The 576,716-nt window shown below is 41.0% G+C and overlaps 2 protein-coding genes across 11 annotated transcripts in view; one reads left to right on the top strand and one right to left on the bottom strand.

Moving 5' to 3' along the window:
- Nucleotides 1–31,726, bottom strand: part of RYR3 (ryanodine receptor 3) — a gene marked incomplete at its 5' end in the record, with an annotated part of 572,808 nt that extends 541,082 nt beyond the window's left edge. For all 3 annotated transcript variants that reach the window (XM_081227519.1, XM_081227518.1, XM_081227520.1), the window contains one exon: nucleotides 31,676–31,726. In XM_081227519.1, the coding sequence (XP_081083645.1) occupies nucleotides 31,676–31,726 (51 nt within the window). The remainder of the gene's footprint in view (nucleotides 1–31,675) is intronic.
- A 126,536-nt stretch (nucleotides 31,727–158,262) lies between these two features.
- FMN1 (formin 1) lies at nucleotides 158,263–568,965 on the top strand (the record flags this gene model as incomplete). 8 transcript variants are annotated; one of them, XM_081226858.1, is made up of 19 exons in its annotated part: nucleotides 158,263–160,120; nucleotides 238,728–238,906; nucleotides 264,035–264,152; nucleotides 311,997–312,058; nucleotides 349,332–350,098; nucleotides 354,750–354,900; nucleotides 387,074–387,161; nucleotides 401,859–401,920; nucleotides 404,090–404,178; nucleotides 411,296–411,425; nucleotides 412,924–413,070; nucleotides 414,174–414,233; nucleotides 417,952–418,072; nucleotides 459,432–459,524; nucleotides 529,351–529,402; nucleotides 534,286–534,435; nucleotides 557,671–557,755; nucleotides 559,989–560,059; nucleotides 560,738–568,965. In XM_081226858.1, 18 exons carry the CDS (start codon nucleotides 158,263–158,265, stop codon nucleotides 560,031–560,033), a joined length of 4,257 nt encoding a protein of 1,418 aa, XP_081082984.1. In that variant the 3' UTR covers nucleotides 560,034–560,059; nucleotides 560,738–568,965. The 8 variants fall into 8 exon arrangements, with proteins under 8 accessions (XP_081082984.1, XP_081082983.1, XP_081082985.1 ...); XM_081226857.1 differs by having other exon boundaries at nucleotides 559,989–568,965; XM_081226860.1 differs by lacking the exons at nucleotides 158,263–160,120; nucleotides 238,728–238,906 and adding an exon at nucleotides 260,542–262,674 and having other exon boundaries at nucleotides 559,989–568,965.
- Between the last annotated feature and the right edge of the window lie 7,751 nt (nucleotides 568,966–576,716).

Raw genomic sequence — 576,716 nt, 5'->3', positions numbered from 1 at the left:
TATATTCAGAGAAAACTATCTGGAGAAATGCACTCCAAACTGCTCTATAGGAGGATGATGTGATAAAGGATTTTATGTAGGGATTTCTGTCATGTTTGAACTTTTATAAATAGAGCATATTAATTTTTTAATTTGAAATGTTTTCAATATTAAAAAAGGTCTATGTATTTCCTCTTGAATATTATGTGGCCTGATGCAAAGAGGTGCTGGCAATTCTGGAGAGATCTATGAACCCTTCGAGTTCTTCCAGGACCCAGGTTGGGCCCACGTTTGACAGAGAATGAAGTCTGAGACCTTCTTTAGTCCTATAACTGATGTAGGTTACACACTACCTTCTCCTCTGCTCAACTCATATCTAAAACCCTGTCATGAAAACATTTATAGAAGCTTTTTCAGGAACCTTAGGACTTTTAAGCTGTAAAGTCATTCATTGCAGAAATGCTCTACTGAATCTCCACCAGGTGGTTACCCAGCTCCTGGCTGGACACTGGGACCATGCTATCTCATGAGACAGCCATTTTGTTCTTAGGAGTTAGGGGATATTTTCAAAAAATTCTACATGTGACTCAAAATTACAGAATAGCTGTTCAATGACATCCTGAATAGCCATTTTTATGCTGTGTCTAGCATAACTCATGGCATATAGCAGCTACTCAATAAATATTTATTGAATGTATAAGTTGATTGTTGAGAAGAGATAGGCTTTCACTCTGCTCTAGTCTTCTTTTACCTGAGTTTGCACCATATATTTTAGCCACTACATCACACAGTTACTTAGTATTGAAAAAAATAATAATTGCAAAAAAAGCAATGAATTAGAAACCAAGAAACATGAGTTCTGTTTCTGGTTGTGCTATTTATCAACAGTGCAAATTTAGGGAAGTCATTTCACACCTTTGAACTCTTTTTTCATATCTGTAAAATATGGGGAGAGTTGGGAAGGTGGATTTCAACAATAAAACTCTGAAAATAAGCTACAGCAACAAGACTTTTGCCATCCTATATAAGTAGTCATGCCTAAGCCCAGGACTTTTCAATTATACTTATTAAAAATGACCTTTATGTCTTGGTCTCTTATTTTGTATATTAAGTCACATCTCCTACCCCTCTTCCCCACCCACTTCAGCTTTCTAGTGGCTGGAGATTTAATAACTCAACTGAAAGTAAAATTAATTGAAAATAGATCTTGGTGTCTAAAGAAACCATTTTCAAAATACTTGTACTATCATACTCATCAAGAGTCTTTCACCCAGAACCAGTCTTTAAAGTTAGAGTTGAGTTGAAACATTTGAGAAATGTTTTGAAGGCAGTGGTCTTAAGAACCACCCAGAAAAAACACTTGGCCTGGGAAAATAAACTTCTTTTTTTTTCTACATGAACTGGCTGATTCTAAAACTTCTTTTGGAAAAAAAAAAAATGTGTCCTCTAAGAATGAGTATGTTAAAAACAAGCAAATGGAGAACTGAGAGCTTTGTCAGGAAACACTTGCCAGTGGGGATACGGCCACAGTGAGGTCTAATTTTCCTAATGTTAACCTTCAATTGGCAAGTGGTCAGTACTGGGAAATACTTTCCAGGAAGAAATGACTTTTCATTACTCAACTCAATGTGACCAAGACACATCTGTTCAGCCATTTGGCAGATTTTGGTACTAGGTACATTGTTTAATGAAGTCAATGGAGTTTCCTTTTCCAGTGGACGTTTATGAGGATGGATTGAAACCTCACCTTCAATAAAGGCAAAGAGTTTTCTGTCTTTGGCTCATGGTAACTTTCCACTACTCAGCAGTAATACTGCTTTGTAAAAAGCAACAACAAAAATTCTAGCAAGTGAATGAACATTTTAAAATACAGGCTTGCAACAGCATTTCAGGACTTTTCCTCTGGCAGAGAATTTTCTGAATCTTAAAATAAGATTGTTAGAAGCGGCCATCTTTGGAAATCCCCTTAACCTTTCTCCATTTCACTAATCATGCTCCATAGGCAGAAGATACTATGAATTACTACTGCACAGGAAAAATGAAAATGACCAAGACAACTTTCTGAATAACTAAGTAGTCAAGCTGTCTGCAACTGGGCCAGATAATTAGAAACCAAGGCAAAAGCTTGCTTCTATTCCTGGGATGGGACACCTCCTGGTTACTTCATCTGAAAAATGAGATCAAAACAATGGGGACAGAAGATAATAATAAATGTCCAACTATTTTGAAAATATCAAAATGTGTGGACAGGAAATAATACTAAAGGGAAAAAATGTTTTTTCACTTATAGGAGCAATCTCTTTTCCTGAGACAGTGAAAAATTGGCAAGGATGATCACAAATCACTGTGAAGATGGAAAGGGCAGAAAAATTCAAAAGATAGTGAAATGAGAGCTTCTGGGAAGTCAAAGTAGGGGGTGGGGGAAAACAAAAAAACAGTGACAAAATAACCCAAAATAAATTCTCTTGCGTGATTCAGCAGGAGGTACCACAAAGAAGGCAGTACAAAGAAAAAACACAAAAGGAGGTGTTTGTTAGACTTCAAAAGAGAACGGGAATAAAAGATGAAGGCTATTTTTTATTTTTCATTTGACAACAAAGGGCAGGTTAGGGAAACTAGGAGCTTGTGGGGAAGCAGAGAGCCATCCCCTTGCTTTAAAGAACTCAGATCTTTCAGAGGACCTGTGGAAGCACATTTTACTTACACCATGATGATGCTATACAATACGGCACTCCTAGTAAAGACCGCTCCATGCATTACCTCAATGGCTGCTCTTTTATACATATATAGTGGGGAGATGGGAAAGTAAGAAAATCATGCTCCCTGACTCCAATTTCTCATTTCCATTAACAAAAAGAGCTTTGCTGTGGATGTTTTTTCTGTCTTAATTAACTGGAGCAAGACAGAACATTTAGAACAACCAACTCTCGTTTGTTCAAAACCTGATACTCTGCCCCTTTAGAATCCCCTGAGATGAGATATTGTATCTAGATACCTCATCACAGATCACAACTTGTCCTCTGACATTACCTAGGGGGAGGGACCTAGGGGCCAGAATTTGAACAGAACTTCTGAGCTGTGAGGTAATATCAGTAAGACATGTCTTTTTCCTTTGGAAATGGTTTTGAGGTTGAGTCTCAGAGTATGGCTGGGAAATTCATAGTTTGATTATAATTGTAATAAGAGCCAAAATCTGAGGCACAGATTCCGGTAACTGGAGAAAAACAATTTTAACAAAATCCTACAATTCTGAAGGGAAGCATCTTGCTTCTGATTTTGAATTTGGGAGATGGAAAAAGGAATCTGAAAGAGGAAACAAACCGGCTCTGTAACTACACTAAACAAGGTCATTGGATAATAGCAGGTACATCAACGAAAGACCCGCTTTCCTTGAAATGACTTTTTAAACTATTGCAGGCTATGGAAATTTCCCCTATTAATATATTTTCAATCCTTAGTCGATGGATAACAACGCATCAAGCAGAAAACTGGCATCAGGGCTGTGATTTTAGTACAAGAAATGAACACTACGTCCCAACTCAGCTGAGAAGAATGAACATCTCTCAACTTTCATCAGGTACAAATTTCTTTTACGCATGCAACTTTCATTATCCTGTATTTTATTCTTAATTTGTGAAAATTGAGCTTGAGGCAATGCAACAAATTATCAGCTTTCTAATCTCCACACTACGGAAATTTGCAGATGGCAGGGGCCAGAAGTCAGCGAAGGCTCCCCGCAGGAGCGTTTATGTAACATATGCCGCCCTTCCTAAATGCTGCAGTAACCCACCCCACCACATCTGTTGGGGCAGGACCTGCTGCTCCACTAGAAAGCAGAAATCCCGTCCATACACTCCCATATTGTTTCTTTCACTTGTCCTGATGAATCTTTTTTTTATCATGCTAAGTAGATATGGAGCACCTGGATTGGCCAGATGAATCATTAGACCTCAAATCTAGTTCCAGTCCTGCCACTAATTTGCCGTGTGGCTTTGGGTAGGTCATCCTCGAACCTCAGTTTCCTCTTCTAAAAAAACTAGAATTCTGGTCTAGAAATAATTTACAATCTCTTTGAGTTCTAACATCTTTTGATTGTTTAAGAATCCTTTTTGGCCAGAAGGCAGGGACAGGTAAGATAGGGTTTCTGCTCTCCTGCAGGCTGTGGACACCACCTTGGGAAAAGTAAAGTTCGCCACAGGAGTCCTCTGAGCATGCTTGGACCTCTAATATCAGTCCTTTTCAACAAAGTTTCCACAAGGGAATGAAGCTTTCATGTCCAAAGACGTCCCCTCTCTGTGATGAAAGAACTTCCCCCCTATGCATCTAGATTGGTACTAGTTATGTACCATCCTTGGGAGAACTGACAAAACAGCCACTCAGATTAAATTCCAGGTTATGTGATTCAGATGAGGAACTCCAGTTGAGAAAGGCTGCAAGATATTACCTTCCCGTAGAATCATCATAGAATGCAAAGCTAAAAGGACCATATGTATCGTTCTATCTCAATGGTTCTCAAAGTGTGGTCCCTGAACCAACAGCAGTACCTGAAAACTTGTTCAAATGCAAAGTCTCACTCACCTCAGCTCACTGAATCAGAAACTTTGGGGATGGGACCCAGCAATCTGTGTTTCACCAAGCCATACAGGTGATTCTAATGCATGCCAATGTTTGAGATCCACTGTTCTAGTCCTTGTACCCTCCTTTTCAGATGAGGAGGGCAGGAGTACAGGAAAAGTCACTTGCCCAAGCTGGCCCCTCTAGTGTGTGGTTAGGCCTTGATTAGAATCAGGTGTTATGGACGGAATTATGTCCTCCCTCCAAATTCATATGTTGAAGCCTTAACCCCCCATGTGGCTGAATTTGAAGACAGGGCCTTAAAGAGGTAATTAAGGTCAATGAGGTCAGAAGGGTAGGGCCCTAGTATTGTACAATAGGACTGTCATCCTTATAACAAGAGGAAGAGACTCCCAGAATGTCTCTGGAAGAGATGCCCAGACACCCAAAGAAAAGGCCATGTGGGGACTCAGAGAGAAGGCGGCTATCTGCAAGCCACTGAGAGAGACCACAAGAGAAACCAAACCTGCCAACATCTCGAACTTGGACTTCTAGCTTCTAGAACTGTGAGAAATAAATTTCTGTTGTTTAAGCCACCCAGTCTGTGGTATTTTATTGTGGCAGCTCTAGCAAATGAATATGCCAGGTCTTCTGATTCTCTGGACATGAATCTTTTATTTCAATTAAGTAACTTTGGAGTTCTGGAATAAGTCTCCAACACCTAAAGAAACAAATGAATCCCTAGGATGGCTGTTCTGTCAGCTTGACAAATGGCAAGAAAAGGACTTGCTGGAGCCCTGACCATGTGCACAGGCCAGACACTGCTCAGAGGGTAAGTTCTCCAAACCTGCAACTTGTGTAGCTGTTTTGCCACAGTCATATGAGAGCCGTGGTCCTTATAAGAGGGTTTAAAGGGGCCACTAAATTGGGAAAAGTTAAGGAAGATTGAGTAACATAAGGTATGAGGTCCCTGTCTTCCCAGAAGAAGCAGGCGGTAGTAGTAGGACAGGTTCTAGAAGGGCAGTGACCAAACCTGCCAATCCTGGATACACCTCAAGCTCAATCTGTCACCTTTCTCTCCCCTTCCCTTCCCTGTTGGGCCACAAAAACATGCCTCCTCTTGTTTCCATGGCTCAGGTTATGGCATTTTTACCCCTTGATGATGCCAGCTAGAATCCCTGAGGTCACCTTGACCTTTTGGTTCCCTCCTCTTTCATATCCACCAAGTACCACCTGATCCCGCTCATTCTGCCTCTGAGATATCTTTCAAATCCTTCCTCTCCTCTCTCTCCCAGCTGCCACTACTTTTTTTTTTTTGACAGATCTTTATTGGAGTATAATTGCTTCACAATACTGTGTTAGTTTCTGCTGTACAACAAAGTGAATCAGCCATATGCATACATATATCCCCATATCCCCTCCCTCTTGAGCCTCCCTCCCACCCTCCCTATCCCACCCCTCTAGGTGGTCACAAAGCACCGAGCTGATCTCCCTGTGCTATGCAGCTGCTTCCCACTAGCTATCTATTTTACATTTGGTAGTGTATATATGTCAATGCTACTCTCTCACTATGTCCCAGCTTCCCCTTCCCCCCACCCCCGTGTCCTCAAGTCCATTCTCTATGTCTATGTCTTTATTCCTGCCCTGCCACCAGGTTCATCAGTACCGCTTTTTAAATAAATTTATGTATTTTATTTATTTATTTTTGGCTGCACTGGGTCTTCGTTGCTGTGCGCAGGCTTTCTCTAGTTGCAGTGAGCGGGGCCTACTCTTCGTTGTGGTGCATGGGCTTCTCATGGCGGTGGCTTCTCTTGTTGCAGAGCACGGGCTCTAGGCAGGCAGGCTTCAGTAGTTGTGGCACATGGGCTCAGTAGTTGTGGCTCGCAGGCTCTAGAGAGCAGTCTCAGTAGTTATGGCGCACAGGCTTAGTTGCTCCATGGCATGCGGGATCTTCCCGGACCAGGGCTCGAACCCGTGTCCCCAGAACTGGCAGGCGGATTCTCAACCACTGCGCCACCAGGGAAGTCCCCATCAGTACCTTTTTTTTTTTTTTTTTTTTAGATTGCATATATGTGCCTTAGTATACAGTACTTGTTTTTCTCTTTCTGACTTCCTTCACTCTGTATGACAGACTCTAGGTGAGACGGCTGCCACTACTTTTGATGATACCTTCATCATCTCTTGCCTGAGCTAAACTCGAAGTCTTGTAACTGGTCCCCTGATCACTGACCTCACCCCTTCATATCCTCTCCAAAAAATGGTCAGAAGTCTTCCTCCCAAAACACAGATCTCAGACAAGGCTCTTCATGATGCTACCTGCCCTTCCAGTCTGTCCTTCGGCCCCATGCCCATCACCTCCGCAGGCACAGCAACCTCACAGCTCTCCAGTCCCTGAACCCAGCATGAGCCTCCCCTCTGCTGGGTCCGAGTAGGTACCTTAACTCTTTTTAGAAAATACTTATTTTTTTTTCCCCTGAGTGTGTGTGTGTGTGTGTGTGTGTGTGTGTGTGTGTGAAATGTCATCTACGATATAATAACAACAACCCTTGTGTTCCCATCACCGGTATAAGGAACAGAATATTACCTATTACCCGTCTTAGGAAGCCCTCTCCTCGCACCTACCCTCCTTCATCTGCCGGAGGTAGCAGCTCTCCTTGATTTGCAGGCTTTTCAGTCTCCTGATTTCCCTGGTAGTTTTATCACGTGTATAAGTACCCATGAATAATATTGTTTGGTTTTGCTTGTTTTTAAGAGAAAACAAATATTTGCTGTTTTCGAGGACTTGCTTCTTTACCATGATATTCATAAGATTTACCCACATTGTTGCAGGGAAAGAATTCATTTCACTGTTCTCTATAAATCTGCTTATTTATATGTATGCTATGCACACTCTTTGCCATTCTGTTGTTGATTGGTGTGGCGGTTGTTTGTACAATATTATGAACATGCTTATTAAACACATGTTCATATACATATGTATGAGTTTAGAGGCTGCATCCAAAACATACCACAGGGTGTGTGTATGCGATCTGGCAACACCAAGTTGTTTTCTAAAGCGGCTGTACCAATTGATAGTCATAACTTTTTCATCTATTGATAAATTCAATCGATGATATTTTGTTTAAGATTTTGCATCCATGTTCAAAAGTGAATTTGGTAACTTTCCTTTCTTAAATAATATTTGACTGATTTTGGTGTAAAGGTTATATTAACCTCATACATTAATTTGGGAGTCTCTCTTCTCTTTACACTCTTTTAAAAGGTTTTGCAAGATTGGAATTATCAGTTGCTTGAATTTTTTTTTTTTTTTTTTTTGCTGTTGTAGAATTTGCCTATAAAATTACCTGGTCCTGTGTTTTTGAAGGAAACTTTTTCTAATACAGTAATTCATTTCATTTAATAGCCTTTAGGAGCATTCCAATTTTCTTTTTCATTGTAAATCAGTTTTACTAATTTATACTCTTCTAGGAATTTGACCTAACATCTAAGTTTGCAAAATTATTGGCATAAAGTGGTTCATGATATTCTCTTATCATTTAAATCTCTGCTGAATCAGAGATTTAAAAATATTATTCCTAATACTGTTTACTCATGCCTTCTTCCTTTTTTTTTTTTTTTTTTTTTTGCGGTACGCGGGCCTCTCACTGTTGTGGCCTCTCCCGTTGCGGAGCACAGGCTCCGGACGCGCAGGCTCGGCGGCCATGGCCCACAGACCCAGCCGCTCCGCGGCATGTGGGATCCTCCCGGACCGGGGCACGAACCCGTGTCCCCTGCGCCACCAGGGAAGCCCCCCTTCTTTCTTTTTTACATTAGGCTTGTCAGACTTTGAGCAGCATTATTAGTCTTCATATTGCAACACAAATTGATGTGCATTCTTGGATTTTCTTGACCACATTCTTTCTCTCTCGTATGGAGCCCACCCACGCTGGATCACCCCTCCACTGTCACCAGGATACAAGATCACACTGCTGAGTGAATGTGCTGACGGGCCACACGCTGTGCCCTTTGATAGCTCCCTGTGTTTTCTGCTACTCTTTTTACCTCACTCTCATAACCCTGGGCTTCTACCGCTCAAGTACAAAAGTGCTAGTAACGTTAGTCTTGACCTAATGTTCTGCTTTCTGGAGCACCCAGGCTAAAGCAGTCTTTTAAAATAACCAGATTTTGGCTTTGGTTTAGGGAGTCTTTCTTTTTATTTATTTCTGCAAGTGTCTTGATCATTTCCTTCCCCCTCCTTTCTCTGGGTTTATTTTCTGTTTTGTTTTAAGAGTTCTTAAGTTAGATGATTAGTCATTTATTCCAACCATTCTCTTTTTCTAACATCCGCCTTTAAGGCAGAGGTCAGCAAACCAAGAGCCCACTGAATCTTGTTTTTGTAAATAAAGTTTTACTGGGACACAGGCACACCCATTTATTTTCCTGTTGTCCCTGGCTACTTCTGTGCTACAATAGCAAAGTAGAGTAGTTGTGACAGCGTTGTGACTGTAACTAGTAATATTTTACTATCTATTCCTTTACAGAAAAAGTTTGCTAACCTCTGCTTTAAGGATATAGATTTTTCTCTAAGTATTGCCTGAGTTACATCATGAATTTTGCTACATAGTGTTTTCATAACTCTCCTTAACTTAGTGTTTTCTCATATCTAGTATGATTTACTTGACTCATGGGTCATTTAGAAAGTGTGTTTCTTGGGCCTCCCTGGTGGTGCAGTGGTTAAGAGTCCGCCTGCCGATGCAGGGGATACGGGTTCGTGCCCCGTTCCGGGAGGATCCCATATGCCGCGGAGCGGCTGGGCCCGTGAGCCATGGCCGCTGAGCCTGCGCGTCCGGAGCCTGTGCTCCGCAACAGGAGAGGCCACAGCAGTGAGAGGCCCGCGTACCGCAAAAAAAAAAAAAAAAAAAAAAAAGAAAGTGTGTTTCTTGAATTTCCAAACGTTTTTTTTTTCAAGGCTATCTGTTGGTAATTCACTTCTAACTAATTTGTTCTGTGATGAGAGAGTAGATTTGTGTGAAACTGATTTTCTAAAAATTTTAGAAATTTTATTCCTGGCCAAGTATATGATCACTTTTGTAATTTCTTAATATATGTTTGAAAATAATGTGTATCCTCTATACATATGTATATGTAGTGTCTTATTAATCGTATCTTTGAAATCTTTTGTATCCTTACTGATTGCTTAACCAATGAATTATTGAGAAAAGTGTTAAAATTTCCCTCTAAAGGGTGGATTTATCAGTTTCACTTACAGCACTGTCCATTTTTGCTTTATTTTTTCAGATATATAACAATTAAACCTTTTATAATTTCAAGGTGAACTGATTCTCTTATGAAGATAAACATTGTCCCTATTCATTTCTAATCACATGTCTTAAGTGTGTTTCTTATAAACAGTAAATAGTTGAATTTTGTTTATGTATCTACTCTGAGAATCTTTAACTTTAATTGGATGGTAAGTCCATTTAGTTGATCGTAATTATTATTATTTTTTTTTATTATTTTTTTTTTCAGTATGCGGGCCTCTCACTGCTGTGGCCTCTCCCGTTGCAGAGCACAGGCTCCGGACACGCAGGCCCAGCGGCCACGGCCCACGGGCCCAGCCGCTCCACGGCATGTGGGATCCTCCCAGACCGAGGCACGAACCCATATCCCCTGCATCGGCAGGCGGACTCTCAACCACTGCGCCACCAGGGAAGCCCTAGTTGATCGTAATTATTGATGTACCTGGTTTACTTTGATCATCTGATTTCTTATCTCTCATTTTGTCTCCCTTTAGATTGATTGACATTTCCCCCACTATATTATTTTTCTTCTTTACTTGCTTTAAAGTTATATAATTTTTCTTTCTTTCTTTTTTTAAAGGCTAATTTAGAAATTTTAACTTGCATATTTAAGTCTTAAATTAATATCTTTACCTTCCCACAACAATAAAAAAGAATTGTTTATCATCAATAACCTCCTTCCTGATTTATAGGCTGTTATTGTCCAGAATTGTGGGTATACATTGATTTTTTAAACCCCACTCTTATTGTTATTGTTTCATATCAATTGTTTACCATTTTTATTTGTTTTGGTTTTATTTTGTTTTTCTTACTGCTTCCTCTTTCTTCTCAGACCCTCTTCCTGGGATCATTTTTATTCCACATAAAATACATCCTTTAGTTAAGTCTTGTTGGTGGCAAACTTCCTTGGATTAGTTTTGTCTATAAATGTTTTTATTTAGTCTTTACACTTGAAAGATCATTTCACTGGATATCTTAATTTTTCAGACCTTAATATATAAATATATATTTATGAGTACGTTTTTGTCACTCCAGAATTATTTAATTATCTATTTATTAAAATAATTATATAATTACTATATGTAATATATAAATATGTATTGTACGTGTATAGTTTTTGTCACTGCAGAATAGATAGAAGCATTATCACCAGGTGTATCGAGAAAACTAGAAGTCTAATTCTAGTTAAACTATTAAAAGTCTATTTTATTTTCTAGTGAAGAGTCTCTTTCTAATTTGCTACCAAAAATTAATTAAACCTGACTATGCTTCAGTATATCTTCCTAAATGTGGTATTAGCTAGTGATCTACTTTATAAGAACGTCAATAAATTAAACAGCTATGAGATAATGGATGGGATGAATTTAAGGACAGGTTACTTTGCCTTAACTATGTGAATGCACCCTAAGGTGCTTGGCATCAAGAATATTAAGTTAATACATATTTGAAAAAGAATGAATCAATTTTCAAAGATTATTCTTTCAAAAGATCCAAAGGATATTTGTCTAGAAAAAAAGTTGTTAACTCTAATGTATTAAAAAATATACAGGGCTTCCCTGGTGGCGCAGTGGTTGAGAGTCCGCCTACCGATGCAGGGGATGCGGGTTCGTGCCCTGGACCGGGAGGATCCCACGTGCCGCGGAGCGGCTGGGCCTGTGAGCCATGGCCGTTGAGCCTGTGCGTCTGGAGCTTGTGCTCCGCAGCGGGAGAGGCCACAACAGTGAGAGGCCCGCGTACTGCAAAAAAATATATATATATACAGTAGGATGAAGAGGCTGAAAACCCTGAACACCAACCTTTAAAATAGGCTCTCTCAACTCTGCTCATAAAACTGCAAAAAAGGCACCGTCACCTGAGTGCTCTGCTCTTGGGAGAGCAGCTACCTGGAAACGAGATGAAGTCCTCTGTATTTATAGAGGGCTGAGAAATCTGAATACATTAAACCATCACATGTACCCTCCTCCACCCACAATAGAGGCCAAACCAAACCAGACATACTGAGCACAAAGATGCCATAAAAATTTCTGAAAAGTCAAAGCAATCTTGAGAAAGAACAAAGCCGAAGGCATCACGCTCCATGATTTCAAACTCTTATTACCAAGTTATAGAAATTCAAATAGTATGGTACTGGCATAAAAACACATAGATCAATGGGACAGAATAGAGAGCCCAGAAATAAACCCACACATATGGTCAAATAATTTATGACAAAAGAGTTAAGAATATACAGTGAGGAAAGGACAGCTTCTTCAATAAATGGTGTTGGGAAAACTGGACAGTCACATGCAAAAAAATGAAACTGGACCACTATCTTAACACTATACACAAAAATTAACTCAAAATGGATTAAAGACTTGAACATAGACCTGAAACCAAAAGAATCCTAGAAGAAAACAAAGGCGGGAGGCTCCTTGACAGAGGTCATGGAAATGATTCTCTGAATCTGACACCAAAAGCAAAAGCAACAAAAGCAAAAATTAACAAGTGGGACTACATCAAACTAAAAAATTTCTGCACAGCAAAAGAAACCATCAATAAAATGAAAAGGGAAACCTACTGAATAGGAGAAAATACTTATAAATCATGTATCTGATAAGGAGCTAACATCCAAAATACCTAAAGAACTCATACAACTCAGTAGCAAAAAAGGAAATAATTCAATTTAAAAATGGGCAGAAGATCTGAATAGACATTTTTCCAAAGAAGACAGACAGGTATTACATGAAACAATGATCTACATCATTAGTCATCAGGGAAATGCCACAAATCAAAACTACAGTGAGATAGATATCACCCCTGTTGAATAGCTATTATCAAGGAAAAAAAAAAGAAAAACTGGAAATAACAAGTACTGGTGAGGATGTGGAGAAAAGGGAAACTTTGTGCACTGTTGGTAGAAATGTTAATCGATGGAGCCACTATGGAAAAGAGCATGGAGGTTCCTCAAAAAATTAAAAGTAGAACTATCATATGATCGAGCAATTCTACTTCTGGGTTTTTATTTGAAGAAGACAAAAACACTAACTCAAAAAGATATATGCACTCCCATGTTCATTGCAGCATTATTCACAATAGCCAAGACATGGAAACAACTTAAGTGTCCATTGATGGATGAATGGATAAAGAAATTGTGAGACAGATATAGATAGATAGATAGATTTTAGCCATAAAAATGAATGAAATCTTGCCTTTTGTGACAAACTCAAGGGCATTATGCTAAGTGAAATAAGTCAGAGAAAGAAAAATACATATGCTTTCTCTTAAATGTGGACTTTTAAAAATACATATATAGTGTGTGTGTGTGTATGTATGTGTATATCTATATATGTATATACAGATATATGCTTATAGATACAGAGAACAGATTAATGGTTGCCAGAGGCGGGGGGTGGTGGATAGAAGAAATGGGTGAACTGTTTTTGTTTTTTGGATTTTTTTTAGCTTAAGTGTTTATTTGAAAATAAAAGCAAGCACAAAGATGCACAAGTACCTAATCACATGGACTGGTCTTTGACATGGCTCAGTGTTCCAACAAACCTTGGTCTATCTAAGCCACTACCCCCTTACCTGGACCGTTGCAGTCACCTTCCAACTGGTCTCCCTGCTTCCACCTCTCTCCTACTACATGGAAGCCAGGGCTCTCAACCATGTCACTCCCTTCTGAAAACCTCCCAACCGCTTCTCATCAGAACACTGTCTCAACTCAATCTCATCTCAACTTCCTATTTAAAGACAGAACACAGTGGTCAAGGGTAGATTCCCTGGAGACAGACCACCTGGCTGTGGCATAGACAGGCCATGTGTGAATTTGAAGAAGTTGCTTGTCCTCTCTGAGCCTCAGTTATCTTATGAGTACAATGGAGATAATAATAATGCCTAACTACAATATAGGGTTGATGTGATTCCCACATACAATTAGCAAGGCTTACAAGACCCTGTTAGATCCAACCCCTGCCTACCTCTAACTCCATGTCCTGCAATCTTCCCCTTGTTCATTCCACAACAGCCTCTCCAGTCTTAGGGCCTCTGACCTGTCCTCTCTCTTTTCTTTGAGAGAGAAATGAATGTTCTCTGTGGCTTCTCTCTCATACCATTCAGAGCTCAACTCAAACGTAACCTTACAATAATTTCACCTTAAATAACCACCTAGACCTCTGCAAACTGTCACTCTCTATCCCCTGATCATGTATTACTTTTCCTCATAGCTTTCAGCCTTATATGAAATCACATTTACTCCTTGTTTATATGTTCTTTGTCTCCCTCACTGGAACGTAGGCTTCATGAGGGAAGGAGTTCCATATGTCATGTTTACTATCATATCCCTAGTGCCTATTGCAGTGCCTGGTACATAGTAGGCACTCAAAAATATTCATTGAATACTAGAATAAATGAAATGTTTACTAGGGCATATAGTTCTTTTTTCTTTTTCTTTTTTTTTTTAAACATCCTTATTGGAATATAATTGCTTTACAATGGTGTGTTCGTTGCTGCTGTATAACAAAGTGAATCAGCTATACAAATACATATATCCCCATCTCTCCTCCCTCTTGCGTCTCCCGCCCACCCTCCCTATCCCACCCCTCTAGGTGGTTACAAAGCACCAAGCTGATCTCCCTGTGCTATGTGGCTGCTTCCCACTTGCTATCTATCTTACATTTGGTAGTGTATATGGTAGTCCATGCCATATACACTTCGGCCCAGCTTACCCTTCCCCAGGGCGTATAGTTCTTCATAAATAAAATGTCAGTTACTGTTATTGTCAGAGAATATTAGACCTGGAACTGAACTTAAAAATTATCTAGCCCCATTCATTTTAGAGATGAATGAGCAATAGTCCAAATCTACAGAATTAGTGGCAGAGCTAAGACTATAACCCAAATGCTAAATGAGTGGGTACTTTCAAGAAACAATTCTGTGAAAACTAGTATTTCACTGCTCTTTAGTTCATTTTAATTCTGTGCAACAATATCCATAAGACTGATGAAGGGAATTGATAGCCATGGAAGTAGGGTAGCTCCGAGTAGCTATTCTTATTGTAGCTACAATTTATGCCATCCTGCTAGTAGTATGCCTACAATTCCAGTTACTATTTACTTATATGAATCAAAACATTGAAGACTGATTTTAAAATAAAACTATCTAGGTACAGCATTGGTCAATCTTTAATATCCTAGCTCAAATTAATTCATAGAAACAGTAACAAGATACCAAACAGAATCATGATGTAAAGGAACACTGGGAAGGCAGACTTTGGAGGGGAGGAAAAATAGGACAATTCGAGCACAGCATAGCTAGCCTGCTGGATGAGCTAGCTTATGAGCAGCACCCCAGAGTGTGTGTGTAGGAAGGTTCAGTCAGTTGGTGGGAGGAAAGCCGGGGAGCAAAAAATGACATGCTGGCAACTGTTCCCATGAGACTGTTTCAGAAAGGGGGATACCAGGACAAAGAAAACAAAAACCATGGCACTCTTCTTTTAGCTTTATTTAGTATAAGTTCTGGGAGTAAATAGGGGGCATGAGGAAGGAATACAAGTAGGTTTCGTTGGTGAATGGAAGACAAGGGAACCCATAAAATGGTGTACCCCCAATAATTTGGGGATGAAGAAAATGTTACCCAAAACTGAAGAACCACCACCTTCAGATTAGTTACTCTTGCTATTAATTGGTCAGAATGGTGCTGCCATAGAATGTAGCACAAGTAAAAACTGACCAGCCTGACTTAGGCCCAGAATGCCTCAAGCCTGTGTAAGAAGGTTGTCCTGAAGGACCCTCCGGGTCTTTGTGTTTAGATCCAGGATCGCTTCCTTTTGGCCCATCTGTACCGCCATCTTGATTTACCAATGGTTGTCTTCCTAACTCCCAACTCTTAGCTCCATTTCCTGGATTGAGTTTAGGTATCAGATTTCAAATAAACTTAAGTTTCCTCCTGTTTTCTCCATTTTGTTTTATTAGGTTGTTCTAGAAGTGTTTACTCAGCACATGCTATAGGCTGTGCTCTGTTTGCCACTGGGGATACATAAGAAACAACTACAAAAATGCCTTAATCACAGTCACACCACACACATACAAACACACACACACACACACACACACACACCCTTTTAAACTTTATGGGAAAACAGTCAGTCCTATTAGATGTTCACATTGTCTAATTCAGAATGGAACCTGTAATTTCTGAAGGTGGAGTCCCTTTTTATAAGTAACTAGATAAAAACATGTCATTTGCTCTAAGCAATGAGGTCTTGCAGAAACACTGAATTAAAAAATCATTCAAGAAATCACTGAGCCACTGTACACACACATATGAGCACTGAAAGAGATGTAAGAAATCAAACTAACTAATAAAAGAAGACCTTGCCCCCAGGGAGATATTCAATCTTGTGGAGAAAAGGAAATTTAGGTCCCATGAAACCAAGTTTGCACAATATGATCAAGTACCAGATTATTTAGTTCAGACAAAAATAATTAGCAAGTACTTTCCAGTCATATAAACTTTTAGCAAAATTTTAAACAAACCATCTGAATGTGTTGATTTGAATCTCCTATTTTTTTCTCACTATTATATGTAACCATATGGTAGGTCACCAAAGGCAAAAAAGAGCCAGGGTAGTAAAGCCTATAAAGTCTATTCAAGAAAGGGTTGCATTCCACTACTGCTGTGACTTTAGGGCTCAGGTGCCCCATGGCCTAGAAATGGCCTCTGGCAGGAGTACAGGAGCCAAAGTTTAACAGTTTGAGGTATGAGGGACACTGCTGATACTGAACTTTTAACACCCTGAGTCCTCCCTCAAGAAGGCCTGTAAGAGAGCTACAGCCCTTCAGTGCTAATCACTTTCTATTTTCTAGATGTTCTTGAAGTGCCTACTTCTTTTTCTGTTACTTTAAACCCCCTGCCCAAGCCAAGGTGAATCATCTTCTATAGCTATACAGTAGTTCTCACTCCATGAAGAAAAGTTTAGGTGCAGCATGAGACTCTTCTTTCATTTCCACTCCAGGGGCAAGGCCAGGTCCCTGTCAGTGGAGGTTCTCTCTGGTAATAGCCTCAGACCTCTAAGTTCCGTCTATACAGATGCCGTTGTTCAAGTGATCTATATCTGTCCTTAAAGGGCCAACTGGATTCTCAAAGTATTAGATATACAGTCGTGAACTGAAGAAACCAGTATAAAAGAGTACCCTTACAGAATCTGTATCTATATATTCTACTTTACCAAAGCCATACAGTAGTGAATCAACATGAGCATATATTTTGAAATCTTTAGGATCAATTATATTCATGTTAGCTAGTTCTCCATTATCTAAAGAATTAAGTCCAGTTCACCTTAATTTGCTTGCAGAATAGTTTTCCAGTCTTATCTCCCAATAGTCTTCCATGTACCCCCTATACTCTAGTCTTCATAGTTCCCTGAATGTGTCACATATTTTCACACCTCTGGGTTTTACTTGATGGTGACCCTTCTGTCTGAAATGTGCTTTTAACCCCATTTTCCATCTACCAACACCTTACAGAACCCACCCAGTTCAAATACTCCCTCTCTTTTCAAATTTTCCCTGACTCCCTGGTCAAAATTAAGTATTCCTTCTAGGCTGTGTAATTTCTATCTTTGTCCTAATCTACTGTTAGTTCTTTAGATGTCTAAGCTCTCCCACTAAACTTTAAGATGCTTGAGAATAGGATTATGTATTTTGCTCCCCTTTAAATCTTCTTCAGTTCCTAGCACATGTCTTTCATATAGTATGTACTCAACAAATATTTGTTGGATGGATGGATGGATAGATGGATAACATATAGTATCTCAGTTTCCTAACATAAAAATTAACAGATGATTGCCAAGGGTCATTACCTAGCTATAAATGTCTTAGGATGCTTTTAGAAAGCTATTAGCTCTGATTTAGCTCAGTAGACACTGGGGGAAAAAAAAAACACCTCAGTAGACTCACATAAGAAAGAGAAGCCTCACCGTAGTCTTCTTTAGGACCCTACAGGAGGAAATCTCAGGAGAAGGTCCAGAAGAACCTCTAGGCTCTAAAGAAGGGCTAGAGCTTGGAGGAAACAGAGATAGTATATAAGTAGAAGCAAGCTGAGCAACATGAAAGTATTAAAGTCCATTTCAAAGCCAAACAAAAATCAATCTTGAATTATCAATAATTTGAACTATTAATAAAATGGCTTCCTTTCATCTGTAAATATGAATGGTGGCTGAGTTTTACTCCAAATCTGTATGTTCATGTGCCAGTGGTGGATGGTGGTACATGCTGTTGCTGGCGCTCAACATGGAAATAAAGGGGCTAACAGAGTGGTTACTGGTTTCTATCTGGTATAGATTGGAGACTTTTAAAGCACATAGAAATCTTTTCCAAGGTAGACTGACATCAAAATAGCCTTCAGTTACTCAAATAAGCATCAGTTTGCAAATACCGAGAAACACAAAAAGTATAAAAATATCAATAGTCATCAAATTGGTATCAATGATATATACAGCAGACATATGTTCCATACATATGGAATTGTCCTATACCCATTTTCTATTTCCATAAGGACCTAGAAATGTCCCGTGTGTGTTTAGTCCTGAGAGTCAGGCAAACATATATGTGAAGTCAGAGCCATCCTCATTTCTCACTTTTTACAAGCTGACTTCATGTAAGTCATGGAGGTCAGAAACTGAGACATTAGTCCCCATATTCCCAAGCCTGGATTGGAAGATTCCATGATATGCTTGGGGTTTTAAATCTTCACTGTAACACATTTACATCAGTGTCACCAACTATAAGGGCACAGAGAGGGGAACTCAGGCAGTGAGAACACAGTGAGGTAGGGACGTGGGCTGGAAGACCAGCATGTGAGAATGTATTCATTCCTTCAACAATTTTCAGAGACCTACTATGTGCCAGGCACCATCCTTAGTACTGAGAATATAACAAAGAAAAAAAAAGGACAAAATTCTGATCCTTGAGTGGCAGGAGAGACACAAACAGAATAAGAAAATAAAATATGTAGTATGTTAGATGGTGATAAGTGTGAAAGGTGAAGAAAAATCAGCAGTACGAAAGAGACAGTTAATGTAAAAGTCACTCTTAATTGAAAACACTGAGGTCTAAGATATTAACATCTACACAATAATATTGGGGTGAAAATTATGAAGTTAGTGATGCTTGGCCTCTTTCCTCCTTATCCTTACCCTTTAGGTGCCATATTTTTTTTCCTTTTGTTAACGTACCCTCTCTTTCCCCTATTTCCCTAGGAGATCCAGCGTAACCAACTGTGGAATTGAACCTGCCAGTACTCTGGTGACCATTCCTTTTCTTTCAACCCCACATGCCATAATACCAGATCAAGGTTTTATTTCTAGGTAATCTGATAATCCAAGAGGAGGCACAGCAACATCCAAATCCACTCCCAGACCACTCCATTTACCATGGAGATAATGCCTTAATCTAAAGGAGTATCTTGAATGTCAGGAATTCCATGCACCTTGTCATATGGTGAGAGAGAAGTCTGGGGCAAAGGAGCATATCTTCCCCAACAGCATATTATACCTAACCTATGGGTGAGACAGAGGTTAACCTTAAATCTCTTGTACTCTAAAATCCCAGTAAACCTACTTTTAATTTTCATTTGATCTGGGGAGTTTAAACTAGATGCAGAGCCCTTTTGGGCTCTGTGAGTTATTTGCCTTCTTATGTGTATTCTGGAGGGTTCACCAGGACATGAACATGAGTGACATGCACTTAGCACAGCCAGAGACCAGAGCAAAGCCCAAGAATCAGTAAACGTATTTGTCATCACCTATAAAGCAGCTGGAAGTCAGGCCCAGGTTCCTGTTGTCCGTAAAAACACTATTTGGGACTGCAACCTTCATACATGCAGAAACCCAAGCAGGAACACGTGCACACCCACAGGATTTCATTTGGCAAAGGCTTCTAGGGAGCAGGTGGGAGAGCTATTTAGATTTTTTTTCCAGTTAACTGAGTTAGAAATTGTAGTAAATAAACAGTTTTAAAGTACACTGTCTACCCTCTAAACAGTTCCCGAATCATTGAAGAGCAGCTGCTTCAGGATCCCAGGTGGCTCGTAGAAGCACAGGCTGAGCATGGGTGCTGGGGACCTGGCAAAGGGAATGCCCATCCACTGGGGAGAAGGACCTACCATGAGAATATGTATTATATCACATCATATATTGTAGCGCAGAGGAGAAAATATGCATAGTATGAGATACTGTGCTCATTACAGCTCTACAAACATTACCACATTTAATGATCTCAAAAGCTACATGAAAAGTTATCAATATTCCCATTTTAGAGATGAGGAAACAGTCAGGGTCTTACAGCCTGCAAATGATCAATCGAGAATTCACACTCAGGTCTGTTTTACCTTGAGCTCTTAAACACTCTCTTATCAAAGACTACAAGTAACGATGGTGTTGACACTGATGACAAAGATGATAATGGGGATCTGAAAATGGCGGGGGTACCAGAGAGACCATCAACTTTAAGGCTGATAATAGGAGAGAACTAAGACATGCAATTTTAAAAAATTGGTCTAGCTAGGGAAAATTTATACTAATTATAGTCATTTATGTGAATCATGTACAATTATGCCTAATTATGAGTCACTACAATAATATTTATGTACAAAAATAAATATGTCAGAATAACTTTGATCTAAAATGTATTTGATTAGAATAGTGAGCTCCAGACATATGTAATCAGACTTCACTGTTGCCCAGGTTCTAATGTGCATGTGTGACATCTTTATAGCATTTTATATTTTATAAAGTATGCTTTCTGAGGTCATGCTCAAGCAGCAGACATTATCGGATGTTGAGGGGAAGGAGGCAGCCAATAGTAACAAAATAGGGCTTGGCTCTGGAGACACTCAGGGTGTGGTCATTGCATCCTGACCCCTTCCTGTGAATTAATTATGACAGTCACCATTCTATAGATTAGGAAGGAAACTGAGGCTAGATTCAATGAAATAGCTCATTCATAGAGTTTAGTTTTCTATTCAACACTAAAAAAGTGAAATTTATGGCTAGTGAAACATCCAGATTCAGTACTAAAAAAAAAATCTCCTCCTTTCTTTAAAGAAAGCAAAAGCCGCCCCCCCCACCCCATTCTCTATTAGCTGGGGGAAATCTCACTTTAATTTTTTTTTTTTTTTTTTTGCGGTATACGGGCCTCTCACTGTTGTGGCCTCTCCTGTTGCGGAGCACAGGCTCCAGACGCGCAGGCTCAGCGGCCATGGCTCACGGGCCCAACCGGCATGCAGGATCTTCCCGGACCGGGGCACGAACCCGTGTCCCCTGCATCGGCAGGCAGACCCCCAACCACTGCGCCACCAGGGAAGCCCTCACTTTAATTTTTTAAAATATAACTTCCCATCTACTTAGCCCAATTGTTTTGGTTGTTGGGACCAGCTTTATGAATGAAAATAAAGAGCCAGCTGGGGGCTACAACCTAATCAAAAACAAGGAACCACCAGCCAGCCCACACGCCTAGACTCCCATTACACCTGTCACTCCTCAAGGACCAGAGAATTTTAACTAGGTAAACATCTACCCTTATCCAGGGAAGGGAAAATTCTTGATAAAGATTTTTTTTTTTTTTTTTTTTTTTTTCTCTTTTTGCGGTATGCGGGCCTCTCACTGTTGTGGCCTCTCCCGTTGCGGAGCACAGGCTCCGGACGCGCAGGCCCAGCGGCCATGGCTCACGGGCCCAGCCGCTCCGCGGCATATGGGATCCTCCCAGACCGGGGCATGAACCCGTATCCCCTGCATCGGCAGGCGGACTCTCAACCACTGCGCCACCAGGGAGGCCCTTGATAAAGATTAAATAAGCAACATTATCCAAATTTAATTCCATGGAAAGCAGAGGAGAAATAATGGAAATAATGTTTGGTAGAGGAAGAGGGAGGTAAAAATCAGAAGCTTGGGCCACTGCCTGCAGCAGGACCCTTCAGAGGACAGGGCACTAAAGTACGTAACAAAAATCAAGCTTTACTTTAGGTTCAAGTTTTGCATCCACAGACATGAGAAGGGATCAGGTAAGGTGCACAGCCAGATCTTTACAGTGGGATGACCCTGAATTGCTAAAAATACAGCGAATTCCCTGAAAGGCAAATTTCCATACTTAAGACATCGGTTGAACAAACATCTCCCCAAACTAAGGACAATGTGTTGCTTGTGTTTAGGATTCTGCAAGCCACGTTGCCTACCCACTGATACAGGTAATCAAAAATTGCCAGAGGAAGAGTCAATCAACATTTGCATCAAGAGGCTGTGCACGGTAGACACTCTGAGAACTGACCTTTCAGTCTGTGCACTTGGGGCCGTGTCCATCCGAGGCTCATTTCCATTCACAAGGCCTGGTCATATTATACTTAAGCAGAATGTCAGCAATCCAGACCGTGGAATAATCCCAGGGCGTTGTCCCTTTGTACTTTCCAACTTTAAAATGGATGTGCAATGACATTTGGAGTAACTAGTGTGACTAATGTCGCTGTTTTACACTGGTTGTTGAGACAATATTAATAGCTAATATTTACCGAGGACTTAACTATATTTTGGGCACTCTTCCAAGCACCTTACATGGATTAACTCATTTAATCCTCACAACAATGCTTGGAGAGACGCACTATTACTACTCTCATTTAACCCATGAGAAAATAGGCGCAGAAGTTAAGAAACATCCACAAGGCCGTAGATGTTAATAAGAAAATTTTTGTACCGCAGAGGTATGGAAAAGTGAAATTAATTGTTAGAAATGCATCTGAAGTCATATCCTTGCTACCTCAAAACCAGACTGAGCTCCCTCGTGACCTCCAGCTGTTGGAGGCGTGGAACATTAAGATGTTTTATTCATCTATGTAACTTCCAGTCACTTGCCAAGGTCCAGGCTGGTCAATAAATGTTGAATGGATACCCTGCTTACTTTATATTTTGTGATATCTATATCTATATGACAATTTTAAAGGGTGTTTAAAGGCTGGCACAATCTGCATTCATTTTGATGATCCAGTCTATCATTTATTAACCCCACTAATCTGTCTGCCTGCCAATCTCTCTCTCTTATACACTGTAACAGATGATACATTGTCTTTTATGTTGACATTTTCATCCAAGGACCTTGAGGTGTATTGTGAGCCCGATCCTGCTCATAAAAATATTCATGCATTCCAGGGAGCGCATTCACTCAGAATCTGAGGGTTCATCCACGGCTGCAACCTGGCAGACAGCTCAGGATCCTGCTGCAGATGAGTTTTGCTTGGCTGGCCACGTTTAAGAATTTTTTTTATTTGAATGTGTAGATCAGGCCCATCTCTCTTTGCAAATAAAGCCTGATTCACACATTTAGTTACCTGCCTGGCCCCAAAAGTGTTTAAAAGTGAGCCCTCTAATCTACTGCTACCTAGGGATTTGGAGTAGACTGAATTTAAGACCTCTGTGTCCCTGGAGTTTATAATCTGTGGCCAACGCTTTAGGTGGATAGGAAACTTTTCAGGCAATGGGGCAACGAAACATTCTTTTATTCCAAGCTACTCCTTCCATATACACATATCTAATTCTCCTGGAGGAGACTCAGAATCTCTTCACTCCTATTTTCAAGGCATCCCAGAGATATACATTATTGCCATGTCTTCAGAAATGGATGAACTAAGACCTAGGGAAGGGCAGACAATCCTACAGGTATCTGGTGATGGAAATGCCACCAAATAAAGCGAATGCTTTTGCTCTGAGTTCACCCATTTGACTGGTATGTTCTGTTCTGTTTTTCATCTTAAAATCCCTCTTGCAAAGAAATGAGATTTACTCAAGACATCACTATGGTTTATTCTTGGACTCCTCTTTTCTAGGCAGCCTGGACAGAAGAGAGGCCGACTTGGAGGTGGACCACTGCTATAGTTGAGAGCAACATCTATGTGTCCTGGATGATAGAGATGAAGGGGCTCTTGAGGGACTCACACTTTTCCTGGATTGCCTGCCTTATTTTGATGAGACTGCTTGGATTCAGCTTTTGGTTCAATGTGAAGTTGTGGCCAACTAAATCCCACTTACTGCCCCAGTGTTATTTACAGTCTGGATCTGGTCCACAGCATACAGTACAGCAGTGCCAATCAATACTTCTTACACTGTGGAACATTTAGGTGCCATTGATGGAGAACTTTCCATTTCTTCCCGTAGTCCCACTGACTAGCTCTCTCTGCTCAGGCCCATTAGAGAACTCAACTGTGAAATTATCAGAGAGTAAATGCCAGTCCCTGTCACTGATGTGTTTGAGAAGCAGGTACCTTCCAGTAAGAGCCTTTTCTATTTGCTCTGTTGGAGGATAGGCAGCTCTCCTTGGCAGTCTCCTTTATTGCTGTAGGAATTGTTCTAATTGTCCCTGATCTGGTTTCAGGGACTCTGGAGCATTTGCCTGGGATAATGAAGAGCAACACATCACCAAATATGATAACTGACAATGGAGTGTTGTCACTTGAACATTCTTCTTCTTCAGGAAGGCGCTGCCTTAGTACTCTGTTTGAAGTAGAGCCACCCCATCTTATAGCAATCTGAGGCTTTCTTTTTCTAACTGTTGTCTCTGATTCTGAATTATCTAAAACAAAGTATTTATTAGCACCAGTCCTGGCTGCGAACAGCAATCTTCCCAATGCCTGAAATGAGGTTGGCCACTTTCTCCCATGTAGCTCAAGGATTCCTCTCCTGTGATCAAAGGTCGTAAGTAGATAAAGATGGAGTCTCTGTGCCACCACCCCCAGAACCCAGACTTCCGTGCCCTGGTGCTTCTTCTGCCTACTCAGGGTTCCCCAGGAACCAGTGCAGTGCTCACCCAGGCTTGCCCCTCTCAGGAATGCTCCCAAGTGCTCTCAGGTGTCACCACTCCAATTCCTATTTCTTCAGAAACTGGCTCTGCTAATGATGCTAATCATTAACGGCACCTGCTGAGCTAACAATTTTGCATTTCTGTATTTTGCTAGAGGGAATTTCTTGAGTCAATGCTTCATCCCAAAGGCAGACCAAGGAAAATATTAGCCTTCTGGGTCACACTGACACTGACGCCAACTCAGATTTGCATTCTTACACTTTCCTGAAAGTTGTGCTGCCTTGCTCGTCACATGGGTTGGTTCCTATGGCATAAAACCACACGTAAACTAAACTCAGTAGAAAACTGTTGATGGCCTGTAAGGTTCTGTCTCTAGAGCTCTCTCCTGCCTCCTTTGCACTCTGAAAAGTAAGCAGCAACAAGCAGCTGTCACCCCGGAGGGGATGGCTCCTGTGAAAATTTCTGAATCTCTCTGTGATCTGATTTTAGGATATAATGTTTGCTGTCCCTCTTCTTGGGCACCAGATCCAATAAAGTAAGACCTCTTCAAGTAGTCAAGCCTGAATGGGGGCTGGGAGACCTGTAATCAATGAGGAGTTCACTGTCTAAGGAGGTGGAAGGTGAAAGGAAAAGAAAAAACCAACAAAGAGAAAAACAGGGCCTCGTGCCTCAGTGTCTCCTACTGGTAAGGCCATGTCCGGCCTAAAAGGACAATAGCCCACAGCATTCCTGTAGAGTCAGCAATGTGCTCTGAGCTAGACAAGGGAAGAAGTGCATTTGAGGAGAAGAGACACAGCTCTTTGATTTTTGAATACTGCATCATCAGTCTCAGAGCTGATCTGAACTTTGTTTTCTAACAATCAGGAATCAGAAATGACATAAGGAGGGAAAAAAACAATCCTGGCACCTCACAAGGCCCATCCCTGTAGCAGGATCAGGACCAAGGTACCAGCACTTTTCATTCCCTCTCTCTGAGTTGAAGAGGTGCTATGATGGCAAAACTCACTGAAGCAAAGGAAGCTGCAGTGGCTGGAAATGTCTTTGTCCCTAAAATACCCCACCGGCTTCCAAACAGGAAGATGGCTGAGAGGATGCCAGCCTGAAGCCCGAGGACCCGCCGTGGCTCCCTGGGGAGAAGTGGTGCCCTGCAGCCTCAGCATTGGCTGGGATCCACCACAAAAGCATCTGCTTCATCCAGGTGCGGCCAGAAAGGAACTTTTCAAAGGCCCTGACTCTCCAAACAGACGTGACTGAAGCAGCAAAATCCCTGGGAGGAAAAGCAGGGTGGGCTTTATAAGAAAGCTGGTCCCGGCGCTCTGGGGGAAAGGACAATGGGGCTCATAAAAGAAATGGGAGGGAGGAAACGGGAGGGGTAGCTTTGAAGGGAAGAGATAAGGGATTCAATAAGAAAAGGTGGTCCAATGGGAAATCGTAGCTTTGGTAATTATCTAAGAAGACGAAAAGTAACTCTGAAGGTTCTGTTTGGTGGCTGGAATCCTGGGGACCTAACTAGGCTTTTGAAGGCCCTTGCACCAACTGACTTGTCTTCTCAATCAAGTTTTCTAGTCAAATAGCTTGAGGGAAGCTGGCGTTTGCTTTAGTCAAGTAATTTCCCAGATATGCTGGGGCTGGACCAACATCGGAGACCGTCTAACGACTCTGGGATGAAGGAGAGGCCCTGAGACAGAGAGCATTTTAGAGGAAGGGGAAATACGCTTTTCGACAAGATCCAGTCACAAGCAGGGCTGATTTCCTCGTGCAGGAGAAACACAATGATAATACCCGATGAAGCACACCCTCTTCTCCCTTTTGAGGTACTGTTGGAATGACCGTTGCCTCTCGTGACTCTTCTGTGAAGCTACTAAAGCAAGTTCTACCTCGATACAGTGTGGAAGATCTCCATTTTCTTAAGGGACTCATTCAAGGTCACAGTGAGCTAGGGCTAGAAATAAGAATTCCTGCCTCCGAGTTCAATTTTTTTATTCTATCATTCCACTGCTATTGGATAAATCTTGTATTAAGGGTAGCTTAAAGACAGAGCTAATAAAGAAGAGTTTATATGGATGCGGGGTAGTGGGAAATGAGCTGGAGTGTTGGTTTCTGAAGACATTTCAGGGCCTACACAAGAGATTGGGAAGAATCAGGCAGGAGGATGCAAGTCAATTAGAAAATGATGAAGCCAGTGGCTTCTAAACTAAACTCACTTTAAGTTGTAAGGTAAAGGAAGAGCCAAATGATGAAATAAAATTCCTTCCCAGCAAGTAGTGAAAACAGGTGATCACAAAAAAAGCAACAGAGGCAAGTGAACACAGATATTCATAATAAGATCTATTTCAATACAAATCCTTCAAAAATAATTACCAGGGTATTTTGCTCTCCAGATAAATTCCTCCCACCCTTTCTTTTTCAACATTTTTTCCCCTCAGATCAACCCTAAGGAACCCAGGAAATATATTTGTCTTCCTCTAATTCAGAATTGGAAAAGAAATAAAGAATTGTGAAAAAAATGTATTTCACTGAAGTGTCCTCATCCAGCTTGACAATCATATTCGCATCAGAAAAGATATTCAGACGTCAGACACACCTTATTCAACTGCAGACCTGTTCTTGGTCCCACTCCTCTTACAATGGGCTGCAACGCACGCCAAACATTTCCAGGTTCACAGTCACCATCCCCTCATTCCCTGGAGCTCGGCAGCTCCCAATCCCCCAGGACAACCCTGGTCACGGCAATTAGTGCCTCCAGGGAGAAGCTCCACCCCCACCCCCACCCCCACCCCCGTGCTGATGTGACCTTCTGACACAAGTTAATTTCTGTGAGAAGGAACTGGCTTCCTTCTACATCCACCCAGGGCATTTCCCTGGAAAGGAGGGGATATCAGGTGTCCAGCTATCCTGCTACAGCTCCTTAGTAAGATCAGCTTTCCAAAGCCAAAGGAAAAGGGACTGAGAAAGTGCGAAGCCATATTGGGAGACCCAGAGTGTGGGAATATTCTGCTTTTTTGCCATTTTAACCATTAGACCGGATTCGGCAGCACAGCACAGCCCTGCTGTCCAACCACACACACCTGGTACTGGGTCTGCATTCTGGCACTCCCTCCATCACCAAGCACCGTCGCCCCGAGAGCAGATGTGCTTGAAGGAAGAAGTCACTGCTGTCCACCTCCTCGCCCCGCCTCCCTGAGGAAAAGCTACCAAAAGCAAGACACTGGCAACAAGCCGCTGTTATGTAAATGGACTCAGCTGAGGGGAGAAGCAAGCAGGAATCTATAAACCACCAAAGGAAAGTTCAGTGTCATCCCAACCTGGCACGAGCACGTGCTCTGGACCGACGTGAGCTCACGCAGCTCAAATTCAGGGATTTGTCCTAGTCACCCTGTAGCAAGGAAGCCAAGACCACAGGAGCAGTCTCAGTTCTCAGCCCAAGTGCCTTCTCCCATCGCTTGAGAGCTGCAAATTTAGATGAAGGAGGACAACTTTCTACAAGGAGGGTTAAATGAGGCATCTATGACCTATCTTTAATGGAAACTAATAGAAAGGAACACCATCTCATTTTGAGTTCTGTCTCGGTTAACTTTGTGGTGGAGAGGGCGTTGGCAAAGAGAAGGCTGTGGCATTTTAAAACAGCAAGCTGAGGCTTGGAGGTTTTCCTTTCTCTCTTTTTTCACGGATGCTGTAGTCCAAGGGGAAAAAAATCGGGGGGAGAGACCATCTTCTTCCTGGCACTCTCAAAGCATGAAGCAGTGCCAGCCGCTCCACCAACCGTCTGGAGATAGGGTAATTGTCACTCTTCTCACCGTAACTTCTTGCTCTCAGATCGGCGGCTGGCAGGTTTATCTGCTTCTGAGCAGCTTCAGAGCCACTGACAGTGACAGTGACACTGGCTACGTCAGCAAGAGCAATCGGAAGGGAGGATGATGCCACTGCCAGCAGCAGTGGGAGAGAAAATTGTAGCCTTCGAGAAAATTCTTAGGTCTATTCGTCTGGCTGACGCGCTCTCATTGACTTAGATGACTGCCATGACGAATCACTTAGATGATTTCGGAAGGCCAGGAGAGAATCGGTAGCTTTACACAGCCATTTTCAAGTTTGGGGTATAGGAGCTTTTAGTTAACATGATGTGCTTACATTCCAAACCCCTTGTGTAGGACCTGCCCCCGACTTAGGAGAGGGTGGGCTTCAAATGTATCAGAGGAGGCCAACCAAGATGAACACTACCGCCCAGCTAGTGCCTGAAGCCCCAGTACACACGCCTACAGGGATTACTGCAGTAATTCTGGTCCATTTCAGGTCATCGATAGTTCTAGCTGCTTTCATTTTTGTCACTATCATGATAAATAGGACACGGTAACCATCAACAATTTGACAAGGGTCCTTGACACAGTACTAGTCTATGGTCTATTTTTTTTTAAGTAGGTTAGAAAGCCCCTGCTCTTGGAGTAGCAACCCTCTGAAGTTCACGGTTGCAAAGACAGAATTCTATTTCATCGTCAAAAATCAACCACCTTCTGGTCCAGGACAATGTTAAGGCGAAGAGGCATTACATGACTAACATATGGCCAAAATGCTTTCAAAGACACTGTTTTGGGAAAAGAAAGAAACTCTAAGGTAAAGGTAGGTGGGGGAGTTTAAACTGAAATATTACGTTCTCAAACCTAGTCTTGGTCAGAAGTGAAAATCTTCCACTGATAGCACAGCCCCATAATTCCTGACACCTCTAAAAGCAGCAAGATAAAACCAAAATCTCATGCAGATCAAAAGCTTACATCAATTAGGTTTGGAGAAATAATTTTGTCTAATTCATGGATACAGAGGGAGAGAGTCAGGGTTCAGAAAGCGGCAGTTCTCATCTCAGTATATTCTTAAGACTATAACCTCTGGAGTAATGCTCAATGTCAGGCTCTAGTGGGAATTTAATTTAACATTATGGAATGACAGTGATCAGTAACTTGCTGGGCAACCATGGCCAAGTCACTTGATTTCCTGTGCCTCAGTTTCATCATCTATTCTCTCCCCAATAAGCCAAAGCTGAAGAAGTTAAGCTGCTTCATAGGGTTACTGAAGAACACACCTAAAAATGCTTAAGGTGATTACTAGAAGGAAAAGGATCAAGGCCACACTTGGAATCACTAGCCCCCATGGTCACTTGCAGGTCTCAACAGAAGCCATAACTGACATGCAGTACCTCTGCAACAAAGGTTCTTAACCTGGATCCTTGAACCACACAGGGGGCCATGAATGGGCTTTAAAAGGAGCCTACCTCCTAAAGTGGGCTCTTTAAAAGAGCCCACTGCTCTACGGTAAGCCTTGGTTACAGGTGTACCAAAAAAACAGTGACACTGCCTGATGGAGAGGAAAAGTCAGGAAAGATGGCCACAGAAGCCAAGAGAAACACATAGGATCGGATCTCAAGAAAACCACTAGGACTTCACCTTGACCCTCTCGGTCATCTACCCAACACTGAGCCTGTCTGTCAGAATGGAGCTTCTTCCATCAACAATACCTAGAAGATCATTAATAATAAGCAGAAGAAATGACTGATTGAGGAAGGCACAAGGCAGGAAGCACCTGAGCTGCCATCCACGCAATACCAAGAACACCTGTTGGAAGGATAGCCTAAGGATCTCACAGGGCTTTGGTGGGAACAGGCAGATTTACAGCAAAAGGGCTGTAAGGAGTGGTATGTGTGGTTGTCCTGTGTGCAGTGTGAGAGATGAGGATGGGGTCTGGGTCTGCAGATCAGAGCCAGGATGAAGAGATGGATAATTCTGCAGTATCAGAAGGTAGTACCAGAAGGGTACTGGATCCCAAACGAGACCCAAGTCCCACCCCCAAAAGAGAAGCCATGTTTGGAAGAGAAACTAAAGGGAATTGTAAGGAAGCACTCCATGAAGGAGAGGGAATGGTGCAAAAGATGGACAAGAGCTCAGTTGTGATCTTCAGAGACCAGGTTTGAAGGCGGCACTTGAAGAGAAGGAGAGAAGGAAGGATTCCAATCCCTGACGGCTAGGCAGCGCATATAAAATGATCTAACACTTATAGAGCAATTTACGGTTTACAAAACATTATGACATTCACTATCTCATTTAATCCTTATCACCCTGAAATGTTGGTTGTATTTTTTTCACTTTACCCATGAGGAAACTGAGGCTTGGAAGGGCGGATTATGCGACTCGCTCAAGGTCACCTGGCGAAAATCAGAGCTGGGACGCACCCCAATGTCCCCACCCCTACTGGTTGTCGTCCACCCCGAAAACCTTCACATCAACTCCTAAGGGGCAAGGTGGATGTGGTTACGACAGACTCCACCCCAGCCCCCAACCCCGCCACTTCCCCTAAAATCTGGAGCGGAGCAGCGCCCTCCGGTGCCAGGGAGGGGACCTGAGTGACGCGGAGCCAGAGCCCGGGGTTTCCCTGTCCTGCGGGGCTCGGAAGAGCGGGCAGCAGAAGCCACGGCTCTTACACTCGGCGCAGTCAAGCAACGCTCCAGCAGCAGCTGCCGGCTTAGGGCTGAACGTGCGAGGGGCAGTGCCGGGCGATTTCCCTTCCGAGCGATCCCAGGACTGGGACCCAGCGCCTGCGCCCACTTCTCGGTGCCCCATGCTCGCCCCTGCCCCGCTGGTTCCTTCTGGCGGTTCCCCAGTGCGTGGAGGAGGCGACAGGGGGCTGGGGTGGAGTGTTGGGGTGAAAGAGCGGGGTCGACTCTGGGGCGAGAGCCTCCACTTCTGATCCTCCGGGTCAGAACAACAGCGAGCAAACCCTGGCTGGAAGTTTGGGCATCAAAGGTTTCGGATCAAGTAGCAAGTTGCCCGGAGAGCGGTGGAGGTGGAGGTGGAGGTCTGGGGTTAGGGGAAGAAGGGACAGGCGGGAGAAGGTGCCCCTTCCCGCGCAGCCCCCTCGCGGCCCCGCGGGTGCGGAGAACGCGCCGGGCTCCTGGCATCGGGCACCGCGCATCGGGCACCGCGGCGCAGCGCAGCCCCTCCTCGCCCGGCTCCGCGCTCCTCCCCACCTGCCCGCCGCCTCGCCCCCGCCGCGGAGACTTACAGTCCGCAGGAACTGGATCTCGTCCTCGCCTCCTTCTCCCCCTTCGGCCATGGTTCCCGAGGCGTCGGCGGTGCCCCAGCCTCCGGCGCCTCTGCTTCGCCCGGCAGCCGCTCGGCGTGCGCCCGCGGCTGCTGCGCTCTTTCTCCTCCTCCTCTTCCTCCTCCTCCTCCTCCGGCTCCTGGCTCAGCCTCAGCAGCGCCGAGCTAATCCCCGACCATATAGGGAGCTGGGCTAACACTGCACTGCAGAGCGCCAACGCCAGCCAGGCAGCCCGCCTACCCTCTCGCCTCTCGCCCCAGCCAAGTGTGCGGCGGCCGCGGGGCCCGCGTAGAGCGCAGCGCCGGGCGCACGGAGCGGGCGGGGGGCGGCGCAGGCACCCGGGCGGGGGCCGTGGGGCCTCCCCCGCACCGCGCCGCGCCGCGCCGCGCTGCTCTGCCAGCTCCGCGGAGACGCGCGCCCCGCGGCGACGGGAGGGTGCCCCTACCCCGCGCCGATTTGCAAACAAAGGCCAGGTGCTTAGCTCCAGCGTGCCCAGATTGGGCGCCAACCCCCTCGCTTTGCCCACTTTCCCCTCGTGTGTGTGTGGCGCGGTGGGGCCGGGGGCGACACGAATGTTTTGCTCCGACCCGAGCGCCTCCTTCGGAGCCCCAGCCGCGGAAGGCTGAGAGGCGTGTGCCTGTGCTCTTCTGAGCAGCAGGGAGAAAACGGTGCCGTGAGGGTGTCTGTCCATTCAAAACAAAGTTTGCAATTCCCTGAATAGCCTTTTCTGCACCTTAAGAGAGCCCCATCGCCTCTTCAAAATCCAAGCAGTCTGTTTTACCGCAGCCCTTGATTATCCATTGTTGCTGGACAGAGTAACATCTCGCGGGACCTCAGAGAGCTTCCAGGGATTCCATCCACAGTTCAGAGGTCAGGTGGCATGAAAACCCCTTCTCTCTGACTACCCCTCATCTCCTAAACTTACTCTGCATTTTAGGGTGCCAGCTCTGGGAACTCTAAAAAAGATAGAGAATAGTATATACAGTGGGACCGCTTCCAGGTCCTTGGACTGCTGACATCTCGCCCGGACTTAGGTCACTTTCCGGAAGTGGGAGGCTGTCAGACTGGTCCTTTCTAAAGCTGAGGGTACAGGATGCCCCCTTCTGTCTGCTGGCCAAGAAGTTCCAGGGTGAGAGAAGCTTTCAAGAGAAGGGGTGCCACGAAGAGCAGTGCACCTAGGATGAAGAGGAACCCGGAAGATGTATGTGTGACAGTTCTGGGCTACTGGCGGCAGAGGACACTGAAAACCCCAACCAATTTTGCAGCTTCTGTGTGGATGGCCTTTCTCTTGGCTCTACCTTCAGACCTCTTCCCTGGACTCCAGTCTCACATTTTCTACTGGACATCAGAGATGCTAAGAAAAATAGTGTGTTTTTTTCTTATATTTTACCCAAACTGCTTCCTTCCAGAGGCTGCACCTTGGCCCTAGTGCCTCTTCTGAAGCCTGCCTAGGGTAAAGCAAACCATCTGCACATCGTGGCCCTTCACATACTGGGAGGGCACCTGTCATGCTCACCTCTGTGACCCACCATCCACTTTTCCCATCTCCTGGCTAAACATTCCTCCTCCCCTGGCCATCCCCCGTAGCACAGTCTTCAGAGCCTCCATCACCTCTGATGGCCTAGTTATAAGCATTCCAGTTTGTCTTCTTCCTCCTAATTCGTAGTGCTCTCCTCCCTTGTTTTGGACAGTCTGTCCATGCAGCCTAATATTGGATTGGCTTTGGAGCAGCACCAATGACACCTTATGTCTGCATTTAACTAGAATTTCTGTAGTTTTTTTTTCTCTTTCCCACATGAGCCACTAAAGTCGACTTCCCCACTTTAGTCATGTCTAAGTATTTAAGTACCAGCTTTAAAAAATATTTCTTTCTCTTCTCATTCATTTTATTTATTTCTGTCTATATATGGTCCTTTAAGACATTTTTGAATCTAGGTTATGCCATCCAAAGTGCTAATTATCATTAAACTATGGTATGGCATAACTTTGCCATATCACTAGACACCTTCTTGGGTCAAGTTTCATACTTTTGTCTATGATTATTTGATAGGTAAAGAACCCACCTAAATATATTATTTTGCAGCCCACATTTTTTCTTGTCCATGAGACCACAAATGCCTTTTTCACACACTTTACTGAAATCAAGATACGTGGGGTAGGACAGGCACTACCTGCTTTATCGGTCAAATAACCCCACCACAAAAGGAAGTGGGAACGACACTCCTTGCTCTGACACTGAGTGCATCTGCTTGGATTCTGGGTGGTCCTTACATTGCTTTAGTGTGCACAAAAGCGATCTTTTTAATTACCCAGTCTAGGATTTTTTCCGGGGCTCAGCCTATAGTTTCAGCCTATATTTTGGGGAAAGTAGAACATTCACCTCCATGTGAAATCCTCTTCCATTCTCTAAGATTTCCCCAAAATTTACCAGTAATGATGGTGTAGTCAGGTGATCAAATTGTCTCACCACTTTAGGATTTAATTCATCCAGGTCTGCAGATATAACATTGAATATGACAGCTGAAGCCCTTGTCCGCAGGGTTAGTTGAAAGAATGGAAAGAAAGGAAACTAGTATGGGTAAGATAGATGGATAGATGATAGATAGATAGGTAGATAGGTAGATAGATAGATAGATAGATTGATTTCAGATATTGGGCTTTGTTAGTCCTTCCATGAAGTCTGGGGCAGAATAAACTAAGATTAAGTTACTTGTCAATTTATATATCTGGTAAGTGGCAAAGCTGTCATTCCGACTTGGATTGTCTGACTCCAAGCCTAATACTTTTCGGTACTTTTTATACTGTGCCACCTTGCTTCTAGAACAGCAAAATAGAAACCATCAGTTTGATACAACCCCTCCCCACCACCCTACATCCCCACATATCAGGTTTGCTCCTCCACGACCTGTATTTTAAACTGGGTATCTCCCAAAACCAGTTTCTCTTTGTAGAGAGCTTGGACTTCAGGTCTTAGAGGACATAGCAGCTACTATAGTCTCATTGGAAAAAGCCAAGCCTCTCAGGTTTCTAAACCCCTGAAAGCTCTCTGCCATTTATTAAAAGTCCAGTGAGGTGCCCACAGAGCAATAAAATACCATTGGGATGCTTGAGTTGTTCAGAGCCAGCCCTGGAAACCAGCAGCGTTTGAATGTGGGGCACCGTGCAGCCAATATCACCAGCAGCTGGAGAGCACGTAGTAACAGCCCCTAGGCCTGCAGGACCGAACAAGAAATTTCTAATTTTTATCCTTTCAACACTTCTGTACCTTTTACATATATACTTTTTAAAGGCCTGACAAAATCTGAAGCCTGATTATTGAAATAAAATTCATGTATTTTATTTTTCCCTCTGGCAAATTCTCCAATGAAGTATTGGTTCTGAGGATTTTCTCGCATAACAGGGCCTCTTATATGTGTTTTACCAGAAAGATTGATACAGCTTTAAAATAATGAAAAATGGCTATAGTCATAGAATTCAGTGTCTCATTTGCTAGGCTTTATTACTCATGGTGGTCAATTGCTCAAGTGGTGTTAATGAGGCCAGGGTTGTGGATTCAATTCCAGGAGGGCCAGTTAGTCTCACTCTATTTGCTAGTCAAAGACCCTGGCCCCTTTACTCTGGCCAGGAGCCTCATAAAACTTTGCCGGTTTAACCATAGGGAAGGCAGGCCCAAGCCTGGTGACTAACTAAGACCTACCATTCTTGGAGACACAGAAACTAAGAGGTCACACTTGGTAAAGATAGCCTTCACCCATATTATTGGAGATATATTAAACTCTACACAACATTGAATCTGTCTTCAATATCCATTTCAGCCTCACCTCCCAGCTATAGGGGTCATCCATCTGCTGAAAATACATTTCTCCAGTTAATTATGCTCATGACTTTGGCCTGCACTGACTCACGTTCCACCTGGGGAAAGTATAAAAGGCGATGATGGAATAACTGTAGAGGTGAGGAGGGGGCTGACCTCTGCTAGCTGCCATCTTTTTTGATCCAACACCATACACATGAGTACTATCTATATATTGACTGAAGATTTATTTATTTTTCCATTAGCAAAGAGAAAAAAAACATCTTTCTGTGCTTTTTTTTTCAAGTATTTAAACTGTGAAGGTCTTTTACTGGTGGGAGGGCAAGAAGGTATTGTTACCAATTAAGCCCATGAACAGAAATATTCCTAAAAAAGACACCTGCTTTTGATTCTGCACCGATAGGAATAATGGTGTACACACTTACATTAGTCTTTTTTTTTATGTTAAGTAATGATTATGATTTGTTTCCAAGATATTTGTGATAAGCTACTAAGTTGATGAATTCCTTTGGTCAAAGAATTGGAAGCCATACCAAAAAGCCTTGACTTGAATTCCTTTCTTCATTAGCAAGGGGACAGATGCAGGAAAATATTTGTCTTTTTCTGATGATATCTGTTCTATCTCTCTCATAAAAGTCACAGACGTCACAACTGCTGAACACAAGTAAGGATTCACAGTTAAGAAGACCTCCTGCAGTTAACACATGGAAAATGTCTTTATTTTATTCTTTTTCTGACACCTTAAGATTAGAAGATTACATAATAAGGTCAGAGTTAATATGCCACTCTAGTGAAAGTCTCCTAAAATTAAGAGGGGGCTCTGTTCCAGGGGGCATTTTGACTGAATCTCAGCAGAGATGGAGGCAAGCTGGGCACACCTGCAGAAGCCTGGGAGGCGGATCCTCGCACCCTATGCCATCCTTTGAGCTGATTCATCCTCAGGGCATCTCCAGCAGGAACCTTTTGTTAAAGCAATAGATTAAGCCACAATAGTATCATTGCTCATTTGCATTTGCCTCCAGGTCAATCACTGTTTAACCTCAAATTTACACTCTCCTGAGTATAGCACAAAGTTTACATTAGGCAGATGAGGGTTTGAGTCCTGGCTAAGACTCTACAATTTAAGGATTGTATGACTGAGCAAGTGATTTAAACTCTCAGAACCTATTTCATCTTCTGGAAAATGGGAATGAAAAGACCTGCTTCTCAAGGTTACTTTAAGGATTAAATGAGTTGGTGATTAGCAAATGTTTATCAAAGTGTCTTGTAAAAGTGCTCAGTAGAAAATCATGAGGGCCTTCCCTGGTGGTGCAGTGCTTAAGGCTCCATGCTTCCACGGCAAGAAGTGACAATTTGATCCCTGGTCGGGGAACAAAAATTCGCACGTCTGAAAAAAAAAAGAAAAAGAAAAGAAAATCCTGAGATCTCTCTTGCAGATCCATCCCCTTCCTTTTCCTCTGTATTGATTTCCAATGCCTGCCCTTCAGGTCTGTTTGTATGCCTGCCTCTCTTAAAGTTCCGTTCTCATTTGACTTTCAAGAGGCCTCTACTCACCAAAAAAGACACAACGCCTCTGATTTCAGGAAACAATTTCCTGCCCCAATAAGCAAAACATTCTGGGCAAATCTCACTCATTGCGAGTTCATGGGGAACACCAACACTGCTTTTCGTTGTTTGTTTCTTATGGAGTTTTGTTCTGAACTGTATTATGTCCGCATCTTTAATGAGAAATGTATTCTGTTGCTATGGTGTATTGAAATTCATGGCTTCCTTGGTAGGTAGAATCATCAGTGCCCACCTCAGGTTTTGCCTAGGGCTTTATGAGATTGAGATCTATGAAACTACACTTAGATAAGTCTCAGTTACAGTAAACTCAATGCCCTTGATTCCTAATTTCTGCATCTTAATTCTTCCTGCCTGCAGTTTAGTGGCACAAATATATTGAAGCTGCTGCCAGCGACAATTTGCTCTGACCTGCTACAGTTTTAAGAGTTCCTGCAGAAATAGGCAGATACACAGTGGGAAGGAGATGAATGGAGTTTTGTGTCATTTATTTCAGGTGCCAGGGTAAGACCCACATTTCAGGAGGTAAAAATGGACATAAATAACTTTTATTCTGGTTCTAAAGTAATGTTTCCGTAGTCAACTTCCGGGTTAATTTGTCTCTCCAGCCTGTGCTGAGCGGGTCTCATTTCCAATATCTTTGAGCTGGTGAAATTTCCTTTATAGTGATTAAGGAATTTATCAAAACACATCTTCTTTCTCTCTACTCTACAAGGATGCACATATTTTCATTGGCATTCAGAGCTCCAGTGTCCTGGGATGAGAGCTCTGCTTTTGAAATTTCTTCTCAATATGTCACTGCTGCTGACAAGTATGGCAGATAGCTCCCAGACTCTGATAAGAGTTCAGACACTGGCAGTGCTGCTGGGTGCCTCCTGTTGCTCTCATCTGAGATCCAAATAAAAGTCAGACAACCCTCAGAATGGGAGAAAATATTTGCAAATGAAGCAGCTAACAAAATATACAAGCAGCTCATGCAGCTCAATATCACAAAAACAATCAACCCAATCCAAAAATGGGCAGAAGACCTAAATAGACATTTCTCCAAAGAAGATATACAGATTGCCAACAAACACATGAAAGAATGCTCAACATCATTAATCATTAGAGAAATGCAAATCAAAACTACAATGAGGTATCACCTCACACCTGTCAGAATGCCTATCATCAGAAAATCTACAAACAATAAATGCTGGAGAGGGTGTGGAGAAAAGAGAACCCTCCTGAACTGTTGGTGGGAATGTAAATTGATACAGCCACTATGGAGAACATTATGGAGGTTCCTTAAAAAACTAAAAATAGAACTACCATAAGACCCAGCAATCCCACTACTGGGCAATACCCTGAGAAAACCATAATTCCAAAACAGTCATGTACCACAATGTTCACTGCAGCTCTATTTACAATAGCCAGGACATGGAAGCAACCTAAGTGTCCATTGACAGATGAATCGATAAAGATGATGTGGCACGTATATACAATGGAGTATTACCCAGCCATAAAAAGGAACAAAATTGAGTTATCTGTAGTGAGGTGGATGGACCTAGAGACTGTAATACAGAGTGAAGTTAGTCAGAAAGAGAAAAACAAATACCGTATGCTAACACATAAACATGGAAGTTAAGAAAGTGGTACTGATGAACCTAGTGACAGGGCAGGAATAAAGATGCAGGAGTAGAGAACGGACTTGAGGACCTGGTTGCGGGGGGAAAGGGGAAGCTGGGATGAAGTCAGAGAGTAACACTGATGTATATATACTACCAAATGTAAAATAGATAGCTAGTGGGAAGCAGCCGCATAGCACAGGGAGATCAGCTTGGTGCTTTGTGACCACCTAGAGGGGTGGGATAGGGAGGGTGGGAGGGAGGGAGGGGATATGGGGATATATGTATGCATGTAGCTGATTCACCTTGTTGCACAGCAGAAACTAACACAACATTGTAAAGCATTTATACTCCAATAAAGATGTGAAAAAAATAAATAAATAAAAGTCAGAGATTTTAAACTCTACTTGACACATTCAACCTAGAATTGAAGAGGAAATAAGCATTCTAGCCCAGTGGGTCCATAGACCAGTAAAAATCTCGAGAAATTTTTCAGCAGTACCATGAGGCTGCTAGCTTTTTATGTTGCTATGTAAACATATTTTAAAAATCTGTTAATGCCTAGCACATTGTTTTATAAAAGAACATTTTAGCATACAGTAGAAATGACAAATCTTATAATTAAAAATAAATAAATTTGACTTAATAAACAACTCAAGTTGCAATGTAACACTCACTACATAATTTTTCTTTCTTTCTTTCTTTTCTTTCTTTCTTCCTTCCTTCCTTCCTTCCTTTCTTTCTTTCTTTCTTTCTTTATTTCCTTCCTTCCTTCCTTCCTTCCTTCCTCTCTCTCTCTCTCTTTCTTTCTTTCTCTCCCCACCCCCTGCTTCCCTCCTTCCTTTGCTGCAAAGGAGAAGATGCAAACATCATCAGAGACCAGTACTGGTCTGGGACTCTCTGATAAAGTCAACCTCCTCATTCTAAGATAAGAAAACTGAGGCTCTCTAAGGTGAGCTGAATTGATGAAAGCTGGGACTAGGCCCAGACCTCCTGGCTCCTTGTCTAGCATTTGTTTTCCCAGCTGTCTTTGTAATGGAATTCAGGGTGATGTCCCAGAGGTACAGCCAGATCCTGGAATATCTTCTTAATCATCAAATAAAATTATTTTGCCTTCTATTAAGTTGTGATGTTAAGTAAATTGACTACAGTCTAATTCTTTAAAAATCAATAATACCTGTGTAGTAATTCTCTAGTGGCTAGCTAGAGTATTTGTTCCCTAAGGAATGATTTACTAGTCTTTAAAACCAACCAAACAAACAAATAAACAAAACAAACCCAGACAGTTAAGATTGAGGACGACCTTAAAGATTCCTCACTTAAACACTTATACATTAAAACAGTGTATTGAGAAGGTTTGGAGATTGGGTGGTTCTCGAATACCCTTCACAAAAGCAAAGGATTGATTTAGTAAATTGCATGACTTACACACCACTTTTCACATTTTCAAACCCTTCCTCTCATTAGTTTCTACCTCAACATTCTAGTCTCTGACCTCCAAGGTCAAGAGAGACATCCCAAGCATGACATTTTAATTTTGGCCCTTGATCTCCTTCTTGACCATTGTAGTATTTGGCCCTGTTGATTAGTTACTGTGTCTTGAAACTAATACTATTCCCCTTCCTCGTCCTTGGGAAGCACTACCTTGGCCCTCTTACCTCTCCGCCTCCTTTGATGACTTCTCTTCCTCATCAGGAATGGGCGTTCCCCAATATTCCATCCTTGAGCCTCCTTCATCCTCTATAAATGCAAGTCTTATCCTCTCCTATGACTTCATCCACCACCACCTCTAGGCCCAGATCTAAATTACCACCTCTTCCAAGTTCCAAGCTCACTTTTTCTAACCTCATGCTGAATGTTTCCAACTGTGTGTATCACCATTTCCTCAAACACAACGTGACTAAAACAGAATTCATCTCCTGAGGAAGAGCCTTCCCCACTAACTCTCGTTTTCCACACCAGCTAGCTTCTCCTTCCTCCCAACATCTACATCTGTGTTATCGGTACTACCATCCTTGGAGGAATGATTTCTAGAACCAAGGCCTTATTCCTCCAGTGACACGGGCAAGGGAACCAGCAGAAATAATAAACACCACTCAGTCAAGATATCAGGACACATTGCTTCTCCCTGTTGCATCGCCCCTGCTCTGACCTCCATAACAGAGTTTGGTATGTAAGAAACAAAATAAAAAGTGGGAGGAAGGATAAATTAGGAATTTAGGATTAGCAGATACACACTGCTATATATATAATAGATAATCAACCAGGACCTGCTGTATAGCACAGGGAACTTTACTCAATATTCTGTAATAACCTATATGGGAAAAGAATCTGAAAAAGAATAGGTATATGTATATGTATATCGGAATCACTGTGCTGTGCACCTGAAACTAACACAACATTGATAATCAACTCAACTCCAATTAAAAAAAACAATGCCTCCCATAGAGTCACCTTCAAACCACAGACCAAGATTATCTAGACTTAAAATATTTAAAAGCAAAGACAAGGGCTTCCCTGGTGGCGCAGTGGTTGAGAGTCCGCCTGCTGATGCAGGGGACAAGGGTTCATGCCCCGGTCCGGGAGGATCCCACATGCCACGGAGCGGCTGGGCCCGTGAGCCATGGCCGCTGAGCCTGCGCGTCCGGAGCCTGTGCTCCGCAACGGGAGAGGCCACAACAGTGAGAGGCCCGCGTACCAAAAAAAAAAAAAAAAGCAAAGACAAGATTCAGGAGTTAATGGGAGAAAATGAGCTTTGCCAAGGACTTCTGGAGGAAGCTGTGATTCTTCTCGAATGGGCAGGATATCAACGTGGATCAGCAAATTTCAAAGTCTCTTCATTATGGAACCCTATGCTTTGAATCCTGGCATCAGCATATATTAGCTTTATGAACTCAGGTGAGACACCTGACCTTTCCTTGCTTCAATTTCATATTTGCAAATGCAAATAAAATTTAAAGTTGCTAATAGGATGGTTGAAGAATTGAAGTGGTCAGTATCTGTAAAGCTTTTAGAACAGTGATTGGTAATGAACAGATGCTGAGTTAATGTCTGCTTTCCCAGAAGCAGACCCTGAGACAAGGGTTTGGGAGATGATCCCAGGAAATACCTATAAGTGAGGAAGTGAGATGGGGAAGGGAAGAAAGCCAGTAAGGGGGAGGTTATCAAGCCAGTTTCCACTGTGAGAAAGTGGAGCCTAATCGCATTGGGGAACTCTGGGAGTCAGTAAGGAACACCCACCTCAGAGTCACCCCCAGAAGGTCAAGGAACCTGAGGTATTTACATACTATCTCCAGTCAGTGTTGAAGGCTGTCCCAGGGGAGTGAATTCTCTGGCTGCCAGAGAAAGCCCTCAGGCAGCTGGAAACTGGGCCGGCAAATCCCCTACAATGGTAGGGTCTAAGGAGATACTTGGGGACATTGTCTACTGGCATGCTCAATAAATACGCCATCATCATCATCACTGTTGAAGTCCAAAAGCAAAACGGATGAAAGCCAGGGTCTTCTGGATAAAGCTGGTAGGAGACAGTGAGGGTGATGAGTCCAAGATTTGCACTGGGAGCCCAGTTCTCTCATCCCAGCTGACAGACCTGAGTCACCTCTACAGAATCTTAGAGATCCACAGAGCGGTTTGTGGAGCACAGTTCACGGTGCCTACTACTGGGACCCTTTCCATCCTCAAGGATCTGCAACTTAGTTTCTGAGACAAACTATAAACATAGTACAGTAAGGTAAGCAGCAATGGAAATTAGGACTTGCTCAGTGTCCAGTGAGTGAAGCAGAAGCTTTTTGGAAGGGTGAGATTGCCATGGGCTGGAGCAGTCAGAATGGGCTCCATTGAGTAAATAGGATTAGGCTCAGCCCTATACGATGATTGGTTTTCAGTTCTTCTAACAAACAAGGCAGAGTAGAATTTCCAGGAGGCAACAATACACTGTTGAAGGCCTGGGGGCTGGGACTGCTGCTTCACACCATCCCTCAGTTATCCTGGAATATGCAAAGTGCTTTATGCTAGCAGTGATGCCATTCTCCCTAAACCAGCATTCGCAGAGGCAGGTCCCGCTTTCAATCTCTCTCTCCACCCCTGCACCGATCTTCCATCTTAAACATTATCTCTCATATCATAATAATAGCTATCAACAACTCTGTGAGATAGGCAATTTTATCACCACTTTATAGATGAAGAGATTAAGATTGGGGGTTAAGGAATACCTTTTAAGCTAAATTTGGATTTACGTCTTAGTCTGTCTTATTTCAAAGCCAGACCAAATCACTATGCTTGGTGCCTCCAGTTCAAGCAAAGAGGAGACAAAGAACTCTTTTAATTACTTGAAATTTGGGATAGTCAAATTAGATCCTGCAGATTGATCCAAAGCACTTATATTGATAGGTTTTTTTCTTCTCTCTCAGAGTCAGCACAGCTATGGGCACCTCTTCTAAGTCTACTTCTCTCCCAGCAGCTGCTGCAAGCTTACAGAAAACAAATTGGGAAGGGACAAAAAAGAGTAGATTGATGTCCATTTGAGTGACAACTTCCTTGCCTTGGTTCTTGGATATCTAGGAGAAGAAGAATTCCTTGAGATCTGAGTTCAGCCCCATTTCTGCAAAAATTGCAAGGCTCATTCAGCTAGTACTTAACATTCCATCTGTTACCTTTTGGCAGTTTTTTTTTTTTTTTTTAAATCAAAGGTACTCATTACCTGAAGCCTCCTTTCGCTGTAACAGATGTGTTAAAGATATCATCATTCATTCATTCATTCATTTCTAATAAGACAGCTCAGAAAAGTAGAGAGAGTAAAATATTATTCTTCATTTACAGGTAAGGAAAGATAAATGACCAAGAATGATCCTTTAATATGGCCTTTCCCTCTTGTAGACACCCCTCCCCCACCTCCCTGTCATCATCCCCAGAGAAAATGTTCTGTAAGATTCCAGAGCAAATCTTAGGAAGGGCAGTTGTAAGCTCTTCTCAGAGTTCCAGTTAAGTGATGGCTTGCCAATCCCTGAGGCCAGAGGTCTTCTCCATTTTTTCATCAGATAAATCCATGCTTGTATGCTAAAAATCCTTGGGTAAAATCACACCATGATGAAAGGGTTCAGATACAAAAAGATGGCTGAAGAGGTCATTTCCCAAATACTTCAGAAATATTTTAGGATATCCTGGGCTCCTTGAGGCACTGGGCTCTCTGGGACCACCTGTGTATGTGGACATGCCATTCCAAATATAGAATCGCATGAAGCTAGCAGGAGCTTGGGAAGTTAATGCTGAAAATGTAAGAATAACTCCCTAAGGAGCAGCAATTAGTCTTAATTGCCTGGTGGTGACCTTGTGTGTTTCTCTAGAAGGATATACACAATGATCCTTCCCAAAACTTTTAATGATGATGATGATGATAATTGTAGTAATCGCAGTAGCCGTAGTAAGCTCACATTGACTGTGTGCCAGGCGCTATTTGGCTTTTATATGAATTAAATCATTTAGTCCTACAGTAGTCTTATACAGTCAGTATTATTATTATTGTCTACATTTTACAGTTGAGTTGGCTGAAGCATAGAATTCGAGTTACTTGCCCAAGGTTACATAGCTAATCAGTGATGGGATCTAAATACAGGCAGACTGTATGAGTTATCTATTGCTGTATTACAAATTACCCCAAAACTTAGGGACTTAAAACAACATTTACTGTCTCATACTTTATGTGGGTCAGGAATCCGAGTAGGGCTTAGCTGGGTCTTCTGACTCAGGGTGCCTCACAGGCTGCATTCAAGGTGTCAGCAAGGGCTGGTCATATCAAGGCTCAATGGGGGGAGGATTGACTTCCATCATCTCTCATGTGTTTATGGACAGAATTCAATTCCTCATGGCCTATTGGACTGAGGGCCTCAGCTCCTCTCTGAATGTTGGCCAAAGCCTGCCCATAGTTCCTTGCCACATGGGCCTCTCCATAAGGAAGTTTACAACATGGCAGCTCACTTCATTAGAACAAGCAAGCCAGAAGATTCAGAGGGAAAGAGAGGGAGAGAGAAAGTGCTAGCAAGATGGAAGTCACAATCTTTTGTAACCTAATCTCAGAAGTGACATCCCACCACTCTGCCACATTCTATTCATTAAAAATGATTTTCTAGGTCCAACCCACTCTCAAAAGGAGTGTATAATACAAAAGTTGTGTATAATCCAGAGGGCAGGATTAGTGGGGGCTTCTTCAAGGATGCCTTCCACATAGTCTGACTGCAGAGCCCAAGGCACTGATCAAGAGAGGAAAGGGACACATTTTCCTTAGAGTCAAATTCAAAAGAGCATAGAGATGGGAAATTTCTAGCCCAGGGACCAGCTCCAGGAAGGATCTAAAGTTAATAATTTTCAGATCACTTCAGGTTTGGGAGTTATGTGTCCCTACCTGGCAAACTCTGCCATTCAGCTCTAAGGGTAAAGAAAATGGAAATCTGGGAATAAAAATTATTTCTCCAATTCCTTCTTTAAAATTAGTGATGAGAGCAGTTTAACTCAGGAACAGTCACTCTTCCCTCTCTCTGTCTTCCTGTCCTTTGTCTTTCCCGCCCTGATTTTTTATGTCTCTCTGTGGCAATTTCTCTCTGTCCATACTGTGTCTCTTCTCCATTCCCCTCTCACCTGAACAGTTTGCTCTTCCTATTCTCTTATTTTCTTCTTGAGCTGTGTTTTTCTTATCCTTTGTCCTTCTTATTCCCTAGGTTGTTTTTATTTTTATTTTTCTGGCTACACTATGGGGCATATGGGATCTTTGTTCCCCCACCAGGGATCGAACCCAAGTCCCCTGCATTGGAAGGTGGGTTCTTTATCACTGGACCACTGGGGAAGTCCCCCTAGGTTGCTTTTACTATTTATTTATTTATTTATTTATTTTTAACCAGAAAAGGCAATATAAATTTTAATTTTAATTTAGATATTTCTATGCATTTCTAAAGAAAATTTTGCTCATAAAATGTGTATATAAATATATATATATATATATATTCACACACACTGTATTTTATTTTTACAGGAGATAATAGGTTGCTTTTAAATTTTAATTTATAAGAAGGTTTTAGGAAGGAAGAAGTTGAGATCAAACAAATTCATCATAATGTGGTAGAATGGTCAGTTCTGTGTCAACTTGGCTAGACTACAGTACCCAGTTATTTAATCAAACGCTAATCTGGTGGTGTTGTGAAGATATTTTGTCAATGTGATTATGATCCACAGTCCACTGACTTTATGTAAAGGAGATTATCCTGTATAATCTGAGTGGGATTGATCTAATCTGTTGAAACTGAGGTTTCCTGGAAGAAGAAATTTTGCCTGTGGATTGCAACATCACTCCTGCCCAGGAGTTTCCAGCTTTCTTGTCCTGATAGACTTGCCTAGTTCTCACAACCACATTAGTCAGTTTCTTTAGACACACACACACACACACACACACACACACACACACACACACACACACGTATATCCCAATAAACCCATTGTAAATTGAAAATATCTTAAGTCAAAAATGCATTTACGGGCTTCCCTGGTGGCGCAGTGGTTGGGAGTCCACCTCCCGATGCAGGGGACGCGGGTTCGTGCCCCGGTCCGGGAAGATCCCACATGCCACGGAGCGGCTGGGCCCGTGAGCCATGGCCGCTGAGCCTGCGCGTCCGGAGCCTGTGCTCCGCAACGGGACAGGCCACAACAGTGAAAGGACCGCGTACCGCGAAAAAAAAAAAAAAAAAAAAGCACTGGTTTCAAAGTGTGGTCTGAGGACCCCGAGAGGTCCCCAAAACACTCTCAGGGAGTCTACTAGATCCTCTGTTTCCACCTACATATCTGTGAGATGCTGTATTTTCTTCATACACTTCAATTGAAACAATATATTTAACATATTTAAAGTCATTATCAAAATGCGAGAATGGCTCTTGATGTTAAGAATGCAACACTCTGCTCTTGCAGGCATACTGTCCAGGCATTAACATACAAGTGAATGGGGCATTATGTGGCATACACGTCCCCGAGCAGCTGCTCTGGCACTGCTCAACTATATAATATAGATGCATATGGAACACCTGGAAACTAAGAGGAGTGTGAACCTTTGAGAAAAAGTTATGTTTCCTAAGCACTCCCAAGTGTGAAGGGTTTATTACTATCTTGTAAGTAAACCATACCCCAGGCTTCCATGGCCTGGGGATATACCTAACATAGTAACATTAGTCAAATAAATGCAAGCCTTGCTGTTTTATATTTGGTATTTATCCAATCCATCTCTCTGTCCATAATTGATGGAAAAGTCATTTTTGGAAACTACCTAAGATATTATTTTTAACTTCAATAACACTTTGCATTATGTGTGGGAAATAACATATCAATAAAGAAAATTAGGAAAATAGAGAAAAGCACACAGAAACCTAAATTACAAGGTAGTCCCAGCATCCAGATTATTAGTCGAGTAGCACGTAACACATGTATCATGGATATATATTTATACATTATTATGATGATGATTATATAAAAAGCCTTTGCATTTTAAAAAATAACAACTCCTTGAAAAAAAAGAAAAAGAAACAACATATTACAAGAGGTTATAAATAAAAAGCATATATAATAATGTTCTCTTTTATTAAGTCATCCATTAAAGAGATTTGGAAAAATGTATAATGATGGCATTTTTCTCACTAAATTTTTTTGGAAACAGTTATTTTGCATAAAATGTTATATGCAATGAGCTTATTATTGTTATTTTAAATCAGTTAATATGTACCTATTTTTAGAAATTTAATCTGTTTTAATTTCTAATATGAGAAATATCATTAGATATAACGCACATAAACAAAAGCTGTTTGTGTTCTCAATAATTTTTAAGAGAGTAAAGAATTCTAAAACCAAAATGCTTGAGACACTGCAGCTATAGATCACTGATGATGTTTCTGCTGGACCAAGAAGCACAGTGTGCCCCTGGGGGTAACTGGCCATCCCCAGGAATAGGGAGCAATTTAGAGTGACATGTAGCCTCAAGCCTGTCCCTTTCCTTTATGGTCAAATCCACATCAGAGGCCATGTTTCATATTCCTTCTTTATCTTCTACAGAGCCTAGCAGGACCGTGAGCACCCAATGCACACTCTATAAAATGCATTGATTGATGATTGTTGATCTTCAATTGTACAGAATGTATTAATTTGGAGTAAGGAGGTCTCTCATACAGCTCAAGAAGTTTAATGTCAACCTCAAGAGCTAAAACATGAGCAGTTTGGGAGCTCCACCCCCTCCCCCCAGTGTCCCCCTTCCCCACCCCAGCTTGGAGCCTGCAGCCTTTTCTCACTCCATGGAGTCACATGAAGTTTTCCTTTGGTTCAAGAAACTAGCAGGACAGGACACCAATATTTACAGCATGGATCTTAGATGAACTATAGATTAGAGATTGGTGATGTAGAACCCAGGGTGTATTGCCTGTGTACCTGTCCTATCTTGCACAGTTTTTAAGTCCAGACTAAAGTACAGTTACAAGTGCTGAATCAAAGCTCATCCTACTGATTGTGAGATCTTGAGCAAATTTCTTACACTCTACAGTTTCCCTATCTGTAAAATAGGAATACTAGTAATATGAATTGAAAAGGTTGTGGTGAAAATTAAATGATATAATGTATGCCAAGTGCTTAGCAGAGCGGCCTGGCACCACGAAAGACCTGGAAAAAATGGGAACTACTACTGCTCTTATACATTTAACACTTCTTTGTGTTAGGCAGAGTAGAGGGGAAGATGGAATTTCTGTTCCTACTTTGTGGTTAATATTTAATATGCTAAGCACGTAGAAGACCCATTGTTTCCCACAGTGCTTGCTGTGGATAGGAAAGGAAAACACAGATGTGTCTTGCTTCTTTTTTCATTCTTATCAAAAGCCCGAAGACGGAGGAGAAGGAAGCCAGCCACTGGTTCACTGAAGAAACTGTGCTTCTGATTTGACCTTCTGCTGTGTGTGGGTCTGGGACAATCCCCTTCAATACAACAAGATCCTCTTTGTGTTGGAACAGGCGCTTCTCTTGCGGGAGGGAAAGGGCACGGTGTTGACCGGGCAACATGTTTGCCGCAGGTCCTCGGACTGCTGGTTAACTGTCAGCATAGAGTTGGTTTTTATGTCTGGAGCCAGGAAAACATACTCCTTAATGCCCACATATTTGCAGGGTGACACACCTCTTGGAAGCCCGTTACACAGATTGCAGTGGTCAACTGATTTGTTAACCAGGAAAGATTGTCTTCATGAGATATTATTAGGGATGATTGCCGTGAGCCATGCGTGCCTTGGACAGGACGGCAGCCGCCTAACTTCAAAGGCTCCTCCCCGCCAGGCGGCCACAGGCTGAGCCCTGTCATCAGCCGGCCCAAAAAAGACCTTTCAGCAGCAAGGGGACTGTGACTTGCCTGGTGGCTGCATTTGAGAATCCAAGGGCTGATTTCAGGTAACGATGTGCTGTTTGTCTGGAGACGGGCTTGGGGACTGCCCTCCTGTTCTGCTGAAGGAGAAGAAAGCAGCATGATTTCACACCAAATGGCTGGCTCTGGTGTGTTTTTGAACTAAAACCAAAGTAAACAAGGAAACACCCACCCCTTGACCAATGATGCACTTGGCACCCTAAGAGGCAAACTAATGCAGGGGGTGGGGACTAGAGAGTGCTGAACCTGAAATCAACCAATTCGCTTGTTTCAGAAGAGGGCAAAGCTGGAAAGTGGCAATGCCAGGTAATGCCTGAAAAGAAGCTAAAAAGAATGCATATTATTTAACTAGAAGAGCAAAAAACCAAGGAAAGGCTATGACAAAACTTTCTGTGTGTTTAACAACCTGTTTCCATCACTACTGGACAGAGGAGGAGGATGTGGATTAGAATTAGGAATTTGGGCTAAGTCATGAGAACTCTGTTGCTGTAACAACACGGGAGGTACATGGGAGGTAATGGAACAAACATCTCAGTGCATCTTTAAGAAGGAGTAGTCCCCATGCATTAGGAGTGGCCCCAGGGCCACCCTTCAATTTTAGGCAGTGAGTTGCAGATATTATAGTGCGTTATTTTCTAAATAATCCTTTGACCTAAAGAAACACTTTTGTAGGGGCTTCCCTGGTGGCGCAGTGGTTGAGAGTCTGCCTGCCGAGGCAGGGGACACGGGTTCATGCCCTGGTCTGAGAAGATCCCACATGCCGTGGAGCGTCTGGGCCCGTGAGCCATGGCCGCTGAGCCTGCGTGTCTGGAGCCTGTGCTCCACAATGGGAGAGGCCACAACAGTGAGAGGCCCGCGTACTGCAAAAAAAAAAGAAACACTTTTGTTATTACCTCAGACAGCAATGAGGCATGGGCAGGGTTTAAAAATAACCAAGGCAAGACATAAAAACATCAAGTAGCAAACAATTAATGTGTCATTAATGAATGAACAAGTATTTAGAAACAAGGAAGTATGAATAGGGAAAAATGGAAGATTGTGGGCATGTGTATGCTTATTTTAATTTTCCAGATGTGTGTTCTTGTTTGTGATACTCCCTGTCAACAATCTGGGGCTCACTCCAGATCCTTCCTGAGACCAGGCATCCACATAATTAGGTTAGGTCTCCCTCTGGCGGCAAGGAGCTAATCCAACTTCCGATAAAGTTTGTGTATCCTCTGCCATTCCTCTGATTTGAGTTCAATGTTCTGGCAAATAGCGTTTTCACATGTAGCAAATACAAACTCACAATTTTTACAGAATAAAGAAATAATAAAATACAAACTAATTATGATTCCTGTTTAATTTCTTGTAAAGAATTCAGGAAGTAATTTGGGATCTTGAAGAACCTAAGTAATAATCATTGGACTATTATCTAAAAAGAGGTGTCATTAATAGGGATTCTGTTACTGAGATTGATACAGAGTCTGAATAAATAAGGTTTCACTGTTGATGGCAACTAAAACACTCTGGTTTAGAAAGAGTTGTTCTCAGCCGGGACAAACTTCAAAACCTACTTGAAGTGAACCTGAAAAGACACAAGGGCCAACAATTACTGAAAATAACCAGGAGATAAGAAAAATAATAATAATTGAATTTCTCATCCTGATACTGATAAGAAAAATAATAATAATTGAATTTCTCATCCTGATACTGTCGCTATCTGGTTCAGTGTTCTTGGATTTCGTTAGATACTCTGACAGTCTTAAGATAAATTTCCTCTTTTTTTCCTTAAAATATTTTCAATATTACTTGCAACCTAAATGTTAACCAAAGTAATGTTAACTCAATGTTAATACTCTCCAGAAGACTGCAATCAGCATTGACCCCATAATATGTGCACACACATTATAAAGATAATTAAAAACAATGAATACATGAGGAAGGTTTCCTCTGATTATTTAAAAGACAGTGGGAAATACGGCAGAAGTGAGCATCAAAGTGGATACATTATGGACACAGCTACAAGGAGAGGGCCCAACATTTCATCTCAAACTCAGATTTTGAAGGAAGAATCTGTAAATGAGCTTTGCTCAGGGGCCCATCCAGGTTTACATAACTGTGGCTGTAAATAGTGAGAATAGGATGAGTTTGGGGGCCGGGGCAGATAACTCAGTAGATGTCCACTGCAAGGGTAAACTCTTACCACTCTAAAATAAGTGAATGAGCTCTTGATTTGACCCCTGCTATGTACATATTTACGCTGCAGCTTCTGTTGTTGATAGTTAACAAGGAAGTGAATATTTTTTATTTATTTCATTGACTTTAGGTAGTAGAACTAAAGCCATGTTATTCAGTTAATGTATTCCGATCCATGCTACAAAAAGGTTTTATGTCTCAAGATTTCTTACAAGGAATATGGCATCCTAAAAACATTAATCTCTTAGATAAAAATGCATCTGAGCCTTAAATGTCTCCTATAAAATTCCATAATTTGAAAAAAAGTCAAAAACAATTTTTTAAATAAATTTATTTATTTTTATTTTTGGCTGTGTTGGGTCTTTGTTGCTGTGCACAGGCTTTCTCTAGTCGCAGAGAGCAGGGGCTACTCTTCGCTGCAGTGCACAGGCTTCTCATTGCGGTGGCTTCTCTTGTTGTGGAGCACGGGCTCTAGGTACGCAGGCTTCAGTAGTTGTAGCACGTGGGCTCAGTAGTTGTGGCTCGAGGGCTCTAGAACGCAGGCTTAGTAGTTGTGGCACACGGGCTTAGTTGCTCCATGGCATGTGGCATCTTCCTGGACCAGGGCTCAAATCCATGTCCCCTGCACTGGCAGCCGGATTCTTAACCACTGTGCCACCAGGGAAGCCCTGCATTTGAACAATTGGGTTTTTTTTTTTTTTTAGTATTTACTTTATTTATTTATTTATTTATTTATTTATTTATTTATTTATTTATTATTTTTGGCTGCCTTGGGTCTTCGTTGCTGTGTGTGGGCTTTCTCTAGTTGCAGCGAATGGGGGTTACTCTTCCTGCAATGCACAGGCTTCTCATTGTGGTAGCTTATCTTGTTGTGGAGCATGGGCTCTAGGCACGAGGGCTTCAGTAGTTGTGGCACCCGGGCTCAGTAGTTGTGGCTCACTGGCTCTGGAGTGCAGGCTCAGTAGTCGTGGCACACAGGCTTAGTTGCTCTGCGGCGTGTGGGATCTTCCCAGACCAGGGCTCGAACCCTCATCCCCTGCATGGGCAGGTAGATTCTTAACCACTGCGGCACCAGGGAAGCCCCTGAACAGTTTTAAGTGAGAAAAAAATCCTCCTGATATTAAGCAAAAAATTCTTCACTTAATTTAATCTTTACTTGGAAAGCTATACTATTTCTTAAAAAAATTTTTTCCATGGTAGATATTTTAACATTAAACACACCTCCTCGTAGGTTGTTTCTTTTCCACGACAGAGCCTGAAAATCTTTCTGCACTCTGATTTGCCTCTTTTGGAAGAACTAAATTTGTATTGTCTTTAAATGTGATGCCCATATAGGATCTGATCTATTCGAAATGTAATGGGGCCACTTCATCTCATGATATTTTTACACTTCTATTGATACTAATGAACTATATAAAAGTATGTGGTTTTGTAGCACCTGAAGTCAACTAAAGCCCCAGGTCTTGCTGCTCCAGCCACCATCCTGGCCAGGGGAATTATAGTGTGTGGTGGGAAGGGAGAGGGAGTGAGGGAGGGTTAGTTAAGGAAATGCGTCTTGCACTTGTTGGGTCTCTTGAACAGAACCTGAGCATGTGGACAGAGGAGTAAATCAGGCTGGCCCTGGTCCTGGGGTTGGAGGTCCAGGCTTAGGGGAAAATGGAAAAGGGAGTCCTGAATGAGGGCAGGCCAGAAAGCAAGGCAAAAAATAGAAATTGAACATCTAAGAAGCAAGTTGAAATGAAAATCAAGATCCATAGTGAAATGGCTTCAAGCAGGAACAGGCAAGGTTGCAAAGCAGGTTTCAGAGGTGGAATCCAGAATGGTAACTCGAAGCAATTTTAGGTCTTCCAGGAGTGAGCCCAGAGAATAAGAGAAAGCTATTAAAAAGACCAAGACTGTTCCAGCATCTTCACTTAATCAATATTTCCTGTTTGCCATGGCCTGGGCTAAGCACTAGGTATAAATGATAAAGGAGGTCTACACCCAAATCTCAGAGTTCTCACAGCCTCCTTTGGGAGATGGTCACAGGACATCTACCTGCTACATAATGTGATCAGTACAATGAGGGACCAACCACAAGAACCACAGAAGAGGAGCAAGACTTCTGAAAGAGGTGATTGTCTGAGTCGTATAGGATGAGAAGGAGTTGGGTAAATGAAAGGAATAGGGAAGGACTTTCTCGATGGAAGAAAAAGTCAGGTGAAGGCCCAGAGAATGAGAAACAGCATGATGTAAAGAGGAGCTACTTGTAGTTCTGTATTGCTGGATTGTCAGGAGTAAATCACTGGAAGTCAGATTTGTTCTTTCCTGTACTTGAGAAGTTACGTTTAGAACCTAAGAAAAAGTCGTTACAGTTATTCATTTTAATACTCATATTATTTGTTTTGCCCTTTCATAGTAGTCTTAGAATATTCTCAGAATATCAAAGGTCTATAATTACTATTTCCCCAGGCTACAGATCATCTGAAAATTTGATGAGTATTCTTCTTCTAGTTTCCTCTAGTCCTTGATTAAAAAATAAAAATAAAAAACGTCGAACAGTGCAGCACCAAGTCTAGAGCCCTTCAGTATTCTCTAGAGACCTCCTGCCAAACTGACATTGATCCAGCAATCAACAGCCTACACATATGGTTATTTAATTAGCTAACACGCTGTAGTAATGAGAGATAGTATGGTTACCTATTGCCAGGAAGGTCAGGCTAGGATAACTTGGAAAGGATCCAGATATAAAAGTGTACCTGCCAACGGGGAGACCAGGCATCAGAAGACAGATCCACACATCAATGCTGGAGGGAACCTGGTCCAACAGGCAGTATCTGGAAATCATGGTAACAGATGACAAGCAAGTAGTCAAGTAGGGAGGGGAGGCAGAGAATGAAAATTACATAATATAATGGGTTTATCTAAAAGGTGAGTGGGACAGAGTGTTAGGGAGGATATTTGGAAGTCCAGGGGAACATTTAACATCAGGAATACAGTTTATGATCTACTAGAACCCAAGCTACTAGTCAAGCTCATGGGCAGTACTCCAATTCCCAGGGGAAGATATAGTAAAATCAAAGCATGGTCCTGGAGGTAAAAGAGGACCAAGAATGTAGCAAAGATGAGTACTGGGGCATAGAAAGCCAGTAAGAACTGAATCTAGTTACTGGGACTTGGAGAAGTCAGGACTTAGTTTTAGAAGCAAGAGAGCCAACCTGAAATGCAACTCAGAGTCAGAGCTGGACGGATCACTAGTGTGACTTAATCTAGACCACCTAAGGCTGAACCTGCAGGTGGGGAATCAGTGGCACCAGGTTTAGGGAGAGGAGGGCTCCAGAGGCCAGGAATCTGTATGTCAATAGTAATAAGCAGGTCATATTTCTTCCCCTGATTCACACTGCAAGACTTGGTCACATGCATCGCCCAGTTGGAGATTCTCTATTGCTCCCCTGAGCCTTCATCTCACAACCTTATCACGAAAGGGAATGAGATTATGCTGATGCAGCTTGCCCTCACTGATGGGAGCTGGCTTCTAGCAGTACTGTTTCCTTCCTTTAAGTGTGCATAGACTTGTGTTTCATAACTCATCCTAATTTTGCTGGAGATCAACATAAAACTCTAATCAAAGCCTAGAGAATTTCAGTAAAGGGAGAAGATGATTCCATGACTGGGGAGAAAATATGAGTAGTTTTAGGTGGTATTTATATTCATCCTTGAAAGAGGAAGAGTAGGTATCAGTTGGTGGAATGGGAGTAGAGAGAATGATGTAGTGTCGTATAGTAGAGAGAAGGAACAGCTTAAGAACACAGATGACTGTAGACTGTATAGTCCAGTCTGGCTGGTTATAAAAAGTTAGACTGGAGAAAGGAGGAGAGTCAGATCCTTTGGGACAGAGGATACAAACTTTGCTGGGGATGTAACAGGTAGTAGCTGAGGGTTACTGAGCCTCAGTGAAGCTTTAAAAAGAATGATGTGAATAGTGAGAAAGCACCAGGAAAAATCCAAATAAAGGGTACTCTGTACAATAACTGACCAGTATGCTTTAAAGTATTAATACCATGAAAGGTGAAGAAAGACTATTATTACAGAATAAATGAAACTAAATAAACATGACAACTGAATGCAGCAGGTGACTTGCGCTTTTTTTTTTTAGCTATAAAGACATTATTGGCATAATTGGCAAAATCTGAATAAGGTTCATAGATTAGAAAATAGTACTGTGTCAGTATAATTCCTGATTTTGATAACTGTATTATGGTTATACATGAGAATATTTGTGTTTTTAGGAAATGTCCACTTCAGCATTTAGGGGTAAAAGGACATATATCTGCCAAATGCAACTGACAAATGGTTCAGAAATATATACACACATGCACATGTATATATCAACTACACATATGTGGGGTGTATGTGTATGTATGTATGTATTATATGTATGTATGTATCTATCTATCTGGAGGAGAGAGAAAGAATTTTAAAATGTGATAAAATATTAATATTTGGAGGATCTGGGTGAAAGGTATTCTTGAATTCTTTGTACTTTTCTTGAAACTTTTCTGTAGAACCAAAAATATGTCAAAATAAAAGTTAAAGGAAAAATAAAATCCATAATGTAATGACGGAGTACAGTGGATTGACTGATTAGGAGGCTCCCAAGGGGCTAGTGCAATTGTCCACATGAGACGTAATAAGTGCCAGGTGTTGGCAGGAATAGAAAGGAGAAAGAAGCAAGAAGCATCCTGCAGGTAAAGGTGCCCATATTGGCAACTCAATAGATAGGATACTGGAGCTCAGATGACTTGGAATTTTCACGTCAAGGTGCCAGAGAGAATGGTATCACCTTCACAGCTGGAAACATTTACTTGATGATCATGGTAGAGAGTTACCAACGAGATTGCAAAATAAAAACTACAGTTTTAGGAAAGAGGCATGAGGGGGAATACATAACTAGGACTGAGACTAGAATTCCTGAACACTTAATAGGTAAGCTGATCATTTTGTTGTTGTTGTTAAAGTATCCAATTAAATTTAATTGTGGCCCATCTGGTAAATTTGTATTTGTGCAACAAGCCAGAAAAGAACTGCATCCAACCCCAAGAAGATAAAGAGTACTGAATGCTGAAAGGTGAAAGAAGCAAACCGCTTAGTTGTGAGATAAGCTTTCATAAGAGCACACGTGCTGGGCTGGGCTGGCCATCCCTCTCGGACTCACGGCCATCTCATAGAGCCTGGCATCCCACCCATCTCCGTGTCGTTAACAGGCCGCTCAGGTGACCAGGCCCAATAAGAGAGGTCCCTGTCGACCAGAGCTTGCTGATGCCTTCTTGCTTGCCCTTCGATATCCTGAAATATTAAGCCTCCACCCTCTTAGCTTTTCCCCAAAAGTTTCTTCTCTTATCAACTATCGTAGTGAAATGTATTCTTTGCTCACAATTCTTCCTTCCCTTCTTTGTTCACCACGTGGACTTCCCCACCTGTTGACTCTGGACTGGGCCATCTGGTGGAAATGACAGGTGCAAATTCTGAGCAGAAGTATCATCTATTTCTGCTTCCCCTCTTGTCCTCCTGACCTCTGCCAGGACCAAATGCCCTGGTTAATGGCTGCTCCAGTGGGACTCAAAAACTTGCACCCAAGTCTAGAGAAGCCCAGCCAAGTCCAGCCAAGCCAAGCAAAGCCAAAAATGACCTAACAGATATATGACAAAGAAATGAAGGTTTATTGTTACAACCATTGAATTTAGGGGTTGTTTACCACACAGCATAATCACAACAAAAAGTGATGGGTAAATACCACTCTCTTGTCTATTTGGTTTCCAGCTTTTCACTCACCCCTTGGATTTGATGTTTTAGAAGCCCTCTTTAGAACTGAACTCTGGTTTTTCTGGCCTCTCTGGCCTCCTCTTATAAACCACCCTTAATCCGTGGATCATATGGTTTCTTGTCCCCACCCCCCTTACAACTCTGACCCACCATGGTAACTCCCTGGTACATGCATCCCCACTGGATGTTTACAGGCCCACAGATCAGGAAATAGACATGAGGTGGGCAGTATTCAGAACACAAAGGTCCTTGCCTATGGGAAATTCAGTTATTTAGAAAGCTTTCCTCTTTAGAACACAACTGAAAAGGAGGGAAAATGATTGGGAATAGTGAAAATTATAAATGTCCCCAAAGTTCATTTCTCCCAAGGGCAGAAATGTATTATTCAGAGAAGAATTCCTCACTCAAAAACTATATGTTTTTATATTGCATGCACTTTTAAAAGACATGGTCATATGGTTTTCAAGGCCACGTCTGACTGGAGGAGGGGAGGAGGGCTATAGGCAAGGCCACCGACATCTGGGAGGAGGGACAGCTGGCAATCTCATGGGAAGAGAGGAGATAAAAACCTATTAAAATGGGACATTAATAAAAACAAAAAGCCCAGTGGCAAGTGTCTCTATGTACAATGGGCCATCTCTGTGGCATAGTAGATCAAAGTAATTGCTGTGATTTTCTTTTTTAGTATTATTTATTTTTATTGAAGTATAGATGATGTACAACTGGGATTTTCCTTTAAACCAGCATTTAGCTATATGAATATAATTGTTTCATGGGGGGAATAAAAACTCTCAATTTAGTGGTGTCTAAGTATCAATGTACAGTTAAGTTTGTTAGGAATGCTATCAGTAAAACTTACCAGAAATAAAATTCTAGTCCGTTGAATGCCTACTAAGTGACAAGCACTACATGTTTTCTTTCTGGGTTTGAATGGGTGCGGGCAGGAGTGGGGTGCCATGAACATTTGTAAGCACAAAAGCAGCCCTCCATGGTCTCATTAAGGACAGGAAACTCTGAGTTGTTATCTCTGCTTGTGAGTTTCCATGCCTCATCCCCCTATTGTCATATCTCCCCCAACTCCTCACACCCTTGCTTTCTTCTCTGGCCAACTCCTGTTTGTCCTTCCATGCTCAACCCAGAAACTGTCCTCTGGGAGGCTTTCCCCGGCTGCCTCCTCCCCCCCAGTTTTGGTTAAGTGTCCCGCTGGTGCTGCCACAGCCCCCTCTACCCACTCCTGTCGTGCATGCATGGCCTTTATGACACCATGTTGTATTTACCTGTTCAGACGCGGGCATCCTCACCGGGCTCTAACTCCTTGAAGGCAGGCTCCATGTCTGTCTGATGCACCGCTTTCCTTCGTGACTGGCAACCAGCAAACTCCCAGTATGTATTCTTTAAATGAGTAGCACTCCACACAGGTGGCTATCCAACAGCAGGGAATCTGCATTACAACCATGATAACAAAATGAAAACACTCATTACGTATTATTTGGACAGGAAGGGCACTGAGCTGCATTATGTCAAATGGTTGGCAGTTCTTGACGGTGAGGTCAAGATTTTAGGCCAAATTCCGGGATGTATAGCCATAGGCTTCACCTTGGACTCTCTAAATGCATCTTTCCCATTCATGTCCCTGGTCCCTGTAGGACTATTTGCATATATGGTGGCACTTCCCATCTAGTGCTGGGGGCAGCAGGACAGGGCTGGGCAGGAAGAAAGAGGGGTGAAAGTGCGTCAGTCTGGTGGAAAGGGACCACTGTGCACGCAGAATTAACAATGACCTCAGGGGAATAGGAAACCATGTTGGGACAAGATGCTCCCCCAAAGAAAGGCTTATGAAGAGGAATGCTTCCTCAGACCCTGATCAAAAGACATTTTTCTGGGCCATCAAAGTAGCTTGCAACCTTAAGATTATTAGACTGATGTGCTGCTGGCAATTAAAAAAATATGGCTTGGGCTTCCCTGGTGGCGCAGTGGTTGAGAGTCCGCCTGCCGATGCAGGGGACACGGGTTCGTGCCCAGGTCTGGGAAGATCCCACGTGCCGCGGAGTGGTTGGGCCCGTGAGCCATGGTCGCTGAGCCTGCGCGTCCGGAGCCTGTGCTCCGCAACGGGAGAGGCAACAACAGTGAGAGACCCGCGTACCGCAAAAAAAAAAAAAAAATATATATATATATATATATATATATGGCTTACAACCATTGCTGATGGCAAGTGAGTGGTCCCAATTTTATATAAAAGGTCAGAAAATTTGAGAAGATGAAAGGCATCAGGTAGAACAGTTTGTTAGAATGAAATCTAGAAGTCTACACAGGTCTGGGCTCTTGTCCGTTTTTTTCACTAATTTCTCTGTGTACTTAAGTCATAGCATCTGCCTGGGTCACAATGTCCTCACTCATAAGCAAGGAAGATGAGCAAGGTGGTCTCTAACGTTCCCTCCAGCTCTTCCCCAAGTTCCCTAAACATAGTATGTTCATCATGATGACTAAGAGTTATTAAGAAAAAAAAACAAAATACATTTTTTAGCGAAATACTTAATGAAATGGAAAAGTGTTCATGATATACTTTTTGTGTGTGTGTGTGTGGTACGCGGGCCTCTCACTGTTGTGGCCTCTCCTGTTGCGGAGCACAGGCTCCGGACGTGAAGGCTCAGCGGCCATGGCTCACGGGCCCAGCCGCTCCGCGGCACGTGGGATCTTCCCAGACCGGGGCACGAACCCGTGTCCCCTGCATCGGCAGGCAGACTCTCAACCATTGTGCCACCAGGGAAGCCCCATGATATACTTTTAAGTAAAAAAAGCAATTTATAAAATGGCATGTAGTATGTTCCCAATGAATATAATGGACGTGTGTGTGTGTGTGTGTGTGTGTGTGTGTGCGCATGTGTGTCTGTGTGGGTATGTGTATAGAAAAATCTCACGCATATAGAAAAATTATCAGACTAAAACAAAGCAGATTATTACCAGTGATGGCATCGGAATTACTGCTGTTTTACTCTTGGTGTGTGGTTTGTTTTTTTTGTTTGTTTTTTGTTTGTTTGTTTTGTTTTGTTTTGTTTTATTTAATCCATCCTTTATTACTGTCCATACAGTTTACTACCAGTTTCTCACCGTACTAAAGATACATTGAATCCATGGGCATTAGTCTGTGTATGAGTCTGTGAGAGGTAATCATCTCCTTAAGATAAATTCATAAAAGTGATAGAGATTATTGGATCCCAGAAAATGAACATTTTAAAGGTTTTTGAAGCATAAGGCCAAATTTCCCCCCAGAAAGTTGTGCCAGTTTATAGTTCTCTCTCGGTGTGTTTTTGCATTTTATTCTTTTTCAGTAAGGTACAGGTTTTACATTATTAACTGGAAAAAATAAGTTTTTGTGAATGTTTTCTTCTGATCATTAAGTTAATATAGGTACCTTCTAATAGAGCTAATGTTTTGTAGCTATGTAATTGGAATTAAAATGATAGTTGACCATTAATGATTACAGCGGAGTTTGTAGCTATAAAGTGAGCTATACCCTGTGCAAATAAAGTGCAAGTCATTTCCTTTTTGGCTCCAAATTATTAGAGCTCAAGTACCAGAGAGAACTGAGGCAAGCTGCGTGGTCTGGAGCTTAGGAGCCTCACAGACTTCAGACATGGCATCGTGCTCTCTCTCCCCGCTTCTGAACTGATTTCTGTGGTCCCCAGTTGCTTACAGATCCCGCTTCTTCCTGCCTGTTTTTTGAGGCTTCGCATTTTCTACTCCAATAAATATTTAACAATTGGTGTGATGGTATGATGCTATCGCCAACCAGCTTCAGTCGAGCTGGTAAGGAGAAATCACAACCTGCAGCTAAATGGGCAAAGCAATGGAAGTTAGGCGGAGACAGCTGTGGGATGCAAGCCAGCACCCAGGAAGCAGAGGCTCACTCTCTTGGCACAATAAGCTTCAAATGTTAGGTGGAAGATTAGCTTCCACACTGAGAGATTCCTTTTTCTCTCTTTTTAAAAGAGTCATGGTACCAAGAGAAAGAGAGAAATAAGTAGGGTGAGCTCTTGGCTGGAGTCAGATCTCCTCAGTGGAGCTCCCACTCTGCTCCACCCTCAGGACCTAAAGCTCCTTCCTCTCAGCATCAGAAGCTTCAACACCATGGATGGTATGATGCTAACAGCCTGAAGTTTTCAGAAGAAATTAGGGGACACCCCCTCCAAAAAAGTATCCAAGACTTCAAGGGCTGGGAAGAAATTAATCATCCGTTGCTGAAGCTGGAAAAATGGGGAAGAGGGAGTGGGTATTTGTTGTTGATCCCACATTACCAATTTTATTGAAGATAGTTTAATTTCATCTTGTAATTCCATCACCCTTGCCAGCATTTGGCTAGGAACAGGTGGGTGACAAAATTCTGCTAATGAGACTTGAGAGAAGTCTGCTGAGGGCCTCTGGGAAGCACAGGAAGAAATGGTCTTGCTTCCTAAGGACATTGTTACGTCTGCATGTGACTCTTGGAGCTGCCTCAGTCACCTTCTCCCAGTCTGAGAGTTAAGACAACACTAATAATAATAGACGAGAGAGTGGACCAAAACCAGAGATTTCGTAGAACGGTTGGGCCACTGAGTCAAACAAGCCTGAACTCTCTGGACTTCCAGTTATGGAAGGTCATACATGCCTTACTGTTTAGTCACCAGCAGTTAGGGAAGAAGAAGAGGTCCAGGGAGTGATTCGCTGGGGGTGAGACAAATATCCACAGGGCATAACTTTAAAGGGTGGACAGTGACCTGAGCTCATGGATGGGGAGTTGGGTGACTTAGGTAAACTGGGTCCACCCAGCCTTTTGCCTCCCTGACTAAGTATAGTTTGCAATAAAGCAAAACTGAAGGAAAGAATTTTCTTGGGATTTTCATGTGTGTTTTTCTCAGCCAACGTAGCAGGGTTACAAGTAACTCAGACTTTATACTCATATGTACAAAGAAGATGTAGTTAATTTTCCAGAAGCCCCCACCCTCATAGGTATCAGATTATTCAAAGTTCAGTTTCCTAGTGGGTCTGGTATAAAGCATACATTTCGGATGACTTGGTCTCTCTGGGTAAATTCTCAGGTTCCAGAGTGCTGCTCTATACGTGTCCTCCTTCCTAAGAGATCTATAAGGAAATTTTACTGGGTTCCTGCTGTGGACATCCTCTGGGGGCTTGCTGGTCTTTACTATAGTATGGCTTGTCTAATGCGCACCCTTAACTGGTAATCACCGCAGTGTGGCTGGTCCCATATGGCCCTCTCAGGTCACTTCCTTGTACCCATCCCTGGAGTTCGCAGTCCCAGCCACCTGCTCCTACATGAAGACCCCTCTCATAGGAACCTCTTCATCCTGCTGCTTCCCTGGCTCCCCCAGCACTTTCCATCCCTTCAGCAGGGCATTGACATCTCCCCAGGCAAGATGATGCCAGTGGGGAGCCAGGAGCAGGGCCCCATGCTCACTGACCCAATCAGCTCACCCCATTCCATCACTCTCTCACTAAATGGGACATGGAGCCATGCAGCAGACCAGGGCTCCCCAAGAAGCCCTAGCTTCATCCAGGCTTCTCCCAGGAAGCAGCACTGAGTCTCAGGATCATGGAGGCCTCAATACCCACCTTAATGCGCCCACACACCCACTCGCTCAAGGCTTGGGCTCCAGAAGAGGAGACAATGCCCCCTTTCTTCTTTTCACAAACCTGGAGGTGTTGAAAAGTTCAGGCTCATCACTTCTCCATCTTATCTACTGGCTTCCCCTGCCCTAAGACTCAGAGATCAAGACCACCTGGCACGGAGCTGTTAAGCAAGCAAGGTTTGGGCCACAGACATCCCGTCTCTACCTCCATAAATCTTTGCTTTTAAGACTTTTGAACTTACTAAATGGCTTAAGTAAAACCCTTCAGATTTGAAATTCAAATGGCCTTCCTTTCTACACCGTATTAACTTTTTCCTCGTGTGGTAATAAGCCTCAAGATTGCTTAGAGATAGAAGGCCACAGAGTATTGGACTTATTGAAAAAAATAATATATATAATTAGCCATACTTGATAGTAGGGAATAAATGGAGACATGGGGCAGGGGGTGGGGTGCTTCTCCCACCAGCTACCCAGTAACACAGAGTGCACTGCTCATTCTCTGCTTCCTCTGAAGCTCCATTGCCAAGATAAGAAATGCAAGTTATCTGGGCTTTTTGATCACCTTTGAATCCTTCCTGAATGATTTGATAAACAGTTAAAATCAGTCTTACAGATTTCTATTCCTCTCCACTGTTACATTAAGGAATTAAATTGAAAATGTTACAAGATAATCTTTGAATAAATACTGCTTAAATGAAGAGGGGTCTGTAACCCTGTCTAATTAAATCTCAAATTAAGTGTAGAGAATAAGGAGGGCCATGTTTGTTAAGGAATTGCAAGGGGATAGAACCAGTATCAAAATCACCATAGCAATAGCAACCCACACGCTGTCAGAACTTGAGATACCATGGGCCCAGGAGAGTGTATGATCATAAGAAAGAGAGAAATCACTCACTTTTCCAGTATGGAAAGCAAAATCAGTGTTTGATGAGGAATTTTCATGTTAATGATTCATGAGTATCCTTTAAACCAAGGTTTTTCCTCTTTTATTTTTTAACTGTAACCCATAATAAGAAATATATTTTATTTTCTTGTAATAGGGAAGAACCTTCTATTCTATTACAAGTTAATCACTAAAGGGATGTTGCCTATAAGCTTAAATTATATGTGATGGCTCGTCTCTGGGAACCCTGCCTCCCAGGTAATGAGCCTTAAGCTAAAACACCTTTGCTTAGCTCACAGGAAATATCCTGACCAGCCCAGCTGTGAATGGCCGTAGGCAGAAAGAAATTAATACATCCCCTCTAGAGTCTGAGGAACCAGGACTTTACCTTCTCCCCTTTTAGTATAAAAGAAGCTAAAATTCTAACTCAAGGAAGATGAGTCTTTGTGAAATTAGTCCAGCATTTTCTTGGTCTGCTGGTTTTCCAGATAAAGTCATTACGCCTTGCCCCTACAACTCATCTCTCGATTTATTGGCCTGTTGTGCAGTGAGAAATATGAGCTTGGACTCAGTAACACATCTATTCTGTTTTGTCCTAGTCTATTCTTCTTTTTTTTTTTTTTTTTTTGCCACACTGCATGGCTTGTGGTATCTTAGTTCCCCAACCAGGGATTGAACCCAGGCCCTCAGCAGTGAGAGCACAGAGTCCTAACCACTGGACTGCCAGGGATTTCACTATTCATTATTTTATTTATTTAACAATTTTATTAGAGTATAATTGCTTTACAATGGTGTGTTAGTTTCTGCTTTATAACAAAGTGAATCAGCTATACATATACATATATCCCCATGTCTCTCCCCTCTTGAGTCTCCTTCCCTCCCATCCTCTCTATCCCACCTCTCTAGGTGGTCACAAAGCACCGAGCTGATCTCCCTGTGCTATGCGGCTGCTTCCCACTAGCTATCAGTTTTACATTTGGTAGTGTATATATGTCCATGCCACTCTCTCACTTTGTCCCACCTTACCCTTCCCCCTCCCCATGTCCTCAAGTCCATTCTCTAGTAGGTCTGCGTCTTTATTCCCATCCTGTCCCTAGGTTCTTCATGACCACTTTTTTTTTTTAGGTTCTATGTCTATGTTAGCATATGGTGTTTGTTTTTCTCTTTCTGACTTACTTCACTCTGTATGACAGACTCTAGGTCCATCTACCTCACTACAAATAACTCAGTTTTGTTTCTTTTATGGCTGAGTAATATTCCACTGTATATATGTGCCACACCTTCTTCATCCATTCATCTGTTGATGGACACTTAGGTCGCTTCCATGTCCTGGCTATTGCAAATAGAGCTGCAATGAACATTGTGGTACATGACTCTTTTTCAATTATGGTTTTCTCAGGGTATATGCCCAGTAGTGGGATTTCTGGGTGGTACAGTAGTTCTATTTTTAGTTTTCTAAGGAACCTCCATACTGTTCTCCATAGTGGCTGTATCAACTTACATTCCCACCAATAGTACAAGAGGGTTCCCTTTTCTCCACACCCTCTCCAGCATTTACTGTTTGTAGATTTTTTTATGATGGCCACTCTGACTGGTGTGAGGTGATATCTCATTGTAGTTTTGATTTGCATTTCTCTAATGATTAATGATGTTGAGCATTCTTTCATGTGTTTGTTGGCAATCTGTATATCTTCTTTGGAGAAATGTCTATTAAGGTCTTCTGCCCATTTTTGGATTGGGTTGTTTGTTTTTTTAAGATTGAGCTGCATGAGCTGCTTGTGAATTTTGGAGATTAATCCTTTGTCAGTTGCTTCATTTGAAAATATTTTCTCCCATTCTGAGGGTTGTCTTTTCATCCTGTTTATGGTTTCCTTTGCTGTGCAAAAGATTTTAAGTTTCATTAGGTCCAGTTTGTTTATTTTTGTTTTTATTTCCATTTCTCTAGGAGGTGGGTCAAAAAGGATCTTGCTGTGATTTATGTCATAGAGTGTTCTGCCTATGTTTTCCTCTAAGAGTTTTATAGTGTCTGGCCTTACATTTAGGTCATTAATCCATTTTCAGTTTACTTTTTTTGTGTGCTGTTAGGGAGTGATCTAATTTCATTCTTTTACATGTAGCTGTCCAGTTTTCCCAGCACCACTTATTGAAGCGGCTGTCTTTTCTCCACTGTATACTCCATCATGGGCCTAGGATTAGGGTTGGGATGATCTCAAACCATGGGTTCCGAGGAGTAAGGATGGACTAAAGATAGAAGCTAAGCTCAGTGCTGAAGAAGGCTTAACAGGCATCAGTCCTGAAGGCCGGGGGGAGAAGCTACAGGACAAACAGACCAGAGTTCAGGAGGTAAGAAGAGCAGAAGCAGACTGAGGAAAGCAGAACAAGGAGAGGAGGCTGAGCCTTGCTGGATTTGAAGTGCATAACTGAGTTGCCCTGAGTTAGGGCCACTCTCCGTTGTGCTGGCCAAAAGCAGAGTCTGAGAGTGGGGCCTGGGATTCCAAGTGAAATAACATCCCCAGGAGATCTTTATGCAAATAAAGTTGAAGAGACATCGTCAGTTGCCAGGCGTAAATAATGTTCACTCTCCAAGAAGGAGAAGATTAAAATGTGCAGCCGCAGGCATGAAATAAACGTTAGCCATCCACCAAAGTGAGGTTTAGTTACTTCCCCGTTATCATAAGGCACATTTGCTTCTTTCAGTGGAGTCTCCCTTCTCTTGCTCACCATAGTTTCAACAAAATATTTGATCTTTCACCAGGCACCCATCATTGGTTTCAGCTGTTACCTGAAATTCAGATCCACTTCTCATTACCAGGTGAGACACAGGGCTTGCCTCCAGCCAAGGACATATGAGGGCAAACGTGTTAACCAGACTGAAACAAGATTTCTGAATAAGATGGCTTTGAGGTTGTTCTCAGCAAAAAATTTCATCATCTTAAAAACCGAATCCAGAAAGCTAATACATTAATTTTTACTGAAGAAAATGTAACTCTCAGAAGACAAATGCTGTGTGCCTCTCCCGGTAGGCAATTTTCCTGGGATACTAAATTATCAGAATGCTGCTTGGTGATCATGGCATCACAGCAAGCAGAACTAGTCAGGCAAGCCTCCTGCCCATTGAGGTTGGAATGGATGCATTTCAGGCCCTCTCTAGGGGCACACTTGCCCTCAGGGCAGTAGCTTCCAATCCTGGGGCACTTGTCAATGTGGACATTTTAGAGACACAGTGCTGGCAGAAGAATCTCCAAATGTAACTTTTCTTTCTCATTTTCATAAAACAAAGTTTTCAAACGTTTTTCTTCTGTTTATTACAGAAAACTCAGACAAGCAAAATACATAACATAAAAGATACCCTCCCAGAGAAAACTGCCATTAACAGCCTGATGATTCTTCCAGACTCTTCTGTTTCCATCCATTGTTGTTCTGATCTTTTCTGAGCATGGTAACCCCCTGACCCCTCCCTTCTCCATACAGGGGTCGGTCCTAACTCTGGGTGAGGAACAGGGGACAGGGCAGCGGGGCAGGCAGAGCACACAGTTCACCAGCTTCTCAGGGTGGAACTCAGATGTGCTGAATGCCACGGCAGCAGTTTGAGCAGACAGCGGTGTGCGCCACAAAACACAGACATCCTGGGAGTTTGCTTAGCCTACGTTCTCTTGTAACTGAAATTTCCCCTTGAATTTCTCCCTGCTCAGGAAAGCAAAACTGATCAGTTGAGAGCAGGTGATAATTATCAATGACGTTCATGGACCATTTATCTTGTGCCAATCACTGTTTGAATATTCCTTCTTTTTTTTTTTTTTTTTTTTTTTTTTTTTTTTTGCGGTACGCAGGCCTCTCACTGTTGTGGCCTCTCCCTTTGCGGAGCACAGGCTCCGGACGCGCAGGCTCAGCGGCCATGGCTTACGGGCCCAGCTGCTCCGCGGCACGTGGGATCTTCCCGGACTGGGACACGAACCCGTGTCCCCTGCATTGACAGGCGGACTCTCAACCACTGCGCCACCAGGGAAGCCCCTGAATATTTCTTGAGGATCTACTTTGTTCCAAGCGCTTTCCCACACACTGAAAACGTAGAAACAAAACAAAACAAAACCCTGCTCTCGCGAAACTTCCATTCTCATGTGGAGGCAATTTTTCAAACAAGTGAGATAAGTAGAATATTAAATAGTGATAAATGCTATGGAGGATAATAAGTCAGGAAAGGGGGGTGGGCTGGAGGAGAGTAGGATTTTAAATGGTCAGGAAGACCTCTTGGAGAATGTGATATTTGAATAAGCTCCAGAGAGAGGTCAGGCAGTGAGCCACGTGGAAAAGCATTCTAGGCTGAGGGAACAGCCAGTGCCAAGGCCCTGGCAGCCAGAGTGGCTGGGTTGGAGTGTGGGAATAAGGAGAATAGAGGAGACGAGGTCAGAGGCTAATGGGTAGAGGGAAGGGCTAGTTTGTGTTGGGTTTTGTTTAGAGGCCACCGTAGTGACTTCAGCCTTTCCTCTCAAGTCAAATGTAGTGACTTGAGTCCTTGGGTGTGGGAAGTAGAAGAGTGACATACTCTGATTTCTTTTTTAGAAGCTCCCTCTGGCTGCTGTGCTGAGAGCAGAGTGTTGGGGCCGAGGATAGCCGGACAACAACTGTAACACCCCAGGGGGGCAGGCAATGGAAGCTGGGACTGAGGCAGTAGCAATGGAAATTGTTAGAATTTCCATTGACGGGTGGCAAGTTTTGGACACATTTTAAAGATGGATCTGTCAGGATTTGCTGACCAGTTAGAACTAGGGTTCAGAGAAGGAGGGGAACCAAGGCTGACAGAGCAACCAGAAGGATAGAGTTGCCATTTCCTGTGACAAGGGAAACCGTGGAGAAGCAGGTTGTAGGGGGGAAGATCAGGTGTTCAGTTGGATATAAGTTTGAGGTGCCTACTAGGCATAAAAGTGGAGAGAACTGTCCTTCAGGCATATATTTGAGAATGCCAGCATGTGACATACAAAGAGACCAACTAGGGAGAAGTAGGTAGAGAAGAAAAGGTCTAACGACTATCCCTGGATCACGCTGTTGCAGGACAGAAAGGATGGTCACATCTCAGGTCTCAAATGAGTCCCTGGGATGGCCACCAAGTGTGGGTTCTTGGATTTGCACAGGAAAGAATTCAAGAGTGAGCCATAGTTAAGTGAAAGAAGGTTTATTCAGGGAGATACACACTCCACAAACAGAGTGTGGGCCATCCCGGAAGGTTAGAGGCCCCAAGGTAAGGGATTGTCAGTTTTTATAGGGGTGGGTAATTTCATAGGCTAATGAGTGGGAAGAGTATTCCAGCTCTTTTGGGGAAGGATGGGGATTTCCAGGAATTGGGCCACCACCCACATTTTGACCTTTTATGGTTGGCCTTGGAACTGTCACGGCACCTGTGGGTGTGTCATTTAGCTTGTGCTGATGTGTTCCAATGAGCGTATACTGAGGCTCAAGGTCTACTGGAAGTCGACTCGACTGCCATCTTGGACTTGGTTGGTTCTAACCAGTTTATGTCGTGTCCTCAATGGTTGTGCTCTGCCCGCTTCCTGTCTCAACACCACTATTTAGAGATCTGGGAGGTGAAGAAACACCAGGATATGAAACTGAGGTTGAGAACCCAGTGAGATGGGGGGAAACTAGGAGTGGGAAGGCAAAGTGCAGGAGTAGGGGATGGTCGACCGTGACAGATACTGCTGATAGCCAGGGGAGACCAGCTGGGCTTGGAGGTGTGGGAATTGTTAAGAGCCTCAGCAGTAGTAGTTTTGGTGGAGGTGTGGGGAGATGAAAGCTCGGTGGGAGTGGTTTCAAGACAGTATGTGAGAAGACGAATTGAAAACAGAATAGAAAATTCTTTCTGCAAGTTCTGCTCTAAAGGGAAAGAGATAAATGGGGTGGTAGCCAGAGGCAGATGTGAGGGTCCAGAGAGGGCTTTTGATTTTGATTTTTTCATGGCAGGATCAGTTACACTTTGTTTGTATGCTGGTGGGCATGATCTACTAGAGAGGGGGAAATGATGATACAGGGAAGAGAGAGAAGCATCGCTGGGATGGTGTCCTTCTGTAGAAGAGAGGGAGGGGGCCTAATGTATGAGCAGAGGGATGCAGACAGACCTCCTCCGTGGTACCAGGATGGCAGGCAGAGTACCCAGGCACAGACACTTGTTAGCAGGTTGAGGTCGTGGTGGGGTTTATGGACATTCTCTTCTTATTGCTTTTGGATTCGCAGTGAAATATAAAGCAAGTAAGCCAGCAGCTGAGAATGAAGTTGGGGCAGGAAGCGTGGGAGGTTTAAAGAAGGAGAAACACTCTGAGGAGAGAGGAAGAATGAATGGATTAAAGAAATGAATGCTTGCTCTAAGTGCTTTTTAGTAATATTCATTAATCATTACAATAGCGTTAGGCAGAGGAACTAGTCTCCTCATCTAAAAATAAGGAAGCAGGATGATAAAACAGATACCCCCCAGTAAAGCAAGACCTCATGAGAGGCAGCCTTCACTAGCTAAGAGTAAAAGCAAGGCTTACGTGGTTAAAAGACCTGTCTCAGATCCTGACGACTTTCGGGGCTTGCTTCTTGTGTATCTGTAGGATTTGCCATTTTTTTAAAAAACTCAGTGACTGAGGCTCCATCCCATATAATAAAATGGGTCTAATTAGCACAGTATTATAAAATATGAAAATTGACCCAGCCCTTTCTGTCTGCCAGTCAGACCGTATGACACCAGACAGGGGTTCTATTTACCACTATTAGGTCATTTCTGAGCCCTCCTGCCTCTTGGTTTGAATTCAGTTAGGCTTCCCACAAGCTAGCATACTTCTGGTTCTAGCTTAAGAACTGTTCTATTACTTACAGTCACTGCACAAAAGCATTGCCTGAGAATGATAAATATAGTCTCTCAAAGACCAGATCTTTCCTAAGGACTAAAAGAGGGTATTTTAATCAAATTAAAGAGAGTTCAAATATTTATCATTTCAGTCCTTCAAGTTGATCATGTTTGCATGTGCCACCTCTCTGACTCTAATTTGAAAAGAGTTTTCTCTGTATTATTCAACTTACCAAATAATAAAAGACTTTACTGTCACTATTCATTACTTTTCCTCAATCCCAGAGTAACAATTTTACCTTGCTGTGTCAATACAAATGGTGACAACTACTGATTGTGTTGACATTCAGTCTAGTTCCAAATACTTTTTTTTTTAAACTTATTTTTATTTTTGGCTGCCTTGGGTCTTCATTGCTGTGCGCAGGCTTTCTCTAGTTGCAGTGAGCGGGGGCTACTCTTCATTGCGGTGCCCGGGCTTCTCATTGTGGTGGCTTCTCTTGTTGCGGAGCACCGGCTCTAGGCGCACGGGCTCAGTAGTTGTGGCTCGCGGGCTCTGGAGAGCAGGCTCAGTAGTTGTGGCACACGGGCTTAGTTGCTCCATGGCATGTGGGATCTTCCCGGACCAGGGCTCGAACCCATGTCTCCCTCATTGGCAGGCGGATTCTTAACCACTGTGCTACCAGGGAAGCCCCCAAATACTTTAATCAAAAATATGTGTAACGATGCATATCTGCCAAGTGTTAATTAAAATAAAATTTTTTCTGCCTTCTTCCCCATTTTAAGCAGCCATTATGACTTTGGCATATGTCTTTATCAGAAAAGGAAATATCTACTTTTCTGTTTTGGGAGGAATACATGAGGAAAGATAGTACATACTTTATGGCTTAAATAGCCTAACTAAAATCTGACACAAAGAGCCCTCATTCAGATTCTAGTTTTGATATATTGACCCAAATCAATCTGAATTTGATTGGGAAAAGTGTTCTTTGGCTCACTTTGGCCTAGAGATACAGCATTGCAAGTTTCCAATAAATAAGATATGCAAACTTGACCCGATGTGCCTTTGGAAAAGAATGCTCTTTTGCATGAACTGAAACCCCATACCTTTTCTCTTCATTACCACTATTTTCTGGATTCCAAGCTAAACCAGAAGTGAGAAAATAATATCTCAGAGTTCTCTTTGACTCCACTTAGATCCATCTGTTCTGCAAGAACACATTTTTTAAATGTGTTGTATCAATAATTTTATTGTATGACATTTATCATCAACAGCAAGATAGATTATGTACCCACCATTAAAACACTCAACTACTTCACTTTTAGGGTTTAGCTGAAAGGAGATATGGCACCCTTTTGACTCACTCACAGGACAGAATACTTATTGAATGCCTAACCTATGTTAGCCATTGTACTAGTACCTGGGAATACAAAATAAGGGAGAATGTGTGCTTGTAGTGTGTATAGCACACTCAGACAGAAATGAACCTGTTAAGGGAAAATTCTATATGGAAAAACGCTTATCTGGTGGGCTCATTCTGAGCACCAGGATATTGATTACCTTTGCAATTTTTAGAAAGGTGGAATCGATTGAGGTAGCTGTCTATAATATTTGAGAAATTATTTCTAATTTTTGTAAAGTTAATCAAAGGATTGAGAATGCCTGAACTCACACTGATAAACAATAACTTACCATTCCTTTAACTCAATAACTAAATGATAGATCGATAGAATAAGTAAAAATGCTATATTGTGGTGTTTGGGGCTTAACTTCAATCTATCTTTACTGCAAATTAGTGAATTGTTCCTCTTGGGCTCTGTACCCTTTTCTGCTTGTTCAGTTTCTCCTGGGAACTATTCCTGCTCCGTGCTGCTCTGGCCTTAAACAGCTGCTTCCTTGTATCAAGGCACTTGTTGCCAATTTCAGAGTTCTGTTTTTTGATGTGGAGATGTACAGGTTCAGATGTTATAAAACAGGGTCTCATCAATTTTATTTCTTAGGAGATTTGCTTTGTTAAGTAAGCTTGGCAAAATGCTTGCCAATATATACTCATTAACTGGGAATAGTTTCTCGATTTGCATATTGCTGATGCTTTCTGTCTCTATTCTGAATGTTCCTGAAGCCTCTGTAGGAAAAATAACATATGGGTTGCATTTGAATTGGAAAAGAATTCTCCTGCTGCACAGAAATTACAGGTGTCACAGTGCTTATTACATATCTTAACCTTTAGACCCTCTTCTGTTTAGGCACCATCAAAGTTCTAGGAGCTCATGTTTTAACAGGGGTTATACATTTATAATGGAGGTATACACAAAATTCTGTGAGATTAAATAAGATAGGGTAATTAATTGCTCTAGGGATTGGGGATTTCTAGAAGGCTTCACGAAGGAGCTAAACCTTGAGAAAACACTAGGCATTTGCCAGGGAAACAAGTGCAGAAGACTTTCAGCTAAAGAGAAAAGACATAGAGGGGTAAACTTTCGTTACGTTTAATTTCGTCATTATTTTTAAGTAATTAGAATCTAGTTTACTACAGTTCTGCTACCAAAGATGAGGGCCAACCCTGGAAGATGAGAAGACTTGCTCTTCGACTTTATGCATCGCACACAGACCAGCTCTCCTGAAAAGCTGTTAAACTCCTTTTCACATCCAAAGTATCTGTCCTGCGCGCTCATTCACTCAGGACGTTTGCTTTAGCTTTTTAAGGCAGTAATTCTTTATTTCAAAAGGTTCAGGATAAAACCTCAATAAGTGGTCATAACCGATATAGTACTCTTTCCAGGAATAGTAGTATTTTAACAGGTTGATTCTAAATGCAAAAAGGTTTACTGAAAATTAGTGAATCTTCATTTGTGGAATTTTTGTCATTTTGGTAGGTTGGTGGGGATATGGGGATGTGTCTTAGTACAGCAACTTTAATGTCTACTCTCACAGCATGGACAGAATTGTGTGAAATATTATCCCTCCCTTCAATAATCAGATGTTAACCTTGTCTCTTAGCCATGGTCATCTTTGTTTCATTTGCCCTTTATAACCAAGATTATATTTTTTTCATTTTTGTGAAAAGCCTCCCATCACTATTCTGGTTTCCCCACTAGTAAGTGAAAATGTAATGGGAATACATTAATTACATTTTCTAATAAGATTCTGTAGCTATTGGTCCTAAACTCTAGGGAAACCATAAGTCCCTAATTACAGCTTATCACTTGCAATGAAGTCTTTCAACTACTCCCTAGACGTACAGAAAAGGAAAACGAGTCACTAATAAATGTTAGAAAAGATTGAAAGCTCTTTCTATGGCTGTCAAGGGGCCCACTATTGACCTGTGGGAGAAAAATCCCACCCCGCATATGGGAAGTCTTTACCGTAGAGTAGCTCTTATTTTCCTGAGACAGCCTTAGGACTTGGGTTCTTGGGGCAATGGCTCTTGTGGCAGTGGGTTGGTCTTAGGCACAATGGCTCTGACTGCCTTTGCAGACTCGGCCTGCTCACCATTCACATTTTCAAGTGTCCCAGTTTCAAAAACCTGGAGTTAAGCACTCAGGGTGAGGCAGTTTGCTAGGGAAAAGCAACAAATACCATATAAGGGAATCCCCATAAGGTTAACAGTTGATTTTTCAGCAGAAACTCTGCAAGCCAGAGGGTGTGGCAGGACATATTTAAAGTGATGAAAGGGAAAAACCTACAGCCAAGATTATTCTACCCAGCAAGGGTCTCATTCAGATTCAATGGAGAAATTAAAATCATTAGAGACAAGCAAAAGCTAACAGAATTCAGCACCACCAAACCAGCTTTACAACAAATGCTAAAGGAACTTCTCTAGGCAGGAAACACAAGAGAAGGAAAACACCTACAAAAACAAACCCAAAACAGTTAAGGAAATGATAATAGGAACATATATATTGATAATTAGCCTAAATGTAAATGGATTAAATGCTCCAACCAAAAGACATAGACTGGCTGAATGGATACAAAAACAAGACCCATATGTATGCTGTCTATAAGAGACCCACTTCAGACCTAGGGACACATACAGACTGAAAGTGAGGGGATGGAAAAAGATATTCCATGCAAATAGAAATCAAAAGAAAGCTGGAGTAGCAATTTTTCTATCAGACAAAATAGGCTTTAAAATAAAGACTATTATGAGAGATATAGAAGGACACTACATAATGATCAAGGGATCAATCCAAGAAGAAGATATAACAATTATAAATATATATGCACCCAACATAGGAGCACCTCAATACATAAGGCAAATGCTAACAGTCATATAAGGGGAAATCAACAGTAACACAATAAGAGTAGGGGATTTTAACACCCAACTTTCATCAATGGACAGATCATCCAAAATGAAAATAAATAAGGAAACACAAGCTTTAAATAATACATTAAATAAGGTGGACTTAATTGATATTTATAGGACATTCCATCCAAAAACAACAGAATACACTTTCTTCTCAACTGCTCATGGAACATTATCTAGGACAGATGATGTCTTGGGTCACAGATCAACCCTTGGTAAATTTAAGAAAACTGAAATCATATCAAGTATCTTTTCAGACCACAATGCTATGAGACTAGATATCAATTACAGGAAAAAATCTGTAAAAAGTACAAATACATGGAAGCTAAACAATACACTACTTAATAACCAAGAGATCACTGAAGAAATCAAAGAGGAAATCAAAAAATACCTACAAACAAATGACAAAGAAAACACGAAAACCCAAAACATATGGGATGCAGCAAAAGCAGTTCTAAGAGGGAAGTTTATAGCAATACAGTCCTACCACAAGAAACAAGAAACATCTCAAATAAACAACCTAACCTTACACTTAATGCAATTAGAGAAAGAAGAACAAAACCCCCCAAAGTTAGCAGAAGGAAAGAAATCATAAAGATCAGATCAGAAATAAATGGAAAAAAATGAAGGAAACGATAGCAAAGATCAATAAAACTAAAAGCTGGTTCTTTGAGAATATAAACAAAATTGATAAACCACTAGCCAGACTCATCAAGAAAAAAAGGGAGAAGACTCAAATCAATAGAATTAGAAATGAAAAAGGAGAAGTAACAACTGACACTGCAGAAATACAAAGGATCATGAGAGATTACTACAAGCAACTCTATGCCAATAAAATGGACAACCTGGAAGAAATGGAAACATTCTTAGAAAAGCACAACATTCCGAGACTGGACCAAGAAGAAATAGAAAATATAAACAGATCAATCACAAGCACTGAAATTGAGACTGTGATTAAAAATCTTCCAAAAAACAAAAGTCCAGGACCAGATGGCTTCACAGGCGAATTCTATCAAACACTTAGAGAAGAACTAACACCTATCCTTCTCAAACTCTTCCAAAATACAGCAGAGGGAGGACCACTCCCAAACTCATTCTATGAGGCTACCATCTCCCCGATACCAAAACCAGACAAAGATGTCACAAAAAAAGAAAACAGCAAGCCAATATCTCTGATGAACATAGATGCAAAAATCCTCAACAAAATACTAGCAAACAGAATCCAAGAGCACATTAAAAGGATCATACACCATGATCAAATGGGGTTTTTCCCAGGAATGCAAGGTTTCATCAATATACGTAAATCAATCAATGTGGTACACCATATTAACCAATTGAAGGATAAAAACCATATGATAATCTCAATAGATGCAGAAAAACCTTTTGACAAAATTCAATACTCATTTATGATAAAAACTCTGCAGAAAGTAGGCATACAGGGAACTTACCTCAACATAATAAAGGACATATATGACAAACTCACAGCCAACATCGTTCTCAATGGTGAAAAACTGAAACCATTTCCCCTAAGATCAGGAACAAGACAGGGTTGCCCACTCTCACCACTATTATTCAACATAGTTTTGGAAGTTTTAGCCACAGCAATCAAAGAAGAAAAAGAAATAAAAGGAATCCAAATCGGAATAGAAGAAGTAAAACTGTCACTGTTTGCAGATGACATGATACTATACATAGAGAATACTAAAGATGCTACTAGAAAACTACTAGAGCTAATCAATGAATTTGGTGAAGTAGCAGGATACAAAATTAATGCACAGAAATCTCTTGCATTCCTACACACTAATGATGAAAAATCTGAAAGTGAAATTAAGGAAACATTCCCATTTACCATTGCAACAAAAAGAATAAAATACCTAGGAATAAACCTACCTAAGGAGAGAAAAGACCTGTATGCAGAAAAGTATAAGACACTGATGAAAGAAATTAATGATCATACAAACAGATGGAGAAATATACCATATTCTAGGATTGGAAGAATCAACATTGTGAAAATGACTATATTACCCAAAACAATCTACAGATTCAATGCAATCCCTATCAAACCACCAATGGCATTTTTCACAGAACTAGAACAAAAAATTGCACAATTTGTATGGAAACACAAAAGACCCTGAATAGCCAAAACAATCTTGATAAAGAAAAACAGAGATGGAGGACTCAGGCTCCTGAACTTCAGATTATACTACAAAGGTACAGTAATCAAGACAAGTATTGATTACTAAGTATTGTACTGGCACAAAAAACAGAAATATAGATCAATGGAACAGGATAGAAAGTGCAGAGATAAACCTATGCACTTATGGTCACCTTATCTTTAATAAAGGAGGCCAGAATATACAATGGAGAAAAGACAGCTTCTTTAATAGATGCTGCTGGAAGAACTGGAGAGCTACATGTAAAAGAATGAAATTAGAACACTCCCTAGCACCATACACAAAAATAAACGCAAAGTGGATTAAAGACCTAAATGTAAGGCCAGACACTATAAAACTCTTAGAGGAAAACATAGGAAGAACACTCTATGACATAAATCACATCAAGATCCTTTTGACCCACCTCCTAGAGAAATGGAAATAAAAACAAAAATAAACAAATGGGACCTAATGAAACTTCAAAGCTTTTCCACAGCAAAGGAAACCATAAAGAAGATGAAAAGACAACCCTCAGAATGGGAGAAAGTATTTGCAAATGAAGCAATTGAAAAGGGATTAATCTCCAAAGTATACAAACAACACATGCAGCTTAATATCAAAAGAACAAACAACCCAATCCAAAAATGGTCAGAAGACCTAAATAGACATTTCTCCAAAGAAGGTATACAGATTGCCAACAAACACATGAAAGGATGCTGAACATCACTAATCATTAGAATAATGTACATCAAAACTACAATGATGTATCACTTCACACCAGTCAGAATGGCCGTCATCAAAAAATCTACAAACAATAAATGCTGGAGAGGGTGTGGAGAAAAGGGAACCTTCTTGCAGTGTTGGCGGGAATGTAAATTGATACAGCCACTATGGAGAACAGTATGGAGGTTCCTTAAAAAGCTAATAATAGAACTACCATATGACCCAGCAATCCCACTACTGGGCATATACCCTGAGGAAACCGTACTTCAAAAAGAGTCATGTACCAAAATGTTCATTGCAGCACTATTTACAATAGCCTGGACATGGAAGTAGCTTAAGTGACCATTGACAGATGAATGGATAAAGAAGATGTGGCATACACACACACACACACACACACACACACACACACACACACACAAGAAATATTACTCAGCCATAAAAAGAAAGGAAATTGAGTTATTTGTAGTGAGGTGGATGGACCTAGAGTCTGTCACACAGCATGAAGTAAGTCAGAAAAAGAAAAACAAATACTGTATGCTAACAAATATATATGGAATCTAAAAGAAAAAAAAGGTTCTGATGAACCTGGGGGCAGGATAGGAATAAAGATGCAGACGTAGAGAATGGGATTGAGGACACGGGGAGGGGGAAGGGTAAGCTGGGAAGAAGTAAGAGAGTAGCACTGACATATATACACTACCAAATGTAAAATAGATAGCCAGTAGGAAGCAGCTGCACTGAACAGGGAGATCAGCTCAGTGCTTTGCACCACCTAGAGGGGTGGGATAAGGAGTGTGGGAGGGAGATGCAAGAGGGAGGGGATATGGAGATATACGTATGCATATAGCTGATTCACTTTGTTATACAGCAGAAACTAACACAACACTGTAAAGCAATTATACTCCAATAAAGATGTTAAAAAATAAATAAAAATAAAAGCCTCTGCAGGAAAAAAATTAACTCAAAATGGATTATAGATTTAAATGTAAAACTATAAAACTTTTAGAAGAAAACATAGTAAATAACTTGGGAACATAGGGCTTTTGAGTTCTAGATATGACAACAAAAGCATGATCCATAAAAGAAAAATCCATAAACTGACATTAACATTTTAAAATTTTGCTTTGCAAAAGCTCTGTTAAGAGGATGAAAAGAAAGCTACAGACTGGAAGAACATATTCACAAATCACCTACCTGACAAAGGATTTATATTTAAAATATATAAAGAATTCCCCAAACTCAACAATGAAAAACAACCCAAGTAGAAGATGGGCAAAGAACATGAAGAGACATTTCACCAATGAGAATATACAGATGGCAAATTATGCACATGAAAAACATTCAACATCATTAATCATAAGGGAAATGCAGGTTAAGAACATGATGAACTATTACTGAAGACCTATTCGAATAGCTAAAATAAAAATAATGACAACCCCATACCTATTCATGATAAAAACTCTCAGCAAACTAAGACTAGAGGAAAACTTTTTCAACTTGATAAGGACTATCTACAAAAACCCTACAGTTAGCATCCTACCTACTGGCAAGAAACTCAAAGCTTTCCCACTAAGATCAAGTACAGGCAAATATGTCCACTCTCATCACTTTTTTTCAGTATCATACTGTAATTCCTTGATGATGCAATAAGGTAAGAAAAAGAAATGAAATGTACACAGATTGGGAAGGAAGGCATAAAACTATCTTTGTTCACAGATGCCATGATCATCTGTGTATAAAATCTGAAAGAAATAGAAATAACAACAAAACAAAAGAAACTCCTAGAATTAATAACTAATTGACCATAGTAAGGTGGCAAGATACAAGGTTAATATACAAAAGTCAGTTGTTTTCCTATATAACAACAAAAACAAGTGGAATTTGACATTAAAAACATGATATCATTTACATTAGCACCTTCCAAGATGAAATGCTTAGGTATAAACCTAACAAAATATGTACAAGATCTATATGAGGAAAACTATAAAATTATGATGAACAAAATCAAGGAACTAAATAAATGGGGAGATATTTCATGTTCACAGATTTAATATTGTCAAGATGTCAGTTCTTCCCAACTTGATCTGTATATCTAATTCAATGCCAGTCAAAATCCCAGGAAGTTATTTTATGGATACTCAACTTCAAGACTTAATATAAAGCTCCAGTAATCAAGACAGTGTGGTATTAGGAAAAGAACAAATAGATCAATGGAATGGAATGGAGAGCCCAGAAATAGACTCCCACAATTATAGTCAACTAACCTCTAAGAAAGAAGCAGAGGCAATACAATGGATCAAAGTTAGTCTTTTCAACAAGTATGCTGAAATAACTGACATCCACGTGCAAAAATTGAATCTAGACACAGACCTCACACCCTTCACACAAATTAACGCCAAATGGATCAGACAAATGTAAAATGCAAAACTATAAAGTTACTGAAATACAACATAGGAGAAAACCTAGATGACCTTGGATATGGCAATGACTTTTTAGATACAACACCAAAGGCATGACCCATGAAAGAAATAATTGATCAGCAGAGCTTCATTAAAATTTTAAAATTCTGCTCTGTGAAAGACAACATCAACAGATTTAGAAGACAAGCCATGGACTGGGAGAAAAAATTTGCAAAAGACACATCTGATAAAGGACTGTTATCCAAAATATACAAAGAACTCTAAAAACTCAACAATAAAAAACCAAACAACCTGATTTAAAAATGGGCCAAAGACCTTAACAGATACCTCACCAAAGAAGATATAAAGATGGCAAATAACCATATGAAAAGATGCTCCACATCATATTCCATCAGGGAAATGCAAAATAAAAAAATGATGAAGTATTACTGCATACCTATTAAAATGGCCAAAATCTGGAACACTGACAACATTAAATTTTGGTGAGGATGTAGAGCAACAGGAACTCTCGTACATTGTTGATGGAGATGCAAAATGGTACAGCGACTTTGGAAGACAGTTAGGTGTTTTCTTAAAAAACTAAACATACTCATATCATACAATCCAGCAATTGCACACCCTGGTATTTCAAAGGTGTTAAAAACACATCCATAAAAAAACCTGGGCATAGGTGTTTGTCTATAGCAGCTTTATTCATAATTGCCAAAACTTGCAAGCAACCAAGATGTCCTTCACTAGGTGGAAGGATAAATAAACTGTGGTATGTCCAGATAATGGAATATTACTCAATGCAAAAAAGAAATGAGCTATCGAGCCGTTAAAAGACATGGAGGAATCTTGGATGCATATTGCAAGTGAAAGAAGCCAATCTGAAGAGACTGCATACAGTATGATATTCTGGAAAAGGCAAAACTATGGAGACAATAAAATAATCAGTGTTTTCCAGGGGTAAGGGAGGGATGAATAGGCAGAGCACAGAGGATATTTAGGGAAGTGAAAATACTCCATATAATATTGTAATGATTGACATGTGTCATTATGTTTGTCCAAACCCATAGAATGTACAACAAGAGTGAACCCTATGGTAAAGTAGAGACTGGGTGATTATGATATGTCAGTGTAGGTTCATACCTGTTTAAAAAAATAAAAAATACCATATGGTGAGTGATGTTGATAATGGGAGAGGTGATGGTTATAGGGCGGGAAGGAATAGATGGGTCCTGTACCTCTTCTTTAACTTTGTTGTAAACCTAAAACTGTTCTTAAAAATAAACCCTTTAAAAGATAACAATGGCAGGAATGGCCAAGATGACAGAGCAGGAAGACACTGGGCTCACCATGTTCCACAGGCACACCAAAATTACAACTATCTACAGAGCAACTACCAATGACACCAACATGAAAATTAGCAGAAAAGATCTTCTACAACTAAAGATATAAAGAAGGAACCCAATAAGATGACTAGGAGGGGTGGAGAGGAAGTATAGTCAAAACCCACACCCAGGGCGGGTGGCCTATGAAAAAGAAGACAATCATAATTGCAGAGATTTTCCCCAAGGGGCAAGGGGTCTGAGCCTAACATCTGGCTCCCCAGCCTGGGGTCCTGCACCAGGAAGATGAATGCCAGAACATTTGGTTTTGAAGACCAGTAGAACTTGTTTTGGGGAGACTCAGAATGTTGTAGGAAACAGAGACTCCACTCTTAAAGGGCATACACAAAATCTCACAACTCCAAGGCTCAGGGCAGGAATCGTAATATGAAAGGTCCCTAGATCAGACCTACTTGCTGATCTTGGAGAGCCTCCCAAAGAGGCAGGAGGAAATTGGGACTCAGCTGGGGACATAGACACTGAAAATTTTGGGGAGTTTAGTTTACCACAAGGACACTGGTGTGGGCAACTACTATTTTGGAGTCCTTTGTCTAGTTTATTAACACTGGGACCCAGCCCACCCACTAGCTGGTTGGCACCAGTTCTGGGATAACCCAGGCCAAGAAGCTAGCCACACAGGGACACAGCTCCACCCACCATCAGGCTGCCTGCTATAGCCTCCCTGAGCTCCCCAGCTGCCACAGACCCCAACCTCACCCACTGGAGACACAGGACTTGGCTCTACCTACAAGTGGGCTGGCACTACCTTGCTACCACCATGGCCCTGCAGCCAGCCATGTTGGAACCCAGCCCACTGACCAGCAGGCCAGTACCAGCCCTGAGATACCCAGGGCCCCAGCCTTACCCACTAGTGGGCCAATACCAGCCTCAGGACACCTTGGACCCCGAAAAGCTTCAATTTCTGCCATTTCAATATAGTTAAAGACTGAAAGCCTTAGGTTAGTTTTCCAGGTGGAATTTTCTTGGGTGTACACAAGAAGACACACACACAGGTACGCACACACACACAATCTATTATTATTTAAGTTGGTTTCTTTTGGCACTTGATGTTTAGAAAAAATCAACCTTAACCATTTTATGTGGATGTTAATATCAGAGATGGCCCAGACTTATTTCAAGTTCTAGAACTGCTTTCTATATTGGGCCTGAAGAGGGCCACTGATCATGAGACTCACAAGTGTGACAGTCCTGGATCTTTTCTGACAACCTCCACAAAGGCCTGCGTATAAAGTACCTGGAAGGTCTTATTCTTCTGCACCCTCAACTCTTCTATGTGGACATCTATTCTGTTGGAGGGCTTAAATGTCAGGAGGGCTGTATTCAATTCCTTACCACCACATCAATCTTTTTCTGTTATCACCTATCCCCTACCCTCACCCTTTGTGTCTCCATTCCCCACTTCCCCATCAGGTTGGCCTGAAGAAAGCAATTCATCAGTCATTTATAAGTGTGAAGTTCACCTCCTGCGGCTGGATCCTGGGCTATCTTTTTCCCCCATGCTAACGATGAATGTCTCTTTGCAGGCATTTCAGGTATCTTGTCTTCATGGTCATGATCTTCATTAGGCTGCTGGGTTATGTGCTTTTCTACCTGCAGTACATAAACCCAGACCTCTTTGTGGATGCGCTGCCCACGGTAATGAGCAGAGACACCTTGAAGAGGCTGAGGGACATCTTATTTCCCTTCCTCACTCTAGAGGTAGAAGAAGTTCTACCACATTAGTCTGGAGTGACCTGGGGCTTCACACTGCACCCAAGCGGAGAGGGGGCCATGGCTGTGGCCCCAATTGGGGGATGGGCCAGGAAGGAAGTGGAGCTTTGACTCAGAGCTGCTGCTTTGACATCTGACCTCTTCATTTCATTCTCTTCCCTCGTTTTTTCTCCAGAGTGTCTCTCTTTCAAATAAAAAATATGTTTGATCAGAGTTCACTGTGTTGGTCTGTGAATTTGGTCTGTGAGTCCTTTAGGGAAGATAACAACGCATTATCTTCCCTAAAGCTTTTATTTTATATTATGCTATGCCTTACAGGAGTGGGATATCCTGAAAAGCTGACCTTTTACATGTCCTTGGATGGTTACTCATTCTCAATTGAGAAGAAAATTACCCTAAAATTCAAGTGCTTTAATAAATTCAAATCGTAATTCAAATGCCATCCCTCCCATAATGCCTCCTCTGACCCCTCCCAACCCAAGACAGCCCCACTTGCCTTCTTCTGAATGCTGCTGGCACCTTCTCTGGGCTTCCCTTACCGCCCTGCCCACTTGTGCCTTGTAGTGTTGTTACTGTGTGTCCTGACGGCAGGGCTTCTGACCCCTTGATTCTGTATCATCCCTCATGGCCCCAAGAACAGTGTCTTTACAAAGATCCCTTGAAGAATTTGTAATTCCCTTCTGTGATATCTGGAGGGTAACAGCTGGAACCATGAGCCTAGACCTGTATTATGAGAGCTCTTTCTTTTGCTGGTACGGCCAACTGGGCATTGGCAGTAGACAGGGAAGGGAGGTAGAAGGATGTGGCACAAAACACGAGGTTGTGTGACCAGCTGGTGGTGTCTACTGGGTACCAGAGCTCAATGGTGGAGGCACCTTCATTTGGCAGCTCCTTCCTCCTGTGCATTCCTGAGGTTCTTGCTTTCTGCTGACTTTCCTCCTTCCAAGACCAATCCTGACAAAGGTTTTTTGTTTGTTTGTTTGTTTTTGCGGTACGCGGGCCTCTCACTGTCATGGCCTTTCCCGTTGCGGAGCACAGGCTCCTGACGCGCAGGCTCAGCGGCCATGGCTCACGGGCCCAGCCGCTCTGCGGCATTGGGATCTTCCCGGACTGGGGCACGAACCCGTGTCCCCTGCATCAGCAGGCGGACTCTCAACCATTGCGCCACTGTGGTGCGCCACTGTGGTGCGCCACTGTCAGGGAAGTCCCTGACAAAGGTTTTAACTGAATTTCACTTGCACAGCAATGTCAGGGTGGAAGAGACATACTGTATGTTTGCTTTGGCTGCCGACATAACACTATCCCACGTTTTCTTTTGGGGGTCTAAGGAGGAAAGGGTGAATGTTCTCAGAAGGCTCCTAAAAAAATGAAAAGCTGATCAACACTACCCTCTTGTGGCCGGATACAAGCTCTATTGCATTTCAGAGGCTTCCCTCCAAAGGGCAGGAGTGTGATCAGCAAGTTGAAGCAGAAAGATGGATCTTGGACAATTCTTTGAGCTCCAATAAGTACAGTTAGTATTCATTCATTCATTCAACCAAGATTCGTTGAACCTCTTCCTTGGGCCAGGCAGTATTCCAGGTGCTGGGATTATAGCAATGAATGCAACAGACAAAAATCTCTGCTCACATTGTAGTGGGTAGATACAGATAATAAATAATTAAAATATAAAAATATCAGATGATACTAGGATATATTAAAAAGTTAGATGGGGGAGGAGGGCGGGAATGATGATGAGCAGAAGTTACAATGCTCCCTTGAGAAGTAGTGTTATAACCAAGACCTGAAGGTGATGAAGGAGGCATATGGATACCAGGGGGGTAGTACGGCCAATAGGGAGAGAGCAAGTATGTGGCCTTGAACGTGGAGTGTGCCCCTTGGTGCGTTTGAGGTTCCTTTGCTGATTCCCTGCTCACACCTCTGTAATGGTCCCTTCTTTAAACTCTCTTCATTGGAATCCTCCGAGCTGAGTTCTGGTTCCTGCCAAGACCCTGGCTGATCCACTGTTCACTGTCAGAGGCATGCCTTAGGCTGGAGGATTTCAGCATTTGGGTGATTCTAAACTAAAGGTGTATGTGAAGAAAACGCCTGCAACTGGCCAAGAGATGTATCCACAGAGTATTATTTCCTGAGTCATTCCCATGTCTGGTCACAGTCCCTCATAAGGAAAAGGAAGACCTAGGCTCTCCTCCACTACCCAGCCCTTCCCACCAACACGTTCTAGACAAATGTGGGTCCGTCCCAACATTCAAGACTGGCTAGGAAATACTGGCTTAGGAAAATTGCGACTAGGTAGCCCCTCACTTGCAGTCAGCGTTTCATTGGGGATTTGAAACCTTAAAGTTGTATTGGAAATCCATGTTACAGAAGCACAGCAGGCTTTTCTGCCACCCGGAGAGCCTGCCTCCAAGTAGGAAGCTGGCTCCAGAAGGGCCTGGTTGGCACTCAAAAGTCTGGGAAGCAGAAGAGAGGTTACTGCTGCTTTAAATGAGCAGTGCTAAGCTGGACATCCCACTTCCGGCAACTGGGAGCTTATCACACCCAAACCCCACATGTCCATCAGTTTCTGAAAGATTTTAACAAAATAATTAACTCACCTAGCACAACAAAGGGCACATGCAGAGCATTCAACAGCACAAGTTTCCTTTCTTATATTAAAGTTTGCCTTCATCTAGCAGTTAATCTTATATAGCAACACAGCAAATTGACCGCCTTTCTATTTTAGTCACTAAAATGAACAGCCTTCTGTTCTCCAAATGAACATTCCCAAGTCCTCTAAGCTGTCACATGACATGGCCTCTAGATCTTGTATTATCTTATTTACCCTTCCCTGGCACCTACCGAGCTGAACAGAATACTACAGATGAGGTCTGACTGGCACAGTACAGTAGCCCTATTCTCCTTTTAGTTTAAACAGTATGACTTTACTAATGCTGCCTAAGATTTCATTAGCCATTTTGGCAAATGTATCACACAAAGATATGAGCTTGGAGTCAACTGAGATTCTTAATCTTCTTTGGACATGAGTTACTTTTATCCTATATCTTCTCTGTTTTGTATTTGTACAGATTAAACAAAAAATACTGATAAAACCATATTAAAAACCATGTAGGATTTAACCACTTGCCCTATTAAATTTCATCTGTTGGTTTGGATGCTTCCTTTCAGTCTGTTGCAATCATTCAAAACCCTGATTCTATGGAGGAATTAACTGGCCCATTTAATGACCAGAGACACCTGGTAGAAGAGAAACTGCTGAACTTTGGATGGAGAGAGGCTTGAGTGTCAAATCTCCTTTGGCCTTGTAGTAATTGTTGACCCCAGGCAGGTAGTTAACCCTTGCTTTAAAGTGGCTAATTATACTCTCCCCCAGGAAACTGTTACAGCAGCTGCCAAGTTTGTTTTTTTTTTTTTTTTTTTCTTTCAGTATTCTGAAACGGAATGTCTTTGGGTCTGAAGGCTTGAGGCACTTTCCTTATACCTTCTCACCTATCTTAAAATCTGATTACCTGTTAACTATTTTGGACTATCTTTTTTTAGCATGCTAAATATCAATTTCCTTGATAGAGAAGGCTGATGTGGAATAGGATTCTTACCTTTTAACATTACACCCCATACCCTAAGGAGTAGCCTACCCTTAGTCTCTCCTGTTCCAAACATAACATTAAACATGTCTTTTTTTGGGCTTCCCTGGTGGCGCAGTGGTTGAGAGTCCGCCTGCCGATGCAGGGGACACGGGTTCGTGCCCCGGTCCGGGAAGATTCCACATGCCGCGGAGCGGCTGGGCCCGTGAGCCATGGCCGTTGAGCCTGAGCGTCCGGAGCCTGTGCTCTGCAACGGGAGAGGCCACAACAGTGAGAGGCCCGCGTACCGCAAAAAAAAAAAAAAAAAAAAGTCTTTTTAAAAGAAAAATAATGCACTTTATAATATCTTTTTGCAAACCCCAGTGTTGTCTTGAAAGAAGCACCGAATAAGGAAGCAAGCCTTGGAACCTAGTCCCAGCCTTTCTGTTATGTAGCTGATTTTCTACAAGTCACCATACCCTCTCTGGGCCTGATTTCTGAGTGCCTTCCGAGACCATTGTGCTGACATTCTTTGGTTTTACGAACTAGTCCATTCAGGTCTTTGCATGAGTGAGAAACAACCCTCCTCCTAACCTTCTGTAAGCCTGTCAGGCTTCAGCTCTCCCAGTGATCTTAGCCCTTTCCTGGCCTTTCTTCTTCCCCAGGGAATCCCTCTGGAAGCCTCAAATTGCTTCCATCACTTTTCATCATCAGGAGTTTTCAGAGGGTGGTGCTTCTATAATTCTTCTTGAGAAGAAACAGTGTTTCTATTAACTCTAAGAAGGAGTTAAGAAGTTTGGTTTAGATTGGGATTGACATATATACACTATTGACACTATGTATAAAATAGATGACTAATGGTAACCTACTGTATAGCACAGGGAACTCTACTCAGTGCTCTGTGGTGGCCTAAATGGAAAGGAAATCCAAAAATGAGGGGATACATGTATATGTATAGCTGATTCACTTTGCTGTACAGCAGAAACTAACACAACATTGTAAAGCAAGTATACTCCAATAAAAATGAATTTAAAAAAAGAAGTTTGGTTTAAAGTTCTAGTTCAACAAACATTTCCTGAGTTCCTACTATGTGCCAGGCACTGCACAATCAGTGCACTGGGATGTGGAGACGGAAGTGGGAACAGTTGAAGAAATAAGCAATAAATCATGCTCTCAAAGACTCAACTGTGTGGTGGATCAACATCAAGTTTAGATGTAACTCTGAAGTTTTCTGAACTATAAACACTGACTTAATGGGGGCTCAGAACTATCAATAACCACAGTTACTGATCATCAACTGTACTGCAGATACTGCATTAGATACTTCCTATGGTCTCCATTTCACAGTTTGGTGAACTGCCTGAGATTATCCAGATAGTAAATGGTAGAGCCAGGGCTCACAGGCCACCTCTGGATTCCCCCAGGAAACACGAAAGGAAAGTAAGAAAGAGTGATCAAGACCCTTGAAGTCATCTTCAAATATAATATTGATCTGCCAAGTACTAGAACTGTTGAATCAGTAAGTGTAATCCGTTACTTTTCCATTACTTATTTTCCTCTCTCCTCTGTAGTCTGTTTAAAGTTACTATAGAGATCCGGTATCATCCCTTTCACGGTCTTAAATTTTCCTTTGGAGCTGAATTATCCCTCTAGTTTAATGATTCCCATTCAAATAAAAAAATGCCTTGGAAAAATGCTTTATCAAGGCCATTGAGGGCCATTCATACCTTAGTATAAATACAAAGTGGAAGAACTGAGTTTTACAGGGGGAGGAGAGGAGCTGAAAGAAATGTTAAGAGTGCTGTCACCTGAAGGTGGGTGAGGGTGTTGTATCGAGGGAGGAACAGGGAAGCTGTTCCTTAGTCATTATTAGTCATTATTCTAAGTAATCATTAGGATAATGACTCTACCAAGAGCAGCTTTGCCTGAAATACCCCTTGGGGAGCCCAAGTGAAAGCTTAGTTCTCACACATAGCCACACCACTCCCAGGTTACAGGTTTTAGTATAAAATAATTGAACCTGGAGGGAACCCAGCCCTGTCCAGGGGTGCCGTTGTCCCCTGCAGATTGCTCTCTTGCAAAGCCCAGTTGAATTGTTCCTGGTGGGTCTTTCTCCCACCTTCCGTATATACTCACCAGTTAGAACTGCACCAGATCTTTTGAAATCCTTGCCTTTACACCATTGTCATTCTCCCCCTGTGTGTGCGTGCCAACTTGAAAGCACAACGTTAGTTGCTTCCTCTGGGAGTTCAACGAGTTTGAAACTGAGGGCTCTATGGTCCCTGAGCTCAAGAGCCACCAGCTCTGTTGCAGGAACCACGAACGGGCAGGTGCTGCTCCCTCCACTTGCTCCGACAGGTAGAAGACTTCCCTGCTGCTGTCCTAAAGGCTCTCAGCTAGCAAAGCTGCCCTAACGTGCAGTTGTCTACCGTTTGCCATCAGTGTGTGGGAGACTGGCCCCCGCTTGGAGCTCAGAATTTACTTTTCTTCTGGGACATTTGTTGGCAGGTTTGTGAAGCCTGAGGCTATCCTCAGCCGCACTGAACTAATTCGCAGAGGAGTGAAATGAGCAAAGGCAGTGATTTTCAGCAGCTACTAAAAGTTACAATTCAGGGGGTGGTGAGCTGGGACGGAGGTGAAGGCTGGGGCATAGCAGAGAGAAACGTCCAAGAGGGTCTAATGAAAAGGGGAGTGGATTTCCTGTCTATTGATCCCTCCTTTTGCTAGAATTTTCCTGCTGCAAATGTAGGTGGTTAGGAGATTCTCTACCTTCCAGGCCAGTTTAACCTGGAACTACATTTGCAGTCAACTTTAAACAAAACCACATGACACTTTAAACTCTGTACAGTTCACAGTCAGTGCTTCAGTCTGGAAATAAATAAGAGGTAAATTTGAGATAAGGTGCTAGAAGATCCACCTGCTTCTCTAGGCAGGGTCTGAGTATCTCTGGTCTAGGAAATTGACAAGTCAACAAAAGCATGGAGCCCAGTGGATCCGTGACTTCCTATGTAATGAGAAACCTACCCTCTCCCCGGGGCTTTGTCCTGTTGGGAAGATCACCACTGACCAATCTTATAAGAAAAAATGTCAAGTCAACAAATTTTCATGTCCTTCCTACCTACACTACTGTGCTAGGAAAAATAGGCACAGCAGAATTGTGTATTTGATTATATAATTTCTACCTTGAAAGAGTTTATAATCTACTAGCAACTAATAAAAAGTCCTTAGTAACTGTAAGGCAAAGCAAAGTGAGGTGAGTACCATTAAGAGGATACAGAGTGTCAAAGAGGCTCAAAGGAGATAGTTATACCTAGAGCAGGAAGGAAGGATGGGAAGGTGTCATTTGATATAAGCTTTGACAGAGAGATAGGATTTCTACCCTCAGAGATAGAGGAGGAAGGGCTTTCTGAGGGAAGATGAGAAATGGTGATTCAAATACTCCCCAGGCTTTTTTTTTTTTTTTTTTTTCTTTGCGGTACGCTGGCCTCTCACTGCTGTGGCCTCTCACTGCTGTGGCCTCTCCCGTTGCGGAGCACAGGCTCCGGACGCGCAGGCTCAGCGGCCATGGCTCACGGGCCCAGCCGCTCCGCGGCATGTGGAATCTTCCCGGACCGGGGCACGAACCCGTGTCCCCTGCATCGGCAGGCGGACTCTCAACCACTGCGCCACCAGGGAAGCCCTCCCCAGGCTTTTAAATAAACTGATCTAAACTGCCCAGGGAGAGGGTGGAGTGCCACTAATCCTTTGAACATGGAAAGAAAATTCTCCCAGGAGAGAAAATATTAACAGCAGCTTACTTGATTACTAATTGTTTAAGAAATGTTATTAATTATTCACTTACATTTGGTTTGCAGGAAAGAGTTCCAAAGCGGATTCAGTAAACATTTGTCTTCAATGGATTAGATATTGACAAGATTGGAGGGAGAATTTCTCTGATAATCCTGCGCGTCCCCGTACGCGAAGGGCAAGGAGAGACCGAAGAGGCGAATCACTCCAGATTGGTAAATGGCAGTTTAATAAGCAAGAAATTTACATATGAGGCTTGTCTTAGGTGGTCACGAGATGAGTAGATCTCCACACCCACCCTCCAGAATCTTAAAGTTTATGTAGCGGCTTTAGCGGGGGTTCCGTCGTGTATACCGTCCAGATGGTCTCAACAACACCTTGCATTTTCAAGACTATGTCCTTGAGGTATCTTCTAGTTTTGGAGTGGGGGGCTGGGGAGCAGACGAAATACACATTCCAAGGACAGGGGAGGGGTGAGGAGCCTCTGATTGCCCAGGTCCAGCTCATGGGTCAATCAGTAGTCATCTCATTTCAATGATCTCATCCAACACTTAAATTCTTAAACCTTCAAGGCCAGCGATTCTAGAGATACTCAGACCAAAGTGAAACATTATTTAGTAAAGAGGAGAAAAAGGGAAAGAACATTCTGTGAGTCCGTGGAAGAGCAATTCAGTTACTTCCTTTACAACAGAGACTCCCATTAGAGACCATTAGAGAGGAATACATAAGAATCATCTGGGGATATTTTAAAATAGTAGTGCCTGGGCCCCAACCTCAGATATCTTGATTTCATTTAAGGTCATTGATAGTTTTGAAAAGCCCGCCACCCTCATCCCAGGTGATTCCAATATACAGCCAATGCTGAGAGCCACTGCTCTAAAAGCATTTAGAGTAACGTCCAGGCTCTTTATGCAAAGAGAAAGGTGGGGACAGCTATTTCCAAATTGGGAAAGTAAGTGAGAAGAAGCAGGTACATCTCTATGTGGGAAGAGAGAGTTCACCTCAATATGCAGCCACCCATCTGATCATTCTCTCTTCATATTTACAGCTGCTTTGGCATCTTCCAACTGGGTCTACATTTGCTGCCACCTACCTCAAATTGATAAGAATAGTTTCTTTACCATAGTGATTTTTTTTTCTATTGCATAGAGTATAGAGATCAGGGTAAAGCAAAACCTTACCCTTTCCAAATGTGGGAGCCAGAATCATGTCCCCCAGGATATCCACATCTTATTCACTGGAACCTATAAATGTGTGACTCACATGAGACTTTGCAGATATGAATAATGGATCATATCTGAGGATCTTGAGATGGGGAGATTATCCTCTATTTTCCAAGTGGGCCTGATGTAATCACAAGGGTTGTTTCAAGTGAAAGAGGAAAGGAGAGTCATAGTTGGAGGAGATATGATGACAGAAGCAAAGGTCAGAGCAAAGGCTTTGAATATGGGAGGGGCCATGAGCCAAGAAACAGAGGCAGCACCTAGAAGCTGCTAAATATTTTACTTACATTAACTTATTTAACCCTCATAACAATGCTATTCCACAGGTCCTCTTGTTGCCCTGTTTTATGGAGGAAAAGCCAGAGACTGTGAGGGTTGAGATTTGTATTTCTTAAAATCTGAAATGTCACGAATTAGAAGATGCACCATTATATCATGTGCCACTAGGAAAAGCCAGAGACTGTGAGGGTTGAGATTTGTATTTCTTAAAATCTGAAATGTCACGAATTAGAAGATGCACCATTATATCATGTGCCACTAGGAAAAAAAAAAAGATACTGCTAATTAAACTATGACATCAACAACACACAGCATTTTCAGTTCTAATTCAAAAATCACAAAATAAATGAGATACGATTTTCCATGTGGTAACTTTTACATTGCATTGTAGAAAGATCAAATATGAAATTCTTTAAAACGTGCTTTACTTTTAAAAGTTTCTGTTTGGAGCCCTTACATCTGCACTGTTCAGCATGGTAGCCACCAGCCACATATGCCTAGTCCAAAATGAGATGTGAGGGAGGGGTAAAATAAATAAGATTTCAAGGGCTTAGAATGGTTAAAAAAGAAAAAAAAATTGGGCTTCCCTGGTGGCACAGTGGTTGAGAGTCCGCCTGTCGAGGCAGGGGACACAGGTTCGTGCCCCGGTCCGGGAAGATCCCACATGCCACGGAGTGGCTGGGCCCGTGGGCCATGGCCGCTGAGTCTGCGCGTCCAGAGCCTGTGCTCCGCAACAAGAGAGGCCACAACAGTGAGAGGCCCGCGAACCGCGAAAAAGAAAAAAAATTGAATATCTCACTAGTAATTTTCTGTATTGATTACATACTGCAGTGATATAATATTGTGGATTTATTGGATTAGATAATATATAACACTAAAATTACTTTTACCTGTTTGTTTTTACCTTTTAATGTGGCCTCTAAAGTATTAAAATTTTCACATGTGCCTTGCATTCTATTGCTGTTAGATAGCACTGCCTTAAAGCATGTGAGTAATTCACCTATTGGGTAAAACAGCACAATACTGATGTTATGTGCCACGGACCAGCCGGACGAAGAACACCAAACCGACCAGAGCCAGAAGGGAAGGGGTAAGGAACTGAAACAGCACTGACGAATGGGGTCAGAAGGACCAAGACAACTGATGGTTGCAAGGCAAATTTTATTGTGCTACAGTTGCAGATTATATAGACTAGAAAAGGGAAGGTTGCCAGATGGTGGTTTACATTATCTGAAGACTGTCTTGGCTCAAGGTTAACTTCCCTGGGAGAAAACCCATAAACCCAGAATCATCCAAAATAACCTGCACATCTGACCATTTGGTCTTTAGATGTCCAGGGGGGAGACAGCTTTGCTTATCTCATTTTACATTCTCTCTGATCTCTGGGCCCTGGTGATTTATCTCCCATGGAATGGAACAAGGAGGGGAACAAGTAGGGACAGTCCCTTCGAGCAGCGGTGGCATGCCTGGCACATCCACAGCCTGCTGTCATGGCTGACTGCTTCCCACAGTTATGGAGCTATTTTGTGCCTTCTTCCAGAGGAAAAAGTATGATATCCACAAAATCAGGGTGAAGTGAGTGTGTGTGTGTGTGTGTGTGTGTTGTTGGAAGTAGAAGGTATCAGGGCAAGATGCCCTTTTAGGTTTTCATTTTGGAATTCACTTTAAATTTTTTTTATTTCATGAAGATGTACACAACATAAAATTTACTATTTTAACCATCTGTAAATATATGTCAGTCGCATTAAGTATATTCACAATATTGTGCAACCATCAACACTATCCATCTCCAGAACTGAAACTCTATACCCATTAAACAATAACTCCCCATTTTCTCTGCTCCCAGCCTCTGGCAACCATCATTCTACTTTTTGTCTTTATGAATTTGATTTTATACCTCATATAATTAGAATTATACTATTATGTCCTTTTGTATCTGGCTTATTTCACTTAGTATAGTGTCCTCAAGGTTCCATTTGTGTATATGTCACATTTTGTTTATCCATTCATCTGTTCATGGATGCAGTATGTCACTTTGCACTTGCTGTGTTACTTATAGTCGTTCCACTTCTTCTTTTTTTTTTTTTTTTTTGTGGTACGCGGGCCTCTCACTGTTGGGGCCTCTCCCGTTGCGGACCACAGGCTCCGGACGCGCAGGCTCAGCAGCCATGGCTCACGGGCCCAGCTGCTCTGTGGCATGTGGGATCTTACCGGACTGGGGCACGAACCCGTGTCCCCGGCATCGGCAGGCGGACTCTCAACCACTGCGCCACCAGGGAAGCCCTCTCATAGTCTTTTGTAGAGTCTATTGGACATCTTATGGCATAGCACCTCTTAATAGATTGGTTTTAATGATTTGCACTTTTCAGAGCTCTTTTCAAATTGGGCACTTTTTGGAGGAAGCAGGAGTACATATTCTTTGCCACACTGTCAATAGATTTCGTTAAGTTAGAAGAAACTTTGTTAACAAATGATTTGGCACCAGGCCATACAGACAAGACAGTTCTATTGAGATGCTGAATTCTCATGCTAGAACTTAAGATGAGGAACCCAGTGTTATTCTACTATATTTATTCAGTGCCTCCTGTCTACAGCCTTGGGAAACAGACATTCTACAAGGTTACTAGGTTCTGCTGAATCTGTGCCTAGCAAACCAGGAACCAGGAATCAAAACCTTTTCCTCCTGCAATGTCTCTCCGGTGTCATCTCTTGACAGGTTGACACTTGGTCAGTTGGTAAAGGAACAATGTTGGAGAAGCCAAGATCTATTTTCACAGAGCAGGCAAAAAGGATGAATTTGGAGCTCAGAGTCAATAATCTTTAACTGGCACAAAAACTTAGATGAGTGGTGGGAAAACACCTATACAAGCCATAGAGTGATAAACTGAGCAATCCTAGTCTCACAGACAGGGAGTGAAGGGAGTTTGTTAGGCATGAGGGAAGAAAGCTCTAGTGATATGTAAAAGAATATTTGTTTTTTGAAGACCCCAAAATGCCCTTGGTAACCTGAAATGAATTAACAGGAAAACCCTGGCTGCTATGAGCAAAAATGTTTAGTGGTCCATCTCTCCTGCCCAGTGGGTGAGACCATATATGTTCTTTCAGCAAATATTTAATGAACACCTACTAGGGGCAACTATTCCTCTAGTTACCAAGGAGACAGTGGTAAACAAGGTAGACATGGTACCCAACCTCTTGGCCCTTAAAATAAGACAATGAATAAGAAGCAATTAAAGCAACAGACTATTAACAAAACAATAAATAACAAGCAAATTGAATCAGATGAGAAAGATGATATATGCAGAAAACATTCTGGCTGATGTTATAAAAATAACTGGGGAAAAGGGCCAGCTGAATTGGATGGGGTACACTGGAAAGGTCCTCTACCTTAAATTCTCTGACATTCAAATTCAGAATTAAAGGATGAGCAAGAGCTAGGCAATTGAAAGCCAAGGGAAAAGCACTCCAAGAAGAAAGAAGAGCAAGGGCAAAGGCCTTGAGGCAGGAAACAACTGGCTTTACTCAGAGTGGAGCTGGGAGGAAAGACGAGATGCAGGGAGATGAAGTGGGAAGGAAGGGAAAGCATTTCTTATCAACACTGGGAATACACTAAGGCCAGCTCATATCCCTGCAGCAGACAGAAGTGTGATAGAAAGCAGAGCCTTAGGGTTCCATAAAGAGAAAGAAATCATCTGATAACTTCAGCATGGATGGTGTGATGTGTCTGTATCAGATTAGGTTAAGCTACAGCCCAGCTTTAGCTGCTGTTCCAGTCATAGTGCAGCTGGCCTTGAGCGTCAGCAAGCATCTAATGAGAAGGCCTACATTCTAAAGGCAACAACTCCATGCACTTCTCTTATCCATCACCCAATCAACACCAGAAGCTTGGGTAATGAAATAAATTTCAAAAATGAGTTTATCTATAAAATTAATAACTAGTTAATAGCTTAAATATTAGAAATTTGGCTTTTACTGTTGAAATTAAGGGTATGCAGTTTTGTGACTGGCCAAATTTTTTTTTTTTTGGATTTCCAAATGATTTCTGAAGTCCAAAGGGCAATATAATGCATAATAATATTTTACAAAGGTGACTGAAACCATATCTATTCTGTACAATGCATTTATAAAAGTGGGACATGCAAAGCAAGAAGAAATGTCATCTGGAAATATTGAAAGTTATAAAATAAAACTGCATTTTCTCAATTCCACCCCTTCATGATCCCCCCCTTTTTTAAAGTATCAATAAACATAAATTTTATTTTATTTATTTTTTTATACAGTAGATCCTTATAAGTTATCCATTTTATACATATAAGTGTATATATTGTCAATCCCAATCTCCCAATTCATCCCACCACCACCCCCAACACCCCACCACTTTCCCCCCTTGGTGTCCATACGTTTGTGCTCTACATCTGTGTCTCTATTTCTGCCCTGCAAACCAGTTCATCTGTACCATTTTTCTAGGTTCCACATACATGCGTTAATATATGATATTTGTTTTTCTCTTTCTGACTTACTTCACTCTGTATGACAATCTCTAGATCCATCCATGTCTCTACAAATGACCCAATATCGTTCCTTTTTATGGCTGAGTAATATCCCATTGTATATATGTACCACATCTTCTTTATCCATTCGTCTGTCAATGGGCATTTACGTTGCTTCCATGGAAGCAACGTTGTAAATCCTGGCTATTGTAAATAGTGCTGCAACATTAGGGTGCATGTGTCTTTTTCAATTACGGTTTTCTCTAGGTATATGCCCAGTAGTGGGATTGCTGGGTCATATGGTAATTCCATTTTTAGTTTTTTAAGGAAACTCCACAATGTTCTCCATACTGGCTGTAACAATGTACAGTCCCACCAACAGTGCAAGAGGATTCCCTTTTCTCCACACCCTCTCCAGCACTTGTTGTTTGTAGATTTTCTGATGATGCCCATTCTAACTGGTGTGAGGTGATACCTCATTGTACTTTTGATTTCCATTTGTCTATTAATTAGTGATGTTGAGCAGGTTTTCATGTGCTTCCTGATCATCTGTATGTCTTCTTTGGAGAAACGTCTATTTAGGTCTTCTGCCCATTTTTTGATTGGGTTGTTTATTTTTTTAATATTGAGCTGCATGAGCTGTTTATATATTTTGGAGATCAATCCTTTGTCCATTGATTCATTTGCAAATATTTTCTCCCATTCTGAGGGTTGTCTTTTTGTCTTGTTTATGGTTTCCTTTGCTGTGCAAAAGCTTTTAAGTTTCATTAAGTCCCATTTGTTTATTTTTGTTTTTATTTCCATTACTCTAGGAGGTGGATCAAAAAATATCTTGCTGTGATTTATGTCAAAGAGTGTTCTTCCTATGTTTTCCTCTAAGAGTTTTATAGTCTCCAGCCTTACATTTAGGTCTCTAATGCATTTTGTGTATATTTTTGTGTATGGTGTTAGGGAGTGTTCTAATTTCATTCTTTTACGTGTAGTTGTCCAGTTTTCCCAGCACCACTTATTGAAGAGACTGTCTTTTCTCCAGTGTATATACTTACCTCCTTTATCATAGATTAGTTGCCCATAGGTATGTGGGTTTATCTCTGGGCTTTCTATCCTGTTCCATTGATCTATATTTTTGTTTTTGTGCCAGTACCATATTGTCTTGATTACTGTAGCTTTGTAGTATAGTCTGAAGTCAGGGAGACTGATTCCTCCAGCTCCGTTTTTCTTTCTCAAGATTGCTTTGGCTATTCGGGGTATTTTGTGTTTCCTACAAATTGTGAAATTTTTTCTTCTAGTTCTGTGAAAAATGCCAGTGGTAGTTTGATAGGGATTGCATTGAATCTGTAGATTGCTCTGGATAGTACAGTCATTTTCACAATGTTGATTCTTCCAATACAAGAACATTGTATATCTCTCCATCTGTTTGTATCGTCTTTAATTTCTTTCATCAGTGTCTTAGAGCTTTCTGCATACAGGTCTTTTGTCTCCCTAGGTAGGTTTATTCCTAGGTATTTTATTCTTTTTGTTGCAATGGTAAATGAGAGGGTTTCCTTAATTTCTCTTTTAGATTTTTCATCATTAGTGTATAGGAATGCAAGAGATTTCTGTGCATTAATTTTGTATCATGCAACTTTACCAAATTCATTGATTAGCTCTAGTAGTTTTCTGGGGGCATCTTTAGGATTCTCTATGTGTAGTATCATGTCATCTGCAAACAGTGACAGTTTTACTTCTCCTTTTCCAATTTGGATTCATTTTATTTCTTTTTCTTCTCTGATTGCCGTGGCTAGGACTTCCAAAATTAAGTGTGTGTTTTTTTGGGTTTTTTTTGCGGTACATGGGCCTCTCAATGTTGTGGCCTCTCCTGTTGTGGAGCACAGGCTCCAGAGGCACAGGCTCAGCGGCCATAGCTTATGGGCCCAGCCTCTCCACGGCATGTGGGATCTTCCCGGACTGGGGCATGAACCTGTGTCCCCTGCATCAGCAGGCAGACTCTCAACCACTGCACCACCAGGGAAGCCCCAAAACTATGTTGAATAATAATGGTGAGAGTGGACATCCTTGTCTTGTTCATAATCTTAGAGGAAATGGTTTCAGTTTTTCACCATTGAGAATGATGTTTGCTGTGGGTTTGTCTTATATGGCCTTTATTATGTTGAAGCAGGTTCCCTCTATGCCCACTTTCTGCAGAGTTTTTATCATAAATGGGTGTTGACTTTTGTCAAAAGCTTTTTCTGCATCTATTGAGATGATCATATGGTTTTTCTTCTTCAATTTGTTAATATGGTGTATCATATTGATTGATTTGCATATATTGAAGAATCCTTGCATCCCTGGGATAAATCCCACTTGATCATGATGTATGATCCTTTTAATGTGTTGCTGGATTCTGTTTGCTAGGATTTTATTAAGGAGTTTTACATCAATATTCATCAGTGATATTGGCCTGTAATTTTCTTTTTTTGTAGTAGCTTAGTCTGGTTTTGGTATCAGGGTGATGGTGCCATCGTAGAATGAGTTTGGGAGTATTCCTTCATCTGCAACTTTTTGCAAGAGTTTGAGAAGGATGGGTGTTAGCTCTTCTCTAAATGTTTGATAGAATTCCCCTGTGAAGCCATCTGGTCCGAGACTTTTGTTTGTTGGAAGTTTTTTTTTTTTTTTTTTTACAGTACGGGGACCTCTCACTCTTGTGGTCTCTCCCATTGCAGAGCACAGGCTCTGGACCTGCAGGCTCAGCAGCCATGGCTCATGGACCCAGCTGCTCTGCGGCATGTAGGATCCTCCTGGCCCGGGGCATGAACCCGTGTCCCCTGCATTGGCAGGCCGACTCTCAACCACTGCGCCACCAGGGAAGCCCCTGCTGGAAGATTTTTAATCACAGTTTCAATTTCCTTACTTGTGATTGGTCTGTTCATATTTTCCATTTCTTTCTGGTTCAGTCTTGGAAGGTTATACCTTTGTAAGAATTTGTCCATTTCTTCCAGGTTGTCCATTTTATTGGCATAGAGTTGCTTGTAGTAGTCTCTTAGAATGCTTTGTATTTCTGTGGTGTCTGTTATAACTTCTCCATTTTCATTTCTAATTTTATTGATTTGAGTCCTCTTCCTCTTTTTCTTGATGAGTCCGGCTAATGGTTTATCAATTTTGTTTATCTTCTCAAAGAACCAGCTTTTAGTTTTATTGATCTTTGCTATTGTTTTCTTTGTTTCTATTTCATTTATTTCTGCTCTGATCTTTATGATTTCTTTCCTTCTACCTACTTTGGGTTTTGCTTGTTCTTCTTTCTCTAGTTTCCTTAGGTATAAGGTTAGATTGTTTATTTGAGATGTTTGTTGTTTCTTGAAGTAGGATTGTATTGCTATAAACTTCCCTCTTAGAACTGCTTTTGCTGCATCCCGTAGGTTTTGAATTGTCGTGTTTTCATTGTCATTTGTCTCTAGGTATTTTTTAATTTCCTCTTTGATTTCTTCAGTGATCTCTTAGTTATTTAGTAATGTATTGTTTAGCCTCCATGTGTTTGTGTTTTTTACATTTTTTTCCCTGTAATTGATTTCTAATCTCATAGAATTGTGGTCAGAAAAGTTGCTTGATATGATTTCAATTTTCTTAAATTTATTGAGGCTTGATTTGTGACCCAAGATGTGATCTATCCTGGAGAATGTTCCATGCACACTTGAGAAGAAATTGTATTCTGCCATTTTTGGCTGGAATGTCGTATAAGTATCAGTTAAATCTATCTGGTCTATTGTGTCATTTAAAGCTTGTGTTTCCTTATTAATTTTCTGTTTGGATGATCTGTCCATTGGTGTAAGTGAGGTGTTAAAGTCCCCCACTATTATTGTGTTACTGTTGATTTCCTCTTTTATAGCTGTTAGCAGTTGCCTTATGTATTGAGGTGCTCCTATGTTGGGTGCATATATATTTATAATTGCTTATCCTCTTCTTGGATTGATCCCTTGATCATTATGTAGTGTCCTTCTTTGTCTCTTGTAACATTCTTTATTTTAAAGTCTATTTTATCTGATATGAGTATTGCTACTCCAGCTTTCTTTTGATTTCCATTTGCATGGCATATCTTTTTCTATCCCCTCACTTTCAGTCTGTATGTGTCCCTAGGTCTGAAGTGGGTCTCTTGTAGACAGCATATATGTGGGTCTTGTTTTTGTATACATTCAGCAAACCTGTGTCTTTTGGTTGGAGCATTTAATCCATTCACATTTAAGGTTATTATCAATATGTATGTTCCTATGACGATTTTCTTAATTGTTTTGGGTTTGTTTTTGTAAGTCCTTTTCTTCTCTTGTGTTTCCCACTTAAAGAAGTTCCTTTAGCATTTGTTGTAGAGCTGGTTTGGTGGTGCTGAAGTCTTTTAGCATTTGCTTGTCTGTAAAGCTTTTGATTTCTCCACTGAATCTGAATGAGCTCCTTACCAGGTAGAGTAATCTTGCTTGTAGGTTCTTCCCTTTCATCACTTTAAATATGTCATGCCACTCCCTTCTGGCTTATAGAGTTTCTGCTGAGAAATCAGCTGTTAACCTTATGGGAGTTCCCTTTTATATTATTTGTCATTTTTCCCTTGCTGCTTTCAATAATTTTTCTTTGTCTTTAATTTTTTTTTTTTTAAAGAGACAATATTTTATTTATTTATTTATTTATGGCTGTGTTGGCTCTTCGTTTCTGTGCGAGGGCTTTCTCTAGTTGCGGCAAGACGGGGCCACTCCTCATCACGGTGCGTGGGCCTCTCAGTATTGCAGCCTTTCCCGTTGTGGAGCACAGGCTCCAGACACGCAGGCTCAGTAATTGTGGCTCACGGGGCTAGTTGCTTCACGGCATGTGGGACCTTCCCAGACCAGGGCTCGAACCCATGTCCCCTGCATTGGCAGGCAGATTCTCAACCACTGCGCCACCAGGGAAGCCCCTGTCTTTAATTTTTGCCAATTTGATTACTATGTGTCTCGGCACGTTTCTCCTTGGGTTTATCCTGTATGGGACTCGCTGCGCTTCCTGGACTTGGGTGGCTATTTCCTTTCCCATGTTAGGGAAGTTTTTGACTATAATTTCTTGAAGTATTTTCTCTAGTCCTTTCTCTCTCTCTTTGTCTTCTGAGGCCCCTATAATGTGAATGTTGTTGCATTTAATGTTGTCCCAGAGGTCTCTTAGGCTGTCTTCATTTCTTTTCATTCTTTTTTCTTTATTCTGTTCTGCAGCAGTGAATTCCACAATTCTGTCTTCTGGGTCACTTATCCATTCTTCTGCCTCAGTTATTCTGCTATTGATTCCTTCTAGTGTAGTTTTCATTTCAGTTATTGTATTGTTCATCTCTGTTTGTTTGTTGTTTAATTCTCCTACGTCTTTGTTAAACATTGTTGCATCTTCTTGATCTTTGCCTCCATTCTTTTTCTGAGAATGGATCATCTTCACTATCATTATTTTGAATTCTTTTTCTGGAAGGTTGCCTATCTCCATTTCATTTAGTTGTTTTTCTGGGGTTTTATCTGTTCCTTCATCTGGTACATAGCCCTTTGCCTTTTCATCTTGTCTATCTTTCTGTGAATGTGGTTTTTGTTCCACTGGCTGCAGGACTGTAGTTCTTGCTTCTGCTGCCTGCCCTCTGGTCCCCACCCCGTTATTTTTAATGAAAGAAAATCTGGCAAAATTTTTTAAATCACTCCCTATCCTCGCATGAACAGAGACTATAAGAATCCAGTGAGGCATGTAGTCTATACCTTGTGTATGGAACCACAAGCTTGATTCCAAATTGGTTGTTTCCAGCCACTGAGGATTGCTAATCCTTGGCCACCTCACACTTTTCAGTGACTACGTTTTCGGTTTGTGTTGTTGTTTTTTTGTTAGAAAAGAACCTAAGAGAGTTTGCACGACCAATTTGGCTTACATCCATTTGCAACACATTCCCATTTGACAAAAAACTGGCAGCAGGCATTTAAAAGAGAACAATTGGAGGAAAGCAATGTACTCTAAATACAGGTATGAATTCTAGATTTAAAATCTGACCCATGACTGATGGCCTGAGAGCATACACATTTCTTTCAATTAGCTATAAGTTCTCCAATATAAGGGAAACTCTATCCCAGAACAGGAGTGGCGTGGCACAAGAATAGTACAGATCTAAGTAAGAGGCCCTAACACCCTTTAGGCAAGGATTCCCACACACGTAGGTCGACATGTGGGAGGGCTAAGTGTGGATATGTGAAGATGCATCCTTTTTGATCCTTCTCATGAATCTTCTCCGTCTTCCCTCTGTGGTTCCTAGAATTTGGGGCTGTGAGCAAAGATCAGACCATGTCCAGCTCTTACGACCTGAAGGAAAATATTATCTTAGTACTCCAGTCCCTTCTAACCTACTAAATAAGTGAGAATATATTTGTGACAATTTCTGTAGCCCAAAGCATTCTTATAAATTTTTCTGCAAGATGCTTTCAATCATGTTGCAGAGTAATTTTTTAAAAGATAGATCTATAAGGAAAGCCAACATTATGTATGGAAAAAGTTAATTCCAGAGGGATTAAGTGGAAATTATGGAATTAGAATTCATATTCTTTTTATGGATTACCTATAGGAGGAAGCCAGTAAAATGATAACTGGTACCTGGAGCAAAGACTTCTAGGATATTAAAAAGTCAAAGGAATATAAATTTATGGAGGCCTTGAGCATGGGCTTCAAAGACCTTAATTAAGGGAACTTAATCAACAAAGGACCCCAACTCTGAATGGATTCCCATACTCTATCCTCCTTCCCTGAACACAGGAGGGAGACTGAGGCAAGTCTGTTCCTAAAGATAGAACTCTTCTGATGGCCAGCTTTGGTTCAAGGACCCCTGATGGCCTTGCAGAACCTTCCTGGGACTGTCTGAGAGTCCAGGATGCTTCCACCCAAATTTCCTCCCCCCTTTCCTTTAGTTGTGGTCAAACTGGTGTCATAGTCTGATTGTTCTTCTACCCTTTTCTGGCTCCCTCCCCATTTTCTCTCATAGGCATGTCACCTAATAACACCTTTGCCTGTTTAATCACATGTTAGTGTTTGCTGCTTGGAGGACCTGGACACACAATCCTGCCATTTTTTTCTTCAAATATTGCAAATGATGGAAATAGTCCTAATTAAATCAGAGCCAGTTCCTTCTCTCTTAGTCCTTAGTCCTCAGGGGTCACTAAAATCTTGGGTGAAAATGCATTTTGGAAGTGGATATATAGTAAGTTTGTTGATTCTAATCTGATGTTATTAAAGTTCAATGAGTGTCCTGTTTTTAGAAATAAGAGTACAATCCACTTAAATGATAAATTGTAATTCTTAGAAATCTCCTTGAATAACTGTAGAGAGATTTAAAATGCCTTGAGGATATAGTACACCTACATCTCTATTTTCAAAAAACAAATTTTCACAGTCGTAACTCGTTTTACTTTATGCATTTGTACAGAACGAGATTTGAATGAGATCTTAGGAGTCTTTTGTTCTAACTCCCCTACTTTCTTTTTTTACTGAAGGAGAAATTTAGGCCCAGTAGGGAAGGGTTTTGCCCAAGGGCACATATGCTGTTAGGTCAAAGTCAGGTTCTGACAACAGTGCCCAAATGCTCAGCACTATGCAGTGGGCACCTCTCCACACTGCTTCCAGCTGAAGGAGGCTCTAGGCAATGGAACAGCAGTTAAGAGAACATTTGCTCCACATTTTGAGTGGCCCCATGCAAAGCCAGGGAAGTAGAAATAAGAGCAGACTTATTGTTAAGTCTTAAAAGAAACTGAATTCTGGTTTAATCTCTCCTAATAACTGCTGCTTGGCCTTGGGTAATTCCTGTGGCATCCCTGGATCTTAGTTTCAACCATAAAATTTTGGTGTCAAACTCAGTAATCTTCAAGGTCCTTTCCACTCGTACATTTGATGTCTGTGCTTGGCAGACATCAAGGGGGAAGGTGTTGCCAAATGATTAAATACTGAGTACAGCCAAGGGATGTCATGGGGCCAAGGAATAGCTGACTCTTGCAGTTTAAGCTAAATATCTAAGTTTCTAAAGAAATTAAACAGCAGTGGTGGCTATGATACATACTACCCCAGGATACACAACAAGCACACAATAAAAATAGTCAAAAATGATGCAAATAAGTTAACCTCAAACTGAAAAAAATATTTTGCTCTTCTCTATGTAGCAAATGATCTGACATAACCTATTTGCAGGTCATTTGTTATAAATTACCTATTAGTTCACCAGCCTCTTCAAATGTCAACTCTTACCATAGTTAACACTTGGCATCTTATGGTTATTTAAGAATAACATTGCAGTCACATGGTTTGAACCCACCTTAGGAATTTAAGTGGTGTTAGAATGGGCATGATCAGAAAATCTACAAACAACAAATGCTGGAGAGGGTGTGGAGAAAAGGGAACCCTCTTGTACTGTTGGTGGGAATGTAAATTGATACAGCCACTATGTAAAACAGTACGGAGGTTTCTTAAAAAACTAAAAATAGATTACCATATGACCTGGCAATCCCACTCCTGGGCATATACCCAGAGAAAATCATAATTCAAAAAGACACATGTACCCCGATATTTGTTGCACCACTATTCACAATAGCCAGGTCATGGAAGCAACCTAAATGCCCATCAACAGACTTGTTTTGCAAAAGGCTTTGGTGCTAACATTTCTATTCTTTGAGTTCCATAGACTGAAGATTCTTGGTTCTGGGTCAAACTGGAGACAAGGATTTCCATCTTGCACATGTGCAGTGCTGTCTCTGTACAATAACTCACGGTTTGATTAACCAACAACCTACTTAAGGAGGCAAAACCAGTTTAAGCTTGTCAATGTTTCACGTGCTGTTTCAATGGGTGAGCAGAGACTAGATCAAAGGCATGGGTTAGAGGGAAGCATTTGACTTGAAAAGCTTGAGTTTTTAAGAATGGAAGCGGTGGGGACCATGTTCACAAACACACCTTTAATGGTCTTCGTGTACGGGAGTTGATGAAATTATTTCCCAGGAATATCTATGCTTTCTGTGAAATAGGACACTGAAGTTAAGGAATTAGAGGAAAAGATTTCAGGAAAGAGTGAAGTTTTAGCATCTGAGGAGAATGCGAGGCAGAAATGCTCCTTAGACAAGCAAAGAGAAGTCAGAGATGACTCAGCTGAGGCTGGATGTGTTGAATCTCCCTGTCTGCAGATGAAAGGACTGCTCTTAACAGCACAGGTGTAGAGAAGTTTACCTGGGATTGAATAGCTTTGTGGGTTTTACCTTGTGGTTGCAGGTGAAGCATATGGAGTTGAGGGTGCTGACAAGAGAATGACAATGGACTCTAGACTTAGTGATGAAGGAAAATGTGATCAGTAGAGTGTTGATAGTGATGAAATAAAGTGCATATTTCAAATCCAGATAAGAAAAACCCAAACAGATTTTTTTCTCTGCTCATTTGGGCCTCTTCCCTTCCCTCTAGCATGCATTGTGCATCTGCATTATACGTTAACCAGACCACCCCAGTGGCAGACATACCTGCTCAACCTTAAAGATCAATTTTTCTTCTTTTGGCTCCAGCGATGTAATGGCTTCGAAGATAATACTCCTTTCTCAATCCTGTAAGAGGTCATGATGACCAACAACTCACCTTGTATGTGCAAATATCTTTGTGAACTTTTTATGTACAATGCCGATATGTAAATTCCCTTAAAGATAGCAATTGGTATGGAACTTATTGGGTCAGACCATCTGGGGAGATACTGGGCTGCACCTAATGAAAGTTCTTAGTTTAAATACTTTACTGCCATGGGACAAATTGGTGACTACATGCCTCCCAAACCTTGGTTGAAATTAAGAACAAAAAGGAGGGGATCGTGAAATAAAGAAAGTTGCTCACCATCCAGTTCTATCAAGTCATTGAAGTCGCTGACCTATAATAAGTAAAACTTGAAAGGAATGCAGGGCAAAGTTCAGGATGAGGCACTTTGTGCTCTGGGAAAACTGGCGGAACCGGCCCTCAGATGGTTAGCTATTTTCGGGAGAACATTTTATGAACCAAGTTTCTTGCATACACAGAAAAGCGGTAAAACCATTAACTAACATATCTGTTCCTCACAAACAGCAGTAATCTTCTACCAAGATGTGTGCTTGATTACATGTACCCCTTCACCAAAATCTCATCTATACTGCCCTCCTCACCTTACTTCTTCAGAATGGTCCTCAGAGCTTTCTGAAAGACTGTCTCCCAGGTTATAATCCTCAGGTTGGTGTAAATAAAATTTTCCATTTCTTTCTTAGATTGACTATTGACTAATTTTTTTGTCAAGAATAACTTTAGGAAAGTGGGAGAAAAGAGTCTCATAGGGGCTTCATGAGAGTTAAATTTAACATACAAAACTTTGTCGGGAACTGTGCAGGCAGGGTCTGTAATTTTACCCTACTTATAAGCTACCAAGTCAGCATGCTGCAGGATGCTGGCAGAAGACACAAGACTCCTAAGTCAAAAACAAAGAACTTTATTACTCATAGTAGCCAGAGCTTCCTGCTCATTTGGACTGGTTCTCTATGTCCCCCAAGTCCCATCAGGGCAACTCAGGGCCTGTGATAGACACTCGCACACACAATGGGCTAAGTTGCAGGATTTACCACTTAGTGAAGTTAAGTTTGGGGATTTACCACTTTCTTAAAAGCAAAAGCAAACTTGCTCGTTGTCCAGGGGGAGACCCTACCTCAGACCTCAAGGTTATGTGCTACAAGCACAACTCTGAGAAATGGCCTGACTAAGGAGTGGTCAGAGCTTTGCATTCTTGGCACACCCAGAAGAACATGCAGGGATGCTCAGAGAACATTGTCAATTGCTTTTTCTATTAAATATAGTGTCTGGCTGATGGTAGGTTTTCAACAAATATTAGCCATAATTGATGACCATGCTGTTATTCGTGATTAAGTTGAATTCTAGTTAAAATTCAGGGGAGATAAATGGAGGAGCCAAAGATCCACAGTCACGGGTATACATATTCCACTAGCAGGGGCTTGATATTAAGCTCCAGGAAAATGAAAACTCTAGCGTGTTTGACTTATTTGTAGATGAAATGCAAAGAAAATAAAAACTAGAAGTCTGAATAAATTTGTTATAGAAAATTATTCTTCTTAATACAATGTAAGTATGAAATGTGAAAGCAGAACACATGATGAAATGGCTAAAGTAAATCATAATGGAATCACATTTCTGAAAACATAGTAGATACATGTGAGGTGCAGAGAAAAACTCTGCACAAAATGTGGCTGAGAAGGTTAATCTTCATGTGCCATTTACTTAAAAATTCAAAAGAAGACAAGTAGAGATACAAAATTGGAAAATTTTTTCCAGAATGCTTCCAAAGTCAAGGGAATGGACTCAGTGAGCTCCCCAGACAACTAAAATAAGATTTTTTACATAAGCTATGATCTAATTTGAAGGTTATATAAAAAAACACGTAACCCTTTTAAACCCAAACACCAGCTCCTTTTCCTTGGATCTCCAACTTCACAAGATGACAGGGATCCTCTCCACTCTGCTCTTATAAATTGGTCCAGCCTATACTTTTTTCTTGTCCCTTACTCTCTGATTCTTTTTCAAATTCTTTTCCCATTTAGGTTGTTACATAATATTAAGCAGAGTTCCCAGTGTTATACAGTAGGACCTTTTTGGGACTGACATGTACACACTGCTATATTTTAAATGGATAGCCAATATAACTTTTAATAAGTGACTCTTCTTTACTTAAATGAGCTGGAAGGGTCTTTGTAACTCCAACAAACTGATAAGACACCAATATATCACCCCATCTGATATATATATATTATATATATATATATATATAATATATAATATATATATATAATATATATATATAATATATAATATATATACACACACAGTGGAATATTAGCCATTAAAAAAAGAATGAAATATTGTCATTTGCAGCAACATGGATAGACCTAGAGAATATCATACTAAGTGAATATGAGAGAATATCATACTAAGTGAAGCAAGGCAGACAGAGAAAGAGGAATTATATATCACTTATATGTGGAATCTAAAAAAATAATACAAATGAATCTATATACAAAACAAAAACAGACTCACAGACATAGAAAACAAACTTATGGTTTCCAAAGGGGGAAGAGGGGAGGATAAATTTGGAGTATGGGATTAACAGTTACAAACTACTATACATAAAATATATAAGCAACAAGGATTTATTGTATAACATAGGGAACTATATTCAATATCTTGCAGTAACCTATAATGGAAAATGATCTGAAAAAAGATATATATATATATATATAATTGAATCACTTTGTTGTACACCTGAAACTAACACAATATTGTAAATCAACTATACTTCAATTTTTTTTTTTTTTTTTTTTTGCGGTACGCGGGCCTCTCACTATTGTGGCCTCTCCTGCTGCGGAGCACAGGCTCCGGACGCACAGGCCCGGACCGGGGCACGAACCTGTGTGCCCTGCATTGGCAGGCGGGCTCCCAACCACTGCGCCACCAGGGAAGCCCTTATGCTTCAACTTTAAAAAAAAGAGTTGATGCCACACAAAGAACTGCATTTTTGTTAATGATCACATTTAGTGAAACAGCTGGCATATCAGTATCACAGGAACAAACACATTCTCCTTTCACTATAGCAGAAAGCTAAGCCACCTGCTGGTTTAGAGGTGGCAATGCCCTAGAGCAAGCGTGGATGAAAGGAAAGATCTGATCCCCATTATGCGGGCCTTGCCCTCGCTCCTCTTTTCCGTTTTCCACAGGGAATCGTTAAGTTCCAGCTCACTAGTCAGCATTGTCTTCTTCCTGGGTAGGAGTATCCTCACACCTCACATGACTCAAGTGTCTAGGCATTAGATGCTTCTGTGTTAAATGAGAAAAACTAATTTGAACAGCTTATCCTAAAGAAGGTCTGCTGTGAAATCACAACAGACCAAAAATTTAATAAGTAGGAGTGATATCTGTTGGTGAATGAATTCGGTTACCAGAGGTGAAGCTGAGTTACTAAAGCAGTAAGCAAATCAAGAAGAGAGCAATCTGGAAGATTGGGAATGTGACTTCTGGTTCTTAAAAAGCAGGATTAGCACTGAACAGAAAAATCCAAGGAACCTTGGCCCATTTGCATTTTAGCACTCATTTGGGGTACAGGTGGGATGGTAGAGAGGACCCTGGTCATGGAAATGGAAGTTCTTTGCTCTAATCTCAGTTTGGAAATCTTATCCCAGATTTTCTCTCTGAGCTTTAAAGAGTTGGTGTGAGATTAAATGATAGAATTAATGTTAAAGCACTTGCGATTTTGCTTCTACAAGACATTTGATAATGTCTGGAGACATTTTTGGTTTTCACAGTTGGGTGGTGAGTGGTGCTCCTGGCATCTATTTAGTGGGTACAGGCCAGGGATGCTCCTAAAATTTCTTCAATGCACATGGCAGCCCTCGAGCAAAGACTTATCTGACCTCAAAGGTTAATAGTGCTGAGGTTGATAAATCCTATCTAGGTCCATCTTCTTGGTTCTGTTTGACCCAGAGAATCTGATAAATGAGAGCTTTACTAAGAATAGGTAGCTGATTTGGGGAGGGGTGGGTAGAGGATGTTGGGGAGTGCAGATTCAGGTGATAACCTGGGTCCCTTGTGGTTACATATGGATCTGGTTGTCAGTTTTCACTGGCCTCAGCTCCCCAGTTGATAGATGAATAGAGTGGGAGGGCACTGCTGTGGAATTTACAGAGATAGTTGGTACCTATGTCAAAAGGCCCCTCTGAGTGGCTGGGCTATAAACATAAGCTTTAGATGGGGTGATATATTGGTGTCTTATCAGTTTGTTGGATTTACAAAGACCCTTCCAGCTCATTTAAGTAAAGAAGAGTCACTTATTAAAAGTTATGTTGGTTATCCATTTAAAATATAGCAGTGTGTACATGTCAGTCCCAACAAGGACCTACTGTATAGCACTGGGAACTCTGCTTAATATTATGTAACAACCTAAATGGGAAAAGAATTTGAAAAAGAATAGATACATGTATATGTATAACTGAATCACTTTGCTATACGCCTGAAACCATCACAACATTGATAATCAACTATACTCCAATATAAAATAAAAAGTTAAAAAGTTATGTTTAAATTTATGATGTAAGTTCTTATCTTGGTCTGTCACTGGAAGAATTTTGGAAAAGTCAATATCCTTTTTTGGGAACTCATCTACATGTGATTCCAGACTCTGACTTTTATAGATGTGCTCAGATGCAATGAAGCTAGAATCCATGAGATGGAATTATTCAGAAGATTGTCAGTGACAGAATTGAAGAGCTTAATATACAAAAAAGTAGAAATGGAGAGAAGACAAGTATTAATGATTGATTGAGGGGTACCCAAAGGCGTAGAGAATTGTTTATATAAGAGATCTAAGTGTAAATGTGCCACAAATCCATTCCTCTATGAGAAGCTTCTCAAGTACAATACCTATAAGAATTTCTCTAGATTTCCATTTATGCTCCCCATCCATTGACTGATGACCGTTGACTGATGCCCCTACTAGACCTCTACTTGGCTCCAATGTTTTCTTTGCCCTGGATGCATCACTTGTGCCTTGCCTCCCCCTGTACCCACAGTCACCAAGCCTAGGATCCAGGAAACAGTCACAGCTGCCTGAACACCCCCTTGGCTGGGAAGGATGTTTGTGAGATCAAGTTCAGAGTGACCAACCCTGAAGAAAAAGGGACTAGGGAGAGTTCTGAAAGGCAAAACCTCAGGATAGTAAGACTAAATTTTGATAATCCATATAAGAACTCTCAGCAAGAAGCTATATATCAAATAGATATATAGTCTTAAGGACTTTTATGTCTGTAACTTATACAAAAAACAAGGCAATAGTGTTCATAGCAAATGTTCCTTGAATGTAGGGACTGAGTCATATTTGCTGTTAGTGCTAGAGACTAGCACATTACCTGAAATATGGTAGGCCCACAACACATGTTTTTTTGGATGAAATCCATTTCTAACTTGTGTTTGTGGTTTGTGTTCAGTCAGAATTATGGAAACATCAGGCAAGTTGATGGAAGAATCATTGAGTGTAAAAAGGAACTTTTTCTGCAACTGTCTCTTCTCACATTCTTGCAGAGAATGAGAGATGAGTGAGCAAGCAATGACTTAGAATAATAAACTATCACTGTCTATGCAAATCCAAGAAATCCTGGTGTCAAGTTTTGGAGGGGAAGCAAGGTACTGTTGGCTGTTCTTAGAAAAAGGACTTGAAGAGGAGAAGGAGAGAGTTTTAAAGTTGTTAATATCCAAGAAATGATTCACCAAATTAATTTGTTCTACTGGAACTATGTACACATAAGATGCAGAACTTCCTGGAGATCACCAGCCCTTAAGAATGCACATGAAGTAGACTTCAAATGCTGGGATCACAGTATTTTGGGACTCTTTATGTGCTGTCCTTCCTCTTCAATAAATCTCACCTTACCTCTAGACACTCATTCCCTCACTCCCTCACACACATACACACAGATCCCTGACCCATTCTGGTTCAGCAAGGGGTACACAGGTACTTTATTACCCAGGATAACAGGGGTCCCAAGGTAACAGTGTACCTGATTGGGTCTGTGTAGAAGGCATTTAAAAATTTGAATCATTTAAAATATACTAGTAGAACACCTTTGTAAATTCTTAATTATGTTTGAGTCATGAATCTCTTTGAGGACCTAATAAAAAGCTATGAACAATCTCTCCAGAAAAATGAATATAAGGATATAGGCACGCTATTTTTCAGACACATATAATTTCAGGAAATTTATAGATACTTCTAGGAGACCCTTAAAATCTTCATGTCAAAAATCTCGAGGAATTGTGGGAAGAACACTTTGATGAAGTGAATAATCCTTACATAATCAATCCACTGCTGTGTCTATTTGTGACAGGGATTGCTACTCAGCTACCTCTGAGGGTCAGGCAGGAAACCTAACTGAGTGACTCAGAGAGGACGCAAGGCAATGGAAATGGTAAGGGTGTGGAGACCTGGTGAGCTCACACCCCTGGAAAAGGCAGATGCTCCTCAGCCCACCACTTGGCAAGTAGGTTCAGTATTACCAGAATTTAGATTTGTTTACAGAAAGCTAAACATCTGGATTTTACTACATCCCCTGATTTTCAGCAGACTACGCATGCAAACAAAATATGACAAGTTACACTCCCCTTGACAACATTTTAGTTTAATTTTTTAATGTACAGAAAAGAAGAAAGAATTATGCAGTGAATACTCATACACTCATCACCCAGTTTCTACAGGAAACTTTTGGCTTTTTTGCTTTATCACATGTCTATCCAGCCACCATCCCTCTACCCACCCACCCACCCATCCATCTTAATTTTTATGCATTTTGGTACATTCCCACTGAAACACTTCTGGTTGCTCATTTTTGGTCCCTAGTTTGATCTATTTTTATTTATTTCTCTGTATGTGTGTGTGTATGTGTAGGTGTGTGTGAGTATGCACATGCCCATGTGTGTGTTTTAAATAAAGCATCTGTGTCTGAGCTTACACATTTGGAGTATGAAATAATTAACCAGTAATGCCGCTGCACTGCTGTGGCACAGGGCCAGTCCTGGGTGAGAGCATGACATTCAGATACTTGTTGCACCTGGAGCAACAGGCCAGAGTGAGAAGGTGAGAGGAGGGGACCTGCCAGGAAGGACCAGGTGTGCCAGGGCTCCCACTCTTACACTGCCTCATCCCCAGCCCCACTGGTGCCTCCCAGGAGCCTGGCTGGCACCTTTGCTTATTTCCTCTATCAGTTCTGAGCTCAGAGGGAGAGAGGCAGGATTATTTACCACTCCACCACCGCAGACACACACTCAAAAACAAGTAAAACCCCTCTGACATGGCATCAGACAGAATCCGAGCCCACCAGGAGCTCACCTGTTTAGCAAGCCAGGCGGCGCAGCTGAAAATATTAAAAAATAAAATAAATACAAAATAAAGGCAACTTCACTTACAAAAAATTTCAATTTCTCTTCTTATTGTTTCATAAAGTTCTTAAGTTAAACAACTATTCCAGTGTTGCTGTATTGGGCCCTCTGGATTGAGTCCCTCCTGACCAACAGCTATCAAGATTCTGGTGTCCCAGGGGGTGAAAATAAGTCAACTTCCCTGCCTCCCCCCTATACCTCCCTGGTCCTCTCCCACAGCTGTGGTTTTTGCCAGCCATACTGTGCGATTTCAGTCCCAGAAGATGCCACATATGTTACATCTGATTTAGGTATAAGCCCCTGCAGCCCTCACACACCCTCAATCACAGTCTTGATCTTCCCAGATCAAGACCTGTCTGTGCAGAAGGGACTTAGGGATAGAAGGGAGGCCAGTGGGTCTTTGCATGTGATGCATGCTAATGAATGTAATGATCCCCAGGCATAATGGCAAAGCTGTCAAAAGTGTGTTCAAATCGCTTCTCTCTGCTGCACCACTCTCCTACTGGCCATCCTTTTCTCCTTGGCATGCAGCCTCCTTGTGGGGCCCTTTATTCCCACTATTCCTTTCCCTCCTTCAGATTGGCTCATTCCCCGTCAAGCCCAGACCTGCCTCTTCTCTCCTCTCAACAGGTCTTAACTGACTTCCCTCTTTCCCTCAGGGCTGTCCTATGTGATTGGCCAGGAGGAAATTAATCTCATGCTTTCATTCGCTCTAAGACTAATGGGAAACACTAATTTGATGGATTGCTTTCACATTTTAATTCCTTAGCTCAAGGATGACTGATGAGGGTCCATTAGGTACCCAGGCTGAACCTTTGCAAAAGATATCTCCAACAGAGGGGCTATTCCTGCTGCCTTTGACTGACATTGACAATAGCATACTTATTTCACTGAGAGGAAAGTCTTGCTCTCTGTGAAGCAAGTGAAGAAAACAGCAGGCAATAAATATTTGTTCACTGTTAAAGGAAAACTTCAATGATATACTTTTTGCTTATCAAATGTTGAAGGTAAAAAAAAGATAGTGAATGTTGCTGAAGATGAAGTGAAATTGACACTCATATCCAGTGCAAGAGAATAAACTGGTGCATACGTTCTGGAAGGAACTTTGGCAGTTTGATGATGATGATTAAACCACACACACACGCGCGCGTGTGCACACACACATATACACATATGTCGTGTATATGTATATATACGTGTACACATATACATATATATATGCATAAATAAACTATTTGAAGAACTTAGATGAAGGTCAACAGTGCCCTGTGGGGTCTGACCCTGCCTGCCCCTCCAGTCTCGTGTCCCCCTCTCCTTGCAGCTCTGAGTCTATCCACACTGGCTTCTCTCAGTTCTGCAACACACCTCATGTTCCTTCCCACATGTTATTCTTTCTGCCTGCGTGGTTCTTCATCCTTCTTTTCACTAATCATTTCCTGCCATCCTGTGCACCTCAGTTTAAGAGTTACCTCTCCAGGAAGCCTTCTCAGACCACCACTCCTCTCCCCCAATCCCCCAAAGTCTGGACAGACTCTCTTATAATCTGCTTTTAAGGACTATATTCCTTTCCTTGTGCTACTTAGCCTAGTAAGTCCTGATAGTCTCCTTTGTGTGGTTATATTATTCATCTGTCTCCCTTCATGAACTATACACTCAAAGAGTGCAGGTTTGTGTTTACCTTTCCATCCCCAGTGCCTAGAAAAGGACCTGGTATTTAGAAGGGGCTCAAGAAATACTTGTGGATTAAATACATGAATAAATACTCACTGAATTAAATAAATGAATGATGAGATTATAATCCATTTTAATTTTCTCCTTTGGGCTTTCTTGTATTTTTCAAATTTCAACAATCATGTGATACTTTTATAATAAAAACAAAGTCACTTTTAAAAAGCTTTTCCTTTCCTTTGAGCCTACAGCTGCTCTCTGCAGAGCCTGCTGCCTTTGGCACTGATTTCTCTGAATGCTACTGTTCTAGGCTAGCCTGAGCAATGGAACAGGATTACGCTACATTGTCTGAAATTCTGCCCCAGCTTAGGACAGTCTTCCCAGCCCACCACCTTTGGGTTACTGGGCACAAAGCAGTGGATTTGGATTCCTGCTGTTATCTCTCTCCTGCCCTCAGAGGTACAGCTTGGTGGCTTCCATGACTCAGCAGATGACTCTTGGACAAAGCAGTGTAGTAAGCCTGTTTTGCCAGGTAACGATGAGACAGTGGGATTTTACTGAGTGCAAGTTCTGCTATAGTGTCTGAGGCTGTATCTCTTGGCATGAAACAATCACACATCACTCCACTTCCCTTTATTCAGAAGAACTACAGTCATTATGACTTGTCCTGTTGAGTCAAGCCTGAGTTTTTCCATGGAATTAATACAAGAGATTTAATGGTTTCAGCTTGAGACTCAAGCTCTTACTTTCTTCCTACCAGCTGACAGCATAAATGCAATAATGGTTGTATCTTAGTGAGAGTAATTTCTCCATATGGCACTTCAGGTGGCATTTGAGATATTTTTAATATTTCTGTAGGCAAGTTAAAAAAATCTTGCCAGTCTACAAACATCTTACCAGCCCCCACAATGCTCACCTACACATTGCAACATTCCAAGGATAATTTGTCATTTCAAATCCTTTTCGGAATGAGTTGGAGAATAAATAAATACGGATGATGCATCAGAAGGGACAGAACCCACTCAGTCTGAATAGCTATCATTCTGGTGGTCTGAACAGGTGTCTAAGTAACATTCAATTGTTATCTGAGTTCTGGGCTTTCCCATGCTCTGATTAATCTTTTCTCAGACTGTGAATCCATATTAAGTAACAAGGTTGCAGCACAAAGCCTTGTTTCTCTGTGTCTTAGATCCCTGGATATGCTAGGGAGACTGGCATCTTCGCAGCACTAAGTAGTTTCAGGAAATTTGGGGGTGATGAGTAATTACTGATTGACAAAATAGCATCTATATTAGGATGAATGTGGCAGAGGGCAAAATGCATTTATCCGGTGTTGAGTTGAAAAGCTGATTACACAGCCCAGGGCAAATGAGGTGGAAACATCTTGGAGATTAGGTTTGCTCCCTGTGTCCTACATTTCAGAGGGATGCGATCATTGGTTTAACGTTTCCTGTGGACAGCTTTGCCCGGGGTTGAAATAAACACAAAATCTATCCTGGAGAACGTTGCATGTAGAAATGTAGCTCAGTCAGGACAAAGAACAACATTAAAATTAGTGGTCCTATGGCAGGCACTCTGGGATGACTGTGCCATCTCCTGTCCGTGACAATGAGGTCCAGATTGGTTAACGTGATTTGGGCCACACAGTGTAAGGAAATATTGGATCCTTTCTAGAATTTTCTGTTATGCTGTCGTATCCTGGCAGAGCACAGTCCTTCTCTGTGGGAGGGCAAGTCCACCCCCCTGGGAGTGCTCACTGGGGGGCTCTTCCTATCCATGTTCTCATCACAGCTCCCAGAATTCACTTGTAGTGTCTAGTTCCCATGTTCGTTCCAGCTGGTCTCCCCTTGGCATATCCATACATGGGTTCTACAGATGTCCGTTCCCTGACATCAGCTCTTGGGTAGAAGAAACTCCTTGCTCCCGTCTGGTCACATAATGGGAAGGTGGGACTCTTGAGGCCACAGATGATGCCACCTACTACATCTCATCTCTTTGTTCCCTGCCTGGATTGGAGTCCTTCCAAAGGGAACCACCAAAATGTCTGTGTCCTTTTCTCTGTGTCTGGCTTCTTTGTTTCTTTTTCAAACACCTCTTCTGCTTTTTCTTTGACATTGAAATCACCTACTTCAGGGAAGGGCAGAGATGCAATTAAACACAGCAGATCACTTATTTTATGCAAGGCTTTATGGGGATAAAGTGGTAAACCACAGCCAATCCTCTCCCTCAAGTCGCTTTGAACCCAAAGGAGGAAACAAATATGTCTGCAGCCCTTTACGAGGGACAAGGGGATAAAAGAAGTACAAACAACATGCTACAGAAGCACAAAGCTGGAAATGAACTCTGACAGGGGAGGAGGGAAGGCTTCAGGGAGGAAGTGGCTTGTGAGCTGGAGCTTAATGGAGGAAGGACCTGTTTGTTTCATTCTTTGAAGGGAAGCAGTTAGTGGTTGAACCGATATCTGTGGTTTTCATTGGCTGTAGAAAGTCACAGCAGTAGGACTGAGAAGCTGCAGGTATATGGAGGATCCATCTAAGTCTAGAGCCTGGCTTAAGTTTCTCTTTCTCCCTTTCTTGTAGGAAAGGGATGGTTTAATCTTTTGAGAGGAGTTGAGAGTTAATGATCTGTGAGCACTAGTAATGTTTCTTGCTGCTGGAGGTCATGGTAGAAGCATAAGTGAACGTGTGCATTGCAGATGTTCCCCTCCCCAGTCCAAGGTCAGGAGCAGTCCTCTTCGGGCAGTAAGCTGATGGAGTTATTAAATGCATTTCACACAAGCTAAACAATACTTGAGTGCACAGGAATCACCTGGGATATTTTATTACAGTGCAGATTCTAATTCAGTATGTCTGGGGTGGTCCTGAGACTCTGCATTTTCAATAAGCTTTGAGGTGAGGTTGATCCTGTTGGTCTACTGACCACATATTGGAGTGAATGTCACTATCTCATTTCACTAGAAGTGAACTAAGAGGTAATGAAGAGAGTTTGGGAATAGATGGGGAGTTACATGAAAATCTTCTACATACCACTAAGGGCTTAAAAAGAGGACATGTAAACATTACATGGAGCCCAAGTAGGCAGGAATTGTCTTTTATATTTTCTTGGTTCCATTTAGAAAGTAGAGTGCTTTGATAAACAAACTGACCAAATTCAGTATTTAAAAATTCATACCACATATTTCAGAGAGGGGTGCATTCTATGGGGATTATTAGAGCTAGTTTCTTCCCTTAGGAAGGCAGAATGGTATACTGTAAAAATGTGTGCCTCTGAGTCAGAAGAATTTGCGATGAAGACTTTCTCAACTATGTAACCTCAAGTGAGTTATCATTCTCTCTAATCTCAGTTTCTCATTTTTGGAATGAGGGTAATACCTACCCTGCTGGGTGGCTGTGAAGACTAGTGATGATATTTACAAAGTGATCTCTTCAAGCCTGATCCAAATTGTGTGTCCTCAACTAAGTTGTGTTTCATCGAGGTCATGAAATGGGTTTTATTGAAATGAATATCCCCAGAGTCTAGTACAGCCACTAACACATATTAGGCACTTAGTAATTGTTTATTAAACCAGGGGAGCATGTACAACTCTAAATGTCTATACCAGTAACCTGTTAATTAGTATATACCTATCTATTATCTATGACCTTTAACTTACTTATATTTTGTCTTTATAAATAACCTTTTTGAAAAAAAATAACCTTTTTGGAAAAATATTTTTCTTCCCTTTCTCTTTAAGCCACTTCCTACACACCCCTCCCTCCCAGACTTAGAGCGATTACATATTTCCAAGTTTGATTAGAAGGTTAGAAGAGGAATAGAAATCTCTTCAGAAAGCTTTAGAAACAATGCTAAAATAAGACTTTGGGTTATACCCTCTTTTTTCTTTCTAGGACTAAACTCTTATGGCCATGATGTTATTTTATTGGTTTATTTTAAAAGATTCCTACTTCTGTTAAAATCTACTTAGACTCAAGCCCTGGAAAAATTTACTTCCTACCCATCAATATCAAATCACATCTCTTTTCTATGAGCAAAGCTGACTTGCAATTGCTCCTAACACATTTCAGAGGCGATGCTTCACTCTTGGAAGTGCTTCTGAAGTCGCAGTTTCAAGAAGTGTGAGAATTGGGTCCCTCCAGTATAGTTTTTCAGGTAAAAAAAACCAAACCAAAACAAAAGCTTCAAAGTAATTAGTTGTCTTAATGCTCTTTGTTCTTCTTCTAATTGATAATAACGGGTTTTAAACAGAAATATTGATCTAGTATTGACTCTATTCCTAACTAATTATATGAACCTGGAACAATTATTTGCCCTCTCTGAGCCTCAGTGTTCTCATCTAAAAGGTGGAATTTACATGAGATAGATGTGTGGCTTGAAGGAGACAACTATATATAAACTGCCTATTAGTGTTTGGCTAATATGAGTAAGAGTATATCAAAGTGTCCATAAACTATTATCTAGAAAAAAAATTGAGGAAAAAGTCACTTTAAAATGTCTACCCATTTTTTCACATTTATTTATGATTTGAACAGAATATTATTTGTACAGAATCTGTTCAGGATAGATTTCTCTTCTTACGTGCCAGAAGGGTGATAAATTTTGCATTTATCAGGAAGTAGATTGAAGGCAATGCCCTTTCTTGCCTACCTACTTGGAACAGACAGAAATGCCACCCAAATCACAGACCAAATCACTGTATCATTAAGGCCTCAAATCCTCTTATGAAACGTTTGAAGGTAGTTCATTCCAGTAACGATTACACACTTACTTAGGGGAAAAAGTTTACCCTGGCATCAAACTGTACACCGATTAACTGCACAGCAACAGTGGCAACCAGATCTTGAACGCCAAGGTTTTCCAGCAAGCAGGTAGCTTCCATTGTGAGGCCCAGGCCTCTTGACATCTGGACTCAAACCTCCTTTCCCGGTTCACCAAGGCCCTAGCTCACACTTTCGCTCAAACCTGTTTAGCTCTTAACTGCAAGTAGTCAAAGTAATTTACCTGCCATAGGTTCTGGCTAAAGAGCTATGTGGAGCGGAATTGGGAGCGTGAGGGAGACTAACATAAGAGTTTGTGTTTACGTGTGGTTACGTGCTTCTGTTTCCTGAGTTTTCCTCCTTGGCTCCTTTTAGCACTTATGATCGAAAATGGCTAGGCTGGGGGTGCAAGGGTAGAGGCTGTTGACCTGACCACGGGAGTGGCACAACCTTGCGGCGTCTCCGAGGCGTGGGAATCTCAGGAACCGTGGGTGCCACGGACCTGCTCCCTTTCCCCCCATCGCTTCGAAGCAGTCCAGGGCGTGTGCTCTGAGAGGCGCCCGGGAGCAGGCAAGCTCGGGGCCTGGGGCCGGGGATTGGCTGTTGCCTTGGCTGTCTACCTTAGACCTAGCCTTGCGACCACCACCTCCTAACCGGCTGCTTGGATTTGCGTTGCCCAATAACCTCACCCCGCCCTAGCCGCTCTGCTGACTGAGCGCGGTCGCCTCCCACCCCACTTTGCCATCCGCCCGCCCAGGAGCCGCTGTGCATTCCCATTGGTCGTCAGCCCTGCCGATCAGTCCACAGCTTGCCTCCCCTAAACAGCCCGTCTGGCCGGCGCGTGCTAGGGAGGCGGGGCCTCGTGGTTGTGGGTGGGGCTGGGGCGGGGCCTCGACGGAGGCCGGCGCGGCGGCGGCTTCAGGCTCAGGCTTTGGACTCGAGCGCAGCATCCTCGCTGCAGCCGCTACCGCTGCTGCACCTGGTCAGGTAAAGAGAACCTTGTCTGTCCTGCTGGCGGTGTGCCCCGCCTCTTCTCCTTCCCGACCAAAGGTTGCCTGCTCCGCCTCCTGGGGCTTCAGGGCTCTCGGAAAGAGGCGTCGAATCTGTTTTGCCCGGCTACCTTATCTTCCTCCCCTTCTGCGTCCCTTCCTCCAGCTCCACAACTAAGAGGTTCCGAAGTGCGTTGTTGGTCCCCCCAGCCGGGTCTTCCTAAAGCTCCTCACTGCAGAACTGTCTGTTAACTCCCAGCCCTCTTGACCCGCTGGGGCTGTCTCATTCGCAGCTTGGCACAGGGAGGGTGGAAGGGCGGGTGGGGGAGGGAGGGATGCAGTGCTTTATTTTGAAGCTGGATGTGTTTAGTTCTGAGGGGGAATACTTCAGTGGGCTTGGTTTGGGAACGGAAGCTGCTTCATGGTTATGACTGGCAGTGACCAGAAGGATATCTGTTGCTGCTTTGTGCTTATATTTATAGGTGGCATTCACCATCACTGTTTTCTTCTTTCATCATCATCATCATCAACAACACCACGACCATCACCATCAACATTTCTCTTCCTCCATCAGAGCTCTCCAAGTTCTGCAAAAGCAGTCTCTGTTCAGGCATGTAAGTGCTGACCCCCAAATAATAAGCAATGACCTTGCCCCCCTGAGGCCGGAGCCAAGTCCTTTACTCAAGCACAAGTAGCTGGGAGCAGGGTGTGAATGGGAGGAGTTTCCTTATCCCCCTTTGCTGTTGAGATTGCCACAGAAAACCCTTTGTTTTAATCATTCACACTGCTGCTAGCTGACTCCTGAAGCGTTTGACACCGGCATTCATACACTCCGGATGGGCAGAATGCAGAGTCCAGGAACAGTGGTACAGCCCTGTGCAGTATGGGTGCTTCAGTTATGGAGAGGTGAATGTCCAGACCCAAGCCTTTAAGAGGACCAGGTTAAGTAGTTTAACATCTGACTTTATTCCACAGTGGCTCTAGTTGTACTAAAGCGTGATCCATGTTTGCGTATGGGGTATGTGCCATCATGTGCTGTGTGCCTTCTTGGGGGAATCTAAGTTCCTGGAGAGAGAATTAGGTTGTGTTGTCTACAGCAAGTAGCATCTTATGGGCACACCGTTGGTATTCAACAGCCGTTGCTCAGCTGTTCTTAGGGCTTACTACAAGATCATTTGGATCACAGGCTTATTAACCCTTATTCAGGAGGGAAAACAGTAAGGTTGAGAGTTGCCTATCAGGTTGACTGTCATTATGCAAGGAAGTACCTTAAAAGTATATAAAAGTCCCAGGTCTTCTTGGTCAATGATATCTAGCCATTAGTCTCCTTTTTCTCAGTTGTGTTTATAGTGCAGTAGGATCCATGAATTAAATGCCTTTAGATATCTGCAGGAACAAAGGAGCAGTGGCTTCACTGGAGGGAAACAATGGATAAAAGTCAGAGGGCGATATATCATAATGGTTAAACTCATAAACCTGTCACATGGGTTCAAGTCCTGGATCAGCCACTTACTAGCTGAGTGGGTTTTGGCAAATCACTTACCCTTTTGAATTTTAACTTGTCTATAAATTGGGGATAATATTACGTGCCTCATAGGGGAGGTTGTTGCTGAAATGCTCAGTAGTTCCTGGCACATAGTAAGTGGAGAATGAATGGTAACTCTTATTAATAACACTTGCCAACAAGGATAATAAAGGCCAGTGTTCTGTCCTTAAAATGTACGTTTTTACCCCATTATCTTTCTCCCTCCTTTTTAAGTCTCAAAGGTGATCCCAGTGGGGGATGGTAGTCTTTGGGGTCCTCCTAAGACTCTATCTTAGAGAGGTGGCATGTGTTTGGACAGATATTTCTCTCACCAGCTTGAGCAAATGCTTAGCAAGCTCTATTAAAATACATTAAAGATGTAGCTTTAGAGAAGGTTTCTGGACCTCTGGGCCTGTCCTAGGCTGCTCCTTTCTCCGTGGGTGTTCAGTGCACTGACTTGGTAAATTGTGCTTCTTACAGAATCGCTAGTGAATGCATTGGCTTCTGCCCAGGAGAAGCAAAACTACATCAAAAATGCCCCTGGTAATTGAAGAAACTCTAGCTTGCCAGCATGGAAGAATTCGTGTTTTACAATATTTTTATTCTCTAAGAATAATATGTTTTTCTTTGCCCATGTAGAAAACAGCAAGCAGTCACTGAATATCAATGTGGTTCAGTTTTTTTATATAGAAGGAGAGGTTAACAGTCTTATCTGCTCTTTGGGATGCTTTGAAATTTAGAGTGTATTGTCAATTATATTAGCTATGGTATTTTTTGTTGTGCAGGATGGAAACCCAGCAGAAAGAATTCTAAGCAAAAATGAGCATTTTTGGCTAATATAACGGAGCCACAACCAGACTCTAAAGTCTTAGTGAGGAAGCTGGTCTGCCCCAGCTCCTGAGATTCAGAAGCTTTTCTGGTTGCTAGCTTGTTTTCTGTCTCTTTGTCTCTATCTCTTTCGATTCTTTAATTTCTGCTCTTCTTTCTCTGTCTTAGCCTTATTCCTTCCCATCACAGACCTTGTCCTCTCAGTGCCTTCATAAGCTCTAGATTCACATCCATCTAGCTCTGTAGCCTAAGGATAACCCCCTTCTTCTCTATTTCCAAAGTGAATCCCAGGGAAGAACTGTGATCCATCAGTCCTCGGTCACAGACTTGATTAACTCTGTTTAGAATGAAGGTTTTGGCTAAGGGGATGGGGTCCCTTGGGTCCTATGGTTGTCTGGGGGTGGACCTCCTATCCTAGCCTTCCTTCCTCTTTAGACATAAAATTGGTAGAGCTGTCTCCAAAGGAGGAATATGGGTGGAATGGGAGCAGACTGGAACTTGATGTGATGATGGTAAACATCCTTGACAGAAGATTCAGAAACACTCCTCTCCTACCTCACATACGGTGCTTCAGTCATTTTATGTTAAAGCTTTGGTCTCATGCGTGTCATCCCAGGCAGTGGTATTTTAGATGATCTTGCTTTAATGGTTTTCCTATTCAAACCTTACGTGTATGATTGTGAAAATTTATCAGGGATATTTGATAATATGCAGTGATTCCACTGTTGTTAGGTCATGTTTGGGGATTACTCATAACCTCTCGTTGGGACTTTGTTTAACAGGAGCCATTATTTTTAGAGTCACTGTGTTAAAAATCAGCTTTATTCTCAGCACGTCCCAGCCTGTGGGTTCTTAAAGTTATAGGCACTAATCTGATTTGCTTGATCTTGTAGAGATGCTAAACCATGGCAATTGTATCCTCATGGAGCAAATATGAGCTTGCACCAACAGGCTGGCCTTGGGAGGGAATTGAAACATCCCTGTGTTTAGTGTCTGCACAGAAGTGCTGACAAAGCAGTCATTTGTATGCCCTGTAATATAATTACTAAAGTGGGAAGATGGGAAGGAGGCTACGAACCACCTTACCTTGTCAACATATGAAATCAAGCCTCTGGGAAATGGACCATTCCCTCCCACTTAGGTTTCTCAAGATGTCTGGCTAGATGCATAACAAGTCCCTGAATTTCTGTATTTCTTTAGGCTTTGAATGTCTAATACCATAGTTACCTGTGGGGGTTGGGGAGGGGCGAGAGTTGGTCTCTCTTTAGGCCGCTTCAACTCACCACTTTCCTGAAATGCCCTCTGTAATTCACTGCTGCAAGAAGCGGGCTACTGGCTAGGTTTTCTGTTCTTGCTTTTTTTAAAAAAAAAAAAAAAAACAATTCATCTATTTCCTTACCTTAATTAAAACTGACCTGTATTGTATTCCATCTTGTTAGGGCTGTTATCTATTTCTCCTTTCTCAAGTGTCATAGACCATTGTTAAAGATGAACATTTTTCAAATTAAGCACTTTTTACCTTGGTCTTCTGAGTCACAGGCTATTGGGGGAAATATTTTGGAGGTAGACAGAACTTTTTTTTTTTTAACGAGAGAAAAACAAACAAGTTTATTAGCATGTGCGTGGAGCTTACATGTGGGAGCACCCCAGACATGAGTAGCTCCAAGCGGTGGTTAGAAACTGGGCTTAAAATCATTTTCGGCTAAAGGAAGAGGAGTTTGGGGCTTCTGGGTGTAGGAGGCACGTTATGGGAAAGTGACCCGGAAAGGTATGGTAAACAAGGGTTGTTTAGTAAGGTTTGTTATGTGGATTTCAGTCTGTGACTTCTCCATTGGTAACAGTTAAGAGTTCTCTTTAGGGCATGGGAGAAGGAGACGGCTTTTACAAATAGAAATTTCTTTTATAAATGTAAATTCCCTTTACAAAAGGAAAACTTGTGCACTGTTTTTAGAGCTTTTCTGCATCTGCTGCTACTCAGTGGTATTTAACTCAAAATAATCCATACGCCCAAGAGGCATATTTTGTAGTAGCATATTCTGGTACCCCTCATTCTGCCCTTTGAAACTTCCCTTTTTCCAGGAAGTTTTATATCTCAAAATCGAGCAGGTAGCTGTAGAGAGATTCTGGTTAGGGTTTGTAAGATAAGACATCTACAAAGGGAGAGAGAAAGCAAAAACAACACCATAGATTGGGACAATCTGCGAGAAAGCAGCAAAGGACAGATTTCAGCCATTGCCCTAGCTCACTGAATCAGCCTCTCAGTCTTGAAACAGGTCAGTCCAGTTAAGCAGCTGTGTCTCATTTCAGGGGTCGATGGTATAGATGGGAATAAGGTGCCCCCTAAGTTAGGCCTCCCTATGGTGTGAGAAATGAGGCACTTAGTAATGGGCATTTCACTGGGAACAAAAAGAAAACAAAGATTAATGGTGAGAACAAACTACAGACCCCGTTTTTGAGTCCAGCGGGCAGTTGGTCAAGATTTCTAGATGCTGCGCTCAAATCCTCCTTGATGGTGGAGTGAGGACAGGCAGTGGCAATTTGATGAATTTCCTAGTTTACAGTTTCAGTGTCTCTGGTGATGGCATTGGGTTTTCCAGTGAACATTCTGAGTGTCCTATCCAGCAACTGGAATGAAAGTTGCGTAGGCAGGACTTTTTAATATTCACGTGGGTCATCAGAATGTAGGCATTAAAGGATAAGTAGCAGATGCAGTCAGAAGGCTGACTGAGGGGCAGGGGGTAGATAAGTCTGTAAATGTAGGGCAGGAGACACCATTATGTTGCTACTGTCAAGGTATTAATACCAACATCCCAGTAGGAGCGCTGTAGTGCATGTTTTTGTGAAAGAAGCACAGAGAACACGAGATGACCTGCAGAGCAATAGTTAGCGATCCAACCAACAGAGCAGGGCGTGGCTGCTCTTCTTTTGCTGCGGTTGCCTTGTTTTTGCCCACAGGAGTGTCTGTCCACACTCATCCATGCTCAGATGCTTTCTTCAGTGATTTCTGTGAAACAGAAGGAAAAAGATGGATGTTTCAGAGAGAGGGAGAAACTGTCTACTTATGGGTAGAAGCTCACCCCAGGGATCCACTCAGCATGGTAATTTTGGTAAACCATCCAGTTCCCCGAGCTTTGACATTTGCACAAAAGAAGTTCCAGTGAAATTCTCTGAAAGAACGGCATCACCTGTGGCCAAGAGAAAACCCTTCTGAGCAGCACATAGATGATCATGGTGCCACCTCGTGCTCCCTGAGAGCTCTTTCCGGTGTTTCGGTTTCTCTGAGTATTACAGAGCTGCTTTTTTGCTCTTCATTGTTGTAGAGATTGCTGAGCTAGGATGCGGAAAGTATTTTGGAATGACAGTCGCTGTCTTAACGTTGAATGATCTTTTTCTTCTGTGAGAATTACAGTGGGGCAAATGTAATTACATGGAATGTGTTCAGTCCCTAGGATGCGGTAACTAAAATCTTTGTCAGTGTTTTCAACGGGTACATTGCAGCTCTGATCTGCTGACGGACTGAAAGCTCATCCCTATGGTCTGAGCCCCGTTGAGTATAAGGAAGTCAATGTCTCACCATTACCCCATGGAGCCATATAGCTGGTTGATGCTCTATTCTGAGAAAACTGTTCTCAAAGTCTGTTCGAAGAGCAGGCGGTGAATATGAATGTGCTTCTCTGTGTCCATCCTGTGCTTAATACAGGGGATTTAAGCTCCTTCCCTTGGTTACCTCTGTGCAGTAGGTATGTGGTACTATGCCTCTTGGCTAGATGAGTGAATCAGGGCTAGGAGAGGTTACCATGCTTGCTTACGGGTATGGCTGTAAATGGAACCTGGGTACTATTTACTCTACCTGCTGGACTTGCATTCCACCTTCTGTCTGTGCCCTCATAAGCCACAAAGAACATTCCTGGCTTTAGAATTTTTCAAACTTTCCAAGCAGAATACACCATAAGTATAGTGCAGTATTCTGGGTATGGATTTAGTAAAAAGTGAGGGTTGCTGTTTTTAGGCGTTAAAATGATTACCCTTTCTCTTTTTAGATAAAGGCAGCCACTTTAGAAAATTTTCTAAGCCTAGTTCATATTTGGAAAGCTTTGCACATAATTTTTTAAAAGCCCACAGGTCTGCAGAAAACAGAATTCATCTGCAGAATTGGCATCCATCCTGTCCCCATTTGCCAGTGTCCTCATATCCTTTTATCTCTGTTTCTGAGGTAGCATCTTCTACTACAGGAGATCAACTGGGCCTATGAATCCACTCTTTCCTACCGACCCAACCCCCAAATAAATATGAATAGAGTACATCACACGTAATAAGGGGCATTATCCTTGTGTTAAGGTCACTTTCTGATTTGTCTTAAGCTGGTCCTGATTTCTTTTAAGCTCTGAAAACATAGGTTAATTTGAATTTTCACGATGATTTGAAGAACCGAAACTCCATGATACCCTAATATCGTTAAGGAAATTGACAGATGGAAAAAAATAAACTTACTGTTTCCTCAAGCAGCATTCTCTTCTTTCTTACTCTACAAATCTTGTACCCAAGTTGTTCTCTAGGTGGTTGACAAGATATTTTTCTAGTTGTACAGTGGAGAAAACTGAGATAGGGAGATAAAAAGTGACGTGGCCAAGGTCACTTATGGTCAGTCACACAGCCAAGAATAGATCCAGGTCACCTGACTCTCTGGGCTTTGTTCATTACATCACTCCACCTCTCTTCAGGAAGAAATAGCCCTGCCAACCTCAAAAATGAAAGGATAGTCAACTCTCGGACTCAGTTTTGGGGGCTTGGTCTTTTTAAAAATATTATTTTGGGTTAAAACATACATCAATAACTGCTAACTTGCAGCACTGTTAGCAAGATTTAGGATCTTAACTAAGGCAGAATTAGTTAAGAAAAACAAAATTCTGTATCTGTGGTCAATAATACTGTATTGTACACTTAACAATTTAAGAGGGTAGATCTCACGTTGTATTCTTATCAAAATAAAGAAAATATTGTAAAAAGATAAACAAAGTTCTGGTATCATAGTCACAAATTGGGCAAATGGCAAAGCAAAAGGGGGAGGTAGCTGAAGACTCCAAAGTGGTTGCTAGGGAGCTTGTGCTCAAACCACATCTGAGAAGGAAGAAATATACAGAAGAGGAGAGAAGGGCTATGTTGTCTAAGACAACACATGTAGAGGTATGGCATGAACCCAGGAGAACGGCATCAGGAAAACCAAGGTCATGAACACGAGGATTGAAAAAAATTGCTACGACAATTTTTAGGAGAGAAGGTTTTTAACATTGCAGTCAGTGCATGATGTGTAGATCCTGCTGCTTGAATAAGATGAGGTCAGACTTCACAGAGAGGGAGGAAACAGAGCTACTCAATTCTCATTTTGCTCCTGTCTTTTCCATTCAAGTGTAGCGGATGGGAATCTCCATCTACAAAGACAGGTATAAAAAATATCTCATCTCTTTATTTTTTTTTACAAACCATATTCCTGTCTGTTTCATGCCTCTTCCTTCTGGGAAGGTGAAAGACTTATTCTCAGTCCTTCTTAGGGTCCTAGACACATATTCCCAGAGTTGTGTCAAGGCTCCTGGGAGATGACAGTGGGGCAGCATAGGGAGAGGGGACCCTCTGGTCACTGAGGCACCTGACCACACAGGTTACACTGTAGCACCCATTGTTTCTGCTCATGTGGTCCTCTCAGTTGCTGTTGCCCAGGTCATCTTTAGTCCGCAGAATTATTTTGGTGACAATCCTATGGTTCCTTCTGCCTAGGTGTACCACACACAACTCAGGGGCTTGTGACCTCCCTGGGGACACTGCCAGGAAGCAGGGCCTGGATCCCTCCTCCTTCAGGATGCATAAGCCTACCTCTCTCCTTTGCCAACAGCCATCAGGGCTAATCCTCCATGTTTCTTCCAGATTCTCCATATCCATAAGCCTCATTCCTTTTAACCTCCTTCAAGCAATTCCCTATGTTCTTCTAAGTGTTTGGGATTTTGGAAAACAAAATCCAGAAGTATTCTAAGGCTATTTCTCTTGTTCTCCTTGCCACATGCCTCTCCTGATGCAATGAACCCCAATTCTGATACCTGCCTTACTGGGGGAGGTCAAGCAAAAGGGGAAAATATAAGGAGAAAAGAAAAAGGAACATAGATTAATATCTCTGAATATTACTTTCCTTTAGAAGGACAGTAATTTGGGGTATCTGTCTTGTTCTCATTCATTTTCCTTTCTCTGAAAATGACCCCAATGAATATACAAGCATGGGCTCCGTATACACAAGACCATGTCCCTGGTCAGGACTGCTTAAATCAGGGATAGAAATCTGATCCAAGCTGGCCCAGTTGGAGTCTCTTCCCCAAGAATTAGAGTTTAGGATTGAAGGGTGGCACTGACTAGGAGTGGGTGGATTTAAGTCACAGAGAAATGCTCCAGGGATGGCCCTTGAGCGCTGTCCCAGTGGATGTTGGAAGGCTCTGCTTCCTGTTCTTCCTGCTCTTGGCTTTTCTACTCTTTCTCTTATTTCATGAAATTGCCCATGAATTTCATGAAATTGGATATGCTTCTCTTTTTGTTAAGGTAGCCAAAATCAGTTTCAGTTGCTTGCAACCAGGAGTAATTTAAGAGAGCTCTTCAAAATTGCAGAGGCAGAGAAACATGGTGAAGGGGAAACTGAAGCTCAAGATAGACAAAGAGATAAGATAGAATCTAGATATTTAAGATGTGTTCATCTAATGATTTAAAGTGACCGTTGCAAGAGTTAACGTTTGTAATCCCGGAACAACTTTGGGCATTTTTTGAGGAGCCGTTTTTAACTGCGTGCACGGCTTTGTAGTGGAACCTTTGGCACACTAAAGAACAGTCAGATGGTATGCAAGGTTTTCAAGGATGAAAGCGTTTCCTTTTGAGGGATTCTTTTTTTTTTTTTTTTTTTGCGGTACGCGGGCCTCTCACTGTTGTGGCCTCTCCCACGTTGCGGAGCACAGGCTCCGGACGCTCAGGCTCAGCGGCCACGGCTCACGGGCCCAGCCGCTCCGTGGCATGTGGGATCTTCCTGGACCAGGGCACGAACCTGTGCCCCCTGCATCGGCAGGTGGACTCTCAACTACTGCGCCACCAGGGAAGCCCTGAGGGCTTCTTGAAGAGACTAGGGTGGTTTAGTCAGGGTGAGATGTCTCAGGAAACAGGACTGCTTTTCAGGTGCTTAAAGGACTATTGGAAGAGAAGTTGAATTTACTCATTTCAGCTCTGGAAGTAAGAACAAGCATCCACAGAAGGGTATTAATGGAAATGGATTTTAACTCAGAATAAGGGGATTTTTTTTTTTTTTAACATTTAGAGCTGTCTGGCATGCTATGAGATTTCCTTGTAGGGTAGAGAACAATTTGCCATAGAAGAATTCAAGCTGAGATCAGATGGCCATTCACAAAGGTTACGATGAAAGAGAGAAACCAGAATTGGGATGGAATGGATAACTTCTAAATTTCCTTTAAATCCAAGATTGCATCATTTTCCATATAAATATTAACTCCTCGGCTTGAAAAATGCCAACCCACATTTTGACAGAATGCAATAGGATTTAAAGCACTTTGCAAATATAGTTTTTATGAAAAATTTCTTCCTTCCTTTATTAAAAAAAAACCCTATAGGCTACAAGCTGTCATTGAAGGAAGACATTTCCAAAAAGTAAGAGAAACGAGAATGTATTTTCTATTCTCTAAATTGGAATTGACAGTGATTAACGGTTTCACAGCCAGGTGCTTCACTGAATTGAAAAAACTCTCTGTGATATTAACATAATCATACAAAACCCAGGGAATACTGAATTGCATTGTCTCTAAATTTCTAAGCTATAAGAAACTGAGTAGATTCCTTGAGTTATTTTAGGGAATAAATCAGAATCCCAACTCTTCCCCCCCAACCTTTAGAAATGAAAAAAATGTTACCATAGCACATTCTGTTAAACCTAAACAGCTCAGATATTTTATCCACCACGCTCCACAAAACTCATATAATCTAGTCCCTTTCACAACTCTGTGACCCTTTGTGTATTTTAGATTATTATTCTTAACTAGAGGGTAAGAACTGGGTTATTCTAGTTTATCATTTACCATAGCCAGCAGATGTTGACATTCAGTAATCATGTCTTAAACAAGAAGGGACAAGGAAAGCCACTTAGTTTGAAATCCTGGTCTTACAGACTCCATCAGACATAGTCTGACATCATGAAGCTTTTCATAATCTCTTTCATAATCTCTTACTCTTCATATAAAAGCCTTTGAAAATGTAAACACACATATAACCATTCATTAGCACTGTACTCTTTTTATTTAAGTGGATTACATTTATAAAGAACATTCAAAAGAATCCAGTCTTTTCTCTTTGCAAATTGGATTCTCAAGTCATTTTAAAGACACCGTTTCCAACATAAATAAAAAACATGCTTTCTACCTATTTTAGAGTCTAACTTAAAATGAAAGAAACATAATCATGAACGCAGACTCTGTTGTGCAACTCTTTTAAAACTCATTTTTTGGAAATGTAAAAAATACAAAAGATACCAAGAAGAAGATAACAATGATCCATATTCCCACCAGGAAGAATTAACTACACTCGGTATATTCTCTCCCCCTGTTTTAGGAAACACACTAAAAAATATCATATATGTTGATTATTAAGATTTCAAATAAGGCAGAAAGTTACAAAGATGACAGTTTTAAAAACTCATCTCCAATATTACAATTCCCATCATTAACCTTAGTGAATATCATTTCAGATATCTATCTATCTATTGATCTATCTATTAGAATGGATGGATGTTTAGGTAGAAATACTTTTATAAAGATGAATAGAGATGCTATTTATAACAAAATGATTAATTAAAAAAATTTTTCAAGCAATTAAAAGAAACAATTAAAACTAAAGATGGTCAAGCTTCAAATAAGTTTACCCATTTTCAAAATACATTATTTCTTTTAAAAAATCTCTCTATGGCTAAAGTATCATGAAAACTATTAAGAAATTGGAGTCTTTGTTATTAATTATATTACTATTTAATGAGCTTTCTTCCTCAGACAGTATCAATTGACTTCCTTTTTGGAAAGGTTAACACTTCTGAAAGTTCCTCCCTTCCTCACCTCCAGAGTGTTATTATTATTTCTATATTGTTCAGGTTATAGATTCCATTTTGCTATGGGAATGTATTTTGAGAATTGTTTTGTGCTTAAATGATTGAATGCATACAGGCTCTGGGAGTGATATTTTTTTTTTTTCTTTTTAAAAATTATTTATTTATTTATTGGCTGCTTTGGGTCTTCATTGCTGCGCGCAGGCCTTCTTTAGTTGCGGCGAGCGGGGGCTACTCTTCATTGTGGTACATGGGCTTCCCATTGCGGTGGCTTCTCATGTAGCGGAACATGAGCTCTAGTAGTTGTGGCGCATGGGCTTAGTTGCTCCGCGGCATGTGGGATCTTCCTGGACCAGGGATCGAACCCGTGTCCCCTGCATTGGTGGACGGATTCTTAACCACTGCGCCACCAGGGAAGTCTTGGGAGTGATATCTTTATGCTTTACTTTCAGTTCAGTTATTTAATCTACTGTCTGATAAATGACACCCACTAACTAGACACAATCATTCATCATCCCCAATACTTAGGGTCTCCAAAGCTGTGTAAACCATTATCACTCATCACCAAAAAGTTGTTGAGTACCATTTGGTGGTAGGCATTGCTGAATGCTGAAAATTCAGGGTTGAAGGGCCCATATTCCCTGCCCTCAAGAATTGAGAGCAACCAAAGTATTTTAAAGTCCTAGTGTATTGGCTCCTTGAAAGTGCTTCTATTACTTCTTTAACCTCAGAGCCCAGCCTGGTATGCCATAGGCCCGCAATTAATACTTGTTCAGTTAAATGGGACTTTATGTGCCAGGAACTGTGGTGAGTTAAAAGTTATATCTAATTTTGTCTTGACAACAAATCTATTAGGTAGGAGTTTTTTGTCTCCATTTTATAGATGAGGAAGCAGAGTCACAGTCAGTAATATCCCAAAGTTATACAACAGGATTTAATTGTAAAACTCATTCTTTTTTCATGACACCTGGTCATTTATGTTGGAAGTCATAGAGGAAAGAGGCATATGAACTACTGATTATAATACAGTGGGATGAGTAATATAATAGTGTATATACAGTCCAGAGATTAAGATGCTGCTTGGTGGTGAATCTCCACTCTACCATCTATTTGCTGTATGACATCGAGCAAGCTCCTTCCCTTCTCTGAGCCTCTGTTTCCTATCTGTAAAATGGGATTAAGAGTGGGAATATTAAATGAAATGATTCAGGTAAAATGTATAGTGTAATACTTGCCACAAGTGCTTGAGAAAGAGTAGCCTTTCATATTATGTTTACAAAGTGCTCTGGAAGCTCAAAGGAATGAATCATTTTTTTTCCCCCCTGGATTTTCAGGGGAGGGGACACTTGTGCTTGGGTGTGCTGGCAGCATAGGAATTCATTGGGGGAGAGGTAGGCGGGGTCTTGGAAGAAAGAGAAACATTAAACATAGGACTGGAGATCCTGCCCAGTATTTGCATTACCCTATTCAATTCCTGAAACTTCCTTCCTTCACTTGTACGTCTCAGGAGTGTCCAAATAGGAGTATCTGTGTTTAGAAAGGCTGACTTACAAATAGTCCATTGTATCTTACTGGACCATCTTCCCATTGAGAAGGTGAATTAGTCAGTGTCTGTACAGCTCTGAGGAAATGTGAGGTGACAGGGAAGTTTTAGGGCTATTGGTCCAGGAGGCCAGGGGCCATTCCAGGCCAACTTAAGAGCACCTGTTGGTCCTCAGAAGAAGCCTGCCACCTGTCTGATATTCCAGAACAGTGTTCCTCAGCCTTGTTTTCATTGTCCTTCTCCTTTAGACTTTTCTCTAATTGCTCTCTTCACCCCTGCCATGACATGTTAATAGCACAGATAACTGCATATCTGGTTATATATTAGTATGTGTTTATCCCTACTTCATACATAAAAAGAGTAAGATCTCTGACCCTCTCCCCAAGAACCAACTTGTGTGAAACAGACTTCAGAGGGCCTTCTCAGGTAAGCTGCTGGTCTGGAGCTGACCCTGAACTTGAAGACTCTAACTGCTGTAATTTTCATTATGCTTTCAGTTGCACTTCCGCAGCGATCCCTACGGCACCAGCTTCCCAACTCGTCTCTCTCTCTGCTTCCTCGCCTGCCCTTTCACAGTCAATTTTCCATATTATAGCAGCCCGGGTGACCTTTTAAAAATGTAATCAGATCACGTCTGTCCCCTGCTTAAAATTCTCAAATACCTTCCCATTGGACTAAGAATAAAATTTGGACTCTATATCACAGCCCCCAAGGTCTACCTGATCTGTTCCTGCCTCGCACTCCAGTCTCCGAGTGCGGGGGAGGACGCTCACGGACAGACAAAAGCCAACAGGCAGAAAGTCACAGGGTTTTTCAGCAAGGAGCTCTTGGGGTGTGGTGATGACCGCTGAGAGGGTGTGGGTAAGGATATAGGTGAGCAGTGGCTACCACACTGGAGGGCACAGAGAAGGGGATTTGTGTGCTCATCAAAGTCAGGAAAGACTTCTCTGAACAAGGGACAGTGATGGAACCACGATATGAAAGATGATTATGTGTTAACTGGGTGAAAGAGGGATGGCATTCATGGTCTGAGCAGAGGGAACAGCATGTGCAGAGCCCACGCAATGGGAGGGAGTGCGCAGCACGTGAGCCACTGGAAGGGAACTGTGGCTGCAGCAGGATATGAAATGATGCTGTAGAAACAGGTGGGGTCCTCGTTGCACAGGGCCTGTCCAGCCATGTTAAGGGCTGCAGTCTGTCTTAAGAGCAAGATTGCCACTGAAGGGTTTTGACTGCGTGACTAGTTGAGGAGGAGACAAGGTCAGATTTTGTTTTCAAAAGATTGCTCTGGTTGCAGTGTGAGCATAGACCAGTTGGGAGGCACTGCAGTGGGAGGGTGGCCAACTGGTGCTGGTTTTCCTGGGTACCTGGCTGGGTTTAGCACTGAAAGGCTTGCATCCAAGAAACTCCCCCATTCGTGGGCAAGCCCACCCGGCTGGTCACGCAGTGCTGGGCAGTTGTTCAGGTGAGAGATAACGGGTGTCTCATGAAAGATGCAGGATCTTCTCTTCCCTAGACTCACATCAGAAGAGAAAAGGTCAGCACCATGAATCCCTATTTCTGAAAGCCCCTTAGAATTGGCCTCCCCAAATATACAGGCAACACAGCAATACACACACACACACACACACACACACACACACACTTCCCTAATGTGCAAATTGCTTTAGGTAAGCCTCGATTATTTTTCCTATACAGGCTGAGTGGCATCACGTTTTTGACATCTCAAAGCCTGGAGCCTGCCCAAGAGAAGGTCAATCCAGGTAAGAAGTGGGGCTAAGTCACTGCCACACCTGGAACCTCTGCTCACTGTCAAGCTGTACCCTTTCCCTGGGCTTCTACACCGTCTCTTCACCCCCAGTTTCCTGGTTCTAGCCTTGCTTTCCCACGCATGCTGTTAGCCCCCCAACCCCACTAAAGCTTGCTCTCTGACCATGCTGTACTGCAGAGCACTTTCGTGGTCCCCAGTTGCCCCCTAAAGAAAGTAAAGAGCTCCATGCTTAGATTTCAGAGCTGCTCCCCCCACCCCCTTATCTCACCCTTCCCACTTTCTTCTAGCCCCTGGAGGCAGAAGATGTTTGCTACTAAACCATCCAAAAGAATTGAGGGAGGAATGTTGCTACTCCTACTCCCACTATAAATAGCTAACTGGGCCCACTATGTGCCAGGCACTGTTCTTAAACACTCTATATATGTAGTTATTAATATTTGTATTAATAAATGGATCACTCATTGGACAGACCTTTATTGAATACCCATGATTTTCTAGTTAACCGCTCAAGGCTAGGACATAGCCGGGAACAAACTCCTCTTTCATGGTGGTTTTGTTCTACAGTATGTGGGGAGAGACTGAGTAATTGATGGATGTGTAATGTGGCAGATGGTAAGTTCCATGGGAGAGACGTATCTGGGTGAGGGCTGGAGAGTGACATTGGCCGTGGGTACTTTTTCGTGTCGAGTCACCTAGGAAGCCTTTTCATGAGTTGTCATTTGAGCAGATACCCGGAGGCAGCCAGAGACTGAGTCATAAAGATTCTGGAAAATTTCAGGCAAAGGGAACAACAACAACAACAACAAAAATATATATATATGTATACACACACACACACACACACATACATACACATACACATGCACACACACATGGTTTATGGTGGAATCCTGAAATCATACCTTTCATTCTTCTCTCAGGTACTAGTCAAGGTTTCATAAATTCATTTCCCCCCTTGTTTAAAATCTTGGAGCATCAAAAAAAAATCTCTTTTCTTCACTTTTTATATTTCCAACTGTCACTTTGATCTTTAATGGAAATTTTGGTATTAATCTAGTCTTTTACTCTCTAATCTGACTTTTTATATTTTTCATATTTTTCTCTCCTTGATACACATTTTAATGATGGAAAGCCAGTTTTTTCCTGATAATGATTTTTTTGTCCACTTTAATCGTGTTTTTGGAAAGCAAAGCTCAAGCCATCATTGATCATTATCTGGCTACAAATAATAATGTGCTTGAATTTCCAGGCAGAGACACAGGTTGGACCTATGTCTTCAGATAATGATACTTTAGTCCACTATTTACTGAATATCTGCCATCTTTAAGGCATGTGCTGTAAGAAATACAAAGATGGTGATGATGACAGTCCCTTCCCTTAGAGAGCTTTTGATCAAACAGGAAAAATAAGTCACAGAAGGTTAATCGGCCATTAGAGGCAGGGTGCGTTGGGAGTCTATTCCTGGATAACGTGGGTCTGAATCACAAAATAACAATAGCAATTACTTTTATAGTGCCTACCAAGTATCAGACACTAGGTTCTCAATGCCAGTAGGTCTACCAGGTGTCATTATTACCTGTACTTTAGGGATGAGATATGGAAGCACATAGAGATTACATAGCTAAGGTTACCATGCTGAGTGGAAGAGCTGGGATTTGAACCAAGGCAGTATCGGTCCTAAAGCTGTGCTAAGGGAGGGATGCCTTGAAACTTAGAGCTATGAGGCGAGGAACCTAAGGACATCTGAAGTCTGAGTTCACGGGCACCATTGTGATTAAGCCAAACATTCTAACAGAGAAGACCAAACAGATTTGAGCCCCAGTGCAGGACATGGATACATCATAGTCTGGTAAGAGCCCGAGAAGGGCCTCAAGTTGAAGACTTTTGCCTTTGTGCATGGGCCAGGAGAGAGCAATTAAAGCACCTCTTCAGGGCTTCCCTGGTGGCGCAGTGGTTGAGAGTCTGCCTGCCGGTGCAGGGGACACGGGTTCGTGCCCCGGTCCGGGAAGATCCCACATGCTGCGGAGCAGCTGGGCCTGTGAGCCATGGCCGCTGAGCCTGCGTGTCCGGAGCCTGTGCTCCGCAACGGGAGAGGCCCCAACAGTGAGAGGTCCGCGTACCGCAAAAAAAAAAAAAAAAAAAAAAAAAAGCACCTCTTCAGCTGGTACATGTTAAATGCCGAATAAAGGGTTTGGACCAAAGAGAAAAAGCTTTATAAGTGCTGGGTGGAGATATCACTGTGTCCTGGGTCTCACTCAAGCTAATAATGAATTTTCTTTTATAATAGAGGTGGAAATAATAAGCCTTGATTAATTTCTCTATTTTTCACCCATGTTAATTTTACATTCAGTCCTACTTGTTTCCCACCTTTCCCTTGCTTCCCTTCTGGTTCTTGCATGACTGACTGGAAGTTTGGTTTTCCCCCCCTACTTGTAAATTTCTTACGCTATTTCCTTTGCCTACTTCCACTCCTTACTGTCCTGTGGTATCTTTTGTCTCCAGAAGTCTAGGTTCTGATTCCACATGTGCCCTGAATTTATTCTACCTAGAAAAGTAATTTGGAGAGTGGGCTCCATTTCTCTGCAGGGGGATTATGAAATTGCACTGAAAATAGGGAGAATAAAAAGCTATTTTACAGATGAAGACCCTGAGGTGAAGAGAGGTTTAAGTGACTTACAGAAGATCATTCTGTTAGCAACTGGCAAAGCTGGATTTGAGCCCAAACCTTCTGACTGTGAATTCATTGTGTTTTCTTCGGTCTGCGCTGCCTGGGCGGAAACTCTCTCACATGAAGATTGATCAGTCCTGGACCCGTTGTACCATGGGGTGAGTGCTCCATATTCTATGACTAAAGGACGAGGAATTAGTGAATGAGTGGTCTTCTGAATGAGGCCTGGTGTCCCTGGTCAGCCCTGTAAGGGATTTTCAGAGCTAGGGCTCTGGGGCAAACCATCTGGGTTCAAATCCCAGCTCAGCCACTTACCAGCTGTGAGACCTTAAGCAAATTACCTACCTTCTCTGTGCCTCAGTTTCTTCATTACAAGAACAGGGATAAATAATAGTACCTACCTCATAGACTTTTTTGCCTGTGTGAAAATAAATGTATTAAAACAGATAAAGCCCTAAGAAGAGTGCCCAGCACATGGTGAGTGATCACTAAACAAGTAATTACCTATTTAATTAACTTTTTAATAGTAATTAGCTATTGAAAGAGCTAAAGCTATTTACCTTAGGTATCTAAAGCTTTTGCTTGAGAACCAAAGCTTACAAACACTCTTGGTACCCCTAAGTTGTGTCTTAGCTGCAGGCAGAAGCATTAGGATTTTGTCAGTGCTGGGAAGACCTCTGACCGAATCAATACCGCTTCTATTTAAGTGAAGCTGAATTCCCTAAATTGGCTCTACAGCCTGTCATTACCTTTGACAGGGCAAGCCTGCAAATGAAAATACTGTGTTGGCTAACTCATGTAGTCAAAAGCTGAATGATTTGTATCTGTTCATATTTTGAAAGTGACTTTTCTTAGGGACAAGAAAGAAAATATATTACGAGCAAGGAGAAGGGAAGCAGAAGGAGGCTGGTTAGAGGTGCCAAAGACAAAGTCTCCATCCAGAATAGTGTAGAGGAAAATGTCTGACATATAGTTGGCCTCCAAGGAATGATTTTTTAAATAGAAAATGTGCCATTTGTTTTGGGGACCCTCCAGCCAGGTAGTTCTCTCAAACCTCCCTCAGCGAAGCCCACTTATCTCTCACATCTGATCAGATAAGTTGCTTATTTAAATAAGATTTTGCATGTGAGATTCTTTGAAAAAGTATAAGGTGCTGTGGGATTTTAAGGCACTGTAGCCTCAGCTCAACTCTGACAATAATAAATAAACATTCCAATTGGGGCAGGACCTCTCATTTGAGGGGGATGCTATATGGGTAAGAATTTCTTGATGCTTTTGACATCTATGGGAGAATACGGCTGAGTATATGTGTTTGGGGTAGGCAGGTAGGTATTTCCAGGGCCTCTCTGCTTTGATGTGAACTAAATTTTGACCTCACTGGGGCCATACTTATCTTCTGGTTTCTAGTTCCCAGGCCATAGCAAGCACTATGTGAAGTGTTCTAAGCTTAGCTTTTGAGGACTCATTTCTTCATTTAAAAACAAAGGAAAGAGGAGAAGATATGGAAAAATAAGGGCTACCTGCCTTCTTGAATTTCTTATGAAAAGAAGTAATGAAAGAAGGAAATATAAAGCACTTAGAAGATTGAGGAATTTTCTTCTATAATGTCAATTCCCTCCCTAGAAATAACCTAGACAATCTCTATGATTGAGACTCTAGTTCTTAAAAAATAGTTCTTTCCTCTGAAAGGAATCTAGTTTTATTAATTAAAGCAAGTATGTGGTAGGAAAAATTCTCTCCATCTGAAAGATCTGCTCAGTTTCACAGGCTCCTGATCTAGCCCCATGGGTCCGTTCCTAGATTTTGAGACAGAAATCATGACACAGTCGAACCATTACAGTTTGCTTTTTGAAGCACTACAGTGTGGAATGTGGAAATGTTTCTGATTGCCCAACCATTCTGTAAGTCCAAATATGGGTCAGTTAGCCATACACAGGGTTATTGCCGTTGGTAACGTTCATATAGTATGAGAGTTGGGAACATGCAAAACTACATGATATTTGCTCATTTGATCTCATGCCTCACAGGAATCTAGATATACTAGATTGATCCCTCAAATACCAGTAGATCAAATTCTGGGTTTTATGGAATTCAGTGGTCTAATTAACTGAACCAAGAACATTTTAATGATTATTGGGATCTACTATTTCTGTTGGAAATGAAAATTTTATGATGTGGAATATTATGGAATATAGCTTAAAAGAGCAAAATCTCTTTGCTTTTCCAAGAAGAATATGTACCATAATATTCTTATGGTACATATACAAAAAAATAATACTAGCTCAGGATGGGAGTATTCTGAAGTCCAACTCATCCAAGTACCCAGTCGTCATGGAGGTAAAACCAAGAAGACCAGGTAATGGATTGAACTCTGAGAAGGGGTAGATATTAAGGAAGACTAATAGGTCTGTGGTACTGGATTTATAATGGTTTAATTTCCTCAGAATCTCTATCAAACAGTCATCAACATGCACTTAAAAATGTCCAATTATAGCAAGGCTTCCAAAGAAACCCACTCCATTTGGATGACTTTGATTTTCCCTTCTTTTGGGTGGGAGCCATATTTATCATTGAGTTTCTTCTCTTCCTTATCCTTTTCTGTATCATTTCCTTCTTCTTCACCCTATGTGGACTTAATAACCCAGCAATCACTTGTTTATGGGTTGAAGTGAGGCCACAATAATAACACCTTAATATGGTAAATCTTAGTTTTTCCTGTTTACATAGGACTTCTTCCACCTCTTAAAACATCCCCAGTTATTTCCTGGAGCCTCATATGTGCTCGGCCATCAGACTAGTCATACTGTCCCACAGCCTTGTCCTCGCTGCCCCTTGTCCTGGCCTCTTCTGCTGGTCCCCTCTGTTAAAAAGACACCCTGCTGAGCACAACAGGCTTCTGTGATGGCCTTCTGGAGTTCTCAGGGCACCGAAGGAGATGATGCATGGGAAAGAATGGCTCCTTTTCCAACCCTGGCCATGCTCTCTCACCTGGGCCCTGCAGCAGCACTGCTTGGTTTCATAGTCTTACGAAGTCTTTTATGAACACAAAGGATTTTCCTACCTCCTTTCCTCTGTGGGTCAGATATTGTCCCTTTCTGTCTGTTGTCCTCATCTTTCTCTCCCTCTCCTCCTGTCCCTTACCTACAATTTCCCCTCTCTCTCCAGATTCCTATAACTAAATATGTCCCCTTCATGCCTCTTGTCCCTCTGACCCCCGAAACCTCTTCTGTATATCCACTCATACAATAAACTCATGAGGGATTCCTGGTCTGTCAGTTTCACAAAAAGGTGGACTGGTTATCCCAGGCCAGCCACAGGTTGGTCACTCTGCTACACGACAGCTTTAGACTGATGTTTTTCAGCCGCTCCATCGTTTTCCTGTGGGATGTGTGGTGTTACTCTTTTATTGGAAAATCGCTGGGAAGGTCATCCTTGTACTAACTGCATTATTTCAGTGATATGGCTCCCCACGCCCACCCTATTCTCTTCCGCCTCAAAGTCACATTCTTTCATACTCCATCCTTTATGTTTTCCTCCAGCTTTATTGAAATGATTTGCTTTCTCTTTTCCATTTCCCAACGTTTAAAATCCTTTCTAATAAGCTAGAGTATTGAGAGACAGTCTTCAAGCCCCCCCTACTCGAATTTTCTGTACTGAAAGGACTGTGGACTTTGGGGTTACACTGACCTTGTGTTGAAGCCCAGCTCTACCACATCCTTCTGTGAACTTCATTTATTATGATGTATAAAATGAAAATAACAACCTTATGAGGCAGAAGGTAATCGCTAGAGTTAAATGAGATAACAAAGGCAGACGTTCTAACTCAGTGTCAAACCACATAACCAGAGTCAGTCTCCTCTCCTTCCCTTTTCCTTCCCATCGCTTGGTGACAAGTTGCATTTTGTTGTACACTGGCTGTGGTCCATCACTGCATGCTAATCCTCATAACACTCCCGCGATATGTAGTGTGCTTTCCTCATCTTGCCATCCTGCTTCCAGGCTACTAAGTATACAGTGGCCTCTGCACTAAGTTCGCCATGGAACCTCGAGTTAGTATGTGCACTGATCATTTAGTCATAAATCCATATGTTCCACCTCTTTGTACCTTGGCAGTGGTGTCAAATTTTCACTGATACTGTAAAACCTGTGAGCACCTTAGGTGCATCATACGCGTCTCCCATTTGAATCATTATGCTTTGCACACTATACATATCCATGCATTATGATGACAGCTAGTGATATAAACACACAATTGTATAAACGACCACCCTTCTAACTGCATTTGTGAATGTGTTCATGTACAGATTTTACTGAAACACCTTAGAATTGAAGAAGAACTAACTGTAATTATGGTTATAAGAGTGACATTTCGGGTCTGGGAATGCAGTTGCAACTGAAGAAAAGGAATGGGGAAATGTTGCATCCTGTCTCCCAACATCAAGATTTAAGAAAATCCCATAGTTCATTTCCCCTTCATTAATAATTAGATTCCAAGACCCGTTGGTGGAATTAAATTTACATGCCCAGAAGTTATTTATATTATAAAATGTTGGTATTTACTGAAATATTTCATGTTCCAAAACATACTTTTTAGAAGAATAACTCGAATGCTGTAAATCCGTTTGTCTCAAATAGGCCCCCAATGCAGCCAGCGGATGTTTCTCATGATGATGTCAGGCCCAAGAAGGATTTTCTTTTTTCTTTTTTTTTTTTTTGCGGTACGTGGGCCTCTCACTGTTGTGGCCTCTCGTGCTGCGGAGCACGGGCTCCGGACGCACAGGCTCAGCGGCCATGGCTCACGGGCCCAGCCGCCCTGCGGCATGTGGGATCTTCCCGGACTGGGGCACGAACCCGTGTCCCCTGCATCAGCAGGTGGACTCTCAACCACTGCACCACCAGCAAAGCCCAAGAAGGATTTTCTTGGTAAATGCTGATCTTCTTAATCCATACAGAATTCCCCCAACTGGAAAACTGATTTATCATGCAAGTACATGCCCACTTTAGAGAACATTTTTACTTAATCTGATGATAAAAGAGTATTTAATAGTGTGCTCCCTGGTGGCCTCATCTGATTCACAGATTTACTCTGCAATTTGTGAGATAGAAATTTGGGCTAATTGCAACTTTTTATAAAAGGCCACAAAAAAAAATTATGGAACTCCAGGCGTTTGTGTTCTTCTAATTCTACATTCTTATTGCCATCACAGACCTATTTGCCGTGCTTATTATATATTTGCTTTTATTTCAAATTGTTTTTGAAACTTGTCACAATGTAAACTCTTTCTGACATCAGAACGGTGCTCAGAGTCCTTCAGTTCCCAGGGGTTTCCTTGTGTGCTGGTAAGGCAGAGGGATCTATCACTCTTTCTGTTAGATAGAAAGCAGTGAAATTGAGAGATTTCTTGTTTTCTTCATGAAGACTATAATTTTATGATTTTCTATGTATTCCTACAATGTCACAATGTCAGAAGGAAAGCACTAAGCTAGTCTACACTGCAGAAGCAACATTTCTGCCTTTAAAACTCTGATTTGACTATGAAACCATAAACACTCCCATCAGAACGCTAGCCATTTGTCCCAACATTCAATTTCTGTTTTTTATGGCATACATTTATTTGTTCAGCCTTGAAGTTTTAGCCATCTCAAATTCAGAAATGGTCTTATTAAGTTGTTTTATGTTTTTCAAAGGATTTTTTTTTTTTGCATGTTACTTGAATTCCAGGAACACAGGAGATTTCTAGAAGCAGCATGAGACTGCTGTAACAAGTTATTTTGGGCAACCATCTATACCTCAAAACTTCAGCTTTCCATCAGTTTCATAAGTATATACTTATCTTCACCTTTATTCTCTCTAAGCCTGCCATTTGGATAGGTGCAGTCTTTGACTACTGATACAGTAATATGCTTTTTATGTTTCTGCCTTTCAGTTGAGGTCAGTTGACAGATTGTTGAGAATGAACTTGTGGAATCATCCTGAAATGCTTTTACAATTATATGCAAATGGTGTGAAAACTGTTAGATCCCTGTGTGACATCCAGCTGTAGGAACTGTGGCCATGAGATTTTTGCATAAAGTAGTGAAATTCTGAGTGGCAATCAAATGGGGAATTCTCAGAGCCACACAGTTTATTAAAGGAAGATATGTTTTGAGCCCAAGATGGTACTTTTCCCATTGCCAAACCTTTGGGTCCAACTGTAGCTGCTGTGATGTGGAAAATCTCTGTCTTAGGACCTGTTGAAATTAGGGATGACACTTTAATTCTTTTAAATTCAGGAGTCAGAAGATAGGGACTAGTTAGATATTGTTTAAATATTCCCATTAGAAGTTTCCAGCCTTCTGCCAAAGGTGGGATTGGTTTAAATGTTTGAGCAGACATAGTTCCAAGTGTCCATACCCACAGCTAAGCTCCTAATCACAAGGGGGACTGCTTCAAAGTCTGGGGGTGCTCTGACATTTTTTATTACACCTCCTGCAGTCAGAACTTACTGACATTCAATCACAATTCTCTTAACTTCACCTGAGGCAAATTTAACGGTGATGTCCAATTTTAACCTTCCTCACCTTCTCTGGGGCATTGTGGGATAAGTCTTTCTCTAGGCCCTAATAGAAGCATTAGACCATGAACACTAGCATACTTTTAGGACAAAGAAGAATTCTCAGTAGGAATTTTGCAAACATTACATGCTCTTTTTCCTTTCTGCCAGATGGATAATTAACATTCTGGCTGAGGGGCATGGCGTTAACTTGCATGATCGCCGTAATCTCTTAACCATCTTTTAACAAAGAGAAGAGAAATAATCCTTATGTAGAGGTGTTAGAGGTCTCCTGCGAGTGTCCCATAACAGATTCATCATCTCTCCATGAAGTTTTGGAAAATGCAGTATTTTGTAACTTCTACATGCAAACCTTTAAGACATTCAGGCTTGGATTCAATTTGCAGTTCTTGAGACTTTGGGTAAGTTACTTAAGCTTACGTGGTTCTCATGGGTATAGAGGGAGTATTGTTAGTACTCTCATAGATCTGTAGATCTCATAGATCTGTGAGAATTAAATGAATGAGGCATAGAAGCACTTAACTAGGGCCTAGCACTGGGTTAGAACTCATGAAATGTTGGCTTATCTCATCTTCCTCCTCCTTCCCTTCCTTTTCTTCCTCCTTCTCAACTGAGTATGAATCTACCTATCTTATTACCACACCTCTATTTTTTTTTTTTTTTGCCGTATGCGGGCCTCTCACTGTTGTGGCCTCTCCCGTTGCAGAGCACAGGTTCCAGACGCGCAGGCTCAGCGGCCATGGCTCACGGGCCCAGCCGCTCCGCGGCATGTGGGATCTTCCCGGACCGGGGCACGAACCCGTGTCCCCTGCATGGGCAGGCGGACTCTCAACCACTGCACCACCAGGGAAGCCCCACACCTCTATTTTTAATTTTTGTGGATTTTTACTGCTTGTCCGCAAAGTGTTATCTTCCTGCCTCTTCATTAGTCAACTAAGGAAAATGAGCTTGCCAGACAGCAGTGATGATGCCAGCTGTCTTTGCTGAAACAGACATAAACACTGGGTTGGAATGCCGTGCTGGGTTACCCTGTCCCTTTCTTGGGAGAGCCTTTTGTTTAAACATTGCTACATAGAGAATTACTGGTATGATGCAAAACTCATCTCAAAATAACTAACTCATATGGCAGATTTTATGAAATGATACCAGATTAAGATGAATAAGGGCCTTCCTTGATTCCCATGGTAAGCATTAGGATTTGTGAAACTTTGATACCAATATGTCTTCCTCAACGAAAGCAACAACACAGAAAGGAAGCAGATGCATCTTATGAAACCATTGCCTATAAATTATACTCCTCTGTAGGATTCTGAATATTTAATCAGACATAGAATTCTTCTAAAGATCATATTTACATGAGAAACCCTTACCAAAGAGTGGCTTTGAGCCCACTTGCTTCATTCTATGTAGTACTACAGTGCATTTAAAATTCTATCCAACAATAAATTTTTTATGGCATTTTGTTTCTTTAGTCTTTTTTTTTTTTTAATGGTTTTCAGCTGTAGTAGGGTAGTAGAAAGAGCACCAAACTAGGAATCCAGAAACCTGGATTTGAGTCCCACTTCTGTTGATCACTAGCTGTGTGACCAGGGGCAAGCCACTTGGAACTTTCTGGTCTCCTTTAGCCTCTCTGTATGTAAGTGACAATGACAACATCTGTCATACCGGCCTTAGAGAGTGTTTGTATGTCTCAAAAGGAAGTTGGAGCCACACAACTTCTCTTGCGGAAGTTTTATACAAATCTCGTATTATGGTGACGTATGAAAGTATTTGGGGCATTTTATAAAATTAGAACGCATAATGTGAGACAGTTAAGTTTTTTTTTTTTTTTTCCAACAGAGGGACTATAGGAGAAAGGGAGAGACAACAGAGTAGCTTCATCTCTGAGAGTCATCATGCTTCTCCCTTCTTTCATGAGGGCTGTGCTCTGTGATGGATCTTTAAACAAGAGAGTGCCCTCAAAGCACCCTGCCTGGGTCCTTACTCCTCTATAAAATGTAAAAGCCTATTTAAATCCCTTATTCTGCATAATTGGAAAGTCATTGTTCAAGAGCAGAGTCCTTAATTTGGAAATGCAGATTCAACTTAACATATGCGATGATTGTTCCTGATTTAAAGTTCTCATAAAAGGAAACTCCACAAATTGGGTTCACATATTTTAAAAGACACTCCTAATTTTTGAAAAGGAAGCTATCTGTCTTACCAAGAATGTACCAAGCCCATTTTTGAGGGATGCTGTGCAATCAAACACTGACCTTTGAACCTTAAGCGTTCAATGAGTAAGAATCTCATACGTACAGATTCTTTTTTATAATCATGAGGAAGGGGTTTATTCTCTCTGTATACTCCTATATCTCCCATAGATTATTATATAAACCAGATAGTGACATAAGCCCAGAGATGCATTGAGGATCTCAATATGTTATATTCTCATGGAGATCATGTGGTAAGCTGATATTTGTTTATGTAGTGAAGTTTGGAAGAGGTAAGGGAGAGGTGAAGAAAGGATTCTCTGAAGTCTTTGGGGAATCTTCAATGCTCATACCTTGTACTATATCTGGGTATATGAGTGGGTTGGTTTAGGGCTCAAAAAAAGAAACAAATGCAAAAAGGAGCCATTTTTCTTATTCTTTGATAACCAGCTGTGACTTTTGCTAGAAATTTATTGACCAAAATAATTCTATTGACCAATCTTTGGCCTCTATTTAATTATGTTAGTGATTCGCCAGTATGTTATAATAAGGCCCAGCTTGGCGTGCTTTTGACTCATAGTCAAATCAGAGTTTTAAAGGCAGAAATTTTGCTTCTGCAGTATTTTGCTTCCTTCTTGTGACATTGTAGGAATACAAAGAAAATCATAAAATAATAGTCTTTATGAAGAAAACAAAAATCATTGTGGTAATACGTAAACTCTCTCAATTTCACTACTTTCTGCTTATAATTGTCTTCGTCTCTTTATCTAACCCTAGTCTTTGACCATGCAACAACTCTCCTTTTCAAGGCTGACCCTCCTCATTTGATCTTGAGCCCATGTCTTCATCCTTTGGGGCCTTCCTTTATCTATTGTCCCATATTTTATCCCATCTTTCACTTGTATCATCAATATCTCCCTCTTCACTACTTCTTCTCAGCATAAAAACATGCTTAGGTTTCCTTTGTCTTGAAAAACAAGACAAAATTAATAGCAAAGTCAAAGCCTTGATACCAGTACAGGTTATTACTCATTACCTTCTCTTAACTGTCTGCCTTTTCTCTTGCTCTTTGCAATATATTTTAGTGTTCTATTACTTTGCTAAAATTCCTATCTAAAACTGTTCGTCTAATCTCCCCTTCTAATTTGTTTCTTTTTCAATCTCTTTGCAGAATTTGCTGTTTTCCTGAGTTCCTCACTGATGCTCTTTCTGATCTCTTTCTACTCCATTCTGTTCTGATATTATTGCTAAATTCATCTTCCTTAAGTTTAGTTGTGAACATATTACTTTCCTGATCAAAACCCATCAATGGGTTTTTTTTCTATGAAGTAAGCATGAATTTCCCACCAACCTGGATTCAAATTTTTTTTACAACGTGACATCACTTTATCTTATTTCGCAGTCTTGTATAATGCTCTTCCTCTTGGAATTCCCCCCCCCTTTTTTTTTGTGGTACGCGGGCCTCTCACTGTTGCAGCTTCTCCCGTTGCGGAGCACACGTTCCGGACATGCAGGCTCAGCGGCCATGGCTCACGGGCCCAGCTGCTCCACGGCACATGGGATCCTCCCGGACTGGGGCACGAACCCGTGTCCCCTGCATCGTCAGGCGGACTCTCAACCACTGCGCCACCAGGGAAGCCCTGGAATTCCCTTTTCTTAATCTCTACCTGTTGAAATCTTATCCTTTAGTGAGGGGCAATTTCAAATGCTTTTCCTGAAGGATTTCCTGATCCTACAAATATCATGTACTCTCTCCTTTCTTTAACGTTTTCTGATTTTTTGCTTGATGTCTATTGAATGGGTCTCTTTCTGCTTTGTACTGTAGTAATTTAGTTATTACTTCTGTACTCCTACTCCTGCAGTGTTTAGATTCTTTGGAGAAAAAATCCTTCAGAGGGGGAAGAGCTAGAAAGCTACTGCAGACCTATGTTTGTGTTTATATCTTCTATCTGAAGAACAGTAACACTGCACTCTATCCTAGGGTGGGTGGGAGGAAGACAGGCTGGCACTCATGTGTCCAAAATCACACGTAAGAGGCAGAATTCAAAGCTACCTAGGCCTGGATGAGCAATGGGAGGGAGCAGTAACTGGTACCCAGAAGAAGTAACTGTAGCTGGAGGAGGGCTCCCCAAGAGGAGCTGTGGTCTTCATTAGTAGAGGACACACCTATGGCAAAACCATAGCCGAGGAGGGAGGGGTCCAGGGAGTAAATATTCTGACCCTTTTCCCATTCTACCTTCTGATCTGCTGCTAGTGTTTTCCAGTGGCTAAACCCAGTAGAAGCCAGATTGCAGGGGAGCTTGTTGATCTTGACTGAGTCCAAAAAAGTCAGTATCCTAGTGCTTAGTGATGTGCAGAAGGGTAGAGTGTGAATCTGAATGGACAGATGGACAACTTCCCGTTAAATAATGGAAGTTATAGGGCTTCCCTGGTGGCGCAGTGGTTGAGAGTCTGCCTGCCGATGCAGGGGACACGGGTTCGTGCCCCGGTCTGGGAAGATCCCACATGCCACGGAGCGGCTGGGCCAGTGAACCATGGCTGCTGAGCCTGCACGTCCAGAGCCTGTGCTCCACAACGGTAGAGGCCACAGCAGTGAGAGGCCTGCGTACCACAAAAAAAAAAAAAAAAAAAAAGGAAGTTATAGATAATCTATCTTAGCAGTATTGGGCTCAGATGGAGTCACAGGGCATGGCCGTGCCAATGGCTGAGCAAAAAAAGCTTTTCATTGGCCTTTTAGGTCCAGAATCAATTAGGAAATCTGTAGTAAGCAGATAGAATGACTGCAGCTAATTCTTGGATCTTATTTTAGGCATTGGTGAAATATGTTATGAGTATTGAATAGCATCTGCTAAAGGCAATAATTTCCTATTATGGTGAGGCACAACAGATCTTTCCATTTGGGATAGAGCAAAATCATGTGCTTGCTTATTGGAAAAAGAGTCGGAGAAGAAATCACCCCAGCAGTGTTGTCTTGGAGAGAATGTCTGTCTGGAGTTTGCAAGAGGAAATGAAAGACCTGAAGACTTCCCAGGAAGCAAAGTGCTTTGACACTGAGCACAACCAGAGAAGGTCACTTGGTAGAGCAAATTAAGATGTATGTGGCACCTGCAGAGCTGCTGCATTTTAGTCAAAGCAGAGTGAGGCAGTGCTGCTTGAAATAGTCCTGTGAACTCAGCATAGAATTATATTTAACCCCACTCCATAGTGCTTTCCTTGTTATTTTGCTTTTTTTTTTTTCCTCCTAAGACTTACAATTCTTTTTCCTCTGGTTTCTTAGATGGAAAATATGTGCAATGATTCAGCACTGTACCGCCCTCTGACTTGCTAGTGGATTGTCACAGAGAAGTGTTTGCCCTTCTCTGAAGCCTTCTTTTGATGTGGAGCACACTGGAGTGCTGAGGTTGAAGTTCATTGCTCAGGGCAGACTTCTTCAAAGAGGAGGAGTTTTATAGTTCCTTGGCCATCTAGTAGGTATCAACAAGTAGTATTTTGAATTAGTGGATTGGAAACTTAGAGATTAAATTTCTCATGTCACAAAGGAGCTGAAATTTGAAGGACGAAAGTACATGAGGTGTGTTTATCCAGATACAGATACTGGCGGGGATGCTAGACTGATGGCTGAATTCTGACAATCTGTCTTTGGTTGAGAGAGGGAGATTTGGGAAGAACCATGGATAGTTATTGCGTGCTCCAGAGGCAGTGCTATAATTATTCATTGATGATAGTGGAGGATGTACACAATGAGTTATTTTGATAAAAATAATTTCAAACTGTGGAAGAGAATGGGGAAGTAAGTTTGAAAATGTTTGTATTTCTTTGCAGTAATCTGTCTTAAATTTGTTGGTCAAATGATTAAAACCCATCCTAGGACCAGAAAACATGAAATTATCTTTTCTTTTCCATAAGTTTCCTATAAGATGCACTGTGGTTGCCAAATTCGAGCCAGTTGGATTGTCTTTGTGTCACTTGTGTATCAAAACCTGTATTCTTGTGCATTCAAAGGAGAAACTTGTTCTTTTCAACCGACACTACCTTATAATTAAACTACAATTCTCAATTCCTACCTTCCACTGCAGATAATGTTTTTGCTTGAAATTTTTTGTTAAATGATAAAGCCCAGTGAAAGAGATACTAGGAGTACCTTCTTTATTTGTTTATATGATCATTGGAAACTCAGAAATTATGAACACATGGCATGAACATTTGCATCTGGATTTGGACCCCCAGAATCTGGTAGAATAGTATTTCATCTTGGAAGCAGAGAAACCTCTGTGACATTTAAAAAAATTTTTCAGGATTCTAAGAATGGGGACTTATTTTTGCCAAGTATCCTGCCACAAACCACATGGCCGATGTTGATATCTATGACCCCAAAGTCACACTTTTCATCTTTTATACCCTATGGTTTGATCCCTAGTTGACATGGTCTTCATCATGGTATGATACCATGGTTGTGACTTTCACTATTTTTTCAGTATTTCTCTGACAAAGAAAATGTAGCAAAGAAAATCATAGAAGGAAAATGTAACAGGTCTTTAAGAAGGGTTGATGGATAAAGCTGAAGCTAAGACTTTAAGGATATAACTGGGTATGTGACTCCTGTTACTCTCAGGGGAGGGAGGAAGAAAGGCCTGATAGTATTATGGAAGACCTATTTTTTAATCTAACATGAACTGCTGAACCATGGCCTCAGTTTGACTACACTGAAAGATTTTAGATCTAGGGTTTACAGACTTATAATAAAAACATAATAAGAAATTGAACTATTTAACCTTAATTTATTTTGATACAAAATATGGGGAATTATCTTACTACCTTTTTCTTTCTCAGTTTCTTTTGAAGTCTCTCTTCCCTCCATTTATTCCTTGAATATCTGTACTATATCCTTGAATATCCAGTACTATACTCTGTAACCTTTGATTTCCTCAGGCTGCATACTCTTCTTGAGTAACTTCACCCAACTCAGTGACTTTAACTCTGTATTGTTTGCATTCTGATAATCTGTCTTTTAATGTTGTGTTTAGACCATCCTCATTTAATGTAATTGTTGACATGTTTAGATTTAGGTTTACCAATTTTTTCCATTTGTTTTTACTTTTGTTTGTTGCCTTTTTTGTTCCTCTCTTTCATTTCCTTTTTCTCATTTTTAGTTATTTAATATTATTCTGTTTTAATATACCAGTTGTATTTTTGATTATATCTTTGTATATTTTTAAAAATGTTTTCTCTAGGGATTACAATATACATGCTGAACTCTTTACAGTGTACTTAGAATTAAAATACTCTTTTACTTCATACCATGGAGGTTCTGTTAACCACTCTCTTATGTTGTAGTTGTCTTGTATATTATATGTACATACATTGCAACCCCACTGAACGATATCATATTTTTTTGCTTTCAACTGTCAAACATCTTTTAAAGAACTCAAGAGAAAAACAATATTATATTTACACAGATGTTTACCATTTCTATTATTCTTTCTTCATTCTTGATGTTACAAGTTTCTTTCTGGTAACATTTTTCTTCTGTCTGAAGAGCTTCCTTTAGCAATTCTTTTAGAACAGGTCTGTCGGCAACTTATTCTCTTACTTCTCCTTCATCTTTATTTCATCTTCATTCTTGAAGAATTTTTCCCTGGGTATAAAATTCTGGGTTGACAGGTCTTTTTTTCCTCAGCACTTTAAAAATGTTCCACTTCCTTTTGGCCCTGATGGTTTCTGATGAGAAATCTGCAGTCACTTAAGTCATTTCTCTATAAGCAATGCATCATTTTTCTCTGGCTGTTTCAAGATTTTTTTTCTTTGTCTTTAGGTTCCAGCAGTTTGAATGTCGGGTCTGGGGATAAACTGATTTGGGTATATTCTGCTTGGGGCTCACTGAGCTTCTTAAATCTGTAGGTTTATGTGTTTCACCAATATTTTTTCAAATATATTTTCTGTCCTAGGCTCTTTCTCTTCTCCTTCTAGGACTCTGGTGAGATAAATGGTGGTCATTTTTTTTGTAGCATGGGTCCTTGAGGCTCTGATTATTCACTTTTTCAGTCTTCTCTGTCCCTGTTGTTCAGATTGGGTAATTTCTATTGATCTATCTTCAGGTTTACTGACTCCTTCCTCTACATCTCCATTCTGCTATTGAGCCTACCTAATAAGTTTTTTCATTTCATTACTGTATTTTTAAGTTCTAAAATTTCCATTTGATTCTCTTTTATATCTTCAGTTTCTTTGCTGAGAATTTCTCTCTTTCCACTCATTTCAAGAGTGTTAACTCTTACTTGCTGGAGCACTTCTGTTACAGCTGCTCTAAGTCTTCGTCAGATAATTCTCATTTTCCCTTTTTTTCAGGCAGCCAACTTGGTTTAGTTCAGGCTGAAAGTTCCGATGAGCCTTCTGTTTGTTGTGGTTTTAATATCAGTTCCATTTTCAAAGCTTTTGCTGGGTTCTTTGGAGCTGTCGCATTCATGTGCCACCCAGTTGCCACTGTAGGAGGTCTATCTCTTAGTCCTAAGGTCCGTCTGTTAGTTTTTTTTCAAAGTCTTTTGAATGCTGCTTAGGATCAGGTCCACACATACACAGCTTGGGGGTGAATTCAGGAGTTTATAAACAACTGATTGGGTCACTTACTAAGCTTTGCATATTTTGGGGCTCTCTGGGGCTCTTCAGTCCTCTAGCCATAAATCTGAGACTTTATTTATCCACCTCTGCTTCAAACTTCCTGCAACTGTGCCGACATCTGGGGCTAAGGAGGGGCAGAACAAAGAGAGGAAAAAAGGAACAGGGTTTGCCCCACTGTATTGGGACTACAGTTCCTCTGATCAAAGAGGAACATTCTCATCTCTTAGAGTTTTAGTTGCCAACAGGCTCCTACTTCTGCTGTCACTGGCAGGAGATGTCTTTTCTACTTCTGATTCTGAACTAGAAGGTTTCCCCTAGAACTTTCTCTGTTTGTGCTGATACTCACTTCCATCTTTCAGGATGATTTGAGTCCAGGCTAGGGGACTACTGGAGAGAAAATGGGCAAATTTAACTGCTTTACTGTTGGGTGACACTTCAAAGTTTGGTCCTCTTTTCCAATTGGCTTGCTACTATTTACTTTTCAGAGTACTCAAATAACTGCTCCATGCATTCTGTACAGGTGTTTAAGCTGTATTCAGTGATTGAGACAGGATGGAGTGTGTTTACTTTATCTTACTTAGAACTGGAACTCCTTATATATTATATGGTTACTCCTAAATCTGTAACCCTAGTCTATGTCTCCTTCCTAAGCCCTACCATGTTGCATCTAGCAGTTTCATGCACATGTGCTTGAATGTTAAAATTCAAAATTTCCAAAACTGAATTAATCATCTTCCCCCAAAGCCATCTTGCATTTCTTATCTTTGGGAATGGCACCATATTTCTACCCAATCACCTATCTAAAATCATGGAAATAAACTCTTTTCTACTACACATATCCAATTAATCACTAGGTTCTATCAATTCTATCTTCTTTTTTTTTTTTTTGCGGTACACAGGCCTCCCACTGCCGCGGCCTCTCCCGCCGTGGAGCACAGGCTCTGGACGCGCAGGCTCAGCGGCCACAGCCCACGGGCCCAGCCGCTCCGCGGCATGCGGAATCCTCCCGGACCGGGGCACAAACCCGAGTACCCTGCATCGGCAGGCAGACTCCCAACCACTGTGCCACCAGGGAAGCCCTCAATTCTATCTTCTTAAATTGATTTTCTCTTCTCCATCCACATTACCAATGCCCTGGTTCTGACTATTAACAATTCTTTCTGAAATACTGAAAGGGTCTTTTAGTGACCTATAACCTAGTCTTATCCCCTATTGGTCTAGTCTCTACATTGCTTCTGGAGTGATCTTTCTATAATACAAATCGAAATAAACAGCATGCCTTGCCTAGGATTCTTCAGTGATTCCCCATGGCTCCTGGGATGTTCAAGCTCCTTAGCCTGTGTTCAGTACAGTCTCTTACCATACTTCTGGTCCCCGGTGCCCTGATCAGAGAAAATTTAGTCCTAAGAGCATGGAGCAAACCCCTGTTTCTTTTTTTATCTCTCTCTCTCACTTCTGCCCCTCCCTGGTCCCAGACATGGCACCAGAAAGAGCATTTTGTATTAAAGTTTATGTGTGGAAGACGCAATACAGTGAAGTGGTTTTTTCTTAATAGTAGTTTCATGCCTTGAATTGTGGCTTTATTGCTGTAAAATCCAATCTCATAATTTCCTAAACTTTGGCTTTAGTTTCCCAACCATGACTAACATACCTAATACTAACCATGACATTTTCTCCATGTATATAATCAAGACTTATAAAGACAAGGAGAAAAAAGTAGTTAACCCTATAGTAGAGCACTATATGTCTATAATCTTCACAAAAGGTATAGCCTTCATATGAGTCTCCTTCTTTTTATTTTCTGTATTAGAATTTTCATTGAGTTCTGCTTGACAGGTACAGATGTAATGAATTTCTGGTTCCCTGACCCTAGATTATGTTGTTTAAGGGACAGCCTTAGAGAAAAGCATTTTGTCTGATCAGAGGTGCTGAAACTAACCAATGAGTGGTAAAAATAGCAAGATGTGAGACATATTTGAAGAAACAGTGTAACACCAAACTAGCAAGATAAAAGAACTCTTCTATTCAGATTTCTTGGAAAACTAGTTCATCAGTAGAAGGCAGTAGATGAGGAGCCACTTTGCGTACAAAGCCATGAAATGAGACAGACCTGGGTTTTTATCCTTGCTTCTTCTGAGCCATATGACCTTAGACCAGATCCTTGATGTTTCTGAATTTAGATCTCTTCATCTGTAAAAGGGAGATGTGTTTATTAAATGAGATAACAAAATAAAAGTGTGCACATGTATGTGTTCAATACATTAAAAATTCCCTCTCTTAGGGAATAAGCTTTTTTTTTTTTTTTTTTTTTTTTGCGGTACGCGGGCGTCTCACTGTTGTGGCCTCTCCCGCTGCGGAGCACAGGCTCCGGACGCGCAGGCCCAGCGGCCATGGCTCACGGGCCCAGCCGCTCCGCGGAACGTGGGATCCTCCCAGACCGGGGCACGAACCCGCGTCCCCTGCATCGGCAGGCGGACTCCCATCCACTGCACCACCAGGGAAGCCCGGGAATAAGCTTTTAGAATAAGCAATCATGTTTTCAGCTGAAATCATGGCATCAACTTCGTGCTGCTACTTTGGACAGATTATAAAAAACGTTAACTCTTCCCCTTCTCCCACATCATGCACTTCTCCTAATCCAGGGAAATTGAGAAGATAAGAAAAACTACAGGAGAATGATGCTTGAAGGCAAAACTAGGCCTCTCCCATCTTTCTGCAACTTAAAATAGCACTTCTGCAGCTTCACTTCAGCTTTTTTGACAATCCCTAAATTGAACTGGTGATGCTTGGCTTCATGAACAGTGGATATTGGCAGCTGTGCAATTGCTTTTATAACTGGTTGTGATAAAACCACCCCCAATAAAAAACCACCTCCAAAGTGAGTTCTTGGATATATTCAGAGAGTTTGTACCAGTAAGTATTAGGTATCTATATACATGTGTGTCTTTAGGAAAGGCAAGGAATGAGCGTTTTAGAAAGGTTTTAGAGATAGGCTAGTTGAATGAGAACAATCCCACAGAAAATTGTGAGAGAGGCAAGGCCTCTGCTGGCCTCCCATCTCCTCTGTGCTTCCTCTCTTCATGCCCTTCTAACCCTTTCTGTGCGTACCCTGAGTCCTCCTGGAACTTCTGGGTTGACCAAATTTTTGCATGTTTTTCTTTTTACCTTCTATTACTTTTATCTTCATCTGTCTTCGTTAAGAAGTTTCTATTAAAAAGCTTCCTCTGGGCTTCCCTGGTGGCGCAGTGGCTGAGAGTCCGCCTGCCGATGGCAGGGGACACGGGTTCGTGCCCCGGTCCGGGAAGATCCCGCATGCCGCAGAGCAGCTGGGCCCGTGAGCCATGGCCGCTGAGCCTGCACGTCCGGAGCCTGTGCTCCGCAACGGGAGAGGCCACAACAGTGAGAGGCCCGCGTACCGCAAAAAAAAAAAAAAAAAGCTTCCTCCTTTCTCTCTTCCTTCACTCAAAATGTTCTTTTATGTAGCTTTTTACTATTTAGACCCATTTAGGAAAGACCTGAGATATCACTAAAGAAATCAATGGTTAATAAATGGTTATTGTGTTACCCTTCCCAGGGAATTTTCTTTTAAGCTTGGAAATATTGAAGACTGGGCAATGCCTTCATTTAAGAAATGAAGTATCATAATATAGCATTCTAAGCTCATGATTGTGTGGAGGGATGTTAGCCACAGAGACACCCCTGGGATACTTCACATCATACGAGGGAGCAGACACCTTCACTGTCCATGTGACACTTCAGCCACTTTGATGGTGAAGACATTGGAAATCCATACAGGACCAGCAGTGGCTTACAGCTTTTTCCTTTTTCTCTGCCATTCCATTTGGCTTCAGATAGGCAAGAAGTAGGAAAACAAACAAAAAACTTGATTAAGGCTTCTGGGTTACTTCTTTAAATTTCAGAATTTAAAATTTTCACTTTTCACTCTTTTGGCAAAATATATGAATTGTGTCCAGAAGAGACTCAAAATTTGTGACCTAATATCTTCCCCCCTCCCCCACTGCTTTAAGTTAAATAGATAATTAATCCCAAATCTTAGAAGGTACTTCTTGGAGAGTAATGTTTTCTAAGGATCTCAAAGTCCCCTTTCCTCAGGATTTCTGGGAGGTATGTTAGCTCTGTTTTATAGAAGAACCTAAACTGAAGCCTTGAGAAGTCAAGAGACCCTGCTTAGGGTATACATCAAGTTCCCATGTGGGGAGAAGGGACTTTTGTCTTGGGGCTAAAATTAGAGCACTCTCCCATTCTCAGCTGTATCAAAGCTTTGCTAGTCAAGGGTGAGGGAGTGGGGAGGAGGTTGCAATCAGCCTCCTGGCTGATGCCTTGAGTTGCTTGAGGTCAGCCAGAGAGGAAGGATAAGTCCAGGTTATGCTTTGATTTATGTTGCTGTGTGATTCATGCACTCTGTCAGACTAGCTGCTTTCTTCCCCTGTTCCTCTAACAGGCCGTCTCGTTGCTGGAGATGACTGTCAGATGCTTTCCCTGCATAGCCACCATCACATGGCCCACCACCGGAGCCTGGGAAGCCTGACCACAGACCAGCATCTCCGAGGCATGAATAATTAGGTAGGCATAATGGAAGGCACTCACTGCACCCTCCAATTGCGTAAGCCCATTACCGAACTCTGCTACATCAGCTTCTATCTTCCGAGGGGGGAAGTCAGAGGATTTTCATACAAGGGCACCATAACTCTAGACAGATCCAGTAAAGGGTTTCATAACTGCTACCACGTCAGGGAGGGGTCTGACATCAACAGCCTCAGCCGGCAGCCGAACGAACATCCAGGCGACATATTTTTCAAGCCAACTCCCACGAAAGACATTCTAACTGAGCTGTACAAACTCACGGCCGAGAGGGAGAGACTGCTGGCCAATCTGCTGAGCTCAGACCACATTCTGGGCATTACGATGGGGAACCAGGAGGGGAAGCTGCCGGAGCTCTCTGTGAGCCTGGCCTCCGAGGACGACTGTTTCCAGAGTGCTGGCCACTGGCTGGGGGAGCCCGCCGTGGGCTGTCTCAATAAGAGGAGCTCCCACGGGAACAAAAAGGCCCGGAGGTTTGGTGGAAGGAGAGAGAGCTTTGAGGGGCTCTCTCAAAACTCCCTGCAGAAAAGGACAAGACGAAAGGGGCATGGGGGCCAGGGATTGCCTCCTCTGATGGGGAAGGACCAGATCTGTTCCAGCAATGCCCTTCCTCTTTCTCAGACAAGGCCTCATCTTTGGCTCCTAGAGGAGAGAGGCAGCTTGCTTCCGAATGGAGCACTTACCTCTTCCCTACAGGGGAGAGGGAGCTTCACCCCAGAGACCCCCAGGACACTGGATGCTGACTCTGCCTTGGGGAGCTCCAAGAAGGCTTCTGAGGTTGCGGGGCATGGAAGAGGCGGGCTGCCCCCTGAATGCAGTTCCACGGAGCCAGGAGATGATGGTGCCGCGGGGCCAAAGAGGGGCCCTCGCAGGCTGGCGCATCTGCAAACAGGTTCGACCGAAAGTCACAAGGGGCCCGAGAAACATCCAGAGGCAGAGGGGGGCCGGACAGAGAAGGCTGCTGAACGGACTTGCAGGAAGAAGCCTATTTCCAAAGTGGTGGCCAAAGTCCAGGATCTGTCTGCTCAGGTGCAACGAGTAGTTAAAACGCATCCTGAGGGTGAGGAAAGGGTTGCCGTTTGCCCAGCAGCCCAAGCTGAGTTCATACCCAGCGTAGACTTGCTCACCCTCCCGGAAGCTGAGGCTGGGGCTTGGGGTGCCAGCTGCTGGGGCAAGGAGCAGAGAGGGGACAGGTCATGGCAGCCATCAGCCGAGGAGTGTCCCCTAGCCAGCATTGAGGGGGCTGTGAACAAGGTCCTCCTGAAGGTGATAGAGAGCGAGAAATTAGATGAAGCCATCGAGGGGAAACGGCTGGGATTTCCCTTCGGGACGACAGCCACCCATACCCTCCCAGAAACCGGCAGCAAGAGGGGAGCTGGGTTGCTTCTGAGTGGCCACAAAACCTTGTTTCTGGATCTGCCCCGCGATGTGGACCCTGGAGGTGATGAGAAGAGGCCACTGCCCCCAGCACTGGCAGCTCTCGGCACGGTATTTAATAATTCATCCTTTCCGTCCAGCACGCACAAATGGATGTCACCTGTTCCCTTGCCTCTCTCTCCAAGGCTCCCCAGCCCTCAGCAGCATCACAGGATCCTCCGGCCCCCTTCACTGCCTGCTGAGAGGGAAGCCGCTCTTGATGACTCTCTTGGTAGAAAGAGCCGTGCTTTCTCTGGGTCACCCTCTGCTGACACCTTGGAGCCACCACTCTCTGCAAAGGTCACGGAGACCAAAGGAGCCAACGCGACCTCCCTCAGAGCGGGCCAACCTCGGTTGGTGCCTGGGGAACCTTTGGAAAAGAGCTTGGGGCCTGGGAGGACCGCAGCTCAGCCCCAGCACCGGTCACCTCCAGGTTAGTCCCCGTTTAAAATGCTTTACATGTGTTCCTGGGCGACCCCAAACTGTCAGTCTGCTCGTGCTATTCAGACACTGGCTAATTAACGATGAATCAAAATTCCTCGGCCTGGTAGTTAATTCACCTTGTAACAGGACAGCTGGGAGTCGTATACAAGAGTGTGGAGATGGTGAGGATGGTGTTGACTTATGGGGTCAGGGCTGTATTTGCTTCCAGAAGCAATACTTTGTAAATGTCTTTTTAAATTTTTTGTTTTGGAATGCTCTAAAGCTGCCTCCATGGTTGCTTAATACAGGACTCTCAAAGGAAACAGGACTGGGCAGAGAGAAGTAGTAACTTGTCACTGCCTTTGATGCTAAGTGGCCCCTTGACCTAAATTCTGCTGTTCATGCTGCTGGGGCGGCTTGGATTTGTTGGGATCCTGTAAGCAGAAGAGCAGAAGCATGCTGTGTCTTTGCTCATCTGTCTGTTGTTAGAGGTTTTGGGTTTTTGTGGGGGTTTTTTTTTCTTTTTTTTTTAGTAATCACTTTTATAAGCACCCTTATTTTATGACAAAAACTTTTTTTTTAATACTAGAAGAGGGATGAATTCCTTCTAACTTGAAGAAACTTGGTTCAGATTTTCTTTCTTTAACAGTTTTTTATTTCCCAAACAAACACGAAGTAATGTTTATTCTGAAGTTATGTTTTATGTATGGGTTTCTACTGTTACTGGTATGACATCATGTCTTATGCAAAAGGTACTAAAGAGCCAGTTTGGCTCGTATGTTTCATGTGATTTAAAATTTTATATGAAAATAATTTTGGTGGTTCTATAAGTAGGATCAATAAGACTAAAAAAGACGGTGTATAAAAGTGCCACTCCTGTATTCACTACATTTTCCAGGCCAGCGCGGCCAGATGTTTAGGGTCATGTATGCCATTGTGTAGATAATAGGTTCTTTTTCAGTGGTCCTTTCACAGCATATGGTCAATGCTTTGTCTAGGCTCGTAATACGATATATAGTCTCTTAAAGTTTAGAGAAAACATCATGTGCAATTTTTAAGGTAAAAATATCTGTCTGGGAAAGAGGAATTTCAAAAGCTTCTGTTTATTTTGAACTCTTGCCATTTTATTAATTTCTCTATATCATTGATCCAGGGTGTGTTTCTTTTAAAAATGTGGTAAATGCTCTTCATTTTGTGTTTGTAAGTATTGCTCTTAGTTTGATGAGACTTGCTACTTCCTAATATAACCAAACTGCTTCATCAGGAAAGTCATAGAATTGTAGATTTTATATCATGTGTCATAGAATCCTAGTGATGAAAATCCTTTCTCCCTGTGAATGCTGAATCAGCCTTCAAAATACTTCGAAAGGAAGCTCTCTGCAACGATTAGATAGAGACTTCTGGAGAGATGGGCATGCAAGAGCTGCCTCAATTCCGAAAGCTCTTTTTAGAAGTCACACTAAATCCTACGACTTGGTGTGCCGCTCCTCCAGAAACTGTGCATTAAATAATACATTGAGCTTCAGTAAATCTTTTCTCCCCACCCCCACCGCCCCGATTTAGAATTATCTTTTTATTTTATTGTCCTTTTTCTATTAAAAAAAAAACCCCAAAAACAATATTATAAAAGCTCCATTGTATCTGGCTCAAGGTAGGCACACAGAGGACATTCAGTTTCTCTGATGACTGACCTTAAGCTCACTGAGGGGCACGTTCAACAGATGGTCACCCTTTTCCCATGACCTCTCCACACCACTGCGGAGAACCGTTCCCTTTACTTTGGCCCCAGCCTTCCATTGGGATCTTTGTAGCATTTTAAGAGCCAGTCATTAGAATCACATGGATTCCTTGATAGGGAGACTGCCTGTGCTTCTAACGTTACAAAAGAAGGCATTGGAAAGGGGGAAATAGGAGCAGGAGAAGCCTTTTTTTCTGTCATGGATAAGTTCTCTTTTGCTGGGACCTTCCTCCAGGAATGTTCAAACGTTATCTCTTATCATCATCCCTCTTTGAAAAGCATGAAGGGAGGGAGTTCTCCAGATAGTATCTTTGATCTGTATCTTGTGTTCCTATCTCCTGCTTTTCCTTTAATCCCCCTTCTCTGTGGCCACGAGTCCTCATCATATTCTGGATCCTTCAGTGACTTCCTGCAGCTGATGGGTCCACACAGGGAGAATTTTGCTACTTCCAGCTGCCTTTGTCTTTCACTTCATTTCTCCTCCCTCCACATCCCGCATCCCCAGACGAAGGGTGGATCATTCATTTACCATCACCCAACAGTAGCCCTTTATCTGAGTCCAGTTCCCACCTTTCTCCCACGTTAGCTATTAACCAGGTTGAGTTTACGGTCTATGAACATTTATTTCCTGTGGAAATAACGTCTAGGTATTTTATTGAAGTGATGGTGATTAAGATTATTGAAAGCACTCATTAACTGCCCAAGTAAGAGATTAAGTCTGGCAAAAATAATCAGATCCATTTCCAGTTGGAAGACTCTTTAGCGTTATAGGCAAGTAGTAATTCCCAGCAAAGAGTAAAATCCGCTTCTCCTGCTCACAGGACCAAGCAGTGAAAGCCAACACTACCATCCACACAGGAAACAGCATGAAGGCTATTGGTCTACCTCCTGTTGGCTTTGTAATTTTCCTAACTCTTCTTTCCAAGGTCTATGCACAGGAATTTCTTGTCTGGTGGTGATGTGATCAAACAGAGAATATGCTAACAATGAATGGTGGCCAGATTTGTCTTCTCATGGCCCTCCTCTCCCCAGTTCCCCATCCCCACCCTGACCACCACCTTGGTTTTATGGAAACAGCTGTAGAATGTTCTCAAGCCTTTGTGGAATGTGATATTTTCTCAAGCCTGAAGGACTCTAGTTGTGCTAACCTGAATAGCAGTGTCCTTGGGTCTGGGATTCCCTTCTGTTTTTCTGGCCTTCTTTTACCTTTGATCTGAAATAGACCCCTTTTTTTTTTTTTGCAGTACACGGGCCTCTCACTGTTGTGGCCTCTCCCGTTGCGGAGCACAGGCTCCAGACGCGCAGGCTCAGCGGCCATGGCTCACGGGCCCAGCTGCTCCGTGGCGTGTGGGATCTTCCCGGACTGGGGCACGAACCTGTGTCCGCTGCATCGGCAGGTGGACTCTCAACCACTGCGCCACCAGGGAAGCCCTGAAATAGACCCTTTTAATGCCAAAAGAATCACATGTAACTGGGCTCACCATACTCAGGAAGATCCCCAGTGCTTCAGTGTGCTCCTCAGCAATCTCATGATCTTTCCCCTTTGAAGTCACTGAGGTGGTGATGGAGGCATGTGCCCCAGGCATAGTTCCTCTTGATATTGTGAATCATGTTATCAGTGCTTGTGCCCATCAAAAGATGTAGTTAATGTCAACTGATTAAGGGTTGAAAGGCATATTTGTAACAGATTTTATTATATCTAATGCTGCTGTCAAAGCTTTGATTTGCCTTTGGGCATGTATTATGGGGAGTAGATAGAAATTCTCCCTATATTAATACTGAGGTTTGATACAATCCCCCCCAAATTTTTTTTTTTTTTTTTTTTTTTTTTTCTTTTTGCGGTATGCGGGCCTCTCACTGTTGTGGCCTCTCCCGTTGCGGAGCACAGGCTCCGGATGCGCAGGCCCAGCGGCCATGGCTCACGGGCCCAGCCGCTCCGCGGCATATGGGATCCTCCCAGACCGGGGCACGAACCCGTATCCCCTGCATCGGCAGGCGGACTCTCAACCACTGCGCCACCAGGGAGGCCCGCCCCCCCAAATTTTAAAGAAGCTCCACAACTTTAATGGCTATACCCAGCCGTTTAAGATTACTACAGAAAGTATATAGTGCGTAGACAATTATCTGTAATTCATGTTAAGAAAGAAAGATTAAAAATTGAATATACCGGGCTTCCCTGGTGGCGCAGTGGTTGAGAGTCCGCCTGCCGATGCAGGGGACACGGGTTCGTGCCCCAATCCGGGAAGATCCCACATGCCGCGGAGCGGCTGATCCCGTGAGCCAGGGCCGCTGAGCCTGGGCGTCCGGAGCCTGTGCTCCGCAACGGGAGAGGCCACAACGGTGAGAGGCCCGTGTACCGCAAAAAAAAAGAAAAAAAAATTGCATATACCATAGTATATCCATATAAAACATATATAGGACTTAAATTGACAGGAAATACATTGCTACACACTTTTGAGAAAGTAAGGGGATTGTCATTGAAACTATATGTAACTTTGACCTAGCAACCTTATTTTAGGAATTTAGGTCACATAAATAGATGCACTAGTAAAAATATATGCATAAGGTTGTTTACTGCAGCATTGTGTATAGTGGTCAAAGCAGCTGGAAAAAAAATGGAGTGTCAATCAGTAGAGAAATGGCTACATAAATTAGAGTATATTTAGACTCTGTAATATTATGAGGCTATTTAAAGTATGGAACTGTATCTCTATCTAGCAAGTTGCAAAATAATGTAGAATATGCTCTGTTTTTGTAAAGACAAGTTCCACCCCCTCTATATATGAGTATATATGTTTGGTATGGGTTTGAAAGTTTGAATGTCATGGAGGCAGGTGTAAGGAAAGACAGGCCAGGCTGTTCACATTCTTTATCTAGGGCAAGACAGGGTGAAAGTGGGAAATAAGGTGAAGGGGAAGGATCCAAAAAAAACAACAAAAACCCCCAATACAAACAAACAAAAAAACAAAAGCACTCGGGAAGAGCATTAACTTCTTTCCTTTACATATTTTACATTGTTTCACTGGTTGTGGTAAATGTGTCACTTTTATGATTTTTAAAGAGTTAACTACATTTTAAAGAAAAAAGTAAATACCCCACCTAGAGGCGTTGTGTGTGTGTATGGGTGTTGGGGGGTGTAGGATTATAGCTGAACCACAGTTTTCTGTGTCTTTCCCATGTCCTTTAATGAAGCAAGAAGCTCAGTATTGAGACTAGAGCATTATTACAAAGGGGTATGTACGTTGCTAGAGGGCTATAAAAGCAGCACCCAAGAAGGACAAGTCAGGGAAGCAGGATTATATAAGGAGGGAGCAGTATCCAGAGACCAAGAGAAGAAGGCAGTTAAGAAAGGCTTCTGACCCTCCTACACTGTTGGTAGGAATGTAAATTGGTATAGCCACTATGGAAAACAGTATGGAGATTCCTCAAAAAACTAAAACTAGAGTTTCCATATGATCCAGCAATCCCACTCCTGGGCATATATCCAGACAAAACTATAATTTGAAAAGATACATGTACCCCTATGTTCATAGCAGCACTATTTACAGTAGTCAAGACGTGGCTAGCAACCTAAATGTCCATCGACAGATAGATGGATAAAAAAGCTGTGGTACATATATACAATGGAATATTACTCAGCCATAAAAAAGAATGAAATAATGCCATTTGCAGCAACATAGATGGACCTAGAGATTATCATATGAAATGAAGTAAATCAGAAAGAGAAAGACAAATACCATATGATATCACTTATGTTTGGAATCTAAAATATGACACAAATGAACTTATCTACAAAGCAGAAACAGACTTAGAGATGTAGACAACAGACTTGTGGTTGCCAAGGGGGAGGTGGGGTGGGAGAGGGATGGACTGAGAGTTTGGAATTAGCCGATGCAAACTATTATATAGAGAATGGATAAACAACAAGATCCTACTGTATAGCACAGGGGACTGTGTTTAATATCTTGTAATAAACCATAATGGAAAAGAACATATATATATGTATATGAAAAAGAATGTATACATATGTATAACTGAATCACTTGGCTGTACAGCAGAAATTAACACAATGTTGTTAAAATAAATAAAAGAAATTAAAAGGAAAGAAAGGCTCCTGGGTTAGACAGTGTCCTGACAGGGAACAAGCACCCAGGCCTGAAGGAGCAAGGGAAGCAGGGGTCAGTGGAACCCAAACAGGGGAGCTTAAAGGAGAGGACCACAGGGCAGGAACGGTGGCTTGTGATAGAGGCCCTTATCGGAGAGGAAGCTGTGGGAATAAATACCCTGGCTTCACTCTCCTTTGGTCTTCTGCCTGGAAACTTTCTCGAACTGAACCAGCCAAAAGGCAGAGTAAAAGGGAGTGGGTAGACGTCTCCAAGCTCAGCCTTCCAGGGCCCAGGGAAGGATGGAGAAGGGTCAGAGTAGATTTGGAGGTATAAGAGGAACAGATAGGCTGAGCCACGAAGAACAAGAAATGTAGAAAGAGTGGGATTTTAAAAGAGTGACAGGGTAAAAAAGAATGTGTATGTGTGGTGTGTTTTGATACTGAACAATGGTTATCTTGATAATAAATGATTATTGCAGTGTTTCATTTCTTTGTCATATGACCGTTCTACCTCTAAATTTAATTTGGTTGACTGTCTCTTTTATTGCTAAAAGTACAAACTTGAGGAAGTAAAATAAATAATTGGGAGATCTTGTGATACAGTTTTCAGCCTGTGGCTTCAGAAAAAATTATCTAGTTTTTAAAAACAAAGCTCTTATATTTAACAGTGATTGATAGCACATTGTACTCGATTGCTTTTTGTGAAAAGCACGAAAAGAATTTTAAAATATCTTCCACAATTATCTCAAATTAAGAATAACTAATTAGCATATGAAGTATGAAATAGATTTTCTACTAATGAACAATTTGTATTTTGAGGTCAGTTTCCATATAAATAAATGGTGAGTGTTTCTCTCATTCACATTTTGTTTTTTAAAAGGGAATATGTTTCAAAGGCCAGGAGCATGACCACGATTTGATGTTTTAAAACTCCAAGCCAGTTCTACATATGTGAATTTTTTCCCAAATTAATGTCCAATTGTGCTTTGAGGATAGCACCTTCTTGGAAATGGTTTTTACTTGTTTCTTTTCTATTCTTGGAGTCAGAGCACAAGATTTAAAGCATGGGTGGCAGTCTATGGCCCTAGGCCATATCCATCAATCTAAAGTAATTCCAAAGACATAGAAACGGCAGAATTAACACTGCGATTAAAAGTTATAGCTACTGAAAAATCTTAAAAGAGAAAAACATTCTATAAATAGGTATTACATTTTGAAGAAAAATTTATGGCATACTTTATTTATTTACATAACTCAACCATTCTGGCTCATAGCATCATTGGTTGGGGTATAAAAAAAAGACTCAGACTTTTAGTTGTAATTGGATTAGAAGCATTTTATCAAATTGATAGAGCAAAGTACTGAATATTGAGATTGTGTGTTTTATTTCATTCCTCCTGGGCTTTCCTGGAAGAGGGTGCATTTTGAAAACCGTAAACTCCACCCTGGGGCCACTCTCTCCCTCTTGCTGGCTTTTACAGTATCAGGTAAATGACTGTTACTGCTTATCTTACTTCATCCTCTTTCTGATCACTTACAAGAAAATAGCTCCTGTTAGATAGTTCTTAAATGGGCATAAAGCCATATTTAATACATTTTCATGGCCTCTGGGCTGTGATATGAGGTCATACCATCCCCCTAGAGTTCCTCTGTGCACCCTGGCATCTCAGCCTCCTGCCATAGCAAGGTCTGGAGTTCCTTCCCTCTCACAGAAGGACCTAGCAGGTTTTCCCAGTCATGGATTGTTCTACTACATTGAACCAGATGCTTTCTATCTGGCCCAGAGCCTTACAGGACAGAACTTGAACTAGAATTGGGATTCAGATATGTATAGGATGTAGAGGGACTTGTGGGGACCTTGAAGGCTATTGAACCTTAGGGAGGAACAGTGGACAGTGGAAGGAGAAGTATCACGAGAGCAAGCATGGGCCAAAAGTCTGTGCACAGACATTCTCTCATCCTCCTAAGAAGGCCCTTACCCTCTAAGGAGAAGGGGCTTTAGCATGAAGGGAAGGAAGAACTTTGTCATCAGAAGCCCAACAGTTTTGCAGTGTGGAAGAGCTGTTCAAGGGTAACAGAAATATTCTTATTTTACTGAAGTACAGTTGATTCACAATGTATTGATTTCTGCTGTACAGCAAAGTGATTCAGTTTTATATATATATATATATATATATATATATATATATTCTTTTTCATATTCTTTCCATTATGGTTTATCGCTGGATATTGAATACAGTAGGACCTTGTTGTTTATCCATTCTATATACAATACATTGCATCTGCTAATCCCAGACTCCCAATCCATCCCTCCCCCAGTCCACCTTGGCAACCACAAGTCTGTTCTCTATGTCTTTGAGTCTGAGGAGAAGCAGAAACTTTCTTGCTAGCCAGAAGCAGAGCACAGCCCCAGCCTCTGTGGTCCCAAGTCATTAGCAACCCAGTGGCCACAGAGTGACAGAGGCACAGAGCAGAAGGGTAGCCAGGGCAGCAGGCTCCCGAGCGCAGAAACCTTGAGGGACCCCTGGAGGCATAACTGGGGAGGAAGAGCCTGAGAAAAGACTGGACTTCATGCCAGGCAAGTGAGGGTGGGTTTCAGACATTGAGGTTCAGATTTTCGTGCAGCGTGTGACACAGTTTTACTCACTCTGAGGCAGTAAGTTGGATCATCCAGGTTTCACATATTTTTCCTAAAATATTCTGATATGGGTTTTTTGTTTGTTTGAAACCTAGGTTAAAGTTTTAAGGTTGAGTTTTGCATTTGGAGGGAGAACCTCAAAATAATCCTATGGCTGATGAAAGCTGTTGCTTTCCAGTTTAGCCCAGAGAAATTACGGAGAGAATAAACACCACGTGAGGCTTGAGCTTCAGCACGGTCTCCCCAGGATTCAGACAGGTCTGGGCATATCTGGTGAATTAAATGGTTAGACCTGTCATGAGTCTTTTGCTCGAGTGCCCAGAGGATGGTCAGCAGGCAGAGCCCCTCCAGAGGAAAGCAGGATTTGGGGCACAGGAGAGGTTACCAGACCTTTGGGGGTGGGGGTGGGAGGGAGGACACTGAAAATAGCATAAGTTGTGTCCTCCTGATTTTCTGCTGACTCGTGTCTGGATGGTAGGAAGAGAGGAGAGCAGTAGGAAAGCAGTGTGAAAATTTAAAGAGTAATTTGACTAAAATGTCCTTAAGAGAGTGAAGGCGGGGTCTGCATAGTAGAGTGTAACAAACTTGTGGGTGAAGGGGTCCCGCTTCAGGTGCTGCCGGGGCAGGATGCGACAAGGCACACGGTGGAGGGAACCGGATTTGACCTCATCCCAGAGAGGAGAGGGGAGGTGGGGAAGGTAGTCAGTAGTGCCTAAGCAACGCACCTGGTACCTTAGCTGCAGCAACCCGCTGACAATTCTAGCAGCATCCAGAGACACCTTCAGCAGCCAGATAAGTGAGGACAGCAGTGTTGATGAGGGATGAGGAGGATTGGATCCATGTGATCACGTGCTTCCTGGAATGATCTGGAGAAATTGGTGTGTAGGGGGAGGGAAGCCCCCAAATTGGTAGAGCCAGAGAAATTCTGATTTTGCACCATGTTATTACTCCCCTGACTGCATTTGCTAGGAGTATCAAATTCACAGGGTTGTTTTGAGTATCAAATAAAATAATGTCAACGAAAAATGCTTCCTAACACATTAGAAAATGTTAGCTTTATTATAATTACAGATCATTATTGGCTCATTGGGTCAGAAAGGATTCTCTTTTTAATATTTATTTATTTATTTTTGGCTGCATCGGGTCTTAGTTGCAGCGCGTGGGCTCAGTTGCCCCGCAGCATGTGGGATCTTAGTTCCCCGACCAGGGATCGAACCTGCATCCCCTACATTGGCAGGCGGATTGTTAACCACTGGACCACCAGGGAAGTCCCCAGAAAGGATTTTAATAATCTACTCCTTTTGGTGTTTTCCAGTGATGAAATGATGCTACAAATAATAGGCCACAACTGGTTATTGTAAATTTCTTGATTTGCTCTCAAAGCTTCTACATTTGCTTCTGTTAAGTCACTTGCTATTTTTGAAGTGACATTGGTCTCTTATTGGTTTTTTTTTTCCTTCCAGGTTCACTGAGATATAATTGACATACATCACTGTGTAAGTTTAAGGTGTGCAGCATAATGATTTGATTTACATAAATCATGAAATTATCACAGTGAGTTTAGTGAACATCTATGCAATGTTAAAGAAATAGAAAAAAGAATTTTCTTCCTGTGATGAGAGCTCAGGATTTATTCTCTTAACAATTTTCATATATAACATACAGCAGTGTTAATTATATTTATCGTGTTGTACATAATATCCCTAGTACTTATTTATCTTATAACTGGAAGTTTTGACTTTTTGACTGCCTTCATCCAATTCCTCCATGCCCCTTACTCTGAGTTTGTTTGTTTGTTTATTTTTGAAGTATAATTGACCTACAACACTATGTTGTTTCCTGTTACACAGCATAGCAATTCAATATATCTATACACTTCAAACTGATCAGCATGAGTTATGATCTGTCACCATGCAAAGATGTTACATAGTTATTAACTATATTCCCCACACTGTACACTTCATACCCCTGGACTCATTATTTTGTATCTCTAATCTCCCTCACCTATTTATTTCCTCCCACATCCCCCTCCCCTTGGTAACCACTTGTTTGTTCTCTGTATCTATAACTCTGTTTCTGTTTTGTTTTGTTTGTTGGATTCCTTTCTCTCTTTTGTGTGTCTATTACAGATTTTTGGTGTGTGGTTATCATGAGGTTTATATATAGCTATCTGTTGATCTATGTTATCTATCTATCTACCTATATGATGCATTTTTACTTCCCTCACAGCACGTTTACTGTTTCTGACAATATATTTTACATCTAATTGTTTTGTGTATCCCTTAACTACTTATTGTGGATATACACGATTTTATTACTTTTGTCTTTTGACCTTCCTACTAGCTTTGTAGGTGGTTGATTTACTACGTTTACTGTATATTTGCCTTTACCAGTGAGATTTTTTCTTTGATTTTTTTCATGTTTCTAGTTGTGGCCTTTTCTTTTTCACTTAAAGTAATTCCTTTAACACTTTTTGTAAAGCTGGTTTCGTGATGCTGAACTCTTTTAGCTTTTGCTTATCTGTAACGCTTTTGCTTTCTTCATCAAATCTGAATGAAAGCCTTGCCAGGTAGATTATTCTTGGTTGTAGGTTTTCCATTTTCATCACTTTCAATATATTGTGCCACTCCCTTCTGGCCTGTAGTTTCTGCTGAAAAGTCAGCTGATAGTCTTATGGGAGTTCCCTTGTTGCTTTTCCCTTGTTGCCTTTTTTTTTTTTTTTCTCTCTGTACGTGGGCCTCTCACTGTTGTGGCCTCTCCCGCTGCGGAGCGCAGGCTCCGGACGCGCAGGCTCAGCGGCCATGGCTCACGGGCCCAGCCGCTCCACGGCATATGGGATCTTCCCAGACCGGGGCATGAACCCGCATGCCCTGCATCGGCAGGCGGACTCTCAACCACTGCGCCACCAGGGAAGCCCCTCCCTTGCTGCTTTTAATATTCTCTCTTTATCTTTGAGTTTTGCCATTTTAATTAGAATATGTCTTGGTGTGGTCCTTTTTGGGTTGATCCTGCTTGGGACTCTGTGCTTCCTGAGCCTGGATGTCTGCTTTCTTTCCCAGGTTAGGGAAATTTTCAGTTACTATGTCTTCAGATATGTTCTCTACCCCTTTCTCTCTGTCTTCTCCCTCTGGGAACCCTATAATGTGGCGTTAGTACACTTGATGTTATCCCAGAGGTCTCTTAAGCTGTCCTCATTTCTTTTTATTCTTTTTTCTGTTTAACTTCAATGATTTCCACTACTCTGTCTTCCAGCTCACTGATCCATTCCTTTGTATCATCTCATTTACTGTTGATTCCTTCTAGTGTATTTTTCATTTCATTGATTGTATTCTTTGTCTCTGTTCGGTTCTTCTTTGTATTTCCTAATTCTTTGTTGAAAACTTCTAACTTCCGGCTCTGTTCATCCAGTCTTCTCCCGAGAGTTCTTTGAACATCTTTACAATCACTGTCTTCAACTCTTTATCAGGTAGATTGCCTATCTCCACGTCACTTAGTTCTTCTGAGGTTTTATCTTGCTCCTTTATTTGGAACATACTCCTCTGTCGCCTCATTTTGCCTGATGTGCTATTTTTATTTCTGTGTATTTGGTAGGTTGATTATGTTTCCTGACCTTGGAGAAGTGATCTTTTGTAGATGTCCTATGGGGCCCAGCAGCACACTCTCCTCTGGTCTCCAGAGCTATATGATCCAGGGGTGCCCCCTATGTGGGCTATGTGGGTCCTTCTGATGTGGTGGACTGACTACTGTGGGTCATCTGGTAGGCCTCTCTGGCCCCCTGGTTTGGTTGGTTGCCAGGCCCTGCCTTGTATGGAGGCTGCTGGTGGTGGCAGGGCTGGGTCATGAGGCAACTAACTGCTGAGTCCTGGGGGGCTCCCAGGGCTAGTGCTGGCCCATTGGTGGGCAGAATCAGGTTCTGGGGTAGGTGGTTGTGGGGCTGGTGTTCCTGGATCTACTGTCAGCCTGCTGATGTATGGGGCCAGGGTGTGTGTGTGTGGAGCTGGGGGAGGTTCCAGAGTTAGTGCCTGCTCACTGATGGGTGGAATCGGGTTCTCTGGTCTCTGCAACGGGGACCCTGAGGGTCCCAAGGCTTGCACTGGCCTGCTGGTGGGTGGGACCAGAGTCCAGAGGATCCCAGGGCTGGTGCCAGCAAACTGGTGTGTGGGGTCAGGTCCTGGGTCCTCTGGTGGACAGGGCTGGATCCAGGGGTTTCTGTGGGCTCAGAGAGTCTTAAGATAATAGGCCTGCTGGTAGGTGGGGCTCTGTCTCTCCCTGGCTAGTTGCTTGGCCTGAGATGCCCCAGTGTTGGTGCCAACAGGCTGGTGGGCAGGGTCAGGTCTCAGAGCTAACAAGCTAGAGGAGGGAGGACTCCACAATGGCACTTGTCAGCACCAGTGTCCACATGGTAGAACAAGCTCCCCCAAATGGCTGCCACCAGTGTCTGTGTCCTCAGGGTAAGCTTCAGGTGCCTTCTGCCTCTCCAGGAGACTCAAAGATCAGCAGGTGGGTCTGACCCAGGCTCCTTTCAAATTACTGCTTCTTCCCTGGGTCCCAGAACATGTGGATTTTGTGTGTGCCCTTTAAGAGTGAAGTCTCTATTTCTTACAGCCCTCTGTCTCTCCCCAAAGCAAGCCCCACTGGCCTTCAAACCAAATACTCTAGGGGTTCATCTTCCTGGTGCAGGACTCTCAGGATGGGGAGCCCAATGTGGAGCTCAGACTCCTCATTCCTTGGAGAGAACCTCTGCAGTTGTAATTATCCTCCCATTTGTGTGTCACCCACCTGGGGGTACAGGTCTTAACTATACCAAATCTTCACGCCTCCTGCCCATCTCATTGTGGTTCCTTCTTTTTATCTTTAGTTGTAGGCTTCTGGCCTTTCTCATCAACAGTTGCTCTGTAAATAAATAGTTATAAGTTTGGTGTGCCCATGGGAGGAGGTGAGCTCAGGGTCTTCCAACTCTGCCATCTTGGCCACTCCTCCAGTCTCTTATTGTTTTATGTAGGTTAATTTTGGATTTTTAACCTAATTTGTAAAAAAGTTGAAGATGGTGATCATACATGATATGTCTGATGCACTCTCCAGAATATAGCTTAAAACTAGTCCACTCAATAGCTTTTGAATCAGGGGAGTTTTTTTTTTAATTAAAGTAATTAAAAAGAAATTGGAATTGCATTTCCAATACTAATGTCATTCCAATATGAAACTGTAAATTAAAGAATGATATAGTGGGCTTCCCTAGTGGCACAGTGGTGAAGAGTCCGCCTGCCAGTGCAGGGGACATAGGTTCAGGCCCTGGTCCGGGGAGATCCCACATGCCACGGAGCAACTAAGCCCATGTGCGACAACTACTAAGCCTGCACTCTAGAGCCCATGGGCCACAACTACTGAACCTGTGTGCCACAGCTACTGAAGCCCACTTGCCTAGAGCCCATGCTCCACAACAAGAGAAGCCACCGCAATGAGAAACCCATGCACCTCAGTGAAGAGTAGCCCCCGTTCACCTCAACTAGAGAAGGCCCGCGCATAGCAACAAAGACCCCAACACAGCCAAAGAATAAATAAATAAAACAAAAATCGTTAAAAAAAAGACTTATCAGAATTGGTGAATTAAAAAAAGAATGATATAGCAAAATAAAAGAAAAATAAAGGTCCCCTTTCTTTCTACAAATTATTTCTGAACCACCTGAAGTCGTAGCTTCTCTCTACAAAGCTTTGTCAATTTCTCTCCTGATTACTATATCATATTTTTGTCAAGATGATGGGTCTTGAACCTCGATTATTTGCATCTTATTATGTTAGTACATATTTTCCATATTCTTTCATTGTTCTGCCTGTCAATCTTGAGTTCCCATCAAGATTTTTCCTGCCTTATATTCTGGTTGGAAGATTTGCAGCTCCTTAAGTAGCATGCCACCAGGTAGTCAATATGTATTGGTTTAGGTAGATTTTTATGGTTGTTGACTTTAATTAAAAACAGCCTTCAATGTACAAGTGACAAGGCAGTGACTGTTAGTGACAAATTGCCCTAAGACGAGTTAGACAGAATGGTGGGAAATTCCTTAAGCTGGTGTGCCACATCATACAGCAGAGTGGAGTGGGTTTGTCCCTGCCATTCTCTTGGTGTCTCATCTGCATTTGGAACCTGTTTCTGCTGATGATAGAACATGTCAGAATTAAAATAGACGTTTCCTTATTTTTATTTTTAAAAAAGGCCTCTCAGATTCAGGAATGGTGTCACATTCATCATTATGTCCCTGGAATCAGGTTTAGTAAATGACATATGGCATGTATTCAGTGAATGTTTTTATTGAATGAGTGAATAAATGGATGGATGAAAGATGAGAAAACTTGGTCTGCAAACTGGTAACAGGGGCAATTTTTTCCCAAGTTAAACAGAATGAAACTGGTTTTGTGCCCTATTTTGTGATTACTATCATGTTTTGGGTAGAAAATTTTTATTTATTTAAGGTTACTTTATTTTTTTAAAAAGTAACCTTAAAACTATTAATCTCTGCATAGGTTTAGGAATCTGAATGTACCCAGAGGATGGGAATGATATTAAATGAAACCTGGGTCCTCAAAGCCAAGTGTTTTTATGAACAAGTAGACTGTTCTTTTCATTGAAGTAACTTTACAACGTTATCAATTTTACCAGAACAGACCTTTTTTTTTTTTTAACCTTAAATGAGGCTTAACTTTTCTCAAAGCCAGTCACTCAGGGGTGGTCAAGTGATCAAATTTGAAATGGAAGCCAGAGGCAGCTTACTGTTTCATGTGTTTTGCTGGTCACAGATTAACCATGTTTCATGGTGCATGATCAAAGACCAGCACACTTGCACCAAGATACACTTTATGACCCAACACACTGGTGAACTAGAAGGCTGGGCAGGTAACATTTAACTCTTGTAGGCTGTGATTCAGGGGGTCCGAAAAGGCTCACCTGCTGGGTGCCTGATGCCCACTATTGAAGTTTGCCTTCAAGCTTCAAATAGTGAAAGCATTGTTGTTGGAATAGTTGTGTATAATACACATATAAATTGAGGCCAGGTGATTGATTTCCAAAATCTGTGCACAAAACTCAAGTCATATTAATTTACCCATAAAGCTCCTGTTATTACCTAGCAGAGCAGGACCCTTAAAGAATGAGTTATGGAACAGGGTTCCAAGAGTGGATGCAGAAGTCAAGGCCAGGAAAGGAATGGGCAGGCCTAGGTAATGGCATGAGAATTTGAGGCCCTGAACCAGTGGGCAGTGTGATAACACCAGGTACCTTAATTACATCAGCAAATTCCTTTGCCTTTGCCATATAACTTAACTGAGTCATGGACATGATGATATGCCGTCATATCCATAGGTTCTGCCCTCATTCAAGGAGAGGGGATTATTCTGGGCGCGTTCCTCCAGGAGATGGAAATCAAGGAGACTGTTGTAGAATTCTGCCTACCACCGTATCCTTCCATTATCTAGGAGTTTCCATTCACTTTCTGGTCTTGTCTTCTGCTTCCACTATCAGAATCCTGTCCCTATAACTTTCCCTAATGGAACCTAATCCATAAGAGACTGTTTTCATTTCCAGCTCATAATAATCATAGTATATTGCTTAAGAGTGTGTGTGCTAAAGTTCAACATTTTAGTGTTAAATCCCAGTTTTGTTACCTACTAGAAGATTGGCAATGGCCTCAATTACCTCATTTATAGAGGGAGTGATAATAGTATCCACATAGTAGATATGGGTTGTTAAGAATTAAGTGAAATAAAACATTTAAAGGGCTTGTCAGAGTGTCTAGCATATAATTCTCCAAAAATGTTTAGATATCATTTTTAGTATATCCTGTCTCAATGGTTTTATTCATATATTATTTCTATATATGGGATACCCTGATAAGTTCCCATGCATCCTTCAAAATTCATCCTAACCTTGGTTATGCAAAATGTCAATGTTTGCATAATGCTGGGAAACTGAATGAATAGTATAGGGAACTCTATTTTTTAACTTTTCTATAAGTCGAAAATTATTGGAAACTAAAAAGTTTTAAAAGTCCTAAATGTTATCTCCATTATAAAGCCTTCTGATTCCTCTCATTGTAGAATGAATACTTTCATTCTACTCTCATAGAACTTTACACATGATGTTTATCACATTATATCGTATTATTCGTTTACGTGTCTTTCTAGAATATAAACTCCACGGACGCAAAGACTAAGCTTTATTCATCTTTGTATCTCTAATATATGGCATCACATCTGGTATCACTTACAGCACGTATTACATAAATGCTGGCTCAATAACTAATTCTTGAATGAATTTTTGTTTATTGTACACAAGAAATTCACCAATGGCAAAATTAGGTGTGACGATAGGAACTTACGGGAGAGTCAGTGTGGTGTAGAAACAGTGGTTATCAAAGTGTGGTCCTTGAGCAAGCAACATTATTAGCCACAACTGGAAACTTGTTAAAATGCTGTTTCTTGGGCCCCATCCCCCAGACCTGCTGAATCAGAAATTCCGAGGTTGGAGGCCAAGCTGTCTGTGCTTAACCACTTTAGTGAAGACCAAGATTAAAAACATAAATTGTTATACTGATGTTTAGCTACATTACATAAATTCGGAATCTTTTAGGTGTAAATACTTATTAGAGGGAAATTATATAGATGAGTTATCCTTGAGAAATAATTGAATTCCCACTTAGCCATTTCTATGATGATTTTGAATAATTATTATAGAATGTATCAGATATAGGGATCTATAAACATGGAAAAGTTTCTTAATTTTTTTTATTAGCGTTCTTCCAACCAATTCTTGCACATTGATTTCATACAGGAAGATAGAATGCTTTCCTTGAATATTTCCCTGTCTGACATTTGTTGCTGTGATTACAACTTTTTTTCTATTAATCATAATATGAACCGTTCTTGCCTCGATACAGATGTCTTCAAATAACTCTTGATGCCTGCCAAGTGCCAGCTGCTGTCATGTGGTCTAAGATGCTACTTCTCCAAATTGTATTTCAGCATCCATTAGGCTTTCAGTATATAGCTTTTGTTACCAGTTTTATGTTATCAGCAAATATTGGTGGAGTTACAGGATTTCATCTACTAAGTAATTAAGATATTACAATCACATATCTTTATTCTAAAGAGCTTTATTCTAAAGAGCAGTGCTACTATTTTGTTGCCATCTTTCTAATTCCTTTAAGAACAAATATCTTAGAAAATCATATGATAATGTATGACTAATCTCACAAAGAGCCTGAATCAGGAAATCATTTGCCTCTTTGCTGCAGAAGCTGTTAAATCTTAGCCTCTGTGTTACTGGAAGAAAATCACTTCCTTCTGTCCTTTGGGCAGTAGTTTTGTTTTAGAGATTTGGAGGCTGCCCTTTCAGAACCCACCTGCCTTTAGATACCTTTTTTCCTTCTCAGGCTAAATAGACCATCATTCACACAACTGTTCAGTTGAGCTGGGTGGGGGAAGAAGACCCTGCCTTGAAATCAGGAAACCCAAGTTCAAATCCTGCCTCTGTCAATTACTAGCAATGTGACTGTAAGATACCACCTCATCAAGTCTCATACTTAACGATGGATTAATAACATCACTCTTTCAGAGTCGCTGTGAGAATTAAATGAGAAAGCATACATCAGAGTGCTTTACAAATATAAGGAATTCCTTTTATGATTACAGATAACAGCCTTGAAAAGAGAAATCACTTTTTAGTTATTTTTAGCGATCCTAATAGGCTCTATGCCAAAGAGGCCCAAAGTTAAATGGACATTCTCTGCAGATGACATCCTGAGAAGCTGCATTTATTTCCTCATCCCCCAGGGACACTATTTACTGTCATCTCTTCCAGGTGGGGAACCAGTAAAAGGTCATAACTTTCTCAGCTTTGTATTTCAAGGCAAATAGGTTTGGCAGTGGTGAGAACGTGATCAGCTGAAAACAGAGCTAAGAATCAAACAGCTCTGTGATGGTCTTGGTGCTCATGGCAACAAGGGGTATATTCCAAAATACTGTGGACTCAAAACTAGACAAATTTGGTTGGATGTGCAGTTGAAGGAGAAAACAGAGTCAAGGATCACCGGCATGTTCCTGCCCCAAGTGACTGGGAAGACAACTCTCTATTGAAACATGCTGGGTCTGCGACCAGTCATAGAGTGCTGATGAATGGACCTGTGTCAAAATATAGAAGGGAATCACTGGCACTGGCATGTCACAGACTCATCACCGCCCCCTGTCCTGTCCAGATCTTTTCTCTTCAATGTCTTGCTGGCATTCTTAATCAACTTTGGAGAAAAACTGAGGTGGAGAGAGGTGTTCGGTGACAGAGCAAGGCGTGCTAAATTCTTCCTAAGCTAAATGGAACAGGATTCAAGTCAAGAGGATACTGGAAACATCCTGCATTTAGTTTAAAATATCCACTTACAAGTAAAGGACATAGGAGAATTCGGCTTCAGCCTTAGCTGACAACATACTGATTTTGAGCCAGTTGGGTAAGGGGGCTGTTTAAAATAAAAAGCCAGGCTACATTAGTGATAGATATTCATATCAAGGGAGAAAATGTGCTACTGTACTCTATATAGTCTGACAAATCTGGAGGTTTTGGTGTAATTAGAGGTACGCCTTTGAACGGGGCTGTTGACACATTGGATTACATGCAGGCGACCAGGAGGGAGACCTATCTGGTAATTTTTTCATAGGAAAAAGAATCCAAAAGAATAGTGAGACAGTAAAATTGGAAAGGGGGTACCTGACAGAGGCCGTGTAGTGAATGCTGTGTGTGACACCCAGATCCCCCTGTCAAGATCAAAGCCCTAGTTCCCTCAGCTACCTAGCTGTCTTGCTGGCTGGTGGCTGACCGCTGAGTCCCTCCCCAGGCCATGCCCTCTGCCTTAGGGAGCTGCCTCACCAGAGATTCCACCCACTTCTCAGGGGCAGCCCTATCCAATGACCAGTCTATGTGTGAAGCTACTAAAGCCCAATCCTTAACTTGGGCAGGAAACATCTCTGAAGAGCCATCCCAGCTTCAGTGCTCCCTGTGTGATCAGCCGAGGCCTCTGCTGTGGCTGCATCTCCTTCTGCCCAGCCCTGCATCCCTCCCTCTCTAATAGGTGTGTGCCTAAGAGCACCCTCTGCCAAACCTTCTGCATGGAAATCTCCTCTCAGTTCATTACCCCGGGATTCCTGCCTGCAACAGCTGACATTACAAAGACTGTGAAAGGATAAATTATTCAATAAATGATGCTGGGCCAATTGGTTAGCCATATGGAAAGAAAAAAATAAACCTCCATGCACAAAATCTATTTCAGGTGGATCTAGAACTGAGATGTGAAAAGCAAAACTTGACAGTTTTTAGTAGAAAATATGCAAGGATTAGGAAAGGGTTGCTTAAAAGCACAAACCATAAGGAAGATTATTGGTCAATTTGTCTGTATTAATCTGAAATTTAAAATCATTTGACTATGACAAATGATACCAATTTTAAAGAGTAATAAGGAAAGCTGGGAGAAGATATTTGCAGCACTTATGGCTAACAAAGAGACTAGATAAAGAATTCATATAAATTAGTAAATAAAAGGCAAACTACCCAGGAGAAGAAAATAGTCAATTCACTTAAGAGAAAATCTGAATGATGAGTGAGTTTATGAATGAGTGAAAATATGCTTAGCCTCAGAAGCAATTAGGAAAATGACAATGAAAGTAAGATCCTATTTCAGACACGTCTGATTGGAAAAAACTATTTTAAATTTATTTTATGATACTTTTCCTTCCCTTTTCCTTCCTCCCTTCCTTTCTTTGCTTCTATGCCTTTGCACGTGCTGTTTCCGTGAGAAACTACCTACTCACCCATTAAGACCTAGCACAAATGTCATCTTTTCCAAGAAGCTCTCCTAACCTTCCTAATTAGAGTTAAGCATTTCCTCTTATATATTCCATATAGTACTCTGTGCTTCTTTCATTTCAGAACACTTAGCATTGTCATAATTATTTATTTGCATGTGAGTCTCTGGCACTAACTAGATTATGAGCCCCTGGATGGCAGGAGTCATAGGATGTTTCTCTGCGTGCCTCTGGCATTTATTGTAGTGTCTGGCACTTGACTAGTAAATATGTATTAGACAGACAAATGAACAAGTTCCTTGCCCCAGTGGCTTTTTCTGAAGATCAGACCCCCTCAAAATGAGGGCTGAAAAGTCAAATGCTCTGCAATGGTTGTTTTGCTTTCTTTTTGATGTATCCACTAAAATGCATTCCAGATAAACTCTACTTTTGAAAAGAGTTTTTAATTTCTCATTACCTGCAGTGGAGCATATGGGTAAATGTGGTCCTCACCCTCAATTTAATTAAAGAGGATAGCAGGGCTTCCCTGGTGGCGCAGTGGTTGAGAGTCTGCTTGCCGATTCAGGGGACACGGGTTCGTGCCCCGTTCCGGGAAGGTCCCATGTGCCGTGGAGCGGCTGGGCCTGTGAGCCATGGCCGCTGAGCCTGCGCGTCCGGAGACTGTGCTCCACAACAGGAGAGGCCGCAAGAGTGAGAGGCCCGTGTACCGAAAAAAAAAAAAAAGAGGATAGCAGATAAGCTGGTTCTTTTTACCATAGGTAGAAAGTTGCATAGGGACGAACTAAATGTTATTTTCCTTTGTTTCTTATTGCTTTTCTTCCCGGCATATTGCTGCTTTAGTGGTATTATCAGGAATTATTTATTTATTTATTTTTAAAATTAATTAATTAATTTATTTTTGGCTGTGTCGGGTCTTTGTTGCTGCGCGCGGGCTTTCTCTAGCTGCGGAGAGTGGGAGCTACTCTTCGTTGCGGTGCATAGGCCTCTCATTGCGGTGGCTTCTCTTGTTGCGGAGCATGGGCTCTAGGGCACACAGGCTTCAGTAGTTGTGGCACGTGGGCTCAGTAGTTGTGGCTCGTGGGCTCTAGAGTGCAGGCTCAGTAGTTGTGGCACATGGGCTTAGTTGCTCCACAGCATGTGGGATCTTCCCGGACCAGGGCTCAAACCCGTGTCTCCTGCATTAGCAGGTGGATTCTTGACCACTCTGCCATCAGGGAAGCCCCAGGATTTATTTTTAATCCTGAAAAAATGAAAGAAGTATACTTTGCCTAGAGAGATAAAATATGTTGACATATTTTAAAAAATAAATTATCTCCCTCAGGAAATCTAAGTCTTTGGAATCATATGACCTCAAGGCATTTGAAAATTTTCTTCTTTCATTTTTAAAAACCAGGAGCAGTTCTACAAACTCCACAAGAGAGTATATGACTTAGTTGGTATTTGTCACCTCTAAACAGTGATTATAAAATATTAAAGTTGGGAAGGATCCTTTGTCCTAGTGCCTTCACGGTACAGGTAAGGGAAGTGAGGTTCCATCTGAAGAGTTGTAACTGTTTAGTGATAGAATAGTCCAGATCTTCTAACTTCGATTTTGGTTCTTTTCTTCTCTCCCTATTTTGTCCCCACCACCAATTTGAAGGTAACAAGAAACTTATTTGGATTTTCAGGGCATTTCTGTTACAATCACTACTTAGGTATTTACTTTGGAGCCCTTGAAATTTCCCCAATAAGCAATTGCCTGGTGGCCTTTGTTCCATCAATAATTAACTTTCATTAGCACCTAGACTCAAAGGGATAAAGCAACTTAATTCCAGAGCACTATAATTATTTAGGCTTATGGTCAATATGGAGTAAGAGGTAAAAGTTTGAAAAATAAATTAAAAATTTACTTGCTAATTAAGTAACATAATAAAGAATTTGTTACATGTAATAATCTTATATGATAATTGAAATATAATTAGTAGTATCCCAGGAGTTCCATTTGCTCATTGGTAAAAATGAATAACTTAGAATAACTCTCTGAGGACAATAAATCTTTGAGGATCTTTTACCTCTAAATATTTTGATTCTCTGAGAATTCACCCAGACTTTGCTTGTCTTGCAAAGTTAACTGATGCTTGAAGTATTGCTTAACAAAGAAGGTTTTCTTCATTTTTTTTTTTGAAAGTGATCTGTGACTAAAATGCTGTCTTGTCTTTCTGAAAGGTTCCTAGGAATCTCATTCATTAATCTGCATATATGTGTTCTCTCTCCTTCACGTAGTTGGTAAGACTATGATTTATAGAAGCTAAATAAATTATAGTTGTTCAAACCATGTGATACTTGATTGAATGGATGCACGGTTTGAAGGAGGCATCGTGGAAGAACGTGGGTAGTCACATCTATGCTTGAGCCTGAACTCTGCTGCTATGGTCCAATGCAAGTTATACAACCTCTCTTAGTCTCAGTTTTCTCTGCTCTGCATTGTGAATAATAACAAAATGTACCTCATAGGGTTCTTATGAAGAATAAATAAGCTGCCAGGCACAGTCAGGCACACTGTAGGCCATCATGTCACTGGGGCATGCCAAAAGAAACTGTGACAGCTAATAAAATTTTTCTTTTTTGGTGCGGACATCTACGTTTCCTATTGATCTAATTGAAGCTTTAAGTACCTTGCTGTTACTGTCCTGCAGTATGTGCTTTAAAAAACTTACTTTTTGATTGTATATTCAAAACAGTTGGTCATAATTTGATGTGCCAGTGAAGATAGGAGAGTATGTTTCTCATTTCCACAACAAATTCTTCTGCCTTTTTTTCCCCAGTACTCTTCTTTATAGAAACAGCATAGCAAAATGGGCAGATTCTCTAGAAGCTGGAATCAGGAGACTATGAATCTCTTTAGTACAGGCTCTGTCTTTTTCATGTTTGCATTCCCAGTACCCAACCAGCATGAATAAATCCAGTAGTGAATAAATTTGGTAGTGAGCGAGCATTTTATAGAGCATATGGGAGGGAGAAAACCTTCCAAATTATGGTAAAGATTTGGTACTTAACAGGAACTTTAATCAATTTCAAAAGGAGAAACTGATCATTTTCTGCCCATATTTATAATGTTTCTCGTACAAAGGAGCAACTAAAACCAGTAAAGGCTGGCATGGGACCACAGCAAGGGATGATCACAGTACCTGAACAATGGATAAAGTAGACTCTTCACTAGCTTTGACCTTAACTGAGACTGTTCTCATAGACACACTGTCAATGGGTTTTCAATTAGTTTTTTATAAAGAGGATTTAGAACTTTCCATCAAAACCCACTGTATCATTTATCATTTATAATGTGTTGCATATATTTATGCAACTGAATTGTATATAGTTCTTCATTGTCAATTAATTATTTTATTGTCACTATGAATTCATAGCTTAAAGAATAGTCCCTGCCCTGGGCAATGTTATAACAGATTAAGAGACCTTACCTAATTATTGTAAATAATATTTTGATGCCTAGGACAAGTGAAACCAGCATAAACGGTAGCTCTTACAGAATGCTGCTTTAATAAGGATTATTTCCAGCCAAGTGTATTGTGCGTTACATCAATACCAAAGTTTTTTTAATGAATATAAGAATATTAAAAAATGCTGATCGCAAAATATTTTTTTCTCCAGCAGTACTGTTTACTGGTTCAACAAATATGACCTTGCCTTACTGAAGCACTTCATTCCTGCCCATGAAAAGTCTTATTTAAAATGAAGTTTTTGATCAATGCCCCACTACTGGTCAGAGTTGATTATTATAACTTAAAGTTATTTTTTTAAATGACTGCAAAACTTCCTCCAGTGTATACAGTTTATTGTATCTCTATTTACATTGACTGATGCGTCCTCTCACCTTTCTTATTCCTCCATTTAAACAGGAGAAGGAAGAGATGAGAAGAATCTATTCTTCAATAATCAATTGACTGCCAGAACCCAGTTCTTCTTTACTCCCTTCCCTAGGCATAGAATTCTAGAAAATCCAACAATAAGGTTCATAAAATAGAGTGAATGAGACATGAGGAATTAACATTAATTACAGCATCCCCAGCTGTGCTAGGCTAATTACACGGAATTTCATTTAACCCTTAGGAGCCTGTGCTTTTCCCACCGTCTCACACCTGTGTGTGAAAAGCAATGGGATTAGGTGAAGATACAGCTCCAGGACAGTATAGTATGTCTTCTGTGTATTTATCCTTTGAATTTTTAAAAAATTGCTCAATTAGGTAAGTGTTCTTTCATGACTGAGAAGGTCATTTTGTCAATATAAACCATTTTGATAAAAGTCTAATCTGCCTAAATGCCTTAGAATGCTATACATGCTTGTTAGATGTTAGGAATTGGAATTTATTCTCAAGAAGAATTCTATTTGCTGGCTCATTCTTGTCAGTTTTATCCATCAGATCCCATTTCATTCCCAAACAGCCTGTTTTGTTTTTTCCTCTGCTCACCGGTATGCCGCCTGTTGGTTTGAGAGGCAGTCTTCTCCTGTTTGGTGTGTGCCAGAGGACACTTCTGGTGGCACCTGAGTAGCTTAGAGGTGGGTTTCAAGACAGTAGTAGCTACAAATAGCATCCTTGGTTGTTTAGAAACTAAATGACTTTCCTCATCAGATTGCAGGTGTTTCATGGAATAAATGTTAACTTAGGTAGGGTTTTATTATCCTTGGATTGAACGTTTAAACTGACCAGTGTGATCAAGAACTGGGTCCCAGGTGTGTGGCTTACTGAGGAATCTGAGAAATTCTTTCTTTCTTTTGGAAAAAAGAGGGATCCATAAAGTTTCAAGGGAGGAAGATCTGCTTTAGCATAAAGAGCATTATGAATTATTTTAAAGTGGTTTAAAAATAGTTAAGGTGGGATTTTTAAAATGTATGTTCCAAACATATAGAAAAATGTATGTTTCAGATCTGAGTTTAAGATTTAAACCTTGATTTTACCACACACAGCCCTGTCTGTGGGGCTATGGAGTGTTCTTGTCAAAGAGCTGAATCTATAGGTAATCAGACATTCAGGGCTACCTTCCAGTTCACAGGACATATGGAAACTAGAGGGATAAATGAAGCAACACCATGAGCAAGCAAACAGCTAAGTCCATATGTAGGTGGGACTGTACTGGGTTCTTTCTCTTTTTTTTATTGAGATATAATTGACCTAGAAAATTGTGTACGTTTAAGGTGTACATTATGTTGATTTGATACATTTATACACTGCAGTATGATTACCAGCACCGTATTAGCTAACACCTCTATCACTTCGTATAATTATTGTTTCTTTTTTGTGGTGGGAACAATTAAGATCTAGTCTCCTAGCAACTCTGATAAGTTTATAAGGCAGTAAACAAAAGAGACAGGTTAAGAAGGGGAGGGGAGACTGATTGGTCTGCAAAGATATATAAGAAACTTAAGAGACATAGCAACCAAATGTAATGTATGGACTTTGAAAAATGATTGAAATAAGCCATCTGTAAAAAGACGTTTCTGAGGCAAGCAGGAAAACTGAATATAGATAGATATTTGATAATACTGAGGTGTACTGCTAAACCTGTTAGGTATGATAATGGCACTGTGAGTATATAAGACAGTGGTTCTCATGGCGTGGCTTTGGACTAGCGTCACCAGCATCACCCAGGAATACGTTAGAAATGAAAATCCTCAGCCCCACCCACAACCGACTAAATAAGAAACTCTGGGGGGTGGGGACCAGCAAAACTATGAGAATCACTGGTGGAAGAAAATATCCTTTTTTTTTGCGGTACGCGGGCCTCTCACTGTTGTGGCCTCTCCCGTTGCGGAGCACAGGCTCCGGACGCGCAGGCTCAGCGGCCGTGGCTCACGGGCCCAGCCGTTCCGCGGCATGTGGGATCTTCCCGGACCGGGGCACGAACCCGTGTCCCCTGCATCGGCAGGCGGACTCCCAACCACTGCGCCACCAGGGAAGCCCAACCCTGCTCTTCTTGATGCTCTGAGCGTTCAGGTGAGTGGTCAGGCTCTCAGCAGCATTTCTCGAGTCTGGAGTGCGCTCTGACGGTGAGCTCTCTCTTCCTGCCCCCCGCCCCCGCTCCGTCCCTTTTTCTCTGGCTTCCATCCATTTGCCACCTCAGAGGACTGCGACATTCTCCGGGATGACTGAAGCCCAAGCACCTCACCCTCCAACAAAGTAGAGTAGGGCGTGACATTTCCTGAAGAAGATCTCTGGGGACTTGCGATGAGAGGTGCCTTTCAGGTTAGGTGAGAGATGGCGAAGGCCCCCAGCAGAGTTTGGGACCTGCGCTCCTGGCGTTGCCCCTGAGCCCGTTCTCTTGCCTCCCTCACTGCTATGCCCATGACCTCCTCATACAGGGAGGGACATAGACATAGCGGGGTAAATTCTGAGTGGTTTCGGGAGCCCTAATTCGTAGATCTCATACTTCAAGAACTCTTGTTGATTAGAATCATCAAAGCCGTGTATCCAGTTTGACAGACAGCAATGGTATCCTCACTGCTAGGAGGAGTCATGCTAGTAAACCATGAAAATGCAGAATTTCCAGGCTAATTCAAGCTCTGTGTGTCCACATGGAGGGACGAGACAAGAGGAAGGCAGTATGGCCCTGGGCAAGGCTTTGGTGACGGGGTGGGGCACACGTGTTCGTCTTGAGGAGAGGATGGCAAAGGAGGAAGTGATGGGGATATAGGAGCATAATGTGTGCATAGGCTGCACGTTGCATTGGCAAGAGTGAAGAAGAATGAAACAGGAGGCAGCTTGTGGGGGGAAAGAGCAACAGCTGCAGAGTCCAGCCGCCAGCAGGCGGTGATGCATCCTCTATCTCCTCCTTTTTAGATTGATTGCCTGATAGAAACCTAATTCTGCAGTGCGGGTGATCAATGATAGTGTTCCCACCGCCGGAGCCATTCCTGGAGGCCTTTTCTGAGTGTTGGCACTTGCTTATTTTCTCTTCTCATGTTCCTTCATTCCTTTCGTTTTCCTCTAGTGATCTTGGCCCTTCCTGGGCCGTAGCAAAGAGAACATGGACACTGGCTAAAAGCAACAGTAACTGCAACAACGGCTGTTTGTTGAACACTTATGCATCAGCCACTGAATTGGATACTTGATAAATATTACACTTAATTAAAACCACAGTCTCTGCAATAGCTGTTATCCGCATTTTACAGATGAGGGGCAGAAAGTCAGGGAAGGGAAGCCGATTGCAGAGGGCACCCAGCCAGGAAGTGGCAGAGCCCAGACTCAAACCCAGGTCTGACCAGCTGCAAATGTCGTCCCTGATCGCCCTCCCTCATCCCTGGCCCTTCTGTTATTGGTGGCAGGGAAGGGACTGAAACACTGGAATCAGAGCAGTAGGGTAACCTGTTGAGTGGGCCCCGTGGTGGGGGCCCTTTAAGAGGCTGCAGTACCTGGGGCTCCCCTAGTTTCCCTAAGACCCGTGATCCCATAGAGAAGCCATTCCTCAGTATAAAGAAACGTGCGAGCATCTCACACGGTACCTGGGAAGGAAATACATTGTCCACTTTCGGTAGGAACATTATTGAGTGAACTATGACCAAAAACCAGAAGCCTCCCTGGGAGGAAATGTGGACGCCAGGACATGTCCTTGGTAATATCAGTAAACACTGGCTCATGAATGGAGGACTTTTCTGACCAGCGTCATGCTCCTTGGGAACGACATTAGTTCAGAATCACGTAGGTTTCTTTTTTCTTCTTTGAAATATAGAGCTACCCCTCTCATTCAAAATGGGCAGAGAGAAAGAAGGTAGAATTCCAGAATGCTTCTGAAACTCCTACCCTGCCTGTCTCTGCCTCTCAACCAGGAGAGGCAAACGTGCGGGAGCGGCTTAGGTGCAGGGTGGTGGCGACAGTGAAGGGTCTCGCTGCAGCAGGGTACGGGCAAGGCGAGGGTGGTGTCAGCTAAAGAAAACCGTGGACAGGAATCACCAAATGAAGTCACGTCTGCGGGTACATGGGATTGCTTACACAGAATATCCACATGCGTTATCGTCAGAGCCTCGTAAAGGCCCCCATGAGATGGGTGGGTATATTTCTACCTGTTTTTTTTATATCACTTATTTATTTAATTGTCTGTCTCCTAGCTTCTTCCAGGAAGGATTTAAGGGACTCCCATTCAGTATAGCAGATAAACTGCATTCAACATAGGTGCTAAGAATTAGAGAGAAAGCATTCTTTTGATAGGGTTGTATTGACCTTCCCCAATTTTGGATGCAAAACACTGTGGAGCCCTTAACATGACCCTTGCTCTGTTTTCAGAAGGAAATAACTATAAATTGTTCGTCAAGGAAATCACTTGCTTAGACGTGGCCTTCCTGAACTATCACGGTATGCAATTAGGTAGCAGCAGTTTAAGAACTATTCCCAGAGACTGAGAAGTGGGCACTTACCTTCCATTCCTATTTGAAATTGTGCAAGACTGGTGTTGAATCACCTGTGGCCATGGACCCATCTTCTCTGAACTGTAACAGTGAACACAGCTCTGTCACTGTGATTATTTGTATTTATATCTGTGAGGCACACAAAACTCATTTCTTCACTTAATAATATCGATTGAATACCTATGATGGATTCATCGCCATTCTAGGTAGAGTGGACACAGCGATAGACAAAACAGACCAAAAATAAAGGCTGATCCCTGTCCTCATAGAGCTCACATCCAACCTAGAGAGATGAGGACCAAAATATAAAGTTATCAGTAGGTTCTATACTATATTCGCAGGGCATATGTGTGAAGGGCAAAAACAAGGCAGTTCAGGAATAGGTGGTGCCTAAGTCTGTTCCGTGGTTTTATGGTCCATAGAAGAGGAACTTAGTATTGGTATGTAATGCACAATGATAATTCTATCCGGTTTTAAGTAATATATTTTAGAATATTGCATCACCCTGGGAAGATAAACTAGCCGATTGCAATGGCATTCCACAGAGAGTCACTTCTTACGGCAGGCCTTGCCAGCTAAGTTTTTCGGTTTCTGAGCTTCACCCACCACTGCCAAGAGGCCTCCTTGTTCCTCAGGGGATTGCATTCTCATATTTCAGAAGGACAGTGCATACTTGTGTCAGGTGTGAAAGGAATCTTTCCTACTTGATGCCAGCGAGAAGCAGCACCAGGGAAGGCCGACGGACAGAGCACACATTCTCCTCTCTAACTGGGTTATTCTGTGCTCTGCTTATCTTCTCGTGAGATCTTCCCATTGGTGTTCGGTTTGTACCACGAGTTAAAATCAATATTCTGATTTTCAAGGACACAGCCCTACAAGAGAGGACTTAAGGGTAGGGACTGCAATTCTGAAGATTCTCAAAACTTGTCACTGGCCTTTTAAAATAAAAATTAATGTTGAAAAACTTCTGGGATAAGGTCCTCAAACAGTTGTCTCTTTAACATCTAAAGTGCTTATTGGGCTTGGTGTGTGCAGGTCAACCAGCACATCCTTTGGATTTTAATACTTAAAATTCCTCGGAGGATCAAATAGAGGAGGGGAGGTACATCAGAAGATAATTTGAAGGGAGAAACTCAGTAAACAAGGTATTTCAAATGCATAGGCTGTCTTTATTTTAGTGCAGAACATTGTGACTCAAATGTATTTACTTTCTAAGTTTTTTTAAGGAAAGACAGGATAGCTGAATGTCGGAGGGGTTAAACAATTCTTCCAGGGTCACAGTTTTCTTTTTTCCTTTCAGTGCCCTTCCACTCTACCTTATGGCTGACAATCCAACCGTTGGTCACGAAGCTCTCCCCATCCACTGCTGTTTCCCCTAATGTCTGCAGTGGATCCTGAAAGCCTGGATAAGAGGAGCCAGGTATAAAGTGGGATGCTGGTGCAGCTAGAGAACTTGTTTTGAAACTGCCTTTGCATGGCAAGAGCACTCTTTTTATTTAGATTATTGATTGCATAATCTAAATAAAAATCTAGTTTGGGGTGAGGTGGGCTGGAACTGTTAGCTCAGCGCCACCCTTTCCCACTGCTTCCAGAGCCATACGTAGGCCACCCAACATTGGCAACAAACATTGCCATTGTTTGGTTTCAACTCTTCTTTTAAACTTCGTGTCAATTCCTACAACCCCATTTAAAATGAGTAGAATTAGTGATCTAGTTTAGTAATTTATTAGGTCTACTTATTAACTCACAGAAAGCAGTGGCTTCCTGGCTATTTTGTAGCATGGCTTACATAAGCTTTGTGGTTTGATGGTAGTGCCTTGGACTAATGTCTGTACCTTTTGGGTGGTAGTACTGAGACCACAACCCAAACTGGCTTCAGTGTAAATCCCAGTTGTAAGTCCAGAGGTAGGGTGGGCTCTAGGGCTAATTGGTTTTGCGGCACAATAATGTCTTCAGGGCGCCTGTTTTCTGTCTCCCCCTTCAGTCATTGGCCGGCTACATCCTCAGATTAATAAGATGGCTGCAGCAGTTTGAGGAGTTGTACCCAGATCCAGCAGTGTCCAGAGAAAGAAAATTATTTTGGCTAGGTTGGAAGGAAGCACATCTGCTTGAGCTCTTATGAATTCTTAAGCAAGTAGTTTGATGTATTTATTCTTAGTTATACTTACTATAAAACAAGTAGGAAGGTTAATGGCTCCCTACTTTGCCCAAAGATGTATAAACATGCCCCTGTGGCTTCAGGATCCTTTGAGGACAGCATCGGTGCCCACAGTTATCATTACTCATAATTGTAGAAACTTAGGGATTGAGAAGCTATAATCTTCTTCCCAAGATCATCTAGCTTCATCCCTTTGCAGAAGACAGAGTTCCAGAGAGATGAAGTGACTCTCCTAAGGTCAAGTAGCTAGTTGCTTCCAGAGCCAGGATTGGGATGGGGTCTCCAGCATTCCAGTTAATGTGCTTTCCTTTCCTTTTCCTTTTTGCCCTCTTTCATCTGCTCATGTACAGTCATAGACCTCATGGGTTCATACTGTGAGAAGCTCCCTTAGAGGCTCATCTCTTCTTACTCTTTCACTTCACACATGAGGACAGGGAGGCCCAGAGACTTTTATGTGTCTTGCCCAGAATCACAGAGGTCATCGGTGCTAGAACTGGGACTAGAGACCATGTCCTCTGACTCCCAGCCCAGGGCTCTTTCAACCAACACCTTGCTTCCTCATCGATGGCTGCACCTTGGAGAGTGTTTTAACTCAGAATCTAGAGACCCACCCCCCCCCATGAACTCAGTCATATAGTCCTCTCTTCTTGTGAGTCAAGCTATTGAAGAACACAGAGTAATGATGGCGCTTACCATGAAAGACAGAGCTAGAGCTTCTGCCTCCAATTCCTTCTGTGAATCTGTTGATTTATGGCATGTCTTTCTCTTGTACAAAGTGAGGACAGTGAATTAGATGTTCCTGTTGGGGAATTCTGTGGTCCCTTCCCAGCCATGTACATGTCTTTGTGTTTTGTCCAGTAGAGGGGGGTGTGTGCTCACAGACCAACAGCCCCCTGGACTCCTCCAGGTTGGGTTATTGTGAAGACACCTCTAGGGTGTCGTGAAAGAGATGCAGATCTGGGCAAGACACCACGTGGGAGGAGAGGAAGACAGTGGTGGAGAAGTTCAGGTGGCTGTGCTGCTTGGAATTAGCTAAGGAATTTAAAGGTTGCCCTAGAAAATAGATTGCCAGGGCCCCAGAAATTCTTTTTAGGTTAAGGCCACACCAAGAAGAATGATAGACTGAAAAGCTGCAAGTTTGGATGTTCCTGTTGCCATGTTATCCTCTACTCTTAAGTGTGATGAGTACCCTGGGTGTATTTGTATGCATATCATGCCAGTCCTGGTGTATGCTTCCTTTTACAAATGACACAATGAGGCTGCCTTAGGAAGAGATAGAAAGACCCGCTGATTCTTTCCTCTTTACTTGAGATGGTAGACTGCTGTGGATCAAGGTAGATAGAGTCTCAAGAAAAAAATGAAATACCCACTTCTCCTAAACAGAGTATGGAAGAGCAGAAAGAAAAAGATGTTATAGTCTTAGCTCGAGAAGCTGAAGGTATAGAACAATTTTGGAGAAATGCCGTTTTATTGAAAGTATTCAGCTGCTCCACATTTTGGACTATCAGAGTTGAGACAAACATTTACAGCCAGGAAGGAAGGAGATGGGGAGAGGAAGAAAAGGAAGGAGGGGCAAGTTCGGGAGTTAGAGAGGTAGTGGGGTCGGGGGGGAGAAAAGAAGAAAAAGAAAATTCTAGACTTCTTTCTTCTGACCCAGCTGTGGAAAATATGATTTCAGGTCCTTGCCTACCTGGTCTGAACGACTGCCCTGGGGGGCAGAAGTCATCTCAGGTACTTCCGAGGACCTGCGTGTCCTTACCTTCAACCTTTGTTTCTTGCGGAGAGGGTCTAGGCAGGTGTGGGAAAATCTTGATAACATGCTGCATGTGATCGGATCAGCATCTTTCTCCCAGGATCTGAAAGAGCTTTTCTCACATCTATTTAAATAACACTTAGTGTCAAGGTAGAGGTGTTTCTGTCACTTGAGGCTGGATCACTGCCAGGGGGCTTTTACCTAGTAAGTGTTGACTGCATTTTTCCCACTTTTCCATGTTCTGACCTGCCACCCTCGTGGATTTCCTGTTAGCCTGGCCTCCTGGCCACTCAGGCAGTGGCTTTGAGGAGGTGGCCTACAATGACTTATCAGCTGCCTGTATAAAGCTCACATTGGTCGTGTGTCTATGAAGGATATTTTCTGAGGTAGGCACTTGGCATTGGGCATTCCATTCACAATCTATGAGACATCGTCTCGAATATATGTGATCCCTGCCCCATAGGAGCCTACCTAACATGGTCTGGGCCACACTGACACAGAACGAACAAATATTTATATTGATGACCAGTTATGATTAGAGGTTTTTCAAAACCTATTTTCATCTTCAACTGACATTGACTTGTTCAAAAGAGCACCTTATAAGTCAATAAAAATAATAACCATCCTCATCCTCATTTTACTATAGCTCTTTATAGTTTGCAGTGCACTCTCCCAGACATCTGATTTGATCCTCCCACCTGCCCTATGATGGTCATCGCAATTATTGTTTGCTTTAAAGAAGAAGAAATTGAGGCCCAGAATGTAAGTAACTTACACTCGAGAAATACAGCTAGTAAGAGGTGGAACTAAAACTCAGATCTAGGTTTTCTTAGTACAAGTATAATTTTTTAAACTGATAACAGCTTATTGATGTATGATAAAGCTAATGCAGGTAGTTTGGTTCTAAAAACGAGAAGAACTACAGTATGGTTGAAAGAATCAGATAATTTCCCAAGCCTTCTAGAAAAATAACATTTCTTTTCTCTCATTAAAAATATGTGTGTGGGGGGGGCTTCCCTGGTGGCGCAGTGGTGGAGAGTCCGCCTGCCGATGCAGGGGACACGGGTTCGTGCCCCGGTCTGGGAAGATCCCACATGCCGCGGAGCGGCTGGGCCCGTGAGCCATGGCCGCTGAGCCTGCGCGTCCGGAGCCTGTGCTCCGCAACGGGAGAGGCCACAACGGTGAGAGGCCCGCGTACAGCAAAAAAAAAAAAAAAAAAAAAATGTGTGTGTGTGTGTGTGTGTGTGTGTATATATATATATATATATAATATATAATTATAGTAATTATATTTATAATTCTAGAGAACTTTGGAAACATAGAAATTATTTTAAAAACTAATACATAGAAACTGTTCAATTCTATAAGCCTGAAATAGCCACTTAATGTTTTGAACTTTTAAAACTGCATATCTATATTAACAAAAATTATAATGACTTTATAGTATATCACAGCATTTTCCCATGCCATTAAATATTCTTAAAATCAATTTTAATGTTCACATATATTCCACTGCATAAATTCAGCATAATTTTTTAAACTATTCTATTCTTACATTCTTAGGTTGTGTCAACCTTTGTTATCAGAGACTAGTGCAGCACACAACTTTTCATCTAAAATTTTGTTTACATTTCTAAATGCTTTCATGAGACCAATTCCTAGACCTAAGCATTTAAGAAAGCGTCTATATGTTTAGTTTTTGAAGTAGAAACAAAATGCTGGCAGAGCGGTAGCTGACTGGCACAAGAGGAATGTTTTCTGAATTTGGGGGAATTGGAATAAGAAGAGAAAGCTATTTGGTCAATGGAAATTGGAGGCTCTTCCAGGTGTAAGGGAGAAATCGTTTTAGATCTCAGCAGAGACATCACCTTCTTTAAAGTTTTGCCAGACATCCTCTCCCTTACACATACCATATATCAGATGACACGAGCTTCTCACGTGCTCCCCAGCACTCAACACCTGCCCGTTTGTAGCACTTACCGTGCGTGTTCATTCTAATTGCCTGCTTGCTTCTGAGAAGCCCCTACAAGACTGCAAGCTCTTGAGAATGGGGACCCTGTCTTACTTACTGTGACATTCTTGCACTCAGCACAGTGTGTGGCACGTCATAGGAACTTGTATTAGTCTGCTTCAGCTGCCATAACAAAATGCCACAGGCTGTGTGGCTTAAACAACAGACAGTTATTTTCTCACAGTTCTGGAGTCTGGAAGCCAAGATCAAGGTGCTGGCAGGGAGGGTATTCAGGCCTCTCTCCACGGTTTGCAGGTGACTGCCATCTTTACATGGTCGTCCCTCTGTGCCCCTGGTGTGTCCTAATCTCTTCTTATAAGAACACCAATCAGATTGCATTAGGGCCCACCCTAATGGCCTCATTTAAACTTAATCACCTCTTAAAGGTCCCATCTCTCTTTTTTTTTTTTTTTTTTCACTCTTTGGCTGTACTGCGCAGCATGTGGGATCTTAGTTCCCCAACCAGGGATCTAACCTGCACCCCCTGCAGTGGAAGCGTGGAGTCTTAACCACTGGGCTGCCAGGGAAGTCCCTAAAGGTCCCATCTCTAAATACAATCCCATTCTGAGGGTACTGGGGGCGGGGGTCAGGGCTTCAACATATGAATTTAGAGGAACATAATTCAGTCCATTACATTACTCCATACATATGTTTTATTGTGAAATACTTGACATGTTTGTAGATGAATAAGAAGATAACATTTATATTCTGGCATCCCACCTTCTGGGTGCTAGTCAAGTCCTTTCTGACCAGACATAGGAACGGAGGCAGTCTGGTATCTTACAGGAGGTGCCAGACTTGGGGTCAGAGCCCCAGGTCCACATCCTGGCTCTGCCAGTTCCCAGCTGTGTGACTTTAACCACCCCCAGCGTCAGTCCCCTCATCTGGAAAATTGGGATAATAACACCTACTGCAGTACAGTTGTGAGACTAGATGAGATCATGCACATGGGTGTGTCTTGAATAATACGTGCAATGAAGTAGACATCGGAAAATGCTCGTTCGACCTGTCAATTGAAAGGTATGTTAGAAATAAGAAGTATTTCAATTTAGCTGTGAGGGAGGGCACAGATACTGACAAAACTCTGGAAGTTACTGAGTTTTAAACAGGGTTTCGGTGATCTCACCGTGGTTATTCATACACACTGCTATTCCAGCCTCAGATTTATTTCAGCTCAGTTAAGATGAGTGGTTTACTAATATTTTTTCATTTGAAAAAAAAATGACATTATTTATGTGTAAAGCAATTATTTATAACCAACAGCTTCCAGATTTCACTAAGTAATTTCAATTCTTGCTCCAAAATTCTAGTAGCTGATCACACTGTGGTGTTGCCTAATTGCTGTTTGCACTGAGAGTTGTGTTACTCGAGCTTTAAAATATGTCCTTACATAAAATACCATGATGCCTCCATGTAATGACCATGATAACTTCAGTGAGATGTTTTATAAATGGACCTTGAAATGTCGTAGGAATATAACTTCTCCGTTTAGGAGGTAGAAAGAGCATTTTCGCTGATGCACAAACGGCAGACTATGAGAGCACGGACAGAGGCTGGTGAATCTTTAGGAACCTTCAAATGTCGTAGGAATATAAATTCTCTGTTTAGGAGGTAGAAAGAGCATTTTCACTGATGCACAAACGGCAGACTATGAGAGCACGGACAGAGGCTGGTGAATCTTTAGGACCCTTCAAGAACCAGTGGCCCAGAGTCAGAGCCCTCATTGCTGGTCTTGTCTGAGCAACAGTCATGAACCAAATTTTCACTTGATCTGCATCTCATCGCCCGTGTCTGAGGATGTGAGAAACGATGATCTTTGGTTTTTCACTAATCTGCCTTTTACTCTCTTTTTCCAGGGCACGTTGTTTGCTTTCTTCGTTGCTCCATCCTACTTCAGTTATGCTCCTCTCCTGGTCCCCTCACCGTGCCCTCCTTTTCCTTCTTCCTCCTGCCTCATTCCTGGATTCTGTTCCAATAAGCCTGCAGCCTCTATCTGTCCTCATTGACCTTTCTTCTGTCTCCTGACCTGCCCCCGTGTCTGGACATGCTGCCATGATCTCTCCTCTCTCATTCTTTCTCTCTCTCTCTCTCTCTCTCTCTCTCTCTCTCTCTCTCTCCCTCTCCTGTCCTGTTGCTGCCTCTTCCCCTTCTCCCTCCAAATCCTCCTGTAGAATGAGCAGAGGTGTGAGGTCCCTCAGTGGCACATTCTTTTTTTTTTTTGTAGCGGTACGCGGGCCTCTCACTGTTGTGGCCTCTCCCGTTGCGGAGCACAGGCTCCGGACGCGCAGGTTCAGTGGCCATGGCTCACGAGCCCAGCCGCTCCGCGGCATGTGGGATCCTCCCAGACCGGGGCACGAACCCGTGTCCCCTGCCTCGGCAGGCGGACTCTCAACCACTGCGCCACCAGGGAAGCCCAGCAGCACATTCTTATTAACCTTCAGGGAGACCTGGGAGAGGGTCTTGGATTTGTGGCACCTACTTCTCCACAGAGGCTGCTAGTGGACATAGCAGCAGCATCCTTGTAAGCATCACTACAATAAAACCTTCCTGAAATCATCTCCTGGGCTTGGCAGAGCCTAGACCTGAGGAGGAAGCTTCATAGCCCCAATAAGGAGCTTGATCAAGTGAATGAGAAGGGAGCTTTGGTTGGAACGGAGCTGGGTTTGATTTGAAAACATTTTTCCTTCAACTTTTATCCTGGTCGAGTAGCTTTAGGACGCTTGCAGATTTGACTTCTGTTTTAAAAGGTTCACGAGTACTTAAAAAATCTTTATTCCATTTATAGAGACAGTTACACTGGATTTCATTTAGTAAGCAATCTGATTTATTTTTATTGTTTTGTTGACAGATCTGCATTCACTTATTAATTCAACTTATTAGTTGTTCTGGTCCATCCTTTGAGACTGTGGTTAAGTGGAGGACAGAATCGAGTTGTTAGAGGGTCTTAGGGTCCGGGTTGGACCCAGATGAGCATTAACCATGGCATTACTGAAAACAGTGGATATCTGTGGTTGGGTAAAGATGATCCAGCCAACAATCTGATTTATTTTGAGACCATAGTCCCAAGGGAAAGCAGGTCCAGCCTGACCTCCTGTCTGTTTGAGGGAACATAAGATGTGAAATCTCCTCCTTGCTCCTTGCTGACAGCACTCCATCTTGTTTACCTCTCCCCACCCAGCTCCTAACCTCCATGTATGTTTTTGCAACATGCATCTTGCAATTTTCTCAAACTCCCACGTGTAACCGTGCAGGTAACCTCTCTGCAGAATCACCCAGCCACAGTTTTTCTTTGTCAGAAAAACCACTTTGCCTTTAATCAAGATGAAGCATCTATCCCACTCTGTGGTTACACAGCCACTTATTTATGGGTATCAGTTTTCCTTCCCAAAGTTCCGGAGCCAGAGGACTCTCCAGGAAGGCGGATCCAGGAGACTTCAGGTTTCACGGCCCTGCAAATCGGCGGTTTTGCCATTTGTCTTCCTTCCTTTCCCTGCTTTTTGCTCCAACCGGCCTGTAGCCTACGTGGCTCCTCTCTTGCCCTCTCTTCCTGTCTGCTGAACCGTCTCCCCTCTGGCGGGCTGCCAGGGTCTGCGGCTCTCTTCCCTTTCTCTCTCTGGCCTGCCGCAGAACGAGCAGAAGCGTAAGAACCCTCAGCCAAATCCATGGGCCTTTTTAATGAGTTTTGGAGGTTGATATATAATAACATTGAATGTAAGTAATATACATACTCAGCGAATAATAAGAGTAGATGTAGGGTTGGTTTGTCTTGAAAAAATTCTGGACGTTTTAGGCATCGACTCTCCACCATCTGCACCCACCATCCTTTCTAGCTTTATCTCACACTCGGCTCCCCTGCACAGACTCTGTGCCTCAAGGCGCTCTGTTTCTGAATACTCCGTGCTGCTTCTCAGACCGCCTGCCCATGGTATGTGTCAGCTTCTTCTCCATCCAGCTCTTGCCCATTGGTGAGGCGGAACCTGTCTCCTGTCTCCTTCAAGGTGTTACCTCCTTGATCACTCTGCCTTCTCGTCCTCCTCTGAATCTAGAACTCTTTGTATTTCTCCTTGGTGCTTAATCACACCCAGTGTCTCCAATGAGGACGGATGCTCCTTGTGACCAGGGATGAACTTTTAGCCAGCAGCTGTGGCAGCCGCAGCTGCAAAAACATAACATTTACACAGGGCTTTAGCATTTGTAAAGCCCTCTCATCTATGTTATCTCCTCTGCTTTTCAGAATTGCACTGTGATGTTGGTATTATTATGATGATGATTATTATCTTGTATGCAGATCTTCAGAAGCCACTGTCCCAGCTTAGTGATTTATTGCAAAGGAGAGCCTTTAACCATGAATTATTAAAAATAGATGGTTTTTGGGACTTCCCTGGTGGTCCAGTGGTTAAGAATCCATGCTTCCACTGTAGGGGGCACGGGTTTGATCCCTGGTTAGGGAACTAAGATCCTGCATGCCGCATGGTACAGCCAAAAAAAAAAAAAAAAGTGAAAATCAACACTTAAAATATTTTAAAAAAGAAGAAAGAGATGTTTTTTAGCAAGAAATTTTGCATTTTTCAGTGGGTTATAAATAACCAGTCAATCACACTTAAGAAGTTAAACATATAGACATTTAAATGTAATGAAGCACTTCCTTGATAAACTCATGTGAAGATAAGAAAGCTTCAGTCACCAAAACTGTGGGAGCTTTTACGAAAATTTCACCTACAAAGTTGGCCATTTAATGAACCATGTTTGTATTTTTTTAACTGTAATTTATTTATTTATTTATTGCATATTTGCCTCTAACATATAACAGCTTTTAGTACTCAAATTTTTTTCCAGACTGTTTTTTAGAGCAGTTTTAGGTTCACATTAAAATCAAGGGGAAGATACAGAGATTTCTCTTTAATCCCTGCCCTCCCACATGTACAGCCTCTTCCCCACCTGTCAGCATCCCCCGCTGGATGGGGACATTTGCTACAACGGACGAACCTGCACTGACACATCATGATCATCCAGAATCCACAGATTACATTAGTTCACCCTTGGTGGTGTACATGTTGTGGGTTTGGACACATGTATAATGACACCATCATATCCACCATTATAGTATCATACAGAATAATTTCTCTGCTCTAAAAATCCTCTGTGCTTTTTATGATTGTCAATTTGCCTCTAACAGTTAACAGCTTTTCTTTTCAAAAAATTTTTATTTTTATATAATTTTTAAAGGTTACTTTCCATTTACAGTTATACAAAATATTGGCTGTATTCCCCGCGTTGTATTGTTATAATACATCCTTGAGCCTCTCTTATACTCAATTAACTCTAATTTAGATATTTAAATTCGAGAAGTATTTGTTTGACCAGCAAACATTACTAATTTGTAAACCTCATTTAATATTTCCTTTGAGTAATCATTTACATGTATTGTCCTAGTGTCTTTGTCTTTGTAATCCAGGAAGAATCTGACTTTCTTCATTTAGAACTAATCTTCAAGATTGGATTGTAAAACAAAATTTCTTTCCTAAATGATAATAGCTAACAATTATTGACAGCTTATTATGTGTCAGATGCTTTCTGTGTATTATTTCTAACCCCTTCAGGAGTGTTTGAGAAAGGTTATTTATTGCCTCTGTTTTATGCATGGTAAAAATTGGATTTAGGTTAACTTTCTTAAGCTGAGTACCCACAGCTAGTAAGTATTGGATCAGGGATTCAAACTCTGCATTCCACCATGTCATATGGCCTCCCTGGATGTGATCTTATTGTATGACATCATGCTGTCATGCTATTTTAGAGAGATGGGTGACACAGAGAAGCTCGATGATCCCTTTAAATTATCTCAGAATCCTATGACAGGCTAGAAGTGGGCTTGAGAAGGCATTTGGTATATTCCAGAGATAAAAGCTCATTGCATCACTTCAGATTTCAAAGAAGGCAGAGCCTCAGTAGATGAGAGTGGCATGTAGGACCTTTAACATTTTCCCTCGTGGCAAGCAAGTCTCTGTTATTTGTTTCTCCTCCCCACCCCCATCCCCCCAAATCTGAGAAATAAAAATTAAGCCCACTTTTGCCCTTCTCTCTCCATCTAGTACTGAATTGATCTTGTGCAAAGAACATAATGAGGGGGGCAAAAGACTGCTGTTGAGTCTAGTGTCTGATTTATGGATATTACTCCCTCTCCCTCCAAACTCTGTGGGTCAGTTTCTAAAAATGAAAGCAACCGTCTCAGATCTGTCTTCCAGAACACAGATGATCAGACTAGGCAAAACAGATACTATAAGAGTTAAGTAATATTTCTTTTTGTGTCCATGGTGAAGACCACGGGCTTTTCTACTCCAGTGATTCTCAACCCTGGCTACACATTAGGATCACTTGGAAGCTTTAAAGAAATCCCAATGCTCAGTCTCAGGTGGTGTGTCAAAAGGCCACTACAGCTGCCTCCTCCTGCCCAGTGGTAGGGCCATGGAAAGCATTGCTGATGAAGAAGCAGAATGACAGGGGCGGGTGAAATGTGCCGAGGGGCCCCCCTCATTGGTCAAAAGCCATGAATGGCACAGAGAAGCTGTAATAGCAAAGCAAGAAGCTGACTATCTCTGTCTCATGTCTGTACATGAGAACTTTTACAGTGGGCTTCAATATGTTTTCCCACATGGCATCCATTTCCCCTCTGTCTGGTAATAGTACCCACTTTTCCTTTGCGGACCCACCTCTTACTTTCTCACTTTTTCTGGTAAGGATGAGGCTGATCTCCTGGGTCTTGAGTTTTGAGCAACATCTGTAAAGCATTTAGCTCAGTGTCTGGTACGTAGTACATGCTAAATAAATGTTAGTTTCCTTTATTAAGATTGGAGAGCTTGTACTATGCCAATCTTTTACCACCCCTACATATAAGAAATATAAGTGGTTCCCTCTTCTTTTAGATTACGTAGCAAAATCATGGCAGCAATTGAAACCAAGACCCTGATTCTCAGCCCTTTGGAGGAGCATACTTGCTGGACAGGCCAGCAGGAGTCAATTCAGCATTCGTGGATTTCACACAGACGTTAAGGTTTCTCTCTCACACATTGTTTATATTACTAGTGGCCCTTAGATTCGAATATTGCTGGATTATCAAGTGGAACTATTTAGGTGGTATCAGGACTTTTGACCTGGTTTTTTATCTTGTTGTGTTTTATAAACTCAGGATGCCCAGAAGGCATGCATGAAATTTACTGTGGAATAAGCATTTAAAGAGTGAGCCTAATGTGTGTGCATAGTCTAAAGCCCGTATTAATTTTATAAAACCTATTCTGAACTACCTTACCTTCCTACTATTGTATGTACCTTTGGGGGAGAAAATTGTTAATAAATAACTGAATTTAAATTATTTTTTTTCTTCTTGAAGAGCCCAGTTATTTGGTTTCTTGAACTTAGAGAACACAACAATATTTTAAGAAGCGATGGAAACAAATAGAATTGGAATATGACAAGAATAAGACTTCTCAGCTTATCCACTTTTTTGGTGATGAGAGCTAAGGGCTTTCAGAATCTTTTTAGGATTCATATGACCAAGAACATTGCATTTCATTCTGTTGGCAAGGCAGTTTTTTTGGGTGTTTTTGTTGTTGTTGTTTGTTACTTTGTGTAGTTAGCTGTAAAAGTTTCCAGGAATCCTTTCCTGAACCTCCAGAATATTAGTCATTTTTTTGGCCTATTTTCTTTAGTCTGTGGCCCTGACTATCCTGTCAGCTCCTCGAAAGCAGGGATTGTGTCTTATTCACATTGTTTGCTTGCAATACATAGTAAGTGAACAAATAAACGAATTCATAGGAAAAACGATGGTGATCTAGTTATATTCTAGATTTGTCTTGTTCTAGATTTGTCTTGTTGTGGCTCTACGTCTATTGCTTTCTTTTCCTTGTTCAGTTTTTAAAATAGAAAACTAATGCTTGTCAACTATAATGCTTTATTGGGAAGTAAGATAATAGACACAGGATATCCACGTGGAAATATATGTGATACTGGTGTAAACTCCACTAGAAGTGAAGGAATAAAGCACTTCCTTTGGGCTCTCACTGTACAGACAGTCCAAAACATTGAAATGATATCAGTATTGAATTGAATGTGACATTGAATTTCCCGTGTGATCTGAGGGAACAGAGGCATGAAGTATTCAGTCTTGTGACCACTCAAACTCAGACTTAGGCATATGATCTAAGTCTTATTCATAAAATATATACTTTTTGCTCCAAGACTTAGGACCTACCACTACTCTGTCTATTGGTCAAAAGCCAGGATTTAAATTTCTGTTGAACTAAGTAAGGCCTTGGAGAAATCAGGCTGTGAATCGGAGATGGGTCATTGTAATGGCTCTCCTTCCATCTGTCCCGTGTGGAATGTTTTCCAGTTCACTTTTCTGGGTCATATGGGTAAAGGCAGGGAAGTATCCTGCAGATAAAGCCAAAACCTCTGCCAAGCAGTGATGGGAAGAAAGAGGGGAACTGAGTTTTCCATTCAAGGCTGCAGGCTCACAATTCAATCAGCAACTCAGCGTATAGAGTGACAGGTATATTTTCATAAGCAAGAGTTCTGGATCATATGAAAAGTAGGTAGTAGATCCAAAAGAGATATTTAAAAAACACATGAAGTTAAACACACAAGGATATTTACTGCAGTTTATAAAACAACAAAAACAAAGGAAAAACAAAGGAAATACCCAAATGTCCAGTAAAAGGGGATTGAGTAAAATGAATTATTGTGTATTCTTGTACATATATCCATAAAAATGGATATGTAGCCACTTAAAAGAAAGGTGTAAATATACACAAACTGACAAAAGAGTGATGACCGAGGAATATTGGGAAATTGACCACCTAGAGGGGCAGATAGGGAGGGTAGAAAGGAGAAGCAAGAGGGAGGTGATATGGGAACATATGTATATGTATAGCTGATTCACTTTGTTATAACACAGAAACTAACACACCATTCTAAAGCAATTATACACCAATAAAGATGTTAAAAAATAATAAAAGGAAAAAAAAATAAAAGGAAATAGAAAAAAAAAAGCCAAACAAGCTGTAGAACAATTATGTCTGGTTATCACTACATGTGTATATTCATGTATCCCCACATATAACAATGGTAACCTCTGGGAGTACCAATATGAGATTTTTTTACTTTCACATTGTACAATTCCATACTGTTTGACTGTGTCACAGTGAACATGCACAGGATGGCCAACGTTGAAAACTTCTTTCCCCCAGTGCATGGAAAAAAGTGCACTGGCTAAATAAACATTCTGTATGAGCACCAGTGTGTGGCCTAGTCCATTGATGGGGAAGATGGTGGTGGCCCTTGGAAAGGGTAAGGAGGGGAATAAAGTGAATGGAGTTAGCACACCTGCTATTTTTCACACCTGTGCCAAAATTTGCAAAGATAAAATAAAATTTATTTGCCTTATTTTTATGTTCTGTAAAGCCTTAGAACAAAAGAACAGATTCTGAGAAGTGAAATTGAATTTTCATTTCACCATGAAGCTCTCTGTTAGTCAGTCTGATATGTCCTTGGAAAGCGAAGTCAGAGTCTTGAATCAAACTCTGCCTTCAGCTAGCATTGTGACCTCAAATTGTGTCATTTAATTGGTAATCTCTCAGTTTCCCCACCTGTTAAATTTGATAGTATTAATCCTTACCATCACATTCCTGAGTAGGGTGTTGTGAAGCTTAGTAAAATCATGTTAGCAAAATGCTTTGAGCTCTTTAGATAAAAGATATAAACACAAAGTCTCATTAAGATAATTATACAGCAATTTTTTCATAGTTCAGGTTTACATCCAAGGCTAAATGTAGTGATGAAGGTCATTTTATGGGGGCTGGAAAGGAGATTAGCTTTCAAAATCTGAAAATAAAATCCCTAACACATGCTGAAGACAGATACAGTAGAATCACTAGTTCTTAGAAGAGGAGGACTTTGTTTTGAATCAAAACTTGAAAGTAAAAAAAAAAAAAATGTGTTGTTTCTATGTTTAACTGGAATCATATTTTGAAAAGCAAAAGGATCACTTCTCCTATCTCCTAAAAGAAGAAAGTAAAATGAAACTCTTCAAGAATATTGCTGGTTTTGTAAAAAAGTTGTATCATTCATAGGACTGTAAAGTGGTGAGACCTGTCTGGCCCACTGTGTGCAAGGAAGTTTGACTTATTTATGCTGGGCAGAGTTTCTTCCCGTAGCTCTGTACTAGTTGCTCCTACGATGGAGCAGGGGAAGTACACCCTCTACTTACCTGGTCCTTCTTCTCCAGCTCTCCTGAGAACCCATCATGTTTGCCGAAGGGTCCCCACCCTTTGGCACCGTGGGTGCCTGCTACCACTATAACCCAAGACACAGGCAGTCAATTCCAGTCCCCAAGATTTGGAAGTGCCAACACTGGACGTCAGTAACCCCAGAGGAAGGTAAGCTTGAAAGCAAGAGTCCACGTTTTTGGTTGCAGGTGGGGAAAGAGAGAAATTTATTTAGATGATCAGAATTGAAATTTCTCTTAATAGGTGCTTTTAATTTGCTCATTTTTACGGGCTGAACTATGAAAGAAGAATTTCTGATGAAAGGTCATGGTTTGGCACATGACAAGTTGGTTCAGGTATCTTCCAATTGTAACCTGCAGAGCTGCTGATCTCAAATTTTTAAAATCATACCATCTGAATTTTAAATATCTATATAAAATCTGAATATGTTGATTTAATTATGTTGAACAAAACTAAGGATTAGCACCTTTTTCTGTTTATTTTTAAATTTACTTAGTAAAGGAAGGTTTAAAAATAGTCTTCCTCTAGATAGGTTATTTTTATCATAAGGACTTTGGAGTATAAATGTGACAATTTGTATTTTTGAAATATGAAGATTTTATACAGGTTCTTTAAAGATGGGTTGCTGTAATAAAATGCTCTATCAATATCAAGAAAAATTTAATCTGTATTATTTAGCCAAGGTAGATGAAAACACTTTGTATCTAATCCTTAACATGGACATTGTTTAAATAATACCCTTTGCATTTAATATCGAATATAGACATTAAGATGTGAGAGGTTTTGGATTTCTTCATTCTACAAGAACTGTCCCTCTTTCCTATCAAACAAGTTTTGTGGCAATGAGGTAAATACTTCCTAATTTTATATTCAAATTAGAGAAATTACCTAGGAAAGATAAGTTGTGTAAAATAATTTCAGCCTTGAGGGAGATATTGACATTTTTTTGCTCTTCTGTTTCTTTCTATCTGCTGGTGCTTGCTTAGTTGACGTCATAATCCCTGTTTTTCTGGTTTGTTCTAATCTTTTAGATGGACTTCTTAGTTTGCCCTTGAGAATCTCTGTGTTTAGATTGGGGATCACCAATCATTCCAAATGGAGTTGGTACTGAACTATGAGGAAAGTTGTTAATAAAGCAAATGAGAAAATTCTTTAGTTATAATTGCTTAGTGTGAACTGATAATTAAAACAGAAAAACTAAAGTTTCCCATACAGGATAAATGAGTCAAATCATTTAAATTTGCAAGCTATGTTTTGTGAGCTAAGCATTTCTTAAAGAGATACATACACATGTATTCCCATTTACTCAGAACTCGTATGATTTCATCTTAGGACAAAATCAGAATCAGTTTTAGAAAAAGTCTGTCCAAATTCACAACGTGTTATATCATTTTGATTTAGGACAACAAAGATTTTCTTTTTAGTAACAGGAAGGAGTATTGTTCATTCCCCTTCCCTACGACCATCTCAGCACCAATAACCTAGAATAGATGAAGGATAGGCATTGGAATGCAGGGTAAATCCAAATTTTATTTCTAATTCAAACACTAATTTGCTATATGGCCCTGAGTATGTTTTATAACCATTGTTTGCTTTAGTGGTTCCTCCTTTAAGGACATAAAGTGTGTCCTATCTCATCAAAATGTTGCAAGAATGCTGTGCTGTTTACAGTGTGATGACTGTCTCTAGTAGATGTAGATGAAACACACATCAGAAATTAAGGTTGTTTACTTATTGGAATCACTTGAAAAACATTGATTAATTTCTTTTTCTATGTATCTATAAATTTCAGTCTGTGAAGGGGACTTAATAAATTTCCCAAGGTACAAGGAGCAAACAGCTCAATCTGTAGTTGAGATTTTCCAACAGCAATTGTCAAGGGAAAATACTTTGTTTTGGAGAAAAGATGTTCAATAGCATATCCTAGTTAAATAAGAGTACTCCAGGGCTTCCCTGGTGGCACAGTGGTTGAGAGTCCACCTGCCGATGCAGGGGACGTGGGTTCGTGCCCCGGTCCGGGAAGATCCCACATGCCACGGAGCGGCTGGGCCCGTGAGCCATGGCCGCTGAGCTTGCACGTCCGGAGCCTGTGCTCCGCAACGGGAGAGGCCAGAACAGTGAGAGGCCCGCGTACCGGAAAAAAAAAAAAAAAAAATAGTACTCCAAGAATTGAATGCACCTTGTGCTTCTCACAGCCCCTGTATTTCTCAGAATGCCAGTAATCAAAATGCAGCTGTGATTTCCATAACCTCCAGATTATAAACTTCACTAAAGTAGATGGAGGATTCTGCATTGTCTCCTTTATGGCAGGAAATTACAAAAGCTTTTGTTGTTACTGCCAGAATCTGAGGGCGTATAGCTTCCAGCAGTGGCACCTGGGTTTGTTTTCTTTCTCTCTCTTTGGGAATATGGGGTGGGGGCTGGTGAGAGCTGGTGGAGGGTAGTAAGTTCTTTGCCAGCATTCAATAGTTAAAACATTTTTCATGTATTAGCCATCCAGAAACTCTACTAATAAAGACCTGTCCCCTTTGAGTGCTGGAATAGTCCCCAAATTAGATCTTTTATTTTCTCCTTAGACTGTACTTACTCCTCCAGGTATAAGTGATATACCTGGATCTGAGACTATCTTTAATTTCAAAACGATGATTTCTCAGTCCCTGTGGTACCATCCATTAGCTCATCTTATAGTTGGGTCATTGACTTTAGTGCCATATTTTGTTGTGGTAGTAAAAGTAATAGTAGTAGGATTGATGGTAATAAAAGTATGAACAACCATTTATTGAGGGCTCTATAAAATACTTTAAATGTTTCATCTTGTTTAATCCTCACAAAACTCTTGGGGAATCTCTGTTATCTCCATTTTGCAGATGAAGGGCCTACCCAAATGGATGGATAGTAACCTTTTTGAGTCCAAGGTCTGTACTTTTCTCATTATTTTATGTGAGAAAAAAATCATACCTGGTATTATTTGTCTTTGCAGCTTATAATCCTATTTAGTCTTCAATATGAATTCTCCATCTATAACTGCTTTATCACAGGCAGTTTTGCTGGGAGAGGTTGGAATGCAGTGCCAAATAATGAGCAGAAATAATTTAATCCTGGGAGACTGAATGCATATCTAGGTTTTTCCAAGTTTTGTCTGTGGGTGAAGCAAGAATTGGTGTGAGCCAAGGATACTTTAGTATAGCTAGAGGGTTTTCCCAACCAGATGTAAAGTAGAAAATTAGGCTTCCTAGTCTATAGGTTGAACTCCAGTGAGGAAGTTGTTCTAGCTCTCCATTTTTTTCTTCTATAAAATGGGGATTGAAATGACTACTAATAGGGCTAAGGAAGATCATAGCACTAACTAGACACCAGGGCCATAGCTAAAATTTGGGATCCCCATTTTTATGGTTAGATCTTTAGTCTTCCTGAATATGCCTTTAACGTGAGACTGTAATCCCCATTCACCCCAAGAAAGCTCTTTAACATACCCCAAAGCCACCTAAGAAGCTTATTGATATTATTATTACAAGCAGTGTGTGAGAAAATTCAGTTGAAATGGGTAACAATGCAGATGGATCTGCTGGTTGAGGGACCCAGGTTAAAGTGGTGGGGATGCCTGTACCCTGAAGCTAGGGTGGATAAAATCACCTGCACACAATGAGCTAAGAGCAACCACAAGTTTGTTTTCTATATCTGTGAGTCTGTTTCTGTTTTGTATGTACATTCATTTGTATTATTTTTTAGATTCCATGCATAAGTGATACCATATAGTATTTGTCTTTTTCTGTCTGACTTGTTTCACTAAGCATAGTATTCTCTAAGTCCATCCACACTTCTGCAAATGGCAATATTTCGTTCTTTTTTATGGCTGAGGAATATCCTCTTGTGTATATAATACATCTTCTTAGTCTAATTGTCTGTTAATGGGCACTTGGGTTGCTTCCACATCTTTGCTATTATAAACAGTGCTGCTGGGCTTCCCTGGTGGTACAGTGGTTAAGAACCCACCTGCTAATGCAGGGGATATGGGTTCAAGCCTTGGTCCGGGAAGATCCTACATGCCGCGGAGCAACTAAGCCCATGTGCCACAACTACTGAGCCTGCGCTCTAGAGCCTGTGAACTACGACTACTGAGCCTGAGTGCCACAACTACTGAGGCCCATGGTCCTAGAGCCCGAGCTCCACAACAAGAGAAGCCACCACAATGAGAAGCCCGCACACCGCAACGAAGAGTAGCCCCTGCTCGCCGCAACTAGAGAAAGCCCATGCACGTCAACAAAGACCCAACACAGCCAAAAATAAAAAAGAGTAAATAAAATAAATTAATTCAAAAAAATAGTGCTGCATATAAACATTGGGGTGCATGTATCTTTTAGAATTAGTGTTTTCATTTTTTCTGGATATATACTCAGAAATGATATTGCTGTGTCATCTGGTGGTTCTATTTATAGTTTTTTAAGGAGCCTCCATACACACATGTGGTTACCAAAGGGGTGAAGGAAGGGGCGAGGGACAAATAAGGGGTATGGGATTAACAGGTACAAACTGCTATTTATAAAATAGATAAGCAACAAGGATATATTGTATAGCACAGGGAATTATACCCACTACCTTGTAATAATCTATAATAGAATATATTCTGCAAAAATACTGAATCACTATGTTGTACACCTGAACTAACAGAATGTTGTAAATCAACCATAGTTCAGTTAAAAAAAGAAAAGAGTAAAGCTGTCATGCAGAAAGGGAACTCCTAATTGGTACCTAAAAGCATGGCCAGAAGCAGCAAAGTGGAAGCTGAGAATAGTTTGGTGATCTAAGAGGCAAGGAAGGGTGAGGAAGAACAACAGATCCGGAGGAAACAGGTAAGCAGTTCCAGACAATTACCTGATACAGGTGCTCAGTGCATTGTGGCTTGTGGGAGAACCATTTTGCAAATAAAAGGCAGAGGTGAGGTGGTGAGGAGGGCTGGCCAAACAAGTTTCTCCCTGATCAACTTATTTTCATGACTTGCAAATGAAATTCAATCTCCTGAGCAAGGCTCTGCACAAGGGCCTTTTCCACCTGGTCCTTGCCTGTCTCTTCCACAAGTGGCAAATCTAGTCATATTGAAACGTGCCATCTACTGAGCACGTATGTTATTTTATGTACACTGTGCCTTCTGCTTTGTTAGGTTAAATCTTATTCATTCCTCAAGTATCAAGTAGTATTTCCCCTGAAAAGTAGCCCATCCCTGAGGACTGCCCCCGCCCTCCACAGCCCTTTAGGATCACCTTAATTCCCTTAGTACCCTCCTTATAATGCTTACACATTCCAAGGATTTATTTACTTCTTCATTTTCCCTATGGGATATTGGACTCCTTGAAGGCAAGGACTTGCCTTAGTTATCTTTGTATCACAAGATTCCTTAGGTGCTTAATCAGTATTTTGACTGAATGGGTTATTGTTTCGATGACGGTATACACATTACTTGTGAAATCGATACACGGATCCTACATTGAATTAAAGATGAGTGTGAGTCACTTACTGTCCAAGGTATGTTCAGCCACCAGACCTCTAAACTTTTCAGTGGCTGGTTGAATGGTAGCTGTAGAGACTTGCATCTTTTTAATCAAACACGGATGGCAAATTAAGGGAGAGACAAAAAGGATAATTTGCAGAAGTGAAAGATCTTCCCTTTATCAGCTAAAGTAGGATCATTTTCATTCTTTTAATTGTGGTGCTTTATAGGTATTTGGGATGTGCGTTCAGTGAGGTGATGAGAAATATAGACTTGGTAGTGTAGGTCAGACACTGCAGCAGCCATTACTCTTTATTTACTAGCTGCGCCCAAGAAAGGGAGCATTGTTGGTCATGTGTCAGGGAAGGGAACCCTAAGTGCTTTCATCATGAGACAAGGAGGGACTCACGTTTGCGTGGTGTCCTTGGGGTGCGCACAAGCAGTCGGATGATTCAAAAGGTTCAACCAACAATGACTTGTTCCAGAAAAGGCACAGATGTGACAGAGACAGGTGTCTGGGGATCAAGGACCACACATTACGTGTTCAACTCTTTTCTGAACAGTTCTTGGAAAATATTCAGATTTTCGTGATTTCTGTATATTTATGTTGAGATTCAAATGTTCAGGAAGCAAGAGAGCAGTTATTCCTTCTTACGTCATCGCCCTGGTGTCAGGCTCTTACGGTGCTTTACTTAACATCCTGGGCTGCTTGATTCCTTCTCCTCGGACAAGCAGGGACTCACAGTAGTAACACTCTGCAGGCCTGCCCTGGGCAGAGGGTGTGGAGCCTCCTGTCCACACTGGCAGAGCATCGAGCTGAAGGGCAGGCACCAGCAGTGGGGTCCCACAGGACCTCCAGGTACAGAGTGAAACCAGGTTGACATTCTAAAACAGAACTGCAAGAAGACAAGGAAAGTTGGAAACCAGTTGAGACCATTCACGCAGAACATTCAGGGAGGAGCTGGACTTGGTCCTCACAGGGCCAAGCCAGGAGCAATTCCTGAGCTCAGGAGCAGGCGGGTGGCTATTTATCTGATTTCTCACACTTGTCGGTCAAAGCGTAATGAGAATCGTTAGACAGTAGAAGAAGTTTTCAGTGAGGGTTTTATTATTAAAGAAGCCTCTGCTTTGAAGGAAGGTGGTACCTCAGGGAGATGGTCTGGAAGGAGTCCAGGCTAGAGGGACTGACCTGGTGGTGGGGCTGTAGGCAGTGTCCAGCATGGTGTGGCACAACTGGGTTTGATTGTGGCTTGTGTCATTATCCAAGGGGCTCCTGTCTAGAAGGGGGAGAGGAATAACGGCAGGTGGGCAGTGGTGCTATTTAAGTTGGAGTGGGGCATGGGCTGTGGAGGAAGGTCCCTCAGGGTGATTTTTCTATTTTCTGCAGGAGCCCAGGTGTTGACTGCAGGTGGGAGAGCAGGGCTGTGCTTCATGGAGATGCAAGCTGTCGTTGGAGACAGGAGGCTTCCTAAGTGTGTATACTTGTGTTCCTAGCCAAGTTGCCGAGAGAAGTAAACAGAACACCAACAGAAATTATGCATAGAAAGAAAGACTAGAAGAAAATCCACCGAGATAGTGTGATAGTCATCTCTGAATAGGGTGACTGTGACTGCCTGTTTTTCCTTCTACTCATAGATACTTTCTAAATCTTCAATATAAGCAAATTCTGCCTTGATAATGAATAAAACAGTAGATTTTGAAAAGGGTAGTCAGGAGGGATCTTAAATTTGACTGGCTTCACAGTTTTGCTTCATTTTTATTAACTATTAATTGAAAGGATAAGACGCTTGGGTAGTTCAAAACAATAGACGATTCAAAGTTTGTAGTGGACCTAAGTCACAAACCATGGGAATACTCGTTTTGTTCAATTCCTATGTGGAAGTTGATTGAATCCATGTCAAGGAGCCACCTGTCCTTTGGGGCAGATTATATCAGAAAGTAAGTAATCCATTAACAAATGATTGCACAGGATACAGGACAAGCTTTGGGACTGAGGCATGTACACTAGTGAATGTAGGCGTTAGAAACATAGCATATTTAGGGGTACATGTGCCTTGGGGGTGCTAAACATTTTGATTGTACTTTACCCATAAGAATTTTGTTCCCTTGTGCCTTGCACGCTCTGAGGCACTGTGAATACTTATATCTCTGTTGTCAACGTGCCGAAAAAGCAAAGGTTCCATTAGTGTAACTGCCTTCAGCTGATTCCTTGTACAGCCTGCCGTACACCTGCTGAGGGCAGCTGTGATGAGGAAGCTAAACCTTTCTGACAGGGTAAACACAGTCGCAATAGCCTTTGAGGTTGGTGTACCTCTGCTCTGAGTGCCCTTCATTTCCTACCACTTCCTGGCAAACCACGTTCATGGCATCTGTGTGCACACTTGTATTACTTAAGTATTAATTAAGTTTTATGCTATTACTTAACTTTCAGGTGTGAGCTCTAGGAGAACAAGGATGACATCTTAAGCTTCTAGTGATTGAGGAGTGATGACTGTTACCATGTACTGGAAACAGTCCAGAAAAATACTGGAAAAAAGATACCAGATGTACAGCTACAATATGTGCCAGTCACTTAATGAACTGGAGTTTTCGTAACCACCTGGTTGCCTCTAATATCACTGGATTGCTTTTTGTGACAGAGTTTAAATTAAACACTGGTGCCTGAAATTCTCCCCAACACATACCCAGTGGTCTTTCATTAGGCGTCTCCAGGGAACCTTTTTTTTTTTTTTTTTTTTTTTTTTCTTTTTGCGGTATGCGGGCCTCTCACTGTCGCGGCCTCTCCCGTTGCGGAGCACAGGCTCCGGACGCGCAGGCCCAGAGGCCATGGCTCACGGGCCCAGCCGCTCCGCGGCATATGGGATCCTCCCAGACCGGGGCACGAACCCGTATCCCCTGCATCGGCAGGCGGACTCTCAACCACTGCGCCACCAGGGAGGCCCAATTTTATTTTATTTTATTTTTTTATTATTATTATTATTTTTTTGTGGTACGCGGGCCTCTCGCTGTTGTGGCCTCTCCAGTTGGGGAGCACAGGCTCTGGACGCACAGGCTCAGCGGCCATGGCTCATGGGCCCAGCCACTCCGCGGCATGTGGGATCTTCCTGGACCAGGGCACGAACCCGTGTCCCCTGCGTCGGCAGGCGGACTCTCAACCACTGCGCCACCAGGGAAGCCCCTCCAGGGAACCTTTTAATTTTATTGGGTTGCTGCGCTTACCACTGGTTTAATGGAGCAATAACAATTTTTTTAATTGAAAGGATTATATAAGAAAACTACTACAGGAGTGTGGTGGTGGTGGGATGAATTGGGAGAATGGGATTGACATATATACAGTAATATGTATCAAATAGATAACTAATAACCTGCTGTATAAAAAAAAATAAAGTTAAAAAAAAAAGAAAACTACTACAGTAAACAAAGAGACAATGATAAAAATCTTCCATAATCCAACCACCTCAACTCTTTCCATAGAGATAAGTCTTTTTACATGACCAAGTTTATTGATTTAATATTTTGTATACTTCCATATCTACCTAAAATTATTTTGAACTTTTTATATTTATATACAGTATTATTAATTATAGCTTTATAATTTTAATGGATGATAATATTTTATCATGTAGATAAACCATAATACCAAATCCCTTGTTAGATATTTAAATTGTTTCCAAGTTGAAGCAAATAGAAAATATTGTGGTTAACATCTGTCTTCACATAGCTTTTCAGTTCCATTAAATGCTTTCTTTAATGTAAATTCATAGAAGTATTAGTAAAAAGATATGAATATCTTGTTACTGCCACAGTTCTTTCCCCAGAATTACACTAACATATACTACCAATTCATAGAAAATGGTAACTCACAGTGTCTTTTTTAAAAAACAGCTTTATTGAGAGGTAATAACATGCCATATGATGCCCCTATTTAAATTATACAATTCAACAGTTTTTAGTATATTCACAGAGATGTGCAACTATCACCACAATCAACTTCAGAGCATTTCATTATTCCCCCAAAACCGAATACTCGTTACCAGTCACTCTCGCCGCAATTCCCTTCAGCCTTAGGTTACCACTAATTTACTTTCTGCCTGTGTAGATTTTCCTGCCTGGAAATGTTATATAAATGAGATCATTCAACATGTGGTCTTTGTAGCTGGCCTCTTTCACTTAGCATAATGTTTCCAAGATTTACCCTTTGATTGCCAAATAACAGTCATTGTATAAATGTAACACGTTTTGTTTATCTATTCATAAGTAGGGGACGTTTGGGTTGTTTTCTACCTTTTAGCTGTTACTAATAATGCTGTTAGGAACATTTTGTACATAACAAGTACATTTTGTACATTTTGTACAAGTTTTTGTGTGGACATATGTTTTTATTTCTCTTGGGTATATAAGAATGGAATTGCTGGGTCATATTATAATTCTTTATTTCACCTTTTGAGGAAATATCAGGCTGATGCACCATTTTACATTCCCACCAGCAATGTATGAGTATCAGTTTTTCCACATCTTTGCCAACACTTGTTATTATCTGTCTTTTTTATTATAGCTACCCAAGTGGATGTGAAAATGATATTTCACTGTGGTTTTGGCTTGCATTTCACAGGGCCCATTAACATTTTTTGGTATTTTAAATTACCTGTGTAGTGTTTAAAGCATTTTACAACATATACTAAAAAAAAAAAATCAATATAATTTGTAGAGGGCATACACCATGCAGACACCATGGAAAACATACATAAATGAAACAGCTTATAGATTGGGAGGGAAATATCCCATCAGAAATACATAAAACTGAAAGCATTTCCTCTAAGATCAGGAATATGACAAAGGTGCCCACTCTCACCACTATTATTCAACATAGTTTTGGAAGTTTTAGCCATGGCAATCAGAGAAGAGAAAGAAACAAAAGGAAGCCAAAGTGGAAAAGAAATAAAACTGTCACTGTTTGCAGATGACATGATACTATACATAGAAAATCCTGAAGATACCACCAGAAAACTACTAGAGCTAATCAATGAATTTGGTAAAGTAGCAGGATACAAAATAAATGCACAGAAATCTCTTGCATTCCTATACGCTAACAACAAAAAATCAGAAAGAGAAATTAAGGAAACACTCCCATTTACTATTACAACAAAAAGAATAAAATACCTAGGAATAAACCTACCTAAGGAGTCAAAAGACCTGTATGCAGAAAGCTATAAGACACTGATGAAAGATATCAAAGATGATACAAACAGATGGAGAGATATACCATGTTCTTGGATTGGAAGAATCAACATTGTGGAAATGCCTATACTACCCAAAGCAATCTACAGATTCAATGCAATCCCTATCAAATTACCAATGGCATTTTTCACAGAACTAGAAAAAAATTTTTACACTTTGTATGGAAACACAAAAGACCGGGAATAGCCAAAGCAATCTTGAGAAAGAAAAACAGAGCTGGAGGAATCAGGCTCCCTGACTTCAGACTATATTACAGAGCTACAGTAATCAAGACAGTATGGTACTGGCTCAAAAACAGAAATATAGATCAATGGAACAGGATAGAAAGCACAGAGGTAAACCCATGCACATATGGTCACCTTACTTTTGATAAAGGAATCAAGAGTATACAATGGAGAAAAGACAGCCTCTTCAATAATTGGTGCTGGGAAAACTGGACAGCTACATGTAAAAGAATGAAGTTAGAACACTCCCTAACACCATACTCAAAAATAAACTCAAAATGGATTAAAGGCCTAAATGTAAGCTGAGACACTATAAAACCCTTAGAGGAAAACATAGCCAGAACACCCTATAACATGAATCACAGAAAGATCCTTTCTGACCCACCTCCTAGTATAATGGAAACAAAAACAAAAATAAACAAATGGGACCTAATGAAAATTGAAAGCTTTTGCACAGCAATGGAAACCATAAACAAGATGAAAAGACATCCCTCAGAATGGGAGAAAATATTTGAAAACAAAGCAACTGACAAGGGATTAATCTCCAAAATATACAAGCAGCTCATGCAGCTCAATATCAAAAAAATAAACAACCCAATCCAAAAATGGGCAGAAGACCTAGATAGACATTTCTCCAATGAAGAGATACAGTTTGCCAACAAACACTTGAAAAGATGCTCACCATCACTAATCATTAGAGAAATGCAAATCAAAACCACAATGAGGTATCACTTCACACCTGTCAGAATGGCCATCATCAAAAAATCTAGAAACAGTAAATGCGGGAGAGGGTATGGAGAAAAGGGAAGTGGGAGTGTAAATTGATACAGCCACTATGGAGAACAGTATGGAGATTCCTTAAAAAACTAAAAATAAAACTACCATATGACCCAGCAATCCCACTAGTGGGCATATACCCTGAGAAAACCATAATTCAAACAGATACATGTACCCCAATGTTCAGTGCAGCACTATTTACAATAGCCAGGACATGGAAGAAACCTAAGTGTCCATCAACAGATGAATGGATAAAGAAGATGTGGCACATATATACAATGGAATATTACTCAGCCATAAAAAGGAACAAAATTGAGTTACTTGTAGTGAGGTGGATGGACCTAGAGTATGTCATACAGAGTGAAATAAGTCAGAAAGAGAAAAACAAATACCATATGCTAACACATATATATGGAGTCTAGAAAAATGGTACTGATGGAGCTAGTGGCAGGGCAGGAATAAAGACACAGACATAGAGAATGGACTTGAGGACACAGAGAGGGAGAAGGGTAAGCTGGGACAAAATGAGAGAGTGGCACTGACATATATACACTACCAAATGTAAAATAAATGGCTAGTGGGAAGCAGCTGCATAGCACAGGGAGATCAGCTTGGTGCTTTGTGAACACCTAGAGGGAGGGGATGTGGGAATATATGTATACATGTAGCTGATTCACTTTGTTCTACAGCAGAAACTAACACAACATTGTAAAGCGATTACACTCCAATAAAGATGTATAAAAAACAAAATAAAATAAAATAAAAAGCATCTATCTTCCCTGAAAAAAATACATATAAGGTAAGAAATGTCATGCCATAAGAAATTTAAAACTATCTTTTTAATAGCAGTTTATAATTAGATACCACTTATTCACACATATTATCTACTCTGAATAACTATTATTTTAGGTGCTATACAAAGACAACTTTAAGAAAATATAAAGGAGTTGTTTCTAGAACTTCATTAAGGTTAATAAAAATATACTATATACCAAGGCATTAAAATTATTTTAATGTAGACAATTTTAATTGACTGAAAGTACTGACAGGTTGTCTCTATATTCATTAATGGCAAATAGAAAATGGCTAAACGAGTAGCAGAAGGATTTTGATTGAGATTTAATAAATTTTAAAATAAACGACTTGTTAATCATCAAAATGCCTTATTGATGTGCACTTATAAAAATCTATCCTGAATATAATCAAACATTAAAATGAAAAAGAGATGACAAGAGAAGCGATGTGAAGGGCTTTGGGTACCTGTCCTATAGATGTCATGTGGGGTGTGTGACAGGATAACCCTCCTCAGAAAACAGTGATCTTCCTATTCTGTTAATACAGAATTTTCATTTTTTTAATTATAAAAATATTCTATAATCATTATTGAAAAATATTGAAAGATTTATAAGGATAGAAGAAAACCTTCCATCATCATAACCCATAGAAAAATTACTGTTAAAATTTATATTTCTGTTCAATTTTTCTGTTATACTTAAATAAAATTCCTACACTTGATACATAATATTTTTGGCTTAACATGTTTTGAACCTTTTCCCATATTTTCTAACATTTCATAAATATTGTTTCAATTATTGTGAACTATTCTGTGTAGAGAATTGGGCCATCCATTTACTATCATTTACCTAATTTTGGATGCTTGGCTTGTTTATAATCTTTCAATGTTTTAATAATGTGACAAACATTTTTGCATAGGATGTTTGCATTTTTAAAGAATTTCTTTATAGTGGATTCCTATGAGAATTACAGTGTCAAAAGGATAACTGTTATCTGCATTTTAATATTTATTATCAAATTATTCCTCCAAATTTTGTTCAGTATGCTCCCACCAGCAGAGTAACTATGGACTTATTTCACTTATTTATTCAACAAATATTTAACGGAAACTTGCTGTGTCCAGGCACCATGTGAACTGCTGGGGCTGACCTATTGAATACGATAGGCACTATGCTGTTTTTTAAGAGAGGAGTGCCAATTTTACTGCTCTATTACCAGCATTGCATATTTTCAAAGTTTTATCTTTCTGACTTGATGTGGGAATGTTATATTTTATTGCTCTTTTAACTTGCATTTCTTTCATTACTAGTGATGTTGAACATTTCTCCATATTCAGTGATCATTTATCATATTTGCCCTTTGCCCATTTATCCATTAAAGTCTTTTTTTTAAAAAAGTACATGGAAACTCATGGATTTGCATGTTATCTTTTCACAGGGACCTCACAAATCTTATTTACATGTTAGAGTGATTCGAGACATTTGGTGTTTTTTTTGGTATTTATTTGTTTGTTTATGGCTGCGTTGGGTCTTCGTTGCTGCACGTGGACTTTCTCTAGTTGCGGGGAGCAGGGGCTACTCTTCATTGCGGTGCGTGGGCTTCTCATTGCGGTGGCTTCTCTTGTTGTGGAGCACGGGCTCTAGGTGTGCGGGCTTCAGTAGTTGTGGCACACAGGATCAGTAGTTGTGGCTCGCGAGCTCTAGAGTGCAGGCTCCATAATTGTGGTGCACGGGATTAGTTGCTCCGCGGTATGTGGGATCTTCCCGGACCAGGGCTGGAACCCATGTCTCCTGCATTGGCAGGCGGATTCTTAACCACTGCGCCACCAAGGAAGCCTGAGTCATTTCTTAATTCAATAAAATGTTTTAGTACTTTTGCTGCTAAACTGAGTACCCAGCTTCATCTTGAACAGAGGCTTAAAGCCCTCTTTAGACAGAGTGTTAGTACTCCTTGAATGACCCCTTCTTGACTTTGGAGGTAAGAAATGAGATGTAAATGGTATTAAAGTTACGGTGAGTTTACTAGGTTATTTGGTTTCTTCTTGGGCTAATTGTGGATCTTAGGACATCTTCAGTATTAGATTGGATAACTCTTTCCCTGTTCTGGGAACTGATTGATCATCTGAAGGATTCATATTGGAAGGCAGAGTGGTAATCAATATTGTAGGCTGAGGTCACTGACGGGGCCGAAGACAATAATGTGTGAAATTTAGGATAAATTACTTTTGGGTTTTTGTCTGGATTTACTAAGACAGGGGAGTTGTTTGGGCAAATGATGCCTCTTTGGGGTCTCTTTGAAGTGACCATCTAATGAATCAAGGAAAGGGCAGTTAAATCCCTCTCCCGTGAGAAGATCAAAAGAGGAATGGGATACAGTTACATGTCATAAGCCAAGGGCTATCAGTTGACCTTTCTTAAACATGGGGAGAGGAGTTTGGATAATTGGGAAGTTTTTGTTGTAGAGTGACCTTTTTTATCCTTTCACTTTTTTTTCCTTTCTCTCCTTATCTTCAGTTTCTTTAGGCCTGTCCCTGCTTAATTATTCAGCATCGTATCTCATAATTTCATCCTTAAATCTATCTTTTCTTGAACAGCTAGGAAAGTAAAATAATCCCATTTTCTTATGAAAAGATCTTTGAATTCATTTCCTTTTCTCTTGTGTGGTATTATCTACTTTCTCTACTTAACAGGTGTTAAAAGATATAGAGATGATTCACACCTACTGATAATTTCAGCATATCTTTTAGCCTTATGTGTTCCACCCACCCACCCCACCCCCACCCCACCCCCGCCATCAAATCTTTTACCAAAGGTTGGGTTTCATACGTTTCCTGTTTCGTTAAGTTGACGAGGATGCCAATGAGTAAAAACTGCCAAAAAGTGAGCCGACAAAAGAAGAATCAGAGGGCTTAGTCAAAGGATGGGCAAAAACATGGCACATGTACCACTACTCTCCCCCCGCCCCCCACCTTGTCAGGGAAAACAGTGCTAATCAATCACAAGACTCCTACTGAGCCTGAACATGGCCTCAGAATTCTTGCCAATGTTGCATTCTGGCCATTCCCTCCCAGTATCAGGGCATCCAAGCTGAAACCTATTTTATTTTCTTAATGTAAGATATGCAAACATACCTCTGGGGCTTTAAGAGTTAACTATAATTGAGAAGTAATATCTGTAATATACTAGCATTTTTCTTTTCTTTCTCTTAAAAGAGGGACTACCGTAGTGCCATCTGTAGAGAAGAAAATCTGATTTGATAACTGGCATTGCTATAGCCAACTTTGTCTGAGACTTAGTTATATGTTTCAGGTAATGATAAGTGTTATGGATAAAATATTTCAGAGAGAAAATGTTGGCAGAGGGGCAGTGACAAGAAGGCTTCTCTGCTGGAAGGATATGTGAGCAGAAACCTGAATGATGTGAGGAAATCAGTTACATGATGATCTGGGGGACAGAATTCCAGCAGAAGAAACACCAAGTATAAATCTCACCAAGTGAGATTAGCTTACAGAACGACAAGAAGGTTGAGGTGGCAGAATGAATGAAGTGAGTAAGGGAGATGGGGAGAAAGAGGTAGATGGGTCAGGTCAGGTGAGGTCCTTTAAGGCCAGGAGTTTGCCTTTTTTTTTTTTTTTTTTAACTTTTATGGGAAGCCATTGGAGGATTTTGATTTGAGGAATTGTGCGACATTTTAAAAGATCCCTTGGATGCTTTGGGATAATATTAGGGCGGCAGGAGTGAAAAAGTGAGACGAGCTGGGAGGTTATTTCAATTGCCCAGATGAGAATAGATAGTGGCTTAGACTGGGTGGTAATGACATACGAAGTGATCAGATGCAGGATACCATTTGGTGTTTCATCAAATAGGTCTTGTTCTTAACAGTGTGGAATGTGAGAGAAAGAGAGGACTCAAGGATGAAGCAGGTTCTTTTGTGGGGGTGGGGGCGGACACGTGCGGCTTGCAGGATCTTAGTTCCCTGACTAGGGATTGAACCCTGGGCCACAGCAGTGAAGGCACCGAGTCCTAACCACCAGACCAACAGGGAAGTCCCAGGGATGAGGCAGGTTCTTAATCTTAGAAACTGAGTGAATATTGATGCCATTTGGTGAAGTGGGAAAGACTGAGGAAGGAGCAAGGTTTGGAGGAGAATCACGAGTTTGGGATCGTATTAGTCATATAGTGAATCGTCAGTGCCTGTGTGAGACAGGAGAGGGAGAGGTCTGGCTGGATACATGAACTTGGGAGCCATTAGAATTCAGGTGGTATTTAAAATTTGGGGGCTGAATGAGATGACCAAGGGAGTGGGTGAAGATGGAGAAGAGGGTGCAGTACAGATCTTTGGGGTGTTGAAACATTGAGAGCTGTGGCTCTCAACTGGGTGACATCTAGCAATGTCTGGAGACATTCTTAGTTGTTACAATTGATGGGGGGAGGAGGGTGGGGTGCTACTGGTAACTAGTGGTTAGAGGCCAGAGATGCTACTAAATATCCTACAATGCACAGATCATCATCACATAATGTAGAATGATCTGACCTCAAATGTCGATAGTACTAAGGTAAAGAACCCTGATGTAGAAGTAAGGAGGGCAAGGAGCCAGCAAGAGTGACTAGTGAACTAGGACGAAAATTGGAAGAGTGCTAAGGATGGGATTTCTAGAAAGGAATTTCAAAACTGAAAAAAACATGTGTTCACCTCTGCCTGATGCTACTGAGAAGTTGCATGAGAGGAAGACTGAGAATTGATCACTGGATTCCATAAGATAGAGGATTTGGGGATGCATCTGTAGGATTCAAGATTCCTTTGAAGGCTAATATAGTCAAATGATGAGATTTATACATTTTCCTAAAATCAAGTACTTGTTAAAGAAAGCTGACTCCCACTTTTATTTTTTTTCAGCCACAGAGGCAATACCAAATGAAATTTTTGGTATTTTTATTGTTTAGCCTTTGTGAAGTACTGATTTCAACTAACTGACTCTGGTTAGCTTAATCAAAACAGGAATTTATTTGTAAAATACTATGGTATTTTTATGAAGTTAAGAAAAAAATGATTAATTGAGTGTTGGGCCGGGTGGCAACCATAAATCTCTGCTCATAAGCAAGATTTCATGGACCTTTTCTATCATTTACATGACAATTGACTCTCAGTCTCTTTTTCCTGTTTTATTTATTTATTTATGCAAAAAAATACATTAGCATTAGCTTGGGTCAGATAGCTATTTTATGACCAGTCCCTTCTTTTTTTTTAATGATACCCTTTTAATTAATCAATTAATTAAAATTTATTTATTTTTGGCTGCATTGGGTCTTCGTTGCTGCACGCAGGCTCTTCTCTAGTTGTGGCGAGCAGGGGCTACTCTTCATTGCAGTCCGGGCTTCTCATCGCGGTGGCTTCTCTTGTTGCGGAGCATGGGCTCTAGGCTCACGGGCTCCGTAGTTGCGGCTTGCGGGCTCTAATGTACAGACTCAGTAGCTGCGGTGCATGGGCTTAGTTGCTCTGCGGCATGTGGGATCTTCCCAGACCAGGGCTCGAACCCGTGTCCCCTGCATTGGCAGGCAGACTCTTTACCACTGCGCCGCCAAGGAAACCTGACCCATCTCTTTTGAAAAGTCCAGATCACATTTGCTGCTCAGAGCTCCCCCCACCCTCCCTGCTGCCTTAGGTTCTCAGAGTAGTTCCCAGAAAAGCGAGAACAGTGAAGGGACAGGCCAACATTCTAGAGATGCTACTAGAGATTTTACTCCTTTATCCTACATATCTGTACATCCAAGCAGGTCCTCAATAACTTTGCTCTAATTTTACCATGTATAACCACAGCACTTCTTCCTTTACAGGAGATAACACACTTGTACAGTTACTGGATCCAGAAGTGATATCATGGGGACCCTGTTCTTTGAGTTCACAGTCGCTGAATAGTGTTCATTTCTCCTCTTGTCCCATCATGATCCATTTAAATATTTTGCAACTTATAAATCAAATGAATACTTTTATTGCAATTAATATACCCTATATGTTAGTGAGAACCCCCAAACAAGGAGGGGGCAGAAAGAGAAAAAGTTAATAGTATTAATTGAAAGAATAAATAGGAAGAATTCATCAATCTCTAGATATCCCAAGAGTATGTAAGAAAATACAGGTGTAGTTAAGATTCCCTGTTTACCTAATTGCAAGGTTATAAACTACACTGAGTCTTTCCCCATTCATTACCCACTTCAAGTTGTTCTTGCCTTTAGCCAGCATTTCAGTGGGTCTAAATTCCTCTGGGGTCTGAACCTTTATTTCTGAGGGGTCTCAACCTTCACCAGTCCAGCCTAGATAACATTATGAGAGTCTCCTGCTAACCTGGCCTCCAGATTCCTCTCATACCCACAGAATCCCCAACAATCCTATTTCCCTCTGATAGGATAAATCATGCTAGCTATTAATCAAAACCCCTGCCACCCCCCTTTTTTTTGCCTGTTCTTTTCCTGCTGGGAGGAGCTCAAACTAGCCCAGAGGAAATCTGTTTCCAATTCTGAGAGATGACTCCTGCCCCCGACCCCTGCCCAGTGCATTTGGCAATGAAACATCCCGAGTACCCAGACCACTGGTCCTAGGCTCATTTACTCTTAACCCCTCAGTTTCTAGTCCCCTGTACAGGCAGTGAGACAGATAGCATCATTTATTGATCACCAGAATAGAACGTGGACTTCATGTTTTGGAGAACTCCCCAGCTTACAAAGTGCTGGCTCACAGGGCACCTCCACTGTCTCTGAGAATCCTCAGAGAGGGTCAGTCTAACTCTGCTTAACACGGAAGCCATCACAGTGAGATTTCAACACTCTTGTTGTTTTTTCTTTTAGTGGAGCAAATACTAAGATTCAAAATAGCATTGGTTTAAAAATAGAAATTATTTTTTAAATTTCGGCAAAGAAAACGGCCTCAAATCCCTTCAGCAAAGTAACACCTTTATTAATCTACATCAAATTATCCAACTTTCCTTTACTGTTTTCTCCTTTCAGTTAATTCACACTATCCTTGATTCCATGGCAAATTATAAAACTATTTTAGAATACAGTTAGCTGGAAGACATTGCTGCAGGAGTGGTAATGGTAATGGTAATATGCTGCTGCATATTACCAGCTTCCCGAGTAATTGTGTTTTCATTTCCTCTCGTTCTCAGTAGAACCATCTTGGGTACATCTCATGTTTTAATTGTGCTGCATTCTCTAATATATCATTTCCTCTAACCTCATACCAGGGTGGTCGTGGCTCTCCTTAGGAATTTTCTGCTTTGCTGTCATTGATAGACATGACTGTCATTTCAAATAAAGGAAGAGAAAGTAAATTATTTGGTGCATCCCTTCATTAGCAACGAGTCACTGCAGTGCCTCAGGCTAATATTTTAAATGATAAATTGTGAACATTTGTCAAGAAAGTCCACATCTATGTATGTAAATCATATGTAGACCCACAGTAAAAACCTTACACCTGAAATACTGGTCAGCACAATACAATTCAGACTAATCCTCTTTGTTCTTGTGAAGCCATTATTGACAGTCTTGTGCTTATTTATAATTTCTCAGCAATGCTAGACTCAGAGGTTCCTATTCTATTATTTGTTTGGCGGAATCATTCCAGGGAATATTTATCATGAACTTGAGTGTATTGATAAGTTCTTCTGGGCTGAAAAATATCTGATGAACTCAATTCTATTCTTAGTATAGATTTAGCTCACTTTATGGATCAATTGCTTTCCTGAAAGATTTGCCTATGAAGTTAATTTCCTTCTAGTAAATTGATGTTTCTACTGACATGCATTTTAAATTGGAGCTGTGTTTTCTGGTAGACAGTAGACCCAACACATAGTAAAATCATTTGAGATTATAGCAGTCCCCTCATGGGGGAGAAAAAAAGGCAATTTTCAGATAGTGATAAAATGTAAAAACAAGTTATTAAATTGAAGATGATTAGGGTTAATTTTATGTTTGACTAAATGGATTCAAAGTATAAAGGAGAAGAAACCATAATAACTTAGCTGAACAAAACATTCTGAAAAGAATGTCCTCTAATACTTTATGGCAGGAAAACATGAAATTCTTTTTGGTGGCTTAGGTTTTGTTTGCTTTTTTCTCTTTTTTTTTTCCTTTGGAGATATACTTGCTGAAGGGAGAATGAGAAACAACTGAAATATTTCAAAATGAATCAAATAGAATATGAGAACATATTATTGAACTGTTAATTTGAACTTGAAAGTGAACCCTTTGGAGAAATGAAGTTTCTTTTTGCCTTCCACAGGATCTAATTCAGCACCGAATAAAGAGTAATAACTCTAACAGCAAGAGTGTATATAGTGTTTATGGTATTTAGTTTCCCACTGTTTAAACTATAAATTATACTTTGATGGGCATCTTGTAATATATCTTTATAATAGATCTTGAATAACAAAATGATTATTCTTCTAGGCTAGACTCACACAAGTCAATTTTTATTGGTTAAAGGGCAAGAACAGGGCTTCCCTGGTGGTGCAGTGGTTGAGAGTCCGCCTGCCGATGCAGGGGACGTGGGTTCGTGCCCCGTCCGGGAAGATCCCACATGCCGTGGAGCGGCTGGGCCCGTGAGCTATGGCCGCTGAGCCTACGTGTCCGGAGCCTGTGCTCCACAACGGGAGAGGCCACAACAGTGAGAGGCCCGCATACCGCAAAAAAAAAAAAAAAAAAAAAAGGCTAAGAACATATTTAACATTTTAGAATAGGTGTCAGCAAACTTTTTCTGTGAAGAGCCAAAGAGTAAATATTTTTGACTTTGTAGGCCATAGGGTCTCTGTGGCTTCTTCCTCCTCCCCCTCTGACTGCCCTTCCCTATTCTGCTCCTGATCCCCCCCCTCACCGCCTCTTTCTCCTTTTTCTCCTCCTTCAAAAATGGAAAAAATGCAAAAACCATTCTTAGCTCACGGACTGTACAAAAACAGGCTGTGTGCTGTATCTGGCTGCTGGGCCAGAGTTGTCAGCCCCTGTTTCAGATATATATTGCCAAATAGCTTTTCAAGGATGTATACCAACTTACTGTCTCACCAGGAATCTTTGAGAGTATTTATTTCACAGTAGTTTCCCTGTATTGTTTTTTTTTTTTTCTTTTTGCGGTATGCGGGCCTCTCACTGTTGTGGCCTCTCCCGTTTCGGAGCACAGGCTCCGGATGCGCAGGCCCAGCGGCCATGGCTCACGGGCCCAGCCGCTCCGCGGCATATGGGATCCTCCCAGACCGGGGCACGAACCCGTATCCCCTGCATCGGCAGGCGGACTCTCAACCACTGCGCCACCAGGGAAGCCCCCTTGTATTGTTTTAATATTTATATGAGGACATTCATTCTAGATTATTTTTCAAAACGTACAGTTTTAACATTTATTACTGTTTCTTTGGTTGCGGAAGTTTAATATTCTAGGTCTAGTTCAAAATATTCCACTAAAGACATTCATTTGGTGAGGCACTGAAATCAAATAAATCCATTGCTAATGTGTGAGAACTTAAAATGGTCAGGAAGCACTCTCAGCTTCCTGTCTCATGAACCATGACTAAGTTCCCTAGTGGAAGCCTCCCTCCTCTGGACACTAAGATCTCTGAACCCACCAAGCCCAAGTTTGCAAGGATAGGAAGTAAAAATTATGCAAGTGATTAATTAGGTGTAATAGTGTGAGGGGGCCTCTCTCACTTCTACTTTTGGTCTGCAGACCTGTGTATTCTGGGAGAATGAGCACCAAATTTTTCCTTCTAGTTGAAAGCATATACTGTATCTTGGGGTAATTGCAGAGATTTGTGACACCATCAAAGATTTGAAAGATGCAGGGATGGTGATTCATACCATACTCCCATTTAAATTCTCTTTTGGCTAGTAAGAAAACAGATGGCTTTCAGAGAATGTCTGTATTATTGTAAGCTTAATTACATGGGGATGCAAATTGCAAGCACTGTTTCAGATATGGTATACTTCCTAAGTATATCAGCACAGCCCCTGAGAGCTGATATGCATTTATTGATACAGAAATGCTTTATTTTCATACCAATCAATTCATCTTCATCTGGAAGGGACGGCAGTATACTTGTCACTGGCTTACTTTAAGGTATGACAGTTTACCTTTTCTCTGTCATAAAATCGAAAGGAGTTTGATCATTTTGATAGCTCTTAAAATATTATACTGGCCTATTACATTGCTGCTATTATGCTAACTGGGTATGGGAAGCGTCAGATAGCAAGTACCCCAAATGCCTTAATAATACAAAAGCATGCTAAAAGGTATGAAATAAACCCCACTCCTGATTCCAATTGCTCTATCAGTCAGAGTCCTGGCAGAAAATAGATGGTATATTCAAAAGCGTTTAAACTGAAAATAACTTAATGAAGAGATTATGTCCAGACCAATTAAGAAAACCAGTGTGAGTTTTTGAGGTTCCCAGAAACTAGCAGAAGCAAAAAGTCATTACCAGCCCTAGGCCTGAAGGGGGAAAGGGCAGAGACAGTATTACAGGAAGCTGGCAAGAACTGGAGGTATGGAACAGGGCCAGGTGGCAAAGATATGGTTGCTAAAAAAGAAGCCACCTTTAAAAATCTTGATCCAGCAGGTCTGAAGTGACACAACCTCTTTCTTCTTTTGCTGTCCACTTTCTTGCTTTTTATGAGAGATGTTCTCCTCAGCTGTCTCATAGTCATTGGTTGTACATGCTTAAGGTCTGGAGATCAAAAAGCTTTTTGGAAGCTCTGAGTGCCCATGAAAGGATACTGGATTTGAGCTTCATTCTAGGATGATATGGGATAGCTGTTTATCAAGGAACCTCCAATATTACTATCTCCATGTTCTTTCTCTTAAGCTAGTCATGTTTCTCCTAGAATAATATTCCAGTACCTGCCTATCCCTAGAAACTAACAGTTTTCTTGAAGCCTAGTGGGGTGAAAAAAGCTAAAACCTTAGCATTTAGCATTTAAGAAGCAGATGGTTATGGAGTTCTCTGTTTTCTATGAGTTAACCATACATCAATTCTGCCTGATATCCCCCAGTCTAGAGAATAAATGTTAAGATGTTGACCAAAGTGGGAGAGGGGCAGTCACTTGTTGGTAAGTAAGGCTATAAATTGCTTTCTGATCACTGCTTTGGCTGCATCCCCAATATTTCCTAATTTCCCTTGTGATTCTTCTTTGATCTATGAAGTTATTTTGAAGTATGGTGTCTAATTTCCAAATACTTGGGATTTTCCAGATAGCTTTCTGTTATTAGTATCTAATTTAATTCCACTGTGGTCAGTGAATATATATTTTGATTCTTTTAAATGTATTGCCTTATTTTATGGCCCAGTATGTGGACTGTTTTGGTAAATTCCATATGCACTTGAAAAGAAAATGTATACTGTAGTTATAGGATGGAGTATCTTATAAATATTAGTTAAGTAAAATCAGTGACAATGTTGTTTAATTCTTCTATATTCCTGTCAATTTCCTGTCAACCTGTCCTGTTAATTACTAAGAGAGGAGTGTTGAAATCTCCAAATTTAATTGTGAATATATATATATTTCTCAGTTCAGTTCTGATAGTTTTGCTTTATGTATTTTGAAGTTCTGTGGCTAGGTACAAAGAAATTTAGGACTGTTAATATCTTTTTTTGATGAACTGTCTCCTTTATTGTTATAAAATTTCTCTCTTTATCCCTGGTAATATATCTTACTTTGAAGTTTATTTTTGTCTGATATTAATATAACTACTCAAGCTTTCTGTGATTAATGTTTGCATGATATAGCTTTTCCCATCCTTCTATTGTTAACCTATTTATAATTTTACATTTAAAATGAGTTTCTTATAGATAGCATATAGTTGAGTCTTGCTTTTTTTATCCAGTTTGATAAACTCTGGCATTAAATTGGAGAGTTTAAGTGATTTATATTTAATGTAACTATCAGTGTGGTTGAGTTTTAGTCTACCTTCCATTTTTTTGGTTCCCTTTTACATATCTTTCTGTCTTCTTTTGGATCAAGTACTTCTAGGATTCCACTTTGTGTCCATGTCCACTGTTGGAGACAACATTTTAAAAAACTGGTTGCTGTAGAGTTCATAATATGTAACTTTAATTTAACACAATCTATTTTAAATATTATTATGCCACTTCATATAAATGTATGACTCTTAAAACAGAATATTTCCATTTCTCTCTCTTGGATATTGTGCTGTTGTCAACATTTTATATCTACATATGTTATAAACCCCAGAATATATTATTTTGCTTCAGTTAATTATATCTTTTTTTTTTTTTTCCTGCGGTACGCAGGCCTCTCACTGCTGTGGCCTCTCCCGCTGCGGAGCATGGGCTCCGGACGCGCAGGCTCAGCGGCCATGGCTCACAGGCCCAGCTGCTCCGCGGCACGTGGGATCCTCCAGACCAGGGCACGAACCCGTGTCCCCTGCATCGGCAGGTGGACTCTCAACCACTGTGCCACCAGGGAAGCCCCCAGTTAATTATATCTTTAAATAACTTCAATAATGAGAAAAACGTCTTGTGTATTTACTCACATGTTTATCATTTTTGGTGTTTTCCAAATTTTCTTCTGATTTTTTCCCCTTTGCCTGAAAAAATGTATTAACACTTCCTGTGGTCTAAGTCAGCTGGAGATAAATTGTCTAGCTTTTAATTTTCTGAAAAAGACTTTATTTTTCTTTCATCTTGGAAGATATTTTCACTAGATATAAAATTCTAGGTTGACTTTTTAAAAATCTCTTATCATTCAGCACTTTTTACCTTTCTTCCCTTTAAAGTTGTCATTTCATTTTCTTAATGCTTGCATGTTTTGACAAGAAGTCTGTAATTATTCTTTTCTTTGGTTTTCTAAACATATTTTTTTTCTTTTTTACAGTATTTTTCATCACTCGTTTTTAGCAATTTTACTTATTATGGTTTTCTTTTGTGTTTATCTCCCTTTAGGTTCATAGAGCTTCTTTGATCTAGGGGCTTATAATTTTTATCAAATTTGGAAAGTTTTCAGCCAGTTTTTCTTTAAATATTTTTCTGTCTCTCTTAGACCCCTGCTTCTAATTTTACATATATTAGACTGCTTGACAATGCCCCATAGGCTACTGGGGCCCTATTAATTATTTTCAGTCCAGAAATCACCTCTTAGCTGGAAACCAAGGCAATTTATGAGGCTCACTTCATTTGTTGTACCTCTTTCCAGGATTATAATACTGCATTGTTCACTATCAAATATCTAAAAATAGTTGTTTCCTATATTTTGTTTAGTTTTCAGTTGTTTATGACAGGAGGTTAATTCCAGGCTCTGGGTTCAGAACCTAATTCTCCTACTTACAGTTTGACCCTGGGCAAAGTTAATGTCTCTATTTCATTAGTTTTCTCATCTTTAATATTTTACACCTAACTTGCAGGATTATTGTGAAGATTCTTAGTAATGTGTGACATATATAAAGTGTGTGATGCATAGTAAATGTCCCATTTGTAGCATGTTACTTACCCTTAAGAAAATGAATTTGTGGAGAGAGAAAGTGATAATCAGGCCTCAGCTAAGGTTGTTGGGATAAAGTGCCAGGCTCCTCTTCAGTACTAATGCCTGGGGGAAAAAGGGAGATAGAAAAACTCTGTTGCCTATGTTGCTTAAGACACCTTGGCAGAAGGGTTCATTTTAAAAACTTGCTGTTTCTAGGATGCCACTACTTAGCTAGTCTGCTGAAGAACTCATCACTTCAGTTCCAAATCACTAAGTGGTCAAGATAATCGCCAAACCTTTCTGGTTAGAAGGAGGACAGAGGTCACTGATAGACAACTAGACCAGCCCCATTGGCTCTGTGAAGTCAACTGTTGGTCAAACAGCTGGGATAGGGCTAAGGCTCAGGTAGGAACTAACTCTGTAATATAGCAATTTCTCTCAGAATTTAATATTAGAAAAACCTTTGTCAGCCTGTAGGATCAGTGTTTCTTCCTTCTGATAATAGGGGTGAAATAACTAAATGCTCTTTCATTCTTGCTTTATAAGGACACTCAAAGCCATATTTTGTTCTTAATCTCTTAAATGTTTACCCTTAACATTGGCATATGTGCCTTCTTTTTTTCTTTGTATCAGTCTTGTTATGTATATTCATTTTTTGGTGAATTTCTTAAGATCATTTCTTTTTGGAAAGAGATTTTAAAAAAATTGTTTATTATATATTTTATTATTCAAGGCTTAGTATTTTGTACTGCCTTAGCTATTAATATAATTGGTAATTATGTCAAATCTCTTCAAGAGTTGAGTTCCCCATTGGTGCAACTATCCCCATAATAACTGGAACAATGTGACATAAAAAGAAAAAAAGGCTATTCAAATTTATTTATAATGAATACTATAAGAAATGTTTTCATTCTTGTTCTTCAGTATTTTTTGTTAATAAGCAAGTATATTCCTCATGACCAAACATACCAAAATGTGTTGATAACCTAGGCATTTGAAGTACCAATATCAATTTCTTCAGCATTTACTATCTGTGAATGGACAGAGGTTCTTAATGTCTCAGTGAACATTACAACCTTCCAGATCTGATCCTTTCTTGATCTTTTCTGCACCAAACCTTACTTAGGTGCACCTGCTCCTACCTTGTATCCTTTCTAAGGCAGAGTGACTCAGCAGCATTTGTGCTACTTTAAGTACATGCCCCTGTTTTCAGGTGTTAAAATATCCAGTATAACTATAGTCACAGTTCAGTTTCCTGGCTTGAGTACTATTTGCCTCTCATCTAACATTTGTATTCTTTATAGGAAAAGATCATGGAAAGAGGTTAATGTAATAATCATAAAAATAGATATTGATGTACCTCTTTAAAAAGCGATTTCATTTACAGCTATGCCTATAAATAGTTTCATTCATGCTCTAGGCTCCTGTGTTTGACCTTTGGGGAAGATGTGTCATAGGATGTCTATGAAGTTCCCTGAGGAGCTGTACTTTTTGGAGATGATCAGCCACTTACTGGGGGCTATTGCATTTGATGATGTGAATTCTATTTTTAGGACTTGAACAGATTTGGGATCTGCTGCACTGGAGTGCTGCTGTGAATTCTTATGAGCTTAATTTTTCTTCTCTGTATCTTCTTTGACAAGAAAATAGTCCTTAACATGAGTATGTGGTGTGTAATATGCCCTCACTGTAAACAGCTTTCTCTTTTTTTTACATACCCCGTCAATTCATCACACCCACTCCAGGAAAAGTTTTCTGGAGGAAAACAGTTTTGAGCACAGCTAAATATCAGGCATATTCTTATTATGTTCATTTTATTAATGAGGAAATGATTCAGGGAAGTTTAGTAATTCCACTAAGGTCAAACAATTAGTAAAGGTCACAGTTAGGAATCCATCCCACCTGTCAAATGGTTCACATCTCCTACTTCCTCAGGCCTCAATATTCCCATCTGGGAATTGGCAGTAATGTCCTTCTCTAAATAGCATGAAAGATTTCCCTGGAACCTGGATTTCCGTTCTGCCTTTGCCACTAGCTGGGTATGTTGCAACTATCGCAATCTTCCTGGATTTCTGTTCCCTCAACTATAAAATGGGCAGTAGGTGGGGAGGTACATAAGATCCTTGTAACTCTAAATTCTATTGTATTTTATTTGAATTTGCCCATCATTTTAGAAATTCAAATAACACTGCATTTGTTTGATGGAATTGAATGCTTTCTTCATAGGCTCTGACATTGACATGCCTACTCCCCCTGTCTGTCCTATTGCTGGATCTACCCACAGCCCTCCATACCTCTGTACACCTTCCACCTGTCTGTCCTTGCTCATAATTTCTCTCTCTACATACTTCTCACGAGGAGAGTCAGAGGCTGGGATGGATAGATAAGACGTTTTCTCAGAGTTATAGCTACCTAGCTGGTTTAGTAACATTATATCATTAAATATCACAAAGAATGGAAATGGGGACGGTGGGATTGCTGAGGGTTGATCTCTAACTGACAGATAGCAGCCATGAGAATTTACTTTTGCCAAAGCTCTGTCTTCCTAGATATAGACATGAATAATTACACACAAGCACACACCCTCTTTACAAGTACTTAACAATGTCACTTTCCATTAGCTACACATCTAGATTGCTGTCTCTCTTGCTTGTAAGTACATGTTTGAATAACATAATGGAAGACAACCTGTCTCCCTTTACATATCAGTTCTGATATTCACAGTTGAGAAAACTTCACCTCTTTGGATTTAAGTCAGGTATGATGGATGGCCTTGAGAGCTACAGCATAGGAACAAAAACTCATGAGAGTTTCAGGCTGAGGGTTTTTTTTTTTCCCCTCTTCTTCTTTTGGAGGCATAACACTCCATCACTGCTGTCAAGTGAGGGCTCAGTATGATGGGAAAATCAGAGAAGAAAGGCTGAAATCCACTGTAATTTTGTTCCTTAGGGACTTTTGTCCAAATCTGATTATATAGTATGTTTGCAAACTTCTCTTTGGAAGTTGGGGTGTGTGTGTGTGTGTGTGTGTGATAATTAAAGCAAGTGCCTGGTAAATAAGGTTATTATTTTTAATGAAATGTAGTTTGTGTGTGTGGATTGTGGTATGAATGAGGATATGGGTATGCTGTGAATTTTCACCTGATTTTTTTCAAAACCTAATATAGTAAATAACTTTTTAGTACAAATTATAAAATAAAACTATTGTAGCCTTTAAGTGCTCTCAGGTTAAATGGTTTAAAGTTTTTATAGGTATAGTGTTTCTGGTGGGGGCAGATGATGGAGTGTATAAGGCAGCTATTTGAACAAATAAAACCCAAATCTTGACGGCTCATAGCAAATATTTATTGTTCTCATTCATTGGTCTAAGAGTTGGCAAGGTTCACTTGATCTGATCTGGGCTCAGCTGTGTCTGGCTCCAGGCCGCAGGACTGGGTTTGGGTCTGCTCTATGTGTCTTAAGTCCAGGCTCCCTAGAACGTGCATGTCTTGTGGTGATGGTAGAAACACAAGGCAGGGTGTAAAATCACACAATACCTCTTAAGGTCTTGGCTCAGAACTGGCACACTGTCACACTGCCCACATTCAATTGGCCAAAGCCAGTCACAGGGCCAGATCCAACATCCATGGACCCAATGTCCATGGACCCGGGGAAATATACAACATCTGTGCCAGTGGGAGGAGCTACAAAGGCAACTGGAAAAGGCCTTTGGTGCATAATCACAATGTAGGAAGGAAGTGAAGACATGGGAACGATAAACCAATGTGCCTCAGGTAGGGAGACTTATTCCATTGGGGGAAGATGAGCTATGGAGACTGCCTCCAGTTTTAAATGGTACATCACCTTTCCTTTCTGTCTGCTTCCATTGTATTGATAATTGACAGCAAAATCCTAGTCTGATGTTGTAGGTTAGCATCAGGAAGTGCAGCTCATCTGGGAAAAGCACAGACTTTCAAAGTGGTCTTGAGGTAAGTTGCCCTTCCTGTACTGTGACTGTGCTGTATGTTGTATTAACAGGTGGTCAGCTGTGGAATTAACCTGTGTATGTATGTGTGGTCCATCAAGCTGTTGAAATGTTTTTGAGAAACAAAATAACTAATAAATATTCAAGAAAAATTAGATTTATAGTATAGGCACATGAAAGGGGAAGACATGATTAAGTTGATAAGACTGTTTTAAGCTTTCCATAAAATGTTCAATGAAAATCTAACACCTCAAAATCTATTTGCATCAGAAAATTAAATGACATTTGACTGCTCTGACAGAATAGACTTACCTAACTTCAGGTAATTTTTATCTCTCTTTATTAAATGTATTCAGTTGAAGAGAGCAGTGTGGCCACTACCTATTTTAATGGACATAGACATGTGCTTTATTTTTGACTGTTCAAAAAACTTGAGTTGGTATTATTAAAACTCTCCATTCAAAGACTTACTCTTACTATATATACATATATATATGTATATGTAGTAAGAATACAAAAGAATATATATATTCTTTTTTATATTCTTTTATATTATGGTTTATCATAGGATATTGAATATAGTTCTCTGTGCTATACAGTAGGACCTTGTATATCCATTCTATACATAATAGCTTACATCTGCTAACCCCAACTTTCCACTCCTTTATGTATAGAATGGATACACAACAAGGTCCTACTGTATAGCACAGAGAACTATATTCAATATCCTATGATAAACCATAATGCAAAAGAATATAAAAAAAGAATGTATATATATGTACGTATATATACATGTTCGCTTTGCTGTACAGCAGAAATTAACACAACATTGTAAATCAACTATACTTCAATTATAAAATTAATTTAAAAAGACTTACTTTATGAGTTTATGTCCTTTGTAATGGTGAATTTGCCCAGTGCCCTCACCTACTTCGTCAGACTTTTGAGAAGAACAGTTTTGTTACTTATTTCTGCCCTTGGTCTTTCCCGTCCTAACGATCCTTCCCCAAATTACTACGCATCATGGCTTTACCTTGCGTGTTTGCTTCATAGGGATATTGTCTGGTTAAAATTAGGTATTAGAAACTGATTCTTGAAAATTAAGACTACTTCTAAACTGAAGTGACTTTTCATCATTTCTAAACTTCACGTTGTCTTTCCTCTGCATAAAGTGAGCTGGATTGCATCCCACACCTGTTCATGCAGTGGTGGACAGCCACGGCAGGTGTGTGGGTACGTTTGCATGTGCGTCTGTATTTTATCTAAGGACACAAGATCCTTGTAATTGTGGGGCTTCACCACTCTCTTATACCTAAATGATGAACTTCTACTCGCCAGACAATGTGCCTTTGATGATCTAGATATCTTACCTTAGGTGTTATACAGCATGTTCTCTGTGATGTATGTAGCATGTTTTATGTTGTTTTATCAATCTGTGTAAACTGTACCCAAAGCCAGCAGCTATTCCGAAATAAAAGTGGAAAGTGGAGGGATTTAAAACGAGGGATGTGATTAGTAATTAATACATTTCTGAAGATGAGGTACCTGGTGAGAGTACACCATAAATTTTAAAAGGCTTATTTCCTCTTTTCTTGCCAAAGATAAATAGAAATGGTCTAAGAGGGAGGATGAGCTATATAAATGGAAGTTATCTGAACAGAAATATTCTAGGAGGGGGATAAGCTTTATAGATGGAAGTTAAGAGGGGTCCGAGCTTTAATCTCTTCGTCTCTTAAAGCATGGCCAGCACTGCCCTCCTCTTGGGGTCGCCATGAAGTCACAGTGGAGGATAAGCACTTAGCAGTCTCCCTCCTCTCCAAGATTCTTTAGGCATTAGTCCTTTTCTATGTCTTCTGAGCAGGAGTGGGGGCACTCTGTAGCACATGAGGCCCTAAACAAAAGCCCAGAAGAAAGTCTGTCTGGAGGAGAGTAGTTAGAAAGGGGCATATGGAAAAAATGAGGCCAAGTTCCTGAAAAGACCCTCATTCTAAGACATCTCACTCGGGTGAAGAAAGAGCCTGGTTGTAACCTTCTTGGGCCCATGTCTGCAGGGTTGATGCCCAAGGCCCTGGACCTTCATTTTCTCGGTGATCACAGCAAAGTGTTTTGTGGACAGCCTGCCAGAGGGCAACTGTAGAGACACTGTGACCTGCATCACCTTTCAACTTTAAAGTGTGATTAGAAACCAACCCACAGAACAGGCAAACAAAAAGCAAACCCTTGGCTGTTTTCAATTTTTCTTTCTTCTGAAATGCTACTCTAATATAAAGGAGAAGCGTGTTATCCCACAGTCCGTTTGTTAGCGGACTTACTCTCAGCTCAAGTTACTTGTAAGTCAGGTGTTCCACGTGGCGGAAGTCGTTGGCTGGTTTTGGGTCCCTGCCAAAGAGACACTAATACAAGGATTAGGTATAATAAACACCCTATCATATATCCAACAGTTATCTCTGTTGCAGAAGTGCACTGAGCCTAAACCCTTAACTTCTGCCTGGTTGCTTAATATTTTGCCAAGGTTGCTTACCAGGAATTAGAAAAGGTCTAGGAACCTGAGAGCTCTATGGGACTTTACAAGACCAGTGCTCTAACCCCTGAGCGATGGAGCCAACTGCTCTATGGGACTTTAGAGGTCATCTCATGGTTTCCAAACTATATTCAAGTGGAACGCTGGTGGCTTGCAACGTGTTTAACGGGTGTCCCTTTAAATGGATTCTGTGGTCATGTAAGTTTGGAAAACACTCATACAGAGCTAAGTTTCTTTAGTAAAGGACATCTCCAGGTCTTTAATATGCTAACATGAATCGTGGCTCTGGGGATACAACATGTAGCTTTTCTCACACTCACTTGACCACGAAGTCCTTTTACTGTAGAACAGGTACCGCCATCTCGAGAATGCCAGGCAGAGGCCATGGAATCTAGTCATTAAGAGCACGCCCTCTAGTGTTTAGCTGCCTGGGTTCAATTCCTGGCTTTACCATTTACTGATCTTATGATCTTGAGCAATTCGCTTCACTTCTTTGGACTTCAATTTCCCCAACTAAAATGGGGACGCTAATGATACCTACCTATAGAGTTCTTTTTAAAACCGAAGAACGGGCTAAGAACAGTGCCTGGCACATACTTGACTATTATCATCATAACATAGTTCAGATAAGGACTAGCCTGATGCCCTCATTCTGGAGATGAGAAAGTGAGTTCCAAGTAGTGTGTTCCAAGTAGTATACTCATGCAGTGTCACTCATTCAACACACTGACCAAGCTCCAGTATGCACTTGCATGCATCGTGCATGGCACTTCTATCCCCAGAAATGAAGATGAACTTGGGGCAGTTCCTGCCCTGGAAGAACACACACTAGTGACTTGGCTCAGGTGAGACCTTTTAGTAGTAAAGCCAACAGCCAACTTTACAGTAGTAAAGTCCAAGTCAGGACTCCGGACTTCCGTCCTGCAGCTCATTCCTCTGATTCTGTTCTGAAAGAGAATGATCTGTAGAGCCCGATGGGTAAGCAAGAAGAGGGAGCATGGAGTACAGCCAGTAGACATATTTTTTCAATTGGATATGAGGGCATATATTTGAATTCATTGTTAGTGTGAGACAGAAAAAGTAATCAAGAGAAACACTTTTGGAGAAAAGCAAACTCTAAAAATATTAACTAGAAAGGGAAGTAATGGGTGGTATGAAGTGGCCCAGGTAGGAGTCCCCAGATATGGCTGGCTTGATGTATTGGTCACCACTGTGTCACTAATGGTCTGCTCTGTTTGGTCTAGGCATCCCTTCTGAGGGCTTCCCCCGGGACTGCTTCAGTGAGCAGACAGCAGCTAAAGACCTTCCCAGCAGGGATGGAGGTGCATGGGTCCTGGCCTACAGAGCAGGACCAGCCTGTCCATTTCTGCTCCATGAAGAAAAAGAGAAGCCCAACAGAAGCAAATTGTACTTGGATCTCCATGTAAGTAGAAATCTTTGTGTTTGTGCTATGATTCTTTGCAATTGACCGAAGCTCACTTAATATGCATTTAATGTAAAGTGTGTTTGTAAAGCGGCTGAAGCTACATTTTGTGTGAGTGTCGTCTAAACATCAATCAGTTGCAGAAAACAGTTATATATCGGTGAGCTGAAATTTGTGCGCTAGAAAGTGACTGTGTTTACAGTTTATCTGAGCATTTACAGAGTACTCTGCTTACATCAGTTTGCTGCCTAAACCTCATTGTGGGAGAACCCATTTGCTGCTCTTAATATCATTTTTCTAAAAATTCGAGAACATGTGGTAGCTGACTGATAGGATCTGGATCCTCCAGTGAAATTCAAATAGCCTGTCTTCCACATTCCTAAGCCTTTCTTTCTCTGCAGCTGCTCAAATAACAGGTGAACAATTTGGCAGGAAATCTGCGGAATAGAGGATGAGCCATTAGAAAAACAGCCTTCTCTTTCCCATTCATTCATGGATTCATTGACACAGAGGCCTTGACTGATCTGTACAAAGCAGTGGGCTGGGTTTTAGCTACTTCCACACCATAGGTGGCCTGATAGGATTGACCAGACTGTCACAATTGTCACCGCCCCTCCTCACCTCGCCATTTCCAGTCAGAGATGGGGGTGAGCATTAGGAATCTAACAGGCACTTTTCTTTTTTTTTTGCTCTATTAACTTTAATGCCTGTTGATAGTCTTGTGTCCCTGATTTCTTTTAATGACTTCCAATTCGTTATTTTCAAGCCTGAAAGTATGTTTTTGATGAGTGTGGCCTGTAAGGTTCATATGGGTAGCAATTTTCTCAAGCAACCAAGAGCAGAAGAATCTTGCACTTTTCAAAAACCATAGTCATTGTATGTCATTTTAGAAAAGCATTCGACATCTCAGTTATTGTAAAAGGAGGTTTAGAATGAAGCTGTAAGATGTAAAATCTACAGCCCTTCAAGAGATGAAATGGAAATTTGTAGTTTTTGTTTACATGCCTCTCCCGAAAAAGCAAACTGTGCATCTTGAGATGTGCTCAAAGTAAGAAGTGTAACAGCGACATCTACCGTCCAGATTAAGTTGAGTTTGCCGCAGCAGGAGGCCTGGAGTGTCACAGTGCTGAAATGGATTTTGAAAGACCACTTTCTTTTTCTTCTGTGTTTTTAAAAAATGCTGGGTTTATGTGTTTTTTAGCACATTGACTAAACTATGTATTTCTGGTTTTCCTTTTACTCGGTGAATTAAATTATTTCCTAATTTTACTTTATTTCAGTTATAGAAATCATATACAATCCTTTTGCAAAATTTGAAATATGTAGTTAAATTGAAAGGAAAGTAATAACTCATAATCTCAGCAACCACAGACAACAACTGTAAAATTTTGATAAATTTTCTTTGTGTTTTTCACTGTGTATGACGGATTTTCAGCGAGGAACTTTTTTTTTTTTAACTTATAAGCATAGATTTTATATCCTTATTACTTTTTTTTTTCTTTACCTATTACTTTTACATTGCTTGTCCATGTTGCTACAAATTCCTCCTGGATATATTTTCAGTGAATGAATAATGTTCCTCTACATTGTATCTCAAAATTTATTTAACCATTTCTCTGTTATTGGATGTTAAAATTTTTTTTTTTTGGCCAAGGGCACGGCCAAGATGCAGGATCTTAGTTCCCTGACCAGCTATCGAACCTGTGCCCCCTGCAGTGGAAGTGCAGAGTCCTAATCACTGGACTGCCAGGGAATTCCCTAAAGTTGTTTTTTATTTTGGGATAGTACTACAATTTGGAAATAAATAGCACTACCACATAGATAATTTTTCTTATACCCCTCCCCTCCAATATTTAGGATAAACTTTGATTTATTGTCTATAAGTATTTTTAGGCTTTTGAAATATATCACATAAACAAGGTCTATTTCCTGAACCAGCCTTTAATGGTGTGTGTGTCTGTGTGTTTATGCACACGTATATAAATTATATATATTATATACAATATATGTATAACAAATATAATATTTATATATTACATATATTATATATGATGTATAAATAATATGTTTATATATAATTTACATAAATATACAATAAAATATATATAAATGTTTACATCTTTCTTAGTTTTCCATTAATTATAATTTTTAAAAACTGGGGTACTTTCTTTAGATTATTTTCTACATCAGTCGTTTTATAGCTTGGTCCCTAAGACTCCTCACCTGCAAGCCCTACCCCCTCTTCAGAAGCTACAATTTGTCTCCTGTGTTCTGAATATTGTTATTCTAAGATGTTTGCTTGGGAGGGTTCTACTGATTAGTAAAAGTTTGCATCCTGTTACTGATCACCACACCAGCTTGCAAGGACTTCTTTCCTCTGGGGGGCTGTGAACGCTAAGCTCAGGGAGACGTGTATCACTTTATGATACTTTGATCAGCCTTAAATGTTGGAGAGGACTGCTCGTTTTCAGTTTTGAACCTGATTTGCAGGGTCATCATTAAGAAGTTACTTTTCTTTTTTAACATCTTTATTGGAGTATAATTGCTTTACAATGGTGTGTTAATTTCTGCTGTATAACAAAGTGAATCTGCTATACATATACATATATCCTCATATCTCTTCCCTCTTGCGTCTCCTTCCCACCCTCCCTATCCCACCCCTCTAGGTGGTCACAAAGCATGGAGCTGATCTCCCTGTGCTATGCGGCTGCTTCCCACCAGCTATCTGTTTTACATTTGGTAGTGTATATATGTCCATGCCACTCTCTCACTTCGTCCCAGCTTACCCTTCCCCCTCCCTGTGTCCTCAAGTCCATTCTCTACGTCTGCGTCTTTATTCCTGTCCTGCTCAGAACTTTTTTTTTTTTGGTTCCATATATATGTATTAGCATATGGTATTTGTTTTTCTCTTTCTGACTTACTTCACTCTGTGTGACACACTCTAGGTCCATCCACCTCACTACAAATAACTCAATTTCGTTTCTTTTTATGGCTGAGTAATATTCCATTGTATATATGTGCCACATCTTCTTTATCGATTTATCTGTCAGTTGACACTTAGGTTGCTTCCATGTCCTGGCTATTGTAAATAGTGCTGCAATGAACATTGTGGTACATGACTCTTTTTGAATTATGGTTTTCTCATGGTATATGCCCAGTAGTGGGATTGCTGGGTCATATGGTAGTTCTCTTTATAGTTTTTTAAGGAACCTTCATACTGTTCTCCATAGTGGCTGTATCAATTTACATTCCCACCAACGGTGCAAGAGGGTTCCCTTTTCTCCACACCCTCTCCAGCATTTATTGTTTGTAGATTTTTTGATGATGGCCATTCTGACTGGTGTGAGGTGATACCTCACTGTAGTTTTGATATGCACTTCTCTAATGATTAGTGATGGTGAGCATCTTTTCATGCATTTGTTGGCCATCTGTATGTCTTTTTAGGAGAAATGTCTGTTTAGGTCTTCTGTCCATTTTTGGATTGGGTTGTCTGTTTTTTTGATATTGAGCTGAATGAGCTCCTTGTAAATTTTGGAGATTAATCCTTTGTCAGTTGCTTCATTTGTAAATATTTTCTCCCATTCTGAGGGTTGACTTTTCATCTTATTTATGTTTTCTGTTGCTGTGCAAAAGCTTTCAATTTTCATTAGGTCCCATTTGTTTATTTTAGCTTTTATTTCCATTTCTCTAGGAGATGGATCAAAAAGGATCTTGCTGTGATTTATGTCATAGAGTGTTCTGCCTATGCTTTACTCTAAGAGTTTGATAGTGTCTGGCCTTATATTTAGGTCTTTAATCCATTTTGAGTTGATTTTTGTGTATGGTGTTAGGGAGTGTTCTAATTTCATTCTTTTACATGTAGCTGTCCAGTTTTCCCAGCACCACTCATTGAAAAGGCTGTCCTTTTTCCATTGTATATTCTTGCCTCCTTTATCAAACAGAAGGTGACCATATGTGCATAGGTCTATCTCTGGGCTTTCTATCCTGTTCCATTGATCTGTATTTCTGTTTTTGTGCCAGTACCATGCTGTCTTGATTACTGTAGCTTTGTAGTATAGTGTGAAGTCAAGGAGCCTGATTCCTCCAGCTCCATTTTTCTTTCTCAAGGTTGCTTTGGCTATTCGGGGTCTTTTGTGTTTCCATACAAAGTGTAAAATTTTTTCTTCTAGTTCTCTGAAAAATGCCATTGGTACTTTGACAGGGATTGCATTGAATCTGTAGATTGCTTTGGGTAGTATAGTCATTTTCACAATGTTGATTCTTCCAATCCAAGAACATGGTATATCTCTCCATCTGTTGGTATCATCTTTAATTTCTTTCATCAGTGTCTTATAGTTTTCTGCATACAGGTGTTTTGACTCCTTAGGTAGGTTTATTCCTAGGTATTTTATTCTTTTTGTTGCAGCTTTTAGTTTTATTGACCTTTGCTATCGTTTCCTTTATTTCTTTTTCTTTTATTTCTGATCTGATCTTTATGATTTCTTTCCTTCTGCTAACTTTGGGGGGTCTTTTTGTTCTTCCTCTAATTGCTTTAGGTGTAAGTTTAGGTTGTTTATTTGAGATGTTTCTTGTTTCTTGAGGTAGGATTATATTGCTATAAACGTCCCTCTTATAGCTGCTTTTGCTGCATCCCATAGGTTTTGGGTCATTGTGTTTTCATTGTCATTTGTTTCTAGGTATTTTTTCATTTCCTCTTTGATTTCTTCAGTGATCTCTGGGTTATTAAGTAATGTATTGTTTAGCCTCCACCTATTTGTATTTTTTTCAGTTTTTTTCCTGTAATTGATATCTAGTCTCATAGCGTTGTGGTCAGAAAAGATACTTGATACGATTTCAATTTTCTTAAATTTACCAAGGCTTGATTTGTGACCTAAGATATGATCTGTCCTGGAGAATGTTCCTCATATGAGCCCTTGAGAAGAAGGTGTATTCTGTTGTTTTTGGATGGAATGTCCTATAAATATCAATTAAGTCCATCTTGTCTAATGTGTCATTTAAAGCATGTGTTTCCCTATTTATTTTCATTCTGGATGCTCTGTCCATTGATGAAAGTGGGGTGTTTAAGTCCCCTAATATGATTGTGTAACTGTCAATTTCCCCTTTTATGGCTGTTACATAGCATTTGCCTTATGTATTGAGGTGCTCCTATGTTGGGAGCACATATATTTATAACTGTTATATCTTCTTCGTGGATTGATCCCTTGATCATTATATAGTGTCCTTCTTTGTCTCTTGTAATAGTCTTTATTTTAAAGTCTATTTTGTCTTATATGAGAATTGCTACTCCAGCTTTCTTTTGATTTCCATTTGCATGGAATACCTTTTTCCATCCCCTCACTTTCAATCTGTATGTGTTCCTAGGTCTGAAGTGGGTCTCTTATAGACAGCGTATATATGGGTGTTCTTTTTGTATCCATTCAGCCAGTCTATGTCTTTTGGTTGGAGCATTTAATCCATTTACATTTAAGGTAATTATTGATATGTATGTTCCTATTACCATTTTCTTAGTTGTTTTGCTTTTGTTTTTGTAGGTCTTTTCCTCCTCTTGTGTTTCCTGCCTAGAGAAGTTCCTTTAGCATTTGTTCTAAAGCTGGTTTGGTGGTGCTGAATTCTCCTAACTTTTACATGTCTGCAAAAGTTTTAATTTCTCCATCAAATCTGAATGAGCTCCTTGCTGGGTAGAGTAATCTTGGTTGTAGGTTTTTCCCTTTCATGACTTTAAATATGTCCTGCCACTCCGTTCTGGCTTGCAGAGTTTGTGCTGAAAGATCAGGTGTTAACCTTAAGGGGATTCCCTTGTATGTTATTTGTTGCTTTTCCCTTGCTGCTTTTAATATTTTTTCTTTGTATTTAATTTTTGATGGTTTGATTAATATGTGTCTTGCGGTGTTTCTCCTTGGATTTATCCTTTATGGGACTCTCTGTGCTTCCTGGACTTGATTATTTCCTTTCCCATGTTAGGGAAATTTTCAACTATAATGTCTTCAAATATTTTCTCAGACCCTTTCTTTTTCTCTTCTTCTTCTGGGACCCCTATAATTCGAATGTTGGTGTGTTTAATGTTGCCCCAGAGGTCTCTGAGACTGTCCCCAATTCTTTCCATTCTTTTTTCTTTATTCTGCTCTGTGGTAGCTATTTCCACTATTTTATCTTCCAGGTCACTTATCCGTTCTTCTGCCTCGGGTAATCTGTTATTGATTCCTTCTAGAGAATTTTAAATTTCATTTATTGTGTTGTTCATCATTGTTTGTTTGCTCTTTAGTTCTTCTGTGTCCTTGTTAAACATTTCTTGTATAATCTCCATTCTATTTCCAAGATTTTGGATATCTTTTCTATCATTACTCTGAATTCTTTTTCAGGTAGGCTGCCTATTTCCTTTTCATATGTTTGGTCTGGTGGGTTTTTACTTTGCTCCTTCATCTACTGCGTATTTCTCTGTCTTCCTATTTTGCTTAACTTACTGTGTTTGGGGTCTCCTTTTCGCAGGCTTCAGGTTCGTAGTTTCTGTTGTTTCTGGTGTCTGCCCTCAGTGGGTAAGGTTGTTTTAGTGGGTTGTGTAAGCTTCCTGGTAGAGGGGACTGGTGCCTGTGTTCTGGTGCGTGGGGCTGGATCTTGTCTTTCTGGTGGGCAGGCCTGCAGCTGGTGGTGTGTTTTGGAGTGTCCATGATCTTAGTATGACTTTAGGCAGCCTCTCTGCTCATGGGTGGGGTTGTGTTCCTGTCTTGCTAGTTGTTTGGCATGGGGCATCCAGCACTGGAGCTTGCTGGTCGTTGAGTGGAGCTGGGTCTTAGTTTTGAGATGGAGATCTCTGGGAGAGCTCTTGCTGATTGATATTATATGGGGCCGGGAGGTGCCTGGTGGTCCAATGTCCTGGACTCGGCTCTCCCACCTCAGAGGCTCAGGCCTGACAGCAGCCTGGAGCACCAAGACCCTGTCAGCCACATGGCTCAGAAGAAAAGGGAGAAAAAAAGAAAGAAAATAATGAATAAATTTTAATTAATTAATTAATTAAAATTTAAAAATTATTAAAATAAAAAAATAAAAAAGTAATTAAAAAAAGAGAGCAACCAAACCAATAAACAAATCCACCAGTGATAACATCGCTAAAAACCATACTAAGATAAACATAAAAATCAGAAACAAGTCAGCCACAGACAGCAAACCCCAAGTCTACAGTTGTTCCCAAAGCCCACCACCTCAGTTTTGGGATGATTCGTTGTGTATTCAGGTATTCCACAGATGCAGGGTACATCAAGTTGATTGTGGGGATTTAATCCGCTGCTCCTGAGGCTGCACGGAGAAATTTCCCTTTCTCTTCTTTTTTCACACAGCTCCTGGGATTCAGCTTTGGTTTTGGTCCAATATCTGCATGTAGGTTGCCCTCAGGTTTCTGTTCCCACCCAGACAGGACAGTTTTAAAGCAGCAGCTGATTAGGGGGCTCTGGCTCACTCAGGCCTGGGTGAGGGAGGGGCACGGTAGTTATAATTGGAATGTGGCGTGAGCCTGCGGCGGCAGAGGCCAACATGACTTTGCAACTGCCTGAGGTGCACCAAGTGTTCTCCTGGGGAAGTTGTCGCTGGATCACGGGACCCTGGCGGTGGCGGGTTGCACAGGCCCCTGGGGGTGTGTGGATAGTGACCTGCACTTGCACAAAGTTTTCTTGGTGGCTGCAGCAGCAGCGTTAGCATTTCATGCCCGTTTCTGGTGTCCAAGCTGATAGCCGTAGCTCATGCCCGTCTCTGAAGCTCGTTTAGGTGGTGCTCTGAATCCCCTCTCCTCGTGCACCCCGAAAAAATGGTCCCTTGCCTCTTAGGCAGTTCCAGAATTTTTCCCGGACTCCCTCCCGGCTAGCTGTGGCGCACTAACCCCCTGCAGGCTGTGTTCACGCAGCCAACCCCAGTCCTCTCCCTGCGCTCCGACCGAAGCCCGAGCCTCAGCTCCCAGCCCCCACCTCCCCTGGTGGGTGAGCAGACAAGCCTCTCGGGCTGGTGAGTGCTGGTCGGCACGGATCCTCTGTTGGGAATCTCTCCGCTTTGCCCTCTGCACCCCTGTTGCTGGGCTTTCCTCCGTGGCTCCTAAGCTTCCCTCCAATCCTCCCCCATCTCTGCCAGTGAAGGGGCTTCCTAGTGTGTGGAAACCTTTCCTCCTTCACACCTCCCTCCCAGAGGTACAGGTCCCATCCCTATTCTTTTGTCTCTGCTTTTTCTTTTTTCTTTTGCCCTACCCAGGTACATGGGGGGAGTTTCTTGCCTTTTGGGAGGTCTGAGGTCTTTTGCCAGTGTTCAGTAGTGTTCTGTAGGAGTTGTTCCACATGTAGATGTATTTTTGATGTATTTGTGGGAAGGAAGGTGATCTCCACGTCTTACTTCTCCACCATCTTGAAGGTCCACCCAAGAAGTTACTTTAATCAGTCTTTTTCTGTGGACATGCAGCATTTCATTAGTATGTAGGGGTGATAGCTAAAACATTTAATAATTGGGGGTAATTTGGCATCCACAAATTGGAATGGCCCCAGGCATTAGGGCTGAGGGTGCTATTAAGGCCCCTTATTTAGCTGTGCATTAATTTTTATTTAGTTATTTATTTTTGTCAAGAGCCAGAGAGGAAATATTTTAGGCTTTGGGACCATACAGTCTCTGTTGTAACCAATCAACCCTGTTAACAAAAGCAGCTGTAGAGAATACATACATGAATAAGTGTGCCTATGTTCCCATAAAAGTCTATAGACAGGGCTTCCCTGGTGGCACAGTGGTTGAGAGTCTGCCTGCCGATGCAGAAGACACGGGTTCGTGCCCCGGTCCAGGAGGATCCCACATGCCATGGAGCGGCTGGGCCCGTGAGCCATGGCCGCTGAGCCTGTGCGTCCAGAGCCTGTGCTCCGCAACGGGAGAGGCCACAACAGTGAGAGGCCCGCGTACCGCAAAAAAAAAAAAAAAAAAAAAAGTCTATAGGCACTGAAATTTGAATTTCATATTATTTTCACCTATCAAAAATATTATTCATCTTTGATTTTTTCCCACCATTAAAAAATGTAAAGATCGTTCTTAAAGGAGTCATTCAAAAATAGGCAGTGGGTCAGATCTGGCCCACTCTGGTCTAGAACAAGAGGTGGAGGTCTCCTTCACTTCACTTCCACTGCTGGCTCAACCACTAGCTAGCTGTGGGATTCTGGGCACTGGTTAATTTCGGTGGGCCTCAGTTTCTTTAACAAGTGTGTGCTGACAGGATGGGAACAACACGAACAGATGAAACAGTGTTCCTTTTAGCTATAATATTACATTTCCTGATTCTATTAAAGGAGCATAAGTCAACCCAAGCAGTGTGGTGTGTGGGGAATGAAAATTACTTAAAAGAAATACAAAGAAATACAAGAAATTCAAAGAAAAAGATGGAAATTAGTTCAAAGAAAAACAAATACATCTCAGTATTCTCAACATGAATCTTTGTTTTAATAAGAGGAACAATGTCACAACTCTGATAATGAGACCAAAATTTATCAGCTCCTAACTCTATTTGAAGGCTTATATCATTTCTTTCTGTTTCTCCAGTGCAATCCTTTTTTTCTTCCCTGGTTTTATTGAGGTGTAATTAACATACAATATTGTTTAAGTTTCAAGTGTACAACATAATGATTTGGTACATGTATATACTGTGAAATGATCACCACAGTAAATTCATTTCACATCCATCACCTCACATAGTTACAAGTTTTTTTTTCTTGGGATGAGAACTTTCAAGATCTACTCTCTTAGCAACTTTCAAACGTGCAGTACAGCATTGTTAACTATAGCCACCATCCTGTACATTACATCCCCAGGACTTATCAGTCTTACAACTGGAAGTCTGTACCTTCTGACTGCCTTTCACCCATTTTCCTCTGTCTTCATCTCCCCACATCTGGCAACCACCAGTCTCTTTTCTGTTTCTATGAATTTGGGTTTTTTTAGATTCCACTTATAAGTGAGAACATAACAGTATTCGTCTTTCTCTGTCTGACTTATTCTACTTAGCATAATGCTCTTGCAGTCCATCCATGTTGTTGCATGTTACATTCATCTTTTAGTTACTGAACTGTGAGAAGGTCCAAGGGTTCCTTGGAGGAATGGCAGGAGGTGGAGCTGGTGGAAGGTAGACACCAGGGAGGCTCCGAGCAGCATCTGTTTACCAACCAGTATATATTTCAGTGTTTAAGCAACCAGTGCTGCTGTCTTGATGCCCCTTGGCTAAATGTCCGCCAGACTGCTATGTAGAGAGGTTCTGTTTGGGTGATCATCCTGCTCTAGCAAATCCCGTAGACCATTCTGGGTGACCTAGAAAGTTCTTGAAAGAACCCAATGCTCTGTCAGTTCCACTTTTAGGTCATGAGGTTGCTAAATATTACATAGGACATATTCAGTGAAAAATAATTTGTTGTTTTTCTGAAATTCAAATTTAACTGGTTATCCTGTATTCTATTTAATAAATCTGGCAATCCTAGGTGTCAGTTTGGGAGCAACATCCAAATGCACCAAATGTGTGAATTGCCTTGGGGTAGCATCTATATGTGATAAACCCTCAGTCACCCTAGAGTGCCCATTCAGAGCATGAACATTACACAGTTAGCCTTAAAGGGCAGTTTCTTATGTTCCACTATTAGAAACTGTCATTAGCCGTGCTCCTCAGTTGCCAGTGCACTTTGAGCCAGACATGCCAAGGCCACTGAATCTGGACAGACCAGAGAGCAAATGGGGCCTAACTTCTTACAACAAGTGCAGTTTCTTAAAGATTCCATTTGAGATGACTATTCACCATGGAGGATAGTTTGTAAAATGTCTGTAAATAAGGGACCTGGGCAGGATAGAAAAAAAACGCTAAAAGAGGTGTGGCCTGAGATGGACAAAAGGTATGCAAAGCAGAAAAGGTAAGCAGTCGTCAGAATTCTATATCGGTTGCATGAATTCTGAAAGTAGGATTTTGCACGCAGCTTTTAAAACACAAGCCTCGAACTCTTCTTGGTGATGCTGGTTTCCAAGGATCATCTCCATCACCCCACCCGTGGGTCCTGGGATGCTCCTTATTGAATTAGCTTAATTGTCTGTGGAGGACACTGCATTGGGTTCCAAGTAATTACATCTTATGAACGGAAAGATATAATTACCAAGTCCACACCAAACCTTAAGTGTCATAAACCAATAACAAAACTGCCATGAATTGATCACTTCCTCAATGCCAGGCACCATTCTTTGAAGTATTATTATACCTATTGTATTGATACAAATAAGGAGAGAGTTTCAGTAAAGTCAGGTGCAAGGATCTGAACCCAGGTCTGTCCGAGTCTGGACCTAGGTGCTTAAATGTTAAGCCCCTCTACCTCTCCACTAGTTTGGATGCTTTTCTGATTTGTTTGTTTGTTTTTGTTTTGCTTTTAATTGAAGGACCAAATTCATTTCATGGATATGAGTTAGCTCTCATAATCAATGAGAAGGATTGAGAACCAGGCTCAGAATTAGAAAGCTAGAACCACAACCAAAATCACCCCACAGAACAATCCAGTGAAGTTTCTGCAACTGCTCACCTGGGACACTGGATGCCTCAGACCTTGGGTCTTTACAGTTGATGGGGAAACACTGATGGGAACACGAGCAGATTTCAGGCCCTCACGTTCCTTCACTTCTAAAAGGCAAACTCTGTGGCATCAATTGACTTTGACAGCAAAGGATGGATGCAGAGGGCTCTCAGACACAGTGCCTCTGAAGTACATGGAAAGGGCCACATCCTTGTTTTGTTTTCATGGAAGCCAATGAGAGCTTAAAGCTAAAGGCCGCAGGTGGACTTCCCCACATCATTAGCATATCCTAGACAATGGGGTTTGTATTTGCAAGTGAAGTGAATTTAGAAATATCAAGCTAGCTTGTTTTCTGAAGGCATGTGTTTATTTGTATATATGAGTACATATGTGTGCGTGTGTGAAAGAGAAAGAGACAGAGATTGTGTGTCTGTTGGCTGTATGATAAATGATCAAGAAATGATTCAGGTAAAAAGAACAGTGGGGAGGGATGAATTATTGATAGAACTGGAAAATCGCCTTTTTTTTCTCACAAACTCCTCACCACTTTAAGTCACGATAAAGCAGTTGAAAAAAAGTCATCTAGTTTTATTCCTAAAGCCCATGAAATGTAACCGGTTATCTCTCTCAAATTAGTTCCAATTTTGCAATTGGTGTGGAAGCTTGTTATCACATGTAAATAGAAACCTAAATTTATGTCAATCATAAAGCTCAGTTCTTAGGCCATTTCTCACACTTCCCTTGACATCTACTTGTCCTCTCTATAAACTGCCAGATCATGACAAATCTAGTAACATCCCAGATTTCTTTATAAAACAAAAAGAATAATAAGCTTGTCTTAACCATTGAACACCTTAATGGTTAATGGAACTGTGAAGTTCACTTTTCTTTGATCTTGATAACACTTACTGTCCTCATTTCCCCTGTCTATTCTGACATGAAACAGAATAGCTGTTCATGTAAAATTTGGACTCTTGAAGCATCTACATAGAGAAAACTTTATATTATGCTTTCAGAGTCTGAGAAACCACAGATTAGAACTTTTATAAAATTGGTGAGAAATTTGTCTATGAATTTTATTTAAATGAATTAGAATATTGCACTGAAGTGTTTTATTTGGCTTCTCTAAAATTCAACTGTTTGCTTTTTTGCTCCCTTTGAATGAGTTTAATTTTTTTCAGCCTCCCTTTTCTGTCTCAAAAACTGCAGTTCTGTGTGCATTGCTTAGACTGTGAGCTTCACATTAGTTCTTTAAATGCTGATCTCTTTCTACATATACCATTATATTCCATGTGCATATTCAGAAAAGTATTTTCTTTCTTTTCTCTCCAGAATAAAAATGGGAATTTGTGGTTAAAATTACATCCCATATGACCCATTTAAAATTTGAAATGCAGCAGCCTTTGCCTAGGGAATGTTTGAGAGCACTCCTATGCTAACATAAGGCTCCAGTTTTTACTGCCCAGTTATTTTTCTCTTGCCTTTTGATTTTTACATGTTTTAATTAAGCCATCTTGATTTATGATTATTATTCCTTCTGAATTGCATTACGAACTACAACTACTACATAAATGTCCTGTGTAGGAACATTATAAACGTCCCTTTCCAGCTATAGAAAGTAAGTGACTGTGATTCTAGGAACTATTATAACATTTCTACAGAATATTTCATGATACTTTTTAAAGGGTTGAAAATGACAGTAGCGCTGTATATACTCGTTTTGTTTAAATCTCAAAGTAAAATGATGGACAAAATGGAGGCAATAGTGAATATATTTCAAAATTATGGAAACGTGATTCCTCTCTCCCACTTCATTGATGCCTGTAACTATACATGCTTCATAAAGTATGCTTACTATTTATTGGGTGTCTGTGGTGAATCAAGCAAGCACCGGGTTAGGAATATTAGCACATTTAATTCTTAGAACAATCCTATGAGTTATTATTTTCCCTATTTTATACATGTAAATACTGGTTCATAGAAGTTAAGGAACTTGCCTAAGTGATACATCTAGCGTGTAACTAGTAAGTAATATCCCATAGTGAACCCAAATACATCTCACTTCAAAGCCATAGCTCTGGCCTCTCCTCTTTTTCTTTGCCCTCTCTTTAACTGTGTTTAAGAATAGGATTGGGCTTCCCTGGTGGCACAGTGGTTGGGAGTCTGCCTGCCGATGTAGGGGACACAGGTTCGTGCCCTGGTCCGGGAAGATCCCACATGCCACAGAGCGGCTGGGCCCGTGAGCCATGGCTGCTGAGCCTGCGCGTCCGGAGCCTGTGCTCCGCAACAGGAGAGGCCACAACAGTGAGAGGCCCGCGTACTGCAAAAAAAAAAGAATAGGATCATAGGGACTTCCCTGGTGGTCCAGTGGTTGACACTCTACGCCCCCAATGCAGGGGGCCCGGGTTTGACCCCAGTCAGGGAACTAAGAGCCCACATGCCACAACGAAGATCCCGCACGCAGCAGCGAGGATCCAGCGTGCCTCAGCTAAGACCCAGTGCAGCCAAATAAGTAAATAAATAAATATTAAAAAAAAAAGAATAGGGCCATAGTTGTGACAATGCCTAGCTTACTTTCTGCTTTGTAATTTTAATGCCTTTACATTGGTTTCCATATTTTTCTTTTAACGTGACTAAATGATGTGAGTATTAACTTCAAGGAATCATTACTGATCAAATCAGGGCTCCTAATTTGTGTCCTTTCTGCTCTCTGCCAATTCCTTCTAACTGCAGTGGCCATTTGGTTCCGGTAACCAGGTGATCATCTATTTTGCCCCCATACTGATGTTTCAATGTGAAAGAGAACTGTTACAAAATTCTATAGCTCTTTGATTTATTATAATGAAAAGAAGGTACATTTAGAATCAGGTTGATCCAGGGCAGATCCTGGCTAATGCCACTCATTGGTTGTATAATCTTTGAATTGCCCTAATGTCTCTGAACTTCAGTATTAACATCTAAAGCAGTGGCCAAACAGTAGTCACTAGCCACCTATGGCTATTAATTAAGACTAAATAAAATTTAAAATTTAATTCCTCAGTTACATTGGGCACATTTTAAGCACTCAGAGGCCACCTGTGGCACTGGATTGCATGACACAGATACATTTCCTCCATTACAGAAACTTGCACTGAACAGCACTAATAAAATGGGGTCAATGACACCTTTCTCATAGAGTTATGGGGAGGATTAAGGTATTAGAAAACTTGCATAAAGAACCTAGCATGGTACCTACTTGGGACAACAATGACACCCTAAAAAAATGCTAGATCTCCCCCTTCTGTCCTCTCATGCATGTTCTTATCATCCACCTTCATTTTGTTTTAGGTAAATCCTCATCTTCCCTAATTTTTCTTTTGCCTCCTTTAAATTTAAAAGTATTTAACAATGATAACTATATCTTTGGTGTTGGAACTCATATTCTCAAGATAATTTTTACTTAAAAAAAAATTAAGGAAGGACAAATAAAGATGTCCAGTTACAGCGGAGCCAGTGGCTGTCTAGTTTTACCACTCAGGAAGAACAAGAGTATAGACAGCAAGAGATATATACAGTTTCTGAGATTCCAGATCTTCATCTACAACTTTCATCATGAGCAACTTTAGCCACAATGAAATGCTTTCTCCATGGACTCCGTGCCTTCTGTAGTGGTTATTTCTGTGGGACATCACTATTACTCATTTGGGAAAAGCTCAAAACTCTTCAAAAACATGTCCAAGGAAATTCTGTACCTTAAAGAATGCTCCTATTTTCCCTCCTCTTCTTCAGCTTCACAAGTAAGTCAAAGCCTTTCCTTTTTTCCTCTTACAATATTTTATTTTGTCACGGACATTGAATCCATTTCCAAGGACTCTTTGATACTGCTTGATGGAATCAGTCTTAGAAATATCTGCCAGTAAGACCCTAAGCAGTAATGTAATAACTATTTCAAGCTTGATTTTCGTATTTGTAGGAGTAAGGACATTTTAAGTGAAGTGCGTACACCTTTGAAGTATAATGAGTTGGCCTGAAAACAACAACAAAAAGTGGTCCTTGCTCTGCTGTTAACGCCCTGGGCTCTCTCCCAGGCCAGTCATCATCTGGGAACCTCCTTCCCCAAAGGGAGGGGAAGTCTCAGTGCTAAGGGACCACACATCGTCAGCATGTGTCAACAGACTCTTGAGAAAAGGATTTTCTGGAGAAAATCCAAATTCATGGATTTTTTTTTTTTTCTGAAATGATTGAGTTGGTTTAAAAATCATCTTGGAACGCGGGAAAGTAATAAAGAACAGGTGAACTCTGTCACCATCTACAGTAGCCACCTGGGAACTCTTTAAGCTAATTGCTCTCTTCAGGTGATACAGATGGAAAACAATAATCCAGAGAGCACTGGCCCTGAAACACCCAAAGGGACCCCTTGAAAGAATTTTCTTTGGAGCTCAATTCACTCATGGCACAGATGTGACATGGGGAGCCGTTGTATTTAGTAGGCCTATCTATAAGGAACAATCCTTCTCAGACCAAATGGCTCCTCTGTCCAAGAGCATATGTGAGGGATCTGGGAGGGCAGCTTCCTTCTTGGGCCGTGACTTAATCGGTAAATACTTGCTTCATATTGACAAGGTTAAAAAAAATTCTGTTGGTTGCTGGTTGATGTCCCTAAGAAAGTTATTCCTTTGCTATGAAAACATGTCATATCCATATGGTACTTACTACGTGCCAGGCATTGATGAGAGTGTGAAACATATTAGTTTATTTAATGCTTCTAATAACCCACGAAGTAGGTACTTTGCTTATTCCAAGTTTCTAGGTGAGGAAGCTGAGACACAGGTTGCTTATATAACTTGTCCAAGGTCAAGTTTCTTGCAGGAGCAGAGTAGGGTGTTAGCCCAGGCCTCAGGGCCAGGTTCTTTTGTTTTGTTTTGTTTTGTTTTTGCGGTACGAGGGCCTCTCACTGTTGTGGCCTCTCCCGTTGCGGAGCACAGGCTCCAGACACGCAGGCTCAGCGGCCATGGCCCACAGGCCCAGCCGCTCCACGGCATGTGGGATTTTCCCGGACCGGGGCAGGAACCCGCGTCCCCTGCATTGCAGGCAGACTCTCAACCACTGTGCCACCAGGGAAGCCCCAGGGCCAGGTTCTTAACTGTACGCACTGCCCTCATTCCTTGATCATTGCAAGATGACGTACCCACTGCTCTCTTCTCTTCTTCAGCTTCACGAGTATGCCTCGGCCTCCCCTCTTCCCTTTCAGAGTCTTCTAGTTTGTTACCGACATTGAACCCACTTCCACAGAAGTTTTGAATACAGCTCAGTGGAACCAGTCTTAGAAACATTTTGCACTAAGTCTGCTCGATGGAAAAAGGCCTTAATCACTGAGCCCTGGCCTTGCCATTGGCAGGTGCAGCCTATTTTCTTTTGAATCAATCAGTAAAAACAGCTGCTGGCTTCTCCGAGGCTGAGCCAGAGGGGCTGTTTTGAGGGTTGCAGTAGTTGGCTGGGGGAATCCACGCCGTGAAGGCAGGGAAAGCACTGCCTGAAATAGAAGGAGAAGCCTAGCGAGGTCTCCGGCCCTGTCTTTCATTTGGCCTCATAACTCCATTTTGAAGATGTGGAAAATGAGCTTAAAGAAGATGCTGATCAGGAAGAAGGTAAGATCAAATGCCAAGGCAGTAGGGGGATGTGACACGGGGTGGACAGGAGCTGGGACGCCTCTTTTCCCACCTTAATGGCTGCACTTGAGCTGCGTGAGCTGGTACCAGTTACTTAGCTTCTCTTGACTTCAAATGTCTCCATCTTTAGAAGAAGAATGTTGGGCTGGTTGACTTCTAGTCCTTCTAAAGACCTCTTCAGCCTCCTAACAATTTGATTCTACCCAGCTTCTTCCATAATCTTACACTCCTTTCATCTGACACCTCAATCATTTAACAAATGTCTTTTTGAGTACTTGTGTGGTCATCATGTCCTCAGTTCTCACCATTTAAAGGATTTTTTTTTTCCTGTGGTACGCGGGCCTCTCACTGTTGTGGCCCCTCCCGCCGCGGAGCACAGGCTCCGGACGCGCAGGCTCAGCGGCCATGGCCCACGGGCCCAGCCGCTCCGCGGCATGCGGGATCCTCCCGGACCGGGGCACTAACCCACGTCCCCTGCATCGGCAGGCGGACTCTCAACCACTGCGCCACCAGGGAAGCCCCAGTTCTCACCATTTATATCAGACTTCACTTAGTTAAAACACACTTCCTGAACCCAAAAAACCCATCTCTGCCCATAACCCCACTTATATCTTCATAGTTTACTTACTTTACTCAGCCCATTGCTCTGAACTCTTTCCTTCCACAGAAATAGTTTCCACAATCTTACTTACTCTTATTAATTTTAACTGTTTTCTATTTTTCTCAAGCAATCGTCACATGAACCTAGTTGAACCCCTAGAAGCTGGAAGCCGTTAGTCATTAAATGCAGGCCGGGAACTTGAAGTATACTGGATAAGGAGAAACATGAGAATCATTTAGCCCAACACCGTGCTTTACTTTTCCCTTGCCTTTCTGGGATTTTATGAGAATGTGAGAAGGCATTCTCTAAGCTGAGTGACATGGCAGAGGGCTGCAAAGAGTGTGTGAGGTGGGGGGCTTTAGGAAGTTTTTCTTTTAGGCAGTGTCAAATTTCTGCAAATTGACTTAAAAAATTTTAATGCTCATTCCTCTAGTTGTTATTAGAATCAAGAAGCTAGGTTCTACTGCTTCCAGGAGATGATATGCCTTTTTTGTTGTTGTTTTTGCAACCATTCTTTTAGGCTTAGCTCACTAGGTATTGTTTGTTGGACTAATGTTCCCATTGCCATGAGGTAAAATTAGCTCCAGCCTCAATCTGAGAAGATGGTGAGATTGGAGGAACACAGAGAATCCATTGGTAGTAAATTCTGCACACAAATAGTGTTCAATTTTCAAGTAGCTGGGTAGTGATTGTTTTTAACAAGTAGTTACAAAGAGCAACATGTGGGTTAAATCCTACCTAATATTCATCATGCCTGTTTCAACTAGTTGTCCAAGGCAGATTATTTTTAATCTGCCTTTTGCACAGGTGTAGCTGTTAGAGAGCTTAAGTGTTTTGAGGTTAGAACAAAAGAGAGTCAGGTGAGGTTGAAAAGGAGAAAGTCTTGGCTGTCACTGGTTTTGTGTAGTAAGTACTTAGTAAGTATGCATCACAGGACAAGACAGAGAGAACGTGCAAGAGAAGTTATTCTTCCCCCCCCCACGCCCCCCCGGAGAATGTTAAAGCATTAAATGGATTCATTTTTCAAGACCACCCAACTAAGATCAAATTTGTAGGCTGCTTATTTGAACACTATGGTCTGAAACGTTTTTCCATTCCCTAAATGACCAGATGTAACATTTCTCATGGCCATGAGAACCAGTGGCCTGAAAGAGTCAATATTCAAAGATCTCTGTAAACTACCATGCTTCTCTTTCTTACTCATCTTCATATTTTTATGGTCACTGCTTCTTTCATTCAGAATTGTCTTATGTCCACCTATTGCTGTTTAGACCGAGTCTGGGGTATAAAGTACTCAGTTACAGTCTATGAACAGGAATCACCGCTTTCTTGGCTGATTTCCTGTATTAAACTTCATGTTTCATGAAGGTGGAGGGCTGAAGTTTTTTTATCTTTATGTCCCCGGAGCCTTGTACAGAGTCGGTGCTTAACAATGATTGTTGGATGAATGCATCTTTGTGGTAGTTAAGCTTCCTAAATGAAGGAGAATTCTACGGGTAAGATGGAAAGCCTCTTGATAGGTTTGAGTCCCGAGGATTGTATGTCTTGTCTGTGACCAGTAGACAAGCCAGCTAGGAATTTTTGCTTGATTTTTCTAAGCACCCCCTCTAGATTTCCCCCCTAAATTACAACGAGGGAAAAGAATGGTCATTCTCATATTGTTTTTTCTTTTTGTGAAGTCAACCTTCTGTATCATCTCAAAGGGTAAAGTACAATACATGTCCTAGTGAGAGACCACCAACTAACCGGGCTGACACTCTTGCACATTTCAAGATGCAGGCGTGTGTGTAGTCCTATTACGGCAGGATGCAGAGCTCAGGGTTTTGGAAGAGTGATTGTGGATTCTGGGGCCTGATTGCCTGGATTCAAGTTTCAGTTCCACCTGTGAACACGGGCAAGCTATATCATCTTTCTGCTCCTCAGTTTCTAAACATGAAAAAGAAAATAATACCAGCCTCATAGCTAGATGTACCAATCAGTTAATACACATGGAGCACCTAGAACAGTGCTTATAAACACCCAATAAATGTTAGATATTATTAGTATCCTCCACTTACTAGCTGTGAACCTTGGCTTGGTTGTGTTCTCTTGACCATGGTTGCTTCACTTTTAAAACAAACCTAATAATACCTTACCTAACTCGAGTCAAGGGACTGGGATCAAATCATCTCCCTGGGACCCAAGACTTCCCACACTTTCCATGACATTGTATTGGTGTCCGTGGGTATTGAGAGGGTGCTAAAACTTTGTAATTCTGCTCCATGCTGTACTGTAGAAGAGCCATCAGCCCCTTCCAGTTTATGTCCCATTTTGCCCAAATCTGCTGAAAGTGCTTAGAAACTTATTCTGGAAATCTGGAAATCAATAACTATGTCTGAGAAAATGGAGCTTTGTCAGTTGAAGAACACCAAATATGTGCCATGTCTCCTCCCCTCACCTGTATATTGGCTGTTCTACATAGTTCTTCAGAAGACTGATCTTATGATCTGATGTGATGATTCCTTTTTTTTCTGTCTTGAAGAAGCAGAAGTATGATTTTATCAACGGGCATTTCCTTGAGACAGGAAGCTTGTTCTGAGACATACATGTCACCAATGAATTTTCCTGTGTGTTGTGGTGGCCTTTTGATTAACTGTACCCTAGTTAATAATCCCCAAATATACTGGGATCAGGAGCAAACAGGAAAGTATCCGTTTAGATACAAGGTCAAATCAGGGATTAGGAAGTACTGTCTTAACTTTCCAATAGGAGTTGATGGGTTATAATCGTATGTACCCTTTTTGTGTGAGGGTTTCTTTTGAACGCATCATGCTAGAAATTTATCACTGTGATCAGAATTTCTTAGTATTAATACTTAGTGGGGAACACAATTCAAGTTAGCAGTGTGGAAGCCACAGCCATTCCCTGCTGCGGATAAAGCAAGACAGTTGTTTTGCTTGTGGCTACAGCTTCTGTTTTGCAGAATTTGTTTGCGTTTAACACTTGGGCTCAATCTTCTCGAAGCTTTGTTCAGAGAGCCGGTGATTACTATTAAACCATGATGACTATTAAGCCAGTTTGGTTCTTCTGATCCAGCACAGTACCTTATCCATCCCAGGTGCTTACTAAATGCCTGCTGACTGGATGGGATTTGAAAAACACTGAGACCTTCAGGTACGACAGGAAGCTGCCCCAAGAGTCAGCAGGTATGCTGCTGGGAAACAGAGCTGCAATTTTTCCATGTTCTTCATTGCCAGGTTCTCAGCATATAATCACCATTGGAAACTACATTGAGCTGATGTTTGGTGGTGGTTTTGTCTTTCCTGTTTTTGTTTTAGGCAAATTGGGTCTGTGACAGAGACCTGCTGGAGACCTTTCAGGTGTTTTTCCCTTTAGGGGAATGGGGCTCCTTGGGGACCTTCAGTGAATTGCTTTACCTAACAAGGCAGGTTGTGTGTTACTTTGTATCACGCCAGGTTTCAATTTGTTGGTCGGATGGCTGAAGCACAGAGGCTTTGGCCCGCAGGATTCATAAGGAAGCCAGGAAGTCAGAGCTGCTGAGCAGAAGCCCAAGGTTGGCACAGAGAGTGTGGAGGGTAATCGTTCCTGCCAGGCTGGCTGGGGCTGTTTACTCTGCCACCCTAAGGCTGGTGGACAGTGGGCGTGGTGGGTGTGCTTGCCTAGGTACCTGTTTGTAGAACACAGACACCAGGGCAGAGCTAAAACAGCAGTAATCTGAAACCAGTCGAGTTGGTTTTCCTTCTCCGGCTGGGGCAGCTAAAATCTGCATTCCAGATGAAACCTGCAGGGAAGCGGAAGAAAGCACTTTAAAAAAGAAAAGAAAAGCAAGCTTCAAGGGCAGTAAATTAACTGCTTTTGAGAGTCCTGGGCATCCTGAGATGATCTGTTTCTTTCTTTTCTTTTTTTTTTTGCTTTGGGCTTTGTGAGTGGCTGTTGGTCTGTGTGCACTGCTAGTTTTTTGTTTTGGGTTTTTTTTTTTTTTGGCCTGGATGGCACAAGCTTCTGACCGTGATTTAGATGGCAAAAGAGAGCCCGTAAGAAGTATTTCAGTCATTTGCTGCTGATTCACTTTTAAATTTCTTCCGCGGCTCCGGGGGTGGTTGAAGGCCGTCAGGATCAGCTTGCCGGCTCAGCACTTTCTGGAGCCTCACTTGCTCACCAATGAGGAAGTTGAAAGCGACCAGGAGAACGGCCGGCACTGGGGCGGAGCTCGTGGCAGAGTCCTGGGCTGGGGTGAGTGGGGGCAGGCTGACTTTCCCTACGACAAAAAGCCTTTTGTCCCCGGGAATAAATACGGAAGTCCCAGAGGAGCAGCCTCCCCAGTCCGTGTGTAGTAAGGTGCGCAGCCTCGGTTGCCTCTGGGCATAAAGCTCCGCGGACTCTTTATAGTTGCCCCGGACGCCCCATCACCGCGGAAACCGGAAGGAGGGCTCGGGAGGGACCAGAGCCCGGCCAAGTGTGCTCACTCCGCGGCTGAGTCCCACTGGTGGGTTCTGCTGTTCTCTGTCCTGGAAGTTAAGAGCCGGTGGAGTGGAGAAACAGAGAGAGCAGGGGAAGGTCGCAGAAGTGAGAATCTGCCGCCCAGGGCACGGCTGGGACATGGAAGACGTGGGTAACGCTCCGAATAGCAGTGATGGCTCAGAACCAGGACAACCCGAAGCCGAACTTGACGTGGCCCAGTCGATCCTGACCAAGTTCTCTATGAAATCCCTGTTTGGCTTTACGAGTAACTTGGAATCTGTGAACCCTGAAGAGGAAGATGCGGTGCTCAAAGCCTTCCGCAGTTTAGTGGTGGATCCCACGCCTCAGCTGGAGGAGCCCAGCAGTGGCTTGGATCCGCCAGAGGCAGAGACTCAGGTTCCACCTGACCTCGGAAATGATGGGAAGACTCCAAGGGTGGAGACAGAGACGGGGTTGGAGGGAAGCCGGGGAGAAGCAGAGGCAGGGATTTCTCTGCCTGCTCAAGAGCTGCTTCCACTGGCTGCTTTGAGTGTGTGCAGAGACAATGTCATTTTGGTTCGCGGGACCCTGGTGAACACCACCAGTGATTCTGACTCTGATGATGGAGGCCAGGAGCCAGAAGAGGGAAGCAACACCAATGGCCCAAAGTCCCCTGGTGGTGTTTTATCTGAGCAGCCCCAAGAAAAGCCAGGAGATGGGAGGGAAAATACTGCCACTGGAGAAAGGGGCGATGCAGAGCCCAGTGGAGAAGGTCCTCAAAGGACTCTGCAGGAGATAAACTGCAAATTGGAACCCGACGATGGGGGCCTTAAGACAGAGCACAGCCCCGGCCAGCGACAAGCTGGAGAAGGAGGTTCCAAAGTTCTACCTGTGGTAACAGACCAGAACTCAAGTGTTGGTGTCACTGAGAACACCCCTTCTAAAAAAGAAGTCCCTGGAGAGAAGTCCTTCCAGCTTCCAGCTTTTTTTAGTGGGCTTCGTGTGCTGAAGAAGGGAGCCCCAGCCGAGGTCGGGGAGACCATCACTGAAATTAAACCAAAGGACGGGGACCTGGCTTTGCTTAAGTTGACCCAGCCTGTCCAGAGGTCCCTAGCACAGGCAGGGCCTCAGACGGTGAAGATGGGAGAGAAAACAAATGATCCAAAGGCCGCTCCCACTCTCCTGGAGCAGCTCTCTCAGCTGCTCAACATTGACGTCCCCAAAGCCGAATTGAAGGCAGAAGACCCTGAACAGCCCAGGGGGGAAGAGATGAGTGGCAGTACCCCCCAGGAGAGCCAGAGCGGCCCCGGAGAAGCCCAGACCCAGGGAGGAGAGGTCAAGCCAAAGCCGCCAGAGACTGCCTTGGAGGCCTTTAAAGCCTTATTCATCCGTCCGCCCAAAAAGGGGACCACAGCTGACACCTCTGAGCTGGAAGCTCTCAAGCGCAAGATGAGGCATGAGAAGGAGTCCCTAAGAGCTGTGTTTGAGCGGTCGAGGTCAAGGCCAGCAGATGGCCCCTCGGATTCCAAAAGCGTACGTAGCGTTGGGTTTTGGGTTTTGTCATAAAATGTGATGCTGCTATATTTCTTTTCAGGTTTCCTATCAAAGAGCATCTCATATACCGATCTTAGTGACCCTCTTCTAGGTGAAAGATTATTATAGTCCAGTTGTCCTTGTAAGGAGTATGGAGTTGGACAGAAGCGTTTTCTTTCTTCCTTATATTTTTCTGGATTGTTGTAAGAGAGGTATAAGTAAAGATGTGCAGGTCAGAAAGCGAACCGTCACTCTGAGTTTAAACATTAATGGGAAATGTGCTTCTAAAAACCAAGCAGCATGAGGAATCAATGCAGATCTAGAACTATAGCCCAGATTTCCTCCCCACTTAGTTATACCTCTGCGAGAAATGTATTTTTCCTTTGAAAGTCTGCCACTTGGTGAAATACCTGTTTGTGATGTGATTAAAATGTTCTGTGTTGGTTACAAGGCATCTTGATTGCACACTGGGTTAGTGTGAGACTTGGGTTTTAATTCTAGCTGCCAGTTACTGGCTGGGTGACCTTGATCAGCAAAATGAAGGAAATAACCTTTATTTGGTTGTTGCGAAGATTAAATGAAGTTAGCACTTAGTAACCATCTAATTAGTGAAAGCTGTTACTATTATTAAAAAACTTCAGGTAATTTGTAAGGACTAGCAAGCACTTGTCCTGTGGATCTTAAAATTCATAAAGACAACAAATAGAATTTCTTGCTTAGTATCAATTTGACATACAATTATCATTCCCTCATACATCAGTTAAATTTAAAGGTCTTTGGAAAAACTATCTTAGGTTGCAGTTAAAAACTAAATACAACATAGCATTCTCCTAGTTGTAAAAATCAACCTCTATAAAAATAGCTTGAATGTGAAAGCCAGCTCATTCATTTTTGTGTGTGTGTGGGAAAGAAAAAAAAGAAATGATCAATGTGGACGTCTTAGAGAAGTGTATCCTGGCCTACAGGTAATGTTCACAGAAAATGCAAAACTAGTTTTTATATTATAAATAACTGGAGTTTGGGATATATTTCTAAACATCCCTATAAGTGTACCCTATTATAGTATATTTGTATCTTCAGATCAAAGTGTACTTGTGATTTTAAAAAAAGTTATATGCTAAAAATCAACTATTGAAGGTTGTGTAATACTTGGCCTTGAGTTACTTCTCTTTCCACCCCAACTGATCACTTGACATTTCTAGAAAAGGATCGTATTGGAGTGAGATGTTTCAGTTACAGTGAATGAGAGCAATGTGCCATTAAAATTAATTTCAGAGTTAGCACAGTTGTTCTCAGGGATTAATTGGCTCTGGCCACATTTCATTTAACCTACTCTTTTGTTTGCCCACTTTTCCAACAGCCTGACCACAGCCCCACCGAGCAGGATGATAGGACTCCTGGCAGACTCCAAGCTGTCTGGCCACCCCCAAAGACAAAAGACACAGAAGAAAAAGTGGGATTGAAGTACACTGAAGCAGGTAATGGGAAAAGAAGCCAGGTACCAAGAATGAATCTCTTGCTGCAATGGCTTTTAGTTCTAGCTCAGTAGACTCACAGAATTTAAGTTTTTGTTTCATTATAAAATGTAATGCTGAAGGCTTTTCTTTTTGGTTTTGCTGTTAAAGTGAACCCTTGCACACTTATCACTAATGAATCTCTTAGAGATGAAAGGTGAACGCCGTGGGATGAGTGAAGGGGGGCACATGTGTAAAGGAGGAGAACCTCGGGGGAACTAATGGAGAAGGTAGATTACAGATTCCTCAGGAAGCAGGTGGTTGGCCCTCACAGAATGTCATGTAAGCTGGCAGGGTTGCTGGCAGAGGTAGAGTACGAGACTCCAGAGCTGTAATCTGATTTGTTCTTTGTCTTTGAGTAATGCTTTTGAGCCACAGGAACCTTGTGCAGAGTGAACGTACAGATACCATATCAGTTACTCTTTCACTTCTGTTAGACAAAGCTTTATTTAATGCATGGCCAATTTCAAAGCAATCTGACTCCCTGGAAACCTTCCCAGGAGCTTTGCTTGAATATATTTAAGTAGAATGGGAATCTAGATATTTTTACTCTTTAAGTGAAGGGTTCATGTGAAATCTAAAAAAAAAAAAGAATGAGAGGAGGATATATCTTAATTGTATATGTGTGTCTCTATGTATCTCTGATGAAACCTCTTTGTCTTCTTCCTGATATTTGAAGATTATGTAACACGGACTTAGATTTTGCTGGTTGTCTTAGGTATGTGTGTATATTACCAGTCTGTATGGTTATACAGAAATACTTCTTTCAGTTCCTATTGGTTGATGACATAAGTGGATCAAAGTTTGGGTGGTTTAGTAATACACAGGTTTTTTTGTAAGATGATAAAATTACAGTCAGTGATTGAGAACACAGATGAATCTCAGTTCTACAGCCTGATTGCTTTAGCCTCCATTTACACAATTGCAAACTTCTGACTACCCCAAGACATCAACTACTTCATGACATTTTTTTCTGACCTGCTTGAATTACAGAAAGAAAGCTATTACAGCCTTGGTGAAAATGTACATAGCGTTGGATTCTTCTTCTCTACATTTGATTTTTCCAAAATCGGATTGCTTATGACTGCAATATTGTACCACCTACCAAGTTGTCTTTCCTATGATCTGGCACAGTTTGAACAGTGAAAAGTCCTGAAGTTCGCTTTAATGAAAAACCGGAATGCTATAAGTTCTTATTCCTAGTTTATATTGGGGTGGCCATCTTCTTTGTGACGATGAGCATTTGCTGAGTAGAGAAGGAAGTGGCATAAACAGCTTTTCAATCTACTTCAAGCCATATTTGGGGGCATTTATACTCTACAGAGATTCCTTAGTCTTTGCTTCTGTCCCCTTCCATTTCCAGAAGCTCAGAGGAGTGCTATCATTACACTCAAAGTCAGTAGCTCTTCCAGTCTCTCTTTTTTTTTTGTAATGAAATGCGTGTTCTCCAAGCTGTCTAAGGTCTCGGATGAGATGGGGAAAAAAGGAGGGAGGAATTGATGAATAGTGACAGTTCTCTTGGGTTCGTTCTGATGGCACAATGACAGCTTGCAACAGAGAGAAGGCTGGCTGTTGTCTGGAGAAGGCACCTAGGTCCCCAGCCAGTTCCCATGGGTGGCAGTACTGTGTCTTACTTACCGTGCTCCCAGCCAGGTCTGGTGCTCATTGTCTTGAGAGTCTTGTAGCGCTAATCACTCTGCTGATACACTCTGGAGGTTATCAAAGAAGATACTCCATGCCTGTAGGAAACTTCTTTTTACCCCATTACTCAGCCAACATATGGTTGTCTTGCCATTTACTGCTAATCTTTAGGAAGTTAACATTTTCCTTGTGATTTTCTTGAGCTCTGTTGTTGAGAAATCTGGAGTCTTATATAAGCATTTGGTTTGTAGCTTAACATATTTTAATCTGGAGTCTTATAAGCATTTGGTTTATAACTTAACATATTTTGTGGTATTTCCATTGGTTTCCCTGCCCTTAGGGAAGGAGATTAAAATTGCCACTCTGTAGGGAGCACAGAGACAGAAAAATTCGTTCCAAAATATTTCAAGGTGTTTGAAGTCTTATGCTTTTACATCGTCAGTGCTCTTAATTTTTCCTGGCATGTATAATTCATTAAATTAGTGAAAGGGGAGAGCATGACTATTTATATTTCAAGTGTGCTGTTGGAGTTCTGTGCTGTTGACATCGAAGCCCAGTCCTTGGCAGGGCTGGCAAAGAGATGGTGATTTTCATCATGAGTCTCTCACTGTCCTTGTGTTGCCCTCGGCTGCTTTGGATGTGCCACTGCTTGTGTTTCCCTCTATTCAGAGTTTATCATTCGATGATCTTTTTCTGAGGGCCTAGGAGATCACCTAATACTGTAAACTCACTTTTGTTCAAGGATAAAAAAGAAAGAGCTGACCTAAGGGAAGCTGTCCCTTTAAACTATGGCTTCTGGAGTCCTCTTTGCCATGTGAGGGTAGCTGACCACTGTTGCTGGTGCCCACTGCCTAGGATGCACACTCCTGCCACTGCCAAAGTCATCAGCATCATCTATAGCTGCTGACGCTGCAACTAACTCTCTTGGCAGCTAAAGCCTTCGGCTTCCACTAGAGCCTCTGATGCCATTCTGATGATAGTGTGTCCACCACTAAGGGCACTTCCACTGCCATTCTGTGAGCTCTTGGAGCCTTGGTGATGTGCCAGTTGAGAGGCACTAGGGCTCACTAGAGCTGTCACTCAAGGGACTTGCACAGGTGCTGGAGTTGACTTCTACCATGCAGGGAGGGTCCCCTGTGTTCATTCACACTGTACTTGAATTGCTCTGCTCAAATGAGAAAGAATTACTTTCTCCCAAGTCCTGTGCTGTGCTTTCATACATTATTATCAATGCAATTCTGCTTTGTGTTTGGGATGCCTCACAGCTATTACGAGTGAAAAGAGCATTTCCCTGTATTCCTTGGAATTGGGCTGGGGACAATCTGAGTGACAGACTCCTTGTTCTCAGAATTGTCTTTCCTCCTCTAGGTATAGGAGCTTGCTCTCGAAACAAGCTTGGGGGATAGTCTTGCTTTTCTAGGAAGAATCTTTTAGTGGGCTCCTTGCGTCCTTTTTTTTTTTTCTTTTTTTTGCGGTACGCGGGCCTCTCACTGTTGTGGCCTCTCCCGTTGCGGAGCACAGGCTCTGGACGCCCAGGCTCAGTGGCCATGGCTCACGGGCCCAGCCGCTCCGCGGCATGTGGGATCTTCCCGGACCGGGACACGAACCCGTGTCCCCTGCATCGGCAGGCGGGCTCTCAACCACTGCACCACCAGGGAAGCCCCTCCTTGCGTCCTTAAATGGTTAATCAACTCAGCTGAGTCCCTGCCACTTTCTTGTGCTGCAGACCAGAAACATCTGAATGGAGTAAACTTGATTACCTTGTGAAGCCCGGGGCCAAGTAAAACCCAATCACAGCCAAGGGAAAAGGTGTGCTATGAAACAATACAAGGGAATCTAAAAGAAAAATGTAAATGTCTGCCTTTAAATTTAATGCTGCAAAAGCAATTTATCTCATGAGAAACAGAGAACCAGTGATCTGTTTGTCCTCTAACATGCTGTCTTGTACGTGGTCAGGTTATATAAGGGTTAGTAACATGCCCAAAGTCTTTTAAAAAAAAAAGGACTGGAAATTATAAAGATCTAGGTATCATAGAATAATCATAGAGGTAACATGGGGTTAAACTTTTATCTCAAACTTGAATAAAAGAATTTTCTAAACCATATTAGGTCACTTTTTTCTTTTTGCTTTGTGAAGAATAAATGCACTTAGCCATATTTATTTTTTCTTTGGATAATTATACTATTACCATATCAGCCAGGGTCCTGTCAGGGATCAGGTGAAGATGATTTGTTTGAGAGTTTGTCCACAAAGGTGTGGACAGGGTTTGGGGAAAGCAGTGAGAGATGAAGGAGCTCTCTGGGGCTAGTAATCACGGGAGGTGTTTGCAGCCCTAGACCTGAAGGGGCAGGGCCAGGAGAAGCTACTGGAAAACCCAGAATGTCAGAGGGAGGCCGAGTGGTGTGGAGAGGGCTGCCAGACGGGAGCGATGGCCTTCAGTGGAGGGATGCATCCAATCCACGGTGACCTGGCGGCCGGAGGGAATTGTGGGCATAAATGCCCTGACTTCCTTCTCCTGCTCTCTGGTCTCCTGCCATCTCTGCCCTTCACCAAATCCAAAGAGAAGTCAGAGGACCGGAATCCACTTTAGGCCACACAACAGAGCCAAGAAAAGGACCCAGAAAGGGGGAGAGTGGATCTAGGAGGCAAGTAGAAGATACTCAGCACAGTTTCACCTGGAGTCAGTTGGCGGTGTAAGAAGGTTCTAAAGCCCGTCAGTCTGTGCGAAGAATTGGCACCTGACCACACAGGCGTCTGATACAAGGGCACAAAGAAAAACTCCTGCTTTGTATCCCGTGGGAGGGTTATGTTTTCTACTGCAGTCAGTTCATAGAAAATATAATGGCTATCCTCGAGAGCCTTGCTCTTTGCACACCTACTTCACCTTGGTGTAAAGGCTTTGTTTACTGATCTCAGAAAATCTTCCAGATGCTTTCAACGTTTCCCAATATTACAAAATAAAATAAATTTGGAAATATCCAGAAATATCACAGAGCAAAACAAACTCTCTATAATGTGTTTCATAGAGAGATCATTGCCACCATTTTTTTTTTAAAGAACTTTTTTAAAAATTAGTTAATTAATTAATTAATTTATTTTTTGCGGTATGTTGGCCTCTCACTGTTGTGGCCTCTCCCGCTGCGGAGCACAGGCTCCGGACACGTAGGCTCAACGGCCATGGCTCACGGGCCCAGCCGCTCCGCGGCATGTGGGCTCCTCCCAGACCGGGGCACGAACCCATGTCCCCTGCATCGGCAGGCGGACTCTCAACCACTGTGCCACCAGGGAAGCCCCCATTGCCACCATTTTGAATTATGATAGGCCTATGTGAATTTAATACTTAAAATTAAAAAAAAAATTTTTTTTTAATTAACTAATTTATTTTTGGCTGTGTTGGGTCTTCGTTGCTGGGCGTGGGCTTTCTCTAGTTGCAGCAAGCGGGGGCTACTCTTCATTGGGTGTGTGGGCTTCTCATTGGCGGTGACTTCTCTCGTTGCGGAGCACGGGCTCTAGGCGTGCGGGCTCAGTAGTTGTGGCTCATGGGCTCTAGAGCGCAAGCTCAGTAGTTGTAGTCGCTCCGTGGCATGGGGATCTTCCCGGACCAGGGCTCGAACCCGTGTCCCCTGCATTGGCAGGTGGGTTCTTAACCAGTGTGCCAACAGGGAAGTCCCATACTTAAGATTTTTATCACACTGTACAGACTGCTTTTTACACTTGAAAATGTGACTATCTTTGATTTTTACTACATTTGAACAATAATTATATTTATAGATTTCATTTTTTTCAAGTTATTATGTATAATCATGAAAATAACAATACTATAAATATTTTTGTTCATAGGTGTTTTCCTTTAATTAGAACACATTCCTTGTGGAATTGCTATATATAAGTATATATGCCTTTTTCAGGTTTTTGGTGCATATTAATTGCCAAACTTAATTTTTTATCTAAAGTTATTCAGTATGAAATCAGTACTTTTAAAACACTGAAAATGTTTTTCCCTCTTATCATTTGCTTTTTATTTTACTTGTGTTTTCTGGTATAGAAGTTTTAAATATTTATGTAGTCAAATCTACCCTCATTTTATTGTATAACTTTTCTTTTGGCTTAAGAGGACCTCCCCTACTCAAAGATCAGCTCTATGTTTAAATTTCTTAAGTGATTTCTTTCCACCTCTTCCTTCCTTGTCTTGTTTTCCATTTCATGTTGAAAACTTACTTCGGTGCCTAGCCCGAGGTAGAGAGCTAAGACAGCTTCTGTTTTTCTAAGTAGCTAATTGTACAGCAGGCTTCTGGAGTAATTATTCCTCTCCATGATAAGTTTAGGACTGTCTTGGGCTTTCTGTTCCCTTTTTGTGTTTTGTACCAGTATCTTAATGATTGCAGCATTATAATACATCTCAGAATCTGTTCAAGTTCTCAAGCATACTTTTAAAAATATGTTTTTAGCTTTTCTCTTATTTATTCTTCCAGAAAGCCTTAGCCTCCTTGGTCAAGTTTCAGAAGGATTGCTTTGGGACTTTTATTGGAATTGCATTAATTTAGAAATTAATGTGAAGGTGGGAATGAGAATTGAGATCTTTAAAATGCTTAGTATTTCTACGCAGGAACATATCTTATAAAACTATTCAAGTTTTCTTTTTTCACTTAATAAACTAGATACACAGATGTATGGATATAGATATATATCTTGTATTTTTTCTAAATGTACTCCCAGGCATATTCTTTTTTTAAAAAATACATGATATGAAATTGTATCTTGTGATTTATTTTTCCTAAAAGTCAAATGCATTCCTTAGAATCTAGTGACTCATGCATGCTAGATACTCTGTAGATTTCCCTCCTGAGGTCAGGGCTAGACTGAGTGAAGGGCACATTTGGACCAACTGATCTCAGGGGTCCGTCCCTCAGTTTTACTCTGGTTAGTGATTCTTAGTGTTCTCAGGCTCCTTAAAAAACCTAATGATGATAGAAAGCTGTGGAAGAAGACCCTGCAGTTAATTTTGCATCTACAGTATTTCAGACCCTCCCCCCACCCCATAATCATTTGTGGACACATCCCCCCATCTCCTGCCACTTCCTCAGGTGTAGATGAAGAACCTTTGCTGCAAACGCTCAACCTAGAGCTGGGCTTCCTTTCCTCTTCGTCTCCTATTTTGTGTTACGACGAATGGCCTGAAACATCTCCTTATTTATTAGGATGTTTAAAAAATATACCATCATGATTTGTGCCTCAGCATCCTGAGAGGAGATGAAGCTAATGTTTGTGAGATTAAAATGGCACCATTTGGGAAGCTGGCAGTGACTTAATTACCCATGGGGTAAAGAAAGAAAAAGAAAAAAGGGCAAAGAAGGAAAGCTCTCATGTTTTCCAAAACAAAAATGAACTTTCAGCATGCATCTGGAAAAGCCCTTCTCACCACTGGCTGCACATCAGAGCTGGACTAGGGGCTGGCACATGGGCCACCCTACTTAGGGCGAGCGCTGCGGCTTTGGTAGTAAAGAGAACCTAGGTTGAGGCATCATGGTTACTGTGAGCAGGCAAGCTGTCACTGTGTGTGGCATCTCTTGGGGATAACTCACACCGCCTCGAAACTTGGAGTGGCTCAGGGACATCCCTAGTTAGAGTATTTTAGGTAACCCATCCCTCAACTTAATAAAGATCCGCCTACTTTCTGGTTTGTGTCTAATTTAGGTTCCCTTGGTAAAAGTGATAGAGCTGTGTGCCACCCTCCCTGGTGAGTGAGACATTCTTGCCTCACCAGCCAGGGAGAGCTATAAATATCTTGGCATATTTTATTGGCCTACAGTACCTTTAAAAAACCTATTCATTCACAGCTAACAGGCTGCATTAGCCATGAATGGACTTGCCTTTAATGTCATATGTCTAGACAGATTATCCTAAGTGTCTTCTTTCACAGTCTAGGCTATAGGTTTAGTCATTGTATATTTCACAGGACTTTGTGGTATGTTACCACCACTTGCATGGAGTTATGATGATGGCCCAGAAATTGGAAGCTGTACAGATTAAAGACCAGGAAAACCTTGCGTCTTATAGCTGTAGAAAGAGGTCGTACTGGGAAACCAGAGGCGACACGAGTGTGTCAGGCTTCTACTTACTGTATATCTGGGAGCTGTGAGGAGGGAGATTGACTTCCCCAACACCAATGGGAACTAAGGCTTGATATTACGCAGAGGGAATCCCAAAGTATGGACCAGTGACTCAGGAATCATATGCTGTATTCCAGGAAGTATTAGTAAAGATCTTTAGCTCAGAGGAAAAGAGATTGAAAGAGAGATGAAAAATTCTATATTTTAAGAGATTAAAATATAGAATCTGAAATTTTAGAATATTAAAAATTTAGAGCTGCAGACATCTGAGAAATCATGTAATTCATCCTATTAGTTTTACAAATGAGAGCCAAAGAGGTTATGACTTGCTGAAAGATACACGTAATTAATAAGAGAGCTGAAATGACAGTTGGAAGTCATTGGGGGGGGCATTGGAGGGTGATGGATTTTTGTTTGTTTGTTTGTTTTCTGCCAATATCCTGACAGTTAAAGCTCCAGCAAGGAAAGCACACGGGAACAGGAGCATTTAAGAATTATGCTGCTTATTATAAAACAAAGAATTATGAGACCGCACTGAGTCCATCTGAATAATAAAGGAGAGCATGTGAGTACCATACCAGCTCACCAGACACATCCACAGAAATTGTCTGGGTCATTTCATGCTGCTTTTTGACTCATAAAAATAGAAAAGGGGAATTTTAATGGTATCTTTAATGCTTTTGAGGCTCACTTAAGCAATGTAACGCAAATAAAAATGCTTCTGGTTTGTGGATTCTTGCGAAGTTCAGGTGGGGCTCTTTGCTGGGCCCAGTTTGTGTGCTGAAGGGCAGGGTGCATATGTATTTGATTTTAGGAGATACATGAACAAATATTTTTATTTTAACGGTTGTGTATTTCAGTACTTTTATTGTTTTAGAGAAAATGAGTACTAAAATCCACTTTGAAGCTTCTTTTGGGGAGATGAGGCTGAAATTTGATATGCCATATCCTATGCCACATTTTCACAGATACCTCCTTTCAGTATTTTTCTTCCTCAGAATTTCTATCCAGGTGGCCCCATTTTTCTTCTCTCCCTCAAATCTTCATCTGTCGCCAGCTGCCCGGTGCTTGTTCTCTGGATCCTCCACCAAGCAGCCACTCTACAGTTCCAGCCTCAGCACCCTCCCCTCCTGCCCTGCCACACCTTTTCACTTGCAGCCCATTGAATTCCTTCCACTGATCTACCTTTACTGTGCTGGACCTGCCCACTGGCTCAGCAAAGAAAGGGCACTCACTCCTTCAGATCCCTCCGCCAGAGACGGCAGCTGGGACATTGTAAATGCTTTTCTCTTTGGTAGAAAGAACAAATGACCGTATTTCTGAGAAATAACTAAAGGCGAAGTTTCAATAGCTAAACTCTTGAGCATTCCTCCCCAGATGAAGGATGAGAACATAAGATGGGAAAGGTAGAAGACTGTCTCAGAGAGAAAGGAAAATTGAACTAGGGAAATCTTAGGGACATGCTTAACTTTGGGATTTCCTTTACTTTGGGTTTCATGGGTTTGAGCATCAAATAGACTTGAGTTTAAAGTTTGGCTCTGCCGTGTACTAGCTGTGACCTGAGTTGATATCCCTCTTTATAAAAAAGGACAATGATGATAATTTAAAATAATTATTGTAAAGATAAAATGAGATCATATATGAAGTTCGATGGCATCACAATTAGCTTTTTATCTTATTTTATTATTATTATTATTATTTTTTTTTTTTTTGCGGTACGCGGGCCTCTCACTGTTGTGGCCTCTCCCGTTGCGGAGCACAGGCTCCGGACGCGCAGGCTCAGTGGCCATGGCTCATGGGCCCAGCCGCTCCGCGGCATGTGGGATCTTCCCGGACCGGGGCACAAACCCATGTCCCCTGCATCGGCAGGCAGACTCTCAACCACTGTGCCACCAGGGAAGCCCTTATTTTATTATTTTTAAAATTTATTTATCTTTTGACTGCACCAAGCAGCTTGTGGGATCTTAGTTCCCCAACCAGGGACTGAACCTGGGCCCACAGCAGTGAAAACATGGAGTCCTAACCACTGGACCACCAGGGAATTCCCACAATTGGCTTTTTTTTTTTTAATTCTTATATTTATTTATTTATTTATTTTTGGCTATGTGGGGTCTTTGTTGCTGCACGTGGCCTTTCTTTAGTTGTGGCAAGCAGGGGCAACTCTTCGTTGCGGTGCACGGGCTTCTCATTGCGGAGCATGGGCTCTAGGCATGTGGGCTTAATAGTTGTGGCTCGCAGGCTCAGTAGTTGTGGCGCACAGGCTGAATTGCTCCACAGCATGTGGAATCTTCCTGGACCAGGGATCGAACCCATGTCCCCTGCATTGGCAGGCAGATTCTTAACCACTGTGCCACCAGGGAAGCCCCCCACAATTGGCTTTTTAAAAAACAGTTTATATTGAAGTATAACATACATGTGGAAAATTGCTCATATTATAAGGGTTGATGAAAAAATTAATCACTCAATCTAAGAAGGAAATGGAAAATTTTATTTGAGCCAAATTGAGGCTTATAACCCAGGAACAGACTCTCAGAAAGCTCTGAGAACTGTTTTGCCCGTTTGAGGTAAAAGTACAGTTATGTATGTTTTTGAGACATAGGGCTGTACGTTAAATGATGTATTACTGACAGTTTACACAATCCAGATCTATGTGTACCAAGCGAGTAGTGGGTCATGAGTCATCGTGACCTCCTACAAGATGAAGAAGGAAGGGTGTTTTCAGAGGAGTAATCTTGTCGATGCTAGGAGAAGGTTGCTTTTTATGGTTGAGCAGGTGTTTCTGTAGATGGGAAGTTTTGGTCAATGCATGATGCAGATACACAGTGCACAGTAGAGGGGAGAGAGGAGGCCAGAGCTCAAAGAAAAAATTTTATGTGTAAATTTTCCTTAACTTGCCTTAGAATACAAATTTTTATTTCATCACAGATGTATAGCTCTATGAATTATAACAAAGTGAACGTACTCTTGTAACCACTATGCAAATCAAGAAATAGTATTGGGTTGGCCAAAAAGTTCCTTCGGGTTTTTCCATAACATGTTACAGAAAAACCTGAACGAACTTTTTGGTCAACCCAGTACCTTGCCTACACCCTGGAAGCCCCTGTCTTGCCCCCTTCCTATCACCACAATTACCGTTTTCCTCCAAAGAAACCATAGTTCTGACTTCTAACACTATAGATTAGTTTCAGTGCCTTTGAACTTAACATGAATGGATTCATTTCGTGTCTGGCTGCTTTCCTTCAACATTATGCTTGTGAGAACCAAACACGTTATTGCATGTACCTGTAATCCGTTTGTTTTCATTGCTCTGTACTACTCCATTGTATGACTTTATCACAGTGTATTTATCCACCCTAAGGACATCCGTGTTGTCCTCAGTTTTGGGCTATTATGAGTATGCTGCTGTTCACTTTCTTGTACGCGTGTTTTGGTACACAAAGGAACACATTTCTCCTTGGTATATACTTGGGAGTGGAATTGCCGATCATAGGGTGTGTCTGTATTCAGTGTCAGTAGATGATACCAAACACTCTTCCAAAGTGATGGTATCAATTTATACTGCCATCACCAAAACATCACAGTTCTGGTTGCACCACATCTTTGCCAACATTTGGTTTGATTGGTCTTTCTAATTCGAGCCAATCTGTTGTTAATTGGTGTTTCCCCAGTCAAGCACTTTTTTTATATGTTTATTGGCCATTGGATATCCTCTTTTGTGAAGTGCATGTTCAGATCACTTGTCCATTTTTTAAGAAGTAGACTATCTTTTATTATTTTGTAGAGAAGTTCTTTTTATATGCTGGATATGAGCCCTTTGGTTAATTGTGTTGGAAATATTTTCTCTTACTCTGTGGGTTGGCTTTTCACTCTCTTAATGGTGCCTTTTGATGAACAGAAATTCTCATTTTTACTATAATCATTCTTGTCCTATGGCTAGGGCATTTTGAGCCTTATTAAAATAATCCTTTCCTAACTCAGTCATGAAAATATTCCCTTAAATTATCTTAAGAAGGAATTAGTGCTCTTTATTTGTCATTTAGACCTGCAATATACTGGGCATTGATTTTTGTGTATGAGTTGAGGTGGGGATCAAGTTTGTTTTTCCTATATATTAAAATTATCTGGAATTATTAACTAAAAAACCTACCTTCTTCCCCTGGACTCTTTCTTCTGTTCCAGTATTCTCTACGTTTATCTAACATTGTAACACTGTCTTTTTTTTTTTTTTTTTTTTTTGGTAACACTGTCTTAATGACACAACTATAATAAGTCATGATCTACTAGTGTGTCCTTTTACCTTGGTTATTCTCAGCTGTTTGCATTTCCATATGCGTTTGGGAGTTACTTTATCAATTTTTACGTTATTGTTTTGATTGCATCAACATCTTTACAATGAGTTTTTAATTCCACAAACATAATATGTATCTTTCCCTAAATACTTATTTGAATATAGTCTTTTCTGATTTCTGTTTAGTTTTCTTTGTGAAGGTTTTAGCTTCCCTTAAATTTAAATTTATTCCCGTATTCTAAAATTTTGATGCAGTTGTGCACATGTTTTTTAAAATTCCATTTTCTGACTTTTTTGTTAGATAGAATCTCTCTTCAATAAAAGAGTAAATATAAGTTATTGAACTGTTTCCTGATCTACGAACCTTTTAATCACTTAGAATCTTTCAGTGTTGCAAACAATACTTTAATGAAATTATTATACATCTATTTTGTGCCTACCTGTGAGTACTTTGATAAGATAGAAGCAGAATTGTGTGTTAGAGTTCCTACTCATTTTTTTTTGAGTTGCTACTCATTTTAACCACTGGTAGATACTACACAGTTGCCCTCTCAAAATACTGAACCCACTAAATATACTCAACTAACACAAGAATGTCCATTACTCACACTTCACCAACACTCATTTAGTTTATGCCAATCTAAGGTTAAAAATTGCATATTACTGTTTTTAATTTGTATTTCTCAATAGTAGCATAGTTGGACATCTTTTCATTTTGTCTTCTTTTGTAACTTGTTTTCTTGTATTCTTTCCCCTTTTGTAAATTGGGTCATTAATCTCTATTCTTATTGATTTGAAAGCAGGTTTTCGTATATTAAGGCACTTAGTCCTTTGTTGTATATATCGCAATCCTAGTCTTTAGCTTGCCATGTCTTTTACCTTTTGCCTTCATTCATTATATGGAAATTTTATGTTTTATGTAGTTATATCTTTTCTGGAGTTGTTATTGTTGTTGGTCTGAAGGAAGCCTTCCCTAACCTAAAGTTGAACAATATGTATCTTTTAACTAATATGCATATATGTTTAGATTTTTATTCAGTCTAGAATTTGTTTCTGTGTGTGGCATACATAAGGATGTGTTGTTAAGGGTGGCACTGTGCTGTAGGGAGCTTAGGTTATGGAATCTGATGTCATGGAGTCAAATTTTAGGCTTCAGCAGTTACTGAAGCAAGTTAATTACTTTTTACTGGGCAAGATGATTCCTATTTATTTGTGCTTAGGTTCCTTATTGTTGTAAAAAATTGTTTTTGGTGGTCAATGAAATAATGCATTTAGGGACCTTAGCACAGTGCCCGGCTCATTGTGGAGCCAAAATAATGTAAGCTACTGTTAGTTTTGTCTTTCCCAGATTGATAACTATTTGCCCCAACATTTAATAAATAGTTGGTTCTTGCTTGGCAGATATGGAGTGCTAACTCTCACATATATAAATCCCTTTCTATATGCTGATTTATTTCTAGATCCTTTAATATTTTTTGTTTATGTTTATCTAGACCTTGTGCCAATTTTGTGTCTTTGAAGTTGATATAGTTTTAAAGTTATTTAAATATCTGGCATTTCAAATTACCTCAATTCTTTTTTTCCTTCTAAATTTTGTTTGGGTAGTTGTAGACATAGACTCTTATGTATGAACTTGAAAGTCAGTTTCTCAAGATCTATGAAATGATGAGGTTGGAATTTCCATTGGGATTATATTAAATCATAGATCAATATGAGAGGCCTGGTAATACTGAGTCTTCCTATCCAGGAACATAATTTATCTATCTGGCTATTCAGAATTTCGTTTATGTTCTTCAGTAAAGCTCTACAGTTTTCTTATAGCTCATGCCATTTAAGTTAATTTTTGCAAACTTAATTAAAAATAGGATTCATCTGTCATGTTTTAAAATGGTTTTGTTGGTATAACAAAGGGATTTCCATGTTTCTAATTCTGATTTTATACTCATGTTAGTTCTAGTTTTTTCAGTTGAGAGCCTTGGAATTTTTGTAGACAAATCATGACAGCTTGTGTTTTTTATTGTAAAATGTACATAAAGTAAAATTTATCATCTTAACCATGAAAAGTTTTTATCATTTTACTCATTGAAAACATTTATTAACACTTTTTATATGTAGCACATAATGGTTTACATAATAGGTGAATAGATGTTAGCCTATTTTTTTTTTTTTTTTTTTTTTGCGGTACGCGGGCCTCTCACTGCTGTGGCCTCCCCCGCCGCAGAGCACAGGCTCTGGACGCGCAGGCTCAGCGGCCATGGCTCACGGGCCCAGCCGCTCCGCGGCATGTGGGATCTTCCCAGACCGGGGCACAAACCCATGTCCCCTGAATCGGCAGGCAGACTCCCAACCACTGCGCCACCAGGGAAGCCCGGTGTTAGCCATTTTTAAGTAGAGTTCAGTAGTGTTAAGTATATTCATGTTTGTGTGACAGATTTTCAGAACTCTTTTGTCTTGCACAACCGAAACTATACTCATTAAACAACTCTTCATTTCTCCTCTCTTCCCAAACTCTGGCAACCACTATTCTATTTTTTATTTCTATGAATCTGACTACTCTGTGTACCTCATGTAAGTGGAACCCTACAGTATTTGTGTGACTGGCTTATTTCACTTAGCGTAATGTCCCCAAGATTCATCCATGTTGTAACATGTATCAGAGTTTCTTTCCTTTTTAAGGCTGAATAATATTCCACTCTATGGTCTGTACCACATTTTGTTCATCCATCCGTCAACAGACACTTGGGTTGCTTCCACTTTTGAGCTATTGTGAATAATGCTGCTATCACCATGGATGTACAGATATTTCCTTGGGACCCTGCTTTGAATTCCTTTGGGTGTATACCCAGATGTGGGATTGCTGGATCATATGGCAATGTTATCTTTATTTTTTGAGGAGTCTCCATATTGTTCTTCATAGCTGCTGAATGTATAGTGATACATTCCCACTACAGTGAGAAAGTTCCAATTTCTCCACCATGTCAACACTTGTTATTTTCTGAGTTTTTATTTGTTTAATATAAGCCACGCTAATCAGTGTGGTGTCTCATTGGGTTTTGATTTGCATTTCTCTAATTATTAGTGATGTGTGTCTTTTCAGGTGCCTTTTGGCCACTGGTGTATCTTCTATGGAAAAATATCTATTCAAATCCTTTGCCCATTTTTAATCAGGTTTTTAACACTAGAAAATAAAACACAAATCGTTACCCATCTTTTTTTAGTAGACCTTTCCTACTGCCTAGGGCCTCCAAAACAAAGCTAGAAAAGTGGTGATTAGTAGAGATCCTTGTGCTATTCCTGATTTTATAGGCTTCCTTCTAATGTTTTCCAGTTAAAAATTATGTTGGTCACCTAAATAGACATTTCTCCACAGAAGATATACAGACTGCCAACAAACACATGAAAGGATGCTCAACATCTTTACTCATCAGAGAAATGCAAATCAAAACTACAATGAGATATCATCTCACACCAGTCAGAATGGCCATCATCAAAAAATCTAGAAACAATAAATGCTGGAGAGGGTGTGGAAAAAAGGGAACACTCTTGCACTGCTGGTGGGAATGTGAATTGGTACAGCCACTATGGAGAACGGTATGGAGGTTCCTTAAAAAACTACAAATAGAACTACCATATGACCCAGCAATCCCACTACTGGGCATATACCCTGAGAAAACCATAATTCAAAAAGAGACATGTACCAAAATGTTCATAGCAGCCCTATTTACAATAGCCCGGAGATGGAAACAACCTAAGTGTCCATCATCGGATGAATGGGTAAAGAAGATGTGGCACATATATACAATGGAATATTACTCAGCCATAAAAAGAAACGAAATTGAGCTATTTGTAATGAGGTGGATGGACCTAGAGTCTGTCATACAGAGTGAAGTAAGTCAGAAAGAGAAAGAGAAATACTGTATGCTGACACATATATATGGAATTTAAGAAAAAAAAATGTCATGAAGAACATAGGGGTAAGACAGGAATAAAGACACAGACCTACTAGAGAATGGACTTGAGGATATGGGGAGGGGGAAGGGTAAGCTGTGACAAAGTGAAAGAGCGGCATGGACATATATACACTACCAAACGTAAGGTAGATAGCTAGTGGGAAGCAGCCGCATAGCACAGGGAGATCAACTCGGTGCTTTGTGACCGCCTGGAGGGGTGGGATAGGGAGGGTGGGAGGGAGACGCAAAAGGGAGGGGATATGGGAACATATGTATATGTATAACTGATTAAATTTGTTATAAAGCAAAAAAATAAAAATAAAATAAAATCTATTTAAGGACCGATAAAAAAAAAAATTATGTTGGTCAGAGATTTTTTTTTGGTCAATTATCTTTATCAAGTTAAGGAACATTCTTTATATATCTGGGCTTCTAAGTGTTGATATCACAAAAATTAGTTTGAGTTTACTGTATGAGGGGTATATTTACTGAAATGACTGTGTGATTCATGTGATTTTCTTTAATCTGATTATCCAGTAATTGCATTTTAGATTCATTAGTGTGCAACCATCTCTGCATTATTTCATCATGATGAAATGCTGAATTTGATTTGCTGATTTTCTGGTCATTTTTAATAAGGAAAGATCTTAGCCAAATATAATGAATTTTGTGAATTCAAGATAAGGGAAACTATGGGGACATTTTAATAGCAAGGTATACAGTGACTCCACAGTGGAGCACTGGATTTGTTAAAATGGAAACAACAACCAAATGGTTTTTAGGTCTGCCCCCTGTGTTCTCTGATGTTATTTTTTTCCTCAGCGTTAAGATTTCTTCTTCAGTGTAGCACCAATCAAGATAAGTGGAAATGAACCTTGAAAAACAGTTGCTATTGTTTGTTGAGTTACATGGCATAGTGAGGGCGACTCCTAGGGGATTTCCCTTGACTTAGTTAGAACACATATTCATTCTATCTTGTGTTGTAATCTTAGAAGTTGCAGGTAAATGGTGGTGACATCAGAGTTACTGTTGCTTCTAGATCATACCTACCTCTTATTTAGTAACATCTAGCGCATTATTAGTGTCTAATTCATTGATTATTAATTCCAGTATTACAAATAATAATATGTTCATGCATTCATTTAGCAAATAATTACTGAGCATCTACTACATATGGGTAAGTTTGATAGATGCTTAGAATTCAGAGATGTATCAGGCAAGATCCTTTCACTCAAGCAACTTGGTTCTTTTTGTTTGTTTATTTTTGGTGGCAGGGTAGTAGGTAGGTGACAGAGAGTAGCATGGGGGAGAGAGAGATGAAATGTACACAGATAAGTGCAATAAAATGGTCTAATACTCTTATTGAAGAATGTATTGCATATCATAGAACACAAAGGAGAGTATGATCAATCCTATTTGGGGGAACTAGGACAGGCCTCCTGAGCAGACATGGAAGATAGTAGGCTGGATAAGTCAGGTGGAGGCAAGCTAGACCAAACAGGCAGAGGAAGGATGGAGCAGGACTTGTTTGAAGAATAGCAGGTAGTTTATTATGACTGATAGATAAGAGGCAAGGGGAATGATATGCAAAGGCATTATGTCTGTAGACTTTGAGGAGGTCAGGTCTTCAGGAGAGAGAGAAATTATATGGCGTGAAGGTTCTAGGCAGGAGAGTAACAGAACCAAATACAGGTGTTGTCAGACTGCTTTAGAGGTATTGAGGATGAGTATGGATCTGGCAGGGAGGTGAGTGGCTGCTGTGGAGAAGTAGGAAGACCAATTTGGAGTGGTCCTTATAGTGGTCCAAAGGATAGATGATAGGGGCAGTCAGTGATTTCTACTTTCCTGTGAACAGATGCGTTTTAAAAAACCTTTGTGATACTCAGTGATAACGGAATCGGAGTTAATAAAAAGCCTAGGTGCTCTTGGTTTCATTTTCGGTGATGGCTTATACCTTTTGCTAAGCCTATTGCCAGGGCTACTAGAAGAATAAAATAATTTGAATTTGAACTCATTTTTTTTTGCCCAGCCTGGAATGAACGTGGGACTTAATAGTGATATATAGTTATCCTTATGTTTATGGATTACCCAATCCATAGATAAAATATGTGTTCAACTCTAGATCAATTTGCCTGAAACAAACTCACATGAAACGAGTTGTCTAAAACCAATTTCACTAAATTAATATTCTCAACGTATTTCTGTCTTCAACAGTAAGTAATTATGTTTGTACCACTCAGGCGCTATAACCCAGTGCCGTCCCACCAGGGAGTCTCTGTGATGAGTCACTTTTTGAGGGCATTAATTGCTCCTTCCTAGTCAACAAAATCAATACCTTACATTTCAAACTTGGTAAACCATTTACCTCTGCCTCTTTATCTTTCACATTCTACCCATCGTTCCCCCAGTTCCAGCGTTGCTTCCTTTAGAAAGCCTTTAAAAAAGAAAAAAAAAAAACCTTTGACTATCCCACCCTCTCATGAGTGTCTCCGAATCCTTTGGCCATCAGGTACTATCTATGATAGGTTGTCTATTGTTGAATTTTTATTTAAATTGTACATCATTTAACATTTTATGCGTTTGTTTTATATCCCAATTCGTCTCTCAATCTTTAGTGAGGGGAAAAGTAATCTGGGGATACTATTAATTCAGGTATCTGGAGTAGGGTCCATGAATCTGCCTTTTTCACAAGATGCATAGGTATTTTGGATATAGTGCTAGATCAATAGTCTTTAAACTGGGGGATGCAGAAGGACCCTCCAAGGGGTAGAGGCATGGATAATTTTGAGCAAATTACCTTCCAGATCCTCAGCTTTCATTAGTACTCTCTTAATTTAAATGGATCGCCTACCCAATTTATAAAGGGAAGGTATCTCACCTATTGCAAATCTTGCTCTACCTTGCTCAGATGTGAAAACCTCCAGGGTGTCAAAGAAAGGATAATTTCAAATAATGGTATCTGGGAAGCCTTTATTAGAGGACCAAAAAATTGATCCTATCCATTCCAATAAGATACATTTCCAATTAAATTTTAATTTTTAATAATTATCACATTTCAATATGTTTTCATACGTTAGGTGCTAATAAAATATTTTTATAACTCAGCCCAGAAGTAAACCTAAAACTACTTTTGTGATCAGAGAAAATGTTTAAAAATCATTTTTACATTTGTATTCCTTGGAAATTATGAGAAGGTGAATAATAGGCATTGAAGCATAAAACTATTACTTTTGGATAAATTCTGTTAAAAAGAAAAGAAATTGAAATGTTTAAAAGGAGGAAAAGGAACCAGGTAAAATTCCTGAATGTTAAAGCCATTTGTTCACAGCCTTTTTAAACAGATAATGCTGAATGGCAAACATGGTATTATTAGAGTCTATGAACTACATTTGAAAGAGTAATCGTTACATTTTTAAGATCAGTATTCATAAATTGTCCAGAATTTGTTTTTGCAACTGTTTAAACTTACAGTGACAAATTTCAGGTGCCAATTAAAAAATGTGTGAGGAGTATGGTATTTTTTTAGAAACACTGTAGTGGGTGTATGAGTGTAAGTTTGAAGAGCACCGTTCTGGTGTGTACTTTGAAACCTGCTGCCTCAGAATCACCTGTGACCATGTTAAAAATGTAGCTCACTGGATGTGATCTGGGCATGATCATGTGTGTGATAATAGCTGACATTTATTTAGTTCTGTGTGCCAAAGAAACTGAAAGTGGCAGATTCATTTCTGCAAAACGTGTCAATGCTGTTTGCCTTTACCGAGGGCATCGCAGAGCTCCTTTCCCTGTGGCTTACTGCCTGGTTCTTAGTGGCTAGAACCGGAGCCTAAAGTTATAAAGGAACCAGCCAATTCCCTCAGGTATGAGCCTTCTCAGAGTACTTGCTCCCTTCCCTTCCCACCCTCGCACCTGTGGAGTCAGCCCATCTCTCTAGAGTCTCAGGGAAGAAGCTTCTAGACTCTTCCCCCAACCTCCTCACACTTTCTTTCCCCTCCTCATCCAAACTCAGATCAGCTGTAGGGTGTTTGAAGGAGAGTGGGAATGTCAGTGTCACTACCAGGAACAAAGACATTCTGTCCTGTTGTGCTGTACCTGGAGGACCATCCTGCTTCTGTGTCAGGTATGAGCTGGTCATCCAGAACTCTGAGCCGCGTCTCTGGGAGGTCAGTGAGATGGGAGTGTGGTTTCTGTCTTGCTTTGTTCTTTTCTTTCTCTAAAGTGAATCAATGTCTTTATTTATTTAAAAAATTTTTTTTGGAGTATAGTTGATTTAAAATGTTGTGTTAGTTTCAGGTATACAGCAAAGTGATTCAGGTATGTGTGTGTGTGTGTGTGTATATGTATATATATATATATATATGTACATTTTTCAGATTATTTCCGTTATAGGTTATTACAAGATATTAAATACAGTTCCCTGTGCTATACAGTAGGACCTTGTTGTTTATCTATTTTATGTATAGTAGTGTGTATCTGTTAATCCAAAACTCGTAATTTATCCCTCCCCCCCCCGTTTCCCCTTTGGTAACCATGTTTTCTGTGCTTTGAGTCTGTTTCTATTTTGTATATACATTTATTTGTATTATTTTTTAGATTCCACATATAAGTGATATCATATAACATTTGTCTTTCTCTGTCTGACTTCACTTATTCTCTAGGTCCATCCATGTTGCTGCAAATGGCAATATTTCATTCTTTTTTATGGCTGAGTAATATTCCATTGCATATATATGTATATATATCTTCTTAAACTAATCATCTGCTTATGTGTACGTGGGTTGTTTCCATGTCTTGGCTATTGTAAATAGTGCTGCTGTGAACATTGGGGTGCATATATCTTTTTGAATTAAGAGTTTTCATCTATTCTGGACATATGCCCAGGATTGGGATTGCTGGATCATACAGTAGCTCTATTTTTACTTTTTTAAGGACCCTCCATACTGTTCTCCATAATGGCTGCACCAATTTACATCCCTACCAACAGTGTAGGAGGGTTCCCTTTTCTCCACGCCCTCTCCAGCATTCATTATTTGTAGACATTTTGATGATAGACATTTTGACTGATGTGTGATAATGAGGTGATACCTCATTGCAGTTTTGATTTGCATTTCTCTAATAATTAGTGATATTGAGCATCTTTTCATGTGCCTGTTGGCCATCTGTATGTCTTCTTTGGAGAAATGTCTATTCAGGTCTTCTGCCTATTGTTTGATTGGATTGCTTGTTATTTGATATGGAGCTGTATGAGGTGTTTGTGTATTTTGGAAATTAATTCCTTGTCAGTCACATTGTTTGCAAATATTTTCTCCCATTCCACATTTTGTCTTTTCATTTTGTTAATGGTTTCCTTTGCTGTGCAAAAGCTTTTAAGTTTAATTAGGTCCCATTTGTTTATTTTTGTTTTTATTTCCATTACTCTAGGTGGCAGTTCCAAAAATATATTGCTGCGATTTATAACAAGGAGTGTTCTGCCTATGTTTTCCTGTCGGAGTTTTATAGTATCTGGTCTTTCATTTAGGTCTTTAATCCATTTTGAGTTTATTTTTGTATATGGTGTTAGAGAATGTTATAATTTCATTCTTTTACATGTAGCTGTCCTGTTTTCCCAGCACCACTTATTGAAGAGACTGTCTTTTCTCCATTGTATGTTCTTGCCTCCTTTGTTTTAGATTCATTGACTGTACGTGTGTGGGTTTATACCTGGGCTCTCTATCCTGTTACATTGATCTATGTGTCTGTTTTTGGTGCCAGTGCCATACAGTTTTGATTATCATAGCTTTATAATATAGTCTGAAGTCAGGGACAGTGATTCCTCCAGCTCCATTCTTCTTTCTCAAGTTTGTTTTGGCTATTCAGGATTCTTAATAAGGATCAGAAATAAGTCAGTTACTACAGAGTTCAAAGTCATTTTAAAAACTAGATGTGGGGGCTTCCCTGGTGGCACAGTGGTTGAGAGTCCGCCTGCCGATGCAAGAGACACGAGTTCGTGTCCCAGTCTGGGAAGATCCCACATGCCGCGGAGCGGCTGGGCCCGTGAGCCATGGCCTCTGAGCCTGTGTGTCTGGAGCCTGTGCTCCGCAACGGAAGAGGCCACAGCAGTGAGAGGCCTGCGTACCGCAAAAAAAAAAAAAAAAAAAACTAGATGTGGTGCTTGCTTCGGCAGCACATATACTAAAATTGGAATGATACAGAGAAGATTAGCATGGCCCCTGCGCAAGGATGATGTGCAAATGCGTGACGTGTTCCATATTTTTTATATGTATAGCTGATTCCCTTTGTTATAAAGCAGAAACTAACACACCTTTGCAAAGCAATTATACTCCAATAAAGATTAAAAAAAAAAAAAAAACTAGGTGTGAATGGTTACAACCCTGATAAGATGTGTAGGACAGAGAATAGAAAGAAGTACAGCAAAATACTAACAGTGGCGTCTTGGGTGGATTTTTCATGTTTTCTGAATTCCAATTCTTAAATATAAACATGCTTATATTGCTTTTACAAGTTAGAAATCTCTTCTAAATTATCCTTTCTGAGAGGAGGGGATGCCAGACACTCATAAATGGCATAAATGGATACTCTGCTGCTTGTACTCCAAGAGGGTATTTCCCTTTCTCAGTGATAATAACTAATAACGAATCTGTGTTTTACGTCTGTCAGGTCCTATGGAAATGAACTAAATGTTATACATGGATTAAATAACTGTAATCCTTAGTGTAATATTATGAGGTAGATAATTATTCATAGTTTACTAAAGAGGGTACTGCAGCTTAGAAAAAATTATATACTTTTCTTGGGCTTTGCAAAGCTAGTAAAGAGAGAAGCCAATATTTGAACCTTGGTTTTGCACCATTAAACTGATAGGCATGTCACCTTATACCAGCTCACACCATGCCCCATCCTTTTTCAGTAAATATAGGGACATTTCTAAGAACTGAAATGAGGATCCACTTTGGAATGAATGGAAAGAAATATCGGATATGGAGGGATGATGAAAGGATAAAATGCTATAATGTGTTCTTACATGGAATTGTGTATAGAGGAAATAATTCACATAATATACATTCAACAGTAATTTTATTTGAAATGCATCATTTATTTAAGTAGTATTGCCTGAACACCTCCTATATGCCAGGACTTGTTCAAGGCATTTGAATACATCAGTGAATCAAGAAGAAAACAATTCCAGCTTTATAGGAGCTTGCCTTCTAAGGGAGTGGGGGAGGACGATAGTGGTAAATAGAGATAATAAAGAAATAAAGTAAATAAATTGTAGATTAGATGGCGATAAATGCTATGGAAAAGAAGAGCCAGATGAGAGGCATTGGGATTGTAGTGGAAGGGTTGGTTACAGTTTTAAATAGTGTGGTCAGGGTAGGACTCCTTAAGACTGTGACATTTGAGCAAAGAAATAAGAAAAGAGAAAAAGAGTTAAGGGAATGCAGGGGAAGGGAAGCTCCAGTCCAAAGGCTCTGAGTACAGAATGGGTGTTGTGTGGTCTGGGTAACTGCAGCTGTTAAGCAATTAGCCAGAAAAGGAGATTTGAGAAGAAATGTAGAGTCATCTCTTCTTAACCTGGGGTCTAAGGACCTCTAAGGAGTCCAGGGATAGAATTCAGGGGTCTATTAATTTGGGTGGGCAACATTTTCACTTTTATTTTTAACAATAACATCTAACTGAAATTTAACATTTTTCAGCAGACCAAAAACCTAGAATAACTTAGTAGAACCAATGACCTTGTCAGCAATAGAACTCATAGATATTATCATATCACATGATAGGTGTTGCAGATATCTTAAAATATGGTTGTGTTCATCACCACATCACATCAAAATTATATTAGTGATTAGACCTGCCACTAGATCCCCTTATTTAATGTATTAATAAAGGGAGTACATGTGTCACTATATCACAATTAAAATTAAAACTGAGTTGGTTTCCTCTGTAGTCCATTGTATTTCATTTTATACATCTAAAAATATTATTTGGAGAAGGGATCCATAGACACTGCCAACTGCCAAAGGGGTCCATGGCACAAAACAGATGAAGGAACCCCTGACAGGCAGTGTTGCAGGCCTGTGTGGAATCTTGTTTGATGTTGGCATTTGTGCTGAGAGTGAAATGGCAGGAGCTGTGAGAGAATTTTGAGCAGAGGCTTGATTTTCTTTTTGTCTGGAAAACCCCACTCTGGCTGCTGTGTTGAATTAGGGACTGGGGCACAGGGAAGGGGAGTCTGGGGCCAGGCAGACCCACATCACAGTTATTAGATCATTATGGTGATCCAGGCAAGAAATTGTGCTTGCTCAGGGGATGGTGGCATGGACTATGGGTATAGCAAAGGAGGCAGTAAAAAATAATCAGATTCTGGATTTGTTTTGGAGGCAGAACCATCGGGATTTCCTGATAGGTTGGATGTGCAGGAGAACTGTCAGGGAAGACAGCAGAGTTTTTGATTTGAGCCATGGAAGGATGGAATGGCCATCGACTGGAGGAGAGGACTGTGGCTGGTAGGGGGAAGACCAGGCATTATTCCTGATGTGTGAAACTTGAGGTGTCGATCTGACATATACAAGGAAGTGTTTGCAGGCATTTGGATGCTATATGAGCGTGGAGTTGGGGAGGAGGGCTTCTGAGCTGCAGATATATATCAGGGAGTCATTTGTGCATAGAAAAGTTGATATTTAAAACTCAGACTGGTGAGATGCTGAGTGTAGATAGAAAAGGGGAACCAGGAGTGAGTGACCCTGGGGAGCTCCAGCAGGAGGAGATTGAGGTGAAGAGGAGGAATCAGCAAAGTAAACTGAGAAAGAGTGTGCAGTGTGGCAGCAGGAAAAGCAAGAGATGGTGGAGTTCTGGATGCTCAGTAGAAAAAGTGTATCAAGGAGTGGGGGTGGGGGGGAGGGAGTGTGTCAAATGGTAGAGCAGGAAAAGTAAGGACTGAGAATTGACCACTGAATTTAGAAGCATAGAGGGCACTGGTGGAAGGGGTTAGGGGCAAAAGTCTAATTCGGAGTGGCTTTAAGAGAATGGCAGTTGGACACAGTATGGAGACCACTTTTTTGAGCAGTTTTGCAAAAGGAACTAAAGTGGGAGTAGTAGCTGGTGGGGCATGTGGGATCAAAAGAAAGGTTTCATTTTGTTCTGATTAAGATGGGAGACATAATAGCTCTTTTGTATGCCAGAGAGAAGGTTCCAACAGAAAGGGGAAATTTGAGGTAGGAAGAAGGCAGACTTCCTGGAATGATCTCTTTAAGAGAATGATTAGGATAGAGATCTTATGTACTAGCAGAGGGGTTGGCTTTGATAATACATGAAAAGTCATCTGTTGTAACAGATCCAAGAGCATGAAGAGTCATCTCTAGTGAACAGATCCAAGAGCATGAAAAGTCATCTCTAGTAACAGACCCAAGGGCAGAGAATATGGGTATCAATGCTGGTAGGTGGGAGGATGCAGAGGTTCTTCTGGCTGCTTCAGTTTTTCAGTGAAATAGGAAGCAAAGTTATCAGTTAAGAGTGAAGATGAAATAAGAGTAGCACTAACAGCTAAAAATATGTCTCATACACCTATGTGCCAGGCACTGCTCTAAGTACTGTACAAATATTAACTCATCTTTACAACAGCCTCGTGAGGTAGGAATCATCGTTACCCTTACTTAAGGGTGAGAAAACAGGCACAGAAGGTGTGAAATAACTCAAGCCAGATCCCACGGCTTGTAAGTGGCAGAGCTAGGACGCAAACCAGGCCTCCTGGGTCCGGAGTCTGCTGTCTCAGTTACGAGAGGATACCTACAGCCAAACTGACCTTCTCAAAGATAGTACGCATTTTCTTTTTTTTTTTTTTTTTTTTTTGTGGTACACGGGCCTCTCACCGTTGTGGCCTCTCCCGTTGCGGAGCACAGGCTCCGGGCGCGCAGGCTCAGCAGCCATGGCTCACGGGCCCAGCCGCTCCGCGGCATGTGGGATCTTCCCGGACCGGTGCACGAACCCGTGTCCGCTGCATCAGCAGGCGGACTCTCAACCACTGCGCCACCAGGGAAGCCCCATTTTATTTTCTTAACCAGTGACTCCCGGTGTCCTACACGATGGGATACTATCGTGTCTCCCTCTAAGGATTAGAGTACATAAGGCAAACCTCTTAGCACAATGCCCAATTCATAGAAGACAGTCAGTAAAGGTTCATACGAGCTGGTTCTAGCAGCAGTCCATTTCTGTTGATGACGATGTTAACACTTCATGATTCTATTGATTGCTTTTTAAACATTGGGTTTCATGATTTAAAAATGGTTTCCAAATAGAGGAACAGAAACGGTATCTTACACACTATTAATATTTCTTTGATTACCAGCAAGGTTGAACGGCTTGTTCCTATGTTTATAGGACATGGAAACAGTGACTCTGACTTTGTATTTCTTTGACATCTGTTACCATAGTAACTAAGGCAGTGAGCTATGACGGGAGTGCGTGAATCCACGAGCCTGGCTCCCAGCTTGCTGGCTGAGAGAGCCAAAGGGGCAGAGCAGCCGGAGGCTGTGTAATCCGAGGGCTGGATGCATCTGGGTACTTATTCAGCTGTGGCTTCTCTATTAGGAGCAGCTGTGAATGGGGCTCCAGGAGTCACCCTCACGAAATGAGGCACATGATGACAGTTGGAAGAGGAAGAGTATTACTAAAGATGAATGGATATGGTAACGGCCAAGTGGAAAAAACCTGTGGACGTGTGGGGATGAGTTGGTGCTGACTCGCTGGTACCATGAGGGATGAATTTTCAGGAAACCGCTAATTGGGGTAGATCCTCTGCAGAGGACTGGGCCTGAGTCACATCTGTTCTGTGGGATGTGAGTCCTGTGAGGAAGTCCAAGTCCTCAGGCTGCATCAGCTGCAGACCCTCCAGAATGCTGGCTCCTTCTGGTAGTGAGAGTGGAAAGCTTGGGGTGGTGTTACCATGATTTTTTGTTTGGCCTCGTCAATGAATACTGATGGAACTGGGCTAGTATTCAGAGGAGATCCTGTAGCCAGGCTTCCTGGGTTCAGAGCCCCCTTATTTAACCATGTGAACATGAGCAAGGACATCATCTCTCTGGGTCTCAGTTTATCTCTAATATGGGGGCAATAATAACAATACATCCCACATAAAATACATAAAACTTTTATAAGAATTCAATGAGTTCAAAATATATTTCACCTAATGTATGATACACAGTATCCACATCTAAAATTGCAATTTTACAATTGACATTTTACAATCAAAATTGGCAGCAGGGCTTCCCTAGTGGTGCAGTGGTTGAGAGTCCGCCTGCCGATGCAGGGGACACGGGTTCATGCCCTGGACTGGGAGGAGGATCCCACATGCCGCGGAGCGGCTGGGCCCGAGAGCCCTGGCCACTGAGCCTGCGCGTCCAGAGCCTGTGCTCCGCAACGGGAGAGGCCACAACAGTGAGAGGCCAGCGTACCGCAAAAAAAAAAAAAAAAAAAAAAAAAATCGGCAGCATTTTTTTCTTTCCTAGTGGTACGTAAATACTGATTTATCTTAAAATCAATGATGTCTTATGTTTGAGGAAATACTGTATGTTATTAGGAGAGCATTAAATGTGGCTTGGTAATAGAAAATGCTACGTGTAAGTGTTAACATTTACTTGGCTTTATAGTCACAACCAGATCCTAATGACGCCACTAAACCCATACGGATATATTCATTGCAAGCTCCTTATCCCTGTACTGTGAGAGCTCTTAAAAGCAAAACAAAAATCCAAGTAAGCTCGAATATCAACCCATAAAGAGTCACATGATCTTCGGCTTTGGGGGAGCTTCAGGATGTATTATGTGACTTTCAAGTTTACCTGTTTTTGCTGCATACCCTCATCCCCTGACCTTCCAGGTCACTCCCTCTACTTTCCTTTAATGGCCACATAGATAACCCCTTCCAAATCCTGGCCTCTCTTCCCTCCCAGCGGTAGTCTTTTTCATTTCAGTCAGGTGATACATGGTGTCTACATCCTAGATCTTATGTTTACTCAAGAGAGCTTTTATCTTGAAAAGATAAATTATAACATCCAGTTTCTGTCCATCATCTTTCACTCCAGCTTTTCCCCTCAGTTCTCTCAAAACACAGATTCCTTCTCTTCCTTGGGGACTTGACGCCAAACATCTTCCTTGATGTCTGTCAGCCTTTCCTGTCTTCCCTTCCTTCTTAGGGCATTGAAATTCTTTCTTCAGTCACATTCTTGGTAATGTCCTTGATTTCTTGACCTCATCACCTTCTGTAGCAGCCGGCTGATAAAACTCCAGCCCTGGAGGGATTCAGACATTTGCACCTCCCTCCCTCGATCTGGACTGCAGAAGCTGTTGGAGAGAAAGGTACAGCTCTGTATTTCTGCCCCTGTGACTCATGGTTCTGATGTAAGTGGGCCCCCCACCCTGTCCACGGCTCTTCATACGTGTTTCTAGACTGCACTCCTGTGTTCATAGCAGCTGCTTTTCCCAGTACGTTCTACCCCCTTCAGAACTTCCATTTCTTGCCCTCTCCCTTCACTCTGAACATCTGACCTCATTTAAAAGTCATGAAGAGGCTTTGGAGTATGGTAGAAAGTACTTGTTAGAATTAGGAAATCTGAGCTCTGCTGAATAGCCATGTGTGTTTTTTTTTTCCTCTTATAGTTATAAAATGTGTTTTCACTTGTGTATGGATCTGAGCTTCTAAAGCAAATGAGTCATTTTATTTGGATATTAGTTTCTTCCTATGTACTTTGAGGGAGGGGCTCTGGTCTAAGTGCCTTCTGAAATTTTGTCTTTAAGATTCTGTAATTTGGGCTTCCCTGGTGGCGCAGTGGTTGAGAGTCCGCCTGCCGATGCAGGGGACACGGGTTCGTGCCCCGGTCCGGGAAGATCCCACATGCCGCGGAGCAGCTGGGCCCGTGAGCCATGGCCGCTGAGCCTGCGCGTCTGGAGCCTGTGCTCCGCAACGGGATAGGCCACAACAGTGAGAGGCCCGTGTACTGAAAAAAAAAAAAAAAAAAAAAGTTTCTGTAATTTTACTCACAGGTATAGAGGACAAACTAGTGGTTACCAGTGAAGGGAGAGGGGCAATGTAGGGATGGGGGAGGTACAAACTCTTGTGTGTGAGACAGGAGCAAGGATGTATTGTACAACACGGGGAGTGTAGCCAATAATTTGTAATAACGGTAAATGGAAAGTAACCTTTAAAATTGTATAAAAATTTTAAAAATTCCATGATTTTATGATTTAAGTTTTGTATGGTTTTCTGAACCAGCTTTAATTTGCACGAAGAGACTATTTCTGATAATGTCATTTCCTCAGTAAAACAAGAAAATTCTCATTTGTCATAGAAACCTGGAAGGCATGTTACCTTTTGTGATGGCAAATTTATCCTTTTCCTATTTTAGTTTTGAACTAGTGAAAATGACTTCCTGTGGTTTGGTCTATCATTTCTTTTTTTAAATTAATTACTTAATTAATTTATTTTTGGGTGTGTTGGGCCTTCGTTTCTGTGCGAGGGCTTTCTCTGGTTGCGGCGAGCGGGGGCCACTCTTCATCGTGGTGCGCAGGCCTCTCACTATTGCGGCCTCTCTTGTTGCGGAGCACAGGCTCCAGACGCACAGGCTCAGTAGTTGTGGCTCACGGGCCTAGTTGCTCCGCGGCATGTGAGATCTTCACAGACCAGAGCTCGAACCCATGTTCCTTGCATTGGCAGGCAGATTCTCAACCACTGCGCCACCAGGGAAGCCCTGGTCTATCATTTTATCAGTAGGAAGGAAGAGAAGCTTAAGGAGTATCTCATTTCTGTAATAGAGTTAATCAAGACTTTGCCTTGAACCTCTGACTGGGGCTTCTGGGGATGAAGGATGTATGTTTCCTGACCAGGTTTCACTCTGAAGAGTGGATTGGGTGTATCAGCCAGTAGCACCTGAAGCTTTGCTGCCAGACTAAACTGCCCATTTCTAAATATTTGCAAATAATGTAAATGACAAGGGGTTAATATCCAAAATATGCAAACAGCTCATACAACTCAATATCAAAAAAAACTAACAACCCAATCAAGAAATGGGCAGAAAACCTAAATAGACATTTCTCCAAAGAAGACATACAGATGGCCAACAGGCACATGAAAAGATGCTGAATATTGCTAATTATTAGAGAAATGCAAATCAAAACTGCAATGAAGTATCATCTCACACCGGTCAGAATGGCCATCGTCAAAACGTCTACAAACAATAAATGCTGGAGAGGGTGTGGAGAAAAGGGAACCCTCTTGCACTGTTGGTGGGAATGTAAATTGATACAGCCACTATGGAGAACAGTATGGAGGTTCCTTAGAAAACAAAAAACAGAACTACCATACCACCCAGCAATCCCACTACTGGGCATATACCCTGAGAAAACCATAATTCAAAAAGAGTCATGTACCAAAATCTTCATTGCAGCTCTATTTACAATAGCCAGGACATGGAAGCAACCTAAGTGTCCATCAACAGATGAATGGATAAAGAAGATGTGGCACATATATACAATGGAATATTACTCAGCCATAAAAAGAAACGAAATTGAGTTATTTGTAGTGAGGTGGATGGACCTAGAGTCTGTCATACAGAGTGAAGTAAGTCAGAAAGAGAAAAACAAATACCGTATGCTAATACATATATATGGAATCTGAAAAAAAGAAGATGGTCAGAAGAACCCAGGGGCAAGACGGGAATAAAGATGCAGACCTACTAGAGGATGGACTTGAGGATACGGGGAGGGGGAAGGGTAAGCTGGGACAAAGTGAGAGAGTGGCATGGACATATATACATTACCAAAGGTAAAATAGATAGCTAGTGGGAAGCAGCCTCATAGCCCAGGGAGATCACCTTGGTGCTTTGTGACCACCTAGAGGGGTGGGATAGGGAGGGTCGGAGGGAGGGAGATGCAAGAGGGAAGAGATGTGGGGACATATGTATGTGTATAATTGATTCACTTTGTTATAAAGCAGAAACTGATACACCATTGTAAAGCAATTGTACTCTAATAAAGATGTTAAAAAAAAGCAACAACAAAAAACAAAAAACTAAAAATAAAGCTACCACATGATCCAGCAATCCCAATCCTGGGCATATATCCAAAGAAGATGAAAACTCTAATTTGAAAAGATACATGTACCCCAGTGTTCATAGCAGCACTATTTACAATACAGTAGCCAAGACATGGAAACGACCCAAATGTCCATAAACAGATAATTGGTTTAAGAAGATGTGGTGTATATATATAATGGAATATTGCTCTGCCATAAAAAGGAATGAAATGATACCATTTGCAGCAACATGGATGGACCTAGAGAATATCATACTAAGTGAAATAAGTCAGACAGAGAAAGACTAATGTTATATGATATCACTTATATGTGGAATCTAAAAATAATACAAATGAATGTACATACAAAACAGAAACAGACTCAGACATAGAAAACAAACTTATGGTTGCCAAAGGGGGAAAGGGGAAGGGATAAATTAGGAGTATGGGAGTAAAGATACAAACTACTATACATAAAATAGATAAGCAACAAGGATTTACTGTATAGCACAGGGAACTATATTCAATATCTTGTAATAGCCTATAATGGAAAATAATCTGAAGATATATGTGTGTGTATATATATAATCTGAAAAAATATGTGTGTATATGTGTATATAACTGAATGACTTTGCTGTACACCTGAAACTGACACAGTATTATAAATCAACTATACTTCAATTAAAAAACTGCACATTTCTGTGAATTGAGCTGATATCCTTTGCATGCTGCCCAGATGGTGCATTTCTAGAATGATAATCTGGCAGGTTACTTTGGGGTTTACCAGTAAAATGGGATTGACCAGAAGATCTTGCCATTTTTATTTCCATCTGCAGTCTCTTCTATATAATCTTGCCCTTTGAACATTATTTCTGGATGCTAAAATTTCAGGGGAACTACAGGAGGGCAAGGAAGAACCCAAGTCTTGTGCATTGGCTCTCGGTGCATCAGCTTGGATGGAGGAGAACTTGGAGTTAGCAGCAGATGGAGGGGCATGCTTTTTACAGTCTAGATATAGGCATCACCTTCTAGCCTCACCAGACATCATTGTTTGAGGATCATGCTAACAGTAGCCGTGGTTCTCAGCCTTGGCTGTCTATCAGAATCAACTGGAAAGCTGTTAAAAATTCCAGTGCCTAACATGCATCTTATACCAATTAAATCTACCTCTGGGCTGAGATCTATGCTTCAGTAGTTTTGAAGCCTCCGCAGGTGCTTGTAACATGTAGACGAGGCTGAGAACCATCGAATAGAGACTTTATCGGGAAGGGTTAAGTTGGTTGGCTGATGCAGAAGTTTGGCTTTCACAAGCGAGCTGGTTGTGTCTCTGCTTTATCTTGGCTGATTTTTGACTGTAGTAACACTGTAGCAAGATCAGAGGTAGTCAGCTGGGTGTGACTGCTTTTTCAGAAGTGTGTGTTTGAGGGGCAGCTGTGTTTTGCCTGTGAATCAGTGTGTGCTTGTCTTCATATGCTCTTACCAATGGTATTCCTCACTCTCTACAAGAAGGGAAGGTAGGTAATGTGTGCATTAGCGTTGTGTGTGTTGTGTCCACTTCATTTGGTGTCACTGTTCATTGTGTTCACTTTGAAAAGCAGGTAATTGACTTTCTTGTAACTTTCAGTGAAAAATCATTTGAAAAGATCAGATTACTTGGGAAGAAAACAAAACTCACACTTCCATTGTAAAACTAAAACAACAAAATTCAGGAGATTTTAAAGAAGGCAAGCCAGACTGAAATGTCTAGAACCAGTGTTTCTGGCTAGCTAAAAGATGCTAGTGTGACTCTCTTTCTACCTGTGTGTACACGTAGTCTCCAATTTTTAGAAATTCCTGGCCTGTTGTGTACAGTTCCCCTTAAGAGGGCCGAAAGATCCTGACTAGGGTTGCCAGATAAAATATAGGATGTCCAGTTAAATGTGACCTTCAGATAAACAATAACTATTTAGTATAAGTACCAAATATTTCATGAGACACACTGACACTAAAAAATGATCTGTTTATCTGAAGTTCACTTTTAACTGAGCATCTTGCATTTTTATTTTCTAAATCTGGCAACCCTGTGGAGGTATGGGCTAGACTCTAGGGCTGTCGCGCTGTCCAGTTTTTCTGGGCTGGGTCTCACTGTGACCTTGCTTCTTACCATATTCCTGCAGAGAAGCTGCCACTCAGTTTCCATCCCAAACTCTTATTTTGTTGTTTTTCCTATATGTCTAATAGGTTTTCTCATCTTTGGTGTTAGAATTGAGAGAGACTTGAAAATAGATACAGACATGAAAAAGCAGTTCTTAAATTCTGACTGGTAGAAGCAATGCAAATCAAGACCTTATACTTAAGGCACTTAAGCCCAGTGGCAGGTGTAGTATGTTGTATTTTGGAGTACTTTTCCACCATGTGGGAGACACAAGTGTCCTGTTGCCCTTAGAAACCTGGGCAGGTGCCCTGCCCTCTTGGGTACTTGTCTGGCCTGGTTTATTAGAAAATTCCACTTTCAGTCAAGTTAAAGCTGGCTGGCTTTCACCTGCCTCTCCAGAGACTGACCTTCACCTCCCCTTCTCCTGAGTTTCCTTTTGTTGGCCTTAAAGGGCTCTGTCAGTTACAGAGTGGAGAACCTATTGGCGAACAAACTAAAGCCTGGAGAACTTCTCCCAAAGTTTTCAGTCAAATCATCTAATGCTTGTACATGCCCCATGAGGAATGTATTTTTACTAGGACTTTGGATATGCATTCTGTTTGAGGTAGGCAATTTTTCTCACTGACTTTAAACCAAGTTTTATGTAGAAAAAAGTACATATATATATATATATATGAGATTTTTGAACACATCCGTTATCTTTTGTAGAAGAGAATCCTGCATAATTTTGAACGAATAGAAAAATAGGGAAGTAGAATGAGCTCTTGTATATTAATCATCTATACTTAAACATTTTGCCATATTTTCTTCAGACTTGTGAAGCCAGGGTTGAGACCGCTTTTGTAACCCCCCTTAAGCCAATTTCTCTGCCCATCTCCCCAGCCACTCTCCCAAGGTTTTTGTGGGGCTGACCACCATGCACAACTACAGGAAGGTCACTTGTGAATGGTGTCATCTGTGTATTCCTAGACAGTGTATAGCATGGGTTTTCTAAACCCGGTACAAATGGTATTACCATATAAACTTTGACAGTCATATCATTAAAAATAATACTAGTATTGTCTGTTCCTTTCCAGTATTTATGTCTCATTCTCTTCTAACTGCATAGCCCCAGACCTGTAGTACATGCAGGAAAATGTGAGTGGCCATGGATATTCTTAATCTTGCTTCCTGAAGTTTCACTATTACATATGAAGTGTGCTGGAAAATTCTTGATGTCCTGAATTTGATTTCCTTCTATTCTAAATTAGCTCAGAGTTTTTTTCTTTCTCTTTTTAAAATCAAGGATGACTGTTGAGCTTTATCATGATACTTTTCTGTGTCATTCTGTATCATTTTGAGATTTTGAGATTTTGAGATATGGTTTTTCTCCTTTAGTGTATTAGTGTGTTAGATATCACAGATAAATTTTCAGATGATATATAATTCTTGCATTCTTAGAATAAACCCTGCTTAGTTACCTGGTTTATTTTCACGAGTTGGTTAATTAGATTTGCTAATTTTAGGTTTACTTTTTAGTCTATCCTCTTATTGATTTTAATTAAATTGTGTTATAGAAAGTGAACATGGTCTGTATAATAATATTACTTTGGGGCTTCCCTGGTGGCGCAGTGGTTGAGAGTCCGCCTGCCGATGCAGGGGACACGGGTTCGTGCCCCGGTCTGGGAGGATCCCACATGCCGCGGAGCAGCTGGGCCCGTGAGCCATGGCTGTTGAGCCTGTGCGTCCGGAGCCTGTGCTCCTCAACGGGAGAGGCCACAACAGTGAGAGGCCCATGTAACGCAAAAAAAAAAAAAATAATAATAATAATAATAATAATAATATTACTTTGAAATTTTTTGAGAGATTTTCTCTATGAATCATCAGTTTTTGCAAATATATCATGTGTCTGAAAAGGGGATGTGTTGTTTTTGTTGGGTTCTGGGACATAGATAGTCAAGGTTGTTACTTGTGTCAGTCACTATGTTTTTATTTGCTTATCTACAATTTCTAATAGAGGGGTATTACTTATCTCCTACCATTTAACTTATTTTGTCAGTTTTTGCTTTATGTATTTCAAGGCTAAGATGTTAGTTACATTCAAGATCATGATCATACCCACCACCTCTGTTAAGAAATAAAACATTAGAAATACATTTGCAGCCTCCTGTGTGCCTTCTACCTTCCCCTTATGTAAAACTGTTTATTAATCCCATGTACTTCTTTATACTTAGGAATAAAATCCCTAAATAATGTATAATACAATTATGTGTTTTAAAAGTCTAAAAGTGGCATCCAACTGTGTGTATTTTTTGGCAACTTTTTCTCTCAAAATTATATTTGCTAGATTAATCTGTGTTGGTATGTATAGCTCCAGGTCATTCATTTTAATGTCTGCATAGTATTACTTTGAGTGTATATATCACTCAATATTTGTTTATTGGTACTGCTGTGATGGAAATTTATTTCTATTTTTCACTACTAAAAATGGTGCTTCCTCAAGTGTTCTTTTAAACATTTGTGTTCATGGTAAACACCCCATTTGGGTTAAATTTTGGAGTAGAATTTCTGGTTTTATTTATTTTATTTATTGTGTAACTTTCAATTTAGTAGATGTTGTCAATATGAATTTTCAAGTGATTGTAACAGTTAATACTTCCATCAGCAGTGTGGAATTCTCATTCTTGTTCACCAGTAGTTAGTATTAGCAGACTTTTTAATATTTTTGAGTTTGTTAGGTGTGAAATGGCATCCCATTGTAGTTTTAATTTGCATTGTCCTGAGAACAGGTGAGATTGTGTGTCTGTTTATATGTTTATAAAAAGTCATTTGGAGTTCTTCTTCCATGAATGTACTAACCATTTGCCCATTTTTCTATTTGTTGCTTTTCTCATTTCTTTCTAGTACTTGTTTATCCTGGATGCTAATCTTTTGTACTTCCTATGTTTTGCAAATGTCTTCTCCATGTGCGTGGCTTATCACTTTCTAGGGGCATCTTTTAACATACATAGTTTTGGTAATTTTAGTGCAACTGAATTTAAAACATGTTTTCCTTTTTTTAAAAAAAGTCTTGCTTAAGAAATCTTTTTGAATTTCAATGTCATAAAGATACTCTGTTCTTCCAAAGTGTTTTCTGTCATGCTTTTCACATTTAGATTTTCAATCCACTGGAATTGATTCTTATGTATGGTTTAAAAGATAAATATTTTTCTTAAATTTGGATTTAGAAATAGTCTATCCTTCCCTCACAAATTTCAGTACACCCACAGTTCTCACATTTAGTTTCCATATGTGCATGTCTCTATTTACATACTTTCTTTTCTGTACTGTTTTATGGTCTACCTTGTTATATATTAATCAGGGCCAGAGTTTCTTAATTGCAATTCTTTCTTATTATCCTTTTTTTTGTTTCATGCTGCATTTTTAGTTAATTATTTAGTATTATCTTTTATTCACAAATTCTTGACACTGCTGGGGTTTATCCAGCTCTTAAACTTTTCAATGACTATATTTTACATTTCTGTTATTTCTAAATTTGTAGTTACCTATTGTTACTTCTTTTTATATTTTTTTTCTTACTATGCTATTATTGTTTATAATGGTTGTTATCCTTTCATCTTGGTAAGGATTTTAAACATTACTAAAATATTTTAAATGTTTAACATTTAAAATTTGTATAATTTTCCCTTCAAATTGTTGATTTTGTTGCCTGTCTTGATATTTAGGGTTTCTTCATATGTGTTGGAAGTTTCGTTTGAAGCCTCATGGTATATAGGATGCTTTTCTAAAAGGAAGTTTTCCCTTCCCCTTTACACTTGTCTGTTTTACACGTGGCTCACCTGGTCCTTACAAGACTCCTGGACCAGAAGTTGGTCCAACAATGGTGTTTTGGGGTTCCCAGCCCAAGGTTGTGATAGGGACTTGAAGCTCTAGTCACTGGGGACAGGGATGGACAGGGCTTGGAGTCTGGTCTCAATCCCTGCCTATAGCCTCCCGTTTAAGCCCCCAGGCAGCAGTTGACAGCAACTACTTCTAGGTTCCTTTTACCATCCAGGAACCCCACCTGGTCCCTTTTTCTAAGCAGCAAGCCTAGCCTAGCGCTGTGTTCCTGCTCCACAGAGGGCCCTGTTAGCCCTGCTGCTCTGCAGTCACCTAACTCCAGGCCATCCTGCCCGCCTCTGGAACTGGGGCTCAGCAGACCCAGAACTTCAGGCCCAGAGCACCACTTTGCTGCTCTAGTCCATTTCTTGTTTCTCCAAGATGTTATACTGTTTTAGTACTCACCTGTGACTCTTAACTTTCTTGCTTTTTACTTTAGAATGTCATTGCTATGCAGGTTAAGGAGGGAACTAAAAAATGTGAACCTATAACAACTGAAGTCTGTTGGGTCACAACTTCTTTGGAAACCTGGTTGGAAATGCCCCTTACTTGTTCTAATTTTTCTCATATAGCTACCATAGCCATACTAGTCCATCTTTCATAGCAAAGAAAAAATGTTCATTTCACAGCTTTGGCCCATCCTCCTCCTCCCTGCCGCCCCCCCCCCGCCCCCGCCTCCAAATCTTTAAGGCATTATTACTGTGCCACTTGGTAGCAAGTTTCAAGTTTCAATATGAACTATAATGACTGCCACCTAGTGGCAGGCATTGGGTACTTTCAGTTGCAGCCTAAATTTTATACTGACAGGTTGTGTGCCTCTGTAGATTTGTTTTGTAGCTTTCAAAACTACAAAGATAGATTTAAAATGGATAACCAACAAGGACCTACTGTATAACACAGGGAACTCTGCTCAATGTTATGTGGCAGCCTGGATGGGAAGGGAGTTTGGGGGAGAATGGATACATGTATACTTTGCTGTGCACCCAAAACTATCCCAACATTGTTAATTGGCTATACTCCAATATAAAATAAAAAGTTCAAAAAAAGAATGTATATATGTGTAACTGAATAAAAAAATAATAAAAAAATAAAACTACAAAGATAGAAAGGGAGAAATAAAGTTTACTGAACTTGTATTCCTGGAGTTCAAAATGGCTTAGTATCTCTGTTTTAACAGAACAGAAAATAAGGGGAAGAGAAGAGGACAAAGTGAAAAGGCAGGTTATCCAAGTGTTGGCGTCTAGAATTTGATTTAATGACTGGTTTCCCCCATGGCGAGCTGTCCATTAAATGCTGCCGGGTCCTGAATACCTACCTTGGGAACCCAGGTAAATGTCAAAGAAACATAGCCATGAATTCGCTGACCTTTGTACATATTTTACATCATCACCCAAAGACAAAGAGACTCAAATTGTTCTGAGCTCATTTTATGAGTATTAAAGGGTATAAATGTGTTGTGTTTTTCCCCCTCCATTTATCTTCTCCCCCAAGCCCTGTTCTGTCTGTATGGGTTGGGGAGACTCCGTTCCAGTTATTTAAAGCTTCCAAAATGGTATGAGCCTCTAAATAGTAAACTTGGCTGGAAGCAACATATGTGTTTATCAGCTATTGCTGCAATAATGCTGTGTGACAAACCATGCTAAGATCCAGTAGTTTTCAATAATAGGGATTTATTTGCATGGGTATAAAGGTCCAGTGTGGTTCAGCTAAGCTAGACTGGGCTCTTTAAGGCTGTGCATAGACTGGGCTTGGCTGCCGACTCTGGCAAGGGTTTAGGTCTGCACAGCTCTCTCTCTGGGACCCAGGCTGAGTCAGTAGTAGCTGCCTAGGGTATGTCCTTCTCTTGTGAAATAGCAGGAGTGCTTCTCTTGTGAAATAGCAGGAGTGCAGGAAGCAAGCCAGACTGTGTGCAAGCAAATGTAAATGCTCCTTACATTGTGTCATTTCATATTCTGCTTGCCAAAGCCAAAAGCCATAGGAAGTATTCTATTACATCCCAAGCAGAAAGGGGAGGTGGAAGTGGATGCATATTTGCGAATGGTGCCCTAATTTTCCACACCTACATATAAAATAATTGAATGAACTCAGATGAAGTCGTTTAAGAAAATAAAGTCTCAATGCACGAATACCGAAGTTATAAGTGCCAGAAGCTTCTTAGACATTTCAAAGATGTACGCCTTGAGAAGCTTTTTAAGGCTAGAAGTGTGTGCCATTTACTTTCTCATACCCAGTGCTTAGTTCAGTGCCGGGCTTATAGAGATACTAAACACATGGATGAAAGAGCTACCAAGCAAACTGGTGGCCTTGAAGAAGTGGGATTTTCTCCCATCTTTTAATATTGGCATTTTTATATTTCTGCCTGAAAACATCCTAAATGTTCTTGAACAAGGAGAGATATTGAAATATGATAATTCCTAAGTTCATGGGATTTTTCCCTTCTAGTGTCAAATCTTGTATTTTTCTGATATGGGAACTAGTCATCTCCCTTCTATACGTATATAGAACAACGTAGTACGTAGATCCATTGATTTACGTAACTTCTACATGGCCTCATCCTTTTGGAAGAGGCAGGATGGACCTTCTGCCCAAAATTTGATTCAGATGCCAAAATTGACTATCCTCTCTCTCTCTCTCTCTCTCTCTCTCTCTCTCTCTCTCTCTCTCTCAATCTCTCAATCTCTCAATCTCTCAATCTCTCTCTCACACACACACACACACACACACACACACACGGAAGGTTTATCTCTAGCATAATGAGACTTCAGAGGAGAGCAGGGCAGGCCTCTCAAGCTAGCTGGAAGATGCCTTGAGAGAGGAAGGGTAGGAGAGTGGCGTGGGGTTTTATGGTGTTCACGGGGCGGAGACGGTTAGGGCTGGGCTGAGGATTCTGCTTGCGGGCAGTGGCTTGTGTGTTCGAATTTCTTGCTAGTGTCAAAGGCTTTCTAATCAGATTGCCCAGATGTGGGACACAGGGGAAAAGGTAGAGGTGAAGCTTAAGAAGCTGTCAGCAAAGATCAGAAAATGAAGTTAGACTCCTCATTAAACGTTTCCCAGCACGTGTGTGATTGTTGAAGGCCCGCTGATAGCAGGTGCTGTATTGACATTGTATTGTTGTGCGGACTGGCTGGCAGCTGCTGACTTTGATTTCATCCCACTTTGTTCTCTTGGTTTCTGCTGTTTCTGATGGGTACCAAGACAGCCATCCCTTTTCCAGATGGTACAGTTACTGTGAAGTGTGTTGTTGATGGGCATCCAGTGAGGAAACTGATGTGGAGAAGCTACTGTGCACCCAGACCAACCGCCTACTTTGCTTATTAAATATGAGAGCTCACATTTGACTTTATTCTTAGATATTGGAGCAAGTGGTCTGTGATGACTTTGCCTTCCATGACCAGCGCCGTTTTCGTTAACGTTAGAGATGGTTGGAGGAAGTTCCTGCATTCATTCATGGATGAGTTTGTTTGCCTGTTTATTCATCTGTCAGTAACTGGCATGTTTTCCGAAATGTCGTTTATTATGTACCAGTGTTAGTGACCAGGGGTCTTGGCCTCCTTTATCAATAGAAATTGATCAGAGGCCAGATGAGAAACTCAGGCAAGGCTTTACTGGGACTTCTGCTGCAGCATGAGGGAGGGAAAACAAGTAACAGATTCCCTTGCTCCCTGAGGGAGGATGAGCTTGGCCCTTAAATGGGGTGAGAGTAGGGGTGGATTGGTGGGTCAGGCTGGAGGAGTGGCCCTGGTGGTCTACCCACCCCCTTGGTGGTGCTGTGTGCAGGGTGCATGCGCAATACCCTGCTTTTGCTCCCGACTCCTTAGAAGTGGCCACTGGCTTTTTGGTCTTTTGCTATCTTGTTCATAATTTGCCCCAACTGTGCATGTATGCAGTTATTTTTAGTCACTTATAGTTTCTTTGTATTCTGTTGCTTGAGGAGACGTTTGTCCAGGTACAAGCACTGCAGCAAAGGGTCCCACGTCTCAGCCTGTCTCACCAGCTCCTTAATTTGGGGCATATACTTACACTACTTTTATTATTTTTTAATTTCTTCTTTAAACCAACTGATTTTTTTGCTTTGTTTTTACTTAAATAAAATTAACCTTATCTTAAAGCAGTGATTCTCAAACTTTAGCGTGCCTCATCACTTGGAGGGCTCGTTAAAGCATCTTTCAAGTTTCTTAATGAGTAGATCTGGGGTAGGCCTAAGAATTAGCATCTCTAAGAAGTTCCAGGTGATGCTGATGCTGCTAGTCCAGGGACTAAGCTCTATCTTATAACAGTGTCTTATCAACACTGTCTTATAGCAGTAATACTCATGATAGCTTGAGTTTTATGTGCTAGTTTGACTTTTTTCTAATGCACATAAAATAAATATTCAGCTGTTAAAGTCCAGCTGTCTATTACCAAAAAAAAAATGACCTCACTAGTGTGCATGCAAAACTTTGGAAACACTGAGTAGTCTCCAAATATAATTCAGAGGAAGCGTCCTTTAAAACTGAAGGTACGTACTTGAACGTGTTTCTGAACAATATAAGGCAGTGGGTGAAGCTGATGTGAGACACACACAGTGCACACGTTAGAGTCCGTGGGCAGGAATAGAGCTGCGGTTTTCATTTTGGGGGGAAATCAGAAATTCTCTAATTCCCCAGCTGTGTGCATAATCTAGTTTTGCCAGTGTCATGTGTGTATGGTAGGGAGGGACTGGGATATATAGGATGTGTGTGTAAAGAGAGAGTATAAATGAAAACCAGATTTAACCACAAACTGGTGACTACAGGCCTGGAAGTCTCCATGGAGAAGATGGACAAATAATAGTCACATAACTTGCTGGAACCATCCATCATGACTCACACTGTTCATGTTGACCTCAGACTTATCAAACCTCCCTGTGATTAAAAATACCCCATGCCCCTTGTAAAGAGTTAGGGAAAAATTTCCCAGTTTACAAGTGATTCTACTAATTGGATAAAGCCAACAACCTTTAAAGTTCTTAGGCATTTTGAGTTTTGTTTATACCTGATGATGCTTACCCAACCATAAGAACAGCAGTAACTCACAAGTAAACGAAACAAGCAAGCAAAAACTCTGTGGAGGCAGTAGCACAGGTTCTTTGGGCTTGAATGACATCATTGATACTGACTCGTATGTGGTTTGGGGGGGAAGTTGTTCAACCTGTGCACCTCAGTCTCCCCGTCTGTAAAATGGGCCTTGATATAAGATCCACCTTGTGTGATGTGAAAATGGCATGAGTTAACCTCTGTAAAGTGCTTACAACAGTTCCTGAGAAACAGCACTCAGTAACGTTATCTATACTCTTATGTAATTAAGAGAAGCTCATTCAGTCAGTGATAAACTGCAGCAGTGGTTCCCACATGCCCCCACGTTAGACAGATCATCTTTAACTTTGCCCTTGGTGAGGTGGAGAACACAACCCTGTAATGGTATCTGGCAGAAAGGACATTTTGTTGTTGTGAGCTGATCAAAAACAAAGGTTTGTACAACAAAAAGGGTCACTACCAATTAGATCAAGTACCTGACTAGAAAAAACTATATGTTTGTGGAGGGAAGTTCTTACTTATTTTCCTCCAAAATGTTGAATCCTGTCAGTCAGGATCCCTTTTCCTTTTTCTGTCTTTCCATATTATATAGTATTTTCTTAAAAGACATTCTTCAGACTTCTTTTTTGTGGGCTAGATTATCTGAATCCACTTGTTAGTTTCCATTGGGGCTAATGAGGCTTCAAAGAAGTCTGCCTTTTTCAAGCCCTGATAGTCCAAATCTCTATTCCTCCTTTTCACACATTCATAGAATCCCCAAACTACTGAATTTCAGGGTTGAGTTCTCTCTCTCTCTCTCTCTCTCTCTCTCTCTCTCTTTTTTTTGGCCATGCAACATGATATGTGGTATCTTAGTTCCCTGACCAGGGATTGAACCCGTGGCCCCTACCATGGCAGCACGGAGTCCTAACCACTGGACTGCAAGGGAATTCCCAAGTTCTCTTTTTAAGAAACAAAAACATCCTTCGTGTTGAGTGGAGACCTCTGCCTCCCCATCTTCACCCCCAAGAGACAGGGAGGATTTGCCTTGGTCCACTCCAAGGCATTTGCAAACCCAAAAAATGTGGAGGGAGGAGGGGACGGCCACGAACAAGACACAACTGAAAACTACCAACCAACTATGATTCGTTATTCTGTAACCTTTATATTCTCTTACCATTCTCTTATGAACCCTCAAAGTGAGCATTCCACTAGTGAGGGTGTTAACTTCCTCCTTCTGCGTGCTGCCCAGAGATTGTATTTTGTCATCCTTGTCAAGAATGGAGGTGTGTTTTCTTGCCACCGGTCACACAGGGACTGTTGGCACAAATACTTGTTTGAGGAGGAGATGAATCAGGATTTCCTGGGTGTTAGCTTTGCAGTGATCTTCATCAGTCTGTTGATTAGTCATAACTGTATCCGTCACACGCTTACAGGTACAATTTACACAAAATGAATCATTTCCAAATATATTCTATGTGATTTCTGTTTAGGCTGTAGACGTTATTCCCGAGGGGCATCAGTTTTGCAGGAAGGTTGGTTTAGCTAGGCCTCCTTTGTTTACTTTGTAGAGACTTGGAATTGATTAAGGTTTAAATATTGATCATCATATAGGTTAGAACTCAATATGTTTACAAGACGCACACTTACTAAATTGTTTTATTCTTATTTGATCCATCTAGAGACTCTCTTATGCCTATATGATATTCTTTATATGATATATGAGAAAATTATTATAACCAGGGTGACCTTTTTTTCTTATCTTTTTATCTTAGGTATACATAAAGAAAATGGTACAGAAGGCCTAGAGGTTAAAGGATAGTTTCTCAGTGAACACGCTTGTTCCATCATAGCCCAACTCAACTCCTCCTCTCCTGGATGCCACCATTATCCTGACTTTTGTTAATAGTATTTGCTTTCCTTGTATAGTTTTTTCATTTGTGTACCTAGGACTAGGATTGTTGGGTAAGGAGGTATGAATATCTTCAATTTTATTAGAAAATGTCAAACATTTTCCATAGTGATTGTACCACTTTGCACTCCTGCCACAAGGGTATCAGAGTTTCCATTGTTCCACATCTTCACCAGCAGTCAGTTTTGTCCAGCTTGATTCCTGATTACTATTGAGAATGAGCACCATTCAATTCATCTGTTACTTGTATGTCCTCTTTTTAGAGTGTCTATTGACATTTTTGTCTATTTTTCATTTTCCATAGTTTTTTAGGAGCTATTTACATATATTTATATTAGATCTTTATTTGTTCCCAGTATATTCTCCCACTCCATGGCTTGTCTTTTCTCTCTCTTTATGGCATATTTTGATGGAAAGACGTTCTTAATTTTAATATAGTCGTTTATTAGTTTTTTTTTCCTTTATATGTGATGCTTTTTTGAATCCTAAATTCCTTCCTGCCCTGAAGCTATAAACATATTATGCTATGTTATCTTATAAAATACTTACAGTTCCATTTTTTACAGTTTAGCTCATTACATGGTATAAAGTTGGGATCCAGTTTTCATGTGAATATCCACTTTTTCCAGCCAATAGTTATTGAAAAGACTACTCTTACTCTAAAGAAAGATCTTTTGTGCTGCTTCTGTCATATCTAGTGACCATAAATTTATGTTATATTTCTGGGCTCTCTAGTCTATTTGTCTGTCTCTTATTCCTCTTTTAGTACCACACCACCTTAATTAGGTTGTGATATGGAAAGGTAATTCTTTTTAGATGGTAAGGCAAGTTGTCTTACTTTGATATTTACTTGGAGTTTCTTGGCCCATACTGGCTTTTTGCACGTTTGTGCTTCAATAAGCATTTTAGAATGAGCTCCTTAAGTTTGAACAAAACAAAAACCCTTAGAAATGTTGAATGGGATTGCATTGGATCTGTAGATCAATTTGGAAAAAATAAACATCTTTACAATATTGAGTTATCAAAAACATGGCTTGCTCACTTTCTGTGTCTTTCTTGGTAATATATTTCAATATAGTGTTTCTGTTTTCTCATATGAAGTCTTACATATTTTTGGTAAAGTTCTAAGTACTTTATGCTTTTAGAGGTACTGTGTCAAGTGTTCTTTGTTAAACTGTTGCTAATATCAGGATTGTTGTATACTGATTTAATATCCAGCAACTCTACTAAACTCACCTATTAATTCTAACATTTTATCTGCAGAATCTTTTGGAATTTTCTAAATACACAATCATAGTGAATAATGGCTTTATTTTTTCCTTTATTATATATAAAAATATGTGTGTATGCACATGTGTTTCTCTTTTTTTTCTTGTCCTACTGCATCTGCTAGTGCCCTTAGGAAAACAATGAATAGAAGTGGTAGTAACAGGTATTCTTGTGTTATGCTGAATCTCTTAGGGAAAACATTGAAAAGTTAAATACTTGGAATATTTTAAAATTAACATACTATATAGAGTTAACTTTTTTCTTTTTGGTATGAAAATTCTGATTCCGAGTTTTAACCCAATGTATAGATTCATGTAACCACCACCATAATCAGGACGGAGAATAGTTACATCACCTTCAAAATTCCTTTGTATGCTGCCCCTTTGTAGTCAAACCTTCCCCCCATCTCTAACTTCTGGCCACTGCCTCTCTGATCTGTTCTTCATCCCTATGGTTTTGCCTTTTCCAGAATGTTATATAAATGAAATTAAACAATAGTTAACCTTCTGAGACTGACTTCCTTCACTCTGCATAATGCCTTTGATATTCATCTTTGTTGATGTATCAATAGTTCATTCCTTATTATTGCTGAGGAGTATTGCATTCTATGGATATACCACAGTTTATTTATACATTCACCCATTGAATTATGCATGATTTTAGCTCTGCAGCTTATTCAGCTTCTTTGGATAAGCTGCTTCTCCATGCATCAGTTTCTTCATCTGTAATGGGGATAATGTACCTACATCGTAGGGTTATTGTGGGGACAAAATGAGTTAATATATATGAAATACTTAGATAAGCCCTGATATATAGTAAGTGCTCAGTAAATGCAATCCATCATTATTGTCCCCAATATTAGTAAAGATTTTGAGGTAGAAAACAAGGAATAGCAAGAAAGCCAATGAGCCTGGCATGTAATGAGAGGGGAGGGTGGCATGTAGAAGGTATGCAGGTGTAAGGTCATGAAAGGCCTTATGGACTGCCACAGGGAGTTTTGATTTTACTCCAAGTGGAAAGCCAGGAATGAGACATGGTCCAATTCATGCCTTTAATAGATCATTCAGGCTTTGGTGAGGAGAATGAGTTAATGGTGGTGGTGGGAATGAAAGCATATTACCGCGGTGGTCCAGGGAAAAGATGGTGGTGGTTTGGACCATAGTGGTGGTTGTGGGGTTGGTGAGAAGTGGTTTGATTGAAGGTAGGGTTTGGATGTAGAGCCCACAGAACTTGCTGAGGGGTCATAGTTCAGTGGAACACATTTCCTATCAGAGTAGTGGTGTGGTTAGTCATAGTTATCAACAGCAACACTCCTCTCTCTCTCACAGCTTTCCCAGAGATTTTCCTCATCCACTTTTTTAAAAAAAATTTATTGGAATATAGTTGATTTACAGGGTTGTGTTTCTGCTGTACAGCAAAGTGAATCAGTTATACATATACATATATCCACTCTTTTTTAGATTCTTTTCCCATATAGGCCATTACAGAGTATTGAGACAAGTTCTCTGTGCTATGCAGTAGGTTCTTATTAGTTATCTATTTTATATATAGTAGTGTGTCATCGGCTTTTGAATTGAAAGCTAAACTTTCATGCCTGAATTCCTGGAATCCATCTGAAGAAATAGCATGCCTTTTCATACATTTTTAAATGACATCTAAATGACTTCTTTCTTACTCATAATCACAGCCCCAAACACATTTGTGTTTAAAAAAAAAAAAAAAGGCGACTTATCCCACAGCAACTTTTTCTTCTAGCATTTTGATTTGTGGTTCTCTGCAGCCTGTATAGTGCTGTGACCGACCCCACATTCTTAGTTGTCCTGCTGGAAATAAAGTCGTCCCGGGTGCTTCATGCTTTGCCAGCGGGATGGTAGTTTTAGTGGTTGGCAGAAGTTCCTGTGTACACTTAGGACTTATTGTTGGAATAAACATTATTAGACTCAGACGAAAATTGGACCAGAAATTTATTTTTGTCCTCCTTTCAACCTCAACTCACCCTAGAGTCTCTCATCCACGTGACAAATGGTCTTGACTTTCTGAAGTGATCTAAAGATTAAAATCAGCCCTGGGTGCTTGCTTATTCAAATGGAGATTTCTTTCTTTTTTTTTTTTTTTTTTTGGAAACAGTTAAAAATAGAGTTCTGTAATCTCACGTAGAGAAGTTTTCTTTTATTTCCTCTGTGTCTGCTCTTAACATGACTGTATTTGTTCTTTGTGGGGCTTTAACTCCTCCTTAAAGACAAACACGGGGCCCTGTCTTTATTTGGAACACTTATTATGTCTTTTTTTTTCTTAACCCTATCCGATCTGCTTAATTTGGGACGTCTCATAATTCAGGATTTGCTAAATCGGAGTAAATCTCCCTTCTATTCTGAGCTTCTTGCTCTGTTTTGCCCCCGTTTTCATCATCTCTTATCAGGTTAATGTCAAACTATGGTATTTATTTACTCAGTTGACTTGTAGGAGGGCCTCTGGAATCTTGGAAATATTCACTTGAATTTTGTGCATAATTTTATGCTTCTTTGTAATTGGCTTCTTTTGTGATCTTACAGAATACCAAGCTGCTATTTTACACTTGAAGAGGGAGCACAAAGAAGAAATTGAAAACCTGCAGGTATATCTCTTTGATTCTACTGAACTGGTTATTTGAGACTGATACTCGGTTTTCTCATGTGCTGAAGTAAATACTCTGCTTTTGTTGACATATTTACCTAGACAGCATCTGCACCTTGCACCTGCCACTGGGCCTTGAGTTTATCCTGGGGATGAAAGCCTTGAACTCCATTTTTAATAGAATTCAATTCCTATTTAAAAAAAAAAAATACCACAAATGCATTTGGGAAAAGGATTTGATTGGAGAAAGTGATGGTTTTATTTGGAAAGCAGGCAAGAAGATAAGAGTATTTAGACTTTTACTGTTTATAAGAAGGCTTTGAAAAATTGTTTCCTGCGCACAATGCGAATTAGTTTGTTGGGCATCCTCCCAGCCATGTGTTCATATCTGTCTGTCACTTAGCGTATGTCTGCAATGTGATGTCAAGCAGATTAAAGCACTTAAGGAAGTGGCCCTAGTAGGAGGAAGAGTTGTGCTGGGCCAGCCATTCCATATCCCCAGGGAATGCTTGGAAGTTGCTGACTTGATCTCCTTTGTGAATCCCAGAAAGTCTGAGGGATCATTTCCTTTGTCCCACTCATTATCATTCCCTATGTTTGGTATTTGCTTGCTGTGCCTGTAACAGGAAGTTTCAGAGTCTTAATTTCACATAACTAAATATTGAATCAGGTTCGGATTCTAGTTTACTGATGGCTGAGGTTGACCCCATATCTCAGGAGAGAATATTAGCGAAATTCAAATCAAACCTGGTAGTTGTATAGTGCTTAACTCATTACATGCTAAGTCAGTGAGTGTGTGGATCAAATATTCTTCTTTCCATTAAGTGATAATATCCTTTTTAAAATAACTGTGATGGTGTACTGGATTGTATGTGAAGTCACTGCAGGTAGCAAAAAGATCATTAAATAAGTCATATGGGGTATGAATACAGGCCACTCCTCTCCAGCTTGGTTTGAGTAGTTTGGAGGAGAGAATGAGTCCATTTCACAAAGAAACAAAAAAGTGGAAAAGTACCTCTGACTCCTAGGGGACAAAGAGAGGGGGAGGCCCCTATCTCCTTTGTTGCCAAACGTTCTACAGAGACCTTGCTTTTTTCCTTTGTTCTGGTGTGCAAAAGATTCTCAGCTGTCTCAGAGAAGCTGAAGTAGGGATTTATTTAAGAGGCAGATTGCTAAAGAGGGTGGTACAGAAGTGATTCTGTGAGAAGTTTTTTTAACAGCTCAGCTATAAGAGTTAACAGTACCTTCCTCAAGTTGTAGACCAGCCCTGGGAGGACTTTGACAGCTAAATAATATTCACAGGAACCCCAGGTACTTAAAATCTCCGGGCTCTTCCTTTTTGCTGGGCATTTTTCTAGGCATGTTCTGTGCATTATTTCATGTCTTTTCATCTCCACAAAAGTCCCATGATCTCACATCTCAAACTAGGAGAAGGTTGGAGAAGGGGAAGAGAAGAGTAAATGGAAGGGGGAAGAAGTATTGGGATCATGATCTCCACTTAAAATAAAGGTTAGACCAAGATATGATTGATAGTAGTAAACGTTAAAAAATGTTCCTAATTATACCTTCAGTTTTAAGTATCTCTGAAATAATTATGTTCTTGTAATGCTGTTAGTAAACTAAAAAAAAAAAAGTCCCATATTGATGACTTATACCAAGTTGCTGAAACCCTGTGGAAATGGCACGCTATTGCCATCAGCGTACAGATGGGGCAGTGTACCCCATCTGTATGCTGAACTGTAGTTGGAAACTAGTCCAGCAGTCTGACAGCTCTCGATAGGAAGCTGGCAACTCTTATTCCTCATCTGACCTAGAGAAGTGTCTTGTTGGCAAACAGAGAATTTTAAAGATTCAATTAGGAATAGTTTCAATATGGAGAGATTTCTAGCTGCTTCTAAAAAAAAAATGGGAAAAGCTGGCAGTGTTGGGCTTATTTTCCTGTATGGCTTTAACCTGCTGGGGTTAAGGGGCAGACGTCACTTCAACGAGGACACGTGTTCTCTGGTTTGCCACTGTCCCATTGTGGGTCGTTTTCCCTGCCTGGCTCCATTATGCTGTCATGAACCTCTGTTCTCTGGGAGATGTAGAAAATAACTAGGTGGGTAGCAACACCAACCAGTCAGAACAGACACAAATTTGTAAAACAACAACCCAGCCTGGCTGTTCTCTTGGGGTACTTGCTGAATAATAGCATCTCCGCCTGTTTTATTTCACAAAGTAACAAAGTCACATCTCCTGTCACAGGACTGGTTAAAGATAATTGATGAGCAGCTGTTTCCTTACTCATTTCTTTATATGGATTTCCACTTGCAGCCTTCATTGCCTGTTAGATTTTCTTTCTCCACTTAACAGGTCACGGAGAAGTCAGACGTGTTTCAGGACTTCTTCAAAATGCCTTTCTAGAATAAGTAAGATTCCATGCTTAAAGGATACAAGAAAAGTGATCCATTCTATCACCATATACAAGATTTGATATGTATGACATTTAGTCTTTTGAGACTGTTTTCATAGACTTTAAAGAAACAGCATGGTTCAACAGAGAACCTAAACTCAGTTTGCTATTCTGTTTTAGACCATAGATTTGTAGGGAAGTCATTTAATTGTTCAATTCCCCTATCTGGAAAATAGAATCCTTATCACTTTAAGTGATTTGATTGGAAGTTGAAACTTTCAGCCCAGAGTCCCAAGGCTTGTAAGTGGGGAGTCTGGAGTTTTAATCTCATGCATGCTCTGTAGCCCATATTTGTGGAAGGCTGCACTCTAGAAAGGGCTTGGTCCTGGGACCAGCTTTTCAAAACGTGTAGCAACTTAGATACATAGTCTCCCTGTAGTTCAAAAGCAAGAAATTATTGATGACTTGAATGAATCCATTTCCAAATTCCATCAATTTATATATACCTTCAACTCAAAGCACTTGGCTGACTTTTCTACTGAAAGCTCCAGCAGGAGAGTGGTGGCAGGTCAGACATTTTCCATGGCTTGACTATTTCATGTCATTTATGATTATAACCAGCAAAATTCTTAAATTTTCCTCAATATGCCCTTTACTTAGCAAACTCTGCCTTAGAGAGTATATGATCACTTCATGATATCCAGTATCATCTAGTTCAGTTTTCAGTTTTGAGTAGTTCTGCGTTACTGATTTTATTTTTGAAAAAGTGGCACCTTACATTTACAGATACTTATTTGAGAAATTTTTGCTTGTGGTAGCCATTGCATAACAAGTTCATGGCCATTGGGTAGAAACATAGTTCACACCTGTCCTTTTAAGGCATGTGATAAAACTAATTCTACCACGGCATAAATGAAGAGTTTTTCCTTCAGGATTGTCTAGGAGCAAGGTTTGACAGTCACTATCACAGCTCTTGTGGAAAATCTTTCTCTACATGGTTGATCTTTGTCTTATCATAGTCAGAGAACCAGGTGTGATACTATTTTATGCGTGATGAGAGTATGAAAGAACTCAGGTTTTCGAGTCAGGATTCAGTTCAACTCCTTGCACTGTGACATTAGAAAATTAATCAACGTCTCTGGAACTTTTCTCAGTTTCAGCATTTGCAATAATAATCATATTAATGCACAAATAACAGATGTTGGCAAGGATGTGGAGAAAATGGAACCCTCCTACACTGTTGGTGGGAATGTAAATTGGTGCAGCCACTGTGGAAAACAGTATGGAGGTTTCTCAAAAAACTAAAACCAGAACTGCCATATGACCCAGCAGTTCCGCTCCTGGGTGTATATCTGAAAAAAACGAAAACACTAATGCAAAAATACATGCACCCCCCCACTGTACATAGCAGCATTGTTTACAGTTACCAAGATATGGAAGCAACCTAACTGTCCATCAACAGATGAATGGATAAAGATGATGTGATATACACACACACACACACACACACACACACACACACACACACGCACATATACATACAGTGGAATACTACTCAGCCATAGAAAAGAATGAAATTTGGCCATTTGCAACAACATGGATGGACTTAGAGGGTGTTATCCTAAGTGAAATAAGTCAGACAGAGAAAGACAATTACTGTATGATATCATTTATATGTGGAACCTAAAAAAATAAGACAAGCTAGTGAATCTAACAAAATAGACTCACAGATATAGAGAACAAACTAGTGGTTACTAGTGGGGAAAGGGAAGAGGGGAAGGGGCAAGATAGGGGTAAGGGATTAAGAGGTACAAACTATTATGTATAAAATAAATAAGCTAGTGGGAAGCAGCCACATAGCACAGGGAGGGAGATCAGCTCAGTGCTTTGTGACCACCTAGAGGGATGGGATAGGGAGGGTGGGAGGGAGACGCAAGAGGGAGGAGATATGGGGATATATGTATATGTATAGCTGATTCACTTTGTTATAAAGCAGAAATTAACACACCGTTGTAAAGCAATTATACTCCAATAAAGATGTTTAAAAAAAAAACAACAGATGCTCACTACACTGTAGAATGTAGTACTGATATTTAAGATAGATTAAACATTATTGAGTAAAAAAAATCAAGTTGTCTATTAGCGGTATGATTCCTATCATAAAAATTGTGTGTGTGTGCCAGTGTGGGCTCATAAATAGTGATTTGAAAATTTTATTTCCCATAATGTTTACAGTGGTTGCCAGGTTAGGATTTTTTTCTTTGTTAATTAGGCAGTTCTGAATTCCTTGAATTTTCAACATGCATATGTACTCGTTTTATAATTTAAAAAAACTCAATAAAGCAATATAATCTATATAAATAATTCAATTTTATATACTAAAAAAATATAAATAAATAAATAAGCTACAAGGGTATATAGTACAGCACAGGGAATATAACCAATATTTTACAATAACTATAAATGGAGTATAACCTTTAAAAATTGTGAATCACTGCGTTGTACATCTGTAACTTATAAAATATAGTATATCAACTATAGCTCAATTAAAAAAAATTTAAAAATTATGATAATTTGATGATGCCTCCCTTCTAGGATTGTTCAATATGACATATACCCGGTTACCAACACATGCTCAGTAAATACTATTTCTCATTCCTTTTGCCCTGCACAGGTCTCCTTGTAATTAGGCAGCTTGAGTTTAGAGTGTTCCTCAGGCTCTTTTGGTTGAGGACTTCCCTGGGACTTTGACTTATTCTTTGAGGGTGACTTTTCCATGATAATACAGCTGTTCTTCGGCGTCTGTGCTCTATATCAGGGGGTCTAAGCCGTGCTTTCCTAAAGCTCATTCTAATCAATGGTGAGCCTCTGAAATGCTCCTTGACAAAAGTATTTCATGGTCAAATAAATTTGAAAAATATCTTGTTCCCCTGTTAGAGCTTTACCATGAATAGAGAAGAATGGAGGGGGATGTGGGATGGAGGAACGTATAGCTTGTTTCTCACGTAATTCTTTTTTTCCTCCAAGTAACTGATGTTTCTGAACTGCTCTATGTTGATTCGTATAATCTTATCTCAATGTACAAGGCACATTCTGAGTTCAAGTGAAATCCTTTGAGTGGTCTCATCACCTTTTCATGCTATCAAGGCCCTGCTTATTAATCTGATTGTAGGCACCTGGGGGGAGCAGTTTTTTTATTTTTCTGTCTTTGAAAGAACCCAGCAAAGTGCTTGGCACATAGATGATACATAGATATTTCTTTGAAATATCTAACAACCTATGATTCAGAAACATTAGCACCTAAATGTAATCAAATCCTCACTGTGTGCCGACCTTTGTTCTATGCATTTGGTGGTTTTTTTTTTTAATTTTCAAGTCATTTGTTTTATTTCACTTACTCATTCTTATTAAATCTTTGTTTCATTGCCTCATGGTAAAAAATGTGGCCCAAACTAGTTCCACTTTTAGGGACGTTATTGTGGTTTTCTTTTTCTTTCTTTTTTTTTTTTTTTTAACATCTTTATTGGAGTATAATTGCTTTACAATGGTGTGTTAGTTTCTGCTTTATAACAAAGTGAATCAGTTATACATATACATATGTTCCCATATCTCTTCCCTCTTGCGTCTCCCTCCCTCCCACCCTCCCTATCCCACCCCTCCACACGGTCACAAAGCACCGAGCTGATCTCCCTGTGCTGTATGCATTTGGTGTTTGTATCATAAAGAGTAAATGTAGAAATATAAGCAAAGTAATAGATTTGTCCCCATTTTATAGATGACAAAACCTGAGGCTCCCAGAGACCATGAATTGTCAGAAGTCCTAGATTAGTAAGTGGGGGAACCTGAATTTGAATCCACCTAGATCTGTCTGACTTTGAAGCCGATGCTCTTTCTATTAATCAATGCAACATTAATGGAAAGAATGTTGGATCTAGAAACAGAAGGTCTGGACTGAGGTCTTACTTTGGGGACGAAGAACAATGTGAACTTCAGGCAGTTTTTTGGACTCAGTTTCCTAATTTATAAAATAAGGGATGGACCAGGCCATATACTAATAGTACCTTTGAATTTTTATTATTGGCCCAAGCATACTTTTTAAAAATTTTCAATTTGTCCACCACAGTGTCCTTTCAGCCTCAGGGTTATGTAACTCAGAGTCTCCAAAGCCCTGTTGTTTACACTCCCCTCCCCTGTTTTCCTTTTAGCTTCTTCCGGAGGTTCCCCTTTCTAACCTGGGTGTCTCTTCTCAGCTCTGCTTGCTTCCGTGGGACACTGTTCGGGTGTTCAGTGACACTCTGCCCTCAAGTGTCCCAGTGCTGATTAGGAAGCCTGAGTCAGTGAGGGGATGCAGCTCTCAGAATGGTAAATGCAGCTTCTTTAGGAGGGCCAATTCTTCTTTCTGACAGGAGAAAAGCGTGAGGCATATGGGTAGGACTTCTTTGGCTCTTGACTTCCTCCATTTTGAAAGTTGAAAAAAAAACAATGCATGCCTCACATCTGGCTTTTGAGGAGATTGGATAATATAAGAATATTGTTTTTGACCAGCACTTTTGGCAGTTTGGAAGTAAGTGCCATGGAAATGACACATTGTTTTATCTGTTTTTAACTAATGTTCTTTGGGTTGTGGGACAGAAGAAAAAGAACTAGCCAACAGTCACATTTCCTTTACGGGAACCTTTTCTATTTACCCCATTCATCACAGGCACAGTCCTTCACTAAGGGGAAACTTGACTGAGCAATGGCCTCTGGCAGGCCCCTGCTCATTGTGCAACACAGGCACATTTCTAATCTGGTAACTCCTACTGTGAAATGATCCAGGGATGGGCGCCAAACTAGAAATTAACTTGCATCTACCTCGTGGTCCCCCAGAGAACCAAATGATATGTTGGCCTCCACTAAGAGGAACTTGTAGACTTCCTTACTTTTCTCTCTCCAACCCACCCCACTGGTCCATTTCTAATAGTAAACACACTGCTGTTGAAACAAAATTGAGTACAAACTTGAGCCGATACAGCTAAATTTATAAAGACACGTACATCCTGAGCCTTTCCCATCTGTTATGTTCTTTGTTATCAACACAACACATTTAAATCTATTAATTTATGGAGAATACTTTGAGGGAAGGGGAGTAATTTGTAGATTGATAAACAAAACTTTTGCAAATATGAAATATGATGATTTCATTAAACCATTATGGTATTCCCCTAAGTGCTGATATTTCATTACTGAGATGCCAGGAAAGAAGATAAAGTGTTGGGAAATATTTTAATTTATTGTTTCATTGTGTATATACAGTACAATGCTAGGAGTTTAGTAGATTTGCTGGTTTGCTGGTGTTGAGATGCTTCTTGGGCCTTGGCTACCTAGAAGCTTGCAGGTATATTTGGAGTTGAACTTTGATGGAAAACACAAAGCAATTAATTCCCTAGCTGACTTAGCCCAGGAGCCCTTTGTCTCAGCCTTCAAGATGCTGTCTTGCCCCATATAACTCCATTATTTTTTCAAGCTGCATTTGCTGATAGAGGGAAACTGGTTGTAGAATGAAGAGTGTGTGCTTTACTTTCATTTGTATCATTGAGGCTGATGCTGGCTTTGTTTACCTCCTTCAGAGGCCATGGACTCCAAACATCCCCACTGAGTCTTCTTTTTTTTAAAATTGAAGTATAGTCGATTTACCATGTTGTGCCAATCTCTGCTGTACAGCAAAGTGACTCAGTTTTACACATACACACACACACACACAGAGACACACACATTCTTTTTTTAAATATTCTTTTTCATTATGGTGTATCCCAGGAGATTGAATATAGTTCCCTGTGCTATACAGTAAGACCTTGTTGTTTATCCATTCTAAATGTAATATTTAGTTTGCAACCCCAAATTCCCAGTCCATCCCTCTCCCACCCACCTCCCCCTTGGCAAGCACAAGTCTGATCTCTATGTCTGTGAGTTGAGTCTGTTTCTGTTTTGTAGATAGGTTCATATGTGCCGTATTTTAGATTGCACATATAAGTGATATCAAGTGGTATTTGTCTTTTTCTGACTTACTTCACTTAGTGTGATAATTTCTAGTTGCATCCATGTTGTTGCAGATGGCATTATTTCATTCTTTTTCATGGCTGAGTAGTATTCCATTGTATATGTGTACCACATCTTCTTTACCCATTCATCTGTTGATGGGCATTTAGGTTGTTTCCATGTTTTGGCTGTTGTGAATAGTGCTGCTGTAAACCCCACCAAGTCTTTAACTCTGAACTTGAGTCACTCATGTGGGCCCAGATGGTTATTCTGTTCTCAATAGTTTTTACTTTAGGGGACAGGCTGATGTTGGACCAGTGACTTTTTGAATGTTGGCCTTTGCTTTTTAAAAAATTTTTTAAAATTGAAGTATAGTTGATTTACAATGTTGTGTTAGTTTCTGGTATAAGCTTTTGCTTTTTTGACTCTTCATGAGAAACGAGGAAGTGAATGGAGTACATTGAGCCTGTGGGGAGTGCTTCCTTCTCCCCACACTTGTCCTGCCTTGCTTCATAATGCTGTGTGTTTTGTACAGTCATGTACCATTGGGTGAGTAATAGGTTTTTTACCCATAAAGTAAGAGTATAGGACCAGGTAGTCTACATTTCCTTCTGAAGTTCAATTATTTCTGGCCTGGGAAGAGTGGGCCCATGTGTCTGCCTCAACTCATCCCAGAAGTCTTTGAGGTCCCCTGGTCCCACATTACCTGCAGCAGTGCTGGGCAGTGAGTCATAATACGATGAATAGTTGCTGAGCAGTATGACTGGACGTTGCTAGAAATTTCTTCATGACTCAAGGTATTTCAGTAGAAAGCTGTTTTAGAGGTAGCATTAGGAGAGCCAAAGAGTTCTTAACTTTATGGCACCATCAAACACAATCCAAAGGAGTGAGTTTGCTCATCATAATGTCATTTAAAAAGTCACCCTTGAATCAATTTAAAAGAGCACGTGTACTCTTAATTTGCCACAACTCTTCCCCAGTTCCCTGTTGTCTTGCTGATGTTGATTGCCAGGCCCTGTAGACATCCACGTTGGTGACTCCCGGTATAGAGCTTGGAGAGGCTAAGTAAGAAAGTCCTCACCCTCTTTTCTCCATGGTTTCATGCGTACCAAAGCAAACATCCTGGGCTTCCCTGGTGGTGCAGTGGTTGAGAGTCCGCCTGCCGATGCAGGGGACACGGGTTCGTGCCCCGGTCCGGGAAGATCCCACATGCCGCGGAGCGGCTGGGCCCGTGAGCTGTGGCCGCTGAGCCTTCAAATCTGGAGTCTGTGCTCCGCAACGGGAGAGGCCACAACCGTGAGAGGCCCGCGTACCGCAAAAAAAAAAAAAAAAAAAAAAAAAAAGCAAACATCCTTTGAGCTTTTAGACCTTTGTGGGCTTTTACATTTCTTTTCTCTTCCTTTTTCCTTCCTTCCTTATTCCCTTTCTTTCTTCCTCCTGTCCTTCCCTGAAAGGGCTATTGATGGAATAGAGAGGGCAGCTGTGTTGGAAGGGTGAGCAAGAGATAGCTCTTCGTGCAAAAACTTGGGTATGGTTGGTGTTCTACTACATTTTTAGGAAGCAGTAGGGAGAAACTTTGTTTGATTTTCAGAGTTTAAATGCTCAGTACCCTTTGCTTTCTGACTTAATTGGAGATGGTTAGGACCATAATTGTTGAATATGAAGTACAAACTGCCAGGCATTCTACTTGGTGCTTTATATACATAATTTCTAAACAAGTGAGGCTCAGAAGTTAAGTGCTGTCCTGCGTTTCCATGGCTGGCTGGTGGAATGGCAAGATCTCCTAACCAAATCTGTCTGGTTTCTAAATCTACTCTGTTTCCACTGTCCACTTGTCAACTGATTTGACGCACTTTCTCTAGTATAATGGTTTTCTAACTTTTCATTTTCCCTCTTCCCCTCATCCTGTGGCAAAGACTTCTGCAGATCATCCCTTATTTTTATCCTGTACAAGCTCTTTATATGGTAAAAAAACAAAAAAATGGAGAATTTATGTGATGTTTATAAGAAAGAAAAAAGAGCAACAGAGACCTCTTATTTCACTGGGTTCAGAAATGACGAACTGTTCTTCCTACCTAAGGATAGAAGAAAAGAGCACCTAGAACTGCATTTCTCGTAGCTGGTCCTGAGCCCAGCTTGAGGAAGAGCCTCTAGTATTTGTCACCATAATCTTGATATGTGTCTGTATTCATCTTAGAGATTTGAAACCTGAATCTCAGAGAAATCAATTTCTGAGACCATAAATTAAGTAAGAAAATACAATGGCAAAACTTCTCTGCATCTTGCCAGCTACTCACTTCGTTGATTTCTGCAATTTGAATATAGGAGTTCCTCAGCTGTTCTCAAACCTATCTTCTCCAGCGGAGCTCCAGCATTACTGAGTCCTTAAGCAGATGGGCGACGTGGCTCCTCCCTGTGCTGTCACCTATTTGTAGGATGTGCCCCCATGTGATAAATGGGCACCTGTGCTTCTTCTAACAAGTCCAGCCTCATGTGGGCTTTGGAATCTAGAGTGTGAATTTATGATGTCTTTGTGTGTGTGTGTGTGCTTTGATCATTTCACTGCAGCTGCTTCTATTGAAGGAGTGATAACAGCTGATATTTAGTGAGCACTTACAATGTTCCAGTCTTTTTGTATGAGGATTGAATGAGTTCTTACACCAACCCTGCGAAGTGGCGCTCAACCTCTACACCGAGCCTCTGAAAGTTCTTCCACCTTGAAGGTCTTTGCCTAGAGAGGATTTGTACCATGACCTTGGTTCTGGACTGACCCTTGCCTTTGATCTCTCCTTGGGTAGAATATCAGGCCTTAAGAACGATGGACCTTAGCAGCAGAAATTGCTGAAAAATAAACCCACATAATGAAGTCAACTAACCACTCATTGGATGAAATGTTACACAACTCTAGGCAGGACAACTGAGTAGAAACACAGGTGTGGAATCTTCCTTGGGTTGAATCCTATCTCCATTACCAACTAGATGCGTGGTCTTAAGTGACCTAACCTTTCGGAGCTTCAGTTTCTCATCTGAAACTGTGCTCATGGTGACATTGTAACTTGGTTGATATGATGCTGATTGCATCTGTTGTGATTGCTAAGTATGGGACTGGAGGTACAATGGCAGTGGTAGATGACTGATAAATAACTATTTATTTGTTCTAAGGAGCAGCCTGTTCGGTTCACTTTAAGCCAGTGGCTGTTGATGTGTATTCTTTGGCAGTAACGTTTACTCAATATAAACCATGCACCTATATATATAAAAAAAAAATTCTGTGATTAATGTTATACCTAATGTTCCAAAGAGCATTGCTTTTAATATTTTTGTGATATAAGTGTGATGCTCTCGTTTCCATTACTGCCTGTTAAAGGAAATATTGCTGCTGCCATGATTTTATGAAAGAAATATCTGAATATGTGAAAGCACCCCAAGAGTTAGGGCCCCCCAAGTCTCTGCTATAAGGTATTGCATTTCAAAATTGTTCTTGCTCTAAGGATAAACTCCTTAAAATACAGTTTTATATATATAACTCTGCTTTTTATAGTTTATCTTTTTTTATAAAAATACTCATTGAGCACCTGTCAAATATGAAATGTGCTAGAGATAAAACATCACTTAAGGGGACTTCCCTGGTGGCGCAGTGGTTAAGAATCCGCCTGCCAATGCAGGGGACACGGGTTCGAGCCCCGGTCCGGGAAGATCCCACATGCCGCGGAGCAACTAAGACTGTGCGCCACAACTACTGAGCCTGCACTCTAGAGCCCGCGAGCCACAACTACTGAGCCCACGTGCCACAACGACTGAAGCCCGCTCGCCTAGAGCCCGTGCTCCACAAACAAGAGAAATCACTGCAATGAGAAGCCCGCGCACCACGACGAAGAGTAGCCCCCGCTCGCCGCAACTAGAGAAAGCCCGCGCGCAGCAATGAAGACCCACCACAGCCATAAATAAATAAATAAGTAAATTTATTAAAACAAACAAACAAACCATCACTTAATAATAGCAGCTAACACTTATTGCATATTACCATATGCCAGATATTCTACTTAGCACATACCCTGGATTATTTTGTTTAATCCGCACATGGATTATGTTCTCAGAGGATTTACTGTTTAGTTAAAAGAACAGAATGTACAATTAAGGCTGAATAACAGGCAGCATAAACTGAGTCCCTCATATTACTCAGAGGCTAATGAAGGGAAAGACTATGCAGTGTTAGCATTTTAAAATTATCTCCTTTCAATGGAATTTGCAAATTTCCAATCTTAGGTCTCAGCTAAGAGAATTCTCAAGTCTCAGATGTTCTGATTGCCTTAAATGAGTGGCAATTTCTTTAATTATTTATGAGTGGCAATTATAAAGTGTGCATTCTTCTTACCACGTACTATAGAGTTAGTTTATAGAGTGATTTCCCTCCCCTGCCCACCCTGTTTCCTGAACATGGTAACTTCACATCTTGGACCTTGGTCAGTTGAGCTGTTAAACACTAAAACTTAGGGGGTTCCTGCAAAAAAAAAAGAAAAAAAAAGCTGCTGTGTGTCTGTAATACAGTTCTGCTTATTTTCTTTTAACACTCTGTGTGCAGTGACCCCCTACCTGTTGAAAATAGATATGATATGCATAATTCAAAGTATTAATTGAGAAAGGTATTGCATAGATAGGTGGATCTGTGTGATCGGTTATCTGTGTATTACAATTATTTTGGAAGCCATCCCCCAGTCTCACCACTGGAGGTCACCTTAACTCTTTTTCTCTTAATAAAGCTCCAAGTTTTCTGTTGATGATTAAAGGAGCTTTCCAGTTTAGAGCTTTGCCTTCAACACATGAAAAAGAAAATCGCTCTTAGTTTTTTTTCACAGAACAGCATACACAAATATGTATGGATAGCTCTGTACTCATAGGCATAATGCTTAATGTAATAACAGAAGCCGTATGTGTTGTGTTTATGGCCATAAATATACATGCTCATTCTATATGACAGAAGACAAAGAGCCACCAAAAAAGCAGTGCCTTTTGAGATTGAGCATCTGTGTTTCCTCTGAGAATGGACTCATCGAAAAGAAATTAGAGGTTTCTCTATTATTCGTTCATTCACTATATGTTAAACTGCTGACTAGGTGTCAGGCACTGTGCTAGGTGCTGGAGGTAACAGAACAGACATGATCCCTACTTTCTTGCAGGGAGCCTGTAGTCCAGTCAGAGACAGATGTTGTTAAAATAATCAGTTAATATGATGAGTGCTGTGAGGAAAAATACAGAACGAGGTGCTATGGATAGACTATAATTTAGATTTGAGGGGTCAGGGAAGGATACTTTTAGGAAGTGACATTTAAGCAGAGACGCAAAGGGTGAAGAGGAGTGTGGTTGGTTTGAGGACTGTGGAGAGGCTAGTGTGCCCAGAGGGCAGTATCAAATACGAGAGAGTCTGGGGGAGAAGCTCTGGAGTAGGATTTTTCAAAGTTTTTAAACTGCATCCTGGACTAAGAAATAAATTTTACATCAAAACTCAGATTACATGTTTGTGTGTGTGTGAAATAAGGGTTCTGTTAAGCAGACATTATTTCATGTGATGTATTCTGGTATATTCAACTCTCTTATTTTAAAAATGCTGGCGATAAGGCATACATTAATTTGTTAACCCACTCATGGATCACAGACCACAGTTTGAAAACCATGGCTGTGGAGGGGAACAAGAGGCCAGATTCTGGAAGGGTCTTGTTGGTCTTCTTAAGGCTTTCCAATTTCATCCTCAGAACAGTGGGAATCTACTAAGTCTGAGCAGAGAAGTGTGTGATATGAATAGGATAGATTTGTGTTTTCAAAAGACCCCCCTGGCTGCTGTTGCACGGGATAAATAGTAGGGGAGCCGGAGTGGAAGTGGACAGGACAGTTGGGAAGCATGGCCATCTTGCGGGTAGGTGGTGATACTGGCTTTGACCAAGGCAGGGGCATGGGTGGGAGAATTCACACTCTGACAAAAAGCACTGACTTTCTACCAGTGCTGATGGTTGCTTCTGCTGAAACTGGAACTACTAAAACTACCACTGTTGCTTCTCTGTTTTGCATAGCTTGATTTTTTTTCTTGGGTACCTAGACCACTACTTGAACATAATAAGTACACAATAAATATTTGTTGAATGAATTAATTAATAGGGAGGAAGAAGGTGCTGACACTATACTACCCTTTTGAGTGTGAAATGAGAAAGCTCTTTCTTGGTATCTGCATACCCTTCTCTCATCATAACTGAATATATACACACCACCAGGACAATTACTTTTCTCGACAAGTAGGTGACAATTTCTTATACAGTCTTTGGAAGCTGTTAGTGGGTATGTATATAATATAGTTCTGTTTCTTAATACTACATATGGCATGACCCCTTTCTGTTGCAAATAGATATAATATACATAATTTAAAGTTTTCTCACAAAATTGAGAAAACATAGAATAAAGGGGGTCTTTATTCAAATTTGGATGGGGTTTATAAGTTGAGTCTTATGAAATTGTTGATATTTGACCTATTTTGGCTCTAAAACAGCAATTTCATATGGCTTAATCCAGTATATTAGCACCAAAAGGCAAGGCAGTGAACATGTGCTGGAATTACATTCCTCCGGATGGACCATATCCTGAGATGCTCATTGGGGTCAGGCAGGGATTGAGAGACTACAACTGAGAATGCCCTGAGGCATTGCCCAAAGGATAGTGACCTGTATACTCTACGGTAACCATTTTAAGTTAGACCTTATTGTTGAGACCTCTCATGACTCTTGTGTCCCATGTCAATTACAGAATAATCTTGGTGAGCAATTTCCCGGCCTTCAGGCAATCTATGAATAAAAAATTACTGAAAACTGTTTATCTGACTTTAATTAGTATTTCCTGGTCTAGTGAACAGACTAAATATTTCATGGTTCTTCCTAAGTGAGCCCAGACTGTTCTATGTTTAAGTCCATAAAAAATGAATAATGCTGCCCCACTATTGATCATGTTGGCTTCTGTAATACAGGTCTTTATAAAATAATTTGTATTTTGGTTTCCTCAGAGACCTTTCATAGTAAAACTTTCACTTCTAAAATTAGAAGTTACAGGAATATTATATTGTGGTACAGACACATACAAAGGCAAATAATTAGAACATTAGCAAAGGACATGAATTAAACCTCTGCATTATATTGATTGCATGTCTTTTTGTTAAACAAATGTTTTGTTGAATCTTTACTTTTCCCACAGGTGCCAGTTTTTTTTAGGTAAATGAAATTTGAAAGCTGAGATATGGTCTGCTGTTCAATAAGTAACCTGGAGGGTCTTTTGATTTTTTAAAAATTAATTTTCAGTTAGTCCTGCTGGAAATTTATGGATGCTAAGTCTGATCCTATTTTTCCTGCTTCATACTTACAGTTCTCAACCACATTATCTCCTAACCCTTTTAAGTAGTGAAAATCTGTAATTATTTTCATGCAAAAAAAGGGTTTTCCTTTTTGATATTCTCAGCGCATAAAATAACATTGATTCCAAAGTTGATTAATATAGTACAGCACCATTATTTTCTCTGTGGAATTCCCACATTCTAGAGTAGTGGCTCAATCTTGAGGCTTAATTGCCAAAATCAAATGGAAAGTCCTTTGCTTCTGCTATAAAACAATGGTGGATGGGCTTAAAACTGAGGAGGGGAGAAAACAAGATTGCATTACAAATCTGGCAACATCGGCCACACTAGTAAAATCAAATCCAATGTTGTTTTATGACTAAATTTATGTGAGCGCCCAGGATCAAAGGGCTCAAATCTCACTGGACTACAAGGTCCATAGTTCATGGCAAAAACTCATCAAAAAGAACATTTCAGTCGTTTAGGCTTTTCATTTTAATCAGCCACAGTCATAAAAGAGCCTTTAGGTGTCCAAAAACATTTTGCAAGATCAAGAGGTTGTTTTCTCGGTCATAGAAGCAGCTTTCTTATTGGATCCATATAATGCCTGTGGCCTTAGCGTGTCAAAGGGCCACTGCCTCCGCATTGTTTGCCCTTGTGGGATGGTTTCTTTCGGTTCTTCTAACTGTGTATTATGTGACAATAAATTATGGTGTCTGACGGAAGGACCATAAAATTTTCACACAATCTATCAAGCTATTTCAGCCATTTAAAGTTTGGCCTCTGACAGCAAGCCAGGTACTTTGTAATGTTTAGACAGAAACAGAGTCTACTGCCAGCATCTTGACAAGTGTCTAGAGACAGCTCTGCACGGCAGAAAGAACACGAGGCTTGAGAGTGGGACCCAGTCTTAAGGCACAGCCCGGCTACTTTGTACAACTCTGACTTGGGACAACCCGTAAAATGGGGATCCTACCTTCACCACAGTGATGCTCTGATTCTATAGGGGAATATTTGTGGAGCTGTTCTCCTGCAGTAAGAACAGATATGCGCTAGGCATCGACTGTATGGGGAACCAGCCCAAGCAGCCCTGCATTTTCAACAGGAGACCTGAGTAGGTACAGGGGAGAGAGCCTGGCTGGAGAGCAGCAAAGTGATGAGAAAATGTTCCCGAGCATGTGGAAGAGGGTGAAATCAGGGACCCAAGAGGTTGAATTAGCTCTGGGGGAAAAGGGGGGCACTTCTTTTAAGATAAGAAGAAAATAGAGAATGAGTGCCTTTGTGTCTAGGCTATTAATGCCCTTATTTCTTTGCCTCTTTTTTTTTTTTTTTTTTTTTTTACTTTGGCTGCTGTACATAGGGAAAGAAACAGAGACACCTGATATTTTCCTTCCCAGTCTCTTCCATGTCACCCTCTACCACCTCTTCTGCGCTTTCTCTCATTCGTTGTTCCCTTTTTGGCAGGTGCCTTCCCCTATTTGTAATAGTATACTCAGCTCTTCTCTACTTTAAAATCCCTTCACTTGACTCCTGCTTCTTGAAGTTTCCATCCGTCCTCTCAACGGCCAAGTTCTCAAACATTAGTTACGTGTTGCAGATTCTCCTACCACTTGCCTTCTGCTACCTGTACTGAAGCAGCTGAGACCACAGATAAGTAATCATCAAGTGCTGCTGTTCCCCTCTGGGTCTCCACTGGCCTTGATTCTAGAATGTCAGTGCTGAAATGCTTGATCTCTTCCCCCAGCATCTAAGACGCTGAATTCTCCGTTATGCCTCCTCCTCTGAGTGTTTCTTCATCTCCTTTGCTGCCCGTCAGCCCTGCCTCTGCAGCACCCTCAAGTGCGACTCTCCAAAAGGTGGCCTTGAGTTCCCTGGCTTCCTGTATGTTGTGTTGAGAGATTTCACTTATTGCTGCAAGTCTGTATCTATGTAAAGGCTTTTCACACCTATTTATTCAGATTCAACTGTTTTCCTGAGTTCCAGCTCCAGGAAAGTTCTAGTTTTTGCTGGAAAACCTAGACTGGGAAATGTCTTTAATATCTTACATTTAAAATTTCCAAAGCCTCAGCATCAAAAATGCAAAGAACCCCAGGGTTGAAAGGACTCATCTCCTTGTCTCCTTCTGACCTCCCCCTACACAGTATAAACACAACACAAAACAGTCTTTTCTTAGCTGCCCTAATTAAAGGATCCACCGTTCTCAAAGTCTGGAATAGAAATCTCAGATGCATCTTTGGCAACTCCTGCACCCTCAGCTTTTGCATGTAGTTGATTGCCAACTGATGCTAATTTTATCTCCATGGTCCCTTATATACGCTCATGCCTTAGCACCCTGCCACTGTCATCCTAATTCATCACATCTTTCCTATATTCAAGCTGTATTATAAATTGCTTAAAGATTGTTGTTCCTCTCTCTTACACACCTTTAATAGCCTACTATTATTGTCAATCAGATTGAGTTCAAGTCCTTGGTGGTGGTATTTAAGACTTTCTAAAATCAGATTCAAACATACAACTTTAGTCTTCTCTTCTGCTTTTTCCCAATACTTTCCCATTACTCCGCCTTTTTCTTTTGCTTCGATTGCTCACTATCTGCCCCTCTGCCTTGCCATTCCTTTATGGCCCAGCAAGTGTTCCCTATTATACATGAAACCATCTCTGACTTCCCAAGGCTTCGTCCTCTGAAACCTTAGGGTCTTTATACCTGACTGAGGCAATTATCAGACTCTCCTATTATAATCATGAAAGCAGAGGTTATAGCCCCTTCCTTCCTTCCAACCCCCAGTGCCAAAGCACGTGATAGACGTAAACCTTCAATGAATAGCAAACAGTTGAATCTTCTGTCACAGTGATGCATGCATTAGTGCATAAATTAACCACTGGTTGGTTTTCTCTTTTTCTTTCTCTGTAGTGGAAACTGGATTTAAATGAGGGGGATTATACAGGCAGTATTTTTCAAATTCAGAGATGTAGGAGAACTATAGTTGGAAAACTATGTTCCCGGGAGGTTTTTTTAAGCCAGTTTGGAAAGTTTATGACTCTCTACTGGGAGAATGGTGTTTATTTCTCATTGTCTTAAATGAACATTTATCAGACTTTGTATGTCTAGACAGGTTATGGTGATTGATCGTTTGTAATAGTTTATGTGAAAGCAACATGGACACATTTGAGTTTTTGGTAATTTGTAAACCCTTTCCTTTTATGGATGAGACTGAAAGGCTGAAGGAGTTGATCTCTGAATCAAGCTTAATGCTTCTCATCCTTTTCTTTCCTAATGCCCTTAAGGGAAGCAACATGCTCCCAGCAGGACACGGTTCCTTATAGCCAAGGAAGCTGACCACCCATTGAGACTCACCTTCTGGTTACTACTTACTAGCAATAATAGAGCCCAAGCCCATGAAGGCAGCTGATAGATGTACCTTGGCTGGAAGTCAGGTCTTTTCCCAGTCCAATGCTCTCTCACTTAAGCCATACAGAGATTGCTCTGCTGAGGGCAGAGAAAGTGTTCATTGCAATTTAAGAGATGGGCAGAAAAACCCTCATGTATTCCATAATGGTGTGTGGTATCGAGCATATGCTACCGGAGATTTAACATAGCTTGTTTAAAACCAAAATCTTAAGGCACATGAACAAAATTAAACATGGTTCTTTTAGGAATGTACAGATCAGTTGGAGGAAAGTAAGGCCACCTCTTCCAAATATTTAATTAAATTTCAACTTTTTTAAGTTGTTGCTTTTTAAGGTCAGAAGGTTATCTAATACTCTTTTCTCCCGTGCTCATTCTTTATCTCTGCAAGATTAAGAATTGCATTCAGGATTTATGAATAGGAGCTTGAGAGAGTATTTTATTATTCTCAGATGAGATTTTCTAGGTTTGTGAGCTATTATGGATCAGTGTGTGCAGATGGACTCTGTTCAATTATTATAACGTAGACCCAAACATTGGACTCCTACAGCATCACTCACTCCTTGCTCAGTAGCAGCCTAATTACCAAAATAATAATAATGATGATGATAATGATAAAGGTAGAGACACAGAGGCTGCCAGCTGTCAGAAATACCTCTTGGAGTGATTTTACATTTTACCCCTAAACCCTGCAACCAAGCACCACCCATACCAAAGGACTTTTAAAAACACCATTACTGGGCTTCCCTGGTGGCGCAGTGGTTGAGAATCTGCCTGCTAATGCAGGGGACACGGGTTCGAGCCCTGTTCCAGGAAGATCCCACATGCCACGGAGCGGCTAGGCCCGTGAGCCACAACTACTGAGCCTGCGTGTCTGGAGCCTGTGCTCCGCAACAAGAGAGGCCGCGATAGTGAGGGCCCGCACACCGCGATGAAGAGTGGCCTCCGCTTGCCACAACTAGAGAAAGCCCTCGCACAGAAATGAAGACCCGACACAGCCAAAATAAATAAATTAATTAATAATTAAAAAAAAAAAAACCACCATTACTGTGACTGGAAACTGTAAGTGTTGCTTAGAGGGTTTGGCATGGCTAACAACCCCCCCGCCACCCATCAGCTTTTAAAACCAATCACACACAGAAATAGTTAAATATTTCCTTCTTTATGAGCCCCAATTTTTTAGTACTGGCCTGTTCACTGTTTTCCTTATAGGTACATCATATTTGGATTTAATTCTACTTTTAATCTTACCTGTGCTGTGTTGATAGGGAAATCTGAAAAACACATGAGAGAAGAAATACGAAAAAGAAAATGATTCGAAAGAAAATAGGCTTTTGCTTTTACACTTGGCAAGCTGAGATTGGGGTATGTTTAACAAAGTAAATTTGGACCAAGAAAAATGATCTTCGTGTCAATCTCTATAAAAATCAAAATTCCTTCCTTTCAAACACCTCAGCCATTCTAATCCATTTCATATGTGTATTAATACTGTGTTCAAGGACATGCAATCAGAAAGCCTTCTACTGCTCTGAAGTGCAGTGAGGGAAAGGTGATGGTCCAACACTGAGATTCCTAGTAATCTAAATATTTAGAATGTGAGTAGTTTGTAATTAATTAGAATGGATGACTGGCGTAGATACTTGAGCCAGTTCATTTTTTTTCACGAAGGGTGCATGGCACAAAGTTGGCGTGTGTAAGCTCTCGTAGCAGATAGATTCCAGGAGACAGCAGCATGTTCATGGTATGAAACACTGCAGCAGTCACGTGGTCTGTTAGAGACGTTATATAGCTGGCCCTGTATCATTAACCTTCATATTTAGTATTTAACTTTGGAATGACTTGTGTAGAAATTATGTATGCGTTTTTGAGGTAATAGTGCCTCTGTCTTTTCACACATTTAATATGGACAGCTGTAACATTTAAAATAGAAAAATTCTTAGAGAGAGAAAATTATACCATCTATAAACCTGAGTCAAACTAAATTCGAAGTGACATTTAAACTTTGCATGGAGGAGTTAAACATTTATTTTGAAAACGATTCATGAATTACATTCCATGTTTGATCAGCTAGGAAATAAGACTACTGATTGAAAGTTACATCTTCCAATTACTGGAAAAAACTGAAAATGTAATTCTTGTAACAATTATCCTTTCAAAAAGCGCAAATTACAGAGATGAGTATCAGTCAAAAGTAATACAGTTTAATCTAAGGGGGAGAATGCAGGAAGAAAACAAGAATGTGGTTTGTCTGTATTCCAGGAGAAAAGAATCAAGTCAAAATGAGATCTGATCCTTTCCAAGTTATTTTGTGTGCATCATACTTGAGTGTAATTTCACATGCATCTTGACGTTCCAAGTATCATTAAACATCTAGTAATCAGAACAAATGTTCTGCCAAATTCCATTTATTATCTTAACTGTTTAAGGCTTTGAGCGCTCCAGATTTCTAAATATATAATTAAAATCCATATTAAAAAAATAAACCTAGATGGGGGATTTACATTTTTCTTAATTCGTGTTTACACGAAGAAGAGATCTGTTTTTAAATATTGCATCAGATCTTTGTGAGCTCAAATAAATCAGTGCGATACTTTGCCAAAGCTTTCCAAAAATGATGGGTATTGATGCCCTGTGGTCAGGAAACCTCCTGTGTGGAGTTTTAGAATTCTCTAGTTACTCAAAAGGACCATTATTTTGGGTCTCTCTGCTCTGAAGGTTATGAGCTTAGATGCTACGGATGAACTTTGTCACTCATACGGCTGTCAGCCCATCTACATCCTCAACTGCACATGTTCCAAATGAAGAAAGCACAGCTCTAGAAATGTCTGCTGCTTTCTAGATAGATCTGTGACTGGAGATGTTCTGCAAGCCTGACTGCTTATACAGTCAACCCTTAGTAACTGAGGGATTGGTTCCAGGACCCCCTGAAAATACCAAAATCTGCAGATGCTCAAGTCCCTTGTAGAAACTGGGATAGTACACTCAGCCCTCCATATCCATGAGCAGATACAGAGGGCTGAATATAGACAGAAACTCAAAAAAAAAAAAAAAAAAGCCTAGCTATTATAAAGAATAAACTGGTCACCCACATTATTATGGATGCTATTTCAAGGTTCTTTTTGTTGATCAAGGGATTTCTATGGACCCTGTTCCATCCATTTTGGTGTGTGTCCCAGTGAAGGAAGATTAGAAAATAACTCATAACTCTTGGATACACATGGAATAAAACATGTTTGTGGGTTCCTCAATTATTTCGAAGTGGAGATTTGTTTGGAGCTATAAAAACCCTTACCAATAATAGTATGGGTATTCACAGTGATAGCATTATGAATGCCTTTGGTGTAGAATGTTTGTTTTGACTCATTTGGGGTCAGTTTGTTTGTCAGCTCTCATCTAGGCCCTGTGTGTATTATATGATAACAGTCTGGAGGTCCACTGACTGAAACAAAGTTACCAGGTTTGAACGGAGATGGACCTGTAATGTCAGACTTATGAGTGCTAGGATTTCATGAGGTTTGTTGGAAAGAACGTGGTCTCCATCAGCTGTGCCCTTATCAGCTAGAACATTGCTGAGGGGTAATAGCAATAATTATACAAATCGGAGAGTTTTTTGTCATATACGTAACAGGCTCTGCCTAGGTACTACTCAATAGTTCCTCCGCCTTGTCTCCCTTTTGCTCACTGAATGTCACTGTCATAGGCACAATGGCTTTAGGGACTTCTAAGAGTCAGTTAGGGATCCTGAAAAAGTCATTCATTCATTCACTCAACAGCTATCTGAGTGCCACAGGCCAGGCAGTACTCATGGTTCTAGGAGTGCACTGGTGAACAAGAGAGACAAAAACATGAGTCCTCATAAAATTGACACATTTAGAAGATGAAAGAGGGAGAGAAAGTAGCATGGTAGGCATAATAATCGCAAAGGTAGAATGAAGACCAGGGAGCTGTATAGTCAGAGAAGGCAAGAGAGGCCTTTTTTTTTTTTTTGTGGTACACGGGCCTCTCACTGCTGTGGCCTCTCCTGTTGCGGAGCACAGGCTCCGGACGCGCAGGCTCAGCGGCCATGGCTCACGGGCCCAGCTGCTCCGCGGCATGTGGGATCTTCCTGGACCGGGGTACGAACCCGTGTCCCCTGCATCGGCAGGCGGACTCTCAACCACTGCGCCACCAGAGAAGCTCAAGAGAGGCCATTTTTAAGTTCAGCTGGAGAGTCACAAAGGAAGAACGAGGACAAATCCACTGAACTGGGTAACCTAGGAAGCCCTTAGTGATTTTTGTGAGCATTTTCAGTAAAATGGTGGCAACCTAAACCAGGTTTTTGACAAATTACACAAAGGGTATGACAAAGATGTAAAGACAGCAGGTAGCTGCAAAGCTTTTAGAGCATTGTTTGTCAGCGAACATAATAGGAGTTTTTTTTCTTGAGGAGGGGGCAGACTTAAGGCAATTATTCCGATTTTTGTTGGAGGGGATTGGGTAGATGTGAAAACACAGGAGTACTTGAGCACTTTTCACGTAGGGGTAAAAAGGCAAAAGAGGTACCTATCAATGAATATGTTAAAAAAATTGAGAAAAATCTTGGCATAAGCATCAGTGTGTCTTGTATTAATGCATAAGTGATAGACTAATTTTTGTTGTATGATACAATACTAGTTTATTTTGATGTTTATTCTCGTGGTAGATGGATCCCACTTAATGCAGTTTATTAAGAAGAAAGGTTGACTTTTATTTAACCACATCATGTACACTCTGTTCTCTAAGGCCACCGTCTAAACGTACATATAAACTTATACATGGGGAGACGTATGGGTTATGTTAGTAGTTTCCAGCTGACAGTGCGCTGTAAACCCAACTAGTTGCTGTTAGTTCTATCTTATGTTATATAAACTCTGTAATGTTTTTTAGTCAGAGTATTTCTTAATTTGTTCTGAACACATTATTCTGAGTTTCTTTCACTTCCCGTGAAAAATATATTAGGAAGCAAGACAGGTAATATCATCCTCATTTTATAGAATAGGAACCTGAAGGGTGATCTTCAGCTTACAAACATTGATGGAATAATAGGCCTCCTGTGTCTTGGAGACCCAGTAAGTATAGGAGGAAACTGTTCTAATTGCACTGTGGAACAGATAGGTGGTATCTCTGCAACTAAAGAAGAAAATAGATCAATCTATTGCTTAAAAGAAAATGAAAATCCAAGGCAACACTTTTAACCCAATACTCTGATCCTTGCTTTAGAGACTGGCTCATGAAAAACACTCATAAAGAAAACTCTTCATGTTGGCCTGGGAATAGAAGATGCTAAGTCCTTTTTCCTTACAAAAATAAAACTTTAGAACCCTGTTCCCTTGGAAGTGCTTATTAATGAACTATAATGAGAAAATCAGACTCTTATAAGTAAGTAATGGGATAGAAGGTAGACCAGGAGAAAGGGGCAGAAATGAGACATCACAGTATTCAAGGCACCGTAACATCCTACCTAACGCTGTGAACTTTCAGTCATTTACTCTCCTCTGGCCACGTTCTCACGCAGCTACAAGGTTAGAATGCTGCTGAACGTGGCTGTGCCATCTTGGATGACCACCACTCACCCCATCCCATCGCCTGACCTAGGGAGAGAAAGCTCTGGAAATTGGGCCACAGAGGTGAAAATTGTATAACATCGATGAGAAAAGTTAGACTTTTATCTTGGGGAATTTGGACGTATGTGTCTTGTTAAGACCTAGGCACCTCTTTGGGCGTTTCAGGGACTCATTTCACTCTACTGTCTGTTGACATGTGTTTTCTCAAAAGAGAAACATTTTGTTACAAACAAAATGTTGCTTGGAAGTCCAACTGATAAGTGACATTTTGTTTATAATGTATTTATTTTGCAGTTTTAAATTTGTAGAAATGTGTGCATATGACTTATTATGTCAATCTTCAAGATGCTTTTTTTCATTGAGATAGAATTTTACATACAATAAAAATCACTCTTTAGTGTATGAGTTTTGACAAACGCATGCAGTCACATAACCAAATCACAATCAAGACATAGAACGTTCCCATCACCATAGAAAATGCCCCTGTGTCCTTTGGAAGACAATTCCTCTCTTTTTAAAATTTATTTATTTATTTATTTATTTATATTTGGCTGTGTTGGGTCTTCGTGGCTGTGCGCGAGCTTTCTCTAGTTGCAGCGAGCGGGGGCTTCTCATTGCAGTGGCTTCTCTTGTTGCGGAGCACGGGCTCTAGGCACGCGGGCTTCAGTAGTTGTGGCAAACGGGCTCTAGAGCACAGGCTCAGTAGTTGTGGCTCACGGGCTTAGTTGCTCTGCGGCATGTGAGATCTTCCTGGATCAGGACTCGAACCCGCGTCCCCTGCACTGGCAGGCGGATTCTTAACCACTGCACCACCAGGGAAGTCCGACAACTCCTTTCTTGAACTGAGAACCCTGGCATTCACTGATGCTTTTTCTGCCCCTATAGCTTTGACTTTCCCAGAATGTCATATAAAGGGAATCATACAGTATGTAGCCTTTTGAGTCCAGCTTCTTGCACTTAACGTAATACATTTGAGATTCATCCATGTTGTTGGATCTACCAGTGGTCCATTCCCTTTGTTTCTGATTAGAATTCCACTTTGTGTACGTGCCACAGTTTGTTGATCCTTTAAGCAGTTGAAGAACATTTGGGTGGCTTTCATTTTGGGGCAATGTATTATTAGGCAGTGTTCTCCACAGGAATTGAGCTAATAGGGTGTATATATAAGAAAGATATTTATTATAAGGCATGGCTCACACAGGTATGGAGCCTGACAATTCTCAAGATCTGCAGGGTGAGTCGGCAGGCTTGAGGCCCAGGAAGAGCCAATGCTGATGTTTCAGTCCCAAGGCAGGAAGAAGCCAATTCCTCAGTTCAAAGGCGTTTAGGCAAGAGGAATTTTTTCTTAGGAGGAGAGTCAGCCTTTTTGTTCTTTTCAGGTCTTTAACTGATTGGATAAAACCTACCTGCATTAGGGAGAACAAATCTGCTTTACTCAGGCTACTGATTCAGTTGTTAATCTCATCTAAAAACACCCTCACAGAGACACCTAGAATAATATTTGCCCAAATATCTCAGCACCCCACGTCCCAGTAAAGTTAACCATCACAGTTGATTAAAAATAAGCCTGCTGAAAAAATTAGCATATGGATTTTCATGTTAACATACGGTTTTATTTCACTTGGGTAAATACTTAGCAGTGAGATTGCTGGGTCATACGACAAGTGTATATCTAACTTTCTAAGAAACAGCCAAACTGTTTTCCAGAGTAGCTGTACCATTTTACATTCCCATTTGCAAACTGAGAGTTCAGTTGCTCCACATCCTCCCCAGCACTTGGCGTTGTCAGATGGGTCAGTTTTCCTCTCCCTCTCTCCTTCCTTCCTCCCTCTCTCCCTTCCAATAAGTATGAAGTGGTATCGCATTGAGGGTTTTTATTTATTTATTTATTTATTTATTATTTATTATTTATTTTTTTAAAGTAAAGTTTATTTATTTATTTTTTTAAATTAGTTTCTGCTTTATAACAAAGTGAATCAGTCATACATATACATCTGTTCCCACATCCCTTCCCTCTTGCATTTCTCTAATGACTAATCACGTTGAGCATCTTTTTATGAGCTTATGTGTTATCTGTGTATCTTCTTTCATGAACTGTCCATTCAAATCTTCTGCCCATTTTGGAAGGGGGAGGTTGTTTTCTTATTTTCATTTTAACGGAGTTCTATGTTCTGGGTACAAGTGTTTTGTCAGATACGTAGTTTGCAGATATTTTCCGCAAAAATTTGAACACGAATTTGAATTTCGGGGTTTTCAATGTTGAGTCTTATATTAGCCACAGCATCCCATTACTTTCTAAATTTTATTTTACTAACAGAAAAGTCTCAAAAATCACATTTTACAAACTAGTTAAAAATGGAATCAGTTTTTGGAAAAAAAAAATTTTCCCTTACTATCCTAGGGCTGTATTCAATTAAAATAATTGTGAAGATTGAAACATGAATTGTAGGAAATTTTTACTTTACAGTTGAATCAGTTAACAATTAAGAACTGCTGGAATTAGTTTTAATCATAAACATCACTCTGTCAAAAAGCACCAAGTATAAAATTAAATGTTAAAATCATCTGTTACTCTGCCCATTCATGTGCTTGTTATTGAACAATGGACTGTTTTGCCAGGGTAGGGCCCTGCACAGAGCAGATTAGCCTGAGCCTTGGCTGTGCACAGTTGAATATGGTGCACATGTGCTGTAGAATATACTTACATGTATATGTACAAACCTGAATTTAAAACAAGAAAGGAAGGGAGGGAGGGAAGGAGGGAGGGACAGATGGATGGATGGAGGGAGAGGGAGGAAGGGAGGGAGGGAGGGAGGAAGGAAGGAAGGAGGAAGGAAGGAAAGAGACCAGTGCAGAGTTACAACTTTCCTGATCAGTGAAACCATTTTCAAAACATCTGAATAGATTCAGAAAGATGTCAGAGAAAACTTTATATTTCAAAGACTAAAAAACAAAGAAATCGCCCAAAATTAAGTGCCTTAGTACTAGGTGTGCTGGTGGTATCCAAATATGTAGGTTTTGGTGTAACCATATGTATTTTTTTAAATTCGTTGTTTATAAGGTTAAACATCCCTTTTTTTAAATTCGTTGTTTATAAGGTTAAACATCCCTTTAAAATAACAAAACCAATTGTTTGCAGAACTGCTCACACCTCCATGGATCCTTAGAAACCTGGTTAGTAAGCCTCCTGATCTTTTTCTGACCTGTTTGTTTTACAAATGAAAATAGCCAGAGATAAGAAGCAAATTTAAGGTCATACAGAAGTATTATGCTGAACTAAATCCAGTCATTCTGATTACTATTTTAGTGTTTTTTTCCATTAACTTGACCTAGCCTCTCCAATTGGAGCAGAAAATATTTCTCCTTGGGTCCATTACTTAGAGAAATGAAGATTATACTCAATTTTGTGAGCCCTTTTCTGGCATCTCAACTTATGTCTTGTATAATGAGTATGCCTCTTGGCTGAGGTGAGCAATTTTTGGAAATTTCTAGCTTCCTCCAAAGGAGGCGTCCTAGGCCAGAGTCCAGATCTTAATGAAAAACACGTAAACCTCTTGTTTGTTTTCCCTGTTGATTAGCCTATAATTTAAAACCCATTCAATGGCAGATTTATCAAGTGACTAATCCCTGGGAAGACTAGAAGTGGCCGGGAGAAGGTGATTGTGGCCTAGGCACACATCATCGGTCACTTGTTGAAATATTAAGGTAGGAAGCCAAATACCTCCTTGCTTACTAATGAAAATATATTCAGGGAGGTTAGCTATGAGTGGGCCTGGAGTGGCTCATTAGTGGATGATGAAAGCAACACAGACAACCAGGGATATCTTTGCTGGACAAATCGGCCTGTATGGTCCTTGGTTTTCTTCATTCGTCAATGAAAAAGTCATGTATGAGTAAGAGTATAAAATCCACAGCAGCTTAGCTGTTCTGAAAATTAGAAACAACTCACAAATACCTCTTCTCAGCTGGAACATGAGCCTCTCAAAGTATGGATTGTTTCTTTATATGTATTTGCAAGATCAGGTGCATTGTAGATGCTCATTAAAGCTTGTTTGACTATTAGATGGTAGAGAGACCAGAGTCTCATCTCACTTTGATATAGAGAAGACTCGTTCAGTGTCTATCTGGTTCAGACAATGTCCCTATGCAGAGTAAGCCTACAAGTAGGATATCTGTCACAGTCATTCCCCTGAACCTCTTCTTGTGAGCAGAGAGCTTTCTGTTTCATTGGTAAAGATGTGGAGACTATTTTTCTAATCAATAATCCTAGAGTCTTAGACATAAATTTTGCTTTTAACACCTGAAAGAACTCAACAACTAGCCCCCGGCACTTGCTCCTATTTGATGATGCTATTTAAATTATCTAATATTTTTTTCATTTCCTACCCCTTTTCAATTAAAAAAAAAAGAAAAAGACAGTTGGGAATACGTGAAGCAAACCTAATTGGGGAATCTGCTTCACAGTTTCCAGAATGATGGTAGTGTACAGATGGGCCTTGGCCATAGGATGGTGACCCCTCATAGACAGTGAGTAAATTGAGAAAGAAGTAGTAAAGTGATTGCTGTGATTACTTGAAGAACCTCAGTTTGTCACAGTATTAAGGGCCAGGTCTTACCATCTGTTGCTTCTAAGCTCACATGTACTCTAGAATGGGTTGTACATACCTCACTGGGCTAGCTGTAGCTTCAGTAGTGACAATAACAATACAACATAAAATGCCAAGTCCTCTCTCTTAATAGAGAAGGAATTAGTATGTTGGCTCTTTGCCTAAAAGTATGCAGTCTTGGGTTTGCTTATTAGGTTTACGAATTACTTTCTGGAAAAAATAAAGCCTGAAAATCATTTCCATAGATATCCCAAGGTATATCCATTCTCTGACTCACACTAAATTTAGTGATATTAATAACTTAGAAATAAAACATTATCAGAATCCTCCATGCTTTTATTTCTTCTGTGTCACAAAAGCACTCTGGCCACCCTCAGGTGTTGTTTTGTTTCCCAGCTAGGAATCTCAGTACAGATTTCAAAGATTTATCTCTTTTACTTCCCCACTATTTCCTTGGATGACTTTCCATAATTATATTTGCTTATTTTTGAAGTATATTTCAGAATCCTTGGAATAAGTATCACATTTCAGAAGTAATGCCCAACTTTATCTGAACTGCATACTGAACCACTGGTGTGTTTTCAGAGTACCTTAATGAGTCTGTTTGACCTGTGTTGATTTGCATTCATAATGAGAGCTAGGACTTTCTTTACATGGCTTAGATGGTACTATGCTTTGCGTCCTTATGAAGCTTTCATGAGCAGAGCTGTCTGTATTCTAGGAAGTTGAAGAGAAAGAGATATGGTAAAGTCTTGGGTGTGGTAATTATTAGCATTTTAGAACTTTCCTGAAGTGAGGACCTTCTGTGCAGTCCCCTGGAATTGTCTTGCTTTCCCCAACCTAAGAATTTAGAATTTGGAAGAGTCCCTGGAAAAGGCTGACTTACTCAAGTTGTACAGCAGATAACCTGAATTTTTAATGGCCCCTGGCAGCACCACTGGGAGAGAATGTTCGTAGCAACAAAATGCTGATGGGTGATTTTTTGCACAGTGCTTGGCACCGGTATGCTGTCTTTCATCAGTAGGCACTTTTCCACCTTCTTTTCAACAGGCATATTTGTGGGGACCAGACAAGCAAAGTCTCCATCTATTGCTTGGGCTTCAGGACAATGTGTTCCTGCGATGATATCTCTGAGCAGTGGTAATGTGGAGGATATTAAAAAATAATGAGGATTTTGTAGGGGAAGGGAGCACCAGCCCCTGAGGAGGCTGCAGGAGTTTCCTAGAGCCCAATTCCTAATCAGGTTAGGATCACAAATATGGTTCAGTCCTACTGCATAGTTTACTATGCTTATGGGAATAGCCTTTAAGCTTATTGTGGAGAGAACACTTATCCACACCAAATATTTTTAAATTGTTAAAATTTAAGGATCAACATTAATTTATAGAAATACCCACACTGAATTTTCTAGGTAATAACAACAATGAAATTTCATAGTCCATGTTGTGCTTAGGCCTATCAAAGAGGAAGGGGACCACATGTCTCTCTGTTTTTACATTTTCTTGGAACTTTGAGTCTAGTTGGGTGGGTAATACAGAGGCACAAGGAAGTCTTAATATTTAAAGCTAAAGAAAGAATTCAATAAGCATTTGTGGATCACTAAGCAGAGTGCAGTGTTCTGGAAGTTCAAACATGAATAAGCCATGGTCCCCAACTGCCTGGAGCTTTTAGATTTGCAAAGAAGATAAACATAAATGACTGTAATGCAACATAAACCTAGAAAGTTCTTTGGCAACAAAGTCAAAGGAAAACTTTTGTCAAGAGGAATCAAGGAAAGTTTAAGCCAGAAGGCTCAATTGCGATGGAGTGAGTTTTCCTTCGGGGCTTTCACTAGGTGAAAATGGAGAGAAAGGGTGTTTTACAGAGAGGAAACAGCATGTGCAAAAACATAAAGATGTGGGAGTTGATGGGATGTTTGAATCTGTACTGGTGCAACACAGGGAAAGTATAAAGAAGTATCTGGAAAAGTAAGCAGAGGGAAGATTTTGAAGAGCCATGAGTATCATGAAAAGAATGTAGGCTTCTTTGCTGCATGAAACAACTGTTCTCAATATGGGTAATGAAGGGATATTTCCCTCATAGGGATATATCAGAATTAGCAAGGGGCTTTTTCAAATAACACGTTCCTTTGGCGATTCTGGAATGACCCAAGTTAAAAGTCGTTGCCAAAAAAATTCTACCAATATTGTAGTGCCATACTATCTCAGCTGTGTTTGGAGCAGAATAAAGATTAAGAACAGTTACTGTTGGTTTCAACTCTGGCTACCCATTGGAATCCCTTGGGGAGCTTTAAGGATACCAGTGCAAGGGCACCACCATCTCAGACCAATTGAATGATTATCTTTTGAGATGGTCCTGCCCGTCAATATTTTCTACAAAGTGCTGTAGGTGTTTCTGACGGGGAACAGGCTGAGAACCACTACATTAAACAGATAAAGACAGTGTCAGTCAAGGAAAAGGGTGATTGGAACAGAGTGGTTTAATTGCGATTGCTCTCTTAAAGACTGTGAATTTGCATATTGCTTAGAAGGAGATAGATATAGACTATAGACAGACTATTGCAGGTGGGAAGAGGATGTGATTAAAAATGAAAGCAGTAGAAGCAATCAAGTTAAAACTAAAGGGAGATAGATAAAATTTAGATGAAGTCTGGAGATAAAACTTGGGGCAGGCTGGAAAGATGTCAAAACTTTAGACCTGTCTCCTTTCAAATGATATGTTGGGGTGAATGCAGAAAAACAGATTTTTAGCAGGGAGGTTTGGGGAGAGGGAAACTCATAATGTTTCATATGTCCTAAAGAACGTTTATCTAAAAATGATCGGAAGGTTTCTAAATTGTTTTGTATACTGTGTACAAGCACCATGTTCAATGTGAAAGTAAAGGAAACTGAAAAGAAAGTCAATAGGGTTTAAAAGCATTATGTTCCCTTGATTCAGCCTTATCTGTAATTTCGGCTGTGAGGGTCTGGGCTTGACATTCCATAAAGATTTCCAGGGTCCTGCCTGGGGGTACGTGATTATTCAACAGAAAGTTCTACTCTCTGTGTTTTATTCATCAAGTCGTTAACAGTCCTTCTAGTTATGGCTCTAGACAAAGGAGGGAAAACAATATATGATTTCCATGTGCAAAGTAGAAGGGGCACTTAACAGGAAGTGGAGTGTAAAATAGTGTTAAAAAATAACTTTCCTGAAGGCTTGATTCATGATATGTGCAGATTTGAGATGCCTATTTGTAATAGAGCCAGGAACAATTTGAAATAATTGACAAGATACGTGTTACTGAACGCAAGTTAGTGTGTCCGACACACAGTGGTGCCAAACAAGTTTGGAGCAGAGAAAGGTTTATTGCAGGGACTTGCAAGGAGATGGGTGGCTTGTGCCCCCAAAGCCCCAAACTCTCCAAAGGGTTTCAGCAAAGCACTTTTAAAGGCAAGATGAGGGAGGGGCATGATTAGTTGTTGCAAACTCCTTGGTGTCAGAATCCTTTGTTCTTGCAGCTGTCCATGTAGGTCAGGTCATGATGTTCCTGTAAACCTCCAACAGACAAATGCCGTTCTCTGTTCTGAAAATTTTATCTCCACATGAATGGACTCTTAAAGGTTAGAGCCCTGAGAATAGGCTATCCTGTATATTTCAGGCTGTAGGCCACACTCTTTTATAAAAGGTGCAGAGCCAGCATGACTAAGCATGTGCAACAAAGCCCAAAGGTGAAAGCAAAAGGAATAGATCTACTATGAAGTCAGATTTGTTCTTCCCTGTTACATATGGACAGATAAAGAATGAATGAGGGGGGCTTCCCTGGTGGCGCAGTGGTTGAGAGTCCGCCTGCCGATGCAGGGGACACGGGTTTGTGCCCCGGTCCGGGGAGATCCCACATGCCGCGGAGCGGCTGGGCCCGTGAGCCATGGCCGCTGAGCCTGCGTGTCCGGAGCCTGTGCTCCGCAACGGGAGAGGCCAGAACAGTGAGAAGCCCGCATACCGCAAAAAAAAAAAAAAAAAATCATCATGGAACCAATGTGGCTAAACTGGAATCAGGAAAATTAGTGAGGTGGCTTGTGCCACTGTCCAGGTAGAGAAGGACCCAGTGAAGAGTTGAGGCAGTGGGGGTAGACGGAAAGGAATGAATCAGAGAAATTAATGAAACTCATTGATAAGTAATATGTTGGGAATGAGAGAGAGCAAGGAATCCAGCATGATATCCAGGTTTCTGGATGTGATGGGTTGGGAGGATGATGATGCTATTAATTGCAAAGAAGAATTTCAGAGGAGGAGGCAATTGAAGTTTGACAATCATGAGTTCATTTTCAGACGTGTTGAGTCTGAGGTGGCTGATTAAGAATATTCAGGTAGAACAGTTCCAGAGGATAGTTGGAATTATTATGGTTTTAAGATACCAATTTGGAAGTTGCAGTATATAGTCAATGAGTGTAATTTACCTCATGAGTACACAAGATGACCGAGAGAGATTGTGTAGTGTGAGGATGAAATGTCAAGGGACATACCTGGAGAACAACATTTGAGGGATGACTGGAGGAAAAGGAGTCCACAGATTGCTTGGAGAGAGCCAAGAAATAGGAAGAAAATTGCGGTGGGTGGAGAGAGTATCGAAGTTCAGGGAAGCAGAGAATTTCAAGGCAAGGCAGCAGTCAAGTTTAACAATGCAGCTGAGGGCGGAAATCCCTGAAAAGTGCTGAGCAGACGTAACACTCAAATCATGGAGTTTTAAGAAGGTAGTGGGGGCAGAAACCAATTGTCATTGGTTAAAGGAAGCATGGATAAGAAAATAGATGCAGCAAGAGTTGTGTGTTTTCTTAAAAAAACAAAACGAGACAAAACTCTGTTGTGAAGAAAAAGAGGTAGTGTGAGAAAGAAAGGGCGACAGCTAGAAGGGATTAAAAATGGATTTTGACATCTTTATTTTTGCTTTAGATGGATAGAGCCTGGTGCTGGGGAACATGCTGAGAGCCGAAAGCAGGTGATGTGTCAGGCAGCCAAGAGACAAAATAATAATGGCAGCAAACGTCTGTAGCACCTCCTGTGTTCTAAACACTCCTCTATGTGTAGTTTTACATGTATTAACTCATCTACTTTGCATAACTGCCTTGCAGGGTAGGTTCTGTTATTACCCCCATTTTCCTTATAAGAAAACTGAGGTCTAGAGAGGTTAAGTAACCTAACCAATTTGTGCTGTACCCACCACGCTAAACAATAAATTACAGAGCCACCAGAATGGTATATATAGATGTATACATCAGATTCAGCAGATTCAGAAGGTCATTGGTTGAGAGGTGGAAAGCAGGAGAGGTGGGGTGCTTTGTGTAGATACAGTCCAGTTGTGTGATAAAAGGAAAGTTTTTCTGTGGAACATGTCTTTGCAACTTTTTCATATTATTGAGAAGTTGAAGATTAAGTGCAATTATTGGCTCATCAATATTACCTGACTGTTAACCTGCTTGGAAGAAGGTTAGTCAGGAACAACATTCAAGATTTAGTTTGCTGTGGCAGAACTAAACTAGTCGCTAAAATGAAATTTAAATATGCGTGATAATCCAAGGTGGGAATCAGGGCTGGAATGTGGCTGGAGGTGGGCAGGGGAGGCAGAGGGCGATGGAGATGGGTAGGGCATCCAAACAAAGGTCATCTTGATCTCAGGGTTGAATGAAGCATGAAAGTACTTTCAGCCATTTGATAGTAGAACTGGTGAAAGTTTGGGTAAACGTTTGTATTTGTAGTACGTTGTTCATCCTGACTGCTTAAGCTTTTCCTAGTTTTATGCCTGTCACTCCACAAAGGTGACATTGTTTGGAAATTTTGAAGAATGTTTAGAAACCTGTTAGTCTCTTACTCTAATATTATCCTTAGCAACAGTAACCAACAGTAATATTTATTCAGAACTAGTGTTCCCGGCATAATGCCTGCCACTTTATAGGAACTATTTCATTTTACCTTTATAAAAACCCTAGAGATGGTCTGCTACTTTCCTTATTATACACTTGAGGAAACTCAGGCTTGAAGACACAGTGTTCCCTGCCTAAGGACATAGAGCTAGCAAGAGGCTAAACCAGGATGTGAACCAGGTGGTTTGAATCCAGAACTCAGGTGCTGCTTAACCCTCTGTGTTGCAAAGAAATAGATGGTACCCTGAACTTGCCAATTTTTTCAGAGTTGGATTGCAGCTGCCGTGTCCACATATGAGAAGTTCAGCTTTAGAAAAACCTGTCTCTAGTTCTTCTGACCACAGTTATTTGGGGTTTGGTTTAGGAAGCAAAAGGTGAAACTAGTAAAAATACAGTTAAAAGTTATCTTAATGAAGATGGAGAATTTTCCTGTGTCATGACCTTGACTGACTTAGGCCACTGAAAATATTTCTTTACCTTTTTAATATAAAACGGATCTGTACTTATATACCCGTTGGTGTTCTAGACATTTGTGGGCTGAAATTACAGTGAAGAAAGTCTTATTAGCCATAGGGAAGACTCTTGGGACAATGATGGAATATAACTATTGCAGTTTTTTTTAAAAATAAACTTATTTATGGCTGCATTGGGCCTTCAGTTGCTGCGCGCAGGCTTTCTTTAGTTGAAGCGAGAGGGGGCTAATCTTCATTGTGGTGCGTGGGCTTCTCATTGCGGTGGCTTCTCTTGTTGTGGAGCATGGGCTGCAGGCGCGCAGGCTTCAGTAGTTGTGTCACACGGGCTCAGTAGTTGTGGTTCGCAAGCTCTGGAGCACAGCCTCAGTAGTTGTGGTGCACGGGCTTAGTTGCTCCGCGGCATGTGGGATCTTCCCAGACCAGGGCTCGAATCTATGTCCCCTGCATTGGCAGGCGGATTCTTAACCACTGCACCACCAGGGAAGCCCTGTTGCAGTGGTTTTTATCCATCCGTCTCATCAGTAGTGGGTACTTGCCGTTTTAGCTGCTGGGATACAGAAATAAAGGCAGATACTGTCCCTGATTTCTTCTTGTGGAGTTTGTAGTCTGATGGGGAAGGCAGAAATTAAATAAATTCACCAAAAATGTTTAATTACTGCTAAATTGGATTTTGGAAAAACTCAAATATAAAATTGTAAATTTGACTACCTCCCAGTTAACTGTAGTAAGCTAAATGGCTTTGAATGCTGGGAAATGGACTAGTTAATAGCCAAGAGTATGCCAGTTTGTGCTGGTAAGTGAAAAACTGTAGACTCGAGGTATTGACATAACTGAGAAGATGAGCATTAAAAAGGCTGGCTTCATATAAACTATAGTTGAAAATATAGAGTATGTGGAAAAGAAAAAAGCAAACCTTAATAAGCTCATTTTCTATGCATTTATTACTAAATTATGAATGATTATAAAACAAACTCAAATACTGATCATGGGCAGCTTTGATATGGAAACTTTAAAAAAATGCACACACATCATAGCTTCTTCTGGAATTTTTTCTTTCTGCTGTGTTGGCCTGGAAACCCCAGAGGTGAGACATTCTGTGGAAAACTGTGAGAACTGCAGCTCCTAGCCAAAAGTATCTCCAAACCTTTTTTTTTTGTTCTTTTTCCAAAACCAAAAGTAATAACAGATATATCTAGGCATGTTCAAATCTTTATTAAAAGTTTGTTTTGCATTTGATATTAAAACCAATGAAAATTCTTAGATGACAGTTTTACTTTTACCCTTAATCCATGGTTATTGTTCCCTGTGAGCTCAGATTGGATGAAATTATGCTTTTACTCCAACTGTTTAAGTCCTTGGAAAATTCACAAGGTGGAATTCACACCCTGTTGGATTCGCAGAAGAACGTCTCTGTCTTTCCCTGTGTTTATGTGGCCTTGTGCTATGGTGGTGTGGGGATGCTATTGAATATTTTATTTCTGATAATTGTTTTTGATAAATTTTTTGCTTTCTTTCCCACTGATATCTCTACAGGCTCAGTTCGAACTTCAAGCCTTTCATATCCGGGGTGAGCATGCGGTGATAACAGCGAGACTAGAAGAAACCATTGAAAATCTCAAATACGAGATAGAACACCGATGGCGAGGAGGATGTGAAGAGATGAGGGATGTGTGTGTCTCCACCGACGATGACTGCCCTCCAAAGACTTTCAGAAATGTGTGCATCCAGACAGACAGAGAGACTTTCCTCAAACCCTGCGAAGGTGAAGACAGGACAACCAGAAGTAACCAAATAATACCCAAAAAGCTGAATATCTCCTCTTTAAGCCAACTCTCTCCCCCAAATGACAGCAGAGACACCAGTGTACCACTTCAATCTGCGGAAAGCATCTCATCGAGTCAGCAGAAAGCAACCCCTCCCCCTCCCCCTCCCGCACCACCCCTACTGGCAGCCATCCCTCCCCCTCCTCCCCTCCCACCCGCACTTGGACCTTTGCCACTGGCACCTCCACCACCACCTGTGAATACTGGACCTCCCCCACCTCCGCCACCTCCTCTGCCTCCAAGTGCTGGACCTCCCCCCCCTCCCCCACCCCCCCCACTTCCTCACTCCACCGCTCCGCCCAACAGTGGGGGGCCTCCTTCTGCTCCGCCACCCCCAGGACCTGCGCCTCCACCTCCTCCTGGACTCTTCTTCGGAGTCAACCCTTCTGCTAGCCAGTGTCCTCGGAAGCCAGCCGTCGAACCCAGTTGTCCCATGAAGCCTCTGTACTGGACTAGGATACAAATAAGTGATAAGAGGTAAGCTCAACTCCCCTGGCCCATTCTCAGCTTGTGAATTGGCAGGATTTTGGACAAGCGATGTTGTATTCCTGTTGGTTCAGCATCTTTGTAGTGTGGCACTCGTTCTCAGATGTGGTAGTGAATGCCTTGGGTAAACAAGGCTGGAATGTTTTGAGGAGAATGTCTCCACTAGGTCTTCTCTGTGTTCTGTATGGATTGACGCTGGGAGAAACGACGTGTTCTGTGTCAGACCCTTCTCGATGGTATATATTCCATTTCCCAGACTAGAGAAGAGCCCAGGGCTCTCCAACATCTCTGCAATTAGTGAGTAGTCACAAAGACATTGAGCCTGATTCCATACTTCAGGTTCACTGAAGAGTTTTAGATTATTTGTCTTGTCTTTAGATGGTATCATCAACCCTATAATGTGTATATTCAACAGGTAGGTGTAATTTTTCAATTTTTATTAAAAGAACTGGACATAGCTGAATCATTAGCTCTTTAGGTCGGAGAGGAGTCTTAAAATATCAGCTCCCTCTGCTTGAACTCTGTTACCCCTCGCTGCTGAGTACCCTCACATCTTTATACCTTGTTGCCCTCCAGAGAAAGTGCCAGTGGGTAGGTAGCTAAAAAGCATCTTCCATTTGCATAGGTTGTTAAAGTGGGTCTGTAAGGCAGCAAGAGATGGTTGCTTGGAAATTTCCATTCAAACAGATCTGATCAGATTTCTTCTGCCCCATTTTGGAAAGCATCAAAAGGACAACGAGAAAGATGTTGAGTTGCTTCTTGACCACTCTCTAGGTGCGAAGTTCATTGTTTGCAAAGAACAGCAAATATAGAACAGATTTTTACACTTAAATTTTTGAACTTAATTCCCCAACTCAAGATGTGGTGGTGAATTTTTCTATTTCTATAACATTTCGCTTGGGGAAGGCAGTATACTGAACAAAATAAACTGCAATTCACAGTGAGAAAGCAACTAGAAATCACTCTAGGAGGGGTGGGGCACACCTTGACACTAAGCATATGGTGAACTAAATTGATTGTATACTTCATATTTGGTCCCTTTCCTCTCACCAAAAATTAAGGGCAAATTTATTTATTTAATAAATTTATTTATTTATTATATTTAAATATAATACTCTATATTTACATTTCCCAAACGAGTGGTTAAAAAACCATTCCAGATGGTCCTGAAATAGCTCGTACCGTTAACTAAAGTACTAGTATTCCCATTTAAGACTCAGATGACATTTCCTAAGAAATAATTTCTCAGTATATTTATTTGCAGCCATGTTCCCTTATTAGTGTTCTCAAATTAATGTGCAGCCATTCCAGGGTGATGAAGCCCACCTGTCAGCCCTGGCAGTATGTGTTCTGAGGGCACACAGAGCTGTTCCACACCTGGGTCTCCCTAGCCTGCCTCAGCTTCATTCCCATAAGGCTTCATGGGCAAACAATAACCTAGACCATACCAGTGGTGTAACAGTAACCACTGGGAGATGTGGGCCCTTCATCCACTGTTTAAAACAACAAAGACAAGCTGGAGATAAGCATAGTAGTTTTCTCTCCTTACATAGTTTGCCAGTTTGAGAAAGAGGACAATTGAGTGCTCAAGCTCTTATTAGTTTAGCCATAAGTGTAGGGCTTCAATTTTGCGATGGGTTGAATTGCCTCCCTGCAAATTGATGTGCCGGTGCTCTAATCCCCAGTACCTCATACTGTGACCTTATTTGGCAATAGGGCTATTGCAGATGTGATTAGTTAGGTTGAGATGACCTCAGACTGGAGTAGGGCGGGCCTCTAATCCAAAATGACTGGTGTTCTTATAAAAAGGGGAAATGTGGACACTGCCAGGGGCGGAGGGAGAACGGCATGTGGAGTTTGGAGTCCTGCCACCACCAGGGATTGCGTTTTGAGCAAAATGAAAAGTAGATGAATGTTCCAACTTCCCTGACCTGGGACATCAGGAGAGCCCTGCTTGGTGAACATGTCAGCCTCGAGCCTGAGTTCCAAGCACAGGGGTTTAGTCTCTCTTATTATGGTTTCCTTAAAATGTTTTTGTACTTCAGAGCATGAATACGTCTTTTAAACTGAAATGGTCTGAAGACCCTGTGTACTATTCATTATGGACAAAAGTAAAATTATATGGAATGTGTTCTTTGACAGGAGATGATATTTTGTACAGCCAGAGGGGTAAGCACTTCGTGTAATGAGCACATAATCAATTTTGGTCTTGGTCTTCTGGGGAACTAAGAATAAAATATGAATTTTCTCTAGTATATACACACTGCCTCTCATCCACTTAGATTGCTTTTCACTACTAACATGGTTTTTAACTTTTGCCATTTTGCTTTCTTTGATGTCTGTTTTCTGGTTTCTAGAATAGGGAAAAGCCATTTAGTTTAAAAAAGTAAAAAAGGAAGAAAGAAATCCTCATCTGTCTACCTTTTCGGCTTCCTAATAAGTATCTTCCTGGTGAGAAAGTGTCTTCTCCTCCGCCCCCTGCACCCTCCCCCCTGCTTACTCCCGCATCTGTCCCCTCCCCACTTCTTCCTCCCCCACCTCCTCCTGCCTTCCTCTTCCTCTTCTTTTGAGCTCAAACTGTGTGTTCAGTGGTCAGAAAAGAGCTGGCCATGATGGCAGACGGTCCATTGTGAGCAAGTCCTTGTTACTGCCCCACCAGCCCAGTTGCCCCCAACCCACTGAGAGGTGGTATTCCAAAATTCTGTTACTCATTTTTGGAAATGCCTTTTCCCATAGAAACAATGTTGTAGATGGTGATGAGGTGTTCACCCTGACTGCCAAAGCCTATTTACTTCAGAATATAAGTGGATTTATAGCACTTAGTCATACTGACCTGAGCTCAGAGTCCTAGGAGGGGAAGCCAAGCGGTACAGGTGCAGGAGATGGGGGCATGGGTCTGAATAATCTGCTTTGTGGGTCACATCACCTCCCTCTAGGCATCCTCTCCTCAGCTTCCCAGAACCTTCCTGAGGCCCAGACCAGCAGCCCTGAGGCTGCATGCTCCAGAATTTCCTGGCTCTCTTCTCCCACCAATATCCCCTTTCCCAAGCGCAGCTGAGAAAAGCATTTAACATTAAAGGTGTTCATGTTTCGAATTGAAGTTAAGGGGGGTGGGGGGAGGGAGGGGGCGGTGCTGAGGAAGGAGCACATAGATGGATGTACCTCACTGGAAATGTTCTAGCCCTTGGGTGACGATTTCACAGGTATTCATTATACTATTATACATTATAAGTTACATATGTCACATATATGTTCTTAAATGCCTCAAATATTATATTAGAAAAATCATAATTTAAAAAAAAGTGGAGAGAAACAAATGTTCAGTTTTGTTATGGGCCAGAACCAAATGTCATATTTCACAGCAAAGGCAGGCACATAGCAAAATGTGAACACTCAGATCGGAAAAGCCAGTGTTGCCAACTGTTTCAAATATGAAAAATTGTCAAAGCGGCGGGCAGGTGGGGATGGTGGTGTGATGAATTGGGCAGTTGGGATTGACATGTATACACTGATATGTATAAAATGGATGACTAATAAGGACCTGCTGTATAAAAAAATAAATAAAATTCAAAAATTAAAAAAAAAAGAAAAATTGTCTTTTAGTATCAAAAAATTTGTGTGGCCCACCCCATGTAGTAATAGTTCTTTTAGTTTTCATTGGGAAAATGCATACCAAAACAAAGATAAGTACTTGTAGATATTATGGATCATAACATACACACACGTTTGATGTGTATGTTTGCTGTGTGGATGAGACTTTTTATTAAATGTCTATAAGCATTAAAAGTGTTTAAAAATAAGATGAGAAAGTAAGTTAAGAAAGTAGACATTTGGGAGAAAATGTGTTCTGACTGAAAGGAGCCTGGGTAGTAAACCATCTAAGGCAGCTCTCCGAGGCAGTTGTTCTGAACCTGATTTCCCATATCTTCTTCCCTTTCTTTGTTTCAAAACTAGGGTATCCCTGTTTTTAGAGAGAGAAAAAAAACCAATCAAACAAACAAAACACAGTCTCCCCATGGCTGCTTTTGCTGAAATCTCTGCGGGGGCTGGTGCAGTAGGGGTTTTGCTTTGTTTTTATTGTTAATCCTGTTGTTGGGTGGTGTATTATAAAATCAGGTATTTCTAAATGAGCACAGCCTGTTCACGTATATGGGTCCTGCGCTGAGTTAACCCGAGCTAAACCTGAGAACTATATTTAAAATGAATAGAAAAAAATTCAAAAGAGGGCACATCTTCACCCAAGCACTCCATTTTCATTCTATTTAAGAATTATCCTATGAACGTCTCAGAATTGGTTATTGTTTCAATCTTTATACGATGCCCATTTCTACCCGTCATGGAAATGACACAAAGGGAGGGAGGGGCAGTTTCCATGCCTCAACAATCTGAATCCCAGGAGTTCTGATCCCATGGGGTTTCTTTGGTTCTCTCTCTTTGGTTATATCTAAGGACCATTCTGTTTCGGAAATGTGTGTTTGCTTTAATACTTAGTATATTTTGACTTAAAAAATCTGTAGTCGTAAAAAGCTTTTCTTCAAGCGTTATTAGAGTTTTTTAAGGAGTTAAAAAAATGAATTAAGGATTTCACTGTATTCTATTCTCTCTTGTTTCTTAAGTTTAACTCGCCATTTTCTCTTTTAAGCCAAAATTCTACACCAACCTTGTGGGATTCCTTAGAAGAACCTGATATTCGGGATACTAGCGAATTTGAGTATTTATTCTCCAAAGACACACCTCAGCAGAAGAAGAAACCTCTGTCAGAGTCCTATGAGAAAAAAAACAAGATCAAAAAGGTACTGAGTAACTACAGTAATCTTTGTAATTATATATATATATGTATATATATTTGTCATACATGGGAATTTATTATGTGCTGCTGGTTTCCTTTCCCTCTGTTTTCAAAAAATGTTTTGAAAGGTTTTGAGTCACAGATGACAGAAAGGAGCCAATAGTTTGAGAAATCTGTGCTTGCTATTTTGGTCACGCTGTCTGAATTTTCAAACTTTTCTTCATCTGGACTTCTTTCAGCCACTAATTCTATTGAAAAAATGCATAAAACTTAGTGAAAAGAAGTCTGTAGGCTATATGGAAAATGTCTTCTTCACTTATTTAGAACTTCATTCATTGAACAAATATTTATTGGGAGGTCTATCTGTGCTAGATTTTGTTTTAGGCACACGCTATCCAGTTGGGGAGCCCTTAGCCTCATGTGACTATTTGTGATAAAATTAAAAATTCAGTTCTTCAGTGGCACCAGCCACTTTTCAGTTTTATTCTTCTGGCTAGTGGCTACAATATAGCACAGATATAAAACATTTCCATCGTTACAAAAAGTTCTCGTGGATAGCACTGTCTGAGCACCTGGGGTATGTTGGTGAAGAAAAGCAAACAAACGAGAAAACAGATCCTTGCCCTCTGGAGCTTCTATTAACAATAAACATCAGAAACTAAAAATCAGATCACATGGTAGAGCAGAGTAAGGAGGATCAACTTTTTTGGGGTGAGGGAGGGATGGGGGCTACAGGTTTGAATGCAGTGTTCAAGGTAGTCCTCATTGAGAAGGTGACTTCTGAGCAGACTTGAGGGCTAGAAATCTGAGGCCACCAGCAAGCCATCAGAGGACAAGGTCAGGATTCACAAGCCATCAGACAGATGTGGAGGTGAGTCGCCACGGTGCCATGAACTGGCTGCGTGCCCCAAGTCAAAGTTCCTTCAGTCTGCCTTGGTCCCCTCAGTGTCACATGAGATGACATCCATCCATATTGCTCTGAGTAATGATCAAATGACATCATATATATATATGTGCTACCATAGTGCCTGGCACCCAGTCAAACCTCAGCAATTACTTGCTGCTCTCATTTTCCTACTGTTGCTGCCACTGCTGCTATTTCTCTGCATTAGTGTTGTGATAATAGCATAGATGGTATTAGGGAAAAACAGTTGGCCCTTGAACAACATGGGTTCGAACTGCACGGGTCCACTTACACGCAGATATTTTTCAATAGTAAACACTACAGTACGAAACAGCCCGTGATTGATTGAATCCGCGGATGCTGAGGAACCATGGATATAGAAGCTGACTCTAAGCTATATGCACATTAACCCCTAGTTGTTCAAGGGTCAACCGTATAGTACTTGGTTCTGCTGTTGATTTGTGATGTGATCCTGGGCTGGTCATCTCACTTCTCCAGGCCATATTTTCTCTTCTCTGTAAAACAAGATTAACAATATTTGAGTCTACCTGACCCACCAGGATGCTGTGAAATTCAAATCTAAGAGGGTTTGAAGAAGTGTTTTGAAAGGTGTGTAATACTGAATGATAGTTTCATCAACTCTTCATTCTTAAATTATATAGTGAGGTTCATCCATTGATTCATATCTCAAGTAACATGATTGTGAAATGAGCTGTGCCTTGTGGGGGGGAAATGGCAAAAGTCCGGATGCAGTTTTCTGTGAATCAAATCACGTTTGCCCACTGACTTAAATTATACATGGAAATCATGGTCAAGGTTTTTCACAAGTTCATTGGAATTGTGTTTTCCTGATTGAAAAATGTGATGCCAATAATGATTAAATATCAGAGCAAATCTTTTAAGAGGAAACAATTGAGTTACGGCAAGAAGTAAACTGATAGACTATAGAATATATTCATGTGCAGTTAGATTCCTATGAGATGGAAATAAGGGTTTTGCTGGCCAGCTGGCTTTTTAAATGCCATCTATAGGAACAGAAGACTAATTGTTTCTATACAAAAGGCAAAAGCAGAATCTCTGTATTCCAAAAGTGGCCTCATTTTGCCTCTTTCAGGAAGCCTTCTCTGACCATCAAGGAAATCCTCTGAATGTTTTCTTACCCAATATCATATTAAACTTACTTTCATTCTCTTTTTCTTTTAAAGTTGTTATTACTCCTTGTGTTTCTCTCTCTGGATGCTTGGTTACATGTTATTTACTCATAAAGCTAATTGTTTCTGTTTTGGTGAATGAGCATTTTTAAAACATTGAAGTATTTGTTTTTAAAACGTCAAAGCATTTGGTAGTTTATTCTTATTTCTTATCTCATAATTATTTGCCTCTTCAACAAAGGATTTTCACTGAGGCAGTTAGTACTTGATGTGTTTGTTTCTCCGTCTGAGGGGGAAAATATCCTTTATTCAAACTCTTTAATCTTTCTGAACAGTGAGGTTGCTGTTACCTCAAAGACTCTGTGCACACGTGTAGTCTCTATTTTTTTTCTTTAAGGGTAGCAGTCTTGAGGGTGCTTGGAGTTTGCAGTGAGCTTGTGTCCTAGAGCTGAGATTCTAAGTTTTAAAGAAAAAAAGAAAACAACGAATTGAGTCAATGCCAGAAAACTCTGAACCTGCCTCCTATGCGCCTTCCTTCTGTGCCCGTGGCCAGATTTCCAATATCAAGATGGATCCCTTGGTCTCTTCTGAAAGTCAGATGTTTATTTTCTTTTCTCTGAGAATGAAGATGAAAGTGAATTTTAGTGATTGTGAGCAACTGAGGAGTTTCAGCCCTGGAGGCCAGCTTTGTTAGCCTAACCACAGAATGGTTCCCATACAAGGTGACCAGGAAACACTTGCCAGATAGATCTTTTTATGGTGACTGAAGTGGAGTATATGTCAGAGATTTTAAAATCCAGCATTCTGAATCTTGGCCGCAGGGACTCTGCCAGCATTGAGACAGACGTGAGCATCTCTCTTTTTTTTTTTTTTGTGGTATGCGGGCCTCCCTCTGTTGTGGCCTCTCCCATTGTGGAGCACAGGCTCCGGATGCGCAGGCTCAGTGGCCATGGCTCACGGGCCTAGCCGCTACGCGGCATGTGGGATCCTCCCAGACCAGGGCACAAACCTGTGTCCCCTGCATCGGCAGGCGGACTCTCAACCACTGCGCCACCAGGGAAGCCCCGCGAGCATCTCTTAAGTGGAGCTGGTCTGCATCCCTCTGCACGTCCCACATTCCTAGTCAGAACTGTCGGAATTGTTACCGTTCTGCTGAACTCAGATACAAGTTTCTAGTTTCATCTTCTATAACAGCATTTAAAGTTCCCATCACTGGCACTGATTTAAAGCAAACAGATACATATCTTCTTAAACTGGGCTGGGATCCTGTTTTCTAGTACGATACAGTCTAAGAATTAGAAGAAACCTTCCTGATCATTTAATTCAGTGCCCTCATGTGGCACATGAGAAACGAGACCTAGAAAGATGAAGATGACTTCTAGGGTTTGTACGCTTTTAGCTAGGAAGACATTGATAATGACGGACACTTGAGAGGATGTAGAAGAGCCTCAGCATATGTCTTCACTTCCCCTGAATTTAAACAGGAATTGGTTGCACTTAATGTTGGTAACAGCTTTTACTGGGATGATTGATTTTAACATTTATAAATGAGGGTAGCCATTCTTAGAATCAGCAACAAAATCCAGCTACACTTGTGCAAATCCAAAATATGTCCTACCTTGTGAAATTATCCAAAGTCTTCTTCAGGATCTTCCAGTAGGAATCCAAATCTTTGAATAAAAAGATACTATGTATAACTCCAAGTACGAAATAATATGAAACAATATGTAGATTTGGAGCTGTTTTCCTTTGACCCCCATCAATCATTTTAAATATTAGCTATAAGTTAAATACTAACTATGACAGATTCGTATTGCATACTCAGGCCTGTGCCATCTTCGTTTGTGGTATGAGACCACTCTGCCACCACAGACATAACATTCACCAAATTGAGAACCAGAACTCAAAACATCAGCTCTTGTCTGTACCAGCAGCACTTAGTACTACCTCCTATTTTTTTTGCCCTCTGATAACCTTCAGGGCAAGTCGTTTAACTTTTCCACACAGATTCTTTCTCTACCCAATAGGGAGTAATAACCCTTTACAGGGTCATTACAAGGATAAAATGAAATCATGATTGTGAAAGTACTTGAAGTATTCTCTAGAACTATGTATTAATCTCTTCATTTATGAACAGACATGAAAGCTTTGCAAAGGAATTCTTGAACATCGCTTATTCCCACAAGCTTGTTGAGGGTCTTCCAACATGAGTGTGTCCCTTCCTGAAACTGTTTGCAAATGGTCATCTCTAGACCATTCCTGTTTTCCAGCTCCTTTAACAGCATATACAGACACCTAGTAGTTCATCTTACGTTGGTTTATATAGTCTTTTTGCACTGTAAAATAAGAGTTTTCACTGTCAATATGCCCATATTTCTACTATCTCTAAGTTACATTTGTTCCAGGGAAAGGTAGATCAGTGCCTTGACGAGGAGCCAGAAATCTGCCTTCATCAGACAGAATCTGTCTGAGATTCTTTGTCCTGGTGCCTGTCAGAGAAGTAGCTACTCCAATAAACTTACCAATTGCTTTCTAAACTTGCCTGACAACGTTCAGAAAATCAGCATGACCTGCCAATATTCTTCCTCTCTTGAAATTATGAATAATGTCCGTGCTTGTTCCCTCCTCTGTAAGATACATAAAATTACTCCACTCCCCTGGCCTTTTTAATAGATATTTCTTAAGAATTAATGACATAATGGCTATTCCCTGAGCACTTGGTGGGAGTGGGGGTAGGGAGGGGTGGTGATGGTCCCGCAGACACTGGTCTATTGAAACTTCCTGGAGCCAAAAGCTTTCAGTTGTAATTGGGTCACTTTGGCCAGGATCATAGCTGTAACTCTCAAATCCCAGACTTGGTGTCTCAGTTTAGTGGGGAGGGGAGATGAGTGGAAGGAGAACATAAATTTGCAGGGTTTTCATAATCTGTTGCCTTCCAAGTTTATATAATTTCAGCTTTTGTGTACAAAGATAATTTCTCTGGGCCGCCCCGGTAAGGTATGTGCATTATTTTCCCCCCCCCCCCAGGAATGGGAATGCATTTTCCAAGCCCTTTCTATTACTCATTTGTTTGAAAAATGAGCAGTGAGGTTAGGGGTTATCATTTATGGCAGTGAGTGAAATCACTTGCCCGTGTGTTGTTTGCACCAATATATGACCTTGAGGTCATTGGTGCTATGTCCAGATTCCTTGAGTGATATCTGGAATGATCTGGGCTTTCCTGTTCTTTGGTTTTAAAGGCCCCTGACTGGCCAAATCTACTGAAAGCAAACGGGAGCTTCTACTCAGCGACAAGCACCAACTTACAAAAATTCTGCCTTGTAAATTTTATGTGGAAATAAGACAGCCCAAAAAGTTAAGTTGTACTTTTACTTTATTTACTTATTTTTTTTTAAAAATAAGTCATTAGAGCTTGTCAAGTATGGATATCAATGATTCTTTCAGAATGTTGAATCTGAATATTATTCTTGGAGTTAGACTATGTTTCTCTTGTTGGCTGTTAAACAGTAACTTAATCTGGACTTGTACCGCAAGCCAGCTGCAGGGTCATACGGTGCTCAGTTCCTACCCATACCACAAGAGGACACCTTCGAATGCTGAGCTCTGCAGAGCTAAATTAGCCTCTGTCCTAGAGCCGGAGCAATGGAGCCTACAAGAGTGTAACTACCCCTCGAGTATCCTCTTCCGTCTTGTAAAATCTCTTTATTGTGGACCATGGGGCCAAATTTCACAGCAAATTATCCACTCAAAGTATTGGGAGCCAAAGGAATATTAGAAAGGCTTGTAGGTATTAGTAGAATAGAAATCATTAGTAGGCATAGTTCCAGTGCTTAGAATGAGTGACTGCAATATAAAAATTTATGAAGTATTAGACTTAGCCCCTTTGGGACTGATTCTGGAATCACCTCCCCACTGCACGCACACACACACACGAGGTTTTTTTTAATTGTCCATTTCTAAAGGGAGGGAAGATGTATTTGAATATAGATTTGGGGTTCTCTAATTGGAAAATAAAGAAGTTTGATTAGATATTACAAGATATCCTATGAGACAACAATTCTAAATATTTGGGGGGTTTTTTACGTATTTTATTCTTTACTCCTAGTTGAGTAAAATTTTGGAAATCTCACCTATATTTTCCTGGACCTCATTCATTTATGCTTAATTCAGGACGTTTTCTAAGACTGTGACTGGCTGGAGGTAGACAATGGTTTGAGGCTGAGTGCCAGTGTAGGGACCTTGGTGGTGGCAGTGACTTCTCTGGCCTCCAGTTTTAAGCTAGAAGTATGTGAGGAAATAAGAACGACCAAAGATCTTATATGTTTATTTAAGTCAAAAACCCAGGTCACATGGGTGCTTCCAAAATGAACTCATAAATACCTTGCAGAGTGCACACATCTCCAATATACACAAAGATCAAAACAGCCCCATACACATACACATGCATCCATAGGTATGTGCTTAACACGAACAGAAGTCTTAATAACCTTGTATTTATGTAGAATCTTTCAAGTGAAGATGACAACAAGATTTCAATAGCAATAATAATGGTTAATGCTAGGGGAGCAGTTTTTGGCAAAATGCCTAGCATGTATTAATTTATCCAGTCGTGGGGCTTCCCTGGTGGCACAGTGGTTGAGAGTCCGCCTGCCGAGGCAGGGGACATGGGTTCATGCCACGGAGCGGCTAGGCCCGTGAGCCATGGCTGCTGAGCCTGCACGTCCGGAGCCTGTGCTCCGCAACGGGAGAGGCCACAACAATGAGAGGCCCGCGTACCGCAAAAAAAAAAAAAAAAAAAAAAATTTATCCAGTCGTCACAAGAACCCAGTGAGATGGTTCTATGATTATTGCCATTTTTTAGATGAGGAAGCTGGAACTCAGAGGGGTTATGTAACTTGCCCAGCATCATACAGCTCTTAAGTGGCAGAGCAAGGAGATGAATCCAGCAACAACCCCAGAATCTGTGTTCTTAATCACTTGACAAATGGTCTGTTGGGCTGAATGTAACTACAAGTCCTGACTTTATATTCACTTGGAGAAGTCTGAATTTTATTTCCTGGTCATTGTTTAGTGAAAAGAGCTCTGGCTTTGGTGTCTGTAGACCCGCTTTCTACTTATGGCTCTGACCTTAGCCAACTGTTGAATCTTGGGCAAGTTCTTTAAATTCTCTGGGTCTCAGATTTCTCATCTGTCAAAAGGTAAACTTTAATTAGATGAATTCCAGGGATAGGGTCATCACTTCTACTTTGCAAATGGGGACACTCAAGATCCACCAGCTTTTGTCTTATTTATTAGAGGGCAGTTAGACAGAGGCGTCACATGTGAACCAACATCTCTGCGCTCAGACCCATAGATCAGACTGCCTGACACCATCAGCACCACGGTGTATGAGTCACAGGTATGTGGGAGCTCAGGGAGTAATTGTTAGTATTTTAATAATCCCCTAATCTTAAGAGACATAAACGTATTGGAGGATTATTTTAAAATAAGCCAAGTTTCTCTATGTACTGGGGTATTGAAGGGCTGGAATCTGATGGGGAAACCTGCAATGGAAAGGTGCCAGAGGTCTGGTCTTGAAGGTAACTAGTTAGCAGTTGTGTGTCCAGTCACGTAACCTCTCTGGCCTTAGTTTCTGTAACTGTCATGGCCTCTGGAGTGGATGTTTCTAAAGATGCTTTCCAGATGCAAAGTATCAGATCATATCTGTACGTGGACACCTTCACACACGCATTTTAAAACTCAGTGTATACGAGTGTGTGAGTAGAATGCAACCTCATTGGGACCTTGCTTCGTCAGTGAGTAATGTGGGATATACTGCAAACCAGCCTCACAAACACAATGTTGCTTCCCCCAAAGATGCAATATTTCCCTCCTCACACTTGTCTCTACTTAACAGAAAATGTCTTTGGCGGCAGCAGCCAATGGCCGAGTTGGCCAGCCCCATTCTGCTGGTGTGGCACTCTCCCCTCCATCTCTCCATAACGTTTCCAGGGTCCAGAGGCCAAGCCAAGAGTTCAGGTTTCACCAGACACAGCCGTCCACGTGTTTCCTAGGACAGTCTGGCTTGCCCCCAGTACTATGGCTACACTTACAATTTTTGATAAAGTACCTTTTAGCCCAGAGCTTGATTTCCTTTAGGCCTGACCTGGTTTCTCTCCAGCTGAGGCTAATTTGCATGGCTGTAAACACGGGCCTGACAAAGCTCACCAACTGTGATAAAAGCTAAGGAAACCTGAGACCATTGGAAACTCCAAAATCCGCCTTCAGTATCTGAGCCTGACTCAGAGTCACGCCTCAGCCCAGGAGGCTGCCAGCATGCAGCAGCTAAAGAAATGTTATTCTGATTGATCTGATTAGGGCAGCAAGGTTAGCCATGGTCAATTTACAAAGACAGTATGAGAAGAAGTCATGTGTGCAGGCAAGTTATGGGTCAGCGAGGCCCCTGCCAGAAGTTTTGAAAAGCCACAGCTCTGCCAGGACCATTATCAGATCTCCTCGGTGGGGTACAAATGGGATTGGAGGGTTAGGGGCCCTCCAGAGAAATGAATGACAAAAGGGATTGGGCTGGGAAGAGCTGGGGAGTGGTGCTTGCTTGCAGCTGGATTCCTTCGCTGCCAAGCCCTTTTTACATGGACTTCCCCAGTACCCTGTGAGGAGGACTGCCCTTAGCCCCTCAATCGTAAGGGAGAGGAGAAGGTGGGGAGGCTGATTTGAAAGGGCCGTGAGGCTCTAGACTGACCCACAGGAGCAGCCAGATGGAACCTATTGGGCATTTTCATCCCTTCCTTCACCACCAGAGTGGTTTAATTGGGACCTGGCTCCAGGCCGTGGTTACTAAATAACCTGAGTTTTAGTGTTTTCATTTTCATTCATTAACTTTTATGCTAGGTACCTTATTAGTCACATTAGACATTTTGCATGTGCAAAATGTCCTAGGAGGTGGGGGCGTGGTCTTTAAACATAGTGTAGAGCTGCAAGGACCAGGGGGTTAATTCAGGACTCAGTTATCACATCACTTTTGACTGTCTTGTAGACTCTCTTGTACAACTTCCTTAGTTTACAACAAACACAAAAACTAACTTTTAAATTTTGCTTTCAAGTTGTCATGGCATTCGTACTGATTCTGAAGACCTTGGATCTTTCACTCCGGGTGTGGTTCTTTTCCTCCCTGCTCAATTCAGGAACATAAATGAGTGTTACTTACAACACTGGGTAAGGCACATTAATTAACAAAGAAAGATGGATTTAAAATGTAGCTAACTGAAAGCCACAATGCCTGAGCTGGGCCTCATTATAAATAGTTCACTCTGTACTATAATCATCTTACTAATGGAAAAAATGAGACACTGAGATGGTTGCTTAGAGAAGAATGTAGTTCAGAAAAGCAGCAAAATGCCTAAAGCATACGAGATGTTTAGAATGATTTAGTAAGACATTGGAGAAACTGGGCCATGTGATGTTTTTGTTGTGTATTACTTATGCTCTTGGGATGTGGAGGTATCTGAACAGTTCAGCTCTGTAGGACACAGCCGTTCAGTTGCCACCAGTGGAAGGGATGAGCTTCTGAGGCTGAAGGTATGTGGAAGAGAAAGTAAGACTCACAGGCCAGCACAGGGAGTTCACACCAATTGACTCAGATCTTGGTGTGTGTTTGCCCCAGAGCCACCAGGAAGCCAGTTTCAAGGCTTCCAATCAGCTGCTTCCTCCTGCACACCCAGGGCACCAAGAGTCACGACTAGTCTAAGTATGGAAGGTGGTAGCATCGTGGTTCAGCAGGGCTTTCTGGAAACCACACAGGCCTGGCTTTTTCTTTGAGTCATCACTTTATCCATGGAGTAAGTCCCTTCATCTTTCTAAGGCTCCTCCGTACCACTCCCTCATCTGTAAAGTGAGAATAATAATAGTACGTATTTCAAAGGGTGATTGTGAGAGTTAAAATAATCTGTGAAGTGTTTAGCTGCGTGTCTGATGCATAAATATTTGCTGGTTCAACCACACTATTGCCACCATCGTCATGACCATCAGGAGTAGGAATAAGGACAATGAAAAATCCCTTAGTGTCACCCCTAAAAGAGAACGGGAGGTTGGATTCCAACCAGAAGCTTCATCTCTTATGCAAGGATGACTCCTGAACCCCCAGAGGGCTAGCAGAGATCCATCTCACCCTCTCATTTGTCTGTCTGTGTCCCATTGGGACACAGCTGTGTAATTAAAACAAATGAATTTAAGCTAGATGCTCAGAGATGAACATCCTCAAGGTGTGCCAAGAGAAAACCACGCAGTACAACAAAAAGATGATAAAATTTGTCAGCGTTTTCCAGTACTATTTTTATTTGGCTTTCATAGTAATCTATGTTGGAAGTACAATTTTTAAGTATGGCGGCTGTTGGGAGGCAACATAAGGGTGCTTCCTTAACTCCTTTTAGAACATGATAGACTATAAATAAATAAATATAATCATGTCTAGAATCACTGATTTAGGTGATGATGATGCTCTTTAAAGTGTGATATTTTACGTTGGTTTCTATATTAATAATCAGATTGAATTGACTTATAGTTTATTTCCAACAGCATAATGCATGGATTAATTTTAAGAGTCGAGCAATATTAAAAGACCTAAGAAAAACAAAGGTCCTGAAAACCTCAACAAATTTCACGCCATTTTTCATACAGACCATCCTCTGGCCAAAATGAAATTAAGTTAGAAATAATTTACCAGTAACAAAAAGATAATTTAAATATGTCAGTAACAAAAACCTCCTTGCCTTTTAACATTTACATTCACACCTGAAAATAACTCACGGATCAAGAAAGAAGTTATAATGGGGTTCAGAAAACCCTTATAATTCAAACAATACTGGTTTTTAAGACTCAAAGGATACCACTAAAATGTATGGTCATGAGTGTTTATATTAGAAAAGAAAGATAGGTCAAAAATAAAGCATCCAAAATTAACAGCTAGAAAAAGAAAAACAAACCAAAGAAATTTGAAGGAAAAATTAGGTTGAACAATAGGAAAGGCCATTTTTGCAGGTCAAATGTGATCAAATATTTAGAATTTCATATGGTTCAACCTAATGCATTTTAAGATGAGAATGGAAATTTTTTTTAAAAATTTAATACAATATAGAAGATCAGTAAAGTCAAAAGTTTATTCTTTGAAACCGAAATTCAGTAACTTTAGGCATGATTGAGCAAAACAAACAAACATAAATAAAGATAATAGGAAAGTAAAAGTGAATGTAACTATAGATGCGATAGAAATGTATAAGAGAATACCATGACCAAACTTTTGGCAATAAATGAAAATAACATAAAATTTTAAACTTTCTTGAAAAATATAAATTACCAAAACAGAGTCAAGAAGAAATAGAACACTGGAATGTTCTATAAATATTAAGGAAATTGGGTCCATAGTTTAAAATCTTCTTATGAAGAAAGTTCCAGGCCCAGATGGTTTTATTACATGAAGCATTTTCTTCTTACACAAAATACTTGAGAGAATAGAGAATGTTATGATCAAAGCTAGAATATAGTCTTGATAGCACTACCAGACAAGTACAGGAAGTGAAAGAAAAGTTACAGGTCAATTTCTCTCATATAGATGTGGAGATCCTAAACAGTGTATTAGTAAATGGAATCCAGCAATGAATAAAAAATTATTATAGCGAAAGTATTGAAGTAGACCTGAATAAAAGGAGAGACATAGTCTTTTCATGAATAGGAAGACCAATATTATAAAGTTGTCAGTTAGCCCCAAGTTAATTTCTAGTTTCAAAGTAATTCCAATCAAAATCTAAGTAGGATTATTTGGAATTTGACAAGCTTATTCTAAAAATTTGTATAGAAGAGCAGAGTTTCAAAATAATCTTACACATGATGTTTTGTGAAAAAAGCAAGTCACAGAAAAATGGTTCCATTAGCCTGAAGTTAAAAACATAAAAAGCCAAAGAATTTTATGGAATCATACATTTGTGGCAAACTGTTTTTTAAAAAGCAAGGGAACAGTAAACATAAAATTCAAAAAAATTTAAAAATTCTGACAAAGAAAAACCAGTTAGGATGCTTATTCTACCTCATATCAAGAAAAATAAAGCAATAGGCAGTAAGGTAGCTATAGTGTGGTAATAATTGGTGCAGAAAAAAACAAAGATCAATGGAAAGAATTGAGGGTTCAGAGGCAGATCCATGCATATCTGGAAACTAATATATGACAAATGTGGTCTCTCAGATCAGTGGGCAAAAGTGACTATTAAAAAAAGTACTTTAAAAATTGGAAAAAAAATATATCTCTCCAAAGAAAGTAGATTCCCTCCCTCATGTCATGAATAAAGATCAATTCCAGATGTATCAAGCACATAAATGAGAAAGGAAAAAGTTAATAGTTTTTTAAAAAAAAAGAATATAGGAGCATATTTTTTAACCTCACATGGAAAAGACACAAAAAGCATATCAAATAAGAAATAAGTACATTAGATAAAATTACATTGAAAATTTTTAAACTCTTGCTCCTCAAAAGGTACCACAAAGAGTATGAAAAGATAAGCCACAAGCTTGGAGAAGACATTTGTAACATATTTAACTGAAGAAGAATTACTACCCAAAATATATGTAGAATTCTTACCAGTCAGTAATAAAATGGTTGCCTTCCAATAGAAAGATGGGCAAAAGATATGACCAGGCTTGTCATGGAATGAATGGTCACTAAATAAATGAAAAGATGATCAACAAGTCAACAACTAGGGAAATGCAGAGATACCATTTTAGGCCCACCAGCTTGACAGAAATCAAAAAGTATAACTGTGAAATGTTGGGAGGGTGTGAAGCAGTAAGAACTCTGATTGCTGCTAATGGGAAGGTCAGCTGTTCTATATGCTTGGAAAACAGTTTGTCTCTGTCTAGTTCACGTGAACTCGTGTACAGCCTCTGCTCAAACTTTTGCAACTTTGTACCAGGAGACACGTGAGAGTGTTCGTAAAAGCATAGCTTATAATAGCAAAAATCTGAAAATGACAACAATGGCCATCAACATTAGAGTGGAGGAGTATCACAGGATACTACACAGCTTTTATAAAAAAGACTCAACTACAGCTACATGCATCCACACTGATGATTCTTTTTTTTTTTTTTTTTTTGCGGTACGCGGGCCCCTCACTGCTGTGGCCTCTCCCGTTGCGGAGCACAGGCTCTGGACGTGCAGGCTCAGTGGCCATGGCTCACAGACCCAGCCGCTCCGCGGCATGTGGGATCTTCCCAGACCGGGGCACGAACCCGTGTCCCCTGCATCGGCAGGCGGACTCTCAACCACTGTGCCACCAGGGAAGCCCCACACTGATGATTCTTAAACACGATGTTCAATGGAGAAAGCAAGTCACAAAAGAATGATTCCATTGGTCAGAAGTTAAAAACATAAAAAGTCAAAAATTTTTATGAAATCATACGTTTGTGGCAAAACCTTTTTTCTAAAGCAAGGGAAGAATAAATATACAATTTAGAAAACATGGGCCCTTTGGAGGTGAACTGTAGGGGAAGATAGAGGGCCTTTGAAGGTGTTAACAGTTCTCTGTTTGGTAAGGTGTACGCCTGTACATGGTTTACTTTTGTTGTCCTTTATACATAAATGTGCACATGCTACTCTTTTCTATAATATTTCACAGCTTTTAAAATTGTTAAAAAAAGATTTCCTGTTGCCCCCCATTCCGCTCCCACCTTGAACCCCAGGGGCACCAGTTTTCAATGCCCTCTCTGGCCATCTGTCTGGTATTCTGCTGTCTCTTGTGAATACAATTTTAAACAGTCACCATGGACTTCCTATTTTGGTAGACAAGGGTTTTTGTGTTTCAGAATTCTATGTGAATTTATAGAAGCTCATTTTTTAAAGAAATCAGTTACCTTCCTGAATTTATAAATTATAGTTTCTTCACATTTTCCTTTGCTTTTTACTTTCCATCTGTCTCTTCTTCCAAGCTTCTTTTTTTACATTTTTTTGTTTGTGACCTCTGTATTTCACATTAGAGGATTATCTCAAATAATTGGCGATCCTTGGCTGCTATTTTATGTATAAGATCAAGGCATGATAAACCTGGATGGAAGCTCAGTATGAATGGATGAGGTTTGCCCAATGGCGGGTCTCACAGTAGGGTAAACAGTTGCAGACCAGCCATTTTATTTGGGTGGGCCCTGAATGACAGGATCTGTTTATCTTTGCTCTTAGACTGATCCATTTTTCCAGGTGGAATTTCTCCAGGCACCTGACTCTGGGGGCTGGGGTGTCAGCCTGACTGCCAGTTTTCTGAGAGAGAATCCAAGAAAGGATGTGGAATTCTGAAAATGACTACATTCCAGTACAAGACCTCAATCCCAACTTCTCCTGTGCCTGATGTCCACAAGTCCCAAGTCTGTCTGGTTGAATTTGTCTAGAAACTATACTTCCAGATAATGATAAATGGGATTATACACCTGGCACCTAGTTGTACCATATACTAACTTTTAAATAATCCCCTTATTTTTAGCTCCCTACCTCACCCTTCCCCAGCATGTGGTGCCTCTAATTCATGCATGTCCAAGATTCTGCCTTCCTCTGCAGACAGTTAGGTTTGTCCTTCTGTTACTCTGCCATGGAATTTACCATTCTTTCAATTACTTTTTTTTTTTTTTGGCGGTACGCGGGCCTCTCACTGCTGTGGCCTCTCCCGTTGCGGAGCACAGGCTCTGGATGCGCAGGCTCAGCGGCCATGGCTCACGGGCCCAGCCGCTCCACGGCATGTGGGATCTTCCTGGACCGGGGCACGAACCCGTGTCCCCTGCATCGGCAGGCGGACTCCCAACCACTGCGCCACCAGGGAAGCCCTCTTTCAATTACTTTTGCCTCTATGTTTCTGTTTGGAAATCAGGGGGGTCTGCTAGTTTCACTGGAGGTAGATTGTGTGTTTCTGATCCTCAGTCTTATCATTTGGGGTTGATTTTATAAGAGAAAGGGAAGTGGACAGGCCTTTACTCTGCTACCTTAAAACTAAAAAATAGTTGTGATTTTCACATCTTAGAGGCTATTGCCTTGTTCAACATGATGGATGAGGCATGCACATCCTTGCTGGAATGAGATGTATTGCTAGGGAAAGAACATAGGAGTAGAAGTAGGACATCTGGAGGACCCTGGACAAATCCCCTACTGTGTGCTTGTTGCACTCATACTATCAGAAGGTGACCTGTCCATATGAGGGAACCTCAGGGAACATATATTCATGATTCTAGCCAAGATGGATATAGAGGCTCACTCTTCATGGATGATGGCAAATAAATATTTTGGATCGTGATGTTACTCCATTCCCATGGATGACTGAAGAATATAATGTGTTTTCTTTCCGTGATAGATGGGCCGTGAGAGTAGGGAGGATGATAAAGACTAATTTTAGGCGAAATGTGCTGGGTTATAGACTGTAAGCCTTAACCAAAACTTGTAGCAGTTTAAAAATATGTGTATACCATGCTCTTTCATCTTTCCTTTCTTACTAACATTTCCTGGAATCGTCATTTTATGTTTATAGAAGGAACTCAGGGAGCCTCCTTAGAAACAATGCGGTGCTTATGTCATCTGTTGTTACCCAGAAAGTTAACAGGGTAAAATGACTTAGGTAGTAAATGATGCATGTTACAGCAATAGCTGCAAATTAAAACTATGTGCGAGGTTGTTCTAGATGAAGTATGTCCATAAAAGGAAAAAGGAAAGTAGCCCTAGGTATCTTTAAAGAGGAAGTGTTTCTCTTTGAGTTTTGTCACAGGTTTTGCTGTCTAGTGGCTGGAGGCCCTGAAGCTAGGAGTGCCCACTGTCACTAGCTCTTCGCCTTCCAAGCAGGAGTGAGAAAGAGCCAGGTAATTTGCATCATGGTACACTCGAAATCAAAGACCATCCATCATTTCTGATACCTTGAATGCAATGATTATCATATCAAAGACATATGATGACATTGAAGATAATAACTTTTCTGTTGCCCATTATCTCTAACCAGCTTGGAGTAATTATTAGCATGTGTTCTTTTCAAAAGCCTAACACTCTAGATTTTGGAAGAATATGTATGAGACTAGATTCAGTGTCTTAATATCAAGTGAAAAATTATATAAATAAGGCAGGAAGCCCAAAGGTCTTATAAACTTTGTTATTTATAATCCTTTGGAGGGCAGTATGGCTGTCTGTGTACCTGGGATTTGCCTTATCTGAGAAAGCCGTACTCCTTGACTGAGCAGCTAGCTTTGAAAGAGGACTCCATGGAAATTGATAGAGGAAGGGGTACGTTTCCAAGTAGTTAGTTAGCAGGAAAAAAAACTCTAGGAATTAGGGATTATATAAACGTACAAACATATATCAGGCTCTGTGCTGAGTGCCAGTGATAGTAAACAAAATACTTCATTCATTCATTCATTTGCAGTCACCTGGCTACTCAAAGTGTGTTATCCATGGACCAGCAGCATAAGTATCACCTGGAAGCTTATTATAAATAAAACATTCTGACTCCTTGTATTAGTCTCCTAGGGCCAACTTAAACTACCATGAACTGGGTGACTTAAAGCAACGAAAATTTATTGTCTCCACGGTGCCAGAGACTACAAGTCTGAAATCAAGGTGTTGGCCGAGCCATGCTCTCTCTGAAACCAGTAGGGGAATCCTTCTCCCCACGCTTCCTATCTTCTGGTGGTTTGCTGGCAATCTTTGGCATTCCCTGGCATACAGCTGCCTTCATCAACACTTGACCTTCTCCTGGTGTGTCTCTGTGTCTTCACATGGCCATCTTCTTAAAAGGATGCCAGTCATATTGGATTAGAGGTATACTCTCCTCCAGTATGGACCTCATCTTAATTACATCTGCAATGACCCTATTTCCAAATCAGGTCACATTGTGAGGTGTTAGGGGTTGGGACTTCAACATATCTTTTTTAAGGGGAATACAGTTCCATCCAAAACAGGTCTCATCCATACCTGGTGAATGAGATTTTGTATTTTTCAGGATGTCCCTGTTAATTCACAGGCACCCTAAACTTCTAGAGGATATCCCAGAGGTTGTTAATTGCCTTATACCACAGACAGTTTTTTAGTGTCTCCACCAAACTTCTCTAAGGGCTTTGCCTACAGGATATAGAGGTATATAGGATGGAGATGTTTCCCATGCAACTTAGGAGTCATGGAGAGAAAGCTTTCCCTTTGCTCTTCAGTGCTAGGTCCAGTAGGGTGGGAAGGGGAAGAGAAGGAACATTTACTCTCCCAGTCTTTGCTAGGCATGCAGATTGGTTATTGAGACAGGAATTTGAAGTGAGATTGTAATAAAGAAATGTAAAACAAAAAACAAGTAAAACATGACTCAAAGGTCCTGTGGCATCATGCCTCTGGTGTATCAGGAGTAATGAACCACTGTGCTCCCATCCCTCCTAAAACAGAGGAAATAACTTTTTCTTCCTGCTGTTAAAGGGTGAGTTACATGTATGGAATAAGTTCCTGGCTTTGAGAAAGTTGAGCCATGATGACAGGAGCCCACCTGAAGGTATGGAATTGAGCTTTCCCAGGTTGTCCTGACATTAACATCTGTCCCAAAGAGAGTCCCTGTTTCCTCTCACTTTCTGACCACCAAAGCTTAGTATTCACATCATCAGAGTCTTGAATATTTTTGTGTTTTTGTTTTATGTTTCACTAGAAGTTGATATCTTCATACTCTTCTATTCTCTTTTTTCTTCTTTTCTGCTGTATAGCCCTCTGTCTAGTTACTTCTCACCAGGTTAGTTGTCAGTTTTAGAATTGTTTCATATTTATTAAGGCAAGCACTCTTTAAGGGGACTTGAGCACTAAGAAATCATAGGATGACTTTTCTCATCTGTACCTTGGTGTGACCGTAGTTTTGGTCCTGTCTGCAGACAGGACACTTAATGCACTGATGTCTCTCCTGAGTCGCTGAGCAAGAGTAAATGCATGTGATTTTGTTTTTGGAGTTTGTTCTCTACATAACAGGAAAACTCCAAAACCAGCACAGGTACCTCCTGCCCACACCCGCCCCCCAATCCCACTGTGCCCTTCACTTCCTGCCCCACCGCAGCCTTCACCTGCTGTGGCCTTCTCTCTCCATTTGCTTTCTGAACAGAATTCACTAGCCCAAAAAGCAATAAAAGGGTTTTTCTGTCTCATCAGTAAGGGAATGGGATGCCAAATATGTTCTCAGACGCAGGACAGGATGACAATTTGCCTTTTCACATTTCTTGGTGAAGAGCCTAAATCCTTAAAGTAAATTTCATCTGAGCAATTTTACGTGTCCCCAAAAATAAGGCCATGGAAGAGATTCAGACCTAATGGTTTGACAGAACAGTGCAGCTTAGTTTCCCTTGAAACATTTGGTGGCACAGATATCAGGCTGCGTGTGGAAAGCTTATTTTAATGACATTTATCAGGCCAGTTGATGCAGGCCACTACCCAGAAGGATACCCACCCACGCTGGCCATCAGTGGCGAGGGCTTGTTTACACCAAGTCAGGTGACATTTCATAATATGGCACCATGGAGCCCGCCAACCAGCTCCTCTGGGTGTGATGCCAAAGAGTGGCAGGGGGTGGAGTGCAGGAGAAGGGACAAGGAACCTGAGTCAGCATTTATTTTCCTGAGCACCTACCAAGAAACAAATGCATGTTTCCAAGGGAACGCACATTCTCCCTGAGGAGAGAGCAAGATGGCTGCCAACTCTGGTCCTGCTATTCCCCTCCAGCTGGCCCTAGCTCTTGGTACTGGCTGGGAAAAGTAGTTGCTTACCTGTCTCATCTCCAGTCACCATCACATTAGCAGTGTCAGGGAGGGCACAAGGCTGGCCACAGCTGTGAAGTGGGATTGTGTCAGTTGCTTATTTCCATGATTGTCTTTTTGGGAGAGGGGAGAGGGTGCTTATAAGGCCTACATCCATGGGCTACCATGCCTCATGACCGTGTATCATCTTGTGTTACATCTTGGAATGTCCATTGGGAAACACTCTGTTTTCCAAATTAGATTTCTATTACTTATAAAATAAGGATTTCTAATTTGGGGAGTATGTGAATGGGTGAGAGTTAAATGACAGTAAAAGTTAAAACCTAGGGGTTCCCTGATATATACCATATCTCATCCCCAGAAGATACCGCCTTCTAATCCAGCCAAAATTCAGACTCCATACTGATTTATATTCGTGATTTGGAGGAATCCAGAGGATATTATCAGCTCAGTCACCCAAGCTTAAAGCCCTTAGGATAGGTGCATCCATTTCTACATCTCCACCATAGGATTCTACCTGCTTTTCAACCTAGTCCATGCGAATGTCTTCAAGATAAATGCAGCAGTCATTATGAAAGTACCTTGGTCCGTGTGGAAGCTAGTGCCTTAGAAATGCAAAGGATTACTGTTAAGGAGGCAAGCTGACTTGTCATCAGTAGCACATGTGCTTTGTGCCAGCCTCCGAATGTCTGTAGTTTTGCCAAGTAGTGGAATTTGGTGAGTGTTGATATGAAGCATAAGCAAAAGATATGGCCAGTCTGAAGGCACAAAAATAGAAATAGTGTTTTTCAGAGTTTTGCTTTGGAGAGTCAGATTGTCTCCTTTCTGTGTATTCTCCACTGTGTTGTTTGATCTCCCTGAGAGAGGCAAGCCATGGACTCATTTGTTCTCTATAGTTGAAAATGTCCTGCCCGTGGAGATGTGATACATATCACTGTCTCGAAAGTAAATGTCTACCCATGTATGTAGATGCTTCATTTATTTGTTTTTGGTGGAGGAAGGCAAAGGCAGCAAATTTCACATGTACTTAATTTGCCTGAAGTGACCGAAAGATGTTCCTTGGAGATAACACATGAGGCTGTATTTAACTAGACGTGGGGCCTGTCCTCCAGGCTCTGTGATAAAACCGACTTCACTGGAGATGGAAATCCCGCAACTGAAACTGAGAAAGTTCTAATGTGTGGCCTAAGCTGAAGAACAGAATACCCACCTGATCTGCTTTAGGTTTCAATGTGTTTGGTGTTTAGCTTAGGTATGAGTGTGGAAATGACTCCTCTTTTTCAGACAGGGAGGGCTCCCTGGAAGAAGAAGGCTTCTGTGATTCTCTTTATTTTGTAGCTGTGCCGAACTCACTTGGCCAAGCGTGCTTCCAGCATTCATGGCCTATCCAGACCATTTATTTTTATTTTTATTTCTGGCCACGTCTGCCAAGCTCAGGCAGAAAGCTAAAGATATATATGGATTTTATGAAGATGTGAAAATCCCACTGGACCTGGCAGGAATTCTTTCTTGGTCTGTCTGGCAAGACTTTTCTAGTTGAGCAGTCAGGGTGTGGTTTTTCCACTGGAGCAAATCTGTCTTCCCATTCCTGTCTTCATTCTTATTCAACGAGGCAGATTTTTCTAAAAATCCACATATGTAAGAAATAATAATGATTTGGATGCACGGGCTCAAGGTGCAGGTTTAGACAGTGTGGGGTGTGGGGCTGCCTCCCCCTCTCTGGAAGGCATGGCGAGAGGTCCTTAGGCGATGTAATAGTGCGCGTGTGTGACAGGCCCTAATCCTAGCATGCGGCGGGGGTCTGGAAAGGCTTTGCCTTAAACTAGGCATGTCTAATAGGGTTTCACACAACCTGTGAATTTGCCCCTGCACAAGGTCAGCTTGTAGGTCAGTGGAATGCTGCACAAATTGCATTCTCCTCCAGACTGTAATTATACCTAGGAGAAGGCCATGTGTTGCCAAGTTCAGCTGACTCCAGATAGGACCAAGATAAACTGAGGGCTTGCTAATGCTTCTCAAAAACTGATTTTTAAGGCTTTTATATAAAGCATCGCTTGTTTTTAAAAAAAAAAAAAAAAAGATGGGCTTGAGGTTTATGAAGGAGCTTTGTGTAGAGGATGGTGAGACCAGCCATTGTCTGCCTTCCCTGAGAGCAGAACAAGATTGTTTGAAATGGAAGCATGAGGAATTCCAGTCAGACATAAAGTGAAATGCTTTGGTGCCAAAAGCTACTTAATACTAGAAAATGATTTTAAGGATTATAACAAATCAAGTAATATGCAGCTAAAGACAAAGAAGAATGAAAAACGGGTATGGGGAGCAGTCATAGAGTAGGAATAGGATGAAAAATTTAGGTTGTGTTTACAATTAGCTGAGGTAGGATTGCGTTTTATTTGTTTGATGGAAAATGGCTATACATATGTGTCTGTTATATGCCTGTAACTGTAATAATTTCTTAAAGTGTGAGCTTTCTTCTAAAGTAAGGTCCATCCTTAAATATCTGGGCCATTCCAAAGGAAGAGGGTAAGTCAGGCAACATCTGCAGGTTTCTTCAACGCTAACAGCTAAGTGATTCTAAAGTCCACTTAAAACAGAATATTCAGTAGATGAGCAAACTTTTATAAGTACTCATACTCTCTCATAAATGTTTTCTGAAATATCTTTCTCGAACACACTGAAATGGGCATTTTATTCCCCGGACCCACTTGGAAGGAGGTCACATTGAGAGCTTCAAGGCATAATTCTGCCTACCTGTTCCACATCCATGTGGAAAACCATGAATTTGACATTCACATTATGAAGCTATGGACTAATAAAGTCAGGAATTCTACCAATATCCAACAGTCAAATGTGGAGGACTGGCCTGAGGGTCTGCAGTGTGAAAGCCCGTCCTGCTGGCTGGTCGTAATGCCTGATGCAGAACCTTCACCCCCAGTGGCCCCAGTGGCCACGTGGCCTGGAAGGAGCCCTTTCTGCGTGGGTAAGGGGAGCTTAGGTTATAGTGTTGGTTGCAGGTCCTGGTCTGCAGAGCTTCTCATCTCTCAACTCTCCCTCGTGGAGAGGTTTTCCAGAGGTGAGACCTGGACTTTCGTTTCAGGAAAAAGGCACTGAGTGTAACGCTTCTGGAAATGCTTTCAGGTTACCCAGAGGAAGACTCTGCCCGAAACAGCCATTTCACTTAAAATCCCCACTTTCAATGCGTCCTGGCATTTTTTAGGTAACATATACCTAAGAACAATTAGAAACTCTTCATGTTAGCTGATCCCTGTAAATAGCTCCCTTATGTCAGACTTATTTATGTGGAGTTCTCTCATATAAATAAACCGGTCTTTGAACTCCCATTGAACAAGGATGTATATATATGTACATATATATACATACGTGTATGTGTTTGTGTGTGTGTAAATATATGTTATTTTTAATCTTTATAGCCCTGCAGTGCACCAACATCGGAGTTTGCATATTGTGAGTGTTGCTGAATTGGACTGACTTGTGTCTCAACATTGGTGTGGGATGATAGGGCAGGCCTAGAAATAGAAGGCTGGTCTCCTGATTTTTCTCTTGATGACCAGTCACCAGATGATGATGCCTGTCACTGTCCATAGCTGGTCAAGGGAATATGACAGCTCAGAAGGCTCAAGCTAAAAGCTAGAGGGCAGGACTGTTGTATTTATGGCTCTGGTTCTTAGTTTTATTTGTATTTCTACTTAGATTGTTGCATTGCTGGGAACCTTTGACTTGGGCCAGACAACTTTAAACATTTGTTAAAATAACACAGGATAGGGCTTCTCTGGTGGCGCAGCGGTTGAGAGCCCGCCTGCCGATGCAGGGGACACGGGTTCGTGCCCCGGTCCGGGAAGATCCCACATGCCACGGAGTGGCTGGGCCCGTGAGCCATGGCCGCTGAGCCTGCGCGTCCAGAGCCTGTGCTCCGCAACGGGAGAGGCCACAACAGTGAGAGGCCCGTGTACCACACACACACAAAAAAACCCCACAGGATAATAACAACCAGAATGCTTAAAGAATGGGTTGGTGCTGATTAATTAAATTTTTAGTTAATAAATGATTTGATATGTTATGGGGTTTTTTGTATTTAAAGTCCTGTGGTTATTTTTAAAATGTATTCAATAGAAAAGTTCCTACTATAAAAAAGGCAGGCTATTAAATATCTGACAGCCTCGGGCAATTTAGGATTCTAAAAGTTTTCCAGATAATCATTATGATCTCCAGTCTTCACTGTTCAGTAATGCAAATAGGGAAGGTATAAGTTGACTGTGATTTCTTTCAAGCCCATGATATTTTAGAGAAGCTAGTGAATTGGGAAGAATACCCAGGATTAGTTTATCTTCCTCTCATATTTTCTTTCTCTTCAGAGAGGAATTTTGAAGTTGACTTTATCTGTCTAGAAGTTAGCTTAGCAAGAATGCATATGATACAATAAAAGAAAAACAAGAGGAACTTTCAGTTAGTGGAAGGTTCTCCATAAATTGCATCTGGTTACTCAAAACTTGACCGTGATTCTAAAAAAGAATATTTTAAAAGCAGTGTCATAATTATTGGTTGATAACTAACTGAACATCTTAAAAAAAAAAACAAAAAACCTTTGTCCTCCCTCTTTCTTTTCCTTGTTTGTTCTCTTCATCAGTTTTCTCAATCTTGTCTTTTTTCCTCTATGTTTTCTTCCTACCTACTCTGCTGTGAAGGTAAAATGCCTCAGATAATAGGTAAAAATCTAGGTAAGGAGTAATGACATTTGATCACAAATATCAGAACAGAGAATTGGGTTAGAACAAAGTGTGCTTCTAGTTCTGTGCCCCTTGCTTTAATGCCCTAGCAGTGAGGTGACTGCGCTGACTGTACAGGACTCCTGAGCCTATAGTATTGTTACCTTTCTGGAAATCCACAGGGGGCCGCTAAAGGGATAAACGTTTACAATATCATGGTGCTCACTGCCCCCAATTCACAACTCTCCACTTGGATTGGCTCGTGTGCAGAGGCGCATAAAACCTTAGTAGGGGCGCGGTAAAAGGTAGTTCCCTTCCCCCTTCTTCCCTTAGAAAATGCCTCTTATCCACAGCAGTCTCTGTGTAAGTCTCTCTTCCTGCTGTTCAACTATGTCATTATTTAAATTTCTTTGCATTGAACCAGCCCCATAGATAGTCATTGGAAAACAGCAAAAAGGATACGAAGACAGTTCACAAGAACATGTGACCAGTAATCAGATGGTTAGCCTTACTATTAAATCATTAAAAATGCCAAATAGTGAAAAAACATTTTACCTATCATATTGGCCAACATTTTGAAAATTGATAATACTCAAGAGTGGGTGAGGGAACAGGAAAACTGTCACTCTCAAATACTTGGCAGGAGTATAAATTGATGGCACCTATCAGAAACAATTTGACAATATTTATCCGAATGTAAAATGGACATGCTCTTTGAACCATTTCTATAAGTCTGTCCTATAGAAATACAACCTCAAGCGACCTCAGGAATGATCTGAATATATACCGAAGTCTTGGACGGGACTTACTAGCTGACTGAACTCCCACTGAGTCTGTTTATTAAGTCTAATGTGTTGTTTTCCTCCGTGTTTTTTGTTTGTTTGTTTGTTTGTTTAGTCATTTTGCATATTGGACTTAAGAATATTTTAAAATATGTATTCTACTCTTTATGGGCTTTTTAACCCCTTTTTTACTTCTGATTTTTTTCTTGTAATTTGTTTGGTAGTGTCCTCCACTTCCTAAATTAGAAGCTTTACAAACTACAGGCACCCTTGATCTATTGTGCTTTGCAGGTACTGCAATTTTTACAAATTGAAGGTTTGTGGCAACCCTGTGTTGAGCAAGTCTATTGGTGCCATTTTTCCCAACAGTATTGCTCATTTCATGTCTCAACATTGCTCATTTCTATTGGTGCCATTCAACAGCATTACTCATTTCATGTCCAATTTTGGTAATTCTCACAATATTTCAAACTTTTTCATTATTATTATATTTGTTATGGTGATCTGCGATCAGTGATCTTTGATGTAACTATTGTCATTGTTTTGGGACACCATGAACCACGCCCACGTAAGATGGGGAACTGAATCAATGTTGGGTGTATTCTGACTGCTCCACAAACCAGCCATTCCCCCATCTCTCTCCCTCTCCTCAGACCTCCCTCTTCCCTAAGACTCAACAATATTGAAATTAGGCCAATTAAGAACCCCACAATGTCCTCTAAGTATTCAAGTGAAAGGAAGATTCACACATCTCTCACTTTAAATCAGGAGCTAGAAATGATTAAGCTTACTGAGGAAGGCATGTCGAAAGCCGAGATATGCCCAAAGCTAAGGCCTTTTGCACCAGTTAGCCAAGTTGCGAATGCAAAGGAAAAATTTTTGGAGGAAATTAAAAGTGCTATTCCTGTGAACACACAGATGATAAGAAAGTGAAACGGTGAAAGTTTTAGTGGTCTAGCTAGATCAAATCAGCTGCAGCATTCCCTTAAGCCAAAGCCTAATCCAGAGCAAGGCCCTAACTCTCATCAATTCTATGAAGGCTGAGAGAGGTGGGAAAGCTGCAGAAGAAGAGTTTGAAGCTAGCAGGGGTTGGTTCATGAAGGTTAAGGAAAGAAGCCATCTCTATAAGGTAAAAGTGCAAGGTGAAGTAGCAAGTTATCCAGAAGATCTAGCTAACATAATTCATAAAGGTGGCTACACTAAACAGATTTCTAGTGTAGCTGAAACAGCCTTCCGCTGGAAGAAGATCCCATCTAGGACTTTCATAGCTCGAGAAGGAGAAGTCAAAGCCTGGCTTCAAAGCTTCAAAGGACAGGATGACTTTCTTGTTAGGGGCTAATGCATCTGGTGACTTGAAGTTGAAGCCAGTGCTTATTCACCATTCCAAAAATCCTAGGGCCCTTAAGAATTGTGCTAATTCTACTCTTCCTGTGCTCTATAAATGGAACAACAAAGCCTGGATCACAGCACATCTGTTTACAACATGGTTAACTGAATATTTTAAGCCCACGTTTGGGACCTACTGCTCAGGAAAAAGATTCCTTTCAAAATATTACTGCTCATGGACAGTGCACCTGGTCACCCAAGAGCTCTGATGAAGATGTACAATGAAATTCATGTTGTTTTCATGCCTGCTAACAGAGCATCCATTCTTCAGCCCATGGATCAAGGAGTAATGTTGACTTTCAAGTCTTATTCTTTAAGGAATACATTTTGTAAGGCTATAGCTGCCATAGATAGTGATTCCTCTGATGGATCTGGGAAAACTCAATTGAAAACCTTCTGGAAAGGATTCACCATTCTAGATGCTATTAAGAACATTGGTGACTCATGCTAAGAGGTCAAAATATCAACATGAGCAGGAGTTTGTAAGAAGTTGATTTCAACCCTCATGGATAACTTTGAGGAGATCACTGCAGATGTGGTAGAAATTGCAGGAGAACTAGAATTAGAAATGGAGCCTGAAGAGGTGACTGAACTGCTGCAATCTCATGATAAAACTTGAACAGATGAGGAGTTGCTTCTTCTGGATGAGCAAAGAAAGTGGTTTCTTGAGATGGAGTCTACTCCTCGTGAAGATGCTGTGAAGACTGTTGAAATGACAACAAAGGATTTACAATATGACACAAACTTAGTTGCCAGAGTAGCAGCGTGGTGTGAGAGGATTGACTCCAATTTTGAAAGAAGCTCTACTCTGGGTAAAGTGCTATCAAACAGCACTGCCGGCTGCAGAGAAGTTGTCTGTGAAAGGAAGAGTCAATGGATGTGGCAGACTTTATTCCTGTCTTATTTTAAGAAATTGCTGTAGCCACCCCAATCTTCAGCAGCTACCACCATGACCAGTCAGAAGCCATCAACGCTGAGGCAAGACCCTCCACCAACAAAAATATTACCACCTGCTGAAGGGCTCAAGTGATAGCATTTTTTAGTAATAAACTATTTTTAATTAAGGTATATACATTGCTTTTTTAGACATAATACTCTTGCACATTTAATAGACTATAGCATAGTGTAAACATAATTTTTATATGCACTGGGAAGCAAAAAATCTGTGTGACTCACTTTATTGCGATATTCACTTCATTGCAGTGATCTGGAGCCAAACCTGCAGTATCTCCGAGGTATGCCTGTTGTACAGTGTGCAAAACAGGATGTTACTGGTATAAAGACAGACATAGACCAACAGAACAGAGGAGAGAGCTCAGAAATAAACCCACATGAATGTGGTCAAATGATCATCAACAGGAGTGCCAAGACTAAAAAATGGGGAAAGGATAGTCTCTTCAACAAATGGTGCAGGGAAAACTGGATATCCGAATGCAAAAGAATGAAATTGGACTGTTATCTTTCAGCATAAACAAAAATCAATTCAAAATGGATTCAAGACTTAAATGTAAGATCTGAAAGTGTAAAATTCCTGTGAGAAAACATGAGAAAAGCTTCATAACATTGGTCTTGCTAGTTATTTCCTGGAAATGACACCAAACCACAGGCAACAAAAGCAAAAATAGACGAGTGGAACTATATCAAATTAAGAAGCATCTACACAGGAAAAGAAACAATCAACAGAATGAAAAGGATATATATGGAATGGGAGAAAATATTTGCAAACCGTATGTCTGGTAAAGGGTTAGTATCTCAAAATATGTAAAGAACTCCTACAACTCAGTTTTTATAAACCTAATTTAAAAATGGGCAAGGACATGTATAGACATTTCTCCAAAGAAGACCTACACACGGCCAACAGGTATGTGAAAGGATGTTCAACATCACTAACATCAGGGAAATGCAAATCAAAACCACACCTTGGGCTTCCCTGGTGGTGCAGTGGTTGAGAGTCCACCTGCCGATGCAGGGGACATGGGTTCGTGCCCCGGTCCAGGAAGATCCCACATGCCGCAGAGCGGCTGGGCCCGTGAGCCATGGCCGCTGAGCCTGCGCGTCTGGAGCCTGTGCTCCGCAACAGGAGAGGCCACAACAGTGAGAGGCCCGCATACCGCAAAAAAAAAAAAAACCTAGCAGGATGGCTGTTATCAAAAATAAAAACATAACAAGAGTTGGTAAAGATGCTGAGAAATTAGAAAAATAGAACTACCACATTCTCCAGCAATCCCACTTCTAGGTATTTATACAAAAGAATTGAAAATAAGATTTCAGAGAGATATTTGCACTCCCCTGTTCACTGCAGCATTATTCACAGTAGCTAAGAAGTAGAATTAAGCTAAATGTTCATTGATGGATATATTTATATATATGCACACACACATACAGTACGCACATATATATACACAAACACACAACGGAATACATATATACACATATGTATATATGTATATGCGCACATATATATATACACACAAACACAATGGAATATTATTCAGCCTTAGGAAGGAGGTTCTATCACATGCTACAACATGTATGAACCTCGAAGATGTTATTCTAAGTGAAATCAGCCAGTCACAAAAGGACAAATACTGCATGATTCTGTTTACTTGAGGTATCTAAAGCAGTCAAACTTGTAGAAGCAGAAAGCTGTCCAGGGGCTGGGGGGAGAAGGAAATGGAGTATAGCTGTTCAAGGGGTATAGAGTTTCCAACATGTAGGATGAAAAACTTCTAGACATCTGCTGTACAACAGTGTGCATATAGTTAACAGTGATGTACTGTACATTTAAAATGTTGTTAATATGGTAGATTTCATGTTTTCCTCTCTCTCTCTCTCTCTCTCTCTCTCTCTTTTTTTCTACTGTAGTAAAAGAAAAAAACTAAACCTTTCAGTCGTGAAAACAAAAGAAACGACGAGGGCTTAGGGCATATATCCATTCCGTGTCCATTGTGTTCCTACCATTTTAGCTGGTTTTGAGAAACCTGGTGTTATTCCACAATTGAAGAGAGACTCTTTTTACAAGTCTAGTTAGAGGTAGACAGAGAATTTGACACAAATAGGGAAGAGAGTACAAATGCTCTGACTTGAGCACTGCCTACCCCCTTTTTAGGAAGTAGCACTGCATTTCAGAAAACTCTTAAGGTTTCAGTCCAGCCGAAGATAACAGACTTTCTTTCCAAACACTTGCCGTGCCAGGTTATTAAACAGAATTGTAAGGATGGTAACATCCTTTCCACAGGGCAGCCTGGTTGAACAATGAAGTGGGGATGGATTTGCTTGTTTTTATTTTTAGGTTTTTTTTTAATCTTTATTTTATATTGGAGTATAGTTGATTTACAATATTGTGTTAGTATCAGGTGTACAGCAAAGTGATTCAGTTATACATACACATATATCCATTCTTTTTCAGATTCTTTTCCCATATAGGTTATTACGGAATAGTGAGTAGAGTTCCCTGTTCTATACAGTAGGTCCCTGTTGGTTATCTATTTTATATTGTAGTAGTGTGTATATGTTAACCCCAAGCTCCTAATTTATCCCTCCCCCCAACCTTTCCCCTTTGGTGACCATAAGTTTGTTTCCGAAGTCTGTGAGTCCATGTCTGTTTTATAAATAAGTTCATTTGTATCATTTTAGATTCTACATGTAAGCGATATATGTTGTCTTTCTCTGTCTGACTTACTTCACTTAGTATGGTAATCTCTAGGTCCATCCATGTTGCTGCAAATGGTAGAATTTCATTCTTTTTTATGGCTGAGTAATATTCCATTGTGTATATGTACCACATCATCTTCATCCATTCCTCTGTCAGTGGACACTTAGGTTGCTTCCATGTCTTGGCTACTGTGGATAGTGCTGCAAGGAACATTGGGGTGTATGTATCTTTTCGAAGTATGGTTTTCTCCAGATGTATGCCCAGGAGTGGGGTTGCTGGGCCATATGGTAGTTCTATCTTTAGTTTTTTTTAAGGAACCTCCATACTGTTCTCTATAGTGGCTGTATCAATTTACATTCCTACCAACAGTGTAAGAGGGTTCCCTTTTCTTCACACCCTCTCCAGCATTTATTGTTTATAGACTTTTTGATGATGGCTGCTTGCTTTTATCCAATGACAGACAGAACCTCAATCTCAATTTCAGTCCCTCCCTCTCTCTCTGTTCTCTTGTGGTTACTCTCTTGCTTTCTTTTTTTTTTTTTTTTTTTTGCGGTATGCGGGCCTCTCACTGCTGTGGCCTCTCCCGTTGTGGAGCACAGGCTCCGGATGCGCAGGCTCAGTGGCCGTGGCTCACGGGCCCAGCCACTCCGCGGCATGTGGGATCCTCCCAGACCGGGGCACGAACCCATGTCCCCTGCATCGGCAGGCAGACTCTCAACCACGGCGCCACCAGGGGAGCCCTCTCTTGCTTTCTTTTAATTAGCTATTAGAAAACCTTGAATTTGAACCTTGTTTTTCCTGTAGGTAGAATGTGTTACCCAGGGTTTTCAGAACCCTAACTGGATAGCATGGTGAATATTGGTTTGAAGACATTTTTGCAGCCCAGTTTTCCTCTTGTCATAAATTTGATTCCTGTGCCTGTCTCCTTGACGTTGATGTGTATGCCATGACCAAGCTTGCATCTCAGTCACTATCTTGGTCTTCTAAGGATAAATCTAGTCAATTCCCAAAGCTTTTCTTATTTTGAATTTGCTTTGCAGTTAGTTCAAGTCATGGTTTTATTTGCCTTTTTAGTTCTTCTCAGCAATTTAAAATCATTAAATTCTACAAAATTTATGACGTCAAGGGCATGAGTCCAGAGCAGTGCCAGGCATGTAACAGATGCACAGCAGATATTTGTTAATGAATGAATGCATGTCTGAATATTTACACGAAGCTTCGGTAGGTTTTTCTTAATTTTGTATTGGACTTTAAAAATTGTTTCACTTTAAATTTGTGTTCTCTAAGAAGAAGCTAGAAATTGCATTTTTAAGAAGATATTTGATATACATAATATCTTGTTCCTTTGCTTTTGTATAAAAAATAAATAAAAATACCAAGTACCTTCTTTATTTCTTTTAAAAACTGCAATTCTGTATCCTCCAAGAATCTTTCTTCAAGGCTAATGTTGAAATGATTAAACACATTAGGCTGAAAATCAGATTTCCCTTTTATCCTGATGAAAGCTTAGTGTTTACTGTACTTTCGGCCTAACAGTAAGATAAGAGTAGCCATGCTGAGCAGAGACAGATAAAGGGCTGGCGATAATTGATTCAGCATCAATCAATAGGTAATTAGACAGTTGGACAAATAGACAGTCTTGGTTGGAGCAAGCTCCTGTTATCCCTTATTGTTCAACCAGCAAGCAACTCAGCTAGTTAGTATCAATATAAATGTAGGTGTTACTGTTTAATCTTGTCTTCACTACATTTTTGGTAAGTTTGTGTGTACATAGGTGGGAGAGGAAGCATAGCTCTTTAGTTTGTATTTTACCCAGAAAAGTTCATTAAAAACATAAGATTTGGGGATGTTTTGTGCGTATTTCCTATTGATTTTTGTAGCCCTGCCACAAGAGAGAAAAAAAAGATAAATTTTTTCCCTTAGTGGCCACTGTGCAATACATTCTTTGGGGCTGATTTGGTTTAGAGAGAGACAAAACTGTGATGAGCTCTCCATGGAATATTCATAGGGGTTGAAATTATTGGCAATGAGGTATTTGGAGTTTCTAAAAGGATTATAAAAGTTTCTGTATACATACATTATTATAAAAGACCACTTCTAAATAATTTCAAATTAAATCTGTATGTACAAAGTATTATTTATATTAATCATAGCACAAATACAAAGCAACCTCACCATCCTGACTAGGGCAATTTTATTTAAATAATAAGTCTGTGTCAGGAACTGTTTTAGGTGCTTTACCTATATTATGCCATTTAATTTCTAGAATAAATGTACAAACTAAGTACAGTCAGCCCTACTTCATGAAAAAGTTGAATTCCTAGAGGTTAAGTCACTTTTCTGAGGCCATATCACTGGTAAACAGTGGAGTCAGAGATCTCAATGATATTTCCCCTAAACCACTCAGCAGATGATGCTGCACTACAGCCAAGGAGGCTGGAGGCTGTGAAGTGACTTACGAAGTCCAACGTGGAAACAGGCCAATGATAAGTGGAAAAGCTGGATAAAAACTTGTACATGTGTTGCAATTGCAACTTAGTTAAGATGTGTTTGGATAAAAAAGATCAGAGTAAAATAAAGATTTGAGTGCTCGTATTAGATTGGTGGAATTTGGGGTGGTGTTTTTCCTTTATTTTCTAAAATATCTATACTTGTGGATAAGTTATATTCAAATTAAAGTATTAAAATAGAGTGACTGTAGCATCAGTTTAGTTTACCAGAGTATCTAAAACTATGAAGGTTTTTGGTGTGCTTCTGAAAGATTGCCTGGCTGTTTGAGCTTGTGTTAATTTTTTTAAATTCCAGATCATCAAGTTATTGGATGGAAAACGATCTCAAACTGTGGGAATCTTGATATCTAGTTTGCATTTAGAAATGAAGGATATCCAGCAGGGTAAGTCTTATTAACCTTTTTTTTCCCAACTTTAAAATTTTCCAGCTTTTATTGTGAAAAATGTCAAACATATACAAAATTAGAATGCCGCGGTGAATCCCATGTACCCTGTGCCTAGCTACAAAACCATTAATCCACTCTTGTTTCATCTAAAGCACCTTCCTTCCATTAGATTACTATGAAGCAAATCTCAGACAGTTTATAATTCATCCTTTAAAATGGTAACACACCACGAAAAGATATGGATAGTTTAAGCGTAACTCCAGTGCCATCATCATGCATTTAAAAACATTTGCGATAATTTCTCAATGTCATCAAGTATGTAGTTCTAATAGCACTGATTGTCTGTAAATTCGTCCATTCATTTACAGTTAGTTTGAATGAGGATCCAAACAGATTTCATGCATTGCCTTAGATGTGTCCATCTCTCAGGGGTTTCTTTTTTTTTTTTTTTTTGGCTGCATTGGGTTCTCGTTGCTGTGTGCCGACTTTTCTCTAGATGCGGTGAGTGGGAGCTCCTATTCGTTGCGGTGCGTGAGCTTCTCATTGTGGTGGCTTTTCTTGTTTCAGAGCATGGGCTCTAGGCACGCGGTCTTCAGTAGTTGCAGCACACGGGCTTCAGTATTTGCAGCACATGGGCTCAGTAGTTGCAGCACACAGGTCGTAGAGCTCGTGGGCTTCAGTAGTTGTGGTGCGTGGTCTCAGTAGTTGCAGCGTGCAGGCTCTAGAGCGCAGGCTCAGTAGTTGTGGCACACGGGCTTAGTTGCTCTGCAGCATGTGGGATTTTCCCAGACCAGTGATTGAACCCGTGTCCCCTGCATTGGCAGGCAGATTCTTAACCACTGTGCCACCAGGGAAGTCCCCTCTTAGGGGTTTCTTTTGATCTAGAGGTTTCTATCCTCAATTTTTGTTTTTTTCGTAATTATTTTTTGAAGAAGCCAGTTTCTTCAAAAAAGAAGAGTATCCTGTAGAATTTCCCACATTTTAGATTTTGCTGTTTGCGTTGCCTGTTTTTTATTATGTTCTTCTGTCCCCTGTGGTTCCTGCAGACTGTTAGTTTGATCTAGAGCGTTAATATGAGTGGAGGAAGAGTACTTCACAGATGCTATTGTATACTCTGTCAAGAGGTACATAATATCTGGTGTCTCTCTATGATGTTGGTGGGCACTAATGATCTTTGCCTAGATTCATTATTTCATTAGAAGTTTGCTGAATAATGATCTCCTAATTCCCTCATTTCTTCTTCATTAGCAGGAATGCTTCTATGGAGAAACACTCTCCTTCATCCACTCAGTTATGTCACTGTTTCTTAATCCCCTATTCTTTTTCAAATGATGCGATTTCAACTTGGTTTCCTTTGGCTCAGTTTGAAGTAAGACATTTAGAGAGGGAATTTTACTTGTATATATTTTTCTTAGGCCCTAGAAAAGTAAACCCAAAAACCTTCTGATGTTTTTGAAATCCGCGTCTTGCATGAAGACAACGCTCCCCCTTTCTCGGTCATCAGTTAAATGTAAATCTTCATTTTGACATGTCACTGATAATATTTTCTGAGTGGTAATACAATCTCTCATAGATGGTTTCAGTAGAATTTAGCTTGGGTGTAACAGGAGACACTCTGAAACCACACTTCCTTTCAGGTTTTAGTTGGTGTTGCCTCAAAGTTATTTTATTCTGAGACACAGCAGAAGACCCGTAGGTCCCAAACTGAAAGGCACTTAAGAAACTTTCATACATTATTTTTCCTCTGAAAAAAGCTTTGTTAAGGGCTTAAAATTTTGCTTTATTACAAACATTTAAAATTCCACATAAAACTAAACATATCCTGAATCAGATGACAGTCACAGAGTATTCAAATAAGCTTGTCTGTTTTTAATATTTAAGCTTAATAGTAGAACTGAATACATAAGTGTGAATATTAAACCTCAGACAATGTTGCACTAGTTGATTTTGAGTTTGGGGCAGAGGGTGGCTGGCAAGGTCCACCATCAAAATTAGAAAAGGATTCTTCAGTGGCTTTAGGTATTAGATCTTCTAGAATGGAATTTCTGAAATTCACACAGAAAACTGTGATGCTGACACAAATGAAAAAATAAAACCAAAAAAATATCGGTAGGGAAGTTTATAATCTTTTGTCAAGGAGAGTCACTTTTTTGATGCAATCATTGAAATAGAAAGGAATTTTCCAGGTATAGTGGCAGAGTCTTGTCCTAAACCACGGTACTGTTTATAAGCCTGGTAAAAATCAAGTATGCTTGGTTTCATCACCATGACAGGTAGCACTATGGATATGAGCTTTACAATGTCTACGGCACCTTGGACTTTATTCATTTCTTTTTAGTCATGTCCTGTTGTAGTACACATCAGATTGCCATATGGATCAGACTCATTCCGGCCATGTGCTATTCCAGTTACCATCTCAGGACTGTAAACCTTCTTCCCATGGCACTCCAACCTTGTTGGGTTGAATGTTCATGGTGACTTGAATAAGAGATTAGTTCACCGAGCCCTTTTCCAATATTCTACTCTGGACAAGAACATGTTTATATGAAGTAGACGTGACCTTACATTTTAGCACTGGAAATGTTGATTGTAGCATCACAGACTTCTAGGACTCATGGACACCACTTTAATTCTTTCTCTTGCTTCAGGGCATCTCTGTTATCCACCACAGAGTTGGCTCCTAAGTTAAAAAAAATTATCTCCATTTCATGTCTTCATTTAGTAATGCATTCCAGATGAATATAGCAATATAACTCGAGCTTAATTTCTCTTTAGAATCATTTGACTGACACTGGCATCTGAAGGTCACTTAGGAGCCCAGGCTGTGTCAGGTACATTTCATTCTGAATCCATGTCTGGTCGTGAATGGAATGCACTTGGCCTTGTGTTGTCATCCTGATGAAAGGACTCCCTGTGCTGACCTTGACCTAAACGTTTGTTTTAACGTAAGAGGGGTAGCTGTCGTGAGATCTGATTGGGGCAGGCCAGCTGGCAGCCAGGCAAGGTCATACAGCATGTCAACCATGGTGAGGTGACCACGGTTGGGAGACTGGTCTTCAGCCTTCTGGTCATATATTCATCTTTGTCAGTGTGCAGAGGTAGGTGCACTAACTTGCACTTTACTGCAAACTTACATGGAGCTGATGTATAAACCGGAAAGCTAGTATATTCACTCAGAGAAGATCAGAGAATTTTCCATTGTCATGACAAAAATGTTTATCGTATCTGTTCATTGTTATGTCCATGTCACTTGTCTCTACTTGGCATTAGATATTTGCTTATGCCTTTTTCCCTTTTGCTGGTCACCTTGAAAATAGTTTTGGGTGTTTCAGCCCACAGTTACCTCCCACAGATGGATAATCCAGTTTTTACTTGTTCAGCTCCTAAAAAGCAACCTTATTTTCTTCATTTGTAAGGTGGGCACTTCTCTGTTGTCCATTAGACACTACCTATAATGTATATTCAAAGTGGAATTTGGGGGTGCAGTACCTCAAGGTCTTAACTGTTAGCAAGTAGCAGAGCCAGTGCTTGTTCCTTTATGACATGTAGCATTTCTTTGCTTAGAATTTCTCTGATAATTAAGCATCATTTACCAATAAGTGGGCTAATGTATCATATGTAAATGTCATTCAGTAAGTGATTTTTGATTTTAATTTGATTTTAAAGAATAGACTAAACCTTAGACTAGATGAAATCAGAATGTCATGAATTCCATTCCAGTGCATTTGGGCAAAACTTCTTCATTCTTCTTTCCCTCCCTCCCTCCCTCCCTCCCTCCCTCCCTCCCTCCCTCCCTCTTCCTTCCCTCCCACCCTCCCTCAGTAAACATGTACTGAATGCCAGTTCTGTTTCAGACACTATGACTGCCACAACACATAAGATCCAGACTCTCACATTCTCAAGAGTTCACAGGATGGTGGGAGAGATGTACAAAGTATCACAAGATCACAGTATAGAGTTTCCTGTGAAATAACAGAGAGCAATATATTGGCTCCTCCTGTAAAACTTAAGATGAGTCTTAGAGGATGAAATGGCGGTCGTCACATAGAGAAGGAGCTTTTCCAACTGAGGAAAGAAGACATGTGGAAAGAGGCACAGCTAGAGTATATACGTTACATGTGAATGTGGCTTGTTTCAGGGCAAAGTGCTGGAAAGGCAAGTAACATCCAGACCAGGAAGGGCCCTGAATATCATGAGACGAAATTTGAACATTATCCCATCAGTAACAGGGAGACAGAATTTCAGATTTAAAAGGGACAGTGCTGTGATCTGATTTTGAGCGCAGAGATATCTCTGAGGCCATGGAAGACTGGCCCCCAAGCCCTTTCATGCTCTGGCCACAGCCGTACCTCCTCCTGCACTTGGCCGTGCTCCCTTCCTCTCTCCCTGCACTCTAGCCACAGTGGTCCTCTGGTTCCTTAAACAGGCCAAGTGCTTTCCTTCCTCTGTGTCTTTGAAGGCACAGCATGCTTTTCCACCCCGCTCTTTATAGCTTGCTCCTTTGCTTTGCTGGGGTTCAGCCACACACCTCAAAGAGGCCCTCCCAGATCCTCTTCCCTAATTTAAGTCACCCTAAGTTAATTCTCTTATTTTCTGCACAGCAGCTAATATTTTATCTGTTCATCTACTCTCACATCCACCACCAGAATGTAAGCTCCAAGATGGAGATTGCTCACTGATGTGTCCCTCGCACCTTGTTGTGCCGGCCACCTAGGTGAGGATCATCAAGGGTCTGTTGAATGAATAAACAAAAATAGTCCTGAAGGTGGCTAGATCTGTTAGAAAGGGGCGGTGATTGTTGACATAATAAATGACGAAGGCCAGAACTAAGGTTGTGTCTGTGGAAGTGTAGAGGAGACCATATACAAGGGATATTTGGAGAGAGGATTGCTACGGTTAGTCCCATCAGATTCACACAGTGATGGAGAAGTCTTACATGTACCTTGGATTGCTGGTTTCAACAAGAATGTGAATAATGGTGCCAAAAACATAAAATGGAAATACAGGGGAGAAAGCATGGGTAGAAGCAAAAAGGTCAATTCTGTTTTGGATGATTTGAGTCTGAGATGACTGGCGACATTTCAGCAAAAGTTTTCTTTTCTTTTTTTTTTTGCGGTATGCGGGCCTGTCACTGTTGTGGCCTCTCCCGTTGCGGAGCACAGGCTCAGGACGCGCAGGCTCAGCGGCCATGGCTCACGGGCCTAGCCACTCCGCGGCATATGGGATCTTCCTGGACCAGGGCACGAACCCGTGTCCCCTGCATCGGCAGGCAGACTCTCAACCACTGTGCCACCAGGGAAGCCCTCAGCAAAAGTTTTCAGTGAGCATCCGAAAATTCTAGCCTGACGCTAAGTGGATAGGGCTGAGTTAGAGATAGAACATCCCCCCAAAGGTAGCCACCTTCATCTGTTTCTCTCTACCCAAATGTTGTGGAACATCTTGTGGGAGAAAGCCAAATCCCTGTACTGACTGAAGTTTAAAAGCACTGCGTGACTAAAGGCAAGACCTTGGTTGTGGAGGAAGAATAGTTTCAGGACACTGATCATAATACCACTGCACTTGTATTTGGTCCAGGAGAGATTCCGAATAAGTGATTTACTTCTTGCTGGTTTTCCATCTGCTAAACTGGATGACTTATATTTTAAAGCATTTGGCATCCTTGGACACAGTGACTGCCTACATGATTGCAAATTAGTGTTTTCATTCCACGTTAGTGATTTCCTCTTATTCTTTTCCCAGGGGAGATGGAAAATTGCTGTTGACTATTCTTGATATAAACCTCCGTATGCATTGCAACAGACTAAGTGCCAGAAACCTCCTGGCATCTATTTGGAATTTCCCGTACACTCAGAATTCATATTTATAATATTTAATCTAACATGAAAATAAAACATTTTTCACTTTAGTTCCTACTAGTCCAGAATCTCAGTTTGGAGGTTCAGCTGCATCAAAGACTATCTTTCTATCTATCTATCTATCTGTCTCAAATCAAAATGTAAGAGGATTTCAGTTAGTTGTATGCCCAGAGTCTAAAACCCAGATCTGAGAATGCCCACTGGACTTTGCTCCCTTTTGCCTAATAATTTCTGGAAATCTCTGTCAAGGTTTATGCCAATTGTCTAAAACATAATGAATTTCACCAGGCATCTGAAGTTCACCATGAATTGTCTAGGACTTTCCTGAGGAATATTCTAATTCTAGCCTGGAAGACCTATACTCAGAGACCAAAATTTTTATCGTGCACCCCTGCCAGTAAAAAGTTTTAGAGCATGCTTCTCAAGATATGTTTTAAAGAACTTGTACATCATGTAAATGTGTGACAGAACTAATATTCACATTATAAAATGTATGCAACGATATAAATTAAAATGAGATTAATATTTCTAACTATCTTACTGATTTTGATGGCTTTAAGTTCTCAACAGCTAATATCTCAAGGCTCAGTATATAAATAGGGTGAGGCTTATTATTAAAAATCGTGGACTTAAACCCACATTTCAAACAGTCTATGGATAAATTCTATTATAATTTATGGAGGTCAACATCTTGGCAAATCCGGTTCAACTGTTCTTGCTTCTAATTCATTCCACGACGGATGAAGAACTTGTACTAGCAATCAGAGCCTCTGCTCTGCCATTTTTCTTACCGTTGATGGATTATCTTCAGTCTGGGGTTTCTCTGCAGGAATCTTTTGAAGCCACCTTGTTTATTTTGTCAAGTTTAGTTAAAGCCAGATTTTAGAATCAGAAAACGTTAGTTAATTGCCCTCTCACCATCACCACCAAATCCCGGTATGTTGAAAGTAAAAGAACAAGTTGAGGAAGGTACGTGTGAAGGAGTTTACCCACCAAAGGTGACAGGTGGTCACGACCTACTGTCATACCAAAGGAAGGCGCCAGGGTCAAGCAACTTATTAAGCACTGGCAGAGATCAGTTTTTGGATGAATATAAACAGTAGTTCTAACGCCACTGTATTTCCTTTCCCAGCTTTCTCTTTCTCCCACCAAGTCTAAAACACCTGAGCAGCAGGGTTCCCACCCACCTCTCTCTGAACCCCTGTGCATTCCTTCACTCTCAGAGCTGAATCCAGAAAGCAGAGGGTGGCATTTCTTTGTACTTTACCTTCAGGCAACTGGCTGAGACCATCCAATCTGCCTGGAATGTAATTTTGGCTTAAAAGAACCAGAACTAATGGAAGAACAGAAGCAGCTTAACCCAAACTGTTTCTCATTCCACTGCCCTACAGAGAATAGAGGGGACGACGGAGGGGAAGTTCTGTGAATTCTTCGCCTGTGCCCTTCTTTGAGGTTTGAACCATGGACAATTTTAATTGCACCTATAAAATGGCACCTTGCGGCAGAGTACATGCCTGGACTTAGGCAAGAATTGGGATTTTTGCTTTATAAGATTGAGTGATTTGGAGCTTTGGGAACAGATTAGATGTGTCCCTTTTGGGATTGTCATTTCTTTCACCTGCCAGCCAGCTCCTGTTTACTGTGTCATTTACACTTGCCTCCTGTTTCCATCAAAGCTCGAGTAAAGTCTGTACCAACTAACACGACACACTAACAAGCATTTGGCAATGTAGATAAGATCGTAAAATGTATTCCCTCTATAGTTGCTATTCTTTATGTGTCTGGAGGCAACTTTTGTTTGTGTTTCTTCATTCTCTGTGCCTTCGCTTCCCTTTTTAGTTGGTTCTGGCATGCAGTATAAAATTGCAATTATTAATATCTTTTCAAGAAAATTGGACTTTATATTACCGTAGATTTTCTTCTAAGATAATGCCTTTTCAAGTTCCGGGTTTCTTTTTCCGTTTTCTAGAAATTCTTTTTTGCCATGGGAACCACATTATTGGTTATTGTCAATAACTGTGAATAGTTAACAAAGATTGAAGTATATATTAAGGTAGCATACTAGAATCGAACTAAGTATCAGCAATAATTAAATAATGGTGAGGTTATGGATTGTACAATACACAAACGATATTTTTGTGGCATGGGCTGTCTGTGGTTCCCACTGGGAGACTGCTGATTGATGTAAAAAGCATGTGACGCCATTCAGAGGCAAAGGTTTCTGTATGGACTGTTGTGGGTAGTTGGTTCACTGATTTTTTTTTTTTTTAAGGTGGTGAGAATTTTAGGTGGAGTGAGTATTTCTAGTCTAACACTTATAAAGGCTAAAAGAAGTGCAGTCATAGTCCCGTCATTGGTTATGGAACTGAGCTTAGGAAATCATGCTTTGTGGCTTCGTGCCTTAGTTTCATTACCTATAAAACTTGGGACAGCAGTAGCAGCCACCTCATGTGATTAAATGTAAAACACTTAGAGCCATGCCTGGCTCACAGGAAGCTCCCGATAAAGGCTAGCTACTAAGTGATTAAGTATTCATCTCCAGTATGGTCTGCCTACTTTCCCACCCTCTGGTAGAGTGCACAGAAGATGCGTTTAAGCTGCTTAATAATTGCCGCCCTCAGCATTTCATCTGGATACGTGCATGGAATGAGGCTTGGCCCGTACCTGTGTCTGCACAGGTGTGCCTGGTGCCATTCGGAGGAGGAACATGGTGGTCAGTAGGGAAAGAGTGAGGTGTATTGAGGAAGGGCTGTAGGAGAGCTATGACCATCATGAAGAGATTTGGGTACAGAGCATTCAGCGGGGCAGGTTCTGTGCAGCTCTTGTCCTGGCCTCTGTGTGGTTCTTCCACCCTCCACACTCCTCTCTGCCCAGCCCCCTTCTTTTCACCTCTTGCCCAGTTTCATCACAAGCTTGGTCTTCATTCTCAGTGGTGGCCTCGTTGTTGGGAGGTGAGGCTGTGGGGAGATATTCCTGCTCTGCCTTCCCTCAGCTTTCAGATTGTACCACAACCTCCTTCCTTCCATGACCCCACATCCTTGCTTTTCTCTTGAGAGAGGTCAGAGGAGTTGGTTTGTGGCAGTTTTGAGGGGTAGATTACCTGAGAGTTTAAAAAACCCAAGGCCTGGGACTTCCATGGTGGTCCAGTGGTTAAGACTCCGTGCTTCCCAATACAGGGGCACGGGTTGATCCTATCCCTGGTCGGGGAACTAAGATCCTGTATGCCGCATGGTGTGGCCAAAAAAAAAAAGAAATAAAATAAAAAACCCAAGGCCTTCCATATTACTTTTCCCATTCCATTCTCTTTTCCTTACAAATTATTTATCATACCCTAAAAATATCAGTCATTTGGTCGAAACAGGTGAGTTTTATGTTGGCTACTCGGGAGCTAACCATGTTAACAAAATAATTTCTTTTTCTTTTTTTTTTCATAAACTTATTTATTTTTTTAGTTTTGGTTGCGTTGGGTCCTCGTTGTTGTGCGTGGGCTTTCTCTGGTTGCGGCGAGCAGGGGCTACTCTTCGTTGCAGTGCGCGGGCTTCTCATTGCAGTGGCTTCTTTTGTTGCAGAGCACGAGCTGTGTAGGCACGTGGGCTTCAGTAGTTGTGGCACACGGGCTCAGTAGTCATGGCTCGCGGGCTGTAGAGCACAGGCTCAGTAGTTGTGGCGCACAGGCTCAGTAGTTGTGGCGCACAGGCTTAGTTGCTCCGCGGCATGTGGGATCTTCCCGGACCAGAGCTCGAACCCATGTCCCCTGCATTGGCAGGCGGATTCTTAACCCCTGCACCACCAGGGAAGCCCTAACAAAATAATTTCTATTGATAATCCAATAAGCGTCTTTGCTTTCTTGGGCTGAGAATAAATCTAGCCCATTTGCAAAGGATTTTTATACACCCACTTGTGAATAGGTGTCATGTCAACTACTGAAGGACACAGAAAGAAGCATACAATGGGCTAGTAGAGGCTATTTTAAAAACCAACATCAGCCAAAGCCTGGTAAAGCAGCCATCTTTCGGTGACATCTTCTGCACCTTGGATGACCAGGTTTACTTTGGCTAATCTAACAGACTGAGGAGTGTGCCTCTCCTACTTCAGTCTGCCATGTGTTTCTTGCCCAGAGATGCTCCTCTGTCAATAAGAACAGTGCCCTTAAGTAAGTACTTGTTTTGTGCTAATTAGAAGTCCTTCAGAACAGCAAACGCTGTCCTGTTGTTTATTTGGACGAGGTGCACTTGGGGATAGAAAAGCGTTCAGGGTTAAAAATGCCTGGAGGGCTGCAAGAATTCTTGCCAGTTCTTTCTCCTTACCCTGGTCTTGTGAAAAGCTGTCTCCAAACCAGAGAGGGAATTTACCTATTGTGTAAGACCCTGACCCCGTGCCTATGCCTTAAGCAGGCACATAGTTTTTATGTGCGCCTGTTAGTTTGAATTTGTGATACTGATCTGCTTTTTGTCCCTGCTGACGGTTATTATATCTTAATGGGCGAAACCCTGCTCTAATGATCCTTGTGTATATAATTCTCGGAGTACAGAGCAGGCACCAGAGGACCACATAAAAACGTTTGCCTCAATTTCCCTGCAAAAAAGGAGCCCAGAAACCAGACTTGACCAAGTAACAGATTTTTAAAGGTAAAGGAACCCAATAAAATTACCAGCTTTTCACAGCGTGTGTCTACTTCCTTTCGACATACTGTGAAGTGTAGGTGAAATATTCTAACTGAACTGACAGTGGGAGTGGGGATAACTAAGGAGAGAGGGAGATAAAAGTAAAAACCACCAGCCATGATTGATACTGCAGAAGCAATGAATCGTTGGGGGTCTCCCCTTTGTGGATTTGGCACTTCACCTTTCTGACACCACCTGCAGGAGTGTCAGTGTAATGAGACCCATACAGATGGAAGCAACAGCTAGAAGTGCTTGGAATTACTGTATCAGGGCTTTGAGGCGCACTGGAGAATTGTGTAGGCTGGTATTTGCTTATTCAACTTTTACAGTAAAGAGGGTGTTTGTGAGTGTGTGTGAGAGGAAGAGAAACAGAGAGTGTGTGTTTACAAGTGCGAAGTGGAGGGGGCTACCTGATCCTAGGTAACTCCAAAAATATTTTAATAAAGGACTGATTTCTTTCTATAACGCAATCTTCAATTAACTAAATGTGTTCATGGGATGCTTCTAAGTTTGATGGTGAGCGCCTTCAAGAATCAATTCTCTAGGGACTTCCTTGGTGGTGCGGTGGTTAAGAATCCACCTGCCAATGCAGGGGACACGAGTTCGATCCCTGGTCCAGGAAGATCCCACATGCTGCAGAGCAACTAAGCCCATGCCCCGCAACTACTGAAGCCTAGAGCCCGTGCTCTGCAGCAAGAGAAGCCACTGCAATGAAGAGTAGCCCCTGCTCGCCACAGCTAGAGAAAGCCTGCGCACAGCAATGAAGACCCAACGCAGCCAAAAATAAATAAATAAATAAATTAAATAAATTTAAAAAAAGAATCAATTCTCTAATACACTGTCCCATATTTGGGGAATAGCATGCTCAGGTATGGATTCTGGCCCTATGTATGCACTTAAACTATTCGTGGTAAATAGGAGGCAGGATTTATGTACATGCAAGACAGCTCTCCTGTGAGTCACAGCACTTAGGCTCTTTTTACGTTTCAACCCTTTGGCCAATAACCTAACCTTCCCTGGCCACCCTATAAGATAGAAATAATAGAAATCATTTAATTTCCTTAAGCTCTTGGGCTCAACCAGATGATCTTTTCATAGTGCTGCTTCCACCACTGAGTTTTATTTTACTTTTAAGAGCCTCGTGGAAGAGGAGAAATCTCAGTGGAATACTTGGCGTTGGCCCTAAATTAATCTCTCAATCTACTCTTCCTCTCCCCCATTCCTCCCCCAAAGATGAGATTGGAATTGTAGCTCGGGGCTAGGAAAGGAATGGGCTTAAAAATCAGGCCAAGGCCTTAGGACTTCACCCAATATTTAAAGGAAGACATCTGAGGTATTTTAAACATCAAGTAAAATTTTGAGACCTGTGTTTAAAAAAAAAAAAAAATAACTTGGGTGGTACGATGAAGCGTGGATTGGTGGGAAAGACGGAAATGAGAGGTAAAAATAGGTTAGCTTTCTAAATGGACCCGAAGGTTAACTTTTTATATTTCCCTTAAGACATTGGATACATTATTTTTTGTAATTAGAGTTTTTGTGCATGTAAATTTTCTATTAATGCTTCCTGAAGTTGGGTGTCCAGCAGGGTTTTGAAGGACCAAAAGGGTTTAAATTGCAACTGCTCCTATCTGAAACACTCCAGAATTCTAGAAAGTTTCACTTATAACACAAACTACTCAGTAATGGCAGTCTTCTTTCTCTGATGCTTTCCAGATGTTAAAGGAGATAAGGCATTAACAAGCATTAAAACACATCCACAGTGTGTATATTTAACATCACAATAGTCAGTTTGTAGGTACCATTCTGATTTCACACCATGCTTTATACTCTGGGCCAAGCATACATCTTAACCTCACTTAATGTTTTCAGTAAGTGAAATTAGACCCATTCTATGGAGATGCTGAGGTTCATAGAGCTGAACCTGCCAGGGTCACGTAGTAAGTTTTGCTCCCTCCACAGCAGTCATCTCGGTCTTTTTCTGAACCTTGAGCTTGTTCCTTCATCAGGATTAGAAATATTCTTCTGCATTACCTCTCTCCCTGGAAGGCTTTTCTCCCAGACACTCACAGAACTGACCTGCTCAGCTCTTAGCTTAAATGTCACCTCTTCAAAGAAGCCTTAACCTCTGTCATGTTGCTCATTTCTCTGCTTTCTTCATATCATTATCTGTAACTGTTTATTTGTTTATTTTCTGTCCCCTAAGGTAGAGTCTAAATCTCATGAGATCAAGTGCTTTGAACGTGTCAGACACACATTTGATTTGTGTAATCACAGCATTTTAGAACCATTCCTAGAACTTGGTGCACGTTCAACAAGCATTTATTCAAGGGATGGGTGAATGAACGAATGAATGTCGCCAGAGCCCATGCTTGTTCTCCAGTCCCATCCTCCCTACGTGTTTTCCTCTGCTTCCTGGCATACTGCAGGGGAATTGGCTGAGGGTATAACCCATCAAACTGTGTATCTGGGACCCAGACTGATTAACTTCTGAAACTCAAATATTTACTCACTAGGAAAGGAAGCCAACAGATCATTCTCTTTCCCATTAGGTAAGATTACTTGATTATATGTAAGCTTGCAGTTCATGTGCAGTACCTAGTTTAGGAGTGAACGTTTCTGATAAATTCTTTTAGAATTTTACCTTTTCTTATCGCATTCCTGTTGGCTGATTTTTATAGGAGACTATTAGAATTTACATAAACTAGACATTGTTCCTGGCCATTTTTTTGTTTTTTTAAAGCATCAGACATTGAAAAATGCCTGGTCCATCTAATAAGTTAGTGAATTCATATTATCCCCCCCACACAGTGTTCCTGGGAGGGTAAATTCTTGCCTTCTTTGCTCAAACGACATTTTTCTTTTGTGGTTTCAGATTGGACTTTTCAGAAGGGTAATTTTCCTTTGTCTTGGTGGAATCTGAGCTGACTGACTTTGTCACTAGCATATTAACCTCCTCTTTTCTCACTACCCCACGTAGCTGAGGAACAGCTTGATAATTAATTCCTCTAAGTTAGAGAAGGTGGCCTATGAAGGAATTTTAAGTACATTTCTCGGTGTTCTGTGAAGTTACATGATCTTAGCTCCGTTAATTAAGTTTATTAAAATTGTATAAAGGGGTTCATGTGATTCTAAACCACAGAAGAAGCAAAACAATTTGAAAGCAACCTGCCCTTTACCTTGATCCCTACCTTCTCCAAAAACCGTGGTGTAGTGCCAACGAACAGAACAGTGGTTGACGAGCAGAATTTTAAGTCATTCTAAGTATTACTGGTTGGTTTAATAAAATTAATTAGCCTGCCACGGAGAAAATTTACTAGCGTGCTGCTTAATTTCACAATATAAAGTCAGAGAAGGGAGGTGGGGTTGAGGGAACAAACCTTATTAGTTTTGAATAATTATTTAAAGATGTGGAGCTGCCTATTTCAAGCACTTTGATTGCCAAATCCATTAAGGCTTTAAAATCTCAATGTTTGTATGCTGGTATATATGGGAAGGAATCTCTCTAGATGAAATCACAGGCATATTAGTTAACAGCTAAATAACTTATTTAACATACAGAACAGCAAGTAGGATCCAAATAAAACCATGGGAATGAGAACTTGCCTTAAAACTGGCTCATGGGAGGTTTCCATAATCTTAATTTGCCATTGATGCAATTATTGCTTTTTCTTGTCTCTTTAATCCAAACAAGATGTTTGCAGCGGCCATGGAAAGGTGCCTGAAATCACATGCCTGAATTCATTTAATTTGCCAACATCGTCTTTTTTCTCTCTCTCTCTTCCTGGTAATGGGCAAGAGTCAGTTCTGGTGCATCAGGTACTAAATCTCTTCAATTACCAGCCGGGAAGAAAGATTTAACCTTGTGTTTCAAACCTACAAACTGATTTAGTTTTAAAGCACAAACACTTCTCCTGTGGAGCCTGAATTAAACTGCAGAAAGGATGCAGAGCTTGAGGAATTAAACCAGGCAGGGCCAAGGCTCAGGCCAGTGATCGGAACCATTTTGGTTTCTTTCTCGGGCCCCTGGTGCAAAAGGAAAGGGAGTTGAAAGACAACCTGTGTGAGAGGGGGCAATGTTACATTGCTTGGAAGCTAGACATGGAGTAAATGTGAGTGCAGGGGAGTCCAATCTAACCTCTTATCCTTTTTTCTTTTTCTCTTTGGGGGCTCGGCAGCCATTTTTAATGTGGATGATTCTGTGGTTGATCTGGAAACCCTGGCGGCCTTATATGAAAACGTGAGTATCAAACACCTACAGAGCCAGAGTTTCCAGATTTTTGTATCTTAACTAACTTAAAAAAAAGTTAATGTCTAGAAACTGGTTATATGTGACTCCTTCCACCTGAAAAGTCACTGAGCCATTCATGTTCTTTGGCAGTGGGAATTGTGACATTGCATGGAAGAGATTAAGGCACAGAAATGCAAGCTCAAGTGAGAGTGACCGTGAGGAAAACACTAGGTTCTTGACCGCCCACTGTGGTATCTGGGTTAGTAGATTTCTTTTGCGAGGGAAGGCAGTTCAATGTGGAGGCCGCTTCTGTGCCGTGGAACCCAGGCCAACCCTGTGGCTTGCAATCAGAGTGCATGAAGCTAAGTTACCAGCTTAACACTGGTGTACACCAGTGTCATCCTCTGAGGAATGGGGATGCTGTTACCAGCTTGGATGATTACTTTTAACCCAAGTGAACTGATGGCATTGATCGTGGGAAATAGTATAGGATGGTGGGTGTGTGTTTTGGATTTAGAGTGAGATACTCTCAGGTTTGAGGTCGAGCTCTACCATTTACTGCTGAGTGGCCTCAGGCCAGTTAAATTCCTTAAACCTGTTTATCAGTACAATGGGGATGATAATGGGCTCGACATGATTTTTGTGAGTATTAAAAGAGAATTCAATATATGCAGCAGTAGCAGTGTTTTTTGTTTGTTTGTTTTGTTTTTTGCGGTATGTGGGCCTCTCACTGTTGTGGCCTCTCCCGTTGCGGAGCACAGGCTCCGGACGCGCAGGCTCAGCGGCCATGGCTCACGGGCCCAGCCGCTCTGCGGCATGTGGAATCCTCCCGGACCGAGGCACGAACCCATGTCCCCTGCATCGGCAGGCGGACTCCCAACCACTGCGCCACCAGGGAAGCCCCCAGTAGCAGTGTATTTTGAAAATAAACAGCGCTGTACACATATATGGTCTTCAAATGTGGATTATATGTGGAGATAACCAGCATAATTATCAGGCTTTCTTGAGAAGATGACACAGGAGAGTCACAATTCCCATAATTGTTAACTGTTCTGGTTCACTGACTCTGTTAGGATTTGAAAACATAGACTGAAACAGATTCTCTTTACTGAAGTAATGCTGTTTCCCAGGAAGCTACCTGGAGCTCTATAGCATGCTATGATTACCCAGCTCAAAAAACGATTTCATTTCAATACTTAGGTCCCCTGGGACCTTAAGTGTCTCAGAAAATTTCCATAGTGTGATAATCCAGCCTAGCGGGATTGCCAGTTCCCTTCACATTTTTACATCCTTTGTATATATCAGGAACTGTTTGGTATGACTGGGTGGGAACTTACCATGTTTCTATCAGGAAGGCTTTCGTTAATAAAGAAGGTGCACAAATCCTAGGCCATCGGGAGCTAATGGCACATTTGTTGAATACCTGGAAGGCATCATGGTATTGTGGAAGAAAGGTGTTCCAAGTCAGGCTCTTTGCCAGGTACTTAGTGTAAGCCTCGGTGGAGTCATCTTTGAAACAAGGATGCAATACTTGATGTCGGAGGACTTTGTAAAAGGCAGAGTGCCTTCTAGGATGCTTTTAGTTGTTGCCTCGGGCTCAGGACTGTGCACATGATTGGTACTTGTTAGCTAACAGTAGAGGTAAGCTACATACGACTGACATAGTTGCGCAAATTGAGAAAGTATGGGACTAAATGCCAAAATCAGTGGTGCAGACAACGAATGCTTAGAAAATTCAGAAAGGGAGAACCTGCTGACCAGAAATTTAAAAATCAGGAGCCTACATAAGTTAGGAGGGCTGTTCGGTTCTGAGGATGAAGAAAGCACATGCTAAGGACAACTTGACCCTTATCCTATCTTACAGGGAAAGGCACAGGGGATTCAAAGGTTAGCAATCAAATGTCCTGGCTTCTGTATCCAGCTAAGTTCACTTGTTATGATCATTTAGTTTAGCCAGTAATTCCCAAACATTAGCATGTCTCAGAATCACCTGGAGGGCTTGCTGAACCCTACCTCTGGAGTGTCTTATATCCAGGGTAGGGCCAACAAGGGGCATTTGTAACTAGCGACAGGTGGTGCTGATGCTGCACGTCCAGAGACCACACTATGAGACACACTGCTTTAGACAGATTCTCATTGCTCACTTTTTGTGTGTGTTTTATTTCTATTTCAACACAGAGAGCCCAAGAGGATGAACTCGTTAGAATAAGAAAGTATTATGAGACATCCAAAGAGGAAGAATTGAAGCTACTGGATAAACCTGAGCAGTAAGGATGCTTAAACACTTTTCTGTTAACAAAAGGAGAAGGGCCGTCCCTATCTTCCTAGCTCTGAATAACCAAATCTCAACTGTGCCAATCTAAGTCACAGCAGCGTCATTCCTGTGACCTATTGCATGCAGCAGAATGACCTGACTGCCGGGAAAGGCAGCCGGGAGATTTGTGCTGCTGGATATCATGTCTCAACCCCTCACCCCACCCCTCATGACTCCCCTTTTCTTGTCCTAGCAACTTGTTAATTCCTCCTAGACTAAACATTCTGGCCCAAAGGGTAACTGAGGAAGGAAGAGGTTACTGCTCTGTCTAAGGTTCTGCTGATGCAGTTAAAAGGGATGATGTCAGAGTCACAGAATTCAAGTTGATTTTCCTAAATATTGTATCCAGTAAATGTAGCCTGAATGTGCCAGCTTTCTCCCCAAATCCTCTACCTGCTCTGCCCAATTTAGATGTGACTTTTTCATCCTCCCTTTGCATGTGCTTGTGCTTGTGCTTGTGCTTCTCCCCAGTCACTATCTGGAGGTGTCTGCTCTCTAGTTTGGGGTGTTCCACACACTTTGAAAGTCCAGAATTCTAGTGCATAACTGAATGACTCTTGTCCTTGGCTGGGCTCTTGGGGTCTGCAAACCATGGATAACCTTCTGGGTCTCTGCAACCCTGAGGACTCTGTGAGAATGTGGGATGGGTCTCCAGTGGGCAGAAGGCTGCTTAGCTTGTGGCTACCTTGAGTGCTTCCTGCCCAATGCAGGCTGTGCTTCTCAGCCTGGAGATGAGGCAAGGAATAGGAAACAGAGGAAATTGACTGGGTTTAGGGTAACAAGTCAGCCCCAGAGACATTCAAGGGTCAGTCGCTTATACTGAAACCTTCACACCTTGCCCTTAGTTCCTCTAAAATGCCCCACTCCCCTTGGAAGCCAGGGTATTCAGGTCCAGAAAAAACATCTTTCAGTGACTGGGTGAGGAATTTCTAGGTTTACTCAGTTATTGACAAACCTTTATGATAACTTGGGGACCCTTAGATGACTGGCTGTCACATGGGGCATATGCCAGGGCTCTCCCCCCAGCACACACCCAAAGTTAGTTCATGAAGCCTAGGAATATTGTGAATCAATGCAGATGGGCTTCCCTGCCCTTCTGTTCCATCGACTTGAGCCCCCCGTCCTTACCAACCCTCACCCCGACCCATCCTGTGGTCCACTGCCAAGTCTTGTTTCCTAATATAATAAATTCATTCCCACTAAGGTGCTGACGACCGAAAATGAAGTGACTAATAATGGGATATTTAGACACAAGGCCATGAGGAGTATTTGAGGACTGTCTTAGTCAGTTTGGGCTGCTATAACAAAGTATCCTAAACTGGGTGACTTCTCAACAGCAGAATTTTATTTCTCACAGTTCCTGAGGCTAGAAGTCTGAGATCCAGGTGCCAGCATGGTTGGGTTCTGGTGAGCACCCTCTTCCAGGCTGCAGACTTCCCTTTGTATCTTCACGTGGCAGAGAGCAGAGAGGGGAAGTAAGCGCTTGTGTCTCTTCTCTGAAGGGCACTAACCCCACTCATGAGGGCTCATCCCTCACGACCTAATTACTTCCTAAAGGCCCTACTTCTTATTACCATCACTTTGGGGGTTAGGATTTCAACTTAGGGATTTGGGGCGGGGGTGGGTACAAACATTCAGTCCATAACAGGGACAAGAGGGCATATCAAGCATTTAGGTAGTGCCAACTATGCCATGTTAAGCAATGATATTCCAAGCCCAGAGTTGGTAAACTTTTCCTATAAAGGACCCAGTAGTAAGTACTTTAGGCTTTGTGAGCCATTACAATCTGCTGGAACTACTCAAGTCAACCGTTGTTGTACAGAAGCAAGCACAGACAATGCATAAACAAATGGGCGTGGCTGTGCGCCAATCACAGTTTATGGACGCTGAAATTTGAATTTCATATCATTTTACATGTCACAAAATATACTGGTTTGTATTTGATTAATATTATTAATATTAATGTTTAAATGGTTGATTTTTTTCAACCATTTAAAAATGTGAAACCCATTCTTAGCTGATGGGCCATACAAAAACAAATAATGGGCTGAATTTGGCCTGGGGACTGTAATTCACCAACCCCTGCTCTAAACTATGGAATGTCCCCCTTGGTAAAATGAACCGTGGGTCCCTGCTCCTGGAAGGGTTCCCCTTTTCCTTCCTGTGTTAATGCCTTTCTAGCATTATTTTTCGAGATTAATTGCCAGGACACAGAATAATGGCAGCAGGTAATTAACAGATGACTTATTAAAGTTCTCCTGCTTTCTCTACTGATGATCTGGATGGAAGAGTGTTTTTAAAGTTTGTAAATGGTCATTGTAAGGGCTTCCTGAACATGCTAAGCTCTTAGTGACAGCAAAGAAGATGGTCGTGTTGTCCTGGTGATATGCTTGGGCTCAGCTGCTAGAAGGTGAGGCCCAGAGAGGTAGGGCCTCCAGGGCTGAGTGATTTTCACCTTTACTCCTGACCTCCTGCACAGTGTAGCATTTGTTTGATTCATGCCAGAGTCTGATTTTCTGGCAACTGATTTGCCATGAGTTCCAAGTGAGTTGACTATAAGCATGTTTTGCATACTGGAAAATATGAATCATTTATAGTTTCAGCATTGCAGTTGCCTAAGATTCCTGTGGTGCCCAGGCTTTAAATCAGAGCCCGGAGAGGCTGCCCTCCTCACTTACCTCATCAGCTTTCTTGAGCCGCAGGGCCAGATTTAGAAAGTCGTTTCCCACAGAGGTGTCATCTGCTTGGGACCAGGCTGTCTGAGAACCATTCCCTTCAGCAATGGTCCTCAAGTCTGTTCACACTCTCCTTGGGATGGTGGTGAGGCGAGGGGAGGCTCTACTGGGTTTGATTAGGCCTGATGTGTGCTTTTTGTGGCCCAAAGTGAGCATCCTATTGGGATGCTCCACTGAGGCCCACAGCTGCCTTGGGATCCCCCAAAAGAAGACATATTGACGTTGAAACAAGGCTCTGTTAGCATCCTTCTCTATGGAGGAACATAGGCTACAGCATGCACAGACACCTGACATGATATCATTCAGGGCTTTGAGGAGTGATAAACCACATCTTAGTCCCTTGAAAACAGTGGGCCCGTTGCATCAATCCACCTGACAGCCGAGTTGCTGTGGATGTGTGACCCACATACTGTGAGGTGCAGAATGTTTCTGCTATGTACCGGCTGTAGTCACAGCCCATCCTAGGAAGATCAGCCTGCCTTAAGGAAAGAAGAGGAAGGTCCCTGGTCTGTGGCTCTTGAGGGTATTTAGTCCTTTCTATCTCTGGCCCTAGGGTATAAAGTTAGACTAGTCCAAAAGGAAATCAGTCCCTAAATATTCATAAGTACCATGGCCTAATAATGCCCAAGACCCTCTCCTTGGGGATGTGTAAAAGAGTGCTTACCCCTGCCCTTATGGGTAGAGTATAAAACCCACATGTGGGAGATAAGATATTAGACACTTCATAGCCTTTGAGGTAACCTGTACTTCTGGTACTTTCTCAGATAAATGGGAAATGGTGCTCTCCTCGAGACTTTGTTTTTCCCAAATTTGCTTCTCTAGTGTTTTGTATCTTCGCCTTCTACTAGGTGACCAGGCCCCAAACCCACAAGTCACCCTGGACTCTTCTCAGCATCGCGTGGGATGGGTCAGCTACATTGGGTCTGGCAGCCTCAGTCGCTTTCTCACCATTTGCCCCTCAGCATCCACACTGCAGGCCCTCTCCCGTTCCCCCTTAGACTATTGCAGCTGCTCCCAGCCTCAGATCTGCTATCACTTCCAGTCAATCAGCCGAGCCATCGCAAGGGCGATTGTCTAAAACGAAAAGCTGGAAGTTTCACTCCTCTGTTTAAAACCCTTCATTCATTCAGAAAAAGCTTGAACTCTTTATTTTAGAACACAAAGCCCCATTTTAGCTTCTTCTCACCTTTACCCACGAATATTATCAGCCTGTCCAGCCTCTCGCTGGCAGTTTCTTACATGTGTAAGAAGGACCAGAGGGCTCCCGGAGACCTTGGCTGACATGGGCCCTCCAGGGCTCTGACTTTGATGCCCTGCGTATGGCTTCCATAGCTCCTATTTTAGGCCCCATCACCGAGAGCACTCATCACACCCGTGGTAACTGTGGATTTATTTCTCAGGTGATCAAGAAGGAATCGTGTTGAAGTTAAATTCTGTTCTCAGGTCTTAGCGTGGTGCCTGACACACTGTAAATGCTTCATACACATCTAAAGATACTAAAATTCTTGGTGACTGATGCTCTGGTATTTTGGGTGACACATTCCCTACAGTTCTATCCAAAAGTATTGGGAAATATCTGAATTTCCCTCCCCCCTCCAACTCTGGATATGTGCTTCGGCCCCTTCTCCATACACAGAACACTGGGTCTTTAAGATTCTCGGAGAGCCTTCCTAGTGCAAACCCTAGTTCCAGTAAAGCTTTGATCCCAGGGAACCTTGTAGTTCTATTTTACTCTTTTTTCTGGGTAACACAGATTGCTTGAGCCTAGGGGCTCATCTCCTCATGTTGGTCCTAAACCTCCTTTTTTGGAGACGAGTTATAAGTAATTGCTTATACAGCATTTCCTTCTTCTCATCTAAGATCTTGCTGGTAAGCCAGGGTGTTGATCCGTATATTCTCTCCATCAATTCTTCACTCGCTGTGTTCATTTAAACGAGGAAGTGTACCCACTCAGGGATCTGGGTCCTACTTAGGGAATAGTATTTCATGGTTGCATTTAGAAAGGGAGAAATGCAGGGTGCTACACTTGAGGTAGCTCTCAGCCACATCTGAATAAGTAAAACTTCCCAAGACTCACTACAGGACCCAATGCCTCCAGTCCCACAGGCTTTTTACTGCTCATGTTTGTGAGAACTCGGTGATACCCCTGATTTCAGTCATAAATGAATCAGTGGTTTAATACTAATTTTACAAAGAAACAATTCACATATAGAGTGTAAGTTTTTCATCTTGTCCTAATTCAGAATTCCTCTGGGTTTCCACTTTTATATCCCGTCACATGGTTTTCATAATAATCAGAGTTACAGAACCTTAAAGCAAAGGTATGTTTTCTTTTATGGGCATTCTTTGCTTCCTCTCAGTGTCATTTAGGAAAAAAAAAAAAAAGGATTATGATCTGGTTGTAGGATAAATAAGAAAAACAGCTGATTATTAGAATCTTATTAAAGCCCAAGTGTCCCTAAAAGAGGCACAGAGTATTAGCTAAGGAAATTTCTTTGGTTATAGAAAGAAGGGGGCTCCACCTTTGCTCCTAGGTAAAAGCATCCTTGGTAAGAGGTTACAGAATGTCAAGGTAATGATGTTATGGTTTGACCAAGACTTTCAGAACTATCAGTTAATCATCGTTTCAACCCCCAAATGGATTTAAAAGCTTTCAGTGGATTCTCTCCTTTTCTGAATTCATGTCCAACTCTTTCCACCCATTTTAGTGTATACCCCTACCTCGGGTGGTTGGCCTAGAGGATATGTAGCTCTTCCAACTTAATTTTGCAAAGGGCACCAGTGCCCAGCTGCTCAGACAGTGAGCTTCTGTGTGTAGGTCAGTACTCAACTTTAGCTTTTAAGATCTGTCTTGCCATAGTTTTTAAGAAACTTCAGATTGTGCCCACTTAATGAGTGCCTCCTTTGTTCCAAGCATGGAGCTATGAAGTCCTGTCTGTGTAGGTAAGTTGTTGTGGAAAAGTAAACACATACCTGCAGAATAGAATCATTATAGATTATTATAATTGTTTGAACAACAACAACAAAAAGTAGTAATCTAACTTCAGAAAGAGATTATTTTTTCACTTGTCTATAGACATGTGCCTCAAGTCTTCCCCTTACTTAGCCCGTGTTAATACGCCATTAGAGAATGCTGCATTATAAAGGGAGTCTATTGTGTTGTTTTTTTTTCCCAAACACTAAAGATTAATGCTTTCCATTTCGGTTTAGTCTTACTTGGGTAGCAAGAGACAGATAGCTTCACATGGTTCAGTATACTTGCATTAATTTTCTGTTCTTAGTTTATACACCATATGCTTGCTCACCATTATAGAAACCCATTTTATTTTTTTTTTAATTTTTAAATTTTTTAATACAATTTTTAAAGGTTATTTTCCATTTACAGGTATTACAAAATGTTGGCTATATCCCCTGCATTGTACAGTATATCTTTGAGCCTCTCTTATACCCAGTAGTTTGTAGCTTCCACTCCCCTACCCTTATATGGCCCCTCCCGCCATGACTGGTAACCACTAATTCTCTGTATCTGTGAGTCTGCTTCTTTTTTGTTATATTCACTATTTTGGTGTATTTTTTAGATTCCACATATAAGTGATATCATATAGTATTTGTCTTTGTCTGACTTACTTCACTTAGCCTAATGCCCTCCAAGTCCATCCATGTTGCTGCAAATAGCAAAATTTCATTCTTTTTTATGGCTGAGTAGTATTCCATTGTGTGTGTATATGTATGTGTGTGTATATGTATGTGTGTGTATGTATATATACATATACCACATCTTCTTTATCCACTCATCTGTCAATGGATGTTTAGATTGCTTCCATATCTTGGCAGTTGTAAATAATGCTGCTGTGACTGTTGGGGTGCATGTATCTTTCCAAATTCATGTTTTTGTTTTTTTGGATATTGTTTTATTTTTTTTTTTGGAGTGGAGTTGCTGGGTCATATAGTAGCTCTATATTTAGGTTGTTTTTGAGAAACCTCCATACTGTTTTCCACAGTGGCTGCACCCATTTACATTCCCACCAATAGTGTACGAGGGTTCCCTTTTCTGCACATCCTCGCCAACATTTGTTATTTGTGTTCTTTTTAATGATAGCCATTCTGACAGGTGTGAGGTGATATATGGAAACCCATTTTTAAAAGTGGCTTTGTTGTCAACAGTAGAGCACATACCCTTGGAGTCCCCTGAGTTTGCCTGTTTGATGCCTTTTATAATTGTTCAGTTAACATTGTCAAACAAGGAATGCTCTCATGATGAATCTCTTTTTGCTGTCTTTTTATTTTCCTTGCGATTATATGTGAAGTCAGATGATTCATTCTTAATTTTTACAGATTTTTACACGAGTTAGCCCAGATCCCTAATTTTGCTGAACGTGCCCAGTGTATAATCTTCAGATCTGTCTTTTCTGAGGGCATTACTGCCGTGCACCGAAAGGTAGAGATCATCACACGAGCTTCTAAGGTATGTTTGCTGTCTAATTCAAAGACAGCTTTGCCCTCCTTGGGGGTAAAGGAGGGAGTGGGGAGTGGGAAAGATCAACTCGAGTCCCTCTGCAGAAACATTGTGGACTTAAGATTGTGTGTTTTCCTGAGTATAACTGTGATGATTATCCCGTGTGAGCGTGCATGCAGGTGAGTGAGTAAGAAAGAAGGAGATGCAGATTGACAGAGGAGAAAGAGGGAGAAAAAAACGACACTTTTACAGATTTCTTCTCACATATTCCAAATACCTCCCAATGTACATTCTGGCCACTTAAAACCAACCTAAATAGTATAGTGTGTTTTCCATTCTGACTGTCTAGATTGCAAAAAGAGATTTGCCTTAGACCAATGCACTGGATCATCTGAAATGTGTTTACATGGTAAAATAAAAATATTCTAGAGACTTGATAAATGAAATCAATGATTATGATAATGAGTAATGGGCCGATAAGTTTTTGTTGGCTTTACCACACTGGTGTTCGTTATAAAGTTAAATTCTTGAACGTGGCTTTTTCTCCCAATGACGCACGTCCTTCACCACATGATGATCCTCCACAAATACTGTAATGTTTAGTTGCTTATCTGAAGGCATGGGGTTTTTTCCTTCTAAAATATAAAAGATTTCACTAAAGAAAGCATAAATATTACCAAGGTATATAATATACACCCTCTAATAACGCCCTACAAGGCAGGAGCAGAGGTCGTCCTAGAGCTGCACTTGGTTTTCTTTCTTTACCCTAAAATCAAGGAAAATAAAGTCGACTAAAACTGTAGAGAAGGGGAAAAGTATCAGTTTGAAAATTTGCACTTGGAGCAAAAGAATGAGAGAGAGAGGAAAAACAAATGAGATGGGGAGCTGAAGAAAACCCGAAGCAGCTTGAAATTAATAGACAAATAGTAAAAGTTAATAGACAAATCAGCAAACACTTAATAAACATAGCCTATGACCTTGAAATACATTATTGTATTTCACCTCTGAGGATTCTGTAGTTCACCTCTGAGGATTATTTCCAGGGATAAGGAAGTATAGGCTTGCTATTGTATCTACCCTACATTTAACTGTGCTGTTTATATAGATACATAGTCCAAAACCAGATCCTCAAATGATCTTAAACCCCTTCCTACTTAGAAGCCGTCAAATACAAAGCCTAACTGTAACAACTGTCTTTTTTCAATTTCTAAATTCTTTAAAATAAGTATTTAAAAAATAAAACCGGCTCAAATAGAAATATAAAAACTAATATTTAATATTCAGTATTAGAACATGCACAGTTTGTAATTCATTAAAAGGATAAAAAAATGATGGCTGTTAACATATTTTTTAAGACACTTATGGCTTAGTGAAGTGTATTTTCCATTTCACCAACTATAAATCCAGTTGGTAACAGGCCAGCAAGTGCTCAGTGAATATTTGTTGTTGAATGAACATAGGTGCATTTGGAGTTCAGCTGCATAATAATTGGTGTTTGCCTTCCCAGGGCTTGCTGCAAATGAAGAGTGTGAAGGATATTTTGGCTCTCATTCTGGCTTTTGGAAACTACATGAATGGAGGAAATAGGACTCGGGGACAAGCAGATGGATATAGCTTAGAAATTCTGCCCAAACTCAAGGACGTCAAAAGTCGGGTATTTATTTACTTTTCATAACGAAGGTCTGTGATCTGTCATTATTTTCCTTGTATACCTTCAATTTTAAAAAAAAGTGTTCCCAGTTGTTCCGTTCATCTCTATCTTCCCCCTAACAGTACATTTTTTTTCTTTGCTTTCTTTTGAATAAAGACAGGTTTTTCATGTTTCATCTTCTTTTGATGACAAAATCTCCAACGTTCATTTGCTCGAAAGCACACAGTTAGATGTTGAACTGCTGTGAGAGAATAAAGCAGATAGCATACAGTATTCGCCATAGCACAAGGCTTGATTCTGCTTGAATTTGGTGTTAGCTACTTGTAATTTACTCACTCCTAAGTAGAGAGCAATGCTGACTCACCGAGGGAGCTGAGCGTTTGAATTATTCTCTGGTCCACAACAATTGGGCTGGGGGTCTACTGTCAAACCCCCTGAGCCTGATTATCACTTGGCTCCACACCCTGCAGAGCTACCTCTTTAGAAACAACCAGCCCATATCTAGGCGTCCCCTGGGGGGGCAGGGGGAGTGGAGGGAGGGGAAACACACAGGCAAATTAGAATTAGACCCACGTGAACAAGACACAAAGGCTGCCTTGTGGGAGGGCCTGCTCTCCCCTGGAGTCCCAGGGTCATAAAGTGGCAGGGTGTTCCTTTTAAGCCGCCTTGATTGTTTTTCACGCCAGTAAGAACACATTTTTTGAAAGGTGGGAAGGGAGGGATGGTCTTCTGTTCTACTCTCTGGTTCCCTTTAGCACTCCCCTACCCCCTCCCTTCTTGGCTTTATGCCTGAAAGTATGGAGACAGTCTTTTGGTTGTCTGGTGCTTGTCTTAGCCATTACCTCAGAGGCCTTATGGATTACCTCTTTGGGTTCCCCCTCCACCCCACAAGGAAGAGTGTAGTGTCATTTCTTTGTATAGATGCCATAAAAATTAATGGGACAAGGAGGAAAGAGGACAGTCTCGCCAGTCTCAAACAGAATTAGGACCAGGTATCACAAATTAAAAGTGTTAGAGTTACAGAGTGAGATTTCAGCTCTTTGACTATCTAATATGGCAGAGTCTCATGTGAATGGTATTCATTTAAACTTCTCTTTTAAACCTAGGATAATGGGATTAATCTGGTGGACTATGTTGTGAAATATTACCTGCGTTACTATGATCAGGTAAGAAATAGCGTTATGTGGAAAACTACACTAATGGGGTTTCAGCTCCTGCACATTGCTGGCATTCAGAAATTGGATGATGGATGGATGGATGAATTTCAAGTCCAACATAGAATTTGAGAGCTCTCCAGCTTCCTTGGTTTACAGATGGGAACACTGGAGCCAAGAGAGTTTAGTTGACTCTTGTAAAGAGAAGCATTATTCAGTGGCACAAGTCTACTGACTCTTAATCCACTGTATAACACAGCTTCAAAGAGACCCCCGGTCATCTCAGTGCCGTCTGACCAGATTGTGAGGGTCTCTGTGAAACCCATATCCATTCAGTAATTGGTTATATTTGAAACTAGATTCTGGGATGCAGACCAAAAGTTAGGAACTTAAGATGCAATAATACCGAATACTTTATCAGCAGTGTTCATCTGTGAACAAGTTAAAGACGTGGAATTTGAAATCCATCTTCTCTGCTTAGATTACATTGGGCCATTAGAAATAAAAATTTCTGTGAGAATCCACCTGAGCGCAATTTTCTGTGTTTTATTCCTTCTCATTAAATCGAGAACAAGGAGTCCTAGCTTTGAGAAGAAAGAGGTACTATTATAAGTTGTTGAGAAACCTAGCAGTCAATAAATGGAAAAAGTCTCAGGAAAATGTTGTCAGGAGTCCCGCTTAACTATCCACATAAGCAGAGTTTTTCCTAGGTACCAAGGGAAGAAAAGTAAAGATTCCAGGGCCTCGTTTTCAAAAGGCCTACAGTTTCATGCAGAAGACAAGTTAAGCACTGATGAAGTCTTTAGTCATCTCTCCTACCCTCCTGGTGGGTTTATCTAACTGTTGTCAATGTATCTACCACCAGGTTTATTATTCCCCTGTATATAGATATCACTGAGCAATTACCTAGCTTCCCGGCATTGCTCCTTGAGGTCCAGAACTCTTTGTTGTCTCTTTTTTCATGTTTGTAATATAGGTGCTTGATAAATACTTGCTGAGTTGAACGTACTGTAAATATCCACAAGCATGTAATAAGTAGCATCTGTAACAAACAAGATGCAACGAGGCAAGAGCTACTTTCTGGTAGAGCAGGGTAGGTGTGTTGAGCTTCAGGCAATATGTGTGCACCCAAAGTTCTGAAGGCAGGTACCGGGGTGGCAGAAGAGTTACCCTGAAGGATCTTGAGGGGACAGTTCAAATTCAAGGCTGGCATAAGCAGATTTACTCGTAGTCTCTGCCTCAACCATCCTTGCTACACAGATGCACCGTGTAGGAAGGATGAAATTTGCCGATGGAGTTTGACTCCTACTGAAGAGGGCTGAACCCAGTGGAATCGACTTCACAGAGGGGAATCTCAAAGTAAGATTAATTTCAAACACGGGATGGTCCAGTTTAGGAAAAAGAAGAAGTCAACATTTGTGTGGTGCTCTCCCAGTTTTTCACTGTGTAAAATGAATTTCACTCAACAAGAGTACAGAATTATGTGATTTAGTAAATGATCCCTTCCCTCTTAGGAGCATAAGTGATGATTTTTGTGGTTAGTGATGATGAGCAATTAGCGGAAGAAAGGTGACTCTTGCTCCAAGCTTCTTTCCACTCATGCCTGGTTTTTGGTCCAAGTCTAGGTCTATGTAAAGTTCAAAAAAACCCTTCTAGGGCCATGTCTTGTGAACTCTAATTGAGCAGCTTTCACAAGAGCTACTACCAGGCCGATTTGCTCAGTAGCATTTTCTCTTTTTCTAGCTTAAAAAAAAAAAAAAAAAGATGAAGCCAGGACTGAATCTGATAAAAAGTTTTGGAAAATAGAAAGAAATATGCATGAGTTCTTCCATAGATTACTATGGAGTTTCGTGACAAGCATCTTAGATGTTGTTCCATCTTGGCGTTCAAAGGAGGGTACTGCTTCCATGGTTTGTTAAAAAAACAGTAAAATAAGTAGAGGAAGATGAAAACTAGTACACTGATCACGTAAAATGTTGTTCTGATCAAATGAGGAAAACTAACTTCTCTTTGAGGCCAAAGGTCTTAAAGGAAGGGGGGTAGGGTCCAGGGAATTCTCAAAACCACAAGAAAACAGAACGATAAGATAGATGACTCCTGCCCAAGGTGCACACTTCCCAGAATAGCGTGTTTTTTTGTTTGTTCGTTTGTTTTTGCGGTACGCGGGCCTCTCACTGTTGTGGCCTCTCCCGTTGCAGAGCACAGGCTCCGGACGCGCAGGCTCAGCGGCCATGGCTCACGGGCCCAGCCGCTCCGCGGCATGTGGGATCTTCCCAGACCGGGGCACGAACCCGTGTCCCCTGCATCGGCAGGCGGACTCTCAACCACTGCGCCACCTGGGAAGCCCCAGAATAGCGTTTTATAAGCTCTCTGTTAGTGGTGCCAAACAGATTCTATTGGTAGGCCAGATGGTGTGTACTTGACCGAGAACAAGGCACAGTTCCTGCCTTCAAAATGTTTATAGTCTGGTGGGGAAGACACACAAGCTAACAAGGCAATTTTTAAATTAACGTTGAAAAGTGCTGTGATAACAGGAATCAGCAGGGAACTCTTGGAAACACCCAGGTGCTGAGCTTAGGGGAGGGAGGTCTTTAAGGAAGTGTTACCTGTTTTGAGACTAGAAAGAGGAGTATGAACAAGGAGGTGTGAGGAGGGGCTGGGGAAGAGTTTTTGAAAGGGACAGTTTTGTAGACAAAAGCCTAGAAGCAAGAGACTGTGGCCTGTTCCTTTATTTTATGAAAGTTTAGGAGAGGGAGTTAGCGATAGGGGAAGGGAGAAATCAGGCTGGAGATGGAGACAGAGGCCAGATCAGAAAGTGCCTTGTAAAGCAGTTTTAGAGTTTGGAATTGGTCCTAATGGCAGTAGGGAAGATGGAATGTGAAGGAAAGCTGGCAAAGTAGCCTGTGTGGAGAGAAGAATAAGCGAAGATGGCCTGAGACATGCAAGACACAAAGCTTGTATTAAACAACTCGGGGAGAAAGCAAGCTGGACTGGAAAAGACAGTTGAGGCTCTGCTGGTCTCCCCGTGTGCCTACAGTTCGTGTCCCTCTGGATGTTTCTCAGCTGAGATCCTCTATTAGGTATAGTTGTGGAGCTTGTCAAAACCCAACCCAACCATGCCCTCGTAAATATCTGCTAAGATAAGCCAAACAACATTAAGAGAATCTTTACAAACGTGAAGAATTTGATCACGTACGCACGTGCGCGCACACATGCGCGCGCGCGTGCCCACGAGCTTTAAGCTGCAGAGAAAGGTAGGTGAGGGCATAAGTGATGGTGATTGTTTCTCCCACCTCAGTGCTGCCTTATCCAGTACCTTCCACTTCACACCCTTTGGCATACCCCAAAGATGAGTTATCTCATTGCTCCCATGCGAAACTCAACAGGGACTTTCAGGTTAAGTACTTTCACGTGTTCTCCCTGTGCCATTTTCCATGGGCGTAGAGGGTCTACGATTAGGACATACCTGACCATTTTCTCTTTGATTCAAGAGGCAAAATAGAGCCCAGCCCATGCCATAGCTACAGCCATAGCCAACCTCAGTGCCAATAAGACCAAAATGATAGCGTGAAAGACACGCAAGCACTTCAAAGCAACAAGTCCAGAGTTAGGAATAGCAGGGGAGCATTGCTATGATTCTTATCCAACCATCCGAAAAAAGATGCTTTGAATTTCAACTGAAAGTGACAATTGGGAAGTATAATGTACTTTTGTTTACCATATATTCTAGGAAGCAGGAACAGAAAAGAGTGTTTTCCCCCTGCCCGAACCACAAGATTTCTTTCTGGCCTCCCAAGTCAAATTTGAAGACCTTATAAAAGATTTGAGAAAACTGAAGAGGCAACTAGAAGGTAACAGGCACACTGTTCTGTTGTTATGATAATACATAGGATTTTAAAAAATGATTTAAGGGGATGATTTCTGTATGGCTCGGGGAATGGAATGGTGAGAGTTCAGTTATGGTACACTACCTCAGGACACTTTCCATCTCTGTGCACAATTTGGAGGCAGTGTATTTACACATCTCTCTCTTTCATTAGTGTAAATTAGTGCTTATTATATAATACATATATATATAGTTATATCTACATTTTCCAACATGTAATAGATATAATTTTAATAAAAATAATAACCCTTTTTTTGAATTCTTACTGTGTTCTCATACAGTTCTTCTAATGACCCAAATAAGCAGGAACTACACTAACTCCATTTTATAGATGAGAAAAATGAGGCTTTGCGAAGCTATATTCGCACAGCCAGTGAGAGGCAGATCGGGTCTGATTAGAAAATCTCATGCACTGCATTTTCTAAGCTAGTTTACTATGTGCTGCCTTATCTTTCTGTCTCTCACTCTTGCTCTTGCTCTCCCTGTGGCGCGCACACCCCCCCACACACACACATCCCTATATATTTCGTTTATGTATATGAGTCTATTAATGATGGTAAGACCCGTAGTAAACAGTCTGTTTTAGTTTAATTTACATTTTTAATTATCCAAAGCAAAATGCTGAAAGCCCTTTTTGGCTTTTTTAAAAGGTGAAAATATGTCTCTGTTGGGCAGGAATTTTCCTTTGGCATTTCTAGAGTCTTGTGTTTTCACTGTGGAGACATCTCCTTGTCCAAGAATATAAATACTTGCCTTGGAGCTTGTATAACTCCAATTGAAGAGCTCTGTGGAGGATTTAGGGAGCGTGTTAATGTGGAAATGGAGCCCAGCACGCCAAAAGCAGAGCTTGAGGAAATGAAGAGCTTGCACCAGGAATATTTTTACACCAAGACATAAAATAAACATTTTAAAAATGTTTATTGTGAAAGAGTGCTCAGAAATCTAAGTCTTAGAGGACAGCTTGGAAATGGAAGTAAAGTGGGAAAGATCTGCTCCCGGTGGCAGGGAGAGCCATTTATTTTTACTTTGGGCATAGAACTTGCTTAAATAAGGATAGTGGTTACAAGTGAATATTTTTACCTTGTAAATTATTTTTAAAGGAACATGCAGGGTTTTTTTTCCCCTCCTGTCGATGTGGTCGAGAGCGTGAATTTAAATGAATGCTTCGTTCAGGAATGTGATACGTGAACTCGTGATCATTCTTTTCCCTCTCCTCAAAAAGGGGCAGTTTTATCCTTGACTGAGTTGCGGAGCTTGATTTTTATTCTAAGAAAGCGGAGTAGCATCATGTCGCAGTTTTTTTCTCCCCCTCTCCAGTGGCAGAATTCGGGCCAGGCCAGTCCTCAGGGTGGCTTTTGCAGTAGCAGAGAAGACCTGTGCTTGTCCGGTCCCTGGCCGCCATCCCTGAATGCCCATCCTCTCTCGTCTCTTGGTCCTTGTGAGACCCTCTCGTATGGTCTTTCGAGCAGAAACCTGATCTATGTTGGATCTTTCCTCTTCGCCTGCCTTCCCTCCACGGCTGCCTTTCTCAGGCCTCCTGGCTCAGCCCACTCCCTTTGCTATCCCTGTGTGTTTGATGATAAATAACAAAGGGATAAGAAGAGTGAATTCAAAGGACCGTGTAGAGGCAGGGGTGCCCCCAAACCTCTGCACTGGATGTACGTTATTTTCTCTAGGGAGCATGGTGTCATTCCAGATCTCTGAGTACTCAACTGACACTTCCCCCAGTCAATTTTAAGGAAATACAAGACCTTCTGAAGCTGAAGGAGCTGCCTTATGAAGGAAGACTGAACGCTACCTCAGTTATTTTTCTTCTTTGCGTGGGACGTCACCACAAAGACGTGAAGTGTACCACCAAGGCAAATGAGGAAACCGGCGCTGTCCCACACACATTGAATATTTAAACAAAAAAATGCCCTGCTAATCTTTAGAGATGCCCGTGTTTTTAATACATGAAAGGTACCTAGTAAATATTTAAAGAAAATACAGACCATGGGTTCTCTAATGAATTTCTTGTCCTTCCAAATCCCATCTGGCGAGATGGCCAGAGTCGTGGCGGCCCGTTTCATCTCACTTCCCCGTTCAGTCTTCAGCTCCGTTTCCACAAGGCCTGGGTGTGAGCTGAGATGGAATGTTTAATTGAAGTGGACATAATTTTCACACATACAGCAAAGATTTGATGAGGCTTTGAGGTTTATTGTAGCCATTAAAGTGTCGTGGCTGCTGGCAAAACCCCAGAAAATGTCTAAAGCTAAACCAGATGCGATTAGCAAATTTCAAGAAGGCTCAGGCCCTAGTTCTCCAGGCAGGCATAGCCCTTTAAAAGAAAATCATTTGGGGTAGCAAGGACCACACCTTAACAATCAGGTGGGAATTAAACGATGGTTGTTGGCTGTATAGATGTCACTAACAGCAGTAGAGGTTGTCAATGAGCATCTTTCCTAGAGACCAGAACTTCCAACGGCACTTTTATGTAGATAAACATAGCAAGGAATTGAGGATAATTGTATCTGCTACAATTTATTGCGTGATTATTATCAGGTGCTTTACACAGACCATCTCTTTAAATCCTTACAATGACCCTGTGAGGCAGATATTGCTATACAGCTCTTACAAGAGGAGGAAGCTGGTGCTCAGGTGACCTGCCAAGTTACCTCACAGATGATGACCTAGCCTCATTTTGAAACTAGATATGACTCTAAGGCATGTACTCACAGCTTGCCCTGTTGCTGGACCAGAAGTCTCCGTATCTGATCAGAGATCACAACAGAGAGATGCCTATTCAAGCCATAAAGCCTCGTGAGGATACAAATGACAGAAAGAGTTCGTGAATGTGTGCGCATGAGTGCAAGGGTGTGCACACACACATGCCTAGAGCCCATATATGTAGACCCTCAGATCAGATAGGGACTTAGGAAAGAACTTAGTTTGTGTGTGGGGTATGGGGAGTGGGGAGACCTAAGAGAGATGGATTATCAAAGCGAATAGTACTGCACAGGATTAAGAACTCAGGCTTTGGAGTCAGATATGTACTTTCTACTGGTTTGGTGAAAGCAAGCAAGATCTTGTCAAGTAACATAACCATAAAAAGTATTATCTCACCTGTAAAATAGGGCAGTTATAACACCAACATCATAGGAGGTAATGAATGCACAGTCCCTCAGTAAGGAAAGCTTCCATAAAGCTGATTAGGGGTATATACCTTTTACTGGAAAACAGACACCTTGTAGAATCAGGCCCATATTGTTGAGGGGCCAGCTGGCTGTGTTTGTGGAGAAGCTAATTTCCAGAGCACTACATACCAAGCCCTTGGTGCTTAGGAATGTGTTCCATATCTTGTTTACTATTCTGCATCCCTTAAGCAGACAATAATTTGGATTTCCTTGATGCTTTGATGCTATAAGTAATATCTGAGAGCAAATAACAGCAACAGCTGCTCCCTTTCTCATTCTTTGACCTTGTTTGCTAGCCAGAACTTTGAAGGTAGTCTTACCAGCTCATGTGTGGTAGGCAGAGTAATGGCTCCCAAAGATCTCCGACCCCTGACCCCTGGCATCTGTGAATATGTTACCTTACATGGCAAAAAGGGACTTTGCCGACACTGAGATGGGGAGATTATCCTGGACTATCCAAGTGGGCCTAATCTAATCACGCAAATCTTTAAAATGAATCTTTAAAAGCTGACGACTTTCTCTGTGGTCAGCGGGAGATAGTACAGTAGAATGATCAGAGAGATGCAGTGTTGCTGGCTTTGAAGATGGAGGAAGCGGGCAGTGAACCAAGGAATGTCGGAAGCCTCTAAAACTGGAAAAGGCAAGGAACAGATTTTCCCTAGAGCCTCCAGAAGGGAATGCAGCCCTGTCAACACCCTGATTTCAGCTCAATGAGACCCATGTCAGACTTCTAACATACAGAACTATGAGGTAATATATTTGTACTGTTTTAAGCCATTTAAGTCTGTGGTAATTTGTCATAATAGCAATAAGAAACAAACACAGCATGCAATGCATCCTTTCTGATTGGGCCAGTTAATACCAGTTATGCACGCATGTGCACCCCATTGCCGAGGCTGTAGGTGTAGGATTTGCCAACTAGTGATATTCACCAGTATTGCATGAAATGTGAATTGGTGCTCTCTGAAAAAAGAGTCTGTAGTCTGATAAACCTGGAAATGCTATATACTAAAAACAAATCACAGGGACACAGTGCATATGAGCTTATTAAAGGCTCTGGGAAGTCCTGTAGTAAAAAACAACAAAACGGTTTAACCGTGTTTAAACCAGGATTTCTCAAAACATGAAACATTGTCTTTTTTTCTTGCACTGAATATACTTTACGTAGTATGTTGTTGTAGAATATGCATTCTGTAAAATATTGTTTAAGAAGAAGGCATGTTGATATTACGGTTGATTTTTAATATAAAGAACAGTTGTTGGTTAAATGGTCATTCCTGGGTGACCTTAATAGGAGTAACTGTGATGAATAGGTATGGTCTTTGCTCTATAATAGTTCTCTTCATACTCCCTGGCTGCATTGTCCTAACTGGGTTTGTTATCCACGTAAACAAATGCAGTAGAATAGGTCACATTCTCTCTGATGTCTTGAGGCTTGAAAGCCAAAATGAACAACTTTAGTGTTACAATTACTCTAGTAACACTGCTCCCAAATCCACATTTGTATAACATGATCCTGTGACTGTATTTCATTATGAAAAATTCTTTCTGGGTTTCCAAGCAGGAAAGTGGAATTTTTTTGTTGGAAATGACAGGAACTCTTCAGATAGGTGTTGAGAAGTCAGCCTATTGTGAAAAGTTTAAAGATTAAAATAAATTGCCCTTAGTAGCTAACGAGACTTATTTAGTATCCTGTGTCATTAAGGGTAGGATATTTAATCAGCTAGCTGTGTACTAAATCTTGCCTTGAAAATGATGCATTATTGGCCCTGTTATTGCATATATGAATTGGGAAAATGTAATCAGTAGTTAACCCTCAGTGTAAGATAATCAAACTTCTTTGAGAATGTTGGCAGAGATGCAAGTGTGTGTGTGTGTGTGTGTGTGTGTGTGTGTGTGTGTGTTTTAAGGTAATTCTGATGATGTTCTTTTCTCTAAATATTTAAGACTATATATTCGAACATGTCCTTTCTTATGTACCATTTAGAAATATTTGAGAATACACTTACACAGTTTTGGAAAGACGAGGAGTCTCTGTTGACTTTTCTGATATCTGTTATCACTCCATAAATGTTTATCCTTCAAATGTTTATTCTGCAATGTTAACTCTTATAAGCCTTCTATAAATGAGATGCTATGTGAAATGCACAGTCCTGGCATCCAATAAACGTTGAACTGTTCATTCTAAGTCTGAATAGTAGTAACATCTCTAACTCGACATTGAAGTACACCCGTCACCTCTTTAGGCATAGTCGGTCCCCACGTCCTTATTTTAGTGGACTGACCAGATTAGCCCAGAAGGATCCAAATGAACCTCTTTTGTACCTAAATATTCTACCTTCAAATCTAAGTTGCAAGATACATACATGAAAGTAACAGTTCAAGAAAGAGATAGGGGAGGGTTTTTTTGGTAGATTTTTTAAAACTGTACTCAGTATGTCTTCCAGATGAACATGGCAGACTGAACTCATTCATTTAACTCCACTCCTTTCTAAAAGCCCACAGAAAAATGAACATTTATCTTATTTAGAGGCACACAGTCAATACCAATATAATGCAGCTGAAAGAGGAGGAATTAGGGAGGGAGCCATATACCTACACATATAAAAACAGGAAATGAGAACATTTTTACGTGGTGGTTTCTCATGGCCCTGGGCAGGGGCTGGTGTGGTGGCAATAGTTCAATGATTTGGATATGCATATGAAATCATACAATTAAAACTAAGTTCAAAAACATAAGTTATAGTCAACTCTCAACTGTAGGTTGCTAGATTAGGGAGGTCACGGAATAGTGATAGTCTTTAAAAAATTAATGCATTAGTTTTCACATTAATCAGTATGAGTCAGCTATGCTATTTACATGTTGGAAAACCTTTCCTATTTGAAACTGCATGATAAGCAGTAGACTACCTACTGTTTCTTCTGCAAGGTGGAAACAGTCCTCTTCTTTAGGTACTTAATGAACAAATTAAGTGTCTGGGCAAATACATTGATGCAATAGTATTAGTGAGGTGATGAAGGGTGAGGTGGGTTTGGGACTCTGAGCGCTGATGGCGTTGGGAAGAGAAGCTGCCTACAGGAGTGTTGGTATCTCCAGCGATGGAGGGAGGGCAGAGGGCTGGCTAGCAGAACTCGCACTTCATCTTGCCCTTGATTTGGGATTATGTGTGGTATCCTTCCCGCTTCCTATTACTGTAGTTAATCAAGAGTTGACTGTGAGAAGTGAGGAGGAATGCTAATAACTGGTATTGCTGGTCTACTAATGAGTATTCAAGTTTGTTCCACTGCGGGGAGGAGGAGGGGTCCTGTCCAGGCTCCACTGCCCAGGTCTTTAATGCAAGTTCACACCGCGCCACCACCCTCTTGTACTGTCTCCCTCACAGCCATGTTGGTGCCTCCCCGGTCTGGATCTGTCCACCACTTGGATGAAAGTATGCCCTTCTGCAGATTTAGTCAGTCAGTACTGTTGAGCCCCAAACAGAACTTAAGAAAAGTGATGGCCTATTGATATTACCTCAGGAAGCAAAAGAGACCATTTAAAGAAGGCCTGTAGTGGCTATTCCTTTGAATTTGCAGTAGACACAGTTGGGAAGTACCAAGCAGTGGGGGGAAGGGGCCTTTAGTGGAGTATTCCACCCCCAGTGCATGCTATATGGGGGTGCCCTTAGCATTGTCAGATCTAGTAAATAAAATCCAGGAGGCCCAGTTAAATCTGAATTTCAGACAAACGAGACTTTTTAAAACTGTGTTTTAAATAATGCATAGGACATGCTTATACAAAAAAAAATATTCCTTGTTTATGTCAAATTCACACTTAACTTGGTGTCCCATCTTTTATCTGGCATTTCTATACAGAATTTAAAAGCAATAATAAAACCAGCTAAAAGTTAGCTATTTTTTTTAACTTTATTGAAGTATAGTTGATTTACAATGTTGTGTTAATTTCTGCTGTACAACAAATTCATTCAGTTATACATATATATATTCTTTTTCATATTCTTTTCCGTTGTGATTTATCACAGGATATTGAATATAGTTCCCTGTGCTATACAGTAGGGCCTTGTTTTTTATCCATCCTATATATAATAGTTTGCCTCTGCTAATCCCAAACTCCCAACCCTTCCCTGCCCCACCCACCTCCCCCTTCCCCTTGGCAACCGCAAGTCTGTTCTCTATGTCTGTGTGTCTGTTTCTGTTTCATAGATATGTTCATTTGTGTCATACTTTAGATTCCACACGTGAGTGATATCATATGGTATTTGTCTTTCTCTTACTGACTTACTTTGCTTACTATATTAATCTCTGGGTCCATCCGTGTTGCTACAAATGGCGTTATTTCATTCTTTTTATGGCTGAGTAATATTCCATTGTATATATGTATATATATACACACACCACATTTTCTTTATCCATTCACCTGTCGGTGGACATTTAGGTTGCTTCCATGTCTTGGCTATTGTAAAGAGTGCTGCTATGAACATAGGGGTGTGTGTATCTTTTCGAATTATAGTTTTGTCCAGATATATGCCCAGGAATGGGATTGCTGGATCATATGGCAACTCTATTTTTAGTTTTTTGAGAAACCTCCATATTGTTTTCCATAGTGGCTGCCCCAGTTTACGTTGGGGGTTCTCTTTTATCCACACCCTCTCTAGCATTTGTTATTTGTAGACTTCTTAATGATAGCCACTCTGACCGGTGTGAGGTGGTACGTCACTGTAGTTTTCGTTTTTAGCTCACTTTTTATTACCATGATGTGCTGGCAGTATTAATCTCAGTGATCAAGTCCTTTTCCCTGCAAGGGTGGACCGTGGACACAGGTGCAGTAAACATGTCCAAGGATATGGTGCATGGCCTTTTCCACCATCACTAACGACAGCAGTTACCACTTAATGGGCACTTACTAAATACCAGCGTATTTGCTTACATCATTTCTGTTTCTTAAACTGCTTTGATGTAAGTCCTACCTACATTTTAACAGTAAGGAAGTTAAAGCAGCTTTGCTACTGATGACAGGAGTGAGATCTGAAGCAGGTTTATCTGATTACAAAGCTTATACACTTTTCACTGTACCATTCTTTCTTTTACTGTTTGTAGGCACTGACAATACGATCGAAGTGGTAAAGCTTGAAGTTTGAATTTAGGCTTTTTCTTATCTCTACTCCTAACCACTCAACTCATCTACCTGTTGTAATTTCTATCCTCCTGTCTCCTCCCTGTCTCTTTTGGTTTCTCAGTCTCTTTCAGTTCCTCTGACACTCTCTGTCTCTCTTTGGCAGTTAATTACCTAGCCTATGTTTTATCCCTTCACGACCTAGAAGATAAGCAGACAAGTCTGATGTGGTTAGCCGGACGAATAACAGGGTACTACAGGGCCATCCCAAGGCACTGTGTGGTTTGGACTCCATTACTGTCTCTTCCACTTGTGGACATTGCATGGAGCAGGGTTCTCACATAGATGAGAAGGTGAGGGAACTTCCAGGACTTGTCAACTCACACAGCAAAGCAGACTGTTGCTTCTGTGTTTGGGACCAGCCCTGACTCTGCAGGATAAATGACTTCTGCCACCAAGCATTATCAAATGGCTTTCTCTCCATATAATATTCTTTAAGAGAAAAAGAGAAAACTAGATCTCATCATGAGAGTGAATATTTATTACTCATTTAAGCGTGGTCCATAGGCAATATGGCTGTAGTAAGGAGCAAAGAAAGACTGGAAAACTTTTGGAGGACTTCTGAGGAAAGATGGCCAACTGAACATTCATTTGGATTGAACACTCACATTGGAATTCAGTTCCTCTTGAAAATGACTAAAATAATAGTATAGAGAGTTCTTTTAAAACATAAACTCAAGAGCACAGAATGAGAGAGAAAACCATAACCACAAAATTTCTGAAGCTAAAAAAGTAGATGGACAAGTGGTAAATGAATTAGCCAAACAAGACAGCTGAATCCTAACCCAGGAGTGGAGAAAGGTGAGAAGCAAGCCAGTTTTTACCACAATATCCATACACACCACAGATTTATACATAAAATCCATATATATATCCATAAACATTCGTATATATTCATAAGTAAATCAATGAAATCATTTTTGAAAATTTCCCCAAATGATGGATACAAGTTCCTAATTTTAAAAGGCCCAAAGAGATGTTAGCACAGATCCATACCACTGTATGAACATTTCAGAATCCTCAGGATAGAAAGAAAGCTTACATACTTCTAGAAGGGGAGGAGGTAGAGAGTGGGATGTGGGAGCAAATGACTCAGAGAATCAGGGAGAAGAATGGCTTCAGACTTTACAACGGCAATGCTAGAAGCTAGAAATAGAATTCTGATGGAAAATTATTCCCAATCCAGAATCTTATATTCACCAAATTATCTATCCAATATGAGGGCAGAATAAAAATGCTTTCAGACATGTAAATTCTAAAAGAAAAACATATTTCCCACGCATCCATCTTCAGGATGCTACTAGAGAATGTGCATTACCATGAATTAGGAATGCGACGGTGACAGGAAATGGAAAATCCAACAGAGAAGAGAAGTGAAGGGATCCTCCAGGATAGGCAGAGAGCCCAAGATGCCAGCCAGGCATGGAGAGCAAACATTCCAGATTAATTAGATCAAAAGAATCGTGGTGAAGATTCTTGAGGAATATACAGTTAACGCGTCTGCTATATCTGAATGTTTTGACAAGATTTACACAGCTAGCAACAAGTTTGGCATTCCTTTAGTAATAAGTACATAGAAAACAGCAAATTAGGGGGAAAAAATCATTCATTCTGAAGGTGAGGGAGTTTGCAGGGGCGGGTGGGACATTTAGGACAGGCTAATCAAAATTGACATATGTCAGCTGGGGCTGGAGTTGTTTTTGCCAAGTCATAATAATGGCAACACTGAGTACTGGTCTAAGCAAGTCATGGTAGTGCTATGTTGAGAGGCAGCTCATGTATGGTGGGTGTGAGGGGAGGGAAGAGCGCCATCATTTTTAGGGTGTAAAGAGAAAAATCAAAAGGTGCCGATCGAAGCTTGTTAGAGACATGCAATTAAGTTCTGGATTCAGCAGGTAAAATTGGTATAAATGGTTGCCTCTGGGAAGGAAGAATTGGGTGAAGTTGTTGGGCTGTTGGTTCATAGAATGCGTAGAATACATTTATTCTTTTAACTACGTGCATGTGTAACTTCGATAAACATACAAAACCAAAACCAAAAAATAACAATAAACCAAAACATTTGTAAGTGATAGTTGAGTTAAATTTCCACAGCAGAGGCTGATGTGTACTGGTCTCTGGCCGGTAGTCCTGGCCGGGATTTAGGAGATGCAGTTGAAAAATGTAGTTCTGCCTCTTCCTAACCACGTGATCAGCCGTGCAACTTTGACAAAAATCACTTAACTTCTGTGAGCCTCCGCTGGAAAAAAGCGGAGCTGATCATCCCAGCCTGCCCAACTCAGTGAAATCGGAAGGGTCAGGCAAGCAGACGGATGAGCAAGTACTTGGGAAGGTGTGGGAGGTACTATCTGAACTCATTGAGAAGCCGTGCAGTTTGCAGTTTGCTCAGTTCGCGCTGGTGTGTCCTAGAAGGGAGAGGGGGGAATTGATCCATTAGGACAAGCCTGGCTAATTTATCACTCTTTAGGAAGCTCCAGAAGACACGACTGGAACGATTATTGACCATGCCTAATTTATTAGCTCTTTCTCCTTTAAAGCCCATTTGTCTGCAGCAGGAGTTTGCTAAGTCTGAACTCTGGTACGGCCCTGGATACATTAGCCAGAGTCCTGGCCGTGTTGCCATGGTGTTAAAAATATTTAGTTTTGCAAGCAAAGTGTTCGAAATAATAAAAGAAAAACTTTGATATGATTTATTTTTGTAAAATGATTTCAACCAAACAGACCCAGGAACTGGGGTAAGGATTTCAGAAGGGCAGTGGGTGTAAGATGTTGATCAGCGTAGCGACTTTTGATGCAAAGCATTCAATTAAGTGCAGCACCGTGGGTAAAGGTCACACATTTCCCAAATGAAATGCCTTCAAAGACAAGTTCTGCGGAAAGGAGAGAGGATGTGGAAACCGAAACCTGATTCATCCGTTTAATTAATGGAAGACGTTTGTGTTGTCCTTTGATTGTGACATCTCTAGGTGGGAAGCATGAGTTATGTTGTCCTGGTTTCTTCTTCTCAGTTTTCACTCTGTTTCTACCCTTTATTTATAAGTCAACACAGTTAATAGAATTTATTATTTTTTTCTTGGACAAGAAACAAAACATTGAAAGAAAAGCTAGCCTCATGGAAAAGTCTGTGTCACAAGTCCTGAATTCAAATCCTTGCTTCACAAGCTGTGTAATCCTTGGCTGGCTTCATCCCTCCCCATCTCCGTATCCTTGTGTAAGGAGGAGGGTATCCCAGCCTTCCACACTGGTTGCTTGAGAGCATTAATCAGGATTCTATGAAGGAAGTCCCCAGCATATAAGCAAGATATATAATGCTTATTCCTGGTTCCTTTCATGCCCTCATATCCAATATCCAGTCCACGAGCAAATCCAGTTGACTCTTCCTTCAAAACGTGCCTTGAATCCGTTTAATGCTCTCTGTCTCCACACCACATTTCTAGTCCAAACTCTACCCCCTTCTCTCACATGGGCCAGACTAACAGATTCCTAACAGGTTTCCCTGCTTCCACGCCTGCCCTCCCTTTAATCCAGCCTCCGAACACCAGACGGGTCAGGCCATTTTGTTTTTTCATAGCCGTTGCTCTTGGAATAAAATCCAGCCTCAAAACTTGTAGCTGTGCCTCACAAGTTTCTCCAAGATTCAACCACCTCTACCTCTCCTGTCTCATTTCATGCCACCCCATCCCTGCCTGCCCACTAAACTCCAGCCTCACAGGCTTTCTTTGTGTTCGAGCCCAATAAGCTTGTCTCTGCTTTAGGACCTTTGCAGTAGCTATTCCTTCTGCCTAGAATGCCCTTCCTCTGAAGGTTCCCACGCGTGGGCCTTCACTGACCACCCAAACTACAGCAGCCACTTTGAATAGTCCCTCTCTGTTATAGCGCCCAATTTATTATCTTCTATTTCTTTGTAAGTAGAAGAGGCCTTTTTGGTGTTTATATCTACTGTGATGATCAGTACCTACCATATAGTTGTTGCTCAGCCAATAATTGTTGAGTGGGCGAATGAGCAAATGAATGAATGGTAGAAAAGATTCAGCTCACTCAGTTAATTGCTGACCTTGCTGTAAGAGAGGAATTAGATGATTTCTTTAAGGGCAAAGATGTCAAATAGTCATAAAAAGGCAGAAGCTTTAGGGAAACATTTTAAAGCTACTCAAAGGGAGAACTGATGAGGTAGTGGGTCCCTCACACACTTCCAACTGGAAGACTGTTATGATAAATGGGTAGGATAGGTGCCGTTAGAAAGGGTTTATGCTACATGATTTTGAAAGTACATTCCAACTCGGAGTTTCTAAGATAATGAGTATTACTATGCTATTTCAGTGCATTCTGCTGTTCTCCTTATTCAGTAAGGGTTATTAAGTTCTTCCCTAGACTTCATTAAGACAGCTAAAAGTCCCTGGACTTCTGACCATTTATAGGATATAAAAGTCAACTGTAAAATTATATCAGGTTGAGGTCTCAGGTATTCTCTGTCTAAATGGCTCTCAAGGATCTGCTCTCACCTTAATCCATGCCTCAAAAATTCTAGCATCGATACCATCTAGAAGTAAGCTTTATAGAGTAGAACTCTTATCCAATGTGGTTAATTAATGGAGAAAAGATGGCCCAAATCAGGAATCACAGAAAATGATACTTGCATCCCTTAACCTTTCATTTAAAACAAGCTAAATATAGCATCATTTGTCTATTGATGCAGGGCTGAGGCCTCTTCTTGAATTACAGATCTGTTCAATAAAGTTTTGTGGGTCTTCCTACATATGCCACATCTATAAGGAGATCACCTGTGATTTCCCTTTCATATTTTTTTCCCTTTCATATTTTTTAAGTGGAGTCATGGCTCTTGAAAATATCACCACCAAATCTTTCTAGATACTTATAATAGTTCTCAATCTTTTAAAACTGTCTTGCCCACACCTTTTTAAAAATGAACATTTTCTTTTTGGTATAATTTTAGATTTACAGAAAAGTTGCAAAGATAGCATGGAGAGTTTCCATATAGCCCTTCTCCAGTTTCCCCATTATTAACATCTTAAATTATAGTGATAAATTCATCAAAACTAAGAAACTGGCACTGATACATTTCTGTTAACTAAACTCTAGTATTTATTTGGACTTCATCAGTATTTCCATTACTGTCCTCTTTGTGTTCCAGAGTCCAGCCCTGAGTTCCACATTGCACTTAGGTACTATAACTGCCCAATCTCCACTGGTCTCCCACACCTGTATTTAACAGCAATATTTTGGCTTCTTCCACTTTAATCTATAGAAATAATACTTTTTCTCAGTCGTATTTCTACAATTTACCATCAAGTGATTAAATTATGTAATTACAGTGAAGAGAACAACTAGCATAAACAGGTTTGGAAACAACACAACTATTCTTTATAAGGATTCTACTCAGTGGTGGGGAGAATTGCCCAGAGAAACCAGAGAATAGCCTTCCAGCTGCGACTGTGTGCCATAGGAATCAGGTAGGAGGAATAGAAAAGAGCCCTGATTTGGCAAGTCCATTAATGGAATGTTTTTTTTGCCTTATGTGGGCCTCTCACTGTTGTGGCCTCTCCCATTGCAGAGCATAGGCTCAGGACACGCAGGCTCAGCAGCCATGGCTCACGGGCCCAGCCGCTCCACGGCATGTGGGATCCTCCTGAACTGGGGCATGAACCCGTGTCCCCTGCATCGGCAGGCGGGCTCTCAACCACTGCACCACCAGGGAAGCCCTGGAATGCTTTTTATATTTCCCATTCAAAAAAAGAAAACAAAATTAATATAATGCCGATACCTTACCTGTGTGTAGAGCTCCATCCTTTGGAGTGGGTAGGGCAGGCCTAGGTAGTAGAGAGAACAGATCTCCACGATAGGAAGCAGTGTGGCCAGGATCTCCCAGCCAGGCATGGAACTTGAGTCTTTTGATTGCCAAGCCAGCGTTCAAACTTACGTTACCATAAACCTAATGTCAGGTCAAAACATTTTCTTTACAGAAATAGATTTGTGGTTGGTTTTGTGAATGTCACAATATTTTCCTGCCCAAGTAAATTGTGTATCTTGGACCCTGTGGAAGACTCACAGTCCACAAGTGGATTCTTTTTGTGTCAGACATCCAAATGAGTGAAGTTAGAGGGAGACCTCTTTAGCCCCAGTAAAGGGGATTGGAATTTTTGCCAACGTCCTTATCTTTCCCAGATTTCTGGACCTCGTGGTGGCTCTTAGATGGACAGAGGTCGTGGACTCTACTTTTTAGGTAACCATGGAAAGATCAGTGACCCCCCCGCTCCCCTCACCGACCCAGGGATCAGCAGCCCTGGTTGATGTCCCCTCTGTGCCACTTAATAACCTAACCTCCACCTCACCTCCCCTGGCCTTCTGTTTCTCCATTCAAAATGAAGCTTTGGGATGGGTGAGTTTTAGCTTTCATTGTCTTGTTCCTTACCTTTTACAAAGCATTTTCATAGATACTCCACATTGTTTCTAGAACTTCCCTACACCAGCATACCTTGTTTTACACTTCTCTTTATTGTGCTTTGCAGATATTGTGCTTTTTGCACATTGAAGGTTTGTGGGGCATGCAAGTCTATTGGCGCCATTTTTCCAACAGCATTTGCTCCCTTCATGTCTCTGTGTCACATTTTGGTAGTTTCCACAATATTTCAAACTTTTTCATTATTATTGTATTTCTTGTGGTGATCTTTGATCAGTGATTTTGTATGTTACTAGTGCAACTGTTTGGGGCACCATGAACCATGCCCATATAAGACATGAACTTAATCAGTAAATGTGTGTGTGTTCTCACTGCTCCAACTAGCTCTTCCTCTTCTCTCTCCCTCTCCTCTGGCTTCCCTATTCCCTGAGACACAGCAATATTGAAATTAGGCCAGTTAGTGACCCCACAATATCCTGTGAGTGTTCAGGTGAGAGGAAGAGTCTCTCTAACTCAAAAGCTAGGAATGATTAAGCTTAGTGAGGAAGGCTTGTTGAAAGCCGAGATCGGCCCAAAGCTAGGCCTCTTGCACCAAACAGCCAAGTTATAAATGCAAAGGAAAATTTCTTGAAGGAAATTGAAAGTGCTGCTCCAGTGAACACACAGATGATAAGAATGTGAAACAGCCTTATTGCTGATAGGGAGAAAGTTTTAGTGGTCTGGATAGAAGATCAAACCAGCCTCAACATTCCCTTAAACCAAAGCCTAATCCAGAGCAAAGACCTAACTCTTTTCAATTCTAGGAAATCAGAGAGGTGAGGAGGCTGCTACAGAAGAAAACTTTGAAGCTAGTAGGGGTTGGTTCATGAGGAAAGAAGCCATCTCTATAACATAAAATTGCAAGGTGAGTAGCATGTGCTGATGTAGAAGCTGCAGCAAGTTATCCAGAAGACCTAGCTAAGATAATGAATGAAGGTGGCTTCACTAACTAACAGATTTTCAGTGTACACAGAACAGCCTTCTATTTGAAGAAGATGCCATCTAGGACTTTCATAGCTAGAGAGAAGTCAATGGGGAAAAAAAAAAAAACTTCAATGGACAAGCTGACTCTCTTGTTAAGGGCTAATACAGTTGATGACTTTAATTTGAAGCCAGTGCTTATTTACCATTCCCCAACTCCTAGGGCCCTTAAGAATTGTGCTAATTCTGCTCTACTTGTGCTCTGTGAGTGGAACAACGAAGCCCTGATGATCGCACATCTGTTTCTAACATGGTTTAATGAATATTTGAAGCCCACTTTTGAGACCTACCCTCAGAAAAAAAGATTTCTTTCAAAATATTACTGTTCATAAACAGTGCGCCTGGTCACCCAAGAGCTCTGATGGAGATGTACAATGAGATTCATGTTGTTTTCATACCTCTAACACAGCATCCATTCTGCAGCCCATGGATCAAGGAGTAATTTCAACTTGCAAGTCTTACCATTTAAGAAATAGATTTCGTAAGGTTATAGCTGCCATAGATAGTGATTCCTCTGATGGATCTGGGCATAGTCAGTTGAAAACCCTCTGGAAAGGATTCACCATTCTAGATGCCATAAAGAACATGGTGACTCGTGGTAAAAGGACAAAATGTCAACATGAGCAGGAGTTTGGAAGAGTTGATTCCAACCTCATGGATGACTTTGAGGGTTTCAAGACTTCAGTAGAGGAAGTCACTGCAGATGTGGTGGAAATTCTAGCAGGAGAACTAGAATTAGAAGTGGAGCCTGAAGATGTGACTGAATGGCTGCAATCTCATGATAAAAGTTGAACAGATGAAGAGTTAAAGTTTTCTTCTTCTGGATGAGCAAAGAAAGTGGTTTCTTGAGATGGAGTCTACTCCCGGTGAAGATGCTGTGAAGACTGTTGAAATGATAACAAAGGATTTACAGTATGACACAAACTTAGTTGACAAAGTAGCAGTGTGGTTTCAGAGGATTGACTCCAGTTTTGAAAACAGTTCTACTCTGGGTAAAATGCTATCAAACAGCACTGCCGGCTGCAGAGAAATCGTTTTAGACATAGTGCTATTCCACACATAAAAGACTATAGTATACTGTGTAAACATAACTGACGTTTGCACTGGGAAACCAAAACATTTTTGTGACTCACTTTATTGTGATACTTGCTTTACTGCAGCGGTCTGGAACCGAACCTGCAACATCTCTGAGGTCTGCCTGTAGATGGTTGGGGTAGGAGACAGGATAGCATGAGGCCAGCAGGTCTGACACCCCTGGTTTCAAATTCTGGCTCAGCCACTTAATATTTGTATGACTTTACCCACCCTCACCTAAATAAAAAGCAGTAATGGCAGGACCAAGCTCATAGAGTTCTTATGAGAATATAATGAGATAACACGCATGAAACAGGCCAAGGTTCAAGACACTCTTGGCCATTAAGGGCCATTTGTTTCCCATCATGCAGGTTGAGAGGTTGATAGTTTTCACAGACTATTGTGTGCAGAGATAAAAGACAATTACGTCCGACTCAGTGTAGACAACCAGGCACTGTGAGACCAGTCATTTTCCCTGTGCCATAACTTACAGAAAGAGGAAAACCCAAGGAAAAGCTATAATGGCTAATATGCTAAACCAGCTAATTTTACTGTGTTTTAAAACTTTTTCTTGACTATTTTGATAGCCTTTAAAAACATCATAAAATCTCCGGGTATCCAAAAAAAAAAATTCTTGAAAATGTGAGAAGGACCTTGTTTGACCTTTTCAATCAGTTCATTTTGTTCACAGCAAATATTTATTCAAAGCACTGAGTTAGCTGCTGATTTTAAATAAACTCACTGAAATATCAAGTCATCTGTAAACACATTTTAAGAACAAGTGTTACCCTCATTTTCTAGGGGAGAAATTTATTCCTACTTACTCTTTGGATTTCTCTTCTGCCCAGGAGCAGGAATCTGCCCCTAAGAACAGTGATTAAACTTTCCCACTATCTGATAGGGGTGAGAAGTGAGCAGAATTTGGTGTTCCAGATTCACAAAAACATTTGCAAAGCCCTTCCTGATTGTGATATTGTAAAAAGAATCAACAGATATTTGCTACCTTCTGTTCAAGGCATTATACCTTGGAATTACAAATACCTCATTTGTTGCTTCAGTCCAAGAAATACTTCCTGCTAATCCCCTACCCCTACCCCCAAAATTGAGTGTTTTAAGCTGGGGGTGAGGTTTTTTAAAATTATGTAAGTTTCAGGTACACAGCACTATAATTCAATATCTGTATACACTACACAGTGATTACCATCATAAATCTAGTTACCATCCATCACCATATTGTTGATCCCCTTCATTTGTCTCCCCTACTCCCAACCTCCTTCCCCTTTGGTAACCAGTAATCTAATCTCTGTATTATGAATTTGTTTTTATTTGATTTTGTTTGTTCATTTGTTTTGTTTTTTTAAGATTCCACATATGAGTGAAATCATATGGTCTTTGTCTCTCCCTGACTTTTTTTCACTTAGTGTGATACCCTCAAGGTCCATCCATGTTGTCTCAAATGGCAGAATTTCATTCTTTTTTATGGCTGAGTAGTATTCCATTGTGTGTGTGTGTGTGTGTGTGTGTGTGTGTGTGTTACATCTTCTTTATCCATTCATTCATTGATGGACACTTAGGCTGCTTCCGTATCTCAGCTGTTGTAAATAATGCTACAGTGAACATAGGGGTACATTTATCTTTTTCAATTAATGTTTTTGTGTTCTTCAGATAAACACCCAGAAGTGGAATACCTGGGTCATATGGTATTTCTATTCTTAATTTTTTGATTCTCCATACAGAGTCTCCAAACTGTTTTCCACAGTGCCTACACCAGTTTACAGTCCCACCAACAGTGTACAAAGTTCTCTTATCTTCACATCCTCTCCAACATTTGTTATTTCTTATTTTTTCCAAAACAGCCATTTTAACAGGTGTAAAGTGTATCTCATTGTGGTTTTGATTTGTATTTCCCTAGTAATTAGTGATGTTGAACATCTTTTCATGTGCCTGTTGGCTATCTGCATCTCTTTTTTGGAAAAATGTCTGTTCAGAATCTCTGCCCATTTTTAATTAAGTTGTTTGTTTTCTTGTTGTTAAGTAGTATGAGTTCTCTCTATATTTTGGCTATTAATCCCTTATCAGATATTTGATTTGCAAATATCTTCTCCCATTTAGTAGGTTCCCTTTTCATTTTGATGATCATTTTCTTTGCTGTACAAAGCCTTTGGTTTGATGTAATCCCATTTGTTTATTTTTATTTTTGTCCCCCTTGCCTTTGGAGTCAGATCTACAAAACATAACTAAGACCAGTGTCAGTGAGGTTACCACCTATGTTTTCTTCTAGGTATTTTATGGTTTCAGGTCTTAACATTCAAGTCTTCAGTTTTGTTTGAATTAATTTTTGTACATGGTATAAGAGACAAGTTTCATTCTTTTGCACGTGGCTGTTCTGTTTTCCCAACACCATTTATTGAAGAGACCATCCTTTCTCTATTTGTGTTATTTGCTTCTTTGTTGTAAATTAATTGTCCACATATGTGTATTTACTTCTGGGCTCTCAATTCTGTTACATTGATCTATGTAGCTGTCTTTCTGCCAATACCATACTGTTTTGATTACTGTAGCTTTGTACTATAGTTTGAAATCAGGAAGCATGTCACCTCCAACTTTGTTCTTCTTTCTCAAGATTGTTTTGGCTCTCAGGGTTTTTTGTAGTTCTATGCAAATTTTAGAATTTTTTGTTCTAGTTCTGTGAAAAGCACCCTTGGTATTTTAATAGGGATTGCATTGAATATGTAGATTGCCTTGGGTAGTATGGTCATTTTAACAATATTCTTCCCAACTATGAACACAGTATATCTTTCCATCTGTTTGTATTGTCTTCAGTTTCTTTCATCGGTGCCTTATAGTTTTTCGAATACAGGTATTTTACCTCCTTAGGTAGGTTTATTCCTAGGTATTTTATTCAGTTTGATGTGATTGTAAATGAGATTATTTCCTTAATTTCTCTTTCCCATAGTTGGTTGTTAGTGTATAGAAATGCAACAGATTTCTGTATATTAATTATTTTTGTATCCTGCAACTTTACCAAATTCATTGATAAGCTCTAGTAGTTTTCTGGTGGTGTCTTTAGAATTTTCCATGTAGAGTATCGTGTCATCTACAAAGAGTGACAGTTTCACCTCTTCCTTTCCAATTTTGATTCCTTTCATTTCCTTTTCTTGTCTGATTGCTGTGGGTTGGACTTCCAGTATGATGTTGGGTAAAAGTGGTGAGAGTGGGTATCCTTGTCTTGTTCCTGATCTTAGAGGAAATGCTTTCAGCTTTTCACATCTGAGTAGGATGTTACCTGTGGATCTGTCATATATGGGCTTTATTATGTTAAGGTACATTTTCTCTATACCCACTTTGTTGAGAGGTTTTATCATGAATGGATATTAAATGTTGTCAAATGCTTTTTCTGCATCTATTGCGGTGATGATATGGTTTTTATCCTTCAGTTTGTTCATGTTGATGTATCATGTTGATTGAATTGCAAATGTTGAACCATCTTGTATCCCTGGAATAAATTCCACTTGATCACAGTGTATGATCCTTTTAACATATTGTATTCAGTTTGATGAATTTTGTTGAGGATTTTTGCATCTGTGTTCATCAAGGATATTGACCTGTAATTTTCTCTTTTTTTGTATGGTGTCCTTGTCTGGTTTGGGTATCAGGGTAATGCTGGTTTCATAAAATGTGTTTGGAGGGTTTCCCTCCTCTTTGATTTTTTGGAAAAGTTTGAGAAGGATGGCCATTAAATCTTATTTGAATGTTTTGTTGAATTCACCTGTGAAGCTGTGTTGTCTTGGGCTTTTGTTTGTTGGGAGATTTTTGATTACTGTTTCAATCTCTTTACTAGAAAACAGTCTGTTCAGATTTTCTGTTTCTTCATGATTCAGTCTTAGAAGATTGTATGTTTTTAGGTTCTATCCATTTCTTCTATCTTGTCCAGTTTGTTGGTGTAATCTCTTATGATCCTTTGTATTTCGTGGTATCAGTTTTAGCTTCTCCTCTTTCATTTCTGATTTTATTGAGTTGGGCCCTCTCTCTTTTTTCCTTGATAAATCTGGCTAAAGTTTTTTTTTTTTTTTTTTTTTTTTTGCGGTACACGGGCCTCTCACTGTTGTGGCCTCTCCCATTGCGGAGCACAGGCTCCAGATGCGCAGGCTCAGTGGCCGTGGCTCACGGGCCCAGCCGCTCCGCAGCATGTGGGATCTTCCTGGACTGGGGCACAAACCCGTGTCCCCTGCGTTGGCAGGCGGACTCTCAACCACTGCGCCACCAGGGAAGCCCGTTCTGTATGTTTAGATGCTCCTATGGTGGGTGCATAAATATTTACAAATGTTGCAGTCTCTTGTTCGATTGACCCATTGATTATTATGTAATGCCCTTATTTGTCTTTTATTAGTTTTTGTTTTAAAGTCTTTTTTTTTCTGATATGAGTATAGCTACTCCAGCTTTCTTTTCATTTCTATTTGCATGAAATATCTCTTTCCATCCCTTCACTTTAGGTCTGTGTGTGTACTTTCTTCTGAAGTGAGGCTCACATAGGCTGCGTATGAATGGGTCTTGTTTTTTCATTCATTCAGCCACTCTTTTTATTTTGATTGGTAAATTTAGTCCATTTAAAGTAATTATTGATACTTTTACAATACAATACAGTAAGTACAGTTACACTTTTGACATTTTGTTATTTGTTTTCTGGTTTTTGTAGTTCTTCTCTCTTCCTTTCTTCTTCTCTCTTTTCCTTTGTGTTTTGATGTTTTTCCTTAGTGTTATGTTTAGATTTCTTTCTCATTTTCTTTTGTGTATTTACTGTAAGTTTTTTTCCTGTGGTAATAGTGGGGTTCACCTATAACATCCAAGTAGTAGCCTGTCTTAAGTTGGTAGCAACTTAAATTTGAACACTTGTTAAAGATTTAACTTTTTACTCTCCCCCCCACACACATTTTATACTTTTGATGACACATTTTATGCCTCTTTATGCATCCCTTAACTAATTTTTGTAATTTTAGTTAATTTTACTACTTTTGTCTTTTAACCTTCATGCTTGCTTTGTAAGTGTCTTTAACCTTTATCCATTGCTTTGTCTTACAGCTCACTGATTCGTTCTTCTGCCTCACCCAGTCTATTGTTGAACTCCTCTAGTGTATTTTTCAGTTCAGCTAAAACTTCTGTTGGGATAATATTTTTTATCTCTTTGTTGATGTTCTCACTGTGTTCATACATTCTTCTCCTGAGTTCCGTAAGCCTTTTTATTACTTGGAACTCTTTATTGGGTAGATTGCTTGTCTCTGTTTCATTTAGGTTTTTTTCTGAGGTTTTATCTTAATCTTTTGATTGAAACATATTCCTTTATCTCCTCATTTTGCCTAATACTCTGTATTTGTTTCTTTGTACTGGGTGTATCATCTGTCTCTCCCAGTCTTGAAGGAGTAGCCTTATTTAGGAGATGTCCTGTGGAGCTCAGAAGCACAATCCCACCCAGCCACCATAGATTGGCACTCAAGGGGTATCCCTTATGTGGGCTTCATGTACCCTTCTGTTGTGGTCAGACTGTGGCTGCTGTGGGGCACTGGTGGGCAGAGTTATCACCCAGCCAGCTGTGAGGTCCATCTCAGGCCTCAGCAGGGTGCACCCACTGGTGCTAACAGGTTAGAGGGAGAATTCCAAAATGGTACCCACCAGCACTGGCATCAGCATTGTCGCCTGAGTTCACAAAAATGGCTTCTGCCAGTGTCTCAGTCCCAGGGGAGCATTGAAACTGGTTCCTGTCTCTCTGGCAGACACTTTAAGATTAGTAAGTGCTTTACCTTCACCTGTGGTCCATGTGCTGTTAATAAGTCTGGTGTGTTTGCACTGATTTTCAGGTCCAGTGAGTCTGCATGCAAATCCTTTAACAGTAGGTTTCCTCATTCCATGCAGTCCTGTCGGTTTTTTGGACTGTTCCCCATTGGTTTTCAAAGCCAGGTGTTTGGGGGCTTGTCTGTCCTATGCAGGATCTAGAGGTTGGAATGCCTGATGTGGAGCTTGAATCCCTCACTCCTCAGGTAAAAGATACTGTCTTGATACTGTCCTTTTATCCTTTGTTGTGGAGGCTCTGTTCATCCAATTTTCATGTCCTTTTCTGAGGGAATTCTCCCACATACAGTTGTAGATTTGTTATATCCATGGGAGGAGGTGAATTCAAGTTCTTCCCTCATGGCCATCTTGAACCCTCTCCCTGGGTCTAGGTTTTTAAACTGATATGTACTTTTAATGTATTATCTTTCTTCTTTAAAGCTGTTATAAAAGTGTGAGTCATAATCAGTGACATGTTCAAGTCAGTGACGTGGAGTAAAAAGGTATTTAATCTAATAGGAGGAATTAAATGATTGTTCACTTTGCTCAAAGTCTTATCACAGGTACCTGACTCATCTTGAAGAGAGGGTTAAGATGCTGCGGCTCCCCCAGGCCAGCAGGAGATAGCTCAGATAGGCCTCCCTCACCTTTAAATTTTATCACTTAGGCTCATTAACATCAGGGCTGAAGATGTAGGGGAGTTCAATAGACATTTTAGAACCTGTTTTACTTTGCCTCTCCCTGGGGATACTATTTGTTTGTCACCATTCAGCTGTCTTGTTCTTCCCTGCATCAGCCGTACCCAGAATTTCCCTTTTCCTCTGAGAGTCCCCCATCCTTCCCCACTTAATACACACTCATGTCACATGTAACCATATAGTAGCCTCCTGTGTCAGACCTCACCAGCTCACCTTCTCTAACCTGACAGGCCCTAGGATGCAGACGACCAGGGCTGCTGGACCAGTAACTTTCCCTGTACCATAACTCAACAGAGAGGTAGGATCAATGACAGGTTTATAGGAGAGAAGGGCTTTAAATAGCTGAGGTCAGTGTCTGGAGGCTTCCTGTTAATACTACTAACAGCATCCCGCCAGCGGGACGATTGGCCACTTTGTTACCCACTCTAAACTATTTCTGATTTTCAACTTTAATTTCAAACACGTCCTAAGAAATCTTGACTCCCAGCAAATTGACAATGCAGCCCTCTTTATATGAAGCCTTGTTTATAGGCCACAATTCTCCCGACAGATTTACAAGTGTCTGCGGAGTTTTAAAAGACGATTGCTTAACTGGCATTAAGTGAGACACATAGGACTGTGTAAATATTTTAGCTGGAATAGGGGATTTTTTTTTTTAAACGTCTGAGCCAGATATTGCATTAAATCTGAAGACAGTGGCAAACTGATTAGCAGTAGTTGCCAACTTCATGCTTTGCCAATGATTCCCGTAGCCAAGATTAGATACCAGAATCCATCCACCAGTTGAGGTTGTATGTTTTAGAATAACTTTCCATCCCTTTCTCCCTTCTCCTTATGCCTTTCCATCTTTTCTCTTTTGTTTCTTCAAGATTTATTTAGATGTAAACACTTTGCAGAGTAGAAAATTACAGTTAGTGTGACTAACTAGTGAAGGCTGAGACGGGAACGTGGGCCTGGAGGTCAGAGAGGCTGCGGAAGGCTCACAGCTGTCCTGATTGAGCAACGTGGAGACAGGTTCCTCTTCGCTAATGGGCTTATTTATCACAATCACTGGTCTCTTTGTAGCCAGCTGTTGCACTGCTGGGAGGAAACAGTCCTAAGATCTGCACTGCTACCTCTTTCACATACTGATCCCCTTGAATTGCTGTTGCCTTCAAAGATTTATATGTGTGAGTGAATTCATCACTTAATTTTAATGAAAATTGCATGAAATCAGCATTTTGGCTCCAGAGGAAGTATCTTTAATTTAAGCATTTCTACGGAAAAGCATTTTCCTGATTTGGGCACTGGGTAAGATGGATGGCTTTATCTCAAGTGTCACTGCTGTGAGAAGGAGGCATCCTACCCAACAGGGCCTGGCTCTGCCTTTGCTGATCCCATCAGCAACCTCTTACTTTTCATCCACTGATTTTCACTTAAAGATACTCCTTAAAGCAATACTCACTTGGTTGCCCCAAAACATAGGTTCCGTCTATTCTCCACAAATTGCTTAAATTGTAATCAGGTGTCCAGTTCATTATGTGATATTCTTGATCTACAGGTCTGAGCATCTTAAATTTATGTGTTCATAATTACATAAATGTATGTTTCTCAAAAAATACGAGTGTTTGAGGCAAATTTTAATTTTGCCTGTAGACACCCCCAAAATTCAGATTGCTCCACTGGCATTGACAATAGTATAATTGACATTCAGAATAAATGTGATACATAGGACCTTTCAAAACTGCTGTCAGGGAAAGGCCTCAAACCTAGTCTTATGCTGTGGTTAATTCTAGATTATTTCGTATTAACTTCTGTAGGTCACCAGTTATCTTCACCTTTGAGTAAATTACCTCAATGCATGGATGGTCATCTCACTGTTTTCCATCCTAGAATATAATCACTTCAATTGCAAGGACCATAGTCCTTATATTACAGTGACAGGCACAATTCTAGCTCCTATGTAGCCAGCCACCTCTGCAGAGTGGTAGAGAAGGTACAATTTTATTTTCAAAAATCTCTCTCCTCCTTCTTTCCCATTTTGGTACAATCCATGTTGTACCAAAAGCAGCTTGGCCACTATGTATCAAGGACTTAAAAAAATTTTTTTTTTAATTTTTACCCTTAATTCCACTTGTAAAATCTATCCTAAAGAAGTAATCTTAAACTCAGAATAAGTTTTTATGGGCACAGATGTTACTTAAAGCCTGAATAATTCACTATAAGAATAAGGTAGAAAGGACTTTGGTATTCAACTGCAGGGGAACTGTTACATGAACTAAGGCATATCCACTTGATGAAATTTTATATGGCTGTTAAACACAGTGCTTGTGAATTTTGTGAAATAATATGAGAAAGTGTGCCTGATATGTTTAATAGAAAGAATAAAGGTACATAAATTTCTCTATCAAATAAAAGTATATAAAAATAACATATAAAAGCAACCTCCATAAAATTATGGAGGTTGGGGGGGGCGGTGGTGATGCAGAGGCTGAGACACTAAAAAGAAGGTACCAAAGTATTAAATGGTGGCTGTTCTGGTCATGGTACCATGAATGATTTTTTTCCTATTACTTTTTTTTTTCTACTTTATAACAAATTTAATCAGTTATACATATACATATGTTCCCATATCACCTCCTTTTTGCGTCTCCCTCCCACCCTCCCTATCCCACCCCTCCAGGCGGTCACAAAGCACCGAGCTGATCTCCCTGTGCTATGCGGCTGCTTCCCACTAGCTATCTACCTTACGTTTGGTAGTGTATATATGTCCATGCCGCTCTTTCGCTTTGCCTATTACTTTTTTTTTGTAAGTGTGTTTTGCGTTTCTTTATGTGTATTACCTTCATAATACTTAAGAGAAGTTAATTGCTGGTCTCCTCCCCAGGATGAGTTCCCTTCCCCTTCAGATGCTCAGAAACTTCATGTTTGCTGCCTGCCCGAGGCTTCCCACTAGACCATCTACTTAGAGATCAGAACCTTGCTGATCGTGTCTTTTTCTTCCCTTATAACGCAATTTCCCTGTCTCTTGTTTGAAATCTACCCTTTTTTGTTTGATATTGTTTGCTTTCTCAGCTAATATATATATGCATTTCTAAAGAGATCTTCTGGAGGTAGCATCTTTAGTCCAAGGGAAGGCTTCTAATGGTGGCGATTTTCATGGGGGCCACGGGAAGGGATGTTTTCAAATAAATGGATGGATCACTTAACACTCTGTAAATCAAAGCACGCCCAATCCATCTATATTTAGGCCTAGTCATGGGTAGGTGATTAATGAATATTTGTCATGCTAATGTCTCACAGGCCAAGGCAGCATCTATGACCACATAATCATCACAGTGGAAATTCTGACTCAGCTGTGATGTTCGATAGGAGGGACCTTTGAATAGTGCTTGAGACAATTCCGTGCAAAGGCTGTAGTCAGTGGCCCAGCTTTGCAAGTCTTTCCAAAAGTCCTAAAGCATGTTGGCATGTCCTCACTTGGCCTTGTCACTTCTGCTTAAATTTTTTCATGGAGAATACTCATGATCATGGGACATTAAGGTAAATTTGATCTTGGACAGCCTCCCTCTGTGAAGTGAATCAGCATCATGGGATTCCCCTCGACCCAAGCTTCCTGGTGGGTTTATTTTTACACAACATTTCTCTGGGGAAAGGGGCACCCACTCTTGATCAGAGAAGCGCTAGAGACTATCTTCTTGGATGGAAGGATCTTCCCCGTTTTGCTATTTTTTTTTCTTTTCTCTAGCTTAACTTCATAAACCAGTGGCTATAGAATCTGTCTTCACTTACCTCACCTCTCTCCAATTTAGCTTCCTCCCTCCACCCCCGACTCCCTGAAACTGCTTCTGAGACGACCAGTGACCTCCCTGTTGCTAGAATCAGTGGTCCCTTCTCTGTCTTCAACTTGACCTTTCAACAGTATTGCGCAGAGCTGACTGCTTTTTCTTGCAGTAATGGTTTCCTCTCGGATCTTGTGACTCCACACTCCTGATTTTCTACTTTCCTGCTCATTCTTGCTGCCAAAATTTCAGCCTCTGTACACTGGTGCCTAATCGAATCTCAGAGACAGGGTTTTGGGTGAAGTAGAAAAGAATAGCTTTATTGCTTTGCCAGGCAAAGGGGGACAAAGCAGCTCATGCCCCCCAAAATTGTATGTCCCAACCAGGGAGGATTTGATGAGTTAATAAGATTAGGGTATGTACAGGGCCTGCACTCCTCTAATCTGGTCTCAGGTAATCTTCTTGATGAGCTTCTCTGGTTCCTTTAATGTAGCCTCAGGTGGTCTTTCTCTGGTATGAAGAGTGCTGACATCTTAAAGAGTTTAAAGACATTGTTATGTGCATCCCTTGAGGGACCAGGACCTTGCCCCAAGGCTGCACTATTGTTTCTTGGCTGCCCCTCCCTTGTCTCTGCATCCTTCCCCTTCCCTGCTTAGCACCTGTTCAAATCTGCCCTTCCGAACTCAGGGAAGGTCATGGAGGCTGGACGGAGACAGAAAGGCTTCCATGCCCAGGAACCCTGCAGGGTCCTGCTCGGTTTCACCCTCTGTCCTTTGCTGGCCTCTCCTCCACTGCTTGCAGCAACCTCTTCTCTTCTTTCCCTAGCAATTCATCTGCTTCCATGGCTTTAAATACCAGTGTTATGCCTGTGATTTCCTGGAGTGTATTTCTATCCCAGCCATGCAGCCTGGCCTGCAGACTTTTATATATAATGTGGGTGTCTCATTGACATCTCAGACTTAACATGTCCTAAATCCACACTCTTGATTTTCCTCCTCAGACTTACTTTGGCTCCCTCCGTTACTCTGGTCAAGTCTCCAGTCAAATGTCTTCACAGTGAGACTTTTCCTGATCACTTTACATAAAATTTCAAGCCTCCTACGTCTACGGCATTTTCTGTCCTCCTTTCCCTAGTCAAGGTGGTTCCAGTTCCTTTTAATCCAGTTCCTTGAATCCAGTTCCTCTGAATCAGGACACTAGAGATCCAGGAAAGAGAAGATCTGTGTCTCTGAGGTCCAGTCATCCTATTACCATTTAACTTATCCCAAATGACCCATGCATTTCTGTAATGCTTTACTTTTCCTCCTCATATTTCCTCTTTCTGAAACGACTTCCTTCTTCCTTCATTATGCTGGGCTGGCTGGCTGACTCCTCCTTGACCTTTGCAATTCAACTCATAAGTTATCTCTTTTGGAGAACCTTCCCTGGGCACCACCTCCCAATTCCAATCTGAATGGGAAGCTCCTACCTGGTGTCCCATGACACTATCCTGTATTACAGTTTGTTGATTTCCCTGTCTCTCTGTGTTATTAGACTCTTATGAACATTTTGAAAGGACAGGTGACCGATAGGTGTGGTTAAATATTTGTCCCCAGTGTTTACCAGTTGCATAGTGCAGATACTCAATATTTTGAATGTATGACTATACATGAATGTATAACCTGTAAAGATGCATAGTAGGGCTAGAAGCCACCCTGTCTCCTGTGATCTAAGAGCAGCTTACTCCAAAATCCCATCTCTGTAGAAAAACAAAGATGTCCATAGGATTTGAAGGGAAGGGGATTGGAGGGATGCCTTCTTGTAAGGTGTCTTTGTTCTGCACTAGGTCCAAACTTTGTGTAAAATTCAGCCCCTCCTCATTATTCACAGGCCACACTCACTCACAACAGCAAGCACTGTGAGCTCAGTGGGGCTCTACTGAAGCTGCGGGGACGACCCAGAAGCCAGACTTCTCCAATTCAATTATACTCTCATCCTATCCATAAATGTCTGTATCCATCTCTCCTTCTGAGAGAGATACAAACTCCTCTTCCTCTGTTACGAAAGACAACATCTCATTTCCCTGAAGCCCTCATCTGGAGCTTTTGGGATGTTTGGCTCCAAGAACTTATCAAAGATTTTTGTTTCCAATAATGACTATCCCCTTTCCAAGAATTCTGAATTGAGGTTTTGAATTTTTTTAAAAAACATATATCTCATATCTGAATGAATGAATGAATGTGAATGAAAATGACACGGTATTCAGTCTACATGTGTTTTCCCCAGCCCCTGCCTCTATCTATCTAGGTGCATTTTACATATAAAGATGTAGTTTTGTGTGTCTGTGGATGTATATACTAGAGACAGATTCTATCAAGGCACTAATATCTGTACTGCGTGCATGTAAGTGTATTCATTTGGTAGTTTGTTCATTTATTTAGCAAATATTCATTGAGTACCTTGTATGGGCTAGACATCATAGTAGATGCCAGGGAAGTTACAGTAAGCAAAGTACACTGCTTCTGCCTAATGAGGGAGACATTCAAATAATCGTGAAGATTATCGTATAGTTACGAAGGCAAAGTATGCCACGCTATGAGACTATAATGGGGGAGACCTCATTCGTATAGAGTGGAGGGTCAAAAAGCAGTCCCAATTAAGTGACCTTTGAGCTGAGATGAAAATGATGACTAACCACTAACCAGGCCCTGGTTACTCAGGGCGTGGAGGAAAATATCACTGGCTAAAAAACGCCCTGATGATGGGAAGAAATTGATGATGTTTGAGGATCTGAGAGAGGGCCACTGGAGCAGAGTGTGGCGGGAGAAGGGAGTGAGTGTAGGGAAGGGCCAGTCTCCAAGAGCAGTGGAAGCCCCTGGTGGGTTTAAGCAGGGGATTGGCATAATCAGAGGTGTGTGTGTTATAAAGACGACTTTGACTCCAGTGTGGAGGACAGATCAGGAGGAGGCAAGGGTGGTTGTGGGAAGAACAGCTAAGAAGGTGTCTCAGCAGTCTGGTGAGAGTGATGGACTCAAGAGCTCTTTTGGAGGTGAAACTATGGGCTAGACATGTACACTTAGGAGTTATAGTCCTAGAGGTGGTGACTGAAATGTTTACCTGGAAATTGTCTAGCTAGAGGACATAGCATGAGAAGAGAAGAAATAGTCAAGAACTTTAAAATTTAATGGCAGAGTAGAGAAGGATGAGGCTGCAAAGGAGACAGAGCAGTCAGAGGTAGGAGAAAAGCCAGGGATGCAGGACCCAGAGCCAGGGGACAGACTGTTTCAGGAAGGGAAAGTGGTTGACAGAGTGGAATCCTGCTGGGCAGTGAACTAAAATGAGATTTTTTTTCTTTAAAAAAAGACAGTGACAATAGGGTAGATTCAGTGTTGACTTGAGGGTGTTTTTTTCCATGTCAGAATGGGGGTGAAGTAAATTTCAATGCATCCAGGATTAAGTAGTGAATGAGAAATGGAAAAAGTGAGTATGGGCAATTTCTTAAAGATGGTTTGGCTGTGAAATAGATTAGACTATTTATAGCATAGTGATTTGTTGTTTACTAAACACATAAATATTAGGAAAGTCAACTTGTTCAAAGAATTTGTGGGATTGTTATTGTTTCGTTGTTCTCGGAAACGAAACGGGAAGAATAAAGCCATGTACAGTATGTTATCTAGCTAGGCTTAGCACTGTTTGAATATTTTAAATGGATAAAGAATAATTTGGGTAGCATTTTACTGCTCAGTATACAAAGTGCTTTTTCATGTACCTCTCATTTAGTCCTCATGAAATTTTATACATCAAGGAACTAAGAGTCAGAGAGGTATTAAATAACTTTCCAAGCCGTAAAGAGTATGGAAAGCTAAGAATAAATAAATGTATCTTTAGATTAAGAGTAGTTCAAAGAGAAAATTTTTCTAATGTATTAATTTTCGATCTATATGTGTATATATTATCTACTATATATATAGTTGTCTTCCACAATTAAAAATATACCAAAGCTCTTGTTTTAATTTATTAAAAGTTAACAAATTCTTTCAGTGCCTTGCTTGTATTTCTCTTAAGTCCAATTATTTGTTTACTAGGTCTTCTATTTTGATAACATTTATTGGTACCTTCTGAAAACTGATATATTTGATTTCTCAAGTACAGGTGTATTCAAAACTCATTTTCCACTTCACATTATGGCTTAATAAATATTATAACTTATAACGAAGACATAGCTGCACCTAAGATTTGAAAAATGATTCTACCTTATAAAAGAAGCAGATAGGACATTCTTAACTTACCTGCTCATATAGTTCCAGTTTAAGGCTCAGAGTTTTGAATTAGCTTTTTTTTTAACAGCTTTATTGAGATAAAAGCACATTCCATATAATTCACCCTTTTAAGGTGTACAATTCAGTGATTTTTGTTATATTCACAGGGCTGTGCAACCATCACTACACTCAATTTTAGAAAATTTTCATTAACCCAGAAAGAAGCCTCATACCGCTTAGCCCCCTAATCTCTCTACCCCTCTTTCCCCTTAGCCTCATACCGCTTCACCCCCTAATCTCTCTACCCCTCTTTCCCCCAGTCCTGGGCAACCCCATACTCTACTTTTTATCTTATAGATTTACCTATTCTGCGCATGTTGTACAAATGGAGTCATACAGTGTGTGGTCCTCTGTGACTGGTTCCTTTCACTTAGCATAATGTTCTAATTGACTTTTGAGGCATAGACACAGTGCATGTACAGATACTAAGTAGCACTAGTGTGTGTAGATCCATCTATGCCTCTACATTATTCTGAGGTAACATTCTAACCCAGGTACCATGCATCTAAGGTCTCTATCTTTACTCCTAATACCCAGTTGCCCATTCAAGATTTTTGACTACTTTGGATACAGATCTTTGCCTTTGGATGCATAGAGTCACTAGGAGGAATAATTTGGACATGGTAATTATATCAACGGAATCCCCAAACAAAGGATAATGAGCGAAGACACCTTTGATTACATACAGGTTGTCCATACAAGGGTCACTAATGCACATTTGTCTGATTTCAGCCCAGAAATTTGGGGTTTGGGGGTCTATTTAGCAGAAAATGAATCTAGCAGTTGGTTCCCTTTGAAATCTAATCTATACAGAATTCTTTTTTAGGGTAGATTTTCTGTTTGCCCTGCACCCCACCCTAGCCCCAGAATTTCCTATAACACCACTCATGACCCCACCATGCTCAGCCATAAATGCCCCCCATATCCAGCATCAGAACCCAAGAACGTGAAATAGGCACTTTCTATTTCCAGTTTTTGTCATTTGTTTTTGACTTAAATTGAGTTGAAATCTTCCTTTTTGTAGCCTTAAAAAAAAATGAACATACAGAATATAGCCACAAAGTAGCATTCTCATTTGTGCCAAACCTTTAACAAGCAAATTTTTAAAATTCCTAATATTTTACTGATTTTATGTATGATTTTCACCCTCTATAGAAGTCCCCAAATTGCAGCCAGATCAACGCCTTTTTATTTCTATTTTAATACATTGGATTTAATGTAATCCCCTAACCATTCAGTTCAAGGCCAGTACCATGAAAAAACATTGTGTAGGTTCATCATGCTAATACTGCTATTTTGATTTCTGAATTTGTTTTAAAATTTATTTTGTTAAACGTATGTTTTGGTCAGAAAACTTAAAGCTCTGTGCGTGTGTGTGTGTGTATGTATGTGTATGTTGCTTGATGTGAAAAGCACTAGGAAGAACACTATACTGTCCTGCTGTTACTAAAGACAGGGCTTGAAATACAGTATGAAAGGATATAATTCACGTGTTTGCGTGCAGTTCAAATTACGAAAAACAATAATTACTATGTGCCATTCCCATTGAGAAATTTTGTTGGTGACCTATTCACTACAATGTCTGAGGGCATAGGTTTTAGTCTTTTTTTTTCTCACTGATGTATCCCCAGTACCGAGTACAGTTTGTGGCACATAGTTGGCATGCAATAGCTATTTGGTGAATTGATATATTTATTGAATGAATTTCTTTAGAATGAACTCCTAGCGTTCTATGCCCTTTATAATCTAACCCTGATTTGTATCTCTCACATAAACCCCATTGATGTTACCACAAACATTTGCTTTAGTTTGTGTTAGTCTCTTAGTTCTTTTTTTTAAATCACTTTCTTTTTATTGAACTGTACTTGATGTACAATATTATATAAGTTTCGGGTGTACAACATAGTGATTCACAATCTTTAAAGGTTATATTTCATTTATTATAAAATATTGGCTATATCCCCTATATTGTACTCTCTCTCTCTCTCTCTCTCTCTCTCTCTCTCTCTCTCTCTCTCTCTCTCTCTCTCTGTGTGTGTGTGTGTGTGTATATATATATATATATATATATATATATATCCTTGCAGCTTATTTATTTTATACATAGTAGTTTGTACCTCTAAATCCCCTTCCCCTATTTTGCCCCTCCCCTCTTCCCTCTCCCCACTGGTAACCACTAGCTTGTTTTCCATATCTGTGAGTCTGTTTCTTTTTTTTGTTACCTTCACTAGGTGGTTTTATATTTTTAGATTCCACATATAAATGATATCATATTGTATATTTGTCTTTCTCTGTCTGACTTAATTCACTTAACATAATACCCTGCAAATGGCATAATTTCAAAACTTTATTCTTTTTATGGCTGTGTTGAATTCCATTGTATATATACTACATCTTCTTCATCCATCTGTCTGTTGATGGACACTTAGGTTGCTTTCATATCTTGGCAGTTGTAAATAATGCTGCTATGAACATTGTGGTGCGTGTATCTTTTAGAATAAGTGTTCTTGTTTTTTTCGGATAAATACCCAGGGGTGGAATTGGTGGGTCATATGGTAGTTCTATTTTTAGTTTTTTGAGGAACCTTCATATTGTTTTCCATAGTGGCTGCACCAATTTACATTCCCACCAACAGTATGAGGGTTCCCTTTTTTCTACATCTTCACCAACATTTGTTATTTATGGTCTTTTTGATGATTGCCATTCTGATGAGTGTGAGGGAATATCTCATTGTGGTTTTAATTTGCATTTCTCTGATGCTTAACAACGTTGAGCATCTTTTCATATGCCTGTTGGCCATCTGTATTTCTTCTTTGGAAGAATGTCTGTTCAGGTCTTCTGCCCATTTTTTAAATTGAGTTGTTTGGTTTTGTGATGTTGTATGAACTGTTCATATATTTTAGATATTAACCCTTTATCAGTCATATCACTGGCAAATATTTTTCTCCCATTCAGTAGGTTGTCTTTTTGTTTTGTCAGTGGTTTCCCTTGCTGTGCAAAACCTTTTAATTAGGTCCCATTTGTTTATTTTTGCATTTAATGTCTTTGCTTTAGGAGACAGATCCAAAAAATATTGCTACAATTTATGTCAAGGAATGTTCTGCCTATGTTTTCTTCTAGGAGTTTTATGGTTTCCAGTCTTACATTTAGGTCTTTAATCCATTTTGAGTTTATTTTTGTATATGGTGTTAGAGAATGTTCTAGTTTCATTCTTTTATATGTAGCTGTCCAGTTTTCCCAGCACCACTTATTGAAGAGACTGTCCTTTCTCCATTGTATACTCTTGCCTCCTTTATCAAAGATAAGTTGACCACATGTGCATGGATTTATCCCTGGGCTTTCTATCCTGTTCCATTGATCTATATTTCTGTGCCAGTACCATACTGTCTTGATTACTGTAGCTTTGTAGTATAGTCTGAGAGCATGATTCCTCCAGCTCTGTTCTTCTTTCTCAAGATTGTTTTGGCTATTTGGGGTCTTTTCTGTTTCCATACAAATTTTAAAGTTATTGTTCTAGTTCTGTGGGAAGTGCCCTTTTTTTAGGGATTACATTGAGTCTGTAGATTGCCTTGGGTAGTGTGATTGTTTTAACATGAATTCTTCTAGTTCATGAACACAGTATATCTTTCTATCTGTTGTGTTGTCTTCAATTTCTTCATCAGTGTCTTATAGTTTTCTCGGTACAGGTCTTTTACCTCCTTAGGTAGGTTTATTCCTAGGTATTTTATTCTTTTCCATGTGATTGTAAATGGAATTGTTTCCTTAATTTCTCTTTCTGAGAGTTTACTGTTAGTGTGTAGAAATTCAGTAGATTTCTGTGTATCAAATTTGTATCTTGAAACTTTACCAAATTCATTGATGAGCTCTGGTAGTTTTCTGGTGGTATCTTTAGGATTTTCTGTGTAGAGTATCATGTCAATGTGCAAACAGTGACAGCTTTACTTCTTCCTTTCCAATTTTGATTCCTTTTATTTACTTTTCTTGCCCAATAGCTGTGGTGAGGACTTCCAATAATATATTGAGTAAAAGTGTTGAGAGTGGGCATCCTTGTCTTGTTTCTGATATTGGAGGAAGTACTTCCAGCTTTTCACCATTGAGTATGATGTTAGCTGTAGGCTTGTCAGTATATGGCCTTTATTATGTTGAAGTATGTTCCCTCTATATCCACTTTCTGGAGAGTTTTTTTTATCATAAATTGGTGTTGAATTTTGTCAAAAGCTTTTTCTGCATCTGTTGAAATAATGATATAGTTTTTATTCTTAAATTTGTTAATGTGGTGTATCATATTGATCACTCTGCAGATAGTGAAAAATCCTTGCCCTGAGATAAATCCCACTTGATCATGGTGAATGATCCTTTTCATGTATTGTTGGATTCAGTTTGCTAATATTTTGTTGAGGATTTTTGCATCTATATTTATCAGTGATACTGGCCTGTAATTTTTTTGTGTGTGTTATATCTTTGTCTGGTTTTGATATCTGAATGATGCTGACCTTGTAGAATGAGTTTGGAAAGATTCCTTCCTCTGCATTTTTTTGGGGGGGTTGGGTAATAGAGAAGGATAGATGTTAGCTCTTCTCTAAATGTTTGGTAGAATTCATCTGTGAAGCTATTTGGTCCTGGACTTCTGTTTGCTGGGAATTATTTTTTATTATTGTCTTACTTTCATTACTGGTAATTGGTCTGTTCATATTTTTTGTTTCTTCCTGGTTCAGTCTTGGGAGATTGTACATTTCTAGAAATTTGTCCATTTTTTCTAGGTTGTCCATTTTATTGGCATATAGTTGTTCATAGTCTCTCAGTTCTTTATGCTGCTTCAGCAATCCTCTATGGTGGTCCTTTGAGCATGGTGCTCGGGGAAAGGACAGTTCTTATAAAACTGAAGAACAGGTAGAACTGGCACAGAACCATGGAGGGGTTGGGTAGGAATTAGGTCAACAGAAGAGAAAAGAGAGAATCCCAGAGTTAAAAAGCAGAGCCTAGATACATCTTTCCTTTTCTCTAAAAATGTATTCTGACTTCATTACCAAGCCCATAGGTCCTTCAACTCATACAGCAAGAGAAATGCGCCATATATTCCTAAAAATGCGCATATACATTTGAGCTGTTAAAATGATTAAACATGTATTACATTTTGATGAATTATATCTGGGCCTTGCCTCTGTATCCTTATAACCTACCCATGCTTTTTCAGTTACTCAATAAACTTTATTCCTTGTTCTTAAAGGTCAAAAACCAAAAAAACAGACAACCACTTATGACCTAACCAGTCTAGTATCTGAAATCTTAAAACATTCAAAGCTGTATCTTCCTCTAAAATGCTTCACAAGCACTTAACCTATTTTTTAAATTTTTTCATTGAGGTATAGTTGATGTACAATGTTATATAAGTTTCAGGTATACAATGTAGTGACCCACAATTTTAAAGATTATACTCCATTTATAGTTATTATAAAGTATTGGCTATATTTTATATGCTGTATTTTATATTTTAAATGCTTCACAAGCTCTTAGCCTTTAAATGAGAATACTCTCAATTTAGTGTCAATTATTTTATTATGTATTGGTTTTCAATATTTCATCTCTCACAATGATCACCTATTAGTAACTAACTTCAGGAATTAATATGTACTTTAATTCTGTCAAATTTAATAGAAAAAGGAGAGAGAAAGAACCTGGGTGACTTTGGCTTTTAACATTGGAACTCCTGGCACAGCCTGTGTCTGAGGCAACCTTGGTGGTCTAGCAATATTGCATAAGCATCTTCTGGTTGGACAATTAATGACATTGGGAATTTGTCAGGGACCTCTTTCCTTTATGCACTGCCAGTCTCCAGTGTCATTGTTAATTAGTCTTCAGGTCTCCTGTTTGTCTGCTAGAATGCATCCTGGATAAGCCAAGTTAATAAGTTGGAGCGGGCAAGCTGCCTGGCCATTGAATGTGCGACTGTGCTCAGTCAGTCAGAGGGCAGCCCTCTGCTTTGATCGTGTGGAGAAGTTTAATTCTAACAGGCCACATGGGAGGCTGTGCCCACTGGGGTGCAGAGAGGGCCTCGGGCACAGCAGGGGAGCTGCTCTCCTTTGCGCTGGTTTCAGTGTTTCTTATTTCAAAACCATGAAGCTCGGAGGCCCAGGGCACTTGCTTCACATTTTGCTTCATCTTTCTCCAGCAGTTTCTTCCTTGAATTCTCATAGTGGGTGGTGGAACATCAGCAAGGGAAAATCATTATCTCTTTGTTCCAAACAGAAGATTTGCACTGGGGCATATTTTTGTAAATGGAGTGTAGAATTTGTAGCACATAATCCCTAGCCATGACTCTCTTGCTGTTCTGGCTATGACATGTTTCAACCAAAGGCATAAAAGTGACAAATAATGAATACGAGACCACTTGCTAGTGCCAGGCATTTTGCAAACCACTTTACATGCATTATCTCACAATTCGTATATCTTGCCTATGAGGAAGGGGGTCCCCATTTTGCAGATGAGAAAAGCTATAGCCCACCTGCACTCAGGTAGGTCTCGATCCAAGCACGAGCCCTTTGCCATACGACTACCTGGCCTCATAAAATCTGGGCAGTTTGATGGACCCCATGGGCTCTGTCAGCACAGATAGGACAAAGGGAGAGCTGCAGTGATCAGCCCTTTTAATTCAGGCAGAGATGGAGGCTTTGCTTGTATATTTAGGAAAAGAAGCTCTGCCTTGGGCTTTGCGTTTGCTAGGGAGAAATAACCTTGAAGAAATTACTGTCACGGCTTCAAGTATGTCCTCTTACCAAAATGCAGGCCTCACCATATATTATTTGTGTTCGTGAAAAATAGTTCTCTATAAATGGAATTGTTGGAATTTGAATGTAGTAGAGGGCTAAAGAATTTAAAAGCCTCTCCCAATTTATATTGTGAGAATAAATATGGCTTCCTGTGTTCTCAGAATCATGGCTGGATATCATCAGAAAAGCTTATGTGGTCATGAAAGTTCGTTGAAAAATGTAGATTCTTGAAAGCAGGCCTCTTCCAAAGTGTGTCTGACCAATCTCCTGCTTCTAGGCCGGCTGTCATAACCGCTCAGTCAGGAGAATGATCTTTACTACCTTCTTGTGCCTTACCGCTTGAAGTGGTGGATGTTTTGGGGGTGGGGAGGGTCTTTAAAATACACTGAGCCCTTTCACATCAGCTTGGGACAGTCACAGGGTTTGTGAATGAAGAGACTAGGACCCTTTGATGTACCTTCCTGGGAAGGAAGGAAAAGAGTAAAGAGACAAGGAGGTCATACTGCACCCCTGGAGAGCCCACTCGGTGTCTGGGTCAGCATTGCTAATTTTTTTTCCACTTTCCTCTGCACAAGAAGCTAGTTAAGGGGAGGAGATCTGATGCTTTGGCCAGGTATGCATGGAGGTCTCTGGAGATGTTTGGAGATGAGTAAATGAATCCTGCATGATGGCTTTGCAGGGATTAATAGAAATACACAACTAAATATAATTAAAGGTAAAACATAAATGCTCTCTGGAAGGCAGATGTTTGAAAGATGCAAAATCTTTGGATTGGAAAGGTTTTATGGTGGTGGCAGCCTCTCAGAGAAACTTTTTTAGGATGAACAGGACTTTGCCAAATGCGGTAGAAGGTATGTTTGGGATGAGAGCAGGATGGGCAGAGAACCACATGAATGAGGGCATGGAACTGGGAACACTGGTTTATATAAGTTGGAAACATTGCATAATTTTGATTTCATTGGTCAAATATATGGGAAAATAGAACTGAAAGGTAGAATGGTACCATCATGGAAAAGGCCTTAAATCTCAGGCCTGGGAGTTTGAGTTCAGTTGAATGAGCAACAAGAACCCATTAAGAGTTTCATCTTTTTTGTGTAACTTTCCCTCTTTGTTTTCAGTGGATGATCTTGCCTTGTAATTCACAGAGACCAGGGAAAACAAGTTTCAAAGTTAACTTTTGATCTCCTCTCCCTTAAAACAAAAGAATAGAACAGAACAAAAAAAATAATACACTCACCTCTCCCCCATCTCAGTAAATGGCACTTCCAGCCACACCTTGCTCATCCTTCCTCTCCCTCAACTTTACATCGACTGCATCAGCAATTTGTTCTACCTCCGAAATATATTCCAGCTCTATATACCCTGTCCCTCTTGTCTCTGTCCCTGACATCACTCTAGCCCAAAGCCATTATTTTGAGAACAGAATAGCGGTGGGAAGGGAGGTACTTATCATTTGGCCACAGGCCCATCTACTAGGAAAGAGGTAAAGGGAAATCTGATAATAGTAGAAAATTATTAAGTAGTCATTGTAGAGAGGACAAATACACTGAAAAATAAAGGTAAAAATGTAGGGGGGGAAAAAAGGAGTGTTTTGAAATGATGGTTTTGGCTGGTTTTTAGGAATTTGTTCCAGGTAAGATAGATCATTTTTAAAAAAGAAATGAGTCTTTGTGTCCCAATGGACAGGGTTTCCTAGATAGCACTGGTATGGTTATCAGAATAGCTAATCACAGATATTCAAAATAAACTCTATTAAAAACTTTTAGAAAATAACATTGTCAATAGGAAGAGCCTAAACTTAGGCCCTTGTGTCCTGTGATCAGCCTCATGATCTCAGGTGGGAATCCCTGGAGCTGATTCTGGGAATGTAGCTGATGCTGAACTTGACAGAGTTCCCTCACATCATGCTTTCATCGTGAGCACAATCTGGTAGTCTCCTAGAGTTGCCTAGTATTTCAGCCATCTAGTTGGCAATATTGTAAGAGAAAGTGTCAGGCAGCTAATTTCGAGGGACCCTTGAGTGACCTCTTTTGCCTTTTTTGTGCTTCAGTGCTGATGTGCTTGTGGATTGCCTTACATAGTAAACATTTTGGGGTGCTAGTTTTGGAAACACCAAGTTCTTGTATACAAATTTCCCAACATAAATAAAGGAATCCTTTCTAACCATCTTCGTCCAAAATGCCTTACCTCTGTGCTTCTGTAAATTCCTCCAAGAATATATCTCTCTCTATTTTTTGAACCAGGTGGCATGATTTCCAGGCGAAAATCTAATGCTTTAATAGATTCTCTTGAATAAGGACATGTCAGTAATTTCTGGCCATGATCAACAGACAGAAGTGATCATGACTCAGCTCTAGCTTTGGAGAAATGAAGTCTTTTTTTTACCCAATGCATTTCTCCCACTGGCACAAACATACAGAAACCTTGAGAAAATGCCTCTTGCCTGGGTTAACTGCTTTTTATGACGGTGAACTATGGTTTATTGTGGTCTCCATGTCACCAAGTCAGAACTGTCTAATTTGAGGGGCCTTGATTATCAAAAAGAGCAACCTCTTGTAAATTCCAGATAACCTGTCTGAAGTAAATTACGTATAAAATGTTTCACATGTGTTAATGGGAAGGGGAGGTGAACGGCAGAGAAGAGGGATTCGGTCCTCCCTAACCTGGGGTTAGTTCTCGTGCTGGGATGTGGGTGTCACCTTGAGGAATTGCCAGTTTGGTGAAAATTTCTGCAACATCTATTTTAAGCTCCACTTTTAGAGTATGAATCTGAGGAGGGTCTGGGCCCTTAATTCCCTAGAACTAGTCCTTGAGTAGTTCTTGCCTCTATTTTGGAGAGACCAAAAGCGGAGTAATTCACCTGTCCCAAGTCAGAGGTTTTGCCGTGTCTCTAAAAAAAAAAAAAAAAAAAAAACCTTGAAGGTGATGCATTTCCCTGTTCCTGAAGAAAGGTGTAAAGTGAGCTAATTATTTGTTTGTTTCTGCTCTCTCCCCTGTAATTTGGATAAACCATGAGGGATAAGGATTTTGCACTATTAATACCCAAGTGCAGAACACAGAGCACAAGTTCAGCAAATCCGTGTTCTCGAGGAAGTCTAATTGCCACCTTCTCTTCACAGCAAGTGAGAAACAGATGGCAGTGGTATGTAAGGAGTCACCAAAGGAGTATCTGCAGCCGTTCAAGGACAGACTCAAAGAGTTCTTCCAGAAAGGTAGGAGGTGTGACGTTCTGAAACGTCCTTCCTTTCTCCATGTTTCTCTGACACCTACTGCCCTGTGCATCCCGCCTGAGCACCGGCAGCTCCAATGATTCCATTAGACCATCTTCCCATGGTGGAGCCGTACTCAACTTAGATGGAGTTGTCCTGTAACCTTTATATCACCTTTTAAATCTGCCGTGAGATTTTAAATCCTTTAACGTCACTCCTGTTTCTGTAAACTTTGCGAGAGAAGGCTTTCTCTCTTTGTCTCTTCATGGATCCCCAGAGGATCCTCAGTCCCTGTTAACTGACAGACGATGTCCATGCAAGGCTTATGCAGTTGTGCAGGCGGATGGTGATTATCTTTCTGGTTTTACGAGTATAGCAACTTGGAAACTTGTGTTGTATTTTCCATTCTTTTCAGAAAGGAAAATTGGGGCCAGGTGAATGTCACACATCCAATCACTTGGCAACCGTCAGCCCTCCGGGGTTAGCAGGTGGAAGTGATATGCATGAGACCCAGTACTGACTTAAAAATCTTACCGAGTTATATCCCTTCCTCCATGGTTTTGGCAGGACTAGGGAACTTTTGTTGAGCCCTGGTAGTGAACGTGAAAGTTTAACGCCTTTTGGATATTTCCTATTCTGGTTTCTCAAATTCAGCCTAGATATAAAACAAAAATAAGTGTGGGGCACAGTTTCCAATTATAAAATAATAGGTCATGGGGAACGTGATTTACAGGATGGTGACTGTAGTTAATAATACTGTATTGTATATTTGAAAGTTGCTAAGAGAGTAGATCTTAAAAGTTCTCATTATAAGAAAAAAATGTGTAACTCTGCATGCTGACAGATGTTAACTAGACTTATTGTGATGATCATTTCACCATATATATGTACATGGAATCATTATGTTGTACACCTGAAACTAATCTAATGCTATAAGTCAATACTATCTCAATAAAGAAAAAAAAAGTGTGGGGTAGTTAGAGGGGTCTTTTGTCTTTGCTAGAAAGCCAGAGGAAATGCATGTAGGAACCTTTAGGGGTATATCAGCATGCTGTTTCTATTTATTACTAAGGCTACATGATATCACACCATCAACAAAAGACCATTAAGCAGGGTAAATCCATAAAGTATGGCCAAACCACCTTGGAAATTGGCAGGGAAATTCTCAGTCCATGAGTCAGAGAAACTTCATTCCAGCTGGTCTCTTGGTGCAGAGTTCATTGCTCCCTCCTCCTGGATGAGGTCTCATTTGTGTTGAAGCAGAAGTCAGAATTCTCTCTTGGCCATAGCTGAACCTTATATATGATGGAAGTAGTGCCATAATGCCATCAGGCCAAGTATCATTTTGAGAGCAGATAGTAATACCAACACTTACGGGTTATGTGGCTAAACTTAGGTTTTATATGTGATTTATTAAAGTAGATGCATTGCTTTATGATTATTTTATGTAAATATAACCTAAATGGCCTAAAGAAGAGCACGAAATATTTCCCTTTGCTGACCCCCAATTAATAATTTCTACTTTTGACATATGCATAGGGAACTTGAAATGAGGCTCATGTGTATTTCAATTCCATTCCTTTCTTTTTCCCATTTCTATTTGTTTAAATTTAAAATTTTTTTAATTTTTATTGAAGTCTAGTTGATTTACAATATTGTGTTAGTTTCAGTGAATATAAAACACGGTGAATATATATATATATCCCTTTTCAGATTCTTTTCCCTTATAGTCTATTACAAAAGACTGAGTATAGTTCCCTGTGCTATACAGTAGGTCCTTGTTGTTTATCTATTTTGTTATATGTTAAACCCAAACTGCTAATTTATCCCTCTCCCCCCTGTTTTTCTCCTTTGGTAATCGTAAGTTTGTTTTCTATGTCTGTGAGTCTCTTTCTGTTTTGTAAATAAGTTCATTTGTATCATTTTTTTAGATTCCACATATAAGCAATATATGATATTTGTCTTTGGCTTACTTCACTTAGTATGATAATCTCTAGGTCCATCCATGTTACTGCAAGTGGCATTATTTCATTCTTCTTTATGGCTCAGTAATATTCCATTCCACTGTATATATGTACCACATCTTCTTTATCTATTCATCTGTCAATGGACATTTAGGTTGCTTCCATATCTCGGCTATCCATTTCTATATTTAATTGCTATTATTCTATATCTAGAAAATTCTGCAATGAGTATGTCTGGGTATTATTGGCTCATATACTGTAATGGCCTTAGGATCCTTTCTCTTCAAATTAGCTAGCATTTTAAAACACTTATGTTGTGAATTTTTTTCTTTTTGTTGGGAGAGGATAAATATGAAAAGATTTAGAACACTGAAAAGCTTCTTTGATGCCTTGGAAAAGGAATTTGCAAATCACTCTTGGGAGTTCTGTTTTAGCTTCTTCTCTACCAGGTTTCTTAAGAAAACTGTGATCTGTTCTGAGAGAGGGAATTGAGTTGAGGCAAACTGGACCTTGAGTCAGGAAAGCAAGGATGTGGCCACAATAAGCTATTCTAAGAATGCCCTAGAGCAGTGGTTCTCAACCCTGGCTGCATACTAGGATCACCTGGGGGAGATTTTAAAAATTTCAACACCGGGCCAAATTCCAGACCTACCACTAGCATCTCTAGGGGTGGGACCAGGTATCAGCATTTCTTTTTTTTCACTCCCCACGTAATCCCAGTGTGCAGCCCAGGTTGAGAACCACTATTGTCAAGCTTAGTTCACCTCTTAATGGGTATTCAAAGGTATTTCGTCAGAGCCCACTATGTGTCAGGCACTGTGACAGAGGCTGGAGATCCTAAGATGAGCCATAGACCCCTCGTCCCTCTCTCAAGGACCGTCTTACTGGGGAAAGGTCTGTAATTGAATAAAAGAGTCACCTCTCCTTTAACCAACAGAGGGAAGGGAAGATGGGAAGGACATAGGAATAGCCTCAAATTATGGTTAAAACAAAGTCAGCCAAAATGAGACACAAAGAATTTGGAGGAAAATTACTATTCTAAAATGAACTTTAAAATATAAAAATAAATCTTAAACATTGCCAATGTCATGTGGTGAAAAGAGCCACTGTTGAAATACCTGTGTTACTGTTGACTCATTAGTTAACTGAATTGGTCAAAGAACAGTCTAGAATTGTGCCGCTCAGTGTGTCAGGCACTGGCCACATGCAGCTGCTGAGCAGTTGAAACGTGGCTAATCCAGACTGAGAGGTGCTTCACAAATCAAACACACACCAGATTTTGAAGACAGTACCAAAAAACATGCAAAATATTTTATTTCTGCTTTTTTTTATATTGGTGACATGGTAAAATAGTATTTTTAATACATTGGGTTAAATAAGTAAAATATAATACTAATCTTGACCTGTTTCTTTTCATTTTTAAGCATGGCCACTAGAACATTTAAAATTATATCTGTGGCTTGCATTGTAGCTCTATTGGATAGGGCTGTCTAGAAGTAAGATCCCTTGGCCTTTCCCATCACATTCCTTCACTTTCCTCTCCACGTTATTGTTTTGCCTTCTCAGCTTAAATCCTAGGTTATGTGGACCCAGTATCACAAGCTAGCCTCTCCCCACTTTTGCTCTGGGTCTGGCCATTGTTTGGCTCTTACTTCATCAGGCTACCCCTGTGTGGTTCAGGGGGCGGTGCCTTGCTACACGACAGTATATACAAATGAAATATCTCTTGGCTACTGTAGAGTTCCAAGTAGTAGTCCCTTTTTTTATGGAGATGGTTCACGGATTCATAGAAAATGTGAGATTTCTCATCTACTACAGATGTGCATTATCCACTCTGGATGATCAAGTATTTACGGCAGCTATCATAAGTGTAGGTATCATCTAATATGCCACTCATAAGAAACACCATTATTCCAAGTACTACTAAGAAACAAAAATTGCTGCCAATTAAACCATGACATGTCATAGATGACACGAGGTACCCCAGTATCAGAGATGCTAAAATATGAAAATTCCATCAATTTTGAAATTGATGTAAGATGGTACTGTAATTGGGCATATAGGAGCAGAGAGGAGGGATGACTGACACTTCCAGGTAAGTGAGGGAATATTTTGAGCAAAGGAGATGTTTTTATTCAGATCTGAAAAAACCAAAGATGACAGTGATGTCAATGACAAGCAGTGACAATGACTGCTAACATTTGGTGGTTGCTTCTATATACCAGGCACCGTGGGGAACAGATCATTTTACTTTGTCTTCATGACAACTCTCTGAAGTAAACACTATTATCACCCTGTTGTCCAGATGAGGAAATTTAAGATTAGGAATTCTCAGCAGACGAGTTATAAAGGGCATTCCAGGCAGAGGGAAACACTGCACATCTCAGGATGAAAGACATGACGTGTTTGGGGAATGGCAAGAGACTTGGTGTAGCTATATCACAGGGCATATGGAAAGAACACAAGACCCAAAAGGAGCAAGTCACAATGTGACTTGCTAAAGAATCTGAACTTTGTCTTACGGGCCACTGAGAGCCTTTGAAAAATAGTATGTATGGGAGCGACACGGTCATGTTGGATTTGTTTGTTGTGATGTTGGTGTGTTGGGATCATTTTGCTTTTTGTTGTTGTTAAGAAATACATTAGGGCTTCCCTGGTGGCGCAGTGGTTGAGAGTCTGCCTGCCGATGCAGGGGACACGGGTTCGTGCCCCGGTCTGGGAAGATCCCACATGCCGCGGAGCGGCTGGGCCCATGAGCCATGGCCGCTGAGCCTGCACGTCCGGAGCCTGTGCTCCACAACGGGAGAGGCCACAACAGTGAGAGGCCCGTGTAACGCAAAAAAAAAAAAAAAAAAATGAAATACATTATAGGGAATTCCCTGGCGGTCCAGTGGTTAGGAAGGACTCCACACTGTCACTGCCAACGGTGCAGGTTCGATCCCTGGTCGGGGACCTAACATCCTGCAAGCCGTGCAGCACAGCCAAAAATAAAACAAAATAAATAAATAAAAATACATTTAAAAAAAGAAATACATTATAACTAAGAGCAATATAAGGAAGAGTTGGGACAGTAAAAGACTGGAATCCAGTCCGTCAAGCTCTTCTCCAACAGTCCAGGCAAATGATGGTAAGAACTTGAGCAAAAGCAATCAGAGTAAAACTAAGAAAGGAAGGGACATATCAGTAAAGCTTTTTGGAGTTACAGAACTAGATGACCTATGAGAAGTAAAAAAACAGAGGAGAAAAGGATAACTCTCCTTTTCCTTGCTCAAATAACTGGCTGGATACTGATTTGGAGGACCCATTTGGGACAGAATACAATGACATAAACTTTGGACACGTTGATTGGACATACATTTGAGACACACAGGTAGAATACGGGGCTCATAGGAGAGTGCTGGGTGAGACTTTATAGGGGATAGCAGTTTAACTCATAGGAGTGAATGAGACACCCCAAAGAAGGGGTAGAGAAGGAGAAGTTGTGGAGTATCTGAGCACAGGGTATAATATAATAATCATAAATGAGAAAAGATACTTCTGTACTTCTGTAGTATTTGGCAGGAAAGCCAGTTTTCAATTAGGGGTCCATCACTCGTAAAGTCTTAAGCAATTGCCTTCTTTATGCCTGAGAAGTCATACACATGCGTTGTGACTCAGCTGAATCATGGTTAGGCTAATTTTCATATGAGCTGCAGTTCAGTTCTAACCATCATGATGATTTAATTTTCTTATGTAAATCATAACCTGTTGCCACACTCAAGCAGAGATGATGTGCCTGTCCTTCTGTCTTTTATCATCCTTCCCTTCTCCAAAGGCCCTTAGTGTTATTTAACAAAACTTGTTCTTAACTAATTTCACTTTCTGCACAGAATCGAAAGTAATTTTAACGGCACCCCTTTTCAGAGTTGCAGCCTCCATGGCATCTGAGCCCTTTCCCTGACGTGGGTTTTCTTTTCCACACTAGTCTCTTATTGATTCCAGTTTACAGCTCCGTTCAGAGTGACCTTGTGCAGGCATTATTTGAGCTCATGTTTTTCCACCCTCAGATCAAACATGGTCATAATGATATGGCCTTCAAAAATGGGATGCTCACATTAAAAGTCCCCATAAACGTGGCAGGGATCCTGTAATTGAGAAAAGGTACAGAACAACTGATTAGATCCCAGGTATAGATCTTTAGGGTGGTCTTTGCATGCTGTTAAATTGGTCATTTGTATTTATAGCTTTGGCAGGGAGGGCTGGAACCTAACCTGGTGCTAATACCAATACTGTCCCACACTTGGCCTTATCTCATTCTCCATTAGTTTTACTTAGCATCCATGAGTGGACCCAAATCAAAGTAAATCTGAAAAAGCCATGTTAGTCCTAATTTATCCAACTATCTTCTGAGGTTCTTTGACCGGCTGAGATTAAAGATATTCTTAACATCAAGAAACTGTTTTCTAGTAAAAAGTGAGTTGATAAATTTACCAAGCTTAAAAAAAACAATAACTCTGATTTCGCACATTGAATGCATAAAAAATTATCTATGTAGCTGCATACCTCGTGATAGCTGGGACTGTGTCAGTCTGGTCCTATGCATTTTCTTGTCTCAACATAATATAGGCTTAGCCTGGCCCATAATCGGTGTTAATAATTATTTTTTAAATTAATGAACAAACAACCTGAGTCTTGTAAAGTGCCTGCAGGCTTCCCCCCCCACCCCCGCCCCACATGGGTTTCCTGTTTAAATCCTTTTTAGTATTGGTAACTTGTGCCAGAATCTGGTAAGATGTATCTTTGGTCTACAGTGCATGCCTGTGGTTAGGTCTCCTGGATATCAAAGCATCTTTCTATGTTGCAGATATACATAAATCCATTCTTCATAAATACTTAGCTCAGAGTAGATTGATAAAGGCTGTAATTGAACCTATATAAACTGTAGAATAAGAGCAGGTTATTAGGTAATCACTTCAACCCCCAGAAAGTAGAAAGAAAACCATCTGAGTCACCATATTCACGCCTTAAGATTACAGAGATCAGGACAGGTCATTGATCTGGACAGTGTGACCTGTGAAAGGAAATAATTCTTACATTCTTTACAGGACTTGTGGAAGGAAGAACTGTGGCTGGGGGAACACACACTCTACATGGGCCAAAATGAGTTCTTATATACATCACTACTCAAAAAAGTGCCAGCAGGGATGGCTCCAAATAACATCAGATGGCCAAGAGTTAAGATAATCTGTTGTGATTTCCAGGTCACTGAAGTAACAGAGCAGTAATACTTGGAAGGTGGAGAAAGCCATCTTATCAGAGGCTTCTTAAGTAGACTCTTACCTGAAAGGATTTAGTTTGAATCAGTTTTTTTTTTCCAGAAATTTCTGTCAAGAGCACATATTTGCCCCCCCATCAGTTCTCTATCTTCTCCTCTCCCACTCACTTCCCCTCCTTCCCTCCTCCCTCCTCCCTCTGTCCCTTTCCTCCCCCTTTCTCTCCTCTCACTCCCCTTTTCCCTCTCTGCTTCTCCCCCCTTTTCTCTCTTCTCCCTTCTACTCAACCCCCTTTAAATCTTTTTTTCTTTACATCTTTATTGGAGTATAATTGCTTTACAATGGTGTGTTAGTTTCTGCTTTATAACAAAGTGAACCACTATACATATACATATATCCCCATATCTCCTCCCTCTTGCGTCTCCCTCCCTCCCACCCTCCGTATCGCACCCCTCTAGGTGGTCACAAAGCACCGATCTACTCAATTTTTCTTTTTGGCCAAGCATCCAATAAGTTGTCTTTTCAGTAACTTTTGTTCTCTTTTTCTTTTCCTTTCTCTCCAACGAAAAGTTTTGCAAAAAGAAGAAAAATGTCTAAATTCTTTTTACTGATATAAATACCTGAAAAAGATTGCCTGCCCCCCAAAAAAGAGAGAAAACTACAGACCAGTCTCACTATAGTTGTTCAGTCTGTTGGTAAATATTTAGAATATTACTCCTGAAAATAATCAAACAGATTCATTTCTATCCATATCCTAGTGGATAGAAAATGGATGGATGGGGTTCAAAGGTACTATGTAGACTTTTTATAAATCTTGGTATTTAATCACCGTGTTCCTCTTCAAAATAAATTAAACAAATATTTTTTTTAAACAAACAGCTATATGGTACTTTGCAATTAAATTTTTTCTCTCAAGACTGCTTCCCCTTTTAGGGTTTCCCCATTGTGGTACCATTTGTGGTCCCTAAGCCCACTGAACCTAGCCCTTTCTGTTCAATTTCCAAAGAACTGGAAATTAAATGCTCCCACTCACAGCCTGTTTCCCTCCGTTGGGTGCTGGACTGGTTGACTTAGAAGGACATTTGAGGGCCTCTTGTATTTTCCTGCTCTCGTGAATGGAGAGCCCGATCTATGAGCTAGTACCTTGCTTTCTTTCCTTGCGGTCTTCCTCCTCAGCACCCCTCCACAACAGACACACACACACAGTCCCTCAAATTTTTTCTCCTGGCCTTACATTGCCTCCTCTCATCTTGCTCATGGTTCTGTCACTCTTTTGTGATGCCTGTAACTGAAGTGTCCATGAAGAAACCTCTTTGCTCTAATATGGAGGGTGTTGGATCTTTTCCTCATCTTTTGTTCCCTGCGCCATAATGTATTCTCCATTTCGTTTGGGTCCTCTTACTTCTTCAGTATACAGATGTCTTAGGTGTCTTGATGTACCCTTTCCTAAACATACAGGATGAGAGAGTAAGAATCTATATCTCAGATTACCCTGGCACAGACCATCTTCTAAACCTAACACCAAAGTAGGACGAGTTATCAGGCATTTCTGTCTCAAGACCATTATCAGGATATGACCTCTCCTGTGGGTATTTGGAAAGAAAGGCTTCGTCTCCTATTTTTAAGCAATGTCTCTGAGCTACATACAGGTAAAAGAGAGATGGTGGTGGTTGGATTTGGACAGAAGTGTGGGGTAAGTATTATTAACTCTTACTTATATAGGTCTTCTCTAGAGCAGCAGATATTTAGGAACACACACGTGTATGTGTGCACACATGACAACAACAGCTCTAAGCTTATGAGACAAAGGTGCTTTAGTGGAACAGGAACTGTACCTTAAAATTCTTACAACCTTGAGTAGGGCCTTTAACTATTAAGTATTATAGCATCACTAGGGCCCATCTCATGATGGTATTGTTGGTGTTGATGTGATCCCTTTCTTTCCGTTTCATTGTGGCAGAATCCAAGATCCTTTGAGATTATGGAGCCACAATTAGAATAACTCTTTGCTGATGAGAAGCGGCCCCACGTAGAAGTAGGGGATGGAGCCGAGTGAGCCAGGCTCTTTCTGTGTTTAGACCAACTTGTCCACTTGTGAATTCTCTTTCCATATTTCAATGGCTTGTTTTAGAAAAACTTGAAGTAGACTAAGTTGTATCCCCCAGCAGCAGGGTTTAGTAACTTCTGAAGTTTCATTTATGATACTGAGCCATAATCACACTATTTAATCTTCCTATCATGGCTTCATATACCCTTTTTGGTTAAACCTGTTTGCTTTTTGTTTTTAAAGTGTTCTGAATGTAGCAGAAAGAGCATCGTGCTTGAAGTTAGAAGACCTAGGTTTGAACACTAGCTTCACCACTTCTCTGTGTGTTTTGGGGCAAGTTTTTAAATTTCTCTTCGCCTTTTTCTTTCTTGTCTGTAAAGTGGTAATAATAATATCTACTGTAGGGGCTTCCCTGGTGGCACAGTGGTTGAGCGTCTGCCTGCCAATGCAGGGGACACGGGTTCGTGCCCCGGTCCAGGAAGATCCCACATGCCACGGAGCGGCTGGGCCCGTGAGCCATGGCTGCTGAGCCTGCGCGTCTGGAGCCTGTGCTCCGCAACGGGAGAGGTCACAACAGTGAGGGGCCTGCGTACCGCAAATAAAATAAAATAAAAAATAAATAAATAATAATATCTACTGTATAGCATCATTATTTTTTTTTGTTTTTGTTTTTTTGTGTTTTTTTTTTGCGGTACGCGGGCCTCTCACTGCTGTGGCCCCTCCCGTCGCGGAGCACAGGCCCCGGACGCGCAGGCTCAGCGGCCATGGCTCATGCGCCTAGCCGCTCCGCGGCATGCGGGATCCTCCCGCACTGAGGCACGAACCCATGTCCCCTGCATCGGCAGGCGGACTCTCAACCACTGCTCCACCAGGGAAGCCCTATAGCATCATTATGAAGATTAAATGAGACAGCGTACATGTGAAACCACCATAGGAACTATAAAGCATTGATAAATATATTGTGTTATTTTTACAGAGTGGTTATTATCCCACCACCACCCTCTGTGAGAAACACCAATTGGTTGAAACTACTCTCCCTTGGGTTTTCAGTTCAGACAGGCAGTTGGAAGGATTCTTCTTTTGGTTTGATGGTTTTCTTCGGTAGTATGCGTGTGTTCCTTTCTTTTTATTTTTTGTGTATCTATTGTAGGATTTTGATTTGGGGTTACTATGGGGTTCATATATGTTGACCTATAACTATATCTACTTGTTTTAAACTGGGAGTCATTTAAGTTCAAACACATTCTGAAAGATCTACTTTTACTCCCCTACCCCACATTTTGTGGTTTTGGTGTCATATTTTACATCTTCATGTTTATCCCCTATTTGTTTGTTGTAGTTATAGTTGCTTTCACAATTTTTTTTGTCTTTTAATCTTTGTGCTGGCTTATTTAAGTGGTTGTTCCTCAGTCCTTACTATACATTTGCCTTTCCTAGTGGGATTTTCCCTTTCCTATAGATTCTTCTTTTCCACTTAGAGAAGACCCTTCAACATTTCTTTTAGGGTAGGTTTAGTATTTTTTTTTAATTTTTATTGGCGTATAGCTGATTTACAGTGTTGTGTTAGTTTCAGGTGCACAGCAAAGTGAATCAGTTATACATATATATATATATTCACTCTTTTTTCAGATTCTTTTCCCATATAGGCTATTACAGAGTATTGAGTAGAGTTCCCTGTGCTATATAATAGGTTCTTATTAGTTATCTGTTTTATATATAGTAATGTGTATATGTCAATCCCAATCTCCCAATTTATCCCTGCCCCCCCGATTCCCTAGTAACGATAAGTTTGTTTTCTACATCTGTGACTCTGCTTCTGTTTTGTAAATAAGTTCAGTTGTACCCTTTTTTTTGGATTCCATATATAAGTGATATCATATATTTGCTTTTCTGTGTCTGACTTACTTCACTCAGTGTGACAATCCCTAGGTCCATCCATGTTGCTGCAAATGGCATTATTTTGTTCTTTTTTATGGCTGAGTAGTATTCTATTGTATATATATACCACATTTTCTTTATCTATTCCTCTGTTGATGGACATTTAGGTTGCTTCCATGTCCTGGCTATTGTATATAGTGCTGCAGTGAACATTGGGTAGGTTTAGTATTGATGAACTCCTTTAGTTTTTCCTTGATGAGAAGATTTTATCTCTCCTTGTATTCTGAATGATAGTCTTGCTGGGTAGAATATCCTAGGTTGCAGGTTTTCCCTTTCAGCACTTTTAATATATCATGCAACTCGGAAATTAGCTGATAGGGCTTCCCTGGTGGCACAGTGGTTGAGAATCCGCCTGCCAATGCAGGCGACATGGGTTCGAGCTCTGGTCTGGGAAGATCCCACCTGCCACGGAGCAGCTAAGCCCGTGCGCCGCAACTACTGATCCTGCGCTCTAGAGCCTGTGAGCCACAACTACTGAAGCCCATGCGCCTAGAGCCCGTGCTCCACAGCAAGAGAAGCCACCACGATGAGAAGCCCGCGCACTGCAATGAAGAGTAGTCCCTGCTCACCGCAACTAGAGAAAGCCCACGCACAGCAACAAAGACCCAACACAGCCAAAAATAAAAAAATAAATTAATTTAAAAAAAATGAAATTAGCTGATAGCTTTACGGGGATTCCGTTGTGTATGGCTTTTTGTTTTTCTCTTGCTGCCTTTAGAATTCTCTCTTTAACTTTTGCCATTTTAATTATGATATGTCTTGGTGTGGATCTATTTAGGTTCATCTTGTTTGGGACCCTCTGTGCTTCCTGTACCTGGGTGTCTGTTTCCTTCTTTGGTTTTGGGAAGTTTTCAACCATAATATTATCCAATACTTTTTCGATCTCTTTCTCTCTCTGGCCACCTTCTGGAACCCCTGTAATGCGAATGTTGGTATGCTTAACGTAATCCCAGAGATCTCTTAAACTGTTTTCATTTTTTAAATTTGTTTTTCCTTCTGCTGTTCTGATTGGGCGATTTTCTTTATTCTATCTTCCAGATCACTTGTGCATTCTTCTGTATCACTTAGTCTGCTATTCATTGTTTCTAGTGTGTTTTTCAATTCACCTATTGAATTCTTCACTTCTGATCAGGCCTTTTTATATTCCTAGTTCCTTGTTAAAATTTTCACATTGTACATCTGTTCTTTCCCTAATTCAGCCAACAGTTTTATTACCAATGCTTGGAATTCTTTTTCTGGTAAATTGTTTATTTCTGTTTCATTATTTTTTTCAGGTTTGGTTTTTTTTTTGGCAGTACACGGGCCTCTCACTGTTGTGGCCTCTCCCATTGCGGAGCACAGGCTCTGGACACGCAGGCTTAGTGGCCGTGGCTCACGAGCCCAGCCTCTCCGCGGCATGTGGGATCTTCCCGGACCGGGGCACGAACCTGTGTCCCCTGCGTCGGCAGGCGGACTCTCAACCACTGCACCACCAGGGAAGCCCTCGGGGTTTTTTTTTTTTTTTCCTTGCTCTTTCAGTTGAGAGCAGTTCCTCTGCCTTTTCATTTTACTTAACTTTCTCTGCCTCTATGAATTTAGGTGAAACAGTTACGTGTGGCAGTCTTGAAGATGTATTCTTATGTGGGAACATCCCTATACCGACTGCATGTGCATGGACACAAGTCACATCTTTCCTCAGCGTGTGCTGGTAGCTATCACCTTGGTAGGGAATGGGGCTGGAGATGGAGGGGCTAGAGCTGGAGCAGGGTATGAGGCAGGACTTCTCCTCTGCTCAGTGGCCATCACTTCCCTATCAGGGACAGGGTCTGATCCCAAGTTGCTGGAGCAGAAGCCCCGAGGTTCAGGCCCAAGCTGTCTCTGTTCCTTTTAAGTGTGTGCTTTCCCCTCTCCCTGCACCGAGTCCCCTGTCCCAGAGAGAAGCAGTGCTGAAGCAAGTGGAGCCCATGCAGGCTCTCAGCTCATGTCAGCCGCAGACAGAGGTCCGAGCTATCTCTGATTCTGTGCCTGTGTCAGCGCCCTGAATTGTTTCCCTCACTGCACTCAGACACAGCCTCGGGTGCAAGTTGCCGTTGTCCCTCACAGCCAGTCACTGCCCCTAGTCTCTGCCACCCTGTTGTGGAGCCATACTGCGGGCAGGCTGGGGCCCACAGTGGACTCTCAGTGTGTATTGTCAGAGGGTGAGCTGTGGTGGAGCGTCTGCCATCAGGGATCTGAGCTGCTTCTGATGCACTGCTTGAGTTAGCTGCCACCACCCCACCCAGGCTCCGCCCCCAGAACCAGGCTGCCTCCACACCCCACAGTCAAGTCTTCCCCATTGTGGCTGCCCCAGATTCAGCACCAAGCTGCTGTTATCCCAGCAGTCCTCCAGTGAGCCAAATGGACTCATCTCCCTTGATAGGATCCTAGGACTGGGGCATCCAGTCTGTGGCTTGACCCACTCACTTCCCAGGGTGGGTGTCCACCTGTGAAATCTCCCTTTTTCCTCTGTGTCCCCTTCCAAGGGTACAGGTTCCAACCCAATCACTTTTCTTCCCTTACTACCCAGCTACGTGTGTATCTTTCTTTCAGCCTTGGCTGTGCAGGAGTCCTTCTCCCAGTTTCCAGTTAGTTTTCAGTGAGAATTGTTTCACATGTAGGTGTATTTTTGATGTGCACGTGGCGGGAGATGAATTCCCTGTCCTTTTACTCCACCATCTTGATTGGTCTTCAGAATGCTTCTTGACTTTAACAGTTAAATCACAGTGCTTCATTTAATCTTTGCAGCAATCCTTTGATACTGATTTTATTGATATTATCCCTAACTTTCCAGATAAGGAAACTGAGTCTGAGAATTTCATAACTTACTCAAGGTCAGTGTGATCTTAATCCCCATGTTGGTACTATGCCATCCTAATAACTTGGGAAATAACTTCTTTTTTCTGTGTCCCAAGACCTTGGTGGCTAACTAGAAATAAGCATTTTCTCTTACCATCTAAATGAGAAAAACGTGAGCGTAGCAAACTTGTCCACTATAGCTTAACAGCAGCAACTCCAATTCCTGGAGTCCTAATGGAGACCCCATTTCACCTCCCCAGCAGTAACAACAGAAGTTTCATTCGTACTCTGGAAAGAATTGTGGTGACAAGTAGTTCAGTATTTTGTGGAATCAGTATTGAGTTCCGCATTCGTGCATAATAGTTGTTTTCATGATAAATTGCTTTGTGTAATTGTCAGCTCAGCCAGTACTTCCTCTTTGGATTCTTGACAACCTATCATTGAGGTTTTCATCAGTGATTGATTGCAACTGTTATCAGATGACTTCTCTTTGAATTACTCAGTTACTATCTTCATGCTGGAAGAACCTAACACCTATACTGCCTTCTGGGAGTTACTGTGCAGAATACATATTATATAATATGTGGTTTTGCAGATAATCACAACTCAGGAAAGGTCTCCTCATTCTTTCAAATAATACAGGTCTGTTTCTTCAGCTCAGTTCATTTTGCTTTAGAAGAATTGTGGCAGCAGTAGTAGGAACCCAGGACTGAATGAGATAATGCATGCGGAGAACTCAGCACAGAGCCTGGCACTATTTATGTCGGCTACCGCTATATTAGGCATTTCATCACAATTTTATCAAATGGTTCGGAGGGTGGAGCTCAGGAAATCAATCACAGAAGTGTTACTTCCCAATGGTGAGAATAGCAGCAGTTCCAAATTCAAATGACAAATAATAAATAATTACAGCAAAAGGTCTTATGTATCAGAAGGAAAATCATGTTCATCTTGTCCTCTTCTCTAAAAGTAAGTCAGAAGCATTGACTATGAGCTGGATTTCCCTAGGACCTGAAGCTTTTTTTGTTGTTGTTATAATTTGTAGATCATTATGTATGTAATCAGAGGAAGAATCAGGTAAGTAGAGTTAGCAGAAGTTAAAAGGTAGCAGAAGTTAAAAGGTACCAGATATGCATGAGCTTTTCTACAGGACTGTATTCTTTTACTATTAAAATATTTTATTTTATAGTATAATTGTAATGTCTAGAGTTATACCTTAACGATAAAAAGTATTTACATAGTTCCATTAAAGATGACATGCCTTACGGATCTAACTTCCTGGCTACCCAAATCAACAATATTACCACCTAGTGGCCACTGAGTTGAACTGCAAACACATGATCCTTGCGACTCACAAAGAGTCTGAGTGCCTTGTTTCAGCGGCTAAAGTGATTGAAAATGACACTGAGCACCACTAGAGTAAACGACTTTAACTATCCTTGATCACTGTTAATTATCGGAACATTCAAACTCTGCTCTCTAGCAGGTGGGAGAAAGATGAGACTTTGAAAGTTTGCAAGCTGAAGCTAGAAAATGTGATCATTTAATTCCTTAATCCTTTTATTAATCTTTTGAATTGAGAAGAGCTATATCTACCTTTCTCCACCAGCTTTTATATTCAAGTTTTGATTGATTTCTACTAGTTTTCTTCTGAAAATAAAAAATGCGTATCTGAGTAGGTCATAACTGTTTTCAACAGAGATAAACAATGGCTTTTCCACTATAGGAAATATGCAGTGTCAGTTTATGTCCTTTAATAAAATTATCAAAAGCTAAGTGCTTAGCTTCTTGAAGTGCTGGTCCGTGATAGCATATCCTCACTCCATCTCACCAGGACCTTTTTTATTTACCACTTCCCCTCTCTCCCTCTCTCCTTATCATCTACCGACTTGTTGACATTCAAATTATTCATTGAAATGAACAAACCATCTGCCTACTGAGCTCATCGCCCCATCCCAGTTCCTTGCTGAAATAAATGAAATGTGGGATGAGTAATGGTAATGTAATAATTCTAAGGGAGTATAATATATTCAAGTAGGTTGAATGCAGGAATCCACTAAAAATATTATTTGAAATTGCTATTCTTTCCTTAATATTGTCCCTTTGGTTTCATGATTCTAGGATTAAGCCTAATTGCTAACATAATATATGTGCATGATCATCTGCTTTCTTAAACTTAAGCTTCCTCTGGCATTGGTTTCCAGTTTGTAGTCATGGCTGTGGCATTAACGGTAATTGGTCTGAGCTTCGTGTGGTGAAATAGGTTCCAACATGTTGACAGCAATTAATGGAGCTAGTTAGCCCTGGGTAAGATTCAAGGGATGGGTTTTGCATCTCTTTAGAATTGTTTTCTTGTTGTTTCTGTGGTAGTCTCCCAGGAGACTGTAGTGAAAAGGGGGCTGGCTTTAAAATTACACAAACCTGAGTTCAGATCCCTTCCCTGTCTGTCCTTGGGAAACTTATTTCATCCAAACGAGGCTGAGTTCTCTCATCTCAAAGATAGAGGTAGTAACACCAATACCATAAGGTTACTGTAATGATCAAATCAGCTAACATATGTCAGCCACCTAGTACAATATCTAACACAGTAATATACATAAATATTTGCTCTCTGCCTTCCCATAATCGTCCCCTTATGTTCCCTTGTGTTTTGCTGTGACTTACCTGTCTTAAGCAGAGTCAGATTCAGTTCCATCTAAGATTCTTTGTTGATAATGGGCTCCCTTTTTTTGTTATTTTTTTTTGTCCTACTAGTGCAGATATAGTAGCTGTTCAAATTGTTCATTCAATGATAAGGTCTTACTATGTTCTAGGCACTGTGCTACTTGCTGGTGATTCAATGATGAGCAAGATGAGCACAGTCTTTGCTTCTGGAATTTACATCTGCAAGTAGAGATTATAGCCTTTTGGCATTAGAAATCCACACGGTATATTCTGGTTATGTTACTGAATAACCAACCACCTCAAAACTTAATAGCCTCAAATGCCAGTTTATTACTGCCTGTCACAGTTCTGTGGGTTGACTAGACTCAACTGGGTGCTTCTTGCTCTGAGTTTCCCATGAGGTTGGAGTCAGAAGATGGCTAGATTTGGAATCACCTGATGACTTCTTCACACACATGTCTGGATCCTGGGCTGGGATGGATAACACAGGTGGAGGATAGCTGGACATCTCCTAGTCCATGCAATCTCTCCACATGGCCTGGGCCTCCACACAGCATGGTAGTCTTGGGGTGGTTAGATTTCCTACGTAGTGGCTGGCTCTTTCCAGAGCAAATGTTCCCCCTCAAAAAAACCCAGAAACTACTAATCCTCTTAAAGGTTAGGGATAAGACATCATGTCACTTTTGGTCAAAGAAGTCCCAAGCCAGGCCATTTTCAAGAGAGTGAAGCAATAGACCCCACCTCTCAATGGAGAGCAGTGCTTATGTATGGGGAAGGAAAGAATTGATGGTGGCCATTCTGGAGGCAAGTGACCACAGAGTGTAATTGACTGTTCCTCAGTTTCATGTCCCTTGATATCTAGACTCTGAAGCAAAAGCCAGTACCTACTAGTTAACTTAGTCCACCAAGATTTGCAAAGCTGACCATTAGTGCTTGCCCTAGGAACAGGGATCAATATTGCCTTTAGGGGTCAGACAGATGGCAAAATAGAAATGTGTTTGCTCTGGTCCTTTTAATTCTACAGGACAGATGATCTTTCCAGGGAATGAGATTTCATCTCTCTCCTCAACCTCCCTCTGAGGAAACGGCCTTATTTCTCTGTGTCACTATGAGGGAAGAAATAAACAGCCTCAAAAATAGTAGCCTCACAAACCCACCTTACCAAGTGATTCACATGTTCATGCACCTATTTTAGCACATAAGAACCATCACTATCAGGGTATATTTCCTGGGACTCAATATCAATTCCCATTTGCTGCAGTTTCTACTCCGCTTCTTCTGCGATATTCTCTTTGGAATTGGAGCCCTAACACATCAGTCCCCTGAGAACTCAACGCTTCGTGCTCTTGGTGCGGTAAAGACTTTCCTCCCTCCTTTTCCCAGGGACAAATGGCCTATAACCTACTCTCCTAGGCCCTTTCCTACAACCTTATAATCTTTTTTTTTTAAATATCATTCAGTGCACTAAAATAAAAACCACGAAAGTTAACTTCCCCAGCACAGACATGAGAGAGGAAAAAAGTTGAAGCTGCCACATTCTTATTGTCAGTATAAATGCTGCTTGATTTAAGGTCTGGATTTAACTATTTTATACCTTTTAAAGAATAAATTATCAGAAATTTGACAAAATTGGGAAGTTGGGTGTTTCTGTTCCTGTACTCTTGCCTTCATTACAATTGTCCACTCTAAAAGCCCAGTGATAGGTTCTGTATGCCTTTCTCTAGTGGGTTATGTTTTGCTCTCTGGTCCCTCAGTGGCCAGGTTAGCGATGCTCCCTCTGACAGAAGATCAAGCGGTCCTCCACTACCAGAAGAGCATCTGCTGGAATATTTTAATCTAATATGAATCCATAGAGTTGAGCTTTTTCCCTAAGAGGGTTAAGAATCTTTTAAAGACAGACCTATGAAGACTTTCCTTAGCTACAGCAGGTAATTGTGGTCACGTGGGATCAGGATTTGTCCTTTGTACTCATATGAGTTCTTTCTGTGCTTGTCAGGGCTGTCGTCATTAACCATCTTAACTATGAACCACTGAATAAGAGAGAAAGTACATGTGACCAATTGCAGTCTGCATAGATATGCTTAAAAATGCTTTCTGGGGCTTCCCTGGTGGCGCAGTGGTTGAGAGTCCACCTGCCGATGCAGGAGACACGGGTTCGTGCCCCGGTCTGGGAAGATCCCACATGCCGCGGAGTGGCTGGGCGCATGAGCATGGCTGCTGTGCCTGTGCGTCCGGAGCCTGTGCTCCGCAACAGGAGAGGCCACAACAGTGAGAGGCCTGTGTACCACACACACACACACACACACACACAAAAAAAAATATATATATATATATATATAAAATGCTTTCTGATTGAGATGGGATGGAATATATAGGTTTAAGAGCCACTTCTAAATCACATTGAAAATATTTTTTTCAATTGCTATTTTATCTACCAGTTTTCTGTTCCTGAAAATATAGATGAGAAACCAAAATCTGAAATTTATGTTCAAGTTTATGAGTTTTGACTACGTGTTCCAGGTGGATTGATTTGCAACACCACCTGTCTTAATTTAAAATAATGACATTGTTCCCCTGAATTGATATAACCTCTTCTCCAGGGACACGCTATGTATACTGTGAGATTAGAATACCATATATGTGTGTGTGTGTGTGTATTTCTCATAAATATTAAATGGACAACATCCAAGAGGCATCTAAGGAGGACCAAGCTAAAAAAGTAGCCTAGATTGTTTCCCACAAACTGTGATAATCCAAACTCAACCAAGATCAATGAGCTGTCGGGAAACAGGAAACAAACATTCCAAGCAGAAATATCTCAAGTAATAGCCAAAGGGATAAAGAAAACCACTGGCTGGATAAACTGTGATAAATGGTGGTGTTTTGTTTTTAAATTTTGTTCCTATGTGTAAGTGCCTCTTTGAGCAACAGTTTCTGTGTAATGCAAGCCCTTTGTACTGTGTGACACTCCTGTCTATGTGTATCTTCCAAAGACTGGGGAGGGTGGAGTGAGGAGTCATCTTTTCTTCTTTAAACAACTATTTCTCACACTGTTTAGAACTTAACCAGTTGTGTGCATTCTCTTTCCAGTACTCCAGTTGTACAAATGACTGTCCGCTTATTGCTCTGTATGCATGGGACACGCAAACCCACTGGCACAACTGCCCCTCATGTTTGTACCGTTTTTATACATCCCACCTCCTAGTCATCCCAAGGATCACTGTACTCCCCACGTCTGCCTCTCCCCGCAACCAGCCATCTTTGCCTTGGTGCTGAATGAAATAACCAAGCCTCCGGAATTCCTATAACTTGCTGCATGTCAAATCCCACATGATCTAAAATGCCTTTCACATGGCTACTATAACTTTTGAGGCAAAATGGTTTTAGTCATTTGCACGTAATTATCTGCAGAAATTGGAGGCTGCCACCATGCTGTTAACTCCTTAGTAGAATTTTTAAGGTGATGGTACCAAATGTTCCCACCCTTCTACTGGTGATCTGGGAAAAAGAGAGCTACTGCCAGCTAGATTTTCTTGAGCATATGCTAATCCTAAAAATGACCTAGTCCTCAGCCCTCTCAGGAAGAGATGTATCTCCTCTTCTAGCTGTTCTCTACCCCCTTCCCCATGGCCACAGCCACCCCGGTGTAGAGTCTGAGCCACAGGGACTCTCACCAAGGTCTGGGCCGCAGCAGTGACAAGCAGAAGGCCGAGGAGATGGGTGTGTGGGACCCATCTAGGCTGGGACCCTAAGTTTTGCCCACAGACCTCAGGTTGTCACTCACCCCCACCGCCCATCTACTTTGGATGCCAAGGCTCTGGTCCTCCTCCCTCGGGGGACTGGTCCCTTCTCAGATTAGTTCAACACTAGTCTGTCAAGTTTCTAAGATGTGTTGCTCTGAATGCTCAGAGGGCAAAATCTGAAATTTGGTTGACTTACCAATGTAGGTCTCCCCCCATCCAAACCTACAGTCCTCCGTGTACCTATGGAAAGTTCCGTATAATTAGGGGCAACATTTTTCATCGCTGCTTCCCACTTCATGGCCATATCGCTGCACGTTAGAATGAAACCTAGGGCTAGGCAGTAAGGAGATAGATTATTATTATTATTATTATTTAATTCATTAGGAAAGTCTCAGCATTTATTTTTTATATTTATTTTTGGCTGTGTTGGGTCCTCGTTTCTGTGCAAGGGCTTTCTCCAGTTGCAGAGAGCGGGGGCCACTCTTCATCACAGTGCGCGGGCCTCTCACTATTGCGGCCTCTCCCGTAGCGGAGCACAGGCTCCAGACGCGCAGGCTCAGTAGTTGTGGTGCACAGGCCCAGACACTCCACGGCATGTGGGATCTTCTCGGACCGGGGCACGAACCCGCGTCCCCTGCACTGGCAGGCGGATTCTTAACCACTGTGCCACCAGGGAAGCCCGAGATAGATTATTTTTTAAGCTCATTCTCATTTTGAGGAGAAATAAGTTCTCAAGAGAATCCTCTCAGTCCTGTTTCTGGAACCCTGATAGGCACTAGGCGTTACCGATTTCCACAGTCAGCCGAGGGCACTAGAGGTCTGGGTCTCTTGTCTCGAGAGGCCAACCTTCTGATGGAGGCAAAGAGAAAAATGCATAAACCATGCCAGAAGTTGCTCATCATTATTCACCACCATGGTGTTTCCCAGCTTTTGGCTCTTCACGTGTGATGTGTCCTGCTGTGGAGTCCAGGGGGCTTTCGGTCCTGGACCTCAAGTAGCTCACAGTCCAATTCAGGATCTAGGAGGACACTGAAATGGTGAGCACTTCTCCAGTGTGGCCAATGCTCAGTCCGAAAGGGCCAAGAAGTTCACTGGAACAGACTTATCTTAGCTGCAGAAGCCTTGAAATTTTGCTTGCAGTTGACTCTCTCCAATTGATTCTTGCATCTGAGTATCTCCACATCTCCTGACCCCAGGGAGTGGTAGTGTGGGGGAATAGGATGCAGAAAGAGGAGGTTGGGATTAACATAAACACACTGCTATATATAAAATAGATAACCAACAAGGACTTAACTGTAGAGCACAGGGAACTGTACTCAATATTTTGTAATAACCTAGAAGGGAAAAGAATCTGAAAAAGAATATATCTATATACACACACACACACATATATATACATATTACATATATGTGTGTGTGTGTGTATGTGTGTATATATATATATATATATATATACACACACACATATATTGGATTTGCCAAATTGTTCGGGTTTTTCTGTAACATCTTACAGAATATATATGTGTGTGTGTGTGTATATATATATATATATATATAAAAAACTGAATCACTTTGCTGTACACCTGAAACTAAAACAACATTGCAAATCAACTATACTGCAATTAAAAAAACATAAGAAAACAAGAAAGCCGTGGTTCTGACGCTACTCAGGGAAAGCCCGCTGCCCGAACCGGGCTCACTGGCCCCTGGCTTTGATCTGGAGTCACGTTCCCATGAGAGTTCTGCCTGCTCCTCCTCTGTCACATATGACAGGCTCCCCCCCCAGTTTGGTCCCATTTCAAGGGAAATGAGCTGTTCGTCCAGTCACCATCTACAGGCTGTGTAAACAAGCAGATGGGCAATTAGTGGCTCTGTCAGGCTTTGACCCGCCGCACCGCTGGCACCAATAGAGAACCATCCCTCATCTCTTGGACGACAGTCATGCGAGCATGAGATAATGGGGACTGCCCGGCTTTCGAGATTTCTTCATGCTGTTTAGATTTCAGTCTTCGTGTCAAAATCCTATTGTTCAAGCACTTTTGGCAACAGCAACTGCTGCCATTCAGCTCATTTGGGGGGGGCAAAAAAAAGAAAAATTTAGATTCTGTTGCCTTGATTTTTTTTTCCTCATTAAACCATTTTTTAATGAGCAGGAAATAGGACCAAGACATAGAGATCTGTAGGTAATATCTTTCCTTAATTAGCCAAATGCTGACAGAGAGGTCACCCAGTTGAGAGCGTTTACTCCTTGCCCCTTGAAGCCGCCATGTGTGTGTGATGCACGCAGACTTGGGGGGTGGGGGGCCGTGCAGGAATGGGCTGGAGCCTCCTGGGCTGCTTGGCCGCCCGTGGCCTTGTCAAACATGCAGTCAGGTCACTTGCAACCCCAGGGCTGCTGTCGTTTGTGTTTACTTGAGCATTTCACTTTGGCCAGTGTGTTTCTTCTTGGGCTTAAAATGCCCAGAGGCTTTGCGGACGGCCTCCCCTGCCCCCCCCGCCCCACAGTTTACCATTTGTCTCTTCTTGAGGTGCACAGAAATCAGACACCAGTCCCTCGGTACCCAGGCTGTCCTCAGCATAAGGCGATGGCGTTGTATTTCCTTTGTTCTTCCCCCAGACATTGGCATCACCTCCTCAGGTTTTTTTTTTTTTCTTTCTCTCCTTCTGCTTTTAATTTTCTTTCCCCTCTTACCTCAGTTTTCTCTGCCTTCTTTCATAGCTTTCTGTTTTCTCTCTGCATCCCCCTCCCCCCTTATGTTTTTGGTTTCTGGTAACACGCTCTCCAGATTCTTTCTTATTCAAGAATCCCTGTCTTGGCCGAGGGTCATTCGACCATTCTGGTCTTTTTTTTCTTTTTTCTCACCACGTTGCCTCTTTCATTCATTCCTTTCTCAACCCTCCACACCACCTCCTAGAACCTTTGAAGTTCTTCAGACTAGGGCTGTCTCTGGGTCATGCCAGGTAGATGGGGCAGGAGCGCTAGGTGATGCTTTCAAGCGTGACAGCTGTGGAAGTGGTCATCTTTTCCCCGTTTTGCCCTGGGCATCTGCTCATGGACTAGGAAGTTCTCTGTGACCGATCATGACTATTTTTTTTTCCAGTTGTTCAGCATTGATAAGCCACCTATTGTGTGTGAGGCCCTGAGAAAAAATGATGAATCAGGTATGAATTCCAGCCTCAAGGACCCTGTAGCTTTGACAGAAACTCTCACTCGACCTTTCAGCAGCATTGGGTAGAACTGAGCAACCCACCCTTTAGAAAACTCCTTATTTTTTTAGCTTATGGCCAGCATTCTCTTTTGCCCTCTTTCTACTTCACGAATGCTCCTGAGTCTTCTCTGCTGGCTCCTCATCTTCCTGATCTCTAAACTTCAAAGGGACATCTTCTCTCTCTAGCTCTGCTCACTGGTACCAGCTGATCTCATCAAGCCTTTAAATAACTGTTACCTTTATTCTGACCGCTCCCAAATTTATATCTCTAGCCCACACCCCTCCTCTGGACACCAGATTTGCATGGTTAACTGCTTGTTGACGTCTTCACTTGGCTGCCAGATAAGTGTCTCAAAGTTAGTGTCCAAAACCAAACTTTGATTTCCCACTCCACCCCATCGCCCTCACACATCTGCTTTCCCCTAATAAATGGAACCGTCATTCTTCAAGATGCTCGAGCCAGAAATCTTGGACACTTAGACTCTTTTTGATCTCTCACTGCACAACCAATCCATCAGCGAATCCTGTCCCCTCTTCCTTCACAATATATCCAGAATCTGACAACTCCTCTCTACTTTTTCTGCTACAGCACTGGTTCAAGCATCATCCTTTCTCTCCTGGACTGGTGTAACAGTCCTTCCAGCCTTGCCACTCACATCCGTTTAAAATTAATGGAAGATTGTCACTCAGGGTCCTTATTAAACCCTATGTCATCTGACTCCAGCCACCTCAGTGTCCTCAGTTTTTACCATTCCTTGCCTTGATCTTTCAGTTCTTCCTGCTGATCTTGAGCCTGGCCACTCCCTTGGGCTGCAGGAAGTATACTGGTTCTTCCTCCCGTCAGAATGCACTTTCTCCAAATATTCACATGGCTTGCCTCCCTCACTTCTTTTTTTTTTTTAATTAATTAATTTAATTTTTGGCGGCTTTGGGTCTTCATTGCTGCACGCGGGCTTTTCTCTGGTTGTGGCGAGCGGGGGCTACTCTTCGTTGTGGTGCGCGGGCTTCTCACTGCGGTGGCTTCTCTTGCTGGGAGCACAGGCTCTAGGCGCGTGGGCTTCAGTACTTGTGGCACACGGGCTCAGCAGTTGTGGTTTGCAGGCTCTAGAGCGCAGGCTCAGTAGTTGTGGCGCACGGGCTTAGTTGCGGACCAGGCCTCGAACCCATGTCCCCTGCATTGGCAGGCAGATTCTTAACCACTGCACCACCAGGGAAGCCCTGCCTTCCTCACTTATTTCTGGTCCTTGCTAAAATTTTAAAGAGAACATCCTGATAAAATAACAGCTCTTCAGATTCTGCTCTTCTCTCTTCTCATTTCTCTGCTTTATGTAGCTTCCTAGAACTTATTTCCATTTGAAATAGCATGTGTTTCATTGTTTTCTGTTTGCTCCCATAAAATGTATGTTTCTTGAAGTCAGGGATTCTGTCCTGCTCACTACTTAACAGTGCTGCCTGTAGGCACCGTATGAATATTCTTGAATGAACAAAAGAAGTGCTTTCAAGGATATGCATAAAAGGTGCCGTGTAACTCAGAGGTGAGACAAATCAGGAAAGAAGGTGGATTATGAGCTAAGGGTTGATGTGTGGAATGTGAAGAATATTCCAAGGGAATTGAAGTGACTCCAAGGAGCATATACAAATTGCAGTAAATAGATTCATTGTAGCTGGTGCATTCTATACCCAGTGCCCCAGTTGCCCAGGAGAGATCAGGAGGCGATGCAATTCTATCTGTGCCCCTGACCACCCTGCCCTAGGTGCACTTGTCTTGCTTAGATCAGATTTCTGATGAGCCTGTGCTAGACCTGGAGGAAGGTAACAAGGTGAGAGGCTGCTGGTGGAACTGGGAAGTGTTCTTGGTACAGTCATCTGCAGAATCACTTTGGGGAACGTGTGAGGAAGATACAGAGGAAGTAGATGAAGAGAGGCATTGAAGATCGCATCACCTGGTAGAGATGGTTTGTAGTCATATAGTCTAAAAACTGAACACTCAAAAATTATGCGCTACAGCTGGATTGACCAGGAGTCTTCCATCTACCAAAGTTCTGCCCATCAACACCACCTCTGAGTTCCATTCCACATTGGGCTTTCCTTCCATTGATTCACTTAGGCACTTGACTTCTCTGGGCCTCTGTTTCTCTACAAAGTGAAAGTACTGGGATCCCAAAGGTCCCATCAGGTTTCAACATTCTGTATATCTACGAGTAGCAGGAAACAAAGTTGGGAAGTTTTGAAAAGTAGGAGGAGATGGAAAAATGTGTGGAGATTGTGAAGAATCTAGAATGCTAAGCCGAAAGGTCTGTATTTTATTCTCTATGTGCTAGGGGGCCATTGAAGATTTGAGCAGGAAAGTGATGTGATAAGAGCTATAAAATAAAAAGATGATACTGGCCACATGTACAGTGACCTGGGGGCAGGAGGGACAGTGACTCCAAGTGATGATTTAAGAAGCCGTGCAGTAATTTAAGAGAAAAGTGACAAGAATCTGAATTAGGATGCATTTTATGGGAAAAGATATGAGAAGTTGAATATGGATGACATTACAGAGGCCAAGTCTCCAGGATTTTGGTGCTGATTGAATGTAAGCTCCATGAAGGCAGAGCAGAGACCACCTCAGTTGTATTCACTGCTGTAATCCCAGCACTTGGCACACAGTGGGTACACACTAAATATTTGTCCACGAATGAATATGAGTCATGAGATGTGGGAGGTTAAGATGACAGTGAGACTCAGAGCTTTAGTGACAGAAAGAACAGAGTACCATTAAAAGAAAAAGTGAGCACTGGAAGATGAACATGGACTATAAGATCTTGACTTCACTCTGGAACATACTGGGAATATACCTGAATAATGTGTCTAACAGGTGATGGATACTCGAGTCTAGCGCTCTTCGTTGGGAAACAGCCACAAGGCAATGAGTGGTGAAGCTATAATGAAACTGAAAATGGAGAATGAGAGGAGAGGAAGAAGAAAGCAGTGGAGGGAACTGAGGGAGGGCAGGCAACATACCGTAAGGGGGAAAAAAAAGGATAAGACCTAAAGTAGTACATGGCACTAAAGCTAAGGAAGAGAATTCCAAGGAGCTGATATCAGCACTGTGAACTATTGTAAAGAGGCTGAAGAGAAAGCTAAACTACACATAAAGAGATTGGAGACTGGGGACCAGAAGTGGCCCTGGGGTGACAGACTTGCCACTGCAGGACTGAAAGCAGCTCGAGGAGGAGTCTGACCTCTGTGTTTAAATCACATCATTCCTTACTAGTTCCATAGCCATTCTCGTGTATCCTGGTCAACTACATGTTTATCTCAGACCCAAACTTGCCCAGAAGACTCTCTCTCCACTTGAAGAGAGAAATAAATCTCAACACGGACTTTTTACAACATTAAAGCATTTGTCTACTACTGTTGCGTTATTTTCCAGCCCGGGGCAGGGGGGTTGTGGAGAGAGCAAACCAAGTTGCCGTTTGATTTAGTTTTGTGAGTGCACTCTTCTGTGAGGGGCTTAGGAGAGGATTAGAAAGGCACGACATGTTCTGGAGTGTCGCCCTGCAGCCTGGGCATAAGCTGCACCCTGTCATTGTTCATCCTGTCCCCAGAAGGCCCTATCATAGCAGGACCTACACAGTTCTTCTTTTTCTCATGTTGCTTCACTGAAGTCTTTTTTTGTGTTCTTTCTGATGATAGCCATTCTGACAGGTGTGAGGTGATATCTCATTGTGGTTTTGATTTGCATTTCTCTGATGATTAGTGATGTTGAACATCTTCTTGGGTGCCTCTTGGCCATCTGCATTTCCTCTTTGGAAAAATGTCTGTTCAGTTGTTCATCAGTGTTTCTGAGGTGGATAAAAGCTTGAGACTTTCTTATTAAGTCTACAATAAAGAGACCAAGGGAGACATGTGCTCGGATAATGGGTGTGTCACCTTCTTCACCAAACGAGGGGGATAGTTTTATTTTCATTAAGTGCAAAGTCTGTGAGGTATATATATAGTTTAGGTAAAAAAATGTGAAGGACTTGGTTCTGGGGAAAGAGCATCTGGTCATTTTTAATATTGAATCCAAAGGTAAGGGGAAAGAGTTGCTGAAGTAAAACTAAGTTAGAGTATGAATTACTGTTGCTATAAATTACAATAAATAGAACCAGTGAAATGGGAGAGGACATGAACATTACTATACTCCTCAAAAAAAAAAAAAAAAAAAGGCAGTGAACAGGACAGCTTGTGAAAAGCTTTGTTTTTTCTTTCCATCATTTTGAAAGTTTCACTTTCTTCCTTCCCCCTTTGCACCAGACAGATTTTTACCACTGGGAATCCTCCTTGTCTGTGTCCCAAGGTTATCTGAACACCAAGGTCACACTTAAGAAGGAAAGGTTATCAATTCAAGGGGATTGAAATAGGAGTCCCATGGAATTACCCATAACATCTGTTTGAAAACAAAACCCTTGCAAATCATCACATCATGGAAATCACAGCCCATGATGAGAAAACTGCCAAGTTTATTGAGGTTGCAATTTAGACCGCGCAAACACAATGTGTCTGCGTCTCCAAGTGACTTTGGTTTGGAAATTGGAAGAATAGGGCATTCCATTCGATCAGCCTTCCTCACAAGCTCTTCAGTACTTTTCCCACTTCCAGTGGCAGAAACCTGGTTGGTGGTCTGAGCCAGGAAGGAAAGTGATATTTCAGTTTGGAAGAGAGAAATAATTCTAAGTTTACTGTTTTAGAGTCATGATTTAGAAAAAATAAACTAAAAGAAGGGATGCCTTTTATTTAAAGTCAGTCAGTTTTCATTTTATCTGAATGATTTGCTTTCCCTTGTGCTTGAGTGTCTGTGATTACGTGGTCAGGAACTGACACGCATCCCAGGCAGGCTGGGTGACATCCGTGCGTCCTGCCCTCTCCTCATGGCCTTTCCAGTGGCCATGGGATTGTAGGAAGAAAGGGACTGGATTCCCTGATGCCACTCTGCTTCCAAATCAATCCTACATAATTCAAATTCTCAGGCCTGAACAAAGGTAATGCCTTTCCCCTGAGGATGCCCAAAAGCCACAATGCCCACTGCATGGCAATTTTGTTTATGGCAAAACTTTGAGTATTTTTGGTATCACAGTGTTAGCATTTTGAAGGGTTTAAATGAGTAAAAGCCTTAGACTTTTCTATGCAGTGACTATGAAACATCTGTCCTAAAATTAACCAAGGTGATCAGTGATGACCAGGGGCTCCCCCTTTGAATGGTGATTCCATTTACAGGATCAGTAGAAATAAGAAAAAGATGAAAGAGTGTTTTTTCAGAGAAAGGTGCTACCTGGATTACCTTATCTGCTCATACTGCTGCCTTTTCTTATTTATTTTTTTATTTACTTACTTACTTATGGCTGCGTTGGGTCTTCATTGCTGCATGTGGGCTTTCTCTAGTAGTGGCGAGCGGGGGCTACTCTTCATTGCGGTGCACAGGCTTCTCATTGCGGTGGCTTCTCTTGTTGCAGAGCACGGGCTCTAGGTGCGCGGGCTTCAGTAGTCGTGGCTCGTGGGCTCTAGAGCGCAGGCTCAGTAGTTGTGGCACATGGGCTTAGTTGCTCCGCGGCATGTGGGATCTTCCCGGACCAGGGCTCGAACCCATGTCCCCTGCATTAGCAGGCGGATTCTTAACCACTGCGCCACCAGGGAAGTCCTGCTGCCTTTTCTTGAAAGGAAAAAAAAAAAAAGATAAGAAAAAATGGCTGAAAATAATAATGGTGGGAGTGGGAGAGGGCCACGAGGGAAGTGAATTTCAGCCACCTTTGGGGGAGAGGGCGAACCAGCTGAGTAGAGCCCAAGTAGTGGCAGTTGGGTTTCTTTGTCTGGGGTAACTAATAATAGTCTTGATTTGGGCCTTTAGTCAGTGTATGTTTGTTTGTTTGTTTTGTAGGTTTCTTCTCCTTGAGGCAGTCTGAAAAAAAGGGCAAGGGAGCAGAGTTAACATAGAATGTGAAACATATCTGTATATGATTAAGGTCTTACTTCTTCAGTTTGCAACTACCAAACCCCAAGGGAGACCAAAAGCCATGTGGGAGGAGGAGACTGATTCAGATGAGTTAGGCAGTTTCATCAGCATGTTGGTCAAGGGTCAGAGATTCCTGAGCTGAACTCGAGATCATGGTTGATATGGTATAAATATAATTTTTCTAGTTTTCCTGAAGGAAAAACAATAGGAACTTAAAAAGAGGAGTTTACCATCCAAGGGTTTAATTTGGTTTTCATCAGAGTATGGCAAAACAGGCATGTTGGAGTCTGGGCTCAACTAACAGAGATAGACTGGGTTGGAAATAAATCTCAGGAGGTTCTGAGAACCAGAAAAACATGGGAAAGGTCAGAGTGGAGATTATAGAGGTCTTTCACTCTCAAAATGCTGCTACAACATGAGAAGTATCTGCTTTTTAGTATAAGATCTGGGCTTATGAAGGAACTCAAAATGAGAATGGAGTAAGAAAGTTCATATTTAATTCAATGAAGATGCCCACGTTCCTTTCCTTACTGATTTCAGAGATGGAACTTGAGTTAGGCCTGTAATATGTTTAAAATCTAAGATTATTCACTAAAAGTTTTTTTTAAGCAGTTGGTTTATCATATTACAGGGAGAAGTATGAAAATACCATTTTCCACTAACTTCCATAAAGAAGGTCCGCAGACCTTCAGAAAAGAGATGCTCAGATAATTCATCAGGTTTCAGAGAAATAGTCAAACTTGTTAATCCCTTTAACTCAGTTATAATTATGAAGCAAAGTCCATTACACTTTTGGGTCATTGATGTGGGTGGCAAACCATTCCCTGGACTACAGCATCATCTCTTCTATGGGCTAATTTCGGGGCGTATTGGATGACCTGGATCAGAAGGTTCACTTCCTCTGCCCTTGGCTTTTGAGGCTGTTTTGGTGCAGTTGGCTTTCTGTGGGCCTTCTCCCTCATCAATATGGGATATGTCCCACTTCTCCAGATGAGCCCCTCACAAAACAGCCATTGTTTCAAAAGCCATTCCCATAACCCAAGCCCTGTCATCACCATCCGTTACACTAGCTGAAGACTAAAACTTTTTTTTCCTCACTATGTCTTTCCTGCTTATACCCTAAGAGAAGAATTAGAGAGTAGGATTGTTCTAGAAGGGGTAGCAGCCCTTAGAGGGACGACAAAGATAATGTTCTAGAAGAAGAACAGAGTCGAGGCAAAACAATATGTCCCTTGCTTTTTCTCCCATTGACTAATCTAAAAGTAATAAGTTGCTTTACCTCCTGCTTTTCACACACACACACACACACACACACACACACACACAGCATACCATATTCAGGAAACTGTGAGTCAGAGATGGAGGAATAGAATCTTCAGCAAATGACTTACATACCTACCATCAAGCCTTGAATTATCGGCAGTTTCAAACACAGCGTGAGTCATCTCAAAAAGCTCTCCCCTTTGCTTTGAAAATACTCACATTATCATCTCAACAGCCACCACATTGAAAGCCCTCTCCACACTGGAGCACAGTGAAGAAAATTTAGGGAAGCCATAGAGGAACAACAGTTCCTTTACAAATTGCTGTACATCAGAAGAAAAGCTGAGGCAGGCATATAGTATTTTATTTTACACACCACAAACAAACAACCCCCAGACTTGCAATCCAGAGTTAACAAAAGCATTAAATCCATCGGGCTTTGAGAAGAGGCAATGTTTTTTCATATTTCTCCTTGCTACCATTATTTACATAACAAATCACTGCGAAATGCAATCATGTCAGATGTTGGAAATAAACTCTTTGGGGTATAGCTATTTTTAAACAACCCATAGTTATAGGGATGTTTTAAAAACATGCAAAAGCTGAGTTTGTGTTTTAAATGGTAAGTGGTCTCATGAACTCAGTATTGTTAGGCTAACCTATGGAACAGAAAAAACTTTTTCAGCAGAGCCCGAAATCCCTCAGGAGTGATGTTGTTTTAAAGAGTTGCAAAGATTCAAGTTGGCCATAAATTGAAGCCTGGTATTTCCAGGCAGGTACGTGGAAATCTCTGGTGCTAGTTTTGTCCACTTTGGAGAGCATTGAACTTCTCTTGCAAATATATTCAAAACATTTCCCCACCAGAAGATTTTATTTACTGACACCAGGAACAAGCATCCCTTCCCTACCCACCTTCTTCACCCTCTCACCCCAGGGAATCAGAAGTCAGTAAAAAGAATGCTGCATTCTTGGGGATTATTTGCATGAGTGGATTATTTGCGGCACTCTCTGAGAGGTTATATTCATGCTCTCTATTCCACTCGTCCAAGCTTCCCACAAAAGATGTTTCCTCCAGTCTAGCGGGTCCCATGCTTGTCCCCGTGACCCCTGCAACATCCCTCACCCACACCAACACACCCCCACCAGCCACTCTTCCTCTCCAGCCTCATCTAGGCACTTGCTTACAGAGAAATAGAAGCGTCAGCTTGAGCCTGGAGTCCTAGCTGTTTCCCTTTTCCTAGCCCACGTTAACACACACCTCCCAGAACTGCCCTAAGGTCCCACCTCTCCTAGTGAAACTTCCCAAGCTCCTATGATATTTGTGATGCATTATTAAGAATAAAAAAAATAGTATTAAATTAGTATTAACATTTATTTAACGCTGTCAGCCAGATTTGATGTTATTAACTATAGTCTCTTCTAGTTGTCCTTAAAAAAAACAGAACAAAAAGACCTTGAGGAAAGCACTGTTATTATCTCCATTTTACAAATGAGGAAACTGAGCTCAGACAGGCTAGCTTTGTTTGATGTCAAAGGAGGACCCCAATGAGGACGAGTTAAGAATTCAGTGTGGGGGCTTCCCTGGTGACGCAGTGGTTGAGAGCCCGCCTGCTGATGCAGGGGACACGGGTTCGTGCCCCGGTCCAGGAAGATCCCACATGCCGCGGAGCGGCTAGGCCCGTGAGCCATGGCTGCTGAGCCTGCGCTCCGCAACGGGAGAGGCCACAACAGTGAGAGGCCTGCGTACTGCAAAAAAAAAAAAAAAAAAAAAAAAAAGAGTTGCCATATGATCATGTAGTCCCATTCCTGGGCATATATCCAGAGAAAACTCTAATTTGAAAAAATACATGCACCTCAATGTTTATAGCAGCACTATTTATAATAGCCAAGTCATGGTAGCAACCTAAATGTCCGCTGACAGATGAATGGATAAAGAAGATGTGGTGTGTGTGTGTGTGTGTATATATATATATATATATATATATATATATATATATATATATATATATATATATATATAATGGAATATTACTCAGCCATAAAAAAGAATGAAATAATGCCATTTGCAGCAACATGGATGGATATGGAGATGATCATACTAAGTGAAGTAAGTCAGAGAAAGATAAATATCAGATAATATCACTTATCTGTGGAATCTTAAAAAATGATACAAATGAACTTATTTACAAAACAAAAAGAGACTCACAGACATAGAAAACAAACTTATGGTTACCAAAGTAGAAAGGGGAAGGAGGATAAATTAGGAGTTTGGAATTAACAGATACAAACTATATATAAAATAGATACACAACAAGGTCCTACTGTATAGCAGAGGGAATTATATTCAATATCTTGTAATAACTTATAATGGGAAGAATATATATATTATATATATTCAGTTATATATATATATAACTGAATCACTTGGCTGTATACCAGAAGCTAAAACAACATTGTAAGTCAACTGTACTTCAATTTAAAAAAGAAAAGGAAACTCAAACTCTTCCTACCACTATCTAACCAAAAGAACAAGGCCAAAAATGCTATCAAGGGGAAAAGAAAAAACAAACTCATGAGAATGGAAGACATTCACTACCCTCTACAGTGAGTGTATAGCCAGGGTGATTTTTTAAAAATCTGTGTTTATCTAGTGGTCAGTGCCTAGTCAGATACAAGGATTATGAGGTTTTCATTTCTGTTGTCATTTGTTAGGCAGTCCATTTCTTTAGCCTTCCAGATTTGTTGAAATTTTGGATAACCTATATTGCCTAGAGAATGGTCAAAGTTCCCTTCACTTGTCCAGTTGCTTTTAAAAACAAAGAAAACATTAAAACGGGTTGCAGAGAAAAGTTATCCTTATGTAGTTATTTCTTCTTTTCAGTCAGCATAAGGTCTCAACATAAGTACAGGATTTGGATTCAATACTTCCTAACTTTGCCTCCTGGGAGAAATGTGCCACCCTTCATTTCTATGGGAGTATTTGTCTAAATCCCTTTTTCTTCTCACCACTGAGGTCTCAGACCTTGGAGAGTTGGATCTAGATGTAGAACATGGTTTTATATGCCAGCAATAGAAGAGTCCTAACTATTTTCATCACTCATGGATCCCAGCCTTTAAGCAGATGAAAGGGTGATTTACATGAATTGGCAGGGGTCTAAGGATCCTTATTGCTTTTTTTGTAAGCTGAGACAATAGGCCCAGTCCATAACGACACCAAATAAGGTGTCTTGGAATATGACTGCATCCATCTGCTTTCAGCTCATGCAATACAGGGAGAAGAAAACCAGTCCCAGGAAACTGGCCTCAGAAGGCATGGGCTGCTGACTTGATTCCCACCCAGTCTTCCTCAGTAGCTGCGTATGGAGTTCTTAATATTCCTGAAAATATAAATTGGAAAGAAGTTTTCATTCTTAGAAAACAATTCCCTGCTCCCGTTTGCTGGGGCCTGTGTTATTCACCAGCTAGAAACACTAGCAGCTGGAAGGTAGGAGATGGCTCGTCCAGTCCTCCTGGTTCTTTGCTCTGAAGAGCCAGAGGTTGACAGAACTTCTGCCTCAGTGTCTTTTTTAACTTAGTGGGAAGAATTGATAGTCTCATCACTTGTTGTGACAGTCTTAGACTGGATGTTGCATAACAAGTTTTTGTTCTTGGATATTTGGCTTGTTACATCAATGCTAAGTTAGAGTAAACCTTGAGGAAGCAAAGAAGGAAGTTTTCTTCAGTTTGGCTGCTGTCCTCTTTGTGTTCTTACAAATCGTTACTTGGGTTTGTGACCAAGTGGCTAGCCATCACGTATTATAAGAAAGCAATTATGAGCATGCTTGCCATCCACCAGGCCTTTTCTCTAAGGGATGACAAAGCATTTGATGTGTAGCACATGTATAAAGGTGCCGGCAGATAAAGAGGTTTGCCTTAGGTCATCTTCCAAGAAATAGTATGTTTTACCTATTTCCCTCTTCACTGGAAATGCCGTAAAGTAGCATAGGGAGGAATTCTGAAATCTTTAAATAAAAGACTTAAATAAAACTATGAAAGTGTTCCTTTATTGTGTCAGTATTCCTAGTAGTCAGAGAACATGCTTTCTCTCCCCAAAATGTCATTAGGTTACTGAAAAAATTGTGGTTTGGTTAGGAGAGAACATGAGCCAAGTGGTAGACCTAAATCCCTTCTTTTATCTGAGAATCGTGACACTACTGTAACCACAAATATTTATCTTTCATTCTCAGAGGAGACTGGTAGCCTCTTTGGATCATCCTCTGCAGAATGCAGTTGATCCTATGAGGAACTGTTATCCAGTTTGTTAGATCTTACAGCCAGACTAGACTCTGTTCACAATCACAAAAACCCAGTGTGGAAAGAAAATTCTAAATGATAAAAAGTTAGAGAATTGAAATTCCCTTTGGATGACTTTCAGTGATCAAGATTTACCAATTTAAGAATAAGAACTCCTGACTGTGTTCAGGAAAGCTGTAAAAAGTACAATAGAAAGGATGCCTTATACTAGGTTTTATCATTCTCCATCCTAAGTTTTCACTCAGGATTGTCTGAAAATCTATCCATATCAATAAATATGGATTTAATTCTTTTAACTGCTATGGACTCTTCCAGTGCATGAATGAACCATGTTTTGTTTATCCACACCCCTTTCTCTTTCTATCATTATTAGTCACATCAGTCTGGAACTCCACTATAAAAAAGAGCCAGGAATCTGTGTATCTCTTCTTCTCCATTGGGACTTTGGAAGGATAAACAAGATAATAACATGGAATGACTAAGACTCTTCTGTTATGAAGTGATGCAAATGTTAAAACTAATTCTACTTTCTTATATACTGTGTTTTCCATTTAGAAGGACAAGATTCCGCAAGCATTCTTTTTTTCTATTTAAATAATGCACTAGTGATCATCCATATGTGAAAGTGATGGGAATGTAAAATTAGATCATTGTGATTAGCTAGGCCTTAGGGCCATAAACTCAGCCCAAAATAATGCTGCTGAGACCCAAGGACAGTCATTTTGTGGCTTATAAATGATAGTTTAAGCAGTAGAGTGGATGAGGTCCAGAATTCTCCTTGGTCCCTTGATAGACAGTAATGCTGCTTGGACCATAATTTTCCATCTTTCTTCTTGGAAAGACTGACTACAGGCCACTCAGTAAAATGAACCTTGGAAATAAGACTTCTGTCTCACACCATTTACTCACAAAAGAGAGCTTTAAAAATAAACACAAACCCAGAGCCTAATGGAGACATGGCAGCAAGCCTGAGGGAAATGCCATCCCTTCAGCCTCTCTTTTCATTCTCTTTTTACTTTTATTTAGCTTTAGGACAGGGCAAATGCATCCGTTGTAGTCAGACATCTGGGTTTTCTGAACTTGTCAATCTAGAAAGTAGTTGAAAGAGATAAGAATGGAATAACTTTGGATATTCCAAAGTGAATGGAATAACTTTGGAAAGAGCTGGCACTAAGAAGACTGGGATGGGCATACAGAATAGTATTTCTACAGCTTATTGCTATCTGGAAACTACCTGGAACATTTCAATGAAACCATTCTGTGTTCATCACCTAGTGTTCTGATATAAGGTCATTCTCTCTTGGTTCCTACACAAAAATTCCAAAGTGAACTCATAGGTTGGCCTGACTTAGAAATGGAACAAAGTATTGAAGTCCATTGTCAAGAAATTTGGACTCAACAGTGAATTAGGAAGAATGTCAAGGGGGAGAGCACCCTTGTGCTTCTCACTGCTTCCCTGTTTCTCATGAATTTGGTCTGTGTCTCCCTGGGATCCTTCGACTGTGTTTTTGCTCTCTTTTTACTAAACCTTTCTTCAGTTTGATCTGATGGGCATCAACTCTTCCCATCAGTTTCTGAGCATACCCTCTTGGTCTGTTTCCTTTTTTTTTTTTTTTCTTTTTTTCTTTTAATATCAGGGAAACATTTGTTTCCTAGGGAATTCAACTTCAATCTTGTTCAACATCTTCACCGTTGGCATTTAGCCTCTCAGGATGCAGTAAGCAGGGCCCCCTGAGGGTCTCCCATTCTCCTTAGAGTGCTTTGTCTCCAGTGCACTGCAAGCCCTTGACATTCCGCCACCTCATTTCTCCTCCCACTATCCTTGTGAAATAAGCAGCCAACAGGCCCTCTTGACATAGGAGGGAAGGGATGCTCTGAGAGACACTCCTTTTCCAGGGACCACACTGCTAAGCTGGTGATAGGTTTTGACATCCAGAGGGAGAGTCAGCTCCCTTGGGTCTCTCCTTGAGTTATTTCTGACTACTATTACAAATTTGTTTCCGTCACTCAACTTTTGTTATCCAAACAGACCTTATCCACTAATTCCTTGGTCTTTGCTTATTACCAATGTTTTTTTTTTTACCTCTCAAGACTACTTACTCTAAACAGCAACTCCCAGGTTGATTTCGCATGTCAGGTCTAATACAATTTGCAAAAAGATTACTGAGTACCTAATTGTAACTCTTCATACCTCTGTATAGGCCCACGGTGTGTTGGATATTGTGCCAGGCAAGGACAAGAGACAGCTCCCTGGCTTACAGATCCCGTAGCCTAGGCTGGAGAGCCAATCCTGAACAGATGCCTATACCATAGGGCAATTGCAATGCATAGAATAATAGCAAATTCGTTCAGCCCATGTTGAGAGCATACAGTATGTCAGGTTCTGTGCCAGGCACAGTTTGTATAGTCATGAACAAAATAAAGAAACTTACAATAAACAAGAGAAAGAGACAAAAGAGCAAATAACTAACCCAGTGGATACTACAAATTATGAAATGTTTAGGTTTGATAGGGGGCAGAGTTTTAAGAAACCTACCTTCAAAGATTGTAAAGGACTCTCTGCAGTGGTGACATTTAAGCCAGGGAAGGATCTAGGCATGGGAAGTGAAGGAGTACAGCTGTCACGAGCAGAAGGAATATCATGGGAGGCAGCCTGGGGTGGGTAAGAGCACGGCATACTGAGAAGCTAAGATGGGCCAGTACAGCTGGAACTAGGGCAAGCTGCCCATGCAGAACCCTGGAGGCCATGAGAAGGGATTTGGATTTTATTCAGTATTCAGTGGGAAGGTTTAGAAGAGTTTGTCAAATGAAAGCGACATGACTGCCTTTGTGTTTTAAAAGATGATTCTGATTGCTCTCTAGAAAATCAATGAAAGGGGCAAGAGTATATATAAGGAGATTACTGAAGTAACTCAGGTGAAAAACAATAGTCCTGTGGTCCACAGCGGTGGAAGTTGAGATGGAAAGATAGGGATGAATTCAAGATATGTGTTGCAAATAGAAAAGACAGGGATTTGGCAACAACTTCAACCTTGGAGTTGAAGCAGAGGGAGGAGCCAAAATAATTCCCAGGTTTTGATCATTTTGGTGAACGATGATGCCATTTACCGAGGGGTGGAAGACTGTGAAAGGAACGGGTTTGTGTTACGGTGGGGCTCATCTGAATTCCCGGACAGCTATTCATGTCATGGTGTCCAGCAGGGCAGGAGAAATGCAAAACTGGTGTCGAGAATGTAGTTTGGAGTTGACAGTATACACTTGAGATTCATCAGCAGAAGAATGGTAGGTAGTTGTGTGTCTAGCTAATCATGTAAAGGTAGAAGAGAGGAGAACCAAGAGACAGTCTTGGGGGCTGAATATATGTAGAGGGCAAGAGGAAGAAGAAGAAGAAAAGCCAACAAAAGGGATGGAGAAAGTGATCAGAGTGGGTGAGATACTGACCCATACTGAACACCAACCTGTTTAGCTTGCCACTGATAAGTACTTTGTCTTTCATGATAATTAAAAAACAAAACAAAACAAAACCACTGTTTCTGAAAAATGTGTGGTAACTATAAAGCATTACCTGTGTGTAGCTAATGCATCAGTAATGTATGATATTTTGGACCTAAGGTAACCACGTAAGAATCTGAGCCTCTGCACATCACTGCTGGACTCCAGATCCAAGGAGACTTGCATTTCATGGGGTGAAGAAAATGGGACATGTCCCTTTTCAAATGGTGCTCACGTTTATTTAATAATATAATTAATAATAATGTGGCCAAGGATTTTTTTTTTAATTCTTGCCTTACTTCTACCCCAATCCTCCTGCAACTACAATATGGTATCTGTTGGCGACAGTGTGTGTTGCCATCCCCAAGCCCTTGTTCTCCAACTGCGTGTGGCTTCCAGCACTTACATGAAATCTTATTTATGCGCAGATGCCATTTTATAGAACTGTAAAAAAGGAAGCACGTGGCTTTTTGCAGGGGCACACAGCTCTAACACGGCCTTCCACTGTTTTTGCAGTAGAATGTCACAGCTCCAGGCTCTGTGCCTTCTCTCTTGTAAGTTCAGGTAAGCCCATAATGTGAAGAATGCTTTGCAAATGTGCAAAGTTACCGGTAAAGCATTCTGTACCATCTTCGTGATTAGACTTCCAGTTGAGGGCTGGAATAGCACCTTTGTTTCAGGGGCTTTGTTTCCATGTAGCTCTTTTGAAATAGGTATGATTTTTTTAAGTCGTTAATTATGATTATTTACGCCCCACATCATTACTTATGGTAATAATCGTAATGTTTTTTGTTTTTAATCTAGTTGCTTCTTTGGCGTTTTATTTGGTTTTAAAATCTAAGAAAAGCATGCATGAACTAGTCTATTGTCATAAAGCTATGGGGAAAGACATGTAAAACTTTGAGTTTTGAAGTGTAAACAGTTGCTCAGAACTACAACCCTTGGAGGAGTTTTCTCATTCTGTAGAGGCAGCTCCTTTGGCCACACCCTGGAAAAGGCAACCACAGCAGGAAGTATGTACCTCTGAGACGGGGCCAGGAAAGGGGCTCTTGAGTAGGAGAGACAGAGCAGTGCCTTGGGTAGCGGATGATGTCTCGGGATATGAAGGCTTACCCTGCCCAGTGAAACATACTCTGCCCCTCCTCCAATCTCCCCAAAACAACTACAATACAAGTTGCAGCGTCATATCCCACTCTTGCACCCAGTGGTGAGAATGTTTTGTTTTGTTTCTTTTGTTTTAATCTAGAACCATCTGTTAAGGAAAGGCAACAAACTTTGCCTTTCAGCGAGTAGAAGAACTTACACCCGAGGAAATACACTGGTAGGCAGAACAGGTCTTCAGAACATGTCTGCTCTATAATCTCAGAGAATTAGAAAAGGCTATCATTCCATAAAAAGGAATCCAGTAGAGAACAGAGAAATGAAAGTTTTGGTTGATGGAATTTTTGAAAATCGGTGAATGCACACAGTGGTAGAATAGACATCACTGAAGAGCAATTAGTGAATTGAAAGATCAAATCAAGGACTTTTTCTAGAGTAGAACATAAACAGAAATATATGGAAAGTATGCAGAAATGTTGAGATATAGAAAATGTTCTTAGAAATTTCATCTATTTAATCTAACATCTATTTAATACAAGTCAAGAGAAGAGAGGAAGAAAGAAACAATGTGAGGTTACTCCCTGGAAATGAAGAAAGACATTGCATTTTTTACTGAAAGGGCTCTTCAGAGCCACAAAAGATAAATGCACACACACATACACACCCTTTGCTCTTTATAAGCAACTTTGAGAAACAAGGATTTAGAAAAATTCTGAGAGCTAAACAACAAACTTCTCAGCAACACTGGATGCAAAAAAGCCAATGAAGCCATAAATTCAAATTCTGAAGGAAAATAATTTTAAAGCTAGAATTCTACATTTAGCCAAACCATCCTCAAAGTGAAAGGGAAAAGTGAATTCTTTTGAGACACACAGGGCCTCGGAAGTTTACTCTTCATAAATCCACTCTTGAGGCTGCACTATTCAATAAGAAAATGAATCCAGGAAGAAGTGGAGTGGCAAAAGGTATAATGAACAAATAAATGTGTAAAATTATGGTTAAATATTAACTATAAAAAATTTATTTTTGGTAATCTGGAAGTAAAATTGCAGATGATATCAACATGGGATGTGGCATAGAATGTGGCCATAAGGTTTTAGCAGGGGGAGAAAGGAAAAGCCAGGCCACTTTTACATTTTTCAGAGTTAGGGCACAGAGCAGTAAGAAACCCTAGCAGCTCTAGATACTTGTGTTACGGGTGTTGAAATTTTTAGACATATTCACCAATCAAAAAGTTAAAATTAATCGTTAACAGACCAGTAAAGGAAAAATGAAACAAAGACAATTTGGTGAATCTGGCAAAAAAAAGTTAGGAAGTGGGGAAAAGGAAATAGCTAGAAAGTTTGGTAAATAAAAGTACTAAAATAAATATGACAGAGATAAATCCACCATAAACATGAACATGAATGGGTCAACTTTACCCAGAGGCTGAAAGCTCTAACGAGGGCAGTGTCAAGGAAAAAGAAATGACACGTCTCAATATAAGCGAGGACAAGACGAAACTGCCACTATTTGCATTACACTGATTATCTTTTAGGAAATCAGTGCTGTTTGAACCGGTTCCTATCCATTTCCAAAATAAGAGTCCTGCCCCACACAATTCCAAATGATTAATGAACTAAATCTAAAAAGACAAAGGCAAAAAGTATATAAGAAAATACAAGGCAGCTTTATGACCTTGGGAGTAGCAAAGGCCTTTTTTTTTTAACGATTTAAAAAGCAAATGGCATGAGGAAAATATTTATTAATTTGACTACTTCAGAATTAAATTTATAAATGAAAGATTGTAAACAAAGTCAAAAGGCAAGCAAAAGAATAAGAAAAAGTACTTGCAATATATGTCATAAGGAATTGTACTGAAACCTGTGTGACTTGCAAAAATTAAAGTTTGAAAATATGAGTTATTGGCTGTTAGGAGTGTAACATGGTACTCTCTCTGTGGAGGACTGTTTGACAGTCTCAGCCAAAATTAAAACCTTGCATACCCGATGAGCCAAGCAAGTCTTCTTCTCTCTGTCTGACTTAGAAAAATCTTGCCCATTTGCACAGGGACACTCAGAAGAAAGTTTTGGAAGGATATACTTCAGGCCAGTAACAGCACTTGAGTCTCGGGAGGTAACGAGCATGGGAGGGATGGGGAGTGACGGAGGATGGGGTGCAGGGGGCTCTGGAAGAGGACTTTATCTCTGATGTTTAATATTTTTACAAGGAGAATGCTTATTACCTAAAGCAATTAAAAATTAATTTTTCAAAACCTTTAGGACTGGAAGTTTTCTTTTCAGTTTTGCAGTGTTCAGAATTAAAAGCTCTCTAGTCACAGTTAAAAGAAAAAAAGTAGCCTGTCTGTTAATACAAGGTTCCAGGTTGAGCCCAGTGTTTATGTAATCACAAATCTCTGTTATGGCACTCACTTGCTACAATGGGGAGAGTTTTTAGATGACGATGAAGTTTACATATGCCCTTCACATTGTGTTGATGGATTTGGGTTGGAAATTGTCTGCGTTTATCTTTAGGCATATCCATTTTAAATGTTTAAATATCTGCAATTTTTTTGTTCAACACCGATGTGGTTGGACTTTTATTATTTAGTCCACCATTTGGAATGGTGAAATCTTTAAAAGTACATCAAAGCCAGATTATTCTTTCTAGTCCTGTTTCAAGTATGCAGAAAATGGTAGGTTATGCACTTATATTTTTAGCTTCATTATATAAATGGCATTACACCAACCATAAAATAATTGCCAATGATAACAGCATTGTTTCACTGAGCTTTTATTCATGACCATGAGTCATTTTTCCCTCTCCAAATAAGAAGTGGTTCTTTTTTGGTTTTTTGCTTTGTTTTTTAAATTAGCTCTTAAACACCCAACTTTTGACCATATTTTTCTCCAGCTTTTGGAATTCTTTTTTTCTATCCATCGTTATATTTCTTTAGAAAACTTCTTTAAATTTTTTTAAGGGGAGGAACAAAGCTAGCAAAGAAACAGATGTGTCCCATATAAAATATGCAATAAATCTTGTCCCACAAATTCTTTGCTCTGAACTTTCTGACAGAAACTGTCAAATATCCACTTTAATTCAGGTATAAAATGTTCACTCCGTGTCATGGCGCCAGCCACCATATGCCAGAATAAAGTTAGTGACCAGCCATAAAAACAGCAGCATAAGCACCTTTGAAACGGGACAAGTCATCTTGGGTGAGAACGACCCTTATAAATCCACGGGGAATTAATCTCGGCTTTGCTACTATCCTGCTGCGCATTTACAATGAGCTTCTACTCCCACATAGTAGAAGTAGTAATACTTTTAAAAGGAGAGAGAGAATGAGAGAGCCGTGTGTCTACCTAAAGAGCTTGTGGGAGGGAAGAAGGTGGTTCATGGATCAGAAAGCAATCGCTTTTCCTCCCCCTCCGCCGGGCTCTGGAATCCCCTTGAAAAGGGCAGATCCCAGCCTCAGTTGAACATGTGGGGCTCTTCTTCAGCTTGCATTGCCTGACTTCCCAGCTCATGTGAAACCAATCTCCCCGAAGCACAATCACAAGAAATGACTTCAGCTTCATAAATCATTGTTATCATCCCACAGGAGGAGGTAATGCCATGGTTTTTCTCCAGTAAAACATTTCAAGCCTCTGGTTTCATGATCTCTCTCTCTCTCTCTTTTTTTTTTCTCCTTCCTGAAATCAGCTTCATGCTATTGGCACGCCTAGCTTCAGGCTCCCACCTAAGGGAGACAGTGGCACTTCTCCAACTGACCAGATATTTCCCCCTCTCTCAGATGTTCAGGGAGACCTCTTTCCTATGAGATGTGTGTGTGTGTGTGTGGCTTGTCATATGCTCAGAGGTCTCTCACTTGCTTCCAAGCATTTACTGACCCTCAATATTTTTTCCTGTTGAGGATATTTTCTTTATCCTGTATTTTCCAAACACAGAACAGGTATATTAGGTTTAAGCACAGTGGACAGAAATTTTAACTTATTTTGCAGCATTTATGATTTTCGTACGTGTGGCCATCTAAAACATTTCTCTACTAAGCCTCAAAAAGAGGAAGACTAAAGGGTAAAGCAATGGATTATTTCCAAGTTGAATCAAAAGATAAAAATCTGCTTTAATTATACTTGGTAATATTTTAATAGTGCTTCATAACCAAGCATTTTTCTCCTACAAGATCTCACTTAAGAAATACTGTCAGAAAATTAGTTTGAAATGTTATCTTGCATTTCTAGAAATTTATTTTGTTTTATTTGCATAGGTTCCATACCTGCTTTGGAATAAAGGCTTATTTTTCAACAATTATTTTCAGTAATTACAAATTATCTATAAAAGTATTCATTTAAAAGTTGACCTATCCTTTGACACATTAAATGAAAAAGCAAGCAACTGAATTATATATTCAGTATCATCTCAACTATGTAAAAAAGCACAAATGAGTAGGTGATCATAAATATATACCTACATTTATGGAAATGAATCAGAATATCAAGAGGCCATTACATAGAGAAAGACATACACACTATTTTTGTTTTCTTATTTCTTTTTTTCCTCAAATATACAAATGTTCTACAATGAGGATTTATTAATTTAAAATCTGAGGAAAACATAAAAACGACAGAAAGGAGGGTGAGAATTATTGTTGAACGATGACTCCAGAGGAGCCACCTGGAATTCTGTTAAGCTCACCATCAGCACTTTCACCTCAGTAGCCTTATAAGCAGTGTGGCCGGTCTTAAAACCTAGCCTCATTTCTTTGTTTCCTTTTACTGACTCTGATGATGACCACCTGAGCTAATGGTCCTTCTGTGTAACTTTTACAGTCGGAACAAATTAAATGTGCTTTAATATGGAAAGATATCTTCTACAGTATCTTCTTAGGGAATCCCAGTTCTCCCACTATTTTCTCTTCTTGGAAATATCTCCCAAGAAACACTATTGCTTACTTTCCCTGCACCTAGATTCTTTGTAACATCACAACTATTGAAGTTATGGTAGTTCTTGGGGACCACTTCTAGTGGGTCAGTTTAAATCCCCAGCTAGAACAAATTCTTGACCACAAGAAAGAAAAGTAGATAAGAAAGTATTTCGATATTCAAAGCAATAGCAGATATCAGGGAAGTGAGCCTTTTATCAGCTACTGTGGCCCTGTAAATGCAGTTTCCTAGTGCAGTTAGCTTTGCCAAGGTCCTAAAAGAAGACTGGTTTAACGGTAGCAATGGGTGTTCCATGATGGTTTACTGGACATTCTGGTGGTCCATTCATATTCATAGCTAAACATCTAAGCACTTATTTTTCTAGAGGGAGAGCTTCTATCATTTAACAAACATCCTTTTTGTTTTTTTGTTTTTTTGCTATAAAGATGTCAGAGGTTTCATATAAATAAATCTAGACGAAGAGGAAATTTCTTTTGTAAAGGTATGGGTGCCACGTTATATTTTATCTGATATGTGAGTTTGGCTTTTTTTCCTCTCTTTGTTTTTGATTAGTTAAGATCCGTCTTAAGCTATTAAGATCTCTGACCATGCATAACAGCTTTTTTTTTTTTTTTTTTTTTTTTTTTCCGGTACGCAGGCCTCTCACTGCTGTGGCCTCTCCCATTGCGGAGCACAGGCTCCGGACGCACAGGCTCAGTGGCCATGGCTCACGGGCCCAGCCGCTCTGCGGCATGTGGGATCTTCCCGGACCGGGGCATGAACCCGCGTCCCCTGCATCGGCAGGCGGACTCTCAACCACTGCGCCACCAGGGAAGCCCCATAACAGCTTTTTATCTGAGTTTTATTCTTTAAAATATGATTAAAATCACCCATCATATTGGATATATTTCTGGACAATTCATAAAAATATGTAGGATGGTTACTTTATAGAGCTGGTAGAATTTCACCTGTGTGTGTGTGTGTGTAAGGTATAAATAAGTGACATTAATGTACAATAGGTGACTATGCATTTAAATATAACATTCACTCAAATGCTTGTTTTTCAGTTATAACTTCTTATTTCTCTAATTTCCCACTCTGTTGTGATATGACAGTTTTATAGCTTTTAAGTAGGAACCTATGCAGGATAACAATGTGGAATAGTGGAAACTGGAACAAGGGAACAAGTTCGTTCTTTTTTCCCCCAAACTAGCTGTAGGACCTTAGGCAAGTCACTTATTTTCAGTGTGCTGTGCTGCTGCTTCCAAATAGCATCTATTGTTCCTTTATCTGATTATATTAAGTGATGCAAATTCTTTTAAAAAAATTAAAAAACAAAGGAAACACAACCTATCAACCAGAGAGGCAGAAATAGTGACTGTAGTATTACCTCCTGATATTTTTTAATAGATATGTTATTTATTTCTGTGATGTACATTTTAATATAATTTTAGTCACAGCATATTTACTGCTTTATATTCTGAATGTTTTCACTTGTAACCACGTCATAGCTTTTTCTCTTGATATCCTTTGAAAGCATGATTCTGGGTGTTTGGATCTACTACGTTTGCTTCAGGTCTTGGGGAGTTTATTGTGGCAATTCAGATGTCACTAAAGAAAAAACAGGATGTTCAGTTATTCAGACAAGTCTCATGGGAACCCAAGGAAAGTTGAACAAGCAAGCGTCATTTGGACGAGTAATTGCTGTAGTGGTGACAGTAATGATTGTAGTAATAATTGACATTTACTGAGCTAATGTGCCAGGTGCAATGGCTGAGTACCTTACAAATGTCTCATTTAATTATTATAACAACTATCTAATATGGGTCCTATTACTACCTCCATTTATAGATTAGAAAACTCATTCTTATCCAAGTTAAATAATTTGCCCAAGGCCAACAGCTAATAAGTAATAGAACAGTGTGAAGCTTTGACTCCACTGTTATCTACAATATAGAACCCACCTGACATGTTCACTGAAGAGGTTAAATGATGTGTAAATCCCTTGGCACACACTGAATATGCCTCAGTGAATGTTCGTCATCATCATCATCCCTGCCACCACTAGTCAGTTATATTAAACTGCTTCCTCAGCAGCTGATCAGCCAGTGGATTGACTGTCCTTGGGTCCCACTAGCTGTGGCTGGGGGGCTGAAGAGGTCACAGTCCTGTACACTGTCCTATTAGCATAAAATCCAATATTTATTTATTCATTATCCTCTTGTTTAACTTAGCTCACTTTTAAACGATAGCATGAGAGGTTTACACTAGGTAATTTCTTAGGTTTCTAGTGGCTCCAGGGTTCTTAATTGTAAGGTTTCATTTTATCCAGTGTACAGATGGGTAAGTTGAAGTACAAAGAATCAAGTGACGACTCTTAAGTACATGGATAGTCATCAAAGGAAGTTATGGGAAACCCAGAGAAGCCAACTGGTGAACTTTTTTCCCCGATTTGTTAATGTGGGCTTAAAGAAAGATTTGTTGAAAACCAAGTATTAAAATGCTATGAAATACACAAACAAATAAATGAGGCCCTTGCTTTTGAGTGCACTACTTTTAAATCAGAGAAAAATGAGCATGGAGCCTGTTACCACTTTGCTCATGAACCTCCTTACAAATTCGAACTAGCAGCTCCTTTTGTAGTCATTCTCACCAATTAATGGAGCAAAAAGCCATTGATTTATTAATAGTAAGCTCATAGTCTCAAGTGCTAAGCATTTTGAATACAGAGTTAAACACAAACGCACACACAGTCCATATCTTCCCAAAATGATGCACCTTTAGGCTAGTGCTAATACCAAAATAGGACCGAGTTGTTTGGGAAAGGAGATCTTCTTCCAATATTAGCATACCTGCAGTTTGTCACCAAATACTTATTTAGAGCCTTGAGACTCTGGACCCCATTGTCTTTGAAATCTCACCAAGATTCTTGATGAACCAGAATAGGGGCAGCCTCTTTTCACAAAGCTAGATTCTTTGCAATTCCTAATATTTCCTAAATGATGATTCATTTGGTGGCTGCTTCATGAATGATGAGCCCATAGATGGAGTTCACTATTCCTCCATGACCCCTAAAAAATTCTAAAGCATTGTAGAAGGTCTGAGCCTTCCCATTGGGATTGAGATGGCAGGGAGAAAAGGTAGACACTATAGGAAACAGGATTTATGCATAATTGTTCTCTAAGTAAAAATCATATTTTATATATACACTTGTCTAGAAGTATCTATGAAAAATAACTAAGAAAAAACATCTTTGCAAAAGACATGTCACTTTTATTAATGCTGATAAGTTAAAGGTATGTATGGGCCTAGAAGATGAGGTAACGTGGAGAATCTCAGGCCCTGTTTGAGAATGCAACCACCTGACTCCCATTAATGTTAATGAGCCTCTCACAGATCATCCTAAAATTTTACCCCCATCGTCTGTTTTAAAGCATCAAGAGTCAGGAACTTTAGAGTGAAAGCTGAAATTCCGTCTTGGCACTTACTCTCTGATGTATATATTCCTATGGAAAATGTGCAGTACAGCACAGCCCCAATATACCACCTTGGTGTTTTGAGAATTCTGGAGAAAAACACTACCCCCCTTGGAAAGCAGCAGGGGTCACTGGAAATATATTGGATTATGAGTCAAGAGACCTGGATTCTGCCACTATTAACGTGACCCAGGAGAGTAACTTCATCAACTCAGGTATCCATTTTCTCATTTCTATAAAATTAAATTGCTGGACTAGGTTATAGCTAGGTTGTATGTGATACTGTCTTATCAACTTTCTCAAGTAATTGCATCTGTATCACCTTGAAACCAAAAAAAAATTGCTGTGTACAGACAGTTGTACAGTCTTTAGAGATTTCACTGAACTACAGAGAAGCAGAGGAAAAAAGGTAGTAAAATATTAGCAGCTAATTAAATGGTTGCCTTTAAAAATAATGAACAGAATTCCTTCTAAAGTCTAAAGTTGAGTGTTGTGTCAGTATTGTGAGTGGGTGAAAGACTTACCTATTGGGCAAAAGTCTCATCTAAGATGGAGATATATTGAAAAAAAAAGTGTCATAATGTGTTCACAGTGGGTTGACTTGTGAATGGTAGATAAATTTACTTCATTTAGATCCCAAGTGATACTCATAACCTGATTACTTCCTAGAATTGTGAATGGATAATATGTTTACTTCTGCAGTAGTTGCTCTAGAGAAAAAACCAGATGCATAATCCGATGAACACTTAGATTTATATTGTGGTCCCTTAAACTGTACTCATCACCTACACAAATAATTATTACAGTCATCATAGAATATAAAAGAATAGTATAATTCTTTCCATTATATAACCAGGGAGATTTTTCTAATTCAAATTATTATTCCAGTATGATATTTTATGAGGTATTTGAATATTATCATTCCTGGGTTTAGAAATACTAAAATTTAAATGACTTAAGATCATAAGTCTTCTGTAAGCTTGATTTCATCAAGACTGACCCTTTTCCAACCACTGATGAGAGAATTAAGCCCTATTGCCCTAAGGGCACCATTGTGTGTAATGAGTTTGTATATCCCTATGAACTTAGAACGGTAGCACTTATGTGCGTATGAGGGTTGTGGGTTGGTGGGGGGAGACTGAGAAAATAGCTGCTCAAATCATTTCCATGTTCTGCAGTTCAAATGAAGAACCTTGGTTGAGAAAGGCCCCAGGTGCCCAAGTTAGGTGATACTACTATTTTGCTTTCCTTTGATGCCCATAAAAATATTTAGATTTAGTTATAAAGGCAACTGAAAATGGCAGATGAAAATGATGAGCCCTGGCAAGACTGATTGAACACAAGAGGATCCCAGCTCAAACATAAGCCTGAGGGTTAGACTAGATGACTTTTCACACTCCTTTTATCTGGGTCCCTTTGATTTTATGACGCTCAAGACCTCTTCAAAGTCTTCTGATCCAATGTCTTTTACTTGGTACTTTCATCAAAAGCTTGAGTTTTCTAATTCACTTTAGCCTTAGACAGGTGACCTGGAAATCAATTTTTTTTACCCATACGTTGGGAACCTTGATACCATGCCTTTGTACAACCTCACACCAGCTTACACAGAAAATCTCAGAGATGGTCTCTTAGGCACTTCAACTTTACTGTCCAGCTAGACCTTTGCAAATGTAAACTCTGTGACAGACCAAAAATGATCATTCTTCTAGTTTAGTCACAGCCAAAAAAAAAAAAAAAACCAATAAAATAGGAAGACCAACTAGGAGGATCTCATCCTCTGTGGGCAAGCATACCAAAAGAAAAAAATGTAAAGGTAAGACCGCTCCATAACTTAGTGATTCCATATATTTATATTTTCTCCTCTCTAATAAATGTTAAAAAGCCATCCCTCTTTTCCAGTGTCAGTGGGCTGTTGCCTCCGTGGGTGAAAGCATTCTTTTCCCCTGAAAAGTGCATGACAGGGCAATTTTCTAAGAAATGAAAAATGGCTGCCATGCTCATCACATCAGATGGATACCACATGAAGTGGAGTGTGGTCCCTTTGTTTCCTCGTGAGTGTCACCAGCTCGTCTATTTGTAGAGCTGTAATAAAAACAGCTTCTTTACTGTGCGTCCTGTTGGTTTATACCAACCACGTCAGGTCCATAAACCATGGTATGTTAAAGTGTAATAGACTGTGTAAAGAATACTAGGAAGATACTCCAACCTCTGTCCCTTCTGCTCATTTCACAATTTACTACCTCCCAGGTGGGCATCCATAAATATGACTTAATTATGTTTGGCATAAAACCCCCACTTTCTTTGAAGAGTGACCTCCTTCTGCCACTTTCAGTGCATGAATGCCACCCTCATGGGGATAAAATGTTGGATATCTCAGTACATCTAGATGATGAATGTTCTCAGTCTATTTTCTGGAAGTGTCATTTTACTTATAAAAACTTTACATTTTTGTAATTACTGTATTCAGAAAATTCAGTCTGATATAAATGAAACTCAAGGGTTTATGTTCTTTGTGCCTGTGATATATCAATCTAAATGATGTATCAGTCTAAAACAGGATATATGGTAACAGGATGAAAAACAGTATTTTCTTGCCCTTTGATTCTACTGGACTCTTTCATTTTGCTGCAGAAAGAAAATGGAAGATTAGAAATTGCTGTGCCAGGAAATGGGCCCTGGTCCCTCAATAGGGAGATAGTGAGCAGGGAGTGTATTCTGTTAGCTTGGGTCCCTTGCTGTCAGTTTATCCATCTGTCAGATAAGTGGAGTAGCTACTAGGTTTTACTTGAGAGAAACACTATGGAAAAGATTAGGTCGCTGCCCTCAAGAAGCACGGAGTTTGGTAGAGTTAAGCAGACTGCCAGCCAATGATTCCAGTACTGTGTCCCACGTTTGTGAACACAGTGCTGTTGGAGCTCCGCAGAAAGAGTGCTCACCACTCCATGGAGGAGAGGGCCACGTGGAGGGCTTCACATGGGAGGTCATTGTAAAGCTCAGTTTTTGAAGAAAGGAAAGACATTTACAGTGGGAGTGTTTAGGAAGGAGAAAGGCAGGAGGAGGAAGCATTCAAAGCAGAGGAAACAGTTTTCCCAGCACATCTATTGAAGAGACTGTCTTTTCTCCATTGTATGTTCTTGCCTCCTTTGTCATAGATTGATTGACCATAAGTGCGTGGGTTTATTTCTGGGTTCTCAATTTGGTTTCATTGATCTCTGTGTCTGTTTTTGTGCCAGTACCATACTGTGTTTATTACTGTAGCTTTGTAGTATTGTCTGAAGTCAGGGATCATGTTTCCTTCAGCTCTGTTCTTCCTTCTCAAGATTGTTTTGGCTATTTGGGGTCTTTTGTATTTCCATGCAAATTTTAAAATTATTTGTTCTAGTTCTGTGAAAAATGTCCTTGGTATTTTTGATAGGGATTGCATTGAATCTGTAGATTGCCTTGAATAGTATGGTCATTTTAATAGTAATCTTTCAGTCCAAGAACATGGTATATCTTTCCTCATCTGTTTGTATCATCTTCAGTTTCTTTCATCAGTGTCTTACAGTTTTCTGAGAACTGATCTTTTACACCTTTGAGTAGGTTTATTCCTAGGTATTTTATTCTTTTTGATGTGATTGTAAATGGGATTGTTTCCTTAATTTCTCTTTCTAATATCTACTTGTAAAAGAGTGAAATTAGAACATTTACTCTCACAATATTAAAAAATAAACTCAAAATGGATTAAAGACCTAAATGTAAGACCAGAAACCATAAAACTCCTAGAGGAAAATGTAGGTAGACTACTCTGACATAAATCGTAGCAATATTTTTTTTGGATCCAGCCCCCAAAGCAAAGGAAATAAAAGCAAAAATAAACAAATAGGACCTAATTAAACTTAAAAGCTTTTGCACAGCAAAGGAAACCATCAACAAAAAAGAAAAGGCAGCTTACTGAATGGGAGAAAATATTTGCAAGTGTGATATGACCAATAAGGGGTTAATATCCAAAATATATAAACAGCTCATATAGCTCAACATTAAGAAAACAAACAACCCAATTGAAAAATGGGCAGAAGACCTGAATAGACATTTTTCCAAAGAGTACCTGCAGATGGCCAACAGGCACATGAAAAGATGCTCAGCATTGCTAATCATCAGAGAAATGCAAATCAAAACCACAATGAGGGGACTTCCCTGGTGGTCCAGTGGTTAAGACTTCACCTTCCAGTGCAGGGGGTGTGGGTTCGATCCCTGGTCAGGGAGCTAAGATCCCACATGGCTTGGGGCCAAAAAACCAAAACATAAAAAAAAAAAAAACCAGAAGCAATACTGTAACAAATTCAATAAAGACTTTAAAAATGGTCCACATCAAAAAAAAAAAAAGAAAATCTTAAAAAAAAGAAAAAAAAACACAGTGAGATATCACCTCACATGTGTCAGAATGACTATTGTCAAAAAGGCCACAAATAACAAGTGTTGGTGAGGATGTGGAGAAAAGGGAACCCTCCTACACTGTTGGTGGGAATGTAAATTGGTGCAGCCACTGTGGAAAACAGTACGGAGGTTTCTCAAAAAACTAAATATAGAACTACCATATGACCCAGCAGTTCCACTCCTGGCTATATATCCAGAAAAAATCAAAAACACTAATTTGAAAAGATGCATGCACCCCAGTGTTCACAGCAGCATTATTTATAATTGCCAAGATATGGAAGCAACCTAAGTGTCCATCAACAAATTAATGAATAAAGAAGATGTGGCATGTATATACAATGGAATACTAGTCAGCCATAAAAAAATGAATGAAATTTTGCCATTTGCATCAACATGGATGGACTTGGGAGGGTATTATGCTTAGTGAAGTAAGGCAGACAGAGAAAGACAAATACTCTATGTTATCACTTATATGTGGAATCTAAAAAATACAACAAACTAATGAATATAACACAAAAAGAAACAGATTCACAGATACAAACTAGTGGTTACCAGTGGGGAGAGGAAAGCGGGGGAGGGGCGTGTTAGGGGTAGGGGATTAAGAAGTACCGCAAAAAAAAAAAAAAAAGAAGAAGTACAGACTCTTATGTATAAAATAAGCTACAAGGATGTATTGTACAACACAAGGAATATAGCCAATATTTTATAATAACTATAAAAAGTATAACCTTTAAAAATTGTGAATCACTGTATTGTACACCTGTAACTTATACAATGTTGCACGTCAAGTATACTTCAATAAAAAAATTTTAAAAATTTAAACAGCAGAGGAAGCAGTATGCCAAATGATAAAGGCACAAGAAAATAGGAGGAATGCCGGGAACGGCGAGGAGTCCCACATCACAGGAGCATGGGGCACATAGTGGAAGCAGCAGGAGCCAGGTTGTGGAGGGCTTACTGTACCTTGTGAGTTAAGTGCATCCCAGAAGACGTGGAGGGGAGGAGCCACTAGTGAACACACTAAGCAGAGCAGTGGTATAATGCAGTTTGCCTTTTAAACTGGCAATCTGGTAGCAATGCAGAGAACTGGATATATTGTGCAAGCAGGGAACCTGCTGCAGGTCACTATATGGAGCCTAGAACTTAAGGAATCTTTGCTCTCAGAAAACTTACCTTGTTAAAACAGACCCCTATCATTATCTTTCCTTTAGCATTGGAGAAGTAACTCAGTTAATCAGATCAAAGATTGCATAACCTATGATCATTAAGTGTGAAAAGAATTAGGTGAGGGGACTTCTCTGGTGGCGCAGTGGTTAAGAATCCACCTGCCAGCACAGGGGACACGGGTTCGAGCCCTGGTCCAGGAAGATCCCTTATGCCTCGGAGCAACTAAGGCTGTGCGCCACAACTACTGAGCCTGTGCTCTAGAGTCCGTGTGCCACAACTGCTGAGCCCACATGCCACAACTACTGAAGCCTGTGCGCCTAGAGCCCACGCTCCGCAACAAGAGAAGCCACCACAAGGAGAAACCCACGCAGCACAATGAAGAGTAGCCCCTGCTCGCCACAACTAGAGAAAGCCCATTTGCAGCAACGAAGACCCAACGCAGCCAAAAAAAAAAAAAAAAAAGTGAGAATAATCATAAGTACCTTTCCCCTCACACCTACCCCCTTAACTCCCAGTATGTGCAGACTTATCAACCAGTTTCTCTCTTTTTCTCCTGAGGAGTAAATAAAACAAAATGAGCTGAAAGAACAAATAAAATAACTTTAGGTCAGACATAGGGAACATTCCCGTGTTCCTGTTTCACAGGAACAGCTCCTGTGAAAAAGCTTTAGGGTAAGGACATCAGCTTTGTGAGTAAAATGGGAAAACAGTGAGGTTTTGAGCAGAGGACACCTGATCTGACATGAAAATGATCACAGGGAGAATTATCGTCTACTGAGAATGGTTGTTGACATTCTTAAGCAAGAAAAGAGCATTTTGCTTGAAATTCTGTATTATTCATCCCAAAGTCAGAGAGCTGGAGCGGTGGCTACTAGCATTTGCTTCTAGCCAATCAGTAATAAATGGCAGCCATCCGTGGGTGCCTGGCATGTGTTTGTCACTGTGTTCATCTCTCATGTTCATTGTGTCCAATAGTTACAACCACCTTGTAAGATAAATCTTATCATTCCAATTTTATGGGCAAGGCTCAGTGCAGTTAAGTGACTTCCCCAAAGTCTTTCAGTTAATAAGTGGCAGAGCAGAAATTCAACTCAGGTCCACCTGCCGCAAAACGCAAGCTCTGTCCACTCGACTATACTTGTATTTAACTTGGCCAAAGCAGCCATCCCACTGGAAGCTTGAATCCCCAGCAGCCTCTACATGACAAGGAACCGTCAAAGATCTGACTGCAATGATTCTGATTCACCCAAGCACTGTGCCCTTCTCATGTAGCCCTCATAACTATGTGGGAGGTAGGTGTTATCATTATTTTCCAGAGGAGGAAACCGGAACACAGGACACTAGCAACTTCTCCATGACATTTAAGTGGCAGAGCTGGGCTTAAAACTCAGCCTTTAAGTCTCTTGAGTTCTGATTTGCATTCTTTGGGGCCACAACCATTGAATAGAAAGGGCCATTTCTGCTTCACTTGGTAGGCCACAGCACTTATGAATTTCAGAATTGTTATAGTGGGGCAATTTTACGATAACTAATGAGACAATGGCCATCAAATGAACCAGGAAACAAAATGCCAAGGCCTTAAAGATTTACACAAAAGCAAATGGCCTTTATTCAGTAAAGGCTGCATTAAGTACAATCCACATAAATCTCTCTTAAACAAAAAACACCTTCTAAAGAAGCTGTGTTGCTTTCTCCCTGCAACACAGAATTGTGAGAAATAAATATTGTTCTTTAACAGAGAAAATTAAAATGGAAGAAAAGCAACACAGTTCTATCAGTGACAGGGAAATTATAGTATGCTGTAGGTAGGTCACCAAGCAGACTTACCATTCCACTCTCTGCTGGCCCCTCCAGTAAATCACCATCATCACAGTGTATACCTAGACTTGATAAAGAACTTGGGAAAACAGAATTGATGTTAAGCGAAACATCTCATTTTAGTACTCTGGTTTGTTTTTCTTATTGCCTTAAACTGTGAGACTATCAACATTCTAAGCAACTCTTTTATTCCCCTGATTTGAAAAATATTTGTTGCAGACAATGAAACAGCTTCTTGAGAAAGAAAGAAAAGAGAGAAAAGCAAGGTCGGGGATGCCTGTTGTATCTCCATCTCCCCTAGTGCTGTGTCAGTATCTGACAACACCTCCAAACTTACTCTTCTAGAAGCCTACCCACCCCCCTACCCCACACCTAGCACCAAATCTAAACTGAAAAAGAAGCACATATATACTCTGTCCATGGCATTGTTGCATAGAAAACTAAGGAAACTCCACACATGGATTCAGGGCCACGACTCGTCATATTTGTAGGGTAAGGACAGTTTCCATCTAAGATGTACCATCTTCAATTTAAACATTGTCTCTCCCTTTTTGTGCCGGGTACCTCTGTGGCATGCTCTGGCTGCCTACGCACCCCTAATTCAGTAACCCACATAGAGTCTCCTTCTATAGGCAACAATCCGTACTCTGGAATTTTTTTCTTTTTTTGCTACCCCTCATCGAAAATTACTTATACTGCATCTTATTCTCTCAGGTTTAATTGTCTGTCTTCCCCTAGAATGAAAGTTCTGTAGGGGCATTTGTCTGCTTTCTTCACTGGGGATCCCACGCACCTAGAACAGGGTCTGGCACGTGGAATGAAAGAACAGACCCACCTATGTCATGATGTCTGTAGCTACTAGAGCTTGCAGAGCCAGATACGGCCAGTGGGAATGGGATCTTTCTCCTACAGAATGTTTGAAACATCTTTCTAAAGTTGGGAACATATGTTTAAAATATCCTAGCTGTGGGACTTCCCTGGTGGTCTAGTGGTTAAGAATCCACCTTCCAATGCTGGGGACATGGGTCCAATCACTGGTTGGGGAACTAAGATCCTGCATGCCGCGGGGCAACTAACCCCACGTGCTGCAACTACTGAGCCCGCACACCACAACTAGAGAGAAGCCCATGCACTGCAATGAAAAGATCCCGCACGCTGCAATGAAGATCCCGCATGCTGCAACTAAGACCTGACGCAGCCAAATAAATAAATTATATATATATATATATATATATATATATATATATATATATATATATATATATATATATGTTAAAAAAACAAAAAACCAAAAACCTAGCTTCTCTGAAAAAGGTGGAAGATCGGTTAGCAGTGGCTAGTGCCTTCCCTCCCTTAAATGGGGCATGGCCTTCCCATTTCTCTCCCACTCCCTGGTGGCTTCCCTGCACTGGGATTGTGTCAGTTCCAGTATTGAAGAGTTAGAGAGAGAATTTTGGAATGTTAAGGTTCTTACACTTGGCCTACAATTACCTTATTTGTTGGTGATGTTGGAACTTGAGTTTGTGACTCCAGTCTTTAAACATTTTTCTTCTAGGTAATGTCTTTTTTGTTTTGCTCAGAGCGTTTTGAGGACTTAAAATGTATAATGACATGGTTGGAAATTTCACACATTGTGGCAGGAGAAATATTTTAGGCTGGTGGAGATTCAAGGTCACACCAGGGGGGTGACTGCCTTTTCTGTCTGTACATAGGCCCTTGGCTTAGGAAGACTTGAGATCTCTAGGTTCTTCTCCTTTTCCTGAAGGCTCTTGTCCCCAAAACCCTCAGAGGTTCTGCAGAATGCACTGCCTCTTAGTAATACCTCTTTTTACATTTGGATGCTGTTTTTTCCCAAATAACCATATTCATAGAGCTATTGCACAAGCTTAATCTCATCTTAATTCAGTTTGGAGAGGGTATTTCTCTCTAAATTTATATGCAATGACGGGTTGACCACAGTCTGCTTAGCACAAAGTGGAAGTAACCAGTTAGAAACACCTGGTGACAGAGAACAACAGCTGTGCTCCAGGAAGATCACTCATGCCTTAAAGGAATTTTCCCCCTTGTTTGGCCATGTGCATAATTAATAATCACTGGATAAGAACAAACCAGTAGTTTGTTTCACATTTGGGGGAACTTGGTAGCCTATGAGAGACGTAAGTCACTTCTCTGTATCTGATTGACTAAGAACCCAACTAATTCACAGAGATTCCTGCTAGGAGGATGGGGGGAATCATAGCACAGAAGATAGCAATGACTATGACTTTACCGAGAAGGATGTCGTTATCCAAGCCAAATCATTTTAATATAAAAAAATATTTTTGTTGAAATTTACTGGACTTAGAGATAATACTATATAACTTTAGCCTGACATTCTTCTTTAGCCTATGTTCATATTCTGAATATAAAGTTTTATGTTTAGGAAACTTAATATCTCTCTATTTAAGCAACCATTGTCCAATATATACATTTTTAGCTAAAATAATTTATTTAATATGTGGACACTTTTCCGTGTTTAAGGCACAAAAGAAAACAGGCCAGGTGAAGTGGCTGCTGTCTTGAAGCTTCCATTCAATGTCGTATAATAAACAAATGAGTAACTGCATAGTCTGTCAAGTAGACAGAGGCTATAGGGAAAAGGGTGGGGAGGATACATGGCAAGGGATGGTCTTTAATTTAGCAGAATCAGAGAAGGTGATGTTTGAGCTGAGACCTAATGGAGTGAGGGACCCAGTCATGCGGAGTCTGTGGGCAGGGTGCCCCAGGGAGGAGGAAAGGCAAGTGCAAAGATCCCCAGTGCACATGCTCAGTGTGCTCCATCAGCCAGCTGGCCAGCCAGACTGGAAAGGAATGAGCATGGGAAGGAGGAGGAATGTCACAGGGGAGCCAGGGGCTAGAATGGCAGGGCCTTGGGGCCACTGTGAAGACTTCAGGGGTTATGTCAAGAGAGATGGCAAGCTATTCTGAGCAGGGGAGTAACTTGACAAAATTTACATTTTATCATCAGTGATAAAGTGAATGATGATGAGGTGCCAGTAATACCTGTCACGTCATTTATGAGCGCGTCTTAGGTGCTAAGGGCTTTACATGTATTGTCTCATTTAATCTTTGTAACAGCTGTAGGATGGTGGTCTCTGTGGCTATGCTAAGAGGACAGCTAAGGGCTTTACATGTATTGTCTCATTTAATCTTTGTAACAGCTGTAGGATGGTGGTCTCTGTGGCTATGCTAAGAGGACAGATGAGGCCGTAACTACACAGTTGATCAGGAGTGACTTGCCTAGTCACACAGGTAGCACATGGCAGAGCTAGGCTTAATTTAAAGTGATATTTTAAAATCCTTTAATACCTTTCATGAAGTATCACAACATAGGCCCTAGATACAATTGATTTTCTTTTCCCATTCATTTTGCATCATTGTAGCCATAATGAAAGGAATCTTTTTTTAATTGAAGTATAGTTGATTTACAATGTTGTGTTATTTTCTCCTCCTCTACAGCAAAGTGATTCAATTATACATATGTATACATTTTTAATATCTTTATTGGAGTATAATTGCTATACAATGGTGTGTTCGTTTCTGCTTTATAACAAAGTGAATCAGCTATACATATACATATATCCCCATATCTCTTCCCTCTTGCGTCTCCCTCCCACCCTCCCTATCCCACCCCTCTAGGTGGTCACAAAGCACCCAGCTGATCTCCCTGTGCTATGCAGCTGCTTCCCACTAGCTATCTATTTTACATTTGGTAGTGTATATATGTCCATGCCACTCTCTCACTTCGTCCCAGCTTACACTTCCCCCTCCCTGTGTCTTCAAGTCCATTCTCTACGTCTGCGTCTTTATTCCTGTCCTGCCCCTAGGTTCTTCATAACGATTTTTTTCTTTTTTTTTTAGATTCCATATATATGTGTTAGCATATGGTATTTGTTTTTCTCTTTCTGACTTATTTCACTCTGTATGACAGACTCTAGATCCATCCACCTCACTACAAATAACTCAATTCATTTCTTTTTATGGCTGACTACAATTCCATTGTATATGTGTGCCACATCTTCTTTATCCATTCATCTGTCGATGGACACTTAGGTTGCTTCCATGTCCTGGCTATTGTAAATAGAGCTGCAATGAACATTGTGGTACATGACTCTTTTTGAATTATGGTTTTCTCAGGGTATATGCCAAAGAGTGGGATAGCTGGGTCGTATGGTAGTTCTATTTTTAGTTTTTTTAAGGAACCTCCATACTGTTCTCCATAGTGGCTGTATCATTTTACATTCCCACCAACAGGGTTTCCTTTTCTCCACACCCTCTCCAGCATTCATTGTTTGTAGATATTTGACGATGGCCATTCTGAGTGGTGTGAGGTGATACCTCATTGTACTTTTGATTTGCATTTCTCTAATGATTTTGATATTGAGCATCCTTTCATGTGTTTGTTGGCAACTGTATATCTTCTTTGGAGAAATGTCTATTTAGATCTTCTGCCCATTTTTAGATTGGGTTGTTTGTTTTTTTGATATTGAGCTGCATGAGCTGCTTGTAAATTTTGGAGATTAATCCTTTGTCAGTTGCTTCATTTGCAAATATTTTCTCCCATTCTGAGGGTTGTCTTTTCATCTTGTTTATGGTTTCCTTTGCTGTGCAAAAGCCTTTCAGTTTCATTAGATCCCATTTGTTTATTTTTGTTTTTATTTCCACTTCTCTAGGAGGTGGATCAAAAAGGATCTTGCTGTGATTTATGTCATAGAGTGTTCTGCCTATGCTTTACTCTAAGAGTTTTATAGTGTCTGGCCATACGTTTAGGTCTTTAATCCATTTTGAGTTTATTTTTGTGTATGTTGTTAGGGAGTGTTCTAATTTCATTCTTTTACATGTAGCTGTCCAGTTTTTCCAGCACCACTTATGGAAGAGGCTGTCTTCATTGTATATGCTTGCCTCATTTATCAAAAATAAGGTGACCATATGTGTGTGGGTTTATCTCTGGGCTGTCTATCCTGTTCCACTGATCTATATTTCTGTTTTTATGCCACTACCATACTGTCTTGATTACTTTGTAGTAGCTTTGTAGTATAGTCTGAAGTCAGGGAGCCTGATTCCTCCAGCTCCGTTTTTCTTTCTCAGGATTGCCTTGGCTATTCAGAGTCTTTAGTGTTTCCATACAAATTGTGAAATTTTTTGTTCTAGTTATGTGAAAAATGCCATTAGTAGTTTGATAGGGATTGCACTGAATCTGTAGATTGCTTTGGGCAGTATAGTCATTTTCACAGGGTTGATTCTTCCAATCAAAGAACACGGTGTATCTCTCCACCTGTCTGTATCATCTTTAATTTCTTTCATCAGTGTCTTATAGTTTTCTGCTATATGTTCTGCTATGTTCTGCTAATTTTGGATCCTGCTACTTTACCAAATTCATTGATTAGCTCTGCTAGTTTTCTGGTGGCATCCTTAGGATTATCTATGTATAGTATCATGTCATTTGCAAACAGTGACAGTTTTACTTCTTCTTTTCCTATTTTGATTCTTTTTATTTCTTTTTCTTCTCTGATTGCTATGGCTAAAACTTCCAAAACTATGTGGAATAATAGTGGTGAGAGTGGGCAACCTTGTCTTTTTCCTGATCTTAGTGGAAATGGTTTCAGTTTTCCACCATTGAGAATGATGTTGGCTGTGGGTTTGTCATATATGACCTTTATTATGTTGAGTTAAGTTCCCTCTATGCCTACTTTCTGGAGAGCTTTTATCATAAATCGGTGTTGAATTTTGCTGACAGCTTTTCCTGCATCTGTTAACAGAGATGATCATATGGTTTTTACCCTTCAGTTTGTTAATATGGTGTATCACATTGATTGATTTGCGTATATTGAAGAATCCTTGCATTCCTGGGATAAACCCCACTTGATCATGGTGTATGATCCTTTTAATGTGCTGTTGGATTCTGTTTGCTAGTATTTTGTTGAGGATTTTTGCATCTATGTTCATCAGTGATATTGGCCTGTAGTTTTCCTTCTTTGTGACATCTTTGTTGGGTTTTGTTATCAGGGTGATAGTGGCCTCGTAGAATGAGTTTGGGAGTGTTCCTCCCTCTGCTATATTTTGGAAGAGTTTGAGAAGGATAGGTGTTAGCTCTTCTCTAAATGTTTGATAGAATTCGCCTGTGAAGCCATCTGGTCCTGGGCTTTGGCTTGTTGGAAGATTTTTAATTGCAGTCTCAATTTCATTGCTTGTGATTGGTCTGTTTATATTTTCTATTTCTTCCTGGTTCAGTCTCAGAAGGTTGTGCTTTTCTAAGAATGTGTTCATTTCTTCCCAGTTGTCTATTTTATTGACATGTAGTTGCTTATAGTAATCTCTCATGATCCTTTGTATTTCTGCAGTGTCACTTGTTACTTCTCCTTTTTCATTTCTAATTCTAATGATTTGAGTCTTCTCCCCTTTTTTCTTGATGAGTCTGGCTAATGGTTTATCAGTTTTGTTTATCTTCTCACAGAACCAGCTTTTAGTTTTATTGGTCTTTGCTATTGTTTCCTTCATTTCTTTTTCATTTTTTTCTGATCCGATCTTTATGATTTCTTTCCTTCTGTGAAGTTTGGGGGGATTTTGTTCTTCTTTCTCTAATTGCTTTAGGTGTAAGGTTAAGTTGTTTATTTGAGATGTTTCTTGTTTCTTGAGGTAGGATTTTATTGCTATAAACTTCCCTCTTAGAACTGCTTTTGCTGCATCCCATAGATTTTGGGTTGTTGTTTTCATTGTCATTTGTCTCTAGGTATTTTTTAATTTCCTCTTTGATTTCTTCAGTGATCTCTTGGTTATTTAGTAATGTATTGTTTAGCCTCCATGTGTTTGTATTTTTTACAGATTTTTTTTCCTATAACTGATATCTAGTCTCATAGCATTGTGGTCAAAAAAAAAATACTTGAATCAATTTCACATTTTCTTAAATTTACCAAGGCTTGATTTGTGACCCAAGATATGATTTATCCTGGAGAATGTTCCATGAGCACTTGAGAAGAAAGTGTATTCTGTTCTTTTTGGATGGAATGTCCAGTAAATATCAATTAAGTCCATCTTGTGTAATGTGTCATTTAAAGCTTGTGTTTCCTTATTTATTTTCATTTTGGATGATCTGTCCATTGGTGAAAGTGGGGGTTAAAGTCCCCTACTATGACTGTGTTACTGTCGATTCCCCCGTTTATGGCTGTTAGTATTTGCCTTATGTATCCAGGTGCTCCTACGCTGGGTGCATAAATATTTACAGTTGTTGTGTCTTCTTCTTGGACTGATCCCTTGATCATTATGTAGTGTCCTTCTTTGTCTCTTGTAATAGTCTTTAACGTCTTTCTTTTTTTTTTTTTTTTTTGCGGTACGTGGGCCTCTCACTGTTGTGGCCTCTCCCGTTGCGGAGCACAGGCTCCAGACCTGCAGGCTCAGCAGCCATGGCTCATGGGCCCAGCCACTCCGCGGCATGTGGGATCTTCCCGGAGCGGGGCACGAACTCGTGTCTCCTGCATCGGCAGGCGGACTCTCAACCACTGCACCACCAGGGAAGCCCCCAGCTTTCTTTTGATTTCCATTTGCATGGAATATCTTTTTCCATCCCCTCACTTTCAGTCTGTATGTGTCCCTAGGTCTGTAGTGGGTCTCTTGTAGACAGCATATATATGGGTCTTGTTTTGTATCCATTCAGCCAGTCTGTGTCTTTTGGTGGGAGCATTTAGTCCATTTACATTTAAGGGAATTATCAATATCTATGTTCCTATTACCATTTTCTTAATTGTTTTGGGTTTGTTATTATAGGTCTTTTCCTTCTCTTTTGTTTCCTGCCTAGAGGAGTTCCTTTAGCATTTGTTGTAAAGCTGGTTTGGTGGTGCTGAATTCTCTTAGCTTTTGCTTGTCTGTAAAGGTTTTAATTTCTCCATCAAATCTGATTCTTGATTGTAGGTTTTCCCCTTTCATCACTTTAAATATGTCCTGCCGGTCCCTTCTGGCTTGCAGAGTTTCTGCTGAAAGATCAGCTGTTAACCTTATGGGGATTCCCATGTATATTATTTGTTGTTTTTCCCTTGCTGTTTTTAATATGTTTTCTTTGTATTTAATTTTTGATAATTTGATTAATATGTGTCTTGGAATGTTTCTTCTTGGATTTATCCTGTATGGGACTCTTTGCACTTCCTGGACTTGATTAACTATTTCCTTTCCCATATCAGTGAAGTTTTCAACTATAATCTCTTCAAATATTTTCTCAGTCCCTTTCTTTTTCTCTTCTTCTTCTGGCACCCCGATAATTCAAACGTTGGTGTGTTTAATGTTGTCCCAGAGGTCTCTGAGACTGTCCTCAATTCTTTTCATTCTTTTTTCTTTATTCTGCTCTGCAGTAGTTATTTCCACTATTTTATCTTCCAGGTCACTTATCCATTCTTCTGCCTCAGTTATTCTGCTATTGATTCCTTCTAGAGAATTTTTAATTTCATTTATTGTGTTGTTCATCATTGTTTGTTTGCTCTTTCATTCTTCTAGGCCCTTGTTAAACGTTTCTTGTATTTTCTCCATTCTATTTCCAAGATTTTGGATCATCTTTACTGTCATTACTCTGAATCCTTTTCCAGGCAGACTGCCTATTTCCTCTTCATTTGTTTGTTCTGGTGGGTTTTTACCTTTCTCCTTCATCTGCTGTGTGTTCTCTGTCCTCTCAGTTTGCTTAACTTACTGTGTTTGGCATCTCCTTTTCGCAGGCTGCAGGTTCGTCGTTCCCATTGTTTTTGGTGTCTGCTCCCAGTGGGTAAGGTTGGTTTAGTGGGTTGTGTAGGCTTCCTGGTGGAGTGGACTAGTACCTGTGTTCTGGTGGATGAGGCTGGATCTTGTCTTTCTGGTGGGCAGGGCTGTGTCTGGTGGTGTGTTTTGGGGTGTCTGTGACTTCATTATGATTTTAGGCAACATCTCTGCTAATGGGTGGGGTTGTATTCCTGTCTTGCTAGTTGTTTGGCATAGGGTGTCCAGCACTGTAGCTTGCTCCTCGTTGAGTGGAGCTGGGTCTTAGCATTGAGATGGAGATCTCTGGGAGAGTTTTCACCATTTGATATTACATGGAGCCAGGAGATATCTGGTGGACCAATGTCCTGAACTCGGCTCTCCCACCTCAGATGAACAGGCCTGACACCCCCCGGAGCACCAAGACCCGTCAGCCACACGGCTCAGAGGAAAAGGGAGAAAAAAGGAAGGAAGGGAGGGAGGGAGGGAGGAAGGAAAAATAAAATAAAGTTATTAAAATAAAAAATAATTATTAAACATATTAAAAGATTTTTAAGTAATTAAAAAAGAAAAGAAAGAGGAGAGCAACCAAACCAAAAAACAAATCCACCAATGATAACAAGTGCTAAAAACTATACTAAAAAAAAAAACGGACAGACAGAACCCTAGGACAAATGGTAAAAGCAAAGCTATACAGACAAAATGACACAAAGAAGCATACACATACATACTCAAAAAAAGAGAAAAAGGAAAAAAATACATATTGTTGTTCCCAATGTTCACCGTCTCAATTATGGGATGATTCGTTGTCTATTCAGGTATTCCACAGATGCAGGGTACATCAAGTTGATTGTGGAGATTAAATATGCTGCTCCTGAGGCTGCTGGGAGAGATTTATCTTTCTCTTCTTTTTTCACACAGCTCCTGGGGTTCAGCTTTGGATTTGGCCCCGCCTCTGCGTGTAGGTTGCCTGAGGGCGTCTGTTCTTCGCTCAGACAGGGTGGGGTTATTAAAGTAGCAGCTGATTAGGGAACTCTGGCTCACTCAGGCCGGGGGGAAGGGAGGGTTATAGAATGCAGGACCAGCCTGCTGCGGCAGAGGCCAACACGACGTTGCAACAGCCTGAGGCGTGCTGTGTGTTCTCCCGGGGAAGTTGTCCCTGGATCACGGGACCCTGGCAGTGGCAAGCTGCACAGGCTCCCAGGAGGGGAGGTGTGGGTAGTGACCTGTGCTTGCACACAGGCTTCTTGGTGGCTGCAGCAGCAGCCTTAGCATTTCATGCCCGTCTCTGGTGTCCGCGCTGATAGCCGTGGCTTGCGCTCATCTCTGGAGCGCGTTTAGGCAGTGCTCTGAGTCCCCTCTCCTCGTGCACCCCGAAACAATGGTCTCTTGCCTCTTAGACGGGCCCAGGCTTTTTCCCCTACGTTCTTTTTTATTTTTTAATATTCTTTTCCATTACGTTTATCACAGGATATTGAATATAGTTCTGTGTGCTATATAGGAGGACCTTGTTATTTATCCATTATATATATACTAGTTTGCATCTGCTAATCCCAAACTCCCCCTCCATCCCTCCTCCATACCCCTTCCCCCTTGGCAACCACATGTCTGTTCTTTATGTCGGTGAGTCTGTTTCTGTTTCATAGATAAGTTCATTTGTGTCATATTTTAGATTCCACATGTGATATCATATGGTGTTTGTCTTTCTCTTTCTTACTTCACTTAGTATGATAATCTCTAGGTCCATCCATGTTGCTGCAAATGGCATTATTTCATTCCTTTTTATGGCTGAGTAATATTCCATTGTATATATGTACCATATCTTCTTTATCCATTCATCTGTTGATGGATATTTAGGTTGTTTCCATGTGCTGGCTACTGTGAATAGTGCTGCAATGAACATTGGGGTTGCATGTATCTTTTTGAATTATAGTTTTGTCCAGATATATGCCCAGGAGTGGGATTGCTGGATCATATGGCAACTCTATTTTTAGTTTTTTGAGGAACCTCCATACTGTTTTTCATAATAGCTGCACCAACTTACATTCCCACCAACAGTGTAGGAGGGTTCCCTTTTCTCCACACCCTCTCTAGTGTTTGTTATTTGTATACTTTTTAGTGATGGCCATTCTGACAGGTGCGAGGTAGTTTTGATCTTTGATCTCATTGTAGTTTTTATCTTTTATGTGCCTGTTGGCCATCTGTATGTCTTCTTTGGAGAAATGTCTATTTAGGTCTTCTGCCCATTTTTCGATTAGGTTACTTGTTTTTTTGTTGTTGAGTTGTATGAGCTGTTTGTATATTTTGGAAATTAAGCCCTTGTTGATCACATCTTTTGCAAGTATTTTCTCCCATTCTGTAGGTTGTCTTTTCATTTTGTTTATGGTTTCCTTCACTTTGCAAAAGCTTGTAAGTTTGACTTGGTCCCATTTGTTCATTTTTGCTTTTATTTCTATTGCCTTGGGAGACTGACCTAAGAAAACATTGGTACAATTTATGTCAGGGAATGTTTTGCCTATGTTCTCTTCTAGGAGTTTTATGGTATCGTGTCTTATATTTAAGTCTTTAAGCCATTTTGAGTTTATTTTTGTGTATAGTGTGAGGGTGTGTTCTAAGTTCATTGATTTGCATGTGGCTGTCCAGCTTTCCCAATACCACTTGCTGAAGAGACTTTTTCCCATTGTATATCCTTGTCTCCTTTGTCAAAGACTATTTGACCATAGGTGTGTGGGTTTATTTCTGGACTCTATTCTTTTTCATTGATCTATATGTCTGTTTTTGTGCCAATACCATGCTGTTTCAATTACTGTAGCTTTGTAGTATTGTCTGAAGTCTGGGAGGGTTATGCCTCTTGCTTTGTTCTTTTTCCTCAGGATTACTTTGGCAATTTTGGGTCTTTTATGATTCCATAGAAATTTTAGGATTATTTATTCTAATTCTGTGAAAAATGTCATGGGTAGTTTGATAGGGGTCACATTAAACCTGTAGATTGCTTTGGGTAGTATGGCCATTTTCATGATATTAATTCTTCCAACCCAAGAGCATGGGGTATCTAAATGAAAGGACTCTTAAGGCTCATAGAGATTATGACTTGATGATTCTTCTAGACATTTTTAAGATGTCTCGTGTAAGAGTTGTATTATCATATATGACAGTATTATCTTTTTTTTTACTTTTTTTATTGGAGTATAGTTGCTTTACAATGTTGTGTTAGTTTATACTGTACAGCAAAGTGAATCAGCTATACGTATACATGTATCCCCTCTTTTTTGGATTTCCTTCCCATATAGGTCACCACAGTGCACTGAGTAGAGTTTCCTGTGCTATACAGTAGGTTCTCACTAGTTACCTTTTTTTTTTTTTTTCCGGTACGCAGGCCTCTCGCTGTTGTGGCCTCTCCCATTGCGGAGCACAGGCTCCGGACGCGCAGGCTCAGCAGCCATGGCTCACGGGCCCAGCTGCTCCACAGCACGTGGGATCTTCCCGGACCAGGGCACGAACCCGTGTCCCCTGCATCAGCAGGCGGGCTCTCAACCACTGCGCCACCAGGGAAGCCCCTAGTTCCCTATTTTATACATAGTATCAATAGTGTACACATGTCAATCCCCATCTCCCAATTCATTCCACCCCACCTTCCCCCTTGTTATCCGTATCTCTACATCTGTGTCTCTATTTCTGCTTTGCAAATGAGATCACCTATACAACTTTTTTAGATTCCATACATATGCATTAGTATACGATACTTGTTTTTATCTTTCTGACTTACTTCACTCTGCATGACTATCTCTAGGTCTATCCACGTCTCTACAAATGACCCAATTTCGTTCCTTTTAGTGGCTGAGTACTAACTATTCCATTATATATATGTACCATGTATTCTTTATCCATTCCTCTGTTGACGAAATAGCTCATGCAGCTCAATATCGAAAAAGCAAATAACCCAATCAAAAAATGGGTGGAGGACCTAAATAGACATTTCTCCAAAGAAGACATACAGGTGGCCAACAAACACATGAAAAGAGGCTCAACATCACTAATTATTAGAAAAATGGAAATCAAAACTACAATGAGGGGCTTCCCTGGTGGTGCAGTGGTTGAGAGTCCGCCTGCCGATGCAGGGGACACGGGTTCGTGCCCCGGTCTGGGAAGATCCCACGTGCCGCGGAGCGGCTAGGCCCGTGAGCCATGGCCGATGAGCCTGCGCGTCCGGAGCCTGTGCTCCGCAATGGGAGAGGCCACAACAGTGAGAGGCCCACATACCGCAAAAAAAAAAAAAAAAAACTACAATGAGGTATCACCTCACACTGATCAGAATAGCCATCATCAAAAAATCTACAAATAGGGCTTCCCTGGTGGCGCAGTGGTTGAGAATCTGCCTGCCAATGCAGGGGGCACGGGTTCGGGCCCTGGTCTGGGAAGATCCCACATGCCGCGGAGCAACTGGGCCCGTGAGCCACAACTACTGAGCCTGCGCGTCTGGAGCCTGTGCTCCGCAGCAAGAGAGGCCACGACAGTGAGAGGCCCGCGCACCATGATGAAGAGTGGCCCCCACTTGCCACAACTAGAGAAAGTCCTTGCACAGAAACGAAGACCCAACACAGCCAAAAATAAAAATAAATAAATTAAAAAAAAAAAAAAAAATCTACAAATAATAAATGCTGAAGAGGGTGTGGAGCAAAGGGAACCCTCTTGCACTGTTGGTGGGAATGGTAAATTGATACAACCACTATGGAGAACAGTATGGAGGTTCCTTAAAAAACTAAAAATAGAACTACCATACAACCCAGCAATCCCACTACTGGGCATATACCCAGAGAAAACCATAATTCAAAAAGACACATGCACCCCAATGTTTATTTTCTGATCAGAGAGAAGAATATGTAAAAGAACCACCCCCAAATGAAACCTCCCGGTTTCCCTGTGGTCCCTACGGAGTGTGGGTTCTTAATCTGTAAATTCAGAATTCTACCTCAGCATCATTGATTTCCTTAGTAATTTTAAGTATTTTTTCAGTGCATTTAAAAACATTCTCAGTAAAGAGACCATAGGCTTCCCTAGACCATGGGTGTAGAGACAGGGTATGCAAGGATTACAGTGAATTCCTTTGAATCTGAGCAGAACTATTGCAGGTGGTACTGGGTTTATTTTGTGGTAGTGGTTGTTGTGGGGAAAGGGGGAGTGCTGAGCACATGCCAAGGCTCCCAAAGAGGCCAGGTATAGCTAGGCTGACCATGTGATCCAGTCTGGCCAAGAATGTTACAATTTAAGCCTTTGCCCAGAGTAATTAGTAATAGTCCCCCCTTTCAAAACTATCCCAGAGAGAACCATGAATTATATGGCCACCATTAGCTATAGCTGTTATCAAGAAAGCTGTGGTAGTGGATGTAGCAAATTGAGTACAATTGCCAGGATACGTGGTAGGGCCTTCCAACCCCTGAATTCAGATTTATTTTGATAATGAATGGGTATAATCAAAGAAGATTACACAAAGGATATGCTGGAAGAAAATACTATTTTAACCGTAATTATTTCTTTCACAGCCAAAAAAGAGCATACAATGGAAGAAAGTCACTTGGAGAATGCACAGAAAAGGTAAGCAGATCTGAATTGGCGCCAAGTCTTTCTTTGCCTAGCTATTCTTTTGTTATTATCACAAACCATCAACACCAACCATCTCCAGAACTTTTTCATCTTCTCTGAAGGCAAACTCTGTACTCATTAAACCATAACTCCCCCATTCTCTCCTTCCTTCAGCCCCTGGCAACCACCATTCTACTTTCTGCCTCTGTGACTTTGACTGCTCTAAGGTACCTCATGTAAGCAGAATCATACAGAATTTTTCCCTTTTATGATTGGCTTATCTCACTTAGCAAAATGAATGACTAGCCATTCTTTGGACCCCATCGGCTAAGACTCTGCATCCAGAAGCAATAAGAGTCTAGGGAGAGCTAGAGTGAAAGCTCCAGAAATAGGACTTGGGAATAGTTTTCCTCAAGAAGCAGGGAATCATCCAGAAGTGACTCACCTGCCTCAGGAGTCAGGACACCATTTCCACCTGTTTGCGTCTCCTCCACTACTCTGCTCCTAAACACTTCACAGACGCTGGGAACAGTGGGATCCTTCTTAGTGTTACAACTAGATTAAACCATTTATTACAAACACCTAAGACACATATGTCTTTCCTCAGATCCTGGAGGATACTGTAAACAAGGGACAAATGGGGAGAAGGGACTTTCCTCTCTGTGTGCACAGAAAAGGGGAAGAGACCCCAGAGGTCTTCTATTCAACCTCCCACCTACCTCAGGCCTCTTCTACGTTCTTCCCTCTCTTAATAGACACCCAAGCGGAACCATCCACCTCACCTGGTAGAGCCCAGTAATCGTTGGCTGTGATCCCTCATGGGGGTCTTTCTTTTTTTCAGTTGACCAGGTTAGTCAGCTTGGCTCTCCCTCCCTCTTAGAAAGGTGAGGGGGGAATACACTGAGACTTTCTCATATTCAGGGCTGAGAACTGAGGTAAATTTTGCTGGGACCAGTTCTACAAGTACTAGAAAATTAAATAAGAGATAAGGACAGGAAACAGTAGATAAAGGAAAATGAGCTTTACAAATGTGTGAGGAGGGGAGTTCATTAAATGCAAGTGAACAAGTTCTAGAAATGAACGTTTTTCCTCCCATCTCACCACAATTTCCAAGGGTACTGAAAGCCTATAGTCAGTGCTGTCTGTTCTGCCTTGACAGACACTGACATCTTGCCCTGCTTCCCGCTGTAAGTGCCAATAGAATAAATATGCAGAAGGAAGCAAGGCGAGGGCAAATCTTGCATCTTTCTAAGGGCAGACATGTTCTTGATCATGATTACCATCTTTGCATGATAATCTTTGACAACCAAGACAATCACATGATTCTGTTTATAGATTTTTAGGTTGTGCCCCTTTATTGGCCTTATCCCCTATAGAGCTTACATTATCCCTGTAGTAAGCTTCCCTTCGTCAGCGTGTAAAGCTGGTGTGTCTGTGTTATAGAAGTATCCCATATGCATAGAAAGGACCATCAACACATGGGTATCAGGCCAAACAAAATTTCACTTTCTAAGGTAGATGTCAAATTTCTAATTCTTCTTCAGGATTCTTGCTTCAGGAAAAGGGGCCCTGTGTGAGAGGGGCCGAAGTTGCTGCTGTGCATTAGCTATGCTGAGGGGGGTCATAAATTTCGGTTGTCAGCGTTTTCCGTGACTTTGTGGTGAAGGTAGTCTAGCTTTCATGTCATACATGAAATATGTTAGATCCCATCTTTAACGTAGAAACCACAGTTGTTTGGTTACAGTCTTGAAGGAGGTTGGTGGTCAGTGTTGCAACATTCGAGTGAGATTTAGGAAATTCTTATGTTGTATTCTCAAGAGAAACAATTTACTCTGAGGCTAAGGAATATTTGCTTTTCCTCAGCAGTTTTCTAAAGGCATGCATGAGGGGCAATAAGCAGATATGTTCCGCCCTGGCATCTCAATACTGCAAAAGTAAAACCGTTCCCTTTGCCGTGGGCTCTTTGATATAATCATTGGCTGAACTCTCAAAATGTTTAGCTGAATAGAAAAGATAGAAATCAGACAAGGAATTATAGCAGAGAGAAAAGGAGTCAGGGAACAGTTGAGAGTAAAGCAGAAAAGTTTTATAGAACACAACATATGATGAGAAATAAATCTTTTCAATGTTGAAAGCTATTTTAATTATCTGCTGAGAAACAGAAATTTCAAACAGCATGACTGCCCCTTTGTCTGTTGGAGAAAATTCCAATATTGTTGTCAAATAACAGCAGTTTTCATGCCCAAATTTCAGAAGGTTTTCAATAATCAGTCTTCTGTGAATCAAAATTAAATTTGAAAGGAAGAGAGTTGTGTTTGGAGCGGGACTGGGTGGGTGGGGAGGAACGTAGTCTAGACCTTATCAGATAGTTGTAGGTTCATATTCTAGCTTTTGGCTTTTCCTGGAACAAAGGGATCACACTGAAATCCAATAAGGCACACATCCTCAGAGTGACTTCGTTAAACTTGCAGAGTGCCAAAGCCAGGCCATCCTCTGCAACTCTGTTTGCTTTGGTTCTCCTGAAGAGGTTCACTTAAACACATGGGGGGGGGGGATGCTGAAATTCACTATTTCCTTTAGGTTTCATACTCTTTGAGGGTTAGCAAGCAGGGCCTCCCAGACTCCCCGGGGGAGAGGTGGTGAGAGTACATCATTCAATTCAGAGTTGGGAAAAGTGTGGCCCACAGGATGATGACATGCTTTTCTCAAGCTCTGTGATAACCCACCAAACAATTCTGTCATTCTCTGAAACTGTATCATCCTTGCAACATCTTGGTCTCACAGTCTACACTCCAAATAACACTGGAACTGTTGGCGTTGAAGCAGTGAGCAGAGTTTCTGTGCTCTTCACTATGTCATGCTGGAAATCAGGAAGATAATTTGCTCCTCTGAATACTAAAAGTGAAGACTTTCTCTTCTCTATTCATTGCACAAGTAAATATGTTTCTGTGTTGAAGGTAAACGTAATGAAGAGAGAATAATGATGTGCTTTGTTGGGGGTAACACACATTACGTATGACTTAGGTGGCAACGGCGTCTAACATGGAAAGAGACCAAAACATGACTATTTTATTTCTTAAATGCCTGGGTCAGTGAGTATGAACAACAGGGGGTGGGTAGAGCAGGAAAAGCATTTCACGGAGAATCAGGGGACCCAACTCTGCCGATGAATAAGGTCATTCCATCTTTCTGGGTCTCTGTTTTCTCAGCTGTAAGATGGGAACATTGGACAGACTGACATGTCCGTCCCTTCCAGTTCTAAAGGCCCGTGACTCCATAAGAAATTCATGGCCTGTTCCTTTAGGTTACAGAACTCTCTGCTTACGCATTTCCATGCTACAATCAATGTAATTTTCATTTTGAATGAAATAAAAAGTGTATTCAGCGTTTTGACTGCCACAGAATTAGGAGTCATGCCTGGGCAAAAGTGGACATTGCTACTTTCTGGTTTTGCTCCAAAATCTGTGTGTTTGGAATTATAAGAGAAGTCCCTCAAGAAATTACTGCAATTATTGCCCTTCTCCACCTATGCACTTCTAGTCTTTTAATAACTGGGAGCCAAAATTCCCTGACCAGTAGTTTTAATTTGCATTAAAAACAGATTTATTATTTACAGAAGCACAAAGAATTTATGGGACTCAGAGCTGCAGCTCCAGCTTGGATCTCACCTAATCATAGCCATGGAATCAATTAACAGTTCATCTGTGAAATGTGATAAAATCTTATGAGATACATAGTGCCCAATAACTGAGACTGAGTTGAAAGTATGCTCCATAATAGTAATGGGGCTTCAGGGTTTTACAATTGCTGTTGAATAGCGTTCCGTTAGAAACTCAGTATTCAGGATGGCCACAAAAAAAAGAAAAAACAACGCTGTGTCTGAACAGATGATAGAGCATTGAGTAATAAACCTGGCCAGCCATGCCTGCTTTGATTAGTTTCCGACACCCTAGAAAAGGGGGCCATTTATTTAAGTGTTCTTGCTCATGGCAAATGAGCTTGTGGGGCTTGGAGTGGGTGGGGAGAAGGAATGAGGGCAGAGCTATAAATTGCTGCAAAGCTAGTGCCTCCAAGAAGGGCTGCTTGGGAGGCCTGGGTAGTCATCTGGGAACGAACCTCCAAGGGGTAGGTCAGGAGGTTCTTAGTGATATCTGGGAGTCACCCTTGTAAAACCTGGGTTCTTTTCCGACTGGGTTAGAGATCATTTTTTAAGATCAAAAATGGTTTTTCCTCCAATCCTTGCTATAGCTTCAATTATATGTATTTTTGTACATTGATGGTTTGTACTCCTGTATCACATCAAGCTTTAAAATGTAGCTTTCTTAAACATCATTTGGTCTAAGTCTCTTATTTTACCCTTGAAAATACTGAGAGCCCAGTGTTGAATGATTGACCCAAGATTATAAAGCCAGAAGATGCCAGAATAAGGATAGAACAGTCTCTTGATTTTCTGTGGAGCAGTCAACAGACTGATGATTCCCCGTGGGCTCTCTAACTGTCCACTGCTGGTGATACAGAACCAACATGTCATTAGTGTTCCATGTAATCATTCAACCTAACACAAAGAGCAGGTAAATGACATGGATTTGAGATGAAGAACAAACCCCAAAAGTTTTACCTACATACACCCTGGAATTATACATGCTGGTTTTATACAGATAAGATGTGCCCAGGAGTATCCCCAATCATGTTAAATTTCTTAGATAATTGGCTTGAACACGTAGGTCTTACTGAGGCTTAGGATAAGCTGCAGTGACTCAAGCCTGGGCTTCTGTGCTAGAGAAGAGAAGTGTGTGGGAGAAACTCTCCTGGTGTCCCCTCTCCTCCCCTAATGGGTATTAGCGTTGACAGCCTCTCACCCTCTACCTCACTGTTTTTCTTCTCTACTTTTGCAGTTTTGAAACAACAGTAGGATATTTTGGGATGAAGCCAAAGTCTGGTGAGAAGGAGATCACACCCAACTACGTGTTTATGGTGTGGTATGAGTTCTGCAGTGACTTCAAGACAATTTGGAAACGGGAGAGTAAAAACATATCTAAAGAAAGGTAAGGCTCTAATAGATTGATTAACACCCCATTCGGGGGTCTAGGAAACCTTCTTCTCAAACCTAAGGAAGTGTGTGCATCTCACCCGTGTCAGTATCGCCTTTCAGATCAAGTGGATGTCGAGGAAGGATTACTGCCTCAGAGTTCATAGGGAAATTCGGGGGAGGCTTGCTGTCCGCATAAGCAAATACACTCACGTGATCTGATAAATTACACTTTCTTAACCCCTTCCAATTACTAGCTAGTAAATGAAAGGGGAGCTGTGCTAATTTGCAGCAGATTGCTTTTCTGTGTATTTTCATGTTGGCCCAGGCTAAATGAGGCAGCCTTGCTGTCGCAGACAGTACAGACAAATAAAAGTGAATGCTTTTCCCATTAATATACTGAACTTGCATCAAAGGGAAATCTCTGAGAGTCGGGCCACACTTAACACGGTGTTGAAGCCCCGCTCTGGATTTACAGCGCCACTTCTGACTCCCCGTATCCTGCTGAGGACATCAAACTGCGTGCCGCTCGCCTCATTGCAGCCTCCTGATTTTATTAGTTGGGGGTAGAAGGAAAACTTCGGCCCTGAACATAGGGAGAGAGAGAGAGAGAGAGAGAGAGAGAGAGAGAGAGAGAGAGAGAGAGAGTGTGTGTGCGCGCGCGCGCGCGTTCTCCTTAGAGAGAGACTGAATTTGGCTCTGTTGATCAGAACACAAAAGCATTTCTGCTTGATCGGTGTTTTGATCAGGTTGCCACTGTTCTACAAAGGGTATCATGGATTTCAACTTCAAACAGGTCTTGCTACTTCTCCTGCAGAACAGATGTATGAGAGTGTCATTCAAAGTGGAGTCGGGGACAAATTCTGCAAATGAAGGGAAGTGGTTTAATTGTAGCATCTATATCTTACTAAACATTGAGAACCTGAAATTCCAAAATTCAGTTATGCTTGCTCTTTACTTTGTAATCAGAGAAACGGTGTGCACATAATATATCCACACAGACACACACACACACACGCAGTACACTAACATGTTTTACCTTAAAAAGCTACTTTAAAGGGCTCATAATTTAGAGATTTCTTGACTCAGTCTTACTGAATCTCTAAATATTTTCTCAGGGAATTTTTTCACAAGCCTGCTTTCTTTCTAAGGAAGTCAGAGAGCTTTAAAAATATTTATCAACACATCTTCCCACCATTAACTCTTTTGGAACTTGGGAGTTAAACTGAGTATATCCATTATAGGGATAAAATGAAGCAGAGAAAAGTTAAGTGACATTGTTAAGAAAATAGATTGTTGATAATAACATGAAAAAAAAAAAACCCTAAAAATCTTGACATCCCACTCATTGTTCTCACCCTCCGATCTCTTGTTTAGCCCTTTAAGCTAAAATAAGCTTCTGTGGAATACATTCTGTGTTTTGTGAGCCTCAGAGGAAACGTGACAGAGCCAAGTTCCTCTCTCTCTAACAAGGTAGCAGCTGGCCAGTCAGCTCTCCACGTCCACACCCGAAGGCCAGGGAGCCCCTCAGAGGGCCCTGAATGTCCAGCCTTTGCTAAAGATTTCACACCTGAGATTTTGATCCTAGCCCTTAGTGAATCTGTCCTTGTTGCTGGAGCCCTAAAAATGGTCCCAAAAAACCAACAGAGACGGTAACGAATTGCTTTTCATTTGAATAATCTTCTATTGAAATCCTGAACCGTATTCCAAATGGAGGAGTTTTTCCCTATCCCAGAAGTTAGACCACACTCATTGTGGGCCTGCGGTGGTTCCAACCACCCTTCAGAATGACCTGTTCTCTGATTCCTAGTGATGGGCACTTGCTGTGCTGCTTCCTGGGTATAGCTGGTGAATTGCCCACTTCACACTCTGTAAACCAACACCTTTAAAGGGTCATGACTTCCCGGGACTCTTTTCAGGTCTTCTCATTTAGCAACTTCAGGGGTTTCTTCATTCCAGCCATGCTTTGTGAGATGGATCACCAAGGTTTCCAACCTAAAACAACATCTCTGAAAGTTAATGATGGCTCATAAAGTATTTGTGGAAGCAGCTTGTTTACAAAAATCTTTTTGTTAAGAAATGTTAGCGCATTATATATATTACTGCTCATCCAGTTCAGTAAACTGGTTAATATCCGGGGTTTTCTCATGAAGTGAGGATTTTTTTCAGTTGTTCTCTATCTGCTAAGGGTTTTAGCTTTTAAACGATTAGAATCACATATTCGTTGTGGTGAAATAAGTGAATTCTTCTATTACAATCAAATGATAAACAATATGATTGTTTTGACCCATATTTAATGATGTTTGATATTGTCATTTTTTATTGTACTTCTCCAACAAATCCCAACAACACTAAATGTCAGGAGGTAGCATTAGATAATATGAAGACATCCTCAAAAATTAAATTCATAATCAAATGAAAACCTCATAGCTTGTAATAGGGGGAAAAAAACTATACTTTGGGATCCCATCCAAAGGAATTTCATCCCCTTGATTTTGAGAGGTATTTGAAGGCCAACTAAAACCCCAAAAATCATTGAGAAAAATTAAGGATCAGTAATAGTATTTTCAAAGGGACAGATTCACTTCCAAATGAAATGGAAGTTTTGAAAACTACTTTACGTCACTTGAGGTCAATTTTAAGGGATAGAGAATATTTACTTCTTGTTCTGCTTAGTATGGTTTCCATGGATGCACATGAGCTTGATGCAAAATCGAAATGATGCAGCTCCATAGCAGGGTAACAACTACCCCTCATGAGATCCAGAACGATGTCTGAACACACAGGTGACTGATAAAAAACGCCCTATGTGCTTGTGCTTTGAAAATGAATGATAAACCCCCTATTATTAAGCTGGTATCAGGACACGATTCTGTATTTGAGTAGAATAGACATAGTATTTCACTGGGGATATGGTTTACCTGCAGATTAACTCTCAGTAGAAGAGCAGGCTACTGTATGATGGTATATTAATGGTATGAAACTTTGCTGTTGTGTATGCCAATATTAAGCAAAATAGAAAACTTCTGAGTCTAGGACCAAATCCAGAGCACCTCGCTCCCTCGACCTTCAGTCTGTGATCCACTCAGTCCTCATGGTGCCCCTAGTACTAGAACTCATCCTCCAGTGAAGTATACCAGGTCCTTCTCTTACCCCTGCTGAGTACTTACTGGCAGTGCTCAGTAGTGTAAAAAAGACCTCTAGAGAGAGAGTTGAAACCCAGCATTTTTTTTTTTTTTTTTTTTTTTTGCAGTACACGGGCCTTTCACCGTTGTGGCCTCTCTTGCTGCGGAGCACAGGCTCCGGACGCGCAGGCCCAGCGGCCATGGCTCACGGGCCCAGCCGCTCCGTGGCATGTGGGATCTTCCTGGACCGGGGCACAAACCCGTGTCCCCTGCATCGGCAGGCAGACTCTCAACCACTGCGCCACCAGGGAAGCCCCGAAACCCAGCATTTTTATGCCATTAATTTGCTTTGTGATCTTGGGCCAGTCACTTATTGCCTGGAGGACCCAAATATCATATCTGTAAAATGTATGTATTGGGATGAAGCAGAAACCAAATGTTCACTAAGATCTTTTCTAGCTCAAAATCTCTGTGAATCTAGAAACTACTTTTTTTTTTTAATATTTTGAGAAACTGTTTTATTTTTGAGATAACGCCCCTCACCTTTGCTCTTGAGCTCATAGGGGATTATACTGAAAGACATTCCAAGCCAAGGTCTGGTGGTGAGTGGGGAAGAGATTTGGGGGCAGGGAGAATTTTCACTGTCCTCTTGGACTTGGTAAATGTCTACAGCTTCCTTGGCTTACACTCCCAGTTCCTCCCCTAAAATACTAAGGTTGGTCTTGAAGACCACATTTTGTTTGTTTTGTTTTGTTTTGTTTTTTGCTTTATGCAGGCCTCTCACTGCTGCGGCCTCTCCCGTTGCAGAGCACAGGCTCCGGACGCGCAGGCCCAGCGGCCACGGCCCACGGGCCCAGCCGCTCCGCAGCATGTGGGATCCTCCCGGACCGGGGCACGAACCCACGTCCCCTGCATCGACAGGCGGACCCTCAACCACTGCGCCACCAGGGGAGCCCGAGACCACATTTTTTTAACTGAAAGTATACACACAAAAATCTTTTCATCTGCATCCAACATTGCGTTTACTGGTTTATGGAAGTTCATCAAGATTTTTATTCTGAGAGGCAGCTTTGCCTCAATTTTACCTTTTCATGCAGTTTTGTATTTGTGTTTCTTGACAGCCAAACCAGTCAATGAATTTTTGCAACACATATTTCTTCCACCTATTAAATCAACAGATTATTCAAGTATATGCATAGTTGCAAGGAGATAACCTAATTTTTGCTGCTACCTTTATAGACTATTCTTTACTCATTTTCTGCTTTTTCTTTTTCTTTTTTTTTTCCTTTTTAATTATTCTGGGATATACAACCCTTCCTTATGAAGTTTTCCACTATTTAGAATATGTTAAGACTGCTCCCCACATATGCCCCCACATGCACACATAGAGGCCCCAAACGACTACTCCCCACAAAATGAGCTATGAATTTGCAAAAGGTAAAGAAGTCCTAGGGGGCTCATGACTCCAGGAATAAAGTCTTGGCAAATAATTCAACCCTGAGCCAAAGCAGACTTTAAAAGTACCATTTAAAAACCCATAATGGGTAAGTAATGAGTGAATAAGGAGTTTGGTGAATTTTATGTGAAATGCAAATAAGACATTTCATTATATACATAACTATAATTTACACCATGGGGGAATGGATGGTTAGTTTGGGTTTTTTTAGTTCAGCTAAATAACAACAGAGTTTTTGTTTTAGGTGTATTACTTGCAGTTATTATGGTTAATTATGCAACTGCCATACCCTTGACAGCAGAGCTGTTGTGGAGTTATCCCAAAGCTGTTCTCAGGGCTCACTGCTCAGGTCACTTTAGGACCAGGAGCTGGGGACTTAGAGAGGCCATCACTCAACCCACAGAGAAGCCGTTGATTGCAGTGTAGACATCGCAGGAATTCCTCTCTTTATATGATAGTTATTCCTGGAAAAAGTTCCATAAACTAAAATTTTTATTTATTCAATCATGATCATTACAGTAATGTCTAACAAGTTACCCTAGCCCTCTGTTATGTGGTTAAATGATTTATATACACTTAACTGCTAAGGAGCTTCATATTTTAAAGGACCCCTTTAATAATACGAATAATCACCCCCAAGTTACTCGGCAAAACTTTGAATTTTCCTAAGTCACATTTGAAGGCAGTTCTGTACAAATACACAAACAGTAAATGTCCCAACAAGTTAACTTATAAACAGAATGTGTGATTATCATAATCACAAAGAATAAAACCTGCTTATTTCCCAAGCAATGAATTTAAAACTACTTCTGCAAAATTAAAAATATGCCATGAGTAAGGAGAGGAGATAGTAGACTTCTAAATGGTAAAAATTATGGGATCATTGATTCTTAAAAATTAAAACACCTCTTTTGACCCTCTTTCCTCTGGAAACTAGCAATCTCCTGTTCCTTCCATCTTCTTAAAAGAAGAGTTTATATACATTTCCTCATTTATTTTTCCATAACACACATCCACTCCTTTCTGTATCAGTAAGAATAAAGCCTCAGCTGCCATAACAAAGACCAAAGTAACTGTTGCTTAAACAAGAAAAATTTATTTTACTTTTGCCTAACAATCTGAGTATAAATTGTTTAGAAGTTCAGAACCCAGATTCCTTTTCTCTTGTGGCCACCATCATTAGGTGTGGTCCTTATTCACAAGTGTAAAGATGGCTCACATCACGTCCGCCAGCGCCACTGCTGCTGAGTTCCTGCCAGTAGAAAGGGGAGGGCACACCATTTCCTTTAAAGCGGGGTGGACCTGGAAGGTACACGTATTTCATTGAGCAAAACTTAGTCTCTCACGGCTATATGCAAGGGAGACCAGGAAATGCAAGTTTATCTGGGAGCCATGGGCCCAGCTAAAGACTCATGGGTTCCATTACTAAAGGGAGCAGAAGAAATGGATGTTGAGACCAGTGGCAGACTTTGCCACCTTTCCCGTTTGTGAAATCAGACAGCTAACTCCTTGCCACTACTAGCTTTTGACACTGATGATAGTTTCTTCCATCTTGAAGATGCTCTGAGGGTATTCTGGGTTTCCTTCTGCAAAGGTGACCTCCACTCTTCTATTTCCTTCATCGGCTCGTCTTTTTCTTCTATTCCTTAAGTGTGGACCTTCCCCAGGGTTCAGATCTCTGTTCCTCTTTTCTGCTCTGTACTCTATCCCTAGTTAACCCCAACCATTCTCATCGCTTCACCTGTCACCTCTTTGCCAAGTCCTCCTGCCCAGAAACAACCTCTTAGTTCTAAGTCTTAGACTCAAATCTCCTACTTCACGCTAAAGGCTCCCACCGGCTGCCCAACTTTCACCTGCAATTCAGTATGCCTACTCTGAGGGTCCCTAAATTTCACTTGCACCCTTCTCCTCCTCCTAGTAGCCAAAGGCAGGCTGGAAACCTGAACTGTCTTTAATGCTCCAAGATTCACTTTCCACCCCTGGCTAACTTCTCAGTTTTACCTCCTTAGTGGTTATTCTTTTTCATCCTGTTTTCTCAGTGGCTTTGCCTAGTTCGGGACCTCATCTGTCACCTGGATTATTGCTACATCCTTCTGACTGTTCTCTCTGCCTATAGTTTTTCTATTTCCTCTTCATTGGCCCTTAATATTGTATCCAGCTATCTTTCTAAAACAGAAGTTAGATCACATCTATTTCTTTGAACATATCCTGTTTAAGCATATTCTGTTCTGAAATAAAGGGAAGAAAATCAGCCATGATTGGTACTTATATTCATTAACTTTTGGGGCCTTACAACAGCCCTGAAAAAGTGTATTACTATTGTGCAGATAAGCAGAGGAGAGAGTACATGAATTACCAACATCACAGTTTCACTCCTAAGCAACAGAATGGGGATAATGACCTAGGTCTTATGTGACACTAAAGCTTGAGCTTTTTCAAGTATTCTGTATTTCTCCCAAATTAGAGCATGAGCCTCCAAAAACTTGCCTTAACTCACTTTCCAACCTCATTTCCCATATCCTCATCCCCCACATACCCATGATATTGACTCAGTGTTTCTCACATCTACACATTCTTGCCTGGTGTTCTCACTGGGTAATTTCTTTACATTGCATTGTCTCAGTTATTTCCTGCTGGTCAAAACACAGTCATCTTCTAAGGGCAACCTCCAAAACCTCTCCCCTAAAAATCTTCTGAAATACCCCTAAGTAAAAGAATTACATCTTTCTCTGGTCTCGGATAGCATATTTTTCTTACCATCCTTTTGCACTTAATTCCTTCCAACTTGTTACTTTAGCACTTTACATGTCTTTTTCCACCTTTAGGACATAAACCCATTCCTTATCGTATCTTCTATGGTGCATTCTCCAGCACGGAGCCTGCTAATTGTTTACTGATAGAGAAAGGACTTCACAACATAGTACAAAATGATACTGAGCACTGAAGATCCTGGGCAGTGTGAGTTTGGAGGAGGAAATGATTCCTAAGGAATGAGGAGGCCAGGGAGGGCTTTGGGAAGATGGTTAGCCATAAACAGGGCCACCCTCCACAAAAGTTGTAGAAAGGATTCAGAAGCCAGTATGGGAATGTTGGATGTCAGCTGCTCCCAAATCTGGCAGGTCTTCCAAGTCACCTGGAGAGCTTTGTAAAAAAGTAATCAGATCTACTAAATCAGAATCCCAGAGGATTAGAACCTAGGGATCTGCAGTTTTAGAAAGCTCCTTGTAGAGAGGATGAGCAAGAACACATTTTGTGTTTGGTTGCTTCAGTAAATACCTTGGCTTCATCCCTTGCTGAAATCTATCAGGTCAGCTGTGGAGATGGGAGGAAGAAGTTCATCTTCCCAAGGGAGTCTTACTACATCCAGCCAAGTTTAGGAACTATTAGACTCAGGTGATCGTGAAGGTCTCTTCCAGCCCTTATTTCCTGTGGTTTTAGGTGGGAAATGAGCTGGACATTGACAGAGCAGATGAATTCAGCTACCTAGAGATGAAAGGGGTAAGGACATGCTGGAGATCACATGGCAAAGGCCTGGGCTTGGAAGGCTCAACACACATTTTGGAGGAATCACATAGTATGATTTCAGGGGCCAGCCTAATTGCTGTGTTTCCTGTGCATCCTGGGAGTACACACTGTCTCTCATCTCATTTGCATTTTGCATTCCCATAACATAAATGTGCACCACTTAATCAGCTTAATTTAAGCACATACTTTCAAAATACCTATTCATTCTTAAGTGCTGTACAAGCTATGAGACCCTATTCTGGAAGAGTTTAATCTGGTGATCACAATGCCTCCTTCATAAAGCTTTCCCCAATCTCCGTGAGCTATCTTTCCTCCAAAACTGGGGCAGGGGGAGATGGTTACTATTGCTTTAATTTTGGCATTAGCGATTTCTTTTTCATTCATTTTCTTATAGACATTTCCCCCTCAAATAAATCATAAGCTGTAGAAGACAAGGGCAATGCCTCATACTTCTTTGTTCTCTCTCTAGCATCTTATGTTTCCTTATACATAGTGAGTGCTCAATTAATATTTGTCGAACAAATAAACAGTCACTGTGTTTTCGTTTGCCACGTTGAAATTGATTACAGAATTTGCTGTCTACTGCTGATAGATGAGAGATCTTATTTATTTAGACTTTGATGGTAGAATTCTCCAAACATATCCCATATGGGTTGCTCTTGCTCAAGTATCTAAAATCTTTATAGCTTGGTTAAAGAGGATAGACATGTTCAAAACAAGAAAGACCAGTTAATGGGGTAAAACAATCACCTTCTCCGTTCTTGCCTGTATTACTTTCAATTTGTCTTAAAAAAAAAAAGAAAGAAAGAAAGAAACAAAGAAGGGAGTGAAGGTCTTTGGGATTCAGGCTGTGTCAAGCCTCACACCTCTTCAGAGCTCACATAAGAACCTTTGAGAGCATCCGTCCACGCGCTCTTTCCCTAGCTTGGCAGACAGCAATGGAAACCCAAAGTAAGTCTCCTTCATTCAGCTAGAATACTTCTAAGTTGCTTATCTGTGGGACTCCTGACAGCTCCTGCCTTGGGCAGAGAATAGATGGAACAGGGGGCTGCCTGGGTAGTATGATTTGAGGGGCGCCAGAAAGGCTGCCTGCTCCACCCAATCTCCCCTGCTTCCTCCCCCTTGTCGTTTTAGTCACCCCTGCAAACAGGCTCTGATCAGTTCCAGTTTTTGGTGAGACTTGGTAGGTGGTAAAGGTTTCAAAACCAAAGCGGGAGCGGGGGCGGGAGTTGGCATCTACAAGCACGTGCATATCTTCATTATCAGGATTGGAAATGTCTTCCAAAGACAAGCAATGCTTGCAATTAAACTTGCAGATTTATGTCCCAGGGCCGGCTTGAGTTTCCAGGCTGCCTCCCAGACGCCTCTCCCCGAACAAGGAAACGCAATGCTGTTACCTCTCACTCCACACCTAAATCGCCCGGGCGGCTCAGGGTGTTTCGTCTACCAAGTGCAGAGTGATTGGCTTTAACTGATCATGCATTCCAGGGCAAGTCCAGGACCCCCCCGCCACTTCCACTCCCCTGTGGCCTGGGGGAGACGCTCTGCAAACGGAAGCGGTCTTTGTTCTGCAATTAATCATTTGAAGTCAAAGTGTGTTTGGGAACTACAAGTGATAACCCGCAAAAGCTATCAAGTGGCTGATTGTGTAGCTGGTGAAATGTGGTCTCTAGGAGGACTTCCTTCATTGTAAATAGAAAAATATCTTAGGAATGAGGTAGGGAAAGTTGTCAAATGTAGGAAGTGGAAGTGATGGGCTAATTTATCATGGAATCACTGAGAGGCTAGATTCTGATGTGTAAGGAGCTAAGTCTTTTAAGTCTAAGACCTGCCTTACTTTCCTGCTGGTCTGTCTTACCATGGCTGCTAGTGAGACTGGCCTGGGGGACACAGGGATGGAAGGGTTAGTCAAGGTCAAGGGTCAGACTCTGAAGAGGGGATAAGCATAGAAGAGTGTGTGTCTGTCCAAGTCTGTGGCCCTGCTGGCCTGCCTGAGATAAATGATTTTGAGGCTACCCATTATTTCATATTGTCTATGGCTGTCTTCTCTGAGTTTTATTTTCTTACCCTTTGCAAGCATTCCACATAGACGAGTCCATGATGTTTCCATCAGCTGTAGCAGTGAGGAAGAAATGTCCCTTTACACTGAGGAGTTAATGAATTTAGTCTTTGTGCTGTTGGGTTTTTTTTTAATTGAAGTATAGTTGATTTACGACACTGTGTTAGTTTCAGGTGGACAGCACAGTGATTCAGTTACACATATATTGCGTTGTTGGTTCTTTACTGACAATAAAGAGTGACTTTATTTCATTGGCTTTCATAACTGTTATCGCTGTGTAGTAGTTATATCCAGAATTCAGAAATACCTCGTGAGGGACTGTTGTCAAGGTGGGTAGAAACAAGGGCAGTTCCCAAGGCCCCTGGCAGGCCTCCCTGATTGCATTTACTTATTTAGAACTGAAGCTGGATGTTAACCCCCTTTCCCCCAGCTGTGGAGAAACAACCTCAATGTCCTCAGTGAACTGAGGACAGTACCTGTGGAGGCTTGGGAGTATCAAAAGATGCAAAGAAACCCCACAAAGCTCACACGCCTTCCCTCTAATGTCCAGGCTCCTAGGCAATGGCCGGAAGGGTAGCCTGACATAGCTACACCTTCTAAAAGCACAACGTTAAAAACAACCCCTACAATGTTAACACCAGGGAATCCTAATGAGGAAAATACTGGGATGTTGCCCTCAACCTTCTCCATCTAAAATACAAAAAACCATGTGCTATTAGGCTTTCTTAAGCAATAAGGCCACTCCCACACCTCCCCAAAGTCTCTTTGGATAGTATTCTTTGCTCCTTGACCTGATGCTACTTAGTTCAAGGCTATAAGGAGATCACAGGAAAAGAGTGGATAGTCAGTTGGTATTTCATCTCTGCAGCTTCTTATACACTGTCTCTGATTTTCTTCTCCTAAAGGGAGACCATAAAAATAGTACCATTTACTTATAGAAGAAGGTGTCCCTAATGATGATTCGTAAAGTCAACCCACACTGGGAAGCCAGACTGGCAAGTTACTTATTTACAAGCATGATCTTCAGTAGGTGCCATCCCACAAAACCTTATCTACCCTTCAAAGGGCCCCAGGCCACAGTTTACAGGGCCATGGACAAGGGCATGTTTTTCTCATGCTTCTTTGCTGATCATGTTCTTCTGTGTATTTCAGAATAGCCACCAGAAGGAAGAGTTCTCATGCTTGGTACATTCTGGTTCACATGTCTTTAAATTTTAGGATAAGCCTAGTGACATAGTGATTTGGACCTTCAGCTTTTATTTATCCTGTTTTTTTAGGGAACTTGGGTGTTATTCCCTGTAGCATGCTGACTCAGAGGCCCATTACTACACATACGGGTGCACAGAAGCCTGCCCTGTTCCCTTTCTAGACTATTTTGACCTCTTTAGCGATGACTGATATTAAGTCTTCTGTAAACAGATTTACATTACAGCTGGTCAGATTTCATGCTTTTACCAACATGCATTTTATGAACTATATTCGTGCAGTGCCTCCCTTTTCTTTGCCTTCATGACACTGATGTTCCCAAAGCCATTGACTTTGAATATCTTCAGTGAAGATGTGTACATGGTCTGGGTCATGCAGTGGTTAATGTTTTTAGGTCACACTGTACTGGATGGCTAACAGAGCTTCCTCTTTGAAGCTAGTGGCTCTATAGGCAAAACTTTACTTCTGTAATCCTGAAGTTGCTTCCTCAGTCCCATTGTCAACATTACACGAGTTGAGTGATTTATTAACAAGTATGTCCTGGTAATATAACCAGATTGTCTATTTTCCACTTGCTGAAATGAATTGGTCATTTTCATTTAGAGGATTTCTAACAAACCAACGGGCGTTTAAAACAGAATGGTAATTTGTGGGGGCCATCTACCTGTTTTTTTTCTTTTTTTTTTTTTTTTTCTAGCAGTACGCAGGCCTCTCACTGCTGCGGCCTCTCCCGTTGCGGAGCACAGGCTCCGGACGCGCAGGCTCAGCGGCCATGGCTCACGGGCCTAGCTGCTTCGCGGCATGTGGGATCTTCCCAGAACGGGGCACGAACCCGCGTCCCCTGCATCGGCAGGCGGACTCTCAACCACTGCGTCACCAGGGAAGCCCTGTTTTTTTTTCATTTTTAAAAAATATTTTTTTAATTTTTTTAGAGCAGTTCTAGGTTTACAACAAAATTGAGAGGTAGGTGGATTTCCTACAGAGAATTCCCATGTATCTCCTTGTCCCCAAACATGCGTAGCCTCCTCCAATATCAACATCACTCATCATAATGATACTTTTTTTCTTTTTTTAACCAAAGATGAATATTATTGACACACCGTAATTACCCAGAGTCCATAGTTTTTACCTTAGGGTTCCCTGTTAGTGTTGTCCATTCTGTGGGTCCGGACAAATTGCGTAATAATATAATCCATCGTTATAATATCATACAGAGTATTTCCACTGCCCTAAAGCTCCTCTGCACTCTGCCTACTCACGTCTCCTCCTTGCCCACAGTCACTCATCTTTTTATTGTCTCCATAGTTCTGCCTTTTCCAGAACATTTACTCATTTTTAAATACTAAAATTAACCCCACTCTTTAGAGCGTAGATTCCAACCTGAGCCATGATTTGAGATCCGCTGTGTCCAGACATCCGTTAGTTGCCTGTGTAACTTTTTTTCATTAAAAATGTAACCTAGCCTCATACTTAAGAATTGTTCCAAAGTTAACAGGTTGACAGTCTTGTTACACTTCAGACAGTTATTTGGAATGGGAAAGAAAGGAAAAGGGAAAGAACAGATGACCCAAAGAAAATGTTAACTGCAGTCACAGAATTAAATTGGGAGGAACCTTAGGGTGTAATCAGTTGGATTCATTCCATCTTCATTCTAGGGTAGTAAGAGCAAATAGAAATTGGAGAGTAGAATAGGACCCAAATCAGGAAGATCAGTTATAATTCCCAGAAAGACCACAAAGAAAATAAACCATAATGAAATGTAAGGTAATTCCTGACTTTAGGACAGGGAAGTAAGTGGGTGCCCCCCTGGGCACTTAGTTTTCCCACACTTCAGCTCCTCTGAATCTGTCCCCACGGTGCCTGTCTGTGAGTAGTTGTCAGAGACTGTCCATCTCCCAGGCTTAGAACATATCTGGAAAGTACCACGCAGAAGAGAGTGGCAGAACTGGCTGTGTTTTGATTTGAGCCCTGAAATTGAGCTGAAATCTGGTGGCTATGGCTGTCAGAAGAACCATTCTTTTAAGAGGCCTTGTCTTCTTAATCAGCTGTTCATCTCCCAGATATCCCATGGCAGTTCTTTAGGAAGAAGACTTCTGTTGGCTCTCATTCTCCTGAACAGGAAGGGTATTTTTTTCTCTTCCCGGCCTAAGAGATTCAGTGGGTTCTGTTGAGTTCCATACATAGCGTTTTCCAACTTTTTTTTCTAAACAGCAGAGCTTTTTTTATCTAAATGAAAACATTCATGAAACCCCAATATATAAAACAGATTAAATTAAGCTTTTCTGGTTGAAGCAGGCTTGCAGATGTTGGGGTTAAGAGAATCCTTAACTCTTCCTTCTTTTCCTGAGGCACCTTTGCTGAGGCTCTTTGGAAGACAGTTTGAAAATGCTGCTCTAAGTTACTGGTTTTTCCATTAGTGACAAGGAGTATGAAACAGCCTGAACACTCTACCCCACCTCCTATATCTCACTTACCTCTTGGTTGGCTGGCATGCCTAATCCCTATGGTTAAAAATGAAGGCACTTCTGTTATTGTAAAGTTCAGGATGATTTCAGTATATTCTGCCTTGTACCTCATTAGCCAATGAAATACTGGATGTCTAAAGAATAAAGACATCGTACTTCTTCAATCTCACAGAAGGCTGTGCTCTGAGTTGGTTTGATTCAGCTGCAGGAATACACATCTAGCCTGTAGAAACCCCAGAGCATGCCCAGATCTCCCAGAAAGGGAGGCTGTCATGTGGGGAGCCTGAGCCTTTAAATGGAAAGGCGTATCACTCTTTGGGATGCAGTTGCCTCAGCTGCCTTGTGATCCCAGCCCTCTAATGGGTTAAGAAAAAGTGTGATTTTGTACCTTATCCAGATCTTTTCATTGAGGATGGGAATAATGTTCTCTTGTAGCTTTCTAACTGGAAGCAGAATTCCCTCCCCAACCAACCAAGGTTGCAAATCATTTCTGTAGAACAAGGACTAAGCAGGACCATCTGAGGACACATGTCACTGTCCTATCTCATATTCATGTCTTTCCTCAGTAGACTTTGGCAGCAACTGAAATTTACTGGGGCCCTTAATAACTCTCTAGGGAGGTGTTATAACGGAAAGGAAGAAAAGGTTTTCAGAAATCACTTTTATTAAAGCATTTGTAAATTGAAAGTAGTTATTTTCTTTCTCTAACTTGTAGGTCTTCCTCCCTATATTTCAGAATTTTTTTTTTAGAGGGCATGAGATGTAACCTTTGAAATCAAGTTGAGGTATTTGCCTATATGAGCAACTGTGTGTGAGAGTCTAGCATAAATATTTAGACCCAAAACAAAAACAGAACCAAGATCTAGGCCAGAACCAAAGACAAGTCCCTGAGCAATGAAGCCAAGGGAGAGATCGAGCATGGCTGTAGCTAGAAATTGTCCAACCAGTTCCCTTTGACTGCATGCAAAAAAGTTCTTACCTCCTAAGTGAGAGAGGCAAATTCCAGACTTGGGGAAAGTTGTATAACCTCTCTGAGCCTCAGTCTCCTTGGGGGCAAAGTAATGTGGATACTTTCAGGAATCCTGGAATATGTATGTAATCTGACATGCATAAATCTTTAGCACATTTGGGTGGCCTTAAGCACCCTTTCTTTTTCCGTATTTAGGACTCAAGCAGCTAATCAATAACTGGAGCTAGATGTTTTCATGCTTTTATGTTTTATTTTTTTCCCAAGGCTAAATGCAAAAGATAATTGTCCTACAACTTCTGGGTATTTACTAAACATTTAGGCTTGTTTGAGGTAAAGCGGAGAAAAGCTGTCAATGCAAGTCATTTGTCTTTCACTTAGATATTTGCTAACAACTGACTGCTGCATGGCACAGTGCTAGATGTAGGATCAGGGAGAAGACCCAGTATGCAGAAGGCGTGATCATTGTCCTCAAGTGGTTCCAGTGGTTTGAGGGAAATGAGACACCTATACAGTCCTAAGAGGAAAAGTTCCTAAGTGCCATAAGAGAGGCACAAAGTGCCCTTTCACTTGAGAAAAGAGCAATTACTTCTAAGAGAGATGAAGGAAGCTTTCATGACTCTGGCACTTAAGCTGAGACTAGAAGAATGGGAAGAATTTGAACACATGGAAATGAGTAAGAAAGTCATTGAGGGAACAGTAAGAGCAAGATGCAGGGGTGAGAAAAGCCTTGGTAGAAAGAAGAGTGAGAAGTTGGGACAGGACGGGGAACACGTGGAGTGAGGTGAAGGAAAGGATGCTTGATAAGTAATCACAGATAATAAGTTTCTTTAATTTGCATAGCAATTGTGTTATTTAGGTATGGTATTATTTCTACTTTTAAGTTGAAATTGAGTTGAGGCTCAGAAGGGTTAAGTGATTTGTCCAAGGACAGTATTGAACCAGATCTGGGTCTGCAAAGGTAAGATAGACCAGTAAACTAAGTTCGAAACGGGGAGTTTAGGTTGCCAGAGTAAGGAATTTGGATCCTATACTATAGTTCAAATCCAGCCCACAACTGGTTTTTGTAAATAAATTTCTTAGAACACAACATTGCATTGCCCTTCATCTGTGTATTTTTTAGGGCTCCTTTCACGCTACAACAGCAGTGTTGAGTAGTTCCAGAGACCATATGGCTCACAAAGTCTAGAATATTGACTCTCTGGCCCTTTACAGGAAACCTTTGCTACCCCAGCTGAAGTTGATTGGGAGTCACTGAGAGTTTCTGAGAAGGGAGGTGACATTCTTAAGAGCTACACATTGATAACGGAGACCATGTTCATCAGTAGGATGGATCAGAGGGAACTAGATCATTTCAAAGACTACTTCATTGTCTGGGTCCTCATCCCTGGGCTCCTGAACTATCACAGAAGCCTTCCAGCAAGTCTCTAGCCAAAACTTTGAAGCTTAGAGAGTCCAGGCAGGCAGCAAAAACGAGTGGTGTATGCCGGGTATAAGAAAACCAGTTGTGCAAACAAGCTGGTAGATGGTACCACTGGGCAGCCTCGGGCTGAGGACAGGATGGGGAGTGATGGCAAGTGTTACAGACTGAGGTGTTGCCACACCTTCCGGTTTTGTAAGGGAGGTGAGAACTTTGTATTCTTGTGTGAAGTCTCTGCCTTACACACGCAAGCTCACATTTATTTAAACCTCCTGTGGTGGATGGAAACTGAATTTACATGTTTAAACCCTCCAAGGTCGATAACACTGCTGACCTCTACTTTGCAAGTCTCTTCCCACATCATTACCAGAACAATGATGCTGGGTGAATTTAATGTGATCAACCATAGCAGCCTGCTGTGGCTTCTTCAGCAGGTATAGGACACTTTGCCCATGGTTTTTGAAGGACATTTGAGAGACAGGTGGACAGATTGACTGACGGACTGACCACCCAGTCATCCAACCATCAATCTCTCATGAGGTCAAAGCAGTTTTTAAGACCTGCCTATATGCTCCATCATAACAATGGACGTAACGTAGCCAGACTGTCAGAATATTTAAGTATTTGTCTTTCATCAAGGGTGAGTTTCGTACTGTGTGATACAAAAGCCATTGACAAACAGCCTTGCCCGCCACAATTAGCTTTGCCCTCTAACGTTAAGGACATATAGAGAATCTCGTGAGAATTTGCTGGTTTGTATTTTGCAGGACCAGTTTTGAGCACTGGTGATGTTGTATTCATTCAGGTGAGAGTCAGTGACTATATTTTCATGCACCTGAATGGACATGGATGTTTTCCCCTATAACCATTCTTGACACATGAATTTTTACAGTTTAGAGAGTAATCACTTATAATTATTTATTCATTCACTAACTTACTATTTATGGTCATATACTATATGCCATTTTACTGTGCAAAATGTGAAGGAAAGAAAGACAGTGAAGTCCTATCTCTGCTTTTGAGAAGCTCCAGTCTAGTGTAAAAAGCAGGTGCATAAAAATGTTCACAACACAGTGAAATAAATGAACCTTGGCAGGAGGTAAGAACTCTATCCAACCAGATTTCTCTTTCTTTATGTAATAAATGTGCCTTGGAAATACAAGGTTGGAAAATGTTCCATTTTAATGATAAAATGACTTTAAATGTCCTAGAAAGTCTGAGACAGGACCAACCTCATAATTTATGGGGCTCCCCTTGTTCAAAAACTAAGAATTTCGAGGGACTTCCCTGGCGGTCCAGTGGTTAAGACTCTGTGCTTCCACTGCAGGTGCACTTCCACTGCAGGGTTCGATCCCTGGTCAGGGAACTAAGATCCTGCATACCATGCAGTGCGGCCAAAAAAATATATATACATATACTAATAATTTCAAGACAGTGACGGGAGTGCATTAAACCAGGAAGCCCCACACGACCATGCAGGTTGCATGCCCGGGCAGCCTCATGGCTCAGCATTTTCAAGAAATTCAAGTGAGCAGTACTTCAGGAAAGTAAAGGATTTTTTTTCGATTTTGTTCTCTAGGTCTCTATTTATTTATGGAATGTATATGTGTGCCGGCTACTGTATCAAGGGCTAGGAACACAGCAATAAAAATGATAGCCACTATCTCTACCCTCATGTATCTTACTGTCTAGCTGAGAGGTTTGTATGTGATAATTTTCGTTAACTGGTCCCATTATGTCTTAACTACATTCTCAGAGAAGTATTTAAATGGCCAGTGAGTCTTACTTTTTCTTTATACTTTTAAATATATAATATAAACTGAAAATATAATCTTTCTGTGTATAGATATATAATATTCCTATAAGGAACAAGTGTTATTTTGGTTATGAGAAAAACAAGGTTAACATGAAAAATATATATTTATTCAGAAGTTCTATACTATTTGAAATTTAAATTTTACTTATGATACCTCCAAGAAACCTGGAAAAATGGGAGGAAGTAGATGGAATCTTCCTTTTGAGGTTGAAATAGTTCCTCATATTTGGTTGAAAAATTTATGTCATGCCTGCACCAAAGTGTAGCTTCTCATTATGACTTTTAGAATCTGTGTTCAGATCAAAAAAATTGAGCTGAGTTCCCTTGGTTTGCTAAATCTTGGGGTAATAGCATTAGTTGATTTGGTTTGCCTTCAGGACACGTCGAAATGGTATTACTACAAGATAGTGCTTAGCTAATAGCTCCATTTGTTTTATTTGTAGTCAGAAACTACTGTTGTGCATTCTTAAGGAGTAATCCTTTATATCCGTGATGGAAGGTTCCATAATTGTTATTCTTTATTGACCACTTGCTATATACCAGGTATACTAGAGGTTTTACTAGATATATTAATTAATTTAATCCTCACAATAATACCACAGTTAATATTGTATGTATATGTATATACATATATATGCGCTATATATATATCATACCATTTTATATATAAGGAAACTGATAGTTGATTAACTTGCTCCAAGTTTTCTAGTAACTGGCAGAGTTGGAGTTAGAATCAAGCCTCACTGATACTGAAGCTACTTACCACCAAGCTATGCTTTCTCCCAATCCTTTATGATTTTTCAAGAGTGCCCTGTGAGAGGGAGACATCATAATTGAATGAGAACATTTAGAGAAGAGCAGGATGGAGTCACCAAGATCAGAATTGTCCTCGGAAGCCTGGGGTATGCATGGCAGCCTGTAGTCTGCGGGACAGCCACTGACCAGTAGGAAAAGGTTAGCAGTGCGGACAGGACCTTAGGTTGGCTCCCGGCCTCCACATCCCTGACCACCATCCCCCCAGATACTGAGAGAACGTGGGAAGTGATTGCAGGGCTTCTGAGAAGTGAAATTGGGAATTAGGGGAGGCGATGCTGAGCCAGGAGTGTGGTAGAAGACCAACTCGGGAAGAAGAGACCAGAATTCTAAGGTGAAAAGGAACTACTTAGGCAAAAGATGACTCCCAAAAGTGCCCTAAAAGTTAGGGAGCCCAGGGCTTCCTTGGTGGCGCAGTGGTTGAGAGTCCACCTGCTGATGCAGGGGACACGGGTTCGTGCCCCGGTCTGGGAAGATCCCACATGCCACGGAGCGGCTGGGCCTGTGAGCTATGGCCGCTGAGCCTGCACTTCCAGAGCCTGTGCTCCACAACAGGAGAGGCCACAGCGGTGAGAGGCCCGTGTACCAAAAAAGAAAGAAAAAAAAAAAGCTAGGGAGCCCAGAGAGAAATAGTAACTCCAAACCATTCCATTGGAATATGGATTAAAGGGTCACTAATAAGTGCTCTCTCTGAAAACAAATCTTGCCAGAGATGCCAAGAAAAGTAGATGCTACAAGCTGTGGCCTCATTGACAGCACCATCATCTTGGTTTGCAGATTCCTTAGTAGTCAGTCTCCAGTGTAGTCTGACCTGGCTTTGATCCTTCTAGCGCATTCCTTTCTTGTGTGGGTATAGTCACAGTTACTGCTGCAAGCAGAAAAGTTTAGTAGGCAGTGTGGTGTATACGCTCAGACCTATGCCCCTGTCCAGAAGTGCCCGTTCTCACGGCAGCTTCACAGATGTATTTCTTGGGTTATATAAATCATTGCTCATTTTGTCTCATTTTTACTTCTTTTCTGATGCACGAGTTAGCATGTTGAATTCATTGAACTGACTTGTGCATGTGGGCAGGGAGATTGGATTATGAAGCGTGTGTTTCAAGCAAATTGTGCAAGATTAGATAAGGAAAGAGCTAAGGCACTCAGCCACTTCTTCAATATTAAGCGAGTATGTGATTAATATTGAGTGAGGGCTTCCCTGGTGGCGCAGTGGTTGGGAGTCCTCCTGCCAATGCAGGGGACACGGGTTCGTGCCCCTGTCCGGGAAGATCCCACATGCCGCAGAGCGGCTGGGCCTGTGAGCCATGGCCACTGAGCCTGCGCGTCCGGAGCCTGTGCTCCGCAACGGGAGAGGCCGCAACAGTGAGAGGCCCGCATACTGCAAAAAAAAAAAAAAAAAAAAAAAAAAATTGAGTGAAAGGTTTGTATTTGAGGCCCTGAAGAAAAAGCATGTTCTTCTTTTTTTCTTTTATGTCTGTGATTTGGTGGGTCTTTAAATATTTGGTGTTTTAAAAATATTTTTGAAGACATTTTTAAAATAAAGAAACATATTAAGGATAATTTAACACACCCATATTCCCACCACCTAGAATTGTTAACATTTTGCCACATATTCTTTAAGATTTTACAATTGAAAAATGAAGTATTATAGATAGAAATGAAATTCTAGTAGACATACTACCTCCCAATGTCATTCTCTTCTGTATTTCTAGTGATAACCTCTATCAAGAAACTAGTATCTTTCCAGTCTGCATATAAATATAAATAGATGTTTACATGTATGTTCATATACACTGTGCAGGCATCTGTGAACAACATTGTTTTGTGGGCACTATTCCCCAATATATATACAAGGTAGCATGTTGCATACACAGTAACAACAGTAGTGAACACATGTTGAGTGATTACACAGTGCCCGGAGCAGCACTTTCTCAGTCCTTTCAATGACTCTGTGTAGCCCACACTGTTGTTGTTCTCCTCTTTTTTAGGTGCACAGAGAGGTCCCTTGCCCAGGGTCACACAGCTAATAAGTAGTGGGGCTGAGAATTCATCTCAGTCAGGTTCTGGAGCCGAGCACTTAACCACCAGGCTAGATGGCCTCTTCACTGTGTCACTCTGCAGAATTCATCCCTCTCTCAATATCATGTTTCTGATATCCATAATTGGTGAATTCAGATCTAGTTTATTCCTTTTCACAGTTATACCATATTCCGTTAAATGAATATAATATACAAGCATTCATTGCACGGTGCTTAAGACCCGTAAAATACAAGTAGTGAAAATTTCTCTCTCACAGGGTTGTTGTGAGAATTAAATGGTTTAATTCAAATAAAGCAGGTAGAACAGTACCAGACGTGCCGTCAGCACCCAATAAATGTTAGCTATTACTATTTGCTCTTATCAGCTATCCATTATCCTATTGAATTTGATCACCAGGTTGTTTTCAGTTTTTCACTATTGCATATATTGTCACAGTGAAAGGTGTGCCTAATTATAAAAGTTTCTTTGCGGTATCTCCCTAGAAGAGGGATTGATAGCTCACAGGGTATGTATGTTTTCAGTTTCAGTTGATGCTGCCAAAGCCAGGTGTACCAATTTACACGCCCTCATACACAGTTCAGCAGTTCCCATGTCCTCACGTCCCCAATAACAGTTGATATTGCCTGACTTTGAGTTGCCTGTCTGATGGATAAGAAATATTACTTTGTTGAATTGATGAGCTGGATAAGAAATAATATCACGTTGTGGAATTGAATTTTTATAGCAGCTTTATTGAGATGATTCATACTGTAAAATTTACCCTTTTAAAGGTGTACAATTCTGTGGGTTTTCGGTATATTCACAAGGATGTGCAACCATCGCTGCTACCTAGTTTTAGGAGAAACCCCTTACCCCTTAGCAGTCACACCCCTTCTCTCCTCCCCTGGGCACCTGGCACTGCTAATCTACTTTCTGTCTCTGTGGATTTCATATAAATGGAATCACATAACATGTGGATTTTTGTCACTGGCTGGCTTCTTCCATTCACCTTAATGTTTTGAGGTTCACCCACATTGTAGCACGTATCAGCACTTCATTCCTTTTTATGGTTCAGTAATATTCCATTGTATTAATAAACCACATTTTGTTTATCCATCTAGCAGCTAATATAAATTTGGGCTGTGTCTACTCTTGGCTATTTTAAATGATGCTGCTACAAACATTTATATATAAATTTTTTGTCTGGACATACATTTTCATTTTCTTGGGTACACATATATTTATATACCTAGCAGTCGAATGGCTGGGTCATGTGCTAACTATGTTTAACATTTTGAAAAGCTGCCAAACTGTTTTCCAAAGTGACTGTACCATTCTCCAGACCCATGAGCAATGTAGGAGGATTCCAATTTCTTCACATCCTCACCTCCAACACTTGTTACCTGTCTTTCTTTCTTTTTTTTTTTTTTTTTTTTTTTGCGGCACGCGGGCCTCTCGCTGTTGTGGCCTCTCCCGCTGCGGAGCACAGGCTCCGGATGCGCAGGCTCAGCGGCCATGGCTCACGGGGTCCAGCCACTACGCGGCATGTGGGATCCTCCCGGACCGGGGCACGAACCCGTGTTCCCTGCATCGGCAGGCAGACTCTCAACCACTGCACCACCAGGGAAGCCCTGTCTTTCTTTTTAATTCCAGCCATCCTAGTGGCTGTGGAGTGATAATCTCATTGTGGTTTTGCTTTGTACTTCTCTGATGACTGACGATGTCGAGCATCTTTTCATGTGCTTACCGGCCATTTGTATGTCTTTGGAGAAATGTCTAGTCAAACCTTTGCCTGTTTTTTAAATTGGGTAATTTGTCCTTTTATTTGAGTTGTAGGAGTCACTCATGTATTCTGAATTCAAGTCCTTTATCAGATGTATGATTTACAAATATTTTTCCCATTCTGTGTGGGTTGTCTTTTCACTTTCTTAATGTGAACTGGTGAATTTTAATATTTGTAGTTTTCATATGTTTCTCCAAAATTTCAGTTTTCAAAATTGTCTTCATCTTACCTACTGAGTGGATCACAAGCCAGAGAGCCTTGAAGTGTGCCCTGAGAGTACAGTGAATCCATCTAGTATTCCGTAGATCAGAAACTCCTCCTGCACTGGTTGCAAAAGCACAGACTTCCCAAAGACATCTCGGTGAGCCTCTCGGCCAGTGAAGGAAATTCAGCTTTGATAACCCAGAAGAGTCACCTTCTCAAAGTTTGAATTTAGTAATGAAAAGCACTGAAAACCGTCACTTATATTTTCAAACTGCTAATTGGTTAATTCAACAGCATTTGGATTTCTGTTTAACCTCTTCCTCTTTCTTCTCTCCTTTCTTCTTCTCCTTTCTTCTCCTCCTCTCCCCTCCCCCCTCGCTGTTTCCATTTCAGATTGAAAATGGCTCAGGAATCAGTCAGCAAGTTAACAGCAGAGAAGAAAGTGGAGACAAAGAAAATTAACCCCACGGCTAGTCTGGTGAGATGCATTTTTCATTCACAACCTCAAGATTTTTCATTATAACTGAGGTGCACCCAAGAGTGGGTCAGAATTTAAAGGGTAAAACTCAAGAGGAATGAGTAGTATCCAGATTTCTCAATTCCCATCCCAGAGTAGCATATGGGTAAGAAAGAATATAAGGGAAGACAGACTGAGGAACAAACACAGCCTCGAGCGCTCTTCCAGCAAATTCAAACAAGGTCATTTCCTGATAAACCAAATGTAGTCACTTGCCATTTCACACCCTTCCGCACCGCACCCCACGCCATGATCCCCCTCATCTCAAAGCAGTGTTCTCCTGAAATGTTTAAGTATTCTCACCCTCACCAATTCCTTTTCCCTGTTAAGGAAACGGGCAGGGATTATCCTCTTTTGATAGTTGGTAAAACTGAGATGCAGAAAGATACAGATTACCTAGGATCACTTCACAAATGGATAGCCAAAACCAGAACGAGCCTCTGGGTCCCCCGACAGCTCTCCCTGGGCTAGAAGCTAAGCAGGCTAGTCTGTCTTCCTAGCTGTGAGGGGAAACTGTCGTCCACCACAGTCCCATTTTCAGTAAGGATCACAAGGAATCTCCGTGTTACAGCTGGAAAAGCTAAATGGGTTAGGAACCCATTTAGATGTAGAGATTCAAATCCCAGATCAGCCACTTACTAGTTATAAAACCTTAGTGAAGTTACTTTGCTTCTTTATTCTCCACTAGTACTTTTTTGCCGGCTGCTTTAAATCCTTTGACCATCTAAGTGGGGTATAAGTTAAAAGTGAGGTTATTTCTATTGACTGACCATGATGTTCTCATCACAACCCCATCAGCAGCTCAAGGAATGTTGAGTGAAGTCGATGAGTGAGAAATGGAAAAGTCAGGGCCATACAGCTGGGTCAGGGACAGCCATGGTTAGCTCACAGAGCTCCTACCTGAATGGACACATCCTCTGTGCCCATTTGACCATGTGTTTGTGGCGCCCATTTGTGCGTGATCTTCTGTTGGCAGTGGGTTCAACTCTTATTTCTGTCTTCCTCCCTCATTAGACACTGCCCTTTTCCCCAGGCCTCCTATTTGGGCCTCTATCCTAACTTTTACAGCCAAGCCTTATTTTCAGGGGCAGAGAGAATGGACTCAGGCCTGTAGACAAAGGGGAAACAGTGGGTGGACCGTGGCATTCTTTTATTGGTGACCTCCATGGCAAGTAAGCTCTCAGCTGTGATCCTCTGCATCTTGGGGTGGTTTGTTTTGTCGCCTGTTTGTTTTGGTGGAAGTTAGGGAAGAGCTCATAAACTGATTCCTGATTCAATTTCACAAGTCAGGCATGGTATCCAAACAGGATGGGTGTTTAAAAATTATCTTAAGTTTAGTATCTTATCTTAATTTAGTAATTCATTGCATTTTCACATCTCCTAGGTCACAAGAAGCTTAGGACCTGTTCTCAAAGGGCATCTCTCTGCACCTGCTCTCTGCAAAGGACTGTACTTGTTCCATCTCTTTTTTAGCCTTCTATGTATTTGTCCACCTTGAAGGCCAGACACACCCACGTGTCTTACTATGCTTAATATATTTACTTCTAAGTCCTAGAAACAGTGAGGGTCTGTGTTTCTGTTCTGTGTACTTTTGTTTATCTTGCCATCAGACTTTCATGTCCTTCCTCATTAGAAGGCTGTCCCTGGGAAGGAAGCTCAGGAAGAACAGAGCAGACCATCCTTGACAAAATGGGAGCTTCTGCCATTCTGCAGAGACTAAATCTCGTCATCCTCCATTCTGCATAGCCTCTGTTCAGTCCTGCCAAGTTGGTCATATGCAGACACGCCTGACTTGGAAAGAGTGCTTTTTCATATCTAGACTTCCTAGAAACTATTTCTTGAGCATTCCCTAATGGGAGGAGTCTTTGAGTAACACTACGAAGTTAGGACCTTTGTCCCAGAAGATGAGAACAGAAGGGAAAAGCCTGGCATTGTAAAGGCTGGTGTTTTAGATGGATATAGTTGGTTGACTAGCTGGTTATTTATTTTGTGTGTTTGTGAGGTGATAGGGTGGGAAGGGTAGGAAACTGAGGGTTTCTGGGAAAAAGGATAGAAATCCTCTCATTTCTAGGGCATTTGGTACAACTCTATTTGGCATTCTAGACTGACATTTGAGAAATGTACCAAAATTTGAGAAAGATGAAAATTTTTAAAAAGGAGTTATACTAAACTCAATTTTTTTCTCAAACAACAGAAAGAAAGACTGCGTCAGAAGGAAGCCAGCGTGAGCACCAACTAACACAGAGACACAGGAGAACAGTGACGGTGAGACGTAGCACTCTGCATGATCCTTTGTAACACCAGTGTTGCAAGAAGTTCTCGAAAGATATGTCACTAAATGTTTATTTTGCTCATCTCTTTCTGAGCACCCCGTGCCTTCTTAAAGAAGTCCCTTGTTAAGCCATAGGAACAATGAAAAACTGCTGAAGAAGTATTTGATAACTGTTTCTTCTAGAGGTCCAAAGTTCACTCTGTTATGAGACCAGAAAAATTACCAAGATTTTCCAATTTTTTTTTTAAAGCAGAGATTTCAAGCTTTCTAACCCAAACCTGCTGTATATAAACTTGTGACAGCAGAAGGGAAGGATGTTTTGCGACAGTTGCCTTGAGCAAGTTCAAGCCTTGGTCTTTACATACTGCTGGTTTGATGATTGATCTTAATTTTGATCCTATTGCAGCAAGATCCTGAAGCACCCTTCTCGCCAAAAATGTTGAAACTTACCAAAACTACTTTAAGAGGTCCAAGACTCTCTATTTCCCACACTCGAAAAACGGTTATTTTTTTCATTGCTTTTTTTTATGTAACAGAACAGAAAATGGAATTATATACATGGATGGAGAAGGGGGTTAAATAGCCATAAACTTCATCCTGGAGAACAAATTATGATACAGGGAGTTGGCATCAGCCATTTAGCGAGACCCATTCTTTTGTTTTCATATCAGCTCATTGGGGTTTCCTGGACCACTAGGGATTCCTCCACCCCTTCTGTCCCAGAAGAAACTGTGATACCTGAGTGGGGACAGACTTGGGGTCAAAGCACCTGCTTGGACAAGTGACCCAGTATCAATCAGAGCACATCTCACACCTCAAATCATCTATGCGTGGATAACAACTTGGTAACCTACAGCTGAGCTGTACACTGTGTTCTGGGACCGGATGTGGCTGGACCTCTCCCACCAACCCCAGGAGGCAGTTTCTAGATAGGAGAGCAGATGCTACTTGCAGCCCTTTATCATGACCTTGACTGACAGGCATGTGACATATGGTGAAGCAGGGGGTTTTAACTTCAAGAAAAAAAACACAAAAATCTAAGGGCAGAAAAAGAGTTCTTTACATCAAAATGGGAAGAAGGTGATTACATTGATATTGAACTTTGTGCGGAATATCGTACATAAGCAGCTTTTTCTGACCCTGGAAACTCATGTGACCACTGCCTCTTGAGTCACAGGGAAACCAGATTGGACCTCTCTCCTAAAATTTTTTCCTTAAGCCACCACTCTTCTAGTCTATCTTGTGAGGAGAGAAGAGAGGAGACTTGGGGTGAACTGAGATGAGGATCAAAGCCTATCAGGTTTCAGCCTTGAAAGGAGAGAGGCGCAAGTTTTCTCCTCCAATTGGTGGAGGACCGTCTAGAGATGAGCAGAAACTTTAAAACCCTTCCCCATCCGCCTGCCATGTGTGGCCTGCCCCTTACACCCTACCATCTTCCCAGGTGCCTGAGTGTCTACCCAGGACATGCCTGCTAGTCATCAGCCCCCTCAGGGACCCCGCAATAGATTTGGCCAATTAAAGCAGCACCATATTCTAATAGAATGCCCATTCGGGGAATCAAGAATGCACAATCAGGATCAAATCAAGTCATGAAGCCATATTCATGCAGGTGCTAATCACCTTTTCTAACAATTCAAAGGAAGGGAATATAATAATATGGTTTGGTTTTTTTCCCAAAATAATAGAAGGACGAGACAAGCAAAATAGCAGAGCAGGTAAGAACTTACATGACTAAAAGAAGTTGCTTGTGAGCGAGGTTTTCATACTGCTTTGTTTTCATACTGCTTTGAAACTGATTGTTTCTCTTCATTTTCACTTAATGGTGAAGACGACCTAAGGAATTCCTCGATTTAAAACAAATTCTACTTACAGCTACCCTGTGCTCTGTGACAGTCCTTCTAGTATTATCATACAAAAGAAAAAGCACCTGTTTTGCCCATGCCTTGGGAATCAACTTTGAGTTTAGTGAGAACAACAGAAGTCTAGATCCTTAATGGCTCCTTAAAGACTTGATGGGAGAGAACGGCAGGAGGCTCTCAGTGGGGTCCCTGTAGCCCACTTCAGGTCTCTAAGTAGGATGCTCACAAGAAAATCACTGGAGGTAAGCAGGACTGTCGCTTTATAACCCTACAAAAACATTGCTCTCAGGGAACCAGTGCTGAAGAATAATGAATGGAAACACTGAATTTGAGAGTTAGACAAATGCAGCCCAGGTTGGATTTCATCCTAGTGGACAGACTAGAAATTGGCAGTCAAATACCTATTTCTAAAGAGCAACGTTTGCCTACCTCTGTTGGGGAAACCTAGTGAGTCCAATGTAGTGATACCGTATCACTACACTAGGCAGGATCCCCATTATTCTCTCCTGGTTTGCATCCTGCATTAGGTATCTGGACACCCTTCCCAAGTCCACACGCGACTGCCTTGTGACAGCGCCCTCATGTCTGACTTGACTTGATGCTCGGGAAAGGTTCACAAGAGTTTGTTCAAGGTGGGCCATCTCAAACCACCTGGAGGCCCTGAGAACAATCCGTCCAAAATGCAGCTGAGATTGTATCAACTCCAACAGGTGTCGCTAAACTTTTCATGGAGAAGTAGTAGTTGGGGTACCACTTAGCAGGGTGCGCACTTCTGGCTGCTCTAAGCATAGCCCTGCCTGCACTAGAGGGACAGTGGCCAGTATTTCTACTCTGCGTTTAACCAGACACTCACACCTGACCTACTAGTCAGACTTGGAGAAACCTTAACTTATAACAACATCATCTCTTCCTAGCCAAGGTTCATTAAATCCGAGGACACAGCAGATAGCAGTTCAGATTCCTGCATGAGAAACTGGCATAATCATCGAGCACACAAGTATATCATACATGACATGAAAGCATGATATAAACACGTTAGTTAAAAACATAGGCCTGCGAGGTATCAATAATCAAGTGAGGAGAAGGTGTGCTGTATGGTTTTTTAACCCAAGAAGAGGCAGCTTATGGGAGGGGGTGTGGTGAAGGGAAGAGGTGGCCAAGAAGAAATGGATGATGTGATGATGGTCGAGGCCCAGGGGTCACAGGTGATGGACCTGCTGCCCAACAGTTACCTTTTGAATCTTTGGTTGTTATCTGTGATACCTCTTTAAACATTCACTGCAACTACCTAGGAACTATGAAGAGAGAAGGTCTGAAATCTGGGAAGTAGAATAAGGAAATCCAGTGGTGGTCTTCCATCTTTAAATGTTCTAGCCAAAACAAATTGGCAACATCGTTGAGGAACTGAATGCCAGATTGGGTGCTGGTCTCTGACCCCCTCTTCTTTCTGGTAAGAATAGTAGAAGCTGCACGCCTGCTCCGCCTCCCTTAGGCACCTCTTTTTCTCATAAGTACTATAAGGAAAGGCATTTCCCTAAATGATAAACTCCTATGCTGCTGGTGGAGAACCTGGAAGAACTAAAGGAAGGAATAAAACTCTTTGGTGGTATTGGAAACCTCCAGCAAGATGAAGAAGTCATGGGTATAGTCCTTCCAAGACCATGATTGGATGTAGCAAAAGAGACGTAAGTGTATTTCTGGTAAAGATTTGCTTGTTGGACTGGGATTGCACATCTCTCTCTAGATTATACCACCTGTATGGAGGAATTTTCATTTTACTTCTATTCTTGCTTTCTTGGACATCATATTTTCTCATTTCTATTTCTGCTTCTTTCTTGCCTGGTGTCACTGACACAGATCATTTCATACACTAGCACAGCAAACAGCACACAGACGGCCAGTGTAGGAAGGGGAATTAGCAGTACAGACCTGCAGGCTCTTTTCCAGTACCCAGACTGTAACATTGACATGGGAACCTCTTCATTCCCTGACATTCTAAATTGATCTCTTTTGTAGTACTGCACCCTGGCCAAACAAAGATAAAACCAATTTGGGGCTTTCTATGTTAAGGGGAAGGAAGAACTGCAAGAAATACAGCTTTTTCCCCCCAAATACCTGATGCAAATATCAAATATCCAATTTTATATATTAGTTTAAATAGTCTAAAAGTTGCTAACAAGAACTCTCGTTAGATTTGAGCTTCATTTTTCTTTGATCCTGCCTTTTCTAATCAGAAAAAGAATGACCAAAAGGGGGAAGGGGAAAAAAAACATTAGCAGATTTAGCAATCCACAAATTAATTAGTTCCTGAATCACACATAAAAACAACAAAAAACAGACATATTGTGAAACCCAATGTTGTAGAAGTCCTAAGCACATAAGGATTTGAACAGCTATAAGGGCTGATGAGCATGAACAAAGTAAGAGCTCTTAACTGCCCACGTGAGACTTCAGCCTAAACCAGGCGAGTTTTAGAGTGTGAATTCAAGAGAGTCAAGTATTGCTCTGAGCCGTTTATTTTTGGAAAAGCCACGTACAAAGAGAAATAGTATAATATAGTGAAAGAAGTGCTAGACTATGAAAATTTCCTTTCTCTCGTTCTCTCGTAAAAGCAGTTTATAAATGTATGGAACATCCAGAAGCCCATGAACACCACGCTTCATAGGTTAGGTTTTTACCTTAGGAACACAACTAAAGAGAGTGGATTGAATAAAGAAGTGAATTTTCATTCATGTCAGCTACTTTGTTATCATAAAGAAATCTGCAACACAAGAGAAACAAGTCTGTGTGGACAGACTTAACAGTATTTGAAACAAATGGCCAGTGTTTAACCTTTCCAAAATGCAAATAAGTTGCAGGGCCTGTTTCCATTTTCCAGCTATGGAGAGAGATAATCTGGCTGCTTGGAACCTTGTCTATTGTTGGTGCAGAAGTCACTTAAAGGCACCTTTTGGAACAGGCCTCAGCAGGTCTGGCTCCTTTAGACTCCCGTAACGGTATTTATAAGTCCACGAGTGACTGAATCCAGGCAACACTGGGCTCAGTTACACAGCTGTATGTGACTGAGAGGCTCGTTTTGTGTCATTTCTGCACACCTGTCAGTTGTTGGCACCTTGTTAGAGGCACTTAATTTTAGTTTCATAGTTCTTCCTTTCCCCTCCCAAGGAGTGGGCAATCCACCAAATCCTCCCAGATCAATGCTTGCTGAGAAGTAGTAAATTCAAGAGAGTATTAACATGTCAACGTGGAAGCCAGTTCAGTAGCCTTATTTGTTCCAAGACCCTTAATCAACACTGTGATATAAACTTAGCATTTGGGAAATCTGTGTAGTTGACAACTTACTTGGAAATGTGAAGATATGAAAATGGCAGCAAGTTTACTCTCTCTTAAGGCGCCCATGCAGTTTCTACCAGTGAAGAGATTAGGGAAGCAGATCAAGCCTCATTCAGTAGGTTATCCTGTCCTCAATGGAGCTTGAGGACAGGATAACCTCAAGCTATCCTATCCTATCCTCAATTCATTTCTTCTCCACCCCCAGCCCCTCTCCCAACTACCCTGGAGATAAACAGTAACATAGAGGACCTTTTCCTTCTTGTCTTCCCTTCTCTAGTATGATGGTTCACTTCAGTCAGCGCTCAAATGAACTTTGGCATATTATGTCTATGAAGTACTTGTTCATGAATGTCTTCTTCATGCTATAATCTGGGGAAGGCTGATTTAATCTTAATATTTTAAATGAGAGTGGTAGCTAAAGCCATTAATTTATTCTACATTCCATATGCACATATAATTTTCTATTTTTAATCTTCTCTTAAATATACTAAGAATCTCCAGTGTATCTCCATTTCAGAAAGCTGATTCATAGACTTCTGTGGGCTATTTTTTTTTTTATGTTTTGTGTGAAATCTGATAGCACTGGGCTAGCAAAATGCAAATGAGCCCACAATTTCCCACAGCAGTTTGGCCTTCTTCCCCATGGAGTAAACAACCTTCTACCACCCTTAAGCTGTTTTGTAGGCTGAGCATTTCCCTAGATTCTACCTGTGCAGACACCAAGGGGTTCTTTTGTCTTGGAAGCTGTAAGAATGTCTTAAAAGAGAATGAGTACTTCTCCCCATGTATAGTGTGAGCTGCCAGTGTGTTGTATTTAGTATATCAAGTAAGAAATCTAATGTTTTCAGGCATGCATGCCCAGTGGTTTGTCAACATCTTTGGCAAAGTTGTACGTACTTCCCTTCCTTGTTCTCTTCTAGGGCTTGCTTCCATTCTTGTCTCGTGAAACAAACGTATTTTTGTTTACTCATCTCGGTCAGCTTTCCAAAATGAGAGTCTAGTCGCATAGACCACTGAGTGTAAGGGAAATTACTCTCCACCACACCATGACATGGATGGTAGGTGTATTTAGGAATGCACAGCTTTCTAGGAACTCTTGGGATGGATTCCAAATTCCAGGTATATAAAAATGGGTATATAGCACACAAAGATTATACTACTCTTCCCAGTAAGAGACTAAGAGATTCAAACTCTCCATTTTAGATAGGTTTGAGCAAACTATAAGTAGCTTATTTTTTTCCCTTTCCTCTTGGCAACTTGTCCCTACCTATAATCTTATTTCTTCAGATCTGACCACCAAGGCATGAAGGAAGGTAGTGTCAACCCACTGAGATTGCCCTCTGCATAATCCTCTAAAGATGTTCATTTCCTTTGGAAACAAATCAGTGGGTGAGGGGGAAAGTCTAGTGACAATTCTCTCTGCCCAGAGTGACACACATAGGATTTGGGGATCTACCAAAGGGATAGGTCTATGCCAAGTATTAATTTTACAATTCTACAATTCTACAATTCCTCAAGACGCAAATAATATGACCCTACTGTTAGTAGGATGTATAATCTTTGAAGAATATAAGCATTAAGAAAAAAAGGGCTTCCCTTTAAAGAAACAATTGAAGATATTCTTTAAAAGGCAGAAACTTTTAAAGGTTAGAAATTGAATAATTTTTAAGATTCTTTGGAGGAAATATGTCATCGATTCATCATAGTCTTTTCCTTTCATTGAATTTTAATTTAGACTAGCATGGAAGCAGAGTGCCCCTGGACTTTGATTTAGGGGGATCGTGCTTTGGCCTGGAAAAACAGTACTGGCCTGAATGCCCAGAACCTTAAGTGAAGTCAGTCAGCATCCTAATAGGAATCAGGCCTAACAGAAATGTAAATTATTTCAAGTCCTTTAGAGTTTAATTTTCTTATCAACACCCTCGACCCTGCTTCCTAAAATTAATTTGATCCATGCAGTTATGTGTCTTCACTTTGCCTTGTGAGATTACAAGCAATGGGATAATGGAGAAAAACAGGAGACAGGGGAGAAGGAAAATTTGAATGAGGCCAGGGTGCAATGTTTTGCTGATATAATGCGTTGTTAGGGAGCTGGTGACCGTTGCCATGGTTGTATCATGGGCAGCCTTTCAGTGGAAGCTCAGGGCATAATATGTATGAGGGCAGTGGAATGGGAGTGCCCAGTATCTCATATTGGTCCGTGCCTGACAATGTTCTGGAAAAGCAGGTGCCCCACTGAGACTGGCCTGTGCTTGTTGAACTAACTCCAATGAATTTCAGATTCATTTCCATGGGGTCTGTTGTCCATGGACCTTCCTATTTCCTCTATGCCTGTTTAAAAGTCATTTTGGCATCAAGCTTCATTTCACTTTTCTCCTTTCAATACTTCTGCATCAGCCTCCCCTTCCTTCACACCCCACAGCGATTTTTTTCCTCACTTTACTTTTACCGTTTCTCCAGGACCCAGCTTTCTCCACCCCTTTCCCCCACAGACACCTGAAAGTCCCCCCTGAGCCCTCACTCCCTCCTCTCACACCCTGTGCTCCACCCCCCAGCCCTTTGGACAGGGAGCTCTGCTGTCACCAAGAGAGACACAGCGTTGTGACTGCCTCTTGTTAATGTCAGCACCACCTCATCACTTAGGCAAAGAGGGAAAATCCATAAAAGAGATGGAAAATACATCTTTTTTTATTCTACTTTATATTTTAAGAAGGTTGAGGAGAGGCATGGTTCCAGTCCTTCTCAATTTCTCAGAGATTTTTACTTTAAAACTGTCTAATTAGGGACCATTCTTTTGATAAATTGTAAATCCGTTCAGGTCACCAACTATGATGTGTTTTAAGGCTCAAGTGTTGACTCTCAAGTAACTTTTCTGTGCTGCTGGACGAAGTGAATTCTGTGCAAACATTTTGAATCATAGGCTCTTTATCGCCCCTCAATTCTTACTATTACTAATGATTCAAGCATCTTCAGGAATGTGGATCAGGATGTTGACAATTTGTGGTTATTTTCAGATCAACAGTAACTGTTACACTCTTGAAAGCACTTAAAGAAAGTATAAGCATGTCTTAAATAGTCAACCATTTGACCTGGAAAAAAGTTGGCTTTTCTGTTTAATTATTAAACCAAACTGTAGATGTAATCTTAAAGGATTTTAAGCAATAATGAAGACGGTTTGAGAAATGAGAAGGCACTTTAGAGACATGAAACCTTACATTACACGCTCTTGGATATCTTTTAAGGTAATAAGCTAATTGGATTCAGGTATTTTTTTCCCTTTAAATTTTTAAAAATATGTATTTCTAATTTGCATATTTAATTTTGTCAAAGCTGAGAAATGCTCTTTAGTTGAGTTTGTAAATGTCATTTGCAAACCAAATGAAGTATTTATTTTTAAAAAGAAAGGGTGAAGGAACCAATATTGATTTGTACATAATGAAAATGTGTGTGTGTGTGTGTGTGTGTATATGTTTTCCTCCTTGACACTACTTGGTCCCCATATCAAGTGTATTTTTGTACATAATATATATTGGTTAGAAAATGTAGATTGTCTATTCAAAGAATTCTATCTCTGTGATAGATTATATTTATCCTAATCTGTTGATACCTCTGATAATTTAAGAGATAGAACTCTATTTTTTTGGAATCTACAGAGAACTGCATTCATGTCTTCCAATTGTAAATATTGCTAAGGGAATTTTAATAAATCTTGGTTTCATGTCTGTCTGGTGTGCAGTGCAGATTTGTTTGCAGGAGGTGTTTAAAGACAGTACCCTAGCAGTGCTCTAATGTGGAGAATACCGGTCATTTCTAGCTTTCATTACTGCTCAAGGGCAGCATTACTACTGAGCTGCAAGAGCTGGGTCTCAGTAAGTCCATCATTCACACTCTCTTCTTTCTCTCCTGTCCACCACACCAACAATGCGTAAGCTAGCTAGGTGTTCACGGCTAACACTGAACAGACAAACCCAGCCAAGCATGGTCTCAGCTATACTGACCCAAAAGCAACACTGCTTGAACATAAATTGCCCAAGGTGGAGAACCACAAGGACTGGTGACTTCATGTTATGGGATGGTAAATGATAAGAGGAGGGAAACGGAACAGAAATAGAATTGTGTTGTATTCTAACACTAAGCACAAGGTACAAATTCTTTTCAAGCAATGGTAAGAAACATGCAGATATCTATGAAAAAACTAAAAGACTTTCAGCAAAACACTCCTCTGTGAAACAGAAGTGGGATTGTGTGTTTTTTTAATTGATTCATTTGTTCGGTATTCCTGAATGCCATGCACTGTTGAGTTCTAGAAGTTTGCTGAAACATGCCTCAGTGGGTACAGATAGACTTAATGAACAGACATAGTTACTATCTGGGGAGACATTTTATCACTAGGAAATCTTTTAAATCAGAGTCATAGAGCTGCAAAAATCTTCAGACAGTGGATAAAAATCTCCATTTCACAGAGTGAAAACTACTGAAATTCAAGGGACTTGCTGAAAGTTACACTCAATGTTAGTAAGTACATCAAGGCTAGAATCCAGATCTCTTGACCCCAGATCTCTTGACCCCAAGGCAAAAGCCCTTCCCAGTGCTCAACTCGTTCATCACGTTAAACTCTTTTCGTCAAAAGACTCCTTTATGGAGAAATGTTCTAGAACTGTTGTTTGGAAAGTAAGGTCCAAATGCTCCTAAGGGTTTGTAGAAACCATTATTAGAGTTGTGCTCTGAATTAAAGCACCTAGGAGAGGGTGGAGGCTTGTGTATCATGAGGACCTAGGAAAAATATTCCACCTTAGGAAGAATCTCCTCTTTGATTTAACAGAGATTTACTCTCCCTTGCTGAGCATAGTGATGATACCTGTTGAATTTTAAGTATACATGCTGATGGTCCAACTAACAGGCCATAAATTCCTGAGACTAAGTATTTCCCTTTAGACTCTACCTGCCTACTTTCACCTGGATATGATGTATTCATGGAAATAAGACTTTAAAGTTGGCCTGCACCAGCCATGCCTGCTTGTATGCCTCCAAGTCTCTCTCCAAGTAACGTCTGCTTCATGCCCATCATTGCGTGAAGATGAAAGGTATTCAGTAAGATAAGGTAACTTTATAGTTATCAACTGCTACATAACAAAATACCCCCACATTTGGTGTTGATTAAACAATAATCACTTATTTTTCATGGTTTTTGTTAGTTTGAGAGGAACTTAACTGGACAGTTCTCACTTGGAGTTGCATATGGTTTTAGTGCTGTATCCACTGGGTATGCAGTCACCTGGATGGCCGAAACATGGACCTCTAAGGTGGCTGACTCACTTGGCTGGCAAGTTGTTGCTGCCCTCTAGGCTGGGGGTCTCAGTGCCTCTCTCTCCACAGGTCTGCTTGTGTGACCAAGGCCTAAAAGTCACTTTCATCGTATACTATTGGTTGTATTTACGAAGTTCTGTCCCAGTTGAAGGAATGGGGAAGAAGAACCCACCTCCTGATGAAGGAATGTCAAAACCATATTGTAAGAAGAGCATGTAAGATGAGAAATATATTGGTGCAACTATCTTTGGATAATACAATCTGTCTCTGTAACTTGCCCTGTTCTTTCCATCTGGTTTTGTTCTTATTTTTGTTATAAAACTAAATTTTAGATTTTTTCAAATTTTTCCCTACTTGTTTGCCCCAAATCTTCTTTCCCTCTGCCTGCATATTAGAGCACAGAAATGTTTGTCTTGTTCCCCTGAATGCAGGCATTCTTTTTTATTATTATTGAAGTATAGTTGATTTGCAATATTGTATTAGTTTCAGGTGTATGGCACAGTGATTCAGTATTTTTGCAGATTATATTCTATTATAGGTTATGACAAGATAATGTGTAATACCTTAAATCCTTTTTGCTTATCTATTTTATATACAATAGTTTGTATCTGTTTGTTCCATACCCCTAATTTTTCCCTCCCCCACCTTCCTTTTCCTCTTTGGTAACCACAAGTTTGTTTTCTGTGTTTGTGAGTCTGTTTCTGTTTTATATATACATTTATTTGTATTATTTTTTAGATTCCACATATAAGTGATATCATACAGTATTTGTCTTTCTCTAGCGGACTTATTTCACTAAGCATAATATTCTCTAGGTCCATCTACGTTGCTGCAAATGGCAATATTTCATTCTTTTTATGGTTGAATAATATTCCATTGTGTGCAGTATTATTTAATCCAGTCATCTGCTGATGGGCACTTGGGTTGCTTCCATGTCTTGGCTATTGTAAATAGTGCTGCTATGAACATTGGGGTGCATGTACCTTCTCAAATTAGAGTTTTCATTTTTTCCTGATATATACACAGGAGTGGGATTGCTGGATCATATGGCAGTTCTATTTTTAGTTTTTTAAGGAACCTCCATACTGTTTTCCACAGCGGCTGCACCAATTTACATTCCCACCAACAGTGTAGGATACGAGGGCTCCCTTTTCTCCACACCCTCCCCAACATCTGTTATTTGCAGACTCCTTGATGATAGGCATTCTGACCAGTGTGAGGTGATATGTTGCTGTTGCTTTGATTTGCATTTTTCTCATAATTAGCAACGTTGAGCAGTTTTTCATGTACCCGTTAACCATCTGTATGTCTTTTCTTGAAAAATGTCTATTCAAGTCTAAGGCCCATTTTTGTTAGAATTTTTTATTGAGTTGTATGATCTGTTTGTATATTTTGGATATTAGTCCCTTGTCAGTCACATTATTTGCAAATATTTTCTCCCATTTTGTAGGTTGTCTTTTCATTTTATTGAAGTTCCTTTGCTGTGCAAAAACTTTTAAGTTTGATTAGGTTCCAGTTGTTTATTTTTGCTTTTATTTCTTTTGCCTTAGGAGACGGCTCCAAGAATATATTGCTACAATTTATGTCAAAGAGGGTTTAGCCTGTGTTCTCTTCTAGGAGTTTTAGGTTTCAGTTCTTCCATTTAGGTCTTTAAACCATTTTGAGTTTATTTTTGTATATGGTGTGAGGGAACGTTTTAATTTCATTGCTTTACATGTGGCTGTTCAGTTTTCCCAACACCACTAGTTAAAGAGACTGTCTTTTCTCCATTGTATATTCTTGCCTCCTTTGTCATAGATTAACTGACCATAGATGCATGGGTTTATTTCCATGCTATTCTGTTCCATTAATCTATGTGTCTGTTTTTGTGCCAATACCACACAGTTTTGATTTCTGTAGATTTATAGTATAGTCTAAAGTCTGGGAGCTTTGTTCTTTTTTCTCGGGGTGGCTTTGGCAATTTGGGGTCTCTTGTGATTCCATATAAATTTTAGGATTATTTGTTCTAGTTCTGTGAAAAATGTCCTGGGTATTTTGATAGAGATTGCATTAAATCTGTAGATTGTTTTTAGTAGTATGGCCATTTTAATACTATTAATTTTTCCAATCCAAGAGCACATGATATCTTTCCATTTCTTCATCCATTTCTTTGAATCATCTTCAATCTCCTTCATCAATGTTTTATAGTTTTCAGCATATAAGTCTTTCACCACCTTGGTTAAGTTTATTCCTAGGTATTTTATTTTACTGATGCAATTTTAAATGGGATTTATTAGTGTATAGAAATGCAACAGATTTCTGTGTATTAATATTGTATCCTGCAACCTTGCTGAATTTATTTATTCTGGTAGTTTTGGGGTGGAGAGTGTAGGGTTCTCTATACAGGGTATCATGTCATCTGCAAATAGTGACAGTTTTACCTCTTCCCTTCCACTTTGGATACCTTTTCTTTTTCTTGGCTGATTGCTGTGACTAGGAGTTCCAATACTATGTTAAATAGAAGTGGCATGAGGGGGCATCCTTGTCTTGTGCACCTGAATTTAGCTGGAATGCTTTCAGCTTTTCACCACTGAGTGTGGCTGGCAGTTTGTCATAAATGGCCTTTATTATATTGAGATGTGTTCCCTCTATACCCACTTTGATGAGAGGTTTTATCATGAATGATGTTGAATTTTGTCAAATGCTTTGTCTACATCTATTGAGATGATCATTTTTGTCTTTCCTTTTGTTAATGTGGTGTATCACAGTCATTGATTTGCATATGATGAACCGTCCTTGTGGCCTTGGAATAAATCCCAGTTGATCATGGTATATGATCCTCTTTATGTATTGTTGGATTTGGTTTGCTAATGTTTTATTGAGGATTTTTGCATCTATATTCATCAACGATATTGGCCTATAATTTTCTTTTTTTATAGTGTCTTTGGTTTTGATATCAGGGTGATGGTGGCCTCGTAGAATGAGCTTGGGAGTGTTCTCTCCTCTTCAGTTTTTTGGAATAGTTTGAGAAGGATAGGTATAAGTTCTTCTTTATATGTTTGGTAGAATTCCCTGGTGAAGCCATCCAGCCCTGAACTTTTGTTTGCAGGGAGGTTTTAAATTACAGATTCTATTTAACTTCTAGTGATCAGTCTGTTCAAACTGTCTGTTTCTTTTTGACTCGGTCTTAGCAGGCTCCATGTTTTAGAAATATGTCCATTTCTTCTAGATTGTCCAATCTGTTGGCATATAACTGTAGTGTTCTCTTGTGATCTTTTTATATCTCTGTGGTATCAGTTGTTATTTCTCCTATTTCTTATTTTATTTAGGTCTTCTCTCCTTTCTTCTTGGTGACCCTGGCTAAAGGTGTATCAATTTTATTTATCTTTTTGAAAAACCAGCTCTTGGTTTCATTGATCTTTTCTACTGGTGTTTTTTGTTTTTGTTTTTTTTTTTGGATAACTATTTATTTCCTCTCTGATCTTTATTTCCTTCTGTCTGCTAATTTGGGGCTTTGTTCTTCTTTTTCTAATTATTTTATCAATAGGTGGTAGTTAGGTTTTTTTTTTTTTTCTTGTTTCTTGAGGAAGACCTGTGTAGCAATGAGCTTCCCTCTTAGAATTGCTTTTGCTGCATCCCCATAGATTTGTAAAGCTGTGTTCTCTTTTTCATTTGTCTCAAGATATTTTCTGATTTCCTCTTTAATTTCATCATTGACCCATTGGTTTTTTAGTAGCATGTTGTTTAGTCTCCACATGTTTGTTCTCTTCCCATTTTTCTTCTGTAGTTGATTTCTCATTTTATACTGTTGTGGTCAGAAAAGATGCTTGACATAATTTCTTTTTTTGTGTGTGTGTGTGTGTGTGTGTTACGCGGGCCTCTCACTGTTGTGGCCTCTCCCGTTGCGGAGCACAGGCTCCGGACGCGCAGGCCCAGCGGCCATGGCTCACGGGCCCAGCCGCTCCGTGGCATGCGGGATCTTCCCGGGCCGGGGCACGAACCCGTGTCCCCTGCATCAGCAGGCGGACTCTCAACCACTGTGCCACCAGGGAAGCCCCCATAATTTCTCTTAAATTTGTTGAGGCTTGTTTTGAGACCATTCCATGGGCACTTGAAAAGAACGCATTCTGCTTTTTTAGGATGTAGTGTCCTGTAGATCAGCTAAGTCCAGCTGGTCTATTGTGTCATTCAGGACCTCTGTTGCCTTATTGATTTTCTCTCTGGATGATCTGTCCATTAATGTCAGTGGGATGTTAAAGTCTCCTACCATTATTGTATTCCTATTAATGTCTCCCTTTATGTCTGTTAGTACTTGCTTTATATATTTAGGTCCTCCTGTATTGGGTGTGTATGTTAACGAGTGTAATATCCTCTTGTATTGATTCCTTTATCATTATATAATGCCCTTTTTTGGTATAGCCTTTGTTTTACAGTCAATTTTTTCTGATATGAGTATTGCTACCTCTGCTTTTTTTGTCATTTCCATTTGCATGAAATATCTTTTTCCATCCCCTCACTTTCAATCTGTGTCTTTTGCCCTGAAGTGAGTCTCCTGTAGACAGCATATTGAAGGGTCTTGTTTTCAATCCAATCAGCCACCCTATGTCTTTTGATTGGAGTATTTAGTTCATTGACATTTAAAATGATTAATAGGTATGTACTTATTGCCATTTTATGTCTTGTTTTCTAGTTCTTTTTGTGGTGCTTTTTGTTTTCCCCATTGAGGTTTGATGCTTTTCTTTTGTATTATGCTTGAGTTCCTTTCCTTTTGGTTTTTGTGTATCTATTTTAGGTTTTTGACTTGTGGTTACCATGAGATTCATATACGCTTACACATAACTATATCCACTTGCTTTAAACTGATAATCATTTAAGTTCGAACACATTCTAAAAGATCTACATTTTATGGTTTTGGGGTCCTATTTTACATCTTCATGCTTATCGCTTTACTGTTTATTATAGTTATAGTCACTTTTACAATTTTTTTTTTGTTTTTTAATCCACACACTGGCTTATTTAAGTGATCTCCAATCCTTACTATATTTTTGCCTTTCCTATTGGGAGTTTCACTTTTCTATAGATTCTTGCTTCTTTTCCATTTAGAGAAGACCCTTCAGCATTTTCTCCAGGGTAGGATTTGCTGAAATCTTTGCTTGTCTGAGAAATTCTTTATCTATCTTCTATTCTAAATCATAATCTTGCTGGTTAGAGTATCCTAGGTTACAGGTTTTTCCTTTTCAGAATTTTGAATATATCATGCCACTCCCTTCTGGCCTGCAAAGTTTCTGCAGAGAAATCAGCTGAGAGCCTTATGAGGGTTCCCTTGTAAATGAATTTTTCTCTTGCTGCCTTCAGGATCATCTATCTTTAACTTTTGCCATTTTAATTGTGATATGTTTTGGTGTGGGTCCGTTTGGGACCCTCTGTGCTTCCTATACCTGGAAATTCATTTCCTTCTTTGGGTTTGGGAAGTTTTCAGCCATAATTTCTTCAAATGCATTTTCAATTCCCTTCTCTCTCTCTTCTCCTTCTGGAACCCCTATTATGCATAGGTTGGCACATTTTATATTATCCCATAGACCTTGTATGTTGTCTTTCTTTTGTCTTTCTGCTATTCTGATTATGTAATTCCCATTTTTCTATCTTCCAGATCACTTACATGTTCTTTTGTGTCATTTAGTTAACTATTCATTGCTTCTAGATTGCTTTTTATCTCAGAAATTGAATTATCTATTTTTGATTGGGTCATCTATAGTTTCTAGCTCCTTGTTAAAATTATGTGGGTTTATTTTGATAATCTTTTTTAAATCAATTAATTAGCATTTTTTAAACATTTATAAGTCAGTATCCGGAAGACTGTTTGTTTCATTATTTTTCAGGGGGTTTTCTCTTGCTTTTTCAGTTGGGTCTGATTCTTCTGCCTTTTCATTTTACTTAACTTTCTCTGTCTCTATGAATGTAGGTGTAACAGTTACCTATTGTGTGGAAGGGTTTTTGGTTTTTTTATGTGGGAGCATTCCTAGGTAGACTGTGTGTGCCTACTATCTTTGGTGTGAGGGCTGGATTGGTTGTGAATGCCAGCCCTGCCTTTCCTCAGGTGTGCTGGCCAGTGTCACCTTGATAGAGGGTGTGGTTGGTGTAAGAAGGGCTAAAGCCTACACAGGGTATGAAG

This window comes from Mesoplodon bidens (genome assembly GCF_964165515.1).
Source record: "Mesoplodon bidens genome assembly, chromosome: 3".
NCBI classification, from domain to species: Eukaryota; Metazoa; Chordata; class Mammalia; order Artiodactyla; family Ziphiidae; genus Mesoplodon; species Mesoplodon bidens.
Note: the sequence above shows the minus strand (reverse complement) of the source record. Positions and strands in the feature narration are given on the sequence as shown.